This window comes from Sus scrofa, chromosome 13 (genome assembly GCF_054392235.1).
Source record: "Sus scrofa isolate SSC_HxYL_T2T_F1_AM1 chromosome 13, Sscrofa_HxYL_maternal_Yorkshire_Landrace_v2.0, whole genome shotgun sequence".
Classification (NCBI taxonomy): Eukaryota; Metazoa; Chordata; class Mammalia; order Artiodactyla; family Suidae; genus Sus; species Sus scrofa.
Genome location: NC_139395.1, coordinates 65,344,407 through 65,921,122, shown reverse-complemented (window position 1 = coordinate 65,921,122; position 576,716 = coordinate 65,344,407). Strand labels below are relative to the sequence as shown.

The 576,716-nt window shown below is 40.3% G+C and overlaps 3 protein-coding genes and 3 long non-coding RNA genes across 37 annotated transcripts; 4 read left to right on the top strand and 2 right to left on the bottom strand.

Moving 5' to 3' along the window:
• The first annotated feature begins 106,339 nt into the window (after window positions 1-106,339).
• On the top strand, window positions 106,340-483,225 carry FRMD4B (FERM domain containing 4B). Of its 29 annotated transcripts, XM_013981882.3 has the most exons (25): window positions 106,340-106,719; window positions 223,589-223,716; window positions 343,933-343,998; window positions 346,461-346,555; window positions 355,389-355,481; window positions 371,675-371,759; window positions 406,477-406,533; window positions 407,302-407,324; window positions 435,375-435,458; window positions 437,515-437,580; window positions 440,073-440,130; window positions 442,532-442,618; window positions 459,009-459,085; window positions 460,350-460,488; window positions 461,116-461,257; window positions 462,082-462,215; window positions 462,316-462,435; window positions 463,791-464,019; window positions 466,471-466,527; window positions 467,890-468,037; window positions 470,171-470,290; window positions 471,711-472,522; window positions 476,795-476,927; window positions 480,230-480,318; window positions 481,503-483,225. In XM_013981882.3, the coding sequence occupies exons 3-25, from the start codon at window positions 343,933-343,935 to the stop codon at window positions 481,616-481,618; spliced, it is 3,030 nt and encodes a 1,009-aa protein (XP_013837336.3). In that variant the 5' UTR covers window positions 106,340-106,719; window positions 223,589-223,716; the 3' UTR covers window positions 481,619-483,225. The 29 variants fall into 29 exon arrangements, with proteins under 29 accessions (XP_013837336.3, XP_084845090.1, XP_084845097.1 ...); XM_084988964.1 differs by lacking the exon at window positions 223,589-223,716; XM_084988971.1 differs by lacking the exon at window positions 470,171-470,290.
• On the bottom strand, window positions 144,174-228,209 carry LOC146397381 (uncharacterized). The gene is made up of 3 exons (XR_014823518.1): window positions 224,650-228,209; window positions 158,026-158,086; window positions 144,174-144,224 (listed from the first exon to the last, which is right to left on the bottom strand). It is a non-coding gene; the product is annotated as an uncharacterized LOC146397381 (long non-coding RNA).
• Window positions 291,442-296,779, top strand: LOC146397380 (uncharacterized). Its single transcript, XR_014823519.1, has 2 exons — window positions 291,442-291,906; window positions 292,433-296,779. It is a non-coding gene; the product is annotated as an uncharacterized LOC146397380 (long non-coding RNA).
• Window positions 319,862-325,131, top strand: LOC146397379 (uncharacterized). The gene is made up of 2 exons (XR_014823517.1): window positions 319,862-321,242; window positions 322,160-325,131. It is a non-coding gene; the product is annotated as an uncharacterized LOC146397379 (long non-coding RNA).
• A 12,915-nt stretch (window positions 483,226-496,140) lies between the features above and the next one.
• On the top strand, window positions 496,141-544,677 carry LMOD3 (leiomodin 3). Of its 4 annotated transcripts, none has more exons than XM_084988987.1 (6): window positions 496,141-496,300; window positions 529,648-529,729; window positions 531,334-531,390; window positions 531,995-532,315; window positions 535,225-536,604; window positions 544,283-544,677. In XM_084988987.1, the coding sequence occupies exons 4-6, from the start codon at window positions 532,022-532,024 to the stop codon at window positions 544,307-544,309; spliced, it is 1,701 nt and encodes a 566-aa protein (XP_084845113.1). In that variant the 5' UTR covers window positions 496,141-496,300; window positions 529,648-529,729; window positions 531,334-531,390; window positions 531,995-532,021; the 3' UTR covers window positions 544,310-544,677. The 4 variants fall into 4 exon arrangements, with proteins under 4 accessions (XP_084845113.1, XP_084845110.1, XP_084845114.1 ...); XM_084988984.1 differs by having other exon boundaries at window positions 531,334-531,556; XM_084988988.1 differs by lacking the exon at window positions 531,334-531,390.
• A 3,407-nt stretch (window positions 544,678-548,084) lies between these two features.
• Window positions 548,085-576,349, bottom strand: ARL6IP5 (ADP ribosylation factor like GTPase 6 interacting protein 5; the record flags this gene model as incomplete). The annotated part of the gene is given in 3 exon segments (NM_001048073.1): window positions 548,085-549,037; window positions 551,930-552,147; window positions 576,170-576,349. Coding segments are annotated over 3 exon segments (567 nt in total). The 3' UTR covers window positions 548,085-548,864.
• Window positions 576,350-576,716: the final 367 nt, after the last annotated feature.

The window sequence follows — 576,716 nt, the reverse complement described above, 5'->3', positions numbered from 1 at the left end:
TACACAGAAATCGATGGCATTTCTATGTACTAACAATGAAAGATCAGAAAGAGAAATTAGGGAAACAATCCCGTTTACCATCGCATCCAAAAGAATAAAATACCTGGGAGTAAACCTACCTAAAGAGACAAAAGACCTCTACTCTGAAAACTATAAGACACTGATGAAAGATATCAAAGATGACACAAACAGATGGAAAGACATACCATGCTCTTGGATTGGAAGAGTCAATATTATCAAAATGACTATACTACCTAAGGCAATCTACAGATTCAATGCAATCCCTATCAAATTGCCAAGGACATTTTTCACTGAACTCAAAGTATTTTAAAGTTTGTTTGGAAGCACAAAAGACCCAGAATAGCCAAAGATACCCTGAAAAAGTAAAATGGAGCTGGAGGAAGCAGGCTCCCTGACTTCAGACTATACTACAGAGCAACAATCATCAAAACTGTATGGTACTGGCACAAAGACAGAAATATAGATCAGTGGAACAGGAAGGAAAGCCCAGAATTAAACCCATGAACCTATAGCCAACTCATCTATGACAATGGAGGAACAAATATACAGCGGAGTAAGTGGTGCTGAGAAAACTGGACAGCCACATGGAAATGAACGAAATTAGAACACTCCCTAACACAATACACAAAAATAAACTCAAAATAGATTAAAGACGTAAATATAAGACCATACACTATAAAACTCTCAGAGGAAAACAACATAGGCCAAAGACTCTCTGACATAAATGACAGCAACATCTTCTCAGATCCACCTCATAGAGTGATGTCAGTAAAAACAAAAATAAATAAATGGGACCTAATTAAACTTAAAAGTTTCTGCACAGCAAAGGAAACCCTATCCAAAATGAAAAGACAACCCACAGAATGGGAGAACATCTTTGCAAATGAATTGACTGACAAGGGATTCGTCTCCAAATTTTATAAACACCTTTAAAGCTCCATACCAAAAAAACAAACAACCCCATCAAAAAATGGGCAGAAGATCTAAACAGACAGTTCTCCAAAGAAGACATACAGATGCCAAAAAAAAAACCATAAAAGATGTTCACCATCACTCATTATTAGAGAAATGCAAATCAAAACCACTATGAGGTACCACCTTACACCAGCTAGAATGGCCATCATCAAAATGTCTACAAATAATGAGTGCTGCAGAGGGTGTAGTGAAAAAGGAACCCTATGACACTGCTGTTGGGATTATAAACTGGTGCAGCCACTGTGGAATACAGTATGGAGATTCCTCAGAAAACTAAAAATAGAACTACCACTTGATCCAGCAATCCCACTCCTCAGCATCTATCCAGGGAAAACCATGACTCACAAAGACACATGTACTCCAATGTTCACTGCAGCACTATTTTCAATAGCCAAGACATGGAAACAACTTAAATGTCCATTGACAGAGGAGTGGATCCAAAAGATGTGGTACATATACACAATGGAATATTACTCAGCCATTAAAAGGAACAAAATACTGGCATTTGTAGCAACATGGATGGACCTAGAAATTATCATGCTAAGTGAAGCCAGTCATACAATGAGACACCAACATCAAATGCTTTCACTGACGTGTGGAATCTGAAAAAAGGACAGACTGGACTTCTTTGCAGAACAGATACTGACTCAGAGACTTTGAAAAACTTATGGTTTCCAAAGGAGACATTTCAGTACGTGGGGGGATGCACTGGGGTTGTGGGATGGAAATCCTATAAAATTGGATTGTGATGATCATTCTACAACTATAAATGTATAAATTCATTGAGTAATAAAAATAATAAAATAAAATAAAATCAGACAACTCTGGGTTTACATGCTGGCTCTACCACTTATTGTCCAGGTTACATGGGCAAATTAATTTAAGCTCCGTAAGCTGTAGTTTCTTCATTCATATTGTAGGGATGATCACGCTTACCTCAAAGGGTTGTTAGAGGTAAATGGTACCCAGTATAGCATCTGGCATGTATTTAATGCTCAATAAGTAGTAACTCGGGTGATGATGACATTGATGAAGAGGAAGACGGCAAGAATGATGCTGCTGATGTTTGTATAAAAGACAACAATGAAATTTTATTTCTGGTTCTTTCTAGCATGTTCTGGGAGACTGCAAGTTCTTGAAGGAATAGACAATGTTTGGTTTGATTTCGTTTTGTTCTTTGTATTTAGCAACTAGCATATAACAGGTGTTCTGTAAGTATTTGTTGAATGAATCAGTGGTAAATAAATGAATATTTGGAGTTCCTGCTGTGGAGCAATTAATTAAGAATCTGGGGAGTTCCCGTCGTGGCGCAGTGGTTAACGAATCCGACTAGGAACCATGAGGTTGCGGGTTCGGTCCCTGCCCTTGCTCAGTGGGTTAACGATCCGGCGTTGCTGTGAGCTGTGGTGTAGGTTGCAGACGCGGCTCGGATCCCGCGTTGCTGTGGCTCTGGTGTAGGCCGGTGGCTATAGCTCCGATTGGACCCCTAGCCTGGGAACCTCCATATGCCGTGGGAGCGGCCCAAAGAAATAGCAAAAAAAGACCAAAAAAAAAAAAAAAAAAAAAAAAAAAAAAAAAAAAAAAGAATCTGACTGCATCAGCTTGGGAAGATGCAGAAACTTCCATATGCCATGGTGTGGCTATAAAAAATAATAATAAATAAATGCTTTGATGATAGAAAAAGAAAGTATTTCACATATGGCTTTGGACTCAGACAAATGTGTTTGTATCTTGTCTTAATGATTTACTACATGAATTTAGCTAGGTTACTTATTTCTCTCTCTCATTCCCTCTTTGTAAAATGAGAATAATAAGAGAATCTACATCGTATGGTTGTGAGAGGTAAATGAGAAAATGTATGTAAAGAGATTAGCACTGTGCCTGAAACATGGCCTGGGCTCAAAAAATGCAGAGAGGGATAACCATTTGTCCCAAATTAACCAGAAAGGAGGCTAATGTAACTTGGCTCATTTGAACTCGTGCCATGTTTTCCTAATGTGCCAGAATAGTCTCCCGAGTTGGAAGGGCATAAATGTTTAGAAAGCCTCATCATCTAATATCCATCAAGATGGCAAAAATAAATATGGAGGCCAATTACCTTCTGTGAAAAGCTCATAACCCCCACTCTATAACTTGGTCTCAATGCACCATTACAATTAAATATGCAAATAGCAGGCTTTTTGATTCTTATCATTTCTGGTAAGGATGAGCATTTTCAATCTGCTGCATTTGCATCCATTTAGATAATGATGATGATGCCAACAGATCCCTTCCATTCCGCTCTGCCTTTCATTCAAAGAGTCAAGCCCAGAGGTGCTTTCAGAGACCACATTTATAGATTAATTTCATCATGATGGAGCGGCTGGAATCCCTGGGGTAGCAAGAAGCACATATTAACTTTTGCCAATGACACTGCACAAACACTAGATTATGAAAGAAAATGGCAGATAACTCACCCTGTTGAAACTGTAAGGAAAATTTATAAGGAAAAAAGAAAGAAAGGAAGGAAGTGAGGGAGAGAGAAAGGAAGGAAGGAAGGAAGGAAAGAAGGAAGGAAGAAAGGAAGGAAGGAAGGGAGAAAGCAAGCAAGTAAGCAGGTGCACCACAGCTAGTGGCACTGTAATTTAGCTACAGGTTTCAAATCACAAGGAATACACAAACTAATGTCACTTCCTCTGGCACTCTGAATGTCCTGGAGAGATTGTTTTAGGGAATGACTCAACAGGAAAGGAGACAAATTCACCTCCCACACTCCCTGTCATTCCAAAAGTCCACGATGAACGGAAGAGTGAAAGAACTAGGCTCCGGACTTGCAGGCATGCTACTTAGGTTCACATACTTCAAAGCACTGATAGTTTGAGCATCCCCCACTTTTCACTGAGTTACTATATATGCAGACCTTAACATATGCCAAGTGCTATACTGGGTGCCATTTACCTCTAACAACCCTTTGAGGTAACTGGGATCATCCCCACAATATGATTAAAGAAACTACAGTTCTGGAGTTCCCGTCGTGGCACAGTGGTTAACAAATCCGACTAAAAACCATGAGGTTGCGGGTTCGATCCCTAGCCTTGCTCAGTGGGTTAGGGATCCGGCGTTGCTGTGAGCTGTGGTGTAGGTTGCAGACACGGCTCGGATCCCACATTGCTGTGGCTCTGGAACAGGCCCTTGGCTACGGCTCCAATTCGACTGCTAGCCTGGGAACCTCCATATGCCACTGGAGCGGCCCAAGAAATGGCAAAAAGACAAAAAAAAAAAAAAAAAAAAAGAAGAAAAGAAAAGAAAAGAAACTACAGCTCACAGAGTTTAAATGACAGTTGTGTATATGATAACCCTGAAAAAAAATTTCTTTTGGCTGTGCCCGAGAGATGCGAAAGTTCTTGGGTCAGGGATCAAACCCAGCTACAGCAGTGACAACCCTTAACTGCCGAATCCTTAACCACTAGGCCACCAGGAAACTCCAGAGCATAAACCACTTTTAAGACAGAAACAAAACAGTTTTGTTGACGTCATTTTTTTTTTTAAACTTTTTAGGGCTGTACAGACAGCATGTGGAAGTTCTCAGCCTAAGGGTTGAATCAGAGCTACAGCTGCTGGCCTATACCACAGCCACAGCAACACAGGATCCCCGACACACTGAGCAAAGCCAGGGATCAAACCTGCATCCTCATGGATAGTAGTTGGATTCATTTCTGTTGAGCCACAATGGGAACTCCCTGCTGACTTCATTCTTAAAGGACACTTGAGCCCACTCTTATATCTGTCAAAAGCCCCCATTCTCCTGGGATTTGATTTTTGTCTGTTTGTTTTTGTCATGCAATAAAGAAAAGCTGGATCTTAGTTTATGGAGGAGATTGAACTATAGCAACAACCCTACCACTGGATCATAAATAGGAATATGATGGACACATTGTCCAGCTACTCAGATAAAAATGCACAAATATCCACACCCAGATTCAATCAGAGTCCAGCATTCATTTTTAGAGAAAATTCACTGAATCCCTGCAGTTTATCTGGTTAAAATCACCTATACCAGTTGATTGCTAAGATTGTGTCTCTTCTTTATTCATTGATTCATTCATTCAAGATTTACTGAAGCACCATGGTCCAAGTACCATGTTAGGTCCTGGGATTATAAAGGTAAATAAGGCATTACCTCTGCTTTTGATGCCTTGGTAATATGTGAGAACTGACTCAATCAAGATATAAAAATAAACTGAGGATAAGAGGAAGGTGTAACTAAGCATAGTCAAGACATCAAAGAAGGTACTGTTGAGGAAGTGATATTTGATCACAGTGTTCATTATGTAACCCTCCAAAGGAGTGGGAACAGTGAAAGGCATTCCTGACTGAGACAAGAGCTAGGTCAAAGGCTTGGAGCTGTAAAAGAGCCTGGCATGACTGAGTACCATCAAAAGTTGGGTTGACTGGGAGTTCCCGTAATGGCGCAGTGGAAATGAATCTGACCAGGAATTATGAGGTCTTGGGTTCGATCCCTGGCCTTGCTCAGTGGATTAAGGACCCGGTGTTGCCGTGAGCTGTGGTGTAGGTTGCAGGCGCAGCTCAGATCCTGCATTGCTGTGGCTCTGGCGTAGGCCGGGGACTACAGCTCCAATTCGACCCCCAGCCTGGGAACCTCCATATGCCATGGGAGCAGCCCTAGAAAAGGCAAAAAGACAAAAAAAAAAAAAAAAAAAAAAGAAAGAAAGAAAAAGTTGGGTTGACTGGAACACAGAGATTGGAAGGGAGGAAAATAATGGGAGAAGCTGAGAACATACAGATGTTATAAGTCATGCTTACACGAAGTTTATACTTCATCCTTTTGGGTAATGGGGAGCTCCTGAAGGATTTTAAGTGTGGAAGAGCAACAAAATTAGATTTCTGTTGTACAAAGATGATTCCATGATCTGTATAGGAAAAACAAACCCAAGTGTTTCTGATGTCAATGCAACTTTATCATCCTCAATATTCCATTGCTAGTGACACCAAAATAAAAGCAGGTAGTTAAGCCAGTTTTCAGACTACTCAGAAAGCCCAGTGGAAAAGGAAGTATATTTTTAGAGTGACACTGTGTCTGGTACCCAGTGGGGATGGACATGCAATATTAACAGATGATGACGGGAGCGGCACAAATTCAAATCAAGAAAAAACAGCTGCTACCCTGAACTAGTCATGAATAATGTTTAAACACTAGCCGATAGCACTTTGTGGATTCCAGGCCACTGTTGAAAAGTGACAAAAGTAATTTATTGTAAACACAGTGGAATTTCAGCTTAAGATGTTGGTGAGGGTAGTGGGAGGCAGAGGGGAGATGATGCCTAAAGCAAAAAGCAGTTACAGCCAAAATTACCCTGGGAATTTACTTAAATTTCCCATAAAGTACAGTTAGACATCGGCAGTATAGATCTGGAGTATTATTTATAAATACAGTCGGTATACAATAAGGTTTCTAAAAGGGCACATATTAAAATGTGATTTTGCAGGACTTTTGTATACCAATGGATATTTGAATTTGCCTAAGTTAAATGCATACATAATGTGAATGCCGCTGTAACACTTAAATAGCAAAATGAGCAAGTAAATGCAATATAAAAATATAAATGAGAAAAGCTTCAAGTTTGTCCCTACAGTAATGTAACTGCCCTGCATGCTGATATGCTGTCCTAAGTGGGAAAACAGCACAGCCAGAAGTTAGAAATACACAGGGAACTCACATTGCTCGTAATCACTTTAAAGGGTAATGAGGTTAATAGTTATTATAGAGTTCAGAGATTATTGTGGGCCTTTATTTCCCATCAAAATATTTGGGGAGTCAATCAAAATTTGGGTAAATCCATTGACTGGTGCCTTGTATTTGAAGAACACGTACCATGTGTCCTGCAGACCGTCACTGAAAACTATGGATAAACCAGGGCTTGGTGTAAAGATGTTCCCAGAGGGCAGGTCGAGTGACTGGGAAATTCTGCACAGTTGATACTTGAATCCCTGATAACACTAGGTCAACACGGACGTTTCCATGTAAACACTGATGTGTGTCACCCAGAGGTCACCTTCTGGAGCCACCCCCTGCCCTTGGCCCTCCAGCTGCATGGTGACAGGTGGCTGAGGTCCACCCACTGCCTGGTGGGGGCTGGCGGATCTCCGCTGGGGAGGGCTCTGCTGCCAGGACAGCCGTGGGAGATGTCATTCCAATTTCAGGGGAGAATATCTTTTTCTGAAACTCTGAAGGGTGACCTCAAGGGCTAGTTTTGTGTCAACGTGAGTTCAGCAATGATGAGAGACTGACTTTGAAAGACTGTAATGAAAGAGTTTTTACCTTTTACTATGGTTCCTACTATTGCAAATGGTGAAGGAGGTTATGCTGCGGAGACTTGTCATCCCCAGGAAGATGGATGCACCCTCCAAATGACATGGTCTTCCTATGCCTCTTCTTCTCTCTCTCCTCCTCTTCCCCTGAACCCTTCCCTCCACATTTTTCTCCTTTTGCCTACATACGCACACACTCATGCTGTATAGGGACTGAAACCCTGAACTTTGCATTTGGCACACACGGACTGTAATCCCAGCTGGATCCTGAGTATGCTATTTACACCTCACTTTGCTCAGCTGTAAAACAGAGCTAGTGTAGCCATTCTTAACTCTTAGGGTTGTTTTGGAGAGTGAATACTAAAATGCACATACCATGCTCAGCACCATGCCTGTCACAGGGGAAATGCTCAAGAAATATTATTATTAAGTACTCCTCTTCTTATTTTTTTTGTAATTATATACTGCGTTGTAGCCTAATGTTTAATTATAATACACCCTGTGAATATTTTCTCATATCAATAATATTCTTCTAAAATATGAGATTGAATGGTGGCATGGAAAGTCATTGTACAGATAATTAACGATATAATTTATGTCTGCTTAATCCTATTTATTCTTCTTTATAAGCAAAAAGAAACGTTACCAAGGATGCTAAATCCTTAGCCAAATACATCTAACTTACAGACCTGTTTTCATTTCAATTAGAGAAAGAAGCGGAAATTATTTTTTGCCAGATTACTTTTCTGTACAGATCAGTATAGATTCAGGATAAAGGATACACACACACACACACACACACACACACACACACACACACACACACATATTTTTTCTTTTTAGGGCAGCACCTGTGGCCTATGGAAGTTCCCAGGCAAGGGGCTGAATGAGAGCTGCAGCTGCTGGCCTACACCTCAGCCACAGCAACATGGGATTCAAGTGGTGCCTGCAATCTACACCACAGTTCATGGCAATGCTGGGTCCTTAACCCACTGAGTGAGGCAGGGATCGAACCCGCGTCCTTATAGGTGTTAGTTGTGTTTGTTTCCACTGATCCACAATGAGAACATCTAAAGGATATATCTTTACGCCCCTCAAGGAGTGTCAATATCCTAATTATCAAATGAAACACTTAATTATTTCACCTGTGAAGTGGCCCTGCCATAGGCTCTTGGGTTCACAGTTAGGAGTGGCTATGGCTCTGCCATTTCAAAGGGAGTTTCAGAGGATGACTTAAAAAGATGATAATCATCTGGGCTTTGGGAAACTATTTAAGCTACTTAGTAAGGATGCTGCTGCTGATAATAACAGATAAAAACAGCTAATATGATTAAGGATTCATTATACACCAAGCCCTGTTTCAAGCATTTTCCACGAATTAATTTATTTACTTTTTCCAATAACTCTTTGGGGAGTATATATGATATTTCTTCACAGTTAACAGATGAAGAAACAGAGGTACCACTTCCTCATCTGTAAAAGGGGGATTTTACTGCACATCTGTGATCACCTTGGGGCAGAGTAAAAATGAAATGCAGTAATATTTTAAGATATGATTCACATCTCCTGACAAGAATGACAATTGCCGCAACCTTCATTTTGTGGACAAAAAACAGACATCTTTCTGATGCAGTAAAGTCCAAGGCATAGCTTTTGCTTGAGTGTCTCTGGGCTCCCTAGTCCCAGGATGTTTTATGCAGAAACACACAGTCACATTTCATAGGTTTCTCTCCTTCACAAACAAAAAAAATCCCTTATAAAGGGGAGGGACACATGCCCCCATGTCGGCAAATAATTAAGAAATAGTGTGGGTTTTGCAGAAAAAATAATTTTTTTCTGAATAAAAATGATTTTTAAAATAATAAAACTGACATGTGAGCTTTATAAAACATCTAATTAATTGATGAAACATGAAGAAAATAAAAATCACATCTCTGTAACCTAGAGAGGGATGTTGATAACATTTTGGTGATTAGCATGTCAGTTGTAAGGTTACACATGCCCCACCCTTCACAGTACTGATGTGGAACTCTTCAATTCTAAAATGTGGCTTTCATGCAATAGTGTTAATTGATTAATGTCAATGTTGATGCAAATTAACAATTACTTAGTATACATTAATCTGTACCATTGTTTTTGATCTACGTGTAGTTCCGTTAACCATGATTTCTTTAACCCCTTTCCTATTTGACAGAAATCATGCTTCTCCCCTTTTTTAAAATATCATAAAAAATGTGGTGAACCACTTTGAAATAGTCCTTTGTCACCTCCTCTGATTACTACCTTGGGGAAAATTCCTAGAAGTGGAATTGCTAAGTCAAATGATATACACATTTTACCTTTTCATTCATAATTATTAGAGTCTTAATACCTACATTATCTGTCTTTCCAAAGATAATGTAGGAGAGTTGCCAGTTTGTCCTGGTTTATGGTAAGCAGCAGGGAGTTAACACAGCAGCCAAATATTTTACTACAATTTCCCAGGTAAACCAGGTCAAAGGACACAAATCCCACCAGGCCTGAGGATCTAGCTCATTCCTCTCTGACCCACGCCTCTCCTGTTCACATCTTTTAGGGGAATAACTGTTTGCAGGTTGAATTAACTCCATAGCCTGACTTTGAAATACTGTTCCTAGCACCTTCAGAGATTCGCTGTGGGGTCCAAGGATAATACATTTTGGTGGATTTCATTGCACTCTAGGAAGAACCTACCCCTGATGACCAATGACATTTAAAACTTAAAAAAAAAAAAAAAAGTCCAGGTTGCTGCTGTGAGGTGTCTTATGTATTTGCACTGTCATCTTTGTTTCTAGGAAGAACCAGTCAGTTATTCTGAGACTATTCACTGTGACATCTGGGATAGAAATGAAATCTCCATGGACCTCAGAAATGCAGCTCAAGTATATAGGCAAGTTTTATTTCCTTATTATAAGAAGGGGAAGAAAGTAACACACCCTATGGCCTTCAGGATAACTTAAATTTTAGAATGAATCAACCATTACTTGAAAGACTAGAGCTTTATGAACTCAGCATCACTGCCTAAAAAGCAAAATTCTCAACGATTCCCCACTCTGGGGTGACACACAGAACAGATGTACTAGGGACACGTGGGGGAGGAACATTTTTTATTTGACACGTACTGTCTCATTGCATTTTAATTACATTCACCCTTTGGTGTCTAGGCATGAGAGGAATATCAATGGCATTTGAAATGTTCCAAAAGCTGAAGAGCTGAGAAATATTAATCTCGAAATTGTGTGTTTTTCTAAGAGATTAACTCAGTGGTTTGGCATCATAAAACATGCCAGTAAATTTTGACATTGAAAAAAAAATCAATGATGCTTTATTTGAAAGACAAATAGAGCATTTTTATTGTTTATAAATATTCACTCTGGCCCTGTCTTGGGTGGTATATATTCTTTTCCTTTGACACACTTTCAGGTGAAGCACAATGGGCTTCTATCAAACTGCAAATGATGAGCACACCAAGAAAAGAATAAAGGGGAAGAAAATTCAAATTCTGGGAGGTTGCAAAGCAATAAGCAACCTGTCCCTTTCAATTTCACCAGAGAAATGCATTTTGTCTTCCAAATACAGGTTTCCTACACTTCTGAGTTCATAGAGTGCTTGCAGGAAAGAATGAAAACATCCTTCCCTCGGCTTCCTCCCAGGTGGATAGTTCAACAGAAACTAATGACACTGCATTCATAAAGCACTTTACAATTTCTAAAGGACATTGCTTATCTCATTTGACCCTCACATAGGAGGAGCAGGTGGGTGTTTTATTGATAGCTCAGTTTTATCAGAAAAGAAAAATTAGGCTCAGAAATACCTACCCAAAAGATTATGACAAATACAGCCTTGATAATGCTTGGCACTCAATAAGCCTTCCTTTAATGGGAGCTGCTATTATTATTAATATCACTGTTGTTATTACCACCATTGAAGGTCTTAACAAGACCTCAGCAGTGGTTGACTCTAAACATTCCTAATTCTCTCCTCAGCCAGGCTTCTAATGCATCTTTGAAAAATCAATAGGACTTTCTATTGCATTAATGTATCTTGATTTATAAGCATATCCTATATCTGATGTTCAAGCCTTGCTATCGAATACAATGGAATTATTTATCCCATGATAAACCGTGGTTACCATCTATTTTGAAGAAAAGAGAGTGGAAAAATTGTCTCTCAAATTAAATGACTGGGTTACAAGAATTAATACTAAAATACTTTACTGCTTAAAATATCTTTGTTTAAAATACATGTCATATTTTGAGAGTATTTCCCACAGCTTTATTTTAAAGTCTGGGTGTTTATTTTTGAAAAGTAACACTGTACTACTTTTCACTTCATCCTTGTGCAGTTATTTCTAATTTTTTTCTTTTCTTTTCTTTTCTTTTTTTTTTGCCACGACTCTGGCATTTGGAAGTTCCTAGATCAGGAATTGAACCCAAGCCACAGCAGCGACCTGAGCCATTGCAGTGACAATGCCAAATCCTTAACCCCCTGTGCCACAAGGGAACTTCTTTTTCTAATTATTCTACTATAATAATATAATATGCAGAAAACTTCAGTTAACATTAAATAGAAAATAATTATATTTTTCCTTTTCTGCTTATGTCCCAAACTTAATGTGAACTTCAAAGAATGCATTTATAAAAGTGCTTTGAAAAGCCAAAATTTCACCTTAAAAACTGATGGTAAAAGGTAGTAATATCTAAAATGAGAAGTATTAATTATCTAGTAACAGGTGATAATTATCTAGTAATAATTATCTTTGTAAATATTTTTATCATAATAGGTGTGAGTGAAGTGCATATGTAAAATATACATGCTTTATGTGTCATCACATGTTCTTTTTATAACAATTCTATGGGAAAAGAACTGTTATTAACCTCTTCTTACAGATGAGAAAACCAAAGCTTGGAGAACTGTGATAACATCAAGCTATGAAGTAGCAGAGCTAGAAGGGAGGCTCAACTCCAAAGTCACGGCTCTGTTTTATCCCAAAGTTTACTATTAATTTTCATACATTCACCAAAGTTGAAAAAATGCAATGAACACTCACTTGATAAATCATATAGATTTAAACTTTTAACTTCTCTTCATTTCCCTCCCTTCCTTCTTTCCTCTCTCTCTCTGTGGACTGTTTCAAGGTAAGTCCTAGACAGCATATTCTTTACCCACAAATACTCCACTTGGCATCTTCTAAGAATGAGGACATCCTCCTGCAAAAACACACTACCATTATCCAACCTAAGGTAATTATCATTAATTTCCTAGTATTATCTCATATTCAGTTAATATTAAGATTTCCTGAATTATTCTCCAAATGATTTTTATACTATATTTTCAAACACGGTTAGTTTCATACTTTGCCTTTGGTTGTAATGTCTTTTTTTTTTTTTTTTTTTTTAATGGCCATACTCATGGCATTTGGAAGTTCCTGGGCCAGGTACTGAATCCAAGCTGCAGTTGCAACTTACACTGCAGCTGCAGCAATGCCAGATCCTTTAACCTCCTGTGTTAAGCTGGGGATCAAACCCATGCCTCCACAGTGACCTGAGCTGCTGCAGTCAGACTCTAAACTCACTATGCCACACCAGGAAGCCTGTAATGTCTTTTTATTCTAGGCCACTTTCTTCTTCCACCCATAGTTTTTGATGACACTGACTTTTTGAAAGACTAAGTTGTTTTGTTGAAGATCCCCCATTATTTGTGAGATTACTTCCTTGCAGTTACCTTAATTTTTTTCTTCTGTTTACCAACTTTTCAATAAAGCACTCTTAAACGTCAAATTCTTAACTAAAAATACACTTGTAAATAAATAGCAAAGTAATCCCATATTTAATTCTATTGTGAATTAATAACATTTGTCCTGATTATAGAACAGTTAATGGGGACTCAGTTTAGGGGAAAGACAGAAAGATGTAGACATTACACACTCAGAATCCCTTTTAGTGTAAAAACCTGATGTCTGACATTTTCAGATTTGGCTATAATTTCATCTGCATGCACAAAATTCTGGGGAAATTTAAGTGCTTGTCTTTTGGATAACTTTGCCAAAGATACTTTAAAATCCTATTGCTCGTGCTAGTTATGGCAAGTCCAGATAACAAATAGTAGAGCACTCTCTGCTTATGAAATGAAATATAGAGGAATCTTAGTGGAGTTCAGTCCTACTAAAAAGTCCCACAAGAGTCTGAGCAGCTTTCCACCCCTAGCCTGCTATTTTTACACAACAAAACTTCTATTTGGACTTTATTCCCTTGGCAAGTTTTAATTAACTGCAATACCCCAGCCGTACTAAATATAGAACTCTCATGAAACAAGGAAAAAGGTAACACCAACTCACTTTGTAACATGCTGCAAGACTAAAGAATAACTGTGTGAGGAACAGGATGTCTGGTCTCAGTCTTTAGCTTATACCAAGGTGAAACCCCAGGAGGTGGAAGGAATTGGACTCAGTCTTAGAGTCCAATGTGTGGTACTCACCATGAGATGAGTCTTTAAAGGACAAGAAGCCTGAGAAGATGATATAAGCCTGGTCTGGGCTAGAAGACCTGGGGTGGCTAGAACATAGAGACAACTGGCCATGGAAAGAGGAAAGAGAGACAGCAGACAAATTTTCCACTTAAGATGTGCCTTGAAGACCAAACTTCCAAAACACAAGAGGAAAGGGAACAATGAGACACCCAACAAAGTAATAGTTGGTAGAAGAATTCACTCCATTATAAATGAAAATGATGAAGAAGTCTGGAAGCAACCTTAAAATAACTGTTGAGGATTTCCTAAGAAAATAATATCCATAAAAAGGTACAAAAATTATGAAACAAAAATAGAGGAATGGGGAATGGAATAACAAAAGGAGGATTTGAAAAACTAGAAATCCTGCAGATGAAAAATATAGTAATTGAAATAAAAAATAGCCTCAATGATTCTATAATCAATGAGAACATATGTATATATTATATACATACACATACGAATATATATATATATTTTTTGGCAGACGCTACCAAAGATTTCACAGAAAATGCAGCATTGAGAGATCAAGAGACAAATAACAGTCCTGGATTGGTGGCATTATCATCTTTGGATTCCTGGGTCTTGCCTTTGTTTATTCTGGATTGGTAGGTTTGGGGTAAGGCTTGGAAGTTTGTATTATAACAAGTCTCTCAGTTTGGGGGGTTTGGGATTGGCATATGCACACTGAGGTATATGGAATGATTGGCCAATGGGGACCTGCTGTTCAGCACAGAGAACTCTACCCAGTATTCTGTGATCATCTGTGGGGGAAAAGAATCTGAAAGAAAATGGATGTGTGTACATGTATAGCTGAATCACTCTGCTATACAGCAGAAATTATCACAACCTTGTAAATTAACTATACTTCAATAAAATTTTTTAAAAATGAAAAAAAAGTTCCTCAATTTGCCTGTTGAACTGCCAATGTTAGAAATAAAGGGAAATCACTAAAGGACTTTAGTCAAGAGGATAATATGGTCACCCTGAATGGAAAATGAGTTTGTGGGGGTTAAGAACAGAGCAGACAAGCCAATTAGAAGACGGCTGAAATCATCCAGACAAGAGGTACTGAAGTCTTACCTTTAAATATAGTATTAGGTCAAGACAAGCAAGCCTTGCAGTCAGTAAGTGGTTCTCAAACTTTAGCTAACATCAAAACCACGTGGTAAGCTTGTCAACACAATGTATTCCAGGTCCCCCCCCCACCCCCAGAGTTTCTGATTCTGTAGCTCTGAGGTGGGACCTGTGAATCTACATGTCTAACAAGTTCCCACGTGGTACTGAGGATTGTGGGTACCACACTTGGGAGCCAAATGTAATGAACACCTGCTGTTTTTTCCCTGCCTCTTCTTTCACTTAAAATGTCTGATTTGGAGTTCCCATCATGGCTCAGTGGTAACAGTCCTGAGTAGTATCTATGAGGACTCCGGTTCCATCCCTGTCCTTGCTCAGTGGGTTAAGGAATCTGGCATTTGTGTGAGCTCTAGTATAGGGTGGAGATGTGGTTCAGATCTGGTGTTGCTGTGGTTGTAATGTAGGCTGGCAGCTGTAGCTCCAATTTGACCACTAGCCTAGGAACTTACATATGCCACAGGTGTGGTACTAAAGAGAAAAAAAAAGTCTGATTTTTGGCTCCAGTGAACAGCTTTTTCCACCACTGGATAGTCATGGAAGAACTATCAATCAATGTGTCTCACCTTCCTTTTACCCCAGCCAGGATCATCAGCCACGCTGTTTTCTCTGGAATTTGACTCCAGAACGAACCAGACTGAAAGCAGCTGATTCTCATCATGCTGGCCACCTCACACAGGGACCGTCCATTCGTTTCTGCCCTGGTTTCTTCCTCAAGACCGATTCTTTAGTGTTTCCTTCAAGATCACCCCGTATCTTTCCCTTCACTTAAATATGTAACAAGTTATTTGTTTTGCTGAAGTTGGCCAGAGTTTTCTGTTGCTCACAACCAAAGACCCCAGCTGACATCTACGGAGGCAGGGAGTGAGGGAAACTTGGTAGGGTGACCGCATTGGCTTCCTATGGCTGCTGTAACAACTTATGACAAACTTGGTGGCTTTATTTTCTCACAGTTCTGGAGGCCAGAAGTCCAAGATTAATACCATGGAGATGAAAGCAAGTTTTCAGCTGGGTTGTGCTCCTTTTGGCAGCTTTCAGGGAGAACTCATCCCTTGCCTCTTCCAGGTTCTTGTGGCTACTGGCATCCTTGACTTGTGGCCTCATCAGTCTAATCTGTCTCCATGGAAAGAGTGCCCCCTCTTTTCTGTGTGTGTCGTCTTCCCTGCCTCACTTTTTGTTGTTGTTGTTGTTGTTGCTGTTGCTTTTTTTAGGGCCAAAGTGCAGCATATGTAAGTTCTCAGGCTAGGGGTTGAATCCCAGCTACAGCTGCCTGCCTACACCACAGTCACAGCAACACCAGATCTGAAATGTGTCTAAGAACTACATTGCAGCTCATGGCAATGCCAGAGCCTTAACTCACTGAGAGAAGCCAGAGATTGAACCTGATTCCTCACAGATACTAGTCGGGTTTGTTTCCACTGAGCCACAATGGGAACTCCTCCCTGCCTCACTCTTGTAAGGACACTTGTTAGAGCCCATATGGATAATCTAGGATAATATCCTCATCTCTAAATCCTTAATTCAATCACATGGCCAAAGATCCTCTTCCTGAATAAGGTAACATTTATAGGTTCCAGGGATTAGAATATAGACACAGGGGGAGGAGGGCACCTTTTTTTAGTCTACCATAGTGGCCCAGGATAATCCTGGTTTTAGCACTGAAAATCTTACACACCAGAACTCCTTCAGTCTTAGACAGACCTAGACTTGTTTTTTGCTCCTTAGATGCTCCCTGTGCTAGCAACAAAAGTAGGGTGACTGAGAACAAAGGTAGGATAACCAAAAGTAGGGTGTCTGGGATTTTCTGTTTTAGCACTGAAGGCCTACATGCCAGGCAACTTCTCAGTTCCAGGCAAATAGGGTGGGTTGGTGGCTCTCACTGAGTCAGTTTCAGGGCACCAGCCCAGGAGAAGTTGTCCCCTTTAATCTCTTTGCTAGAGTAGAGAATACAACCAAATATTTGGAACACAGGCCTCTGGCAAAATGAGCCTGGAGAGATATTAACAGAGCAACAACGAATTAAGTGGATTGTTTTCTATTACATTGGTCAAACTTGAAAGCAAAGTTTATTTCCCAAGAAAGACAAAAGAGAAAGTCTTAATAGGGTGATTTTTAATAAACGGTAATCAGCTGATCTGAAACTTTCCTAATTAGAAGGAAAAAGAAATGAGTAAATTGCTACAGATGCAATTTTAGGCAAGTTTACAGCTGTGTTTCTCTGGATATGGGCTCCTGGCCACCAGAGCCACAATCAACCATGGGGACTTATTAGAAATGCTGCTCCTTGGATCTCTGAATTTATGATTCAGACCCTTTGGAGCTGAAGTTCAGAAATCTGATTTTAAAACCATCATCATTAGTATGTTTTATGCACACCTGTATGAACAGACAGGTGTCCCCCAGTGATTTTCTGCCTTGGGGTGTCCACACCTTTGTGTATTTTCTTCCTTTTGAGTGCTGGCAGGACTAGTAACTTGCTTCTAACCAGTAGAATAGGGTTAAGCTGATGGGATGTCCCTCCCATGGTGATGTTATATTGGATAAGGCATTTTAGAAGGAGGAACTCTCTCTTGTGAGGGGTGATGTGGCAAGAATGATGGCAGTCTCTAGATACTGAGAGGGGCCTCCCACTGACAGCCACAAAGAAAACAGGCATTTCAATCCCACAAGTGCAAACTTCATTCTGCTAATGGAAGCGTGGAGGAAATTCTTTCTCCAGCCTAGCCTCCAGATCAGAATGACGTCCCAGATGACACCTGGAATGCAAACTGCTGAGACCCAGAATCCTGGAATCCAGTGATGCCATCTGTGCCTGGATTCCTGACCCAGAAACTGGGAGCTAATAAATATGTGTTGTTTCAAGCTGCTAAGTTTGTGATAGTTTGTTACTCTGTAAAAGATAACCAATAGTGCACACCTAAAACTTGAGAACCATGGCATGCTTGTGGAGGGTACAGGCTCTGGAAAAGACAGTCCTTTAAATCCTAGGTCAGCCTCTTCTCAGCCTTGTGACCTTGGACAATAGCAAAACCTCTCTGGACTTCAGTTTCCTCCTTTGTCATTGTGAAGATCCAGTGGGGTAGAACCTGTCAAGCCTGAGCACAAAGCCAGCCACCTATAAGATCCCAGACCCAGAAACTGTAAACATTCAATTACTTTCTTTATGAAAACTAGTCCAAAGTCTAACCTAGTCCAACGGTGTGGACTATCAAAAACATTTCCTTGGGGTAGACGTGGGAATCCTTCCAGCAGGTATTTTTAGGATTGTCTGAACAGACAGAGCTGTAAGATCATTTAAGATCCAATGAAATCCCATCTGTCCACACAACAGAGTAATTAGCAGCCATTAAGTAGTATCACTTCTTAGATCAGATGCTAGGATGAAAACACAGTGGATGATCCATTTGATTTGAAGTAGGGAGGATGGAAGGCATTCAAAAGGCAAGTGTGTGAACAGACTAAAAAATAGGCAGTTTTATGATGCTTGGCTATGGTTCTTCCCAAAGGTAAAACAACCAACTCCTGAATGTTTTGAGAATTCCAAGTACCTCAAGTATAAGTCCCTGGGCACTGTATGGCCTGGAAGAACAGATTATGCATTGCAGGTTAGGTGTCTAGGGAGACAGATTTTGAAAATACAGAGGTAGGAGGTTTATTAGGGACTGTCTCAGGATCAGCAGTGTCAGGGAATGAGTGCAATAGAATGGCCAAAAAAGAAATCAAGCTGCAGTTGCAATTCTAATCAAAATTCAAACTGTAATTACAATAAGACCTTAGCTCTGGAATTCAGATGGCCCTTTAAAAGTATCCCAAGTTGTCCTGGGATGTCACAACTTTATCCCCTTGGATCTATCAGTCTTTGGACCCAGGCTGTCTTTGAAAAAGGGCGTGACCTTGGGCCTGGGAACTTTCTCCAGCCAAGGGAAATTCTTGGTGAGGGATGACTACTGAGAGCTGTCAGATTCTAACAGTCCTAGAGGAGGAGTCAGGGTCACACAGTGCACCAACTACTAAAACACATGATGCATTTCAAATAATGTCTAGCACACGGTTATTGTTATAATTTATTTTTATCGTAATTCATTTAATGCATGTTGAGCTGTCAAGATCATGCTTTGCATTTAAATGGCAACTGCTGTTAGAATCCAAGCATAAAAAATTATCACTGGTTATCTAGTCATCCATTGTTTTGTTCTTGTTTGTTTTGTTTTCTCTGGCCTTGTCTGCCGCATGCAGAAATTCCCAGGCCAGGGAACAAACCCATACCAGGACAGTGACCTGAGCCACAGCACTAGGCTACCAGGGAATGCCATTCATTTGTTTTTTTAAAAAACACCCTTAAAGCTGTTCACTCTTAAGAACACATAAAATACAAAATAAGGATAATTAAAGATTGAGATGAAAAGGAAAAAAAACAAGCATAACAGCACAACGTGACAATCCAATCTATATACAGCCTGCATCTTATTTATTTATTTATTTATTTATTTATTTATTTTTATTTTTTTACAGAATAAAATGCATACATTTACACACAATTACATTCACACAGATTATTATAACATGGATCTTAAGAAACATATTAAGTGACTCCCACTGGAGAAGTAGAATGGAAAATATGCTGAGACAAATAGGAAATTTATTCTATACTTTATCCCAATTTTATGGCTTTCATCTTTACTACTTGGTTTTATCTATTACATTTCAATTTTTCTTTAAAAATTAGCATTATATTAAATTGTTATATTATGCAACTAAAATTTATAAAGAAGAAAGCCTTATATACCATTAAATATTTTATATAGCATAGTAAAAAGAATAACAACTGGTAAGCATAACAAAAATAATATACCCTCTGAAAATAAGTAAAATATAAAATGCATAAGTTGGTTAAAAAACAGTGTAACTATATAAATATGTCCTCACAATTTGTTCCATCTCATTGATTCTTCAATAAAGGCATTACACCATTCTAGGTGATGTGATAAACAAGACATTATAGACTTTACATTGTACCATGGAGAGAAATGGTTATTAATAATACAATTGTAGAACTGTATTATTTAATTGTACAGTGGCATTATTTAATTATAATTATCAAAAGTTCTTTGATGGAGAGGAAATCAGAATCAGATCTAAGAAGACTTCAGCATTCCAAGAATGATGTCAAATGACCTACTTCATGGTGGATTATGCACATATTTACTATGAGATATATTTCTTCTACAGAGATTCCTTGTTTGTGTATCAATTGTAGATTTTTGGTTTGCAGTTATTCTGAAGTTTTAATGTAAGAGTCTATATGTATATGAGATTGTTTTAAGTTGTTGTCCTCTTAATTGCAAGTTCATCTCTGGTGTCCCACATTTGTACCCACCTCTTCTCATGATTTCTGATTTTGGTGGTATAATTGTGCATGGATGATTTCGTATCTTTACTGTATCTATACCTTTACTGGTGGGCCTTGTCATTTGTGGAACTTATGTTTCCTGTTGCTGATCTTTTCTTTCCTGCCTAGAGAAGTTCCTTTAGTATTTGTTGTAAGGCTGGTTTAGAGTTGCTGAATTCTCTCAGCTTTTGCTTATCTGAGAAGGTTTTTATTTCTCCTTCAATCTGAATGAGAGCCTTGCTGGGTAGAGTATTCTTGGTTGGAGGTTTTTTCCTTTCATCACGTTAAGTATATCATGCCACTCCCTTCTGGACTGCAGAGTTTCTGCTGAAAAATCTGCTGATAACCTTATTGGGGTTCCCTTGTATGTTACTTGCTCTTTTCCCTATCTGCTTTCAAGATTTTCTCTTTGTCTTGAATTTTGGTCAGTTTGATTATTATGTGTCTTGGTGTGTTCCTCCTTGGGTTTATTTTATATGGTACTCATTGTGCCTCCTGGATTTGAGTGAGTGGTTCCTTTCCCATGTTAGGGAAATTTTCGGCTATTATCTCTTGGAATATTTTTTCTGTCCCCTTCTCTCTCTCTTCTTCTGGCACCCCTATAATACAGATGTTGGTGCGTTTAACATTGTCCCAGAGTTCCCTGAGACTCTCTTCATTTGTTTTCAATCTTTTTTCTCTTTTCTGTTCTGCATCCGTAATTTCTTCTAATCTGTCCTCCACCTCACTTATTTGTTCCTCTGCCTCCTGTATTCTGCTGTTAGCTGCTTCTAGTGAGTTTTTTATTTCAGTTATTGTATTTTTCATCTCTTCTTGTTTAAGTTTTATATCTTGTATCTCTTTGCTCAGTGTTTCCTGTAAGTTATCCATCTTTGCCTCCAGTTTATTTCCAGTGTCTTGCATCATCTTCAGCATTGACAGTCTAAAGTCTTTTTCCTGGAGGCTGAGAATCTCCTCATTGCTTAGCTAATTCTCTGGGGTTTTTCCTTTCTCCCTCATCTGAGTTATAGTTCTCTATCTTTTCATTTTTATAGGTTTTTGGTGTGGTGACCTTTTTATAGATAATAGAGCTGTAGCCTCTCTTCCTTCTGGTGTCTGCCCCCCTGTGGCTGAAGTCGGTATGGGGGGCTTGCTTGTAGGCTTCCTGATGGGGGGGGCTGGTGCCTGCCCACTGGTAGGTGGAGCCGATTCTAATCCCTCTGGTGGGTGGGGCTTAGTCTCTGGATGGGATTAGGGGCTGCTGTGTGCCTGAGGCTCTTTAGGTAGCCTGTTTACTGAGGGATGGGGCTGTGATCCCACCTGGATTGTTGTTTGCCCTGGGGCTTCTCAGCATTGACTGACAGGGTGGGGCCAGGTTTTCCCAAAATGGCCACCTCCAGAGAAAGGCAACTGCTGAATATTCCCCAGAGCTTTGCTTTCAAAGTCCTTCCCTCACAACAAGCCACATTCACCCCTGCTTTCCCATGATGTCCTCCAAGAACTCTAGTCAGGTTTGACCTAGGTTCCTGTGGAGACCTCGCTCTGCCCTGGGACCTAATGCACGTGAAAGTCTGTGTGCACCTTTTAAGAATGGGATCTCCATTTCCCCCAGTCCTGTGGAGCTCCTGTGCACAAGCCCGGCTGGCCTTCAATGCCAGATGCTCCAGGGGCTCTTTCTCCCAGTGACAGATCCCAGCATGTGAGGGTTTGATGTGGGGCTCAGAACTCTCACTCCTATAGGTGAGTCTCTGTGAGCCAGTTAGTTTTCAGTCTGTGGAGCTTCCCACCTGGGAGGTATGGGGTTGTTTATATCACGAAATCACCCCTCCTACCTGTGGATGTGGCCTCCTCTTTTTCTTCTGGAGTAGGGTATGGGTTTCCGGTCCATTTGGGTGGAGATTGCTCAGTCTTTAGTTGTGAATTTTGTTGCTTTTAGGAGAGAAGTTGAGCTCCAGTCCTTCTATTCTGCCATCTTAATCCTGTCTCCCAGCCTGCATCTTTAATTTGGAGCACTTAGCACCATTGAGAGCGATATATTTATTTGACATGATTTATTTAATGTCTGACTTCTCTCATCCAAAATCATCAAAGGATAAGAATCTTACAGGGGGCTGTTCTTGCGGCATGCAGAAGTTTTGAGGCCAGGAATCGAACACCCAGCCACAGAAACAACAACACTAGGTCCCCACCCGCTGAGCCACCAGGGAGGAAACTCTAAAATCTTTTTCTTAAGAGCATCTCAAACCTCTGGCGTAGTATTTGACATATCGATACTAGAATATTTATTGAATGAGTGCATGCATGAAAAAGGAAACAAAGAAAGCTAAAACAAAAGATGTCTTAATGAACTGACACATTTATTATGAGCAGAGTGAACATGTGAAACCACATTTTCTGGCTGCCAATAAAAAAGGGTGACCTGATTGATTAAACACATCAGGATCTATTACATTAAAAGTAAATTGCTCCAGTATGGAGAACCGATGAAATTTCCAGAGGTGTCTCTGTGAGGAGGGTACCATCTGATGTCTGCAGTAACTACTAAAACAAAGCCCATAGCAGACGTACAGTCATGTGTCATTGCGGCTGTTTCTGGGAGCCCTCTCATGATACACACCCATGGCTTCATTGGGAAGGGCTGTTAGCAACAGCAGGTAACCAGATATCTGCTGTTCTGGCTTGATCCAAAGTACAATTTTAAAATATCTGGAAGAGCAAATGGTTCTATCCCCTGGCAACTGCCTATAGTCCTGACTCTCAGCCTGTGTGATACAACCCATGTGCTTTAAAATCTTTCATAGATGTGCAGCAAAATCATGTCCAATATCTAGAATGGTAGTGCATGTGGTTATGACAATTGAACGCTGAGCCCAGTGGGTCACAGGATGCAATTTACTGAAAGACCAGATGAAAGAAGAGCCAGTGTTTGCAGAAGCCAGTTTGAGAGAGTGGCTTATGCCCATCTCTTCTTGAGTTAATGTTCAGTGACTTTATGTTAGTTGCTTAAAATAGTTCACGTTCAGTGACTTTATGTTAGTTGCTTAAAATAGTTCACGTTCAGTGACTTTATGTTAGTTGCTTAAAATCAGCCATGGTGGGGGTATTTGCACTGCGACAATTAGCAAATGCTACAAATAAGGGTTTTTTTCTCATTGAAAGTGTCAGTTTACCAGGACACTGCTGGATGTCACTTAAAGTGAAGCCTGGGATGAATCAAGACTGAGTGATAAATGTGTTTCTTCAGTATATAAGAGAGCACACTTAGAACTACCCAAACTGCAACACATCACAAAGAGATGATAAAGTCAATGGAGCTCTAGACGCTATAAGGTGAGGTTTTCTGTAGTGGTGACAGTGTTGTAACTGTCCATAATTGCTTAGTGCCATTTTGAGTTTTCTAATTCCCTTTAAGTAGGTTACCAAAAATTTCTTTTCCAGTGAAGTGTCACAGCACCACTGGATTAAAGAAAGATAACACAGAGCAAATAGTTTAAAAACAGTGAGAAATTCACTAGATGGACAAGCCATCCACCATCAGCGGAAGGTGGGAGACACTAATCCCTGTCCTTCAGTTGGCTTCCCGTCTCGCATGTTCCTCATAAAGCAAGAATCATCTTGTCCGGAGGTGTGATTCTGGCATATAAAACGATGTATTTCTCAAATAACATGGCTCCTCAGCACAAGCCAACTACTTCATCTGGTGTCGATCACAGAACCAGCCATCTGTTCCAGGGCTGGGAGAGAAACTGCCTGTTGGTCTCAGTGATGGATAGAATAACACTGTACCTTATGGTTAACTTAAGGGATTTTTTTTTTCCAAGGGGATTTTGACTTTACCCATTTTTTTTTTTTAACCCCTGCAGAAGATGTGATTTCATGTGCTAGCAAGCAGACAGAGAATACTGAAAGGGATCTTAACTGGTGGCTTAGAGAACAGCTGTTCTCTTTCTGGGAGAATTCAGACCTGAATGACTCGGGGGAAACCTAACTAGATTTTGGGGTCCTTTTAGTATCCTCATGTGAATACTCTAGCAGCTATATGGAATGGAAGACAATCCCATTACCACACAGAGAAGAGTGAGGAATAATTCTCTTAGGCAATAAAAACCCAAGTGCCTATGGTGCAAGGTGCCACCCTGATCACCAAAACACTGGCATTTCATTACATAGCTGTCAATGTAAATGTCAAAACACCTCCTCATAGGAAGCAAAGTCAATTTCCTTTAATTTAGCTCCCTGATTGCTTTGCACATGAAGATGCAATATGCAGACATCATCCTGACAGTATTCTACATTTTCTATCATATACTCATTATACTGGTCTAAACAGAATTTCAAAATAGAGTTGTCAAAGAGGCCCATCTACACAAGAGGATTCTGTATCAATGAAGACAGAAAGTGCTGGCTATAGCCTTTTGGGTCCCCTGAATGGGAGACACCAAGATTGACGAGAAGAATTATTTATGTCATATTTTTTTACCTTTCACATCTCTTCCTATCTTTTCTGCTTGGTTGGCACTATTTAATAGAGACTAAATGGAAAAAATTATGCACCCAAAATGGCTCTTCACTACCTATCAATTACAGCATTGATTTTAATGACTCCTCAGAGTGTACATGACTGGATATAAATTTTAGTTACAGAGCTCCCAGACTGATTAACACATTTAAGCCACCAGAGGCCTCTAGAGGGAAAATGGCAACCTACAAACTTCAATTTAAAAGTCTGCCTCTCCAGCCAATACACTGTCTTTTGGGGGTGGAGTTACCCTGCGTGGTTTATGTTTATGGATCTGACTGGGTCTGTTGGAGAATATTCGTTCAGTTCAAAGGAATCTCCTGGGTTCACACAGTGACAGGATTTCCTGTCCCCTTAGAGCAAAAAAAGCATGCTCAGATGGCGACATCTGAAATATGACAGATCTAAAGAGGCTATGTTATGAGAACATCACTGCCTCTGTTCTTGGAAGATCAGGAAACTGCTCTTTAAGAACCAGTGCTGTGTGGGTAGGGAGTGGGATAAAAACAAACTTGGCACAAACAATATTTAGCTAATGAAAGCATTTAGGAATAACAATAGGAACGGCTAATATTCATTGTAGTGGCTTTCAGGGTTTTTTAACTATGATTTACAGTGAGAAATACATTTTACAAAGTAGCTCAGGATGTACAAGCATTGATATGAATATATATATATATATATATATATATATATATATATATATAAAATAAACCTATGTTTCATGAAACAATACTCTGATACTTTCTATTCAATCAATTCCACTTTAAAGTGCTGGTTATGACACAATCAATTGATTTCATGACCCTTCAGTGAATCATGGCTTGCAGTCTCAAATACTGATTTATATTGTGCACATGATGAGCAGAATAGTAAAGACCAAGATTAAGGCATGGTGGTAAAAAATGCTCTGAAATAAGACTGCTTCTCTTTGAGCCTGGCTCTTCTGCACGAAAGTTTCTTAACTTCATTGTGCCTCAGTTTTTTTCATCTGTAAAGTGGAATTACTACTATATTAGTAAGTTGTCGTGAAGATTAATGATACAATACATGAAAATCTCCAGGAACTTCACCCAGCACATAGTAAGCATTCCATGATTAGCCTTTTTGTTGGTTATCTATGGCCACAAAAGGACTGCATAAATTCTCCCCAAACTCTATGGCCAATCAATTTACTTCATGAGTCTGTCGGGTTCAGCTGGCTACTGGCTGATCAGCTCTGCTCCACGGGTTTCATCTTCTAACAGAAAATTTCAGTCATATTCTTCTCAGGATGAAAGAAAGAAAGAGCCAGAGATAATATCCATCAGTCAGAGAAATGACATGTCAGAGTGGGAGGTCACTAGAATTACATGGTAAAGGTCATGGATATAAGGAGGGATGGATGGTAAGTCAAGGTCACGTTTGCCCTTAGCCAGAGCTATGATGAAAATTCTGGAGCCTCTCCCTCTCAGTGCCTGGTGCTCTGCATTAATCAGGTTAAAATTTGACAATATTCCATGACTATGATAATAAAGATTCTTGATTGCAAATGACAGAGTGCCCATATGAACAAGTTCAAGCAAAAGTCTATTTATCTGGGAAGTAAACCAGTCAAAGTTACCTAACACATCTGAGTTACAGCAAGGTTAGTTATGGGCCCAAGGGCTCAAATGTGATCTTTGATTCTCCCCCTCCATCTCTCAACTGTTTTCCTCTGTGTGATGGATCCATTGCAGAGACAACTTTTCCATGAAGCCTCTTGTAGCAACTCCAGCTTTAAATCATTCTTACAGCTTGTGATTTGAATGACCAATCATGTTGTTGTATCTAGGATTAAGAGGTTTCCTGGGATGTGGGGACCTTCACTGCTAAAACTGAGCAAGTCCTGGGCAAATACAGATGAACTGGTCATCCTACTTGCAACCCCAGAGGAAGAAGGGGTATTTTCCTAATGGATTTGGCAGAAAAGTCCCTTGGTGGATGTTCCTTGACATGGCCTGGATCATGTTTCTGAAATAATGATCATGGCCAGGAAGATGAAGCTTTTGGCCAAGGTTAGATAATTTTCCAACCTATCATGTAGTTAACTCTTTCTGAATCTTATGAACAGTGGGTGGGACGAGATAGCCCACAAAGGAAAGGATCCAGGATATACAAACAATGTAAGTCACTAGAATAGTGTTGTCACCATTTTATAGAGGAAGAAATAAAATCTCCAAAAAATAGAATTCTGAGAGGTTTTTTCACATAATAAAGAGAGTAGCCGAGCCAGGATTTGAACCATGATCTTTTTGGCTTTAAACTCTATACTCTTTCCACTGCCCACAGCAACAATAATACAAATTCTCTGAAAGCCTAATGCAGCACTTAAAAAACAAAATTATACTCATGAAAACAGTGAGAAGCTATAAATACCCTACTTTGAAATTCACTAGGGAAAAAAAATACAGAAATAAAAGCCACTTGCCGGGAATTTCTCCCTAAGAATACTTTTTGCCAAAATATGAACAATTAATTGTACAACTTAAGAATTGTTTTTGCTGAAAACATGAATAATGGGTTTTCAGGCTGTTTTCCAACTTGTGCAGAGGTATCCCTTCCAACCCACCTCATCCCCACTGAGGGAGACTGAGAAGGGTTGACACTGGATACATCTGGGACACTCTCAAGCTCCCATTGGCTCCTGATGCTTTAGAAACCATCTCTCACATCACTTCCTTCCCACCCCCACACCCCATCCCCCTACCCTGGTCCCCAGAGTAGCCCCTGGCTACACTCAGCCTCAACCAATCCCCTTTGAATATTGAGATACTATGGATCATCCCTATTTAGGGAGCAGAGAGGAGGAATGTTCTGTTGCTTATTCTATGTGAAACTAAGACTCTCCATGTCCCTTCTTCACAGACATTTCTAGCATCTTTGCCTGAAATGATTCTTTTTGCCCTGCTGAGAGATGGGCAGCAGCCAGAGCTGACAGTTGGTTGTTATGCACCACAGAGGTTGGCCGTGTTGGTGAAACACCATGTGGCTTACCCCAATCATGCAGCCTTTGGCCAGAGTAAAAATGACCAAGGTTCTATAAAAGAACTAGACAAATGAATGGCCTTCATCTCCTATGTGTGTTCTAAAACCACCACTGCTCTGCCCAGTAAAGACTTGAGAGCAGCAGCTGGCGTCAGTGGCCAAAAGACAGAGGGGCCTCCTAAGCTGGATGAAAGGAATGATAGGTCATTGCTCCTCTCAGTCACAACTGCACTGTACACAGCCCATCACCCCACCAGCAGCAAAGGGGAAGATAAATAGCTGTGGCTTGATTTCTTCAAGACCTTTGCAAAAGTGAGTGTTTGTCTACTTTAAAGAGCAGAAAGTGGTGAGAGAGAGGAGAAATAATTGTCACAGATATAATGTTAAAAATAGTGCAAAGGATGAAAACATTTCATGTCAATGTTTTACCTTGTACCAAAAACCAAACAACCAGTCTTTAGTTATCAAAGGCACTGAAATAATTTTTTAAAATGTAAAAACTTGGTGATTCCATAAAAACTCCCCTTATCATCAAAATTCTATAAAGTGATACAGATTCAAGAGGAAGGATAAAAACATCCATTGAGTACCAGCTTGGTGCCAATCATATTGAGTCTAATATGTAATTTACCCTTTACAACAGCCCCAGGAAGTATCACTAGCATAATTTCATAGATAAGAAACGAGGCTTATTCAGGTTAAACATCTTGCCTAAGAACACACAGTAAATGGGGAACTAGAATTTGAATCCATGGCTGTTCAACCACAAAGCCCATGCCCTTGTCTCCAAGCAGGCAGCCTTCCAGACACAAAGACCAATGGGGAAGTTTTAACAAAAAGGCAACTCAAGATGATTTTGTTATTGCAATGGATTGTTATCTTTCCTATTGCCTATTTGTATTCCTGTTCCTCTGATGGCTAAACAGTACTGTATGGACAAACACAGCAGGCTCAATGGAAAACATCCTAGAAATTTTTTATTATGTTTGTTCACTACTTTGCAGTGGATTTCTTCAAGACCTTTGCAAAGGTGAGATAACACACGCTGTGGTACAGTCATGACTGGTGTAGTAAAGACTTGATCATGTCCCAAGTCACCAGGACAGACTCTGGGGAACAGGTACTTCCCTCCAACACAATTAGCTTGGCCAGTCAGGACTGCAACTGTCAAATATGTGCTACTATTTTTCCTTTGCCAGATCAACGAGTGAGGATCCAAAATATTAATTACAGTGTAGAAATCACCCACCACATACTGCACAAGCAGTGTGAACACTACCACGGGTAATCCTTCTGTTTGTAACTCAAGAAGGAATTACAAGCCAGGAGACATGTCAAAACAGAGGGATAGCAGCCGTCAGAGCTCAGGATTTGATGTCAACCCATCCAGCTACACATCTGCTACAGAGGATAATGGGCCTCATTTCAGGCAAGTAAACATGTCATATTTTCATTAGAGAGAGGAGCAATGGATAATTTGTACCTATAAAGGTAATTGAATGTGTGCATACAATTTCCTTCAGGGCCTGTGCCATGAGTCTGCAAAGTCTTGGAACAGAAAGCTATTGCGAATATTAAAAGGCTGCTTTCGGGTCAGATAATTCCATAATATTAATCCTATTAGATCACTTTCATTTTGAAAACTTACCTAAAACCAGGCTATCCCTTCTATAGAAAGTAAGGTTTTACATTTTTGGAGCTTAGATTGTACAGTGTCTGGGGACATGGAACAAGTTTTACAATTGGTTTCCCTAGGACCTGCATGACCAAGGCAGGCTCCTAAAAATGTTTCTTGAGTGAATGAATGAAACATTTGCGACTGTTTGGTTTGTGCTTACAAAGTTAGTTCAATAAGTGCTGCTTATTTCTGTTTAAATCATTACATCTTATTTTGCATAGTTGCAAAATATGTACACCTCTTTCAATAATGTTTCTTACGTGCATCTCATATAAGAGAAGACTGCTTTTTCAGTAAGATCTTGAAGGCAAAAACAAGCCACCTTAAAAATGGCACACATATACCATTCCCCCCTCTGTGCTCAGCCATAGCAGACATTTCTGCCAACACCGATTCCTCTCTGGCTTCAGATCCTTCACAGACTGGTGAATCCAGATAGCTATCACCAGTTGGCTGGATTTGGCAAAAAGACGAATCTATTGATCCTCAAGTTAGGATTTCCTTTTGGGATAGATACCTTAGAGATTATCTAAGTGTACATAATAAAAGCAATTGGTGAATTAAGATTTCCTATATGAAATGTAATTCTACTGGTAATACGGTTCTCTTACAAGATGGGTCTTTGCAAGCACATGATATGGTTAGAAGAACTGGAGACTGTTTTGATGAGAGTCCTGGCTTAGCCAGCTTCCAAGTGGTGTTGGATTCTTAAGTGTCCCTATTCCAGCTACTTCTGAGAGGGGCATTTCATGAGATATGATAAATAAAGTATATTGTATGCTTTATTTTTCTAATGGTATTTTAGCAGGAATGATGCAAGAAAAAGCATGAAATGGTCTTAGGCTATTGAACTTGCTCTCACTTTGTTATCACCATGAAAGGACAAGAGGTAGTTTCTGAAAGATTAGTTTCAATGTGGAATCTGATGTATCAATGAACTTTGTTTCATTAAGCTAAGTATTTTGTTGCATTATAATCCATTGGTCTACCTTGAACTTTGAGTGGATCTTTTAACCATGTATGATTTTATAACATCATGGATTCATCATAGAAAACACTGGTTCACTGAGTTAAGCAGATCTTCCAAATACTGCAGATTCCATTAAAATACCAAAAACCACATATGTAAACATTACCACCAATTTCATTAGAAACATCTACGGCATCAGACTCATGGTATTGAGCTCACAGTGGTGCTTATAAATTTTTTCAAAATTCTCATTTTCATGTAAAATCTTGAATTTTGTCACTGGCAACAAATACTGTGAGTTGTTTTCCTTGATGTGACAGTCTAACAGTTCATTTTCAAGAAAATATCTGCCAAATATCCAAGTTTGGATAATCATGGTTTGTCTGTCAGCAGTTTTTCAAATAGAGATCCTGTTCCATGAAAAAAATCAGTTTGTTCAGCTCATAACTCAAAAACTGCACAAGTGCTTTTCCTCAAGACAACTATGGTACTTCAAAATTAGGAAAAATGCTTCATGCATATTTCCCATTTTGTCTCAAGGAATACTGAGGGTTGGTATTTAATAAAATTAACAATTTGCTTTGTCAAGAACACTCAAGTGAAACTGGCATTTATTATTTTCATTTTTTATTATGATTTATTTGTTTAATTTAAAAAGACTTTTTATTTATTTATTAATTTTATTTTTAGCTGCACTGGCACCACATGGAACTTCCCAGGCCAGGGATCAAATCCAAGCTGCAGATGCAACCTATGCCACAGTTGTGGCACTGCTGGATTCTTGACCCTTTGCACCAGGCCACGGATCAAATCCATGCCTCAGCAGTGACCCAAGGGGCTGCAGACAATGCAAGATCCTTAACCTGATGCACCAGGGCGGGAACTCCTATTGTTTTTATTTTTTTAATTATTGCTATTTGTTCCTGTGATTGTGTGGTAGTGAAGAATTTGATGATTGATAAAGGTTTGCTGCCACAGCCCTAATGCTAAAGTGCATTGCTTTTGCATCAGACATGTAAATGTCAAAACTATTGTACCAGGACTAAACTGTGAAATCCAAAAAAAAAAAATACTTAAAATTTGAATATTTTAGCCCTTTCTGTATTTGTTGCTGAGCATTCACCAAAAAAGATACTTTGTGATAACGAGCTGATGCACACAATGTAAGCAAAATAGCAAGTCCAGTTCATCTTTAGGTTCATCCATTTATAAGATATAATGAAAGTTTGCAGATGAGATATTAGCGTGATCTCTAGGCTAATTTTTTTAATAGATGAGTTACTGTATCACTGGAAAATGAAACTGCAACCTGACTTTTCAGGCAGCTGGCATTAAGCAATGTCAACTGTAGAGGATTTATTTGTTTGTCAGCTGTTGTGTGTGTTTCTCTGACCAATGAATTACTCACCCTGTAAGATGCACCAATAGCTGTTCCATGTGTAGTTTAAAGATGTGCAACAAACAGTTTCTGACTTTTAAAGAGCTCATCACATCAATTCTTAAAATATTCAGTTCTTTTTTCTTCAACCTCTTAATGCTTCCTTTCAAAGTGATGTCTCAATTGGCACCGAAATACTACTTGAAATGTCCTGTTGTACAAACCACAATAATGTAAATTAACATCTATAAATATGGCTCACATTATATTTTTGTTTCTGATTTACAGTTCTCCCCAGTTTCTTTGCAAGATATTCCTCCCTTCCATGAGGCAGAGGATTGTCTGGTGATCAGTTTCATCTTTTTCAGCATCTTTAGACAGTGTGGTTGTGGGTTCAGAAAACATGTCTTCTAATATCTCTTTTTTTAAGTCAATGATCCATCTTTAAATACAAGAAAATATAAATATTCTTTCATTCTAGAATAAAATATAAATTCTAAAATAATTTAAGTAAAACTTTAAATTGAGTTTTTAAAAAATTATAGTATTTAAAAACAAGACAACAAAATATGCTCATTTCCGGTGCATATTGTGTGTGTACAAGGGAACTTCAGGAATTTTGAAATAAATTATTAGACATCAGTGAGGTTATGGTTGCTAGTGAGAGAACAATAGGAGTAATGAGAACAAACTGAGTTCATCTCCGAAGATATACACTTACACCTTAAACCTACTACCTGCAAAAAGTATAGACATCAGAAGAATATACAAGAATATTTCCATTATCTGTTAAAGTGATGATGTCATCACTTATCATGCAATTTGGGAAACCTTTACATTTTTGAAAGAATGATTGTAAAAAGCAAATATGTTTTGATGTTACTATGAAAATAGTTTCAATCTCATAGACCCCCTGAAAGGTTCATGGAGAACCCAGAGGATCTTAGACTATACTTTGATAATTACTGAACCCCTTCATTTTATAATTTGGAGAAAAAGAGACACATAAAAAAGTGCTCATTTAAATTAATTCCAAAGGTAGGATTAGCATGCAAATCTGGCTACCACTACTATACAGGTCTCTCTCTCTCTCCTCCCTTCCCCCTCATCTTCATTCTTCTTGTCCAACCATTTCATTTAATTAAAAGTTCCACAAAGATGGAAACCTTCACATTTACCTGTGTGGATCCTAGCACTTAACTAACCAGAGAAAACTGATACTCAATAACTGATTTGTTACATTGGATTCAAGATTTAGTGATAAAGGATTGCTCTTATACAGACTGATGTGAAAATTAAAGCTTAATTAAAATGACCATATTTGTACTGTAGATTGTGTAAAATAACATAAGATTTCACCCACTTTGATCTTTGGCCATAACACACAGTCTTTCTGTTTTGTTTGCAGTAAAAATAGTTACAATTGCCAATGAGAGAATCCTGGCTGAAAGCAGCCTAAGCCACAAGCAAGTTCATTGGCTCATGTAAGTCCAATAATGGTTTTGGCCTCAGGAATAGCGGAATCCAGGAGATTAAACAATGTTGTTAGACACTGCTACTGCTCAGGTCTCATTTCTTTTTGTGTGTGTGTGGTATTTTGGCTTCATTCTCAGAAAGATAACTTCCACAAGTAAGGGAAGAAAACTTCTCACAGCCCAGATCTATATCCCTATAGCTCACAATTCAAAAGGGAGAGAGATATTTTCTGTCTCCCAGTATTCATTTGTCAAGCCACATGGAAGGACCTGTCTTGGTGCTTCCCAGGGATCATATGTCTACCCCTGGGTGGATCACTGAGTTAGGAGGAAGTGGTGCTGTGATTGGCTCAGACTTGACTATGTGCTCACCCATAAAGGCAAGGTAGAAAGACCACAATGGTGACATCCCTACTAATTTTACATGACGTGGAAGGGGATGCTAAGGAAAAAAAATGTCTGCTGCATCTTAGTTCATAATATAATTTTTCTTTTTTTTTTTCTTATTCTTTTTTTTTTTTTTTTTGTCTTTGTACCTTTTCTAGGACCGCATCCACCACATATGGAGGTTACCAGGCTAGTGATCTAATCGGAGCTGTTGCTGCCGGCCTACGCCAGAGCCACAGCAATGCCAGAGCCACAGCAACACCAGATCCAAGCCACATCTGCGGCCTACACCACAGCTCATGGCAATGCCAGACCCTTAACCCACTGAACAAGGCCAGGGACTGAAGCTGCAACCCATGCTTCCTAGTTGGATTTGTTAACCACTGGGCCATGAAGGGAACTCCATAATATACTTTTTCTGATTACAAATCTAATATTTATACTGGTTAGTACCAAAAAATAAGAAAAAAAAAAACTGGTGAGACTGTCACAGAGAGATTGTGGGAGAAAATTTTTATGTGTATTTTTCTAGTTCTTCTATGGTATGGAAATGAGAAGAGAGATCAGGTTTTAAATTTAAAATATATTAAACCATTTCCTCACTTTCTAAAATATGCTTTTACAACCTAACTGCAAAGACTGGTTCGAACAGCAGCCTTATGAGATATTCTAATGCTCACAAACCCTTCCCTTTCTTAAAAGTAATTTAAGGAGCTCTCATTGTGGCTCAGGGGTTAAGAACCCACCTAGTATCCATGAGGATGTGAGTTCAGTCTCTGGCCTCACTCAGAGGGTTAAAGGATCTGGTGTGGCTGTGAGCTGTGGTCTGGGCAGGCATCTGCTGCTTACATTTGACCCCTAGCCCAGGAACTTCCATTTGACACAGGTAGAGCCCTAAAAAAAATTTTTTAAGTAATTTCAATTTTATTCATGTAGGTGAAGTTACTATTTTCTCTATGGTATTCCTTGGTGCTTAGAAAAGGTTACAGAGCAGAAACTGAGGCTCCCATGGAAAGCATTCACTTCTTATGCACAAAAATAAATCCATGTTAAAATACTGAATCTACAGAAAGATTGGAGTCACATTAGCACATGCCTGGGCTTACAGAAATTTGAAATACAACTTGGCTGGATGCCTCTGTGAGTCCTATGTGCTGCTGGGCAGGCTGTGGGGCCAGAACCACGTGTCCATGAATGGTGGAGATAATGACCATGTTGCTGACCCAATTTGCTATTTCTGACCTTCTATTTGTTAAATAATGGGATAAAGATAATCTACAGTAGACATCCTTGAATTTACACGACCAATCATGCAGCCAGATGCTAAGACTGTCATAAAAATCATGATAATTGAGCTATGGAAATGGATGCATTGTGTATGTTGCATCATTAGATAGGATTCAGTTAGTCGTATGCTGATAAATGTTTAAGGACTAATTCTCCAACACATTCTCATGCTATGCAAAAAAATAAAGACTTAAACATAAGACAAGACACCATAAAACTCCTAAAAAAAGAACATAGGCAAAATGCTCTCTGACCTCAACCATACAAATGTTTTCTTAGGTCAGTCTCCCAAAGCAATAGAAATAAAAACAAAAATAAACAAATGGGATCTAATCAAACTGACAAGCTTTTGCACAGCAAAGGAAACCATTAAAAAGAAAAGACAGTCTACGGAAATGATGCAACAAACAAAGGCTTAATCTCTAAAATATATAGACAACTCATACAATTCAACAACAACAACAAAAATCCCAACCCAGCTGAAAAATGGGAAGAAGACCTAAATAAACATTTCTCCAAAAAAGACATAAGGATGGCCAGCAGGCACATGAAAAAAAATGCTCAACATCAGTAATTATTAGAGGAATGCAAATCAAAACTACAATGAGGTACTTCATACCAGTCAGAATGGCCATCATTAATAAGTCTACAAATAACAAATACTGGAGAAGGTGTGGAGAAAAGGGAGCTCTCCTACACTGTTGGTGGGAATGTAAACTGGCACAACCATATGGAAAATGGTATGGAGATTTTAGAGACCTAACATGTGATCCAGCAATCCCACTTCCTGGCATATATCTGGACAAACTACAATTCAAAAAGATACATGCACCCCACAATCCCACTCTTGGGCATATATCCAGACAAAACTACAGTTCAAAAAGATGAGTTCAGCCCTTTGTTTTCTGCAGCACTATTCACAATAGCCAAGACCTGGAAACAACCTAAATGTCCATTGACAGATGAATGGATGAAGAAGATGTGGTGCATTTACACAATGGAATACTATTCAGCCATAAAAATAATGAAATAATGCCATTTGCAGCAACATGGATATAACTAGAGACTCTCATCCTAAATGAAGTCGGAAAGAGAAAGACAAATACCATGTGATATCGCATATGTGGAATCTAAAATGTGCACAAATGAAATTATCTGCAGAACAGAAGCATAATCACAGACATGGAAAACAGACTTCGGGTTGCCAAGGTGGAAGGGGAGGAAGTGGGATGGACTGGGAGTTTGGGATGAGCTGATGCAAACTATTGCATGTAGAATGGATAAGCAATGAGGTCTTGCTGTCGAACGTAGGGAACTATATCCAATCTCCTGGGACAGAACATGATGGAAGATAATATGAGAAAAAGAATTTGTAAATAAATATATATATATATACATATACATATATATATAAGTGCATGCGTGTGTGTGTGTGAAGATAAATATATATATATTTTAATGTATATATGTGACCGGGTCACTTTGCTATATAGCAGAAATTGACACAACATTGTAAATCAACTATACTTAAAATTTTTTTCTTTTTTTTTTCTTTTTTTTTTTTTTTGCCTTTTCTAGGGCTGCTCCCGCAGCATGTGGAGGTTCCCAGGCTAGAGGTCTAATCAGAGCTGTAGCCACCAGCCCATGCCAGAGCCACAGCAATGTGGGATCCAAGCCACGTCTGCAACCTACACCACAGCTCATGGCAATCCGGATCCTTGACCCACTGAGCGAGGCCAGGGGTTGAACCTGCAACCTCATGGTTCCTAGTCGGACTCATTAACCACTGCGCCATGATGGGAACTCCAAATTTTTTTTTATTAAAAAAGAACTAGTTCTGCAAACAAAACAGCCATTATTTGCAGTGTTTGCTAATTTCTATGGTGTAAACACTCCTACAACGTTCAATCTTAAACTGCCAACCCAATATCACTGAATATGTTAGGAGGTTAAGAAGAAAACTGCACAACTAGTCTTCATGAGCTGGTGTAAGCCAGCTCAGCACAATATTGATCCAGTCATTTCTTCTACCAGCCATTTAGAGAGCTCCTATTCAGTGCCAGATATTGTGCTTGGCTTTGGGGATACAAGTATGATCAAAACACAGATGTTGTTTCTACTCTCTTGGATTTGTAAATTAGGAACATAGACATGAATCAAATATTCACAGAAATGAAAGTTAAACGAAAACAAAGGAGAGCTGTGAATAGCAGGTAGTAGGAGGTTGTTGCTTTGTCTTGAAGTCAATAAAGATTTCCCTGAGTGTTATTTTGCTTAGGTCCAATGTAGGCTACTGGTTTCAAGACAGAAGGAGCTTCCGATATCTGAGTATCACCCATTTTCTCTTGATGACCAATTTCTTGTATTAAAGCCCTATGTTTGAAATACCTAGGAGGGATTCTCTTTTTCTTTTTTTTTTTTGTCTTTTGTCTTTTGTTGTTGTTGTTGTTGTTGTTGCTATTTCTTGGGCCGCTCCCGTGGCATATGGAGGTTCCCAGGCTAGGGGTTGAATCGGAGCTGTAGCCACCGGCCTACGCCAGAGCCACAGCAATGTGGGATCCGAGCCACATCTGCAACCTACACCACAGCTCACGGCAACGCCGGATCGTTAACCCACTGAGCAAGGGCAGGGACCGAACCCGCAACCTCATGGTTCCTAGTCGGATTCGTTAACCACTGCGCCACGACGGGAACTCCAGGGATTCTCTTTTTCTGATAAGACTCTGAATGATGTACTGAGAAAATGAATGCATTAAAATATATTTGGGGTTTTACTTGAGCAGACAAAATCCTAAAGGATTTGAAGGCAAGTAGGGGAGTGGAGAAGTAGGAAAAAAAGAGAAAGGGATGAATAAAGAAGGGTACATTATCGGGAGTTCAGTGATACAAGCCTGAATGGCGTCCATGAGGATGTGGGTTCAATCCCTGGCCTGGCTCAGTGGGTTGAGGAGCCAGCACTGCAGTGAGCTGCAGGAAAGTTTACAGATAAGGCCCGGATCCTGCATCGCTGTGGCTGTGCCATAGGCCTGCAGCTACAGCTCCTATTCAACCCCTAGCCTGGGAACCTCCATATGCCATATATGCGGCCCTAAAAAAAAGCAAAACAAACAACAACAACGATAAAAGCAACAAAAGAAGGGTACATTATCTACCCATGTTCATAGCAACAGTATTCACAATAGCAACCTAAATGTCTATCAACAGAGAAATGGATAAAGATATGGTATATATTTGTGGTATATACATACACACACACACACACACACACACACACACACACACACACACACACACACACACTGGAATGCTACTCAGCTATAAAAAGAATGAAACAATGCCATTCACAGTAACATGGATGCAACTAGAGATTCTCACACTAAGTGAAATAAGTCAGAAAGAGAAAGGCAAATATTATATCACTTACATGTGGAATCTATAATATGACCCAAATGAATTTATCTAAGAAAAAGAAAAAGACTCACAGAGCTAGAGAACAGACCTATGGTTGCTAGGTGTGGAGTGAGGAGGAAGGGATGGTTTGGCAGTTTGGGATTAGCAGATGCAAACTATTATACATAGAATGGATAAACAATAAGGTCCTACTGCATAACACAGGGAACTATATGTATTCAATATCCTGTGATAAACCATAATGGAAAACAATATGAAAAATAACTCATATATATGTATAACTGAATTACTTTGCTGTATAGTGTAAATTAACATTATAAATCAATTACACTTCAATAAAATAAATTGAAAAAAAGGGTGCATTATCAAGTAAATAAGCACTGCAAGAAGTGATTAATTCTTCCTTGGACTCTGTGAGACAGGGTTGAAAATGTACCCCAGAGTTAACTCATGCAATGGGAGAGGGTGTTGGGATATCTATCCAGCAACTCCCAAAAGCCATCTGCTAAAGGCTGCTTCTCAGGGGTTTAATTCCCAGAAATTCTGGCCTGCTATGCATATTGAAAGTGTGAGGTCTTGCAGCAAAGAAAATGACCAGAGCAAGAAGACTCAGGCATGAGCATTTGACAGTCAGGTTGATGGGCATAGAAACAGTCAATGCCAAAGGCATATGTACAGAGCACTGATGATGTCCGCTATAGGTAAATAAAAATTAAATTGCATGTGTTCAGAGACATCAACACCAAATGAATACATTTGTAGAAAACGTGTCTGAAGTTGTTTAAAGCTGGCCCAAAGACTACAACTAGAGATGCATAAGCAGCTCATCATTATATGGGGGTTCTGCAGCTAAATAGGTTTGGATAACCCCGTAAAAATGTGCCCCTAGCCAACCTGAGTTTATATTGCTACCCTCAGACAATTGAGATTTCCAATCTGTGGCTTTTGAAAACATACAATTATGTTACATGATACATGTTGGCTCAATATCATTTTTCAACCTCATTTCTTGACACTTCCCTCTTTCCCACCTACCCTAGATGCTGTTGTCACCAAATTACCTTCACTTCTTCTGTTTTCTGCCTTTGAATTTTCAGAAACTGTGAACCCCTATTCATTCTTCCAAACCCAGCTCAAGCATCAGCTCCACTGTAAAGCCATACTTGACATCCAGGATCAGCTAAGCTGGGGTTTATGACCTCTATTAAGAAGTCTTAATAAGAAACTGCTCCCCCTTTTATTGAGATAAAGCTGATATAACATAAAATCACCCATTTTTTCTTTCTTTTCTTTATTTATTTATTTATTTTTATTTTTTATTTTTTGGCCACCCCTGCAGCACATGGAATTCCTGGGCCAGGGATCAGATCCGAGCCACTTCTGTGAACTATACCACAGCTGGGGGAACACTGGATTCTTTAACCTACTGTACCAGGCTGGGGATCCGGTCTGAGAGTTGATGCTGCAGAGACATCCCCATCCCTTTGCACCACAGCAGACATTCCTAAAATCACCCACTTTAAAGTGTATAGCAGCATTCAGAATATTTACAACATTTCGCAACCCATCATTTCTAGTTACAAAGTATTTTCAAATGCACAAAAGCAACCCTGTATCCATTAACCAGTAGCTCCCCCATTGCTTCCTCCTTTCAGCACCTGCACTAAACTGCTTTCTGTGAATTTATCTATTCTACATATTTCATACAAACAGAATTATATCAATATTATCACCAGACAAGTCCATTAACAATTCCCAGGGAATAAAAATAGAATCTAGGTAATAAAATAGTCTAACCTGTTTTTTCCTTTTCCTTTGTGCTTCATCTAGTTTCATTTGCTCACACGGTACCAGTATAGAGGTCTGGCCCTCAGCACTTCACACCAGAGTTCCTAGGGCGAAATGGCTGTGCCTGCCACCTCAGCTCAGGGGACCATGTGCAGACGGTGTGGACGTGCCACCCAGGCCACTGCAATTCAAGATGGCGGAGGCCCGCCAAGCGCAGACGCTTGCTCCCAGAAGGCAGGTGGATCTTATGCAACATGATCAGCGCAGCAGCGCATGTGCTGGACCTGCGAGAACTCTGCCCCCCTCTCCCCCTTCCAGATCCCAGTAAAGCAGCCCTGCCCACAGCACTTCCAGCAGAATGTGCTCCAAAGCATGAGCTCACACCTCTCCATTCTTGTATCAAAAAATAAAGCTTGACTTTGCTTCTGGACAGAACTTCATCTCAGTCTCAAACAAGGAGGTCCTTTATTGAGAACTAAATTGGGAGGGTCAGTAACAATATGTGACCGATTTTGGGTCTGACTTCTTTCCCTTGGCCTGTTATTGAGGGTTCATCCATGTTGTAGGACTTCGTTCCTTTCATGGCTGAAGAATATTCCATCGTATGGATATACTACATTTTGTTTATGCATTCATCAGTTAATGGAAATTTGGGTGGTGTCCACTTTTGGCTGCTGTGACTAGTGCTGCTATGAGCCTTCATGAACAAGTATTTGTTTGCATATCTATTTTCAATGCTTTGGGGTATATACTTAGGAGGAGAGTGGCTGGGCCATATGATAAATCTGTGTTTAAATATGAGAAACCATCAAACATTTTCCACTGTGGTTGTATCATGTTACATTTTCACCAGCAGTGTAAATGCATTCCAGTTGCTAGAATTCCAGTTGTTTTGAAGCTAGGCTCTGCTGCTTACTAAATCTGCAAGCCTTGGGCAAGCTACTCCCTGTGCCTAATTTCCATCATAACCAAAGCAGAATAGAATAGTACCTACCTTATATGATTGTTTTGGGGATTAAATGTGTTAGCATATTTAAGATATTTAAATAAAAAATAAATAAAATATTTAAATAGTGCCCAGCCCATGGGAAGCACCAAGTGTTAGTTATTTTAGTTATTTACTGCTGCCATTGCACTTAAATGTTTCAACATTACAATGCAGAGCCAGCCTGTTTAGTTTTTCAGATTTCTATCTCCACTTCTTGGCACAGTACCTGGTAAACAAAATATAGTTAGTAAGTGTTTGGAAATGAAATGGATGATGAAAGACAAGGAACAAGTCAAAAATAGTAAATAGATACATAAGTCATTAAATATTAGAATATATAGCAACAAGTGTTTAAACTATGTGGTACTCACATAATAACAGACACATAGCTGAATGCCTGTCATAATTATCTAGTCAATAATAAATTTTACTATATATAAGTTCTTAATATCTGATGGACATACAATAGAGAAGAACAGATTATCCAAAACGTGCTGCATAATCATCTATGTATGAAAAAAAATGGTTATATTTGACATCAAATATCAAAGTAACTCCAAATGAATATAAATGTTTACATAAAATTAAATTATAAAAAATTTCAAGAGGGAGTTCCCTTTGTGGCTCAGTGGAATCAAACTCAAATAGTATCCATGAGGATGTGGGTTTGATCCCTGGCCCTGCTCAGTGGGTTAAGGATCCGGCATTCCCATAAGCTGTGGTATAGCTCACAGACGTGGCTTGGATCTGGCATTGCTGTGGATGTGGCATAGGTTGGCAACTATTAAACTTCCATATGCTGAAGGTGCAGCCCTAAAAGAAAAAAAAAAATTACAGGAAAGTTTAAGCAAGTATTTTTGTATTTCTGCCTGTAGAAATAATAGCATGAAATAAATCCTCCCCAACTGATCAATCATTTGGCCATTATAACAGAAAAAGGCTCTGTATTTCAAAATGAATAAAATGAAAACGTGAACAAACTGAGAAAAAATGCTTGCCACAAGTATTATTATTTATATCTTTAATATATGAAGAACTCTCACAAGTCAATAAATAAAGCAGCATGGTGGTAATAGAGAAATAGAAAAAAAAAAAAAAAAAACTATGGTCAAAAAGACTCCAACAGGAATTCCCATCGTGGCACAGTGGTTAACAAATCCAACTAGAAACGATGAGGTTGCAGGTTCAATCCCTGGCCTTGCTCAGTGGGTTAAGAATGCCGCATTGCTGTGAGCTGCGGTGTAGGTTGCAGACACTGCTCGGATCCCGTGTTGCTGTGGCGGTGGTATAGGCCGTTGGCTACAACTCCGATTGGACCCCTAGCGTGGGAACTCCATATGCCACGGGAGCAGCCCAAGAAATGGCAAAAAGACAAAAAAAAAACAAAAAAAAAAACAAAAAAAAAACAAAACCTCCAACAACCCCACGAAAATGAAAAAGACTTAAATTTACTAGAAAACAAAGAAATGCAAATTTTAAAATGGAGAAGGCACTGCTACCTATCTAATTAATAGATTTTAGAAACTGGTAAGCTTCAATGAATGACAATAAGCCAAGGTGGGGACTTTCAAACATTGCTGATTGCTGGGCAAATTGTTACAAATTTTCTGGAAATTCTAGAATTTCTCTTAATGGGATCATATAGTATATTCCCCTTTACATCTGGCTTGTTTCATTTTTTTAATGTTTCTAAGATTTATCCACATTATTGTATATAGTGATAGTCCTTTCTTTTTAAATGCCAAGTAATCTTCCATTGTATGAATATGCTGCAAATTGTTTACTCATAAATTTGTGGATGGCCATTCAGTTTGTTTCCAGTTTGGGGCTATTAACATATAAAGCTGTTATGAACATTCTTAAACATATTTTTATATGGACACGTTTCATTTCTTTTAGGTAAATACCTAAGGATGAAACTGCTAGACTATACAATAAGTGTACATTACACTTTATAAGAAACTACCAACTTTTCAAAATATTTGACAATTTTACATTTCCATTAGCAAGGTTTGAGAGTTGAAGTTGCTCCATGCCATCAGCGACACTTTGTATTATCAGTTTTTAAAATTTTAGCCACTGTAGTTGTTATGGACTTTTCTTTTTAAAGCAAGAATATTTTATGGGTGGTGCTGTGTTCTTTACATGGCTTCACATCTTGGCATATAATGTCTGGTTGTTTCATCCTTATTACCTTAAGGGTGATCAGCAAGTTCAGGTGGCAATGCCTGATCCTTCCAACCATTCATCAGTTGGTTCATCCCCTAATGATCCTTGAGTCAAAATGGTAATTCAAAAAGTTCTGTTATTCTTTCCACATTTTTAGCTGGAATTCTTTTTATAAACAACAGTTTTCACATATTGATCATGGCTATTTGGTTATCTTTAAGTAGTTTATATGTGAAACAGGATGCATCCTTCATGCTTTCTCTTAAATAAATACATTGTCAATAACTTTTTGAAGAGTTTCTATTGACTTGCAGGAATATTCACAATATAATGTTAAGTGAACAAAGCAGACAAAACTTAATTGAGGAAGAGTATCAGTTGTTTCTGCTTTGTAGGATTAAGAACAGACCTTATTGAAACTACATATATTACTATATTTTCCAAGTTTCTACAATGAGGATGCAATACTTACAAAATATGTGCAAAAAAAAGTTATAATTAGTTTGCTAACTTGATCAACAGCTGGCCAGATTAATTCTCTTTCAGATTTCCCATCTTCACAACTGCTTGCAGCTATCTATTGCTATCTATTGTAAAGGGAGATAGAACACATTAGAGAGAAGGCAGAGTATCTTTTATTTTTATTTTTTTGTCATCTTTTTAGGGCTGTACTCTTGGCATGTGAACGTTCCCAGGCTAAGTGTTGAATCGGAGCTGTAGCTGCCAGCCTACACCACAGCTCATGGCAATGCTGGATGGCTTAACCAACTGAGCGAGGCCAGGGATGGAACCTGTGTCTTCATGGGGTACTAGTTGGGTTCATTACCCCTGAGCCATGATGGGAGCTCCAAGAAGGCAGTTTCAATTGGGCCAGCCCTTGAGTCTCTCACATCTAGTATATTTTCCTTCTTTAGGCCCTAGCAGATTTTATGAAGAAGCAAAATAGACTGGGCTAGACTAGAAATAAAACCACTGGCAAAAAGAAAACACTTAGAATTTCTACCATAAAGTCCTAAAATAAAAACTTGACCAAAAATCCAGCAGGTAAAAAGCCTATGCTCCTCTTTATATTTACTGATAAATAATGGCATTTAGAGACATCATAGCAACTCTGGTCTTGCTAATATTTTGTATAACTCATGCTCATGTTCAGGTACTTGTGACATGTCAAAATCCTATCCTTTCACATACTGAATCAATCAACATTCTCCAAATAGTGCCATTTACCAATGTGTGCCTTTTAAGTGTTCAAACCTTTGCACCAAAATGAATGTCATTTTATAGAAAAATAACTCAGCTAGGAATTTTCATGTAAGAACAGTGCTGATTAGAAAATATAGCCTGCTTTGATTCAGGCACCCAGGTCTTCCCTGGAGCCACAACTTATTTATGGGAGGTGAACTCTCACATTTTCACTTCAGTGTTTGATGGCCAGAATCTCAGCTGGCATACAAAAACATCTGAGTTTGCTCTCCCCGACCCCATCCCCCTGCCAAAATAGGATATTTATTTTTCTTTAGTTCAGTTTTTATTTCCCTTTAGAGACACTTTCTTTGGCCCTTTCAGCACTATTGGACTGCAAAATGCTCAAAGGCTAAAATGATGTTTATTGAAATTGACATTCTGTGGGAGTCAGGCTTTCCTAATTGTTTGACTGAGTCAAGTATCTCCTCTATGACTGCCACCATACACGATTATAAGGTCAGAGACATTTCATGCTGTTCACCAGTGTGATGATCCCAGACGTAAAGACCATGAAAAGACTTTCTGAATTTGAAGAAGATATCAATATTGCTGAATAGCTCCTATGTCTTAGATTTTATTTATTTATTTATTCATTCATTCAGTAAGTCAGAGCTACAGCTGCTGGCCTATGCCACAGCCATAGCAATGTGGGATCTGAGCTGTGTCTGCAAACTACGCCACAGCTCATGGCAATGCCAGATCCGTAACCCACTCAGCAAGGCCAGGGATCAAAGCTGCAACCTCAGGGATACTAGCTGGATTCGTTGCTGCTGCACCACAATGGGAACTCCTAATTTTTTTAATTTACTTTTCTTTTTTTAGACTTTATATACTATTTGGCCACTTGTTTGTCCCTCAGCATCTCTCTCTCTCTCTTTACCACAAAAAGCATCCAGTTTTCCTTTGGGGAGTCAACACTCCATACTTGTAGCCATAAGGTTTAGGTATGATTGACTTCTACCTTTTGGGCATGAGCGCCCACCACTTTCAAAGAAAGGTATTTCTTTCCTCCAATTACAGTGATTGATTTGTGAATGGGCATATAAATAAAACACACTGAGAAAAGAAGCTGTCTCCCTCTTCCACGGAAGTCTCTAGAAGAGATAACGTAGCTAAAGTGTATGGTATGAGGCTGTGGGGCTTAGAACTTCTGCAGCCATTGTTATGTGATGAGGTGAGTCTTTCTGGGGACAAAGCCAACATCTAGAGGAGGGTCCAGACGCAGAGCTAGATTCCTCTTGCTCCCATGAACTCTGGATCAAACAGTAGCTGGAGCCGAAACCCTTCTGGACCTTTTAAGATAAGGGCTTGTTTTTCTTAAGCTAAGTTGGATTGAGTTTCTTGTTGTTTGCAACCCAAGATTCCAGACTGATTTACTCTCAATAATTTACCCTCTTTTGCTCAACATTAGCTTGTGAGGTAACTATTATTGTACCCATTTTACAGCTGAAGATATCAATTCTCAAAGAGAGAATCTGAGCAATAGTGCAGCTAGGAGGTGATCTTCAGTTGTCTAAAGCCCATATTATCAACCTCTATGCTAACATTTCTCAAAGTGTGGTCTAAAAACTTCCAAAGGGGATGCCCAACACTCTTTCTAGGGATTTAGGAAGTCAAAACATCTCTTGTTATTACACTAAGGTATTATTTGTCTTTTCTACAACCATTCTCTTCTGAGAGCACAGTGGAATTTTCCAGAGGCTCCATGACTTGTGATGATGTGATTTCCCTGGTGGATAATAGAATATTTGTTTCTGATTTGTGCTGTTTTCTATAAATTTCTATGGAAAGCTCTTTGAAGTTCTCAATATTAGAGTGTAAAGAGGTCTTGAGATTAAAAAGTTTGAGAATCAATACTCCGAGTATGATTCAAAATATTCACAGCATTAGCAGTGATACTTTTTATCTAGCACAAATAATCCTTGTTAATATTTTACATAAATCAGATATCACCTTAATACAATCTCATCAAAAGTTGAATGAGTGTTACATTAGATTTTAGTGAGAATTTATAATTTTTCTTTATATTTCATTATATATTTTTCTTGTGGAATTCCAGAGCTTGTGAATTTTAGAAAATCGAAGGTGCTTTCTGAACTTTTTCTCAAGCTCTAAATTTAAACTGTCCTCATGGTTGAAATAAAAATTTCCCAAATCAATGTTTCTAAACAGAGGTGTATCAAAGTGGATGTACTAAGTCTGAGTATAAGCAATAAAAGGGTGTCTTTTCTGTATAGGATTTTAAAAGAAAAGTAAAATCAATGAAAAGTCTGTCTACTTTTTATTAGGAACATACTCTGACAAGCCTAAACAATGTCAGTAATAAAATATTCCTCTGGCACTACTTTGAAATAAAAAATACTTGGACTTGAACTGATATCATAGACTTCGAACTGATATCAGAAATCCTGAATTCCATCCCATCAGGATCCTCCTGACTTGAATATGAAGTCTCTCCCTTCAGTTCTTCTCTTTTAAACTCAAAATAATGATTAAAAAGTAGTCACTATGTGTATAGGGTCTCTGTCTCGGTATTTAAATTGGAGGACCTTCTCTGTTCCTCACAGCCCACCCTTGTCCAGTGGCCTCAAGACACCCTTGATGTGCTGCCTCCTTGTACCCAAATATCCAGTGCAAACTCCAGTTCACAATATATTCAGGACTGAAATCAATGTCAAGTTTACAGGTGCAAACTGCAAAGAATCTTGGAGTGTATTGCCTTTATGCATTCTCCCCTCTCATTTCGCACTCTCTTCCCCCTCCCTCAATACAGCATGAGCTCACTAGCTTTCTCCTGGTTTCCCCATGCACTCTTCTCTCTCACCTTGCCTGTACACATGCTGTTCCTTTGGCCAAGACTGCTCTCTGCCTAACTCTCTACCTGGCTGGCCTCTTCTCAGCCTCCAGTCTTCAGCTTACAATTTCTCAGAGGCATACCCTATCAAGCCTTTCAGAAGTCTGACACCCCTGTTATTCTCTTTCATCACCTCCTTTACTTTTTCTTCATAGCACTTACCACCATTTGCTCACCTACTTGATTTTTGTCTCTCTCTCCCTGAACTGTGAACTCCTAAGGTTGGTCATCATGTTGACTTTATTCTTTATTCTCCCTTCTCTGCTAGCCCCTGGCATGTGGTAGATGCTTCATACATATTTAGTGAATGAATAAATGACTGAATGAATGTTCCTTTCTCCAAAGAGGACAAAACTCTACCCAAAACCTCATGAGGGAGAGGCATGTTACTGTTTTCAAAAAATAAACCTGCTCTTCAGTCTCAAAACAAACAAACAGAGAGAGAGAAACTAGCATTCTGACTCAATTTCACCTAAGAATAACTGACTGAAGAGAAATCAGTCTTTTACTGGCTCCTCTGACAAAGTAGACATAAGAGTTCGTGTTGTAGATTCCATTTACAAGGAGTTCAAAACCAGAAACATCTAGGGAGGTCCTATCATTGCTGAGCCGTTAGTGAACCTGACTAGTATCCATGAGGATGTCGGTTGGATCCCTGGCCTCACTCAGTGGGCTAATGATCGGGGATTACCGTGAGCTGTGGTATATAGGTCAGAGATGCGGTGACCTGTGTTGCTCTGGCTATGGTGTAGCCCAGCAGATATAGCTCTGATTCGACCCCTAGCCTGGGAACTCCCATATGCCACAGGTGCGGCCCTAAAAAACCAAAGAAAAAAGAAAAAAAAGAAAAGAAAATCAGGAACAACTATACGGTAAAAGAGGTAAAAATACTGGTTCCCCTGGGTGGCTGGAAATGCTTTGTATCTTGATCTGGACCGTGATTACACAGGAGTGGACATATACAAATATTCAACAAGAGGGACCTATATTGCTGCATGTATTTTTTATCTCAAGTTTAGCTAAGTTGACAAGAGAAGTTTTGAGCAAAACTGTTCACCAGACTAAATTGATGCCATAGCTAACAGTATAAAGAAGCAAATTACTTTATCAAACTTCAACTAAAAACCATGTCAGCAGTTGCAACCCTGGTAGGAAGATAGCAGTATATGCATCACATAATTTAGATACACACACTTTGGAAAAAAAATATATGTGTATAAATTTTTAGGAACATTACAAACCAATACATAGTAATCAAAAAGAACTCTACTTTGAAATCATTTAGTATTCACTCTTGAAATGATTCTGTCAAAAAACATAAGTGGATAGCATAATTTTTAGCTTGTATCAATTCCAAAAGAGAGAGAAAATACAATGCTATTCACTGGCATATACATTTGCTTCCAAGAGATGCTCGCCTTTGATAGACAAGTGGCTCATAAATTGATCTTTTTACATGGAAATTATGTTGCACTTAATTTTTCTCAGGGCCAAAAGTACAAACAGAAAACAGGTCATTGTATCATGACAATAAATTATCATTGTTTATGCACAATGAGGAGAGTGACTTGCCTTCATAAATTACCTTTTCTCCATGACTCACTGAATTCTTTCTGACCCATGAATAATGAGCCACCTATTTCCTACAAAGAATTGAGGAATGAAGACAAAGCAAGGGTGGGAGGAGCCTGGAGAAAAATTAGTGAGTTAAGAATTTACATTTTTACATAGCGAATACATGAAGAATGTTCCATGGCTGTCTACACTAAATCGATGCTGCAGTATTTGAAAAATAGCAGCCTGATGCTTCTTTATTCCCCTTGACAAGTGCAAAGGCTGTTGTTTTAACAATGGCACTGAATACTTTTGTGAGGCTTCTTATCCGTGAAAAAAAAAAAAAAAAAAAAAGCTTCCTTTAAGAAGTGCTTATGTTAATAACATGGGTGAACCAGTCATCTTTCATAAAAAACCAGCAAAATCCTGTTTTGCCTGTACAAGCACTATTTATTTGCCCCTGGTTTTAATATAAGCATTTAAAAATGAGGTTTTGCTCAAACAAAATTGGACTGTGAAATGCAACATCCAACAATAGAAAAAGATACTCTGTGATTAAAAATAGTCAACAAGTTTATCATACGATTTTACAGGAAGAAGAAAGAAATGTTGACCATTTTTCTTAAAATATGTACTAATAAATTTATGAAATTATGTGGTGCTAGAGTCATTCTTTGTCTCCCCTAGAAAACCAGAAATATGGAAGATAAGCATTTATAGATGAGAAATGAGTAAGACTATTATAAAGTAATCTCACCATATTTATGATGTCAGTAAATTTTCATAGTATCATGATCATTTCTAATTTATAGAAGAGCTACAGTGTAATGAAATACAAAAAAAATGATGCTTCTTTCCCTTTAAAAATACCATTGGATCCAGTGTAGACAGAATTTTATTTTTTTCTCCATCAAAAGGAAAATAATAAATGCAGTGAAACCAAGATGAGATCCTCATTTAATTAGAAAAGATGATTTTTCTGCTCTCATACAGTCAGATTTCCTTATTTCAGATTCCACTGACTTGACATTCATCATCATTTGGGTAAGTGCTCAGTTAAAGTTTTCCCTTGTGACTTCAGATTTAGAACAGCATCTGATTAGCAGACCCTGATTCAAACACTTACAACTTTCCATCCAAATACATATAAAGTCTTGGAATGAGGTGAAAATAAGAGCAGTAGTCCAAACCAGGACTGATGGTCAGTCTAGAACAATATATGGTATGCAGTTCCATTACTTAAAATAATGCCTGTTAATAGGAAGTAGAAGATCTTTATCCTTTCAATGTTGCCAAAATACCAGATTAGATTTACTAGTAAACTACATCCCTACCTCCCACCCTATAGGTGCTCTTTTTGAAGTAGTCATATGGTGCTATTTTCTTTCCATTTACATTTGATTGCTCCCTATGCAAGTAAGATCGCTCTTTCTTTTATATCCACTAAGAGGCCAGAGCTCCCAGAAATCAAATGGACAGGAAGTGGAGAGGAATGACAAGAGAAGACTTAGGAAATGTCCCCAATACCAGCTGGGATTGTTGTTTTTCATTTGTTTCATCAAACACTAGATAAGGGTAACAGGATAAGAACATCTGAGGCCAACAGAGATGTGCTTGAATCCTTGCAAAAACACTGAGAATGGGGATGAGGGTTGTAGACATGAATTTATTCTCCAAGGTTATATCTTAGTCCTTTTTCAAGGCTTCTTTCCCTGAAATAAAAGCCTCCTTTAAGACTCTCTCAAGTGAATATCACATACAACCAAGAGAACTAAGTATGTGTTCATTGGCAATCTGTACACCCTACTGATTAACAAACAAGAGACCAGTGGACTCTGTCATTCCAAGTAAGCAGAAAAAAAAAACAACAAAAAAAAAGGAACCTACCAAAAAATGACAGAAGGGGGAAAGGAATTGCTGCCCTGAAGATTCTGAAACAATGGCCTCTGAAAAGGTTTTACCACAAAAACAGGGAAATAGTAAGAAAGGTGGTGACTTAAATTGAACGCAAGAAGATATAACCTCCACGTGGCAAAGAAGGCTGCCATAAGGAAATCAAATAGAAATTAAAGTAAGATGGAGTACAATGAAAAAGAATAGGCTAAGGGGGGATAGTAAGAAATTTAAAATTACAATGGCAGAATTAAAAAAACAACAACAAAAAAAACGATATTGGATTTCCCATAGTGGCTCAGTGGTTAACGAATCCGACTAGGAACCATGAGGTTGCAGGTTCGATCCCTGGCCTCGCTCAGTGGGTTAAGGATCTGGCTGCTGCTGTGAGCTGTGGTATAGGTTTCAGACTCGGCTTGGATCCTGCATTGCTATGGCTGTGGTGTAGGCCAGCAGCTGTAGCTCCGATTAGACTCTTAGCCTGGGAACCTCCATATGCCACAGGTGCAGCCCTAGAAAAAGGCAAAAAGACAAAAAATAAAATAATATAAAAATAAAAAATAAAAAAATAAAAAAACCAATATTACGTCATATCAAGAGACAGATACTGCTAAAAATTATATCACTGTTGAAGAAGATGAAGTTAGATGCTCTTCTAGGCTCAGAAGGACAATAAGACAATTCAGTGAATGTGGAATAAAGATTATAGTTTATTCTCAGTAGGTACTTGTGAGGAAGGAGCCTTTTCAACAGAAGCAATTCTGAATGGAGCAAACCTTTAGATGAAGCAAAGTAACCAATATGAAATCCTGTGTATGTAGCTGTGAAATGTTTCGCCATTATTTAAGCTGGTCAGTGAAAAAATTTAGCCTATCCTAGAAGACCTTTTGAGTTTCAAGGATAAATACATAAAATCTAAAAAGGCCTAGAATGGTGATGAGGGCAGGGGGTAGAGGTTGTAGTGGGGAAAGTCTAAGTAAATAACAACAAAAACTAAATTCACCACCAGATTTCTCTTCAACACTAAGGCAGTAAATATCAATGTCTGTAGTTTTTACAAGGAAAATACTATGATACAAAATTGACCCCAGGAGTGGGATTGCTGGATCAAGTGGTAGTTCTATTTTTAGTTTTCTGAGGAATCTCCATACAGTTTTCCACAGTAGCTGCACCAATTTACATTCCCACCAACGGTATATAGAGTTTCCTTTACTCCACACCGTCTCCAGCACTTATTGTTTGGAGACTTTTTGATGATGGCCATTTTGGCTGGTGTAATGTGGTACCTCATAGTGATTTTGATTTGCATTTATATAATAATGAGTGATGGTGAACATCTTTTCATGTGTTTTTTTGGCCATCTGTATGTCTTTTTGGAGAATTATCTGTTTAGATCTTCTGCCCATTTTTTGATGGGGTTGTTTGTTTTTTTGGTATGGAGCTTTAAAGGTGTTTATAAATTTTGGAGATGAATCTCTTGTCAGTTGATTCATTTGCAAAGATTTTCTCCCATTCTGTGGGTTGTCTTTTCATTTTGTTTAGGGTTTCCTTTGCTGTGCAGAAACTTTTAATTAGGTCCCATTTGTTTATTTTTGTTTTTACTGTCATTAACTACTCTAAGAGGTGGATCTGAGAAGATGTTGCTGTCATTTAAGTCGGAGAGTGTTTGGCCTATGTTTTCCTATAAGAGTTTTATAGTATTTGGTCTTATATCTAGGTCTTTAATCCATTTTGAATTTATTTGTGTGTATGGTGTTACAGAGTTTTCTCATTTCATTCTTTTCCATGTGGCTGTCCAGTTTTCCCAGCACCACTGATTGAACAGGCTGTCTTTTCTCCACTGTATATTCTTGCCTCCTTTGTCATAGATGAGTTGGCTGTAGGTACGTGGGTTTAATTCTGGGCTTTCTATCCTGTTCCAGTGATCTATATTTCTGTATTTGTGCCAGTACCATACGGTTTTGATGACCGTTGCTTTGTAGTATAGTCCTAAGTCAGGGAGCCTGATTCCTCCAGCTCCATTTTTCTTTTTCAGGATGTTTTTGGTTATTATGGCTCTTTTGTGCTTCCAAAAAAACTTTAGGATATTTCGTTCTAGTTCTGTGAAAAATGTCCTTGGTAATTTGATAGGGATTGCACTGACTCTGTAGATTGCCTTAGGTAGTATAGTCATTTTGATAATCTTGACTCTTCTAATCCAAGAGCATGGTATGTCTTTCCATCTGTTTGTGTTATCTTTGATTTTTTTCATCAGTGTCTTATAGTTTTCAGAGTAGAGGTCTTTTGTCTCTTTAGGCAGGTTTATTCCTAAGTATTTTATTCTTTTTGATGCAATGGTAAATGGGATCATTTCCCTAATTTCTCTTTCTGATCTCTAGTTGTTAATATATAGAAATGCAGTTGATTTCTGGCATCTATCCAGAGAAAACCATGATTTGAAAAGATAAATGTACTTCAATGTTCATTGCATCACTATATACAATATCCAAGACGTGGAAAGAACCCAAATGTCTATCAACAGGAGTGGATAAAGAAGATGTGGTACATATACACAATGGAATATTACTCAGCCATTAAAAGTAAAGAAATAATGGCATTTGCAGCAACTGGATGGACCTAGAAATTATCAAGCTAAGTGAAGTCAGTCAGACAGTGAGACACTAACATCAAATGCTATCACCTACATATGGAATCTAAAAAAAAGACACAATGAACTTCTTTGCAGAACAGAACTGACTCACAGACTTTGAAAAACTTACGTTTTCTAAATGAGACAGGTTGGGGGGGTGGGAAGATGAGCTGGAGTTTTAGGATGGAAATGCTATAAAATCTGGTTGTAATGATCATTGTACAACTATGAATGTAATAAAATTCACTGAGTAATAAGTGAAAATTTAAAAAATTTTTAAATTAAAAAAAAATTGACCCTAAAGGAGTAATACTCATCTTTACTAATCATTCCTTCAAATTGTCTTTTTGATGAAAATAAATAAGTGAAATTCTATTTCACAGAACTGTTCAACCTTTCAGTTTTTCTCCCTGTATTTTGGAACACTTTTATCAGGCTCACATACATTTACAATTATAGTATCTTCAAGACATATTGACCATTTTATCATTATTAAATATCTTTTTTTTTTTTTTTGGTCTCTAGTCATATTTCTTTTTTTAAAGTCTATTTTGTCTGCTATCAATATTGTCAACCCAGGTCCCTTATGGCTACTATTTGCTTACAGTGTTCTGATTATTGCTTTACTCAATTTTATAAGAAATTAGGAGTAGAAAGGAAAAAATATATCCATACAATATTTATATTTACCTTTTTTTTTGTCTTTTTAGGGCCATACCCACAGTTTATGGAGGTTCCCAGGTTAGGGGTTAAATAGAAGTTGTAGCCACTAGCCTATGCCACAGCCACAGCAACACCAGATCTGAGCCACATCTGTGACCTACACCACAGTTTACAGCAATGACAGATCCTGAGCAAGGCCAGGGATAAAACCTGTGTCCTCATGGATATTAGTCAGATTAGTTTCCATTGAGCCACAATGGGAACTGCTATATTTCCTATTTCTTGTGCTCTTCTTTTCTTGAAGATTTGAGTTACTGCCTGAAGATATTTCCATTTAGCCTGAAGTACTTCCTTTAGTATAATCTTGTAAGGCAGGCCTCTGCCAGTGAGTTCTTGCTTTCTTTGTTTATTTGAGCACATTTCTATTTTGCCTTCATTTTTTAAGAATAGTTTTAGTGAGAGTTCCTGCTGTGGCACAGCAGAAACGGATCCAACTAGGAACCATGAGGTCGTGGGTTTGATCTCTGGCCTTGCTCAGTGGGTTAAGGATCTGGCATTGCTGTGAGCTGTGGAGTGGGTGCAGACATGGCTCAATCCCACATTGCTATGGCTGTGGCATAGGCTGGCAGCTGTAGCTTTGATTTGACCCCTAGCCTGGGAACCTCCATATGCCATGGGTGCAGCCCTAAAAACGAAAAGAAAAAAGAAAAAAAAAAGAATAGTTTTAGTGGATACAAAATTTTTGGTTGATTGTCATTTTCTTTCAACAGTTTGAGGCCTTATGTCCTCTACTCTTTCTGATAAGAAGTCAAGAGCTAATTGTTTTGCTAACCCAACAGCTAATTGTTTTGTATATAAAGAGTCGTTTTACTCTTGCTGCTTTCAAGATTTTTTTCTTTGTCTTTCAACAATTTGCCTGTGACTTGTTTAAGTGAGAATTTCTGTGTTTACTTAGAGTCCATTGAAACTCTTGGATATATAGATTAGCAGCTTTCATCAAATTTGGGAAGTTTGAGGGCATTATTTCTTCAAAATGTTTTTTCTGCTCCTTTCTCTTCTCTTTCTTTAGAGTACCCATTATACAAGAATTAACATGGAGTTCCCATTGCGGTGCAGCAGAAACAAACCTGACTAGTATCCATGAGGATGTGGGTTGGATCCCTGGCCTCACTCAGAGCTGTGGTATAGGTCACAGACGTGGCTTGGATCTGGTGTTGCTGTGGCTGTGGCGTAGGCTCTAGTTCTGAATTGACCCCTAGCCTGGGAACTTCCATATGCTACAGGCATGGCCTTAAAAGGCAAAAAAAAAAAAAAAAAGAATTAATGTACTTGATGTCCTATAGTTCTTTGTGGCTTTCATTTTTCTTTAATCTTTTTTTCTCTCTGTCCTCCACATTGAATCAGTTTTATTGATTCATCTTCAAATTCATTTATTCCTTCTTCTGCCATCTCAAGTCTGCTGCTAAGTCCATCTAGTTAATTTTTCATATGAGTATTGTATTTTAAAATTTCCATTTGTTTCATTTTAATAGATTCTGTTTCTTTACTGATATTCCCTACTTGTTGAGTCATTGTCATCATGTTTTCCTTTGTTTTTTAAATGTTTTTTCCCCATTGTTTGAACATACTGATAATAGCTACTTGGAGGTCTTTTGTCTTCTATCAAACATCTATACCCATTCAGAAAGTTTGTACTTATTATTTTTTTCATGAGATGAGTCACCTTCTCTTTGTAAGTCTTATAATTTTTTGGTTGAAAATTGGATATTTTAGAAAATATAGCAACAAAAGATTTTAATTTTCCTTTTATTCCTATGATAGTTTTTACTGTTGCTCTTTTTATTTATTTGTTGCTTAATTAAGTAATTTCTCTGTACTTGATTGCAGAATCAGATTGCTTGCATAGTGTGCCACTTCCGATGTCTCTTCTGTTTCTATAATTTTATTTTTTAGTCTGTGTCTGCTTAGCCCAGTGGTCAACCAATGATTGGTCAGTGGTTGTGTACAAATACCTTCATCTCAAAAGGCTTCCACCCTGTGCTGGGTGGATATATATTTGGTTTGAGTGACGCATTCAAAGTTTGGGTAATTTTCAAGTCTCTCCTAGCATTTACTTGCCACTGGGCTCTCTCAGTTCCTCACTGTGCATGAGTACAAGCTTCCAGACAGCTGGGGTTCTAGAAATTGCTGATTAATTGTTTCAATGGCTAATAGTCCTTCAGTCTATCATTCACCCCCATAGGGACCAAAATCTCAGGCAAGGTTGCTGTAGACTTTACTCATTCACCAGTGGTCATAGACTTCCCATTCTATGCTCTAGATCAAGTTAAGCCCCTGCCATATTGAAGCTGTTAATTTTCATGGTCAGTCCTGTCTGGTAGAACTACTGAAATGACCAACTTGGGGTCGGGTGTGGGAGTAACCACAAGCAAGAAAGCTACACACGTCAACTGTTCTTATCAGGAAGTTCAGCAGTTGTTCATGAATATATGCTTCTCAATTTGTTGTTTTCTTTTGGTCATTTTCCAGCTTCCTGAAATGATTGTTTTGACAATTTTGTCCATTTTTATAGCCAGTTTTTTTGAAGAGAGAGTTTATTGACTTTTCTAATCCTTTATAGCCAGAATACACACCAACTCCATCTCCATATGCTTTTTGTTTTTTGCTTCCAGGCTTATCAAACCATACTACTTTCAGAGCAAGTCCTGGGATATCAACAACTTCTATTGTAGATTCTTGCCTGAAAAAAATTTATTGTCTCTTATTGATTCCCAAGTGATTGGTTGTGTAACCCATATCCAACTCTATAGTCTATCCTTCCCTGTTCTCCTACACAAATATCTATTGCCTCCAAAGCACAAAAGAGTGATGGAAATTTATGGAAGCTTTCTTGGAGAAGATTGTAGAGAGGATATGTACATTTTAAATAGCCTATTATTTGGGGGGGGGGAACCTCATGATAAATGCCTGTTCACTAGTCATCTCTAATCTCAGCAAATTTCCACTTTGGTCGTGCAGGTTCAGGGGGGTCTTCTGCCTTTACCTTTCCTCCAACAGTGCTTAGTTGCATCACTACTCTTCTTAGGATTCTCTCTATACATCCCCCAACACATACCAGATCCAATCTCTTCCTTCTCTTAATTAGACTACCTTTCCTTTCCCTTGTGAAAACAGGACTCTTATTCTAAACCTAGATCACAAAGTCTTAAAATTTGTATTTTCAAAATATCTTCCAATGTTGGATCTCTCTCTCTAAGATTTTTGTACCATGAGCTAAGGAGATAAAAGTGTCTTCAAGGAGCTCCTGTTGTGGCTAAGTGGAAACTAATCTGACTAGCATCCATGAAGACGCAGGTTTGATCCCTGACCTTGCTCATTGGATTAAGGATCTGGCATTGCCATGAGATGTGGTGTCGGTCACAGATGTGGCTCAGATTCTGCATTGCTGTGGCTGTGGTGTAGGCTGGCGTCTACACTCCAATTTGACCCCTAGCCTGGGAACCGCCATATGCCATGGATTGGTCCTTAGAAAAAGATTTTAAAAAAGTGTCTTCAAATGTTAAACTTTTTTTATATTTAATTTTTTGCTTTTTGGGGCCACATCCATGGCATATGGAAGTTCCCAGGCTAGGGGCTGAATTGGATCTCGAACTGCCGGCCTATATCACAGCACAGCAATGTGGGATCCATCCACACCTCGTCTGTGACCTACACCACAGCTCATAGCAAGGTTTGATCCTTAACCCACTGAGTGGGGCCAAGAATTGAACCCGCATCCTCATGGATACTAGTCAGGTTTGTAACCCACTAAGCCATAATGGGGACTCCTTAAGCTCTTTTTATAGTCATATTCCATCACCTTACACTTGGCAGATGATCCAACTTCTTTCTCTGTTAACAAGCTTTAGGAGTTTCTGTTGTGGTGCAGTGGAAAGAAATCTGACTAGTATCCATGAAGATGTCGGTTCGATCCCTGGCTTCACTCAGTGGGAGGGGGATAAAGCATTGCCATGACCTGTGGTGTAGGTCACAGACACAGCTTGGATTCCTCATTGCTGTGGCTGTGGTGTAGGCTGGCAGCTGTAGCTCCAATTCGACCCCTAGCCTGGGAACTTCCATATGCCTTGGGTGCAGCTCTAAAAAGCAAAAACGAAACAAAAAAACAAACAAAACAATCCTTGAATCTGTGTGTCAATCTGTGATTAACACCTATCCATTATGTTTCCCTTCGGCCCCAAAGAAAGAAGAGTGGGTCCCTACCTCAATATTTAGAATCCCCACTAATATACCAGTTTACTTTCTCTTGGTTGCATTTAACTTAATGTGCTTCTGGGTAGTTTAGGCAAAGAATGATTTATCCAGGAAAGTTAAAACAAGACTTTAGTAAAGACCTTGACTTAGTAGAGGCTCTGGTTCTTTGCTCTGAAATGGTGCCATAAAATGATAGTACCAGACTCAACTTTCCAAGTCTCTGCTCATGTTGCAAAATCTCAGAAGACATAAGCTGATTGGCTAAAACTGGTTCAGAGGCCCTCCACAGATCAATCACAGTGGAGTAGGGGGAGGGTGGTGAGAGGAACAGGGAGAAATATGCTGGGTGAAATATTCTGCAGGGCCACTATCATATCCTTACCTCCTGGCTTTTCCACAATTGTCCCCGATTTGTTTCTCTGCAGCATCTGTCTCCCTTTCACTTGATTCTTTCTTTATATCTTCAATCAAGGACAGACATCCCCTAGCTTGAAAGAAAAAGTTCTTAACTTTATAACCTTCTCTTCTCACTTTATTTTTTTCCTTCCTTTCATCAGAATTCTCTAGTAAGTCATCTTTTCAGGTTTCCAGGCAGCTGACTTCCTCTTTAAAGAGATCTTGCAGAGTTCTCTGGCGTCTAAGTGGATTAAGGATCCAGTGTTGTCACTGCTGTGACTTAGGTTCCATCCCTACTCCAGTAACTTCCATATGTCTTGGGTGTGGCAAAAAAAATAGACTTTTCTAATACTATTCCTCTTCAACTTCTTTGCTACCTCAAACTCTACCTTTACCAGAAAGCCTTGCCCAACATCCACTCCCTCCCTACCTCCCTGAATGAAACTTCTAAAATATAATTTGGTTTTAGCAAACTCTCACATACAGTAAAAGCCATTGATTTGGATCTTATTGATTCTATGGTCTGTCTTTAATTTGCTTTTGTCTTATAGTTACCTGAGGGCAATAAGGAGTTTACAACATGCTTTTATCTTTGTACATATTTAAATAGTATTATAGTAAGAGAAATTCAAATCAACCCTGGGAGTCTAAGAGAACACTTTTCTCTATAAGAGGCCTTAAGTTGCAGGAAATTTAAGTCAATTTATTACTTAATCCCATGTTTCTTGGTAACTTATTTAACCTCAATAGCGATGTGCCTCACAAAAGTACTATAAATTCTTCAAAGGCAGTAACAACGAGGTTTATATTTCACTGTGTATCTACCCCCAAATATCTAGCAGTATCTCAAAACTGTGTTTTATTAGGAGAAAACATGGAAGCTTTGATTTCAGACAGTTGTTAAATTCTTTTATAGATAAGGACAATTTTTTATTGAGTGCTGACTATTATTAAATGCGAGGAATGGAGCTATGTGCTTTAGATAGAGTATCTCAATCCTCAAAACAAATTTACAGAATACCATCTAATTAAGATAGCTATTTTACAGATGGGAAAACCGAGGCACAGAGAGATTAAACAAATTACTTAAGATCATGTAACTGGTAAATACTAGAGCTCAGATTGCAAAAGAAAAATTATTTCTAAAGAACTAAGCAATAAAATTTTCAAAATTTTATTTTGAAATAAAATTACAAAATTTTATTTTGTAAGATATCTATATTTAATTCAGTCCTTAGTCTGTAAAAATATTAACAATTTCCTTTTTCTGAGTACTTGTAAAATGGTATAAAGTTAGTCAGTTTATACAACCATTTCTGGAGTTCCCATAGTGGCGCAGTGGTTAACGAATGCAATTAGGAACCATGAGGTTGCCGGTTCGGTCCCTGGCCTTGCTCAGTGGGTTAAGGATCTGGCATTGCTGTGAGCTGTGGTCTAGGTCGCAGACGTGGCTTGGATCCCGCGTTGCTGTGGCTCTGGCGCAGGCTGGTGGCTATAGCTCCAATTAGACCTCTAGCCTGGGAACCTCCATATGCCAAGGGAGCAGCCCTAGAAAAGACAAAAAATAAAAAAAAATATAGTCAATTTCCTTAATATTTGTGATATCACTATGAGCATAAAGACATTTATACTCATTTAGTAGAAAAGTTTGTTTAATTTCATTTTGCACTTGATAAGAGGATATTTTAAATTTTCAGGCTACATTTCGTAATATAGGAAATACAATGCCAACACATCATTAACAGCACATTTCTGCCCACTGACTTTCCATCCAGAAAAAGGAAATATGTGTGTGGTGATTACTGTACAGAGACAATCAATGCTGCTAATGTTTCAACCAGTGAGACGCTATATAAAACACACTATAAACAAAATCATAGTATAAATGGAACAGGCATGTCTCAGCTCCATCTTGGCCTAATAATTGCTACATTTATCAATTTTCAGGCAATTATACATTATAAGAAATCATTTCCAGGACTTTAACTCAATGACTTTGTTTCACATTCCTGACGGCATGGATTAGCTAATCGGAAGAAGAATGTGCATTAATGCATAGCTTGGTCATAGCCGGGTTTCCACTAGCTATGGCTACAGTCAAACATGTGGTCAAAACCACTTTGCTCCATCAACTATGCTTCTCTTGCTGATTTTTAAAGAAAAACCTAAGAGCTAAAGGGGTCCTCATCTTAAAGAACAAATACATAAAGAGAAGGGACTGACTTTCCATGTTATGAGTGAAAAAACGAAAACCCACGAAAGATTTAAAATTATTTACATGTTGAATTGTAAATCTCTAATCTAGTTTGATTAATATAGGATTTATATCAGAGTTGGTCTCTTCGCCAGAATTCATTGTATTCAGAAATAGTCCCAACTTAATTTCAAAGATATCGATTACAGAGACATTATTCATCCTCTATGCTGTTCCCCCTCTCCCTTACCTCCTCCCAAGCATCGCCTGTGCTTTCAAACCACGCCATTCACTCTGCCAGCATGTGCGTGCATGCGTGTGTGTCCGCGCGCACGTGCGCACGCGCACGAGCAGTTTATGTGAGAAGGGACCCCAGGGAGGAGTGAGAGATGGGAAGTGTCACGGAGAAGGTGGGACAGTGTAAAGCTGATGCTCCTGGTGATCATCCTAGGGTCTGCCGGGACCTTCCGAAGAGCCTTCTGAAATGCCTCTCAGACCAGTCTGCCGAGGGGGACAAAGGAGGATGTATTTCTCCCCGAGGCACCCATCGCTCATTGTGCACCGTTCACTTTTGGATTTGCTTCTTAATGGTCCCGAGGCAAAACTGTCTGGTAGCACAGATGTTAATTATTCGAGACTACTCTTAATTGGTTGTGTGAGTTCTGGAACCGTGACAGAAAGCCTCAGCCGGTTTGGTCTCTGAAGACACAATCTCGGGAGCTTTCCAGGAGCTTGCTTTGTGGCCCCTCCCCCATGGTTCTTCCTTCCTGAACCAGAACGTTTCACTTAAGTCCAACTCACAGAGGCCACCCCCACCCCGCATGGGGACCTTTAAAATTAAATAGTCAGGATTTACATGATTCTTAAAAAGCCCCTGGCACATACAAGCTAAAAGCTTCAGTGTCGCTGCCCAGTGATATTATTCAGCTCGTAATCAAGTGGCATTGTGGAGGACCCGGTGGGCTCTGACTGTGAGCTGACCATTCATTTTCCTTTGACTTGTAATTTCCCCTGCTCTGGTGATTTGCGCATTGCGCTGTGCAGTGTATTAAGCACGTTGGCTGCCTTCAAGACCATCTAAATAATTAAAGCTTTATTGAGGAGAGCATGGTACAGATTAGTGCATTAAATACTAATCTGCTTGTTCGTTACAGCCTCTTACAAGCACAAAACTGGGAGGTGGGAGGCCCCAACTTGTATTAAATTATCTGTTCTTCACAGATGACTCCTATGGACAAAAGGAATCGCCTATATAGTTATTTTGAAAGTTTTCTGGAAGACATTGCTGGTCTATGCATCTGAGACCTCACTTTTTTTAAAAAAACAGAACAATTGGTAGCAAAAAAGCTTCCTTCACGCTGAAGACCAGCTCCAGGCAGGAGGAAATGAAGCACTCCAGGTAATAAAATACATGCAAGAGGAAAATGACTTCCACTAGAGTTATACCAGAAGGGGAAATAGAACATCGCTCATGTTAGAGAAATTCAGACCCAGCATTCTTTTTATGAGCTTTTTACAAGTGTTTGTTTGACAAGGGGAAAAGGAGAATATGTGTTATAATCACAATTTCAACTCTGCTTTACAAAATAAAGTGAATTGTTAAAAAGAATGAGATAGTTTTATATATACCACCATGGAAAGATACCCAGAATACGATAAAAGAACAAACAAGAAGCAGAGTAATATCATATAATCCTGTTGTGTAAAAGCAAATTGTTAAAGACTTTGTATAGACATATAGAGTGCATGTTTATAAATGGATCAAATAATGTCTGGGAGGGTAACACACCCAGCTATTTCGGTGTTTCCTCCAGGAGGAGCAACTGTTATTAGAGGAGGAGAGTGTAAGCTTTTATTTGTTATATACACCAAAAATTTAAAAATAGAGAAGAATGTATTTTTGAAAATTAGCTGAAGAGGAGTTCCCTGGTGGCACAGTGGGTTAAGGACCCAGCATTGTCACTGCTTTGGCTCAGTCACTGCTGGTGGCACAGTTTTGATCCTTGGCCTGGGAACTTGCACTTGCCAGGCACATGGCCAAAAAATTAGCTGAAGAATTTTATTATTGCAAGACATTATTGTGCCAGTTAGAATCCTAAAATGTTTTACAGCTAAGGAATTGTAAAGAAAGTTGATTTATATTTCCTAATTTTCAGAGAATCTTAAAAATATGAAGCTATTTATTTATTTATTTATTTTGATTTTTTTGGCCTCCCAGAGGCATATGGCATTCTCAGGCCAGGGATCAGATCTGAGCCTCAGTTGTGGCCTAAACCACAGCTGCAGCAATGTGGGATCTTTAACCCATCATGCTGGGCTGGGAATTGAACCCAGCGCTCATAAGATGCTGCCAATCTCATTGTGCCACTGTGGAAACTCCAGAAGAAGCTATTTAGTACCAGGAACATGAAGCTTCAGATTTGAAGAAAAGTTTATTTTTTCAGAAATCTAATTAATTTTTCTCACTTCTCTCAGAGATATTCCTCTTACATCAAAAGCAGTGCAGTGAGTTAAAAGGAAGCATGCATAGGGTTTAGAGTTAAAGAGAACTATGCTCGAATTTTGTCTCCCTTACTTATTAACTGTGTGACTCAGAACAACATACTCAGTCTTACTGAGTCTCTGTATTCTCACCTGAAAATGAAAAAAATAACAAAATTGGATCATTGTAAAACTTAAGATAATGTTTGGAAAGGGCCTAACCTATTGGCTGCTATAAAATAAGCACATAGTAACTATTAGCTGTTTGTAGGCTTTGTAAAATATCCTCTTGTTCAAAACAGCCCATATACCTTCTTTTTATATATCCCAGGCCTGTTTAACTCAAGAGACACCAAATGATTTGCTTGTGCCCATGAATCATGGATAGAACTGTCCCTTCCAAGAAGACATTTTCAGAATCAGTTCATAATTTACATATTTCTCTTTGACTCTTTCATGAAACCAGCAATGTGTCAGTTATGGGCTGTGCCAAAAGCCTGAGTCTTGGAGTGAAAACAATGTGGAACATGCAGCCAGTCAACAACAGCCATGATGTCTAGCATGAGTGAGAAATGAACTTCAATGCTGTGAGTCACTGAGATTTTTAGTTTGTTACTGCAGCTCAACCTAGCTTACCTGACCGATACATATACCTTCCCTCTTGGCTAAAAATACCTGGGCAGGTTTGTTTTTTTTTAATTAGTGTTTTGACTGCTCAGTTGTAAATATTAGAACTTTTTCTACTTAATTTAAGCAGAAGTGTACTTTAGGATAGATGTTGGGTGCCTCACCACATCTCTGGATGGTCCAGTAATAAGTCTGGGTCTTCTCAGCCAGGAACAATGACCAGACTATTCTGCATGTTAGCTTTACAGAGACAATGCAGCTGTTGCCTCTGGGCAGAGGCTTTGTAGTTTGCACTGCCTATGTTTGAACATGATCTGGATCCTTTGTACGGACTTTCTATCATTCCTGTTTCTGGTAGGTAGACGTATCTGTCACTGTCTCACCAAAATAGAGTCAGCTTGGTGTTTGCATCTGATCGGCAGAACTTACATCGCATGTCTGCATTTAGATACAAGGGAGGGTGAGAAAGCATTTGTCTGGCTTCTACTTTGGGGAGATGTAAACTGTAGAACATTCCTCAAACACAGGAAAAGTTTTCAAACATGAGGGGTGGTGAAAAGCAATTGACAAATGTCCACATTATGGCTCTATTAAGAAAAGTACAGCTGGGGGGTTCCTGTTGTGACTCAGCAGTAATGAGCTCAGCTAGTATCCATGAGGATGAGGGTTTCATCCCTGACCTCTCTCAGTGGGTTAAGGATCCATTGTTGCTGTGGATCTGTGTAGGTTGCAGATGCGGCTTGGATCCTACATTGCTGCGGCTATGGAGAAGGCTGGTAGCTGCAGCTCTAATTTGACCCCTAGCCTGGGAATTTCTATATGCCGCAGGTGCAGCCCTAAAAAGCAAAAAAAAAAAAAAAAAAAAGTGCGATATAGATCTCGGTGCACCAAGATAGCGCCACTAGCCACACATGGCTATTTATTTATTTAAATTAAATATTAATTTTTATTTATTTACTTATTTTCTGTCTTTTGTCTTTTTAGGGCCACACCTACAGCATATGGAGTTTCCCAGGCTGGGGTCTAATCTGAGCTGTAGCCACCGGCCTGCGCCAGATCCACAGCAACACCAGATCTGAGCTGTGTCTTCTATCTACACCACAGCTCATGGCAACGCCAGATCCTTAACCCACTGAGCAAGGCCAGGAATTGAACCCGAATCCTCATGGTTCCTAGTCGGATTTGTTTCTGCTGTGCCACAACAGGAACTCCATAAATATTAACTTTTAAATTGAAGTTTAGTTGATTTACAATGTTGTGGCAATTTCTGCTGTACAGCCAACTGCCTCAATTGTACATATATATACATCCCTTTTCTTATATTATTTTCCATCATAGTCTATCCCAGGAGACTGGATATAGTTCCCTTTGCTATACAGTAGGAACTTGTTTGTCCTTTCTAAATGTAAGTTTGCATCTACTAACCCTGAACTCCCAGTCTATTCCTCTCCCCACCACCTCCCCCCTGGCAATTACAAGTCTGTTCTCTGAGTCTGTTTCTGTTTCATAGATAGGTTCATTTTTGTCATAGTTTAGATTCTGCATATATGATATCATATGGTATTTGTCTTTCTCTTTCTGACTTAACTCTATGGTAATCTCTAGTTGTATTCAAGTTGTTGCAAATGGCATTATTCCATTCTTTTTATGGCTGAGTAGTATTCCATTGTGTATATGTACCACATCTTCTTTATTTGTTCTTCTGTTGATGGACACTTAGGTTGTTTCCATTTCTTGGCTTTTGTGAACAGTGCTGCAAGGAACATTGGGGGTGTATGTATCTTTTCGAATTACGGTTTTCTCTAGATATATATACCTAGGAGTAGAATTGCTAGGTCATATGGTAATTCTGTTTTTAGTTTTCTGAGGATCATCCATACTATTTTCTGTAGTCGTTGTAGCAATTTGCATTCCCATCAGCAATGTAGGAGACTTCCCTATTTTCCACATCCTCTCCAGCATTTGTTATTTGTGGACTTTTTGATGGTGACCTTCTAACCTGTGTGAGGTAGTACCTAACTGCAGTTTTGATTTGCATTTTTCTAGTAATTAGTGATGCTGAGCATTTTTTCATGAGCTTATTGGCCATCTGTATGTTTTCTATGGAGAAATGTCTACTTAGGTCTTCTGCCTATTTTTTGCTTGGGTTGTTTGTGTTTTTGTTGTTGAGTTGTATGAGTTATTTTTATATTTTGGAGATTAAGCCCTTGTCAATTGCATCGTTTGCAAATATTTTCTTCCATTCTGTAGGTTTTCTTTTCTTTTATTTCTTTTTTTTTTAAAAAATGGTTTGCTTTGCTGTGCAAAAGTTTGTAACTTTGATTAGGACCCATTTGTTTACTTTTTTTTTTATCTCTATTGCCTTGGGAGACTGACCTAATAAAACCTCTGTGCGGTTTATGTCAGAGAATGCTTTACCTGACGTTCTCTTCTAGGAGTTTTATGGTATCATGTCTTACACATATGGCTATTTAAATTTAGTTTACATTTAATTAAAAATTCTGTTCTTCCATATCACTGACACATTTCAAGTGGTCCAGTGCCCCATGTGGCCAGTAGCTAATGTACTGGATATTGTGGTTATAGAACACTTCCATCATTGCAGGGCTGATACAGGGAATTGAGCCTTATATTATTTTGAATTAATAAGCACCATAAAGAGATAGCTATGTGGTGCAGTGATGGACAGGACAGCACTGTGAAGGTCCAGAGACTCCAGTTTCCAGTAACAACACCACCCCTTTGTGACATTAGGGAGATCTTTTAGTCTTTTCAGGGTTTGATTTTCACATCTGTCAAACAAGGGCAGAGAGTAAGTCTCCTTCGGCAGCCCCTCTACAAGACTCCAGTACTTGGCTTCCTGCTGTCACTTGTACTGAGCAGATTCCTGGATCACAGGGCATGTAGTGATAAGGAAGGGGTAAGGGTCCACTCTACAGATGAACCCTTGAAAACTGTAACCTTAGCTCCTTTTCTCTTTTGATGGGTATTTTTTTGTCCCATGACTCTGCAGAGCTGGATTCACCATGATTTTGGCTGAGTGTAGGGAATGTCCAAGCTAGCACTTTGGAAGAGACAAGGTTAATTACCCACCATAGTCCCATGTGGTACAAGGAACAACTTCAGGGCTCAGTGTTGAGCTTTTGTTTCACTGTTATTGAAAAACTGGTACCTCTAGCCTTCGGCTCTGCTCTTTCCTGCTTATTCACCTGATCTTCTGTCCCAGGCTAAGGTTCTTTCTCCCTTACCCTCCTTTCTCAGCTTTGAGGATCAAGGTTCTTTTCTCTTTGAGTATCCCTAAGCGACAAGATTCCAGGTAAAAATAAAGGTGAGCTCTTTCAGTTCCAACTCACCTTGAATCCATTCATTTCTCTTGATCTTGCCACCTCCAAGACCAAGTTGCCACCATCTCTCATTGAGTCAACTGTCTTGTTCCCTCATTGATTAATTAAAATAACATCTTTAGCAGGTGTTTATTTTATATTTATATAAGAGTCATGAGGTTGCCCTTTTTTGAAAGTTTTGTTTTGTTTTGTTTTGTTTTTTGATTCTTAGGGCATGTGGAGTTTCCCAGGCAAGGAGTCCAATTGGAACTGTAGCTGCCTCCCTATACCACAGCCACAGCAACGCAGGATCTGAGCTGTGTCTGCAACCTACATCACAGCCCATGGCAACACCAGATCCTTAACACACTGAGCAAGGCCAGGGATCAAACCTGCAACTTCATGGTTCCTAGTCAGATTCATTTCTGCTGCACCATGACGGGAACTCCTGAAAGTTTTTTGTTTTTTTTTAACACTACATTTCAGTCCTTTAGTTGTATCCACACCCCATAGCAGTTCATTCTTCATCCAACAGCCAAAGTGGTCCTTATCAAATGGGTAAACAGAGCATGTCTCTCCTTGTCTTCAAATCCTCTCAAAGTTTCCTGTTTTACTTAAAATAAAACCTCAAGTCACCAGGTGGTCTGGAGGCCATGCAGATGGGGGTCCTACCTCTCTTCTCTCCTACTATTATCCCTTCTCTCTCAGACCATAGGGAAAAGAATCTGTGTATCCATAGAAAACTACACATATCTAGACACTAGATGATACCCCTCCAGGCTACCTGATTTTGATTCTGTGCAAGTTATATCATAACTCTGTAATCTGGCAATGCAAAAATAATCTTCATCTCTAGACGTGGCAGATCTGTTCTGTCCAGAAGTTCAGCTGGCTCCCCTCTCACCTGTGAGAGCAGCAAAGTTTGCCTCTCTTTTGGTACATTTATTTCAAAATCCCTTTATTCCATAAAAAGTGTGCTGTTGTGATTTCTTCTTTGAACCATTTATTACATTTGCCACATTCCATTGTTGATTAAGAAATGACATAACATCTTTACCCAGTGTTTCTTTTGTATCTGTATAGAAATACGATTTTACCCGTTTTGTTTGTTTGTTTGTTTATTTGGTTGAGTTTCTTTTTTGTTTTTTTTTTTGTTTTGTTTTCTTTTTTGCTCTTTTTAGGGCCACACCCACGGCATATGGAGGTTCCCAGGCTCGGGGTCTAATCGGAGCTGTATCTGCCAGCCTACGCCAGAGCCACAGCAATGTGGGATCCGAGCCTCGTCTGTGACCTACACCACAGCTCACCCCAACACTGGATCCTCGAAACAGCAACCTCATGGTTCCTAGTCAGATTTGTTAACCACTAAGCCACAATGGGAACTCCCGTTTTTTTTTGAAAATTATCTTTTAACATTCTGTTCCAGCCACTTGGTTCTCCTTTTGTCTAAAATATTCTAGTTTATTCTCACCTTGGATTCCCTGTACTTGTTTTTCCCTTGTTTTAAACTTTCCTGCTGTAAGATCGCCCCATGACTGGCTTCTTTTTATTCATGGCTCAGCTCAGATGTCACCTTCTCAGAGAGAGCCTCCTTTTCCACTCTCATCCCTAATCTATATCTATTTCTCTCTTTTATTGTCCTCTCAGCACTTACTAGTTATCTAAAATGTTCTCCTTCATATATTTGTTCAATTATTTTTAGTCTGGTTCCTTCTTCTCTTTATCCCAAAAGAGTAAACTCCATGAAACCTGGGACTCAATATGTCCTGTTGGTTACTTATCCCTGCCACATAGTACATACTCAATAAACAAATGAAATCTGGATTTGAATTCTGGGTGTGCTGCTTACTACCTCAGTGAGCATGGACAAACCTCTGTGAACTTCAGTCTTCTTGTCTTAAGGTGGACAATACTAATAGCTTTAACTCTAAGGGGTTTTATGAAAGTCAAAGTGAGATAATGTATTGAAGAATATGGCCAGTGAGTGGCACATAGTAAATGCTCAAAAAATCAGGATCATTGACTTGCTTTTGTCCTAGTTTGATTCTTGAATGCTTCATGCCAGCTTCATCCTCTTTCTGGCCACTTTACAAGGACATTACATTAGAAATCATGGAAAGTAAGGCTTTTGAACTTGAAATGGCAAAAGGTCCTTTTATTTAAGATGAATTACTCATATTCTCCCTTCCTGGGGAGATGCTGATAGAAGATAACTGGGACATTTCTCGCTCTTTCTTTTTTTTTTTTTTTTTTTTATTTTATTTATTTATTTTTTTTATTAAATTTTATTTTCCCACTGTACAGCAAGGGGGTCAGGTTATCCTTACATGTATACATTACAATTACAGTTTTTCCCCCACCATTTCTTCTGTTGCAACATGAGTATCTAGACATAGTTCTCAATGCTATTCGGCGGGATCTCCTTGTAAATCTATTCTACGTTGTGACTGATAAGCCCAAGCTCCCGATCCCTCCCACTCCCTCCCCCTCCCATCAGGCAACCACAAGTCTCTTCTCCAAGTCCATGATTGATTTTCTTTTCTGAGGAGATGTTCATTTGTGCTGGATATTAGATTCCAGTTATAAGTGATGTCATATGGTATTTGTCTTTGTCTTTCTGACTCATTTCACTCAGTATGAGATTCTCTAGTTCCATCCATGTTGCTGCAAATGGCATTATGTCATCCTTTTTTATGGCTGAGTAGTATTCCATCGTGTATATATACCACATCTTCCGAATCCAATCCTCTGTCGATGGACATTTGGATTGTTTCCATGTCCTGGCTATTGTGAATAGTGCTGCAATGAACATGCGGGTGCATGTGTCTCTTTTAAGTAGAGCTTTGTCCGGATAGATGCCCAAGAGTGGGATTGCAGGGTCATATGGAAGTTCTATGTATAGATTTCTAAGGTATCTCCAAACTGTTCTCCATAGTGGCTGTACCAATTTACATTCCCACCAACAGTGCAGGAGGGTTCCCTTTTCTCCACAGCCCCTCCAGCACTTGTTATTTGTGGATTTATTAATGATGGCCATTCTGACTGGTGTGAGGTGGTATCTCATGGTAGTTTTGATTTGCATTTCTCTTATAATCAGCGATGTTGAGCATTTTTTCATGTGTTTGTTGGCCATCTGTATATCTTCCTTGGAGAAATGTCTATTCAGGTCTTTTGCCCATTTTTCCATTGATTGATTGGTTTTTTTGCTGTTGAGTTGTATAAGTTGCTTGTATATTCTAGAGATTAAGCCCTTGTCAGTTGCATCATTTGAAACTATTTTCTCCCATTCTGTAAGTTGTCTTTTTGTTTTCTTTTGGGTTTCCTTTGCTGTGCAAAAGCTTTTCAGTTTGATGAGGTCCCATGGGTTTATTTTTGCTCTAGTTTCTATTGCTTTGGGAGACTGACCTGAGAAAATATTCATGATGTTGATGTCAGAGAGTGTTTTGCCTATGTTTTCTTCTAGGAGTTTGATGGTGTCCTGTCGTATATTTAAGTCTTTCAGCCATTTGGAGTTTATTTTGGTGCATGGTGTGAGGGTGTGTTCTAGTTTCATTGCTTTGCATACAGCTGTCCAGGTTTCCCAGCAATGCTTGCTGAATAGACTTTCCTTTTCCCATTTTATGTTCTTGCCTCCCTTGTCAAAGATTAATTGACCATAGGTGTCAGGGTTAATTTCCAGATTCTCTATTCTGTTCCATTGGTCTGTCTGTCTGTTTTGATACCAGTACCACACTGTTTTGATGACTGTGGCTTTGTAGTATTTCTTGAAGTCTGGGAGAGTTATGCCTCCTGCTTGGTTTTTGTTTCTCAGGATTGCTTTGGCGATTCTGGGTCTTTTGTTGTTCCATATAAATGTTTGGATTGTTTGTTCTAGTTCTGTGAAAAATGTCATGGGTAATTTGATAGGGATTGCATTGAATCTGTAGATTGCTTTGGGTAGGATGGCCATTTTCACAATATTGATTTTTCCAATCCAGGAACATGGAATATCTTTCCATTTTTTTACATCTTCTTTGATTTCTTTGATTAAGTTTTTATAGTTCTCGGCATATAGGTCCTTTACCTCTTTGGTTAGGTGTATTCCGAGGTATTTGATTTTGTGAGGTACAATTTTAAAAGGTATCGTATTTTTGTATTCCTTTTCTAATGCTTCATTGCTGGTATACAGAAATGCAACTGACTTCTGAATGTTAATCTTATATCCTGCCACTTTGCTGAATTTATTAATCAGTTCAAGGAGTTTTGGGGTTGAGTCCTTAGGGTTTTCTAGGTATAGAATCATGTCATCTGCATACAGTGACAGTTTGATCTCTTCTCTGCCTATATGGATGCCTTTGATTTCTTTTGTTTGTCTAATTGCTGTGGCTAAGACTTCCAAAACTATGTTGAAGAGCAGTGGTGAGAGTGGGCATCCCTGTCTTGTTCCAGATTTGAGTGAGAAGGCTTTCAGTTTTTCCCCATTGAGGATTATATTTGCTGTGGGTTTATCATAAATGGCTTTTATTATATTCAGGAATGTTCCCTCTATACCCACTTTGGCGAGGGTCTTGATCATGAATGGATGTTGAACTTTGTCAAATGCTTTTTCTGCATCTATTGAGATGATCATATGATTTTTGACTTTTTTTTTTGTTAATGTGGTGTATGATGTTGATTGATTTGCGTATGTTGAACCATCCTTGTGAACCTGGGATGAACCCAACCTGGTCATGGTGTATAATTTTTTTGATATGTTGTTGGATTCGGTTGGCTAAGATTTTGTTGAGAAGTTTTGCATCTATATTCATCAATGATATTGGGCGATAGTTTTCTTTTTTGGTGGTATCTCTGCCTGGTTTTGGAATGAGGGTGATGGTGGCCTCATAGAATGTCTTTGGGAGTATTCCTTCTTCTTCAACCTTTTGAAAGAGTTTAAGGAGGATGGGCACCAATTCCTCTTTATATGTTTGATAGAATTCACCTGTGAAGCCATCTGGTCCTGGGCTTTTATTTGTAGGGAGTGATTTTATGACCTCTTCAATTTCATTTCTAGTGATTGGTCTGTTCAGTTGGTCTGTTTCTGCTTGATTCAGTTTTGGCAGGCTGTAAGATTCTAGAAAATTGTCCATTTCTTCCAGATTGTCAAACTTATTGCCATATAGTTGTTCATAGTATTCTCTTATGGTTTTTTGTATTTCTGCTGTATCCGTTGTGATTTCTCCTTTTTCATTTATAATTTTGGTGATTTGGGTTCTTTCTCTCCTCTTTTTAGTGAGTCTGGCCAGGGGTTTATCAATTTTGTTCACCTTTTCAAAGAACCAGCTCTTGGTTTTATTAATTTTCTCTATTGTTTTTTGAGTCTCTATTTTATTGATTTCTTCTTTGATCTTTACAATTTCCTTCCTTCTGCTGACTTTAGGACTTCTTTGTTCTTCTTTTTCTAATTCATTTAGGTGGAGGGTTAAGTTGTCAATTTGGGATATTTCTTCTTTTTTGAGAAAGGCCTGGATTGCTATAAATTTCCCTCTGAGCACTGCTTTCGCAGCATCCCATAGATTTTGAGAGGTTGTGTCTTCATTATCATTTGTTTCAAGATAGTTTTTAATTTCCTTCTTGATTTCCTCATTGACCCATTGGTTTTTTAGTAGCATGTTGTTTAGTCTCCATGGAGTAGGTTTTTTCTCTTTCCTTTTCCCATGGTTGATTTCTAATTTCATGGCATTGTGGTCAGAGAAGATACTTGAGATAATTTCTATGCTCCTAAATTTATTGAGATTCGCTTTATGTCCCAATATGTGGTCGATTCTTGAGAATGTTCCATGAGCATTTGAGAAGAATGTGTATTCTGATTTTTTTGGATGTAGTGTCCTGAAGATATCAATTAAGTCTAACTTTTCTATTGTTTCCTTTAGGATCTCTGTTGCTTTATTGGTTTTCTGTCTAGAGGATCTGTCCATTGATGTGAGGGGGGTATTTAGGTCTCCTACTATGATTGTATTCTCATCAATATCTCCCTTTATGTCTGTTAATATTTGTTGTATGTATCTGGGTGCTCCTATGTCTTTTTTATTTTTTATTTTTTTTTTGTCTTTTTAGGGCTGCACCCATGGCATATGGAAATTCCCAGGCTAGGGGTCGAATCAGAGCTATAGCTGCCAACCTGAGCCATAGACACAGCAACCCCAGATCCGAGCCACATCTGCGACCTATGCTGCAGCTCATAGCAAGACAGGATTGTTAACCCACTGAGCAGGGCCAATATGGAGCCCATTTCCTCATGGATGCTAGTCAGGTTCATTACTGCTAAGCCACAAGGGGAGCTCCCCTCTCTTTTTTTCATGGAGTCTCCCCTGGCGCACGGGCCTCACACTGCCTTCCTTAGGAATTCTTCTGAGACCTTCTATTCCTAGGTTTCTAATAGCAGTGAACATATTACTATGGGAAGACAGCAGAAGACAGAAAGGAGTTCATTTGAATCTTAAGTTTAGTAGAAAATATTTGCAAAGGTGACAGGACATTAACGAATTAATTAGGGAGAGGTTTGATGAAAGACAGAGGAGTTGAGCATTTGGGACACAGCTTGTTGGGGTGGGGGAAACTGACATCAATTTTCATTTCAAAGTGAAGGATGGAATTAAATATGCTGTAAAGCCGTCTTATGCTCCCGAGCTAGCATGTTGACTAGGAATGGTTCTGTTCCTAGAAAGAGAAGCATATGGTCACATTCCCACTCAGAAAAACCTGACGGCCAAGACAAATAAATGTGAACATTATGTCTGCAGCTAATATATGAGGGCTGCTATTTTTCATTCTTTCCTTGGTTAGGACTCTCATATAGAATATGAATGCTTCAATCCTATATTTTTGCTCATGGGCACTCCAGCCCAGGTGAACTTTTTTTTTAATCTGATTTTTTATTTCTCATTCACGCTATTCTCTCTCTGAAAATCCTTTACAGAAAAGATGATGGAATGCGTATCTGACCAAATCCACATACTAATGAGCAGGACTTAAGGGTTCCCATAGAATGGGTGGAATCAATAAAATACATTGCATGCATGTTTGTTTTCACCCTTTTGTACACTGAATGTAAGTTTTTGTGATGGTGAATGGGAGAGGGTGGCAGATTGAGGGAGAAGAGAGATGCCACTGAACTAGAAGGGCTCACCTTCTGCAATGACAGATGTAAGCAACACATATCTGACACTGTTCTACTGAAAAGGAAAGATGTTACATCTTGATTGTTTCATTGTTCTCTGAGCAGGCTGGCCCTGAACCACAATTTTTGGAAAGAACTCTGGATTGTTTGTGGTGGAATTTTTGGTGATGGTCTCTAGGGATAAATCATAAGTTCTCTGCACCTTCATTCTTCTCATCTGTCAAACAAGGGGTGGAAGGAAATGATCTCTTTGTTGGTTTCAGCCCTAAGGCCAATTCTACATGCTGGCTGTCTTTTGCTTATTTAGATAGAAAAAGAAATAATTTTGACTAGTATTTAAACCTGAACTGGCGGGCTAGAACAAAGGAAGACTTTAATGTTAATTTCTTTTCTTTTAAATGCCACAGATATCTCCAACAAATAAGCAGTGATGATTATCATAGTATAGACATATAGAGGGATATTATGCAATAATTAAAAATAATATTCAAAGAGTCTTAGGGGCCTGAGAGAGTGCTCTAGATATCATGTTAGATTAAAAAAAAAAAAAAAAAAAAACCTGGGAAACTAAATGGCATAAACAGAATCATAGCAGTGATGAAAATTATAGAAAAAGTTGTGTCTACATTTTAACAGTGGTTGACTCCCACTGGTAGAAAGATGTCTGAACCATTTTCTCTACTTCATTATGTTTATTCTTTTTCTATACTATTCTATGTATTAAATATTCTTTTTTTATACACTGTTCATTTCCTAAAAGGAGTGTGTTCTATTTTCTAGTCAGAGGCATGGGCTTTGAACAGTTTTCCCTAGCTATGGGTGATAGATTTCTGTGTCTGGAGCTTACAGTTCCTTGTGACAAATGGCAGGAAGCTGAAAAAGAGCCAGCTGGGTTGGAGATATAGCCTCTGGTCACTCGGCAGAGCAAAGCACTCTGAACTAAATAGCTATTGAATCCCTGGCCTTGGTGTTATTAGGGCCATGCACCACCCAGAGGAACTAGCCATCCATAAATGACTTTCAGACTATTATAATGGAATAGATCTCCCTGAGCTAGAAATAGGCCATTGACACTGTAGAGGGTGAGGCTGCAATCCAGGTGTTTCCAAGAATTTATTTCTGATTTAATACCTTTCCTCTACTAAAAACTAGACAGTAACAGAATTAAGTGCTGGTAGGCTTTTAGTGAATGTGTGCTTGGTACCCAGCCCTGTGCTGAGGATATTACCAAAGTCCTTGAGGTGAGTATCAACAAATGCATAGGAATTGGTCTGGTAGCGAAGTGGAAGAGAGAGAAAACAAGCCACATATAGAGGGAGCTGCACATGTGAAGCCAGGAGGCAGGGAACAGCATGGAGCATTGCCCTACAAGCCATGAAGCTTTGCAGAAGGGCAAAATGGGAGACAGAACCTGGTGAGAAATGAGAATGCAGAGGATTGGAGGGGCCACACCAAGCAGGACTTTTTTTTTTTTTTTTTTTTTGTCTTTTCTAGGGCCACATTTGTGGCATATGGAGATTCCCAGGCTAGGGGTCTAATTGGAGCTGTAGCTGCCGGCCTACACCAGAGCCACAGCGACATGGGATTTGAGCCACATCTGCAACCTACACCACAGCTCACAGCAATGCCGGATACTTAACCCACTGAGCAAGGCCAGGGAGCAAACCCGCAACCTCGTGGTTTCTAGTTGGATTTGTTTCCACTGAACCACGATGGGAACACCATTTTTTTTTTCTTTTCAAGCAGGATCTTGAGGCCTTCTCCTGTGAGGGCAATAGACCAGACCAAGGGATAAAACACTATGGCCTATTGGCCAAGTCTGGGCCATCATTGTTTTTGTTTGTTTGTTTTTTGGCAGTACTGTGGCATATGGAGTTCCCAGGCCAGGGATCAGATCTGAGCTGCAGTCGTGACTTAAGCTGCAGTTGTGGCAACATCAGATCCTTAACCTGGGCTGGGGATGGGACTCTACCCTGAAGGTGATAGGAAGGCATAGAGGATCACATGAGCTTAGTAGTGAGTTCAAAGAACATGACTGGAGTCAGAGAGGTAGCTGGCAGATGCTGACGTGAGAGATGGGACATGTCTGCATTCGGATAAGAATAGAGAGAAAGTAGAGAGAAATGCACTTCTGAGAAGGATCTTGAGATCAGTTTTGGATGTGTTATCTTGGGGACACAGATATGGAGAAGTCCCCTGGCTGTTGCATGTATAAATCTGAAGTGCTCTGAAGAGAGGTCAAAGCTAAGTTTCACTCTCAGATTGAAATAGGTGGGGACTGGAAATATGCAAGTGGATGAGATCATCTGGATTAAGTATGTTGGTGAGGTGAGGACATCAGAGGGCCATGGGCAGAATCTTGGGGACCACAATATTCAAAGTATTGGACAAGGATGGGAAAATCATAAAGGAGAAGAGAATGAGTGGCCAGAGATGTAGGAGGAGAATCTCGCATAGGTTTTCATGGAAGCTGAATAATTAAATAATTTCAAGAAGGAAAGGTAGATCCAAAGCAGCAAAGACTTCCAGAGTGTTAAGGACTGAACAGACATTCTTTTCATTTGACAGGTGGGTTGCTTTGGTAAAAGTCACAGAATTTTCCATAGAGGAAAAATTGGATTTTCTTAGAGGAAAGGTTGGATGAATATTGCCCCCATTATTTCTGCCTTGATTCCTGAAGTTACCTGTTGAGGTTTATAGAGTCATGGGGTATTCATTGCCATCCATAAGAAACAATCAGAGAACACCACAAACTGTATTAAAACAACTTGAATCAGTGAATGGATTAAGGACTTGAATCATTATATTTAGATTAGTGTTAAAATTGTTCTCTCATGTAGATGTAATAGATACATCAAAGATAATATGAATTGTCAAAGGCATAATTTAAAATAAAAATAATACTTTAAAATAAAAGAAGCAGGTGGTATAAATAAGAAGGCTAACAAGGAACCTATGTACTACCAGCAATGAATTCCTTGAGAAGAACAAGGAACAACCAAAATTAAGAATGCAGAGAGTTACCATTGTGACTCAGTGGAAATGAATCCAATTAGTATCCATGAGGATTCAGGTTTGATCCCTGGCCTTGCTCAGTGGGTTGGGGATCCGGCATTGCCGTGAGTTGAAGTGTGGGTAGCAGACATGGCTCAGATCCAGCATTGCTGTGGCTGTGGCGTAGGCTGGAGCTGTAGCTCCAATTCTACCCCTGCCCTGGAACTTCCATATGCTGCAGGTGTGGTCATAAAAAGCAAAGCAAAGCAAAACAAAACAAAACAAAAATTAAGAATGCAACCATGAATAAGGCTGGAAAAAAATATTAAGAAAGCAAGGTACTGATAAAGAATGAGGTTGGGATATTAGCAAGTGGGTTTCTAAACAGTCTTTCTTTTGCTTGCCCCAAATCCCCTCTATAGACACAAATCCCAAACCATCCCACAGGGGAGCTACCCCTCTTTCAGTCCTTGTGGTTCAGGAGAGAGATGTCATTCACAGCTATAGGTGAACACCTGCCCAACTCTCAATCAGGGTGCTATCATCTCCTGCTCCACAATGACTGGTTCAGGGATAGGCTCCTGATACAGCCTAAACCAATGAGAATCAGGGTTTGGTGTTTCCCTAGTACTGGCTGGAAAGAGCCACTCTCTTAACCCCAGGAATTGCTCAACAAATAGGGTGCATGCATGGAGTCTCTGGTCACTGTATCTGCCACACCATGACTACCTGAGAATGAAGCTTTCAAAGAGGAAATGGAGCCAAGAGAGGGAGAAACTTTCCTGGTGACATCATCTAGGCTAGAGCAAGACCTGAACGTTTCACATACAATAGTTAAAAAAATTATCCTTTTTGGGAGTTCTCATTGTGGTGCAGTGGAAACAAATCCAACTAGTACCCATGAGGGCTTGGGTTCAATCCCTGGCCTTGCTCAGTGGGTTGGGGATCCGGTGTTGCTGTGAGCTGTAGTGTAGGTTGCAGATGCAGCTCGGATCCTGCATTGTTGTGGTTGTGCTGTAGGCTGGCAGCTGTAGCTCCAATTCAACCCCTAGCCTGGGAACCTCCATATGCTGCAGGTGTGGCCCTAAAAAGCAAAAAAACAAGGAGTTCCCATTGTGGTTCAGTGGAAACAAATCCGACTAGGAACCATGAGGTTGTAGGTTAGATCCCTGGCCTCGCTCTGTGGATTAAGGATCCAGTGTTGCTGTGAGCTGTGGTGTAGGTTGCAGATGTGGCTCAGATCCCATGTTGCTGTGGCAGTGGCACAGGCCGGCAGCTACAGCTCCAATTAGACCCCTAGCCTGGGAACCTCCATATGCCACAGGTGCGGCCCTAGAAAAGACAAAAATAAATAAATTTTTTTAAAAAGCAAAAAAACAAAAAGAAAATTACCCTTCTTAATGTGGTTGATTTCAGTTTCTGCTATTTGCAGTCAGAATAGCTCAGATCGAGAGACTAAGTTAGGGAGATTTAGGACTGAAAGTTAAGGCACTCTGCAGTAACCCCAAATCATAAATTGTATGTATGTCTTCCAATATATGGTCATTAATTTAGTCGAGGGTGATATGGTTTAAAGTAGGGAAAACTTTGAGTGAATTTGATCAAATGAAAGGAGTTTATTGTATCACATCCAGGGTTGCTCACTTGATAAGAGGGAAAAGGAATGAAGAGAGGAGAAAAAGCATTTCCTCTAGCATCTCTTTTCATTGCCATGGTGTAGCGTGCTGTGCCTTTTCTATGTCAGTGGGCACTTTCTGTCACCAGCCTTTCCCTTGTGATTCAAGATCTCCTGAAAAGGGCTGGAAGAAGTTACACAGCACATCAGCAAGCATTATTCTTCATTGCATTCTTATGATCATACCCCCTCGATGCTTTTAATTTTAATGCCGGAATTGGACTTTAAGTTACATTAATCACCCAAGGGCAGGAATCAAGGTTAGGCATCACAAAGAAAGTCAGTAGGAGCCAAGACAGCTATGCCCTTCGCTTCTGTCTATCTCGGGTTTCACAGGTTATCTCTATTGCTCCACAAACACTGTTCCATTCTCCTCGTCCCTGGTCCTTAAGAAACCATCTTAATGTGATTTCATTTGTCATTGATGTGTATACATTAGTGCAACACCCTCAGGTAACTGACCCATTCTCCTCAAGTACCAACTCTAAATACCTGGGGTGGGGCAGGGGGAGTGGGAGTCCTGAGAGATAGGACAGTGAGAAAGAGAGAGAGAATGAATTTGATTAGCTTAACCTGGTATAGTGTCCACCTTTGATCCAGTCAGCTGGAGCAAGCAAGCAGTGGTACTGGCTCTGCTGCCCCAAGGGCCAAAGCAGTTTTTATGACCTAAACCTGCAGAATTGGAAAATGAAAAAGACATGAGGAAGCACAGCAACACAGTAGGAAAAGCCCAAATTTGAAACTCAAGTTCTAGGCAGACCTGGCAGTGGTTTTCAGTAGTTCACTATCCTTCTAAGTGCCACAGTGCCTCTGCTCTGCCATGCTAGAGCTTTCCTTGCAATCAGGACCACTGAATGAAATCATGTATCTGAAAATGCTCTATGGAGAAAAGTCAATTATTCTTATGAATATAGGTATGTCAAAGCAAAAGTTCTGAATTGTGCACATAGGAGAAAGAATATGACTTTGGAATCAGACATAGGGACTTCAGACCCCAGCAGCTAAACAGCATCTAGTGGTGTGACCTTGGACATACTCTCTGAATATCTTTTTCTCCACACAAAACAAGAATAATAATATCTAGCTTATAGAGCTCCTGTAGAAATTAAATAAAGTGTCCCCAGATGTGAATTACCTCACCCAGTACCTATGGCCCTCAATAACTTTTAACTGTCATCATTATTAGTTATTAAGGCACATTATTGTTGTTGTTATTATTCCAAGATGTAGCCACACTTAATCTAAAAATATCTTCCATGAAAATTCTTCAAATGATCACCTCTATTGGACAAAGCACTATGACAAAAGATTTTCTTTAAACACTGGTCCTTAACCAATAGAAATACCTGGAAATATTCTTAGAAATACCAATGTCTGAATCCCACTGTCTACCAAATGAATCAGAATCTCTGAGCCTGGGACCCTGGCATGTGTATTTTTAAAAGCTCTGAGGTCACGACACTGCCAGCCCTGGCTTATGAAAGTACAAGGACCCATGGGAAGTGATCCAATGGCTGTCAGGGTATTTTTCCACAAAGTCTGGCATTGGAATGGCTCCAATGGCATTTGGTTTCCATGCTGTCTGAGTGAAGGGTCTTTGCCTAGGTTGTAGGCCAGGAAGCGTGCTCGTGAGCTCCCTGGGTACAGGTGTGCATCAGTACCCTTTGTCGCAGGCATCTTCCCTCTTGGGAAAGTGCAACTCCCTGGTGGAAACTTCCAAGTACAGTGTTTCCTTACTGTGATGAGTTCATTTTGAGGAAAACTATGTTCAAAGAGCAGGTATGTTTCCCTACTGGGCAGTCAGTCTCTGTGAGGCAGAGGGCCCCAGTCCCCCTGAATGTCTCTTAATAGTTCAGGTCAACATCTTTAAGCTGTGTCACTGGGGACAGCATTTAGGAACAGAACTGCAGGGCCTGAGAAAAGGGAATTGATTCATGGGTGGTGCTCATTGGTCTAATGGTGGACCACTCTGAAGGCATCTATCTATGCCCCAGTGCACTCCCATTTGGCTGCTGACTCAAGGACAGAGGAGAAGCAATGGAAATGTAGAGGCAAGATCTAGCCCAGGGCTTGGGGGGGGGGTGGCCCTTGCCCCCTGTGTGTTTGTGCATCTTCCTCAAGCATATGTGTGCTTTCTTACCACCTCCCCAAAAAGCTCAACAGTAATATAAAAATATAATATAAATATAATATAAATATAAAAAACTCACTAAATGTTTATTGAATGAATGAATAAATGGGTAAATTAATAAACAAACAAATGAGTAAGTGATAATCCTACATGTATACAATGTATTTATAAGAAATTAGGAGAAAAATGTTAAATGTTATATTCTGATTTATTTTATTTTATTTTATTTTATTGCTTTTTAGGGGCATATCCGAGGCATATGGAGGTTCCCAGGCTAGGAGATGAATCGGAGCTACAGCTGCCGGCCTACGCTACAGCCAGAGCAATGCCAAATCCAAACCTCATCTGCCACCTACACCACAGTTCACGGTAATGCCCGATCTTTAACCCATTGAGTGAGACCAGGGACTGAACCTGCAACCTCGTGGTTCCTAGTTGGATTCGTTTCCGTTGCACCACAACTGGAACTCCCTGTATTCTGATTTATATTTCAAAAGTGGATTTACACACAAAATGCTTAAAGCAACTGCACAAAAGTGTATTGTTGGATGTATCAAAACATAGTGCTAAGAGGTTCTCTTGTGGTGCAGTGGGTTAAGGATCCGGTGTTGTCATTGCAGTGGCTTGCCTTGCTGCCATAGCACGGGTTCTGTCCCTGGCCTGGGAACTTCCATATGACACAGGCACAGCCAAAGTACCCCACCCCAAACCCCACAAAATATAGTGCTTATTTTCTGGTAGTGTTTGTGTTTTCTTCTGTTAGGTCATAGTTAGAAAGTTAAATGTTTTGGGTGAAAATTGCAGCAGTGTAAAACTGCTGTGTGAGGGAGTTCCCATTGTGGCTCAGCGATAACAAACCCAGCTAGTGTCTATGAGGACATGGGTTCGATCTCTGGCCTTGGTCCCTGGATTAAAGGATCTGGCAGAGATGCCATGAGCTGTGGGGTAGGTCATAGACATGGCTTGGATCCCACATTGCTGTAGCTGTGGTGTAGACTGGCGGCTACAGCTCTGATTGGACTCCTAGTCAGGGAACTTCCATAATCTGCAGGTGTGGCCCTAAAAGACAAAAGCAAAACAAACAAAAACTGCTGTATGAGAACACAGACATTTGCTCCCAGGAGAGACATGCTTATCTGCTACTGTCTTTGCTTTGCATTTGCTTCTCATGCCTTCAGAGGGATGGAGCTGTTGACAGATTGGAACGCTCCAACCAGTTATACTCCTTGAGTGTTCTCTTCTTTTCCCTGATCAAGTTCTTGAGTTCTTGAGTTTCATGTACAGTTGGCATGCAGACCACTTCTTTTTCAAGCTCTTAATCTACCAAGTACCACAAGTCAAAATAAAGATACTTGTAAGGAAAAAATTCAAGAAGGGAAGCGCTTTATATAGACTCATAAGCTCAGTTTAACCCATAAAAGGTCAGAAGGGAGAAAAGTCCTCCCATCATCACTGTGAGGTACAATTGATATGCCCTAGCAGTGTAGCTCAAAACTACGAGCTGAGAGAGACTGAATATTTTATGGCTTAGCTACATATGAGTGTCAGAAATGGAGATCCTAAGGAAACAAGAAATGAATTAAAAGGATTTCAAACAAAATATAACATAGCTGTTGGAAGAAGAAAAAGAATATTGCTCTCATTTTTATTGAAAGTAAGTTGGTCTGCCAGAGAGATCTTGAAAATGAGAAAAAATAAAGTAGTCAAATAAACTGGATTCAGAAATCACTCACATAAATGTTTGCATAGATTAGTGAAGAGGTCCTGAAAAAAAAAACATGCAAGGATGTTAGAAAACATTGGGAGTCAAAGGAATCAAATATACCACATATCTGGGGTCACAGAGTCAAATGTCTGCAGGGCCTTTGACTCAAGGGATTTGAGTATAAGATGACAGGGAGGGCTGGGGACTTGGGCAAACTGGAGTGTGTATATGATATTTTAAAAAGTATCCACCACCTAGTTTTAGTCATGCTGCTATGGAGGATATAAGCCCATAGCCTCTAATCTTTTAAAGAGAAGTTGGAAATCCAGGCTTTTTCGTGTAAAAGACTCTCAATTTTTAAACAGTGACAACAAATTCAAATACTTTAAGTACACTAAATCAAATCAAACAGGTCAGTGGGTTGGATCTGGCTCATGGACCATCATTTTAAAAATTATGGGATTTGGATCAAATCTAGGTAGGCACTGGACCTGTGCAGAACTGAGTTTTAATGCCGTCTACCACAAACCACCTGTGAGACTGTGGGGAAAGAATGACTTAACCTTTTGAAATACTAGTTGTCTTATCTGGACAACTAGGAGAATGATAACACCTTTCTTCTATGTTTGGTGTGAGAATTACACAGGAGCACAGCATCCTGAGCACAGATTTGAAGGGGCAGAAGGGGGAAAGTGTGTTACTCCATATGTGTCATCATGTGCCCTCAACCCATGGTGAATGCTCTGAATCCAAGGAAAGAAATATTCTGTTAAAATTTTAAAATATGAGGAATCATAAACATAAGAGCATTTGAAATCAAATATACAAATGGGAATTTTTTTTTTTTTTTGTCTTTTTGCCTTTTCTTGAGCCACTCCCACGGCATATGGAGGTTCCCAGGCTAGGGGTCTAATCGGAGCAGTAGCTGCCAGCCTACACCAGAGCCACAGCAACATGGGATCCGAGCCGCGTCTGCAACCCACACCACAGCTCACAGCAACGCCAGATCCTCAACCCACTGAGGAAGGCCAGGGATCGAACCTGCAACCTCATGGTTCCTAGTCAGATTCATTAACCATTGCGCCATGACGGGAACTCCACAAATGGGAAATTTTGAGTCATGATTTTCTGAGTAATGATAAAGTAACTCATTTTTTTTGTCATATTAGAATATAAAAACAAAATTCCTGCGCACACACACACACACCCCGCAAACCAAACCAAAACTGGGGGTCAGATGTCTCTTAAAGTGGTGTTTCTCCATCTTTTTTTCATAATTGCCACCCTAAAGGAGCTTTTTAAGACACTTTTTCCCCCAATCACAACCCATCATAAAAATGTAATACCACAGATACACGTCATATCTGTTTATGTCCTGTATGTATAACTGTGCTTTACTTACAAAAGGAGTAATTTCTTAATGGATTGGAAGAGTTAATATTGTGAAAATGTCCATACTACCCAGATCTACCTATAGATTGCATTTTCCACTGGCAATTTTTTTTTCACAGAAATAGAAAAAACAATCCTAAAGTTTGTATGGAATCACAAAAGACCCCAAATAGCCAAAGCAATCTTGAGAAAGAAGAACAAAACTGGAGGTATTCAACTTTCTGATTTAAAACTATGCTGCAAAGCTCTAGTAATGAAAGCAGTGTGGTTCTAACATTAAAACAGACACATAGCCCATGGGAACAGAATCAAGAGGCCAGAAATAAACCCATGCAGATATGGTCAACTAATATTTGACAAGGGAGTTGAAAATACTCTATAGAGGAAAGATAATATCCTCAATAAATGATGTTGGATATCCACATGCTAAAGAATGAAACTGGTCCCCTATCCTATACCACTCACAAAAATTACCTTGAAATGAACTACAGATTTAACTGTAAGAGCTGAAATTGTTGAACTCCTAGAAGAAAACATAGGGAAAAGCTCCTTGACATTGGGCTTGACAAAGACTTTTTGGATATGACACCAAAAGCACAAGCAACAACAGCATAAATTAAAATGTGGGACTACATCACAGCTTCTTTCTGCACAGCAAAAGAAACAAATCAACAAAATGAAAAGGCAGCCTACAAAATGGGAGGAAATATTTTCAAATAATATATCTGATAAGGGGTTAATATCCAAAATATATAGGGAATTCATCCAACTTAGTAGCAAAAACTGAAAAATGCAATTTGAAATGAACAAAGGGCCTGAATAGACATTTTCCAAAGATGATACACAAATAGCCAACAGGAACATACAAAAAGGTTCTCAATTTCACTAATCATCATGGAAATGCAAGTCAAAACCACAAAGAGATATCATCTCACACTGTTACAATGACTATTATTGAAAAGAAAAGAGATAACAGATGTTGGCTAGGACTTGGAGGAAGGGGAATCCTTGTGCACTATTGGTGGCAATATGAAGTAGCACAGCCACTATGGAAAATAGTATGGAGGCTCCTCAAAAAATTAGAACCACCATGTAATCTAGCAACCCCACATCTCAGTATGTAGCTCAAGGAAATAAAATAACTGTTTTGAAGAGGTAACTGCACCCCCATGTTCATGAGGCATTATTGATAATAGCCAAGACATGGAAATAACCTAAGTGTCTATTGATTGGTGAATAAAGAAAATATATATGTGAAATGTGAAGTATAAGTGAATGATGGAATATTGTTCAGCCATGAAAAAAAGGAAAACTTGCCATTTTCAACAACATAGATGGACCTTGAGGGCATTATGCTAAGTGAAAAAAGCCAGAAAAAGACAAATACTATAAAATTTCACTCATAAGTAGAATATTAAAAATACCAAACTCACAGAAAGTAGATTGGCGTTTACTAGGGGCAGTAGAATTGGGGAAAAGGGTAAAAATATCCAATTATAATATGAATAAGTTCTGTGGACCTAATATACAGCATAGTGAATATAGTTAACAATATTATCTTTTATACTTGAAACTTGCTAAGAAAATGAATCTTAAAAGTTCTCAATGCACACAGAAAAGTGGTAACTAATTGAGATGATGGGTGTGTTAATAAGCCTTATTGTAGCAATCATTTTGCAATATATATTTATATAAATAATCATGTTTTATATCAAAAACAATACACTGTTATAGTCAATTATATCTGGATAAAGCTAGAAAAACAAAACAGAACCACAACAGCAACCAAGAGTTGTTTCCCCCACCCTAAAACCAGCATGCACCTCTTTGGGGATGATATTATTCCCAATGAAAATACATATTTTAAAAAAATCCACAACCCAGATTGAATTCCAACATTTTGCCTCACCGGAATAAGGGATAATGGATACAAATCTTATCGTTCAATGCCTGAAACAGTGTAGACACACAGTAAATTATGGCTCTTACAACAGAGGTCAACAAGATACATGGAGATTTAACAAGATAATTCTTCGGAGGCGAGTGTCATGAGATATTCAGAGACACGCCTACCTTCTATATTTTATTGCAACGCTCCCAAATCTTTATGAAGGCAATTTTTCAACAGATCAGAAACTCTCTAGCAATCCCCCTGGAGATGTCATTACCCAGGAAACCATATTCTCTAAAGAATTAGCAATGATGCTGTTCTTCTTTGCAACACTCAGCATATTTGTAAAATCCAAGGGAAAAAAGTACTCTCAGCAAATGTGTCAGAAAGAATGATCATTTTTGTTTAAACTTATCTCTGGTCAGTCACACACTCTTGTTTTGCAGCCAAAAGTCAATCTTTATCTTCTTAGCCTAATGAAATCTAGGCCCCAAAGCCCTGAAGTGTATGAGAGGGTTCCTCTGTTTGGCTTCAAACTTTTGAAGTGGTTTCTATGGTGCATTCCTTCCAGGCCTGTCCCTCTGTGATGGACTATTAGCCAGACTCTAGAGAGAAAGGAGATCCACTGTATTGTAGCCTGTTAGTGGTCTGACTATTGCCTCATGCTTGGCAGTAACAAAAGTATAAATTGAACCAGGAGGATGTTAGGAAATCATGTCCCAAGAGGAAATCTCTGCGATGATGTCAGAACAATTAGATATTAAAAGTTGCAAACTGCACGATTATTAACCAGCTCAGGAAAACTAATTAAAACAGGTGAGTAGATGCTACCTGGCTTGCTCAGGGGTATAAACTTGCCAATGAAGATTTTTTGCCCAGAGATGTGAGGCGCAGCCTAGAAGTTTCCAACCTGGCCAACAGCCGAGGATTAGAATTGATGATGGCATACACGGAAAAGAAACACAAAAGTTATTCTGGGGAAGCTTCTGTAATAACTCTCATCTTGTACTTGAATCATTTATCTCTTTTTTTTAACTGGCCTGAAGACCCCAAAGTGGCAGGATTGTACTTCACTGCCAGGATCATTACTCCTAGTAAAAGCTTTTTACAGTGATTATTAATTAGCAAACAATGAATCTTTACCATCACAGATAAGGGGATAACTGTTAATATTCCCTCCAAAGAATGTATGCTTTATGTAGATGGACTTTTTATTGTTTCACTTATAGCCTTGTTACATGTAAGGCTGATTATTAGATATGTATATGGACCTCCATGTTCTCATCTGTAAAATGGGAATAATTATAGTGCCTGACACTATAGAGTTGCTGGGAAGATTAAATAAGCTACTTTACATGAGTTTTATGATGTGATATGTTTAGCTCAGAAGCTGACATAAAAAAGGCATCAAATAAATGATCACTCTTACTGCCATTTTTATGATTATGATGGTAACTGCTAAGAAGTTTCATCTTATGAAGAGATAAGTTTTGAAAGTCAGGAAATAAGCAAAAAATCATACATATTCAGAATTTCCCTCGAAGATGTATTGATTGTCCTTAAATCAAAAGAGCTCAAACTGCAGGGAGATCAAAAACCAAGAATTAATTTTTCGTTGCTTTTGTTTTTGGCTGAGGCTCTTCCTAAAGCAATAGAGGCCAGAGCCTAGTTTGAAGGGTAGCAGAGAGAATGAGTGAATTAAAGGATGTTTTTCTTTTGGCCAAGCTCACACTGTCGAATTTGAATAACTTGAGCATGTGTGTGGTGAGATTCCACTGTCTTGTAGCTCTCTTCCTTGAATGCTGACTTTGAAGCAAGTGGTGGTCTCCACACATCAAGCAGCAATGGCATTTAAGAGAGGCGAATATCTGATAGAAAGGCTGATAAGACATTCCCGTTGTGGTTCAGAGGTAACGAACTAGACTAGTATCCATGAAGACTCCAGTTTGATCCCTGGTCTCCCTCAGTAGGTTAAGGATCCAGTGTTGCCATGAGCTGTGGTGTAGGCGGCAGACGCAGCTCAGATCCTGAACTGCTGTGGCTGTGGCTGTAGCCAGCAGCTATAGCTCCTATTTGACCCCCAGCTTGGGAACTTCCATGTGCTGCAAATGCAGCCCTAAAAAGCCAAAAAAAAAAAAAAAAAAAAAAGAAGAAGAAGAGAAAAAGCCTGATAAATCAAGGTAGGTAGGAAGCTACATGGCCATTTACAGGTTACTTGGTCATTTTGTTAACATTCCTAAGAACTTCAAAGGACATATTTTCCAGTTTTGTGAAGTAACCATGATTAACCATCCTTGTCTTAAGCTCAGCTGCGAGGTCTCCCCCAGCCCTTGCTATTTCCCTCGCAAGACTGCCAGTATGAACAAGCCTAATCATCTCCTCCAGCTGAGTGACACACCTAAAATATCCTCTGGCACCCCTGTCAGCTGTGACCACCATTGTAAGAAATGATGGATTGTCTCAACTATAGGGAACAGGCCATTCTAGCCCATTAGCCCCTGGGAATTCTAGGCATGGAAGGAAGAGTGTGGTGGGAAAGAAGAGGAATGGCAGTGAGACTGGCATGGACCTGGGCTCCTTGGAGAGCCAAAGCCATGCAAAATGGTGGCCCATGGGCCAAATCCACCCTCAGACATATTCTGTTTGGCTCACACAGTGTTAATTTTTTTTTTAAATTGGCTGTTAGCATAAAAAAAATCAGAAGATATTTCTTAAATTGTGTAGTTTGTGGCTTCCTTTGAAAAATCAGAAATGTTGGTAATACTGGGCCTGCATTCCCCCATGTTTCCAATTGGCTTCAGCTGAGTGGCAGTGGTTCCACTGGAGGGACACTTCTCCGGTTTCCTCCATCCTTAACACACCCTGTTCTTCTCTATGTTACATTTAAACTATGTGTGTAACACTATTGTTACATTTCCATGTTATGACTTTTCTTATAGTAAAGAGAAAAATAAGATGTTCCCTGCACCCCTTTTTCTATCCAAAGCAGAGAATAGAAAAATGACTAAGTGATTTAAGACATTTTAATACTGTATATATCTCTCAGTTCACTTAATGTTCAGCTGATACACACCTGTGCAGCACTACTAGTTTTTAAAATAGCAAAGTATTCTGTGTACTAGTTGGTAAAAAGCCATTCTCCCCATCCCCTCAGTGTCCTCTGCTGTCCACAACCACTGCAGCCCCCTCTCCCTGGCACTGGTGATTGAGGATTACCTGGCAGAGCAAAGGCACTGGGTGCCTGTAAACACTCTTCACCTGCTAAGTTGAGAGTGGCATTTTTATACCATCTATTTTTCAGTGTTAAGTTTGGATTTTGCTGTCGCATATCTGCTGTGTTTTGCTACTTTCTGACCAAGCAATGCTGATCGACTTGATGAAGTTTTTAAAAAGCTTTTTATCTAAAAACCAAAACAAAACAGCAAGGACAAAAAAACCTATTCTGCCTCTTTAAGATGTTTTGCCCTGGCAATATTCTTTTTTTTTTTTTTCCATCATAGCTGATTTACAGTGTTCTGTCAATTTTTGACTGTACAGCAAGGTAACCCAGTCACACATTCATATATACATTCTTTTTCTCACATTATCATGCTCCATCATAAGTGATTAGATATAGTTCCCAGTGCTATACAGCAGGATCTCATTGCTTATCCATTGCCCTGGCAATATTCCACACTGATAATGAAACCCATGGCGCCCCAGCTGGTCCCATCCCTCCAACCTAACAGCTCTCAAGAGCTTCCTGGTCCTCATTGGTACACATGCTGGGAAAAGTATGAACTCCTGCTCAAAAGATGGTGTCCCTAGGAAATACTGCACCGATTTTTCTGGCTTCAGGGAGAACAGAGACTGAGTATTTGCTTAAGGACTCACAATTTAAACACATGTTTCTATTCTGCTTCCTGTTCTTCCACTATTCTGTTTCCAGGGTGTCATTCAGGATGTCAGCCAGTAGGGTTCCTGCACCTTGGAGCATCTTTGTGATCCACCTTCCAACCTTGACTTCTAGACCTCTCCCCCAGGCTTGCTCCTTCTTACCTTTCAAATCTCAAACTCAATATTGCCTCCTCCAGGATCATTTCCCCCAAGCCGATAAGGTGTTCTCCCATCTAATCACTCCCCACTCAGCACTGTGTTACAGTTACCTGTTTGCTGTACCCACTCTGTGTATATCAGATACCTCCAGCTCATAGCACAGTTCATGGCACACAACAGAAATTCAAAAAGTATTCATTGAATGGTTGACTGAATGAAAGAAGGTTTCAGACTCCCTAGACAGCATGTACTGTCACATATCAGGACCACAAAGCAGTGGAAGTCACCAATCTCTTCAGATCCCTGTTACCATCAGCATCTGCTGCTTGACTGGTAACGCCCACATGGGACGTCCTTCAGAGGTCTGCTTTGGGAATGGCAGCCCCTACCCTGGATGGAAAGTAAAGTGCCTGGGAATTTCCTCCCTTCATCCAGTGAAGCCAGTGGCTGGCTACTTGTGTTGAAGTACAAAACCCAACTTTCTTTCCTTCCAGGTGGAATAAGGTCTGAGGGGTAGTTTTTGCTCTAGCACTCCCTGCAGGGTCACAGCGAGGCTGGGGCTGGACTGGAGATCTCACCCTTACATTGCCTTATTCCCTTTTCTGCCCCACTTACCCTACTCCATCATCAGTGTTTCGTGGGAGAACCTGATTCTTGGCTCAGGGCCTTCTTCTGGGAGAATCCATTCTAAGAAGAATTGGCTGATAAGCATTTATTGAGTACCTACTGTAGATAGAACATCATTATCTGGTAACACCAGAAAGTAAGTTGACTTGCGCTTGACTTCCTTTGGCCTATATTTTTAGGGACAGTGCAGTTCTAAAAATATTGGACTGTTAATGATCCATTTAAACTAGCCCTTACTTCTTTTGGAATTTTTAGAATCACAACTTAACCACAACAGTGTGTAGCCAAAAATTTTTTTTAAATGACTCCCCAAAAAAATCAATAGCCTTTTCTCTGAAGCCTTAGAGAAGGTGCCAAGTCTGGATTTCCTTGGATGACTCTTCCGGTGGAGCTTTTACTAACTATACTTACATGGTTTTCTCAGGTACCAAAAGAAGTTATTTTGAAAGATCAGTAATGGAATCTTTATGTTGGAGGTCTTAATTGAGGAAATCATTGATTTCCCCATTAATATTTTAACCTGCATGAAAGATAAGAAAGTAAAGGCTAATCTTGTTTTAAAAATACTCCATTAAAAATGGTCTGTCAAATACACATACATTTGATTCCATTAATGTTGGTGATGAAAAATTGTAGATCAGAGTTGCTCAACCTCAGCATTATTGGCATTTTGAGCCAGATAATTCCCTCTTGTGGGGCTCTCCCGGGCACTGTAGGATATTTAGCAGTGTCTTTGGCTTCTACCCATTAGATGCCAGGAGCACATTCTCCAATCCCATGTTGGCAGGTTGTGACAACCAAATCTATCTCTAGGAATTTTCAAATATTCTGGAGGTGGGGTAGGGTGGGAGGAATTGTCCCTGGATGAGAATCATTGTTCATGGATGGTATATTCCAGGGAAATTAAATCCAGAGATTTGAAGTTCAGAGATAGTCGAGTGAGTTTCAAAAAAAGAAAACTTTTGGAAGTTCCTTTGTGGTGCAGCTGGTTAAGGATCTGATGTTGTCGCATCTGTGGCGCAGGCCGCAACTGGAGTGCAGGTTCCACCCCTGGCACAGGAACTTCCACATGCTGTGAGTGCAGCCAGGAAAAAAAAAAAAAAAAAAAAAAAAAAAAGGCGAAAACTCGTATTTCTGTTTCATTAAGTGTAATTATAAGGGATAAAAAATGTCATCTGGATTTTGGAGATTATAAATAGAACTATCTCTATAAATTGGCACCAAAGCAAATAGTTGAGATCTACTTGATGACTGGTACAGAGCACTTTTACACAGTGTTCTTTAGTGAAAAAGATTCACATAGTAAAGAAGAGTGTTTTAAAATGTGTGTCATGATTTGTCTTGAATGATTAAAAGACTATCTGGGAACTTGGTAGATCAAATCTAACTACTGATTAAACAGACTTCTCCCTAACACTTTTGGGTCAGCTTCTCTTGACTGCTTTTTTTTAAAAAAAGCAGGTCACAAACATCTGTTTTGAGTCCTTGGAAACTTGAAAAGATTAAAATCAAAAATAAGAAAATAAACAAAGATTCTTTTACCATCTGTTTCCTAACGGTCTCCCACTTCAAATTATTGCAGTTGTAGAGAAGGACAGAAATTTTAAATCTTTTGAATCCCTAAAGTAAGCCAGTAAAGAGGTCTTTGCGGATAACTTTAAAGGCAGTGAGGATCAGGCTAAATCTTTTTTTTGTTTGTTTCAAATCCAATTCAAAGCTTATATTTCCAGTCTCCTGGTGATGTATATATTTGAGTGAAGTACATTGTCTGCCAAACAGTCTAGACTACATCAGACCTCCATCAACTTAGAATCTGTTAGTGAAAACTATAGAATCCAAAAGTGAATCCATGGGTATCGTGGTTTTCTATTAAAATTTTAGAAAACAATTTGAAGGACATATGAACTTTCCCTATTTTATTTTGATCTATTTAAGAGTATAACAAATAAACGAAGTCATCTTCTTTGTACTTTTTCTTATAAAAAAATAGTTAAAAGAAGGAAGAAAGCCTTTTCTCTTCATTACAGTTGTCACAAACCTGCAATTTCTAACAAGGCTGTCTTTTAACCACTACCTAACCCTTCTCTCTGCCTTTCTTCATAATACGTAGAAGTGAGCGTTCATTCTCCTACTTTGTTGAATTCTATCCTTTTCTCAAGTGGACATCATGCCTAAGTTTTTGTCTCTCAAGTGAGGAGGATACTGTTTTTATGTATATTGAGCCTCAGGTCTTTCTGCAGTCAATTGACTTATTTCCCCATCAGTACTCAAAGACGTAGGTCTGGCATATCTAACTTATAATAAGGCCAAAGCAAAATACTTTCATCTCTTCTTGTGGTTGAGCATTTTATTTATTCATGTTTGAGTATTCTACAGTATTTGGCTCTTTGTATTTTGGGGTTTGCTTCTCAGGTTCTGTTAAGCATGGTTAAATTGTTAATTATCTGCTCTGCTTTGTTCCTACCGAGGAGAACTAATGTTTGGCTTGTTTCTAATATAACTCATTATCAGCTCCATCTAGGAACTGGCAAAGTCAACAGCTAAGTGAGCTGCCTGGTGGTCCTAATTGTAAAGTGACTAGATAAGGTTTCATGGGTTTTAAATCCCAAGTTCTAGTTTTATAGTCTAGTAGGGGAGATAGACATTAAGCAAAGAATTACCCAAATAAATGTAAAATTACCAATCTGTTCTTAGTCTCAGAACTGTTGGCATTTGGGGCTGGATAATTCCTTGTTGAGGCTTTGGCCTTGCATTGTAGGATGTGTGGTAGCATCCTTGGCTGCCATGCACTAAGGGATCTCCACACCACTCCTCTCCAGCTGTGACCACCACTGATGTCTCCAGACATCTCCAAATGTCCCCTGAGGGGCACAGTCACCTCTGAATGAGAATCAAGAGGCTGCCAAGAGAAGAGAGATTCATGGTATTATCCAGAGGGTACAGTCAGTGATGTGACACAGGCTTTATCACCCAGAAGGATTTCTCAGGCTACGATGTCTGAGCTAAGATCCCAGTGATTAACAGGATTTCACAGTTCCAAGAAAGAGAGGAAAGTGTTTAATTAACTCATCATTCGCTCACTCATTCATTCAAGAAGCAGTCAGGTTTTTTTGGTCTGCACCTGTGGCATATGGAGGTTCCCAGGCTAGGGGTCGAATTGGAGCTACAGCTGTCTGCCTATAACACAGCCACTGCAATGCAGGATCCGAGCTGAGTCTGCGGCCTACACGACAGCTCAGGGCAATGCTGGATCCTTAGCCCACTGAGCAAGGCCAGGGATCAAACCCACAACCTTATGGTTCCTAATTGGATTCATTTCCTCTGCACCACAACGGGAACTCCATGAAGCAGTCAGTCTTGAAAAAGTAAAAGTTGGAGGAACTGCACTACCTGACTTTAAGATTTACTATAAAGCTATAGTAATCAAGACAGTGTAATATTGTCGAAGGGGGTTACACATAGATCAATAAAACCAAATAGTACAAAAATATTCAAATACGACCCATGGAGGTTTTTTTTGTTTTGTTTTGTTTTGTTTTCTACAAAGGTCTAAGAATTCAGTTGAGAAATGTGAGCCTTGTCAGTAAGTGGTGTTGAAATGATTTTATACCTTATATGTTTGAAAAATGAAGCTCTTACCCAAACCTCATTCTTTGTACAAAAATTAAACTCAAAATTAATCAAAGATCTAAATGTTGCGTAGAAAAGTATAAAATATTGAAAAGAAAACATGTAGTCAAATCTTCATCACCTGGAGGTGGGCAAAGAGATTTTAAACATTACACCAAAAGCATGATTTAAAAAAAAAAAAAGTACTTAGTGAGTGCCTGCTGTTTACCAGTTCTGTCCTAGATGCTAGTGATGCAACAATAAATAAATAAGTTAGAATAAATCCTATGCTTATGGAGATTCCCTTGTCGTTCAGGAAGACAGTTAATAAACACGTGAACAAATAATACAGAATGTAGACACCTTCTTTAGTATCTAGGGTGGGCAGGGGAATACTCTTTGAAGAGGTGACCTTTTTCTTGGTGTCTGAATAACGAGAGGGAGCCAGCCAAGCAAAACCCTGGGGGAAATGAATTCCCGGCAGGGAGGGCAGCATGCACAGAGTTACTGCAGGGAAGGGTTTGAGAATATCCAGTACTAAAGCTCCTTTACATCCATTTTTGAATCCTGACTTTGACTGTCAGGCTAAAATGTTTCTTTAATGATATTTATTTCTGGTGTCCATTTAGGTACAAATAGACTTGTGCCTGTATCAGCCCTTGCCTAGCAAAAATTAAAGACACATAGTTAGTGAACCTGGTGGTGTTGCTATATTTGGGACAGTTCATCCACATCCCATTGTTTGAATTGGTCTACAAGAAGCTTGCATTGACTATATCTGCTCTGTGGCTAAGAGAAGGAACTCTTAAAATGTCATTGGCTATAAATCTGGCCCCCTCTCCTGAAGATGAAGTTTACAAGAGAGATAAACAGCCTGCAATTTCTGTTAATAGAGTCTATGAGATTGCTTTATAATGAGGAAGGCAATTGACAAGATCATTTGAAAAGAAGTAATGTGGCAAATGCATCCAGAGGCTATGTTTTCAAATAAAAAGGTTGCTTTCGATGACATGTAATATTTAGCAGCTCACTCTTTCTGTGTTTATGTTTCCCCAAATAGTAGCTGCTTCTAAATGTTAATTCCCTACCCCCATTCTGATAATTCCACCAGGATTCAAATGTCAAGGATGCCATTAAATGTTAGAGCTAGTGGTAGCCAATCATCCATTTTACAAAGAAAGGATCGGAGGCTCAGAAAAATTGAATGACTTGCCCAAGGTCATAAGATAGTTTGTCACATTGCCAAGACAAGAACATCCCTCCCTGAGAATTCCGGTCAGTGTTTCCTGCCTTTCATGAACTCATGCCTCCATTTTGCACAGATTGTTCATTAAAGGAAGCGTTTTACAAACTTAAATCTATACTTGCCCTTCAGCACTGCTCACCCCATTAAACCAGTGCTATTTACCTGGGTAGACTTTGACCTCTGAGGGACATTCGGCAATGTCTGGGGAGATTTCGGTTATCACAACCTGAAGGCAAGGGTCTACTGGTTATCTCATGGGTATAGAGGCCAGGGATGCTGCTAAACATCCTACTACGCATAAGACAGCGCCTATACCCCCAGCACTAAATTATCCAACCAGAGTTTTAGTAGTGCCACATGTGAGAAGCACTGTCCTAGGCTTTGGCATTATCTTCCTCATTAAACTTTCACGACAGTAAGAGCTGGGGCTTTCCTGACTTAGTCTTGTCCGGGCTACCGACCTTCACTGCATTCTCAGTTTTTAATGGTTGAACTTAAATTAATTGTAAGCTACAATGAGAGACGAAAATTCCTTCAGAAAATGGTAATGAGAAGCAGAAGAACTGCAGAAGCCGAATGGTTACTTCCCACGGTATGTTGGAGACATTTTAAAATAATGGTTCTTTATCCTTTGGGGAGCACAGAGAAACTTCAAAAATCTCACAAGAGTTTTGGATGTTTTCTTCCTAAAAATACCATTCATAACACATTTTCCAAGCAATAGGGTCAATGATATATTAGAGAGGTCACGAGCTCTGGATCAAGTGAGAGTTCCCATGGTGGCTCAGCAGAAACGAACCTGACTAGTATCCATGAGGACTCTGGTTCAAACCCTGGCCTCGCTCAGTGGGTTAAGGATCCAGCATTGCCATGAGCTGGTGTAGATCACAGATGGGGCTTGGATCTGCGTTGCTGTGGATGTGGTTGGTGTAGGCTGGCAGTTGCAGCTCCGATTTGACCCCTAGCCTGGGAGCTTCCATATTCCATCGGGTGAGGCCTTAAAAAGACAAAAACAAAATAAAACAAAACAAAAAAAACCTCCACAAAAATCAGTTCTGGATCAAGAAAAATGTGTAGGAGTTCCCATTGTGGCTCAGCAGGTTCAGAACCTGACTGGTCTCCTTGAGGACACAGGTTTGACACCTGGCCTTGCTCAGTGGGTTAAGGATCCAGCGTTGCTACAAGCTATAGTGTAGGTCACAGATGCAGCTTGGATCCCATGTGGCTGTGGCTGTGGCATAGGCCGGCAGCTGCAGCTCCGATTCAACTCCTAGCACTGGGAACTTCCATGTGCCTTGAGTGTGGACCTAAAAAGAAAAAAAGAAAAATGTGTAGAATATTTTCTACTTCTCCTTGCCCTTTGGATGGTATAGTGAGCTCCTGGCTCAAGATTGGTCATTATTCTTCTTTTTAGTAAAATTGTATCCTATGTTAAATATATTAAAATAAAATCATTCAAATATTGGAGGTGGCCTATATAGCCATCTAATGACATGAACAAGTAAAATGTAGAATATCATATAGTGGTTAAAAAAATGAACTGGTTCCATGTACATCAACTTGGATTACTTTAAAAAATCTGTTATTAAATAAAACACACTGGCTGTGGTACCTTTCATATGGTGTGATATCATGTATGTATATGTATGTAAAAAAACCCACAGATGAAACAGTACTAAATAACATTCACAGACACATATATCTGTATGGCAGTTTGGAAGGACTCATCCAAAATTCAGGATGATAGTTGCTTCTGGGGAATTAGAGATGAGAATCAGGCTGGGAAGAGGAAGCAGGGGAATGTCAACTTTTCTGGAAAGGCTTATTTCTTCTGATTAAACCCAAAGAATAATGGGCAAAAAATTCCAACATGCCCAATCCTGACAGATAACTGCTGGGATGTTTGTTATATTCTGAACTATTCTGTATTTTGAAAAACTTTCTGAAAGAGGGGGAAAAAAAGACAACTCAGATAATATGCTGGAGGTTTTCAGTTACTGAAGTGCTTAGAAAAATTATCCCACTCCTCTGAAGTGTACTGGGCTCCTTACAAGTTTACTGTGTACTATGTTTGCTTTGGCAAAACAAGCAAACTGTCCTGAAATGCTTTGCATGCATGGCTTCATTTTTACAGTCACTGATTCTCAAGAGTATTTTTCTTTTCCTGCCCACCTAGTTCTTATTCATGGTAGAGAAGTCAACATGGATCCTCTTAAATATTTCACTTTTTCTCTATATTTGGCCAGACTTGGTAAAGAGAGGAAGAGAGGGAACACATGGGGAGTAGAAAAGCAGAAAGTTTTCTTAGTATGTGAATGGAAGTAGATTTATACTTGTCTTATAAATGTTAGGACTGATTTAGGTTACATGATCATGTAACTGAAAAGCCATTTATTGTAAATTATGTGCTCTAAAGCCAGTAAATATCATCATCAGAACTTTTTTTTTAAACAATGGACATCTGAAATCATGTAATTAGGAACATCATTTCAGTCTTAGCAAGAAAATAGAAGCAGATGTTTGTATTGGAAAAGTCCTAGGCTAGAAGCCAAGTGACCAAGATTCCACTTCCTGTTCAACTGTTAAGTAGCCACATGCTCTTGGGCAAGTCACCTTCACTCTCTGAGTCTCACTTTCATGACCTGGAAGATGAGGGGGTTAGATTGAATCAGTCACAAACTGGAGGCCACTGAATAATGTCAGGACCAAAGAAATGTTTTTGTTTGGCTTAGTGTTTAAATTTGCTTTCACATTAGTTGTCAGCATTTAATAGTTGAGAGATTTTAGTAAAAATCCAGACTCTTGCTTCTCTTGGAAAGAAAATCTGGCAACACTGTTTCTCAATAATGGATTGTTACTGAGTAACGAGGGCCCTATAGACAGGGTATGTGCTTTCAAATTTGCTACAGTCTCCACCATTCCCTATTATCATATACTTGATCCATTGCACTTATGTATGTTCTTGCCTGGCCCCTCAAAGCTTTGAATTTGTAACCTGTGGGTCAAAAGTTTTCTAAATCCCTTTGAAGCTCATCCTTTCTTGATGCTAAGAGAAAAAGCAAGACAACAGGATTCGCACGCTGAAACAGACATGAGGGAAACTGAAACAATGCCACCACCAAACTGGAAGTCCTGTCTATTCATTTCTGGAGTGGGGAGGAAAACTATGATGAGCTAATGGAAATTTTGTTTCCCTGTTTTATTTATTTTTAAAGGAAATTATGAAATCATGAATTTTTGATGAAATCATCCTAGCAATATGAAAAGGAAGTCTAATTATTAAAGAGTGTCCTGTTTATAGAAAATTAGCATGTGTAGAATAACATTTTAAAAATCTCCATTTAGAAAAAATGAAATAACCTCAAATTGTATAGCCTGGATTTTTACTCTTCCTCCATATACACCCAGGTACATCCACACACAAATCCAGGTGTGTATGTTAAAATATCCCAGTTTTAACCACCAGCAACTTAGAAAACACCAATAAGCCAAAACACATGCTCGTTTGCAAACTTTCCAGTGAAAAAGAATTATGTCTAAAGTCATTACCAAATTATCTACTCTAACAAGATTGGGATCTTTGCGATTAGGTAACATGGCTGCAAAACTGCTAAAGAACATTTGTTTTATTTCCCATGGAGTGTCCTTGCCCTTTGGAAGGAAAGATGATATTCTCTTAACAATCTGATTTAAGATTCCCTTGGAGTCTCCTATTCACTAAGGAGCTGGACTGCAGTGCTGGCCTCCATGGTGTTTCAGCCAGGGAAATGCCAAAAGAACAGCATTAAAAAGTATTTTTACATATAAAAAGGGTTTTGTGATGTACCTCCAAAGACAGGCATGCATTGTTGTGAGCCTCTTATCATTTAGATAATCTAGAAGCAAAGGCAGGCACAGTAAGCCTAATGACACAAGTTCACATTCACAATTAATCATCAGCAACAGCTTCATACTAAGGTGAAGCCTGTGAAATTGCTGATACATTGCTGATACTTGACCTTTAACCACAACAAGGCAATTTCCTATGACTTACCCTAATCTTTGCTTGTGTTTAAATGTAATCATTTGAGTTTTCGTATTTTTTAGTCTCAGGGCATCCTAACTAGCACACTTAAAACAAAGTGCTTATTTATGTGATTTCCATCATGATGGATTCAAAGATGGGAGATAATGACTTCCTATGTTTGTGCTACATTTGACCATAAAAACACGACAGCCTTAGGTTAGTGAAGGGAGAGGCTTCCATTTTATCTCAGTGGATGTGCAAAGGCCCTGAGGTTAGATGGAAAAATGAGGCATCAATTACAGTAAGCACTCTCCATGGAGGCAGGAAGCTACAGATCACCCTTTTGTTATTTATGTGTGTGTGAAGTGCCCTCAGGGCAGAGTGTGTCCAGCACTTACATGGAAATGCATGACACATGGTACCTTTTTAAAAGGGGTAAAGTCCAGAAAAGTGCATTCCAGGCTGGCATGCCTGTCCCATGATATCTGTATCCATGGCTCCATCTTTCTGCTCTGTTATCCACTTATCTCTGATTGGTTCTCATTTATATGATGATTTGACCTCCTTGCAATATGGCGGCTCCAATCCCACAGCTGTATCCTATGGAGACAGAGAAAAGGAGGGAATTGAGGAGGAAGAAAGGGAAAACAAAACATCCCCAGAAGTATGCTATTAGAAGCCAAAACTGGCTCTGCCACACTTGCAAAGGAGTGTGGGAAATGCACTTTTTTCAGTAGTGTTTCCCCAAGAGAAAGAATTGTGTTGGGTCAGGGGTGGAAAGTGGAGAGTTGGGTGGGATTCACACACGTTTTTTAAAGTCTGTGAGTATATGTGTTAAAGGTGCTCATTCAGGGTGGAGGTAATTTTCCATTTTTTACATATTTCTTTGTACTATCAACAACTTCTCCAGTAAGTATATATCTACCTCAAGCATAAACAAATACATACATACATAAATACATAAAAGACCTGTTTTAATTTGGAAATTAAATATTTATGAAGCATGTTCTTATTAATTCAGAGGCTGAGTCTCATGATACACATACCAAAACACATTCTTTTATACTGCACAGAACAGAGATAAAGGGCTTGAAAGTGGGTGTCCAGGGAATTTCTACCACCATCTTGAATCAAAAAGCTGAAGCTTCGGGGGTTGGGGGGATGCACTGAGGGTTTGGGATGGAAATGGTATAAAATTTGGTTGTGATGATCATTGTACAACTATAAATGTAATAAAATTCAGTGAGAGTAAGCTGAAGCTTCAACACTATTTTTTATGCACAGTTATTACTGAGGCCCTCATTTTTCACCTGGAAAGTCTACATTTCAGGACAGAATTATTTTCTCTTATTGCTTATTGCTATCATTTTGTCTATATGTATTTGTCTCATCTCTGCAACTGACTTTTGTGTTTGTCAAAGTCAAGACCCTTTTATTTTATCTCAATTGTGACAGGATTTCTACATAGTGCCCAGCCCAGCATTAAGTATTTACTAGTCATCCCCAAAGCGCAGGAGTTGTTAGTTGTTTTTTTCTCTGGCTGTGGTTCTTCTAGCCAAGCCCATAGTAGATGGTAAATGAGTGGCCATGAGTGGACTGGCCCTGCAGATGTGTTTTGTTTTGTGTACAGACTATCTTAAAATTCTTAGTTGGTTGTCAGGATTGTTTGGCCACACCCATGGCATGTGGAAGTTCCTGGGCCAGGATCAAACTCTTACCACAGCAGCGACCCAGACTGCTACAGTGACAACACTGGATCTTTAACCAACTAAGCCATAAGAGAACTCAAACATATTTTAAACATTGGGAGGTTTCATGCAAAAATCCACATTTCCAGCTTTGATTGAAAAATCAAAACATCTGATCAATTAGATCAGTATTCCACATGGCAGTGTGCTAGGAATGACAGTGGCTGCATCTTTTAGAAGGGGAGAATGCACCCTCCAGCTTGCCACAGTCCCCACCATTCCCTATTACTTCACACCTCTCTAGTTCACTGATTTGTTACTTACTTGTAAACTGAGTTTGTTATTGTTAAGAAGTTCTCTGGCTGATTCTTCACCCATATTGTTTCTGAGGCTTCACTGCTTTGTTCATATTCTGTTCAGACTTCTGACCATGCTGTCCTGTAAGTGGAACAGTTTCAAGAAAGTAGTTTGGGGAGTTCCCGTTGTGGCGCAGAGGAAACGAATCTGACTAGGAACCATGAGGTTGAGGGTTTGATCCCTGGCCTTGCTCAAGTGGGTTAAGGATCCGGTGTTGCTGTGAGCTATGGTGTAGAGCTGTGGCGTAGGTTGCAGATGTGGCTTGGATCCCGTGTTGCTGTGGCTCTGGTGTAGGCTGGCAGTTGTATTTCCAATTCTACCCCTAGCTGGGGAACTTCCATATGCCCCTGGTGCAGCCCTAAAAAGAAAAAGAAAAAAGAAAGAAAGAAAGAAAGAAAGAAAGAAAGAAAAAGAAAACTGAAAAGAAAAGAGAGAGAGAGAGGAAAAGAAAGAAAGCAGTTTGGAAGTACGCCTCCTTCATGAAGCCATTTCTAGTTTTCCTTTCCCAAATGCACCCTTTGAATTTCTCTTATATGTACCATTTTTCACCTTGTTTTGGGTTAAAGAAAGGACTTGTTACAGGGTCTTGCCCACAGTCAGAACTCAAAACGCAGTAGCCTTATTATTAAACCTATTCATGTTTGCATCTTTTCTTCCAGATTGTAAAGTCCTCGTGAGTGTGAAGGGTTTTACTCACCTTTAGGCCCCAAATAGAGTGATCTATACAAAATTGGTGGTTAATAAATGTGCATTGAATTAAATAGAAACACATACACCATGTTGGATTCATTACAAGAATTTAGCAATTTAGGGTGGAAAAAAAATCTTTGGGCCAGTGAGGTTGGGTGGGCAACAAAGGGTATAGGGGAAAGGCAAAGTAGTGTTTCTCATTCAATGAGAATAACAGAAAAGCTTGTTTAAAATTGCAAATTTCTGGAGTTCCCATTGTGGCTCAGTGGTTAATTAACCTGACTAGTATCCATGAGGACGAGTGTTCGATCCCTGGCCTCGCTCAGTGGGTTAAGGATCCGGTGTTGCTGTGAGCTGTGGTATAGGTCACAGATGCAGCGCAGATCCCACATTGCTGTGGCTGTGGTGTAGGCTGGTGGCTTCAGCTTCCATTTGACCCCTAGCCTGGGAACCTCCATATGCTGCGGGGTGCATCCCTAAAAAGACCAAAAAAAAAGGTAATTTCCAGTCTATGAGCCTTCTGAAGCTAGGGTCCAGGACTCTATAGGGTTTTTTTCTTTCTTTCTCTTTCTTCTTTCCTTCCTTCCTTCCTTCCTTCCTTCCTTCCTTCCTTCCTTCCTTCCTTTCTTTCTTTCTTTCTTTCTTTCTTTCTTTCTTTCTTTCTTTCTCTCTCTCTCTCTTTCTTTCTTTCTTTCATCTTTTTAGGGCCTCAATGCAGCATATGGAGGTTCCCAGGCAAAAATCCAATCAGAGCTGTAGCTGCCGGCCTATACCACAGCCACAGCCACGCTGGATCCTTAACCCACTGAGCGAGGCCAGGGATCGGACCCTCGTCCTTATGGTTGCCAGTCAGGTTCATTAACCACTGAGCCACGAGGGGAACTCTGTTTATTTTTTTTTTTTTTGCTGCAGCTGTACCGTACGGAAGTTTCTGGGCCAGGGATCGAATCTGAGCCACAGCTTCGACCTGTGACACAGCTGCAGCAATGCCCTATCCTTAGCCCACTGTGCTTGGCTAGGGATGGAACCCGAACCTCTGCAGCAACGGAGCTATTGCAGTCAGATCCGTAACCTGCTGTGCCACAGTGAGAACTCTTCTAAGGTTTTATCAAGCTCTGCAATTAGTTCCTAGACACCCAACTTTGCAGTAGTTCTCAATTGTAACTATAATTAATTGCACCTAGGAGCCTAATTCCACTTTCAGAGATTCTAATCTCAGTGTCTCAAGAATTAAAAACTAAAGCAAAATAATCCCTTCCCTTCTAATTTAATGCAGCCAGAGTTGATACTTCTGTAAAAATACATTTTAAAAGTTTTCTTTGTTATATTGTGTTGTATCTTTTATTTAGCTGTTTTTGGTATTTTGTAAATGCTTATTAAGATTAAAGTTGGGAAATCTCCTCTACTTTAATGTTAGCAAATATTTGTTAATCGTTTGCCATGGGTTAAGCACTATTAAAAATGCTTTTTATGTATTAACTAATTCGGTCCTTATAACAAGTTTATTAAGTTATTAGAAAAGCTGGACTTTGAACCCAGAGAGAGCAGCCTCACCCCCCCCCCAATGTCAAACCAGAGCCACACTGTACTACAAAAATCCACTAAATATCTCACGTCTTCCAGAAAATTCTTCCAGACCACTCTGACCCAGATCAACCTTACTGACACATTTTATATTGTATTCTTCCTCTTCTAGTCTGTGTCCAGTTTTTTTTTTTTTTTTTTTCCCTCTGAACATATACCCAGCACTTTTTAGATATTCAGCCTTGTGATACTCATCTCCCCTGCATGGCTCTGTTTGCCCTACACTTTCTGTGTGATTCTCTAGTGACTCTGTCACATGTACTGGCTTCCTCTCCAAAGAAATTATGTGCACTTATGAGAGCCCAGCAAGCTGTTATTCTCTGCACTGCCTCCTTACCTGGAGTTCTTCTGCTGCTCTTTGCCTTGAAGATAGTACTGTGTGGTGGTTAGGGGGTGGTCAGATCTGAGTCTAAAAGTAGGCATAACCACTTTCCTTCCAGTCTCATATTTTTGGGGGGTCAGTTAACCTCTCTGAGCCTTAGGTTTCTCCTCTGCAAAGTGGGGATCCTTAACCTTAGCTGGCATCAGATGAGCCATTGCAGTGTGCCAAGGGCTGAACTAGGTAAACATAGACCCTGACCTCCTGGAGCTTCTTAACCAATCCCTTTCTCCCAGGAGAAGGAAGTGAGATGATGCCAAATGAAGTGCTTCCTTAGTTCAGGTTGGGGGATGGGGGTGGTGTGTAATAGACACAATAAATGTTGGCTATTCATTCAATATCTTCTGTTTAATTAAAATGAAGGGGTCCATTTGACATTAGAGAACATTTAATTCAATCTCACACAGCACAGATATAATATTATACATCCCTCCATCTCAAACCTTTTCAGATTTTTCTTTGCATTTCACGTTAGGGGCAGCTTTGCTGGGACTTGGGAAATTGGGAGCCCTCTTTCCTCCCGTCCCATCTTTTACTTGAGGGCTGGTGATGTGTCAGAAGAAGAGGGAGAAGAAAAAGAAGGAGGTGAAGGAAGATGAGGCGGAGAAATGCCAATGCCAGGGTTAAAGAAACTGTAGTCTCTCAGATTTGGCACTGGACGAATCAACTAAATTTTCACCAAAATGTAGAGCTGTATAATTGCGTAGTCGCAAGATAATAACTTTTCAAAGTGGATTTAGTTTTAAAAATGAATGCACTCATGATGTACAGAGAAGTGGGTGTGGTAATGGGATACACATTTAAAGCTATTTGGGAAATATTTTCTTTCTGCGCTGTTAGTGTACCTCCGAGGCTCTACCTGCCAGCCCATTCGGAGATAATAGGAAAATCTCAGTAGATTCTTCACCAATGGCCCCTTTTCTTCCTCCCCTGCTCTCCTTTGCTATAGGCATCAGATCAAGTTGGAACTTATGCCCCGTCACTTATTTGCTATTTTGAGTTAACCTCTCTTTCTCCTTTCTTTATCTGTGAAGAAAGCATAATAAAACATTCCTGAATCACAAAACTGTTTTGGAGGATAAACGCCTGCCATCGGGTAAGCGTTCTCTTTCTTCTTATCTGTCTCTGTTTATATCTTTTTTCTTTCTTTTTCTTTCTCTATACCCTCCATCCCTTCCTTTGTATTTCTTTCAAGAACAGAAACGACAGTTTGCGGGAATCTCAAATTAAGTCATTAGCCAGACCCAGTCCCATTTCTGGCTAGATTCTGTGCCTCCCGTTGCCGCCAGTACCTCATTCCCTTTATTCTAAGGGCAGTCGGTTCTTGGGGTGCTTAAAGCCTGGGAGGCGCAATCACGTCCCTCCTAGCGCTTTTGAGTTGGAGGGAGAGATGATAGGCGCGAGCTGGTGACCTCTCCCTTTCTCTCACTCCTGGCAGCGCCAGCCGCTCCGCGCCCCTTGGCACCAGCGCCTTTTCTCTGTTGGGAAGGCGAGTCTAGCCCGCAGCCGCGCGACGGGGGCCGAGGGCGCCCCCTCCCTTCCTCCCGCTCCCCCTCCCCTTCCTCTCCTCCCGATACAATGACTGGGCCGGAACAGCGCATCAGCCGAGTCTCATTGGCAGCGGCCGCCCCAGCCCCCGGAGAGGCGGCGGGCGGGGGCAGCAGGGGAGAGCGGAGCCCTGAGCCCGGGCTGACAGAGAGAGGAGGAAGGCAGGACGGAAGGACAACAGGGCGCGAGTAAAGAGGCCCGGGGCGCAGCTGTTAAGTGTGTATTAAAGCGAGGACGCGCGCCCATTGGCGGAGGGGGCGAAGAGCAGCCCCGGGCCGGGGGATGCGGCGGGCGCTGGCTGACCAGCAAGCCCGGGAGTCGGGCTGCGCGGTTCACGTGCTGAGCAGGAGCTTGGGCAGAGAGGAGGAGGAAGAAGAGGAGGAAGGCAGCTGCCGGGGAAGGCGCTACGTAGAGCGGAGTTGCTGGAGCAAAGCCGGGTTCCCAGGTCCTGCGCGGTGAGCAGCCGAGACAATAAAGTAGCGGTCGACAGCCCCGGAGCGCCCGAGACGAGGAGGCAGCAGAGCAGGTAGGTGGCCGACTGCCCCCGGTGCCCCAACGCGCTGCCAGGGCGCGACATGCAACGCGGCCCCAGCGGCGTTCCTCGTGCGCCCCGAGCGCAGCGCGCGCGTTTGGAGACCCCCAGTGGAGGTGCGGGTCCCGGGCGCTCCCGAGGGCAGGAAACCCCGCCCCACCACTCCTCGACTCCCTGCAACCTTCGCTGGAGTCCCTTGGACACTTGGCGCGGCGCTTTGGTTGCTTTGGTAGTGTGAAGACAGGAAGTTTGGCGGTTTCGGGGCGTTGGCGCTGGTGGGGTTTGCAAACGCGCGGCCAGGGACCATGTGCTTTGGTTGCCGCGCGTTCGTGGGAGGTGGGGAGAAACGCTGATGAATCCCAGATCTGGCTGCCCAGAGATAGTTTAAAAAAGGCGTCGAGAGGAGAGGAGGGAAATCCCTTGCATTAGCAAAGGATATTAAGGGTTTGGTTTGGCTGCCCTTTTCAAATAGGTGTATTTGACCCTAGCCTCTCCTGTTTTGAAGTGGCTGTGTGCGTGTGGATCTCCCTATCCATATTGTAGAGTATTTCACTTTTTACTTTCCTCTGGGGAGGGAAAAACAAAGATGATATTTTGGGAAATGCCATTCGGTTTGGACTAGGGAATAAACTCTTCCTTTGCATTGAGTGACCTGTGCTCCGAACAATACTGCTGAATAGCCCTGGTCTTGTTCACCCAAGGGGTGACAGCTTGTGTTAAGCCTTCCCCAGACCTGAGAAAGCTGCCGCGGGAGGAGGTCTCTCCCGTTCTCCTTTGTGTGGCCGCTTCCTTCCAGATGTGAGGGTTGGGCTGGGCGCTCCTGGGTGGGGTAGTAATTATCCTGAACATTCCTGCGATCTGCTAGGACTTGTAAACATACCAAAGCCAACTCCTCTCAACTTTGCGGACCGACTTGGTCGGCTTGCTGGTACCCAGACGGCTGCGTCTGGAAGGCGGCCCCTGGGGCGGGGAGGGGAGAAACTCCCCAGCTCCGACAGCCGCATTCTTTCCGGAAAGGTGGTTGATCCTTCAAGGTTAGCCAGCGTTTGCCCCAGAAACTTAGCAACCCCTTTGGTGGTTGGGTACAAGATTTTAGTGCAATATCTGGCATGCTGTTTCCTGTCCTAAAGAGAGTGGATCTGTGAAGCTTCCAAATCAAACGTCTGCAGGGGAAGAAAAGCAGCTTGGCCTTATTTAACCTCACCAGGCTGTACTTTGATCTGCCATACACATACTGTTAAGAATGGTGGTGAAGAGAGCTTGCCTTGTGGCAGGCACCCAGTTAGCATTTTGGGGGGCATCATAAATAGTCCATAGAGTGGTAAACTGAGCCTTCAAGGGAGGTTAAATAACCTGCCATAAGTCACACTGGTGATTTTTGGTTTACATGAGGTCTGATTCCAGGTGCCAGGCTCTTAACCATGACGGTGTCTCTAAAAAGGCTGTGCTGTGGTAGCACTGATGATGATGAATCAAAAGTAATTACAATAAAAACAGCAATAACTATGTCATATGTTTTTCATAAGTTTAATCAGGTGATTTTTAAGAGTGAGGGAACCAAGGTCGCCATTCAGTGATATTTTGGTCTCTAAACTAAAGGTCATGAACTAGGGAATGAGTATACTGATGATTAGATGATTTTCCCTTTTTTTGTGTATCTGAAAATTATGAAATAAGCAAATATATGTGCTCTGTGCACACGCACGCTAACACACATGCACACCCCTTTACCTTTTGAATAGTGCTTATTACATTTCCTGAAAGAGGCCCAGAAGAATTCCTGCAATGCCAAGAACTTCTTGAACAGAGGTTTATCGCTTTCTCATGACATCTGCAAGGATTAATCAAACACTCCATTCGTTTCAATTCAGTAATGCAGGTGGAATGTATTTGAACAATATGATGATAAAAATCAAGAAATCTACCTAAAATACCATTATAGTGAGGTCTGATTTTCATAATCCCTGGGAAAGTTCTCAGAAGTCACTTCTGGGTGTGCACGTGATTGTCTTAAATTTCACTCTGTTTTGAAACATTTCCATTTTAGTGGCAGAAAAATTCGCAGGTTTCTCAAATAGGCAGAGGATTGCCCTTGAGCCTGACAATCTGGAGAAGTGTGGGAGGAGTTAAGTTCACAGCCACTCCTCCCAGCCACTCCAAAATATAAATGCAGCTCAAGTTTTCTCTCTACTCTTCATTTCACTGGCCTCTATTTACCGCAAGCCTGAGAATCAGAGCTCTCCATTTGAATCCACAGATGTAATCAAGACTGCAATGCTTTTGAGCAGACAAAAAGGAAGTTTTGGTTAACTGACAATACAAATAAGTTACATGGAAAGCAGTTAAAAATATCCTGTCTTGTCCAGCCTGCAGTAGTTGTCTGATATTTCAGGAACTCTTCACAGTAATTTTACACATATTACACACATAAGTGAAGGCTTAAGGTTTATTATACATAAGTGTGCTCTTTCTCTGTCTCTCTCTGTCTCTCTCCCCCTCTCTTCCTCCCCCTAAATCTGATCTTATCATTTAGGCACTATTTTTACATACTCAGCAACTGCTGAGGTTCACTGAAATTACTATCTTCAGCTGCAGATAAATAAATCATGTAACTTAGCTCATCAACAGGACTTGGGTATCTATTTTCTCTCTCTTTTCAGACATTGTTTTTATTTGGTTTTGTTTTAAAAGGCACTTACCCTTTTTCTTTCTTTTCTTTTTTTTTTTTTTTGGTAATTCATTTATTTCTAGGTCATTAAGACTTTTTTCCCTCTTTTCTGGTAAACATGTGTCCTGTGCAGTCAGAGAGAAATGATAAGATGGCAATTTTCTATTGCTAGATGCTTGATTTAGAGGCCACACCTGTTTTCCTCAATAACCTGAATGAAATGATCATGTCATTTTTTTATCTCATTCTTCCTGGTGAAATCAGTAGTGAACCTATTTTCATAAAACAGTGTTTTTCAAAATGAAGGTCATGAAATCAATTTAATGGGCCGAACCACTGTTTTGTTTTGTTTTTTAAGTATGACATGACAGAAAATGTCAGCATCATCATATATTAGTAAAGGTTCTGCAGTTTCATGAAACTTTGGGTCAGTCCTATATCTGGGACTGTGTGCACATGTGGGGTTGAAGAATAAAATTTAAGTTATACTGCGAGTTGCTATTATGGTACCTTTGTATAATAAGGAACAAACACAATTTAAAGGGAATTAGGAAATATATATATAATACAAATGTTATATATATATAATATATATTGAACCCATATTATAGGTTCAGTGGGAACATAGGACTGACTACAAAAGCATCTTGCTCAGGGCTGAACAGTGACTTCAGGATCTGATTCTTTTCATCTTCAGCTCTGCCTTTCTCTTCCTTCCTCTTTTCTTGGGTTCCTTGTTGGATGGCAAGATGACTGTAGCAGTGGTCAGTTTACACAGTTCCAAGTTCAAGTCCAACAAAAAAGGCTAAACCTCCTTCCCCAGGTATTGAACAAAATCTTAATATCAGTTCTGACTGGCCCAGTTGGTGTGGCAGGAGGTGGAGTGGCGTCCAGGGGTGGGGTCCTACCCAGGCCATGTGCACCAAGGGCACCAGAGGCCTGGACCTCCAGATAATACAGTTGCTGGAAAAGGGGCAAATGGATGCTGCGGAGTCAAATAAATGTTCACCACAGTGTACAAGTGCTTAACTCAGTGTAGGCTGATTTCTGTTCTCTTTGATCCCTCAGATAATGGAGGATGAACTGAATTCTATTCAGGCACATAGGTTATCCAATATGATGTCTCATGTATGTGAGGAAAGCCTTAGCTGTCACTTTTACCATGGTCAATATCAGGACTTAGGAGATCAAAATGCAGAACACGTCAGACTGATAGTGCTTGCTGTACTTTCCAATGGCACTGAGAGAAAAAAGGCAGATCTGTTGATTTAAAAGCCACTGCAGACCCTAGCCCTCTTACAAGGAGGTGATGGTGGTCCTTTTCACATCTATGTGTAAATCTTGGAAGGCAGTTATTTTAATCAATGTGTTGTGCACATGTGGCTGGCTGGAGTAAGTATTTAAGTAGTGTTGTCAAAGCAAATTATTTGAAGAGTACACCTCCTTAAGCCCAAGGTGAATGCAGCTCTTCAGACCGGAGCTATTTATCGGGGTCTCTGTTGCTTTGCCCCGGGGATGTGCTGCTTTTTATTGTCCTCTGTCACTTTATATATAATTATTCAGTGGGAAGGGGCCCCGATTGTATGGGGGCATGAGGGTAATGTTCACTCCCAGCAGAGTTCACATCCCTGGAAGTAGGGTGGTCATGCTGCCTTGCCCGGGTCAATCCTGGTTAATGTCTGTGCCTTCAGTTTGGCCCATAAATTATATGGTCATTTTACTTATAAAGGCTATTTTAGGAAGCTATGATTAGGGGGTCTTTTAAAAGATTAAATTATAAAGACCTCCTTTCACCAGGCAAGATTAAATGATATTTAGGGCTTCATGCTTATGTGGTAAAAGTATAAAGGAAAGCAAGAAAGTGATTGCCAAAAGGTCAGGAGAATGTGGTGGGTCTAAACCAGGGGTGATCGTCCCTTCAGGGGACATTTGTTAAGGTCTAGGGAAATTGTTGGTTGTTGCCACTTGGGGGAGGGTGCTATTGGAATCTAGTGGGAGGAGGTCAGGGATGCTGGTTAATATCTCACCATGCACAGGACAGCTCTCCACAACAAACAGTTATCCAGCCTCAAATGCATATGGTGCTGAGGTTGAGAAACCCCGGGACAGTGGTTACAGTTGAAGAGGAGGGAGTGAAACTATCGAGGAGCTTCTGGGGCAAAACAGTGATGGATACATGGTTCTTCACTTGAGGATAATTATTGAGCTGTACACTAATATTTTCTTTACCTGTTTGTCTGTGTGGCTCAGTGGTTAGTGAACCTGACTAGCATCCATGAGGACAAGGGTTCAATCCCTGGCCTTGCTCAGTGGCTAAGGATCCGGCATTGCCATGAGCTGTAGTGTAGGTCCCAGATTGTGGCCCGTATACCGTGTTGATGAGGCTCAGGCATAGGCTGGTGGCTACAGTTCTGAGAGAACCCCTAGCCTGGGAAACCTCCATATGCTTCGAGTGCGGCCCTAAAAAGACAAAAAGACCAAAAAATAAGAACATTAAAAAAAAAAAAAGGAATTCCTGTTGTGGTGCAGCAGAAACAAATCTGACTAGGAACCATGAGGTGGCAGGTTCTATCCCTGGCTTCGCTCAGTGGGTTAACCATCCAGTGTTGCCATGAGCTGTGGTGTAGGTCGCTGATGAGGCTTGGCTCCTGCGTTGCTGTGGCTGTCAGGTAGGCTGGCAACTGTAGCTCTGATTCAACTCCTAGCCTGGGAATCTCATGTGCCACAGGTGCGGCCCTAACAAGAAGCAAAAATAAAACAAAATAAAATAAAATAAAAAAGCATTTAAAAAATAAGAACTTTCCCACTGTGGCACAGTGGGTTAAGAATCTGACTGCAGAGGCTGAGGCTGCTGTGGAGCAGCCATGGGTTCCATCCCTGGCCTGGCACAGTGGGTTAAAATATCCTCGGTTGCTGCAGCTGTTGCTTGGATTCACTCCCTGGCCTGGCTACTTTCTTTCATATGTTGTGGGTGTGGTATTAAAAAAGAGTAAGTTCTTACCATAACTGAAGGGTGAGACTTTTGATGCCTGGAGCACCGTGTTGAGATGTAAAGATTCAGTAAATGACAGTAGAACTAATGGTAGGAGGAGCAGCTCACCTGTGCTGGGAATGACTCTGCCAAGATTATGTAATATTTGTTGAGTTGGCAATGTCTGTGTGTAGACTAATATTTTCCAAAAAGGCAGGACGGATTGCGGTTATAAACACTGGCTCTCAAGTCAGATGACCTGCCTTCAAGTCCAACTGTCCCACTTACTAAATGTGTGACTTTGAACAAGTGGCTTAACCGTTTTTGTGCCTCAGTTTCCTCATCTCTAAAATGAAGAGTAAGTTACTACCTCATCAGATGATGGTAAGGAGCAAATTAAATTATTTCATGCAGTGCCTGCTACATTTTAAATACTCCACAAATGTTGGCTGTAATTATTTGTGCTTTGTGAAGGCTAGAAACAAATATTAATAGCTACATTTTTTTCAACCTAAGCATTTTTCAGCTGTTGTTTCTTATTCTTACTAATCCTGTGATCTGGGTGTTATTTCATTTAGTATTATTGTTACTTCCACTTTACAGATAAGGAAAACTAAGACTTAATGACATTAGAAAGTAATGGAGCCTTAACTGCAGCCCCAAGTCATTTTGAATCCAGAACCTCTGCTCACTTATTATGTCATATTGTTAGACTTGGAAGGGATCTTTGAGATCAACTAACCCTCAGAAATGAGCCTCAATGCAGGGGATGTGACTTGGCAAGTTTTTAAGGAATGGTTTAGGGCCAGATCCGAGGTTTTCTGCCTCCCATGATCATCTGTCTCTATTTTGAAGACAAATGCATCCACCCCATGGGGCAACCTTGCTAGGTGGGAGCAGGCAGGGACCAGAGGTTAGGGAGATGTTTTCTAATCCAGCTACAAAAATTGTAGAGATGTTTTTACTAAACTGGGGTAGATGAACCTCTGGTGGTATATGAGTTAATTTGAGATGATAATAGAGAATCATTTTACTTTAATGATTGTTTATTTTAATGTGTGCCACCAATTTTTTCACTCAGACTTTTCAACTTTATTAAACAATCTCTTTCTGCCTTGCTGAATAAACTATTAACAGACTGAATATTATTGCTTAGGTGAGGCTAGCAAGCAAGACACTGTAAAATCACTTCAAATATATGTTAGGTAAAACATGGGAGGGGGAGTATTGAAATATGACAAAAACTGTGAAGGGAAGATGTGAAGGACTGAAGTCAGGGAAATACTGGATGAGAGCAATGTTTCTCCAACTCTTTGCACAGGAATTGGTTGGGCATCAGATTCTGATTCAGGAGTTATGGGGCGGAGCCTGAGACCCTGCATTTCTAATAAGCTCCCACCTGATGCCGATAGTGCTGGTCTATGGACCACACTTTGTCTAGGAAGGGATCAGAGAACCTATAATATTCTTGGACATGTCCTGGGTGCTGTGGAGGATTCAGTGTAAGGTACCATGAGATACCACGCCACTCTTGTCAGAATGGCTGTCATCAAAAAATCTTCAAACGACACATGCTGATGGTGGGAACGTAAATTGTGCAGCCACTGTGGAAAACAGTATGGAGGTTTCTCAAAAAACTAAAACTAGAACTACCATATGACACAGCAAATCCACTCCTGGGTATATATCCGAAAGAAACAAAAACTCTAATTTGAAAAGGTACATGCACTCTGTGTTCCTAGCAGCTTACAGTTGTTGATAAGGAAGCATCCTGTGTCTGTCAACAGATGAGTGAAAGATGTGATGTGTGTATATGTGTATATATACATATGTATACGTGTATATATACATACACAGTGGAATACTCAGGCATAAAAAAGAATGAAACTTTGCCATTTGCAACAATGTGGATGGACTTGAAGTGTATTATATGAAGTGAAATGTCAAACACAAATACTGTATAATATTACTTATATGTAGAATCTAAAAAAATAAAACAAACTAGTGAATATAACAAAAAGTAAACAGGCTCACAGATATGAAGAACAAATTAGTGGTTACCAGTGGGGAGAGGGGAGGAGGGTGGGGCAAGATAGGGGTAGGGGATTAAGAGGTGCACCCTATTATATACACGTATATATTGTACAACCCAGGGAATTTAGCCAATATTTTATAACTATAAATGGAGCATAATTTCTAAAAATTGTGAATCACTATATTGCACACCTATAACATATATTATTATACCTCAGCTATACTTTGAAAAACACCCAATAGGAGTTCCTTCGTGGCTCAGACTGTTAAGGATCCAGCATTGTCACTGCTGTGGCTCTGCTGTGGTGAGGGTTTGATCTCTGGCCTGTGAACTTCCATGTGCCAGGGGTTGCCACCAAAAAAAAAAAAAAAATGAACAAAATGTAAGGGACTCCCATGTTTCCCCAAAGCTTAAGCTAATTGGGGAGAGACGATGTGAATGAACCTGAGAGGTAAACTCCCCCATCCGGAGAAAGTGTGACACCAAAGTGGGGTATGGTGTACAGACATAGTGATCTGCCCAGAGCTGCTGGGGTGGGGTGGCAGGAGGAGGTGGAGTTTCACTTTGGCCTGAAAGATTTGTGGCAGCAAGTGAAGAGTTCCCAGACAGGAATGATGAGCAGGAGGAAGGGTACAAGGAAGAGGGAAGACTCCAAAAAACGCTTGCACTGTGCAGTGGAGATTTCAGAAACTGGTCAACACACTGAAACATTGGTTTAGAATAACCTCCCTCTTCAAAGAACAAGCCCTATTACCCCATCATCATAGTCCCCATTTATTGAGTCCTTATTACGTGCCAGCTACTTGCCAAGTGCTTTCCAGATGGTACGCATTTCATTCCATCTCCACCAGGAACCAGGGAGGGGCTCATACTTCATAGAGCCTGGAGGCTTGGAGAGGCTGTGTTACTGTTCAAAATCCCACAGCTAGTAGGTAGTGGACTTGGATTTTAAACTCTTGGACAGCACACCTGCAGGTGGCTCTGATTTTTATTTTCCCTGACAGTCACAGCCCAAGACGCTTAGCTTTCTCTGCAGATAGCATATCTTGCTGGGAATTCTAATAGCTCATCTTATTTGAAGAAGGAATGTTGCCCCCAACACAGATCCTTGAAGCCACAACCAAAGCTGACTATATTCCTTTCAGCCTTGCCGAATAAACTCTGACCAGGCTGGAGTTTTTAGCATTGTGACCTTCCCAGAGAAACAAGTTTGCAACTGCCCCCTTACCCCATCCCCCACTCCTGCAAATAAACTCAGCATGTTTTGGTGCAATGAGGAGGCGCTTGCCTTTGGAAATTGCCAAGTCGCCTAGCCAGACAGTTATTGGAAATAATTATGCCTCTGCCACAGCAGGGGGCCCGTCACAGTCCCTCCTGATTTAAAGGTCTTTCTGGAATACCAGCATCCATCTTCCAGCTGGTGCTTATAACAGCCGACAGCGGCAGTAGGGAACCCAACAACGGATGAAGACTGAGGATTGTTTTCTGGCTTCCCTTGTTGCACCTGACTGAGCCCATCCCATTAATTCAGTCATCGCAAAAGAGCAGGGGGACCATATGTGACCTGGGTGGGGAATGGAGGTGGGGGGGCACAAATCACAGAGCCAGCTCTGGCCCTGGTTCATCCAAGTGTAATACTCCAGTGGGATTCTGCCAGAGGAAGGAGGAGCTTCAGAAAAAGGGGGTGCTATGGCCCTGGGTGGAGAGTCAGGAAGGCTGAATTCGTATCCCCTCTCAGTAGCAGGCTGACCTGCACTGTGTTAATTAGCTCTCTGGATTTGTTAAGTGGGTGTTGATATTTACAGCTCCTTCCACCCCTGAACCTTTATCTACACTATTAACCACCAGAAGTGCACTCAGACCTTCAAAACTTACTAGAGATTTTTACTTTATCCATAGCCGTGGGACTATTCTCACTTGAACTTTTTAAAATTAATTTGCTTTTTAGGGCTGCGCTTTTGGCATATGGAAGTTCCCTGGCTAGGGATCAACTCAGAGCTGCAGCTGCTGGCCTACAGCACAGCTCACGGCAACTCCGGATCCTTAAACCACTGAGCAAGGCCACAGATTGAACCTATATCCTCATGGATACTAGTTGGGTTTGTAACCCGCTGAGCCACGATTGGTTATTATTATTATTATTTTTTAAAGGGTGTAGAGAACACCTCTCTCTCCTTACCAGTGTGGAGAGGGATGGGGGAGGGGCAAGATAGGGCTAGGAGATTAAGAGTAGTATTTTACACTGCTAAGTAGTATTTTACACTGCTAAGGCTGTGTAATATATCCTTGTAAGGCTGCAAGGATATATTACACAGCACACAGAATATAGCCAGTATTTTATAACTTTCAATGGATTATAAAAATATTGAATCACTGTGTCGTATACCTGCAACTAATATAATATTGTAAGTCAACTCTAATTTTTGAAAGTCTCAGATAAATCAGCGCATTTAAAAGACCTTTATCAGTAGTGTGTTGGTGGAACATTTCAGTACATTTATTTGGTGTGCCGTAAAATGATCCTCGGTGTAATTTGTCCTATCAAGTAATCTTTCAGTACTGAAACAAATCTCGAAACATTAAGATAGTGTGACTTCTTTAATCATTCAGGAAAGTTAAGGGTATTTCAGGCCATCACAAATGAACTGATTGCATCCATTTAGATGTGCAAGTTGAAATGCAGGATCCTGATTAAGGTAATGAAAACCACGTGCATTTAGACTGGGACCAGAGAGCCCAGTCCCAGTGGGACCGTAAGACTCAAATTGAGGACATATCACAGTAATTTGCTCCAACTGTGTTAAATTAATTCAATTTGTATTTTGAAGAGGGAAAAAAGTCTGCTGTTTTATATACTTCCCTGTGCCCAACCTAGCTGTACTTTCACTGCCTAAAAGAAGGGGCCATCCAGTTTACTAGAGGTCAGAAGTTTGATTCAACCAAATTAAGAGTAAGAACGTATTTCTGTAGTGATTCAGCTGCTTTAAACAATGTAAATCATGAGTGGTTATTGATGTACTTTCTAGCCCTAAGCTTAGTTCCACTTGGAAAAGCGTACTGAAAGATTCTCATTGGTCTTTTTTAGATCTCAGAGAAAAGTTGTGAAGATGACAGAGACAAAGTGTATTTATTTAGCTATTTTTGTCTTTTTAGGGGGCTGCACCGGTGGCATATGGAGGTTCCCAAGCTAGGGGTCTAACTGGAGCTGTAGCTGCCAGTGTACGCCACAGCCACAGCAACGTTCACATCCGGCCGCGTCCTGGACCTACACCACAGCTCATGGCAATGCCGGATCCTTAACCCACTGAGCGAGACAGGGATTGACCTTCGTCTTCATGTGTGCTAGTCAGATTCGTTTCTGCTGAGCCACAACAGAAACTCCAGATAAAAGGTGTTTAAAAATTGACAGTTCATCAGCCAACTGGGTAGATTCTTTCATTATACAGCAAGAGGGGGATGTTTTTCTTCTTGCACCGTATACAATACAAACTCCTGTCCCCCTTCCTTATACAGTTGCATTTATCTGGCATTGTCAAGAAACAAGAAATTTGTTTCACCGAGGTGATTTTTCTGGGTGATTAAAGCTTACCTCTGCCCACCTACATTATTTTTTTGCTTTAACTGTCTCTGATGGAAACACGGCACATGCTTCTTTACTTTTTTACATGAAGTTTATAAATGGAGTTAGAACTTTCCTTGACTGGGGCTCCTCATGATAAACATCCCTTTTGTTCATTGCCATCATCCTGTTACGCTTTGACAGCTGACTTGTGTGAGGCTGAGTGCCTCTGTGTAAATACGCATGAATTTTTATTCTTTTGTAGTTACCATTATTCTCAATAATAGGGTGCCTCTGAGCAAATCCCAGCAAGGGTGCTAGGAATTCATATACATTATAATCTTGGCTAATCTGCTTAATTCCCCCCCCCCCCAGGAAATGACATTATTCCTTCTATGTTAGGAGTGAGAAAATTGAGATTTAAGAAACAAGTAGCGAGAAGTGGAAGCTGGGGATTTGAATCTGGGTCTCTAACTGTAAGATGCCTGTTGATAGGTACTGCAAAAGTTGCCTCTTCTTGCTCTGTTTTCTGTCTCTGCATATATCTGTCTATTGCTTTGCTTTTCAAACCTTCACCTTGGGTAAGAACCCAAGATTAGGTCTGTGCCTCTTTTATGGGGCAGTTAAATTGAAATCTTTTTCCTTAATGGGGCTCTGAGGGTATTTTTGCTGATTCCGAGGTTCTCAGGAATCTTCTATACAGTTGCAGTTTCTGGAAGTCAAACCTGTGAAATCATCACTGGGTATGCTGAGGCTTTGTGGAGGATTATAAGGTTTATTGCCTCTTGATTTAGTAACATAATCAAGAAACCTACCATTGGAGGAATGCCTGGCAAGGCTATAGCTCAAGAGTCAGCAAACTTTTTCTGTGAGGGGCCAGGTATTTAATGTATTGGGCTTTTGCAGACCATGTGGCAAGAATAGCCACAGATAATACATAAAATAATGCATGAAGCGGTATTCCAGTAAAACTTTATTTATAAAAATAAGCAGTGTGTAGGAGTTGGCTCACAGGCTTATAATTTTTGGCAACTCCTAGATAAAACGAACCACTCAGGGTATTTAAAAAGCCAAACTAGGTAGTTAGTTCAGAGGCAGTGTGGAATAGTGACTTGACCCAGGGACTCTGGAGACAAATGCCTGGATTGGTCTCCTAGCTTTACCACTAACTATTCTAATTTAGTCAAGTATCTTAAACTCTCTGTGACTTGATTTTTTGTCTTAAAGATTAGGTAAATAGTAGCCCTTCTCTTTAAGAGTTGCTTTGAGAGTCAAAGGAATTATTTATAAGGTACTTAGAAGGGTGCCCAGGACAGTATAAGCACTATGTAACTTTTTGAGAAATTAAGAATTCTAATGAAATATACAAACTCATGTAGCTTTATATCACAAAAACATACAACACAATTGAAAAATGGACAGAAGACCTAAATACACATTTCTCCAAAGAAGACATACAGATGGCGCATGAAAAGATGCTCAACATTGCTAATCATTAGAGAAATGCAAATCAAAACTGTAATGAGGTGCTACTTCATACCGGTCAGAATTGCTGTTGTCGAAAAGTCTACAAACAATAAATGCTGGAGAGGGTGTGGAGAAAAGGGAACCCTCCTACACTGTTGATGGGAATTTAAATTGGTGTAACCACTATGGAAGACAGTATGGAGGTTCCTCAGAAAGCCAGCCATAGTGGAAAAAAAAAAAACATTATACAAAAATTAAAAAAAAAAAGCCATCCAAAGAGTAAAAAAAAAAAAAGAAAGAAAAAGAAAGAAAGAAAACTAAATATAGAGCTACAATATAATCTGTTAATCCCACTCCTGGGCATATATCCAGAGAAAACCATAATTCAAAAAGATAGCATACATCCCAGTGTTCACTGCAGCAGTATTTACAATAGCCAAGATATGGAAGCAACGTAAATGTCCAACAACAGAGGGATGGATAAAGAAGATGTGGTACATATATACAATGGAGTATTACTTAGCCATAAAAAAGAATGAAATAATGCCCTTTGCAGCAACATGGATGAACCATTATCATACTGAGTGAAGTAAGTCAGACAGAGAAACAAATATCACATTGTAACAAAACCAGTTTATAGTGAGAAAATATCATACTGCATTCCTTTGCTCTGGGTGTGTGGAGGGCAACAATAGGCTTCTGTTCATGATGGATCGATGTGTGGTGGGAGGGAAGGGGTTTTTTAGCGAAGGCAGCTCAGTGGGCTAGACTAGGCCCTGGGTTTGGAGTTATGGGATGTGGGTACCAGACAGTCTTTGACAGTCACCCTTTAGGATCTTGGCTTCTGTGTCCATGAAATAATGGGCTTCACCTAGATTAGTGAATATAGACTGGTTGCTCACAGGTTGAATTCTGCCTACAGAGGGTTTGATTATTATCTCCTAGAGTGTTTTTTTAAACATTTAAACTCATCATCAGCAACTATGAGTGAGAAGAGTCTGCAAAAATTCAGGATTCCTGGTTTCTGTTAAAAATTCAGAAGCTCTAACAACACTGGCTACATCTATGCATGGCAGCAGTGGACCAGTCCTGGGTAATGGGGGCCCCTGGGCTCTATTACTGATTGCTCTAGTGATGCAGCTGGTGCCCAGCCCATGCTCTGGCTCTGGTCTATCAGTCAAACTAGTGTGACTTCCCCACACCAGCACCTGCATTTGTACTTCTGAGGGCTTTCTCTGACTTCTGAGGTGGTGGTTTGGAAATACTGGGGAATTAAGACTCACCTCTCCAATGATGAAGGGTTTAGCATCTGGGTACCTCAGCTCCCTTGCCAATCTTGTAGGATAACTAAGGTGAGTATTCTGCATCATTTCCTGGAGTATCCCCATGGAGTTAAACTCCGGTTACCCACAGTGATAGGTGACTTAATAGGACACGTTTAAATAGTTTTTTAATGAAATATAGTTTATTTTCAATGTTTCAGGTGTACAGAAAAGTGATTCACTTACATTCTTTTTCAGATTTTTTTCCATTATAGGTTATCATAAGATATTGAATATCGTTCCCTGTGCTACAAGTAGGTCCTTGTTCTCTATTTTACATATAGTGGTATGTATCTTTTAATCCCAAATTCCTAATTTATCCCTCCCCACTTTGGTAACCATTTGTTTTGTATGTCTGTGAGTCTGTTTTGTAAATAAGTTCATTTGTATCATTTTTTAAAGATTCTGCATATAATTGATATCATACGATGTTGTTTTTATCTTTATGACTTCACTTAGTATGATATTCTTTAGGTCCATCCATGTTGTTTTTGCTGCAAATGGCATTATTTCATTCTTTTTAATGGCTGAATATTATTCTATTGTATGTATGTGTGTGTGTGTGTGTATATATATATATATAGTCTCATAGTAGACTATAGGCCACTTTGTAGGCATAGAACCCCTTGTTTTTCTGTTTGTTTGTTTTCTATCTTTTTGCCTTTTCTAGGGCCGCTTCCTGTGGCACATGGAGGTTCCTCGGCCAGGGGTCCAATTGGAGCACTGTAGATGCCGGCCTACGCCAGAGCCACAGCAACATCAGATCCGAGCTGCATCTTTGACCTACACCATAGCTCATGGCAACGCCAGATCCTTAACCCACTGAGCAAGTCCAGGGACCCAACCCACAACCTCACGGTTCCTAGTCAGATTTGTTAACCACTGTGCCACGACGGGAACTCCAGGACACCTTGTTTTGATGGCCATTCCTCCCTTGTCTCATTTTCCTCCTCTCTCCCACTGCTGTTCCCTGGGGCGACCTCTCAGATAAACACCTTGCACTTGCCCCTTGTCCAGGGTCAGCTTCTGGAGGAAATCAGACTAAGAAAACTGCAGCTCCTCTACTGAGGCCAAATGAGAATTGCCCTTGTTTTTTATCATGCTTGGGCAGTTTTTCTTGGGTAAAGGAATAGTTATCCATCCCACATCTTTCAAAAGAAGGAAGGTAAAGGACTGAATGGACTGAGAATTTCAAAAGAATGGGAGTGGATTTCCTTGTGTAAGTAAGAATAGACAGAAAGCTTTTAGGCAGGTGACCTTCTCCACTTATTGAAGTCTTGTTATCGTACCAGATTCATGTTGCCTGACACTCACCCCAAAACGCTGAGACACCAAGTTTTGCAGCAAAGAGGAGGTTTATTCACAAGACAGCCAAGAGAGGACACGGGAGAACAAATCTGCTGCCCCAAAGGCAAGGTATACAGGGTCTTTATGGAATGAAGAATAAAGCGGCAGGGCAGTCTCAGGCATGGGAAGCATGGGGAAAGGTGATTGGCAAAAGGTATGTAATCATCCTTCTATGCAGGTATGTGACCAGCCTCTATATGTTCAAAAATAGAGGTGCTTATCATGAAGTGAGGGTGGAGTTTTGGACCCTTTAACATCAAAGCGTCACAGAAAGGACACTAGCGCATACCCACTGGGAGGGTAGGGGGTCCTAGCCAGTCTTAACTGGCTCAGCTTAAATTAGACACGGTTTACTCCAGGTTCCTGAAATACAATTCTGGTAAACATCTTATTGTTTAGGTCCCATGCTGTATGGATAATGTGCAAGTCTTTTGTAGCAACAATTAAAATGACCTTGATTAGAGAAGGCAGGTGAAATAGACTGGACTAACGAGTACCCACACTTTCCACCTTGCCTCTATGGGTGTCTGAATTTGTCATGCCTGCGACAGAAGATACTTAATAGATTCTTAAAGTGGTACTATTTGATGGGGTATTTTTTGTGAAGCAAACCTCTAGATTATGATTGGCGAATTGTCTTACCCTGCTTAAGGAGATTTGTATTTCAAAAGATACAATTTGAGAATCAAATTTGTTTTCTGATTGGGTGACAAGCCATCCTGGTTTGCCCAGGGCTGAGAAATTTCCTGGGATGAGGGACCCTTAGTACTAAAACTGGGAAAGTCCTGAGCAAACTTTGTTGAGTTGATCACCCTACTTTATTTTTTCTTTTTAAGGCTGCACCTGTGGCATTTGGAAGTTCCCAAGCTAAGGGTCGAATTGGAGCTGCAGCTGCCAGCCTGAACCACAGCCACAACAATGTGGGATCTGAGCCACATCTGTGACCTACACCAGAGCTTATTGCAACGCCAGAGCCTTAACCCAGTGAGCAAGGCCAGAGATAGAATCTGCAGCCTCACCAAGACTAGACGGGTTCTTAACCTGCTGAACCACACAGGAACTCCTGATCACCCCACCTGAGATGTCGGTCACACTCAGGACCTTTGAAAGTCTAACCTCTGGAATGTCCCTCCAATACATATATATTCCAGAACAAAATTATAATTTTAAAATGACTCCAGGGAGTTTCCGTTGTTGCACAGTGGAAACGAATCCGACTAGGAACCATGAGGTTGCGGGTTCAATCCCTGGCCTCGATCAATGGATTATGGATCCGGTGTTGCCATGATCTGTGGTGTAGGTCGTAGATGCAGCTTGGAACCTGTGTTGCTGTGGCTGCGGTGTAGGCCGGCAGCTGCAGGTCTGATTCGACCCCTAACCTGGGAATCTCTGTGGGTATGGCCCTGAAAAGACAAAAGATTAAAAAAAAAAAAAAAAAGACTCCAAACTTAGATGTATATGGAAATAAAATGGCTGTGTCTAGATTTCTAATTGTAACGATCAGAGTAAGTAGTTTCTGTTGTGGCTCAGCAGGTTTAGAACCCAACTAGTATTCACAAGGATGTGTGTTCAATCCTTCCGTGAGCTGTGGTGTAGGTCACAGATGTGGCTCGGATCCTGCGTTGCTGTGGCTGTGGCTCCAGTTGCAGCTCCCATTCCACCCCTAGCCTGGAAACTTCCATATGCTGCAAGTGTGGCCCTGAAAAGATTAAAAAAAAAAAATCAGAGTAAGTTTAATAGTGAACTTTGGTTTTCCTTTTTGTATGTGCCTCTGTTTTGCTGCTGTTTGGACATGGTTGGCTGCGGAGTAACACAGCACTGTTAGTTAAGGGAATGCATTTGGAAACATTCTCTGCCTCTTCCCTTTCACTACCTCCACTCAGTCAGTCAGGCGGGGGTTTGGCAGGTTCGCTCCCTTGCTCCCTACATTTGAAGCTCTGGGTTCTCTCTTCAGGTGTGAAGGGGAACCTGGAAAAGTTGCCTCTCCGTGTTCAAGGGGAAACCATGTAACCATGTGTTCTCTCTGCCCTGGGCTACCTGTCATCTTTCTTCTCCTGGGTGTTCGTCTATTTTTGGTGACATTGTGTTTTAATCAGAGATGAACTTGCCAAGATCTTTGCACCTAAATTAGCAGAGTGTGTCACAGCTGAATGAGAGTCATGCCCAGGACTGAGGACATAAATAGCAGAGGGTGTGAATACACCCGGATGTAGGAATCTCTGAATCAGAATCCAGGTGTGTTGTCTGCATAGTGCAATGTGAAGGGAAGACCTGGGAATTTGAAGGTTAAATTGAGTTTATGTATCAAATTAGGTGACTTTGACCTTGAAGTTGATACGTGAGGCTTAGTGGGAAAGTCATAAGTAGATCTGGAACCAGAAAGATATTTATGTTTGAATCCCAGGTCTGTCCCCTAACCATATGATCACCTTGTGCAGTTCAGGAAACCTTTCTGAACCTCTGTTTTCTCATTTATAAAATTGATATGAGAAGGAAGGAAAGCTAACCTTTGTTGAGCACCTCCTCTATATGAGGGTCAGTGTGGGCATTAGTGGAATTTTTTCATTTGAAACTTCACAGTCCTGCAAGATGGCCTCATTTTACACATGAGGAAATTGAGGCTCCAAACAGTCAAATAAGTTTCCCAGCATCACTCAGCTGCTAAGTGATGAAGCCAGAATTCACATCTGGGTCAGGCTACCTCTTGAGCCTGTGGAAGCCTGGTTCTCTCTGTGGGGATCATAATTACTTATCACACCGGTGGTCTTTGGGGGTTCGTCTAGAAGCATATTCTAAGAGAGACTGCAAGTCGTTTGTTTGGGAAGTGCAGAAAACACCAGTAGAGAAATCAGGAATTGAGGTGAGAAATGGAAGGCTGCCCAAAACAAATGTGTTGGCAGCTTAGCTACCACATGGTGGCCAGTAGTGCTCCATCCCACTGCAGAAAATGTGAACCAGCATAATGCATGTGCCTCAGAATAATCCTATCTGAGGGGTGAGGGAGCTGGTGTGTTTATACTCCAGCTCCTGAGAGTCATTAATTAACAGCTACTTCTGGAAGGTGGAATATTTATTCCTGGTATCCTTTGCTTGGCAAAGTAGGACCATCAGTCCAAGAAAGCTTCCCTGGTATCCTTTGCTTGGCAAAGTAGGACCATCAGTCCAAGAAAGCCCTTGGCAAAAAATGCAGGTGGGGCAGTTGGAAGAGGCCAGCGTGTCCTGAAGTGGTAAAGAGAGGGAGTGTGGAAACAGTGAGAACAGTACCTGTTACAGAGGTTAAAACTGGGAACTATATGCACAGTGACAGGCTTACGGCTGCCATGATTATGCAAATAATTGACAGTGAAAGGACTTCTGAGGGCTTAGCCTGAGTCTTGTGAATCCTTGCTTGACCTAGAACTGTTCTCAGGAACCCATCTCAAGGCCTCCCTGGGGTCAGCCCACATCTGTTAATCGTGAACTTCTAACAAATGCCAGGTTTGTTCAGCCCTCCACCTTGGGCTCTTTCAGAAGTGAGTCCCTCCATCTGAGGAACATCAAAACACCTGCTGCCTTGGGGGTCTGGGTGCAGAGAAAGGAGCCAGACTGGGCGCTTTGGCTCAAAGACCCAGGCACCTCCTCTCCATGTCCAGAACCCAAATTTTACACACCCTGAGTGCTCAAGGGAAGGAGAGTTTAAAAAGAGGATTGTGAGCTAAGAACACAGAGGAATAAATGTAGGTTGGGTGACATGATTAGCAAGAACTTTTCTGTTTTTCTTTCTTTGTTTATTTTTGCTTTTTAGGGCTGCACCCATGGCACGTGGTGGTCCCAGGCTGGGGGTCAAATTGGAGCTATGGCTGTTGGCCTACACTACAGCCACAGCAATGCAGGATCTGAGCCTTGTCTGTAAGCTATACCATGGCTCTTGGCAATGCCAGATCCCCTACTCACTGATTGAGGCCAGGGCTGGAACCTGAATCCTCATGGACACTAGTTGGATTTGTTTCCACTGTGCCACAATGGGAAGAACTCCCCTCTGTTTTTCTTAGGAGGTAACAGCTTGCTTTCCTGCTGCCTCTTAGGGTAATTTTTCTTCCAGGATGTAGTTACTGAGCACCATAGCAGTTACAGCTTCTAGTGTTCCTCTTCCACCCTCCCCTCGTCTATTATGGAAGTTCCCTATTTTGTGTGCTCTTGATGCGGCAGTGCCCACCTCTTCATCTGAACCAGTGAGACCAGATTGTTTCCCTCCATGTGACACAACCCAGGAATGTGGCAGAGATTGCTTTTTGTCCCCAGAGCCCATTTCCCTTCCTCTCTTTACTAATAATTCCCATCCTTAGGGTTTTCTCTGGGCAGGTGGCCTCCAAGGATAGGGACTACATTTCCCAGCTTCCCTTGTGGCTGGTGTGGCTATGTGACCAAGCGCCACCAGAAGGAATGTGAGAGGAAGCATGCTTCTGAGTTGTTCTATTGGAAGGAAACACCTTCTTGTCCTTGCCTCCTTCCCTTGAGCTGAAACAAGGAGGTGGTGGTGAGGCCTTTTCCACCATGAGTGTGAGGGCAGAGTTCCAGGTGTTGGTTCACGACCTTAGGGGTTCCCCAGGTGAATCCTGAAACTGACCCCTCTACATGGAGGGTAAGTAAGGAAAGACTGAGGAAAGAGGCAGATCACTCCAGATTGGTAAATGGCAGTTTTAATAACCAAGGAACTTACATACAATGCTTGTCTTGGGTGGCCGAAAGATAAGTAGATCTTCACACCTGCCCACCAGAATCTTCGAAGTTTATGTGAAACCATAATGAGGTTCAGTCATGTTTCCTGTCCGGATGGGCTTCAGGGGGGTCCCTGAATGAGCCAGAACCCAAACTTTGAACGATACAATGGAAACTGCCCCCACAGCATCTGACCTCATGTGGGTGATTTTCATTTTTCCTTAAAATACTGGATTAAAATCTTGCCACAGTTGAGAAGTTGACAAAAAACTACTGTACATGATTCTCTTTCTTCCTTTCCTTCCTTCCTCTCCCTTCCTTCCTTTCTTAAAAAGAAAACCTCAGAAAGATGCATCAGATTTGTGTAAATGAAGGTATGCCAAGAAAATGGGCAATTTTGCTTATGATCTTATGAACATTTTTGTGACCCTACATCTATTATGTACATATGTATGTATGTATGTATATGATATATATATATATATGTTTATCTCACACCAACAATGGGATTTTGTTTATATTTAAATAAGTATTATTTTTCCCTACCCACCCCCCCTTGCATTTGCACATCCCCATTTTATCCTTGCTGTCTCTCCCTTCAAACCATCCTTGCTCCTGGCAACAGAGCCTGTGCCCTTCTTTCTGACCTTTGCTGTCCCATCCCTGGAGGAAGGTCTGGAAAAAGAGAGTCATACTTAGGCTCTGAGGGAGGGAGAGAGGGAGGTTGCTTTCAGCTCTTCAGTGTATGTAAAACAATAACAGGTTAAGATAACCACAGAGTTCTTTCTTAAAGTTCACTTCTTGATGGGCAATTGTCAGACTGAAAAAAAAAAAACATTTATTAACTCTTAAAAATTTTTTTACACTCATTGAATTTTATTATATTTGTGGTTGTACAAACTTCATCACAACCCAATTTTCCAACATTTCCGTCCCAAATTCCCAGCCCACCCCAACCTTTCTCCTTTGATAACCATAAGTTTTTCAAAGTCTGAGTCGGTTTCTGTTTAAGTTTATTGTATCTTTTTAGATTTCATATATAATTGATAGCATATGATGTTTGTGTCTGTCTGACTAACTTCACTTAGCATAATAATTTCTATGTCCATCCATGTTGCTGCAGATGCCATTATTTCATTCCTTTTTTTTTTTTTTGCGGGGGGGGAGGCTGCACCCATGGTATATGTAGGTTCCCAGGTTAGGGGTCGAATCAGAGCTGCAGCCGCTGGCTTATGCCACATACACAGCAACATCAGAACCATGCTGAGTCTGCAACCTATACCACAGTTCACGGCAACGCTGGATCCTTAACCCACTGAGCAAGGCCAGGCAACCTCATGATTCCTAGTCAGATTAGTTTCTAATGCACCATGACAGGAATGCCCATTATTTCATTCCTTTTTATGGCCAAATAATATATTCCATTGTGTATATTACCACATCTTCTTTATCCATTCCTCTGTTGATGGACATTTTAAGTTGCTTCCATATATTGGCTGTTGTATGTAGAGTTGGAACGAACATTGGGTATGTGTAACCCAGAGACAGGGTTTTCTCTGGATAGATGTCTAGGAGTGGGATTGCTGGACCAAATGATATGGAAATTCTCAGGCTAGGGGTCGAACTGGAGCTAAAGCTGCCAGCCTATGCCACAGCCACAGCAAATGCAGGATTCGAGCCATGTCTGTGACCTACACCACAGCTCACTCACGGCAACTGTGGATCCTTAACCCACTGAGCTAGACCAGGGATCGAACCTGCATCCTCATGGGTCCCAGTTGGGTTCATTACCACTTAGCTACAATGGGAGCTCCTCAAATGATAATTCTATTTTTAGTTTTTTGAGGAATCTCCGTACTGTTTTCTATAGTGGTTGCACCAATTTACATTCCCACCAACAGTGTAGGAGGGTTCCCTTTTCTCAACACCCTCTCCAGCAATTTATTGTTTATAGACTTTTTGATGATGGCCATTCTTGCTGGTGTAAGTTGGTACCTCATAGTAGTTTTAATTTGCATTTCTCTAGTGATGTTGAACATCTTTTCATGTGTTTTTTGTCCATATGTAAGTCTTCTTTGGAGAATTGTCTGTTTAGATCTTCTGCCCATTTTTTGATGGGGTTGTTTGTTTTTTTGGTATTGAGCTTCAGAAGGTGTTTATATACTTTGGAGATGAATCCCTTGTTGGTTGCTTCATTTGCAAAGATTTTATCTCATTCTGAAGGTTGTCTTTTTGTTTGTTTAGGGTTTCCTTTGCTGTGCAAAAACTTTTAAGTTTAATTAAATCCCATTTGTTTATTTTTATTTTTATTGTCATTACTCTAGGAGGTGAGTCAGAGAAGATATTTCTGTTGTTTATGTCAGAGAGTGTTCTGCGTAAGTTTTCCTCTAAGAATTTTGTAGTGTCTGGTCTTATATTTAGGTCTTTAATCCATTTTGAGTTTATTTTTGTGTATAGTGTTAGGGAATGTTCTAATATCATTCTTTTGCATGTGGCTGTCCAGTTTTCCCAGCACCACTTATTAAAGCAGCTGTCTTTTCTCCATTGTATCTTCCTGCCTCCTTTGCATAGATAAAATGTTTTTATTGGCATTGTATTTGACTTACAAAGTTGTGTTAGTTTCAGGTGTACAGCAGAGTGAATCAGTTATACATGTACATATATCCATTCCTTTTCAGATTCTTTTCCCATATAGGTTATTACACTGTATTGAGTAATTTCCGTGCTATGCAGTAGGTCCTTGTTACCCATCTATTTAATATATAGTAGTGTGTATATGCTAATACCAACCTTCTAATTTATCCCTCACCCCAGTGTTTCCCCTTTGGCAAGCATAAGTTTGGTTCAAAATCTTGGAGTCTGTTTCTGTTTTGTGAATAAGTTATTTTGTATCATTTCTTATTAGAGATTTACTCTTAAATAAGTGCTTTGAGTAAAGATGTCTTTTCTTACTTTCCTTTTTTACGTTGCTCTCTTAAGGCTGCATCCTTGAAGTGGCTCCAAGTGCAGGAATGGTGGGTGGAATGTATATTCCAAAGATGGTGGGGTGGTGAAGAGCCTCCAGTTGTCCAGGCCCAGCTTGTGGGTCAGCTAGCAGGCATGCCCTCTCAATGACCTCCAACACTGTAGGGTCATAGAGTATCAAAGTGGAAGGGGTCTGGATCCCTCTACCTCTGTATGGCTCAGACCTGTGCTACCAGCTCCTGCCCCCAGCCAGCCAGCCCTCAACTTGGATTTGGCCTCAAAACAGAGTAAATCTAAACTGCTCTTACTGGTTCTCTGTTACAACCAAGATCCTATGTTGTAACCGATATAAAGGCTCGAAACATGACTTCACCTCAGCCAGCTGGGAGTTACTGGAATTATCATGAGAGTTATATCTGGAAGACCTGGTTTAATCCTGTTTCTGTCATCTACTAATGGGATGATATTGAATAAGAAACTAGGTTCTGAGACTGTGGCATGAATTACCATATTTAATGTCTTCAGTGGACCTCTGGGGGTAGAATGCCTGACACAGTGCTTGGCACGTAGTCAAAAATCAATGAAAGATGGCTATTGATATTATTCATCTCACTATTAATTATTCACAGTGCTGAGTTGTTGCTTACCACGCCAAACAGTATTGGTAACTTTATACCTGCTGGCTCTTAGGTCTGGAATTAATTTTGCTAATTTCTGAAGGTGTTGGGTGAACCATGGTGAATGAGCAGTCAGCAGAAACCATGTGTTCCCTTAGGCCCCTGAAGGTGGCAAGTGTTTACTTTCCTTGGGTAAAGATATGTCTTATAGATAAAGTGGACAGGCTTCTGGGCTGGTGCTTGTTGATCCCTCACAAAAGTCGAGTGGAAGCGAGGGTAGGGGAACCAGCTAGTCAGGAGAAACCTGAACCCTTTACCTGACCAACCTGAGAAGCCACATCCTTAGTGCCTGCCAACTGCTGGTGGCCTACCTGATAACCACTTCCTCCATTCTTAGTAACAGAACCCCAGTCTTATTTGAGGTGGTAATGTGCTTTGCTAAAAGATTGCATTCCCCTTCCTTCCACACTATTAAATATGACTCTGTGACCAAGTGCTGGCCAGTGAAGTGTAAGTAGAAGTGCTTTGTGGGATGTTCAGGAAGGGTCCCAGTCAGGGGCTCACTCAGGTAGGAGACATATTCTTTTGCCTTCCTGTCCTCCTGCTCCTGCTGCCTAGAACAGAGAAGTGATGGCTGGAGCTTCAACAGCCATTTTGTGACTCTGAAGGTAGAAGCCATAGGCTCAGGATGGCAGAGGGGAAGATAAAGGGAACCTTCTTTCTGCTGGAAATGGCTATCTCACTCCAATATCTGAGGGCCACCCAAAGCTCCTTCCCACCATTTTGGCTTTAGGTGTATGAGTGGACCTTAGTCTCATTTTGCATTTTTTCAAACGCCTTTGAGACTCAAAGCCCCATGCTAAAGCACTGTATAACTACTCTTGTCCTCTTATGTGGCTGGATTGATTTTTTCATCCTTCTTGCAAATGCCTAGGGTCCACCTTCCCCTCTGAATAAGCATATGATACCACCATTCTGTCCATTGCACTTAGTCAGGGCTGAACATTTGGGTGCTTGACTGCTTTCTGATGTTTTTGACTTTAATGGCCTTACCAGGTGGTTAGGAAAATTTTCCCCAAATACTGTAGTGCTTCTTGTATTTTGCTCTTCTGAATAGGTGGATTCCAGACAATTGTTCCCTCAAAGAAGGGATCCTTGGAAAAAGCCTTAGAAGCATAACTAATGAGGGTACCTGAGGTTTGCTGCCTCATGGTCATTTCTGTTTAATGAATAAACTAGAAACTCTCTGGTTACTCATCTGTTGATTCTCATCTCCAAGCCCATCCTGCTCTCCTCTGAATTATTATACAGGGTAGAGGTCTAAAAACTACCTTTGCCACATGCTGCTATTAGCTACCTTCTGATTAGGCTCTATCACTGTGAGGTATTGGCCACAAATTGGGATACAGGAGGACGGGAGAAGGGATTTATTCTTTCCATCTCAAGTTTGCATCTTCCCAGCATCTTTAGATGTCAGTAGTACTTCAGGCTGCAAATGCATACTTGAGTGGGAAGAGTGACCCAGTCCCAAACGATGTCCTCTGAAGGCTGATGGACACTTTTCACCAAACCCCATTTCTTTTATCTCCCAGGTGGTACACCGAGAGATTACTTTGCTCAGCCTCTCCTTCTGGAGTTTTGGGTGGGGCAGAGGGGAATGTTGAGCTGGCTAGTGGAATGAGGATAGAAGTGTTATATGCTATTACTATGCCTGGTCCATAAAAACTGCCTCCAAAGAGTTCCTATTGTGGCACAGCGGAAGTGAATCTGACTAGTATCCATGAGGTTTCAGGTTCGATCCCTGGCCTCGCTCAGTGGGTTAAGGATCCGGTGTTGCTGTGAGCTATGGTGTAGGTCAAAGACGAGGCTCGGATCCTGCATTGCTGTGGCCCTGTGTAGGCCAGCAGCTGTAGCTTCAATTTGACTTCTAGCCTGGGAACCTCCATATGCCGCAGGTGCAACCCTAAAAAGCAAAAGCAAAACAAAACAAAACAAAATAAAACTGCCTCCAATACTTTCCTAGCCTTCTTTACCTTCATTTACCTTCTGGATGCAGAAGATCAGGTGCCCCATTCCAAGTCCCTTGAAGTCAACAGACTAATGAGAGGAAGGAGCCTAGAAAGACCAGAAAACTTCAGGAAACAGAATTCCTCTCCTTCCCACAGCTGTCCTGTGCTGGATCATGACACGATTAGAAAGCAACCTTTGATGTGCTAACCCACTGAGATTTGTGGGTTGGTTTTACAGACATTAGTGTTACTTACCATCACTAGTACATGGGCAGACTTCTAAAATGCAGCCTTTGACCCTAAGGCCTCTTGCATCTCAAGAATCTAGGTCAGAAAATGGCTTAGAATAAATACTAAGGGAATTAATTAAAGTACCGCTAAACATGTGCAGACTTCACAACTTGCTAAAGGGTTCATCATTCATTCATTCATTCATTCAGGAAACAATTATTGAGTACCTACAGTGACTGAGAGGATATAACCTGGGGAGGGAGTGTAACTTTGGATTAAATATGAAGGAAAGCCTGTGTCTGGAGTCTGTGTTTCATCTGAGACAGAAGGCTGAGAAGGAAGGGGCCATGTGACTGACTGGGGGAGTGCATTCCCAGCACAGGTAAGGCTAGTGCAAAGGCCTGGAAGTAAGAACATGCCTGGTAGGTTTGTTTGTTTGTTTGTTTGCATTTTTAGGACCACACCTGCAGCATGTGGAAGTTCCCAGGCTAGGGGTCCAATTGGAGCTACAGCTGGCAGCCTATACCACAGCCACAGCAAATTGGGATCTGAACCATGTCCGTGACCTACACCACAGCTCATGGCAAAGCCAGATCCTAACCCACTGAGCAAGGCCAGGGATTGAACCCACAACCTCATGGTTCCTAGTCAGATTCATTTCTGCCGCGCCATGATGGGAACTCTTAAAATTTCCCCATGTGACTGGAACAGAATGAGCAGGGGAGAGAGTAGTGAGGTGGGAATAAATCATGGAGGCCTTGTTTGGCTGAGTGTTTGTGTTTTATTTTCAATACAGTGGGAAGCCAATGGAACATTAAGCAGAGAGGTGACATGATCTGATTCACGGCAGGATTGTAAGTGCTGATTCCCCAGGATCGAATAGCTGCTCACTCCAGAAAGATTTAAGTGTTCTTCTGGGAATATCCAGAACAATGTGAAAATAGGAGAGTGCTGAGGGCTTGAACAAGCTCCATTTACCTTCTCAGGAACACCAGGAGGGACTAATATGCCTTTTTAATATTTTTCTGACTTTCATTCTCTTTCATCATTATTATTGAGCTTTTCCGTAAAGTACAGCTGGAGACAGTGCTTGGGTGCTTATAGTTTATTTTAGGAGGTGATCTGGGGCAGCAGGAATGGGTTTGTGTAAACAAGTGTCAACTGAAGAAAATGCAGAATGTAAAAGTTGAGAATTACCTTTCGGTTGGTGAACTTGCTGAGGACTTAAGTCCAGGAGACAGGCTCTCAGTTAGTTCTTAGGGACTGTTCCAAAGAGGAAACAGAGGAGTCAGGATATTAGGAATTTTGCAACAAAAACCAGGTAATGGGAACATTAAAGGATTATGTTTTTTTTTTTTCGTTTTTTGACTGCATCTGTGACATATGCAAGTTCCCTGGGCCAGGAATTAGTCTGAGCCACAGCTGTGGCAATGCCGGATCCTTAGCCATGGTGCTGGGCTGAGGATCAAACCCATGACTCCACAGCGACCTGAGCCACTGCAGTTGGATCCTTAACTCACTGCACCACAGCGGGAACTCTAAAGAATTATTCTTGAAGAAAAAACAAACATCTCAAGTTAATGAATTTAGTGCTTTTCTGCAGTATGGGAAGATCCAAGAGTCTGAGCTCATTGAAATCTTTCCTTTGACATGTACCTTAACTATCTAGGACCCCTATCCTGCTTTTCTCCATCTTGAATCCCCTCAGCAGGCACAGTCCAGCAGCTGTGGCTGTGGTGGCTGATGGCTTGAGGGCTCCAACAAGGTAGTCCACGCAAGGAACAAGGATGCACACCACTTCCTGTGGGCAACTGGGCCACTTGGAGATACTCTCTGAGAGGCCACACAAAGTGCACCTTAGAATTTTCTATACAGTGGGAGGAAAAAAAGAAGTCCTTTTCCAGGGGCTCTTGTCCCTTCTTGGTTAAGGTTACTTCTTGAATGTGAGCTTGCTCTTATTTTCAGGTTTGCTCAGGCCTCATGCTGATCGCTCCAGACAAGCTCCTTGGCAAGCCGCAGGGCAGAACGCCCCAAGCTCTTTCCCTGTGGGCGTTAGCATGAAATGCTCTTTTAAAATGTTGGGTTTTGATTCTACAAATGCAGAGAAGCTAGCCAGAGAGAAAAAAGGGTCTGGGTAGGGAAAAATAGAAGATGGCAGTCAAAAAGCCAGCAGGATCCCTGAGGTCTGGGGAGGGGTAGAAGGTTACTTGTGGGGAGATGTAAGAGAGAATTATTTTTCAAGAGAGTTTTGTGATAGTTGGGCAATATGTCTCTGTCTCTCTGTCTCTCTCTCTCTCTCACACACACACACACACACACACACACACACACAGAGAGAGAGAGAGAGAGAGAGAGAGAGAGAGAGAGAGAGAGAAGGAGAAAGGACTTTTGGATCCCCAAATATGCTACTCTCTTGACTTGACTTAGGTCCTTTGCCCAACCCCTCCTTCTGCCCCTCCCAAGCCCACACATACACACTTGTCCTGGCTAATTCTCACTTATCCCTGCAGACCCACATCTCACTTTGATGGCTTTCGTTAATTTTCCAAACTTGGTAATATACACTGTCTTAGAGCTTTGTGACTCTAGGAGTCAAACCTCAACTCAAAGAGTTCAAGTTATAAACAACCAAATAAATGGATGTAGGGTAGTGTTTCTCAGCACGTCATCCATAGACTCCTTATATCAGGATCACCAGTTTGTTTATTCTGAGTACCCAGCCCTGCACCCTGCCCACACCTGCTCATCTGGAAGTCTGAGGAATTGACACAGAAACAAGCTGCCTAGATGGTTCTTCTGCACATCCATTCAGGAACCACTGCTCCGGGATATTCTCCCAGAGCTCCTTGACAGGAGTACATACAGCCAGGCCTCAGAGGAACTACAACCTTGTTAAGCATCTTTCTAGATCTGTAGAAGGTTGATCTCTTTTTTTCCTCACCGGTGTCCTGAGTTGCCCTCCTTTGCTTACCCATGGGTCTGTCAATCCTAAACTCTATAGTTCAACAGCCAACTGGCTCAGCCTCAGAATCCCCAACCCCAGATCCTGGATTGAGCCAGCTTAGGTTGGGGTCACCATTGCTCCAGCCAACTGTGGCCCAGGAGATGGAAGTGTAGATTGCATTTGTGTCATCTTCTCTGCAGTGACAAGACCAAGCAGTTTTTAAGAAGAAGAATAGAAATTGTCATTTCTAGTACAACATCACATGGAGTTGGTTTTCCCTTATTCTAACATTTACTTTATAATGTCATAATTGGCAGTATACTTCTCATTATTTACCATCAGAATGAGAGAAATTTGAGAATGAGACCCTTATATCCCCTAAACTTACCAGAGAACTTATCACCAAGAATGGACTCAATAAATAGCTACTGGCTGATGATTAATCAGAAATATCACTAAAAATGTGCAGGAACTCCTGATTCCATTATTTTTTTTAAAGTTTTAAATCAGCCTTATTAAGGCATCATTGATGCAAAATAAAATACACCTATGTTAAGTGGACAGTTTGATGAGTTTGAGTGTATAAACCAGTGTAACCACGTGTCAAACATTTTTATCACCATCAAAGTCTCTCAGTTTGCTTAATAAAGGAAATTGTTCAGGCTCAGATTCAGGTGGTGGTTCTCAAAGTGTGTTCTCTCAACAGGAGCACCAGCCTTTTCTGGAAGCCTTGTTAAAAGTGGAAATCCTGGGGCTCAACCCCTGACCTGCAGATTCTGAAACTCTAGGGGTGAGGCCCCAAAATCTGTATGATGTTGATGGAAGCTTAGGTTTGAAAACCACTGCACAAGGTCACCTGAGCATTCTTTAAACTAGCAGCTCAGATGAAGGCAGATGGTTGATAGAGACACTTGAGAGCCTGCCCTGGAAGCCAAAGGAGGCACAAAAATGGTGTGAGTGTTTTCTGAAGAAAAGGCTAGGTAAGCCCTGCAGGATGGATTGGAAAGCAAGAAGACCAGGTCTCTTTTACACCAGGGTCTGAAAGGTCCCATTGTCACTACAAATGTATAGGAACACGTTGTTCCATTCCTTGAAGCCCGTGGTCATTTTGGATTCTTCATGCAGTGAGGTGTTTGAAAGGATATAATCTTATGATGAGAGAAGGTGGCCGGGGAGTCTTCCTTCCCTTTGAAAGGATTAAGGTCATATGTTTGATCCCGATGCTACTACCTTCATTCAGCCCTTCCTCAGCCTTTACAATGCTCATTTAAAAAATTTATGTGTGTGATTTATTGCTTTTTTTTCCTTGAAAAAAAAGCTGGGCTGAACAAATTAGCCTGATGTAGGGTAGTGGCTGGGCAAGTCATCACAGAGGAAAGTGGAACAGAGAGTTTATTGTATGGATTGTCTGCTACTTGGAAAAAGAAGAAATGCATGCTCACAGATTCTAGCTTCAGGAACAGTGTTGGCTGATGTATAGGCTTAGTTGGTCAATAGATTTTGAGGGAGAAGAAGAATAGGAATATGTGATTGCTGCAGAAGGGAGTATAGGCAGAGCAAATAGAAGCTAAAAAGGTTATTTGAAACTTGGAAACGCAGCAAAAAGATCACTGTATCTCTTTTCAACATGATAGCAGAGCATTATTCAGTTGAGGCACCCGTTACCCCACCCAAGTCATCCAGCTTTCCAGGGGTACGTAACCTTTTACTCATGATGAACTGGTGATTAGAGCCCAAATTCTGTAAAGGTAAATGTTAACTTCTAGCTAACCAGTCATACATTTCCAAATGACTTCGCTCTGGCAGACATTAATTTCTTATTGCTGCTTTCAGCAAGTTACCACAGATTGAGTGCTACAACACAACACACTTCTTATCTTATAATTCCAAGGGCCAGAAGTTCTGATTGGGTTTCACTGGGCCAAAATCAAGATGTTGGCAAGGCTGTGTTCCTGATGGAGGTTTCAGGGGAGAATCTATTCCCTTCCATTTTCAAGCTTCTCAAAGCCACCTGTATTACTTGGTTGTTGGCCCCTTTCTCTTCGAAGCCAGCAGTCTAACATCTTCCAATCTCTCTTTGTCTCTGACTTCCTTGCCTTTTTCTTTCTCTTATAAGGACTTTTTGATTACATTGACTATCTAATCCAGGATACTCTCTCCATCTCAAGAGCTGGAACTTAATCACATCTGTAAAGCCCCTTTTGTCATGTGAGGTAACATATTCACATGTTCCAGAGATTAGGCTCAGAGCATCTTTAGGGGGCCATTATTCTGTTTACCACAAAAATACAGATGATTGTCTTTCATTAGACAGGTTAATCTCAAAAGTTATGTTTAATACACTGTTACATTAATCAGTTTTATATTGAATTTAGCCATCATTTCAACATTGTGTATTTATACATTTGACCAGTGTGAGGAGGAACCTCATTTTGTGTGTGTGTGTGTGTGTGTGTGTGTGTGTGGAATCTATGTATGTATATGTTTTGTATATACTTTATTGTATATATTTTATACATGATGAAAGTAATGGGGTCAGAGTCAGGTAGTGTGTATGTATGTGTGTGTGTGTGTATATGTGCATCAGATTTTTGCATTCTCTTTGGTCTTTTTTTTTTTAAATTTTTTGGCTTTTAGGGCTGTACCTGCAGCATATGGAGGTTCCCAGGCTAGGGGTTCAATTGGAACTGTAGCCACTGGTCTACACCACTGTCACAGCAATGCGGGATCTGAGCCACGACTGTGACCTACACCACAGCTCCCAGGAATGCCAGATCCTTAACCCACTGAATGAGGCCTGGATCAAATCCACGTCCTTATGGATGCTTGTCAGGTTCGCTAACCACTGGGCAATGACAGGAACTCCCTGCATTTTCTTTTGAATTAGCTTTTCATCTTTTTTGTTCCTCATAAATGAGCTAAATATTTTGATACAAGTTCTCTTTATATTTATCAGGGAATTATATTTTTAGTATTTAAAAAATTATATTTGACCACTAGGATGGGGCTAAGCCAATGGGACAGAGGAGCCAACTGAAAGAACTCCTAATGGAGGTCAGTATCCCAAGGCAATAAAAATAAAAACAAAAATAAACAAATGGGACTAATCAAACTTACAAGCTTTTGCACAGCAAAGGAAACCATGAAAAAAATGAAAAGGCAACCTACAGAATGGGAGACTAGGTTTGCAAAAGACGCAGCTGACAAGGACTTAAACTCAAAAATATAGAAACCACTCGTAAAACTCAACAACCAAAAAACCCACTTGAAAAATTGATAAAAGACCTAAGTAGACATTTCTCCAAAGAAGACATCTGGATGGCCAGTAGGTACCTGAAAAGATGCTGAACATCACTAATTATTAGAAGAATGCAAATCAAAACTACAGTGAGGTACCACCTCACGCTGGCCAAATGGTCATCATCAAAAAGTGTGAAAATAAAAGATTCTGAGAGAGAATGGATATATGTATATGTATGACTGTATCACTTTGCTGCAGAGCAGAAATTATCACAACCTTGTAAATTAACTATACTTCAATAAAACTTAAAAAAAGTCTACAAATAAGATACTGGAAAAGATGTGGAGAAAAGGGAACCCTCCTGTTGGTGGAAATGTAAATTGGTATAACCACTATGGAAAACAGTACGGAATTCCTCAGAAAACTAAATATAGAACTGTCATATGGTCATGCAATCCCATTCCTGGGTGTATATCTGGATGAAACTATAATTCAAGAAGATACGTGCATCCATATGATCATAGCAATACTGTTCACAACAGCCAAGACATGGAAACAACCTAAATGTTGAGAAGGGCAGAAAGTTTATTTAAAGAGACAATGGCAGAAGACTTCCCCAATCTGGGGAGAGACTTGGATATCCAAGTTCATAGTCACCAAATTCAAGATCAAGCTCATAGATTACCAAACAAACTCAACTTAAGAGTACTGAACAAACTCAACTTCTCCAAGACACAGTTTAAAAAAACTGTCAAAGATCAAACACAAAAAGAATCTTAAAGCATGAAGAGAAAAAAGCTTGTAACTATCAGCAGATTTTTCATCAGAAAACCTGCAGGCCAGGGAGTGAGATGATATATTCAAAGTTCTGGAAGGGAAAAAAAAAAACCAAAAAACAAAAAAACACTGCCAACCAAGAATACTCTATCTGGCAGTGCTGTCCTTTAGAAATGAAGGGGAAATAAAGACTTTCCCAAACCAACAAAAGGTAAGGGACTTTACAAGCAACAAAAGGTAAGGGACTTATAAGTCCTGCCTTATAAGAAACACTGAAAGAAGTTCTTCAAACTAAAATGAAAAGACACTAATAAATAAGTAGAAAACATAAAAATATATAACACATTGGCAAAGGTAGGTAAGTATATAGTCAAATTGACTATACTCTATTATTGGCATATTGTGGTGTGTCAACCACTAACTTTAGTATAAAGGCTAAAGGATAAAAGTATTAAAAATAACTATAGCCACAGAATTTTGTTAATAATTACACAATATAAGAGGAGGCAAATTGTGACATCAAAAACATAAAAAGGGGGGACTGCATGGGGTAAAGTTTTGTATGTCACCAAAGTTAAGTTTTTATCATTGTAAAACAGACTGCTATATCTATAAAATATTTTATGAAAGCAAAGTCCTATAGTAGATACACAAAAGTTAAAGGATACAGGCATACTGCTATAAAAAATCAATTCCAAAGACAGGAGCAAAAGAGGGAGAAAAGAATAAGGCAACTACAAAACAACCAGCAAACAAATATTATGATAACATTTGTAAGTCCTTACTTATCAATAATAACTCAATGTAAAAGGATTAAATTCTTGGATCAGAAGGCATAATGTGGCTGATGGGATATAAAACAAAACTGTAGCATAGGTCACAGGCATAAGTCATAGCTGTGGCTTGGGTACTTCCATATGACTCAGGTGTGGCCATAAAATTAAAAAACAAAAACAAAGAGGAACCCAAGACCTTACTATATGCTGCCTACAAGTGTCTCATTTCAGGTTCAAGGACACATAAGCTCAAATGAAGGGATGGAAAAGATATCCCATGCAAGTGGAAACAAAAAGAAAGTGGAGGTAGCTATACTTATCTTTGACCAAGTAGGCTTTAAACAAAAAATAGTAACAAGAGAAAAAGAAGGTCATTATATAATGATATAGGGGTCAGGTCATTAAGGCAGTACAACGATTGTAAATTTATGTGTGCCCAATATTGAACACCTAAATACATTAAGCAAATACTAACAGATCTGTCCCCCATTCACAAAAATTAACTTGAAGTGGATTGAAGATTTAAATGTGAGACCTGAAACTGTAAAATTGCTAGAAAAATAGGTAGGTAAAAAAACTTTCTGACATTGCTCTTGGTAACAATTATTTTTGGACATGACACCAAAAGCATAAGAAACAAAAGCAAAAATAAATAGGTGGGACTACATCTAACTGAAAATGTTTTTTCTGCACAGCAGAAGAAATGGTCAACAAAATGAAAAGGCAGCCTATGAAATGGAATAAAATATTGGCAAATCATATTTCTCATAAGGGGTTAATATCCAAATTTTTTAAGGAACTCATACACCTCAATAGCAGGAAACAAACAATCTGATTAAAAAGTAGGCGAAGGAACCTGAATAGCCATTTTCCAAAGTAGACATCTGAATGTCCAACAGGTACATGAAGAGATGGTCTTTTTTGCTAAATCGTGAAATATGCAAGTGAAAGCCACAATGTTATCTCACCTCATACCTGTTAAAATGGCTATAATTAAAATCATAAAAGACTGCAAGTATTGGCAAGGATGTGAAGAAAAAGAGAGCCCTTGTGCGCTGTTGGTGAGCATGTAAATTGGTGCAGCTACTATGGAAAACAGTATGGAGGTTCCTCAAAAAATAAAAAAATGGAACTACTGTAATCCAGCAATACCACTTCTGGGTGTACATTGAAAGGAAACAAAATCTTGAACAGATTTCTCCTCCCCTATTTTTATTGCAGCATTACTCACAGTAACCAAGATATGAAAACAATCTCTGTGTCTATCTATGGATGATTGGATGGTGAAAATGTGATATATATAAGCAATGAAATATTATTCATCCATGAGAAAGAAGGATTTTTTTTTATGACAACATGGATGGACCTTGAGGTTATTGTGCTAGGTGAAATGTGAGACATAGAAAGGCAAATATTGTATGATCTCATTTATATGTAGATCTGAAGAAGCCAAACTTAGAAACAGAGAGTCGATATGGTGGTTGCCACAGAGACTAGGGAGTAGAAGAAATAGGGAGATGTCAGTGAAAGGGTACAGACTTCCAGTTTTAAGATGAATAAGTTCCAGGGACCTCATGTACAGCATGGTGATTACAGTTAATATCACTGGATTATGTACTTAGCTCTTGCTAAGAGAGCAAATCTAAAATGTTCTAACCACAAAAAAGGAAACGGTAATTATGTGAGGTGTTGGAGATGTAAGGTAACTCTATGATGATGATTATTTCACAAAATAGAAAGGTATCAAGTCATCATGTTGTACACTTTAAACTTCTGCAGTGTTTTATGTCAATTATATCTCAGTAGACATGGAAAAAATGAAAATGCCCATGAGTCCATACAGAAATAGATGACTAAGTAAATAAATTGGGAATAGACAAATATTCCCTGCAAAGGAGTTTTGGATAATTCATGTAGATATTTCACCCTGAAACAGGGAGCATACATCAATAGTGATGTCTTTTTAATTGAATGCATCCTTGATATGATGTGATGATAATGACACTTAACCTCTGTAGTCTTCTTTTCAAAATCCATAACCCAAGTCTAATTATGAGGAATACATCAGGAAAAAAAAAAAAAAACCCTTTGAAGGATATTCTACAAGGTGCTTGGCCAGTACTCCTCAAAACAGTCAAGGTCATCAAAAACAAGGAAAGTCTGGAGTTCCTGCCTTGGCTCAGTGGAAACGAATCTGACTAGCATCCATGAGGATGCAGGTTTGATCCCTGGCCTTACTCAGTGGGTTAAGGATCCAGCATAGCCATGAGCTGTGGTGTAGGTTGCAGACTCGGCTCGGATCCCATGTTTCTGTGGCTGTGGCTTAGGCCAGCAGCTACAGCTCTGATTAGACCCCTAGCCTGGGAACCTCCATATGCTGAGGGTGTGGCCCTAACAAGACAAAAAAAAAAAAAAAAAAAAAAAAAAAAAAAAAAAAGTAAAGGCTAAGAAATGATCTTAGCCAAGGGAAACCCAAGGAGACATCACACTAAATGTAAGGTAGTATCTCAAAAAAGGGACATTAGGTAAAAACTAAGGATATCTGAGCAACATGGATGAAACTAGAGATTCTCATGCTAAGTGAAGTAAGCCAGAAAGAGAAAGAAAAATACCATATGCTAACACTTACATGTGGAATCTAAAATATGGCACAGATGAACCTATCTACAAAGCAGAAACAGACTCACAGACACGGAGAACCGACTTGTGGTTTCCAAGGGAGACAGGGAAAGAGTGAAATGGACTGGGAGTTTGGGGTTAGTAAATGCAAACCATTACATTTAGAATGGATAAGCAAGAGGGTCTTACTGTATAGCACAGGGGACTATATCCAATCACTTGTGATAGAACATGATAGAAGACAAAATGAGAAAAAGAATATATGTATAATTGGTCACTTTGCTGTACAGTAGAAATTGACAGAACATTGTAAATCAGATATACTTTAATAAAAAAACTAAAAAACTGAGGAAATCTAAATGAAATCTGGACTTTGTTAATAAAAATAATGTATCAGTACTGATTTATTCATTGTTACAAATGTACCATAAAAATGCAAGAAGTTAGTATGAGATGAATTTAGGGTTGGGTGTATGGGAACTGTGTGCTGTCTTCACAGTTTTTTGTGTGATTCTAACACTGTTCCAAAATAACAGTTTTATTTAAAAAGTCATATTTCATCCAGATGATGATTTCTCTTTCCCTATTACTTTAGGTGAACTTATGGCTCAACTAGAAAGGCTCACCTTTTAAAATTGGATGACCTTCCTCTCCTCCTTTTTCCTTTTCATAGTTTGTAGCAATGAGATTTCCCAATTTTATTTTATCAGTTCCTCTCAAAATAATTTTAGAGGTTGCAAAAGGTAGCTGCAGGGCCAAATACAACTGGTAAGCACATATTGATTGGCTGCATTCTCTGGGCCAGATATTGCTTTAAGAGGTAAGTATTATGCCAAGTCATTATACAAGCATTTTAGCATTTAGCTTTTACAGTCACAACCACAACATGTTTGTAACTCGCCTGGTTCCCGTAGGTATTTGACTTTGCAACTCCAGGATTAAAATATAAGCTATGTGAAGATAGTAGCTGTAAGTTTCAATTATTAAAAAAATTGACCTTATTTATCAAAATCCATCCTTTTAAAATGTCCAATTCCGTGTGTTTTTTCAGCATGTTCCCTATCTAATTCTAGAACGTTCTCATCACCCTGAAAGAAACCTTATACCAATAAATCCCCCTTTACCCAGCACCTGGCAACCACTAATCCACTGCCCACTCTGGACGTTTCATATAAATGGAGTCATAAAATATGTAGCTTTGTGTGTCTGGCATCTTTCACTTAGCTTAATGTTTTCAAGGTTCATCCATGTTGTCTATTGTATGGATAAATGCACCACATTTTGTATATCCCTCTGTATGTTGGTAGATACTCGATTTTTGCCACCTTTTGGTTATTATGAATAATGCTGCTGTGAACATCCCCACAGATCTTTGTATGAACCTGGCTTTTCGGTTGTCTTGAGTATATATCCAGGAGTGGAATCACTCAGTTTTATGTTTTATTTTTTTAAGATTTTTATTTTTTCTGTTATAGTTGATTTACAATGTTCTGTTAATTTCTGCTGTACAGCAAAGTGACCCAATCATCTATATATATACACACACACATATATATACACACATTCTTTTTCTCCCATTATCCTCAATCATGTTCCATTGCAAGTGACTGAATATAGTTGCCTGTGCTATTCAGAAGGGGATCTCATTGCGTATCACTTAGTTTTATCTTAACTCTCTGTTTAACCTCTTCAGGAATTATTAGACTGGTTTCTAAAATGACTGAATCATTTTGCAAAAGCATTCCCATGAGTAGTGTCTGAGGATTCCAATTTCTCCCCCTCCTCACTAATACTTGTTATTTTCTGTCTTTTTTATGATAGCCATCTAGTGGGTGTGAAGTAGTTATCTCAATGTATTGTTTATTTATTTACTTCTCCCCTTTTTGGACACCCCATGACATATGAAATTTCTGGGCCAGACATAAGATTTGAACTACAATTGTGACCTATGCTGCAGTTGCGGCAGTTCGGGATCCCTAACCCACTGTGCCAGGCAGGGGATAGAACCTACATCCCAGTGCTCCAGAGATGCAACTGATCCCATTGAGCCACAGCAGGAACTCCTAAATGTGATTTTTTAAAAAAAATAAATTTTATTGGCGCATAGTTGACTTATAAAGTTGTGTTAGTTTCAGGTGCACAGTAAATCAGTTGTATGTATACATATATCCACTCTTTTTCAGATTCTTTTCCCATACAGGTTATTACACAGTATTAAGTAGATTACCTTGTGCTATACAGTAGGTTCTTATTACCTATCTATTTTATGTATAGTAAGATAGTATGTATACGTCACTCCCAGACCCCTAATTTATCCCTCTCCAGTCTCCCCATTTCCCCTTTGGTAACCATAAATTTTATTTGAGAATCTTTGACTGTGCTTCTGTTTAGTAAGTTCTTTTGTATAATTTTTAAATTAGATTCCACATAATAGTGATCTCATGTGATATTTGTCTTTCTCTGTCTGACTTCATTTAGTATGATAATTTCTAGGTCCATCCATGTTGCTGCATCATTGTGGTTTCGATCTCTGTTTCCCTAATGAGTAATGATGGTGAGCAACTTTTCATGTGATTATTGTCCATTTGCAGTCTCCAGAGAAATGTCTATTCAAATTCTTTGCCATGTTTTAAGCTTTTTTAAAAATTATTATTACTGAGTTGTAAGTGCTCTTTATATGTTCTGGATAGTAACCTTTACTAAGGATATGATTTGCAAATATTTCTCATGGCCAGTGCATTGTCTTTTTACTTTCTTAATAATACTTTGAAGTATGAAAGTTTTAAATTTTGTTGAATTCTATTTTATCCATTTTTTCCTTTGGTTGCTTGTGTTTTAGATGTCATATCTAAGAAATGGTTCAAATCAAGGTCTCACCACTATGTTTTAAGAGTTTCATGCTTTTAGCTCTTACGTTAGGATCTTCGTCCATTTTGAGTTATTTTTGTATATGATGAGATAATGGTACATATTTATTCTCTGGCAAGTAAATATCCAATTTTCCTGATACTGTTTGTATCAGGAAAAACAGAAAAGATTGTTTTTCTCCTTTGAATTGTCTTGACACCCTTGTCAAACATTAGTTGTCTATAGATACCTGGGTGTATTTCGGTTCCATCATTGATCCATGTGTTTATCTTTATGCCAATACCACATAGTCTTGTTTACTATAGTTTTGTAAAAAGGTTTTTTTTTTTTTTTTTTTGGTCTATTTTAGGGCTGCACCTGCAGCATATGGAAGTTCCCAGGGTATGGGTCAAATTGGAGCCATGGCAATGCCAGATCCTCAACGCACTGAGCAGGGCCAGGGATTGAACCTGCATCTTCATGTTTACTAGTCAGGTTTGTTACCACTAAGCCACAATGGAACTCCTGTAATAAGTTTTTAAATTGGAAAATGTTGTGAGCCCTCTGAATTTGCTCTTTATCTTCAAGATTATTTTGGCCATTCTGGGCCTCTTACATTTTCATATCAATGTTATGATCAACTTGTCAATTTCTGTAAAAGGGATGCTGTGATTCTCCTTAGTTTCCCTAGGTAGAACCTCCAACAAAACATTGAATAGAAAGGATCAGAGCAGACATCATTGTCTTGTTTCTGATCTTAGGGGAATTGCTACCTTTTTTATCCTAGGTATCTGATGGAGTACCTCTTAATTGTTTTGGGGTCACATGTACTTTGGAGGATCTAATAATTATGGTGCCAGTTGCAAAGAAAGTACAAACATGAATAAATACATAATATTTCACCTATAATTTGAGTCTTCATAGCCTTTGCACAATTCTAAGAGTATAGTAGACATTTCATAAAAAATATATCAAATGTCTGAATCCATGTGACACTTTAATAATAAGAAGAGGCATATGTATAGTGCTTTGAGTTTTTACAGTACTTTGATATTCATTATCTCTCCCGATCCTCCCTATAAATCTGTGGTTTCGATTTTTAGGGTATTGGTAACCCTGTTTATGAGAGATTAAATGTAGACCCTGAGTGATTGATCAGCAAGTTAGTGATGGGATCAACCTCCATCACTCTATCATGGCATTGTTTCTATAGAACTCTGTACAATTTACATTTGCCCTCTTTTGCCTTTCTCTTTCTTTACAGCATCTTCTCTATGTGGTGATATTTAGATGGAAAGAAGTATGCAAGAATTATAATTATAGCTAATAATTTTAGAATGCTTACATGTGTTATTAATGTTATCATCCTCATTGTTAAAAATGAAGTCGAGGAGTTCCCTTTTGGTGCAGCAGGTTAAGGACCCAGTATTGTCACTGCAGTGGCTTGGGTTGCTAGTGTGCCATGGGTTGGCTCCCTGGCCAGGGAACTTTCACTTGCCATGTGCACAGCCAAAAAAGAAAAGATGAAAAATTAAGAACTCACGGTTGTTGTATTTCTCTGAACTGTACATATCATACTGGAAAAAAATTGAAGCTTATGGAGTAATTTGCCAAAGATCACACAGCTAGTAAAAGTTGGAGTCAGAATTTAAACTCTAGCCAACTGATTCTAGAGATTGTAAGCTTGAAGCCAGTATTATTGTTAGTGTTATGTAATACTTAATACTGTGGGCTTTGAAATCAGAAAAATGGAGTTCATGTTCCTAGCTCTGCTACTTACGAGCTGCTGTTCAACCTTGGGCAAGCATCATAAACATAGTTATCTTCAGTTTTCTCATCTGTAAGAACATAGCAGTTACCCAGCTGGATTATAGTGAGGAGGATAAAATGTGATAATGAATGTCAAGTTCACGGCATGCTGCTTGGCATACAATTAAGGGCAGTGCCTTCCTAGGGTGGATGTCCCACTGCTCCTGGAAAGTGGTACAAACTCCTTAGTGTAGTGAGAGCCCTTTCATGATTGGCAGTGATATTTCTCAGCATGCCCCATCTCCTTCTAAGCTCTTGCAATGCTGAACTGTTTCAGATTTTCAGCAGAAGGCATTGTATAATTTTTTGCTTTCAGACATTTGCCTGGAATGCCCTTGTCTGTCTTCACCTGCCAAATCCCTGCTTCTCTTTCCTGTCGTAGTTTGGACAGCACACTTCTAGAAAGCGTCCCCTGACCATTGCCCTCTCACACCTCGAATGAGTAATACTTTTCTTTGATTCCACAGCCTTTGCTCTTGGCTGAATTTCTGTTATCATGCTGAATTGTAACTACCTGTGTCTACAATATGGTGTAACCTCCTCAGGGGCAAGGACTATGTCATGTTACCTGTTATATGCCCAGGGCCTGGCACCATGTCTGACCTGAAATAAGCACATAAGAAATAAATAAGAAATAAACTGTCACTGTGACTTGCTAAATGTCCCCTTGCATCCATTCTCACTTTTGTCTTTTTTTTTTTAAAAAAATTCAGTTGTTAAAACTAATTTTATACACACACACCTACACAGAACTACAGATAAAACTGGAGAAATCTGAAAAAGATTGGTCAATAAATAATAAAGATTAATGTCAGTATCCCAGTTGTGATATTATACTTTACTCTTAAACATAAAATTTACCATCTTAATCATTTTTAAGTGAACAGTTCAGTAGTGTTGAGAATATGCAGGGAGTTCCCATCATGGCTTAACAGAAATGAATCTGACTAGTATCCATGAGGATGCAGGTTAGATCCCTGGCCTCGCTCAGTGTGTTAAGGATCCAGTGTTGCCACAAGCTGTGGTATAGGTCACAGATGCGACTCGGATCTGGCATTGCTGTAGCTGTGGCATAGGCTGGCAGCTGTATCTTGGATTGGACCGCTACCCTGGGAACTTCCATATGCTGTGGGTGTGGCCCTAAGAAGACCAAAAAAAAAAAAAAAAAAAAAAAAAATTCACGTTGTTGTGTCTCCACCACTTTTTGTCTTGCAAAACCAAAACTCTGTACTCATTAAACATCTCCCCATCCCCCTCTTCTCCCTGCCCCTGGCAACCACCATTCTAATTTCTGTTCTTGGACTTTGACAACCTCAGATACCTCTTATAAGTGAAATCATAAGTATTTGTCTTTTTGTGACCAGCTTATTCCCCTTTGCATAATGTCCTCCAAGTTCATTCATATTATAGCATGTGAGTTCCTTCTTTTTAAAGGCTGGGTAATATTCCCTTGCATGTATATACCACATTTTGCTTATCTGTTTATCTGTTGATGGACATTAGGGTTGCTTCCATCTCTTGGCTATCATGAGTAATGCTGCTGTGAACATGAGAGTGAAATTATTTCAACTATATGGTAGTTTTATTTTTAATTTTTTGAGGAACTGCCATATTGTTTTCCATAGGAGCTGCACATTTTACATTGCCACCAACAGTGCACAAGGGTTCCAGTTTCTCTACATTTTCTCCAATGCTTGTTATTTTTTATTTATTCTTAATACCAGTCAGCCTGATGGATGTGAAGTGATACCTCATTGTGGTTTTGAGTTGCATTACTGTGATGGTTAATGATGTTAAGCATCTTTTCTTGTTGGCCATTTGTATAACATATTTGGATAAATATCTATTCAAGTCTTTTGCCCATTTTGAAATCAAGTTATTTGATTTCTTGTTGAGTGGTAGGAAACCTTTATATATTCCAGATATTAACCCCTTATGAGAGTCATGATTTGCAAATATTTTCCCCATTCTATAAGTTGCTTTTTCACTTTTTTGATTGTGTTCTTTGATGAGCAAAAGTTTTAAATTTTTATGTAGTCCTATTTGTCTGTTTTTGCTTTTGCCTCAGCTTTTGGTGTCATAGCCAAGAAATAATTGTTATACCCAATGTCATGAAGATTTCCCTGTATGTTTTCATCTAGGAGTTTTATATTTTGAGATCTGATGTTTAAGTATTTAAACCATTTTTAGGTTTTTTGTTTTTTTTTAAAGTCATAGAGTGTAAGATAATGGTATTAAGTTTATTCTTCTTACGGTTTTTTTCCAACACTTTTTTTTAAAGAGATTGTCTTTTCCCTATTGACTGGTCTTGGCATGCTTGTTAAAGATCATTTGACCATACATGCAAGGGTTATTTCTGAGCTCTCCGTTCTATTCCATTGGTGTACATGTCTATACTTATGCCATTACCACCCAGTTTTAATTACTGTAGCTTTGTAATATATTTTAAAATCATGATGTGAGCATTTGCCAATTCTTTTCCTCTTTTTCAAAATTATTTTGGCTATTTGAGATTTCATATGAATTGTAATGGATTTTTCTTTCTTTTTTTTTTTTTTGCTTTTTAGGGCTGCATTAAGCAGCATATGGAGATTCCCAGGCTAGAGATTGAATCAGAGCTACAGCTGCTGGCCTGTGGAATAGCCGCAGCAACATCAGATCCAAGCTGCATCTATAGCCTACACCACCTACAGCTCACAGCAACGCTGGATCCTTAACCCGCTGAGCGAGGCCAGGGATTGAACCCGCAACCTTGTGGTTCCTAGTTGGATTTGTTTCTGCTGTGCCATGAGAGGAACTCCTGGATTTTTCTGTTCTTAAAAGTAAACTTCCATTGGGATTTTGATAGGGATTGTTTTGAACCTAAAAATTTCTCTGGGTAGTATTGTCATCTTATAATGTTAAATCTTCAAACTCATGAACATGGGTTGTGTTTCCAATAATTTGTATCTTCTTTTATTTCTTCCAGCAATATTTTATAATTTTCAGTTTGTAAGTTTTCACTTCCTTGGTTAAATTTATTCCTAAGTATTTTGTTCTTTTTGATGCTATTGTAAGTAGAATTGTTTTCTTTATTTCTCTTTTGGGTTGTTCATTGTTAATGTATAGAAATGCACCTGATTTTTATTTATCGATTTTGTATCCTACAGCTTTGCTAAATTTAATGATTAGTTCTAACAGTTTTGTGTAAGTGTGTCTGAGTGGGTGTCTGTGTGTGTACGTAATCTTTAGGATTTTCTTCATGCAAGATCATGTCATCTCTGAGCAGAGATAATTTACTTCTTCCTGTCTAACATGGATGCCTTTTATTAATTTTTCTTGGTGATTGCTCTGGCTAGCATTTTCAATACTATGTTAACTAGTAGTGGCAAGACCAGACATTCTTATTTTGTTCCTAATCTTAGAGGAAACACTTTTGTCTTTCCCTATTGAGTGTGATGTTAACTGTGGGCTTTTGTCTATGGATTTATTATGTTAAGATGGTTTTCTTCTATTCCTAGTTTATTGAGAGTTTTTATAATGAAGGAACATTGAATCTTGTCAAATACTTTTTATGCATAGGTTGAGATGATCAAATGGTTTTGTCCTCACTCTGTTAATGTGGATACTATGTTGATTGGTTTTCTTATGTTGAACCATCCTTTCATTATAGGAATAAATCCTTCTTGGTTGTGGTGGGTAATCCTTTTAATGTGCTGCTGAATTGGCTTGCTAGTATTTTGTTGAGGTATTTGCATTAATATTCATCAGGGTTATTTATACAAGTTTTCTTTTCTTGTAGCATCTTTGCCTGGGATTGGTATCAAGGTAATGGTAACCTCATAGAATGCATATGGAAATTTTCCCTCCTCTTCAGTTTTTTTGGTAGTTTGGAAAAGGAACAGTGTTAATTGTTCTTTAATTGTTTCAGAGGATTCTCCACTGAAGCCATCTAGTCCTGGGCTTGTCATTATTGGGAAGTTTTTGATTACTAATTCAATCTCTTTACTATTTATTGGTCTGTTCAGATTTTCTGTTTCTTCATGACTCATTCTTGGTAGGTTATGTATTCCTAGGAATTCGTCCATTTCTTGTAGGTTATCCGATTTGTTGATATACAATTGTTCATGGTAGTCTGTTATAATCCTTTTTATTTCCATGGTATTGGTTGTAAAGTTCCCTCTTTCATTTCTGATTTAAGCTTCAAGTCTTACCTCTTTTTTCTTATTTACTTTAGCTAATGTTTCACCACTTTTGTTGATTTTTCCAAAAATCAACTCTTAGGTTTGTTGACTTTTTTGTTTTATTCTTTATTTCCGTTATGTCTGTTCTAATTTTTATTATTTCCTTCCTTCTCTTAGCTTTGGGTTTAGGTTGTTCTTTTCCTAATTCCTTGAGGTGTAAGGTTAAGATTTTGTTTTGTTTTGTCTTGTTTTGTTTTTAGGGCTGCACCTGAGGCATAGGGACATTCCCAGGCTAGGGGTCAAAGTGGACCTCCAGCTTCTGGCCTACACCACAGCCATAGCAAATGTGTGATCCTAGTTGCATCTGTGACCTGTACCACAGCTTGTAGCAATGCTGGATCCTTAACCCACTGAGTAGAGCCAGGGATCAAACCTGGATCCTCATGGATACTAGTCATATTTGCTACCTCTGAGTCATAACAGGAACTCCAAGGTTAAGTTTTTAATTTGAGATCTTTCTCCTTTTTAAATGTAAGTGTTTACAACTGTAAATTTCCTTCTTATCACTACGTTCACAACATCCCATAAGTTTTGGTGTATTGTGCTTTGTTTGCATATGTTTCAATGTACTTTGTTAATTTTCTGTGTGATTTCTTCTTTGACCCATTGCTTGTTTACCTGTTGTCCTTTTATTAATACAATAATCCTCCAAGTTTTACCTGGGCATGTAGGTGCCCAACTAGAGACTATTTTCCCTAATTTGTATTTTTTTTTTTTTTTGCAAATGGGTTTGTCCATGTTCCTAAGTTTGGGCTGATAGGGTGTTCTTTTTCCTCTAACCCCCATTCTCATTGGTGGAAAACTAGGAAAATGGCAACATCTTGAGCAGCCATGTTGGAATCCATGTATGAAAGATGGCAGAGCCAAACCATCATCATGGATTCCTGTGTGATTCTACAGATAATAATGTTCTACCAGTCCTAGGTGACCTCCTTCTATTTGGACTCTGATGTAAAAGAGAAATATGTGTTTATCTCAATAAAATCATTGTATTTTGGAATCTCTTTTTGATAGCAGCATAGCATGAATCATATTAATGCTTTAATTTTAGCAAAAGTGCTACATTGATTCAAAGAGTTATATAATATTGACTTTTTTCTTGGCCTTCCTTATTAAGACATTAAATCTAAATTAGTAAATAAATTCTTATGAAAAATGAAATAGCTCTCAAACCATATTAGGTCTTTTCCTTTTAACTTGAGCACCACGTGGTATCTCACTATGGTAAGTAGGAATGGATATTTTTATTATTTTTCTTTTTGTCTGGTACTTGCCTATCTCTGCACCTTGCATCTTCTTCTTGCACAGTCTGTCTCACACTCACTCACTCACTCTGTTTTCTATTTTAGAAAAATTACTTAAAGCTCTTCTCTTTCTTTCTTCTCTCTCCAAGTAGACAATACTCTCTCCTGAGGATCTTTGCACATGTTAACATGTATCTGGGATGTTATTCTCTTCTTCCTGGCTTCATTGCCTTCTAGTTCAGTTCAGTTATCCTCTCCCCCATAAGTCTTCCCTAACCCCACAAACTAGGTTGTTTTCCTTTTTTATGTGCTGAGGTCCTAGAGAAACAGACACCAGAAAGAGATTAGATGTGCAAAGGAGATTTTTTAGGAAGAATGATTTTTCACTTTAAAGTTGGGAGTGCAAGGAGCAGGAGTAGGTAGAGAGGACCTTTGAATCATGATGCAGATCTGGCCCCTGGGAAAGGGGAAGGGGAAGTGGAAGGAAGGACTGGGTTGGAAGGGTCTTAGACTCAGGGCTCCTCTAAGAACATTTCATTGAGGTTGTTGGGGCATCTTCAAGTGCAAGTTGCCCGTTGGAGGAGTCTTGACTCCCAAAGGATGGGCCCCCACTCTGCTCAGCTATTGGCTGGAAGGAGTCCAAAGGATCAAGAGAAGGTCAGCTGGTCTGTCAGTGAGCTATGCTGCCTGCAGTCAGAGGTGTGAGTGGTGCATTTTCAGCCACCTTCTCTGTTCTCTAAGCCCCGTGTGTGTGTGTGTGTGTGTGTGTGTGCTGTATAGGCACTGTATTCTTATGCTCTTCCCTCTCTGTACGACTCTTTGCTCCGTGACGGAAAGAACTATGTGTTTTTCATGATATCCCAGGTCTAGCACACTGTCCTAGCACATTTTAAAACAAAGGTAGGAGTTCCCGTTGTGGCGCAGTGGTTAACGAATCCGACTAGGAATCATGAGGTTGCGGGTTTGGTCCCTGCCCTTGCTCAGTGGGTTAACGATCCGGCATTGCTGTGAGCTGTGGTGTAGGTTGCAGACGCAGCTCGGATCCCGAGTTGCTGTGGCTCTGGCGTAGGCTGGCAGCTACAGCTCCGATTCAGCCCCTAGCCTGGAAACCTCCATATGCTGCGGGAGCGGCCCAAGAAATAGCAAAAAGACCAAAAATAAATAAATAAATAAATAAAAAATAAAACAAAGGTAAACTGAACTTTTAAACTATTAATTTAAAATCCTTTTAATTGGTACAACCACTATGGAAAACAGTATGGAGGTTCCTCAGAAAACTAAAAATAGAACTACCATAGGATGTAACAATCCACTCCTGTGTATGTATCTTGATAAAACTCTAATTCAAAAGAGTGCATGCATCCCTGTGTTCAGAGCAGCACTATTCACAATAGCCAAGGCATGGAAACAACCTAAATGTCCATTGACAGAGGAATGGACAAAGAAGATGTGGTACTTTTTTATATGTAGTGTATATATATGTATATACATACACACACACACACACACACTTTTTTTCAACCACAAAAAGAGCAAAATAGTGCCATTTACAGCAACATGGATGCAACTAGAGATTATCATACTCAGTAAGTCAGAGAAGAATAAATGCCATATGACATCACTTATATGTGGTATCTAAATCTGGCACAAATGAACCTGTCTACAGAATAGAAATAGATTCATAGACATAGAGAACAGACTTGTGGTTACCAGGGGGAGGAGGGAAGGACTGGGAGTTTGGGGTTATTGGATGCTAATTATTACATTTAAAATGGATAAACAATAAAGTCTTACTGTATAGCACAGAGAACTATAGCCAATCTCCTAGGATAGACCATGATGGAAAATAATATACAAAAAAAGAATGTATATCTATGTATGACTGAGTCACTTTGCTGTACAGCAGAAATGGGCACAATACTGTAAATCAACTATACTTCAATAAATATAATAAAGTAATTCTTTTAAATTTAAAAAAAGATTTTTTTTTAAATTTAAAACAAGTTCTTCAACCTGGTTTAAAGAAAAATGTGCCCTGGAGGTGGATGGGGAATGAAGTTCAAAATAAATATAGTCTACAATTGTGGTTGTAAACTACTGAAAATCTCTATTAGATGAACTTTAATAAAATAAATGTCCTTATGGCCATTAATCAGATCAAGTACTAAAAATACCTAACCCTAAGAAAATCTAAAGCCCCATTATTTATTCATTGTGCTTGGAAAGATGGCATTTGTTCTGACATATCTTTATGTGCTTATTTATTTATTTTTTATTTTTATTTATTTTTGTCTTTTTAGGGCCGTACCCACGGCATATGGAGGTTCCCAGGCTAGTGGTCCAATCTGAGCAGTAACTGCTGGCCTACACCACAGCCACAGCAACGTGATATCCGAGCCTACACCACAGCTCATGGCAACACTGGATCCTTAACCCACTGAGCGAGGCCAGGGATTAAACCTATGTCCTCATGGATGCTAATCGGGTTCATTAACCACTGAGCCGGGACTGGAACTCCTGTTCTGACATATCTTTATGCGTTTAATAAAGTGCTGTATTTATAAATGACCTCCCCATGTAAATAAAATGCTTTATTGGTCTGCAGGGATCAGATAGATGGTCAGATTTACTGGTCAGCTCTAAAAATGTAGATGATTCTTCCTGCTCGCTGCTTTGAAGTTGGGCAAAAAGAGGAAGTGTCAGAAGAGAGCAGGCATGAAATCTGGGCACTGTGACAGGAATGTATGAGAACTTCCACTCTGTACGTGGACTTGCTATTGTAAATGCGGGTGGTCTCAAAAGTTTTTTACTTACACTATATAATGTACAGCAGTTTAGGGCCCCAAGTGGCATTTTATTTTATTTTATTTATTTATTTTTGTCTTTTTTCCAGGGCCGTACCCACGGCATATGGAGATTCCCAGCCTAGGGGTCTAATCAGAGCAGTAGCCTCTGGCCTTTGCCAGGGCCACAGCAACACCAGATCCGAGCCGCGTCTGCAACCTACACCACAGCTCACGGCAACACCGGATTCTTAACCCACTGAGCAAGGTCAAGGATCAAACCCGAAACCTCATGGTTCCTGGTCGGATTCATTAACCCTTGAGCCACGACAGGAACTCCCCAAGTGGCATTTTAAATGTGAGCCTGCCTGCTGTGGTCATCAACCCCATTTGCTTTCCTATTGCCTCTTTGAGCTCAGTAGGTCTCCCAGTGTAAATTTAGATTTGTAATTTACAAGGGTTTTCAAGGTGCTGGATTTCTTTCCTCCACAGGGGCATGAAATCAGGTGTTTGGAAGCAGAATCCAGTTTGACCCTAGATTTATACTTTCAGATATGCCTTGAATTCATTTAAGTTTCTTCACCTCAAATGGAAATTGCCTTATTGTTTTATCTGATTATTAAAGTAATATTAAAGCAACTCATTATCAAAAAAAAAAGCATCTCTAATTTCATCACTATGAAAGAGACTACCTAACATTTCATATAAAGAATTTTGGACTGACTTCATTTGGCCATGGATTCTGGCACTATTATTTTATATTATGATATTATCATCTATTTAATTGTTTAGGAATTCTAATCTAATAACAAAAATATCTATTATTATAATCAGTTTACTATGTACTAAATGCTTTATGAGGATTGTATAATTTAATCCCACAACCCTTGACATAGGCAAAATTATTCTGTTCTTTTTATATTAAAGGAAATAGAAACCTTGGGAGATATAAATATTCCCAGAAGAGAAAACTTACATTCTAACCTGGGAGATTTCTTTCTGATTTAAGAGGGAAGAAGTGCTTTATTTTATATCCTTTGATGGTATTTTATGAGTTATTATAGGCTATCTGTAAATCCTTTTGGAGTAAGGCATGAGATAAATCCAGTGTAAATATACATATTTGAAGGGACCCAGGGACCTTCCTATATGAATAAATACATTGTCTGCCCTTCTGTGACCCTGGAAGAAACTGTTTTGTCAAGGAACCAATCTCCTAACTTACCTGACTTGTAATTTCAGGATTCCATAAAGTGAGAGTTCAACTGTAATTATACTAAGTGCTCCACATAGGGAGTCCTGATTTTTGACAAATTCTGATGCTTCGCTACCTAATTTTCTAGCATAGCTGGAATGTCTTGTGTGTCTGCTAAGTTTCTTACAAGCTTTATGAGTAGACCTTGATCGCTTCATGCCTGGTAATGCTACATTTTGGTGATCTTGGTCTTTTTTGAATTTTTTTTTTTTGCCTTTTTTTTATTTTTTTAGGGCTCCACCTGCGGCATATAGAGGTTCCTAGCCTAGGGGTCGAATCGAAGGTGTAGCTGCCAGCCTATGCCATAGCCACAAGCACACCAGGTCCAAGCCGCATCTTCAACCTACACCACAGCTCATGGCAACTCTGGATCCTTAACCCACTGAGCAAGGCCAGGAATCAAACCTGCAGCCTCATGGATATGAGTCGCATTTGTTAACCACTGAGCCACAACAGAAACTCCATTGGTATTCTAAATGTGACATAAATTCTGTTTTATGGATGGATGCTTCAAAGATGAGAGATGTTTTTGAGTGACCACTTCTGTATCTTCAGTCTCAGATGCTCCATTAGGATTAAGTGACTGGCTGAAGTCCTTATCAAGGTAAGAACTACAAGAGTTGGCCAACTTAAACTCTTCTATCTTGCAAGCATCCAGCAATGTGCTTCCTTTTATACACACTCAAGACTGCAAACTCACATCCATTTCCAGTTTAACATCTGCATTTCCAGTTTAACACCTAGAGGAAGAGGAGTGTTGGCTACATAAATTTGTGAATTTATCACATTGCAGGGGATGGGGAGTGACTAGAGAGCTAATGTGTTGCCTCAAGTATTTTGAGGATTGAGTCAAGAATTACAAACTCAAAATGCTAGAAAGGGCCAATAAGACACATTACGTAAGTGGATTATTTTATTTTACTTTTTTTTTTTTTTTTTGCTTTTTAGGGCCCCACTCGTGGCATATGGAGGTTCCCAGGCTAGGGGTCGAATCGGAGCTACAGCTGCTGGCCTACACAACAGCCACAGCAACGCAGAATCCGAGTCGATCCATGATGTGCACCATAGCTCACAGCAATGCCAGATCCTTAACCCACTGAGTGAGTCCAGGGATCAAACCAGCAACCTTATGGTTCCTAGTCAGATTCATTTCCACTGTGCCACAATGGGAACTCCCTACCTAGGTGGATAATTAAGGCTGAGTAATCAATAGGGAGAGGTAAGGCCTGGGGGAAACTGGAAAACCATGTCCCACTTGATGATTTTTTTTTTTTTTTGAAGTGTGCTGGCCACAAAAAACACCCGGAAAACTGTATTTAAACGAGGAGTGTCTGATAAGCCCAAGCTGAGTGGCTGCCATTTGAAATTTTCTAGTTTCTGGGATGGAAGATGGGTACAAGATTGGGAAGTATCTTCAGGTCTCATAAGTTTAATCACTGTATCCAAGTAGATCCCTCCTTTTATTACCTTTTCCAACACTCCTTTAATCCCCTTTCTAGCACTTATTACAGTTGGTATAATTTCCTTTTTTGTTTATTTGTTTATAATCTCTTTCTCTCAACTTTATTGAGGGCCTTTGTTCTCCTTAAAATTTACCTGCAATTCACAGCACAGATTTCTCTAATTAAAATCGCCCGGGGAATTCCTGTTGAGGCTCAGCGGAACCAATCTGACTAGTATCCATGAGGATGCAGGTTCAATCCATGGCCTGGATCCAGCATTGCCCTGAGCTGTGGTGTAGGTTTCAGACGCAGCTCAGATCACGCGTTGCTGTGGCTGTGGCGTAGGCCAGTGGCTACATCTCCTGTTGGACCCCTAGCCCGGGAACCTCCAAATGCCGAGGGTGTGACCTAAAAAAAGGAAAAAAAAAATCCCAAATCAGCATTCAGTGATTTATTTATTTATTTATTTGTCAAGAGAATGGATTGTGAGTGTTTGGTCTGTATCCTGGATGGAAAAAATTTGGGATCTGTTCTTCATAAGTAGCTTAGGTTGTGTTTCAAGTCAAAATTTGTTTTATTTAGGATTTCATCTGTTTTATTCAGTAAATGTTAAGTTAGTCATTCGCATTATCTTACTAGTTATTGTTTGTTAGGAAGACAAGTCAGATTTGTAAAGTGAGAGAAGAGAAATTGTTACAGATGGTAGCTTTAGTAAATATTGTAAAAATGCCAGGCTGTCAAATCTGTTTGACTATGCAAGTTACTATGAATGCTTTGAAATTGGTTAATGTTGAAACTCTTCAGAGATTGTGGGGTTTTTTGGAATTTTAGAGAAAAGGAATTAATACTCTCAGTGCATGGGGTCCAGAAGAACCCACCTCTTCCTCTGGAATCACCCAGTCAAAACCCTGAACTCTGACTATATTGATAGAATTAGAGGTGGGCTAGATGAGGGTCAATTTTGGGATATACTCAGGATCTATCAGAAGGAACATGCTTTGTTTTTTTGATGGTTTGGAGCTATAAGGCAGTAAGCTAAGGGCTGTGGGCAGTCATCTTAAGAATGAAGCCAGCATAAAGAAGAACATAGATGAAAGTTGAAGATGGAGGTAGAGATAGAGATAGACAGAGAGATAGGAAATAGAAAGAGGGAGAGGGATGGATTGGGTTCTAATGACATCATATGAATGTCTAGGGTAAGTTATCAATTCATACCTAGAGCTGTGTGGACTTTTCATTAACCCAAATCAGGAGAGTCACTCTTTTTGTTTAAACCAATTGGGCTGAGTTTTCTGTCACTTAGATCTAACATAGGTGAAATATGTTGATTACGCCTGAAATATGGTAATTATTATGCCTGAGATGTGTTGATTATGGTGAAATGTTATGTCTTTGTTATGGTAGATTATATTATTACTATGCATTATTTGTTCTTCCCCCATGAGCCTCCATGCCCACCCATTTCCATGTGACTGGCATAACCTACCTTATGGAAGGAGAATACTTCTCTAACCCTTAGTGCCAAGTCTGACCATGTGATTTGCTTTGGTCAGTCGAATGTGGGAAGAAATGCCAAATGTTGTATCCATGCAGAAGCTTTACAGGCAATCATACAAATCTGCCACTTTCTCTCTCTCTTTTTTTTAAAATCTGTCAAGTGGCCATAAATGCCAGAATGAATCCCAGAATGGAGAAGATATTTGGAGCAGAGCCTCAGCTGACTCACATATGACAAGTGACATGAACAAGAAATAAATTCATTTTGTTGTAAATTATTGATGCTCTGGTGGTGTTAATGAAGTATAACCTGGTAAGAGCCGACTAATATACTTGCTACCTTTGGAATGCTTGCCAAAGCTTATAATTGAGTATAAACCTAGAGCGTCTATAATTTTTGAAATTTATATCCTGCAAATTAACAGAAATGAATTTGGAATGATTGATTGCTTCTCATTCTTTTGATGGTCATAGCCCCAGTATACACAGTGATGACCGAGAACATGGGCTTTGTCGCTATGGTTTAATAATAAGCCACCAAATTTCTTTGAGATTCAGTGTCCTCCTTATAATAATAGTACCTTAGGATTTTTGTACATACAGTTAAACCCAGTGCAGGGCACATGATAAAACACTCAGTAAATGGTAACTGTTATTTTTACCATTGTAGAAGAAAACGCCCTGCCGAACTCTTTTTGATGTTTCTAGTAACAGACCCCCTTGGGTAGGGTCCAAGGTAAGCCTAACCAATATTAAACACTGCTTCCTAACAGATGGCATTCTGGGGGAGACTCCCAAGTCATCATTTTAAAAATTGCATCTATATCATTCTAGGAAACAGTAACTGGGGAGAATGCTGGCTACACAGAGGGGAGTTGAGGAAATATGCTGAAAAGTAAGATAGCCATTTATTCCCTGAATTTTTTGTATGCTGAAGCTAAATGAAAAAAGAACAGTGCCTGCAGACTTGGTCCTCAAGTCAGAACTGAGAAGGACACCAGAGTCTGATTGGGGTTCTTTGCATTCTTTGTTTTCAAGTGGCATTTGGCAAATTTATTTTTCTAGAGAGAGAAGGTTGCATTGGTTGAGCTAATTAATTAATAATCTTGGAAAAGGGAATAAAGAGGATTTATGACATGACTATTTCTTAGGACAAACATCTCTGAATAATGAGGAGTAAGTCTTTCCAATAATATGGTTTGAAAGCTGTGTGTGGTAGGGGACATGTGCACATGTGTGCATGGCTGTGCACAGGATCGAAATGTGAGCTAGTTGGGGAAAAGGAGGCATTAGGCTTAGAAATATTATCTGGGAATTGAGGCTTTCAATAAAGATTCTTCTTAGGAATTTCCTTTGGCTCAGCAGGTTAAAGATTTGGCATTATCACTGCAGTAACACATTGTTTCTGCAGAGGCACTGGTTCAATCCCTGGCCTGGGAACTTCTTCATTGCATGGGCACAGCCAAAATAAAGGCAGTGTGCTAGGCACCTGGGAATACAATAGCAAGTGCTATCAGGTATCGTCTGTGACCCTCATGGAACTTAGAGTCTCGGAAGGAACAGGGGCGATTAAATCATCACATAAATAACTATAAAATTACAATGAGATTAATGACAAGGCAGGAAAGTTTCAAGAACCGTGAGATATTTACCAGAGGGATATATTACTTTGTCAGGGAGAGGACACGGTCAGAGGTGTCTTTTGAAAAGATTATTCCAGCTTCAGTGTTGAAATGAAGGTGTAATAATGAGTACACAGGATTAGTTGGAAGGCTACTGCAGGGATTCCCTGAAGAATGTGGGTAGCTTAGAACAGGGAGGTGATAATGGATACACAGAACAACATCAGAAATCTTTAGCAGGTAAGTTCAGCTGAACTTGGTGAAGAACTAGATGAGGGAGAAGAGGAAAGTGATGGCAGGAATGACTTCTGGGGTTTAAGCCTCTCCCTTCTGGTCTCTAGGATCTCATAAATGCACCGTGAAAAATAAGATGACGTATTTGCCCCAGTATAAGTAAAGTTAATGGCACAGATAAATGGGACTTGATAAAATGTCCCATTGCTGACCCTTGAGCCTAATTCCATGAGAGCCCAGTATTTGAAGATCAGAGTATATTGTATTTGTTGCATAAGCCAAAGCCAAAGTCAACACAAGTACCCAGACTATAATATACTGCTTAAGGACCCAGTTTGAATATTCTAGCCCGAGGCCAAACTGTGAAGTCTAGCTGTTGTGTGGTCCTATAATCTTCCAACTCCAAGCACTTGATGCTCTTTACTTGTCAGAGCTGTTTGTAGAGCCTGAGGGATATCACGTAACAGCATGCTCTTCAAGGAATTAGCTTTGCAGTTTAATGAAGAGAAACTTTGATGACTTCAGCTGTGCTCAGTGTTTATTACTTCTTAAACTGTGAAATAAGTCTGAAATAAGAGCTTGTTATGGTTTAGTTAAAAAGCATATGCTTATACTAACATAAGTTATGTACTTAATAGCTCTATAGTATGTAATATATACACACCTATTAGAGTTGTAAAAATTGACACTTAGTGGACACCAATTAATGGTACTTATAAACATGAAGCCTGAGACCTACAAATCTTAACTAACTTGCTTTTGAACTCACAAGTACATATCATTGTTCAAAGTTTATATAAGTAGTACCAGGACTTGCTCCTTCAAAAAACATTTATAGAGTACTGTATGCCAAGATTGTTTTCAAGTAAATAGTGTAACCTGATAAGTTTTTTGTCCTCATAGAGCTCATGCTCTATTTGGGAAGATAAATAAGCAAAAAACCAAATAGTATAATTTTGTGTAATACCATGAAGCGTAAAACAGGGCAAAGGATAGAATATAACTAAGCACAATAAAAAGGACCTTTTTAGAAATCCTTTGTAAAGGGAAGATAGCTGAGATGGGATTGATGAGAAGGAATTCTCGGGGACAAAAACCATTCTAAGTAGGAGACAGCAAGTGCAAGGGGCCTGAGGCAGGAAACAGCTGGACAGATTTGACAACAGGAAAGAGAAAGTCACATGGTGGGAATGCTGTGAACCCAGGAAAGAGCTGGGAGCCAAGAGATGACAGACTCTTTAGGGCCACAGTAAAGAACCTGAATTTTATCCAAGGGTAGTGTGAAAGCATTGAAAGGTTTTAAGCAGTAAAGTCATAGGATTTAAGAAGTTCCTTCGTAGAATGGGCAAGTAGGTACACTGGAGCATAAGAAGAAAGTCAGCTGAGGAGAAAGCTAAGCTTTGACCATCATTGTAGGAATAGAAATAAAGAGAAGTAGGTGAATTTGTGACATCTTTTGGTATCAGCTGGCAGGGTTAGTTGGTGGACTAGTGACAGAGATAAGGAGAAGAATGGAAACAAAGACATTGTGTGTGTTTTTGACCAAAGCAATTAAATCAGGAATGTTTGTAATACATAAAATTCAACCCACATTTCTTTAAAACCCCAGTGATCTCTTCAGAAAGGCAAGTATCATCTAAATGCCTGTAATAGTGAGAAATTCTTCCTTTTGAAGTGTTATCTTATAAGAAGCAGGGAGAGCGATTGATATCTACAGGTTGCATTTGAATTCAGATTGCCCACCTCAGATGTCTGCTTCAAGCCTCCTGACTAGGTTAGTAATAGCCGTGGGGCATTGGCTCTGCCAATGAGGATGTCTGCCTTAGTGTCTAGTTCCTTCAATCTAAAAAAAGATCAAGAGGTCAATAATATCAACCCAACTGGCCTTCTTGTTGCCTAGTGCTGACCTTTGTCTCAGCTACTTCCTGCATCCAGTGTCATGACTTGATCAAGAAGACTTCGTGTACCTGCCTGCCAACATGTGATGACAGATGGCATTCCAGAAGGGAGTCTGGACTCGGGTCAGAGACCAGAGTCTAGAGGATGACAACCTGGCCCTTTTGGCTCCCTGCTTTCTATAATCAGAGCAGGTTCCAGAATTCTATGGTGCAGTGGAGCTGGGTCACCACTGTGGTTTGGACAGAGAGCAAGGTGGGGCGAGCTGTCCCCAGGCTGCTCTGGAGTTGGCTTCAAACAAGAGACTTAAGGTCAGGCATGTGGTTGAAATTACGCATGTGTACTGGCAGAATTCACGTCAGGATTTATGAAAATAGATTTTATAACTTCAGCTGTACTTGGCAATGATCATTTCTTGGTTGATGATGCTTAGGGGGTCCCTAAGATAGAGTCTTAATGCAAAGGAAATCTGAATTCTGCCAGTACGTTATCCTTAGCTTTTGAAAGTCTCCTGAGTGAACGTAGAGGTAAAGAGTCAAGTAGTCAGAACCCTAGCAGGAAACAGGGTTCACCTCTGATGGTTCATTTGAAGAGAATGAAGGAAGGAACAGGGGCAAAACCTATTTGCACAGGTGTGGGTGGGGCTAAAGGGAAAAACAAAGAAAAGATCTGGGGAATCACCTAGAGTCTATCAGCAGGGCAGACTGTTACCAATCTGAGGGCAAAGAAGACAAAGGACAGAATTGTAGTTACCTGAGCAGGTGAGACCTGAAGCCATAGAGGATGAGCTGCCATCAGGGGCTGGAGTCCTAGGGGTAACCTTTGCTGCCAGGGAAGTGGCCCAGGAGTAGGAGGGAGCAAGAAGGGCTACCCACCCCCTCTGTCCTATTGTCTCCTGCCTGTCTGAGAGGGAGAGAAGAGGGAGGAAGGGGAGGAAGAAGGATCTGGAATGGCAAATGAAGGGCCAGCAGCACAAGAGGGACGTCATTCTTCACTCCAAATCACAGGATCGGCCTTGTTTTAAACACACACACACATGCACACGTGCACACACACCTCCTTCTCCTTTTCTCTTTTTTACTGATTTATAATAATAATCTTCAAACACTGTGACACCCATAAACCACTGCAGGGGAGGGAGATAGAGTGTGACTGCGACAGTGTGTGGGCAGCGGGGGCATCTATGTATGCCCTAGGGGCAGCGAGAGATGAAGGCAGAGAGTGTGGATGGGAGCTCTGACTTGGACCCTTATTGCTGGTTGGGGGTTGACTAGGTGGGGGAGGGGAGGGAGGGCATTTAGGGGAATGGAGGGGGCGGGCATGGTACATGTTTCGTGAAGAGACCAGGGGTGAGAGTCAGAGCTTCGAAGACTTTGTATTCCTACTCAGGAAGAGATGGGTTTGGGGTTGTTTGATTTAGAGCCTCCAAGTTGGTGTCTGGTCCAGTTTCCTAAAATGGCAGCTCACCTTTCCAGGGCAGGCACTGGAAAAAATTACAGCAAAGATATCTGGTTTGAAGATCAAGCGAGGGATGAGGAGAGACAGTGGTTCTCTTTCAGTTTCACTCTGAATAAGGAAACATCTCGAGGGAAGTCATCACAGCAGAAGCTCTGCAAGAGCAATTCTGCCTTTTTTATTATTATTTGAGAGGTAGTGTTATGTATGTTTAAGGCACAATTATGTTTTTGGTTATGTATCTTATAAAAAATTCAGGCAAACCAAAATTTGTGTATTTATTTGTTAATAAATTTCATGTAGTCTATGCATATTAACATATTGATATATTGTGCATGGCATAATAAGTGTGAACATGGATGCTGTATTTCAGTTTCTTTGTACGGTCTATGAGAAATAATGATGTGCAAAGCCCTTAGAACAATGCCTGCCATGAAGTCAGTAGGATATGGGTTGTACTGTAGTATGAAAAGTACCCCACATGCAAATTCTTAAAAAAATTTTATTAAATTTTATTAAAGTATAGTTGATTTACAGTGTAGTGCCAATTTCTGCTGTGCAGCAAAGTGACCTACTCATACATACACACATACATATATATATATATACATACATACATATACATTCCCTTTCTTATCTTCCATCATGGTCTATCCCAAGGATATAATTCCCTCTGCCATACAGCAGGACCTCATTGCTTATCCCTTCTAAATGTCATAGTTTGCATCAACTAACCCCAAACTCCCAGTCCATCCCACTCCCTCCCCCCTCCCCCCTCCCCCTTGGCAACCACAAGTCTGTTCTCTCTGTCTGTGAGTCTGTTTCTGTTTTGTAGATAGGTTCATTTCCAAACACAGGTATTTTAAGGGTGAGATCAAAATATAAAATTAGAAGTTGAATATGTATTTCCACACCACATCTTGCACACCTTCTTGGGTGTGTACACTCCCTATCTTGCAGACCACTGGTTAAGACTTAGTATTTGCTACCAGGCAGACTGTGCTACCTCCAGTGAATTCACTTTTTCCGGCCTCACTGTCCTCTTCTGCAGGATGACAGCAGTTAATAGTGCCTGCCTTACAGGGCCATGGGAGGATTAAATACACTATATCCAGTCAAATACTTAGCCCAGGCCTTGCCTGGTGCATCCTTAGTACTCAGTAAAATGTAACATGAGATTATTGTCACAGAAGTAATGGTCATTGCATTTAAATCCACAAAGAGAAAAAAAAATCATCCATAATCCTACAGGATCATATCTGATTTCTGTTAAGAAGTATATTGGGATATTTTTATACCTTTTCCTAATGCTTCTATATATACACATACGTATCTTGCATAGTTGAAAGCATAGTGTATATTTTGCTGTGGATCCATTTTTAGTGGCTATATAGTGTAACATCTTATAGGCTCAGAAAAATTTATTCACCAACCCTTGTTGTTGGTTATTTATTTTTTTTCTAAGGTTTTTATGTTTTAAACAACACTGTAATGAATGGTCTTTTTTAACAGGTGGATGGAATTTATGTCCTATCAAATCACCCACTTAAAGTGTACAATTCAGTGATTTTTAGTGTATTCAGAGTTGTGTGACCATCACCAGAATCTCATTTAGAACATTATTGTCGCTGCACAAAGAAATCTGTACCCATGGTAGTCACCCCATTCCAGCCCTCCTAGACCCAGGCAACCATTAATCTACTCTCTGTCTCTATAGATTTGTCTCTTCTGGACATTTCAGAGAAATAGGATCGTACGGTATATTATATTTGGGGACTGGCTTTTTTCACTTACATAATGTTTTTCGAGGTTCACCCACATGGTAGCACAATCAGCACATTATTCCTTTTTATTGCCAGATATCCCATGGTGTAGCTGTATCACATTTTATTCTCCATTTATCAGTGATGCTTGAATTGTTTCCATGATGAATAATCTTATAGATTAATCTTAACTATTTCATTTGAATGCATTTCTAGACTTGAACATTCTGGGTCAAATATGATGCACATAATTTCCAGACGTTTGACTATCAGACACTTCTAATCCAGTCTGTCATCTGAGCGCATTTAATGATTTCCTTTGTCTTCATCGTATGAACTACAAAACTTTTTTTTTTTGTATTCCTTGTGACACCTGGAGATATTTACAATTTTTTAAAATTGTATTATAAATTTCATTTTAATTATAATTGCTGATATTCTAAAGAACCATTTCTCTTATATGTGGAACCTAAAATATGGCACAAATGAACCTATCTACAAAATAGAAACAGACTCACAGACGTAGAGAAGAAACTTGTGGTTACCAAGGGGGAGGAGGAGGGAATGGGATGGATGGGGAGTTTGGGGTTAGTAGATGCAAACTATGACATTTAGAATGGATAAGCAATGAGGTCTTACTGTACAACACAGGGGACCATATCCATTCTCTTGGGATGGAACATGATGGAAAATAATATGAGAAAAAGAATGTATATATATCTATGACTGGGTCACTATTTTGTACAGCAGAAATTGGCACAACACAGTAAACCAATTATACTTTAATAAAAATATAAGAAAAAGAACCATTTCTCAAGGATTCCATCCTATACCGGGTGTCAGAGGCTCTGATGGACTGTGCTACACCTAAAGGGAACAAATTTATTTACTTCTGTCAGTCTTTATCATTTTCAATTAGAAAACTCACTGTCGTTGGGCATGAAGGAAAATCAGCAGAGACTTGTAAGTGGTTGATCATCTCTTTAAATTGTCTCACTTTGTCCTTTTAAGTATATATTTCCCCTACCAACTTCTTGGAAGTGGTTGACATCCAGAAAAAAATAATTTCTTGTGTCAGTGGAATTTGGACCCAACGTTTCACAGTGCCTAGGCAGCTAAGTATCATTAGGCTCATAATCTTATTTATTCATAATATGTATAGCTAAACTGACTTCCCCCCTTCTTTAAACATGTGAAAGTAAGTGAAAATTTGTTTTCTACATGCTGTGGATATTAATCCAACATAGCTGTTAAGCTCTTGGGGTGGCCTCCTGGGTAAAATCTCCTCACACTTTTTTCTTTATTATATGAAAGGATCCTGCAGAGAAGGCAGCTGGTGGGTAAACACCAAGCTTAAGCCTTAGTCAGTGTGAATCCTGGATAATGTTTACAAATAGAATGGTCTCTGCAGCAACCAACTAGAAGCAGATAAGAGAGTTGCCTCACTTACAGCTGTGTCTAATCTTTCTAAAGCTTGAAAAATATTCGTTGAATCATGATGATTAGAACAGCTTATTTTGCCCTCACCTTCACCCCTGGATATTCTTCCTCTGCTGACCTTTCTGGTCACGAGCAACAAAGGTGATTAAAATACGCTGCTCTTTGTACAGAGACCATCCACTGCACGCCTGAGGCTCCCCAGTGTTGTCATTGGTGATGCTGATGGATTTGTCTCAATCTTTACTTTGCTGCCTCTTGAGAACAGCAACGTACATTTATGAAATCATTGCCTAGATGAGAGAAAGTCTGGCAGGAGTCTTTTTTTGCTGGACCTCTCTGATGAGAGGCGTTTTTATATGAGATAGCCAATTTCAACCTCAGGGCTGCCCACGTAGTTGGTGTGGTTATACCCATTTTAAGGATGAGCAAGTTGAAGCATAGTTGCTCTTTCCTCCTGGTGGGCAAGGTGTAAAAAAATTCCAATTCAATACAGATTTCTTAAGATTCTAGCATAGGAACTACAGTCATTCCTCAGAGTAAACAAATGTAATCCTACGGCTAAATTCTCACCTGTCAGTTAGAGATGGTGAGTGGATGGTCAAAGCCTTTAAAACATAATTACTGTGATGTTTTACTTGCCATGGTGTGGTGTTTAAAGAAGATACCACTCCGAAAAGAGGGGGAGCATTTCTATGATAAAGAAATCTGGGAAATATTGTGGTAAATTTAAGTTACACAAGACTCTAAATTGCAGACCTTCTCAGAGACTCTGCTGTAGGAATGTGCATTGTGAAACCCCAAGACAGGTGCAGCATAAATCTTTTCTTGTAGGACACCTGTTAGCATGTTTTTTTTTTCTTGTATTTTCATGTATTTTATTTTATTTTTTTTTTTGGAGTATAGTGGATTTATAGTATTGTGCCGATTTCTGCTATATAGCACAGTGACCAAGTCATCCATTCATGTGTGTGTATGTGTGTGTATCTTCTTTTTCTCATATTATCTTCCATCATAGTCTACCCCAAGAGACTGGATTGAGCTCCCTGTGTTGTATAGTAGGACCTCATTGCTTATCCATTCTAAATGTAATAGTGTGTGCCTCTTAGCATTTTAAAAAGCTAGTTTTTGTGATACACACAGCCAGGGTGAACTTCATAACAACCATTATTTTCTGGTTTAATTTTGAGTAGATAATAGACACATTTGGTAAACTCAGACTTCAGAGTATGCAAACGTATTTAGTAGAAATGTCTGTCTGTCTCCCTTTAACCATTGACCCCGAGATTCTCTCTTGAGGGTCAACCATTCATTTTAAGATGTGCAGCCATGTTTGTATGTGCATGTGTGTGTAAATATGTTGTGAATTTCAATTTTGAGTACACTCTATACATTGTTCTGCATATTACTTTATTTCATATGTATTAGAACTCACGCCATTTCAGTACCTATAAAGCTGTGTCATTTGTCTTAATGTCCACATACTGTTGTGTTGTATGGCTGTATCCTAATCCATTTAACCAGTACCCTATTGATTTAGAATATTTCTAACCTTTTCCTACTATGAACAGTGCTGCAGTGGGTACCTCTGTCCATTTGTCTTTTCCATCATGGTGTTTCTTGCATCAGCCTTTGATCAAAGCCAGGGGCATATTATAATATGATCCTGTGAAGACAAGAATGACCCAAGTTTGCAGCCTTCAGATGGTCTGGCTTGACCCAGAGATATTTCAAGAATTTAGAGTTCTGGAGATCTGAGTCCTAAACATATATTATCAGAAGTTGGTTGAAATTGGAAGAAAACAATATAGGCTGTTTTTTTCAGAGGTAAGGAAAATTAAAGTTTGTGAAAAATCATATTTCTCTTAGGAAATAAAAAGGTTTGGTGTTAATATAGTTGTACGTGTATTCCTACTCGTGGTAAAATGAAACTCAGGGAATGAAATCTCTAAAATGGGGATTTCCCACATGAATAACCTTTGATTCTTGATCCAAGACTTAAACAGCTTTATTCAACCTGATTCAGAAGTGATGGTTTCCCTTCCTCACTCTATTGTATTGCATTTAATTTCTGCCAGATAGCATTTGACTGACTTGAAGACCTTAAAGCTTGTTTTCCTTCTTGAATGTATTTCTCCCTTAGTAGAAAAAATAATATGAGGGTAACTCTTTACGTAACAAGAAATAAAAGCTTTCTTTAAAAAAGATGTTGCCGTCTAAATGGAATTCAACCATCGAACTTGATCGAAAGAAGTTCTTCCATATTTTGTTAAACAGTCTTTTGATGATGTATCCTGTGTTTTTTTTCGATGACTTTGATCAATTGGGTTCAATTTCAGAGCAGGCTGGGCAAATTTCCTTGAAGCCAAATTACTGTTGACATATCAGGTAATTGTATTTTCACTACCTGGTCCTTCTTGAGGAGAGTGCCAAGCAATACACTATAGCCAGGGATACTTTGTGTACAGTGCATCATCATTTATACAGTATGTACAGTATCACTTGAACCTGTACCTTTAGGTGGGTACTGCTGTTATCTCCTTTTTTTTTTTTTTTTTTTGGTCTTTTTGTCTTTTGTTGTTGCTATTTCTTGGGCCGCTCCCACGGCATATGGAGGTTCCCAGGCTAGGGGTTGAATCGGAGCTGTAGCCACCGGCCTACGCCAGAGCCACAGCAACGCGGGATCCGAGCCGTGTCTGCAGCCTACACCACAGCTCACAGCAACGCCGGATCGTTAACCCACTGAGCAAGGGCAGGGACCGAACCCGCCACCTCATGGTTCCTAGTCGGATTCGTTAACCACTGCACCACGATGGGAACTCCTCCAATTTTTATTTATATTTGTTTATTTGCTTTTTAGGGCCACATCTGTGACATCTGGAAGTTCCCAGGCTAGGGGTCGAATTGGAGCCAGAGCTGCCAGCCTACACCATAGCCACACCAGATCTGAGCCTCATCTGCAACCTACACCACAGGTCATGGCAGCGCTGGGTCCTTAACTCACTGAGTGGGCCCAGGAATCAACCCTACAACTTCATGTATACTAGTCATGCTCATTTCTGCTGAGCCACAATGGGAACTCCTTATCCCCATTTGTCAGATAGAGAAACCGAGGCACAGGACAACCAAGAAAGTCTCTCAAGACCACCCAGGTTGGATGTTAACCCATAGTTTTAAGAGCTAGAATTTGAACCCATAGTTTTAAGATCATGCCCAAATTAGAGTTGGGTTTCTTCTCTAGACTAGGTCATACTTGGATTCTTTTAAACTAAAAAATGTAGTTAATGGTAGAAAAAGTGAGGTTTGTCATTGCTCAGTCTACTTATACCACACATCATGTGAACAGTCCCCACTGATCACAGCTCTTGGCCACGGAGATTTTTGTTCTCCTACACCTGAGCAGTCCTGGCTCCAAAGCTGATGTGGCTCTCTAGGCCAGAGAAAGGAACATCTGCAGAGACACAGGTGACTTTCTTGAAAGGAAATGCTCTCTTTTATTACCCACCTGGGTCAGAAGTGATCACCTACAGTGATGTCTTGTCATAACTCTGTGTCCTCACTTGGGGCCAACGGAATGGGCAGGTCCTCCACTGTTGTTCTTAAAAAAACATCCACCAGAATTTTCCCTCAGGAATTTTCACAAACATTAGCATTCACTATCTATGTTGGAATATGTAGAAATGGTGGTTAGGGACACACAGAACCCAGTGTGACCGCAAATTTTCAACTTCTCCTTTGTGTCAGGGGTGCTGGAAGAGAGTCACTATGTGAAACCTGAGTATGAATGCGTTTTCAGGTCAGAAAGAGGAATTTGACCAGAGAAGTCCCAGAAATGCAGATCTAACTTAAGTCTAATCCTGTGTTCTTAACTACTGCTGTGCTGCAGGCATCTGGCCATTTGCATTTGTCCTCTTGGGCATTTTAAGCCCAACTACTGGTGGAAAAAAAATCTCAGAAACCTTATATAAAGGGAACAAATTCCTATTGAGTGGTTCCTGGGTGCCAGGAACTGTTAGATGTTCTCTATCCTTACAAACAGCCAGCTGCCCAAGCTCACAAGCCCAAACTAGGTCTTGGAAACTCCCACCTCTGCCTGTGGTCATTCCACATGCTCTGGCACTTCCCCAAACAGGCAAGATGTAGAAATCAGAGACAAGAGGGAGTCTTGATTGCCAGGTTCTGTTTCCTGCCAAGGCAGGATGTAATTGCAGGGCTGTCTAGAGCTGAGGATAAGCTGATACTAAATTTGTTGTTGGCAAACCATCTTGGTGTGTGTGGGGGTGGGGTGGAAGAGGGAGAAGAGGGGGCTTAGGTGCAAGGATCCTTTGGTAATCTCTGATCTCCTCTTGTTTGAGCATGAGAACATTTCCTGAATGTTGATCTTAAATACTTATGGTCACTCAGATATGAGACTGGTCTTCAAACATTCGTGCCCAAGACTTGGATACAGTGGCAGGAGTGGTTTTGCTCTATCCAAACGTCATCTTCCTATCTCTTGCACACCTGGCTTGAGGTTTGCATGCCATTGAGGTCTTTGGATGTGATGTCTGATGTCCCTCCTGGTGTCACAGGTAAATTGTGAAGGACTTCTGACATTTTTCTTATTCTTTTTTATTTTATTTATTTATTTTTTTTTTAGGGCCACATATGGAAGTTCCCAGGGTAGGTGTTAAATTGGAGCTGCAGCTGCTGGCCTATGCCACAGCTACAGCAATGCCAGATCCTTAACCCACTGAGCAGGGCCAGAGATTGAACCTGAGTCCTCATGAATACTAGTTGGGTTCATTACCACTGAGCCACAGTGGGAACTCCTGACATTTTTCTCATTGACTCTGTTGTTCACCAGCACTGTCTTAGGTTAAAAAGGAATCAAGCATTGGTTGAATGGCTTTGTTTTCCTAACTTTAGCTCTGTTTCTTTTTCTTTCTTTTTCACAGAAGAGAAATCGTTCAGGAAATGAAAAAAGATTTTGTGCTTAAAAAAAAATTTAACTACAGTTGATTTACAACCTTGTGTTAGTTTCAGATGTACAGCTTCAGATTCTTTTCTATCAGGTTCTTACAAAATATTGAATATAATTCCCTGTACCAAACAGTAAATCCTTGTTATGTTTATTAAATTGTAACCTATGATAAAGTTGTGTTACAAGCTAGCAAGAAAAAGGATACTTTATTCCAAACCAGTACTGCAACAATTGACAAGCTGGAAAAAAGAGCATCTCACCCTAAACACATAGCAGATCAATTCTTAATGGATTAAAGATTCAAATGTAAAAAGCAGATAAAAAGCTGAAAGAAAAAAAAATAGGATGCTTTTACATAAAGTTTCTTCAATTCTAAATAGGTGTCATTTTCTTTCTTTTGATTCTCTTATCTGAAAGAATATTAGATGGGGATATGCTCTGGTTTTTATTTCTTTTCCTTTTTTTTTTTTTTTTTTGTCTCTGGTCTCCTCTGTGTGTCCCCCTCCTTCTTTCTTTCCCTTCCTCCCTCCTTCTCTCTCCTTTTTAAATTGTGTATTTATTTATTTATTTTTGTTTTTCAGAGGGATGAAAAACATATAGTTTACTCCTCTTGCCTCACCCTTTGAGTTCCAGCCATGTCGAACATATTTAATATTCCCAGTGTTCTGCACTGTCATTCAGTCCTTTCTCTCCTCTTGGCACACTCTTCAAATCCTTTCTACTTTCTTTTTTTTTTTTTTAATTTAATTTTATTGGAGTATTGTTGATTTACAATGCTGTATGAGTTTCAGTTGTACAGCAAAGTAAATCAGTTATACATACACATATATCCATTCTTTTTTCCCATATAGGTTATTACAAACTATTGAGTGGATTTTCCTGTGCTATGTAGTAGGTTCTTGTTAATCATCTCTTTTATACAGTAGTGTGTATATGTTGTTCCTGCCCTCCCTCCTTCTTTCTTTGTTAAAGATTGAAGGGCTCGATGCTTTGCACAAAGGCAGTTTATAAATTCAAGGAGAACGCCACAGTAAGCCGTTTCATTCTCCTCTTTGTTTCCTGAGTAATCATCATTTCGTCAAGGGGGTCGCTAACTGGAGAAAGCCTCACTGAAAAGAGGAACAGAGCACAACACTGCCTGGCTTCCTGACACCTATTGTTTGAGCTCTGCTTTGATTTTCCTTTCATTAGAAGGGCGAGCTAGCCTCTGTCATTTGCTTTTCTCTCATCCATCTTGCTGGAGACTCTGGTTTTCCTGAAACATAATTTTCATCAAGCCAGTGCTGGACCTTCAGATGAAGAGAAATCTGTTTTCCTGAAATCAGTCTTTTATGGAGAGGTTTTCATGGAGAGGTTTTGTTGAGGAAATTCTTGCTATTTTAGGGGTAAGGGGACGGGGGTGAATGACAGTGGTTTAGGAGAGGAAAAAGGCTCTCCTTTTTTTTTTTTCACTGTTACAAGGGCCAAAATAGGCAATCTTGTCTTGTGCTCCACTCAACCTAAAAGTTGGTTGGCCGACAACTCTTTCTTATAGGCCTGTAGTGATAGAGACAGCCATGGCAGAGTTCTTGTTCTCAGGGACTGTATGTTCTAGGGTGTTAGACAAACAGTAAACCCATAAGCCAACACAAATGTGAATATGTAAATAAACACAGAAGGCAACATTAGGTATAAATGCATGTCATGAAGCAAAACAATGAGTGGTAGGTAGTGACCATGGGCTAATTTAACTGTAGAAGTCTGAGGCTTCTCTTTTGCATTGAACCAAAATGTTGAAAAGGAGGCAGTCATGTGAAGATCTTGAAGGAAAGTTTTCCAAATAGAAGGAAATAACACTGAAGTGCTTGAGACATTTGTGAAAAATGAGAGGACCCAGTTTGTGATGAACAGAATTAAGGAATTCCTGAGAAAGGGAGGAACTAGTGCAAAGATCTGAATGAAAGGAGACTAAGCATAGTAGCAAGTGTTGTGGCTAGTGCTAAAAACTTCATGCAGTATATGCTGTGGATGTATTTTTTAAATAGCCTCAGTGAGCTGTAATTGACATACTAACATCTCATGAGATATGTTTATCCATTTGAAATGTTATCCATTTAAAATGTGCAGTTTAATAGCTCAGTATATTTATAGAGTTGGGTAACTATCACCATAATCATACTTTAGAACATTTTCATCACCGCTAAAAGAAACCCTGTATCCATTATCAGTTATTTCCTCTGTTTCCAATCATCCCAGTCCCAGCCCTAGGTAACCACTCATCTTTCTTCCTTTCTTTCTTTCCTTTTTCATTTGTGGCTGTTCCTTGGCATATAGAGTTCCAGGCCAGGGATCAGATCTGAGCCTCAGTTGCAACCTACACTGCAATGGCTGGATCCAGTGGATCCTTAAGTCACTGTGGCAGGCTGGGGATCAAACCTGCGTCCCAGCGCTCCAGAGACGCTACCAATCACGATGTGCCACAGCAGGAACTCTTGTCTGTCTATTATAGTCATTCTGGTGGTTGTAAAGTAGTGTCTCATTGTGTTTTTTGATTTGCATTTCCCTAGTGATTAATAATGTTGAGAATTTTCACATGTGTTTATTAGCCATTCATATATTTTCTTTGAAGAAATGTCTGTTCACATCCTTTGTCTATATTTTAGGTGAGCTATTTGCCTTTTTAGTTTTTCTAGTTATAATAATTCTATTTTCTGGAGGTAAGTTTCTTTTTAGATATATGGTTTGCAGATATTTCTACCAGACAGGGTTATCTTTTCACTTTCTTCATGGTGTCCTTTGAGGCACACAATTTTTTAATTTTAATGAAGTCTAACTTATTAATCTCTTCTTTTGCTTGTGCTTTTGGTATATATCTGGGAAATCCCAAGGTCACAGTAATTTCAGAGTGTATTTTTCAAAGAGTTTTATAGTTTTAGCTCTTGTATTTAGGTCTATGATACACTTTTAGTTATTTTTTATTTATGCTGTGAGGTATTTTTCCAACTTCATTATTTTTCATACACTTATCCCATTGTCCTAGTACACACAGGTTGTTGAAAAGAGAATTCTTTCCTTATTGAATTATGTTGGCTCTTTTGTAGAAAATCAATTGACCATGAACATTAGAGTTTATTTCTGGGCTCTAAGGAGGATGCCTTTTTAATTGATGGCATGTTTGTTACATGGTGTGAAGGCTTCAGAGAGCCAAGCTCTGGTTGGGTAGTAAAGCAGCTGTCAGGTAAATTCTGGATTGAAGAGGCTTCATTTTCTCTGGCTATAAAATGAATTTATGGATGAAAGCTCTGGTATCATTTACTTATAGTACTGAAAAGGTCCTTCAGGCACTTCTCAGACATTTAATAGGGCTTCATCTTAACCATCACTGACAGGGCAATATCTATTCTAAATCTCTCTTTTTCTTTCCTTTCTTTTTTCCTGTCCCACCTTCTCCCCTTCTCCCATTCCTTCCTTCCTTCTCCCTTCCTCCCTTCCTTCTTCCCTTTCTTGGAAAACATAACTGGAATGAAGAGATGAGAGGTACAGTCATGATACAAGGGAAACATTTAAATTAGGTGATGTGAACAATAACGTAACTAGATTAGAATATATGGGTATTTTAGATCACATAATCACATAATCTCAGGCTAATGATTTCTTCATTTAGCAAAAGTTTTGAAGTTAAGTATAAGAAACATAGACATTGAGGATTCGTCCTTCCAAGATTTATGCTTCTTCTCTGTAATAATGCTTTCCCCTTGGGAAGTTTCTCCCTGGATCATCCTTCTGTGGATAATGCTCCAAACTGTATCAGTATCTGTGGAGAGTGTCCTAAACCCAGGTCCTAAATGACTAGATATTTTCACTAGTACACTACTAAGATGGAAGGTCCCAAACAGAAGAATTATCGCTGACATTTTAAAAGAGCAGACGTTGTATCTGCCCTGTGGATTTACCCATTGCCATAGGTCTGTCTTATCTACTAGATTTCCATCCCTCTTGCCTCCAGGTGATTTTCCTGAAATGGTGTAATAACCTTCCAGCCAATCTCCTCCTCTGCCATGTCTTTCTCTTCCAGATAGATTGGATTAATTTTGTTGGAAAAACCTCACTGATTCCATCAGTCTTTAGAGGCCCCAAATCTTTATTGCCTGTAGGATAAAACCTACACTTCTTAGGTTAATATTCATGGCCCCTGTTTATCTGCTCTCCAAGCCTTTTCTCTGGCTTCCTCCATACATGAGTTTCTCTTCTTGCAAACCAAGCTGTTCAGTGTTTCCCGAACATACCTTCAGCCTTCCTGCTTTGGAGCTTCATTTATTCTTTGCTCCTCATGTTGTGTGTCTGCCACTCTCCCTCCCTTCTCCTTATACAGATTTCCCTTTCTTTTAGATTCAGTATAAATTCTGTTTCTTCGAGTTACTCAACAGTGAGTGATTGGTTCAAGTCTCAGTCCTTAACAGCCTAGTTCCATGTCAATCCATGGGCCAAATCCAGTGTGCATATATGTTTTCTTTCCTCCGCACTCTGTTTTTAAGAAATTTTTCAATTAGTGCCAACAGCTGAAAATCTGATATATCACATTTTATAAAAATCAGATTTCCAGCCAATTTGAAAAAATTCAAAGCAGGCTTCTGAGTTCCCAGGCGGTAACTACCTGTGCTTGTTCTATTGAGATTCCCTGTTTAGCCAAGATGTTTGTGTGTGCACAGCACTGTGCTGCTCTGTGTTTGGTACTGGGTGCCCCCGACCCATCTCTCATGTTTTTTTTCCATTCAGCCCCTGTGGGCATCTGCCTGGGCAGTTAATCCTGTGAGGTCTAATGACTACCTCTTCTTGTTATCTTGAATGTTAAAATCATTAAATTAAAATGCTCCTGTGATACCTCCCATGAGAGCTTGTATGTGTAAGGTACTAAAGGTACTAACTAAATGCCCTGAGGTGATTTTAACCTTCTACTTCCTGCTCAAAATATGCCACCTCTTGCTTAAGAGAATTTTAGGTAGTATTTTTTTTTTTTTTTTTTTTTTTTTGGTCTTTTTAGGGCTGCACGCTCAGCATATGGAAGTTCCCAGGCTAAGGGTTGAATGGAAGCTGTAGCCACAGTCAGAGCAACTTGGGATCTGAGCCACCTCTGTGACCTACACCACAGCTTGCAGCAACAGTGGATCCCTAACCCACTGAACGAGGCCAGGGATTGAACCTGTATCCTCATAGATACTAGCTGGGTTTGTTACCACTGAGCAGCAATGAGAACTCCTTAGGTAGTATTTTTAAAAGACCTATAAAGAAGTAGAGGAGAAATTCAAATAAAGAACCAGACCCAAAGACTCTAGGAAAATGTTATAAACGTGATGGCCAAGATTTCATATATGAAGGGGAAAAAAAGGGAAGATATATTTTATTTCAAGAAAACCAAATCTGCAAGCCGAACCCAGGAAAGCCTCACTAAACAGTATTCTGGTTACATTATTAATTTGTTGGATGTAACTGGGTTTTATTTTTAAATGATATTTTCTTTCAAATAAAGTAATCAACTTGGGGCTTTTGATAAGGTCATCATAATAGAAACTAAATATTCTTTTTTTTTTTTTTAGTTGATTTTAAAAATAACTTTATGGGTCCACAGTTGGTTAACATTTACTGCTTTTATTTTTAGGAGTTGGCAAAGAGATTGGTCACTGTTTTTCCACCAGCAGTTTCCAGGTTTTTGTGTCTTTTCTGAAGTTTCCCAGCATGAAGTGTAGAGAAATGTCCCGTTGGTGGCCAGGTCCCAAGACAGTCCCATATTTTCCAGTGTTTTATCATTAATAGGAGGTGAGGTGGTTCTTCAGTCCATTTTCAGCTTTCCATTTGTCAAATGCTAAGCCTTGGCACACTTCATGGACTCCACAATATCTTCAAAGACTAAAGATTTTAAGAGGAAAGGTCTTTAGGATTCTAAATTGTTTTAATCATTGTCACCAATGTGAGCATTTTATAAGGGAAAATCTTGTGCTGAAGGAAAGGTGAAGTTCTAAAGATTCATTTTCAAACACATGAAGCTCTGGCAAAGGTCTCAGAGTACATAGACGCTCTCTCCCACCCTAAATGTTTGACTGTTACCCCCATAATATCAACATAGGTTGGGAACATGGAGTCTTCTTTTGACCCAGGAGTCTCACCATCAAGCATGCTCAGCCATTAAAAGAGTGTTTTCCATATCTTTGCTATAATCTACTACTACCACTCTTGATGTTTTTCTTTAAATTTGCTGCCTTTTTAAAACTAAAAAAAAAAATTTTTTTTTGAAGGTTAACTCCATGCCCACTATAAAAGGAGACTAATATTCCTGGCCTAAAATTGGAGGTTATTGGGATAGTAAATGCAATGAAAACACACCTTTGTTATGCAATCCTCCTGCCCACTAGAGGCTCTGCTTTTTCCCTGTACAACAGGGGGTAGCTTTATTTATTTATTTATTTATTTTTGTCTTTTTAGGGCCGCACTGATGGCATATGAAGGTTTCTAGGCTGGGGGTTAAATCAGAGCTGCGTCTGCCAGCCATAGTCACAGCAATGGCAGATCCACACCATGTCCTCTACCTATACCACAGCTCACAGCAACGCCAAATCTTTAACCCACTGAGGGGGGCCAGGGATTAAGCCCACATCCTCATAGTTACTAGTCAGGTTCATTACTGCTGAGCCACAACAGGAACTGCTAGAATTGGTTTTAGAGAGGTGCTAAATATGTATTAGCACCAAACTGAGACTCTTTTTTTGCCCACACCTTTGGCATATGGAGGTTCCCAGGTCAGAGACTGAATCTGAGGTACAGCTGCAGCAATGCCAGATCCTTAACCCACAGAGCCACACAGAGGATTGAACCTGTACCACAGTAGAAACAATGCTGGATCTTTAACCCGCTGCACAAAAGCAGGAACTCCTGAGACTCTTATTTTTTTTTTTAATTTAAGTCTAGTTGATTTATAATGTGTTAGTCTCAGATGTGCAACACAGTAATTCAGTTATATATATATATATTCAGTTATATATATTCTTTATAAAAATAAAGAATTTTTATTTATTTATATATAAATCATATATATATAAAAGTTTTATATAAAACTTCTTTTTCAAATTCTTTTCCCTAATGGGTTATTACAAATTATTGAATCCTGTGCCATAGAGTAGGTTCTTATCAATTATCTATTTTATATATAGCAGTTTATATGTGTTAACCTCAAACTCCTAATTTAACCTCCCACCCCTTTTCCCTTTGGTAACTGTAACAAACTGAGACTCTTTGAGGACTATTCAGAGGAATTCAAAGAGAAGCACAAAAGGATAACTTTTACCCTAGAATGGAATGTTGTTGAGGCACCCCGCTGAGGTCACGAGGTCACCTCAAGCAATGGCACAAGCCCACACTTTGGCAGTCCCTGGATTTGGCAATTCCTGCCCCTCCATTATAGTTCTGAAAATGTTGGTGAAAGCTTTGATCTTTAAATTAGAGGAAAATTGGTGTGAATGTCTAGAGACATTTCCACTGTGTGAAATGTTAGTGTGAAACTTGCTTTTTTAAGAAGGATGTTACAGGAGTTCCTCTTGTGGCTCAGCAGGTTAAGAACCCAACTAGTATCCATGAGAATTCGGGTTTGATCCCTGGCCTCAATCAATGGGTTAAGGATCTGGCACTGCTGCAAGCTGAGCATAGATTGTTGGTGTGGCTAGAATCCTTCATTGCTGTGGCTATGACCTAGGTCAGCTTCTGCAGCTCTGATTTGACCCCTAGCCAGGGACCCTCCATATACTGCAGAGGCAGCCCTCAAAAAAAAAAAAAAAAGGATGTTACATCAGCGCCCAGTGCTGCAAATCAGACTAGGTTAACTTTCCTGTCTTGCTCCTTCATTTCTCCCCTCTGCTCCTCCCATCCTTTCCCCTCTCTTTCTCCTGCTTCTCCTTTCTCCTTCTCACTTATTAGTCATCTTCACAAGACCAGTCACCAGTGGGAGTGTGTTTTTGATCATTAAGTACAGGAGCAGACACACTTCACATGTCTCCAGGGTATGACCTGTAATTCCCAGCTTACTCACTTTTGTGATATTCTTAGGGCTGCAGAAGAGCTCTCAGCAACAATGCTTTGTCTCACTGAAGCTTTTACCTTTCATCCCCTAAGAAAGCAAAGAAAGACTAAGGAACTTGAACTTGGGCATTGCACTACAGGTCCATAAGAACATTTTGGCATGAGCAAAACCAATGAGGACATACTCGGTGATTTCTGAAACCCCAGGTGGTGATTTTTTTTTTAACCCCTAGTGGAATTTCATCTTTTAAAAGAATTGATTTTGTTTATCCAATTATTTGTCTTTGGTATCACTTTATGGAAACAGTTTGCATTTAAAAAAGTCTAAACAGCAATTGTGGGACTTTTCAGCTCAATCTTTTGTGAATTGCCCCCCCAAAACCTCATTTCCGTGGTTTTTATAGGATCAGGCGTTTGATACATCAGCACGCTGTTCTCTGTTGACTGGTGGTTTGTCCAGGGACAGGCACCATACTTCAGCTGGGCCAGCTGGAGCTCTTCCCTGGGATCCTTCACCTTGGAACCTTAAAGTTTGAAGTTTTCTCTGTTTGGGGACTGAAGTTATAAAAGGTGAATCTTTGGAGCTGCTGTGGGCAAGTTTTCCTTTATAGAAAAGGTCCGTGAACCAAAAGATTAAAGTTGACATGCAGAAGGAGAGTTAGGTTTCTTATTTTTTTTTTGTAATCAATTTCTTATTAAAGTATAGTTGATTTACAGTGTTGTGTCAGGTTCTGCTGTACAGCAAAGTCACCCACTCATACATATCTATACATTATTTTTCTTATATTATTTTCCATCGTGGTATATTTCAAAAGATCTAAAAATTTAGTTCCCTCTGCTATACTGTAGGCCCTCATTGCATATCCATTCTAAATGTTATAGTTTGCATCTACTAACTCCAGAAGAGTTAGGGTTCTGATTGCATCAGAACCCCCGATTATGTCCTTCCTGAGACCCCGGTTCCTGCCCTGCCTTTCCTACTGCTTCACTGATATGTAAAGTCTCAGAATATCCTTATCTATATTTCTCTTTTTGCTTCAGATGTTTCACATCGGAGTTTATTTATCCATAAATTTCCATTGGAGTTTATTCACACATTCACGCGCGCACACACACACACACACACACACACACACCCTAATAGGAGACAAGTGATTGTTATACCATTTGAATCTCATACAGTAACCAGCACTAGTATGAGAAGAGAGAAAATATAGACACACGTCAGGAAATTAACATGCAGTATCTCAGACTCCAGTTCTCATGACAAGGTAAGTCATAGCCTTTCCCCATTTTACAGATTAGGAAACTGAGACCCTGAGAAGTTAAATATTCCCAGAGTTACCCAGCCAGTCAAGGGCAGAGCCAGAATGTGAACCTGATGGTTGGACCTCAAAGTGTATTTGTTTTCCCAGTTTCACCACTGTAATCTCCCAACTGATATTTCTTTGAATTTCTCTTGTGTTAGTTGCTGTTTTTCAGAAAGGATTGAAAACTTACTAAACTGCTAAGCTCTTCCATGATTTGGAGACTCGCAGAGAAGGAAGGAACCCTAGAGAATGAGCTCTCCAAACCCTCGCTTATTTTACAGATTGAAAACTGTGGCCCTCAGAGGCTAAGGTACACACCCAAAGTCACATAGCTACTGTGTAGAGTCCTGTAACTTGACTTTGACTCCTTACACCAAGACATTTGCCTTTTCCTACAAACACACTCTCTTGGAGTTCCCATTGTGGCTCAGTCGGTTATGAACCCGACTATATCCATGAGGATGCAGAGGTTTGATCCCTACCTTCGCTCAGCGGGTTAAGGATCCAGCGTTGTCATGAGCTGTGGTGTAGGTCGCAGACCTGGCTTGGATCCTGTGTTGCTGTGGCTATGGTGTAGGCCCGGAAGCTGCAGCTCTGTCTTGACACCTAGCCTGGAAACTTGGCTGTGGGTGTGGCCCTAAAAAGCAAAACAAAACAAAACAAAAACAAAATCCACACCCTCTCGGTCTAAGCTTAAAAGCAACTTCCTCCCAGAAGTCTTCCCAGTCTCTAGATTGATGAATTGCTCTAGCCATATAGACTTTCCTACCACCCTCTCTTTATTTATTCATAGTACTTAATTCCTGGTTTAAGTGCTTGTTCAGCAGTCCGTCTGTTCCACCAGATAGTAGCCTCTGTGAAGGCCAGAACCCTGTATATCTTATTCATTATTGCCCCTCATGTGGCATATGCTTAATGAGCTTTAGCAGTAACTAGAATACATGAATAAAATAGTGCAAGGATGTGCAGCAGTGGTCTGAGGTTTAAGGCAGTTGAGTTATATGTTATTGGACCATATCTCCCCATTGTAATTTTTTGGTTTTTGCTGTGTTTTACATTTGCCATTGTCATCATACAGGTAGCATCTGAACTTGTAGCTCTGGGGACAGAAATGCTCGTAGAAGTACCGGGACCACATTTCTCTCTTCCTTGCTTCTTATCTTCAGTTTGCTAGAACAGGTTTCTGTCACTTGTATTCAGTAGTTCCTAGCAGGTACATGAGCTAAGACCAGACTAAAAATGAGGACATAAGAGGAAAACAAGTAATTCAGACCATTGTTTACATTACTGGTAGGATCTGTCATCTTTGGGGCATTTGCATTTTAGAGGTTCAAATGAAATCTCTAATTTTTGAATTGCCTACAGGGGTTTGGAAAAGAAGGAGAAGAGAAGTTGTATGGCAGGATGGGAGAAGGCTAGGGAAAGAAGGTGGCCCAAGAGCCAAGGCTTGAAAGATCGATACTATTTTGCTGCCAGTGACAAGAAAAGGAGTAGCCTTCTCTTATTGAATCTGATGGGCTTTCCTCCTCTTGACTAAATGTTATGTGGGAGCACTCCTTCAGACCTCATGCCTAAAGCTGATTTGTTTTTTTCACCTAAATTTTCACGTCACATTCAGCAGTGACAAATTTTCATAAATTACATTAGTAATTAAACTCACCCTTAAAAATACACACTCAGGGGGAGGAATGGACTGGAGATTTGGCACTGGCCTGTGCACACTGAGGTATATGGAATGACAGCCAACGAGGACCTGCTGTATAGAACAGAGAATGCTACCCAATATTCTGTGATTATCTATATGGGAAAGAATCCAAAAAAGAATGGATATGTGTGCATAAATAACTGAATCATGTTGTACAGCCAAAATTATCACAACATTGTAAGTCAACTATACTTCAGTAAAATTAAAATAATTTAAAAATAAAAAAATACACAGTCATGCAGATGGATTATAAACCACCAGATAAATTCTCTACAGACACAAAAATATCAGGATGTTGGAGAAATGGAACTTCTAGGATGACTCTAGGGAAGAGGGCAGAGGTGGTTGGAGAGGCAGATCAGGGTCAAAGACAAGAGTACTCTGAAAGCCTTACCAAGTGTTGGGGTTTGTTCAAAGTAAGAATTGAGATAAGGATTAAGATAGGAGCTCTCCTGATGATGAGTCTGGAAGCCAGAATGGTCTCCATTATTTTCTATCTCCATGTCTGGACTTTGGAGCCTAAACTTGAAAAGAGTTGATGTGGTGTAGTGAACTCAATTTGCCTCACTCCTGGAAATCCCAAGATTAGGGCAGGGAGACTATGCAGGCTTGCTATAAGGGTGCAGTTTAGGAAGAGAAAAGGCCAACAAAAGTAGAGGCTGTATATTAATAAGTGGTCTTCTCCCATTCTTATTAGGTAACTACTCCTGAGAGAGGGTCCAAAGATTTTTCCTCCAACATTGATCTCTTGTAGGGAAGGCTCTTCCTGCTCTACTTAGAATCATGAGTTAGTGAGCAATACCCCTCATATATGGAAGTTAGATCCCAAATAGCTTTTACTTCTTTAGGATGCAGAGGGAATTAGCCAAAAATACAGTTCCCCAAAGACTTGCTTCATGACTTGAAAATGCTAACAGAGCCACCAGTGTGGATAAAACTCACAGCCCTTGGAAGCTCTCTATCTGTAGTACCCTGCTGACTTAAAAAATATGCACAACCTAAAAGCTGAAAGTTAAGTTTTATTTGGAGCAAAATGAGGACTATAGCCCGGAAGGCAGCATTTCTGAGAGCTCTGAAATACCTCTCCAAAGAGGCAGGGGTAAATATCAGTATATATGTGATTTGGGTGAAGAGGGAGGTACATGCAACCATGCACACATTTTACAGAAGGTTGCTGCTAATCTCGTGCAGGTTATTGCTAGTCCCGAGGAGCAGACAACACCATGAAGAATTTTAGTGCTTTTCTGAATACAAGGAGATGTGAAAATATCTATCCGAAGACCTATTCTTGCCAGTTTTTCCAGAGCATAGAAGGCCTCACTCCTGATCTCCACCCTGGGCTCCTTTCAGTGGGTGTTGAGGGTCAGCAGCTGCAGTGACTCATGATTCAGTCTTTGTAGAGATAGATGGCAAGTGCCAATCTCCAGTTCACAACACGCAGTGTGGCAATGCCATGGCCATTTGACCCATGGCAAGCCTTTATGGGATATTCTCCTAAAACTCAACTGATAGTTTGAAGTAGAATTTGCAAAATAAACATCTTTCTATACAAAATCCTTTTCCAAGAAATAAAGCTGTTTTAATGAAAAGTCGAACCAAACAATTTATTATCTCCTTGCAAACCCTTCATGAGCATGCTCTAGAAAGAAATATGCATCTTGGCAAAAACAATAGCCTTCCCTATTAAGGTAAATATGATTTCCATAATGGACTGCATGGTGGTGCCTTCCTGATGTAATTGCAAGAAGCCTCCTTGGCTGCACTGAAAAATTTTATTTGCTACCATAAATAATACACTTGCTTTCTGCAAAAGTAACCTCTTTGGGGAATACAGATCAGAAATATTCCCATCATCTTGGAGTCTTTAATGTGTTTTGCAGCTGAGTGTCTTGGGGTACGTTTCAACAACCCTCTGAACTAGGTTTTCTGATTCTGTCCACAGAGAACGGTGCTGTATTGCTATTAATCTGGAACATTCGCTGCATCACAGCAATTTGGTGAAATTATAATTGAAACATGGTACTTGACCCTGATGGGACCATGGAGAAAGGGATTTGCTTTGGTGACTTCTCATGCATCATTTAAAACCTACTGCCACTGAATCAGAGTCTCGCTTCTATCTTAACTATAGAAACTCTTCCTTGACAGCCATTTCAGCTGGGCAGCTGAATACTGTGCTTCTTGCCGGCTCTGCCATTTTTCTCTATTTGTCTGTCTTTATTTTCCTGTAAATTGGATTACCCGGATTAATAATAGAATTGTGAAATAGGAGTTTGTTATGGGATTCTGGTGACTATCAAACAGAAGGTAATTAAACCATAGTTGTGTAGTCTAATTGAGGAAAAGATATGTGGAATAAAGGGAAATCAGTGAAATTCAGTTATTAATTTCATGTGTACAAGGTACTAAACTGGGCTAATATGGGATACTGGTTCTGGCAGTCCTTGGAGATCTACCTAAAAGAGATGAAAGAGATACACAGTTTTACCTATTTCTAAGTAAATATGTTCAGTTAAATTTTGGGGAGAGTGCTTTGGAACATTTCTTTTCAATCTTGTTTACATTCTCAAGACACTTGAACTAAAAATTGTCAGTTGAAACAAATCAAATTAATCTTCCCTGCTTCTTCTCTAGTGGAGGCTGCTAGTTGTGCCCCAGTATTTATTTTTCCTTTTTCTTAGCAGAAGTAGAACTGGACTTACGACCACCCAGAATAATAGCCACATGTACCAGCCTTTGTTGCAGTTGGTTGTTGCCATGTGGCTACGTTCCAGCCAATGAGTTGTGATGGGAGTGATTGATTTCTGTGTTGTCCCCTCACAACCTCTGGGTGTCTACATTACTCTGTCTACTTTCCAGCGTCTGGAGGGGTGTATGCGCTGGTGGGAGTTGGAGCAGTGGGCTGATTTCAGAGATAGAAGCTGCCTGCTAAGGATGCAGGAGAAACTTCATCTTGATAATTGTAGAGCCACCTTAACCTGTCCAGGACCACCCATGGTTTCTCTTCTATGAGAAAGAAATCAACTTTTTTTTCTGGATTAAGAGACTCGCTTTCAGGGCATCTTTGTTACATCATCCCAGTCTGATCCCTCACTCTGGAATTTTGAAACCAGGCTGTACAAGTCATAAGTCTGTACTGATGGCAAAGCTGGGTCCTTTCAGCAGCAAATAACAGCTAGGTGGATGCACACATGCTTAAACAGTGAAGCACAGTTTTAACTCTTAGAACTTCAAGTGCAGAGATGGGTCAGGCTTTCAGGCTGCTTGATTCAGTGGCTCAATAATATCAGTAAGGTCTCAGCTTCCTTCTCCCTGTCTTCTGTCATTCTTAATTAGCTTTGTCTTTAAGCCAGCAGCAAATGTGAATGTTTCAGTTTGAGCATCACATCCAGGCAGGACAACCTTCAGAGGAGAAAGAGAAACCACTTTATTTGCGGCTTTCAGAGCAGAAAACTTCCCTGAAGTGAACAATTTCCCAGCCATGTCCCATTCATATTTTAACAACTGATATAGAGCCACATTCCTGACCCTGTGATTGACAAGGAAAATGGAACTACCCCTGGACCAAACAGGTGTATTGCAGGGGCTTGAGTGGCATCTGTTTCTCTGGCTGAATAGAAGAAGGATTGGGAGAAAAGGAACAATCCTGGATAGAATAACTGAGGACATGGATGATGGGGAGACCACCAACAGTGTCTACTCCACAAGGAAACACCATAAAAGGATCTGAAAAAAAAATAAATGAAAACCTCTATGTTGGGGATTTGCTTCAAAATACTATAGGAGAGTGGAAATGGGTGGAACACAGGCAAACAGGGCTACCCTGGAATTAATCATTGTTGGAGTTCATGTTTTTTTTTTTAATTATACTTTTCTCTCTGATTTGGTACCTGCTTAAAATTATCTGTAATTCAAAAACAAAAGCCTTAAAATAAGTAAATAAATAATCAAGGCAAAGCAATGGAAGAAAAATGTAGCAAGAGAAATTTGACCTGTGTTCATGGTAGCAATGATGCTAGCTAACATTTAGTGAGTGAGTGCTCTATTCTAGGAGCTCTGTCCACCAGTTCAGAAGGGCTCAGGCCAACAGGAGAATTTATTGGTCGGTGTGATGGACCCTTTCAGAGGTAGCTGCAGGCCAGGAGATCACATCTTTTGGTTGTGTTTTCTTCCACCTTGGTGGGTTCTCTTCATTCTCTGTGCACTGGCCCCACAGCTTCTGGCTGGCTCCCACTTCTTCACCACCCCAGAGGAAAGGAACTCTTTTTAGTAGTTGCAGATCCCACTGATCCAGGACAGATTCCATACCCAGATCTAAACCAGTGATGGCCAGGAGGATGGGGTGCTCCAAGTAGTCTACCCCTGGAGCTGGGAGTAGTCCCTCCTTCTCAAACACCAGGGATGGAGAGAGGCTGACTGTTCTAAGGAGAATCCAGGGAATATGCCAAAGGAAGACACTGTGGATGCTGAGCAGGCAAAAATAACACATGACCATTGTGCTTATATGATCTCATTTATGCCTTATGAGAACTCTGGGTGCAGACTGTTATTACCCCATTTTGCAAATGAAAAAACTGAGACTCAAGAGGTCAAGTGACTTGTCCATCATCATGGACTGGTGATGCAGTGTAAAGTAATATAATGGTAGAACTAGGATTCAAACACAGGAAATGATTGGCACCTACCCTGGAGGTTGTCTGCAGACAGGTCTACATACTGATAAAGCTCTGAGTGTCTTTTTCCTGAGGATGGTCATCTCTGGCCGCTTCAGTTAGTGACCTTCCTCTAACTATGGGGTGGGCCAGACATGCTGAAGAGAGAGTGAACATCTCCAGGGGTGACCCTCAACCAACAAGGTATGGGAGCTGTGGAATAAAACTGCAGCTTCCCTGTCCCTCCATGGGAAAATTCTGAGGCCTGCTCATGTGATCTCTCAGAGGGTTCCTAGTGAGACTGAGCCCCTGTTATTCATGGCCATGACCTACTCAACAAATGTGCTGTGTCCTGGCTTCCCTTCCCTGTTTGCTTTCTTACTTTCCTACTCATGCTTCCCGAGAGCGTTTTCCTCCCAAATTACTCATCTCCAGATCCTTGCCTCAGGGTCTGCTTTTAGTGAAATCCAACCTAAAGACATCAACCATTAGCAAAAATATTATAATGATTAATTGGGAAAATATCAACAAAACCTCAGAGCAGTGTCTGCTTTTTAGAAAGTGCAAAATAAATGGAGCAGTCATTTTGACCGTTTTCCCTCAAGGTCACCTCGAGTGAAAGGGGGCACTGTGTTGATTGCTCAGAGAACACAGGTGACAACTGGGATTGTCCCTAGGAAACTAGGATGTATTATCACCCAACAGTCATGACTTTTAATAGAAAAAAATTCTCCATACAGAGGAAATTCTACCCCAACATGCTAAACACCCATAACCATTTCATCATTTCATATTTTTATCTAATTATCCTTTCTTAAAGTGGAAGCTCACATTGTATTCCTTTAGTGCTTAAATAGGATAATATTAAACCTCTCATATGAAATTGTCACAAAGAACTAACAGGGGATATCACACGCAGAAGTGCTTTACCTCTAAATTCAATGAGAAGGACTGTTCAAACTTCTAGTAGAAGAGAGAATTGAATTTTGAGAGAGTAGAAACTTCAAATATAGAAACTAACACCCAAATGGGATGCCTTTGAAATATTAAGATTACTGTCTAAATAGTGTTGACTGAGAGTAGCCGCTTCTCACAGTGAAAGTACGAAAAGAGGATCAAAGCTCTTGGAGTTTCTTTGTGGCGCAGAGGGTTAAGGATCCAGCATTGTCACTACCGTGGCTCAGGTCACTGCTGTGGCGCAAGCTTGATACCTGGCCTGAAAACTTTCGAATGCCATGAGTTTGGCCAAAAAATGTAAAATGAATAAAAAGCTTTTCTGAAGATTCTGGGACACAACCAGATTTGGGAAACACTGATGACAGTTTGTGTCTGTCATTTGTAAAATCAGTAAGCAGAGAGGCCCAGAGAGGTGAAGAGACTTGTCCAGGGTTGCAAAGCCAAGGCGGGACTGAGAAACTTCTCACTCTTTAAGCCCCTTCTTCCTACCACGGCACTCTCTTTCCCTAATGCTGATTCTAGTTTCTGTTTGAAATCAGCCCTTCACATCACCACCCTGGAGCTCAGCTGACAGCAATCAGTTCCCTGGCCAGCCATTGGATGATGAATAACACAGTGAATTGACTGGGCTTCTGGCAGCCTAACTTCCCTGCATGCCAGAATGCCATCTTTTTGTCCTGGGCACCATCTGGATAGAAAACCATGTGGAATTCCCAATGAATGGCATTTGATAGGCATGTGCTGCAGAAATCTCTGAAATAAAAGGCTTGTCAAGAGTGAGAGGGATGACATGTCTCCAAAGAGAACCACTCATTCATTGGTTCACTCCTTCAGTAAACGTTTATTGGGTGTTGTACTATAAGCCATGAACAATGCCAGGCGCAGGGAACTTAGTCTGTCTTTATGGATACTCTGTGATGAAGGAGGCAAACAAACAATAAATAATAGATAACTAATAAAATAGATTGATAAGTAGAGAGGCAATTACAGTGGCCATGTGTGACATAGACAATATAATTGTAACACAAGAGGCAACAATTATGGGGTGCCTGTGATACCCTGGGCATTTTTTTACGTGTTTTGGTTTGTATTGACTCATTAAATGTTCACAATAATCCTATGGTGGTGGCTGCTATAATAACCCCTATTTTACAGATGGGGAAACTGAGGCACAGGTTGGTTCATTGGCTTACCCACAGTCACGTGGCATTTAAGCATACACAGTCCATCTCAAGAGTCTTTAACCATTGTGTTTTATGCCCCCACAAAGAGAGGAAGACTTAAGAAAGAGCCGTTTAAGCTGATCTGGTGTCTTCTGTGATACCTGGTGCATATATGATGAATATACAATAAATGTCTGAATGAATTAATGCAGATATACAATTGTATATCTGCATATACTTATACACATATATCTTTAAGAATTCTGTCTGGCATAAAATGAACTGTTATGAGTCCTGCATTACCTATCCTCATTTTTTTCCTTTCTGAGTATTTGAGCTATTACCAGCTATTTCAGCCAAATCATTGCTGCACTATGAAAGGTGAAATGCCATAATTAGACAGAGCTTGTTAAATCAGTTAAATGGTTCTGAAGTAGGAACCAGAGAACCATGATTGACTAAAATGTTTCAAGTATTTGTATGCAATGAGAATAATAAAAATAAGTCAAACCCTTACAAGATTGCTGCTCAAAAAAGGTCATCAATCATGAGCACAGAAGCATCAAAGACGTGTTTATTGCGTTTTCTTGGTGTATAAAGCTCTGTGCAAAAGTACACGTATTGAGGAAGAATTCAGCTGATTCACATTCTTGGGAAGGGTGTGTGCCCTGAAGATTTGTAAGCATCAGATTCTTCAGAGGCTACTTGAAAGAATCAGCAGGCAGGCGCCCTTCAAACCAATTTAAAGTGACATCTTTGTCAAGCAGATACCCATGGGCCTTTGAAACACATTAGAGTGCCTTTTACAACCTAGTAGAAGAGCCGTGCTCTCTGCTCTTCCCGATTAAACAATCCACCAGGTGTGCCATCTGACTCCAGGCCATGTTTAAATCTTAATGGCCAACTTGCATCCTTTTGGTAATTAACACCCTGAAGGTGTGCAAGCATTTGCTCAGCTCTTAGGATATTCACCCTGTGACAAATAAAAAGGGGGGGATGTTTGGTGACTATATACTTTTTGAAGTCCTCAAACCTTTAGCATGGTTGGACAGTGCATCAAATACCCACGTCCTTGCCTGGTTCTTCGTACAGGGAGGAAATAAAACGTAGCCCTTCCCCACTCTTTGACTCTTACTTTAAGGCTCAGTTGAACCTAGTCTGAAGTGATTCAGCATAAGTTTTTGAGAAGACAGTGTTTAGTGAAAGTTAACAACTGTAGGACTTTTTAAGATACATATGTATATATTGAAGTATAGATTATTGACAGTGTTATGTTAGTTTCAGGTGTACAACACAATGATTCAGTTATAGTATGTAAAAGAATATATGTATTTAATATATTCTTTTTCAGTAATAGTATATAAAAGAATATATATATTCTGTTTCAGATTCTTTTTCCTTATAGGTTGTTACAAAATATTGAGTATAGTTCCCTGTGCTGTTACAAAATATTGAGTATAGATCCTTGTTGGTTATTTATTTTATGTATAGTAGTGTGCATCTGTTAATCCCAAACTCCTAATTTATCCCTCCCTCACCCATTTCCCCTTTGGTAACCGTAAGTTTATTTTCTATGCTGGTGAGTCTATTTCTGATTTGTAAATAAGTTCATTTGTATGTATGTATATATATATATATATATATATATATATTTTTTTTTTTTTAGATTCCTTATATAAGCTATATCATATGATATTTGTCCTTCTACTGTCTGGATTACTTCACTTAGTATGATTATCTCTGAACTACCCTTATCTGCCTAAAGACAGATTCTTCAAAAGGAGCTCAATTGTCCTAAATCCCTTCCCAGGGAGTTTCCTTAACCAAGGAAAATTGATTTATCACAGGAGAGAAGTCCACACCACATTCAGGCAAAAACGTTGTTACAAACTATCATACCTCTCATTTGTTCTTTTAAAGGACCATTTGTCTTCCCTAAAAATCATTTACTTTTCCCCCAAGAGACATATGTGCACCTTTCTTTTTTCCTGTTAAGATGGTATTTAATCCTGAATTCTAAAGCCACTTCTTTGAGTACTCATTCTTCCCTGGGTATCTCCCATATATGCATGAGCCAAATGTTAATAACCTTCATTTTATTTATCTCTTATCAATCTATATTTTATTACCGACATCTCAGCTAAAAACTCAGAAGGGTAGAGGGGAAGATATTTTTTCTCCCAAACATTAAGCTTTCCTCTATTTTCCTCTACTTTCATAGTACAGTTTACATAGTCATTGTTTAATGTCCGTAAGTATAGACTGTATTTATCTAATTCACCGTTATGTTACCAAATCCAAGCTCATACTGCTTCCTACATAACAGGCTAGTAAATCAAGAGATGAGTTGTTGGGGCAAGGAATAGTGACTTTATTCAGAAAACCAGCAAAGCAAGAAGACGGTGGAATGGTTTCCCAAAGAATCATCTAACTCAAGTTAGAATTCAGGCTTCTTCTTCTTCTTCTTTTTTTTTTTCAAATTAAGGGATAGTTGATTTACAGTGTTGTGCCAGTTTCTGCTGTGCAGCAAAGTGACCCAGTAATACACATATATACACATTGTTTTTCTTTTCTTTCATCACATTCTATAACGAGAGACTAGATATAGTTCCTTGTGCAATACAGTAGGACCTAATTTCTTATCCATTCTAAATGTAAGTTTTTATCTACTAACCCCAAACTTTCAGTCCATCCCACTCCTTCTCCCCTTGGCAACCACACATCTATTCTTCTTGCCTGGGTCTGTTTCTAGTTTGTAGATAGGGTCATCTGTGCCATGTTTTAGATTCCACATATAAGTGATATCATATGATTTTAGTCTTTCTCTTTCTGACTTATTTCACTTACTTTGGTAATCTCTAGTTGCATCCATGTTGCTGCAAATGGCATTATTTTGTTCTTTTTCATGACTCAGTAATATTCCATTGTGTATATGTACCACATCTTACTGCATTCATTTGTTGGTGGACATTTAGGCTTCTTTTATACTAAAAGGGGAGAGGTGAGGTTGCTTGTCGCAAACTTCTTGATGTTGGAATCTTTTGTTCTTGCAGTTGTCCATGTAGGTCAGGTCATGATGTTCCTTTAAACCTCCAATAAGACAAATGTTATTCTCTTGGTGCTGCAACTTTTTATCTCAATGTTAATGGAGAAGTTATTATACCTTTAAAGATCAGAGCCTTGAGAAATTGGCTACCTTGTGTGTTTCAAGCTATAGGCAGGCAGCATTCTTAACTTGTAGCAAAAGCAATAGAATATAAAGGTTAAAGTAAAAGAAATAGATCCAATATGAGTAAGATAATTCTTCCCTATTACAATTTCATATCCCACATGTGTGTGGCCTAGTATAGAAACCTAGTAAGTAGCTGTACAATGAAAGAATGTATTCTATAAACTAATACACTCTATTTGACACTGTCTGTGGGAGCTTTCAGGAGCTCTGTGGTGTAATTGTTACTGGTTTGATATTTGCTAGTGAACTCCCTTAGTGTGAGTTCCTCCAAAATGGAACTAAAACTAGGTCCTGGGTGTAGGAAGCTAATTTGGGAGATTTCCAGGAAGAGAAGAGAGGGGTGGAGAGATGTGGGGACAGGTGTGAGAGCAAGGGAAGGAGAAAAAGCCCAGAAGTTGGTGTTCACCTCTGCCAGGACCCTGATTGAAGCCAAGAGGCTGGGGCATTTGCCTACTACCCCCTCATTGCTGAGGGTTGCCTACAGAAACATTAAGTGGGAACTCTCAACATTGCCAGAAATGTCCACCTTGGCAAAGACTGAAATCACGGAAACGTGATTGAGGTAGGGGGAGGCTACAAATGTCTGGCTACCTGGACAGGAAATATCTTTTTTAAAAAATATTAATATAAATAGACTAATTGATCCTTTTATTTATTTTTAAAATTAAAGTATGGTTGATTTGCAATGTTGTGCCAATTTCTTTTGTACAGCAAAGTGACCCAGTCATACATATAATATTTACATTTCCTTTCTTATATTATCTTCCATCTTATTCTATCCTGAGAGACTGAATATATTTCCCTGTGCTATACAGCAGGACCTCATTGCTTATCCATTCTATTTATTTTTTTTATTTTTTGCTTTTTAAGGCCAAACCCATGGCGTATGGAAGTTCCCAGGTAGGAGTCAAATCAGTGCTGCAGTTGCTGGCCTATACCACATCCACAACAACACGCGATCCAAATAGTGCCTGTGACCCACGGTACAGCTCACGGGAAGGCTGGATCCGTAACCAACTGAGAGAGGCCAGGGATGGAACCCACATCCTCATGGATCCTAGTCAGGTTTGTTATGGCTGAGCCATGATGAGAACTCCTGTTTATCCATTCTAAATGTAACAGCTTGAATCTACTAATCCCAAACTCCCAGTCCATCCCATTCCTCCCAGCCCTTGGCAGCCACAAGTCTGTTCTCTATGTCTGTGGGTTTTTTCTGTTTTGTAGATAGCGTAAGCAAAAGAAACCATAAAAAGCAAAGAAACAGAAAAACAAAACCCAAAAAGACAACCTATGTATGGAATAGGAGAAAATAATTGCAAACAATACAACCAACCAGGGCTTATTTTCCAAAATATACAAACAACTCATACAACTCAACAACAACAACAGCAAAATCCCCAAACAACCTAGTCGAAAAATGGGCAGAAGACCTAAATAGACATTTCTCCAAAGAAGACATGTTCCAGCTGGCACATGAAAAAATGCTCAGCATTACTATTTGAGAAATGCAAATCAAAACTACAATGAGGCCCCACCTCGCACTGGTCAGAAAATGTCTTTTCTAAGCATTCTTTCTAATCTAGATAGAAATGGTAACTGCTTTGGAAGGGATTAAGTGGATTTAAAATTTTTTTTTTAATGTAAAGAACAAGCATTCAGGCCACGTTGGGGCCTATCATTAATACTTTTTGAGAAAAAAAAAAGTGGCTGGTGGGGTAATTAACCTCTCCCTCTTGGCCATGCAGTTTTATGGGTTGCAGTCATGACAGCTGAACACTTAAAGGCCTATCACCCACCCTGAGTAGATATCCCCTTGTTTACATGTCAGCATTTATGTAGGTTGGTATTTTCTTTTCTCTTTCTTTTTACAATCACTTATTTTTTTCTTTTTCTTACTATGAAACTTAAACATGTTTATTCTGGAAATTTTAGAAAAGACAACAAAGAACAAAGATGGGAATAAAAGCCATTTATATCTCACTTAACTAGAGACAGCTATGCTCGCCTTTTTGTATATTTCCTTTTGGCACTTGATCCAAGTGTTGTGAAAATGAAACCATTCTACTCCTACCATATTTAAAATTCTCACTTATTATCGACATTTTTCTATATTGATAAATAAGGATAAACAATTTCTGCCCTCTTTGCTTCCCACCTCCCACCATCCTTCCTCCATCCCTTTTTCCCTTAGTTCCTTTTCTTTATAAAAATAATTCTTACTTTTGTCTAGTTATAAAAGTAATACATGGCCATTATAAAAAAAATACAGAGATGTGCACACATGCGATGTATATCTGTGTGTATGTGTCTATTAGACCACTTAGAAAGGATTTCTACCATATAGAGCTGGAGTCAGCTAATTTTTTCACTAAAGGACCAGACAGTCTCTGTTGCAACAACTCAACTCTGCGTTATATGCAAAAGCAGCCACAGAGAATGCAGAAAGACTGAACACAACTGAGTTCCAGTAAAACTTTATTTACAAAAAACCAGTGGACAGTCCTGGGACTGTGATTTGCTGACCCCTCATCTAGGGAAGAGTGCTAATAACGTAACTTCCAGAAATACATGCCGTGATTTTTTTTTTTTTTTTTTTTGCTTTTTAGAGCCACAGTCACAGTATATTGAGGTTCCCAGGCTAGGGGTCAAATCGGAGCTACAACTGCTGGCCTAAGCCACAGCCACAGCAAGCCAGGATCTGAGTCACATCTTCGACCTATACCACAGCTCGAGGCAACGCTGGGTCCTTAACCCACTGAGTGAGGCCAGGGATTGAACCCACAACTTCATGGTTCCTAGTCGGATTCCTTTCCACTGCACTATGATGAGAACTCCAGAAATACATACCTTTAAAAAATGTTTACAAAAATTCAGTCATGCTACATAATTGTCTTGGATGTAATGAAATATTTATTGGTTTTTATCATGTGCCAGCTCACATACAGTAGTGCATGCAGCAGTGAACAAGACCGGTAGGCCCTCCGCTCTCCTGGTGTGTCCTGTAGGGGATTCATAATGAATATAAATGCTCTGAACATCAAGGAGGATGCTGCGAACAGACAAAAATCAGTCTTCTCGTGTATTCTAATTTTGGCAACCAGTCTCCTCTTAGTGGGCATTTAATTTCTTTCCTTGTTTCTATTGTGGACTTCCCTGTCTTAAGCATTGTTAGGGTTAAGTCTTTATGAAAAAACCATCATTTTTCAACTTAGGCACAATTCCTGAAGGTGGAATCCCTGTGTCAAAAGGCATGCAAATGTTTTTCGTCGTTTTCGAAGCCTTGCCAAAGTACTTTCTAGAAAACTTATTACCTACAACTTCCACTTTCACTCTTTTGCCTGGGCTGACCGTTTTTTCCCAACCTTTCTTCCTTTGTGCACCCAGATCTAGTTTCAGGAATTGACAAAGTCAAATGAAAGAGGCGTAAATCTAAGCCATAAAACAGAAATAAAGAGATAGGGAATCAGTCGTGGGAGAGGAGCCCTGTTTCAGATGTTTTCTCTTCTGGGGCTTTCTGTGATCTGCTCCCTATATAACAGTTAGAAATAAATCTCAGAAGTTCTGTAGAGCTAGCTGACACCAGTTACTAACTGCCTTTACCATGTGCCAGAAACTCTGGTAAGCCCTGTATGTGCCTGATCTGAATTAAGCCTCAGAACAAAATAGAACTGAGAAACTGCAAATGGCCTGATGATGGTGGAGCCTGACCATGACCGTGTCTTTGAACTAGAGTAGAAATCTCAAGCTGGCAGCCCCGAGGTCTGTTTTCTTTGGCTCACACAGTGTGGCCCGGCCCTGGGTTTAAAAATGTATTGACACAGTTCCAAACATTTAAAAACTGGAACATGTCACATAAAATCTCTATTTAAAACTTTGGGAAAATTGCAAGATCTGGGCACACTGGGGTCACACTCCCACTTGCTGACAGTGGGTGGGTCACGGGTGGCTTCATCTACCCAGGGGACGTGCATTCCAATAATGACATTACTGAGCTAAGATTATGGGCCGCTCAGAAATTCCTCCTCCTTCAAACCAGTAGTAAGTCTGTGGTTGGGACACAGCAGGGAGTTGTGGGGAAAATGTATGCCCTGCCTCCTCCGTGACTTGAGAGAAGGGGATGCCTCAAAGGCTTGCTTCGTGAGGGTCAATCAAGTTGCTGTGGAGGGGACAGCCTCTAAAATGACTCTTGATTTCTGGGCCTCTGCCGTCCTCCTCTCACATCCATCTTTCTCATGTGTTTTTTATTCATCCCCTGAATTCCTTTTGAGTTCATGTCACAACACACTTCTAGATCACATGGGTCTCCATCCTCCATCTCGCCTTAGAAAACGGACTTGGTCAGGTCCTGCACATGAAGGGTCAAATCATTGTCTCCTCCTTTTCTTAGCACATCTCTGCCAAATGCCACACCCTTGACCTGGCCATGTGCCCACCCTCACCCCGCCCTTGGAGCCCTTGTACCCTTTGGTTTTTTGCTGGGGATGGTTCTGACATTTGTTTAGTTCATAAGTCTCTGTGGCTAGAGGGCAGACTAGGGCTCTGACGGACCTAGTAGTTTGGGGCCTAGAGTTTGGCTATCTCAAGTTCTTCATTTTGGTTTTTGTTTATTTAGAGCTGTTCAGTGCAAAGATGAAATCACTTTTCCATGCCTGTGCTTCCCTGTCCACCAGGCACTGTGCTGAGTAAGGGGGTACCAGGAAGGAAAGGACAGTGTGAGAGTCCAGAGGGTCCAGCAGAGAGTAAGAACCAAATCCAAGTGTGGCATCCGCACCAGCAGGGAGTAGGTTCCGAAACTCCTTGGGGCAGAACCAGCCAGGTCAAGGAGGTTTCTAGAAGGTGCTGCAACCAAAGGCTTCATGCCAGGAGATAGCTCTTAAAAACACCAAGTCAGGTCTTTTAACCCCTGTCCCTTTCAAGCCCCACTTCCTCCATGAGCCAACCTGACTGCCTCTGTCTTCACCGAACTCTCCCTTCTCCAAACTTCTGGGACTGTGCTGTCCAGTATGGAAACCATTAGCCACATGTGGCTGCCCGTCCACTGAAATGTGGCCAGGCTAAACTGAGATGCAATGTGAATATAAAATTCACACAGGGTTTGAAGGCTTAGTACACACACAAAAATAGAATGTAAAATATCTCATTAATAAACTCATATTGTGGAGTTCCTGTCGTGATGCAGCGGAAACGAATCCGACTAGGAACCATGAGGTTGAGGGTTCAATCCCTGGCCTCACTCAATGAGTTAAGGATCTGGTGTTGCTGTGAGCTGTGGTGTAGGTTGCAGACATGGCTCGGATCTGGTGTGGCTGTGGCTGTGGCATAGGCTAGCAGCTGTCGCTCTAATTAGACCCCTAGCCTGGGAACAGCCATATGCTGGGAGTGTGGCCCTGAAAGGCAAAAAAACAAAAACGCAAACAAAACAACCAAAAAAACCCTCATATTGCTTGCAGGTTGAAATGGTAATATTTGGCTATAATGGGTTAATTATTCTGTCTTTTTACTCTTATTAATGTGGCTACTAGAAGTTTGAAAATTGTACATGAACCTCTCTTCAGAGTCCTGTTTTAGCACTCTCCCTGACCCAGCCACATGCAATGTGCTTCTTTATGACTCTGCTCAATATTTATTGTGTATATATATATATATATATATATATATATATATACACATGCACATATGTGCATGTGTATAATTTGTATTCCCAGTCTCCCTAATTTGGTAGAAAACAGAACTAATGTCTCATTTCCTCTGTGTTTCCTCACTCTGTGCCCTGCTCAGGTGCCCCTTTTGCTATAAGAAATTCAATGTGTGTTTGATAATGATTCTTTCCTTCATCTGACAAATATATGTTGATCTTAGACTCTGTGCCAGGCTCCCCTGGGAACTTAATAAACTTTAACTCAATACTTGGCGTAAGTAAAAGAATGTAGGAATTATTAGCTTTGTTTTGCAGGTAAGGAAATTGGGAGAGAAAGTTTAAGCGGTTTCCTCAAGGTCACCACTAGGTAAGTGGCAGAAAATAGGGTTCCAGCACTTTTTTTCTGGTTCCAAATCGAGATCCTGATCCTGTTGAGAATCCTTCACCCCAGCTCTAGTTGCTCCCTTCACCGCAGGATTTAGTTGCTCCCTAAATCCTGTCTCATTTGTATATACACATAGTATACACAGTGCTTATTCATAGTCCATCTTTCCCATTAGACTTCCTAGGAGAACAGAAACTATTTCTCTGCTGATCCCTGTTGCATCCCTGGGGCTTCGTGCGTGCCTGGCACCTTAGTAAATGTCTGTTGAAGATATTTAATAATAAACAATGGTGCCTTCTTCCTCCCACTATTATAAAATTCATGTTGACTTCCATTTTCCTGGAGAGAATGCAAATTGGAATAAAACTCTAGAGCTGTTTTCTCAACAATTGTAAATAATATTGTCAACATTCATTTTGTACTTTATTTATTTAGCGCTTCAGAATGCAAAAAAGAAATCCATTTAGTCTGGGGAGGAAATCTCTCTTTCCCTGCTGGTCTCGCTTTGTGCTCATTATGTTAGCTTACCAACATAATTAAGCTGACCACCTGTCTTTTATCAGAGTAGAGGCTGTATCCTCATAACAGCTGTGTGCTAGCTGTTATCAGGGTCTTGATACAAACTCGAGAGCAGTGGGTTTTGTTTTTTTTTTTTTTTTTTTTTTTTTTTTTTACATAGTCTTGGGCACAGCTTATTTATCAGGGAAATATTTGAATGGATTTCAACATACCAGGACCACCTAGTGGTTATAATATGGGAAATTGTTCTGCCCACCAGAGAAAAAATGTAGCCAGACATAGAAAGAGGAGTACTGAACTACACAGGAATGATTACTGGTCTTAGCTTACTATCCCTCTAACCTTGAATGAGCCATGATTCCTCATTTTCATGATACCTTTGTGTTCATATCTGTATAAAACTGAGGGCATAAAATATATCAGGAAAGATAGCATTGTGACATATGTACCACCCTGCTGTTGCCATCTTCCATTGCAGACATTGCTAATCAATCACAGTATACTTTCCCATCGCTTCAGATTATAGCTTCATAAACCTTAGCACAGCACTTCCAATAGCTGTCACTCATTAGTCACTTACCATTGTCCAGCCAATAGTTCTTCCTCTTTCTGTGCAGGGTAAGGAGAAGAGAAAAGATCATAGTAGGACCATTTTTATTTTCTAAAACCTTCCCTGCATTACCTGCAAATTGCCACCCTGGTCATGATGATATCACAAACCATCCTTTGAGATGACCTTGGTGTGGAAAGGTCATTCAGGCACTTCTGGTACCTGGCAACACTGAGGTGACAGAGCTTTGACTGGGCTGAGACTGAGGAAATTGGCCAAGGGCCATATTATTTCTGAAACATTACCAGGGAGTCATCATTAGGACTTGGTGGGAAAGGGGCTGTAGCCTTGACTGGGGTGATGTTACCCCAAATGCTGAGATATTTGCTAGATTGGGAGAATTTTTCTTAGTGGTTACAACTCCAGTGTGTGGCTCCCCGGACAGTTGTTTAACTTTGGATTTCTCTGGGCTAATTTGGTGTAGTGAAAAAGGCCACTGGGAAATGACTATTCCTGGCAGATACACTGTTAGGTGAAATAAAGCCACAGAACTGGTTTACTCTTTTTAAAGAATAAGAGCATATGTATAATGAATGTCCAAAAGGACATAGTCATGATGGCTCATGTTTGTGGAGTGTCTGCTAACTGCCAGGCACTGTGAAAAATGCTTTGCAGATTCCATCCCACCTCATTCTCACAACAGCACTAAAGGTAAGAGTCCCCATCATCCCCATTTTACTGGGAACTGAGCCTGAGGGAGGTTTAGTAGTTAGCTTATCAAGTATATGAGCCATGATAGGAAGCCAAGTGTAGGAATCCAAAAGCAGCCCTCTTGGAGTTCCCGTCGTGGCGCAGTGGTTAACGAATCCGATTAGGAACCATGAGGTTGCGGTTTCGGTCCCTGCCCTTGCTCAGTGGGTTAACGATCCGGCGTTGCCGTGAGCTGTGGTGTAGGTTGCAGACGCGGCTCGGATCCCGCGTTGCTGTGGCTCTGGCGTAGGCCGATGGCTACAGCTCCGATTCGACCCCTAGCCTGGGAACCTGCATATGCCGCGGGAGTGGCCCAAAGAAATAGCAAAAAGACAAAAAAAAAAAAAAAAAAAAAGCAGCCCTCTTAACCTCTGCATCATATTGCTCCACGCAGGATTTGAGAGTGATTGTCTCAGAGTCTTGGGGTTAGAAGTGATTCAGCAATGTTTTGTTGTTGTTGTTGTTGTTTATCTTGCCTGAGTTTTCGATTTTCCACATTGACCCTGTATGACTATTGAAAATGGGCCCTCCCCCATTTTTAAGAAAATCACAAGACAGTGAATCTGGAGTCAGAATCAGATCTGAATTTAATACTGAGCACTTTTTAATAGATTGTCTAACTTTAGTCTTGTCTTGGTTTCCTTTTCTCCAAGGTGTGATCACTGGCAGAAAGATCCATAAGATTCCTTCTAGGTTGTCAATTAAATACATTTATTTGGTCAGATGATAGGGAATGGTATCTAGTAGGTGCATTCATTGGCTTTTTTTCCTCCTGTGGAGGTGATGATTATGTAAGAGTCAGAAACTCTTCAGGGACCACGTGATATAAAAAATTCACCGTGGTTCCTCTGTGAGTGCTCTAGAAGCAATATAAGCTCATTTTTACTAGAATCACAAGTTTCTCAAAACAAATGTGTTAGAACATGATCTAGGCTGTTATTATGGGAGTCTTCATATAGAGCTTGAACATTTCTGTACAGTCCATTTCTGTCATCAATGTCTGTCTGCTTGTCTAGTTTAAATTTAGTGGTTTTGTGATGTTGAGGTTATGATGGGAACGTTAGAGTTAACATTAGTGTTTTATTAATTTAGTTGCATTTATAGTTCTTGAGAGGCCTTGGGCCGATAAAAATCTGAGTTATACATTGCATTAAGCAGAGTTATATAAAGCCTGTTGAATATTAATTTTGTAATGATTCACCTTACAGTTTTATGAGACTAGATATAAAAAGATACAGTGAATAATTGAGCCCATGGTCTATAAAATGAAGTCTAGGGAAGAAAGAGTAATTGGAAGTGAAGAGAGCAAAGCTTTTCCCTTCTTTGCTGAGATCAAGTTAATTCAATCTCAGCCCTTCCTGCAAATTCAGGTCTCCTAGTTTCTTAGAGCATTAGATGAAGGTATAGTAAAAAATACAAAGCTAAATAAATGTTATTTTCTACTATATTTTTGCTTTCTTTATTTTTGATTTGGCCTCTAAATATATTTGACCTTTATAATCTGAATATTTTATAACTCTTTTTCCATTACATTTTCTAAAAATTGTTTCTAAAATAAATCAAGTTCTTACAAATGAGAAAAAATTATTTATGTCTCACCTCTCAAGTTGCCCTTTGCAGAAGTTCTACAGATGGGGATTAAACATGTTAAAAGATGCTCAGCATTATTAGTGTCAAGGAAATACATGTTCAAACCACAGTGAGATTCACCTTATACCAATTAGAATGGGTGAAATTAAAGAATGACAATACCAAGTGTTGGTGAGGACATGGAGTAACTGGAACTCTCATACAATGCTGGTAGGCATGTAAAATGGTAAAACCTCTGTAGAATAGTTTTTAGTTTTTATGAAATTAAAAATACCCTTATCGTGGGACCTAGCCATTCTACTCCAAGATATTTACAGAAAAGAAATGAAAATATATTTCCATATATCATACTGGAATGTTCATGCAGCTGCATTCATGATAACCCCAAATTAGAAACATTCCAAATATCCATCAGCAATGACCAGAAAGAGGTTGATACCCCAAATCTATAAACAGTTCATACAACTCAACAGCAAAAAAAAACTTGGTTTAAAAATGGGCAGAAGGGAGGGTCCATTTCAACATGTAAGGACATGAATTAAGATGTTAAAACCAAACCAAAAAAAAAAAAAAAATGGTAGAAGGCCTGAATAGACATTTTTCTAAAGAAGATATACACATGAAAAGATTCTCAACATAGTTAATTATCATAAAAATGCTAATTAAAACAACAGTGAGTTATCACTCACATCTGTGAGAATGGCTGTCATCAATAAGATAATTAAACAACAAATGTTCATGAGGATGTGGAGAAAAGGAAACCCTTCTACACTGTTAGTGGGAATGTAAATTGGTGCAGCCATTGTGAAAAACAGTACAGAGGGTTCTCAAAAAACTAAAAATGGAACTACCATGTGGCCCAGCAGTTTTACTCTGGGTATATATGCAAATAAAATGAAAACACTAATTTGAAAAGATACATACACCCCAGTGTTCATAGTTGCCCATATATAGAAGGAACCTAAGTATCAATCAATAGATGAGTGGATAAAGAAGATATGGCATATATATACACAGTGGAATACTACTCATCCATAAGAAAAAAATGAAATTTTGCTATTTGCAACAACATGGATGGGCTTAGAGCATACTATGCTAAGCAAAATAAGTCAGATAGAGAAAGACAAATATTGTATGTTATCACTTATATGTGAAATCTAAAAAATAATGAGTTTAACAAAAAATAAACAGATGCACAGATACAGAGAACAAACTAGTGGTTACTTGTGGGGAGACAAAATGGGGGAGAGGCGAGTTAGGGGTAGGTATTTAAATGGTAAAGTTGACTGGGTATAAAGTAATAAGCTATAAGGATATATTGTATACACAGGGAATATAGCCAGTATTTTATAATAACTATAGATGGAATATAGCCTTTAAAAATAGTGAATTATGATGATGTACACTTGAAACTTATATTTTACATTAAATATACCTCAATTTAAAAAAAAAGCAGAAAACAGGGGAAGGAGTGGGGTGGACTGGGAATAAGGGGTTAATAGAGGCAAACTATTGCCTGTGGAATGGATAGGCAATGAGATCCTGCTGTATAGCACTGGGAACTATATCTAGTCACTTATGATGGAGCATGATGGAGGATAAAGTGAGAAAAAGAATGTATGTATATAATGTGTGACTGGGTCACTTTGCTGTACAGTAGAAAATTGACAGAACATTGTGAACCAATTTTGATGGAAAAAATAAAAATTATTAAAAAAAATTAAAAATCCAGAAAACAAATATTCATCAGCAGATGAATGGATAAACAAATTGATGTGAAGCTATAGAATAGAATACTATAATATAAAGCAAAACAATAAAAAAGAACAAACTGCTAATATGTGTATCAACATGGATGTGTCTCAGAAATATTAGGCTGAGCAAAAGAAGCCAGGTGCAAAAAAAATTCAGACTTCCTGAATCAGTTTGTATGAAATTCTAGAAAAAGCACATCAAGATAATAGTGACAGAAAGCCAATTAGTGCTTCCTGGGACTGAAGTGGGAGGCAAGGAGAAGAATAGAGTATGAAAAGATATGTGGTAACTTTTCAGGGGATTATATGTACTATATCTTGATTGACGTGATAGGTGCAGGAGTGTATATGTTTGCCAAAATCCAATGAGCTGGACACTTAAAGTGGGAGTAGTTTATTGTCTGTAAATGATAACTCAAAAAAGTTGATTTAAAAAATACCCTTTTTGTGCCATATATTAGATTCCAGATATAAGTAGTATCATATGGTATTTGTCTTTCTCTTTCTGATTTACTTCACTCAGTATGAGAGTCTCTAGTTCCATCCATGTGGCTGCAAATGGCATTATTTTGTTCTTTTTGATGACTGAGTAGTATGCCATTGTGTATATAGACCACATCTTCTTAATCCAATCATCTGTCAGTGGACATTTGGGTTGTTTCCATGTCTTGGCTATTGTGAATAGTGTTGCAATGAACATGCGGGTGCATGTGTCTTTTTCAAGGAAAGTTTCATCCTGATATATGCCCAAGAGTGGGATTGCTGGGTCATATGGTAGTTCTGAGTATAGTTTTCTATTGTACCTCCACACTGTTCTTCATAGTGGTTGTAGCAGCTTACATTCCCAGCAACAGTGCAAGAGGGTTCCCTTTTCTCCACACTCCCTCCAGCATTTGTTATTTGTGGACTTATTAATGATGGCCATTCTGACTGGTGTGAGGTGGTATCTTATGGTAGTTTTGATTTGCATTTCTCTAATAATTAGTGATGTTGAGCATTTTTTCATGTCTTTGTTGGGCATCTGTACATCTTCCTTGGAGAAAGGTCTATTCAGGTCTTTGCCCATTTTTCCATTGGGTTGTTGGCTTTTTTGCTGTTGAGTTGGATAAGTTGTTTGTATACCTTAGAGATTAAGCCCTTGCCAGTTGCACCATTTGAAACTGTTTTCTCCCATTCTATAAGTTGTCTTTTTGTTTTCTTTTTGGTTTCCTTTGCTGTGCAAAAGCTTGTCAGTTTGAATAGCTCCTTTTCCACAGAAAAGAAAATCATGGACTTGGATAATAGACTTGTGGCTGCCAAGGGAGAGGGGGAGGAAGTGGGATGGATGGGGAGTTTGGGCTTAATAGATGCAGACTATGCCTTTCAAATGGATTAGCAATGAGATCCTGCTGTATAGCACTGGGAACTATGTCTAGTCACTTATGGTGGAGCATGAAAATGTGAGAAAAAAGAATGTATACGTATATATGACTGGGTCACCATGCTGTACAGTAGGAAAAAAAATAATGAATTGGGGAAATAAAAATAAATAAATAAATACATTTTAAAAAAAGAAAAAGAAGAAAAAAATGTTTTGTAGTATTTCTCTTGTAGGTTCATTAGTATCTCTAGACTTGATTTAAGATCTTGATCCTAAATTAAGTTTTGGTATTTACTTACTGTAGGATCGTGAATCTCATACTCACATGTATAAAGTAAATATAATAACTGCAGGTGGCCAACTTTTTGGAATTGCCCTGAGAACCAAAAAGATGATGAAGTGGTAATATCACTTATTATGTGGAGTCGAATAAAAAATGATATAGGAGTTCTTGTTGTGGCTTAGCAGGTTAAGAACCCAGCATAGTATCCATGAGGATGGGTGGTCCAGTCCCTGGCCTTGCTTGGTGCATTAAGGATCTGGCATTGCTGCAAGATGCAGGCATAGATTGCAGATGTGGCTCAGATTCTGTTTTGCCATGGCTATGGGGTAGACTGTAGCTGCCACTCTGATTTGACCCCTAGACTGGGAACTTACATATGCCACAGGTGTGACCATAAAAAGGAAAACAGATTGCAAAAAAAGTTATTTAAAAAACAGAAACAGTGAGTTCCTGTTGTGGTGCGGCTAAAGCGAATCCAGCTAGTATCCATGAGGATGTGGGTTTGATCCCTGGCCTCAGTCAGTGGATTGGTGATCCACTGTTGCCATGAGCTGTGGTATAGGTCACAGATGCAGCTTGGGTCCCACATTGCTGTAGCTCTGATTCAGTGCCTAGCCAGTGAACTACCATATGCCACAGATGTGGCCCTGAAAAGCAAAAAAAAAAAAAAAAAGAAAACAACAACAACAACAAAAAACAAGAAACAGACCCACAGATTTCAAAACCAATTTTGGAGTTACCATCATGGCACAGCAGAAATGAATCCAACTAGGAACCATGAGGTTTCAGGTTCAATCCCTGGCCTCGCTCAGTGGTTTAAGGATCCAGCTTTGCTATGAGCTGTGGTGTAGGTCACAGATGCTGCTCTCATCTGATGTTGCTGTGGCTGTGATGTAGGCTGGCAGCCACAGCTGTGATTGGACCCCTGGCCTGACAACTTCCATATGCCACTGGTGCAGCCCTAACAAAAAAAAAAAAAAAGGCAAAACCAATTTTGTGGTTACCTTAAATGAAACCACTGAGAGGAGGGAAGAATTGGAAAGGTGGGAATAACACATACATGCTACTGTATAAAATAGATGATTAACAGGAACCTGCAGTATAGCACAGGAAAATCTACTCAATTGTTTATAATGATCTAAATGGGAAAAAAGAATAGATATCTTCACATATATGACTGATTCACTTTGCTGTACACCTGAAACTAATACTACATTGTAAAGCAACTCTACTACAATAAAATTAAATTTTAAAAAAGGTAATGGAAGATGCAGAATAGAAGGACTGGAGCTTAGCTTCTCTCCTAAAAACAAAAAAATTTACAACCAAATGCTAAGCAATCTTCAACCAAATGGACCGGAAACTTTCAAAAAGGTATCCTACTCCAGAAGACAAAGAGGAGGCTACATCAAGAGGTAGGAGGGGTGATTACGTGATATAAGCAACCCCATACCTCCTGGGTGGGAAGCCCCACAGACTGGAAAGTAACTGTATCACAGAGACTCACCTATAGGAGTGAGAGTTCTAAGCCCCACATCAGACCCCCACATGTGGTGATATGGCATTGGGAGAAAGACCCCCTGGAGCATCTGTTATTGTAGGCCAGTGGGGCTTGTGCGCAGGAGCTCCATGGGACTGGAGGAAGTGGAGACCCCATTCTTGGAAGGTACACACAGACTTTCTCATGTGCTGAGTCCCAGAGCAAAGCAGGGTCTCTGTGGGAGTCTGGGTTGGACCTGGCTATAGTTCTTGGAGTACCTTCTGGGAAAACAGGTGTGAATGTGGCTTGTTGTGGGGGAAGGACATTAGAAGCAAAGCTCTTGGGAATCTTCATCAGTGTGCATTACTCCGGAGGTGGCCATTTTGGGAAAATATGGCCCCACCCATCAGCACTGAGAAGCTCCAGGCCAAATAACAATCAAGGTGGGATCACAGCCCCACCCATCAGTAAACAGGCTGCCTGAAGACCCCCCAGTCACACAGCCACCTCTAATCTCACTCAGAGACAAAGCCCCACCTACCAGAGGAATAGGAATCAGTTCCACCTACCAGTGGGCAGGTGTCAGTCACTCCCATCAGGAAGCCTACAGCAAGTCCCCATACCAATTTCAGCCACAAGACACCAGAAGTAAGAGAGGCTACAACTCTATTATCTGTAAAAAGGTCACCACACCAAAAACCTACAAAAAATGAAAAGACAGAGAATTATAACTTAGATGAGAGAGAAAGAAAAAAACCTCAGAAAATCAGCTAAGTGATCAGGAGATTCTCAGCCTCCAGGAAAAAGACTTTAGACTTTGATGCTAAAGATGATGCAAGACATTGGAAATAAACTAGAAGCAAAGATGGATAAATTATAGGAAACACTGACCAAAGAGATACAAGATATAAAACTTAAACAAGAAGAGATGCAAAATACAATAACTGAAATAAAAAATTCACTAGAAGCAGTTAACAGCAGAATACAGGAGGCAGAAGAACGAATAAGTGAGGTGAAGGACAGATTAGTGAAAATCATGGATGCAGAACAGAAAAGAGAAAGAAGATTGAAAACAAATTAAGAGAGTCTCAGAGAACTCCGAGACAACATTAAACACACCAATATTTGTATTATAGAGGTGCCAGAAGGAGAAGAGAGAGAAGGGGACAGAAAAAATATTCCAAGAGATAATAGCTGAAAACTTCCCTAACATGGGAAAGGAACCACTCACTCAAATCCAGGAAGTGCAATGACTACCATATAAAATAAACCCAAGGAGGGATACCCTGAGACACATATTAATCAAAGTGACCACAATTAAAGACAAAGAGAAAATATTAAAAGGAGCTAGGGAATAGAAACAAATGACATATAAGGGAACCCCAATAAGGTTATCGGCAGATTTTTCAGCAGAAACTCTGCAGGCCGGAAAGGAGTGGCATGATATACTTAATGTGATGAAAGGAAAAAACTTCAAACCAAGATGATCTTACCCAGCAAGGCTCTCATTCAGATTTGAAGGAGAAATCAACAGCTTCACAGATAAGCAAAAGCTAAGTGAATTCAGCAACACTAAACCAGCTTTACAACAAATACTAAAGGAACTTCTCTAGGCAGAAAAGAAAAGGCCACAACCAGAAATAAAAATTCCACAAATGACAAGGCTCACCAGTGAAGGTATGTATACAGTTAAGATATGAAATATTCCATGCACAATTATGCCAGCAAAATCAGGAATCCTGAGAACAGGTGGGTACAAATGCAGGACACTGGAGATGCACTTGCAATTAAGAGACCAACAACTTAAAACAATCTTGTATGTATGTAGACTCTTATATCAAAACTTCAGAATAACTGCAAATCAAAAACCTACAATTGATACACAAATAAGAAAAATCAACTCAAATACAACACCAAAGATAGTCATCAAACCACAAGAGGAGAGAACAAGAGAAGAAGGAAAGAAAAAAAGAGCAACAAAAACAAATCCAAAGAAATTAATAAAATGGCAATAAGAACATATATATCAATAATTACCTTAAATGTTAATGGACTAAATGCCTCAACCAAAAGACAGACCGGCTGAATGTATACAAAAACAAGACCCACGTATATGCTGTCCTCGAGAGACCCATTTCACTTCTAGGGACACATACAAATTGAAAGTAAGAGGATGGAAGAAAATATTCCATGTGAACGGGAATCAAAAGAAAGGTGGAATAGCAATACTCATGTCGGACAAAATAGACTTTGAAAAATGTTTTAAGGGACAAGGAAGGACACTACTTAATGATCAAAGGATCAATAGAAGAAGAAGATACAACAATTTGAAATATCTATGCACCCAACATAGGTTCACCACAATATATAAGGCAACTGCTAACAACCTTAAAAGGACAAATCAATGATAACACAATCATAGTGGGGGACTTTAACACCCAACTTACAGCAATGGCCAGATCATCCAGACAGAAAATCAATAAGGAAAAACAGGCCCTGAATGAAGCATTAGACCAGATGGACTTAATAGATATTTATAGGACATTCCATCCAAAAGCATCAGAATACACATTCTTCTCAAGTGCACATGGAACATTCTCTAAGATTGATCACATCCTGGGCTACAAATCAAACCTCGGTAACTTTAAGAAAATTGAAATCATATCAAGCATCTTTTCCGACTATAATGCTATATGACTGGAAACCAACAACAAGAAGAAAACTGCAAAAAACACGAACACGTGGAGACTCAACAACATGCTACTAAACAACCAATGGATCACTGAAGAAATCAAAGAGGAAATTAAAAAATACCTAGAAGCAAATGATAACAAAGACACAACACTCCAAAACCTATGGGATGCAGCAAAAGCCATTATAAGAGGAAAGTTTATAGCAATACAAGCCCACCTCAGGAAACAAGAAAAAGCTCAAATAAACAAGCTAACTTTACATCTAAAGCAGCTAGAGGGAGAAGAACAGACAAGACCTAAAGTTAGTAGAAGGAAAGAAATCATAACAATCAGAGCAGAAATCAATGAAATAGAAGTGAAGAAAACCACAGAAAAAATCAATGAAACAAAAAGCTGGTTCTTTGAAAGATCAACAAAATTGATAAACCCTTAGCCAGCCTTCTCAAGCAAAAAAGAGAGAGGACTCAAATCAATAAAATTAGAAATGGAAAAGGAGAAGTAACAATGGACATCACAGAAATACAAAGGATCATAAGAGACTACTCTATGCAACTATACGCCAATAAAACAGAAAACCTAGCAAATATGGACAAATTCTTAGAAAAGTACAATCTTCCAAGACTAAACCAAGATGAAATACAAAAGATGAGTGGACCAATCACAAGAACTGTAATCGAAAACGTGTTTAAAAAACTTCCAACAAACAAAAGTCCAGGACCAGATGGCTTCACAGGCGAATTCTATCAAACATTTAGAGAAGAGCTAGCACCTCTCCTTCTGAAGCTATTCCAAAAAATTGCAGAGGAAGGGATACTCCCAAACTCATTCTAGGAGGCCACCATCACCCTGATACCAAAACCAGACAAAGATGCCACAAAAAAAAAAAAGAAAACTACAGGCCATTTTCACTGATGAACATCAATGCAAATATCCTCATCAAAATACTAGCAAACTGCATCCAACAATACGTTAAAAGGATTTTACATCATGACCAAGTGGGATTTAGCCCAGGGATGCAAGGGTTCTCCAATATCCGCAAATCCATTAGTGTGATACACCGCATTAAGAAACTGAAGAATAGGAAGTTCCCGTCGTGGCGCAGTGGTTAACGAATCCGACTAGGAACCATGAGGTTGCGGGTTCGGTCCCTGCCCTTGCTCAGTGGGTTAACGATCCGGCGTTGCCGTGAGCTGTGGTGTAGGCTGCAGACACGGCTCGGATCCCGCGTTGCTGTGGCTCTGGCGTAGGCCGGTGGCTACAGCTCCGATTGGACCCCTAGCCTGGGAACCTCCATATGCCGTGGGAGCGGCCCAAGAAACAGCAACAACAACAACAACGGCAAAAAAAAAAAAAAAAAAAAAAAAGAAACTGAAGACTAAAAACCATATGATCCTCTCAATAGACACAGAAAAAGCCTTTGACAAAATCCAACACACATTTCTGGTAAAAACCCTTCAGAAAGTGGGTATAGAGGGAACCTTCCTCAACATAATAAAGGCCATAAGTGACAAACCCAGAGCTAAGATCATTCTCAATGGTGAAAAGCTGAAAGAATTCCTGCTGAGATCAGGAACAAAACAAGGATGTCCATTCTTGCCACTACTCTTCAACATAGTTTTGGAAGTCCTAGCCACAGCAATCAGAGAAGTAAAAGAGATAAAAGGAATCCAAATTGGAAAGGAAGAAGTAAAACTATATCGCTATTTGCAGATGACATGATACTATACCTAGAGAATCCTAAAGACTCTACCAGAAAACTGTTAGAGCTCATCCATGAATTTGGGAAAGCCGCAGGATACAAAATTAGTACACGGAAATTGATGGCATTTCTATATACTAACAATGAAAGGGCAGAAAGAGAAATTAGGGAAGCAATCCCATTTAACATCACATCCAAAAGAATAAAGTACTTAGGAATAAACCTGCCTAAAAAGACAAAAGACCTCTACTCTGAAAACTATAAGACACTGATGAAAGATATCAAAGATGACACAAACAGATGGAAAGACATACCATGCTCTTGGATTGGAAGAGTCAATATTATCAAAATGACTATACTACCTAAGGCAATCTACAGATTCAATGCAATCCCTATCAAATTACCAAGGACATTTTTCACAGAACTCGAACAAAATATTTTAAAGTTTGTTTGGAAGCACAAAAGTCCCAGAATAGCCAAAGATATCCTGAAAAAGTAAAATGGAGCTGGAGGAATCAGGCTCCCAGACTTCAGACTATACTACAGAGCAACAGTCATCAAAACCATATGGCACTGGCACAAACAGAAATATAGATCAGTGGTCAGGATAGAAAGCCCAGAATTAAACCCGTGCACCTGCAGTCAACTCATCTATGACAAAGGAGGCAAGAATATACAGTGGAGAAAAGACAGTCCCTTCAATAAGTGGTGCTCGGAAAACTTGACAGCCACATGGATAAGAATGAAATTAGAACACTCCCTAACACCATACACAAAAATAAACTCAGTATGGATTAAAGACCTAGATATAAGACCAAATACTATAAAACTCTTAGAAGAAAACATAGGCCAAACACTCTCTGACGTAAATGACAGCCACATCTTCTCAGATCCACCTCTTAGGGTAATGACAGTAAAAACAAAAATTAACAAATGGGACCTAATTAAACTTAAAAGTTTCTGCACAGCAAAGGAAACCCTATCCAAAATGAAAAGACAACCCACAGAATGGGAGAACATCTTTGCAAATGAATTGACTGACGAAGGATTCATCTCCAAAATTTATAAACACCTCCTACAGCTCAATACCAAAAAACCAAACATCCCCATCAAAAAATGGGCAGAAGATCTAAACAGACAGTTCTCCAAAGAAGACATACAGATGGCCAAAAAACACATGAAGATATGTTCAACATCACTCATGATTAGAGAAATGCAAATCAAAACCCCTATGTGGTACCACTTTACACCAGCCAGAATGGCCATCATCCAAAAGTCTACAAACAATAAGTGCTAGAGAGGGTGTTCAGAAAAAGGAACCCCAGTACACTGTTGGTGAGATCCTAAATTGGTGCAACCACTGTGGAAAACAGTATGGAGATTCCTCAGAAAACTAAAAATAGAGCTACCATTTGATCTAGCAATCCCACTCCTGGGCATCTATCCAGAGAAAACCATACTGGCATTTGTAGCAACATCGATGGACCTAGAAATTATCATGCTAAGTGAAGTCAGCCATACAATGAGACACCAACATCAAATGCCATCACTGACATGTGGAATCTGAAAAAAGGACAGAATAAACTTCTTTGCAGAACAGATACTGACTCAGAGACTTTGAAGAACTTAGTTTCCAAAGAAGACAGTTTGGGGAGTGAGGCGATGCACCAGGGGTGTGGGATGGAAATCCTATAAAATTGGATTGTGATGATAACTGTACAACTATAAATGTAATAAACTCATCTAATAATAATAAAAAGTGATAAATGTGTAGAAGTGATTGTTGAAATAGGACACTGTGCAGAGAATTGGCGCTCGCTGCCAATCTGTGGTTCACTCTGACTCAGAGTGAAATTACCTTGCAATGAGGCCCATTTAAAGTTTCAGGTCATTGATCCTCTTATCTGTGCCCCAAATGAACTCTCCCCATTTTGAACTCCGGACTGAAGCACAGAGAATCCTAGCACATTTCCTTAGCACTTTAAAAATACCTGCCTGTCTCAGTAGATATGACATACCGATCCACCCACTCAGACTCTGAGCCCGTCATTGACAACCTACACATCTGCTCCCCTAAGTCAAGACACACTGAACGAGTCATCTTAGCTTGTCACCTAAGTTTAAGTTTCCTTTGACATCTTTGAAGAATCTTCTGTTTCCAGGGCAATGTGCTGTGTGAGAGACTAGCCTAGTTGCGAAGTGGCAATGAAGATATTCACAGAAGGAGAGATGTCTCTTCTGCAAATTAACCACTTGTCATCTGGGCAAGGAATTGAGTTTTGATTCTGAAAGGACAGGGAGCATTGAAAAATTGTGTCAAAGTGAACAGTCACTGTCTACTGTGTGCATTGTCCTGGGCCCTGGGGCTTTAGTACTGTGTGAGCAAGATCTTCCTCCTCATAGAGCTTACATTCTTGCTTATTGGGGGAGGAAACCAGCAATCAAACAATATAATTTCAGGACCATACAGGGCATAAACAGGGGTAGAGATAACATACATTCAGGTTGATACTATTTAGGATACAGTGGTCAGGGAAGGCACTGTGGGTTAAGTGGGAATGAGTGGATGGAGCCATTTCTAAGACAATCTGGAGAAACAGTGATCTAAGTAAGCAGTGGGGACAGTAAGTGAGAATGAGCTTGGCAAAGGAAGGAAGGAAAAAGGAGGCCACTCTGAGAAGTGCCCAGGGTGCAGGGATGATTGTCATGCTGTGAGGTTTGTTTTGAGAGGTGAAGGGGGATGGGGTTTACATTTTATTCTGTGAAAATTAGAAGACAATGAAGAGTTTTAAGCAAAGAGAGAAATGAACTGATACACAAATATGGCCACCTTATGAAGAAGGGATTGACTCAGAGGTTAAGAGAGGAAGAGTTCACATTGTGGCTCAGCAAGTTAAGAAGCCAACTAGTGATCGTGAGGATGCAGGTTCAATCCCTGGCCTCTCTCAGTGGGTTAAGGATCTGGTGTTGCCCTAAGCTGTGTGTGGGTCACAGATGAGGCTCAGATCTGCTGCTGCTGTGGCTGTGGTGTAGGCTTGACCAGTAGCCTGGGGACTTCCCTATGTTGCAGGTGTGGCCCCGCCCCCCCAAAAAAGAGGGGAAGTTGGCAAGAAGGCTGTGGAAGCAGGCTAAGGGGAAGATCGTGGAGGCTTGGACTAGGAATGGCATTGGAAGTAAGGAGAGAAGAACAAATGGAAGGGAGAGCTGCTAGGATTTGATGAATGGGAAATGGGGTGATGAAAAAAAAGAATTCATAGCTTTATGGGCTGAACAATACAGAAGTGATGGGAGTCTTTCTTAGGAGACCACCTGGCCTGATTGGCTGGGATGTTTGCATTTTTTGTCCACCCTTAGATAAGCAGTGACTAAATGGCTCCAAAGATTGGAACAGAAGTTCGTGTTTGTAAATATTCTGTGATGGGAACTCTGGTTGTAAAGACCATATCAGCTCTCTCTGTGATCCTCTAGACATTCTAATAAGCGGGTGCTGGAAATGTCATGATCTTCTAATCACAACCTTCTTTTGTTGAAGCCTTTTTCTGCAGACACCAGTTCAGGGCAAGATCCAAACCCTCTCTGGCTTCTGTTGTTTGTTGCTGGTGTGTCACTGTTCACAACATGCTCACTGCAGGGGGAGGGTTCTGAAAAATTTACTTTTACTCTGGGAGACTTTTGGGAAGGTTGCCTGTTTTTGTTAATTATGGCTTGGGAAGTACTTTGTCAGAAATTTTGAAACCCAGAAGTCTAAAAAAATTACAAGGTATTATTAAATATGTAAGTATTGCTAATTTCTCTATGTGGTGTGAGATTTTGGCTGAGACTGGATCTTGGGGCTGTTCATTTCCATGTTTTCCATCTCATATAGAGTCATAGATCCAATTTTGCCTATTAAAAGCAAATTTTAAATTTGTTTTAAACAATCTGTTGGTTAAGCCTGTGTTGAGATCTCATTTTCTATATTCATGGAGAGGAGAGTAATAAGCTTAGCCCCTGAGTAAGCTCCTTAGCTTATGAAAATCACGTTTGAGTAACAATAAGAAATGTTATCTTTTAAAATGTTTTGCATTATTTTATTTTCCATTTAAAATATAAGCTCATTCTAAAAAAAAAAAAAATTGGAATATACAAAATGAAAATCATCCAAAGCCTAATCACAAAGAAATCCATACAGAAAAAAGACTTGTGGTTGCCAGGAGGGAGGGGGAGGGAAGGAGAGGGACCAGAAGTTTGGAGTTAATAGATGCAAACTAGTTCATCTGGAGTGGATAAGCAGTGAGATTCTGCTGTTTAGCCCAGGGAACTATATCTCATCAATTGTGATGGAACATGATGGAGGATAATGTGAAAAAAAGAATGTGTATATATATATATATATATAACTGGGTCGCTTTGCTGTTTAGCAGAAATTGACAGAACATTGTAAGTCAGGTGTAATTAAAAAATTTAAAAAAAGAAATTCATGCAATGTTAATGCTTCTCCTAAAATACAAGAGCCAGAAGGGCCTTGATCAGTTATCTGCAACTTCTTGTTTTGCATATGAAGCAACTGAGGCCCAGGACAGCAGAATCTAGAACCCAGGTTTCCTTCCTAACAGTTTTGAGCTGCTTCCCTGATTGTTTTAATGGCTTCATAAGTACTTCATGAGACTCTTGGGGTCTCAGCAGAGGCACAAGGGTCTTCTACACCCTCTCCTTGAGTAAAGGGCCTGTGATATATCTTGACCTTAAGCCGACATGTGGCTCCATCTGCCCCCTGGTGCTCAGGAGGTTGCATGATCTTTTCTTCTTTGTGTCCCTTCCTTTGTGGGTTTTTGTTGGTTGGTTTGTTTGATTTTTTGTTTCTGCTTTTTAGGTCCGCACATGCAGCATATGCAGGTTCCCAGGCTATGGGTCGAATCAGAGCTATAGCTGTCGGCCTACACCAGAGCCACAGCAACACTACATCCGAGCCGCATCTGCGACCTACACCGCAACTCAGGGCAATGCCGGATCCTTAACCCAGTGAGCTAGGCCAGGAATCAAACCCGCAACCTCATGGTTCCTAGTCGGATTCGTTTCCGCTGAGCCACGACAGGAACTCCCCCTTTGTGGTTTTTAAATAAGGATGACATTAAATTGCCTTGACCTAGGTGAGTGTTTCCCGAAGGGTGTTTGGGGACCACCTGCATCAGAATTATTAAGGGTGTGAGTTGAGAATGAAGACTCCTGTGCCCCCACCCAGGTTTGTGGAATCACAGCCTCTAGGGTTGGAACTGGGAATCTCACTTCTTAAATTCAAATCCATTGAAAAATTATAGTTTGTCAGTAGGGGTAAAAGTAGTTATATTTATTCATTCAAATTGTCTAACCTATTATGGATAGATAGGTAGATAGATCGGTAGATAGGTAGATGTTTGTAAATGGATAAAAAGTGTCTGACTCCTTCCATGCAGAGTAACTATTAATGGTTTTTTCTTAGGCATAAAAATGAGATGAGTGGGAGAGTGGAGCTTTCATTGTTCTAAGATACTTCTAAGCTGGTAAAACCATTTTAGAAAATAATTTATTAGAAATTAAGTCAAACTTGTGCATATCCTACAAGCCAATCATTCGAGTACTTTTTTTTTTCTTTTTAGGGCCACACCTCAGGCATATGATAGTTCCCAAGTTAGGGACTGAATCTGAGCTGCAGCTGCCAGCCTAGGCCACAGCCGCAGCAATGAGGGATCTGAGCCGTGTCTGTAACCTGCACCACAGCTCACAGCAATGCTGGATCCTTAACCCATTGAGCAATGCCAGGGATTGAACCTGAATCCTCATGCATACTAGTCGGGTTCGTTTCCACTGAGCCACAATGGGAAGTCCAGTTCTTTTATTTAAAGATATTCATCTTTTCATACAAATAGCCCATAAATAAAGCCAGTGCTTTCATATGATGCTGAAAGAAAATTTTATCTATTACAACTTTGGAGAAAAAACTGACCATATTGATGATGCCCTGGGATGGTGGGTGTTACTTTGCTTAAGGATTTTCTTAAGGGATTTTCAGTGTTAATTTTTACCACACACAGTTTTCATTTTGAGGTGTCTTTAGAAACAACTGCTATGTAAGATGCACTTTTACTACATATATCCCCCCTTGATGTTTGAAAATACATATATATTTTCAAGACTCTGAGAATCCTACAGTAAAGAAACCTGACTGACATAGTTTAAATCAGGAGTTGGCAAGCTGTCTCTGTGAAGGGCCAGATAGTAAATACTTTTAGCCTTGTGTCTGTCATGATGATTCAGCTGTGCAGTTGTCGTTTCATAGCAACCATAGACAATCCATAAATGAATGAATGTGGCTGTGTCCATAAAACTTTATTTACATAATCAGGCCTGAGCAGGCTAGATCTGGTTTCTAGGCAGTAGTCTTCTGACCTCTGGCTTAGACCATCATGACTTATATTTATGTCATGATGGCCATTCTTGCCTTTAAAACACACACACACACACACACACACACACAAAACCCAACCCTGGAGACTTGAATTCCTGAATTCAATAGAGGGCTTCATCTCTTCATGAATGACACTCAAGGTGAATGACATGTAGCAAGTTGTCACTTTTCTAATGTCTGGATGCTCATTGCTGTGGCACCAGCACTAATTACTTAGTGGGTGCGATGCGCTGAATTGTGGCTTCCCCAGAATTCTTATACTGAAGTTCTAACCCCTAGCACCTCAGACTGTGACTATACAGAGAGATAAGGGCCTCTGAGGGGGTGATTAAATTAAAGAGGCTGGTAGGGTAGGCCCCAATCCAATCTGACCTGTGTCCTTACAAGAAGAGGAGATTTGGACATGGAAGGAGACATCAGGGATGTGCAGGTACAGAGAAAAGACCATGTGAAGAGGCAGCAAGAGTGTAGCCATCTGCACGCCTAGGAGAGAGGCTTTAGGAGAAATGGACATGCCAGCACCTTGATCTTCAACTTGCAGCCTCCAGAACTGTGAGAAAAATAAATTTCCATGTTTAAGGCACCCTGTCTGTAGTATTTTGTTGTTTATGGCAGGTTTAACAAAGTAATATATGGGGTGATTGTAACTCATCCATCCTAAGTCGTTGAGACTATGCACTTCTTTGCTTCTCATCAGGTACCTAATGTCACAAGTGTCTTTCACTAGATTTTATGGGTGAACTTATATGATATACACTAATTGCATTTACACATTTGATATGTATGAAGATCTTAAAACACATCCATCATGCATGTTAAGAGTCATTGTAGGAGTTCCCGTCGTGGCTCAGTGGTTAGCGAATCCAACTAGGAACCATGAGGTGTGGGTTTGATCCCTGGCCTTGCTCAGTGGGTTAAGGATCTGGCGTTGCCGTGAGCTGTGGTGTAGGTTACAGACACGGCTTGGATCCTGTGTTGTGGCTGTGGCATAGGCCGGCGGCTACAGCTCCGATTTGACCCCTAGCCTGGGAACCTACAAATGCCACGGTATTGACCCAAGAAATTGCAAAAAGACAAAAAAAAAGAAAAAAGAGTCATTGTAGAATGTATTGCCATAATGCTCTTAGCTCAGCTTTCCCCTCTTCCTTTCTTAATTCTCCTTCCAAATACTTTGTATTCTGTGTCTGTTCCTGGGCTATGGGATTTTCAAATAGGTGCACATTTCCTTGACTTACAGTGCTGTTTTCATAGACTGGACGTCAGTGAGCCTGGGACCATGTAGTCAGAGAACTTACTAGCTTTGTGTAACCTCAGACAAGGTATCACATTTCCCTGATACCATTTCCTCATCTTAATGATATAATAATGCCAATATTATATGCAGAGTTTCTAATGCCTTAGGAGCAATGTAAGTGATGTGCTCAGCTATGGCTTATGGTGGGCAGTCAGTATTGGTAGTTTTCTAGGCAAGCAGAACCTGCCTCTTCAGTTCTCTTTTTTATGTCCTTGTGATCTGAGCAGACATAAGCTTTGCAAAAGAAGTAAAGACTAAAAGAGGTAAAGGACTTAACTAATTCCTCAAACGTGATGCTGAATGCCGCTTATTAAATCATTATTTATAAGGCTTAACCCCTCAAGGAACTTTTGTTACCTGGTGGACCCATGACAGTTGTGGAGAGATTCAATAAAGCAGAAAATAAACTAAGTCATTCCCTGTGTACAGTCTTTTGCAAATCACTTTCTCTCTCTCTGAGGCTCGTTTATCTAATCTATAAAGTAGGGGCTTGGACTGCAATGTATCTCTAGTATATTCTTTCTAAGCCCAATATTTTACCTAAAAGTCACGGGGACCAAGGGGATGACTGGGTGTAAGAGATCTTCATCCAGACTTAACGTGACCCAAACCATTACCCCATCCCATGACTATACTCTATCAACATTAGAATTCACTGTTTAGATTTAATGCAGTTAGCATTTTTTTTTCTTTTCACAGTTGTACCCGAGGCATATGGAAGTTCCAAGGCTAGGGGTCAAATCAAAGCTGCAGCTGCAGGCCTATTGCCACAGCCACAGCAATGCTGGCTACATTTGCAACCTATGCTGCAGCTTGTGGCAACACCAGATCCTTAACCCACTGAGTGAGGCCAGGGATAGAACCTGCATCCTCACAGAGACTAGTCATGTTTTTAACCCTTTGAGCTATAATGGGAACACCATAATGTAGTTAGCATTTTAATGTTTAATTTTAAACACCTAACATAAAATTAGCCTCTAATTAGCTTGAAGAGCTATTTTCTTCCTAAAAGGATGCTGAAAAATATTGCCTATAAGAAAGTCCCAACCTACACCATGCTCTCATTGTAAATGTGTTTTTGGAACATATAGTTCCATACCTGAGTCCGAACTCATACTTCTCACTGCATGACAGATTAGTAAGTCAGTCAAAAGACAAGCTGTGGGGGCAAGGAATAGGGACTTTATTCAGGAAGCCAGCGGTTGGAGAAGATCGTGGACTAGGGTCCCAAAGAACCATCTTACCTGCATCAGAATTCAGGCTTTTTTTATACGAACAGGGGAGGGAGTGTGATTGGCTGTTACAAACTTCTTGGTGTCACAGTCTTTTGCTCTTGCAGCCGTCTGCATAGATCTAGTCAGAATGTTCCTATAAGCCTCACCACAAACGTTATTCTTTGTTCTGTAACTTTTTATCTCTTTACGAATTGAAAAGTGTTATATCTTTGAAGGTCAGAGCCTTGGGATTTTAGGCTACAGGTGATATTTTTAGTTAGTTTCTTTGGCCACACCTGAGGCATGTGGAAGTTCCTGGGCCAGGGATCAAACCCCTGCCACAGCAGTGACCCAAGGCACTGCAGTGATAATGCCAGATCTTTAACCTGCTGCACCACAAGGGAATTCCAGGACAACATTCTTTTGCAAAAGAAGCAGAGCCAGCCTGACTAAGCACAAGCAACAGAGCACAAGGGTTAGATCTAACGGGATAGATCCAATATGGATTCAGGTTTGTCTTTCTCTGTTAAGAGTTCCTGTTAGAAACAATGGATTTGTCATCTGGCAGCAGTAAGGATCGAGGGGGCAAAGGTGCTTGTGAAGGAATCATACCAAGTGCTTTTTGCTTCCTGCTGTCGTCTTCTACCTCACACCTGCATCCACCTCTAAGAGGCAAGGATCAGATGGCATGGGATGGGACTATATTGGTGATGGTGCAGCTGTAGAGTTTCTTTTAACCACAAGGCAGAACAATGAACACACATCTGCCGCCTCTACCCTCCTTTTCTTGTCCTGCTGTGTGTGAAACAGTTTGAACCCACAGCTGACAAAGGAGAAGTGTGTTTTCTGACCTAAGGAGAGTTTCTGAGAAAAAGCTATTTCCTTTTCTGCTATAGAGAGAATGACAAATACATATAGATGAATGTGTCTTATGGTGCAATACACACACACTAAATTTCATCAGTATTCGTGACATATGCTTCATTCTCTCCACATCTATTAAAAATAAGATTCCGAAGAGCCATTCTGGTTTCAGTAATTCTGAAACACACATTCTGAGGTGGTGTTTTATTGAGTTCTTCTGCTCTGACAGCCCTGATTTTACAACTGACTGTAGGTAACTTTTAGTGCCTCACAATCTCCTACAGAGAAAGAAACCTAACAGTTGATATTCAAGGAAATGCCTTACATAAGAAGCCAAATCAGTATCAAATCTTTGATTATTAAGGAGGTTAGCCTCTTTTTATTTGTATTTTGAGACAGATCTATTCTAAATCTCATCTAATTAGGTGAATTTCAAAAACTGTGATTACACTAGCCAACCAGGGAGAACTAGAAATAAATTAGAAGTGTCACTAATTTGAGGTTTCTAGTTCTTTCCTTAATTTGAGGTTTCTAGTGCTTTCCTATGTGCCTACAGAAATCAAGGAACATCCTCCCTTCCGTGTTACAGGTTTTAACAAGAAATCCAGAGGAAAGAATGTGTGAAGGAAAAAGATGACATCTGTGCCTGGCAAACAGAATCCAAAAGTTATTACAGTGAAAACAAAAGGAAGGCAAGACAGTACTTACTAGTTCAAGGTAAGTGGATGTCTCTGCAAATGCTGAGCTCTGATACATTAGAACAGGAAAGTAAGTTTATGCATGTTTGTGTGAGAGTAGAGTTGGCTTGTCAAGTGGGGATAGGATATGATATATATGATATGATCAAAACATTTATGTTATGAGCAATGAGGAAGAAAATCAGTAAATACAGTTGGTCCCTTACTCTCCCATAAAAGCTAAGTACCCAAAAGTTAAATAATCAATTACGTTTTACAAAGGGGTTCTCAGAAATAAAAACAAACAAACCAAAAATAACAATGCTCTAACTCTTCTTTGCCATAGACACATTTCCTACAGTATATCTCCAACATTTTATTTGCATGTTTGTAAAAATTTTTTTATTTGCAGTTGAACATTTGACCAGCTTAAGTTCAGTGGACAACTGAGCAATGCTAAATGATTATTTTTATACATGCAAGGATTTTCTTCCCTTGTTTAGTTGTAGTAAAGATATATCTTTTATATCAATGCTTTGGGATTTGTTTCCATTGTTATTGCTCTTTAGAATACAGTAAGGGGGAAAATGAAATATTCCAGTGGTTGCTATGGCCTTGCCATAACAATAACAGTGCAATAGAAACCAAATGCAGTGTGTAGGTAGCACTCCCATATGATCACTCAAGATTTTTCTGCATTTGCTGACCTCAGTGATTCATATTTGATAGGCAAAGGTGATTTGAGGGGTATTGGTGTAAATATGTAAAAAATAAGAATTGTGGAGTTCCCGTCGTGGCGCAGTGGTTAACGAATCTGACTAGGAACCACGAGGTTGCAGGTTCGGTCCCTGCCCTTGCTCAGTGGGTTAACAATCCGGCGTTACCCTGAGCTGTGGTGTAGGTTGCAGACGCAGCTTGGATCCCGCGTTGCTGTGGCTCTGGCATAGGCCTGTGGCTACAGCTCCGATTCGACCCCTAGCCTGGGAACCTCCATATGCCGTGAGAGCAGCCCAAGAAATGGCAAAAAAAAAAAAAAAAAAAAAAAAAAAAAAAAAGAATTGTGCATTAGTAGAATGTATATCAGTTAAAAACAGCATTTTCCCAGTTTTCTCATGATGCTTTCTCTTGTGAAGTAAATGGCGGGACTACACTTCCTGTGTGCTAGCCACTGCTGGAAAAGACTAGTGTGTGGCCATCAAGGACATGGACTGTGATGAAAATCATTAATCTTTCTTTGCCTCATTGTCCTTGAGTAGAGGAGGATGAGTAGATGAACTGAGTTAATATATGCATAGCACTTGGACAAAGGTCCAGTATGTAAAGAGAGTTTAATAATTATTAGCTGATTTCTTTTCATTGAGTAACATGTACTTTGGGGTGGACATTTCGGTTGTTTGCTTTGGGGCAGGTAGAGGTGTGGAAAAACCCCAAAGACGTCATGGAAGTGGAGGGTGATATGTCTAACCTTGGGCATATTTGCCCTCTGTGAGAGTCTCTCGTTGGAACTGCCCAGGCAGCAGGCAGAGATACAAGGAAGTTACAGGGAAGTTGAGGTCATTTCTCAAATTTTTACTAATTTAGGAACTTTGAGAATATTGGAGAATATAGGCTTAAATGATGTAGGATCTTTTTACATCACAAATTGACTCAGCTCAGGCTGTTTGCTGTAACCTATAAGGCTTGGTGTGACCTGGTGCTACCTGTTCTCCCAAGCCTCACCCCTTAGTTCTTCATGCGCACTCTTACCTCCTTCCTGACCCTCTAAATCACACCAGCTCTTTTCCACTTGAAGCCTTTGCACACACTCCCCAATGCAACCTGAGGGGGCGCTCTCTCTCTCAGCACATGACTCCTGGCCTTTTCCTTCAATCTCAGATTGGAGTTTCTCTGTCTTCTCTGCTCAGAAAGGTCCCTTTGTGATGTTGTCTTCCAAAGATATCATTTGTACTGACTTTGTCATCCACACTGACTGTGAGAACTTTTTTTGGTCCGTATTCTTGCCACAAAGAGCGTTCAAATTGTTTTTCATCCTTGCCAGTTTAACTGATGATAAATGTGGTGATTTAAGTTGGTATAAGGGAAGAGGCAGAGTTATTCCATGAGGGCCGAGGTTAATCATTCATTACCTCACCTTAAGAGCCTGTTTCCTTTGTAGCACTCATCATTACCAGGAATTACTGTCTTTATTTTGCTCTTTCCTTATTTTTCACTTGCTTTTTTTCACTTGTAAGTTAAAAAGTGGATAAGTTCTGTGAGGCCTGGGGTGGTGTTTGCCTTTTCACAGTTATATTCTGGGTTCCAGGCCCAGAAACTGCAGTATTGGAAGTGCTATAAAAACATTTGGAGAGTGAAAGAACGAATGAGAGAAACAGGCTCCCTGCCCTCAGGAACACAGGTCTCATCAATGAAATAGAGAATTGCTTTGTGTTATTGGTTCAGAAAGAGAGTGAGGATGGAATCAGTGGGTCTCAAAAAATTAGACTCATGTAGGCAGGATCAATATTCTAATCCTTAACAACCAGTCAGCAAAAATAAAGGTCAGTTGGAACAGGCATTGGCTGTAGTGCTGGGCAGGGTGTTAACCCTCAGTTGCTGGATTGTGGGGAGGTGGGTAGGATTCAGAGATGGGACTCAGGATAGTGATCTATTGCCAGCCATTGTGGAGGAATTGTCAGTATTTAAACATCGAATGCAGGCGCATGTGTGTATTCCTACTAAATATCAGCCCTGATTATAGAAAAAAGTCGTACCCCTTCTGGTACTGGAATCCCATTCTCTGCCTTTATCTGGAGGATCTTGACATCCTCATACTTCACCTCCGAGTGCCCTCTGCACTCATGACACACCCGTACGTCCTTTCTTGTACATACTTAATTTAGTTATTTATTTATTTATTGGCCACACCTGCAATGTACCAAAGTTCCCCCGCAAGGGATCAAACCCGCGCCATAGCAGTGACCCCAAGCTACAGCAGTGACAATGCCAGATCCTAGACCCACTGAGCCACCAGGGAACTCCACGTTATGCATTCTTTAAATAAGCAAACTCATCACCTGTCAGACTGGCAAGGATGAAAGAAATTCCAAATACTCCTTGTGGGAAAGATGTGGACAAAAAGGCTCTTATCACTGTTGATGAGAATGTCAGTAGGGGTGATATTTTTGGCAGCTAAGTTGGCAGTTTCTATCAAATTGTTAAATGCACATTTCTATTGACCAAATAATAGAACTTCTGGGAGTTCATCTTCCAAACTGGTACAAATACAAAATGATGTAGGTACAAGTATGTCCACTCTAGCACTATTTTATAGCAAAAGTATGGCAGCAGTTTATATGTCTATTAATAGAGGGTAGTAAAGAAATAATGGTACTTCCATCTACTAGAATGATGTGGCTTTTAAAAAGTGTTAGGGTAGATATCTAAAATGTATTAAGTAAAATGGGGAAAAAAGCTGCTAAAATTGTGTATACTCTAATCTTGTTTGTTAAAAGCAAATGACCACAACCAAAGTGTCCATCAGCAGATGAATGGATAAGCAAAATTTGGTATACAATGGAATATCATGTAGCCATTAAAAAGGATGAAGTTCTAATGCATGCTAAAACATGGATAAACCTTGTAAACATTATGCTGTGTGACGCAAAGGGACAAATATTGAATGATTCCACTTATATGAAACATGAAGAATAGCAAATTCATAGAGATAGGAGGTAGATTGGTGATTACGTGGAGCTGGGGTGAGGGAAAGATGGGAAGTGAATGATTCACGGGTCCTGTTTGGAGTGATGAAAAGGTAGTGGTGATTATCACACAACGGTGTGAATGTCATTAATGCCACTGAATTGTACACTTAAAACTGATTGAAATGGCAGGTTTTATGCCATAGATATTGTGCCACAATTTTAAAAAACTTTAAAGAAGGAGCAAATGAACAGACAAAAAATAAAAAGAGGAAAACACATGCATGCATGTGTGCCCACGCACACCATCTAGTCTGGAAAGACGTGTTCGGATTGTTGAGGGTGGTTATGTCTAACAGATGGAATTCAAGGAAGAACAGAAGAAAATTTTGTCCTGTGTACTGTTCTATTTTTGGCATTTTTCACAGTAAGCATCTATTTTGTAATTTCTTTAATTGAAGGGTTTTTTAAAAGTCGACCCGACCTGTGGTAAAACCTTGGAGTTGGTACAATTTTCTAGCTTATATAACTGAAACAATCCTAAAGGTCTGTTTGCAGTTGAACTTGCTTGCATCTAATATCCCTGTGCAATGTTTAACCTAGGGTGAGAGTTTAATTATGGTTTAAAACACGGAATGGTTTTCCTTCCCGAGATTAAATTACATCTTGTAGAAAAACAGGCTCTCAAATTTAGAAAGAATTTGGTCTTCTGTTCCCTCAATGAGGACTGACTCTTCTATCTAGTAATTTACTGTAAAGCAAGATGCTTCTATTTGTAGTTTTACATCCCTTTCTTTGATATTTAAGGCATGTTGGCTATTTAAAAAAAAAAAAAAAAAAAAAAAAAAAAAAGATCCTCAAGCTCAGAACACCTGAAAGTTTTTATGCAGACTAAGAGATTTTTAAAAACCTTAATAAATTGTTGCAGAAAATACCACTTTAATGGGTCACCCATTGTATCAAAAGTTTAAACCCTATAATGGGATCATAAATTGGTGTCAGTAAAGAGAAAATATGGAAGGAGGCACTTACCAGGCTACTAATGTTTGTTACCTCAAAGAGATTCTCTGATGGATGACATCAGATGAAAGAGTATTTATTTTTCTTTATATGCCGGTGTGGTATTGAATTGTTATCATTAAGACCCTTCCTTTCTTTTTAAAATTTTATTTATTTATTTTTTCTACCGTACAGCATGGGGACCAAGTTATACATCATGTATACATAATTTTTCTGCCCATTGTCATGTTGCGATGTAAGTATCTAGACATAGTTCTCAGTGCTACACAGCAGGATCTCATCGTAAATACATTCCAAGAGCAATAGTTTTCATCGTTAACCCCAGGCTCCGATTCCCTCCCCCCCGCCCCCCAGGCAACCACAGTCTATTCTCCAAGTCCATGGTTTTAAGGCCTTTTCTTAATCACTTTATTAAGGTATAACTGACCTATAATAAACTGCATATATTTAAAGTGTAAAATTTGAGAAAGTATTTTTTGTAACTGTATGAGGAGATGGATCTTACCTAATCTCATTTGGTAATTATTTCCCAGTATATGTATGTCAAGTCATTGTGCACCACATCTTAAACTTACCCAGAGCTGTATACCAGTTCTATCTCAATAAACCAAAGAGAGATGGAAAGATGGTAGAATGATGAAATGGACAAGATACTTTCAAATATAATTAAGACAGAGGATTATCAGATAACTACAACTGTCTTGCTTTGTCCTGAATGTTCAGCACCACTTAGGCAATAAAATAAAGGAACAGATCAGAACTAAGAAGCCCCCAAAATTAAAAATTTAAAAATTAAGTGTACAACTTGATGTTTTGACCTACACATATACCCATGAAACCATCACTTTAATCAAGATAATGAAAATTTCCATACTCCTTTGTAATTCCACCTTCCTACCCCACCCAGCGCCTGTCTTGCCCCAACAACCACTGATGTTGTTTCTGTCATTTTGCAATATTTTGCATTTCCTATAATTTCATATAAGTGAAATCATGTAGTACATAATCCTTTTGTCTGGCATCTTTCACTCAGCATAATTATTTTGAGATACGTCCGTGTTATAATGCGTATGATATTTCATTCTTTTTTTTTTTTTTTTTTGTCTTTTTAGGGCTACACACTTGGCCTATGGAAATTCCCAGGCTAGGGGTCAAATTGGATGTGTAGCCACCGGGCTATACCACAGCCACAGCAATACCAGATCTGAGGTGCATCTGTGACCTACACCGCAGTTCACAGCAATGCTGGACCGTTACCCAATGAGTGAAGACAGGGATTGAACAAGCATCCTCATGGATGCTAGTCGAGTTCATTACCACTGAGCAACAACGGGAACTCCTCATTCCTTTTTATTGTTGAGTTGTATTCCATTATATGAATAAACCCCCATTGGTTTATTTATTCACTATTGATGGACATATGAGTTGTTTGTAGGTTTTTACTGTTACAAATACTGCTACTATGATCGTTCATGTACAAGTCTTTGTATGGACGTATGCTTTCATTTCTTTTGGGTTAACACTCATAAGATGGAATACCTGGATCATATGGTTGATACATGTTTAACATTTTAACAAATTGCCCAACTGTTTTCCAAAGTGGTTGTACCATTGTACATCCCCTCCTGCACTGTGAGTACTTGGTATGATCAATCTTTTTCCATTTTACCTATTTCAATAAATATGCAGTAGTAACTCACCATGGTTTCAACTTGTATTTCCCTAATGACAAATGATGTTGAGCATCTTTTCATGTTCTCACTTGCCATGTTCTGTCTTTTGTGCATTTCCCTCAAGTTGGTTTGCTTTCCTAAGTTTTGAGAGTTCTTTTGTGTATTCTGGATACAAGTCCTTTATTAGGAATATACTTTGCTAAGGTTTACTCCCAATTTCTAGTTGTTGTTTTTTTTTTCTTCTCAACAGTGTCTGTCAAAGAGCAGATGTTTTTAATGTGTGTGACTTGTAATTTGAATTATTACAGTGAGGGACATTTAAAGATATTTGTGAGCCCTAGGAATTTTTACACTTAGATAATTACTCCACATAGTATCAAGCATAATAAAATGCACAGGTATCCCACATAATAAATAATTTATTACTCTGTACATTGTTTAAAGACTCTATAATTTTGGAGTTCCTGCTGTGGCACAGTGGGTTAAGAATTTGACTGCAGCTGCTCAGGTGCTGTGGAAGTACAAGTTCTTTTCCCAGTCAGGCCCAGTGGGTTAAAGGAGCTGGCTGCAGCATAGGTTACAGCTGTGGCTTGGATTCTTTCCCTGGTCTCTGAACTTCATAAGCTGAGGGTACAGCCATATAATAAAATAAAATAAAAAACAACAACTATAATTTTTCTTTTGAAATTGTTATAAGAAATTCATTTTATTATTTGCTATAAATTTTCAGAACTTATCATACATTCTTGTTGATTCATGCCAAGTAAAAAAAAAATCAAACCTAAAAATTATTTTTAAAAGTAATGCAATCTGTGAATACTATGACATCATGTAATGAAGTGGGGAACATGTTAGCTCCTGTAGATATGAAGTTAAATATTTATTACTTTAGATTGGGTAGTTTTCTTTTCATATTTAAAAGCCAGTATGTTTGTTTGCATGTTTTTTAGTTCTTAGAATAATTATTCTAGGTGTCTGGAAATATGTGTAGTTTCTAGACTTGGGTTAAAACAGTCTGGTTAAAATACATTTGAAGAAAAGTAAAATAATTAATGCATTTTTAAAGAAACACAAATAATTTAAACATTTTCCCAGGTATGTAACAGATAATCATTAGGTGTGAGTAATAGGATTTGAAGCAGATTCTTGAAGCCTGACTGGCATTTAGAACACTAAATAGTGAGGAATTTGCTGTGTTTCTGCTGGTACCTGAATTTCCTGCAGAAGTTAAGATTAAAACAAACAAAGAGACTCCCCTGAGGCTCTGAATCTTACAAAATGTTGGCTCTTATTTTTAAAATTTCTTATTTTTAAAATCTGTTTCAAAATTAATGCCTGAGTTTTTGTAAAAATGCACAAATAGTAAAAGTATTTTGTGATGTTGAAAATTAAAAGCTCTCATTATCCATGCCTCAAAGTTAACTGGTAAACACTTTTTAAATTAAAACAAATTAACAACAGACACACACATATCCTTTTTTTCCCCTTTCAAAGCAAGGAGTAACTTTAAAACCATCAAAAATGTGGAGTTCCCGTTGTGGCTCAGGGGTAATGAATCTGACTAGTATCCATGAGGATGTGGTTTCGATTCCTGGCTTCACTCAGAGAGTTAAGGCTCCAGTGTTGCTGTGAGCTGTGGTGTAGGTTACAGACACAGCTCAGATCTTGCTTTGCTGTGGCTGTGGTTTAGGCCGGCAGCTAGAGCTCTGATTCGACCCCTAGCCTAGGAACTTCCATGTGTCATGGGTGTGGCCCTAAAAAAACAACACACACACGCAAAATATCGAAAATGTATTTAATACGTCTTTGAAGTGAAGATTTTCATAAAATGAAATAAAGATTTTCATGTAGTTCTATACATATATGATATATATGAAAAATCTCAATATATGGAAATCCCAATGTCAAATGATGAGTGCTAGTGATTGAAATATGTGCTCTTCCTATGGAAGTCAGCTTGAAAATTATGTAGAAATGTTAAATACGCAACATCACTAATCATTAGGAAAATATACATCAAAGCCACATTGAGGTAGCACTTCACAGCAGTTATATATATAAAAGTGTTTGTGAGTCTGTGGAGAAATTGGAATCCTTTGCACTATTGATGGGGATGTAAAATGATGCAGCCATGGAGGGAGACAGTGTGGAGTTTCTTTAAAATGGAATATTATTCAGCCTTTAAAAAGGAAGGAAATTCTAACTTATAGCACAATATAGGCGAATGATGAAGATATGCTAAATGAAGTGAGACAGACACAATAGGACAAAAATTAGGCTAAGTGAAATAAGGCAGACACATTTATATACAGTATAAAGTTCATAGACACCAGATGAAGAAAGGTGGTTGTTAGAGGCTGGAGGGAGGGGGAAATGGGTGGGTTACTATTTTGTGTATATATAGTGTCATTGGGGATGATGAAAGTATTCTAGAGCTGAATTATGGTGATGATTGCCCAACAGTGTAAATGTACTTTAAAAATGGTTTAAAAGTTTTGTTTTATATAAATTTTACTGCATTTTTAAAAAATGTTATACATGCACCTGTATGTTCATAGCAGTGGTATTCACCATAGCCAAGAGATGGAAACAACCTAAATGTCCATTGAAGGATGAATGGATTAAGAAGCTGTGGTACATATACACAATGGAGTACTAATCAGCTATAAAAAAAAAAGGAAATCATCCCATTTGCAGCCACACAGATGCAACTAGAGATTCTCATACTAAGTGGAGTAAGAACAACAAAGGAGTTCCCGTTGTGGCTCAGTGGTAACTAACCCGACTAGTAACCATGAAGATGTGGGTTTGATCCCTAGCCTCACTCAGTGGGTAAGGATCCGGTGTTGCCGTGAACTGTAGTATAGGTTGCAAACATGGCTCAGATCCCGCTTGCTGTGGCTGTGGTGTAGCCTGGCAGATGCAACTCCAATTTGACCCCAAGCCCGGGAACTTCCATATGCCACACATGCGGCCCTTTAAAAAAAAGAAAAAAGAAAGAGACAAATACCATGTGATATCACTTATATCTGGAATCTAAAATGTGGCACAAATTAATCTAGCTACCGAACAGAAACACACAGACATGGAGAACAGACTTCGTGGTTGCCAAGGGGAGGGGGAGGGGAAGGGGGTGGGATGGACTGGGAGTTTAGGGTGAATGGATGCAAACAATTACATTTAGAATGGTTAAGCAATGAGGTCCTACTGTATATCATAGGGAATTATATCCAATCTCTTGTGATAGAACATGATGGAAGATAATATGAGAAAAAGAATGTACACATATGTATGACTGAGTCACTTTGCTTTACAGCAGATATTGACACAACATTGTAAATCAACTATACTTTAAATTTTTAAAAAAGAAAACTTTTTAATAAGGAGGAAAACACTTAAAAATGTTGAGGAGGAAAATTCCCAAGTGTTCCAAATTTTAAAAGTTAATAGCTTAAAATATTACCTGAATACATGTTAGTGACAGTTGGCCAACATTTCTAAATGGTCTCATGACCTAAACAAAAGCACAGAATTTTTAAGGGGAAAAATATTATTTTCCATTTAAACAATAGTTCCTACTCCTGACTTTAGTAGTGCACATTCAGGAGCAACAAATTCCTAGCCAACTGTATGGCACTCTTTTAAAACTTTACATGTATTAACTCGTTTAATCTGCAAGAGAACCAGGAAATACTCCTATTTTCATTTCACAGATGAGGACCATGAGAACAGAGAGGTTATGCAAGCTGCTCAAAGTTACATAGCTATGAGAGGCAGAGATGGTTGTCCAACATTGAAAATATGGCTCCGGAGCCCACAGCACTCTGAGCCACTGTTTTCCCGTCTCCTAACTATGAAGAGATTTATTATCCAGAGATCTGTCTATACACCGTTTGATCATTTCTAGTATTGCTACTCAGAATACTTGAGTGTATTCGGTAGAAGCCTGTGACCTGATGTATGTAAATGATTTGTCACCAGCTGGAAATTATTCTTTAATGTTTCCCCAGCTTTTTACTAATGCCAGCCATGAAAGAGACAGAGAATGCTCTTAAAATGCAAGTTTTCTAGGTTTTATCAGGGAAGACTCTGGAAAGGCAGTATCCATATTGGAATAGGAAAACAGAACCTCATGTTCTTTCCTTCTCCCTAAGGATCACCTCTCCCAAAATTTTAAATTAATTTAAAAAAAAGTTTCAAAACAATTTAGTAAACGCTGAATTAGAAAGAGTTAGAATTTCTTGACTGATGGACTTCTTAGGTACTCAACATGCTAATAAATACTGTGAATTGCCAAAAAAGAGATATGTATAATATATTATATATGAGTATATATTATATAATTTGAAAATTGCTTCCCTGGGTTATTTTACCACAGAGTGCCACCCCCACGGAAAGTCATGAACAGTTAATGCTTCCAGGAACACTTGGGAAATCTTGTCCTGAGAATTTTCCAAATCTACCACCGGGAGGCGCTTCTTCCCCCTTTTACATTCTGATTTAAACACTGACCAAAACTTGATTTTCCTTCAGCATATCTGAGACAGGTTGGCATTTCTAAGCAGACTTTGCTAAAAAACTTTTCAAAGGAATGAAGGAAAGAAATAAGAAAATTAATGAGCCCTATGCATAGTCATATTTCCCAAATCCATGAGGCTGAGCCAGAAAAACAGCAAGTCTGCTAAATTCTGGGCCAGTATGGAGTACAGGTCCTCAGCCATATCGCTTGCCTTTTTTCTTCCTGTTTCTCAGCCAGGTGGCCTTTCTGTCATCTTGGCTCCCAAAAGCGTCTATGGCCTTATGTTATCACAGCTGAGGATGAATCTCACAGACCCTTCTGTCTTCACAGCTCTAATTCTTTTCTGATTTAAATTTCCAAGGTCTGCTCCATCATTTTTTTTTTTTTTTTTTTTTTGGCTGCACTTGTGACATGCAAAAGTTTCTGGGGCCCGGGATTGAACCCACACTATGGCAGTGACCACACTGAATCCTTAGCCACTAGACCACCCAGGAACTCCATCTGCTGTGTGATCTTCTCACTCCTGGTTGGTAGCTCTGAGGTGCCTCTGTGATAATGAACAGATATGGCAGCCCCAGGAGTGTTTTAATCTTGATTAAATTCACAGTAAATGTGCCTCTCAGGTCCCATGCCAGGGCAGACATCGTTAATTGGCACAGCATACTTTCTCTGTAGAACTCAGAATCCTTCCTGACCCTGGGCTCTGGCAGGCATTACCAATAGAGTGCTGTTAATGTGAGCGGGAAAATTCTCTTATCCAAACCTAGGATATAAATTCCACCCACCTCTGGAATCTTCTTTAATGACTCTCTCAGATGAATATGATCACCCTTATCCTGTACACATACACACATACGTACACACACATACAAACACACATTTTTAAAAGTCTGTTTTAATTTAGGTCCACAAAAATGAAAGTCTCCTCTCCAGCCCCATCACATTCTTATCCATACCCAATCTGTAACACATCTTAATTGGAAGAGGAGGGTGGTTACATCCAGCCTGTGCTAGAGGCTCCAAACTGGCCCCATTCTGTTGTTTAACTTCTGTTTGTAATTGACATCATGTGGCATAGGCCCCATTGCAATTAGAATGTCCTTGGAGTTGCCTTTGTATAAGTTGCTCAGGAAACAGCCTGTGCTGTGTTAAAGTTCAGCAAAATCTATGTCAGCTTTTTTAAAACCTCACCTGTTATGTTAGGCTTTGAAACTTTTCCAATAGGTGTTTTTTTTTTTTTTTAATGCTGAAAATTTATTTTAATAAACATAGGTTTATTCAATTATGTAATTATATGTATATAAACTTAGTTAATAATTTAGTAAAGAGTGAAGCATGAGGTAGTCATTAAGTGTGACCTCTGGAGTTAGACGGAGTTCAGCTCTGGTCTGCCATTTACTTGCTTTGAAGCCTGTGATGAGTTACCGCTTAAGCTTGCCAAGGCTTCTGAAAAAGAAAGTCAGTGATAACAACTCTTTGTTATTGTTCATTTATAAAATAAATGTTACTTGCTTCTACTTTGTATCAAATATTAAACATCTTTGGGAGGACTGAATGGAATTAGGCATTTAATTCACCTTGCCCTGAAATGATCCTATTATTACTCCTCTTTTAAAGTACTCATGTTTCAGCTGAAGCCAACATGAATGGTGGGGAAAAAGAAGGCCATGCATCTTCTTGAATTGCACACCTGTGAGAAATGAGATTTAGTTGGTAGGCCAGCAGAGTCAAAATTTAATTTATTTGTGCATTGGAGGTGAACTTTCCTCAGTGGCCAGTGGGGGGTGCTGTGTGAACAGAATAGCTGCTTCCAAGACAGTTTCAGGGGACGATGTCACCCTTCCCTTTAGGCTAGCGTGACTGAAAATTATGACTAGCAAGTTCAACTTTGCTGTTAATTCTCTAGCTTCTGTTTCCCGCTAAATTTAACTCCATCCATATTCTTATGGCAGCAGAATTGCTTACCATTTATTAAATGTCCTCTGACCAGGACACTCTGAAATGAAAAAGATGTACTTGAGATTATTATGGAAGGAGGAAGTGATGTTGGTATATCGGGTAATTATTAAGAAAATATTAAGGAACTTTCTGCTGTGGTGCAGCAGGTTAAGGATCTGGTGTTGTCTCTGTGGCAGCGTGGGGCAGCTGTGGCATAGGTTGCAACTGTGGCTGGGATTTGATCTCCGGCCTGGGAACTTCCATATGTTGTGGGTGCAGCCAAAAAAAAAAAAAGAATTATGGAAATCCTATCAATAATAAGTTAACGATGAAAGAGAGATAATAATACTGAGAAAAACTGAAAGACGAAGACACCTTTTAAAGCCCTGGCCCATCTTCCACCTGCCTATCAGTGTAAGACATGGTCTAGTCACAGTGATTGGAAGAGGGATGGGGCTAAAAAGTAGATAAAACAGAGGGACAGAGGTAGGTAGAAATAAGGCCATTGTATTCTCAGTTCTAATTACTAGCAAATAAAGTCAATATCAACAGCATCCATGATTTTCATATGCTTCTATTTAAATTGTGATTTAGAATCTTACATTAATTTAATTTTATTGGGGTATAGTTGACTTATAATGTACTAGTTTGAGGTGCACAGCAAAGTGAATCCGTCATACATATCGATATATCCATTCTTTTAGCTTGCCTCTTGAAATTACTTCACGAATTAAACTGGCCCATCTAAGCAAATTTCAGTTTCATCTTTTTATTTTCAAAAGAGTTGCTTTTATTTCAATCATAAATTTCCATATTAGGACTTAAGGTAGTTCAACATATGTCCAGTATCACTTCATTTGTCATATAAATTTTTTTTGGCGTTTGACAATCTAAGGGGAATTTTTCATCTCATTCATTTAATATTTATTTTTGACCGTCAATCAAGTTGAGGAGGATTTCTTCTTATATTTATTGGGCATTTGTATTTGTTATGAAAATTGCCTGTGAATTTCATAAATTCTTATTTGGAAAATCACCTTTTTCTATTGATTTGTTGATTACATTAATAAATAAGGAAAGAAATAATTGATTCAAAGGTGACACACCAAAGTACAAGCAATGTGTCCTAGTAACACAGTCCTGATCACAAAACAATTCTGAGTAATTGGAAATTGTGAATTTTCAGCTTCTGTCTAATCTTCCTAGTTGCTGTCTGGGTGTCTCTGTCCCTCTTGGAGTCAGTCTTGAGCTCACAGATGGCTGGTTCCCCTTTCAGGGGTGTATGTGGTCTTCATCAAGTTGGAGGGTTGCACAGGGCTGGGAGGACAGCATCTTTGCAGTCCCTGCGGAGTTCCAGAGAGGAGGCAGGTGGAGCTGTGTGACCAGCTTCCTCAACAGAAGGCAGCAGCAACATTTGGCTGCGAAGGCGCACAGCTCCACCACCACCATCAGTTTTAAGGATGGGAGTTGCATTATTCCTCCACCAGTCTGGGCAGTGATTGCCTCTTAGTCATTTCTGCATCTTCTACTCTGGGCAAAGGGTGATTGGGATGATAGTGAAATGAATGATGAGTGACTCAGTTTATTCCAAATACAGCTTCTCTAAGCATTATGCTCTAGGGAAGAGGAGCCCTTCAGTAAGTAGAATTCTTTCTTAGAGGTAAATTTGAAAGTTACATTTTAATTAAATTCTATTCAGGAGTTCCTCCTATGGCTCAGTGGGTTAAGGACCCACTGTTGTCTCTGTGAGGTTATGGGTTCTATCCCTGGCCTCACTCAGTAGATTAAGGATCCAGCGTTGCCACAAGCTGTGGTGTAGGTCACAGATATATCTCAGATCTAGTGTTGCGGTGGCTGTGGCATAGGCCTGCAGCTGCAGCTCCAGTTCGACCCCTAGCCTGGAAACTTCCGTATGCCCCAGGTATGCCCCTAAAAAGAAGACAGAAAGAAAAAATATGTTTAAATATACTTACTAAAACATTTGTGATGTAATAACAAAGATGCTTATATATTATGCAATAAGAAGATCTTGTGTATCATAATTTCAAACTAGTCAGGAGTGTAGAGCCAATATTTTGTGATATAGACAATGACTGTAATGTGATAAAAGAATATCTGTGAATTCCAGTGAAGACCAAGTGACGGTACTGCTAATATTTTTGTAGTTTGTTACTTATCCTCCTAGCTGAAGGAATGCTAAAGATTAATTGGGAGTCAGTGAAAATTTTTTAAAATACGTGGGTTTTTTTTTGTTTGTTTGTTTGTTTTTTTTTTTTTTTTTTGCTGCAATCCGCATTTTTTTTTTTTTTTTTTTTTTTTTTTTTTTTTTTTTGCTTTTTTAGGGTTGTACTCGTGGCATATGAAAGTTCCCAGGCTAGGGGTCAAATCGGAGCTACGGCTGCCAGTCTATACCACAGCCACAGCAGTGCCGTATCTGAGCCATGTCTGTGACCTATACCACAGCTCACGGCAATGCCGGATCCTTAACCCACTGAGCGAGGCCAGGGATCAAACCCGAAACCTCATGGTTCCTAGTCAGATTCATTTCCAATGCACCACTCCAGGAACTCCCCCAGGTTCTATTCTGGAGTTCTGTACAAGGATCCCTTGGAGGTCATGGGTCCCTGACTAAAATACTAAAATCCTTTGATCTCTAGACTGGGGTAGGGCCCTGGGTGGCTACAAAAGAGCTTGGGGTTTTTGAGGGAGATGGATAGAGCTGCTCAGTTCGTTTTTTTGTTTTTTGGGGGGTTTTTTTGTTTTTGTTTTTGTTTTTTTTTTTTTTTGGACACCTGCATCATGAGGAAGTTCTGGAGCCAGGGATCAATCCCAAGCCACAGCAGTGACCTGAACTGTTACAATGATAATGCTGGATCCTTAACTCCCTGCGCCACAAGATTGTGATGGTGGTTTAATAACTGTATAATTTTGTCAAAAATGGTGAATTTTATGGTATGTACTTTAGAGAGAGAGAAAAAGAAAAAAAGGAAAGGAGGAAGAGAAAGAGGTGAATGAGAGAGAGAAAGATGAGTTGAATATTGCTGCTAATAGAGTTAGCCATTGTAAAAATCCCTTTGTACTGGAGCTGGGTTTTTTCCCACAGTTATCCAGCGCTTTGCTGAGTGTAAAGGGAAAGGACTCTGGAAGAAGACTTCCCAGGTTCAAATTCTAGCTTTGCCAATTATTTCCTATGTAACACAGGGCAAGTTCCATGACATCTCTGTGTTTAAGTTTAATCATCTATAAAATGAAGATGATCATAACTGTGCCTACTTCATAAGATTTTTTTGAGGATTAAATGGGTTAATACATTTAAAGTGCTTAGAATAGTGCCTGGCATACAGTAAGTACTATAATGTCATCTAAGATTTAGAAATGCTTGGGCCAGAAGCCAAAGTCATGATGAAGAGCTCAATCAATGCCAGCGATTACATCGATAATCACAGAAAGATTGTATGTGGTCAAGAGAAGTTAATCATTAACCCAAAAAGTGTGTGTGTGTGTGTGCGTGTGTGTGTGTGTGTGTGTGTGTGTGTGTGTGTGTGTGTGTCTGGCGCTGCCTCAACCTCAGCAACTGCAGCTCTCAGAAATATCAGCTTGCAACATCCCCTTCCATTTCTTCCCCTGCTGGACCACCTTATATCATGTGTTTCCAAAGGGCAAAGCCAGTATACTTTATCCAACTTTTACAAATGAAAATCATACCCAAGGACATCTAATAAAGGTTCCAGGCCTCCTATAAAACCCTAGTTGACTTACACAATAAATACTTTGGTTTGGGTTATTAACTATGTTTGTATTTAGTACGGTTTGTAGGGAGCCTACAAAATTGTGTTGAGTATTTACAGTGTGGCAAAATGTTCAAAAGCCAAGTTTCCAACAAAGGCCTGCTGAGATTTTAGGGCTGAGGTGTTTCACTAGTTGGAACACAGTTTGTGCACTTGCAAATTACCTACAAGTGAAGAATTTATTGAAAATAACGTTCTATGCCATTTACCATGCAAAAGCCCATTTATCTGGAGAACCAGGAAACAGGGAATCATAGAAACCTTGAGTCATGAAATAACTCCAAACTTCATTTAAAATAGTTTCAACCTTCCTCAGTAAAGCTTAAATACAATTTATAAGGTAGAGAAGAGGGAACACAGGATATCACAGCAACTCCTTTTGAATGTCAGTAAAATATATATACAGTCAATTCTGTTATTCATGGTGGTTATGTTCCATCAAATCACTGTGAACACACAATTAGTGAATGCTGAACTGTCACTTCTAGGAGAAATACTGAGTTCCTGCGAGTCTCTACTCAACACTCTCAACAACTGATCAATACATAACCTTTATTATATAGCGTGGAGCCATTAACATTGAACTCACAGCCAACATCACTACAGCTCATGCCTGAATGGAACTTTCTAACACATGGCTTTTCTCCAGAAGGCACATCACAGCCTTATGTTTGGACACTAACAACATTCAGCCCTCTGTTGGGAGTAGAGGAGGGGTGCATTTTAAGCAGCGAAATTTTAAAACATGAAAGACCTCAACAGAGATCACAAAGAGGACACTTGCTTAGCTACATGAGCTCAAACAAGAAGGCAGAGTCTTTTTTTTTAATTAAAGTATGGTTATTTTACAACGTTTCTTCAATTTCTGTTGTATAGCAAAGTGACCCAATCACACACAGTTCCCTGTGCTGTACTATAAGGTCCCATTAACCATCCATTCCAAATGTAACAGTTTACTTCCAACTCCCCACCCCAAAACAAAGAGGGAAAAAAAAAAAAAGGAGGTGGAGTCTTGCCTTATTTGACCTTAGCTAGGGTCTTGCTCCAGGGCTGGCTCAAATTTTTCCACACCTCTGCCCCTGAGAAGGACTGCAGATGCACCACAGGTATTGATTTCAGGGTCACAAGTTAATGAAAGTAGATGAATTTGCAAATATGGAATCCAGGAATAATGAGGATCAACTCTGGTCTCCCAGAAAATGGTCTGGGTTTTCTAGTCCTCCCTTCCCAAACAACATTTGCTAAGGATAGAACTTACATTGGATAAGTGCTCAGTTAATGGTATGTATGTGCCAGAGCTTGATCCTCCAGTTTCCATCTGAGAGCTTGCAGGACTTAGAGGTCAGCAAACTCCAGCCTATGCACAAAACCCTGCATGCTCCCCGTTTTGACAGAGTCCCATACTAAGAAAGGATTTTTTCACTTTTAAATGGTTAGAGGGAAGGAAGTCGAATGAAGACTGTATATCATGACACTTGAAAATTATACAGAATTTAAAGGTTGGTGTCTCTAGGTAAAGTTTTCTTGGAACATAGCCATGTCTATTTGTTTACATATTTCAATTACTGCTTTCCTGTAATGAGGCAGAGATGACTAGATGCCGTAGAAACCACATAGCCCACAAAGCTGAAAATATTTACTGCCTGGTTCTTTATAGGAAAGTTAGATGATCCATGGTCTAAAACACTGCTGGTTGTCACACTGGACGGTCTTGCACAGGTAAAGAAAAGCTTCATATGATAGTGTAACTTTTCTAACAGGCAAGGGTAAGTTCTAGGCAACATACCATACATAAAATGAGACCTTTCTTTTCCCCATTCCCACCTTCCTTTTTGAAATACAAGTTTAGATTTCAAATCTCTATACATTAAGTAACTCAAGAATTTACTGTGTGTTGAAGCAGATTATAAAGTGTTGGTCTCTTTCTAAGAAGAAATCTCTTGAACCCAATTTAAATGCACCTGAAGGGAACTCACCAGGTGAATTAAAAAAGCTGACATGAACCTTTTTGTGTTGAAGTTAGGCAGTGAAATTCTAGGAGCTTCATTTCCTATCCATGAAGAAAGTAAAGTTCTTTTCAGTTTGTCTTTATTTGGGCTTTTAAATGTTATCTTAGAGATCATTTAGACCAAGGCTAACCAAGAGAACTTTCTGTGGAGTTGGGCATGGTCTCTATCTGTGTTTTCTAATATGGTAGCCAGTAATAAATGTGGCTCTTGAGCATTTGAGATGTGGCTAGTGCCACTGAAGAACTGAGGTTTTTTTAAATATGATTTTTATTTTTTCCATTATAGTTGATTTACAATGTTCTGTCAATTTCTACTGTACAGCAAAGTGACCCAGTCATACACATACACACACATATATATATTCTTTTTCTCCCATTATCCTCCATCATGTGCCATCACAAGTGACTAGATATAGTTCTCTGTGCTATACAGCAAGATGTCATTGCTTATCTACTCCAGATGCTATAGTTTGCATTTATTAACCCCACACTCCCAGTCCATCCCACTCCCTCCCCCTTGGCAACCACAAGTCTGTTTTCCAAGTCCATGAGTTTCTTCTTTGTGGAAAGATTCATTTGTGCCATATATTAGATAGCAGATATAAGTCATATCATATGGTATTTGTCTTTCTCTTCCTGACTTACTTCACTTACTATGAGAGTCTCTAGTTCCATCCATGTTGCTGCAAATGACATTATTTTGTTCTTTTTTATGGCTATGTAGTATTCCATTGTGTGTATATACCACATCTTCCTAATCCACTCATCTGTCAATGGACATTTAGGTTGTTTCCATGTCCTGGCTATTGTGAATAGTACTTCAGTGGACATGCGGGTGCATGTGTCTTTTTCAAGGAAAATTTTGTTCAGATATATGCCCAAGAGTGGGATCGTTGGGTCATATGGTAGTTCTATATTTAGTTTTCTGAGGTCCCTCTATACTGTTTTCCATTACATTGCCACCAACAGTGCAGGAGGGTTCCCTCTCTCCATACCCTCCTCAGCATTTTTTATTTATTGACTTGTTAATGATGGCCATTCTGACAGGTGTGAGGTGGTACCTCATAGTAGTTTTGATTTGCATTTCTCTAATAATTAGTGATGTTGAGCATTTTTTCATGTGCTTGTTTGCCATCTGTGTTGTTTGCTATCTTCTCTGGAGAAATGTCTATTCAGGTCTTCTTCCTATTTTTCATTTGGGTTGCTGGGTGTTTGCTGCTGAGTTGTATAAGTCATTTGTATATTGTAGAGATTAAGCCCTTGTCAGTTGCATCATTTGAAACTATTTTCTCCCATTCCATAGGTTGGTTGTCTTTTTGTCTGTCTTTTCTTTTCTTTTCTTTTCTTTTTGTCTGTCTTGTCTTTTTCTTTCTTTCTTCCTTCCTTCCTTCCTTCCTTCCTTCCTTCCTTCCTTCCTTCCTTCCTTCCTTCCTTTCTTTCTTTCTTTCTTTCTTTCTTTCTTTCTTTCTTTCTTTCTTTCTTTCTTTCTTTCTTTCTTTCTTTCTTTCTTTCTTGTTTCCCTTGCTGTGCAAAAGCTTTTCAATTTGATTAGGTCCCATTGGTTTATTTTTGCTTTTATTTCTATTGCATCAGGAGACTGACCTGAGAAAAATATTTGTAATGTTGATGTCAAGAATGTTTTGCCTATGTTCTCTTCTAGGAGTTTGATGGTATCTTGTCTAATGTTTAAGTCTTTAAGCCATTTTGAGTTTATTTTTGTGCATGGTGTGAGGATGTGTTCTAATTTCATTGATTTACATGTGGCTGTCCCGTTTTCCCAGCACCACTTGCTGAAAAGAATGTCTTTTTCCCATTTTATATTCTTGCCTCCTTTGTCAAAGATTAATTGACCATAGGTGTCTGGGTTTATTTCTGCATTTTCTATTCTGTTCCATTGGTCTGTCTGTCTGTTTTGGAACCAGTACTACACTGTCTTGATGACTGTGGCTTTGTAATATTGCCTGAAGTCTGGGAGAGTTATGCCTCCTGCTTGGTTTTTGTTCCTCAGGATTGCTTAGGCAATTCTAGGTCTTCTATGGTTCCATATAAATTTTTGTATTGTTTGTTCTAGTTCTGTAAAAAATGTCATGGATAATTTGATAGGGATTGCATTGATTCTGTAGATTGCTTTGGGTAGTATGGCCCTTTTAACAATATTAATCTTCCAATCCAGGAGCATGGGATATCTTTCCATTTCTTTGAATCTTCTTTAATTTCCTTGATTAATGTTTTATAATTCTCAGCATATAAGTCTTTCACTTCCTTGGTCAGATTTATTTCTAGGTATTTAATTTTTTGAGGTGTGATTTTAAAAGGTATTATATTTTTATTCCTTTTCTAATATTTAATTATTAGTATACAGAAATGCAACCAATTTCAGAATGTTAATCTTGTATTTTGCTACTTTGCTGAATTTGTTGATCAGGAAGAACTGAGTTTTAAGTTGTATTTAATGTTAATGAATTTAAGGTGAAGTAGCTACCTAATGGAACAGGACACATCCAGAGTCAAGCCTGTCATCTTGTTTTCTTTACCTTGCACAGTGTTTTAGGACATGTTGCCAGCATTTAAAGACTGGGGAATTTTGTCTAAAGGTCCACATTTTGGTTTGTGGAAAATTGGAGCATCTGGCAACACTGGGGGTGCCCCTTCTAAACAAGATATGTGATCTTTAGTCCCCCCCACCACCCAACTTCCTGTTGGCTTACACTCAGTCTGCTGCATCACTGTCATTACCTGCTTGGTCTCTCTTGGCATTTGAATGTGCAGTCCCTAATCTGATTCTACGTCATACTTATTACATGGGAAACTAATGCCCAGAGACAGTAAGTACCTTACTCAAGGTTGTCCAGTAATTAATGCTTTGATTCACACCAGAATCCCCTGGCCATGGCCCCTCTACTCTAGGGCCTGATTGAAATCTCTGGGTATATGTGGGCAGTGGCAGGTACTCCTAGCTACCTGGGTGTGTCTGAACTGCACTCACAAGCCTCATCCTCCCCTCCTTCCAGGCAACGGGTAGGTTGGACATTGGGTGAGTGAGGTCTATGCTTTCCTCCCATCTGGGCTGAGTCACTGCGAGTCACAATGGGCAGTGAGGGCGTGGGAGGGAGAGAGACCTGAACTTTCCCTGGCCATTTCCCTCACTGACTTCCTCTCTCATTGTTTACCTCTGACGGTCTCAGTGTTCTCAACGATGGTGCCTCTGATAACCCATCGTTGGCTACTTATCCTCCCTGGGACCTCTGCTTGGTGTAGTTCTGCTCACGTGGGTCCATGTTTCTTTTTTCAAAGGGCTTTTGACTTACTTCTGAAGTCCTGGTCAATTCAATCATGGGCCGAAGTATTTACCTAAATCTACAAAGAAAGTTTTCAAATAGTCTTTCCTTGTAGGAGAGGTACATTTTACTGGGTATTTCTCTAGCCTCTTTTCCTGTTCAGGTCAAGGCTAAATCAGGAAGAGGAGATTTAGCTCAGTGACGATGGGTATAGAGCCACCTGGATTTGAGCCCTTGCTTGGCCAGTCCCAGGTCAGTGAACCTTAGAGGAAATCCCTTAACCTCCTGGAGCCTGAATTTTCTTAAGTATCAAATAGCTACTTCATAGGGCTGAGGAATAAATCTAATAATGAGAATAAGGTAAAAAACCTTGGAACTTCCTGCTGTGCTACATTGGGTTAGGAATCCGACTAATGCAGCTTGGGCTGCTGCAGAGGGGTAGGTTTGATCCCTGGCCAGGTGCAGTAGATTAAAGGATCTGACATTGCATCAGCTGCCAGCTCAGAAACTTTCATATGCCTCGGTGCAGCCATTAAAAAAAAAAGGAGTTCCCATTGTGATTCACCAGGTTAAGAACCTGGCATAGTGCCCATGAGGCTGTGGGTTCAATCCTTGGCCTTGCTTAGTGGGTTAGTGATCCAGCGTTGCTGTAAGTTGCAGTGTAGTTTGGAGATGTGGCTCAGATCTAGGGTTGCTGTGGCTGTAGGTCTGCAGCTGTGGCTCTGATTTGACTCCTAGCCCGGGAACTTCCATATGCCACAGGTGAAGCCATAAAAAAGAAAAAAAGAAAAAATAAACCCACCTTGGTACCTGTGATATGTGATAGCTTCATAGATGGAAAGGATATAGTGTTAATTTCACCGTGGCCCTTCCTGTACATCTTATGGGCTTCTGCTAGAGAGGGATCTGCTAGCTCCATCAAGGCGCATCTTTCTGGATTCCTTCCCTGTGGTTTCCTTGTATGTAAACTCCAGCAGATCAACCACCTTGACCCATTTTTAACCCCACACATTGTCTTCCTGCATCTCAATCTGCAAGTTCTGTTCTGTGTACTTCGCATAGAGACTCCCATTCACTATTTGGTTCTTGGCTTTAAAAAAAGTCTCTTCCCTCCCTGTCCCAAGTGGGAAGCTGTTGTCCATGTAACTTCAGCCATACTGAAGGCTGGAGAATGGGCTCCTGTGATTTTTGCCTGCTCAGCATCGAGTCCCCCTTCTTCTGGTAAGAGAACACCCAACTTTTTTTTTTTAGGCTTAGATGAGGCTGCTCCACCAGCCTTTGCTGGTGTCAAGGTTGTACACCTGACCCAAGTCTAGCCAATCAGAGCCAGTAAAAAATAATATAATGGGAGGAGTCTTATGGGAATCATTGGGAAAGAGAAGCTCTCCTTCCAGAAGGGTTGCTAGACCAGCTGGATATGAGCTTTGACCTGCCAGTGGCCACCTCTGGCTTCACTGTGAAGTGAGAATGAGGTCAACACCAAGGAAAGAGAACTGAGAGACAGAGAGACAGAGTCCAGAGCATCAGGATGTGTCAGTTATGTGAGCCAATAAACTCTCCACATCCACCGTTATTGGGTTTATTTATTCATGTTTGCTTTGGCCAGTCTACATTGAATTTCTATCCCTGTAAATGAAAGAGTTCTGCTAACACTTGCCTTCCCACATCTAAATTCCCCGATATCTGTCTCCCAATATATTTCCCAGCTAACACAAATCCTTTTGCTGGCTCCAGACCAGTTCATGTTTGCAACGGATATGTTTTTCCCAGAGTGCTTTTGCTATCTGGGCATTTGGTTCAATTGATGCTTTTCATTTGGGATGTTTATGATTATCCAGTCTCTACCTCAGATGTGAGTAAGAAATACTATGCAACCCAAATGTATTTGTTTTAAATTGTTAACAAATTAGCACAAAGTTAATGATTTCACCAATACATATTTATTATGTCACAATTTCTGTGGTTCTAAAATCTGGGCACAGGTTATCTGGGTTTTCTGCTCAGGATCTCACCAGATTGAAGTTAAGGTATCAGCTGGAACTGTGATCTTGTCTGTAACTCAGGAACCTCTTCCAAGATCACTGACATTGGCACAGTTCACTTTATTAGCTTTGGAGAACTGAGGCCATCAGCTCCTAGAGGACACCTGTCGTCAGCTGCCTGGTGGCCCCTCCAAGCATGGAAGTTTGCTTCTTTAAAGACAGCAGGAGAATGTCCTCTTCTCCAGTCTGCTAGGGTGGGGTAATCATGGCAGTGACAGCCCATCCCCCTCGGCTATCCATAACCTAATCAGGCGAGTGATAACCTGTCATCTTTGCCATTTTCTCTTAACTAGAAGCAAGTTACAAGCTCCAGCTACACTCAAGAGGAGAAGACCATACACAACATAATGACATAACACCAGGGCAGTGAAATCATGAGGCCACATTAGAATTCTTCCTATTGCTTCAAATTATAACCTTCCACCATAGGATCAAAACTTAATTCAAAGTAGTGATATTTATGAATTAGTAAAGTTGTAAAATCTTTTAAAATATAGTATTAGTTATAATGTATGTGTTACAGTGTGTGTGTTTGGGTGTGCTTTTTAAAATTTATTTATTTATTTATTTATTTTAGGGCCAAGGTGCAGGATGCGGAGTTTCCCAGGCTCGGGGTCGAATTGGAGCTACAGCTGACAGCCTACATCACAGCTACAGCTGCACAAGATCTGAGCCACATCTGTGACCTACACTACCACTCACGATGGATCCTTAACCCACTGAGTGGGACCAGGGATTAAGCCCGAATCCTCATGGATACTAGTTGAGTTCATTTCTGCTGAGCCACAATGGGTACTCCCTAGGTATGCTTTTTTAGACTTGAAAAAAATAGCTGCACTCTGCTGATTAATGCCCTTTGAAGATGTCAGGTCTCCATCTGTAAATGTTACCTTTATATGACAGACTTTGCAGGTGTGGTTACATTAAAGTTCTTGAGGTGGGGAAATTAGCCTAGATTACCTGGTTGAGCCCCACATGGTCTTCTATCCTTAGAAGAGAGAGGCAGGGGGTGAGTAGGGAGACAAACAGAGGAGAGGGCGACGTGAAGTTGGAGATAGAGACTGAAGTGATGTGGCTACAAGTCAAGGAATGCTGGCCGCCACCAGAAGCCAGAAGCTGCGAGAATGTATTCTCCCCCAAAGCCTTCAGAAAGAGTGTGGCCTGGCTCATACTTTGATTTCAGCCCATAGAGGCTGATATTGGACTTACGATTTCTGGAAGAATGGAGAGAAAATAAATTTCGGTTGTGTTAAATGACTCATTTTGTGGTCATATGTTACAGCAGCTGCAGGAAACTAATTGGTGCCCATAGTGTCTGATTGAGGAGGAGGTTTGCATGAGGTTTTTGAGTCTGGTTAGCCAGATTTCAGTCTAACAGAACATTTCTCGGAAGTTCCCTTTATGGCTCAGTGGTAACAAACCCGACTAGTATCCATGAGGACACAGGTTCGATCCCTGGCCTCACTTGGTGGGTTAAGGATCCTGCATTGCTGTGGCTGTGGTGTAGGCCAGCAGCTACAACTCCTATTTAACCCCTAGTCTGGAAACTTCAATAAGCCACTGATACAGCCCTAAAAATAAATAAATAACATAAAAATAAATGAAATAACATTTCTCCCTGCAAAGTCCTTGGAGCACCTGCTTTGTATCTTCTGGGATGCTTGCTTAAGAATAGGTTACTCAGAACCACTTTTTAATGCACTTTCTAAAGGGCAGACCACAAATTTGGCTACTTGCTGCTACCTCGTGGTTAGAGTAAAAATGCCCCCCAGTATATGACTTTTCATATTTAATCTTTCTAATTGGGAGAGAGGGATGCTTTTTTAGCAGTGGAATCTAGTTTTCCTCTTGGATAAGCAATTGATTCCACAAGCACTGCTCTCTGGTCCCTAAAATATCAACCACATGTTCTTGAGTACTTCTTCATTCAGAAAACATTTCTTGAACCTCTACAAATTGCCGTGATGAACTGAGATAGAGACCAAAACACACAATGTTTCCCACTCTCAAAAATCCCACAGTCCATGGTAGAGGACAAAAATGAATAGTCCCATGAATAAATGTGTAATTGCACACTGACATAAGTCTGAAGAAAAGAAACATGTTTTGAGGAGGATATTTAGCAAAAGAACCCTGCCTAGGCAGAATCATGGCTAGCCTCCTCCCAGATGTGACTTGGCTGCTGAGGGCTAAAACTGAGTAGTACTCAAGCAGAAGAAGGTTGAGGGGTCTGTGTGGAGACAACACACACAGCGGGCATATGACCAGATCAGATGATGTGATGCATTTGAGGACCAAAAAGGAAGTGAGGCAGGGGGGCAAGATAGGACAGAAGAGGTGAGCAGAGCCTGACCATGGGACACAGAAAGACACAAGTCTCTTGAAGGAAGGTCAGGCGCATATGGTTAAAATGAAAACAAATGGGAGAATAAATCTGCTGCCCAATTCACCACATTGTGTGACCTTGCTTCTCTTTAGAGGCAGTTGCTCAGCTTTGAAAAACCATTATTTGAGCTTCTTAAGCCTATTTGAGTGATTCACTCATACTGTTGCTGGTTCACAAAGTCTGATACTCCTCTCTTCTCACTGGGCAATGGTCAGCACCTTAAAAGGCTTGTGAGCTGTGGATCTCAGCCTCAGTAGAAGTCAAGATTAGCCAGAGTGGTCCATATAGACCTCCCTGGAGGAGAACACAACTGCCTGCGGAAGGCTGGCTGGACCTCTTCCCAGGCACACTCTCTACCTTAGATGACTGCCTGTAATGGTTTTGAAATGCCACCCCTTGAAATTTGCTACCAAATTTGCTGTCAAACCCAATGAAATGGCAGTGCTAACTGGCATTGGCAAACAGTGTCCCTTGATCTACCCTGTTGGAGATCTAAGATTACCATTGACTTCTTCTGCCCATGGGGCACTAGACTGTCATTGAAGGGAACACCTTCTAATTAAAAGGGAAGCATTATTCTCACTTCCTGAAAGGAAGAGCCATGTGTTTTCTAAGATGTGTGCTTCTCAGGCAGAAAATAGAAATTAGTTCTAGGGAAGGAGGCATCCTTTTAGTGCAGAATTGGTTTGTGCTGTTCATCTGCTTGGTCTTATTCTAGTGTGTTTCTCTCCACTGTTAAAACAGTGCAACAGAACAGTGTAAACCAGCTATAATGAAAAATAAAAATCATTATATATTTTAAAAAGTGCATTGTTTCCTCCTGAATGGGGTCTTTTGAGGGAGGTGTTCTGTATTTTATACACAACCTCGTAGTGCTATTCAGATACTCATCTGTTACCTGTAGCCATCTTTCTCCTTCTGATCCCCCCTCTCTGTGAATGAAATATTGCTGTGTGATAACTTCTAGTCTCCCTTTGGATAAAGGAGCATACATGTCACAAGAAACAGTGGAAACAATTGCATATGTATACCTCCCCCTGAGGCCAACATCATCCTTATTGAAAAGAAACAAATTCAATGTCATGAAAACCCCAGCAAAACCGCCAGAATCCAGAAATTTCAGAATCAGAAATTCCCAAGGGAGGGAAATGAAATCAGTGTAAACAAAAGAAATTAAGCCAGCAGAAATTGTTCTCCACTTTTTCTCCCTCACATCTCTGAGAAATAACTAGGAGCAGCCTGCTCTGTTTTCTTTTAATCTTTTCCTCTGCCATGAACAGCCTATGACATGCAGGGTTTTTGTTTTGTTTTGTTTTGTTTTGTCTTCTCTTTATTCTACTACTTCTCCAAATGCTGCATCTCTTAGGGGCACATGGTAGATTTATCACGTGCCTTTGGGATTAATGAAGCAATCAAGTCAAATTCTAAAGCTAGTGAAAACGAAGAGGGGAAATGTTGGTATTTCATGCATCTTGCATATTTGTCTCTGTCTTAAAGCCGCTCTTGGATTTGATGACTTGTGGAAGCTTGGCTAATAATTAGGGTTATGATGATTTGTGACCATGCACAGGTGCACTTGTGAGAGGGTAAGTATGGTAGGAAAGTATTTGAAGAGAACTAGTGGGACGCTAACTGCCTTCAGGTAGGACAGTAGGTGAGGGGAGATACAGTGTTAGGTTAAGAGAAGTGAGTTTAACAGCAGAGCCCATCAGGTCAAGACCAGGCAACACCTGGCCAAGTCAAGGCTTGCAGAGTGACCTTGAGTAGGTTCCTTCCCTGTGCCCCAGTTTCCTTAATGGTAAAATGGAGATAATGAGTATGTCTCTATTATAGAGTAATTGGAAAGTTAAATGAAATTACGTATTTGTACTTATTAGCTCATTAGTACTCAATATATATTAGCTGTTGCTTTTATTGATATTATTGACTGGTTTCATATGTTAGTCTAGTTGGGTGTCTTTAATCCATCCAGTCACTCAACAGACATGACTCTTGTGCCCAGCATATACCAGGCACTGGGCCAGCTGTGAAGAATATAAGTAAAGGGAGTTCCTGTCATGGCTCAGTGGAAGTGAATCTGACTAGTATCCATGAGGACGCAGGTTTGATCTCTGACCTCACTCAGTGGGTTAAGGATCCGGCTTTGCCATGAGCTGTGGTGTAGGTCACAGATGCGGTTCAGATCTGGCATTGCTGTGGCTGTGGCATTTGACCCCTAGCTGTATGCCATGGGTGCATCCCTGAAAAAAAAAACAACAAAAAAAAAACCCCAAAAACACAACATAGTAATGGACTCACAGATCATGGGAATTACTATAGTAGGAATATGAGTAGAATGTTTTGTGGAACCAAAGGGAAGGTTATCTCTCTGAGATCTACCTGTACTCTAGGGAACCACAAAGAAGGTTTTTGTGCCTGAAGGGTATGAAGCTTCCCACTGAACTTGAAGGATCTGGGAAGAAACTAGAGTTTGTCTTTGGCATTCTCTGAAGTATCCACCAACTGCCTTCCATCCACCACCCCCTGGGGCTCTCATTTCACTTCCTGCTGCCCAAACCCCCAACTTGAGGATTGGACACAAGTTCAACCCTTTGTACAGTAAAACATAAATGATTGGAAAGATTCATGTCAAGTTCTGAATCTCAGATAACTTAAGCAAATTCATGGCTAGGAAGGTAGGATCTCCTGAGAAGATTATACTGTATTATATTACAGCCACTGGTGCTTTAAACTCAGCCACCTGAGTTTCTCTTTGGTCTCAACAGGGAGAACTTTGAACCAGGGCCTATCTTAGTGCTCTTACTTACTTTAGACCGTCCACATTCCCCACATTCCACTCTTATCTCCTTCTCCCACTTTTACTGACTTTCACGCTCCTATGCTCTGACTTTTGGGTTATCCCCCCAAAAAAAAGTCAGTAAAATAAAATCACCTTACTGAAAGTCAGCCCATCCACCATATTGTCTAACCCCAGTGACAACCTCTTCTACTTCCAGATGTCCTTTTCTTGTGACATCAGTATACTCAGTTTATCTTTACTTTGTTATAACTCAGAAGGTCTTTTGAATCTGCATTTCAAGCCAGTGAGACATCCTGAAATTTGAAACCTACTGGCTAGAAAATCTTGTGTAATTCTTTCTTTCTTTCTTTCTTTCTTTCTTTCTTTCTTTCTTTCTTTCTCTCTTTCTTTCTTTCTTTCTTTCTTTTTTTTTCTTTCTTCCTTCCTTCCTTCCTTCCTTCCTTCCTTCCTTTCTTCCTTCCTTTCTTTCTTCCTTTCTTTCTTTCTTTCTCCCTCCCTCCCTCCCTCCCTCCCTCCCTTCCTCCCTTCCTTCCTTCCTTCCTTCCTTCCTCCCTCCCTCCCTCCCTTCCTTCCTTCCTTCCTTTTCAGGGCCATACCATGGCATATGGAAATTCCCAGGTTGAATCAGAGCTATAGCTATTAGCCTATACTACAGCAACATGCAGGATCCGAGCCATGTCTGTGACCCATACCACAGCTCACGGCAATGCCAGATCCTTAAACCCACTGATCGAGGCCGGGGATTGAACCCACATCCTCATGGATACTAGTCAAATTTATTTCTACTGTGCCACAACTAGGACTCCTTGTGTAATTTTCTTAACCCTCCTTTGCCTTATCTGAAAAATAGGATAATGATAGCTCCCCATCATAGGGTAGTAGAAAACATTAAATAAGTGGATGAATGAAAAGTGCTTAATGTAGTGCTTGGAACATAGTAAGTGCTCAGTAAATGTTAGCCATGGTTGTTGTTACCTAGAGAAATGAGATTCCTAGCTGGCTCAGCAGGTGGGGACTATTCTTGCTATGTTTTTCTGAACACTCAGCCGCTTGCTTCGGCAACACAGCTTACAAATAGTCAAATTTAGAAATCATTCATTCAGAGGTGTGTTGGGATTTGATATAGATAATTATTCAGAAGCATGACCCTTGGAAATCTTCCACTTGAAGAAGTATCTGGTGCAACTAGGATTTGAGGCTAGTGTGTCACTATCTGTAATGTGAATTACATTACCACCAGGTCCCTAGATGGTTTTCTGGGGTATTGCAAATTATTCACTGTGTACTTTAGGTGATAAGCTTCTTCAGAGCTCCCCTAGAGAAGAGTGGAAAGTCAGCTTTGGAACTAAAGACTTTATTCAGTAGGCAAATGTTTTTGTGAAATTGAGACAGGACATTTCTAATGCCTCATGCTTCTGACAAAGAGATGTACCCTGCTGAGGGTTTAGGGCCTGTGTGATTCATATCCTGTGGGTTGAAAAATAGAATTCAGAAACCCAGTGTTGTCAACTCCTCCCCTTCTACCTATTGAATGATTCTGCTCAGACATAATTATAATCATCCAGGTTTCCCTTACTTCAGACTCTGGTGGGGGGGCCAATTGTACTTTTTGTGAGTTGACTCATCGTTGTTAAGTACTCTCAGAGTAATGAGAATTTAAAGGAGTCCTAAGTTAAACTTTCTTGAATCTAAAGAAGTAACTGAGGCTCAAAATGTAAGTCGTACACTGGAGACTTAGTTTAAATATCATGGGAATTAATCACCACCAGATGGAAAACTGGAATGGTTCACATATAAATCTGGATAACTTATTATGGTGTGCTTTGTTTCAAAACTGGAGTCCTGGCATCTCTGGGCCACTGTAATCCGTTGTCAACCAGCTGAGCTAAATGGCAACATCCCCCTATGACCAGGCATGCAATGTCCAGTTTGTCACAGGAGAACACTGCCCGCAGGACTTGTAGATTTGACCTGACTGACCCGCTAGGGTTTGTAGCCCCTGTTCCATGGGCCACGTACAGATTTGCAAACATTAGGCTTGTACAGAGTTTTTTATTCCAATAAAAAGCTTTCTTCGCTTTTCTGTTTGTTCCACAACCTTTCTCTTATTATGCTTGTTAAAAGAGAAAGCTGTACCTTCTGGGTATTGTCATTCTATTTCCCTTGATCTCCTGGCCAGGCCTGAGTCACACCTACTTCCTGTATCATCAGGGGCTATCAGTCTGACAGTCCACCCCTAGGTGGAGTGCTCATCCAGAAACGGCCTGTATGTACACTGTAAACATTCACACACTCCCACGCACATACACATTATAGACTCATTCATACATATACACTTGTGTGTACCCATTTGCACTTACACACACTCACACATTGACTTTTTTGCTGGTAGAATTATGAGAGTTTCAGAATTACTATCAGATCTTGTTTTTGGAACTTGAATTTGGTCAGACTTGATTGATGGCAAATCATTCCAAAAGGAATGTCAGGACCCAGAGGAGCGTTGGAGAGCAAGAGATGGGCTCAGTGAGGAAGGGGGGAAGCTGCCAGAGTTAAGCTTTATCCCTTTGTCTTTTTGCTGCACAGCCTGAGGGCAGCAAGCCAGGGTCTGTTCTGTGTACTAGGAAATTGCATGTGTTGTCAGGAAATCTGGTCCATTTGAGGAAAGGGTGGAGTTCTTGTTGGCATTGCTGGAGGTTCTGGGGATCCTAGGAGGTAGAAGCATGTGTGTGAGCAATAGACACCCTAGTGTGAAGTGGCTTAAATAATGACTGTTTATCGACTGGGGTAGATGTGATAAACAGTCAGAAAATCCAAAGAGGTCTGACTCCAGGTGAAGTTTGATCCGAAGAGGTCTGACTTCAGGTGAGGTTTGATCAAGAAGCTAACACAGTGTTGTGAATTCACAATGTTGTGAATCAGCTCTGCCCCCCTGCCACTACCATGGGCTTTATGATTGCATTTTCTTCCTTTATCCCAGTGAGACTGGCTGTAGCAGTTTGGTCTTCATATCTGGGCCTTACGTGTACAGAGAAGAGAAGGCACCTTTATCCATGCTTCCAAGCAATAGTCCTGAGACTCTCTAGTGGACTGGCTTATGTCCTGGATCTATTCATCTGCTAACTTATGCTTATGCTAATTAGGTTTCCCCCTGATGTGAGGATTGGGGCCACACACATGTTGTATGGAGGTGGATAATATATAAAAATTGGGATTTTGCACTGAGAAGGAGGATGAATGTCAGTGGTCCTGGCTCATTATATTCCCCACACCCTGTTGGGACCAATGGGTGACACACTAATGACCCTGCTCCCAAGTCATCATCACCTTTCTATGGTGGACACAGAGAAATGGAGCCCAGCTAGGGAAGATTCTCCCAGGTTGCATCACTTTCCTTTTTTGTGAATTCTTCTTTGAAACCTCTCCACAACCTAGTAGTTTTGGCCCTCCAACTTCAGGAGAGAAATTTAAGCATCTTACTCCAGGTTAGTGATTAAGCTAGAATTTGCTGGTAACCTACTTTTGTGGTCTCTTTGAACCAAGTCAAAGCCAGAGTTCTGCTGAGACAGTCTGAGTGGTAGAGAACTAGACGCTGCTTAACCAAAAACCCACTGGGAGTCAGGGACTGTATAGATGCTGCACATGTATTCCTCATGAATAACCTTAGGAAGGAAGTGGTTTTTTTCTTTCTTTTACAGATGATAAACCAGACTCTTTGAGGGATTAAATAATTCCTCCAGGGCCATAGGGTTGGTAGGGCAGAGCTGGAATTTACTGAGTGTTGGGTAGAATCTGGCTTCAACCCTCAGCTTTTCACTAGCCTATCTCTGCATAAACACTCTGAATATTGATCCTCAGGTGCAGCTTGGGGCCAAGCTGTCCAGTTTTCCTCCCTTCCCTGCTGGAAACTCTTGTCACTCTCAGAGTGACCTTGTCCCCCTGCCAGGATCTATGCAGTATCTCCAAATCCTGGTGGCCTCCCCTCAGGAGAACTGGCCTTGTTTCCTCCCCCACCCAGACCTACCCTGTGGAGCCAGTGCAGAGAGCACTGAATTTCCTGATTGCATCACCCCAAATGGAAATTTACAGCATTTTCCATTCCAAACCCAAACCAAGCCAAATTTCAAGAAGCCCCTCAAAGACACTCTTTTGAATTACTAGAGCAGATACTTGCTCAGCAACCTCCATAGGTAAGATTTTTTTTTTTTTTTCCCACTGTACAGCAAGGGGGTCAGGTTATCCTTACATGTATACATTACAATTACAGTTTTTCCCCCACCCTTTCTTCTGTTGCAACATGAGTATCTAGACATAGTTCTCAATGCTATTCAGTAGGATCTCCTTGTAAATCTATTCTAAGTTGTGTCTGATAAGCCCAAGCTCCCAATCCCTCCCACTCCCTCCCCCTCCCATCAGGCAACCACAAGGTAAGATTTGACTAAAGATAAATATCCATTGACAGCTGTAGGGACCTGTGCCAAAGACCATATTTGCTGCCCCAAAACTGACCTAATGGGTTTCTGAGGAGGTGATGGGTAAGCTTTCAATCAGAAGGTGGCATCACTTGGTGGTTTCTTGCTTCTTTTTCCTCCAGTGTTTGGAGGCAAGAACAGGAAGGAGGGTGAATATTTTACAAAGCAATGTGGCAAGACCGTTTAAGGGGGCAGTTGCCTGGAAAGAGACCTGCTTCTTCTTACTGGCTAGGGAGCAACTGGTCTTGTAGGAATGATAACTATTGACTGTAAGAATCCAGGCACCTGGGAAACTTAGAGCCTTGCACAACTGGCATCTTGACAGCCAAGTTTTATGCACCACTACAGTGTTGGCTGGAACCCAGCATGAGTTTTTCCAAAAGCCATTGTTCATCATACGTGGAGCTTTAAAAGTGGAGCCAGTTGTAAGAGAATGTATGCATGACTGGGTCACCTTGCCATACAGTAGAAAATTGACAGAACACTATAAACCAGCTATGATGGAAAAATAAAAATCATTAAAAAAATAAATCTCATAAAAGTGGAGCCAATGAGAGTATGAGAATGACATTTGGCCCTTTAAAAACTTTAAGCCAACCTTGGCAAAAAGTTTTAGTGTTTGGGACCTTGTGTCTTTTTGTGTTGGATTGATGGAAAAGGAATAAGATGTACCCTCCCAGATGGCAATGGTAAGGGCCTTTTTAATAATATTTTAAGCTTTTAGGTTTATGGGATCCCAATAAAATTAATAATGTGGTGTCGCTTATGCTCTTTGAGTGAAAAAGGATGCATCCTTTCCTGAAACAGAGAGAAGAATTTAATAAGTGTGATACCCAAGGTGCCATATCACCAAACATTGAAAATGTAAGATAATATTATTCAAAATCACATTAAGACAAAGACTGTTACTATTAATATAGTACATATCCTGGGGTACTTTTCCACTAAAAGGTTCAATTTCAATTTCAGTTGGATGGGCTGCCCTGGAACTAGAAGGCCCTTTTTGTAGACCAGAAAGCAGATCACCATGGATTATTTAATTTATGGCACAAATGAGAGAAGGGCTGGGAATGTGGTACTGAAGTAAGCTGGATGCCTTGGTGTGTTCCAGGGAAAGAATGCCATAGCTTAGCCATGATTCTGCTTTAGCTTGGATTGTGGTCTGCCTCAAGGGCAAGAGACTTTGTAGAGAACGTCTATTGTTTCTGCTACCCAGCATCTCTTTCCCCCTCTTCCTCTGGTACATCCTCTTCCCCAAAGCAATAAAGATGTCAGCCAACTTTTCTCAACTATTCTCCATTTAATAATGATATGCTAAGAGTTCCCACTGTGGTTCAGTGTTTAACGAACCCAACTAGTATCTATGAGGATGCTGGTTTGACCCCTGGGCTTGATCAGTGGGTTAAGGATCCAGCATTGCTGTGAGCTGTGGTGTAGTTCACAGACATGGGTTGGATACTGCGTGGCTGTGGCTGTGTTGAAGGCCAGCAGCTACAGCTCCAACTGGACCCCTAGCTTGGGAACCTCCATATGTGGCCCTAAAAAAAAAAGACCAAAAAAAGTGATATGCTGTTTCTATATTGTCATTCTTCTGACTGTCACCTGTCTTTTTCATTATTTTATTATGAAGCTTGTATAAATACAATTCTGTTTCTGTACTTAACTGGCATAAGATAAATTCGTGAACTTGAAATTTAAAAAAACAAAACTTTTCACTTCTGGCCAGGTTGTTCAGTAAGGAGCTGCCAGTCATGTGACTCTGCCCTCCTGGACTCTGGGATGGCTCCTGTTTCTGGATGAGCCAATCACTACACATATATCCCATCCCTCCACCCTGGCCACATCCTTATGCGAGTCAATCAGCATCCTTTCCAATGAGCCAACGTGTTGGAGTTGACAGGGGAGAGCTCCCTTTCCTCATGAGTAGTAGGCTAAGGATATGCACCTGGAGCTGCTTTTGGTTGTAGTTTTATTTTTTTGTTTGTTTGTTTTTGTTTGTTTGTTTGTTTGTTTTTTTGTCTTGTTGTTGTTGCTATTTCTTGGGCCGCTCCCGCGGCATATGGAGGTTCCCAGGCTAGGGGTTGAATCGGAGCTGTAGCCACCAGCCTACACCAGAGCCACAGCAATGCGGGATCCGAGCTGCGTCTGCAACCTACACCACAGCTCACGGCAACGCCGGATCGTTAACCCACTGAGCAAGGGCAGGGACCGAACCCGCAACCTCATGGTTCCTAGTCGGATTCGCTAACCACTGCGCCACGACGGGAACTCCTGGTTGTAGTTTTATACCCTGTTGAGATACCGCAACTGAGAGAATGAATGAATCATGCAAAGAGTGGCAAGTGCAACGAGAAAGAAGGAGAAAGTTCTTGGCATCCAAAAAATCTTTTCGACCCTGCCCATCTCTTAGTTTCATCACAAAAGCTCATACATGTCCTGTTTTGCTTAAATTATGTGGAATTATGTTCCTTTCATTTGCAAGCAAAAACCTTAACAAAAAAAGCTGGCACTCTACATTTCTCTCCTAGGCTGCTGGACCATATTTCTAACCACTTTCCTTCCTGCCTGATTCAGCCAGCTTCTCTTTTGTCTGTTAATGTGCCAGCGCTGTGATGGGCTCTGAGGATATGACTCTTAGGAAAACAGTCATGGTCCCTGCCGTCTTAGGACATGCATGGGTCTAACAAAATTTCTCATACCTTCTTTCCAGTCCTATGGCATTTGGTATTCTGAATCAAAAGGTTCACCTTTCCCTATGCCTTGTCCTCCTTTGCTGATGTTCTCCTTCCCAATTGCTCACATGAACTTGGCTTTTTGTCTTTCTTGACCTACTTCCTGCCCAAGTTTACTCAGTACAAAGCACTAAATTCTGCCTTAATTCTTGGCCACTGGGTGGCTCAGCGTCTGGCTTTTTCTAGTCTCTGAATCTCACTCTCTAACCTCTCCAAGCCTCAGGTTGCCATCTGTAAAAGAGAGGTAATAATAATAATACCTATTTCATAGGTTGTGGTGGAGATCAAATATTTCATAATAAGAAATCAATATGCAGTAGTAGAAGTTATTGTGTCATACTTCTAATTCTTCTTTTTTTCTTTTCTTTTTTTTTTTTTTCTGTTTGCTTTTTCTAGGGCTGCTTCCCATGGCATATGGAGGTTCCCAGGCTAGGGGTCTAATCAGAGCTATAGCCACCGGCCTATGCCAGAGCCATAGCACGTGGGATCCGAGCCATGTCTGGAACCTACACCACAGCTCATGGCAACACCAGATCTTCAACCCACTGAGCAAGGCCAGGGATCGAACCCACAACCTCATGGTTCCTAGTTGGATTCGTTAACCACTGCACCATGACAGGAACTCATCTAATTCTAATAGACAAGTTTAAATGTACACTCACATTTTTCCATCTTTAGTATTAAAGAAAACAGTAATACTATAAAAAGAATATCCTAAATTTGAAAGGCTGTGCAAGTTTTATTTTGATTATTAGAGTTCTGTTACTGGGCAGAAATCTCATGGGAAGAAATACATTTGCCTTGTATTTCCTATTTGACTTTTAAAAAAAGAAAATCCAGAATAAAATACCCTGAGGAATAGGTTTGTCTGTGATTCTAGGTAGAATTAAAATGTGCGAAAGAAGACCCGTGTGTGTGTGTTTGTGTGTGTGTGTGTGTGTGTGTGTGTGTATGCACATGTGGGGAATATAGAAGGAGAACATTGTATTTTGCAAATAGAGTACATTTGAATCTTTGAGGTCTAACCATGTCCTTGAGCTTCTTTTATTTTCCAGCTGATCACATTAGATGCATATTTAAGGTTTCTATGCTGCAAAACCTGTTGGGCCCGTTTCTCTTCTCTGTAAAGGATCCTGTAACTGTGTTTGAATAGCACCTAATATTTCATAGTCTCAGGGGGAATGCAGTAATGGCAAGAATGGGGCCCACTTCTCCACTTATCTAGGGAGAAAGGGTTCTCTTCTTTCTTGTTGAAATCCTTGTGACTGAATTCCTTACTTTGCTGGAAAAAGAACTCTGGTAGAATGCTGCCTTACATGGCGCCCCTGTTGCATTTATTATTAAATGAATTCGTTTCTTGGTTAATGGAAGTAATTGCTCAGGCTAGTTTTAAAATGGGGATAGTGACAGTCCTTCTGAGTTGTTGAGGACGTTAGGGCAAGTTGGTGAGTGTGGAATACACTACAGCAATGTCTGACACACAGCTTAAATTAAATCATGCTGATCTTACCTAGCCTTTCTGTTTTACACACAATATCATCTGGATTTTTGCACATCTAGCTGATACCGGCATGTCTTCTGGAATGTTCCACAGTACATAGCACTATTCCTCTCATGTATTCTGTACTTGAATTCCCTATAATCCAGACACTCAAGGATTGTGCTTCTTTTAAATAAAATAATCACTTGGATCTTTTTCAGTTGTTCTTCACCTAGCTGTTTTCCATATACTTACATGTCATTTGTTCCTTATCCCTCTTGACTGCTGTATGTAATGTATGATATAAATAGTATATTGAGGTCAATTGTACTGTCTCTTGATACCAACAACCCTCAGCTACCTTCATGTCACAGTGTCTAAAATCTGGGTTGCTCCTTTGGATATTATATGTTCAGGAGGCCTAGGGTTGGCTGTGAAATTTGTTTTGTATATTGTGAGTTTGAAAATTGGTTCAGTTTAGCCCTACATTTATTAATTATCCCTACTATATGTGGGATATTGCATTAGGCTCTGGGATACAAAGATAAATAAACCCCATGTCTTGCCCTTGAGAAAACTTCCAGTCTAATGCAGAGTGTATTATTAAGGATCTCCTAAAGTAACAAAGAAGCCACACGTATTAATTAATTAATAAGGAAAGGTCTCATATAAGCAAGTATGCTCCGGCACACACACGATTCTTGAAAGCTCCAGTTTTTTTTTTTTTTTTTTTTTTTTTTTTTTTGGTTTTTTGTTTGCTTTTTAGGACTGCGCCCTTGGCATATGGAGGTTCCCAGGCTAGGGGTCTAATCGGAGCTACAGCTTCCAGCCTACGCCACAGCCACAGCAATGCAGAATTCAAGCCACGCCTGCGACCTACACCACAGCTTACAGCAACACTGGATCCTTAACCCACTGAGTGAGGCCAGAGATGTAACCTGCATCCTCAAGGATCCTAGTCCGATTCGTTTTAACTGCTGAGCCATGAAGGGAACTCCGTAGTTTTTCTTCTTGATAATTGTCTTGCTTAAATCAAATCTCTAGTTTCTGAATGTCCCAAAGCCACTCTTGATCGCCATCCTCAAGGTGGCGGCAGGAAGGGTTTCCCAGAAGCCCCCTCAGTAGACCTTTCCTTGGGTCTTAATGGCCAAGACTGGATCATAACTACACAGTGAGGAGAGTGGGATTCCCGTAACTGGTTTAGGCTAATTGTTTTGGTAGGATGGATGTTGGGGTGTTCCCCATTACCATAACAGTTGGATAAACATGAGAATTTAGAAATTCACTATAGGGTGATATGTGCTGTGATTGAAGTCTCTGAGATTCCAGAAGAATTATCTCTATGTAGGCTACCATATTTAATCATTTATTGATGAAACACTTTTTTTTGTTACGCTAAAAGCTTTTCTGAAGTCTGCACAGATTATAATGATTGTATCCCCTAACATCTACCTCTGTGCTTCTTACACTGGGTAATGTACTTTTCAGCAGGGCGTTGGGAGGTGTCCTAAGAGGTTCTGGGAAACCAAAAATAAACATGTGCATCTTCCTGGAGTGTCAGTTTTGCTTACTGTATTTTTAGAAAGAACGTTAAAGTTATACTGAAGAAGAGTACAAAATCTACATGAATCATTTAGTTTTAAAAAAGGGAATTTGCTTTCTGCTTGGTAAAATTGCTTTGGGACCTACTCCTAGCCCCTGATGGTACGTATTCCCTCCCCTTTGCTATGTAGTTTACTTGGATGAAATAGTAGAAGAGGGCTAGTTTCCATAGGTTTTCACAATTGTGGAAAGAAATTTAATTAATCTGGATTCTTTTCTTTCCATACAGCCATATTTCAGTTATTGTGGGCTTTTGAAAATTCTCCTCCAGCTTGATCATAATCTGATGTTTATGGTAGTTCTGCTCTATCATGTGAATATAATTTTTGTATTTTATATATTTCTATGCTGCAGAGCTTAAATTATTTATTTGAATTCTTTATCCCCCCCTAAAACTATACAGTAGTGTGTATGGAAAAGGGCATTCAAAACAGAGGTAAAGAATGCCAAGAATTGTTGATGTTCTCTGTACTCAGAGAACTGTAGTTAATCAGTTAACAGACTTAAGCATTCTGTTTTAGAAATAGAAACAGAGAACAAATCTGCCAGGCTAATGAGTTCAAGTCTTCTTATCCTCCTCCTAGCATAACTTGAGGTAATAGAAACAGAACTGGTTTCTGAATGTCCCAAAGCCACTCTTGAAAGGGGGTTTAGAGAACTAAGCCACTTAGGAGGACAAATATGTCTCAGATAATCCCTGCTGCTCTTGTCAAGACCCATTTGAATCAGGTCAAATTAAAATTAAGATATTTCAGTCACAGAGACGTTACATATCACTTTCTTTCTTCTCATACATTGTCCCCCAACTCTCTTAGAAATATCTCACACTTAAGCCATCTGATCACCTTCCTGGGTCTCAACTATTTTATCCCATTGATGGTTTTCATCCAGTGATTTTCCCTAATCCAGTACCAGCCCCATGTTCTCCCCTTAGCCTTCCGTGGGAAATGCTTCTAGACCTAGGGAGTAGGTTCCAAGCATTATTATTCTTGGCTCTCAATCCATCCTAAGCTTGCTCTCTCTCTCTCTCTCTCTTTTTTTTTTTTTAAATGAGGAAAGCTCTCCTTTTGTAGGGCCATGGATAGTTTTCACATCTATTAGGTATAGTTCCTGCAGTCAGGGAGATCAGGGTCTAGTGGTGAAATCAGCCTTTAAGCAGGTAATTTAAAATGTGATGGTTATTATGAGAGGGAAAGGTCAAGCTGTTGTGATGGGGCACACACCTGCTTCAGGGGATCAACATGTGAGCTAAAGCTTGAAAGATAAAGAGGGGTTCATTGGATGAAATCCTGGAGTGGAAAAGGATGTTAAAGAATGAAGAAACAGCAAATACGAAGAGCCTAAAGCAAAAGAGTTCGAATCCAAAAGAAGACCAGTGTGGCCTTGTGTAATGAGGCAAAACCTGAAACAGAAATATAGACATTAGTTGCAAATGTTATTCAAAGTGACAGCAAAAGTCTTATAGTCAGGTCTTTCATTTCAAGTTATTTATTTAACTATCGCTTTCCCTCAACAGGTAGAAACTTCAGCCCAAGTTGAATGAATATAGATTTGTTAGAGTACAGATTAATAGTGTGCCCTAGGGTTTCTTTTCCTTTTTCTTTCTTCTTTCTTACTTCCTTCCTTTTCCCCCTCCCTTCCTTCCTTCACTCTTTCTATTTTTTCACACCCATTGCATGCACAAGTTGCCCAGACAGGGATAGAACCTACACCACAACAGCAACCCAAGCTGCTACAGTGACAACACCAGATCCTTAACCCACTGCAACACAAGAGAACTTATGGAAGTGCCAGGTTTCACATGGAGATGCTCACTCTCAGGTTTCTCAGCAGATTAAAATTCTAAAGCTTTCCATAATGGAAACTGGACCACACACACACCACCATGCACTTCCAAGCCGTGAGGAGTGTGGTGGGCGAAGTACCAAATATCAACCCACTTGGCCATGGATACAACAGATTTCATTTGCTACTTAAGCAATATATGCGAATTGTGGACTGTTAAGGTGGAAATCAACCCAACGATTGTTGCACTTAGAATTCTTCCCTTAAGACTTACTGGTTCAAAATAAGTTTTTCTTCCTTTAAATCCAGTTTTACCATGCTACCTGGAAGGATTTCTCTAGCAGAACTTGAATTCTGATTATATTATATTGCCTTTTCCTGCTATCTCTTTGTTCTTTTAAAATAACTTTTACCTACATACAGTATGATGTATATATTTAGATAACATAGGCTGTGTCTGGAGGGGTATGCAAGGAACTAGGCAGAGTGGTAGCCTTTGAGGGAAGGAGAAGGGCAAGGTGACCACCTCCACAGCATTTTAATATGGATTAGATGTAAAGGACTCTTTCCTCAGAGCCATGAGTTATGGCTTATCCAGCAGAGCCCAGCCTACCTTATAACCACCACTCACTGCCTCAGCCAGATGCCCTTGTGCAGTAAACAACTTGAGCAATCCTACATAGCAGCCCTGGAAATGAGCTGGGAGAGCAAGGATGGGAGAGAGGCTTACATTTCATTCACTGAATATAGCCTCTTGTAAGATTACATGTGCATTTCAAAACTGGAAATTGAAAAGTAAGATGTACTGATATAGAAAACCAGAAAAAGAAAGCCTACTTCAAAATAAATGGAAATCATCCAGTGAGGCCAATTCAGAAATCACTGCTAAGCAATAATTTGATATATTTTTCTCTAACTTTATTTCCCATATGCATACACTTCGTTTCACAATGAAGTTCATATGCAGTACCTTCCCCGTGCTTTTATTTTGACTTTTTTTTTGTACAATAGGCATTTTTTCCAATCAAGAGAAATGTTAACATCTTTATCTGAAGATAAAAGTATGGCATGCTCATTGTAGAATATTTAGCAGATCTAGGTAAAGGGTTAAGAAATATTTTTTGCTTTTTTTTCATTAATTTTGGTCATTGCTTTATTGAGATAATTTGCATATCATAAAACTCACCTGTTTAAAGTATACATTTCAATGGCTTTTAGTATATTTATGAAGTTGTGCAGCCATCACTATATTCTAATTTGGGAACATTTTCATTATCTTAAAAAGAAACACTGTACTCATTAGCTACTCTCTAGACTCCCTCAGCCCTAGGCAACCTCTAAACTACTCTCTTTCTCTATAGATTTGCTTAATCTGGAGAGTTTGTGTAGATGGAATTATGAGATATGTAGTCTTTGGAGTTCCCCCTGTGGCACAGTGGGTTAAGAATCCGACTGCAGTGGCTCGGGTCACTGTGGAGGCACAGGTTCAATCCCTGGCCAGCACGGTAGGTTAAAGAATCTGATGTGGCAGCTTTGGATTCCTGTATGCCAGGAACCCATATGCCACAGGTGTGGCCATAAAAAATAAAAATTAAAAAAGTTTAAAAAGTGTAGTCTTTTATGATTAGCTTATTCTGGTGTTTTTTTGTTTTGTTTTGTTTTGTTTGGCTGTGCCAGTGGCTTGTGAAGGTTCACAAGCCAGGGATTGAACCCGTGCCACAGCAGTGTCCTGGGCCACTGCAGTGACAATGCCAGATCCTTAGCCTGCTGTGCCACAAGGGAACGTCCTATGACTGGCATCTTGCTCTTAGTGTACTGTTTATGAGAGTCACCCATGTTGCAGTATGTATCTTTTTTTTTTTTTTTCAGTTATGTATTTCTTACTGATTGCTTGCTTATTGATTCTTGATTTATTTATTCTGTTTATTCTCATACCACAAATTTTACCCTATTAAAGGTGCTATTTAATGGTCTATAGTATATTCACATGTTTGTGTAACTGTCACCCCTGTTTGACTCTAGATCATTTTCATTACCCCGGAAAGAAACTGCATACCCATTGGCAGTCACTCCCCATTCCCTTCCCCAATTTCTTGGCAGCCACTAATCTACCTTCTGTCTCTGTGGATATGTTCCCTCTTTGTCTAGTTTTTTTCACTTCTCATAATGTTTTCAAAATTCATCCATGTTGTAGCATGTGTCAGTACTTCATTCCTTTTATGGCTGTTAATATTTCCTTATATAGCTATACCACGTGTTATGTTTCCAGTCATCAAGTGACATTTGAGTTGTTTCCAGCTTATGGCTATTATGAATAATGTTGCTATGAACATTCATGTCCAAATTTGGGTGTGAGTAAATTTCTCAATCCTCTTGGGTATCTACCTCATTCCTTTTTATTGTTCAATGATATTACATTGTATGGATATACTGCTTTATCAAAATCTGTTCATCAGTCGATAGACATATGGATTGTTTATAGTTTTGGGTTACTATGAATAGCAGTGCTATGAACATTTGCCTACAAGTTTTAAAAAATAAAACATCTGTTTTTGGCTTTCCTGCTGTAGTGCAGCAGTATCAGCAGCATCTCTATAGCGCCAGGACAAAGTTTCAATCCCCAGTCCAGCACAGTGGGTTAAGGATCTGATGTTGGCAGAGCTGAGGCTCACATCTGATCCCTGGCCTGAATATTCCATATGCTGAGGGGAGCCCATAAAAGGGGAGGGGGGGAAGCCAACAAACGCTTGTTCTGACTTCTTTTGGGTGTATACCTAGGAATGGAATTGCTGGGGTCACATAGAAGTTCTGTGTGAGAAACCGCTAATCTTTTGCATGGCAGCTTCACAATTTTACGTTACCACCAGTAATAGATGAGGGTCCCAATTTCTCCATATCCTTACCAACATTTGTCATTTTCCATTTGTTGATGATGGCCACTCTAGAAAGTATGACATGGTATATCATTGTGGTTTTTATTTGTGATTCCCTAATTAATGATGTTGAGCACGTTTTCACATGCTTATCGGGTATTCATATATCTGCTTTGAACAAATGTATATGCACAACTTTTGCCCATTTTAAAATTTGGCTATTTGTATTTTTGTGGTTGAGTTGCAGTTCACTGTATATTCTGAATATGAATTCCTTTTCAGATATAAGGTTTGTAAATATTTTCTCCCAATCAGTGGCTTGCCTTTTCATTTTTTCATAGCATTCTTTGAACACAAAAATTTTTTATTTTTATGAAGTCCAATTTATATACATTTTGTTGCTTATGCTTTTCATGGCATATCTAAGAAACCACTGCCAAATCTAATATCACAAAGATATGTAATTACATTTTCTTCTAAGAATTTTATAGATTTAGCCCTCACTTTTATTTCTTTGCCCTATGTTGAGTTAATTTTTATATAAGGTGTGAGGTAGGGGTTCAGATTCATTCTTTTGCATATGGCTGTTCAGTTGTCCCAGCACAATTTGTTGAACGCTGTGCGTTCCCATTGAATGATGTTGACACTTTTGTCAAAGATCAGTTGACCAATAAACGTGAGGATTTATTTCTGGACTCTTGATTCTATTTCGTAGCTCTATATTCTGTCCTTATGTCAGTACCACACTGTCCTGATTACTATAGCTCTGTAGTAATTTTCAAAATGTGATCTATTGAAAGGAACAAAACACTCAACTACAAGTAGCTTAAACTATGTGAGATTGTTTATTTTTTTTAAGAGCTCATTATAAGTCATCTGAAAACAGGCTGCTCCTGAGTTGGTTTGATATCTAAACAATGCCATCAAGGACCCAGGCTTTTACCACCCTCTTTTCTACTATCTTTGCTGTGAACACATGTCTTCTTGGTAACAGGATGGCTTCTATAGCTCAAAGCATTATTTCTTCATTCAATATTGTCCTAAGCAGGAATCAAGGAATGTGCTAAAAAAATTCTTGTGTTGTTCTAGCTCTTCAAAGAGCAGAAGCTTTTCCAGGACTCTTTAGAAATCTTCACTTTATATCTTATTTCCAGAATGGGGTGTCCTGCCTTCCCTTAGACCAATCAACTTCATCCCAGGGACATGGAAAATGGCCCCCCACAAAATCAGAGTCTCTGTAAAAGGGTTAATGGCTGATGAATACTCAACCAACACTATCTGCCAAAATAGATAAACATATAAAGAATAAACCAAAATTATCTGTAAGTCCACTGGGCTGAAAGGGCAAAGAGGTCTATCTTAAATTTCTTGGTGCCAGGACCTTCAGAAATGAAACCTGTTTTCTTCCACTGTTGTGGACTCAAGTCCAGATTGTGTAGTTCTCTTCATTCCTCTCAAATACTGCCTGGAGCTCTTTGAACTCTTCTTGTTCTGAAGAATACACAACTGCTTTTTCAACTTTATAAAATATTCATAAGCCTTCAGGCATGTGGCATGCTGCTTTTTGGCCTCTTTATCTTCTTGTAGACAATCCATTTTATAGTTGAGAACAGTATGTTGCTACTGTCAACATCAAGTTAATCTTAGGATAGCAAGACACAAGAAATACTTTTATGTCTTTTTTTTTTTTTTGTATGCTAGACCTTGCTTTTATTTTGCTCTTGCTACTTAAGGGCCAAATATTTCAAATTCCTAGCAATAATCCTACAAGATCATTCTGTATTTTTTAGTAATAATGGCAAAATGATCTATTTTTATAACCTGTTGCTCATGTTGTTTGATAGCCAGAGTATACCTGGCCTCAAGAGTTTTTATGCTTTGAAGGCCATTGATCTTAACTAATCTCTGTTTTTCATTTTACTATAATTATCTCTATAGCGGTAGTACAATTGATCTTTGGAAAGTCAAGATTTTTCATTTATTATTTTGTTTTTCTTCTACCATTTATCATATAGGAGTGAAGTTTGTGGGGGAGGGTTGTTTGTTTGTTTTTGGCTGTGCCCATAGCATGCAGAATTTCCCAGGCCAGGGATTGAACCCATGCCACAGCTGGAACTTGAGCTATAGCAGTGACGATGCCAGATCCTTAACCTGGTGAGCCATCAGGTCCAAATTTGGGTTTTAAATAACTGCTCTCTTATCTCTTGTTAAAAAACAAAACAAAACAAAACAAAAAAAACTCTGTTTCTTTTCTTTTTCCTTTTTTCTTCTTTTTTTTTTTACATGTGTACATTCTTTTGCCTCACACTATCATGCTCCATCATAAATGACTAGACATAGTTCCCAGTGCTACACAGCAGGATCTCATTGCTAATGCAAAGGCTTCTATTAACCCCAAGCTCCTCATCCATCCCACTCTCTCCTCGTCCCCCTTGGCGACCACAAGTCTATTCTCCAAGTCCATGATTTTCTTTTCTGTGGAAACGTTCACTTGTGCCATGTATTAGATTCCAGATATAAGTGATATCATATGGTATTTGTCTTTCTCTTTCTGACTTACTTCACTCAGGATGAGAGTCTCTATTTCCATCCATGTGGCTGCAAATGGCATTATTTCATTATTTTTTATGGCTGAGTGTTATTCCATTTTGTCTATGTACCACATCTTCCTAATCCAATCATCTGTCAATGGACATTTGGGTTGTTTCCATGTCTTGGCTATTGTGAATGGTGCTGCAATGAACATGTGGGTGCATGTGTCTTTTTTAAGGAAAGTTTTGTCCGGATAAATGCCCAAGAGTGGGATTGCTGGGTCATATGGTAGTTCTATGTATAGATTTCTAAGGTATCTCCATAGTGGTTTTACCAGCTTACATTGCCACCAATAGTGCAGGAGGGTTCCCTTTTCTCCACACCCCCTACAGCATTTATTATATGTGGATTTATTAATGATGGCCATTCTGACTGGTGGGAGGTGGTATCTAGTGGTAGTTTTGATTTGCATTTCTCTAATAATCAGGGCTGTTGAGCATTGTTTCAAGTGCTTGTTGGCCATTTGTATATCTTCCTTGGAAAAATGTCAATTCAGGTCTTTTGCCCATTTTTCACTTGGGTTGTTGGCTTTTTTGCTGTTGAATTGTATAAGTTGCTTGTATATTTTAGATTAAACCCTTGTCAGTTGCATCAGTTGAAACTATTTTCTCCCATTCTGCAAGTTGTCTTTTTGGTTTCCTTTGCTGTGCAAAAGCTTGTCAGTTTGATTCAGTCCCATTAGTTTATTTTTGCTTTTATTTCTGTTGCTTTTGGGAGACTGACCTGAGAAAATATTTGTAAGGTTGATGTCAGAGAATGTTTTGCCTATGGTCTCTTCCAGGAGTTTGATTGGTGTCTTGTCTTATGTTTAAGTCTTTCAGCCATTTTGAGTTTATTTTTGTAAATGGTGTGAGGGTGTGTTCTAATTTCATTGATTTGCATTCAGCTGTCCAGTTTTCCCAGCAATACTTGCTGAAAAGACTGACTTTTTCCCACTTTATGTTCTTGCCCCTTCTGTCAAAGATTAATTGACCATAGGTGTCTGGGTTTATTTCTGTGTTCTCTATTCTGTTCCTTTGGTCTGTCTGTCTGTTTTGGTACCAGTGTCACACTGTCTTGATTACTGTGCTGGGTTTATTTCTGTGTTCTCTATTCTGTTCCTTTGGTCTGTCTGTCTGTTTTGGTACCAGTGTCACACTGTCTTGATTACTGTGCTGGGTTTATTTCTGTGTTCTCTATTCTGTTCCTTTGGTCTGTCTGTCTGTTTTGGTGCCAGTGTCACACTGTCTTGATTACTGTGTCTTTGTAATATTTCTTTATAGATTTTCTTCTCATCATTGTTTTATTCTTAGTTAAATTGAGTAAACCCAAAGAATAAGCTCTTTGTCACATTAAGTTCTTAAATAATAATTGAGTACTAGAGCCATCCATACCCTATAAATTTTAGCATGAGGCCAAAGCAAATGATAACGTATATGAAAAATTGTCCTTTTATTTCTCAATTAAAGTGGAAGGATTGAAAAATTAGCAGGTATGCCATTTAGATACTTTAATTTTTTCTTTTATTGAATTATGGTTGATTTACATTGTGTTATTTTTTTCTGAACAGCAAAGTGACTCATTTACACATGTGTATATTCTTTTTCAGATTCTTTTTTTAAATGATTTTTTTCCATTATAGCTGCTTTATAGTGTTCTGTCAATTTTCTACTGCACAGCAAGGTGACCCAGTCATGCATACATGTATACATTCTTTTTTATCACATTATTATGCTCCATCATAAGTGATAGACTCTTTTCCATTATGGCTTATCACAGGATGTTGAATATAGTTCCCTGTGCTTTACAGTAGGACCTTATTGTTTATTCATCCTGTATACAAAGTTTGCATCTACTAATCCCAAACTCCCAATACTTTGTTCTCTCATCCCACCCTGGGCAACCACAGATCGCCTCTATATCTGGGTCTGCTTCTGTTTTGTGGACAGGTTCATTTGTGTCTTATTTTAGTTTCTATATATAAGTGATATCATATGATATTTATCTTTCTCTTTTTGACTTACTTAGTATGATAATCTCTAAGTCCATCCATGTTACTGCGCATGGCATGATTTCATTTTTCTTATGGCTGAGTAATGTTCCATTGTGTATGTTATCACATCTTCTGTATCTATTCCTCTGTTGATAGACATTTAGCTTGTTTCCTTGTCTTGGCTATTGCAGATAGTGCTACTGTGAACATAGGGGTGCATGTATCTTTTTGAATTATAGTTTGGTCTTGATATATGCCCAGGAGTGGGATTGCTGGGTCATACAGCAACTCTACTTTTAGTTTTTTGAGGAACCGCTACTCTGTTTTCCACAGTGGCTGCACCAATTTAAATTCTTATCCACAATGTAGGAAGGGTCCCCTTTCTCCACATCCTCTCTAGCATTTGTTATTTGTAGATTTTTTTATTGATGACCTTTCCAACCATTGTGAAGTGGTTCCTCATTATAGTTTTGATTTGCATTTAAGATGCTTTTAAATTACATTTTCCACTGATTTGCAGCAAATCACCCAGCTTTTTTGTGCCTCAGTTTCTTTATACATGAAATAGGGCCAGCAATACCTTTCTCCAACTTCAGGAGAATATTGTGAGAATCAACTGATGCTATATGTGGAGCTGCTTTTATTTATTTTAAAAAGGGTGCTATATAGACCAATTTATTACTATTTTATTTTTGTCGTTGGTATGCATGTAAATTAAGTATAAATAAAAGGTGACAAATTATAGGGGTGGGAGGTAAGTCACAAGATTGATACTATTTCAGGAGTTCCTGCCGTGGCTCAGTGGTTAGCGAATCTGACTAGGAACCCTGAGGTTGAGGGTTCGATCCCTGGCCTTGTTCAGTGGGTTAAGGATCCAGCATTTCTGTGAGCTGTGGTGTAGGTCGCAGACACAGCTGGGATCCTGAGATGCTGTGGCTGTGGCTTAGTCTGGCGGCTACAGCTCCAATTGGACCACTAGCCTGGGAACCTCCATATGCTGTGGGTGCGGCCCTTAAAAAAAAAAAAAAAGGTTGATGCTATTTCTTCTTTCAAGAAGAAGGTCAGCCCTTTCCCTCTGATCTATGTTGCCTTCCTTGGAACCTTTATTCCCTTCAAGTGCTTTCATATCTACACTGATGACTTCTAAAATTAGAGCAAAAATTTCTAGAATCTGTTAAGTGGATTAACTAGTAAAAATGAATACCACATAGAGTCTAATGTATTGCTCCCCTTTTTGTACTTCTTCATGAATTGTCTTTCCTAATGAGCCAGGAGAATTTGATTTAATAAAATAAAAGGTGGGGTTTGGGGGGAAAGATGAGAAGATTTTGTTTTGCTTTTTTCTTCTAGAAGTAGAGTGAGTTTGCCAAAGAAAAGGAGCTGGATAGATGCCTCAGTGCTGGATATTATCAAGTTTGTAGTGGCTTGTGATGCCAAAAAGCCATTTAAAATCACAAGGATAGCTTCAGAACTTAACCAGACTACTGGTCAGTGATGATGATAATGACTGGTACCCTCCCCTTCAGCATCTCATGGCTTCTGCATGCTCCCATCCATCTCCTTCCACTGGAGGCCAAGAATGAAGGATGCTCCTTGTTCTCTCAGCCCAAGGGGAAGAGGCCAGGAAGCAGGGGTGGGAGGAACAAGGAACCTTGCCTCTGGCTCCAGTGGGATTGAAGCAGAACCTGTCTCCTGCTGGCCTTCCGGCCTCCTCCTTGGGGCAGGATGCAGAAGGGGGAGGGGCATGCAGATCTCCTGAGGGAAGAGCCTCTTCTGCACAATTGCACAGCCCTCCCAGAGGCCACAAGAGGTGCTTGCTTTGAAGGGGGTACCTTTGCCCAGCAAACTCATCCCTTATGCATACTTAGGCCCTGTCCCAGGGTGACTTGCTGACTTTAACTTAATTATGTAGCCATTTCTATGATCCTAGTTGAGCCTCTCTTCTCACCCTGGAATTCTGCAGCTGCTTCCCTGCCCTTCTGCCTCTCAGGCATCCTCTCTCACCTTTTTCCCTCAAGTCCCACAAATCCGGGATCCCTCTTGCTGTAAATCCCTTGTTCTTACAGCTTATTATGCCTTGGACCACTGCTTCTGTCTGCCTCTCCCATCACCTCACTCTCCTGTACTCAGCCTTCAGGTCTCAGCTGCAGTGTCATATCCTCAGGGAGTCATTCCCAGGCCTCTACCTCCCTCTCCCCCACATCCTGCATCACATGTCTCTACCATATCCCTGGGTGGCAGTGCCTGTTTCCTCTATATTACTTGTTCAGATGTCTGCCTTTCTTACTCTAAGACTGACTTAGAGATTGTCTCTGTTTCGTCATCATGCATTCTAAGTTCGCCGCCTGCCACGTCTTAACAAATCAGTAATTTTTTAATGAGCAAGAGTGTGTGTTTGGGGAGTAGATGAACTTCCTTCTCTATTCACTGTTGAGACAAGCAGTCATTCGTCAATTCAAACAATATTTATTGATGGCCTGTTATGTACCAGCCACTGGGGAAACGAATATAAATAAGACCCTTTCCCTACTTCCACCAGTGGTTTCTGAATGGGCATGGCTACCACCTCACCTGGGGGCACTCAGACTGTGTGGAAGTGTTTTTTGCTCTTGATGTCATGTGGTTTGGGTCACTACTGGCATGTGGTAGGCAGAGCCCAAGGTCACTAAACACTTTCCAGTAGACGGGGTCCCTCTCCTGCACAAGGAGGGACCATCCAGCTACCCCACCTCCACTCACCTTCAGGGACTCCTCAGAAGGTTTACAGTCCAACAGGGAAAAGTGGACTGAAAGAGGCAGTATTCTGTGGTATGTACATGAGAAATTTCTGTGGCAGCTCAAGACACAGAGGGGTAGGGGTTGTTTTGTAATGTGCCAAAAGAAGGCTTCAACCCTGCTGAGGAGCCTCTGACTTAAATGGCATAATAAAGCCAAAAACTAAAGTACCAAAAGAGAAAAAGCTCATGATGAAAGTGACTATCCCTCATTTTTATGAGAAATACCCCCCCCAAAAGGCACGTGGACATGATAAGAAATGACATTCCAGTTCTTTCTCAATGGGCTTTGAGTCCATGACATCTCTTTGTGTGTGAAAACCATTATAGATTGATGGCCACATCCCCAATTTGCCTCTTGAGAAAACATCAGGAGGGAAGAATGTTTCCCCACAATGAGTCCTATGAGAGGAAGAGCAGGGTATGGGGCTGAACTTGACCAGAGTTCCTCAATCTCCACACCATTGACATTTTGGGCAGGAGAGGTGTTTGTTGTAGGGGGCTGTCCTGGACTTTGTGGGATGTTGAGCAGCCTCCCTGGCTTGTACCCACTTGATGCCAGGAGCACCCACTCCCTAAGTTAGGACAACCCAAAATGCCTCCAGACATTGTAGGTGGGGTTGCAAAACTGCCTGATTGAAAGCTGTTGAACTTTTTTTTTTTTTTTTTTTGTCTTTTCTAGGGCTGCATCCATGGCGTATGGAGGTTCCCAGGCTAGGGGTCTAACCGGAGCTGTAGTTGCCGACCTAAGTCAGAGCCATAGCAACACGAGATCTGAGCCACGCCTGTGACCTACACCACAGCTCACGGCAACACAGGATCCCTAACCCACTGAGCGAGGCTAGGGATCAAATGGGCAATGTCATGGTTCCTAGTCGGATTCCTTAATCACTGAGTCATGATGGGAACTCCGAACTTGAACTTGTTTTTATCTCCCCTCAAGCCCTGTGCCAAACATGGTCAGTCAGAATTTAGCCCCACTGGCTTTTCAGCTATGAAGATAGTAGAGGTGAAAAATATCTGCAAGCATTTGATGGACTCTTTTTGGGCAGAGGGGATCCTTGGAAGCCACTGTGATAGAACAGCTTATCTCCTTCTAGAGACAGGGGTTGGCATTTTGTGCTGTCCTCCTGGCAATGCTTTCTTCTTCCTGCTGATTGCTCAGAGGAGACCCTACAGGAGCCTTGGGGATAATGACAATTTCTCTTTTACGTCTGTAGAAGAACTCCCAGGCGTATGGGCCATCCTGTCACCTGAAGCATCTTTTTAAGCCTCCGGAGAGAGCTACAGGAAATTACAGTGTATTGCAGGGAACTCTGATGCTGGAGAAGGGAAAAAAAATTCTCTTCTTAAATTAAAAAAAAAAAAAAAAGAAATTTCAGCAAGATAATTTTGAAGTCAGCTTGATTTAGCTCCATTTCCACATGAAATTTTAGATCAGCTTCAAAGGTGTGCGTTTGTCCCACATGGCTCATCCATTTTAAAGAAGGATGCCATACCTGGGTCACTCTTTTCTCCACTGTTCCACATCTGGGTTCACTTGCCACCCAGTCAGCACCTGGTGTGAAGAACTTGCTTTTTCTTCCCTCAAAGAGCCCTCTTTACCTAGAACTTCAAACTTCTCCTTCTACAGGAGAGGAAAGCTGTTCGGATAAAAAGAAGCATCTGTGTTTATATTGGCAGGAACAAGATATCTTTTCTTGTTTTGTATCCAGCTTGGAGCAACCACTGTTTCACTGGGTCCCCAGGAAAGGTTGACTGTGTGATGGGGAAGATCCAGCTTCAAAGAGTTTTTTCAGGAACTTAGAGAAAGTGAAAGAACTGCTCTCCCAAACCAAGTCACCACCAACTTTAACCTCCAACTCACATAAAGGGAGAGGAAAGCAGATGTTGAAAATTAGTAGACATATTTTTAAAAACACATTTTACTTATACTCTTCTATCTGGGTACCAAAAAAATGAAATAATTCATGATTTTTGGTGATGGTGATAGTGATCATTTTTTTCCTTAGGGTGCTTACCTTTTGCCAGCCACTTACTAAACACTTGATACAGAATATTTTACAATCTTCCCCCAAATCCTATGTAATAGATTCCGATATTATCACTATTTTATAGATGAAGATGCTGAGGCTTTGTGGGTTTAAGGAGCTTGTACAAGGTGCCAGATATCTTAAGGAGCAGGGGTTTAAATCAGGTGTGTCTCTCTTAGGAGACTTAGTTCCTCACTACCATGCCCATCTTTAGGGTGAGTCAGAATTCCCACTGATTGACCACTGATTCTGGAGGAGGCCCAAGAGCTTGCATCTCTAACAAGTTCCCAGGTGATGTTGATGCTGCTGGTTCAGGGACTGCCCTTTGAGAACGTCTCTTAAAACTACACCCATTTTCTCGAAAACAGTGTAATCACCGACTTTGAAAACCTTGAAGGAAAATGACTGAGCTTGGAATTGACCACGGATATTAGGCCTATGCACGGATAGGTAACAGCCATAGTGTTTCTAGAACATCTCTTCTGAGAGGATGGTGTCATGAGACGGAGGTAATTGACCTGTTGTAGGTTTTATTCTGGTATTCCCTTGGCTGCCTGATGTTTCTGAGAACAGTCATGTTGCCTCGTTTAAAAATAATAATAAAATGTACCATCATCATTCACTCCTGCTCATGGGCCAGTTTTGAGGTCTCAATAGTTTTCCATTAGAAGGATGACATTTCTTTCTTTTTCTTCTTCTTCTTCTTTTTTTTTTTTTTTTTTTTTTTGGTCTTTTTGCCTTTTCTAGGCTGCACCTGCGGCATATGGAAGTTCCCAGGCTAGGGGTCTAATCAGAGCTGTAGCTGCCAGCTTACTCCAGAGCCACAGCAACGCGGGATCCAAGCCTCGTCTGCGACCTACACCACAGCTCACGACAATGCTGGTCCTTAAGCCACTGAGCAAGGCCAGGGATCGAACCTGCAACCTCATCGTTCCTAGTTGGATTCTTTAACCACTTAGCCATGACGGGAATGCCGACATTTCATTTTCAAACTATACGCAGTTCATTGTGTTTTGCCTGAGTAGGACCTAGTATATTCTGATTCTCTGTAAACACTGTGACTATTATCTTGGAAAATATCCTCGGAATGCTAAGAGTAGTTGAGCACATAGAGTAGATATACTGCAAAGAATGGTTTGTAAATCTTGGATCCGGTCTTATGTCCTATTAATGCATTCAGCAAAAACTCTTAGGCAATTTTATTAGTAATAAAAAGAAAAGAGAAGGCATTTAAAAGTTTCCTGATTATGGTCAGTCTGAAAACAACGGGTGATTTGAGGACAGATTTTTGTGTTCTTTGGACTGGTTCAGTTTCACCTGAATTAAGATTCCAAAGGCACATTTGAAACCTGAAATAAAGCTGATTTACTCGTCGATAATCTGTTCTGAAGCCTTCAGAGCTAGTTCAGGAGAAAGGCTTTGGTGCCTTTACCTTTTGGCCACTGAATATCAAAGATAAACAGCCTAGGTGTGAAACCACCAAGAAAATACAGATAACTGTCCAACAGATGGATTCAAGGAAAAACAAAATCCTGAAATTTGCTGCAGTACTTTTGCTATAAGCAATGATATACTATTATTTGGGGCTGAAATCTACACATATTCCTAAGGAAAACAGGGACTGGTGATATATGGGACCCCCTCGGGCTCCTTTTCCCGAATGCCTTTGGCAATATCAATTCCTAGGGGGAGACTTTAAAAAGAACAAAAACAAAACATTAATTATGTTGTGACTTGGTGAGTAGTGGAACAGCTTCCTTCGGTTTTGAGTCAAGAATAAACTACCTGTGCAGGTTCATGCTGGCAGCAGCTACTACCCACGTCCAGAGGCTGAATTTTCCAGAAGCAAACCAAGGATTCTCTTGTGAGCTTCTCTTTCCCAGAAAACACTAACTGGAGGCTATTTGCTAGAGACCAAGAACACGCTTTGTGTTTCGCATGAACTGACTGCTGCATTTACAATTAACACAATGTGAGAGGTGTGGGATCCTGCCCTGCAGCTGGCAGCAATAGGCAGGTTGTCATTTTCTCGGAGACCCTCAAGTTAGGAGCAAAGGGAGGTTCTGAAGTCACTCACACACTTGCTCTGAGACTGATAGCTTCACCTACTGGCTTCAGCACAACCAAGGAAACAACACTCAGGCTGTTCCCCCAGGAGTGGGGTCCAAAGGGATGCTGCGGAATATTTTTTTTCCTCTCCTGCATCTGTGGCTGCCCAGAGATATTTATCAGTGTGAACAGAACAAGATGCCAAGCAAAGACCGTAGCGTGTCAAGTAAGGTGATCCCCCAAAGCCGATTCAGAGACTGGGGCTGGTGTGAGCGCGCATTTGTGGTGTGTGCGGGACGTGCAAGCCAATTGCGCTGAAATGCAGCTTCCCTGTTTGCCTGCAAAGAGTTGCTCCACTCCCCTAGCTGCCCAGCGCACTCGGGGAGCGCCAGGGGGAGTCCTCGCCGGCCCGGGCTTCCTGCGCCCCGGGAGCGCCGAGGGCTCGCCTGGCGGAGCTTAGCGCTGCTTGATCGGCGCTGCCAAAGATCGGGCGGGGTGGACACTGGGCTTCTGTGTGCCCGCTGCAGCCGTTGGCTGGCGGGCGCCCAATCCCGGGGCATGCCGCCGGAGCCTGGCCAGCACGCACCGTGAGAGACCAGTTTGGGGGCAGGCTTGACCCCTAGCGACCAGTAGAAGCCGGTGTCGGGAGCCCAGGCGGTGGGGCCTCTGTGATCTATCCGGCTCGCCGGACTGCGACTGAGGGAGCCGCCGGGCATCCCCCCCTTCCCCGGTTCAGAGGGAAGGAGGAGGCATGGCTTCTGTGTTCATGTGCGGAGTGGAGGACCTGCTATTCAGCGGCAGCCGCTTCGTATGGAACTTGACCGTGTCCACGTTGCGGAGATGGTACACCGAGAGGCTTCGGGCTTGCCACCAGGTGCTGCGGACGTGGTGTGGGCTGCGGGACGTGTACCAGGTGAGTCCGGGCGCGCGGTGCCCGAGGGCTGGAGCAGGATGCCGGGCGCTCGTGAGAAGCCAGTTCCACCTGTATGATTTTATTCTCCCTCACCTTCCACCGCTCTCTTTTTAAACTCCGAGCAGGCTGCTGGACGCTTGGGTCAAAAGCTCAGCAGCAATGGGTCACTGTTGCCTGACAAAGCTGGTGAATTTTCCCCGGTGAGCACGGGGGCCACTTGTGAATCAGTGCCTGTCTTTCCAGACATCTATTACAGAGTGATGGTGTACCAGCAGGCGCTTAGCTCAGAAAGCTGTAGCTTTGCAGCAGAGGGTCTGTAGGGAGCAACTTTGACATTCATAGGATCCCTTCTTTTTCTTTGCCTTGAGGTGAAGGTAGACATTTTAAAAGCAAGGGTTTTACCAGTTTTTGGTGTCTGAAGGGCATGAATGGATTTGCATTCTTCCCTTTTTTTTTTTTTTTATTTCAGCTTTTCATCCAGCAGTTCCAACTTGCAAGGCAGAGCCAGGAAAAGCTGATTCTGTGTCTACTAGCTTTTGGAAGGAAGGACAGCAAATTGTGAACACTTTGCAGAAGGATGACGGGCTAGGGAAGGGAGGGGTGTCCTGAGCATTGGAATGCTTACGTTTGGATTTACTCCCTGTCACACAACACAGTCTCTTTATTTTCCTGCTAGGTCCCATCCTGCAAGCAAAAAATGCAGCAACTTTGTTCATCCTCTCTGGAGCTGTGGCTTCTGGCTTCCATTCATTCTTTTAAAATAGTCATTGTGGATTTCAAAGCCCTGTGCTTTGGTCTTTAATATCTTTGAGGTTAAAAAAAGAAGAACTACATTATATGTAGAAACATCATACCTGGTGTTAACCATAGAGATATAGCATCACATTTTCTTTCCTGTAATGCAGAATAGCTTTGTTGCAGTTCATGGAATCTCCCTTTTCTGACCACATTCTCAATATGGCCATAATTTCACATCTCATTGTATTGAGTCCCATGTGTGATCAAGCTTCAGGTGTTGACAAGCCCTTGCCTTCCATCAATCAGGCAACATTAAAAGACCAGCACCTGAGATTAAACCGTGGGCATCTAAAGAATCAGCGGCCCCTTGTCCTCGGGTCATCCTTATTAAAATGTGTGGAACGTTATACTTTGGGCTTTCCTGGCTCCTGCTTTGGATAATATATCTGGGATGTCTTGCATTTTGAAAGAATCCAAAAGCCAGCATTTGGTGGTTTGAGAGTATCACCAAGCTGTGGATATATCCCATCTGGCTGCATTACACATATCACCTGGGCTGTTAGAGGTGCCTCGCAGCCTTTTCCTCCCTTGGGAAGTCATTGCTTAGTTTGGACAAATGACCCTGATATATTTTTGGTTTTGCTTTTTAGCGTTTGAGAAACTTTCAAAAGGAAAACACAAATATTCAAGCCTCTGTCTCTACGATGACCCAGAGGACTTATGGCTTCTCTGTTCTGTTAGTGACCCATTAAAAATGACAGTACCAGAAATTTGAGACTCCATGAGTCTTTAGGTTGATCGGTGCTTATTTTTAAGCAGAACAAAACTACTAAATGAAAAGTTTTCTCTTTTGTAAATGGGTAGTGACTGAACCAGTACCCTCTCATAATGATAAAAAGGAACATCTGAAATAATGATGGCCATTTTATGAGTATTGAGCCATAAATAGAAAATGATCTGTGTCTTTGGAGAAAATTTTAAAATATTTTAAAACTTGAGAGAAGTATAGATTTTTTAAATTGTACAGCATAGTTTGTTATTAGCAAAGAAATACTCTGCTTTAATGCCTTTCAAACTTGAGCAAGAAAGTAATAACATAAATGGTATGGAACTGAATGGCAGTAAAATAAAGTAGTTAATACCTTATGCTCCAAGCTAAATAGACATAGGAGTAAATCCTAGTTTTGCCTGCATGTGGTCATGGATAAGTTACTTAACTTTACTATGCTTCAGTTTGTTTATAAAATGGGAAATATAATAGTACTAACCACAGAGATTTATATGAGAACTAATTGATATGTAAGATATTTAGCACAGTGCCAAAAGCTTGGAAAACAGTCAATAAATGTTATCTGCTCTATCAATTGAAATTTTTATTGTAATAGGAAATCCAACTCAAAGTAACCTACAGAATATAAAGAAGGAACTTTTGGAACTGAAAAATCTAACAATAGGATAAACTTCAGGTATGGCTTGATCAGGGCACTGTGCTTGTTCCCCATGACTCTTTCAGCCCCATATATCAACTCATCCAAAAAGTGCATTTCTCACAGTCACTACCTATCCAAAAAAAATTCTCAATTTGCACCCTGACAGGTCAGCTTAAGGTCTGTACCACCCCAATGCCATGCATTGATTGGAATAGGGAATGGGAATATACTTCATGCATTCTCAAAGGGAATGATATGATCCCCAATAGGCAAAAATCAGGTTTTAGGGATGGAAGGGGGCAAAAAAGTCTTAGTCTTTATGTATAAAGTGCAAGTATATGTACAATACATCAACAGACATGTAACATAAATGTGGCCTTAGAATTTATGGGGGAGAGGTGTGACTAGCAAACAAACAAAATATCCTCAAAAGCTCCTTAAGGGGGAGTGATAATGAATTAAAAGGTTGAGAAACTCAGAATTACATTGATTGACTTAGGCCAGTGGGGAAGCAGACTCATATGTGAAACCGTGGGTGAGGTTGATTCCACCCAGACCACAAAGCTGCCAGACAATAGGGAAGGGATGCAGTGTCCACTGTACATTCATTATTAGAATCTCAAATCTAGAGCTCTTTAAATGAAGTGATTATTTTTCAAGAGAAGTACAAAGACTGATGTACAAATATGTCTAAGTATTTTTGCGACAGTAATTTGAGTTAAGAGGGTGGGGGCCCTTCATTAGAATACTTATACTGTTCCATATTATGAATTCTAAAGCATAGAGGAGAGTGTTCTACTTGACTGCTGAAGTGTCTGGCCTGTGGACTGGAAACACCATAGGGTTACATATTTTACTGAACCCAACTTTTTATCATCTTGGTGATAAAAAGGTGTCAGTTATCTTGCTCCTAGTCTGAATAGTCTTGTTTGTAAGAAAATCCAGAATCCAACCACTCTAGAGAGTAGAGAGGGTGGGGCAGGAGCTATCCATTACACGAAATACCTGGAAGTCCCCTGGGGATGTTTTGTTTATTCATATACTGTAAGTGAAATGAGATCTCTGCCTATTCATAAGGAACTTGGCAACCATGTTATTGCCTGGCCAGCACAGCCAGGGAGGCATAATTTCTTTGGAATTGAACACTTCCTCCACTTCTAGATATTGGAGAGGCAAGAGACTTAATTTGCCAGAAACCATGAATAATTAAGATACTAGCTGTAAGGCATTTCTGTAGTCAGGGTACTAAATAAAAAGCAGACTGAGGCTGCCTTTTAACAAAGACTTACTTGATGAGTGAAGGTTTGAATTTGTTGAAGCAGCAGACATGAGACCCTCACCTTCAATTGGGGGCTGACCATGAAAAGCTGATCTATCTCTCCTGCTTATATCTTGCCCGGATGGGTTGCGTTACCCCAGTTAATTAGTTTAACAGGCAGTTAAGGCAGAAAATGATGGGAGAAAGTTGATGAAAAAGGATCACCACCCTTTGCTTTTTATTAAGTGTGACATGTTTTCACAAAGCCCTCAGTTCGTTACTTGGGAATAAGTTGTCCTTTCGTGACCAATGTCTCAAAGGTAGAATTTCTTGCAAACCCTGAATGGAATCATTGCCTCCAGCAGGAGGCAACTTGGACAGACTCTAGGATACTTAAGTGACCTGCAGAGGCTGGGTCACCTCCTCTGGGCAGGGAGCTGGCACTGAGTGGGTGACATGCAGGATAGATCACGGCAGAGGCTCAAACTTGAGCACATCTGACCTTGAGCGGATTACATTTTTTCTCTGAGCCTCCTTTCCTCCTGGGTGAGAGGGAATAACTGTAGTACTGGCATTATGGGTTGTGAAAAATTCATGAGATAATGTATATAACACTGACTGCCCTCTGTGGCACAAGCCAATACTCAATGAATGTTAGCTTTTGGTTATGCAAATGACCTAACACCAGACCCTCAGAAGGTACTTTATAAAGGGTAGCTTAGGGTGTTCCTGTTGTTTTTATAAGTGAGGTTAGTTCTCTGGAAACTGAATTCCCATTTTTACATGCAAAGACACTAAGAGAGACTGTGGAATTCCCACAGCAGCGAATATAAGGTGACCTTTGGGTATTTGGACTTGTGTTCTAAATAGCAGACCTACGTTTTTTTAAGACCCATACAAAAAAAACTAGGAGGTCACAGGCAGCAGTAAGGTCTCTAAGGAGATAATGTCTTTATTATTCCAAGGCTCTGATGATCCATAAATTGGTAACACATGAACTTTTCATCCCAACACATTGGTTATGAAAGACCAGTTTCCCCAGAGAGCAGTACTCCATTGGGCATTCAGTGACCTGTGTTCATTTCAAACTATATAACCTTTGCTTACCCTCCATTCTCCACAGCCTCTGGAATTCTATAGGCTAGAAGGGGGTGCTGACAAATTACAACTTGCAGGTGAAAACTGGCCTGCCTCCTATTTTTGTAAATAAAGTTTTATTGGTGCACAGCCCTGCTCATTCAATAGTTGATACAAAGACTGTATTGGCCACAAAGCTGAAAATATTTACTCCCAGGCTCTTTTCAGAGAAAGTTTGCCAATCCCTGGTCTAGAAAAAACTGTATATTGGGCAGAGAAAATAGAGAAAGAAAAGTTTAGAATTCAATCATAGAAAAAGAGAACTTCAGGGAATATGGAAGAATTTTCTCATAAAAATCCATCATCACTATGAAATGAATAAATATTAATAATAATAAATAGATGTTCCATGTGCCTTTACTAGATCCTTCATTGTAGAACATGTTTGGAGTGATTCATTGATTCATCTGCCTGTTTATTCATACCTAAAAGAATTATCTATCGGGTGCCTACCATGTCCCAGTTACTGTGCCAAGTTGTTAAAGTCAGATAGATGATTACCTACCCTCAAGGACTCAATTGTCAAGTAAGGGAGACAGTTAAGGAGATGAAACTCAGTGGAAAGGCCTGGCTCAGGACCCCTAGATGCACAGAGGAGGCAGTTTCAATCAGACAAGATTAAAGCCAAAAGGGAAGGGATAGGAGCCAGGGAAGCTTCCTAGAGGAGGTGACTCTCAACCTGAGTGGGGGACAAGTAAGAGTTGGATGGATAAAGAAAGGTAGAAGGACATTTCAGGTGTGGGGAAACAAAGCTCAGGTGGGGCGGGTTATAAAGAATTTGTTAAGGCCGATGAAGAAAGAGAGAGACAGAGTCATAGTCAGAGACAGACACAGATTTTGATTGAGAATAACATCCGAACTGGAATGATCTTTTATTTTAAGGTTAGTCTTTGATGTTTGTCTTCAGAACTTGGGGGGCAGGGGACAGGCTGATTTAGACCTATCCCTGGCAGCAGTGAGGATGATGGATTTGGAAGAGGGTGGCATCATGGCGGCAGTTTTACGGAGGAGCAGTTCAGAGGCTGGAGCAGTGATGTAGGTGTTTTAGTCGGGATAGGATAGGTTTTACTATGGCAACAGACAGCTCCAGGATCCTAATGGCTTAAGGAAATAAAGGTTTAGTTTTGTTTTTGTTTTTGTTTTTTGTCTTTTTGCTATTTTTTGGGCCGCTCCTGCGGCATATGGAGATTCCCAGGCTAGGGGTCCAATCGGAGCTGTAGCCACCGGCCTACACCAGAGCCACAGCAACGCGGGATCCAAGCCACGTCTGCGACCTACACCACAGCTCACGGCAACGCCGGATCGTTAACCCACTGAGCAAGGGCAGGGACCGAACCCGCAACCTTATGGTTCCTAGTCGGATTCGTTAACCACTGTGCCACGACGGGAACTCCAAGGTTTAGTTTTGGTTCACCGTACCTGTCCAATCACAGGTTGGGTGTAAGCTCTGTTCATCACTGTCACTCGGGCTCACAGAATGTTCCTGTACATTGCCAGGTGCCATGATAGAGAGGGAAGACTTTTTCATGGCTTGGCACTGGCAATCAAACCCTTGACGTCAGAGTAGCTTGTGTCACTTATCTCCTCCTTGGTCAGAGCTGGTCATGGAACCCACTCAACTTCAGGGCCCAAGAAAAGCAGTCCTGCCATGGAACAGCATGAATGCTGGTGCAGATTTGGTTCCTTAGGAAGCAGACTCTGCAGCAGAGATGAACAAGCAGGACATTTATTAGAGATTTGTTCTGAGGATCAACACTTGTAAAGGGAATAGAAAGAAGTAGGTTTGAGCAGAGACAGAAATTGGGTTACAGTGCAGACTCAACGAAGGCCTCTGGTGAACTCAAGGGTAACTGCCAAACTGAGAGCTGTTCCCACTTAGAGCAAGAGGGCTGGATCTTCCTCCCCACCTTCATCAACCCATCATTGGAGCTGGGCTGCTCTTGGATAAGCAGTGTGACCTTGAAGCGGGTAGCTCTATTTTAGGAAGGGCAGTTCCCAGAGGGTCTGAGAGCTGACAGCTCAAAAAAAAAAAAAAAAAAAAAACACCTCCAGGCAGCTGATAGAATAAGTCTGGGCAACACATCATACAGCATCTTCTACAAACGTCTGCCCAACAGGTGCTAGGATCAAAGCTTGAACTGCAGCAGGGCCAGCAGCAAGGAAGCAGAGTAAGGATCAAATTGATGTGAAGGATGTAGAATTTAGCTCTAAAACATGGCCTGACAATAAGAGCGGTCTCCCAACTGGATCCTGCACTCTGTTGAAGGAATTGGGCGACCATGGAGTCAATTACTAGTAGCAACACATACAGAAAAAAGCAAAAACTTAGTTGATAAATGAAACATGAGTCTGCTTATCACTGAGGAAATTCATCTTCTCCCCTTTCTGGTAAACAAAGACTAGGATTTTATGGCAGGAAATTGAGGTGCTAAGATACCCCCAACCTGAGAAGGAAAACTGTTGTAATGTTTTAGCCCATCACATGGCACAAATAAATTTCTAAAAAACTGTATGATTTAAGGTCAAGAAGATTAGTCTCAGGATCTTTAAACAGCATTTTTGAACCTTTTTTTCAAGCTTTTTAAACACCAGGTTAAGACTAGACTCCTGCCTTTTCGAGTTGGTATTTGTTTTTCTCCTTCTATCCTTTCTTGATGGAGCTACAGCATAAAATAACTGCTTGATCATCCCCTGCTTAGGTTCATTCTGAACACTGTTGTGTATATTTGTGATGTCAATTTGGTTGTTGTGGGAAGTGTGAATAAATCAAGTGGGGAATAAGATCTGTAGTTCTAATTTTTTTTCCATTTTTTAAAATTTTATTGAATTATAGTTGACTTATGTTGTGATAATTTCTGCTCTACAACAAAGTGATTCAGTTAAACATATACACATATCCATTCTTTTTTAGATTCCTTTCCCATATAATTCTTTTTTAAAATATATATATATGCACACACACACATTCTTTTTCTCATATTATCTTCCATCATGTTCTGTCACAGAGATTGGATATAGTTCCCTGTGCTACACAGTAGGATTTCTGTGTAATCTAGATTTTATAAACAAGACCATGTGACTTATAGCATGGACAGGAGACAGAAATTAAGCTCTTAAGAAAAAATTGAAATCAGCATTCCTAAGTAATTATATATATATGTGTGTATATGTACCTACATAGTGGATATAAATTCTGGCATCCTTGAAATAAACTTCTGCCATGAAAGAGGCTGGTAAATATAGTAAATTAAATAATACCATTTTCCCTAATGTCCTAATCATTTTCAGTTTCTTGAATTTTGTGTTTGGGCAAAGCTTATTGCTTAAATATTTTCTCCTTAGCTTATACTTTTATATGTCTTACAACCCTGACTGAACTCATAGATACTAATTATTGAGTGGCTGCTGTGTGCTTTGCCATGTCCCTGGCACTTTACATGCATTATCTTTTTTTAAGAACAATGCCTTTGGGGGAGGATTTCAATATATAAAAATATAAAGGATAGTATAGATAAAAACCCATGCACTTACCACTCAATGGTAAGGCAACTTAACATTTTGCCATGTTTGCTCCAGATAGGTTCTTTGTAATGTATTAAAATTTTACAGAATCATTTGAAACCACTTTTCTTTTTCTTTTTTCTTTCTTTTTTTTCTTTTTTTTTTTTTTTTTTTAAATTTTATGGCTGTACCCAATGCATATGGAAGTTTCCAGGTCAGGGACTGAATCCAAGCTGTAGCTGCGACCTGCGCCGCAGCTGCAAAACCCTGTTCTGAAGTACATGTTCCCCCCCACCCAGGCATGTTTTTATAATTTAACATGTGTTCATGTCTGTAGATGATATGTATTATATTTTGTGATTTTACAGTTTATATAAGGACATGTCATTCTGCTAACTTATTTTTCTCTGAATAGGCTTTGGGTATTTATCTCTAACATTTTTTTTTTTTTTTTTTTTTTTTTTTTTTGTAGGGCCAAACCCACAGCATATGGAAGTTCCCAGGTGAAGGGTCCAATCAGAGCTGTAGCTGCAGGCCTACACCACAGCCACAGCAACACCAGATGCAAGCTGTGTCTTTGACTTACACCACCGCTCACAGCAACGCCATATCCTTAACCCACTGAGTGAGGCCAGGGATTGAACCTGTGTCCTCAAGGTTACTAGTCAGGTTCATTACCTCTGAGCCACAGCAGGAATTCCTATCTCTAACATTTTAATCCTATGTTCCATTGCGTTAAACACACCAACCTCTTGTTGATTGACAATTTAGGATGTTTATAAATTTTCAGTATCCCAAAATACTACACTGAAATTTTACAAAAATTTGTCTCCTTGTGCTTGTGAGCAAGAGGTTCTCCAGGGACATACTAAAAGGGAGACTTACTAGGTTTTACTTTATTAGATGTTGTGCCTTATCTCTTATAACAACTCTTCAAGATAATATCATGAGTCCTCCTTTATTGGTTTTATACACTTATTAGCTGGTAGGACATGGTGCTGGAATTTGAACAGAGCTCTAGCAGACTGCAGCACTTAGCCTCTTGCCACTGACTTGCTGCTTTATTAAAAGGTAAACAACACATAAAAATAGAATCTCCTTTATGCACTTATTCATTCAGCAAATACTGGGTGAAAACATAGCTTAGTGCTTAAAAATGAAGTCTGCAAACCTCCTGAATTCAAATCGTAACTCACCTTTTATTAGCCATGAGAGTTCTCTGTGATTTTTCTCATTAACTTCTTTTCTGCTATAAGATGTGATTATAGTACCTCCCTTAAAGAATTATACTTCTGGGATTGTTATAAAATCAAGTGCATTGATATTTAAGAGGACTGAAAACAGTGTTAGACATATGCCTGGATGGATGGGTAGATGGATGGATGAATGGACAAAGGGCAGGTGGTTGGGTGGATGGATGAATGGATGGACTGATGGCTGGCTGGCTGGATTAATCTCTGATAAATAGTTATGTTCTTATGTGCACTGTTCTCCATCTTATGCATATAAATAACCTTTGGTGCTTCTGAAATCTCGAGAAGCTTTTTCTTCTTCTTCCTCCCCTCTATTCCACATTAAGAATATAGTCCAGTGTAGCGAGTAGGAAAAGGGCCCATTGATCACTGCACAGAGACATTGTGCCCATAGTTTCATGGTACAGCACTTTATCAGGAGACTCTAGCATTCCAATGCTGCTGTCTTCTTGGTTTATTCTATGAAAGTGAAGATTCTCACAACTATTTAATTGTTTTATTTCTGTCTCTCCAGCAGGAAGCCACTAAACTTTCTCCCTCTAGATCCTAAACCCCACCCCTTATGACTAAGAACCTTCTCATGCCTGAAGGCTCTGGTACCCCACTGACTGCTTTCTCATCTGTGTAAACTCTTCTGATCTGACTCTCAGATCTGCAACTGCCAAGGAGACCAGTTATTACAAGCGTCATGCTACCTTTGGGTAATGTAGCCAGCAAATGTTTTTACAGGAATTAGTTTGTCTCATTAAAATGTGATTAGATGCTTATTAGCTAAGAGAGAAAAGAGCTTAGACAGAAATAGGGAAAATGACTAGACTTTAGTCAGCTGGACCTGACTTAAAATCAAGGCTTCATTGGAGTTCCCGTCGTGGCTCAGTGGTTAACGAATCCGACTAGGAACCATGAGGTTGCGGGTTCAGTCCCTGCCCTCGCTCAGTGGGTTGACGATCTGGTGTTGCCGTGAGCTGTGGTGCAGGTTGCAGATGCGGCTCGGATCCCGAGTTGCTGTGGCTCTGGTGTAGGCTGGTGGCTATGGCTCTGATTAGACCCCTAGCCTGGGAATCTCCATATGCCACGGGAGTGGCCCAAGAAATAGCAAAAAAAATAAAAAAATAAAAAAAAAAAAAACAAAAAAACAACAAGGCTTCATCACTTACCAGCTGTGTGACCTTGAGCCAAGTTACTTGATTGCTCTGAGGTTGTTTCTTCTTCAAAAGCTAAAATCTACACTTTTTAAAATTTTATTTATTATAGTATCTATTTATTATTTTAGTATCTGTCAATTTATTATTTACTATCTGTCAATTTCTGCTGTACAGCAAAGTGACAACATCTACACCTTAAGTTTGGATAACAGTTAAAAATAACATTGATGGGAGTTCCCATCATGGCACAGCGGAAACGAATCCTACTAGGACTATGAGGTTGCAGGTTCAATCCCTGGGCTCGCTGAGTGGGTTAAGGATCCGGTGTTGCTGTGAGCTGTGGTGTAGGTCGCAGACGCAGCTTGGATCTGGCATTGCTGTGGCTGTGGCGCAGGCTAGCAGCTACAGCTCCCATTGGGAAACTCCATATGCCACAGGCGCGGCCCTAAAAAGGACAAAAAGACAAAAAAAAAAAATTGATGAAATGTTTTATATATATGTGTATATATAAATATGAATAACTATATATATATATATATATATATATATATATAAATTGAGAAAAGGTAACTTTACAAAAGTAAAAATTTAGATCCATTCACAAAGTTGATCCTAGGCCTAAAGTCATGCTGGTTGTGATGAGTGCAAAATGTGACCAGGATTTAAGTGGAAATGCCCATATTTATTAGCTGTGTGACATGGGCAGGTTACATCATCACCCCTGGCTTCCTTTTCTTGTGTATATGATGGGGATGACAATAGTGACCACTTCTAGGGGGTTTTGCCAGAATAACACAAGGTCACGTAATAAAGGTCTCACCAGGGTGCCTGACTCATAGTCAGCTATTAAGAAGTGTGACTTTTACTTAATGAACACTTTGTATGTGTCAGTCATAGTGCTGAGCATTTCATATTTACCATTTCATTTCATTCTCCTAACAAGGACATGAAATAGATGTTATTGAACCCATTTGACAGATGTGGAAACTGTTTAGCACTGTTAAGTCACTTAGCCAGGAGCAAAGAGTGGAAACTCAGATCTGTCTAAATCCAGATCCCATTCCCTCAGCCATGGAATGGGCTTCATTTGCAAACCACTCAGCCACTTCCTTTTCTACATTTGCCTTCACAGAATCCTTCCTAGCACTTTCTCAATCTCTTTTCTCTGCCTCCACAAAACCCTGTAGCCAATGTTAGTAAACTCACTGAGCCTTAATGACTAAATGCCATCTTCCCTCTACTCTCTATTCTCAATCCAGCCTCCAGAGTGATTTTTGTTAAAAGTAAGTCAGATCAGGTTCCTGTCCTGTGTAAAACCCTCTAACGACCTCCCAACTCTGAGAATAAGCCAGTCTCACTGTACCTACAAGACCCTGAGTGATCGGCGCCCCCTTCTGCGTGTTCCCCACAAACATACTCAACCTCTGATCTTTTTGTTAGTATTAGTGTTATATTCACTGTTTTTATTTGTTTGTTTATTGCAGTATAACTGACATATCACATATTGGTTTCAAATGTACAACATGATAATTTTATATTTGTGTGTGTGTATATATATTTGTCTTTTTAGGGCTGCACCCATGGCATATGGAAGTTCCCAGCCTCGGGGTCTAATTGGAGCTGCAGCTGCCGGCCTACACCACTGATATTTGTATATATTATGAAATGATCACCACAGTAAGTCTAGTTAATATCAGTCACCATACATAGTTACACATTTTTTGCTCTTGTGATGTGAACTTTTAAGATCTACTCTCAGAGTTCCTGTTGTGGCTCAGTGGGTTGAGAACCTGACATAGTGTCCATGAGGTTACGGGTTCAATCCCTGGCCTTGCTTAGTGGATTAAGGATCGGGCATTGCTGTGACTGTGGTGTAGGCTGGCAGCTGCAGCTCCAATTCGATCCCTGCCTGGGAACATCCACATGCCACAGGTGTGGCCCTAAAACAAACAAACAAACAAAAGATCTACTCTCTTAGCAATTGTCAAACATACAATCTAGTATTATTAACTGTGGTTGCCATGTGGTACATTACATCCTCATGACTTACTTATTTTATAACTGGAGGTTGTTATAACCAGTTATAACTTTTGACCCCATTCACCCACCCATCACCCCGGCAACTGCCAGTGTGTGTTCTCTGTGCCTGTGTGCGCCCTCATCCTCTGGTCTCAGCACCCAACACTCTTTTTCTAAGTCTTCTCCAGAACACTGACCTCTTTGCTGTTCCTTCAACCCCACCAACCACATTCTGACCTCAGAGCCTTTGCCCTTGACATTCTCTCTGCCTGGAACTTTGTCACCCAGAGGGGTTCCTGTGGTGTGCTCTGACCCTCACTTTCTGCAAGTCTTTCTTCAGATGCCACCCAACCAGAGGGGACACCCCTGACCATTCTCTTACCCTGCTCTATTCTTTTCTGTAACCCTATCACCACCTGACGTTAGGAATTTATTTGCTTATGTGCTTATTGTCTCCCTGACCAGAATGTTAGCTGAAGGCGTGTGGAAACATTGCTTTGTTCACCGAGGTATCCTCAGTGCTGGGAACCTGATATTCCTTCTGAAATATTTCTGAACTAAATGAACAGAGGAATCTGCTTTACATTTTAAGAAGCTTGCTCTAGCCACTATAGGGGGCAGTGGTTGGAGAGGGGTAAGAGTTAGGGGGCCATTTCTGATGTCCAGCTGAGGGACAGTGGGGGTCTGGGCTGGGTTGGTGGCTGCATGTGGTATGGGAAGACACTAAGAACTGGGAGGAGGAGTTCCCTGGTGGCTTTGAAGTGAAGGAGTCATTGTTGTCACTGCTGTGGCTCAGGTTACTACAGCGACTGGGCAGGGAGGCAGGGTTGGAAATGTGGGAGGAGAATTGAGAGGAGGAGGAAGCAGCGTGAAGGGGACTCTGTCCAAAGAGAATGTTTGCAGTCTCTGTAGTTTTGGAAACATCTAAGACAAAAGCCATGTGTGTTGAAATGTACTTGTATGTGTGTGTTTATTCTTTCGCGTTCTGGAAAATAGCCCCAAGTTGGGGTAAGTTGATTTAGAATACATTCGTTTGCATTCTCTTAGTGCCTTTTCATTCAGGAAGCAGTGTTGTGGAGAGCAGAACAGGTTATTTCCTCCAGCCCCTGTGAAAACGGCTCACTCAGGGACCCAGCCCCTGTGAAAACGGCTCACTCGAGGTCCCCACTCGAGCCCAGCCCAGGGTGGGGAAGTTGGCAGTTTCTCTAGTTCTCGTCAGCTCTGACTGTCAGTGATGGCTGTTTCCTGTGCCCAGCCCTGTGGTTAAGCTCTGGAAGGTGCCCTCTTTGGCCTGACCAGTGTTGACAGCCGTTTCAGACATTTTGGCTTTCCCTTCTTGTCCTTCTGTGGACGTGGCTTATCATCCTGATCTTGTCCTGGGTCATTCCCACCCCCTGGAGTTAAGGATAGAAGGACCCTTTAGATGTGCCTGGATTCTAGTGAGAAAAAAAATTATGTCTGGTCTTCATTAGTGTTTAATTAAAGGCTTGCTTTCCCTAAGTCTTTGGCTGTGTCCAAGCTTTTTAAAATTCTGCAAGCACAGACAATATATAGAGAATTTGACCCTTGAGCAACAAGAGATGGTTATTGTGTCTAATTATTAACCTCAAATAATGACAGAACCATAATCTTCTAGAACAAAAAGGAATAAAAGGCATTTCCCAAATATTTCTGAAGATAAAGTATGTTTACTTTTAATAAGTAGTCCAATATCAATTTTTAAATGAAATTAATGTTTCAGTTTGAAACAATTTTGGTACAGGATGTAAGGAATCTTAACCGTCAACTCATATTTAAATTTATGGGGTTTTTCCTTCCTTAAGATTTTTATAAATTAATCTTTCTAGGTATTGATGCCAGATATAGTTCCAGTTAACCTCATAAGATTTTTGCTCTCAAATTCTTTTTTGGAAATGAGATTTGTTTTTAGTGAATGTGTTTCTTCCTTTAATAAACTTCAGAAGCCAACTCTGAGTTTCAAAAAAAATGTTTTTTGAGTTGTTAGTGCCAGAGTTTGAACAGTACCCTTTATTCACTACTGAGTTGCATGAGTTTAAATTTTTTTTCAGACTCATATAGTCCATTAGGTTACAGATATAGTAAAAGTTTGCCACACCTTTACACTGTATATTATGTCTTTTAGGTAAATCAAATTTGTCCTTTCTGTCTTTCTTTCTTCTCTCTTTTTTTTTGGTGTATTTTCTCTGAGCTAAATAGATCACATTTAAATGTGTAGATAAATTACATATATGTGTATATATTTGTGTGCGTACATATGAAAATGTATAAAGACTCATTCATATCTATGTGTATATGTATAAATGCATAATTTATACATAAAATGTATAAATAACATACATAAAAATATCACGATATGTGAAGTTTTTCCAGAAAATAAGACCAGGAGCCAACACATCTACTAAATATTGCTTTTTGCCCCAGTCCTCAACATCACTTCTAAAGTTATATTATGGGAGTTCCCGTTGTGGCGCAGTGGTTAACGAATCCGACTAGGAACCATGAGGTGGCGGGTTCGGTCCCTGCCCTTGCTCAGTGGGTTAACGATCCGGCGTTGCTGTGAGCTGTGGTGTAGGTTGCAGATGTGGCTCGGATCCCGTGTTGCTGCGGCTCTGGCGTAGGCCGGCGGCTACAGCTCCAATTAGACCCCTAGCCTGGGAAACTCCATATGCCGCAGAAGTGGCCCAAAGAAATAGCAAAAAGCAAAAAAAAAAAAAAAAAAGTTATATTATAACCTTAGCCTATACTAGTAAAATGATTAGGTTCCATAATAGATTGTATTTTTTAGGAAGTTGCTTTCAATTTTGTTGAAGTTCAGCAAATGAAAATTTGGTAAACAACTTCATCTGTTTCCTTTGGTTTAAAAAAAAGCAAGAAATTAGAAAACCAGAGAATTGGTGATGTGCAAAAGCTCCCGTCTCACCTCCTGGCTTGGCTCAGCTCACTGGTCTGTGAAATGGGGCCGTGCCTTGGGACACACTGGAGGTACTGGGTGTTAAGTAGAGAACAAAAGAGCAAGTTATTCAAAATACAGCTCTTGCCCTCTTACTTTCCCCAGCAACCCCATCTAAGAAGGAGGACGAGGTGGGTGGTTAAGGGTTTGAGGGACCAGTGAGCAAAGAGATGCAGGAAACAGCCTAGGAAACAACTCTGCTACCTTCCTTGACCAAATAGTTCTATTCATTATTTACAAGTATTAATGGCATCAGTCTCTTTTAATAGAACTTGTAATGTGATGAGCAGCTCTACCTGTTCCCTTTGAATGATTTGCACATATCCTTTGGGAGCTAAGGATGTTGGAGTCTGATGGATGTGAGCTCTAATTGTGTGCCTCACCCTTTACTTGGTTTTACGACCAGGGTGTGATGCCTTGTCCCTTTTAGCCTCGATTTTCTCATCTCTAAAATGGGAACATAATATCTTATCATACTGTTGCCAAGTTTAAGTGAGAGAATGCCCTGCAACTGCTCACGCTGGTGTCTGGGACGTGACAGGACATGTCAAGAAATTGTAGTTTAAGAAAAAAGACCCTGGTTACTACAATAGACCCCAAAGTAAAAGGAAAAGTCTTAGAAATGGGATGCTTACTTCCTCTCTCTCTAGATGAAGTTACCTAAAATATGGATAAAGAAAGAGGTGGATAATTTTGAAACAGAAGACTGATTTATAATTTGGTAATTTTGTTACAACGTTTTCATGGGACAGTATGGTTGTATCCAATAAAAATACAAGATATGGGCCCTCTTTGACCAAACATTTCCATTTCAGGAAATCATCTTAATAGTATAATGGTATATGTGTAAGGATTTTCATTATTTGAAATAGCAAACCACCAGAGACATGAAAAAGAGAATGAATAATGAAATGATAGTGTCTCTGAACCATGGGGGTGTATGAGATCAGTAGGAAGAATGAAGTAGACTTATATGTCACAGCTCCCCAGAACTGTCAGTCACCTATTTTAGGGTAAAAATAAACATAAAGGACAGAAAAAATGTAAGATGTGTATGTATATGGGTGTGTATGTGTCTATAGAGGCAAAAAGACATTGAAATTCCTGTTTGGTGTAGTGAGTTAAGGATTCAGTGTTGTTGCCAATTATGGTGTAGGTCACAGCTCCGTCTCAGATTCAGTCCCTGGCCTGGGAACTTCTGTATGCCATAGGTGTGACACAAAGGAAAAATAAATAAATAAATGTAAGAAATGTGTGTAAATGTCCCTGTACATGGAGGACAGTGTTGGAAATATATGCAAAAAACCATTAATAATTCTTAGCCCTTGGAGATGTAAGTGGACAAAGGGAAAGGTGTCTGCTTTTTTTACTTTAATAATTCTGAATTTAAATTGTTTATGGCAAGAATATATGTAATTTTTGTCATTTTGTAAAGTTTCCTACTCAAAACATTTGATCCAGGCTGTTGTGTAGAGGATTCCTAGAGACCCAGGATCTGTCCAGTTTAACCTTGCATCACAATACCCAGCATGTAGCAGTGTCTCTCCAAGTGTTTATGTAGCATGTCTGTCTAATAATGCCATTAGTTATTATTGATGTGATTACTATTTTTAATGATTTTTATTTTTTCCATTATTGTTGGTTTATAGTGTTCTGTCAATTTTCTACTGTATAGCAAAGTGACCCAATCTCACACACACACATACATTCTTTTTCTCATATTATCCTTCATCATGCTCCATCACAAGTGATTAGATATAGTTCCCAGTGCTATACAGTAGGATTTGATATGATTACTATTGAATAAAAAGCAGTATATGTGCTCCTTGGAGAACCATAGAGTTTTTTCCTATCATTAAAATAGCCTAAGTCCATAAATTTAATTGTTATTGAAATATCTGGCTTAAAAGTAAAAGTATTTTATCAATGGTATATATTTACCAGGTATTTCCTAAATGTATAGTGACATGCATAATACATTAACAGAAATTTTTACAGAGGTAAGATCATTCTATACATCTTAGTTTAAAATGTATCTATGGAGTTCCTGTTGTGGCGCAGTGGAAACAAATCTGACTAGGAACCATGAGGTTGTGGGTTCAATCCCTGGCCTCGCTCAGTGGATTAAGGATTCAGTGTTGCCATGAGCTGTGGTGTAGGTCACAGATGCGGCTCGGATCCCAAGTTGCTGTGGCTCTAGCGTAGGCCAGTGGCTACAGCTCCGATTAGACCCCTAGCCTGGGAACCTCCATATGCTGAGGGTGCAGCCCTAAAAAGGACAAAAGACTGGGAAAAAAAAAAAAGTATTTATTTCTGGAGTTCCTGTTGTGGCACAGTGAGTTAAGGATCTGGGGTTGCTGCAGCTGTGTCGTAAGTTGCAGCTGGAGCTCACATTCAGTCCCTAGCCCCAGTAGCTTCCTTATGCTGTGAGTACAACCATTAAAAAAAATATTTACTCACTGACACATCTTAGATACTGATCTAGCTCATTATTTTTCATAACTGTTGTGTATTCAATGGTATGAATGTACCTCAATTAATTTCACCAATCCTATATTAATGGGCATATAGGTTGTTTCCAACTTTTGCTAAGGCAATGCTGCAGTGAACATCCTTATATGTAAAACATTTGTGGGAGAATTACTTTAAGATATATACCTTTTTTGGAAGGAATTTGGATTTCCAAAAAAAGTTGTGATGCCAATGAGTGAACAAAAATCCTTCTTTTCTATACTGTAGCCAACAGCTTTTGATTTATACCATTTCTACTAGTGAAAAGTTTATATTTTATGTCTGTTTTCATGTTATCTCCTTAGTTAGTGGAGCTGTCCAACTTTTCATAACTTTCTTAAGGGCCCTGATGCCTGAAACACTGGAATTGTGCTTGCCTGAGAACATGAGGGAAAGCATATTCTGCATTTCATCACAGTATAAATTAGTGTGCAGGCTTTCAGAGTGAAATTTAGTCTCTTAGAAAATGTTATGGAGTTCCCGTCGTGGCGCAGTGGTTAATGAATCCGACTAGGAACCATAAGGTTGCGGGTTCGGTCCCTGCCCTTGCTTAGTGGGTTAACGATCCGGCGTTGCCATAAGCTGTAGGTTGCAGACGCGGCTTGGATCCCGAGTTGCTGTGGCTCTGGCGTAGGCCGGTGGCTACAGCTCCGATTAGACCCCTAGCCTGGGAATCTCCACATGCCGCAGGAGCGGCCCTAGAAATGGCAAAAAGACAAAAAAAAAAAAAAAAAAAAAAAAGAAAGAAAGAAAATGTTTACCATCTCAAAGTGATGTGGAATATCCTTATATAGTTAAAATAAGTTTATGTAGAGTGTTTCTGGTTAAAATCCAAGTGTCATAAGGATAGATTTTCATAGAATCTCTTTGCCATGCACTAAAGTCTTAAGATTTGCAAAAAGCTGCAAAGAGTTCTTTCTTTTTACATTCATTATACTGTTTGGTTTCATACTATGGTTTCCTCAGGTACAAATTAGTGGACTTCAACAGTCTTTATCTCTGTAAATGTTCTCAACTCATTTAGATAAGCTTGAAAAGGATCACCAAGGCTTTATTTATTACTATTTTTTTCAACAAAGGATAAACCTTAGGGCAGGAGAATAGAAGATGCACCATTTATTTTCTCCTTTTCACCTTTTCTCTTTTGAACGCCCAAGGCCTTCAAGCTTATTTGGCCCTCTAAATCTGTATTTATTAACTTAAATATAATCTAGCCAGAGTTGAATTCTTTCAATGAGATTTCATAGCTGAAAGCAACCATGAAACTGTCATCTGTCTCGTTTTGGAAGGCACCAGAATGGATTACTCAGGAGATGACTGAAACTGCTGGTCCTGTTAATGTCATGGTTATTTGAGAGAATGTACCCTGCGAATGAGAATGAGTTGACTGTAGATTTGTTTGTGTATAGACTTTCACCAGAGCTGGCCTAGCCAGCAGTAAATTGGAATTGCTTCAGGAGATCCGTCAAAGAGGGCATTTGTCATGTGTTAGCTGGCCAGGACTCAGCCATCTCAGGCTTTCTCTTAGCTCCCATCTCTCTTTTGGAGGTGCTCATCAGAAAAGTAGCTAAGAGGCAGGTCCCTGTACAGGCTTCCTGCTGTGGCCACCAAGGGACACAAATCTTCTGTTTGCCCCACCCCTACTCCCATTCACCTAGGGGGCAGGCCTGAGGCCTCAGCCTGGCTGTGATACTTGTAGGTGTCTGCACCCTCAGTTTTGAGCCAGAAGAGGAAACATTTGGAAGTCAGAAGCATTAAGACAGCAGTGCGAAATGCAGACAAGATAGTCGTATGACAGTGTCAGCTATGTTTGTTCCCTATGGGTTCTTTTGTTTCCTCTTCATTTTCTAAGCCTGCTTAAAGAGCCATTTTTTTCCTCTTCTTCCATCCTGAGTGGCCTTATTTGGTTCAGGGATCAGTATCACCTCCCATGTTACTCGGAAATGTCCTGGTTGGTCTCTAAAGTGCTTCCCAATTTTTTTCCATGTCACATAGTATATATGAGATGATAATATTTGTATGGTACCCAGGGTAACTGTATGTGAGGCTTCTCAGGGCTTGAGGTGACCATTTGCAGGACCTCAGGCTGTCTTGAGTGCTGAGAGGACCAATAGCTCAGGAAACCTATTACCTGTTTTAGTCACACCTTGATTGTGAAGCTATAGTCAAAGCTAATCATGATGACCTTATTCCTCTTGCCAGTGATTGTTTTGGGGTAAACATATGACCCAGCTCTGGCCAGTGGCTTGCCATTTGCTGATGCATTTCTTGAAGAGCTCTCTTAAAAAGAGACATAGGAGAAAAAAAAATCCTCCTTTTGGAGTAGAGATGTGATGCCTGGAAGAATGGCAGCTACTGTTTTCTCATCATCTGTAAAATAAAGATAATAATAGTTCCCATCTCAAAGGTATTATTGGGTATATCCTTATAAATGATGGGAACAGCATCTGGTATATATTAAGTACTATGTAAGTGTTTGTTATTGTTAATTTGCAATTATCAGCTAAACCTATATGCCTGTGAAAAAAAAAGAAAGAAAGAAAAAGTCACTTAAACACAGATGCTTCTACTATTACATATTTACTACAGTGGATAAACTAAGAAAAACTATAATACTAAGTGTTGGCAAAAAACTCTCATACATTATTGATGGGAGTGTAAAATAGTATATAGCCTTTTGGGAAACTGAGAGTTTCTTTAAAAATGAAATATGCATACACTCTATGATCTGTTAGCTCCGCTCCTTTTTAAAGAGAAATGAAAATGTGTATATATACACATATATACACACATACAAACACATGGATGTGTGTTACACACACACACACACAAATCTTATAAACGAATGTTCATAACATATTTCTTTTTTTTCTGCTTTTTAGGGCCACACCCACGACATGTGGAAGTTTCCAGGCTAGGGGTCCAATCAGAGCTACAGCTGCCAGTCTACACCACAGCCATGGCAATGCCAGATCTAATCCATGTCTGTGACCTACACCACAGCTCATAGCAATGCCAGATCCTTAACCCACTGAGCGAGGCCAGGGATCAAACCCGCAACCTCATGGTTCCTAGTCAGGTTCGTTTCCGCTGTGCCATGACAGGAAGTCCCATAACATATTTCTTTATAATACCCCCAAAAATGGAGATAGTTCAGGTTTCCATTAATAGGAGAATAGATAAACTAGTATATTCATGTGGTGGAATACCTATTCAACAATAAAAAAATAAATTAACTTCAAGTTAATATCCAGTTCCATGAATGAATGTCAAAAACATTTTGCTTAGTGAAGGAAGCCAGACATCAAAAAAATATATACGCTTTAATTCAGTTCCTATGGAGTTCCAGAACAGGGAGAACTATCTGTGGTAATAGAAATCTGGACGGCGATTAGTTATAGGTGATGGGGAAATATTGGGAGGAGCATTTGGCAGAATATTCTGAAAATGTTCTGTATCTTGGTAGGGGTGTGGATAATGTAGATGTATACCTTTGTCAAAATCGATCAAATTGTAACATTTAATATACATATGTTTTACTATTTATAACTCTATTTTTTAAATGAAACAAAAACCAATAGCAGATGCTACAGAGATCTTGGGAAGTAAATGTACAAGATGAACATTTTTTTCAACCCAGGGTAGCAAGAAAGATATCAAAGACTATGAGAGTCTTATCAAAACAACACAGGAATTGACTAGAGGACATTTCTGTTGACTAGTATGGGACAGTCTGAACATCAGTAAGAACAATAACTTTAATAGATTGAAACACATATATTTAAATATATGTGTTTATAAACACTTAGAAAACCAATTTGGCCAGCATTGGAAATACCAACTCATTACTTTGAAAACTCGTAAGTAAAGATGAAGAATCAAGTATTTTCTCTGTCCTTCCTATGTGAATTTTACCCCTGGGTAACCCCATTGGTAGATGAGAGGAAATTTCACACTATGCAGATATTTTAGCCCATAAATAAAGGATGATACAATTGGAAGGTCATCATATTGCAACCTGTAATCAACTAAATGATCTAGCAATTGATCTAATGTTACGGCAAGAGATAGCCCTAATGAGGAAACAGAGATTGGTGACTGTTGAGACAATCTGTCCAAAAAAGATCTAACTGGAATCTCACCAAGCCTTCAGGTTCATCCAACCTACAGGAAATATGGTGAACAGAGGACCATGTTAAATGACACCAGAGAGTTGTAATCAGCAAAACTCAGATGGTAGGAGAAATTATGGGTTAAACATCCCAGGTTCTTCAACAAATAAGTAGCAATGGGGGTGTCAGCAGGGGACAGAGAGGAGAGAGAAAAGAGAGAGAGATGAATGGAATGGGAACTTACAGATTTAGAAAGACCTAAGAGAAATACCAACAGATTGCAAAATGTAGACATTTTTGCATCTTGATTCAAACAAACTTGAAAAGAAAAATACTTTAATGAGAAAATTGGAAATTTGAACACTAACTGGATAGCTGATGATATTAGTATTGTTTTAGATGATTGAGATTATGTTTTTTAATAGTCCTTATCACTTATATTGAAATATTTACAGATGAAATTATTTGAAGTTTTTGATTTGCTCCCAAGTAATACATACAGAAGGACAGAAAGTGGGTGAGAATGTTAATGAAACAAGATTAGCTGTTGATTTTTCCATAGAAACTCTACAGGCCAGAAGAGAGTGGCAAGGTATATAGAAAGCTCTAAAAGGGAAAAATCTGCAGCCTAGAATGCCAAGGAAGGATATCATTTAAAATAGAAGGAGACATAAAGAATTTCTCCAACAAACAAAAACTTAAAAAGAGTACAGCAGTACTAAACCCTTTCTAAAAGAAATACTGAAAGGGCTTCTCTAAATAAAAAAGAAGTAAGAATAAGTAGGATGGTGGAAATCACAGTTGGAAAGCAATCATTTAAATAAGCCAGTATACAGATCTAAAAAGAAAAAAAAAAAAAAACTATTGTAAAAGTGACGATAAAGACAGGGAACAGCAAAAGGACAAACATAAAGATGTTTAAAAAGGATTTCAATATCATAGAATGTGGGGAAGGAAAGTAAGAAAATCTAGACTCTTTTTTTTTTTTTTTAGAATGTATTTAAGCCTATATGACTGTCAGGCTAAAGCAAGCAGATATAGGAAAGTATTAACATTCTTGAAAAACAGGGCAACCACAAATCAAAATCAAACATTGCATTCAAAAAATCTAAAAAGTGAAGGACACAAGCATAAAATAAAAGGAAGTCATCCAATGAAGAAAAGAAAGATACAAAGGAGAAATATAAGATCAACTGGAAAAGAAGGTTTTAAATGGCAATAAATACATATTTATCAGTAATTACATTAAACATCAATGGTGTGGATGCTCCAATCAAAAGACATAGAGTAGCAGATTGGTTAAAAAAGCAAGAGCCTGCAGTGCTGTCTACAAGAGACTCACCTTAGGGCAAAGGACAGATATAGATTGAAAGTGAGGAGACTGGAAAAGCTATTTCATGCCAATGGAAAAGACAGGAAATTAGGAGTTGCAATACTTATATCAGATAAAATAGACTTTAAAATAAAGGCCATAAAGAAAGACAAAGAAGGACACTATTTAATGGTAAAAGGATCCATTCAAGAAGAGGATATTACAATCTTCAACATATATGCCCCTAACATAGAGCATCCAGATACATACAACAAATACTAATTGACATAAAAGGATAAATTCATGTGAATACAATAGTAGGAGACGTTAACACCCTACTCACATCAATGGATAGATCCTCTAAACAGAAAATCAGTAATGCAACAGAGGTCCTATATGACACAGTAGAAAAGTTAGGCTTCATTGACATTTTCAGGACATTACATCCAAAACAATCAGAATATACGTTCTTTTCAAGTGCAAATGGAACATTCTCAAGGAATGACCACATACTGGGCACAAAACTAACCTCAACAAATTTAAGAGTATAGAAATTATTTCGTGTATCTTCTCTGACCACATGGCATGAAACTAGAAATCAACCACAGGAAAAGAAAGGGGGAAAAACTAACTACATGGAGACTAAACAACATGCTACTAAAAAAAACGTGAGTCAATGAGGAAGTCAAAAAGGAAATTAAAAAACACTCTGAGACAAATGATAATGAAGACCGAGCCATTCAAAATCTATGTATGAGATGCTGCAAAAGCAGTGCTTAGAGGGAAATTAATAGCAATACAGGCCTTCCTCGAAAAAGCAGTAAAATCTCAAATCAACAACTTAACCCCCCACCTAAATGAATTAGAAAAAGAAGAACAAACAAAACCTAAAGTCAGCAGAAGGAAGCAAATCATAAAGATCAGAGAGGAAATCGACAAAATAGAGATTTAAAAAAATAGAAAAAAATCAATAAAACAACTGGTTCTTTGAAAGGATAAACAAAAATTAAAAATTGACAAACCCATGGTCAGACTTACCAAGAAGGGGAGATAAAAAACCCAAATAAACAAAATAAGAAATGAAAAAGGAGAAATCTCAACATTTACTGCAGAAATAAAAACAAAACAAAACCAAGAGAATACTATGAACAATTATATGCCAACAAATTTGACAACCTAGAAGAAATGGACAACTTTCTAGAGACTTACAGCCCATCAAAGCTTAATAAAGAATAAATAGATCAACTGAACAGACTGATCACTAGAAATGAAATGGAATGTGTAAAGAAACACTCCCTACAAACAAAAGTCAAGGACCAGATGGCTTCACAGGCGAATTCTACCAAACACACAAGGAAGAACTTATACCCATCATTCTTAAACTTTTCCAAAAGGTTGAAGAAGGAGGAACATGCCCAAAGACATTCTATGAGGCCATCATCACCCTAATACCAAAACCAGACAGAGATACTACTGAAAAAAGAAAATTATAGACCAATATCTTTGATGAATATAGACACAAAAATTGTCAACAAAATTTTAGCGAACTGAATCCAACAACATTTTAAAAAGATCATACACCACAACCAAGTGGGATTCATCCCAAGTTCACAAGAATGGTTCAGTATACACAAATCAATCAATGTCATATACCACACTGACAAAAGTAAAGTTAAAAACCACAGGATCATCTCAAAGATGCAGAAAAAGCATTTGATGAAGTCCAGCATCTATTCATGATAAACACTCTTACCAGAGTGGGTATAAAAGAAACATACCTTAACATAATAAAAACCATTTATGATAAACCCACAGCAAATGTAATACTCAATGGAGAAAAGCCAAAAGCCTTCCCACTAAAATATGGAACAAGACAAGGATGCCCACTCTCACCACTTTTATTCAACGTAGTAGTGGAAGTCCTAGCCATAGCAATTAGACAAACAAAAGAAATAAAAGTTATCCAATTGGAAGAAAGGTAAAATTGTCACTGTATGCAGATGACATGATACTATATATCTAAAACCTTAAGGACCCCACACAAATACTACTCAAACTGATCAATGAATTCAGCAATGTAGCAGGATACAAGATTAACATTCAGAAATTGGTTGCCTTTCTGTATATTAACAGTGAAATATTAGAAAAGGAATATAAAAATACCATACCTTTTAAAATTACACTTCAAAAAATTAAATACCTAGAAATAAACCTGACCAAGGAGGTGAAAGACTTATATGCTGAGAACTATAAACATTAACATTAACTATAAACATTCCTTAAATTAAGGAAATTAAAGAGGATTCAAAGAAATGGAAAGATATCCCATGCTCCTGGATTAGAAGAATTAATATTGTTAAAAGGGCCATACTACCCAAAGCAATCTACAGATTCAATGCAATCCCTATCAGATTACCCATACAAAATAAAAAAAAAAAAAGATTACCCATACATTTTTCACAGAACTAGAACAAATAATCCAAAAATTTATATGAGATCACAAAAGACCCAGAATTGCCAAAGCAATCCTGAGGAACAAAAACCAGGCAGGAGGCATAACTCTCCCAGACTTCAAGAAATATTACAAAGCTACAGTCATCAAGACAGTGTGGTACTGGTACAAAAACAGACATATGGACCAATGGAACAGAATAGAGAACCCAGAAATAAACCCAGAGACCTATGGTTAATTAATCTTCGACAAATGAGGCAAGAATATAAAATGGGAAAAAGACATTCTTTTCAGAAATTGGTGCTGGGAAAACTGGACAGCCACATATAAATCAATGAAATTGGAACACACCCTCACACCATGCACAAAAATAAACTCAAAATGGCTTAAAGACTTATACATAAGACAAGATACCATCAAACTCCTAGAAAAGAACATAGGCGAAACGTTCTGACATCAACCATACAAGTGTTTTCTTAGGTCAGTCTTTCGAGGCAACAGAAATAAAAGCAAAAATAAGCCAATTGGACCTAATCAAACAGACAAGATTTTGCAAAGCAAAGGAAAACATTAAAAAAAAAAAGACAACCTACAGAATGGGAGAAAATAGCTGCAAATGATGCACCTGACAAAGGCTTAATCTCTAAAATATACAAACAACTTAAACAACTCAACGGCAAAAAAACCCAACAACCCAATTGAAAAATGGGCAGAAGACATGAACAGACATTTCTCCAAAGAAGATATAGAGATGGCCAGCAAGTACGTGAAAAAAAATGCTTAACATCACTAATTATTAGAGAAATGCAAATCAAAACTACTATGAGGTACCACCTCACACCTGTCAGAAGGGCCATCATTAACAAGTCCACAAAGAACAAATGCTGGAGAGGATGTGGAGAAAAGGGTACCCTCCTACATTGTTGGTGGCAATGTAAATTGGTACAACCACTATGGAAAACAGTATGGAGGTACCTCAGAAAACTAAATATAGGACTACCATATGAGCCAGCAGTCCCACTCTTGGGCATATATCTGGACAAAACTTACCTTGAAAAAGACACATGCACCTGTATGTTCATCGCAGCACTATTCACAATGGCCAAGACATGGCAGTAACCTAAATGTCCATTGACAGATGAATGGATTAAGAAGATGTTTTGTGTACATACATACACAAAACAGAATACCACTCAGCCATAAAAAAGAATAAATAATGGCATTTGCAGCAACATGGATAGAACTAGAGATTCTCATACTAAGTGAAGTAAGTCAGGAAGAGAAAGCCAAACACCATATGATATCATTTGTATAGAATTTAATATACAGAAAAGAAGCTCAAGGACTTGGAGAATGGACTTGCAGTTGCCAAGCGGGAAGGGGAGGGAGTGGGATGGACTGGAAGTCTGGAGTTTATAGATGCAAACTATAGCATTTAAAATGGATAAGCAATGAGATCCTGCTTTATAGCACAGGGAACTACATCCAGTCACTTGTGATGGAACATGATGGAGGATGATGTGCGAAAAAGAATGTGTGTATGTGTGTGTGTGTGTGTGTATGACTGGGTCACTTTGCTGTACAATAGAAATTGGCAGAACAATGTAAATTAACAGTAACTGAAAAAATAAAAAAAACTGAGCTTTAGCTTATTAAAGCTTATTTAAATAGAAAAAAAAGATTAGCTGTGTGTTGATAACTGTTGAAATTGTTGAAACTGACATGGGGGTTCATTATATCAGTCTGCTACTTTTTGTAAGGGTTTGAAATTTTCATCATAAAGTTTTGTTTTGATTTCACAAGAAGACAAAGGGAGAGAAAAGGGGGGAAACAAAACAAAACTAAAAAAAAAAATGAGATTCTGCAGAAATATAGGAAGGAAATCTGACAGCATGCCTGAATGTTAACCTCTAGATGGATTTTTTTCATTGTCTACAATAGCCAAACGTCAAGGCTGTGTTTAAGACTGTAAACTCTGGGTTCAAATCCTGTTCTTCACCAAACTGAGGGGACTTTTCTTACTAGATCTTTTGAGCCTCTGCCTCTCATTTGTAAAGTGGAGATGAACTAGTACCTATTTCATAGGCTTCTTGTCAGGATAAAAGAAGAATTTGTGTAAAGCCTGGGGCACAGCAGCAGACATACGAAGTTGCTCAACCTCACTAATTATTAGAGAAATGCAAATCAAAATTGTAGTGAGTTATCACCTCACACTGGTCAGATGGCCATCATTAAAAAGTCTACAAATAACATACTAAAGAGGGTATAGAGCAAAGGGAACCCTCCTAGACTTTTGGTGGGAGTGTCAATTGATACAAACACTGTGGAAAACAGTATGGAGGTTCCTCAGTAAGGTAAACATAGTACTACCATAGGATCCATCAATCCCACTCTTGGGCATATATCCAGACAAAACTACAGTTCAAAAAATGAGTGCAGCCCTTTGTTTTCTGCAGCACTATTCCCAACAGCCAAGACATGGAAACAACCCAAATGTCCATTGACAGATGAATGGATTAAGAAGATGTGGTACATGTACATAATGGAATACTACTCAGCCCTTAAAAAAGAATGAAATAGTGCCATTTGCAACAACATGGATGGATCTAGATTTTCTCATGCTAAGTGAAGTAAGTCAGAAAGAGAAGAACAAATACCATATGATGTTACTTATATGTGGAATCTAAAATATGGCACAAATGAACCTACTTACAAACAGAAACAGACTCAGACATGAGAGAACAGACTTGAGGTTGCTAGATCAGCATGGCGGGGGTAGGAGAAGAGGGATGGACTGGGAGTTTGGGGTTAATAGATGCAAACTATTACATTTATAATGGATATGCCATGAGGTTCTGCTGTACAGCACAGGGAACTATGTCCAGTATCCTGAGATAGCCAATGATGGAAAATACAATTTAAAAAGAAAATTTTTAAAAGAATGTAAAGCACAGAGCACAGTACTTGGTACCATTTGGCACTCAATAAATGTAGGCTGTTAACTATTTATTCATTGTGCCTTTTAAAATCAGAAAATAAGGAGTTTCCTGGTAATGTAGTGGTTAGGACTTGGTACTTTTCATCGCTGCAGCCTGGGTTCAATCCCTGGTCTGGGAACTGATATCCCACATTAAGTCACTGCACATGGCAGCCAAAAAATAAATAAAGCAGAAAATAAAACAATGAATATATGCACTTTTCAGTGAATGTTGGAGCATTTTTGATGATTTCTGAACTTCACAGGCCTTTCTCTATTCATTTTTCCAAACACAGGAGTGAGATTAGATTTTAGTGTCCATCGCCTGAAAAACTGCACATGCCTTACAGTAAAACCTAATCAAAAGTCATGGCACTCATCTTGTGAAACAGATAGAAAGGAACTCCCCAACCCCCATCCCACAGTGCCTGCCTTTCTCCTTAACTTTTTCATTTCTATTTTTCTGTTTATGGCTAAGAAAGCAAGAGAATCTGTCTAGAAGAAGAAACTTCCCTCTTTTTCTGCCTGGAGGGGAATATGAGTAATGGACTTTTCCATTTGGGTTGTTTTTCTGGACATACTGTACCCCCTCCATCTGCTAAAACATGTGATCCTGAAGGAGACCTTGAGTAAACTGCAAATGTTCCTTATTGGTCAGCGAGGGTGTCCCAGTTTCTAGTAAATTATGAATTTGTTTTCTATATTTGGTTGCTCCTCCTTTTGAAGCAGAAGTTCTATTCATTCAAAATATTAGTTGAGAGATTTCCATGTGCCACATGGTATCGCCCCGCAGAAGGCAGAAATGGTCCTGAACTCAGCGACCCCCTCCCCTCCATCCCATCTCCATTCTCACAGCTGGCAGCTTCTTAACCTCTGGTCCTAGCCTGGAAGCTTGCTCTCACCACCCCGTGCCCTGCATGCCTCTTTATCACATCCTCCTGCTTTGTAGGTTTTATCCTCACCTGGAATTTCATTTATTTTTTATTTCCCGCCCTTCACTGAACATCTCTCCTTTTCACCATTATGTCCCACCTTCTAGCCCAATACCTAGCAGAAGCACCTGCACAATTGGTAGGACCCGGTGCAGATTGAAAATGTGGGGCCCCTTGTTCAAAACATAATAAGAGTGACAGGACAGCCAAGCATTAAACCAAGAGTGGTGCCTTTCTGAGCCTGGCAATCTGTGGGGACTCCACACAGCCATTACTATTAGGCACCTCAAAAATAGTTATTGGAATGAATGCAAATCTAGAGAAAAAAAATTATCAGGGACTCAAGGAAGTCTGGCATCCAGATTGATAAAAGATGGAAAACAGGAACCAGCATGTGTGTAAAAGGGATGCATAATTCTTCAAATGCAGGGTTGATTGTAAGGTTAAAAAAAAAAAAAAAAAGGTAGATCACTCCACTCACCTTGAGAGACATCAAGTCTGGACTATAAATCCCGTGAGGGTCAGGACCATGGTGTTTTCATGATTTCCTTTGCATGGCTTCTGCACATAGGCAGTGCACCATGAATATTTGAAAGGAACTGAATTGTTCTAGAGGCAGAGTTAGAGAAGGATGAGGAGTTATGAAAGTAATATTCTTTTCTTTAATGCCAACCTCACTAAATTTAGGAGATGAGCCAGGCTTAAAGTTTGTCCTTTTAGTTTGTGACAAGGGTTCAGAGCTGTGCTTAGCTGTTGGAGTTTTGGAAAACTGCAGTACATTGTCAGTGTTGAGATTTTATGGTGTGTCTGGCCTTCATTTGGTATTTGAAGTGTTCTGTGATAAAAGTGATAGTTTTGTGATAAATGCAAGGCTGAAGATTTCTAAGACTGTATTTCTTTAAAAATCAGACTATTCTTCCACATATTTTTCCCTAAAGTGATGGACACGCTTCCAAGAGTGGTGAAACCCCCCACAAAGTCACCAGTATACTTGTCCAAGCTCACTAGTGATCATCCAGTTGTGTCACAATTTACATTTTATAGGCATAATGTCACAAATACCCATATTTCTTTTTTTTTTTTTTTTACCTTTTTTTGTCTTTTAGCACCATACCTGTGGCATATGGAGGTTCCCAGGTTAGGGGTCGAATTGGAGCTGTAGCTGCTGGCCTTCACCATAGCCACAGCAACATGGGATCCGAGCTGCATCTGTGACCTACACCACAGTTCACAGCAACACCTGATCCTTAACCCACTGAGCAAGGGCAGGGATCAAACCTTTGTCCTCATGGATACTAACCACTGAGCCATGATAGGAACTCCACAAATACCCATATTTCATTTGGACTTATTCTGGGGATATAATTTCATTTCTTTTTTTCATTTTTTTAAAACTTATTTTATTGAAGTGTAGTTGATTTACAATGTTGTATTTCTAGTTTTATTTTTTTAATTTTAATTCTTTTTCTTTTTTGTTATTTTACAGCTACACCTGTGGCATATGGAAGTTCACAGGCCAGGGATCAAATCGCAGCTGCAGCTGAGGCCCACACCACAGCCGTAGCAACACCAGATCCCAGCTACATCTGCGACTTAACACCAACAGTTGCAGCAATACTAAATACTTAACCCACTGAGCTAGGCCAGGGATTGAACTCACATCCTAACAGAGACAGTGTCAGGTCCTTAATGCACTGAGCCACAATAGGAATTCCTAAAATTTAATTTCATTTTCAATGAGACCTCTTAACAGAGCTGCCCAAGTCTACATTCCTGGCTCCCTAGTTAAGCCCTGCCCAGTGTCTGACTGCCCTGCAGGAGCCTTTTGGAAGAGTAGTTGTTGCAGGTTGGATGTGGAGTGAGGTTTGCTGCTATTCCTATGTGGGCCCTTTATGCAAGTGCTTACTTACACTGACCACAGAGCTCCTATCTGATACCCTACTGCTGCAGGAACTATCCTTTCCCCAAGCCTGAATCCCTGGCACCTTGATCTACCCTGGTCTTTGCCCCTGGAGTGCCACCAAGCTCCCCAATTCTACGTTGATAATCCCCCAACTTGTTGATCATTGTGGGCCACACCCACAGCATATGGAAGTTCCCAGGCTAGGGGTTGAATCAGGGCTGCAGCTGCTGGCCACAGCAACACCATATCCAAGCTACATCTGCAACTTACACCACAGGTCACGGTAACGCCGGATCCTTAACCCACTGAGGGAGGCCAGGGATTGGAACCTGTGTCCTCATGTTACGAGTCAGATTAGTTCTGCTGCACCACGATGGGAACTCCACTGAGCATTGCTGGTCAGCTGACGAAGGGTATCTGATTCCACTTATACTGTCTCCCATGAACTGATGTATTAGATAGGACCTTTTTGTTTGCAAATGAATTTTTTAAATTTAAACTATCTCAGGAGAAGTAGAAATTACAGTGATGCAGATAGTCATTGGAGCCTGCTTCTCTCTACCTCTTCTGTCCGGCCCGAAGTACTCTGAAAGCCCCGGCCCTCATCCCAGCTTCACAATTCTAGAACAAACAAAAAACAAACACACTTCTTCCCTGATCCCTATAACTAGAGAATATGAGGGTAAAGTATTTTTATTGGTTGTTCCTAAATCACATCTTTTTCTTTTTTTTTTTTGGCCGCACCCAAGGCAGGAAGAAGTTCCTGGGCCAGGGATCATGCCTTAGCCAGAGCAGTGACAATGTCAGATCCTTAACCTAAACCACCAAGAAACCCTCTGATTCACATCTTTATGCTTTGATATGGAGTCATGAGGTTAGATCACTTTATTCATTTGGATGGTGCCTTCATAGAAGAGCATAGATCTGTGATTAGGAAATGTGAAGCAGACTTTGGATAGGCAAAAACAGCACACACTCATTCTAATCACCTCCTAGTTTTAATCCTCCTGTGCGCTCCCAAAGCCAGTACCTGACCTTGCCCCAATCCTGTATTTGGTCTATCACCTTAGCTGACACTTCAGGTTGGCCTCGCTTCCAGATTTTAGCCTGTTCTGCTGCCTCGATTCTAAAACTATTAATCAAAATTTGAATTATTCTTCTGTCATGAATATTTCTTACCTTACAATTGGAAATGTCACACTAGTCCTCTCAGTAGACTGTCTAACCTGATGAGAAAAGTCACTGTTTATTGAGTTTTTGATGTTATATATAGCCAAATAGGGGTTCCCCCAAATACAAAGCCACTTCCCCATCTTCTCACTAATAAGATTCAAAACAAATGTTTTAGGACAACGTGAATATTTAAAAGCTTAAGAATGTAGATGAAATAGTCAAATATTTACTTCTAATACTTAAGATCATTTGTCCTATAGATCAGTAATTTGGGTGGTTTCTGTCTTGCACTTTCCCTCTTTATGAAGTAATTTTTGCAGCCTCTTCGCGTGCACCTGTGTGTTGTCCTTGACACAGAAGTCTCTCATTGAGTCACCCTCCTAGCTAACCCAAGCATAGTATCTTTGCTTCTGACTCTGTTGTTTGAGCCACAGCACTTTTTCAGTCTCTGTATGTGATACTTCACTGCGAATATTATTGCATGATATTTTCCCCCTTTTTCCTTCATTTTATAGGTGTATATGCATTGTCTTCCAGTATAAGCACCTACTGCATGGCCTTTTTTTTTTTTCTATTAATTTGTGGGTTTTTAAAAGTTTTATTAAAGTATGGTTGATTTACAAGGTTGTGATGATTTCTCCTATACAACAAAGTGATTCAGTCATACATACACACACACACACCCATTCTCTTTCAGATTCTTTTCTCACAGAGATTATCACAGAACAGTGGGTGGAGTCCTCTGTGCTACACAGCAGATCCTTGTTGGCCAATCGTTCCGTGTTCCTCAGTGTGCATATGCCAATCCCAAACCCCCAGTCCATCCCCCCGCCCCCACACCTGTCCCCTTTGGTAGCCATAAGTTTTTCAAAGTCTGTAAGTGTGTTTCTGTTTAGCAAATAAGTTCATTTGAATCCTTTTTTAGACTCCACATGTAAGTGATATCATATGATGTTTGTCTTTCACTAACTTAATTTAGTATGATAGTTTCTAGGTTCAGAATGCATGGCCTTTTCAAGTAGTGTTTAAGTAACGTATTTCTTCTAACATTCAACCTCTCCAATTGAGAGTTCACATGCCCGCAATAATTACTGACTCTGTTAAATTCTTTACCACCTTCTCTACTGATTTCACCGTGTGACCTGTAGAAGCATCCAAACGTGGCACTGAATGACGTCGTTTCAAGCTATGGTGTCTTCCCCAAATAGTACATTATAGTTCGAAGTAATTGGAGTCTTTAAAAGGACTTGAAGTCAAGGCTACACTCTTATTTCTGGGGGAGAAGAGTTTTTTTGGAGGAGAGGGTACCTCACCTTTTATCTATGTACATAAATTTTGCCTGCCAAAATTTTTGTGCTTTGTATATATTATCTCATTTAATTCCTCCAATACCCCTAGTGAAATTGAGATTTTTATCCCCATATTACTGAGGGGCAAACAGATTCTCCAAGCGGTCAGGTAACTTTCCCAAGAACATATAGTGACAAAACACCAAGTTTGTCTGACTCGAGAACTCATGTTCTTAGCCATACCACACACTTACGTACAATTCCAGAAGGTTCTTTTTTCAGATGGGAGAAGCATGGTACCACGTCACAAGTGCTTATTTAACCATTCTAAAAATAGCAAGTGGATTTATTATTTTTCCTGGATTCTGTATATTTTTCTCTCTGCTTCACCTTGAAATATAATGGATTTTGATTATTCCCCACCCAGTCAGTAATTTCAATAGTAATGATTCTGTTAAATGCAAACAAAGTAAATCCTTTTTGGGACCATAGTGATCCTGCCAAGATTTTCTGTGTCTGGCTAGCATCACTGATGGTGACTGATCTTACGAAGGTTATCCACTGGAATTCTGAGTTTCCTTTTGAGTGTAAAAGCTATTGGCATTAAATGGCTGTGAGTGGCACAGTTGAGTTAAATCTTATTTCTGTTTGCATTCATTAAGTTCCCTGCCCTGTTCAGAATGCGGACAGATTGAAGAGCTGAAATCAAAGTTCGGATTCTTAGATGGCATGGCCCATCTCTGAATTATTATCCAACTCAGACCATGCATTATTAATGAAGTAAACAACATTTCATCATGTGTTTTAAACACGTTAGGAAGAGAGGCTTTTGGTGGCCAAAAAAAATAGCAGAAGTTTTTGGTGGTTGTAATTTTTTTTTCCCATTGCTCTCCTGACTCATGTTGAAAGGCTTTTGTTTCTAATCAAAGCAACAAACGGTAAGGTCATTTCCTTGCGATTATATGGTAGCGGAAGGCGTCGGGGTTTTTAGGTCCCTACTTCCACCGGCTTGTATTTGGAGAACACACACACACACACACACACCACAAGCGCTTAATACATGTGTTCTTTGTCCTGTCTGTTCTCTCCAGTCCCTTTAAATGAGCCGAGATCATGGTTCAGAGGTAAGAACAATTTCTCTTATTCTCTTTTGACTACAGACAGTGTAAAAATGCTCCTTGGGCTCTTCCTGGCATTTCTTAGAGAATCACGGGCAGATTTTAATATTATAGTGGGGTGGACAATCTTAAGCACTAATATTCCAGAACCCAACTTCAGAAAAGGAAACTCAAAGAAATGTTTGCCTTCGCTCTTTGCAAAGAGTTATTCCTTCCCCTAAAAGAGTTGGATCTGCTCCAGTTTGATACCCAAGTGAAGATCGTCCTTAACGCTCATCTTTTGGAGGCTTTTCCTGTCATTGTTTTAAATGTTATCTCTGCTCCCATAAAGGTCTTAAAAGGCTAATTTCTTGTTTTTTTACTTTAGACTTTGGTAATTATTGTTGAAGTGTATAGTTCCACCTCACTGTCCCCCTCCCCAATTCCACCCACTACCATTCTCTTTCATTTCTTTCTTTTTATTTCATTGTATTTTTAATTATAAAGACTTGAGCTCTTTTACGGATGAGGAAAGGACAGGGAAAGGGCAGGAACGGTGTCAGTAAACAGCACGAAAATGCCTTGAGATTTGCAGTTGTTAATCATCTCCTCAATGAAGTGTGTTTGGAGCCTTCTCTCTGTGAGCGTTTGGCAGCAAAAATCCTGTGGGGGACTCGAACTCTTTGGTAGCTTTTTTTTCTAAAAAGACCTTTTAATGTTCATCCTTGTCTTGCCTTGAGACAGAAGCAGGAAAATTGAATTCCGTCCCCCAGTCTAGTTTACAGTGAAGATTTTATGTGATCAGAATTCAACAGCTCAAGGTAGAGACCTCGGAAATGATGTTGAGTTGGGGGGGGGGATGGCTGTCAAAGTTAATTAATAAAACTTTTATGATTTGTCAGAGGAAGTCCTACATCCTAATTAAAGGGAAGCTTTTTTTTTTTTTCTTTCCTCCCTTATAATGTGGTTATGGTAAACTCATCAAATCCAATTCTGTGTGTTCATTCCCCCCCCCCCGCCTCCATGGGTAGATATTGGAGTGGAGGAGGGGAGGAAAATCTGGGTAGACTTGAGAAAACAAAGGAAATTGTCTCATCCAGGAGGCTGCAAAGCTCTAGGGTATAGAAGGAAGTCTGTGGAGGAAGTGGGTAGGATTGGGTAGAGAAAAGAAACGTCAAGGAAATAAATTTATCACAGTAGGGGCTGGGATAGTACCCTCTTATCATATGCTAACACAATAGTGTGGCCTTAGAATTAAGTCATTTGTCTCTAATAAATTAGTCCCATCTAAAGGTATCTAATGAGCTGAAAGAGGAAAAAGGGATATAATTGTATCCAAGATATGTATCCACGACGTGAATTCTCAGTGGGTATTACAGTGACCCAGAGCTTCACATTAGATGATCCTCTTCTTCAGATAAAGCCATAGCATCTCCAAGGAAATGGTACCATCTTATAATGCAGCCCTTTCAGGAATCTGAAACTACATCTCTCAGCAAAGGTCTAAAATATTCCCAGACATCCCAAATTCCACTCTGGAACATATTCCCTGTGTTCCAATGCACAATTTATGTGGTCCTTCATTTGCAGAATCCAGGAAATTGTGACTGCTGGAATGGAGGTTCCTGCAGTCAAGTATACTGCCCCTACCCCCACCCCCCGTGGAGAGAGTGCTCAGTAACTATGTTGGAAGAGTGGGGCATGAGTGCTGGACAAATACCATTGGTTGAGTAGAGTTGTTAAATGTATTTATGCCATGGAATATTGGAGCTGAAAGGAATCTTGTAAATCACTTTTTCCAGTCCCCTCATGCTGTGACTGAGGAGATTAAAATCCAGGGTACTAGAGGAATTTTCCTAAAATCTCCTATCTCATTAGAGGCAGGGCACAGCTTAGGCGCCCTCTCTCCTGCATCCTGATTCTGTACTCTGTCACCACTGTGCTGTTTCTAGGACCAGCTGATTGTATTGTCTCATGGCCAGCATCTCTGCATTTCATGCAGCATGAGTTTCTTCTCATGCACTCTTTTCTATAGAGTGCATGAGAAGCTTCTATAGAGCTGCGTCCCAAATGAACTTCTGCTTATCCTGTGCTGTTTCCAACTGCTGGCAGAAACCAGTGGGCAGGGACATGAAAGACCCCGAGAAAAAGAGCCAGCAGTCCTGTCACTAGTCATAACAAGCTGTAGTACTAGGGGAAAATGTGCTGAAACACTTTCTCTTTGCTTTGAAAATATTGTCGGATCCTGAATATATTAGTTAGCTCTTGGCAAAGGCCTATTTCAAGATTATCCTTCAAGTATGAGACTTTTCTTAGGCCCTGGTCTGGGTTCCATGAAACTCCAGTTAACAATTTTTCTTGCTTAATGTTGGAAAACTATGAACATTTTTAAATGAAAGAGTTTTTCTAAACTGGAAAGATTAAGCTGAGTACAGGTAAAATATGCATTAACATATGTTAGTATAATCTGGCTAGATGAGGTAAACAGTTTATCATTCCATTAAAAGCAGTCAATGTAAAGAAAAAGTATTGGACACATACTTTTTATTTTAGATGGTTTTTTCCCCCTCCCTTAAACTAAACCTTTGCAGATGGGGCTGTAAAGTACATGTTCACGTCTGTCCTCTTGTCTTGACTTATTTCCCCTTTTGGTTTTCTTTTCTTCTGTCCTCCCAGGTTAGAATGCACAAGTCAGCAGAGTTTGTACTTGGTTTTTTTTCTTTCAAGCTTTTACTCTGTACCAGTGTTTCTCTGAGAGATATTTGTATTCAGGTTTTCCAATCAGGAATGGGATTAATGCAGAAGCTGACCTTCCACAATAGAAAAATCTTTATCTGAAGAGCAGTGTGAGAGAAAACTGGTTTCCAGGACTAAGTCTGCCACTGACTGATAAACTCTCTGGCCTTGCGGAGCTGGTTTTTCCTAGCCATGCCTCCAAACCCACAGCTGTTGGTGAAGAAGTGAGTCTATTGTTGAGGCTTCTTTTCAGCTTCAAAAAAAGGCTCTAATTTTGTGAAGTAACTACAGATTCTTTACAGATCAATTACAACTGCATCTCCTTCTCTATGACCCTCCCTCTCCCTCTCTTCATTCCTCTCTTCCTCCGTCTTTCCTTCTCTCCCTTCTTTCTTCCTTTCCACTGTTATTTTTCTTTTCCCATAAAAAATCCAGAGCATGGATTCCAGTGACTCACATGCCAGTAGAGCCAGAGTCAAGTCCATGAGTAGGAGCAAAGTTGGAAATGGAGAAATCCCCCACACTGCCGACTGGAGTCAGATCAAGAGATGCTACCCAGGAAGAAATCTGGACCTTGTGGGTAATGGATACATCTCCTGTCTGGAAATTAGAGTCTGTTCCTTGGATTCCAAATTCCTTAGAAGTCAATCCATAATTCCGGGTGTGTCCTGCACCAGCAGTGTGCCAGCCTTGGGCTTACAAAGGTGAATGAGATGCAGCTGCTCTGTAAAGCCCCTACCAGTGTGTGTGTGTGTGTGTTGGGGTGGGGTGGGGCACATGGGAACTCTCCAGTGATTCCCAGTAGCTCTTCTAACCTTGACTTTTAGTTCATTTGCCTCTAACTCTTGGAGAGTGGAAAAGCTATTGACATGGGATGACTGTGAGTAGCAGAGTTTCATTAATACAATTTTGAGGCTAAATAATTAAACTGGTGGATATATTTAGGTAGAAATGGAATACTGTCAACAATAGCAAACAGTGACATCCTAAAGCATTTAGTTCACTGGTAAAGATTCTCTTTTTTGTAGGCTCTATGCGAATGAAATAGGAGTTCCCTGGTGGCTCAGTGGGTTAAGGATCGAGCATTGTCACTGCTGTGGCTTAGGTCACTGCTGTGGTGCAAAATTGGATCCCTGGCCTGGGAATTTCCACATGCTGCTGAGGGTCTAGCCAAAAAAAAAATAATAATAATGGAGGAGAAATTAAACATATCTTAGCACATAAATCCTGCTCGTCCTCTTAAAAAATGAGTGGCCCCTTGAGCCTTAGGATAGTCACAATTAAACTGAACTTATTAGGTTGTTGAGGGGATTAGAGCTAGCCTCTGGTTCTGAAGATATACCTGGTAAATGGCAGTCAATATTACTAAATAATGTTATCATACATCTATCCCAGTACAGCAAGTAAAGGCAATGGTGTCATGAAAATATGTAAATACCAACAGAAGATTAAGTGTACAAGGTAATGGATGAGTCATTTTTTTCAGGGCCCTTCATGTTCATGAGAGCATCAGTATGACCCAGTTATTCATTAGCTTACATCTTATCATGGTCAGGATATCCATCAGCCTTCTGTCTTTTTGGACACATGAGATCACTTGACCCTGCAGACGTTTGTCTGGATTTCATAGGGCACAGGTTCACAAATAAGTAATCTGTTGCAGGCTGCCCATTGCAGACTTTGGTCTTGGGTTGGAGGTCAAGTGTTCATCTTTTTAAGGATTTAGTTCTAAACCATTTTAAAGACATGGGCCCAATATACAAATCTAAGGAAAGCTATAGTACATCTTCCTGGAAAGATTCTCACAAACACATTTTTTCTGTACTTTAGTGAGAGTCTATTTGCACACCCTTCTACTCCCACTAATAGGCAGATAAGAGATCCTGGATCCTGGCTGAAGAAATGGAATAAATGTGAGTATCTTTCAGAAAAATGGTGAAAAACTAAGTGTGTGTGACTCCAAAGAAATGAGTTTTTCTGGAACTCTTTAGCACTTAATCTTATTTGAGCCCCCTAGAAGTGTGGGGTCCTGGACCTCTTTAGCACTTAATCTTATTTGAGCCCCCTAGAAGTGTGGGGTCCTGGACCTGACATGGGCTCCATAGAAGGTATTGAGAACCTAAGAGCTAGTCCTGCCCCTTCTTCCTCTGCAGCTGTTTATACTGCTCCTCAGAGAGGAGTTGTATCTTTACTGACAACCAGGGCCTATAGGACGCCACCTCCCTCTTGGTACTTGGCCTTGTGTTGAGTTGAGAGTAAGGTCACTCTAGTGGGACCTGAAAGTAATTGCTCTGTTCACCATTAGAACCGTCACCTGGCTTGAGGGATTCATCTGAAAATCTGCAGAGATTTCACAGTAACCACTGTGTTGTAGTGGGAACACTAGGAGCTTGTTCGTAGTAACCATGCACTTCCCCCAGTGCTCACCTCCGAGGCAAGCACCCCTCATTCTTGGAACAAGTACTGGGGTCCATCCGGCCACAGATCTTACATTGCATTATCCTTTTTCCCTTGTTTTTAAAAGAAACTACTCATCAACTAGGGTCAGCTCTTAAATATTGTATATGGAAAAAGAAGACTCCCTTGTGCTTTCAGTTTTTAAAAAATGAATAAGCAGCTCTGTTTTATTCATCCAGCAGTTACTTATTGAGCAGCTGCTTTTGTAAGATGCTTGCTCAGGGCCCAGTGGTTAAGAAGGCAGATGTGGTCCTTGGAGGCAGATAGTATATAACAAAGTACATCACTATTTTATTACAATGTGAAAAGTGCTGAAAAAGAGAGGTATAGGGAGCTAAAAGAACAAATAACACATAACACATAGAGTCAGGGTCCATAGCCCACAGCTCTTCCAGACACTTTGTGTATCAGCTTATTCAAACCTCATAGCAAGGCACCAGTGCTCTTTCCATTACGCAGATCAGGGAACAGAGTCACAGCAACATGAGTTTATTTGCCCATGTGATGCCAGCTGTCTAAATCAGGATTTGAACCCTGGGTGATCCGACATCAGAGTCTTCACTCATAACCACTACACAATGGCTTTTATGAGAAAGTCACTTTTTTCTTTTTATTAAAGTATAGTTGAGTTACAATGTTGTGCCAATTTTTACTGTACAACAAAGTGACCCAGTCATACATATATACTGATTCTTTTTTTTTTTTTTTTTTTTTTTTGTCTTTTTGCCTTTTCTAGGGCCGCTTCTCGAGGCATGTGGAGATTCCCAGGCTAGGGGTCTAATCGGAGCTGTAGCTGCCGGCCTACGCCAGAGCCACAGCAACTCGGAATCCGAGCCACGTCTGCGACCTACACCACAGCTCACGGCAACGCTGGATCCTTAACCCACTGAGCAAGGCCAGGGATCGAACCCAAAACCTCATGGTTCCTAGTCAGATTCGTTAACCACTGCACTGTGATGGGAACTCCCCTATACAGATTCTTTTTCTCATATCATCCCCTATCATGCTCTATACCAAGAAATTGAACACAGTTCCCTATTCTATACAGCAGGACCCCCTTGGCCATCCATTCTAAATGTAATAGTTTGCCTTTACTAACCCCAAACTCCAAGTCCATCGCCCTCCCCCCTTCCTCCCTCTTGGCAACCACAAGTCTGTCCTCCATGTCTATGAGTCTGGAGGAACTCACCTTTAATCTGTGTTTTTAAGGATCAGCTGGTTTAGCCAGGCACTTTCCAAATCCCCTCATGCTTTGAGGTGGAAAGAAGCTCAGACAGAGGAAGAACTGGAAGGGGGCCAGTGTGACTAGAGAATGAGGGGAAGAAGTACAAGACCAGGGGAGGGGTGGGCAGGGAACAGGTAGTGCAGGGCTAGGTGGGCTGCATGGGCAATGGGTGCTTTCTTCTAATGGAATTAGGTCTGCTCCCAAGCTAAACTCCTTGGTCAAGAAAACCCTCTCTGGAACCTCCCATTCCTGTGAGGTCAAACCGTAGAGGGGAGTTCTCCTGACCTGGCTAGATTATTTCAGATCCATTTACCTTTGTATATATACAGAGCATCCTGGGAGTTCCCTCTGTGGCTCAGCAGTAATGAACCCAACTAATATCCATGGAGTTGCAGGTTTCATCCCTGGCCCTGCGCAGCGGGTTAAGGATCCAGTGTTGCCATGAGCTGTGGTGTAGGTCACATACGTGGCTCAGATCCCATGTGCTGTGGCATAGGCCAGCAGCTGCAGCTCTGGTTCAACCCCGAGCCTGAGCCTGGGAGTTTCCATGTGCCGTGGGTGCAACCCTTTAAAAAAAAAAAAAAAAAAAAAAAAGCATACTGCTTGAAGATGTTTTATCTCTGTTATCAACCTTTCTCATTGGTGTCTTCTCCAAACCCAAATGTTTTCCAGGGCCTGAAGAACTACATTTTTTATAGTGGTCTGTGCAGCTACTTAGCCTCTGTGGCAGGTTCAATAGTCATCATTATGGAGGCTAACACAGAATGGCAGGCACAGTGTTGGATGCTTTCTACTCCTTCTCGTGTTTCAGCCTCAATTCCATGAGGTAGATAGTATTATATCCGTATTTTTCATAGAACTGATTTACAGGGGTTAAATGACTTGCCCAGGATCCCACCAGTTACTTGCTGGAGTTAGGTCTTAATCCAAGGTTACCTGATGACAAAGTCCATGCTTAACCCTGCGTATCTCACTTCCTGTTTTACAGATGTAAAAACTCTCCAAAGTTAATTATAGAACTGATTCTAAACCTCAGATTTCACATGAAGTTTTATTTGCCAGGCCAATGTTAAATCTCATAGGAAAACTGAAAAAGAAAGGACATTGACTAGAACACCATGGACCTTCACCATGACCCGAAGCAGCCTTGCAGCAAGTTACAGACTTACCAGCCCACCAAGATAGGTTACCAAGCCACCCCCGACCCCACCCACTGAATTGGTATCACTAGCAAAAATAGTGGAGTCAAAAAGGGGTGGGAGAATCTTTATTTCAATGTTAACCGTAGGAGTTTGGAAGAGAGAATTGGAAATAAAACAGAATAGTTTAAATATTTATTATAAATAAGTAATAGTTACTATATGCCAAGCACTGTGCTTTATGTGTATTCACTCAGTCCCTACAACGAGCTGATACACTTGGTCATATTTTTCTTTTCTTTTTATGGCCACACCTGTGGCATATGGAAGTTCCTGGGCAAGGGGTCGAATCAGAGCTGCAGCTGCTGGCCTACACCACAGCCATAGCAACACTGGATCCTTTAGCCACTGAGTGAGGCCAGGGATTGAACTCTTATCCTCACGGGCACTATGTCAGGTTCTTAATTAACCCACTGAGCCACAATGGAAACTATCTCCTTGGTCATATTGGTATCTCCGTTTAATAGATGAGGACCAGGGCATCAGTCTTTTCTGTCTTCGCTTCTTTCTTTGATTTTTGCCACCCCACCCCCAGTCTCATCTCTTTGTAATAACCAGAGATACCTTTTAAAAATGTCCTCAGATCTTATTTCCCCCATGTGTACAAGTTTCCAGTGGCCTCCCACTGCATTTGGAATAAAACCCCTACCCCTTCCTGTGACCCATAGTGCAATCAGTGAGATAGCCCAGTGGTTTTCAAACTTCAGCTTGCACAGAGTGACCAGGAGGGGTGGCTAAAACACAGATGGTTGGGTGCCACTCCATTTCTAGTGCGCTCCAGTTAATACTGACACTGCCAGTGCAGGACCCAATCTTGAAAACCAATGATGAGCCCCTCATTAACTCTCTGACCTTGTCTGGTACCAAGCTCCAGCCACATTTGTTGCCTTTTTTTCCCTAAACTTCCTATGCCTTGTTGGATGACTTTAAGGAGCATGAAAATGGGTTCTTGGCAGGGGGGGGGTGGAGGCAAAAATTAAAACCTTACATATTATAATAACTTATGGCCCTCAAAAACTCCACTCTACTCAGCAGATATGCAGTATATCTGTGGCATTAAAATTTCATGAAGGAGGAGAGCATAAGGGGAAAATATATGTCTAAAGAAGCTCCTTAAGAGTATAACAATGAAAAAAAAACCTGAACAACAAAACTTAAACAAATGAAGCATATTCCTGCCACAAGACCTTTGTACTCATTAGGCCTCTGTCTGGAAGGTTCTTTCTCCAGGTCTTCCCAAGTCCAACTTCTCATCCTATTCATCTCAGACTTTTCTCTGCAGGCTTATTGTAAAGTTCTCCAACTCTTTAAAAGTGCTTTTCTTGCAGTTCCCGCTGTGGGGCAGTGGGTTGACAGTCCAACTGTGACAGGTCACTGTGGAGGCTTCGGTTCAATCCCTGGCCAGGTGCAGTGGGTTGAGGGATCAGGCGCTGCTGCTGCTGCTCGGAATCTGTCCCTGGGCTGAGAACTTCCATATGCTGAGGGTGTGGCCATTAAAAAAAAAAAAAAAAATGTGCTTTTCTCGTCACTGACTTCAGTTGCTTCAGGGACTAACAGGGTGAGCCCTCAAAGCAGCCAGGACTCTGCTGAGGGAGCATCGCAGATTTAGCAAAGCACCTGTGGATTCAGAAAGCACATCCTCTTTACAATTCTTTTTTTTTTTTTTTAAGGCTGCACCTGAGGCGTATGGAAGTTTCCAGGTTAGGGGGCAAATTGAAGCTGCAGCTGAGGCCACGGCCACAGCAACACCGGATCCAAACCGTATCTGAGAGCTACACTGCAGCTCGCAGCAATACCAGATCCTTAACCCACTGAGCCACAATGGGAACTCCTCTAGTTACAGTTCTAATTGAAGCCTTCCCAGTGTACACAAGAGGAGGCATTGCATTCAGGAGCCCGCTTATACTTTAGGGTTTATTTTTAAAACCTTTACTTTTTTGGTGGATAATGCTATAAGGGCAAGGAGGTGGTTTGGGGCAGTAGAAAGAAGGAACGCTATGTCTATCTCTATGTCTAGCTGTGTGATCACAGAGAAATCACATCCCTTCATTGAGCCTTCATGGTCTCATCTGTAAAGCAGGGACATGACAAATGAAGTATACTCTGCAAAAATACTGAATCACTCTGCTGCACACTGGAAACTAACATAATATTGTAAATTACCGATACACTTCAGTTTTAAAAAGAATAAAAAGGATATGAATTAACAAAGAAAAAAATAGGGATATGATACTTCTGTCACATCAAAACTTGTTGTAGGAATTCCTGAAGTGGCACAGTGGGTTAGGAATCCAACTGCAAAGGCTCAGGTCACTGTGGAGGTGCAGGTTCGATCCCCAGCCTGGCTTAGTGGGTTAAAGGATCTGGCATTGCCACAGATGCTGAGGTTCAGATTCAGTCTCTGTCCTGGGAACTTCCATATGCCCAAGGTGCAGTCATAAAACAGGCAAACAAAACACTTGTAAAATTTAAAAGGAGAAATAGAGGCAAAGGCACTTTGAAAGTTTAAAGGACGTCAGACAGCCAAGGTATATTATTACTGCAACATTCAGACCAAGTTTATACATGGCCTGAGCTACTTGCTTTTTTCCCTTCCCTAGGGTTCGCCACCCATTCAGCACCTGAACATGGCCTTGGAGAACACCCACCCTGAATGAGTCTGTAGCAATTGCCTGGTTTTTATTAGTGAAAAGCACAATAATAGTAAACATTATTACCATTTGTAAAGTGTGCACCTGCTAAGCATTTTGTTTATTATCTCATGTGACAGTTCCCCCCCTCCCCGCACCCCTTCCCCGCACCGCCCCTCCCCGCACGCACCCAGCCCTGGGTAGGGATGATATTATCAGCTATTATCACCTGATTTCAGCTGAGGAATCCAAGGCTCAAGAGAAATGAAGTACCTGCATAAGGCCACAGAAAGAGGAGCTTGGGTTTAAACCCCAAGTATGATTCAGAACAGAACCTATGCTCTTTAAAAGCTAATTAAAGAGCTGCTTTTTTTGGAATGCTTATAATGCAGCAAGCACCATTATCCCCAATTTACAGCAGCTGCTTAGAGAAGGTAAGTGGCCGGCCGAAAGCCTCCAGCTAGTTCAAGGCTGAGCCAGAATGAGGCGGCATGCCCATCTGACTTCTGAGGGACTGCTCCCAACCGTAACCCTGCTCCAAGTAGCTGAGATGGCAGCTCCACCCTGACTTAGCTCCCTGACTAAAGTAAGTGTGATCCAAAAGCATTAGAAATCCTGCAGATTGATGACTTCCCAATGAGTTTGCATCATTCACCCTCCAGGATGCGCTGACCAGAGGCACTCATCCTTTTTTAAATGACCACACCTCCTTCCCTTCAGAAACTCTGCTCCAGAAGAACAGGTCTGAGAAACAACGTAGGGCCACAGGGGCAAATATTTGGTTCCCTGGTTACAGTCCCAAGCATTGGGTGAGATTTCCTCTCACAAGACTCTTCCTTTCTGAGGGAGGCAGAACGGAACTGAGATTATTTCAGAGCAGGAATAGAAGTGGCGAGAAACTTGCCGACAGAGCATAATGACACATGCTCAGTTCTGCTTGTGATGGAGAAGCTGGAAAAGTCTTCCACAGAGGCTTTAAGGTCACAGTGGCCTCCTTTAGCAGAAGAAAAATTCCAACGGTTTGATAGATTCCAGAAGGCCAGCGGCAACACAGCTGGTTGGAATCTGGCAATTCAGAGGCAGAAGAATCGTTCTGTTGCCAATTGAGACCTTAACAGTAGAAATGGGCAGAAAACTCAGAAGTGGATCAGGAGCTGGAAATGAAAGGGAATTCATTCATTCCACACATATTTATTTAGCCCCATGATGGACTCGGCACAGTCTTAGGAGCTAAGAAAGCAGCAATAAATGAAACTTACATTCCAGTGGCAAAAGAACAGGAAAAGCAGATGACACCGAGCATTTGATGTGAAAGTTGAGAACCTCAGCGGCGAGCTTGCCCACTGGGGATTTTTCTTAAGTTTAACAATAAAGTACAATAGGCACCTTTTATGTTGGCCTCTGTTTGCCAAACTCTGTGCTCTGTTTGTAGGGATTTATTATTCCCATTTTAGAGATATAATAAATAAATCCTAGGAAACTTTCCTTAAGTCAGCTGAGCTTAGAACAGAGTTCTGTCTGAATTCAAAGCCTCTCTTCTTTCATCTGTGTCCCATGGTCTCTCAATGACCTCAACATTCTGACCTAGAACTCTGAGTAGCGCCCTGTCCCCAGACCTCCCTCTCCCATTGAACTTCTCCAGTGATGTGCTGTTAAGTGTTCAACAGCCAGCTCTCTGGGGCAGAGGGCACTGATCAGGAGCATTTGCCAATGCTTGTGGTGTAAATACTCTCACTTTGACTGACTCCTTGGTACCAACATAATACTAAGTTGGGAAAAGATGAACATTAGGCACCATTAAATAGCCTTTGCTCTCACCAATTCACAAGACATTAATAACCTCAAGAGCAAAGAGAATAGTAAAAGGGAGTAAAATAACTGGAGAGTGATGAATTTTGAGCATATATTACCTTTGTTTTTAATGTAATGTATTAAGTATATATTTTAATATTTGGTATTGGTTGTGCTTAAAAACAGCTTGAAAACAGGACAGTGGATTCTTGTGAACTGTTATGAGATGGCTCCACATCACCATTCTCTCCCTCAAAGGGTCCGTTCCCCCTCATTCTGTTTCCTGGTGCTCACCTAGAAATCTTTTGGGGCTCCTTTTGCAAATTTCTCTCATCTGCCTGACCTGTGGCCTTCCTGTTTTTGTTTGCTCTCTCTTAATCCTTGAATCCCAGGTTAGCCTCAAAAAAAGACTGAATCCTCTTTGAAAACACAGCCCATGTTGGGTGACATAAAATTTTCATCACTAAGTATTGGAAACATCTAGGTGGAGAGGGAATGTTTGTTCTGTGACGGTAAAATGACTCGTAGGCCTTAAGAAATGTTGTGTATTGGAATTCCCGTCGTGGCATAGTGGTTAACGAATCCGACTAGGAACCATGAGGTTTCGGGTTCGGTCCCTGCCCTTGCTCAGTGGGTTAATGATCTGGCGTTGCCGTGAGCTGTGGTGTAGGTTGCAGACTCGGCTCGGATCCCGCGTTGCTGTGGCTCTGGCGTAGGCTGGCGGCTACAGCTCCAATTCGACCCCTAGCCTGGGAACCTCCATGTGCTGTGGGAGCGGCCCAAAGAAATAGCAAAAAGACAAAAAAAAAAAAAAAAAAGAAAGAAAGAAATGTTGTGTATTGTCCCAAATGAGTTTGACTTTCCTGTTTTCACAATCTGGTAATGCTTTTCTAAAGCCCTACCCGAATATGACATCCAACCAAGCTAGGACTCCGAACCGAATATAATCCATTTGTATTAATTATGAACTTCCTAAGGATTTATTTCAGCCTCTCCTTATGCATGGACCCCAAAGAACAGAGATTTTGAAAAGCATATATCAGAGACATTCTAACAGAGCTGATAAAAAATTGAAACATGATGAAAAATTGAAACATGAAAACACTGACAATAGATGTGCTCTCTAAAATTAGTGTAGGTGTTTCCATTGTGGCTCAGTGGATTAAGAACTCAACATGGTGTCTGTGAGGATGCAGGTGCGATCCCTGGCCTCACTCAGTGGGTTAAGGATTCCTCATTGCCACAAGCTGTGACATAGGTCACTGATGTGGCTCGGATCTGGTCTTGCTGTGGCTGTGGCATAGGTCTGCAGCTGTAGCTCCAAATAGATCCCTAGCCCAGGAACTTCCATGGACCACAGGTGCAACCATGAAAAGAAAAAAAAAAAAAAAGGAAGAAAATTAGGTTTTCTGATTAATTTTGGTTCATTTTTAGGGCAATAGGTGTGATTTCTATGCTCTGTGGATGGCTTATGTTGAGCCGAGATTTCCAAATGTACCTTCCTGAAAAAACAGTACCCAAATATCTTTAAATTACAAGTACAGCAGTTTATTTTTAAAATCCTTTCACCCGAGCTGCGCTTGTCTTTAAAGTTTTTGAAAGATGCAGAACTGCTTCCTACAGGCTGTTTTTCACGGCAAAAGAGAAAACTTGACAGTTGGCAAAGCAAAAGTTTCCAAACCACAGGGTGTCTGCTACTTGCATAATCACTGAAGCCAAAGTTTCCACTTTCTACCCAGCGACTGGAGAATTTCTTTTCTGGTCAACCTGAAATTCAGACAAGAACGAAAATCCCCCACAGCCCACGGGCTGTGTTCTCAGCTTTTCTTGGTTCCACTTTGTGACTTTTCCTGTTTACAATATCTGTGCCCTCCCATTTTTTTTTTTTTTTTTTTGACTCATTGATGTTGTACCATGGTGTCTAAAAATACAGCCTAACGATAGGTTTTAAGTAAAAAAGGATGTTTCATCCTGGGAAGAAAAAAAAAAAAAAAACAGCAGAAATATCCTTCATGGTTTTCTGAAAATAAATGTTTGACAGTCTCTCATTAGTACCTCCTCTGACTTTTTAATTGGAAAACAACTCAGAGTATGTATTTCTGTAGAGAGCTCTGCTTTCTGTGAAGAAGCTTCCGTGAAGGTATGTCGCCTGTTTTCCCCTTTGTCCTTTGGTGACTCTTTCTTGAGCTTGGCTCAGCCCCTTATTACCTGGGACCCTCGGGCAAATCGTTCTCAACCCCAAGGGCCAAAAATATCTGCTTCATAAAGTGGTTGTGAGAATGCAATGGATGAAATGTATGTCAAAGCACAGGGCATGGACAAAGCAGTCAACATGTATTTATTTCCATTTTGGTGAGAACAAAAGTAGCTAGCCCAAGACATGAGCAGGTCATGATCAGATAAGGAGAGTTTGCAAGAGTTTCCCCAGCTTTGTGAACACCGGCGACTGCAGGTGGTGGTTTTGAGTTAATCTGTTGCTTATCACTGAGAAATCAGAATGGAATTAATCCTCAGCCATTGGGTTGCCTGCTCTCTACAGGATTTAACTGGTGGATTGATTTTTCAATTCTAATATCACAGCTTGACCTCTTCATAATTCAGGAGAACTTTTTTCTGGAGAAAAAGATAATTATTTAACCCACTTAAAACAACCACTTGCAGTGAACATCATAGCATTCAACAGTTTACAGATCATTTCCACATTTAATTAATTATGGGACCCATTGCACTAGCATGAAGCCGATAATGCATGTCTGGCATTTAGGACAGACTGTAACACCTATTTTATGACCAATAAATAGAGTGTATGACTCATGATGTGATTCTCATCTGTGCCTTTGGGGTAAATTTTAGGTTCAACCTGTGTTAATACAAGAGACAAACAAAGCATTTTAAATGAGATCGATTCTTAACATTCCCATTTCGCAGGGTCAGAAACTGAGGTTTAGAGAGCAACCCTGATTTTTAGGCCAGTGCTCTTAGTTACATGGCAAAGCTGGGACACAAACCCAAGCCTCCTGATTCTAAATCTTGTGTACACCTCATTGACAACAGGTTGGTTTCTCCTGATGGCCTTTAGCTCCAGATTTAATAATCTTTCTTTCCTTTTCTTTTTTCTTTCTTTCCTTCATTCTTTCTTTCTCACTTTCTTTTCCTTCCTTCCTTTCTTCCTTCTTCCCCCCTCCCTCCCTTCCTTTCTTTCTCTCTGCATTTCTCTATTTCAAACCTGGCTTTTCTTTTCACCTGCCTTATGAAATCAGGAGATAATCTGATAAGGGGTCGTCCTTTATGAGAACACCCTCCCCAGGGATTGTCTGCCAAAGTTGACCACAATTGCTGACCAGGTTGATGCTAAAGCCATAGAAATGGCTGTTCGCTGTCCAGCATTTCTTGTTTGCTTTTCTCCAACCTCTACCGGGCAGAAAGGGGCTAGCAGTTGAATGCTAACATCCAGAAAACAAGGTTATCCCTCCAATCTCTCTTGAGAGCCACTTGGCAAGAGCGCTGGTCCAGTATACATTCTCTCCACTGATTTCTTCAGGAAGGTGAGTTTTGATGTGAATTTTGAACATGCTTGGAACTTAACTCCATTTCCAGTTGAGCTACTTAAGATATCTGAAAATATCTTGTTGGCTTCTTTTTAATAGTTCAGGAAATTTTATTATATTTATATTTATACAACCATCACCACAACCTAATTTTAGAATATTTCCATCCCAAATCCTTAGTCCACCCCTCCCTAGCACCCACTTTTTAACCATAAGTTTTTCAAAGTCTGTGTTTCTGTTTTGCAAATGAGTTCACTTGTATCCTTTTTTAAGGTTCCACATGTGATATTACATGATATTTGTCTCTCATTGTCTGACTAACAACTTCACTTACTACGATAATTTCTAGGTCCATCCATGTTGCTGCAAAAGGCATTATATAGTTCTTTTTTATGGCCGAGTAATAGTCCATTGTATATATGTAACACATCTTCTTTGTCCATTCTCTGTCAATGGGCATTTAGGTTGCTTCCATATCTTGGCTATTGTAAATAGTGCTGCAGTGAACATTGGGTGCATGTATCTTTTCGAGCCATGGTTTTCTCCAGGTAGAAGCCTAGGAGTGGGGTTGCTGAGTTGTATTTTTTTAATGACTGATAATTCAATTTTTAGTAATTCTATTTTTAGTTTTTTTTGAGGAACGTCCATACTATTTTCCATAGTGGTTGCACCAATTTACATTACCACCAACAGTGTAAGAGGGTTCCCTTTTCTCTACACTCTCTCCAGTATTTATTGTTTGTAGACTTTTTTGACAATGGCCATTCTGCATGGTGTAAGGGGATAGGTACCTCATAGTAGTTTTGATTTACATTCTCTGATAATTACTGATGCTGAGCATCTTGTCATATATTCTTTGGCCATCTATGAGTTTTACTTGGTGTTTAATTGTTAATAGTTCTTTTATTCTACTTGTCTCTAAAGCAGTTGTCCTCCACCAGGTATGATTTTGTCCTCTGGAAGACATTTGGCAGGATCTGGAAACATACTTGATTGTCACAAGGGGGAAAGGGGTGCTGGCATCCAGTGGGTAGAGGCCAGGGATGCTGCTAAAAATCCTACAGTACTTGGAGGTAGCCCTCACAACAAAGAATTATCTGGCCTCAAATGTCAATACTGCCAACATTGAGAAATTCCACTGTAGGACAAGCTCCAGAGACAGTGCCCTGTGGATCTCATCGGCAGATGTGTATTAGTGCCCAGAACAGTGTTTGCATGTGGGAAGTGCTCGGTAAATATTGATTGAGTGAAAGAAGGTACATATGATCCAGAGATTTTTCCATATTGAATTAACTGCACTGTATGCTAGACTGCATCTTAAGCCCAGGGTACTGGAGTCAGGCCCAGGCAGGCACCTGACTGATAATCATCCTGTACCCTGAGTGTTCACATAGCAGGACAGAGCCAGCAGCCCAAAAGGTAGGAGTGAATTCCATCCTAATACTCACTGATAATCATTAACAAACACAGAGACACCGTTTTGAGCAGCTACCCACATGCCCTTTTTTGTTGTTGTTGTTTTGTTTTTGTTTTTTTCATTTTAGGGCTACGAACGTGGCAGATGGTCCTAGGCTAGGGGTCCAATCCACAGCCACATCAGTGCCAGATCCAAGCCACATCTGCAACCTATACCACAGCTCACAGCAATCCGTTGAGTGAGGCCAGGGATGGGATTGAACCCACATCCTCATGGATTCTAGTCAGGTTCTTAACTTGCTGAGCCACAATGGAAACACCACCATTTTTTGTGGTTTTGTTTGTTTGTTTGTTTTGGCCGCACCTGTGGAAGTCCCTGGGCCAGGGATCAAACCCCAGCCCTAGCAATGACAATGCCAAATCTTTAAGCGCTAGGCCACCAGGGAACCCCTGCCTGTATTTCTTCATTGTAGGGCCAGGAGATAGCCAAGGAATGGTGATTGCAAAAGCCTATCTCCTCCTCTGGTCTTGCTTTAGATAGTGGCTGGAACCAGGTAGCTGTGGTTTGGTGAATCTAGATCAAGCATTTCCAGAACAGTGTTATGCATGGTGATCAAGATGATATGTCAAATGCTTAAACTATGTGTAATTTCATAGAGGAGACCAGTAGGTGGAAAATACCTTGTAACAGAAGTCATGTAACACAGCAGTGAAGGCCATGAACTGTGGCATCAGATGCATGTGCTTATGTCCTACTCCACCTCTTCCTAGCTCTGTGACCTTGTGGGCCAGGGTCGGTCATTTACCTTCCATGAACCTGGATTTTCTCACCCATGCAGTGAAGCCGGATAGGAATCCATGTCACAGGGCTGTTAGTAGTGAAGTCACATGTCCCTGTAAATTAAAGAGAGGTCTCTGGATAGAGGCGGCACACAGCAGCCCATGGGTACTCACATTTTTCTTAAGGCAGATAACTCAGTGACTCAGTTTCATCTTTGCTTAACTGAATTCTCCCCTTCTTCTTCTTCTTCTTCTTCTTCTTCTTCTTTTTTTTTTTCCCTTCGGCTTTTTTAGGGATGCATCTGTGGCATCTGGAAGTTCCCAAGGCCAGAAGTCAAATTGCAGCTGCGGCTACCGGCCTATACCACAGCCGCAGCAATGAGGGATCCAAGCTTCATCTGTGACCTATACCACAGCCTGCAGCAATGCCAGAAACTTAACCCACTGAGTGAGGCCAGGGATTGAACCCAAATCCTCATGGATACTAGTTGGGTTTGTAACCCACTGAGCCACAGCAGAAACTCCCGAATTCTCCCCTTCTTTATCACTTCCCACACCCTGGCCCATTTTACTTTCTTCTTCTGCTTCTTTTAGGCTACCCACCCTTCTTTTTTCCACGAAAGAATGTCTCTCATCTTCCTCCTCCAGTCCCAGTGAACCTGCAGGAAATGCACATGAGTCCTACTTTGATGTAACTAATGGGTCCTGAGATTCTATCCCAGGTCATAGCCCCTTGGCCTGAGACAAGTTATTGAACTTCTCTGCCCTTCACTGTTGCCACTTATTAAACCTAAACAGTGGAACTTCTTATCTTCTGGGCTTGTTAACAGCCTGAAAGATGACACTGCCCACGTGAGGTGCTTAGTGCTCATGTGACATGTCGTCTGTGTTTCCTAGGAGAATTGTTGATTGATTCTGAGAAAAGAGGTTCCCAGTGATTGAGCTGGGAGGGCAGGCAGCATCTTGAAAGACCTTGAGAGGCAGTCTCAGCTGACTGGGATTGGAGACGGCTGTGACAGTCCAGGCCGTTCTCTGAACGAGAATGTCAATGGCTCATATTCACTCAGCACCCAGAGTTGATATAAAGGGACCCTGTTCCTCTAGGGTTGACATCATTGGGGCGAAATCTAAAACTCCATCCACTCAATAGCTCCCAAAAGTAAGTACATCCTAGATCTGTCCCTTCTACCTTTCTCTAATTCCCAGAATACCTCATCTGAGGAGGAGTTAATAGCTCACCTTGTTCTCTGGGTGGAAAATTTGTGTTTTTTTGTTTGTTTGTTGTTTTTTAAATTGTTATTTCCCCAATACAATTTTTTTGTGACAGCATGGTGACCCAGTTACACATACATGTATACATTTTTGGGAGTTCCCGTCGTGGCTCAGTGGTTAACGAATCTGATTAGGAACCATGAGGTTGTAGGTTCAATCCCCGGCCTTGCTCAGTGAGTTAAGGATCTGGTGTTGCCGTGAGCTGTGGTAGGTTGAAGACTCGGCTTGGATCCTGGGTTGCTGTGGCTGTGGTATAGGCTAGCGGCTATAGCTCTGATTAGACCCCTAACCTGGGAACCTCCATGTGCCGCCAGTGTGGCCCCAGAGAAGACAAAAAAATACATTTTTTCCCTCACATTATCATGCTCCATCACAAGTAACTAAACATAGTTCCCAGTGCTACACAGCAGGATCTCATTGCTAACCCATTCCAAAGGCAATAGTTTGTATCAGGTTAATAGAAAGCTTGTTTTTGTTTTTGTTTTGTTTTGTTTTAACCTGTAAGTTTGTCTGGGCCAAGGTGTGGGAGGTGCTTTTGGAACATCCTTACTTTACATTATGCTTAACAGATGTCAGTCATTCGTGAATATATTTACTTAGTAACTGTGTCTAGGTTCTGTCCAGTTAAAACGTTCCTCCCCTGAGCAGGTATTTATTGTCCACCTTCTTACCAGGGGCCAGGCCCTATTCCAGTCCCTCAGGGATGTAGTGGTGAACAGATCAACCAAAGTCCCTCCTGTGGAAATTACATTCTGATTCTGATGGTGGAAGATAGAGATGGATAAACAAACAATAACAAAAAAAGCAACATTAGGAGTGCCCACTGTAGCACAACAGATGGGCAGTGTCTCGGGAGCACTGGACACAGGTTCGAGCCCTGGCCTGGCACATGGATTTAGGGTCCATGTTGCCACAGCTGTGGTTTGGATCTAATCCCTGGCATGGAGCACTCCATATGCTGAGGGGTGGCCCAGAAAAAGGGAAAAAACAAAAACAAAAAACAGTTGGAGCTCCTGTTGTGGCTCAGCAGGTAAGAACGCAGCATGGTGTCCATGAGGATTTGGGTTCAATTCCTGGCCTTGCTTAGTGGGTTCAGGATCTGGTGTTGCCGCAAGCTGCAGCATAGTTTTCAGGTGTGGCTCAGATCTGGTGTTGCTGTGGCTGTGGCTTAGGCCTGTAATTGCAGCTGCAATTTGACTCCTAGCCCAGGAACTTCCATATGCTGCAGGTAAAGCTATTAAAACACACACACACACACACACACACACACACACACACACACACACACAATTAGAAAGTGGAGGGAAGGAGGGAGGGAAGAAGAAAGAAAGATTGGCCATAAAGAACATAAAGCGGCATGACATGAGAGACAGTGTCCAGGCTCCTACACACTCACTGAGAACAGGGAACACCTCTTGGAGATGGTGACACCTGATGTAACATCTGAAAATTGCAGAAGCACCCAGACATGCCCTGATCTGGGAAAAGGGCATTCCAGGCAGAGGGAGCAGCATAGGCCAAGTCTCAAAGTAGGAACAAACCTTTATTCTGAGGAAGAAAAGAAGGTGACTGTGGCTGGTATGTCAAGGCAATGCAGATGGGTTGGAAATTACATTAGAGAAGGTGGGGGGTCAGGTCTCATGGTTGTCGTCCGTGAGACAAGCAGATTCTCCACTGTGTTGCTTGAGCAGCTACAGGGAAGTGAAGGGGTAGGGTCTGTGTTTTCAAGAGACCCCTCACCTAGCCATGCAGACTCAACAGTAGCTGATTCCGTAGCTGGTTTTGCACACACCCAGGCAAGAGATGATGGCGGATTAGACTCTGGGTAGGTCACCCCACTAAAAATCCTGGGGAGTCCTCTTCATGAGGCAGACCCTCTTTGGCTGAACTTTCAGGAAAGGTCAAAAGGGGATGAGGGAGAAGAAATAAAGAAACTTGCTGCTTCCTTACCGAGCTTTCACATTTCCGTGTTCCAAAGAGCAACCAAAGCAAAACTAAAGTAGGCTTTTTTTGTAGTTGTTATTTCCTGTTGCTTTCAGAGCTGCCCCCAGGAATGAGGAATGATCCCACCCTGCCCTGTCTAGACCTAATTTTAGGTTTTTTGATTTGGGGGAGGGGGTATTGTTGGGTTTTTTTTTTCTTTTAATTTTAACTAATTCTCTCCTCTCTCTTCATATAAATCAGGTAGTGGGTTTGGGCATGGGGGTGAGGAAGTTCACTCAGACTTGAACCCCACCATGAACTACACATCAGGGCATTCCATGAAGCTAGAAGTCTGGTCTGTGTCCAGTTCTCACTTCCCTTCTGATCTTCCTCATTTAACCACTGACCAGATGGAGAAGGTCCTCTTCCACCAGCACTCAGCGCTTAGCCTCTGAGGACCTGTGCTATCAGCTGGGAAGCAAAAGCAGGGCAGCCACTGAGGTGGGAGCTTTCATCCAACGTGCATTGTTTGAACCTCTGAATTCCTGAGGTTGAATGGGGTAGGGGCTGGCAGGGAGGGTGTCAAGTCTGGGTGGGTGTCAAGTGAAACTTTCCAAAGATTTTTTTTTTACATGTTTTTCTATGCTATGTGAGGCATTGCTGCTATTAGCTACCACTGGGTATGTGTTAATTCTAAAACTGCTCCAATGGTGTTTGTGGGGTTCAAAAGTGATCTTGGATGAGTAGATAAAATCACGCTGATCCATGAACAGCTCCCTTTCTTCACCTAGAACTTCTGTGTTTGAAATGAGAAGAGAAACCATCAGTGGGGGTCATGTTTGAAAATAAATAAGAGCTGCCCAGTTGTTGTTGTTTGTGGTTACAGTATTTTTGAAAATTAAAAAAAGAAAATCCTTCACTTGGGGGAAAAAAGTGCATTTGCAGAGGTGGCATTTAGCAGCTGAGTAACTTTGCACCCCGCCACATGGGCTCCGTCTTCCAGGTCAGACGGAGTCCTGAGTTTGATTATGCAAGTCACAGGTGTACAACATAGTGATTCTCAATTTTTAAAGATTATATTGCCTTTAAAGCTATTATAAAATACTGGCTGTGTTCCCTGTGCTGTACAGTATACCCTGGAGCTTATTTACTTTCTGCATAGTAGTTTGTAACTCTTAGTCCTCTAGCCTTATCTTGCCCCTTCCCCTCTTCCTTCTCTGCACTGGTAACCCCTCATTTGTTCTCTAAATCTGTGGGCCTCTTTTTTGTTGTTGTTGCTATATTCACTAGTTTGTTTTATTTTTTATTTTTTATTTATTGTTTTTCTTTTTTTTATTTTATCTTTTAGATTCCAGAGTCCTGAGTTTTAACCCCTGGTCTCGCGCTGACTAGCTGTGTGGCGTTGGTCGCGTCTTTCCTTAATTTCCGCACATCTCAAAGACGTGGTGGTGATTAGATACCTTCTAAGATACTTTCTATTCATATATATAAGGTTCTACAATTCTAACTATTACTAGTCAAATTACAGTGCTCTGGAACTGAGGTGATTTTTCACGCCTGCTTTCTGATGCATTATTTTCCCTTTTCTACCCACTCATCTCTCCTGAAAATGAGCTGCGTAGGAAGGCTTTCCCATAAAGGCTTTCTCCCACTTTATAGTAGAGGGAGTACTTTGTGGGTAGCTAAGTGGTTATAAGAGCTTGGACTTTGGGTTTGATTCTAGTTCTGCCAATTATGAACCTTGTTATATTACCTGTCTAATAACCTTCTTCCTTCCTCTGCGATGTTGGGAGATGATTACCTGCCTCGTGTGAGTATCATGAGGATTGACCATATTCATACATGTGAAGTGCTTAGTGTAGTGCCTGGAATATAAAAAGTGTCTGTTAGTGGTATTAGTGTTTTTATTAAAATGCTTATCCAGATGTCAGGGACACAGAAGGCACACAGGAATTAGTAGTCCCTCTTTTTATTTCTGCTCCATCACCTCTGGAGAATGTTTCTGCCCTTTGCTTTTTAACTTTACCTGTCATTTATCATCTTTAAAATTGCTTAGAAATATTCCTCCTATTTAAAAATTTTCCTTTTTAATGGGAGAGCAAATGATTACAGAAAAGTTGAGCTCTTTGCTTGTTAATAAATGTGGTCCTCAAAAATACAGTGTATTTTACTCTCAAGGGTGTCAGATTGAAAGCTGTGTGGACGCTGTTTATAAGGCTTGGAAAGATTAACCATTTTTAAGGTAACATGGGCAGTAAGAGATACAATGGGATTTTGAGCCCATCTCTGGCTTAGGACACTTGTGCAAGTACCATCATGTCTCGGGCTTTGGTTTCCCAGTGTTTGAAATGAGGGTGTCTGCTTTATAGGCCTGCATAGAGTTTGAAACAGTGTTCTGGTTTTTTGGTTTTCTTTTTTTGCTTTTCAGGGCTGCACGTGTAGCATATGGAAGTTCCCAGGTTAGGGGTCGAATCGGAGCTACAGCTGCCGGCCTACGCCACAGGCACAGCAACGCGGGATCCAAGCCACATCTGTGAACTAAACTGCAGTTCTCAGCAACACTGGATCTTTAAGCCACTGAGCGAGGCCAGGGATTGAACCCACATCCTCATGGGTACTAATCGGGTTCATAACCCACTGAGCCACAACGGGCGCTCTCAAAGTTGTAGTCTTTTTTTTTTTTAAAGAGGAGAACATGAATGGTATATTTATTGTGAAGCCTCTCCTATTTTTCTCTTGCCATTGCACATAAACATATTGGTTCACACTTGGTCCACACATAGCTTGGATTTCAAATTTTATCCTCCTATACTTTGTTAGAAACCCTGTTAGAGTGAAAGCTTTAAGCAAGGACTACCTGATTTTGGTCATTCATTTTGAAATACTGTATGTTAATGAGGATCCCGAGGCAAGCTCTCTGCCTGGCACACAGCACACCCTCCTCTGATGTTTGTGTCTCTTCCCTGGTACTGGGTGAACTTAAATGGGATTTTCTTAAATGAGGACTAGAAATAACTGATAAGACATAACAGGATTCCCAGGAATCCTGTTATAATAAATGCATGTGAGCCACAGACTGCACATACCATAGACAAAGGGAGCTCCTCTGCCCTTCCCTGGCCAAATGTGGCCAGGATGCAAATCCAGCCCAGTGCTTCCAGATCTTACCATCTACTTTTTTTTTTTTTCCAATGGCACCTCCTGATTTCTTATATCCTCTGCTGAAATTTATTCATAAGCCTTGTTTTGAGCAACAAAATACAGCCACACCTTTCAGCCTTTGATTACACAAATGACAACAGCAGGTTTTTCTGTTGTTATTGACCAGAGGAACCATCTTCCTAGGTAGGAAAGGGCTTGGTGAATACGGAACACAGATGTGCCAGTGTGGGTATAAAACTGGAGCACGGTTTCTCCCTGGTTTGTCTGCACTGCCCTTCTACAGCTTGCATGTGTGTATCATCACATCCCACAGTGGGGTGTTTGTTGAGTTCCTCCACGTGTCCTCAGATGTCAGCTCCTCTCTTGGCTATTGCATTGGCCATTGCATTGTCATAGATGGGAGCATCCGTGATTTTGAGCAGACTTTATGTACCATAATAATGACCTCTCTGGGGAATCTAGCCTCTGGAATTTTTTGCCTTGGCTTAGGCGTAAGTAATTTGTGGTACCTGATAAAGATGCTTTTTAAAATTATTTTTATTTTTTTCTTTCTGGCCATGTCCATGGCATGTGGAAGTTCCCCAGCGAGGAGTTGAACCCACACCACAGCAGCGACCCAAGCCACTGCAGTGACAACGCCAGATCCTTAACCCACTGCATGACCAGGAACTCTGAAAGATGCTTTTAGTTAAAATAAACAGATTCCAGCTCAAGTTAGCTTCAGAGAGAGACAGAAAGTGGATTTATTGAAGGAGTGCATGGATGTTTCATGGAATTCAAAACAGGACTCACCCAGACCAGTGGAATGGGCTAGAAGTGAATGGAAAGGCATCAGGAACACTGGCAGCAACTCTCAGGCTTTTCCTCTTAGGCTGCTGATTTCTCTGGCCTCCTTCTAGCTTCTGTCTCCTTCATTTTCTCTGAAGATGATTTTCCTTTCTCTTCACACACAGTAGACAATGGCTGCCCTGCAGCCACCCTATTTTCATCTACTTAGACTCAGTTCCAGATTCCTTGGATTGAGGTTTTGATTGCCCCAGCTTGAGTCGGGTGTCTTTTCCCTGGTCCAGTCACCTAAGGGCAATGGGGTAGGACCAAGTTGTACAAACATGGACACCGCTGTCTATGTTTGTCGTGAGATAGATAGGTACACCTGAAAAATATTTACCACTTATTTTCTACGATAAAATTTTGTCTCAACAAAAGGAACATTGACTAGATAAAGGGAAGTCCAAAGAAAAATGGAAAGGAGAAATGATGGGTGTTTTTTTGATCAGGAAATAAACTCATTTGGGTTATGCAACAACAGAGTACCTTAAAATAGTTAATTAGTTCTGACATATTTATTAATGGATTCATATTGTATTCATTGATCTTTTGAGTATTATTTTTTTATGTTGGTCTGTAGGACATGTGCTTGGGGTTTGCTTGTGTGGGTTTTACAAAAGAGGTAAAATGAGTTAAACTGACACTTTGATTTATTTCCTCCTGTGGTAGAAAAGAGTAGGAAAAAAGAAGACTTTTTTTTTCAATTAGATATTTATTCCAATCATACCTTGGTTTTTTATCTTGTCCAGGAAACTTTGATAAATTACCACCAACTTTGTACCTTGGTTTCCTTGTCTGTAAAATGGGGACATTGCCATAATGTTGGTTTTCTGGAGCTTTAATAAGATTATTTCCATAAAGTTCCCAGCTTAGTGCCTGAAACAAATAAAGATTTGTTCTCTTCCTTCTTGATGCTGAAAATGTGTATGTAACCTGGCTTTGCAGAGTGAAGGATATAACCAGGGGCCATGAGACAATGTAAACTTGCCCACTTAGCTCTTAGCAGTACTTCTAAGTTTCTTATGGGCTGCATCTCCATAATACCATGATCCAACCAACTGCGAGCTAGTTCTTAGACTTTTAGAGCAGAGCTCAGTCAAAAATGTAAGTGCAGGAGTTCCCATTGTAGCTCAGCTGGTTATGAACCTGACTAGTATCCATGATGGTGCAGGTTTTATCCCTGGCCTCTCTCAGTGGCTTAAGGATCCAGCGTTGCTGTGGCTGTGGTGTAGGCTGGTAGCTGTAACTCTGATTCGACTCCTAGCTTGGAACTTCCATATGCTGCAGGTGCAGCCCTAAAAAAACTAAGAGCAATTGTGTAGTTAGTATTTTTCCCTTTGCAAACGGGTTGCTCATCTTAGCATCAGTGTTCCCATCTGTTGAACTGGGGATAATAACGCCAATCCCAGAAAGTAATTATGCAGCTCAGAGATCATATTATAAAACACTTAGGGCAATGCTAAGTATATAGCTGGTGCCCAGTAATGGAGGCAATTTTCTTTTTAAATTGGGTTTATATGTATCTGAGTTTCCAGGTCTTATAGTTTTGTAAAACAGCTGAGACAAAGCACTGCCCATGCTTTTCAAAAATGACCCAGCAATTCCACATCCATGGACCAAGATGAATATGCAAAATTTATTGTGACATTGCTTATGATAGCAAAAGACTGAAAGCAAGCTAAGTGTTTCTCAGGAGGAGACTCATTAAATCAACACGTCTGCATGATTATTTGATACTATGGAACCTTCTAAAGAATAAGGCTGGTCTATATGTGTTGACATTGGAAAGATTTCCAAGAAATATTGAATTAAAAAAGCAAGAGGCAGAGTTCCCATTGTAGCTCAGTTGTTAACGAATCCAACGAGGAGCCATGAGGTTCTGGGTTTGATCCCTGGCCTTGCTCAGAGGGTTAAGGACCCAGCGTTGCCGTGAGCTGTGGTGTAGGTCACAGACCCGGCTCGGATCTGGCATTGCTGTGGCTGTGGCTGTGGTGTGGGCCGGCAGCTACAGCTCCGATTAGACCCCTAGCCTGGGAACCTCCACATGCCATGGGTGTGGTACTAGAAAAGACCAAAAAAAAAAAAAAGCAAGAGGCAAAATAGTGAGTATAATGTAGTTCCACTTGAATGGGAAAAAAAAATCACATGCACACACACATATTTCCACATACATGGGCACTATAGAGACACATGCACAGATTCATGTACATATGTATAAAATTTCTATATAATTACGCACACAAATATTAAGAGCATTTACTTCATTTTCAGGACAATATGTACAACATACTAATATTAGAGTAAGATATTTAACATGAGGATGTTTTTTTAAAACATGTACATGTATACATCTGAAAATTCACATAAAAATGATCTGTGTGGGGTCTCTTCAAACTGACATATTTCTCATGGTAGGATGATTTGGAACATGAGTTAATCCCAGGGGGATTAGAGTTCCCACTGTGGTGCAATGGGTTAAGAACCCAACTGTAGCAGCTCAGGTCACTGTGAAGGCACGGGTTCTATACTGGGTCAATCCCTGGCCCAGAAACTTCCATATACCTCGGATGTGGCCATCAAAAAGAAGGGGGAATCTTTGCATTCTATGCACTGTTTAACATTTTACAAGAAATACTTTCTCAGCATTGCAATTTTAAGTGATAAAAATTAATTAGAATTTATACGTCAAACTGTTCTTACCTAGGTGTCTTAACTGTTGATAACTGTTAATTATGGTGGTGATATACTACAAAGGGGTCCAAAATTTCAAAAATAGAGACTTTCTCTTTTTTTTTGTCTTTTGTCCTTTTTTAGGGCCGCACCCGTGGCATATGGAGGTTCCCAGGCTAGAGGTCTATTGGACCAGCCTATGCCAGAGCCACAGCAATGCCATATCCGAGCCGCATCTGCAACCTACACCATAGCTCATGGCTATGCCAGATCCTTAACACACTGAGCAAGGCCAGGATTGAACCCTCAACCTCATGGTTCCTAGTTGGATTCATTTCCACCGTGCCACGATGGGGACTCCGAGACTTTCAATTTTATTGAAAGTCATATATTGGATGTCATATATTGGAGTTCCCTAGTGATTCAGTGGGTTAGGAATCTGGCATTGTCACTGCTGTACTGGGGTGCTGCTGTGGCATGGGTTTGATCCCTGACTCCAGAACTTATGCATGTCATAGGCACAGCCAAAAATAAGTAAATAAACCACACCAATGAATAAAACTGTTTTCATTTGAAAAATAAAGTATTGATTCAAAGAAAAATATGGTAATTTCCTTTGGGAAGAAAAACTACTTTTCACAGTATAGTTTTGCGTGTGTTATCTAGGTATTATTTTTTTCAACATATTGAGTGGTCTTTGATTTTCATTCTTTTTTTTTTAATCTAAGAGCTAGAAAAATAAAAATAATGATGGTTATGCAACTATAAGTATAATAAAATCCATTGAATTTTTTTAAATAAATAAAATATGAAAAAAAAGAAAAAGAAATCCAAGAGCTGATGCCGTATAATCAATCTTTCGATGACCAAACCTGTTGATTAACTCAGCTGATGCCATTTTAGGCTGAGCATATCACATGTAAAAGAAATGGTATACCAGGTTCAAGGGTTTGCCTGCCAGCCCCAGGCTGATGCCACTCTTGCTGTCTTATCCCCACAGATGACAGAAGGCAGGCACTGCCAGGTGCACCTCCTGGATGACAGGAGATTGGAGCTGCTGGTTCAGGTAGGTGTTGCCACACGGGGACAACCCACCCTAGTTCCCTCTGTGGGCCTCATGGCCTCTGTTCAGTCTGCCTATATGTGCTTCAAAGCCAGTGACACAGGATTGTTTGAGGGGAATAAAGGGAGCTTCAAAGCCAGGAAACCTGATCTGCACGTACGAGTAACTCTAGCCTGGTGACAGGATTCAGAGATGCTTGGATTCTGATCGAAGCTTTAATACTCAGCAGCTGTGTGACCTTGGACAAGTGTCATGACTTCTCTGAATCACCTCTTTTTGGTAAACTGGAGACTATAATGTTTTCCTGAAAGGGTTTTTGTGAGCTGAGACTGCATTCTGCCACTTTTCTGCAACGTGGCATAGTCCAAGTTAAATACGTAGTTTCAACAGCTGTGAACTGGGATTAACATTGCCTAATCTGGAGTTCCCGTTATGGCTCAGCAATAATGAATCTGACCGGTATCCATGAGAACATGGATTTGATCCCTGGCCTCACTCACTTGGTTAAGGATCCAGCATTGCATGAGCTGTGGTGTAGGTTGCAGATGTGGCTTGGATCTGGCATTATTGTGGCTGTGGTGTAGGCTGGCAGCTACAGCTGCAATTCAACCCCTAACCTGGGAACCTCCATATGCTGCGGGTGTGGCCCTAAAAAGACCAAAAAAAAAAAAAGATTGCCTAATTTTCCTCACAGAATTATGGTTAAAATCAAGCAAGATTTTATATATATATATGAGAATGAAATCTCTGGAAAATGTATGGGACTATATTACGATGACATCTTGATTATTGATGCTTCTCTCTTATTCACCCAACACTCTGACTCAGAGGCTTAAAAAATTGTGGAAATGCCTGATGGCAGCCACACCTAGAGCTGTGATGAGAGTGTTCTCCCTGGACTAAACCTAAATTCTTTCTTTCTGAGGCTTGTGCCCAGTCCACTGTATGCAGGCTTCAATTAGAATGAAAATAGTACAGTCAACAATAGTTTCACCAGAGTAGACTTTTTAGTCTAGATTTCTGTTTCTTTCTTTTTCCTTCCCTTCCCTCTCTTTCTTTTCTTTTCTTCCTTTCTTTTCTTTTCTTTCTTTCTTCCTTTCTCTTTTTCTTTCTTTCTTCCTTTCTTTTCTTTCCTTCCTTTCTTTCTTTTTTCCTTCTTTCCTTCCTTCTTTCCTTCTTTCTTTCTTATAATGACCATTCTTTCTTCCCCAGCAGCAAACTGCCAACTCTCAAACTACCATAATGACCCCTAAACTGTTTGGCTCAAGATTTTTAAAAAGTCCCTCTTGAATCCCCCACTTCAAGCCCTCTTTTCCTTCTCAAGTCACTGCAAATCCACAATCCACTCTGACCCTGGACATTCTGGCTGATTCCAAACCATGCTTCTTCCCACCAGAGCTAGTGCTTCCCCAAAGCTCAAAGACCAGATTCTTCTTCTGATTAGGTGCCCAGTAAATACTGGTGATGATGAGCTGCACAATGGATACACTTACTGCATCCCTGAAGAGAGATGAACAGCTTAGTCTTTGGGAACAGACAGACTGGGTTCATAGCCAGTCCTTAACCAACTGGAACATCAAGCAAAGTGCTTGACTTCTCTTAGAATTTGTTGGCTCATCTATGTGGAAAAAAAAACAACTAAACCCTACTCATAGACTCATTGTAAGGAGTCCAGCACAATAAATGGCCACTATTATTAAATTGTGTTGTGTTGTGTTGTTTTGTTGGTGGTGGTGGTAGTGGTTGTCTCTGTCACCTCTCACCCTTGAGACTTGAGCCTCTTCATTTGGCCATCAGCAGGCAAAGTTATTCCTGCAATCTAGGTGATGTTTAATATTCTTTGCCTTTATCAGTAACACTTTGCTACATATAAAAGCATTTTTTGCAAAACACCAATGCATCGGTAAACACTCTTTCACCTTAGAGGAAAAAACAAAGGTACTGGACTAAATTGCAGATAATGAAAAATTATGATCTCATTGCTGATTCTTTTCCCATTTCCTCCCCTTTCCAAACCCCCAGACAATGTTCTATGGTAGATTAACCAAAGCAGCAGAAGGGCACAGGTATTCAAAAATGAACAAACACAAGGTTGCTTTAAACTTTTTGGGAAAGAAAGAGAAAAAAAAAAAAAAAGAGTCGTAGCACAGTGGAAGAGAATCCGATTAGGAGCCAAGAGGTTGTGGGTTCAATCTCTGGCCTTGCTCAGTGGGTTAAGGATCTGGCATTGCCTTGAGCTGTGGTGTAGGTCGCAAATGTGGCTTGGATCCCGCATTGCTGTGGCTGTGGCTGTGGCCTAGGCCAGTGGCTACAGCTCCAATTCGACCTCTAGCTTGGGAACCTCCATATGCCGTGGGTGCAGCCCTACAAACCAAAATAAATAAACTCTTTGGAAAAGAAGAAGGTGGTAGCAATAAAAGAGAGACGCAACCAAATTGTTTCTAATCAGGTTTTTATCTTGACAGCCCAAACTTCTATCAAGAGAGTTGCTAGACCTCGTGGCTTCGCATTTCAACCTGAAAGAGAAAGAGTACTTTGGAATCACGTTTACAGATGACACGTAAGTGTTTGCATAGTGTATCTTTCTTTACCTTTTGATTGGACTACCTGTGTGCATTATACACAATGGGCAAAGGGCGGGGGGTGCCCCAGGAATTAGAATATGTCCTGCTTAGCTAGAGATATTTTAAGACAAGATTTTTTCTCTTAGGATGATTGTAAAAGAAGAGAAGGAATATTCATCTTTCTAAGAACTCAAAATGTATTAAGTGCCTTGGAAGTTTGTTGCAATAAGTTTTTTACTCTTTTCTTTTTTGGCCGCACCGTGGCATATGGAAGTTCCTGGACCAGGGATCAAATCCCAGCCATAACTGCGGCCTACGAACCATAGCTGCAGTCGGATCCTTAACCCACTGCACTGCCGTAGTAACACATGAATTTGTTATTCTTCCCCCCACCCCTTTTTATAGTTCCCAGGCTAGGGGTCAAATTGGAGCTGCAGCTGCTGGCCTACACCACAGCCACAGCAATTCTGGATCTGAGCCACATCTTCAACCTATGCCGCAGCTTATGGCAACACCAGTTCCTTAACCCACTGAGCAAGGCCAGAGATGGAACCTGCATCCTCAGGGATACTATGTCTGATTTTTAACCTCCTGAGCCACAACAGGAGCTCCAGCTTTGTTATTCTAGGTGATAGTGTATCTTCACATTTCTTTGCTTATTTTAGCTTATGTATCAGTGATAGAAATACCTGCAGTGTCATCCACTCATATCTTGAAACTGAATTAATCTTTGAATTTGGTGGCAAAAAAAATTTAAAGACAATTTTGTGGCCCATCTGACAAATACATATATAGTTTAATGTAGGATGAATTTTTAAACTTTCATGTAGGTCCATTTTATGTTACCTCCTTACTACCTTTTTTTTCTTTTACTTAAACATTTTTTATTGCTAATTTGGATATTGTTTCTATTTGTCCTTTTTGAAATGAGGCAGGTGTACAACAAATAAATTCCTAAGAATTTAAAACTCCATGTAAGCAAAAGTGTTTAGTCTTAACAGTTTTTACTACAGGCTCCCGTGTGTGTAGCTGTGTGTTTTACAGTAGCCTGGTTTGTTAAGTTATATGCAGCTTAATATATCAGAAAAATTCTTCCCCTTTATGAGATAATTTCCAGAGAACTCTTCAAATATTAAAATTCAAGAAAATGTGTTCCAGACACAAAATATATTGGCTAACTACCCAGCATTCTTTCTCTAACTCTCCCAATTTAAATACTTTTCCATTCTTCAGGTTAACCAGGCAGAAAATAATCTCAAAAATGGGGTAATTTGTTTTTTTATTTATTGGAATCTAGTTGACTTAGAAAGTTGTGTTAGTTTCAGGTATACATCAAAGTGAATTAGTTACACATATATATCCATTCTTTTTCTGATTCTTTTCCCATATAGGTTATTACAGAATATTGAGTAAATTTCCATATGTTATACAGTAGGTCCTTGTTAGTTATCTGTTTTATATGTCGTAGTATATATATGTTCATCTCCAACTCCTAATCTATTACCCCCCACTCACACATTTCCCCTTTGGTAACCATAAATTTGATTTCAAAATCTGTGAGTCTGTTTCTGTTTTGTAAATAAGTTCTCTACTATCACTTTTATTAGATTCTACATATGTGATGTTATATGATATTTGTCTTTCTCTGTCTGACTTGCTTTACTTAGTATGATAATCTCTAGATCCATCCATGTAGCTATAAATGGCATTATTTTGTTCTTTGGTGTGACTGATTAGTATTCCATTGTAGATGTTTACCGCATCTTCTTAATCCATTCATCTATTGGTGGGCATGTAGGTTGCTTCCATGTCTTGGCTATTGTAAATAGTACTGCAGTGAATATTGGGGTGCATGTATCTTTTTGAATTATTGTTTTCTCCAGATATATGAGAAATGGTTAATTTGCCTTTAACACTGTATCTTTTGATTATTTCCATCCTGGGCAGGCTACAAGCCTAGGACCTCCTGGAATTGACAATGGGCTAAGGACTTGGGCTGGGCAAAAACCAGACAGTTAGGTTGTCAGGAAACATAGAAAAACATGGAAACTTTGATTTCAGACTCAGGATGTTTCCTGAATGGAGTTTTACAAAGCTGAAAAAAAAAGTACCCTTGCCATCACCCTCCTCATTCAGAATCACAAAATTGTCTATCCACTCAACATGGGTTTGAGACCATATGTGATCAGTCCTCTGCTGGCTGAAATAGGAACTACAGGGGTCCATTGAGCACAGGCTCTAGCTGGAAAGACAAGACCAGTTCATGAGATTCAGAGTTTAAACATACAGGAGTTCCCGACATGATTCATCGGTAACAAACCCAACTAGGATCCATGAGTCTGTGGGTTCGATCCCTGGCCTCGCTCAGTGGGTTTGATCCCTGCTGTGAGCTGTGGTATAGGTTACAGACTCGGCTCGGATCTTGCATTGCTATGGCTGTGGAGTAGGCCAGCAGCTGTAGCTCCCATTCAACCCCTAACCTGGGACCTTCCATATGACGGGAAGGAAAAAAAAAAGTTTAAACATACATACATAGGTTGAGTCTGAATATGAATGAAATCATAGCAAACAGCATAAGACTTAAAGCCATAAACACATGACGGCTAAGCTACATGGTAAAAGCCATAAGTACACAAATACTATAGTTTAGGGAGAGGTCACATAAAGTAGAGACTAAAATCGTGAATATAGGAGTAATTTATCCACTCAACAGATATTTCTTGACTGCTACTAAATGCTAAGCATCAGTCTAGCTTCCAGGGATTCAGCTTGAACAACATGGACCAGGTTCTTGCTCTCATGGAGCTTTATTGCACTGGAATGGTCCAGCAAAAAAGTAAATAAAGAGATAAATGAGAAAATACCAGAAATGGCAAATGCTTTGGAGGACATAAAATGAGAGGCCATGATCAAGAAAAGTTTGGGAGCAGTTTTAGACAGGATGGACCAGGACAGCTTCTAAAAGTTCATGGATAATAAAAAGCAAGAAGTAGAGTTCCCCAGTGGGTTGTTGTAAGGACCCAGCGTTGTCAGTGCTGTGGCTTGGCTTGCTTCTGTGGCACCAGTTTGATTCCTAGCCTGGGGAACTTCTTCATGCTAAAAGAAAAAAATTAGAAGAAGGAATTCCCGTAGTAGCTCAGTGGGTTAAGGACTGATGCAGTGTCCCTGAGGATGCAGGTTCAATCCCTGGACTCAATTAGTAGGTTAAGGATCTGGCATTGCCACAAGCTATAGCATCAGTCACAGATGTGGCTCAGGTCTGGCGTTGCTGTGACTGTGGCACAGGCTGGCAGCTGCAGCTCCAGTTTGACCCCTAGAGTCCGTGGACTTCCATATGCTGATATACTGCACGTGTGTCCATTAAAAAAAAAAAAGAAGCAGCAGCAGTTCTGCAAAAGTCTGGACAGGCGTTCCCTACTAAAGCCAGTGCAAAAATGAGAATAAGCTTGACTTTTGGTTTTTTATGTTTCAGTTTTGAGAAAGGAAAAAAAAAAGCCAGTATGACTTGAATACAGAGAGTATGAGGAAAGTGGTACAATATAAGGTCGAGAGGTTAGCAGGGATAGAAATCATAGAAGCCTGGCAGCTCTGTGATCTTAGGCTTGGAAGCTTTGTGGTCTTAGACTTAACATATATGACACTCAAGTTTCCTCATCTGTACAATGGGCATAATAACAGTACCAAAATAACTACTATAAAAAGTACTATAGAAGGTACATAGAGTAGGATCATAGTATTATTCTGTCAGGCAGGTAAGGGATGCAGAGTCCAGGCACATAGCAGCAAAAAAATAGCTGCTATGATAGCTGCCCATCCTATTGTTATCATCCTATTATTCATAGCCATGGCAGGAAAATGTGTTCTGAAGGAGGCTTAGGAGGACCTGGGTGGGAGCCCACACAGAAAGGTGACTGGGAGGGCAGATAGCCCTTAGGCAGAGGAGAGAGGACCTGACATTCCAGGGAAGAGTCGTTTTGTGTGCCGATGCACGGATGTGGTCGTGAACACGGTACATCTGTGCAGTGGGGTGGAAGGTGTCCTGATCGTGGAGTAAGATATAAGAGGCACAATCTCAGAGGTGAGCCTGAGAATCACGTAGATGGAAAAGGCACGCCGAGGCCACTGAAGGATGTTCTGCAGGGGAGTAGCCTGATTAATGACTGTGGTCTTGCAAGTTTCCCAGGCTACAGAGTTCATGGTGGGTTGGAAAAGCAGCCTGGTCACACGGCAGGCTGCTGGGAAAACTCCAAGCTCAGGTGAGCCTAACCAGGCAGGGCATAAATCAGGCGTTCAGACTCTAGGACCTTCTCTTCAGCAAGAAAGGAATACATCGTATGAATGACCTCCTTTCCTGACATGGGCCTCCTTCCCCTTAGTGTGCCTTGGGATGATTCCTTTCTAAATGCTCTGGTGGAAGAAGAATGTCTCACTCAAGTGCCTCCTCATCTATCCCCTTTGATGCCATTGGTCAGTGGAGGTAGTCTTTCCAAGAAACCTGGCTCCAAAATGTCCTTCATAACCTCCTCTGCCAGTGACAGCAGAGTCTGTATGTGAATTATGCTCAGTTTAGAAGGTGTCTTCTGGCCCCAGCTGTGTTTATTTTCAGAAGAAGAATGAGCTGGGCTTTTGGAGGGGGAGTGGGAGTTGGCCATCTCTACCTTTCTGGGGAACAGGTCTGGAAAATTGCTTCTGTTGAAGGGTGTCTCCTTGGAATGTCTTGGTCATAAGCCTAGTCCTTTTTCTCTGTCTGGTAAATATTTTTGGAAAGTATTTTCTTTCAGCACTCCCCTTCCCGCCCCGCTAAAACCACTGAGTCTGATCCCTCCCAGGATGCTGTCTGAGTTGCATTTTCCAGCCTAGATGCCACATCAGCTCTTTGCCTTTGGTGAACTTCTCTAAATAGAGTCAGGCAAAGCCAAGGGGGTGAAACCCTCGATGAAACCAGCCACTGTCTATATCACATTCCACAGGCCAAGAAGAGATGTGGAAAAATGGAGTTGTGCAGTTACATAATGAAAGTAGTGCTGGTGACCAACAAAAACAAATTTGTGGTCCTATCAGAGGGAGAGGTTAGCTCCTGAGCTCAGGCTAGTTAGTACCTGCTGGCGTTCTGTGTGCAGGGTGAGTCTTTCACCCCTAGAGGGCAGTCACGGCCCTTCTGAGGCAGAAGTTCTGTTCACCCAAATGGTTCCCATCCCTTTCAGCCCAGTTAACTCCTTTCCTTCCCTTGTTTTGAAAGGATTTGCTGTATACGCTTTGTTTATTAAGAAATAAAAAAACAGGTTTCACAACACAATAGTGATTTTTGATCACCGTTCCATCCCATGAACCTGATGGGCCTTTGATACAATTCTAGCCAAAAAGGACACTTGCTTCAAAGTTGCCTAGCACAGCTGATAGAGGAGAATGTGTAGATTCAGCTATCTTTTTGAGGTATCAGTTAGATCTGTTCCATTTGCTGGTGGAAGAACTTGAAACAAGCAGGTTATAAGCAATAAGTGCTTTAGGATCTCATTGCAATAAGTGCTTTAGGATCTCATTTTAGTCTCAAGGATTAAAAAACAGCAGATTAACTTGGATTATATCTCAGCGATAAAGTTAGAGATAACTTTTACTTCTGCATCCTAACTTTATCCTATCAATTAAATTTTAGATGAGCTTTTTAAAAAATCTAATTTCTAGGTTTTTTTTTCTAAAAAATTATTTTAAATAGCTTCTTATAAAAACACAGTATCATAGCTGAGGCTGGTCTCTTTTGATTGAAGCAATTTGCTCTGTATCTCTCTGCAAGAATATCTAAGAATTCTAAGAATTTTCATTCATATATAGTAGTGCTTGAGTGTCTTCTATGGTTAATATAATTGATTTATGTTCTACATGTTATTATACAACTTGCTTCATTCTTGGACATCATTTCATACAAGTTCATATAAATATACATTATGCTTTTTAAATGATACCACATCTTCCTATATAAAAGCAAAACCAAAAAGGCAAAATTATTCTCACTTTCTGTGAGAAAACTTTTGAGACGTGATAGTGTACAATAATTCGTATACAAAAGATGTACATTTGAACATCTCTGATATTAGGTTATGTCTTTAAATCAGTTGCATTCTAAACTGAAATATGGTGTATTTCTTTTAACTTCTAGTCCCTGATGTTTATATTTTTAATCCACAAAAGCAGTAATTCTAAGAACCTTATGTTATGTCACTTGTATAAGCTTATTTACCTTCATAATATTCCTCTAAGGAAAGCTAGAGACAATTATCAGCCTCCGTCTAGTAGTTTCAGAAACAAAGACATATCTTCTTCCTGCGTTAAAACTAGTAAGTGACAGAAATCAAGCTAAAAGTTACTAGGATGGCAGATTCAGGAGTTCCTGTTGTGGCTCAGCGGATTAAGAACCTGACAGTGTGTCGGTGAGGATGAGGACTCAATCCCTGGCCTCGATCAATGGGTTAAGGATCCACCATTGCTGCACGCTGCAGCATAGGTAGCAGATTCAGCTCAGATCTGGTGTTGCTATAGCTGTGGTGTATATTGCAGATGCAGCTCCTATTTAACCCGCAGTCTGAGAACTTCCATATGCTGCAAGTGTGACTATAAAAAAGAAAAAAAAAAAAAAAACTAACTCAACCTTTTACTACTCTTGTTTTCTCCAGTATCCGAAGTCCCAGGTTTATATCTCAGCTCTGCCACTTTCCTTGAAGGCTTATGGTAAAATTTAGTATTAATATATAAAAAGCCCCAGTTTGGTTGGCACAAAATTGTTGCTCCATAAAGAGTAACTTTTATTATTATTATTATTATTATTATTATTATTATTATTGTTATTATTGCCCATGTTTCATATCTACTTACAATGCATACAGCTTGGAGGTTTTTTTTTTTTAATCATTTACTCAAGGGAGTTCCCGTTGTGGCACAGCGGAAACGAATCTGACTAGGAACCATGAGGTTGCATGTTTGACCCCTGGCCCTGCTTGGTGGGTTAAGGATCCGGTGTTGCTATGAGCTGTGGTGTAGGTCGCAGACAAGGCTCGAATCTGGTGTTGCTGTGGCTCCGGCGTAGGCCAGCAGCAGCAGCTCTGGGTGGACCCCTAGCCTGGGAACCTCTATATGCTGTGAGCGTGGCCCTAAAAAAAAAAAAAAAAAAAAAAAAAGGACAAAAGACAAAAAAAAAAAATCTTTTACTCAAAAGACCAAAATAGGTTGGAAAATGTCTTATGACAGGTTTTGTAATAATTTGACACCCTGCCACTATCAGCATGTTCTTAAGTTTTCTGTAAGCAAGCAAAATGGAGTCTGCCTTCTGGGAATTTATGACCTAAAATGGATCAACTAGTGAGATAGTCTTGGAAAAGTCATGTAAACAATCCCCAGCCATCCCAGGTCACAATTTCAGGAGAATGTTTATACCCATGAATTTAGTGAAGCTCCTGAATGAATCAACAAATAGATGCTTAAGTATTAGGAAGTCTATAATGTAATCCAAAAACAGCATCCAACAAGGTATTCAACCCCATACTATTATAAAAGCTATAGTATCGTTATCTGTGTCTATCTGATTTCATTAAAACAAAAGTTTGAGGAGTTCTCTTATAGCACAGCGAGTTAAGGATCAAGCATTATCACTGAAGCAGCTTACATTGCTACTGTGGTGCAGGTTTAAATCCTGGCCAGGGAACTTATACATGCTGCAGGCATGGCCCCAAAAAAAGTTTTTCCCTTCTTGACCATCTTAAAATATTTCTGATTTTATATTTACTAAAAATTTAAAGATTGATGCATTTAATGTCATCTAGTTTTTTACCTCCAAAGGCATCCAGTGTTTTCATGATGTAACTTCTCTGATATATTTTTAGTTATATAAATTCATATATGTCCAGCTGTTCTTTTTTTGATTTAAAAAAATGGCAATAATGTACTTGGTATTAAACTTAACATAGTATTTTGAAAATTGTTCATGATAACTTTATAAAGATACTCTTGATCTTTTGTATTGCTTGTGCATTGTATTTCATTGCTGTTTAAGTTCTTTTTTTTTTTTTTTTTAGGGCGGCACCCTCAGCATATGGAAGTTCCCAGGCAAGGGCGACCTAGGTCAAAGCCACAGCAACATGGGATCCAAGCCACATCTGCCACCAACACCACAGCTCATGGCAACACCAGATTCCCAACCCACTGAGCGAGGCCAGGGATCAAACCTGTATCCTCATGGATACTAGTCGGATTTGTTTCTGCTGCACCACAATGGAAATTCCTAAATTCTTTCATTAATCCTTTTCTTTGTTGTCTGCCCCATGGCATAGGGAGTTCCTAGGCCAAGGATCAGATCCAAGCCAGATTTGCGGCCCATGCCACAGCTACGGCAATGCTGGATCCTTTAACCCAACTGCCCTGGGCCGGAGATTGAACCTGCATCCTGGCGCTGCAGAAATGCCACCAATCCCAATGCACCACCACAGCGGGAGCTCCAAGTTTATTTTTTTTAAACAATGCCCTGTTGGATATTTAGGTTGTTTTGAGCTTTTTGCTGCTACACATAATGAATGCTACGGGGCCTGATGTTATACATAGGACATTTTCTACATGTGCAGGTTTATCTTGATTAACTCCTGGAAATGAAAACCCTGGTTCAGAAGCAGGTGCTTTTATAATTTTGATAGCAATTGCTAAATTGGCTTCACTACTGGTCATAACAGATTATACTCCTACCATCAGTGTGTGAGAGTAACTTGCCTCACAGCTCTGCCAACACAGTGTGTTATGGAATCTTTCTGACTTTTTGCTTAATCCTTCTCCTTTGTTTTACTCTTACAGAGGTCAGCAGAACTGGCTACAGTTAGACCACCGAGTTCTTGACCATGATTTGCCCAAGAAACCAGGCCCAACCATTTTGTACTTTTCTGTGAGGTATGTATACAGAGATACACCCACCATCCCACCTGCCTTTTTCCCTTTTTTTTTTTTTTTTTTTTTCTTTTAATGGAAAAAAAAATTTCCTGGTCATTAGAGAGAGAGATTTTTTTTCTAAAAAAGGGGGCCTATCAAAAAAATGATTATGTGAAAGAGATTTTCTGCTGTCTTAGTCTGGGGACCAAGTTACTACAGATACTCTGTAGAACTGTTTTCACTGAGGATGAAAGATAACATCATCTTCTTTTATTTCTCAGAGACCCTTGAGTCTACTTAAAGCTGAGAAACGTAGAGTTCCCACTGTGGCATAGTGTGTTAAGAATCTGACTGCAGTGGCTCTGGTCGCTGTGGTGGCATGGGTTCCATCCCTGGCCTGGGGCAGTTGGGTAAAGTATCCAGTGTTACCACAACTGTGGCTCAGATTCGATCCCTGGCCCAGGAACTTCCATGGCAAGGCTGAAAAACATAAGTAATATATTTTAATACATAATCCCGTTTCTGACTCAACAAGCTTCTAGATTTTATAACTTGAAATATAGCAAACATTTACTATTATGCTTTATGTAGGAATGTTTCCCAGAGACTATAGAAATAATTGAATTTTATACAATTTCACACCTTCATTGTTACAGACGATAAAATGTGAACAAATGCTCATGGAAAGAAGTATGTGCAGAAATCTGAATTCTTTCCTGCAGGGAAACGGCTGAGAAGGAATCCTTAATTTGTTCTCTGAGCTTTGCTTGGGAAAGTCACTTAACTATCCATATGGACCTCAATTATTTCCTCCTGAATGGCTGAATTCAGCTAAATCAGTGATTTTTTTTTTCTTTTTTTTTTTAGGGCCATAGGTGCAGCATATGGAAATTCCCAGGCTAGAGGTAGAATCAGAGCTACAGCTGACAACCTACGCCCCAGCCACAGCAATGCTGGATCTGAGCTGCATCTGCAGCCTACACCACAGGGCCAGGTGTTGAACCCGCATCCTCAAAGATACCAGTCAGGTTCGTTTCCACTGAGCCACAATGGGAACTCCTAAATCAGTGATTTCTTAAAGCTGGCCTATGATGGAAATATTTTTCGTCTTAATTGTTCACATTCTAAGATAATAAACTGTTATAAAGAGTAGCGCCCATGTTCCTATACAAAGCTTATAAAATAAAACGTTACCAGTTTTACTGAAAGCCCCTCTCTATGCACTAGCTTATGATGAATTTGGTGTATTTTCATGGTAAATTTTGTTTTCCTGGTCTGAAGCCAAGTATGATCAAATAAGCTAAGGTAGGAGATTTCCCATAAATCTAAAGATGTGAGATCAACCTAAAGAATAGATCTATATTCTGAACTTGTATTATTTTTTAGATGTTGAGGTATGCTTTATTTTATGACATGATGATGGAGGGTTCTTGTCTTTCTTTGGGGGAGATGGGTTTAACTATGAATACCTGCCAAAATCATGTCAATTTCCACAAACATTTATTTTTTGTTTTTTGTTTTTACTTCCTTATGCTCAATGAGATCCAAAAGTATGGTAATAAGATACCCTGATATCCTACCTTTTTTTTTAATGGCTCTTTTTTCATATGAATTGATGGCAGTTGTGGATGGAGGCTGCCCATTAGTAAATTAAGTGTTGACAGTCCCCAATTTGTTTTGGGTTTTTGTCGTTTCTTAGTTTGGGGGGGGGGGTGTTTTTTGGTTTTTTTTTTTTTCCTTACCACCAGAAGTGATATTTTTAAAATCCAGGAAGAATGTACCATAATGGTGATATGTATGGGAGCATAGCTGATATAGAATAGTGCACAGAAATCCTAAAGAAAAACATAGGAGTTTCCTGGAAAGAGTGTGATATGAGTGCTGATGTCCATGGAAATGAAGAAAAAGACAAACACAAACCAGCCAGCAGTAGGGAAAAATGAGTATTAGTAATTAAGCAGGGGTCAGAGAATAGAGAAATTTTAATCTCTTTTAGAAAGGGGAAATGGCTCAACATAAATCAATATGTTTTTTCCCCAAAGAATTATATTATTGCTGTAAACATTTCGAACTTTATGAAAGTACCAAGTGAAAAGGAAGAGTTACCCTCTGTCAGGCTTCTTCCCTCACCCTACTCCCCATTCATTCCTCTTAAAGGAAAATAAGTCTGATAAACTGTATAGTGATTTGCTTTTTTTTGTTGAACTGAAGGTCTTTCCTTGGGTACATAAAAACCTGTTATTTCTTTGCACTTCCATAGTTTAGCTACCCAGATTTCTGTTAAGCATGTCCATTGCTTCCAGTGATTTTATTAAAATGTCAGCTGCAGGGAGTTCCCCTTGTGGCTCAGCGAAAACTAATCTAATATCCATGAGGAGGCAGGTTCGATCCCTGGCCTTGCTCAGTGGGTTAAGGATCCCAAGTTGCCATGAGCCATGGTACGAATCACAGACATGGCTTGGATCCCACGTTGCTGTGGCCATAGGGTAGGCCAGTAGCTGTAGCTCCGATTCCACCTCTAGCCAGGGAACTTCCATATACCACAGGTGTGGCCCTAAAAAAATAAAAATTAAAAAAAAAATTAAAATGTTAGCTGCACTTAAGATCCTTTACACCTTACGCGCATATGTGGTGTTGATGTAGCCTAATTACTGAGTGAAAGTGTTTTGTCTTAGGAGAATTTTGCAAGTGCCATTGACTTAACAATTAGATTTGTGTACTAGTTCTTTAATCACTGTCTGGTCTGTTTTGGGTCTCCAAATGCCAGGGGAGAATACTCTGTCTTCTGTTCAGTGTAGTCATTCACAGGCAGCCCTATCTTTTCAAAGCAGGTTTCCTTGGGATTCCAGGGTCGCCTGCTGCTTGTTTGTGAGTTTCAGCCCTTATCACAAGAGCGTCCCCTAATTGCTTGGCATTACTTTCTCCTAACGACTTGCGTGTTTAAAAGCTCTTATCAAGTTTTTAATTATTCACTTAATTCTTCCTCCCCACAGTACAGTGAGATCATAATAGTCGTTGTTATTATTCCAATTAAGGGCCGGCTGTTACTCCAATTTAATTAAAGACATGATAAAGCAAAAACACACACCACAGAATTAAAGGAACCGACCCAGGTCACTGAGTGGAATGCAGTTGGAGGTCTTGAACATATGGGATTGCAAGCACCCCAGTTGCCTCTCAGGGACCTCAAGCCTCCTCTTAAGAGAAAACAGAACTGCTGGTGGTAGTTACATCCTAATAGACACCACCACCCCTCCTCCAGGTTGTCTGGGATGACAACATTTTCAGTCACTGAAGAAGAGAACCAAAGGTAGCATTTGATTCCTATTTGGACCTTTGGTCACCAGAAAGGCCGCTAAATTTACACATGGCCATTTTTGCTCTCTCTCTCTCTCTCTCTCTCTCTCTCTCTTTTTTTTTTTTTTTTTTAGGGCTGCACCTGCGGCAAATGGAGGTTCCCAGGCTAGGGGTACAATTGGAGCTGTAGCCACCAGCCTACGTCATAGCAACACCAATCCAAGCCACATCTGGGACCTGTGCCACAGCTTGCAGCAATGCCAGATCCTTAACCCACTGAGGCCAGGGATCAAGCATCCTTACAGACACTATGTAGGGTTCTTAACCCACTGAGCCACAACAGAAACTCCTACACATGACCACTTCTGATATTGGGGCCATTGCCTTTCCCATCAGCATGTATTGCTACCTGCCCTGGAACTTGGAGTTGGTCACTCTGGACACCAAGGTGAGCCCTTGCTGAGCAATAAGCACCCAAGAACAAAGAATTCCCACAGAGATAACACATTATATGCATGTGCATCACTGTTATGTTGGAAGAATCCAAATGCCAACAGCAAAGATAGGTTAATGGCATTTTTACAGTGAAAACTTGATTAATCAAAAGAGATAAGATGAAAAAGTACATTACATTTCAGAGTTTCCCTGAAGACAGAGGGGGTGCATATCTGAATCATCATAGGAAAGTTTTTAAAACTAGACCGTCATGTTTCCAACCCCCAAATCCTCCTCATTCCTGGCCCAGATTCTGATTCAGTACCCTAGAGATGGTGAAGGTGATCTGGGGCAAGTTGGTTGTGAATTACAAAGAGATGGGGGGCTGCGGCTGTGGTCTTGGCCAGCAGCTGCCCCTCCAATTCAACCCATAGCCTAACTTCCATATGCCACAGATGTGGCCCTAAAAAGAAAATAAAAGGGGGGGGGTAGAGATCCTGGGATACAAAATGTCTTTGCTGATTGTTATGCAAATAAAAGAAAATGTCATTTTTTTTAAAGTCTAGCATTTATGAAAAAGAAAAATACTATACATTTTTGCTCTCTAGAAGTTTCCTCTTAGGAGTTCCTTAGTAGCCTTGCAGTTAAGGGCTCAGCATTATCATTGCTGTGGCAAAGGTTTGATCCCTGACCTGGGAACTTCTGCATGCCATGGGCACAGCCAAAAAGAAGAAAAAGGGGGGGGGGGGAGTTTCCTCTCTATTGAAATGTAGCATTAACCCTGTGGCAGGCACTGGGCTAAATTTTGGACCTGTATTGTCTCATTGATTCCTGAGCTAAACGCTGGGATCCTACAGATAGTTGGGAGAAAGCTTTCTCCTGGTTAATATTCCCCAGGATGCAGGGAGCAGGCTCAGAAACACAGGCTGCTTCTGCATGGAGGAAAGAAAACATTTAAGATGAAGGCACTTAGTTCCCTCTTTATGAACTTTGGGGTTAAACCTTTGCCTTTGCTTCAGTTATAAAACCTCAATGATATGTGCTAACTATGTATGTAACACATGTGTGTATAGATGCCCCATAATTTATTTCTGCACCATAATTCATTTAATCCACCCTCTGTTTCCATGTAAGTCCAAACGCCCCCAGGCTGCTGGGGGACTCCTCCAGACTCGGGGTTGTTATCTGCTGCTGTAAATTATCTTCCATAAACACATGGGCCTCTTTGGTAATGCACCCCAGATGTAAGCATTTGAAAAGCTTGAGGTGAGCAAGCAGGCATTTAAATCAGAGAGCAGGGACTGGGCGTGACCTTGTTGGAAAACTCCCATACCCTCAGGGGAGGGCAAGTAGAAGTAGCTCTGCCTGGCGGCTGGTACCACCCAGCTCCACACAAAGCCAGGATCTTGGGTCTTTTTTTGCCTTTTCTAGGGCCGCTCTCACGGCATATGGAGGTTCCCAGGCTAGGGGTCTAATCGAAGCTGTAGCTGCCAGCCTACGCCAGAGCCACAGCAACTCAGGATCCGAGGCGAGTCTTCGACCCACACCACGGCTCACGGCAATGCCGGATCCTTAACCCACTGAGCAAGGCCAGAGATGGAACCTGCAACCTCGTGGTTTCTAGTCAGATTTGTTAACCAGAGCACCACGATGGGAACTCCTCTTTTTTTTTTTTTTTTTTTTTTTTTTTCTTTTTAGGGCTGAGCATGAGGCATATGGAAGTTCCCAGGCTAGGGGTTGAATTGGAGCTACAGCTGCCAGCCTATGTTACAGCCACAGCAATTCGGGATCTGAACCGTGTCTGTGACCTACACCACAGCTCACAGCAGTGCCAGATCCCCAACCCACTGATTGAGGCCAGGGATGGAAGGGATGGAACCTGATTCCTCACGGATACTAGTTGGATTCGTTCCACTGTGCCACAATAGGAACTCCTAGGATCTTGATCTTTTACCTCCTTATTCATCTGACTACCTCTTTTTTTTGTTTTGTTTTGTTTTGTTTTTTACTTTCTGGTCTACCCTTTCTTCTTAGCCTCTTTTCCTCCCCCTCTTTGAAGTCACCTTTGCTATGGGCCAGGACTGTAGGTGACCACTCACAGGTACCCCTAAGCATTGTCTGTGACACTTGGGGCTGAGAACTTACCACGCTCGGTCTAGTAGAAGGTATGGGGGAAGACTGCTGTCTTTCTGTCAAAGTTGCTGCAAACATAGAGCCTTTCAAAGACTTTTCTTTGTCTTTTAGCACCCCTTGGCCTGGTTCTAGAACATTCAGCCTTTAGAAAGAATTTAACTCAAGGAAGTATCATGAGTATAGCTTATAGGTCCACATTATCACACCTGAATTTTTTTTTTTTTTTGAGAGAGAGACAAATATATGAAATATGGCTTAACAGGTAAAGATTCTGTAAAGAAAGATTTATTGATATGGAAAAATGCTCCCCTTATATTCTAGGGGAAAGAGGCAGACCCCATGATTACACTTAAGTAAAAGATATGAATAGGAAGGAGTTGTCATTGTGGCTCAGTGGGTTAAGAACGCAACTAGTATCCATGAGGGTTCGGGTTCACTCCCTGGCCTTGCTCAGTGGGTTAAGGATCTGGCGTTGCAGTGAGCTGTGGTGTAGGTTACAGATGTGGCTCGGATCTGGTGTTGCTGTGGCTGTGACATAGACCTACAGCTGTAGCTCTGATTTTACCCCTAGCCTGGGAACTTCCAAATGCCACAGGTGCAGCCCTAAAAAGAAAAAAAAAAAGAGAAAAACAATATGAATAGGAAAAAAATTTTAAATGTTAACAGAAGCTAGTTTCTGAGTAAAATGATTGTGGGAATGATTTTTGCTTAACTATATCTTTTTTTCCTACAATGAGCATATTCTTTAAGCAACTTTTTCAAATGCAGGTGTGAGAAGTGATAAAAGGAAGAAAAGGTAAAATGTTTGTGACTGGATAGCCTTGAGTTATCTTAGAGCTATCAAAGAGTATGTAATTTACAGTTAGAAGAGGATAGAAAAGTTTATCCCTTCCCAGAGGAATGTGATTCAAAACCACAGAGAGGAGTTCCCTGGGTGGCTGAGCAAGTTAAGAACCCGACTAGTATCCATGAGGATGCAGGTTCAATCCCTGGCCTCACTCAGTGGGCTGGGGAGCTGGCGTTGCTATGAGTTATGATGTAGGTCACAGCTGCAGCTCCAATTCGACTCCCGGCCTGGAACTTCCATATGCTGAGTGTATGGCTCTAAAACAAAAGAGAAATAAAAAATTTAAGAAAGCATAGAGCAATAAAGTATTCCTTCTATGTTGGGCCCAGCAGAGGTATTGGAGGCAGATGTATGATTTGTCCGGAGCACTTTGCCCACTAGCCACACTCCTAACTGAACATGCAGTATCCTAGAACCTGGGGGACGCATTTGTTAGCTCTTGGCCTAACGCATTCTTGAACTTCCAGCTGGTCAGTGGCCTCTGTCTTTGAGGATCCACCATCCTAATTCATGTGAGAGTTCCAGAAAGACACAGAGTCCTTCAAAACTCAGGCTCAGTCCTGATTCCAATTTCTTACAGGATTATATGTTTTTGTGTGCTCCCCAATCAAAGATCAGACAGCATTTGTGGGAATCTACTCAGTGTTCTCTGTAACCTGTCCTCAGGGTGACATCAAAAGGGTGGAAGGAAAGCATTAAGATTATGAAAGGTGAAAAGGGGCTGTGGCAGTACAGAAGTTCAGAGTGTGGCCTTTAGTGCAGGGTTTCTCCTTCCTTAGCAGTGCTGTTAACTTTGAGGGGAGCCATGCCGGGCTCTAGCATGTTTGCAGCATCCTGGGCTCCACGAGAGAGGTGCCAAGTCAGGACAATCAGAAAATGTCTCCAGGAGTCCCTACTGTGATGCAACAGGATGGGCAGCATCTCTGAAGCACAACAGGATGGGTAGCATCTCTGAAGCACAAGGATCAAACACAGGTTTGATCCCCAGCCTGGCACAGTGGGTCAAGGATCTGGTGTTGATGCAGCTGCAGTGTAGGTTGCAACTGCAACTCAGATCTGATCCCTGGCCTTGGAACGCCACATGCCGCAGGGTGGCCAAAAAGAGAAGAAAAGAAAAAAATGTCTCCAACATGGCCAAAGATGCCTCACTCCACCATTGAGATCCAGTGATTCATCATCACTCTTGAGTTCTAATCCTGACTCGTCCCTGTATTAGCTGTGTGGCCTTTGGCACCCTCTGTGGGCTTGTTTCCTCACCTGTATGATGGAGTAGGAGCCCGTGGTAAATAAAGCAAGGAAGTTAATGGAGTTATATATGTTAACATGTAACAAAGACCCTCGAATGTTAACTATTTTAATGATGTAAATAACAGATTGCCTCAACCAAGTGTTCAGCAAGTTAAAAAAAAGAATTCCATAATGTGATATACAGCCTTTGAATATGGAAGTTTGTGGACTCCCCAGTGTGAGTCTGACCCACACACCTTCCAATGGGTGGAAGATTTCATTGTTTCCATCAGTTCACCAGGCCTGGCCATCTCCTTCCTAAACACTTACCTTCCCTGCCTCTTCCTGTCTCCTTCTCAGAGCACAGGTCCCTACGTCCCTCCTGGAGGCCTGGGAGCAGGCTGTCTGGCAGGTTTTAGTTGAAATTCATCACGTGACTCTAACCCTTCCCAGTGCCTGGGGCAGAAGACTCCCTCCCCTTTTGGACAGGTCACAGCCCTTCCCTGGAGAACTCTGAAAGAGTCACTCTGTGAGAGAGGAGCAACAAAACAGGTTTCTACAGGTGTCCCCCAGGGCCCTCTCTGGTTCTGTGAGGGATGTGGGGAAAGCCGGAAGTGAGGAAGAATTTTCCTGGCAGGGAGCACATAGTAGAAGCAAATTATGCTTCCCTTGGGGAATTTTCCAAGCGTGCACCCCTCCCAGAGATAAAAGGGAGCATATGAGGCTCTCATAAGTTGTGCATCATCGTTTGGAGAAAGTGAAATACACTTAAATCACCCCGATGTCTTCAGCGTGCATAACAAAGCAGGATTGAGGTTGTGGGGCCATTACAAGCAATAAATACAGATCTCAGGGTTGGCCTGTGGATTAGTACCTGATAGCAATCTCCTTAGGCAGGTGGCTGCAGTGAGTGACTAAAATTACCCACAATAACTGCATGAAGCCTAGAATGAGACGTTTTCACACAGCCCTCGCTGGACACCAGTCACGAAGTCAGCCTTGCTCACAATGCAAAATAATTGAGTCATTCTTGCCCAATTCGCCTTCTCTGATGCTTCTGCTCAGACCTAGCAGAGGCCCTGGAAAACAAAGGAAATATGCTCAGATGGGGAGAAAAAGTCCTAGGTGGTGAGAGGAACAAAAACTTCCCAGTTTTCTGGCAAGATGGACACCTTTGTAGCAGGTTGCTTCCTTGAGAGAAAGAGCTTAGGAAAGATGCCTGGAATTTCCATTCCCTGTTTTTAAGTTGAAGTTTTAAAGAGGTTCCCCTCTGGAGTTCCTGTAGTGGCTCAGCGGGTTAAGAATCCAGCTAGTATCCGTTAGGATGAAGGTTGGACCCTTTGGCCTCCATTAGTGGTTAAGGATTTGGCTTTGTAGGCCATAGATGTGGCTCAGATCCCTCCTTGTGGCTGTGGTGTAGGTCGGCAGCTGCATCAACAATTCAACCCCTAGCCTGGGAACTTCCATATGCTGCATGTGGGGCCCTAAAAAGAAAAAAAAAAAAAGAGTTTCCCCACTAAGTCTGCACCTTTTACTATCGTTCAATTGGCAGAGAGAGAAGAAGAATCATAGTAATCACCGCTGCTTAGTGACTGCTTGTTGAACTACATGCCACCCATCTTGCATTTCCCTGATAAGGAAAGGAAAGCACTGAGAGACCCTAACATAGCTCATTGTTGGGTCTTGGTTTCAACCACATATCTCCCTAACACCATTGTGTTGACTTTTGACCATGATGAATAGATGCCACCAGAGGGGAAATATTGGCTACCTCCGCCGAAGTGACTGCTAAATGGCAGCCCATTCCAAACCACAGTCTTTTCTCTCTCTCTTTTTTTTTTTTTTTTTTTGGCTGCCCCACAACATATGGAGTTCCTGGGCCAGGGATCAGATCTGCAGTTGCCACCTAAGCCGAAGCTGTGGGAATGCCAGATTCTTAACCCACCATGCTGGGCCCGGGATCAAACCTGAGTTTCAGCACTCCCAAGATGCTGCCAATCCCATTGTGCCACAGTGAGAACTCCTCTTCTGCTTTTTGACACATGTGTCTTGGCATCTGTCTAATAGACCTGCCTCTCCTCCAAGTCACTTTTGTCATGTCATTGAGGCTGATGATCTATTGTCACTGAAGAGGGCTTAAGTGAACACCTGTCCCATCAAGAAAGGGGAAAAACTGCTAATGGGAAGAATAGGAAAAGTAGAGATTAAACCTATTCTCAAGAAGGCAGATTGCCTTTTCAAGAACTTATACTTGTTAAACTGTATGAAGTTTGTGTCTAAAATATGTGCCTAGCCCCAAAGTGTGGCTTTGTTTTGGGGTTTTTTTGGCTGTACTCATGGCATATGGAAAATCCTGGGCCAGGGATTGAATCCAAGGCATAGCTCCAACCTACACCACATCTGCAGCAACATCACATCCTTAACCCACTGTGCTAGGCCAGGAATCAAACACACGCCTCAAGAGCAACCCAAGCTGTTGCAGAGACAATGCTGAATCTTTAATTTCTGGGTTTGTTTTAAGGCTTAAGCTTCACAAAATCATAGTGAAAACGCTCGCAGTAAGCATGCAGAAGGGGAGTTGCCTTGTGGTGCAGTGCGTTAAGGATCTGGCACTGTCATTGCAGTGGCTCAGGTTGCTAATCATGGGTTTGATCTCTGGCCCAGGAACTTCCGCATGCTAGGGTCATGGCAAATAAAAAATAAAAAATAAAAAGCATGCAGAAGGGAAACAATATCCTTTTGCCAAAAAAGACTGGAACGAAATGTCTTTATTTTATAGTCTGGGATAGTTTGTTTCATTGTATTAGGAAGCCCTAGATTTTGTTTTCAGTTCACGGTATGTGTTGATAGGTGTGCCTGGGAAGCCATTCTCCCCAAGGACCATACGTGCTTTTCATACACTCTATAAATATGAAGTCATTACAGCAGCTCCCTTGAGGGAGAGATGGGATTGTGGATTCAGAGAGAGAGTAATCGGATGCCTAGGCAGAAAAGCAGAAGGCAGCGAGGCGGGTCGCCAGAAAGTAGTGGGAAACAAGATAGGGACATGTCTTCAAGATAGGGACTGAAACTAGGGTATAGTCAGGGGCCTGGGCTTTAGAAACAAGGTGAACCTAGTTTCTAGTACAGAGTTATCTGTTCAGAGTTGGACGAGCCACAAATTGATTTGGTGCTGAGCCACTCAGCTCCCTGTTTGTGGTTTCTTAAATTCTTGAAGACTAGCAAGAGGATTGGTCTGGCTAATATGCCCTCTCCCCAGAATGCTCTTTCTACCTTTGTTACCTGGTGAACTCATGCATTCTTTAAGACTCAGCTCAATTGTCCAAGGGAACACCGTGTCCTGTGACACTTAGCCCTATGGATTTCAGTTTGGCAGCTTTCTCCCTCTTGATTTATAAGCTGACATAATTGCAGTCCTCCCTTGGGCACTGTGGCATTGTGTCCATGTTATATTTAATTGGGATTGTTACTATAGAAAAGCATCCTATCATATTGGTTTGGAATATGAACTTTGAAATCTGAAAGGACCTCAATTCGAATCATGGAAAACCCCACCACTTCCCACTTGTATGGCTTTGGAAAGTTGATTTTACATCTGTGTATCTCAGTTTTCTTATCTGTAAGAGGGGTTCATAACTTGCTTCCTATGGTATCTGGTTACACTGAAGTTACATGAAATGGAGTACCTGTTGTGGCTCAGTAGGTTAAGAATCTGACTAGTCTCCATGAGGTTGCAGGTTCAATTCCTGGCCTTGCTCAGTGGGTTAAGGATCTGGTGTTGTCATGAGCTATGGCATAGTCTCAGACATGGCTCAGATCTGGTGATGATGTAGCTGTGGTGTTGGATGGCAGCCGCAGCCCTGATTCGACTACTAGCCTGAAAACTTCCATATGCCACAGGTGTGGGGGTTAAAAAAAAAAAAAAAATGAAACAATGAGTGTAGGGCCCTTTGTATTGTCCTTAGCATGTGGGGAACCTTCTCATAATTTGGGATTCTTCTAACTGGACCAACAAGGCCTCAGAAAAAGATAGCAAGCCAGGCTTCTGGTGGAATTCTAGGGAGCAGAAACCAATGGACAATTTCATCAGGGTACTGCGGCAGAAAAATAGGCTCCAACTATTTTTGATTGCTAGGTCATTCTAATCATTTTTCTATTTTAGGGTGAAAGAATCTGACTGGTGAGGTGTGGGTCACATGTCACTCATACCTTGGTGAGAGAGTTCCACCTGATTAAAAGGAATGCTCTCAGATCTTTTATATCCAGCTGATGACCATTAAGGCTTTTGCCTATGTGACTCCTGCTGAAGACCACTGCAGATTTGTTTATTTAATAGCACAACCTCAGGGTTTAAAAACAAGAGCTTCGAAAACAAGGCAAAATTTGAATGAAGATAGGATTTTAAATATTAAGAAATTATGAACTTTGCTAGTGTGAAAATACATTGATGTTATGCTTTTTTTTTTTTTTTTTTTTTTTTTTTTTTTTTGGTCTTACTAGGGCCGCACCCACAGCATATGGAGGTTCCCAGGCTAGGGGTTGAATCAGAGCTGTAACTGGCCTATGACACAGCCACAGCAATGCCAGATCTGAGCTGCACTGCAACTTATACCACAGCTCACTGGCAACGCCAGATCCCTAATCCACAGAGTGAGGCCAGGGATCGAACCACAACCTCATGGTTCCTGGTTGGATTCATTTCTGCTGTGCCACAACGGGAACTTCCTATTGATGTTATCCTTTTAATAAGATCCCTGTTAGAGATATATATTGATGTAATTCAAAGTGAAAAAAAGAATTACTGGGGTCTAAAGAATTACTCAGGGTATAAAAAACAAACCCTGAGTTCTACCAATCTGACCTGGACTCTTATAGGGCAGGGAGACCCTTCCAAGAACACGTTAACTTTTTAAAGGGTGTTTCATAAGTTCATCCAAAATCTATCACTTTTTTTAAAAATTTTTTAATTTTTTTGGTCCATTGATGTGGTTCTAAATTTATTATTTATTTATTTATTTGGCTGCACTTACAGCATATGGAAGATCCCAGGCCAGGGATTGATTTTAAGCCACAGTTGCAACATACACCAGACCTGCAGCAATGCTAGATTTCCTAACCTACTGAGCCTGGCCTGGGATTGAACTTGAGCCTGAGCAGTGACCAAGCTACTGCAGAGAACAATGCTGGATCCTTAATCCCCTGCACCACAGCAGGAACTCCTGGTTCCGATTTTTGAAGCAAAAGAGAATGAACCTACTTCTACTTTACTAATCTTGTTTCTGCACACAACTATTTAGGGCTTAACTTCCACATAAATGCTGGTTGAGTGAACAAGAGAGGCAACCAAGTGGAAGTTCTGTCCAAAAGCATTATCTACAGAATCAAAGGGACACAAATCAAGAACTCCTCCTGCCCGTGCATGTAGGCAGGTCTCTAAAATTCATTTTCTGCATCTGTGAAATGAGGGTGATGATAGGCCTCTCCCACCCAGGATTGTTGTGTGAATTAAATGAAACGATGCATGGAAAACATTTAGCATGTGACCCTGCACGTAAGTCAGAGCTCAGGAAACTTTAGCTGTGAACCTGCTGCTGCCCTTTCAGGCTGCCTACTGGAAACCTGCTTCTTTTATCTCAATTGACAAAGATAAAAATACTTGCAAAAGCAAAGGAAGCAGGAAAAACCACCACCTCCTGGTTGAAGTGGAAGGTCCTTCAGGAAACTTAGTAACAGGAGATCTCAGCCCTAAGCAGCAGGTGACCTTGAGTCCACCATCCCAGCCACTCCCTACGCTCTGTTTCTGCTCCATCAGCACCTGCCATTGACTTGTGTCCTTTCTCTGCCTCATGGTTTCTGCTTAGTGCCTTCCTCTGCCCCCGATGTTTCTCTCTGGACCTGTCTCTTGGCCTCTCAGTCTAGGAGACCATAGATGATTGGTTTACCCACTCTTTATCCCATATAGGGAGCCTGTGTTGGGTTGAGCTCTCTTCTCCCTATCCCACCTCAAAGGATGCTCATCAGCTTAAGTCACTGGTTGCCTCCAGCCATGGCCAGGAGATCTAAATTGATGGGAGAGTACTCAGCTTATAACATATTCTTTCTTGGTGAAAGCTAAATTATGAATGTTTACCACATTACCCCAGAGATGCTGTTTACCTACTGTATTTTCCCCACCTAGATTTCTTTTCATCCTAAAGAATCATGGTTTTTTTTCTTAGCCTTCAAATATAGTTCAAATCTCATCTTGTCCTGTAAGCCTTTTATTTTTTTTTTAAATATAATGCAAGGCTTGCCAAGCCACAATAATTGGAATTGCTTGAATTCCTACCAAGTGCCAGGACACTTGAATTCCTACTTTTGGGCACTTAATAAAGGCCTTCCTAAGGCCATCATTATCCTTATGTATTTTATTTTTTGTCTTTTTAGGGCTGTACCTGTGGCATATGGAAGTTCCCAGACTAGGGATCTAATTGGAGCTGCAGCTGCTGGCTAACACCACAGCCACAGGAATGCCAGATACCAGCCTTGTCTGGGATCCTTAACCCACTGGGATCCTTAACCCACTGGATCCTTAACCCACTGAGCGGGGCCAGAGATCGAACCCAAATCCTCATGGATACTAGTCGAGTTCATAACCCACTGAGCCACAGTAGAAACTCCCTATCCCCATTTTATAGACAGGGGATCTTCAGACTCAAAGTTTAATCTACATCCCCAAGCCACATTGCATTAAATTCCAGAAAATTGATTTTTAATAGCAACTCTTAGTATTTATTGTTTTACATATACTATCACATTTAATCCTTCCAAAACCCTGTGAGGTAAGTGTAGTCATAACACACATTTTAGAAAAGACCCAAAGAAGCTAATTAACTTGCCCAAGGCCACACAGTAATAAATGATGCTGCTGGGACTCCATATGCTAGATCTTTCCAATTCCAAAGCCTGTTTTTCCCTCCAACCCTTCAACTCCCTCCTGCCCTAATCCTTCACTGTTCCCTCCTCACACACCTGACACTCATCAATCTTCATTAACCTCACTTATACATGAGATAAACCCTTGTAAGGGAAAATAACAAGGATTTATTCTCTTTCTGGAACTTCCCGTGATGATTCAGTATTAGGGGTGGACTTTTTCAAATGGTTTTACCATTTCAGTGATAATAATCGTTCCTGGCCTTTTTAAGCCACTGCATTTATTTATCAACTGTTTCCTTCTTGTGGAAAGGGAGGAAAAAAATAAAAAGAGCCAATGCCCAGGACCCACCAGGATTTTTACAGAGCTAAGGAAAGGTTCCCCATGTGCTACTCCAGCCCTGGTTTATCTTGATTCTCACCACATTGAGAGCAAGTTTTCTTCCAGGACCCTAGCTGTGAGCTGTCTTTGGGTATTAAGTCTCTTCATGCATTATTCATCAAGTCGGGCTCCAACACTTGAGAGAAACTTCTGGGGCCTCAGCTGGCCCATTCACTCACACCAGAGTGCTGGCCTTCACCGGACAGTTTCAACACGACGGGATTATGAAAACACAAGACTCTCCTCCCCTCCCCACCTCAAGGCTGTCAGCTTTCTCCTAGAGAGGGACCTGGCCCCACAGACTGACACCAGCCAAGGCCCAGAAAAGGGGCAGGGGGGGGCAGGCCCAGAATCCCCTGATTTGCATGAGAAAGACCAATATTAAGTAGTATGGAGGGCTTGGCTTCCAGCCAAGGAAAGGCCCAGAGTCTGAAAGGATGAGAGGGAAAGGGGTAGAGTGTGACTGAAACTCTCCCTGGGTGGATGGGGGTGAGGTAAGCGTGGGGGCCCTCACAGCCACCCCCTAGTCTGAAAAACCACTGAGATGCAGGCCTCAAGGTTCAATTTTATAGTAGTGCTTACTCAGCAGACTTCTGCTTTCCAGGCTCAGAGCTCACCTGGGCTTTGTTTCCAAGCTGAGGTATTTTGAGCTTCCAGGACCTGTGACTGAAAATGTGCAATAAATATTAAAGTTGGCTCTGTAGTTGTAACTGCAGACTTTTTTCTTTAACTTACCTTCTAACACACAAAAACCTTCTGTAGAAGATTTTTTTTCTGCATATCTGCAAATATATGCATATCTTCTTTCCTACATACAAACAGGTCTATGTACCAGATTGCTTTTAAAAGGGAAATCAAGCCCAACCATCCCCCACTTCTTCAAAAGTCTCTGCTTTGGGAGAAATTAAAGGAGGAAGTGAAATTGTGCAGAGAGAAGGAAGGGGATCTGAAGGAACAAACTTCTGTACTGTTTTTCAGGTTTTACATTGAGAGCATATCGTTTTTGAAGGATAAGACCACCGTGGAGCTGTTTTTCCTGAATGCGAAGTCCTGTGTACACAAGGTAAGGGCCCTGTTTGTTCTGGTCGGTGACAGACTCTAGCGAGACTTGAGCAGAAGCGAGGAAGGGCAGGACGTCTGTTTCCTCGTTCAAATGGAGAAAGAAAGGCCGTAATCTTTTTCCTTGATATATCTTACTCAACCAAAAATAAGAGAAAGAAATCAAGAAAGAAGGCAGCTGTTCTCAAATTCTGAGTGGGGAAGATGGCCGACAGCAGAGGCATCAACCTCACAAAGAATCCTCACTGCCTGAAATGCAGCTCAGACTCTACTCGGAATGACGCAGAAGTACATACACAAAGATGCATCAGTCAGACTGTGATTGAAGCCTCGCCAAGTCAGGCCAGAAATCTCTTCTAACAGAATACACCCCTACATTTATCATAATTCAACACTGTCCTCTTAGAGTTCCTGTTGTGGCTCAGCAGGTTAAGGACCCAACATAGCATCTGTGAGGATGGCAGGTTTTATCCCTGGCCTGGCTCAGTGGGTTAAGGATTAGGCATTGCTGCAAACTGAGGCATAGGTTGTAGGTTGAAGATGCTGCTCAGATCTGGTATCGCCTGCTCAGATCTGGTATTGCCATGGTTGTGCAGGCCAGCAGCTGCAGCTCTGATTCGACCCCTAGCCTGGGAAATTCCACATGCCTCAAATGTGGTCCTAAAAAGAAGAAGAGTCCTCTGCTCAGCACCACATGTGCATTTGAGTTTTTTTGGCCTTACCCACAGCATGCAGAAATTCATGGACCAGGGATCAAACCGCCATCACAGCAGTGACCATGCAGGACCTTTGACTGCTAGGCCACCAGGGAACCCCAGGACAGTGTGTTTTAAGGCAGAGTCTCAGTTACCTGTGGCCAGGGACCTATTTTGTTGTTGTTGTTGTTGTTGTTTTTGCCTTACTGTTTTTATTTGGATCCAATCTGTGGAAGACACACAGCTTCTGTAAAATTCAGTCAACATGAATGGCTAGAAAAATGATCTTATGCTTGGGTGTTGCAGTTGTTTCAGTCAGATTGATGTAGAAGCTTTAAACATTTCCCATTTTTATCCTATCTCCTTGCAGATAAGCATTGCTTTAGAGGCTTCAATCTGGTCTCATCAAAGCACACCCCGGGCCAGGATGGGGAGTCTCTGGGCTCAGACAGGCTCCTGAGGGGGCCCACATCCTCCCTTCGAGGTGATGGTCTGAAGATTTAGGATCTCAGATGCCACACCTGCTTCCAGGGCTGGTGTAGCCCCTTCTCCCCATATACATCACCCCAAATCTGAGGGGTGGTCAGGGACAGCCAGAGGGTGCTTGGTGGGGAAAGCCAAGAGAACAGGCTGCAGATTAGGGGACTTGCATTGGTGCTCCTTCCCTCAGTCCCCAAAATGATAAGGATGACCCTTTGCAACACATACATCTTTAATTAGCATAAGACTTGGCAACGAGAAGAATTAATTTTTTTTAATTTTTATTTTGTATGGCTACACCAGCAGGGTTTGAATCTGAGCTGCAGCTGTGAGTGGCAGTGCTAGATCCTTTAACCCACTGCACTAGGCTGGAGCTCAGACTTGTGCTCCACAGCAACCCTAGCCACCCCAGTTGGATTCTTTTTTTTTTTTTTTTGGTTTTTAGGGCCACACATGTGGTATATGGAAGTTCCTCAGCTAGGGGTCAAATTGGAGCTACTTTTGCTGGCCTATACCACAGCCACAGCAACGTGGGATCCGAGCTGCATCTGTGACCTACACCACAGCTCATGGCAACCCTGGATACTTAACCCACTGAGTGAGGCCAGGGATCAAACCTGCATCCTCATGGGTACTAGTTGGGTTTGTTACTGCTGAGCCATAATGGCAACCCCTGCAGTTGGGTTCTTAACCCACTGTACCACAACAGAAATTCACAGAATTTTTTTAAACAACATTATTTAGATAATTGACTGTACATAATTAATGTATTTAATAGTATGTCCTAATATAAATAATAACTTTGAAATTATTATTATAATCAAGATATATACCCAGCAACTACAGATGTGCTTTTTCTCACATTAGATTATATTTTTTAGAGTCTTATATAAATGGAATCATACAGTAGAAAATCTTTTTTGTCCTTTTTCACTGAGCATAATTGTTTTGATATTTTTCCTTATTTTTGCTTATATGAATAGCTCCTCCCTTTTTATTGCTGAGTGATATTCCACAGTATGGATATAGCTTAAATTGTTGCTCCTTTTCCCCTTTTACTCCCCATTTTACTGGGATATAATTTATATTTATCATTGTATAAGTTTGTGTACAATATGATTTGATATGTGCACATATTTAAAAATGATCCATTCACCTCTTGATGAACATTTGGATTATACAAGTTTGGGACTATTACAAATAAAACTGCTATGAATATCTATGTATAAGTCATTGTATGACAATGTACTTTCTTTTTTTCTTAGGTAAATATCTGGGAGTAGAGTGGCTAGACCGTATGGTAGATAGGTTTCACTTTTTAAGATTCTGGTACACTGTTTTCCAAAATGGTTGTGCTATTTTAAATTTCCACCAGCACTTTATAAGATTTCTAGTTCCTTCATATCCTCGTCAACATACAGCATCATCTTTTCCATTTTACCCATTCTGATAGGACTGCAATAGTATCTCACTGCAATTTTAATTTCCATTTCCCTGGTAACTAATATAGGATGTTTGAGTAACTCTCATGTACTTATTTACTGTCTGTATATCTTCTTTTTTAATTTTATTGGAGTAGAGTTGATTCATGATGTTGTACATATATCTTCTTTATGTTTGAGTCTTCTGCACAGTTTCTTTGGATTGTTGTTTTCTTTTTTTTTTGGTGGGGGAGGGGGGCATACCCACAGCATGTGGAAGTTCCAGGGCCAGGTATTGAACTCATACCACAGCAGTGACCTGAGCTGCTGCAGAGATAACGACAGATCCTTAACCCACTGTGCCACAAGGGAACTCCTGGATTGTTGGTTTTTGTCATGAGTTTTCAGAATGTGTGTATTCCTGATACAAGTACTTAATTGGTTATATGGATTACAAATATTTTCTCCCAGTCAGTGGCTTGCTATATATTCTCTTAATGTCTTTCAAAGGCTAAAAGGCTTTTATTTTGATGAAATCTATTTTATCAATGTGTTTTTTTAATGGATTATGATATTGTATCTTGGTAAACTTTGCCTAACCCAAGGTCACAAAGATTTTCTCCTGTGTTTTCTACTAGAAGTTTTAGAATTTTAAGTTCTACATTCAGGTCTATTATCCATTTGGAAATAATTTTTAATATGACACAAAGTTGAAATTTTTCTGTTTGGGGTTTTTTGCAAATTTTTTTTTTTTTGACATATAGATATTCAGTGGTTCCAGCACCATTTGTTGAAAAGGCCATCATTTCTCTATTACATTGCCTTTGCACCTTAAAAAGAAATAATTTATTCACATACATATGCGTTTACTTTTGGACTCTATTCTGTTCCATTGATCTATTTGTCAACTTCTATGCCGATAGCATACTGTTTTGATTACTGTAGCTTTTAACTGTGTATTGAAATCAGAACAAATTCCAACTTTGTTCTCTTAAGAAGTTATTTATTCTAGAGTTACCGTTATGGCTCAGCAGGTTAAGAACCAAACTAGTATTCAAGAAGTTGTGGGTTAGATCCCTGACCTAACTTCAAGCGTTGCCTTGAGCTGTCGTATAGGTCGCAGACGTGGCTCAGATCCTGCATTGCTATGTCTTCTGTGGTGCAGACTGGCAACTACAGCTCCGACTCAACCCCTGGCCTGGGAACCTCCATATGCCTCAGGTGCAGCCCTAAAAAGACAAAAAAAAAAAAAAAAAAAATCTGACTATTGTGGCTCAGGTGACTGTGGAGGTTCAGGTTCCATCCCCAGCCCCAGTGCAGGAGTTAAAGGATCTAGTGTTGCTGCAACTACAGCTCAGATTCAGTCCCTGGCCCAGGAACTTCCATATGCCTTGGGTGAGGCCATAAAATTAAAAAAATAAAAAAATAAAAGGTGTCCTTTTTTTGTTTGTTTCTTATCACTGCTTGAAGTTAGCTTTATTGAGCCTCTCAAAGAATCAACTTTTGAATTCAATGATTTCCTCTGTTGTTTTCTTGTTTTCTATTTTTGCTATGACCTCTAGCCCTCCCACCCCCAACTTTTTACTCCCTGCAGCATATGGAAATGCCCAGGCTAGGGGATGAATCAGAGCCGTAGCTGATGGGCCTAGACCACAGCCACAGCAATGCTATATCGGAGCCCCCTGCAACCTATACCACAGCTCATGGCAATGCTGGATCCTTAACCCACTGAGCAAGGCCAGGAATCGAACCTTCATCCTCATGGATATGAGTCTGGTTCGTTACAGCCGAGCCATAATAGGAACTTCTGACTTTTATTATTTTAACTTTTATCTTTTTTTGTTTGTTTTTTGTTTTGGCTTTTTAGGGCTGTGCCCGTGGCATATGGAAGTTCCCAGGCTCGGGGTTGAATCACAACTACAGCTGCCAGCCTATGCCACAGCCACAGCAATGCAAGCTGAGTCTATGACCTGCACCATAGCTCATGGCAATGCTGGATCCTTTACCCACTGTGCAAGGCCAGGAATCGAACACGAATCCTCATGGATCCTAGTCAGTTTCATTAACCACTGAGCCACAAGTGAAACTCCTTATCTTTTATATTAATTAATTCCTTTTTTCATCTTCCTTTGAGTTTAATTTGCTCTTACACTAGTCTCTTAAGATGAAAACTGAGATCAGTGATTAAAAATGTTTGTTTTCTAATATAGGCATTTAGTACTATAACACTGCACCCACTACTGATTTTATATCCTACAAATTCTGATATGTTATGATTTCATCTTCATTCAGTTCTAAATGTTTTCAGTTTCCTTTTGATATATCTTCACTGGCTCATTGTTTTTTAGAAGAGTACAGTTTGGTTTCCAAACATTTGGGGATTTTTATGAATCTTTTATTTCCAATGAAACCTCATTGCATTAAGAAAATGCACTTTGCATGAATTAAATTTTTTAAAATTTACTGTGACTCATTTATGTCCCAGGCTATACTCCGTAAATTGTCCATGTACATTTGGAAAGAATGGGAATTCTGCTGTCATTAATTGAGCATTCTAAAAATGTTAACCAGGTTAATTTGATAGTATTATTTAGGTCTACCATGTTTTCCTGATTGTGTGTCTACTTCTTATATCAGCTATTGACAGAGGGGTACTGAAATCTCTAGCTATGATTGTTGATTTTTCTTTTTCTCTTTGCAAATTCTATCAGTTTTTGCTTCATGTATTTTCATGTTTTGTTATTAGAGTGTAAACATTTAAGAATGCTATGTCCTCTTGATTATCATTATAAAAATCATCCTCTTCATTCTGAAATTTGCTTTGTTTGATATTAATATAACCACTCCCTGTTTCTTTGGGTCAGTGTTAGCATGGTACATCTTTTTCTATTGTTTTAATTGTAAATTGTGTCTGCATATTTAAAGAGCATTTCTTTCTTTTTTTTTATCTTTTCTTTTTTTTTTTTTTTTTTTTTTTTTTCCTTTTTTGTCTTTTTAGAGCCACACCCGCAGCACATGGAGGTTCCCAGGCTAGGGGTCGAATTGGAGCTACAGCTACTGGCCTATGCCACAGCCACAGCAATGCCAGATCTGAGAAGCGTCTGTGACCTACATCATAGCTCAGGCAACGCTGGATCCTTAACCCATTGAGCGAGGCCAGGGATTGAACCTGCATCCTCATGGATACTAGTCAGCTTTGTTACCTCTGAGCCACAGTGAGAACTCCTAAAGTGCGTTTCTTATAGACAACTTAGAGTTGCATCTTGATGTTTTTATCCATTTATCCATCTCTGTCTTTTAACTAGTTGCTTATGTTGTATGCATTTAATATGATTACCAATGTGGTTAAACTTAACTCTAACTTACTATTCATTTTATATTGTCCCATCTGTTCTTTGTTCCTTTTTTCTGCCTTCTTTTAGATTTATCGAGTATTTTATGGTTCCTCCTTTGTTAGATTATTAGCTATAACTCTTAGTTTTATTTTTCTGTGATTGCCTTAGAATTTATAGTATGCATCTTCAACTTATCAAGTCTACCTTCAAGTGATATTATACCGTTTCACGTGTAGTACAAGAACCTTATAATACTATATTCCTATTTTCCCCTCTCGGCCTTTATGTTACTGGTTATCATACATGCGTTTTATTTTTAGATGTGTTATAGATGCATATGACATTGTTATTCTTTTGTGTAAAGAGTTGATCATCTCTGCTTTCAAATTTTCCTCTTTATCACTGCTTTGAGCAATTTGATGTAGCTTTCTTCACATTCCTTGTAACTGTTCTTTATTGAGCATCTTGGACTTGTGAATTGATGGTTTTTATCAAATTTTGAAATATTTCAGCCATTATTTCTTCAACTGTTTTTTTCTGTCCCCACCCATACCTCCTTTACAAACTCCAATTACAGGAGTTCCCGTCGTGGCGCAGTGGTTAACGAATCCGACTAGGAACCATGAGGTTGCGGGTTCGGTCCCTGCCCTTGCTCAGTGGGTTAATGATCCAGCATTGCCGTGAGCTGTGGTGTAGGTCGCAGACGCGGCTCGGATCCCGCGTTGCTGTGGCTCTGGTGTAGGCCGGTGCTACAGCTCCGATTCAACCCCTAGCCTGGGAACCTCCATATGCCGCGGGAGCGGCCCAAGAAATAGCAACAACAACAACAACAACAACAACAAAAACCCTCCAATTACACGTATACTAGGCCACCTGAAGGTGTTCCACAGCTAAGTGATGCTCTTTTCATTTTTTTTTTTTTTTCCGGCCGCCCCACAGCATATAGAGTTCTGGGCCAGGGATCAGATCTGAGCCACACACGCGACCTAAGCCACAGCTGTGGTAATGCCAGATCCTTAACCCACTGTGCCAGCAACAGGGATTGCACCTGCATCCCACTGTTCCCAAGACACCACTGATGCTGTTGTGCCACAGTGGGAACTCCTGCTCTTTTCACTTTTCCTGTGTTTTATTTTGATAGTTTCTATTGTTGCGTCTTCAATTTTCTCTTTTTATTTCTTTTTTTTTTTTTTTTTCGATCTAAGCCGCCATCTATCCCATCTTATATATTGGATTTTTTATCTTTAGAGGTTTGATTTGGGTCTTTTTTGCATCTTGCCTCTGGCTGCTTAACTTTTTGAATACTCTACTCAGTGCCCCATGAACCCTGAGTTTTTTTAGTCTGGCAGGTGGGAATAGACACCATTTTCAGCCCTGTGTGAGGACCAGGCACCCTTCCCTTTCATCCTTTCTGATAGTTTTTCCCTCCAGCCTTGGGTGGTTTCCTTCCATAAGCACTTTTTTAAATACTTAAAGACCCTCTGCATAGCTTTAGGACTCACTCCCTATGCAGTTCTCTTTTCTCTGACGTTCTGTTCTGCAAATTCTATCTATTTTGTTCTCCCCCTTCTCTCAGCTGCATCTCTTCAACTCAGAGAGTTCCCTGTGCTCCACCTGGGTTTTCCCTTCACAGTCTAGAAACCTCCCGGCAGCAAGTGGCAACAGTCAGATTTTCCTCATTCAAGGTTCCCCTTTCTTTGTTGCCTGATGTTCAGTGTTTTGAAAACAGTTGTTTCATATGTATTGTCTAGTTTTTTCTTTTTCCTTTTTTTTTTTTTTTTTTTTTTTTTTTTAAGGTAAGAGGGTAAATCTAGTCTCTGTTACTCCATCTTAGTCAGAAGCAAAATTACTCAAATCAGAGTTTGGGGCAGATTTATAGGGAAAGTAAAATGTCTCCAGCACAAAAGGCTTTATGATAGCCTCTCTTTTCTGAATCCTGGACTTCCTTAAGAACTCCATGGGCTGACTGATAAGTCAACACCCATATAGCAAATACAGCATTTACTGAGTCAGGAAAACATTTTCTAAACCACAGTTGGTCATCATCTCTGATGTGGGAAAATACAATTATCCCTTGTGATATTTCTCACTGCCTACCTGGCCAAGGTCCAAAGAAGTATTCTCCTTGAGGACTTGTTTGCTCTGTTGCTAATAGAAAAACAGGACGCAAAATTTAACTCTTGGTATTTCGGTTCTGGCTTTGTATGCTATTTCTGTTGGTCTTGAGGAAGCAGAGTTCTTTTAAATTCTCCTCTGTTTTATGAATGTCAGTTCCTGGGAGTGCCTTTCTAAATGAGAATTTATTCCATGACTTGTCAAAGAATTCAGAACTTGTACAAAACGTAGTGTTTTAAGGCACTGCAACTTACATTATTGGGATAATTTTTAAAAATTCAATTGTAGGCATTTACAGTTTGATATTTTCTATCTAGGTAATATGAAGATGGCTAGTAACAATCCCAAGAGATGTTGTAGGATCTGATAAGTGATAAGATAATAGGATTAGGCAGCTTTCAAGTAATTTTTTTTTTTCTGGCTGCAGAATGCAGTGGCTTGGTGTGGGATCTCAGTTCCTAGGCCAGGGATTGAACCAGGGCCAAATCCTAACCACTGCACCACCAGGGAACTCCCTCAAATAATTTCTTTTTTTTTTTTTAAGATATATGATAATTTAAGAACATTGTGCATAAGGAATATCATCTGAATCACAGCCACCAGAGTAAATAAGCTTTATGAGAACCTAGCCTCAGCTTTCGAACATACATAGGTGGATGGGTTTTTTATCAGTTGGTGGCAGCTGCTGTTAATTCAGGGCTCACTGCTAGATCGCAGAGTGCATAGGGCTCCCTTTCACACTGTTCAGGGGACAGTCTTCCCCTCAATGACCTGTTAGTACCTCTGTCACCCCCTAACCACATGTCTTTGTTTCTACCAGACAGCTTTCCCCTACTGCCACCGAAGACAGAAATATACAGGCAGGAAAAGAGAGCTCTGACTGCAGATACTGACAAAGCCGCAGTATCTATTTGAATGCTTAGTTTGTAAGAAATATGACTTGCGATGAGGTTTAATACAGTTGCCGAAGCTCTGCATAGCTATGTAAATGTGGATTTATAGTCACAAAACTCAGCCTTGTGAATGTGTCATTGGAAACACTGGTTTGCAATGGTTTTCCAAATATCATGGTTCATGCTACACAGTGAATAAGCCACTGGTGACGCCTAAATGTGTTGAAAGAAATAGTGTGCCTCATTTCTGAGTTTTCATGTCTTGGATAGTCTGAAGAAGGGGAAAAGATTTCTCACTTTTGTTTACTCCAAAGCAAACTCCTTTGTTACCATCAACTACAAATTGGGCTTTGGATGAATTGCTGATCAACTCAATAAATGAATGGATATTGTTAATGATCATCCCTTATGTCCCAAGAAATCAGGAAACAAACAGATGAGCTTATCTGATGTATAATGTGACTAGTATTGAGTATGAAATACATCTAAATTTACTAAGAAATTGAACATATAAAATGCTAAAAAAAAATCTATTTTCCAGCTGTTACTGAGTGATATTTAGCAATGCTATATTAACTGGAATTACAGTTTCCATCAAAGAATGAGTGAGAATGATTCTGTAAAGAACAAAATTTCATGTTTAGCCTAATAGGTTTTTTAAGAAATCAAATGCCATTGGATTTTTCTCTAATCTTTTTTTTAATTGCTCAATAAATTCACTACATCTATAGTTGTACAATGATCATCACAATCCAATTTTATAAGATTTCCATCCCACAACCCCAGCACATCCTCCTACCCCCGAACTGTCTCCCTTGGAAATCACAAGTCTCTCAAAGTCTGTGAGTCAGTATCTGTTCTTCAAAGAAGTTCATTCTGTCCTTTCTTCAGATTCCACATGTCAGTGAAAGCACTTGATGTTGGTGTCTCATTGTCTGACTGACTTCACTCCATGATAATTTCTAGGCCCATCCACGTTGCTAAAAATGCTGTTATTTTGTTCCTTTCAATGGCTGAGTAATATTCCATTGTGTATATGTACCATATCTTGATCCACTCCTCTGTCGATGGGCATTTAGGTTGTTTCCATGTCTTGGCTATTGAAAAGAGTGCTGCAATGAACATCAGAGTACATGTGTCTTTGCAAGTCATGGTTTTCTCTGGACAGATGCCCAGGAGTGGGATTGCTGGATCAAATGGTAGTTCTATTTTCTGTTTTCTGAGGAATCTCCATACTGTTTTCCACAGTGATTGCACCAATCCACAATCCCAACAGTGTAATAGGATTCCCCTTTCTCCACACCCTCTCCAGCACTTATTGTTTGCAGACCTTTTGATGATGGCCATTCTGGCCGGTATAAGGTGGTACCTCATAGTGGTTTTGATTTGCATTTCTCTAATAATGAGTGATGTTGAACATCTTTTCATGTGTTTTTGGCCATCCATATGTCTTCTTTGGAGAATTGTCTGTTTAGATCTTCTGCCCATTTTTTGATGGGGTTGTTTGTTTTTTTGGTATTGAGCTGCAGAAGGTATTTATAAATTTTGGAGAATCCCTTGTCAGTTGATTCATTTGCAAAGATTTTCATGCAGGTTGTCTTTTCGTTTTGTTTAGGGTTTCCTTTGCTGTGCAGAAACTTTTAAGTTTAATTAGGTCCTATTTGTTTATTTTTGTTTTGAGATAGCAACTAAAAGTTAGTAGTAATCTAATAGAAAACTAGTTCTGGTCGATTTCAGTTATGAAGCCATTGGTGTAAAAGTCAAATTCAGTCATGACTGGAGCTAAGGACATGTTAAGAGTATTTATTCTGAAGATATTTATTGCATGCCTGCTGCCTGCCATCTCTGTTTGAGTCTGTTTCTAACTGGGAATGCTGAGAATTTCTTGATTTTTCTCCTCTCACAACTATATGCCTCTCTTTATAAAGTAATCCAAATGATTAGGTGTTCCTGTTTTCTGTGACCTGCTAAAATTTGCAATGTGAGAAAATACATTAAGAATCATTCTGTGGGTTTTTTTGGTCACACCTGAGGCATATGGAATTTCCCAGACCCAGGGATTGAATCAGAGATGCAGCCTGGACCTACACCATAGCAATGTCATAACCTTTAACCCACTGCACCAAGCCAGGGGTTGAACCTGCACCTCTGCAGCAACTAAAGCTGATGCAGTCAGATTCTTAACCCACTGCACCACCGTGGGAACTCCAACTTTTGACTCCTTTTATCAGATTTACAACAAGCACTCATTTCAGTGCACAGGCCCCTGCCTCTTTGTCTCTCTCCAGACCACAGAATCTGAATTGAGGGGGGAGCAGGACATCAATCAGCCTTTTCAACAAGGTTCTCAGGTAATTTCTCCTGAACACCTGCATTGAAGAACTGCTGGATTTTCTGCATGTTAAATATGAAGAATGTTAAAATACATGTTAAAACCTGTTATGAATCAAAGTACAGAGACAAGACTCTAGAAAAATGTCTTTTCATTTCTCCTTCTCTTTTTTACTGGCAGTTAAAAAAGAAGTCATTTCACCTTAAAAACAGGAAAGCAGAGGAAGGCTATGAAATCTATTTCCAGGAGTTCCCATCGTGGCGCAGCAGAAACAAATCCGACTAGGGACCATGAGGTTTTAGGTTCAATCTCTGGCCTCGCTCAGTGGGTTAAAAGATCCAGTGTTTCCGTGAGCTGTGGTGTAGGTCGAAGGTGAGGCTTGGATCTGGCATTGCTGTGCCTGTAGCGTAGGCCGGCACCTACATCTCCAATTCGACCCCTAGCCTGGGAACCTCCTTGTGCCTCAAGTGTGGCCCTAAAAAGAAAAAAAAAAAAAAAAAAAAGAAGGAGGGAGAAATCTGTTTCTAGCACTGAGACTAATGGGAAGGAAAGAAATGTCCAAAGGGCTTTTCTCTACATTATCATGTGCCAGCACTATGCTCAATGGTATACAGTTAACTCCATTTGATCCTCACTGTAGCCCATGAGAATCCTTTTACAAATAAAAGAACTGGAGTTCCCATCGTGGCAGTGATTAGCGAATCCAACTAGGAACCATGAGGTTTTGGGTTCGATCCCTGGTCTTGCTCAGTGGGTTAAGGCTCCGGCTTTGCCGTGAGCTGAGGTGTAGGTCGCAGACGTGGCTCAGATCCCATGTGGCTATGGCTCTGGTGTAGGCCAACAGCTACGGCTCCAATTGGACTGCTAGCCTGGGAACCTCCATATACCTCGGGTGTGGCCCTAGAAAACACAAAAACCAAAACAAAACAAATAAAAGAACTGCTGCACAGAGAGGTTAAGTACCTTAGGGGTCAGATGGTTTTGACAGCCTGGGCTGGGGCACAACACTAGTGCTCATGTTGGTATAAAACCCACCAGAACATTAAGAACTGCCCATTCTGTGCAAGTGTTCCTCAGGAGGAGCTGTTGTCTGGGTCGTCTTTCAAGGGAGGGCTCCTGAGCCTGTTTGGCTTCCTTGGTGAGAATGCAGAGAGGCACAGCTGGCCTGCCCACAGCCACCACCTGTGCCAGGTGGTGATGATGAGAAAGTGTGGAAACTGATGCCAGTAAACCCTGGGAGTCCTCAGCGCATGGGCTGTGGTCTGCCTTGGACAGCCTGCAGCCTACTTAGAAAACCTTGAATGCATGAGAAGCTGGCTGCAGGTTTGCCCCCATTGATGATTTTTGGAGGCCTCCTCAACCATTATCTGTGATTTAGGAATCAGGTAACATTGACCACTAGCACACCTTTTTTTGTTTGTTTTTTTAGGGCCACACCCATGGCATATGGAAGTTCCCAGGCTAGGGGTCGAATCAGAGCTACAGCTGCTGGCCTACTCCACAGCCACAGCAACGTGGGATCCAAGCTGCATCTGTGACCTCCATCACAGCTCACAGCAACACCAGATCCTTAACCCACTGAGTGAGGCCAGGGATCAAACCTACATCCTCATGGATCCTAGCCAGGGTCGTTAACTGCTGAGCCACTGAGGGAACTACCTCTAACATAATATTTCTGAAAGGTGCTGGGTACCTTGGAGAGACTGAGCATACCCAGAATTCCTCGGTGTTATATATTGCTCTTACCAAAAATAACATAAAAAGCTTTTTGGGACATTTTCCTCGTTCTGTAATGTAAGACATCTCACAGACATAATTAGGATTTTGTAATCATGCACACACAGGAATATTATACTTTAAATCTACAGTTCAAGAATGTACCTCATGATCTCAAGCTGTTTTCAGAGCAAAAATAGTTTTAGGGAGTTCTCTTGTGGCACAGCAGGTTAATGATCTGGCACTGTCACTGCAGTGGCTTGGGTCACTGCTGTGGCATGGGTTTAGTTCCTGGCCCCAGAATTTCCACATGCTGCAGGCACAGGAAAAAAAAAAAAGTTTTAGAGTTTCTAAATAATAGACCACCTTCTTGGAAATTCACCACATAGTGAAGACTTTAAGAAGTTTTTCAATACACGAATGTGTGACTTTGTCTCACCTAGTGTTTTCCAATTTACTTGCAGATGTAATTCCTCTTTCAAGCAATGAATTATTAATGGACTGTTGACCATCCTTTTGAAAATGCTGTTCTAGATATACCCTATACCAATAAATCATAAAGCAAAAACAGACATCTGTAAGCTTCTTGGGTATTATCTTAGGTTAGATCTGGCCACAAGATAAAACCTACAACTATTCAGATGCTTTAAATAATACATCTTAGGAGTCCATCAAAAGATGCTAACTTGGGTACAAGCCAGTTTGCACCTCCCCTGCCCCCAGGCGCAGGAGCAGATCCCATGTCGAGGTGCAGGAGAAAATGGTTGTTCACTGATGCTTTTACAGATTTTATTGTGTTCCCTGTTCCAATAAGCACTCATCTCTCTATACTTTAAATAAATGTGGAAATACTAATGAGCCAAACATTAGTAATCCTTTTAAAATCTAGAGTTATTGCAAGACTCTCCAATCACATTTATTTTTACCCTCCCTCTTACCCCACTTCTTGACCAAGGGCTTATTAGGTGTGCTCTTTCATTAGGCGACTTGGGGAGAGTCTTAGCCTCTCATCCCAAAACATGCTCTTGCCACACTTGCAGTGATAGAAATTGTTGCATAATGTTCTCAGAATCTTAATGCCATTTTCATTTAAGCGTGTGAAACTGGAGGCTCCAAAGCTCTCTTAAAACCCCTTCGGGGAATTCCCTTTGTGGCTCAGGTGAAACAAAGCTGACTAGCATCCATGGGCATGCAGGTTCAATCCCTGGCCTGGCCTTGCTCAGTGGGTTAATGAATCAGAGTTGCTGTGAGCTGTGGTGTAGGTCTCAGACTGGGCTCGGGTCTTGCATTGCTGTGGCTGTGGTATAGGCTGGCAGATACAGCTCTGATTCAACCCCTAGCCTGGGAACCTCCATATGCCATGAGTGTAGCCCTAAGAGACAAAAAAGCAAACAAAAAACCCCTTCAGAAGGCATTTGGTCACATTCACCAAAAAGAAGAGTTTATATTTTTACTCAGTGTGCTACCAACTTTAGGAATTAGTGCATGGAAGATATTACTAAAGTTTGAAAAGATAAATATAAAAAGATCTTAGGAATTCCCTTCATGGCTCAGCAGAAACCATCCATGAGGGTGCAGATTCGATCCCTGGCCTCACTCAGTGGGTTAAGGATCCAGTGTTGCCAGGAGCTGTGGTGTAGGTAGGTCACAGACGAGGCTCAGATCCCTTGTTGCTGTGGCTGTGGCATAGGCCAGCAGCTGCAGCTCTGATTCGACCTCTAGCCTAGGAACCTCCACATGCCACCACGGTGGCCCTAAAAAGACAAAAAAAAAAAAAAAAAAAAAAAAAATAGTATAGCCCTTCTAAGCTGACATGGAAGTATGTCCAAACTGCATTGTTAAGTTGAAAAAGAAGCAAGCTGTTGGACAGTAAATAGAGTACGGTGGTCTTATTATCTCTAAGGGCCAGAATATGGAAGGGCTTTTGCTTTCTAAATAATGCTTTTCTTAAATTTTTTAACAGGGTACTTGAATTTTTCATTTTATACCAGAAAAATAAAGACAAAAATAATCAGTGTAGTCATTAAAATGTACCTCTTTGAAACTGTATGAAGAAAATAAAAATGTCGTGATGATCACTTTTCCTCCATTAGAAAAACACCCAGTCATCTTTCTCACTGGACAAAGCTAAGTGGAAGCTGAAAATACCTAATTGCTCTATTTAGAAAAACAAAAGATCTACTCTTAAAGACAACATACAAAATGTCTTTTTTCTGACTGTAAAAATACTTGTGAATTTAGAAAATATAGAAAGGGACAAAAAAGAATCCATAATCCCGGGTTAATACTGAAATGTTAATTTTATTAGTTTGGCATATATTTCTTTGGAGCATATATTTTTCTTGGCTGAGGTCAATTGCTGCCTATATTTCTTTTTTTTTTTTTTTTTTTTTTTTGGTCTTTTGTCCTTTTTTTTAGGGCCACACCTGCAGCATATGGAGCTTCCCAGGCTAGGGGTCTAATTGTAGCTATTGCTGCCAGCCTATGCCAGAGCCACAGCAACGCCAGATCCGAGCTGCATCTGCGACCTACACCACACATTGCTCACAGCAATGCCAGATCCGTAACCCACGGAGCAAGGCCAGGAATCGAACCCGAAACCTCATGGTTCCTAGTCGGATTCGTTTCCACTGAGCCACGACGGGAACTCCAATTGCTGCCTATATTTCACGTTTTTTTAGACTTTTAACTTTTTAGATATTTTGGCTATATTGGCCTCATCTTGTCCACTTTTCTTCCTAATTTCTATATGTTCTTGTGTTATAAGAACCAGGTTGCAAGATGGAGAAGGATTGTGTGGATGCTCTGAAAAGTCACATTTTTATTTCATTAAATAGAAACTCTGACATTGAGGGACCAGGGTTTTTTATATGTTGTAATCTCTAGGACCTAATGTTAGGTAGAAGGTTGCTGAATGAATGAATAAGCAAAGGAGCAAATGATTAAGGAATGAACAAATGGGTGTTCCCTGGTGGCTCAGCAGGTTAAGGATCCCGTGTTGTCATTGCTGTGGCTAAGGTCACTGCTGTGGCACCGGTTCAATCCCTGGCCTAGGAACTTCCACATGCCATGGGCACAGCTAATAAAAGAAAAGAGTAATAATGAATAAATGGATGGCAGGGTTGAGGCATTTTAAAATGTAAAATCAAGACTTTGTATACTCCATGCTTAACATCTTAGCCTAGCCCTGCTAGCTAGAGAGGCAGTATAATGCCGTGGGGAGGGGGTTGTTAGACTGAAATGAGACACTCTAAACTGGGCTTGTTACTTACATGTTTAAGCCTCAGTTTTATCAACTGTAAAGTGGGAATCATAGTTCCTACTACAATAGCTGAGTTAATATATGCCAGGTGTGTGGAACAGTGTTTGACACAGACGCTATTTGCTCTTTTTACTATTCTTACTATTCTGACATATCAAGCCTTCATAGGACACCCACACTCCAGCTCATCACTCTCGCCTCCTCCCCACTGACCTTGTGGTCACACTGAAATAACTCCTTGTTCCCTGATTAATAGCAGCTTTCTCAAGCTTCCATGACTTTATTTATTTATTTATTTATTTGCCACACCTGCAGCATGCAGAAGTTCCCAGGCCAGGGATCAAACCCACACCACAGCAGTTACCAAGGCCACAGCAGTGACAAGGCCAGATCCTTAACCCACTGAGCTACCAGGGAACTCCTTTGGTGACTTTTTAGTATAGTTGTCCCTGTGCTGAAAGTCCCTTCTCTTTTTCAAGTTTTTGTTTCTTTGCTGAATGCCTTTCTCTCTCCCTTTGATTCCCTTTGGAAAATTTTCACTCATCCTTCTGAACTCAGCTCCAGAGTTCCTACCCCTTAACCAATTCTACCCTTCCCTTGTGTACCACCACCAACCATATCCTAAAGGAATGAGATTTCTCCAACCTCCCAAATATCCTCTAAATACCTCTCTAGCTTTCTTCCCATTGCATTGAGTCATTTGTTTATCTACCTGCCACCCCACAACTGGATTAACTTCTTGGGACCAGAGTCAGCTCTTAGTCATCTTCACGTCCCAGCCACTGGCACAGAGATGGGCATGCATAATAGGTCCTCGGTAAATATTTGTCAAGTGAGCAAAATAAATGTAGTTTACACTCGCGAACCAAATTGATCAAATTTTGCAAAATGGGCTTGTGAAAAGATTGAGCTGAGCTGAAAATCAGTTCTGAGTAACCACCATAAAATTAGATCTTTTCAGCTTTCAATCTTATTTTGTTTTTACTCCCTAAGATGAAGCTTCTGCTCCTACATTGAGCTTTCCAGTACTGATCTTGTGCTTGTAACCCTGATATTGAATATATTGAACCTATTGGAATACAATTTGGTGGCATTGCATGATCGGATTTTAAAGCACGGAAGTCTCAATATATGTACTGTAACCTTTGCTGCTTTATTTACTGTATGTATCTTTTGGAGACATTTAGAAGAATTGCTGTAAAATCAGCTACAAGGAAAGGTTGACATAGTTCTCTGGTCTTCGATTCAAATGTCTTTTCTTGGAATTTCAAGGAAATGCTCTATCATCAATATTCAATCGCCTTTAGGCAAGTATATATAGGAGGAGTCCAGTTAATCCTAAATTTTATTTTAGCCAGATCATCCAATGTATTCTTCTGCCCAAGCTATTCAGCCAAACTATTTGAGTATCATTGGCTTTCCTTTTTCCTTCTTACAAAAGCCAAAGTTGACATATAGGCAGCAATAAAGCAGGAGTGGAGGAAAAAATCAGAGAAATGAATCATCTCAAAAGTCAATGATGAGTTCTTGAATAATCAAGAAGTGACTGTTTTGAGAGGGAAACATTCTCCTAAAACCTAGAAAGATATTTGATAATTTGGTACTGTTCCAGCTGCCTATAAATGACAGAGACTTTTTTTTAAGTACACATTCATGGTGAGACTTAGTATCCTTGTTGATAATACCTTAAAGGAGAAGAATTAGTCTCAGCTCAATTTAACCTAACAGAGCATGAGGGATATTCCTCTGTAACCAGTCTATTACTGTCAGCATCACATTCATGGTTCTTGTCTTGAAATTATTGCATGTTCCACAACCAACAATTTGAGTAGCTACTGAGGACTAAAATCTATTTGATGGGAGTTCCCTGGTGGCCTGGTGATGAAAGATCCAGCAGTGTCACTCCTGTGGCTAGGGTCACTGCTGTGGCCAGGTTTGATCCCTAGCCCAGGAACTTCCAAATGTTGTTGGTATGGGGGGGGGAGAAACTTTAAAAATATAAATAAAATCTGCTCGGTGTATCTGCTAACCTGGCAGAGTTTAGCATTTGAGATTTGAGACTGTTTGCGTATGTGAATGTGTGTGTATTTTAATCTTCAAATTCATTTCTAGGTGCTGAAATCATTTAAAGGGTCAGTAAGAGAAATTGAATTTTGCAGGCTTTAAGTTCTGTCTACAAAGAGGTGAACATGCCTTCTTATAATAACTAGCCATTGATCTTTACCCTGTGAAGTCACTAAGCTAAAAACATCAGAGTTGATTTGAAGACTAGCCAATCAATGAGGAACAAAAAAATCTAATGCTGTATTTTAAAGGGCTATTGAGATTTTTATAATAACTATTTCATGTTTCATGTGATTTTGTTTCTGTGTTTTCCCTAACATTGAAAGTATGTGTGTCTTGAGCCATGAGCATTCAAATATGTGCTGCCTTGTGCATTTGTGAGAATTAAAGTTTTCATTATAATAGCTTATAATACATGCTAGTTGTAATCTTCAGAAACCTGTCACATGTGATGTCATTTTACCTCCCTGAGGTGCTAAAGGTAAAATTGTTTAGTCCTCGATGAAAAAAACCCACCAAAGAAATAAAAGGACATAGCCTGAGAGAACAGAAAAAATGCCCTCCAGTTGACACTAACCAGGGTAAATTTACAAAAAAAAAGAATTATTTATTCATCAATGTATTACCAGCACAAGTAGACACTCAAATATTTGTTGATTTCATTGAAAAGAGCTACAAAACATCCAATTGGAAGATTTGTATTTCATAATGGTAACATTTAACATGAATTATCTTAAAATATTTGAACCTAGTACTGATACTTTTGGTAAACCATTATCTCAGAAAGGAGCTATAAGAATAGCATTAAGGGAGTTCCCACTGTAGTGCGGTGGGTTAGGAATCTGAGTGCAGTGGCTTGGTTCACTGCAGAGGTGCAGGTTCAATCCCTGGCCCAGCCCAGAGCAGTAGGTTAAAGGATCCAGCAATGCTATAGCTACGGCATAGGTTGCACATGCAGCTCAAATTCAGTCCCTGGCCAGGGAACTTCCATAGGCTTTGGGTATGGCCATTAAAAAAAAAAAAAAAAAAAAAGAATAGCATTACAGATAAATTGTCACTCAAAAGAAGTCATAAAAATAGTATGATAAAGTTTTGGAGGAGGTAGATGGCCTTTCAGCTAAAAATACAGTATCTTAAAATCTAGAAATGGAGGAAAAGACTCTAGAAGATATTTTCTCAATTTATTTTAGAAATCAAATTTCTTTGTACAGTTCCTGCTTTTGAAATGCTTAAGTTGACATCTTTGAGGACTCAAATCTTGTATTTCAAAGGGAATTTGGCAGTGAAACTTCTAAGAACAAATTTACTGTACCAACATTCAAGAAGCAGATGTCATTTGCCTTTCTGCCATGTTACACATGCCTAAGAGGCCTAAGGAGGAGGTTTAAAAAGCTATCTTCATATTTTTCAGAAAGAAGAAATTGAGTGGAAGACTCTCATTTCATAATTAAGTAGGCTTAATATGACAGTTTTGCTATATGGATTCATTGGGAAATAGACTAAGTTATCCTTTTCAGTTAAACTATTAAACTGGCCACAAATAATTACAACTTTTCATTTACTAAAAACACATGTAACATAGGCTGTAAGAATACAATTTATCTGTTAGCTAAAGTGAAGTCAGTAAGTATTTCATAGATGTTGGACACCAACCAAGATTGTTTGTCTCCTCCTTGCAGATACCATCCAAAGTATGGTCCAGTGCATGACATGAAAAGAGACATGACTGAGGAGGAGTGGTCCCAACTGTGTAGCCTTGAATCTTGGTTGGGCCACTAACAGGCTGGGTGGCCTTAAACAACAACTTGCTCTTTTCTCCTAAGCTTCAGTCCCTCACCTGTGAAGTAAAGTGATAACACTACCTGCTCCTAGAGTTGTCCTGAGGATTTAATGAATTAATATATGTCAACCTCTTGGAAAAGATGATTAACACTTAAATGTTTCTCCTTGTTGTTGTTATAGACAATATTATTCCAAAATTCCCAAAAGGACTATTTTAAGATGCACTCATTTTTAGGAAGTAATCGAGTAGTTCCTGTTGTGGCTAAGCAGATTAAGAACCCAACATAGTATCCATGAGGATGCAGGTTGGATCCCTGGCCTTGCTCATTGGGTTAAGTATCCTGCATTGCCACAAGCTTTTGTCACAGATGCAACTTAAATCTGGTGTTGCCATGACTGTGGTGTAGGCTGGCAGCTACAGTTCTGATTTAACTCCTGGCCTGGGAACATCCATGTGCCACAGGTGCAGCCTTAAAAAGAAAAGAAAGGGAAAAAAAAAGGACTTGAGGGAGTTCCGTGGTGGCCTAGTGGGCTAAGGATCTGGCATTGTCACTACTGTGGCTCAGGTGACACAGGTTTGATCTCTGACCCCAGGAACTTCTACATGCCTCAAGCAAGGACAAAAACTATTGATAAAAATAAGAAATAATAAAGGAGTACTTGAGCATAAATAACTACAATTATGGCATAAGTGGCATATAAGGAGAATGTTGGTGAAAACAGTTTAAATGTGGGAGAAAATAAGTAAGTGGGTGGCCCAATCACGTGGATGCACAATAGTCCTACAAATGAAAGTATCATTCCATATTTACTCATGCAAAAAAGCATCTAGGATGTTAGGATAGGATACTGACTTTAGCAGGACTTCTTTATTCCAAAGCTCTGTGTTTTAACATCATGACCATAACTTTCTTTCTCATGAGTCATCCTTTTCTCCCTCTAATCATCCTTGATTATCTTGTAAGCACCTTGTGCTTTTTTTTTTTTAATATGACAATTTTTCTTTTCATCAGAACACTCCACTGCTACAAATTCAAATTGTAATCATAAATTAGTGCCAGGGTACGTTTAAGCAATTAGAATGCTATAATTAAGACTGCTGTGTATGTAATCTAATAATGCATAAGGATAAGTACAGAAGTAGAAAGCTGGGTTCTAAGTGTCTGGTTAATGACGGTTTTTCATCTGTTCTCCACTTGTCTCCCCTCCTATTTATCAGATGTGGGTGCTTTGGAACCTCCATGCTTATTAGCAGAGCCTGACCTATTTAGGCTTCCCTTCTTGCCTCTTCTAACAACTTGACTAGATCACCACACCTCTAACTTTCAGAGCAGTCTCATAAATATTCAGTCCCTTACTTTGCAGCTGTGTTGCTGCAAGTTTATTCAAAGGATTCTGATACTGGCAGAATGGCGGAGCCAGTCTCTCTGATTTGTGAACATGTGACAATCTCCTTCCTGGGCACCAAGGAAATGAAGCAGAGCCTCCAGATCTCAGAATGGGGAGAGGCAAAATGAATTGGATGGAGGAAGACTCATAATTCTGGGGATATTTCGTACAACATTATCTGGGGGAACCTTGTTATTGAAAAGTTTAGTTTTGGGGTTTTTTATTTTATTTTATTTTATTTATTTATTTTTGTCTTTTTTGCTATTTCTTGGGCCGCTCCCGAGGCATATGGAGGTTCCCAGGCTAGGGGTCGAATCGGAGCTGTAGCCACCGGCCTACACCAGAGCCACAGCAACTCCGGATCCGAGCCGCGTCTGCAGCCTACACCACAGCTCATGGCAACGCCGGATCGTTAACCCACTGAGCAAGGGCAAGGATCGAACCCGCAACCTCATGGTTCCTAGTCGGATTCGTTAACCACTGTGCCACGACAGGAACTCCTCGGGGGGGTTTTTTAAGTATAGATTAATTCAGTTAAAAATATTTGTTAAATGTCCACTATGTGCTAAGCAGCATACAGGTACTGGGTGTACAGTGGTGACTTAGATCTCTATGTGGGGTTTAGAGTCTTGTGACATTAATACCATATTTCACAAATTATGTGTATCTAGTATGCAGTTCCCATTCACATTTTTCTCGTTTTCTCAGTGATGTTCTTTATAGCTTTGGGTTTTTTCCCCCTTTTTCTGGTCCAGGATCCATCCAGGATCACACATTGCCTTTTGTTGTCATGACTCTATAATGTCCATAATGGGAAACAGATGTCCAGTCTTTCTGTGGCTTTTATTTCACTATTTTTTTTTAAGTTAAAGTATAGTTGGTTTGCAGTGTTGTGCTAATTTCTATTGTACAGCAAAGTGACTTAGTTATGCACATACATACATTTTCTTATATTCCTTTCCATTTTGGTTTATCCCATGAGATTAGATATAGTTCCCTGTGCTGTACAGTAAGACCTCATTGCTTATTCATGCTAAATGTTGTAGTTTGCATCTGCCATCCCCAAACTCTCAGTCCATCCCATTATCCCCTCTTCCTTGGCAACCACAAGTCTATGCTTTATATCTGTGAGTCTGTTTCTGTTTCGTAAATAGGTTCATTTGTGACACATTGTAGATTCCACATGTGAGTGATATCATATGGTATGTGTCTTTATCTTTCTGACTTAACTTAGTATGAGAATATCTAGTTGTATCCATGTTGCTGCAAATGACATTATTTCATTCTTGTTTGTGGTTGAGTAGTATTCCATTGTATATATGTACCGTATCTTCTTAATCCATTCATCTGTTGATGGACATTTAAGTTGTTTCCAAGTTTTGGCAATTGTGAATAGAGCTGCAATGAACATTCAGGTGCATGTGTGCCTTTGAATCATTGTTTTCTCCAGGTATGTGCCCAGGAGTGGAATTGCTAGATAATATGGTAATTCTCTTTTTAGTTTTCTGAGGAATCTCTATACTGTTCTCCATAGCTGTTGCACTAAATTACATTCCCACCAACAGTGTGGGAGGGTTCCCTTTTCTCCACACCTTCTCCAGCATGTGTTATTTGTAGACTTTTAGACTAGTCTGACTGGTACACTGGTATTATGTCGGCCATGTCTCAAAATTATGTGGAAACTTGGTGAAAACACAAAGACCCATAACCTGCCCTATTTCACCCTATCCTTCTTTAGTGAATCTGGGCCTCTGTATTCTTTAGTAGGTTTCTGGGTAACCGCTACACACGAAAGTTTCAGAGCCACTAGTCTATTACAATTTCTTAATTTTCTTGTGGCAAGTATCTCACAAGAGGCTTGCAGTGTCAATAGGCTTTGTTTTTGGTTAAGGTGTTATCTACCAGATTTCTCTTCATCTTTTCCCCTTTATAATTAATAATTTGTCTGGAGTCAACAGTTTGAGGCTGTTTGACCATCCTTTTTTCCAGTAGCCTTTGACCCAGTGGTTCTTCGTCTCCAGTGGTGATCTTGCCTAAGCCAGTTATTACCACAGTATATGGTGATTTTAAATGTTGATTCACTAATTCTTTCACCTTTGACATTTCTTCACATTCATATGCAAAGAACAATTTTCCCTTCTTCTCCATCCCCAACTTTTAAAAATATTTTAAAATAGCAGCATGGACTCCTGGGTTTCTTTTCCTTCAGCACATCACCATCCCTTCTGTCATTCATTTTGATGTTTTAACTTCTCCCACTGCTGTAGCCTTGGAATCAGCCATTTTTCCTTCCAGTGGAGAAGAGTGTCTAGAAACCAAGGTCTAGTTTCTGTCTAAACTAAATGGAACTTCATCCCAAGGACAAAGATACGGGCCACCTGTCCACTGAAAAATAACATGCCTTGCACAGACCACACCTGGGCTGAACCTTGGGAAAAGATGATCTGGTTCCTTGTCCCTTCTTTCTTATTTCTATATCTGAAAATTCATTAGTATTATCCTTCCACAGTGAAACACTGATCCACATACTACAAACTTTCTCTCTCTCTCTTTCTCTTTGCTTCTATCTTCATTGCTATCAAGTTTCTGAGAAGCGGTCTGTACAGATACTTTGGTCCTACTCCTTATGTCTTTGAAACTGTAATACACACCCAGAAAAACACCTGTACTTGTTTGCTTTTCTTGTAATGCTGCTTACTTTTTCAGAGCATCTTTATAGCTCATTTTCCTTTTTGCCCTCAAAACTCCAGGGAGTTGTGAGACAAACATATTATGTTCCTTCTTTTTGTTTTTAGAAAGTGAAATCAGAAAAGCACAAGACTTTCTGATAAGTTCACATACATATACATGTGTGTGTATGCATATATATTTATATTTATATATAGTCCTTTCTACCTAGGTACTATGCTAACAGTTTTCATAGCTGCTAAAGCCTGGGCTATGTTCTCATCGTTCAGAAAGATGGGATTCCTTACTCTGAGTTGAAAATCAAGGCAAATCAATTGTGTAGTGAATCAAGAAACATAAGCATTCCCTTTTTTAAAGAAAAAATAAAATACTCCCAGTGGCTTTTTACCTAACTACTCTTTTAGTTAATAGCCTACAAATGTTTTGAGCACCTGTTGTGTTTCAGGAGTTTTCTAGGTCCTGAAGATATAAGTAGGGCCAAAATAGATAAAAACCCATGCCATAAGGGTTTTACATTTTAGGCAGAGGTGATAGTGGGTAGAGAAGAAGACAGTAAAGAGAAGATAAGGCTATACTACTTTCAGAGTTGCAAAAAGGGTCACCAAATACAGTTGCACAGGTTGCTAACTGCCCAATTCTGTGCCCAGTGGTACCATGACAATCTTGGACCTAAGCTACTTAAGATGAAACTGACATTAAGACAGTAAAGGCCAAGAGAAAATCAGTAGTTATGTTTGTTTTTTTTTTCTTAATTTTATATTGAAACATACACATAGAAAAATGTATATAAATGTAAAGCTTAATGAACTTTTGCAAATTGCACACATCTGTGCAACTAGCATCAACAGCAAGAAAAGAAAACATTACCACCACCTGAGAAGCCCCTGGCATGTTCTTTTCCCAGTCATTAATACCCTGCTACTGTGACTTTTAATAGTATTTATTAGTTTGGGCTGACTTTGTATTTTATGTAACTGAAGTCATGCAGTATATGCTTTTTTTAATATCTAGCTTCTTTTGCTCAAATTATGTTTTTGAGCTTCACTCATGTTGTGTGTAGTTGCAGCCACTTGCTCATTTTCCCTGCTGAATGACAGGCTAGAATATGAGTGAATATAAGTGATCCTTGGGAAGTTTGCAAATGATGCTGTCATATGAATCCTAGAGCCTGCCCTTAGTGGCCATATGCAAACATATCTGCTAGGTGTATACCTAGGAATAGAGCTGATGGGCCATAGTGTGTATGTGTGTTACAGTTTAGAGGATGATGCCAAAATGTTGGTTCAGAACTGAAGTTGGACCACCAGCAGTGTATGAGAGGAGTGCTATTTTGATGTGTTAAGTAAAATGTCTGCTTCATACAATGCAATCAGCTATATTCCCATACATTGCAAAGAAAGCCAACCAAAATATTATTTGGAGACAATTTCACCATGTGCCTAGGAAGTGGAAATAAAATAACTAAAACTTGTTGGCATTATTGGCTTTGGTGACAAAATTGAATACAAGTTAATTACAGTAAAAATAATAATAATCCTACATAATGATAACCAGATTAATAGAATGAAAAAAAACGGCCCATTTATGTAAGACAATATGAAATACTGACTACTAATCCTAACACAGGATTTGTGTGATCTTCATGGCATATTATAAAATTTTATGATTGCTATAAAGCAGTTTTCAATAGAGACATATTCTGGTTCCAAAGAGGAAGGCAAATTATTATTTTTAAAACTTACAAGATCATTTTAAAATTTCTTTTAAAAAAATAAGTAAAAAAGAATGTCAGATTATTGTCGAGAGTTAAAGCCTTTATCGTATCAGATACTGAGACGTAGTCCAGTAGAGAAGTGACTGAATACTATGGAACTACACAAAAATTGAACAATATCCCAAAACAAAGTAGAAAACCATAGATATGATAATACATAAAAATACAAAAAAAAAAGCACCAGGGTCAACATTTGTGCAGAGAGAATAACACTGAAAGTCTTTGGGGGATAGACTTCATGATAAATGCTTTCTATTCTTCCTTCATTCAATCCTCCAAACAACTCAGTAAATCCAATAGTATCCCTCCCCATTTTGCGGAGGAGGAACTGGGTGAGTTTCAGAAAAAATTACTTGCTCGAGGCCCCATAGATTCTTCTAGTGTGGGAGGCCTGGGTCCAATCTGACTTCACAGGAGGAGAGCACATCAGAAAACAGATTGAAGGATGCAATTTCTGCCCTGTAGACAAGACAGAGCATTAATATTTATAGCCCAAAGTAAACATAAGTTCTCACACAGGTTAAGTGAACAAAGGGCCATTTCACACACAGGCAGTAGCAAATAATAGGCAATTGCAAGGGAAATACTCAAATTGGTTAGTAATCATGGAATTAAACAAATTGCAACAATTTTGCAGCATTATTTTATATCTTTTTTTTTTTTTTTAGGGCCACACATGCAGCATATGGATGTTCCCAGGGTAGGGGTCAAATCGGAGCTGTAGCCACTGGCCTACGCCACAGCCACAGCAACACCAGATCCAAGCTGCGTCTGCAACCTACACCACAGGTCATGGCAATGCTGGATTCTTAACCCACTGATCGAGGCCAGGGATTGAACCCGCATCCTCATGAACACTAGTCAGGTTCATTACTGCTGAGCCTCAGCGGGAACTCTTAAGTCTTTCTAATTAGCAAAATTAATTTTATTGATTTGATCTGGTTTATAAAAATACGTTTCCCCAAGATGAAAAAATTCGTAAGTGTATTTGATATCTTGACCTGGTTAATGGTTATATGAGTAGACATGTGTCAGATTCATCAAGCTGCACACTAAAAGGTGTGCATTTTACTGTATATACTGCAATTAAAAGGGGGAAAATACTAAAATATTTTAACTGATACAATCAGAGTTACCTGTAAGTGAGAAAATGAAGGTGGAAATAATTAGATGCATCTAAGGTTAAGGTTACTATAAAATATTGAGCATGGTGAGTATAAAGCATTTAGCCCACAAATTTGAAATTCAGCTTCTCTTAAGAGCCAAAGCACAGAGGGAGTTATGATTGCTTATGTAATGCACAGTGGTCATTAAGGTAAAAACAAAGCAGCTGCTCAAAGGAACACAGTCACCACTGATCCTAAAAATCAGAAACACCCCCAGGGGTCCTTGTAAAGGGATGTCACATGATGTAATAAACTATGTCCTTAACTAGAGTTATTGAAGTTGTGAGTTTCTGAGGCCTGTCTTGTTTTGTTTCTCGACATAAGCTAGGAGAGTGATGCCAGAAAACAGTTTCAAAAAAGCAGTTTTACCTGGAACAAACCTTATGGCTCAGTTTTGTGGGTTTCTGATGATTCTAGCTTAATCCAAGAGTAAATTTAGAGAATCTAGAGAAGTGATTCTCAATTGGGTTTCCAAAAGGAATCCTGCAGAAATGTCTGGAGACATTTTTTTGGTTGTCACAGCTTGTGGGGAGACTGCTACTGAAATCTAGTGAGCAGAGGCCAGGGATGCTGTTTAACATCCTACAATGAATAGGACAGCCCCCCTACAATAAGAAATTATGTAACTCAGGGAGTTCCCTTATGGCACAGCAGAAACGGAATCTGACTGGGAACTGTGAGGTTGCGGGTTCAATGCCTGGCCTTGATCAGTGGGTTAAGGATCTGGCGTTGCTGTGAGCTGTGGTGTAGGTCACAGACGCAACTTGGATCCTGTGTTGCTGTGGCTCTAGCGTAGGCCTGGTGGCTACAGCTCCACTTAGACCCCTAGCCTGGCTTCGGGTACAGCCCTAAAAAGACAAAAAGGAGAAATTACATAACTCAAAATATAAGTTGTACTGAGGTTGTAAAGTCCTGATCTGGAAGGATGAACAGACAGTATTCATTGTGACATCCTCTGTAAACATTGCCTCTCACAACTAGCTTGGATGAAAAAGGAGAAAGTACTGGTTTATTTATACGTGAGGAGAAGGAAGTGCAGGTGTGGTAATTATGGCCTGGCCTTCTAGGGGCATAGTAACCCCTAGAAAATAGGAAATAGCCCAGGGAAGTATCTTTCTATGGCCTAGCAAGAACTGCCTTGTTAGATGGTGGGTGTTAAGTGTTGATGTGGCCACTACTGCAGCCTAATTGTGTTAAAATTAGTTGGCTTAGTGGTTAATGCAGGTGGGAACATCTAAGCAGCATCCAAGGCATCTTTCTTGGACAGTTGTTGAATTTTAATCAGACTCTTTGAAGTCTGGCCCAGTCAGCAGTAGATACAGTTGACTACCAATCTTAAGAAATCCCTTTCAGAGTTCCCTTGTGGCTTAGCAGGTTAAGGACCTGGCATTGCCACTGCTGTGGCTCAGGTCTCTGCAGTGGCATTGGTTTGATCCCTGGCCCTGGAACTTCTGCATGATGGTGGCACGGCCAAAAGAAAAAGAAGAAGAAGAAGAAGAAGAAGGAGGGGGAAGGAGAAAGAGAAAAAGCAGAAGCAGCCCTTTTCCATCTGTGGTCATTGAATCTCTCTGGTTCATATCTCTTCATTGTTGTTCCTGAAGAAAGAGAGCTTTCTTCCCTTAGTTCTAATTTGGAAAGTCCCCGGGAAGGTCTTTAAACCTTCTTTCATCACTTGCCCACAGAAGGATGATTCTCTTCCCATTAGATCCAGTAAGGAAAGAAGCAATGTTCTCCAAGGGAGTTGAGCTTTGAGGCAGTGAAGACAAATAGATAGCCAGCACTTCAGGAAAATACATCAATTTTTAAACAACCTTTTTTATTTTGAAATGATTTCAGACTTGCCAAAGAGTTGCAAGAGTAACACACAAAAATGCCAGTGTGTCTATCAAACTAAATTTACCAGTGTTGACATTTTGTCACATTTGTACTCTTGCTCTCTATCTCCCCCACCTCCAAATGTGTGTAATTTTTTTTTAACCATTTGAGAGTAAATTACATTGTTTACCCCCCAAGCATTTCATGGTATATTTCTTAGAATCAAGGATATCTCTTATATAACCATATAATGATCACATTCAGGACGTTTAACGTTGAACCTGTACTGTTGGCTATTACGCAATCCAATTGTACCTGTAGTGCTTTTATAATGTTTCCTCTTGATCCAGGATAACATACTGCACTTAGTTGTTAGGACTCTTTATTTAGTCTCCTGTGCTTTCAAACTGTTCCTCAGCCCTTCTTTGGCATTCATCACATTGGCATTTTTTAAGAGTTTGGGCCAGATGTTTGTCTGAGGGTTCCTCATGATTAGATCTAGTGATGTGTTTTTGGCAGGAATACTACCCAGCGGTGTGCTGGAGCCAGTTAGTACCAGCTATGAGAGCCAGTTCTCATATCTCTTTCCAATTCCATGTTCTGTGATGTCCTATCAATAGCTTGAAATCAGCCATGGTGGGAATATTTACACCATGGAAATCAAACGATGCTACGAATCATGGCCTGTATCCCTACCCGCCTTTCTGGTGGTGAATCATTGACATTTTCCAGCACAGCAATGTACATAGGTGAAGTTAAATCCTTCTCAGTGCATATCTTAGGAGGCACATATAGTGCTGGTCTTCCCAATCACTGGTTATCTCTCACCCTTGGTTAAAATGGTACCTGTCAGGTTTCCCCATTGAAGAGTTGCCATTTTCCCCTTTGTAATTAAATACTCTGTGGAGAGACCTTTTGTGACTACGTGACTATTCTGTCCTGTTTCTCATCTTTCACCCAGTAGTTTTTATTTATTGAAGATTTTTGCCTGAATCAGTTAGTACTATGATTGCTACAAATGGTAACTTTTTTGTTGTTGTTGTTGTTGTTGTTGTTGTTGTTGCTATTTCTTGGGCCGCTCCCGCGGCATATGGAGGTTCCCAGGCTAGGGGTTGAATCGGAGCTGTAGCCACCGGCCTACGCCAGAGCCACAGCAACGCGGGATCCGAGCCGCATCTGCAACCTACACCACAGCTCACGGCAACGCCGGATCGTTAACCCACTGAGCAAGGGCAGGGACCGAACCCGCAACCTCATGGTTCCTAGTCGGATTCGTTAACCACTGCGCCACGACGGGAACTCCCAAATGGTAACTTTTAAAATCACTTTCATTTCTTCTGTGTTTGGTGGTATTTTACAAGTTCCTATAGATGATTAGTAGTAGACCTAAAAACAAACTGAGATTCCTCATTTTGTCAAGTAGTTCTCAGTCCTAAATATTTGTGACCAAGTTATTATTAATGTTCTGTGCCGTACTACAGAATAAGTTTCCTTGGAGTACTACTTCCATACAAAAACTGCAGAACAGGTCTTCAGAGATAGTTTTCCCATTCTACTATGAGTATGTATGTTTGATAGTGACCTACTGTCTCACCAATGGCAGAGGTGGCCTTTGAAGTCATTTTTCTGGACTTAGATGATTCGTCTTTACCAAAAGCATGCCTTTCTTTAGAAGATTCCTAGTGAGATTTGCACTGAAGTCATCGTGAGTTAACTAGGACATGGTAAAGTAGGAAGAGTCCAGAGTCCACATCTACTACAGGCTTGAGTATCACTCTTCACTATCCTGGTCCTCAGTGCCATCATCTGTACAATCCTGGGACTCATATTTTCACTAAATTCCCTTTCAAGTTCTAAAGTTTTCTTTTGAATAAAGTTTTCTGTTCTACATGGGGATCAAAACCTAGAGTTCACCTCATCGGCATGATATCTTGGTCAACTGGGCCAACAAGCCAAGGACAAAAATAAGATGTCCAATGTGGAGCCTAACCCAGTGACCTAGCAATTGAATCCATAATCCAGTTAAATGAGTTCTGAGGGGGTAGCACCAGAACCTGATGGTGTTTCATATTACCCCTGTGTATTCTGCCACATCATCTGATTCACTTCTCTGCTTCTCCTTGTTTATCCTTGACAGTCATGGAAACCCTCTGAAGGATCCCATTACCTCTGTCTTTGAGGTGCTCCCTTTCTCAGGTGTTAGCTTGCTCAGTACCTATAAGGTTACCTCTGTTGCCATGGTTGTAAGTAAAAGAAATGTTCTACCCTAGAGCAGACTGCAGTTTCTAAAGAACTTTTACCATCCAGGCATGAAATTCTAGAGTTCTGTTTAAGTCTTAATTAAATTTCAACATATGAAATCACTGGGAACCAGGCAAAAGAGTATTATTCTTGGTTAATCCATTGTCTGGTGAACTCCACACACAAGTAACCTTGACAATCAGTCATAGGACATAATATATGTTGCCTTGGATTTTCAGAATAGTAGTTAACTGAAAGGTAGAGGTGGGGGCCTCTGAGATGTATAAAAGAATGTGGGGCTTTGCCAAACCATGCATTTTCCTCTCTTCCTGCAACGAGATTTTCAAAGGCTTTATCCCTCCATCCCACCATCACCTTCTTAACACTAGAATTGTGCTGGGGCCACGTGTGTAGGTGAGTTTCAGATTTGCCTCCCCACTCCTCTGGAGCTGTCTGAGCCTGGTACTTTTAATGCTTCAGCTCCCTATTTCAGCATTTTCAATATTTAATGACCCTTCTAAGGTAGGGAATTATTTGGCAGCTTCCTTAAGAGTATCTGTTTGACGTCTTTTTATCTATCGAACTTCCATTTACTAGATTGAAAAGCCGGTGTCTAAAATATTGTTTGAATGACTCATCTAAGGTTCTGATAAGGCAGAGGGGTCACAGGGTGTCAGAGGAGTTGACAGTAAATTTTCAATATATTTTTATTTACCTTTAGTTTTGTTTTTTTTTAATTATTCAAACTAAGCTACTTTTTCTCTTCTCCCTGCTTTTAAGACAAATTTGACTTTAACTTTGAGTTCAGGTCTAATTCCAAGCTCCAAGATGTTTTTGCGTCCCTTCTCCAAGCCCCCTCCCTCTGCGTGAGTTTCTTTTTCTCTGAAGGTAAGGAATTTAGCGTTTCTAAAATTTGATCTTGATCAACATTCACTCACCTGTAGACTAACTGTTTGATCATCTTTCACCAGATTAGAAAACCACTGTCTCTTGCCTGAAAGACAGAAGGCAATTGATTTCTGCAATTAACCTGGCTTCTCTTTGATTTTATAATCTGTTTCTAGAGATTATAGACGAGCTTTGAATTCCAAAGCTCAGGGCCTGTCAGCTTTTGAAGCAAAAAACTTTGAAGCAGATCTCCTGCTTTAGGTTTCAGGAGGGATGAAATTAATTTGTTTTCATTTTGTAATATAAGGGAAACACAGATAATTATCACTGCTGACATTATAATGTCTTGGGTTTGGGGTTTATTTTGTTTTATGGCTTCTAAAAGAATGATTGTTATTAGTTTGTTTTTCTGAGATGTCCAGGCACATCACTTGGAAACTTGAGAGACAAGCATAAAGTTTCCAGAAATTCTCACTGAGCTAACTGCTTCTGTAAGCCTGCCTAGTGTGCATTTACTTTATTTTTTTTAATTTTTATTGAAATATAATTGATTTGCATTGTTGTGTTAGTTTCAGGTATACAACAAAGTGATTCAGTTATACATATATATATTTATTCTTTTTTTTACACTTTCTTCCATTATACGTTATTATAAGATATTGAGTATTGTTCCCTGTGCAACTATTGCTTTGTCTTGGCAATGTGCATTTACTTTTTTTTTTCCTTGTCTTTTGTCTCTTTAGGGCCACACCTGCAGCATGTGGGGGTTCCCAGGCTAGGGGTCCAATCAGAGCTGCAGCTGTTGGCCTATGCCACAGTCACAGCACCGCCAGATCTGAGCCACATCTGAGCCACATCTGCGACCTACACCACAGCTCACAGCAATGCCAGATCCCCGACCCACTGAGTAAGGCCAGGGATTGAACCCGCGTCCTCATGGATACTGGTCGAGTTTGTTAACCACTGAGCCACGACGGGAACTGCAACGTGCATTTACTTTTAAAACTAAATTACTCACCACTGATGCATCTGGTGTAATGAGAAAACTTTGCAGCTCAATTCAACAAGTAGAAAGGAGAAAGAAAAAGTGCAGGGCAATTTCCAGACCCATGTTCTTAAATACTATGTACTACTAATTGTACAGTATTTATGCAGTGAGGGGGTTATATGGAACTTTTTTTTTAATCATTTTTCTTTGGGGGGGGTCTTTACTTTTTTTTTTTTTTTTTTTTTTTAAGAACTGCACCTGAGGCATATGGAAGCTCCCAGGCTAGGAGTGGGATAGAGGTATAACTACTGGCCTACACTACAGCCACAGCAACACCAGATTCAAGCCATGTCTGCAACCTACACCACAGCTCGCAGCATTGCCTGGATTCTTAACCCACTGAGTGAAGCCAGGGGTCAAACCCATGTCCTCCTGGATACTAGTCAGTTTGTTACCACTGATCCATGTCAGGAACTGCCTTAAAAAAAAAAAAAATCTCTTTTCATTTTTGTTTTTTTGTTCGTTTTTTTTCTTTCTTTTTTGGCCGCCCCTGTGGCATATGGAAGTTCCCAGGCCAGGGATTGAACATGAGCCAGAGCTGTGACCTATGCCACAGCAGTGGCAATTCTTAACCCACTGCGCTGGCCAGGAATTGAATCCACATCCTCACAGAGACAAGCAGGATCATTAACCCACTGTGCCCCACCGGGAACTCCCAGAATCGTGTTTTAGCATATGTTAATGCTTAAAAACTACCATCTCACCAAAAATTTTAAAAAAAGATCCTGCTCAACGTTGTAATTTATCACATAATGCAATAATAGTATTGATATACCTCATCACATTTTACAAAATAAATGAAGATGCATGTGAGTGTTATTGATAGAAGCAGTACCCCCCTACACATACACTTATGCCTACCTACCAGGCAACTGAAGAAGTATTCCTGTTAGTTACAGCCTAAAACTCCTATTTTTCTTTGAGATCATGCAAGATGAAGAAATAAAATAATGGAAAAATGATAAATTAGAGTTTATCAAACTCTAGTATGAATCAACAGAATCTTAGTCTCCTAAGCATTTGCTGCAACTGGTTCTTAAGGCATTGTATTTTCTCTATAATGGTACAAATATTAATTTAATCATGTGTCATTGACAGAAGAATGAACTTATGTTTTTTATAATATTTGCACTGTGTGCAGATAATAACTGTGCTATGACACAGAGGGGGAAAACATTATCCCAGAAAAATACTGACCAAACTAATCTAAGAAAATTAGAACTCAAAAATGAACTTGTAGTGATAAAAGTTATTCATTTAGAAGCTGACTGAATTTTCAGTTTTAAAGTCATGCATGTTCCTTCCAGAACACTGCTCACCAAGCACAATTTCCCACAGCTAATTAAAGCGCTCTTGCTGGCTCTCTCTCTCTCTCTCTCTCTCTCTCTCTCTCTCTCTCACACACACACACACACACACACACACACACACACACAGGCTTCCCCCTAACTCTGGATGCGTCTCTCCATGCCCCCCTCCCTTTTGCCTACAATGGTATGATCTGCATTTGATCGTAAACTGGAGGTGCCAAGCTGTGACAGCTTCCCCATCTCCACAGCCATTTGCTACAACCTAGAGGAGCCTGTGTTCAGTGATGCTTTCCTTTTCCACCCACAGGGGCAAATTGAAGTAGACAGCGAAACTATCTTCAGGTTAGCGGCGCTTGTTTTACAGGTAAGAATTGACAAACTGCCTCTGTTTGTTGGTTTTGTGAACTGCCTGCAACTCTGAAACTTTTGCACTGATCAGTGGCTGCTGGCTCTTTCAAGCCCTCTGTTTGTTTGCCAGTGTGAATTACTATTTTCTGTTTTAGTATAGTTCACATGAGCAAGAGTGTTTTATTGTTTGTCTCAGATAAATTGAAATTTAGGCATTGCTGAGGGAGAAGAGTTAGGACCATGTTGAGGGCAGAGAGAGCTTGGGGTTCCTTGAATTTGGGAGGCAGCAGTTGTTACAACAGCTGTAATTTGCATTTAAATTTAGTAACTTTTCTGTACTTTTTCTTGAGGTTGAGTACAAGAACCCTTTAATTCTTAAAGGCACAAGTAGCTGAAAACCAGTGTGTTTCATGCTAGTTTAAAGAAAAAAGAAAGAAAACAAATAACATGTTGATTTACCTGTGTCATGGCTTAAAAGGTCTGTATCCAGACTAAAGTTTGCTGCTCTGATAGACAAGCATGTGTCATGTGATCTTTGAAACATAAAAGGATAAATAATCATCTGTGCTTTTTCCAGAGAGATTTGTCACTTCTGTTAGGAACAAGAAAGAGTTAAGGGGCACTAGCTACTTCTTAAACGCCACGTTCTGCTCCACAGTCCTAGGGAAAGGGTTCCTTGTGAAAAAAATAGGCATTTTCAGAGGTAAAAGGGTCAGGAGTAAAATTCATTAAGCTTAGTTAATATCAGTACAAATTGATCTTCTATCTTTGTTTTTCATTTCAGGAAGCCAAAGGGGATTATATCAGGTAATGGTTCCTTTTCTGATATTACTATGCAGAATAACCCTGGCTGAATCCTTTAATGCTGTTTTAAATAACAATGGATGCTAAATCAAAAGAAAGTAGATCCCCCAACTAGAGGCTGAGGTCTTTCCTCTTCAAATAGAGACCTATTCTTTTTGTGAATGAATCCGGGGAGGAAGCTTTCTTATAATTTTTCAAGCCCGAGTGACAGCAAATTGTACTCCGAAGCCCTCCAAAGTTCTATTTTTGGTCATCTGTTAGCAAGATGAAGAAATCTATAAAAAGCTTTGGTAGCCTGTGCCGATTTTTTAAACTTATAATAATCCTGTGTTTGAAGAGTTACACCATAAGTGCAAAAAGATTTAGTCCATCAGCTGCTTAGTTAAGGGATTAATAGGGGCTTTCTTTTTGCAGCTGCCCTGAAGGGGCCTCTCCCTTCATACACTTGACCTAACAGTTGTATTGTTGCCACCGAGACACTTACTGGTTCTAACTGCCTAACTGGCCAAATCTTCAGACAGTGTTTGTATTTGAATCCAACCTCTATCTGCCCCATTCTGGTCTTTGAATGCAATAGTTGCAGTTGGAGTAGTAAAAAGGGTTAAAGGTAGATCATCAGGAGTTCCAATTAGAAACAGCTCACAGGCCAAGGACCTATTGAAAGGCTCCCCTCTACTGTGTTAATGTTCCACTCCGGGTAAACTTTACCTGTAGATTATTTACAGATACTCCTTCCCAGCCAAGTGTTTGAATAGTGTGCTCCTTAACAGACTGATAACCAAATAATACCTTCCAAGCTCCTAGTACTTTCCACATCTGCCCATTGAGTTTGCGGAGAGTGAGTGGGGCGTCCACTCAGCACGCCATGATCTGCGCACCATTCTCTCCTGTTAGCTCTATTTTGTGATTTATTATTATTATTTTTAATTGTTTTGGCTAGAAAATATGCTTTGAAGGAAACATAAAAATCCATGAACACCAAACTTTTTTTTTTTTATTAAAAGACAATGTCAGGGCATAAAAGGAGGACAAATTAGTCTCTAGATCGTTAACATCAAGAGTGGGTGTGTTCTCCACTGTTGTCTTTCCTGGAGGAGCTATATTTCCTAGGAAGATGAGATATGCGAGGAATGCTGTCTCTTGGAGGGGGTGAGTCTGAAGTTGATTTATAAATGAGGGCTTCAGAGCCAAAAGCTCACACTCTGCTGTGTGGACCGCTAACCCTTCCTCCCCCACTTTCTCCCAGTCACGCATGTGATGGACAGCCTCTGAGCCTCATTTCCTCATCAGGAGAATGGCACCTCCTTCCTAGGTCTTATGTGAGATTACATATATATAAAAACACTGCCCAGAGCAGTATATGGCATGTAGCAAGATCTCTATATATCCTTTGGCTATAATTCTTAATTATTATAGTATCATTACTGCCCTCCTCATTTTCACCATCCTGTTCCATCTCTTGGCAACCTCTGAAGAGACTCTGGGGACTTAGGTGGGTGTGAAGAAGCTGTAATCATGCATCAGGGGAAACAGTCGAAGAGAAAGGTTGATTCCACAAACCTTCCTGAGGGAAGATCACTTGCCTGTGGAGGAAGAAGTCTTAGAAAGAACAGTCCTTGGGTAGTTCAGACCTTTAGCCCTCAGACTTCAAGTTTGGGGAGTTAGTCCGGTCAATCTTTTTCCATAACTTCAGTTTACTCCTGGTGGTCTCCTGAGGGATTATTAGGCTAAAGAAATGGAGAACACTCTTTTGAAATTGTCTAAACCACGCTGAGTAGTAGGAGGAGCTTGCGACTGGGAATCAAGAAAATAGCAACATGACCCTGAATGAGCCGTCTGTCCTTTATCATCTTTGGTTTCCTCCTCTGGAAATTGGGATTAGGGAAAATGCAACTTGGCAGGGTAGTTTTGAGGCTATGAATCGTATTCAAGGACTTTGTAAATTATAATTAGTTTGACAGGCATTAGTTGTTGCTGGTCAGGGTGAAAGAAAGAATAGGAAATGTGAACTTTTGTCATTGCGTGTATACTGAAGTAGAATTTTGGTTCATTTTTACCACCCCTTCCCTATCAGATCTCCTCCTCCTCTGAGTGGAGAGAGTATATGTTTCCACCAAAGTTCTGTTATAAAACCAATTTAAGAAAATCAGGGAGTTCCCGTCGGGGCGCAGTGGTTAACGAATCCGACTAGGAACCATGAGGTTGCGGGTTCAGTCCCTGCCCTTGCTCAGTGGGTTAACGATCCAGCGTTGCCGTGAGCTGTGGTGTAGGTTGCAGACGCAGCTCGGATCCCGCGTTGCTGTGGCTCTGGCGTAGGCGGGTGGCTACAGCTCCGATTCGACCCCTAGCCTGGGAACCTCCAAATGCTGCAGGAGCGGCCCAAGAAATGGCAAAAAGACAAAAAAAAAAAAAAAGACAAAAAAAAAAGAAAGAAAGAAAGAAAGAAAATCAGGCCAAAAAATATATATAGAATATATATATATAATGTGACAATGTTGGGTAGCGGTTAGAGAAAAGACACTGAATACAGATAGCCTCACTCAAATCCCAGGTTTGCCACTTATTATCTTTGTAATCTTGAACAAGTTATTTAAATTTACCAAGCCTCAGTTTCCTCATCTGTAAAATACACACCCCATATAACTGCCATGAGCAATAAATGAATTAATAATAATATTAATGAACTTAAAGTGGTTCTTGCAAACACTACTTTCATATTCCGTCAAATTGATGGTCATGACTTACTGCTCCCTTGTTTTAAATATGAATTGTTTCCTATCTTTTTACTAATATGAGTAATGCTGTGATGAACATCTCTGTGTAGTTGGGATTGGGATTATCTGTAATAATTTTCTTTTCTTTCTTTTTTTTTTTTTTTTTAAGGGCCGCACCCATGGCATATGTAAGTTCCCGGGCCAGGGGTCTAATCAGAGCTGCCACTGCTGGCCACAGCCACAGTCACAAGCAACACCAGATCTGAGCCACATCTGTGACCTACACCGAAGCAACAGCCAATCCTTAACCCACTCAGCAGGGCAGATTGAACCCGAGTCCTCATGGATACTAGTTGGGTTTGTTACCACTAAGCCACGACAGGAACGCCTGTGATTATTTTCTTAGCATGTTTCTCAGGTGGGAAACAAGCAAAGGGAAATTCCTCAGAGGAGGCAAAAGTATGGGAGTTCCCACTGTGGTGCAATGGGTTAAGAATCCAACTGGGGTGGCTCCAGTAGGTTTGATCCCTGGCCTGGAGCAGTGGGTTAAAGGATCTGATGTTGCTGCAGCTGTGGCCTGGGACATAGCTGCAGCTTAAATTCAATCCCTGACCCCAGGAACTTCTAAACTTCTAATTTTGTGGCCCCTCATCAAAATTATTTTTAAAAAGAAGGCAAAGAATGAGGCACTGAAATGGAATTTATGGGGTTTTTTTCCTCAATGAATTTTATTACATTTATAGTTGTACAGTGATCATCACAACCCAATTTTATAGCATTTCCACCCCAAACTCCCAGCCCTTCTCCCCACCCCCCAGCCTGTCTCCTTTGGAAACCATAAGTTTTTTGAAGTCTGTGAGTCAGTATCTCTTCTGCAAAGAAGTTCATCATGTCCTTTTTTTAGATTCCACACATAAGTGATAGCATATGACGTTGGTGTCTCACTGACAAACTTCACTTAGCATGGTAATTTCTAGGTCCATCCATGTTGCTGCAAATGCCATTATTTCTTTCCTTTTAATGGCCGAGTAATATTCCATTGTGTATATGTATGACATTTTCTTTATCCACTCATCTGTTGATGGACATTTAGGTTGTTTCCATGTCTTAGCTATTGTATATAGTGCTGCAGTGAATACTGGAGTACATATATCTTTTTGAGTCATGATTTTCTCTGGAGAATTTACTCATTCTTGATCCTGCTAAATTAAACTTATGCAAAAATCACAGCTTTATCCAATAACATTGAATGCCTAAAATAGGTCAGCACCCAGTCTAGGCAATGAGCATGCAGAAGTACACAGGAAAGGGCCTTCCTTCCAGAAAATTTGGCTTTATCTCAAGGGCTACCTCAGTGACAATTGTGAATTCCACTTCTTTTTTGGTTTATATGTTGGCTCTTGGCTTTGAGAACTTCACTGAGTTTACTCACTGAGGTATAAACATGGACCCCAAAAGATCCCCAAATGCCACCCTTCTAAGCCAGGGCAGTGTGGTCTTTTCAGTTAAACAGTGTTTGGACAGCTTTTCAATTAAGAAATGGTTGACCACCTTGAATTCTTAAGTTTGCTCTGGTCCACCCACTCCTAGTGAATATCTCCTTTCTCAAATCGAGCATTTCCAAAGCTGAAATCACCAGCATCCAGCCCCAGACCAGCTCCTCCCCCACTGTCTCATCTTGAATAACCACCATTCTCTCTTGAATCATCTGTAAGGATTTTCCTCTTTCCTTCACACCCTCTTTCTGCAGGAGTCAGACAGATCCCTTTTCCTCTGTTTATCAGAACCCTGGCTTTCTCAGCCCTCAGTCTCCTCCTCTTAACCTGACTATAAAAAGTGTGTGTGTGGAGAGGGGCAGTTGGGGAGGTGTATTGTTTGTTTGACTGCTTTCTACAACATTATTTTAAAAGTCCATGCCTGGAGTTCCCGTCGTGGTGCAGTGGTTAACGAATCCGACTGAGAACCATGAGGTTGCGGGTTCAGTCCCTGCCCTTGCTCAGTGGGTTAAGGATCTAGCGTTGCTGTGAGCTGTGGTGTAGGTTGCAGAAGCGGCTCGGATCCAGCGTTGCTGTGGCTCTGGCGTAGGCCAGTGGCTACAGCTCTGATTCGACCCCTAGCCTGGGAACCTCCATGTGCTGCAGGAGCGGCCCAAGAAATAGCAAAAAGACAAAAAAAAAAAAAAAGGTCCATGCCTGATTTCATTCAGTTCCCACCACAGTTGTTATCATTGCCATTTAACAAATTAATAGATAGGAAATTTAGGCCCAAGGACACTATGTCACCATAGCCAGTGAGTTCCTAGATCTTTTCTGATCACACACTACCACTTGCATATAACCCTGTTATATTCCTAAGACATAAATGTGATCATTAATTGTTGATTTCCAGAAATCTCTTGCAGTTTCTCATTGCCCAGACACTCATCTTCCAAAACCTTAATCTGGTATTTAATGCTCTGCATAATCTGCATGATACATTTTAACCTCCCTTACTCTACTGCTCATACTCCTTACTATCTGTTTATGCCGTTCTTCTCTTTCTCCTTATATCCTGTACTGCTTTGCCTTATGGCTTTGCTCAAACTCTTCTCCTAGAATGCCTTTAAAAACAACAGTCCTCCCTTACTTGTTTTGTTTCCTTCCCTGTTTCCTTAAGAGTATTTTAAGTTAACATTATCATAACCAGTAGGAAACCTTGCTCACTGAAAGTTAATTAAACCAGTGGTGTGGGGACTTCCATTTTCTTTAAATAGTTGACAGTCTGAATTTCTAAGTCAGCCTTAAGCTGCAAAGATAACAAGCTACTCGGGTAACACAACACAGACAAACAGAGAATTCCTGAAAGCTGACACGACAAGGAGGCAAGGTTTTATCACTCAGCCAGCCACAAATGAGTTTGTAAAAGCAAAGCATTTTCTTTTTCTTTCTTCTCCGACTCCTTCTTCTTCCTCCCCCTCCCCCTTTTCTTCTCCTTCTACTTCTTCTTTTTTTTAAAATCCTAAAAGGTGAAAGTTTCCAAGAAACTATGTTACTAGGGCACTTCTGCTTATAAGAAAAAGTGAGTGAACTACAATTTACAACTCAGTGCTGGGTCAGAATGAGAGTATATTGTCACTCAACTTCAAATAGAAAGGAATAATTCACAATTTACAGCTGTGCTACAAAATGCAGCTGTTCATGGGAAAGGAACTTCTCTGGATGCCTTGAGAGAAGTTAATGAAGGGAGGGGAAAAAAAATCAAAGACTTGAAAGAACGTCTCCTCCTACTTCTTACACTTCTAGAGCACTTAAAACTTTAAAATGTCACTCCATTTCCAGGACCTTTAACATCAGTTACAATAATAAAAATAGCAACTCCCGTAGGCTAGGTGCTGTGCAGGGTATGAATTTCCTGCAAAAATAAGGAGGCAAGAGTGAAGACAGGCACTTTGGAATTTAACCACTTGGGTTCACATCCACTACCATGTACTTGCTGTGTAACTGTGATCAGATAACTTCTCTGGAATCCAGTTTCTTTGTCTCTATTACTTGGCGTCACTATTGTTATTATTGTTCTATGTTTAATCTTTCCACCAATCCCATGACTATAGGCACTACCGGTACCCCCATTTTACAGAGAGGGAAACTGAGCTTTGGGGACAGTGATAAGGCATGTGGCTTAGAGAGTGACAGAATTAGAACTCCACGCCTCATGCTCCAGACCCCTGTCAGGAGTCTCCCTTCTTATGCTCTTACACAACCTTGTAAGAACCACTACCTGCCTTGCTGGCAGAGTAAAGAAGGCTGACTTGACAGACATTTAATGTTTCTGTGTTTCTGTCAGATTTTAGGCCAGGGCTTTAATGAATCAGCAAAATACTTTTGTGAAAAACCTGTTGAAAAACAGCATTTTACTCTCCTGGTGTAATGACTCTATTTTAAGGATTGACTTAAAGGTAGAGAGAGGTTCTTTTGGAAATCAGTTCAGCACATTAATATTTTATTTATTTTTAATGATTTGTAAATAGTTCTAAGTGTTGGCTATTTTACGTGTTTTACAAAAGCTAACTCATTCATCATCTCAGCCAAAAGGTTGGTGGAATATTATTACAAGTGAGATTAAGAAACTTGGTGTGAATTATATTTATACTGCCATCTTATGGTTTAACATTTCCCCGTGGCTTGCAGATGTTAAGACTTGAACAAACAACAACAAATAAGGAGCCATGGACAAAAGTGTGAAAAATATATGGTTAAAAGCTAAACCAAGTTCAAGTTCTTTTTGGTAAATTTTAAATCTGCTTGTGTGTGTGGTGAATCTCCCAGAAGAAGGCACATAAGCAGTATTTCCCACACTTATTTGTCCCTGATGTGTGAGCCTCTTGTAAGACCAGTGTTCTGTGGACTTCACTTTGTGAGGTGTGGGTTTATTTATTTGCTGAAAGCTCAGTATTAAAATGCCTTTAATAGATAAGCAGTTTTGGCAAGCCTTTTCTTTGTACTCCCTGCCAGATTCTTGCTCCCCTTGATTTTAATTCCAATAACTCTTAGAAAGAGTAAACATTCATCAAGTTCTGAACTTGCTTTTTCTGAAGAGCCCTAATCTGGAAAGAATCATCTGTCCCAAACAGTGGGTGCTTTTGTATCTGTTCTGTGCATAGAATGTTAGGGCTGCCCGATATTACACATTGGAAGCCACGGTTCATAGCTGATGAACTAAGTGGTGGTATACCCATGGCAATTCAGGTGACAGGACCAGACCTGGGCTCCCTGAGCATCTCAGATTTACCATTTAGACTTAGACTTGTACAAGGGGGCCTCCATGGTTCCTTGCTGTCCCTGATAGAAGGCAGTGAGGACAACAGGCAGGGGACTCTACCATGGTAAGTGGTGTTATCAGTGGAGTGGGCCTGAGTCTAATATTAGTCACTTGAGGAGATAGCTTAAGAGTGGGAAGGCAGGAAACGAGCACTTGATCAGCAGTGCCCTCGGAATACCCTGCCTTTTTCTCACTGCTCAACCTTATTCATTCTTGTAGGTTTAACACCTAATACCTACAGTGTGCAAGGCACTGGACCCAGCAAGGGCTGTGATGGAAGAAGGCTGTTCCAGTTTTTCTTTTATTACTGAGCCACAGTCATTCTGCATCATTTGTAAGAGATACTGGGGAAAGGCCTGGGCCTGCTTCTGTCAAACAGGCAGGCAAGTGTGACCTTGAGCCATATTCAAGCCATCTGAACCTAAGGGCTCTTCCTTAAGAGGTTCTTTGTGAGCGATGAATGAGATAGAGCACCTTGCAGGCTGCCTACACCAGAATGGAGACAGTACTTTTGAGTTTGCTTCCACTAAGTCCTGTCTAGTAGAATGAGATGTCCTAGTAGAGTGAGATGTGGGTTTTTTATTTTAATTGGTTTCTTTTTTAAGGCTGCACCTGCAGCATATGGAAGTTCCCAGACTAGGGGTCAGGTCAGAGCTGCAGCTGAGGCCTGTGCTACAGCCACAGCAACATTGGATCCAAGCCGCTTCTGTGACCCATGCTGCAGCTAACAGCAATGTGGGATCCTTAACCCACTGGATGAGGCCAGGGATTGAACCTGCATCCTTATGGACACTATATTGGGTTCTTAACCTGCTGAGTCATGATAGGAACTCCTAGTGAGATGTGTTTTTGTGGTTGTTGTTGTTATTTTTTACCATCTTAGCTATTTTAAAGTGTTATTTTTTTTTATTCATTTATTTATTTATTTTTGGCTGCATCCATGGCATGCAGAAGTTCCCTAGCCAGGGAATGAACCTGAACCCCAGCAGTGACAATGCCAAGTCTTTAACCACTAGGCCACCAGGGAATTCCACCCTCTTAGTCTTTTTTTTTTTGCCTTTTAGGGCCGCACTCATGGCATATGGAGGTTCCCAGGCTAGGGGTTGAATTGGAGCTACAGCTGCCGGCCACAGCCACAACCACAGCTACGTTGAATCTGAGCCACATCTGCAGCCTACACCACAGCTCATGGCAACGCCAGATCCTTAACCCACTGAGCAAGGCCAGGGATCAAACCTGTGTCCTCATGGATGCTAGTCAGATTCATTAGCATCTTAGGAACTCCCAGTCTTGGCCCTTTTTAAGTGTACAGTTCAGTGGCATTAAGTACCTTCACATTGTTGTGCAACCATCACCACTTCCATTTCTAGGATTTTTCATTTTAAAAACTTAAAAATCTGTGCCTATTAAATAACACCTCTCCCCTCCACCCCAGCCTCTAATAATCAGCATTTTACTTTCCATCATGATGAATTTGCCTGTTTTGGGTGGCTTGTTTAAGTGAAATCATACATTATGTCTTTTTGTGACTAGCTTCTTGCACTTAGCATACTGTCCTCAAGGTTCATCTGTGTTGTACCATGTGTCAGAATTTCCTGTATTTTAAGGCTGCATAATATTGCCTTGTACGTATCCATCCCTTTTGTTCATACATTAATCCATGGATAGATACTTGGGTTACTTCCACTTTTTGGCTCTTAAGAATAATGCTGACATGAACACAAACAGCAAATAGCTCTTTGAGACACTGATTTCATTTATTTTGGGAAGAGAGATGCATTTTTAAAAACCCCTTGTTTCCAGGGGTTTTTATTCCACCATTCATTGGAGTGGGGCTGAGGTGAAGGCACAGGAATGTAGGATGGCTATCAGATCCTTGTTCTAAATCATCAGATCTTATCTATCAAAATTAGTACTTAAGGCACCTAGTACTTATATTAAAAATATTGTAGATGGATATTTATTGAGGTGGAAAAATGATTACAATATAGCGAGTGGGGGGGAAGCATGTATATTATTCATTTTTATTTTAAAAAATCATGTATACCAATATGTTCAAGCACGTGATACATATATAAAAACTGATCGTAGAGTTCCCTCTGTGACATAGAAGATTAAGAATCCGAGTGCAGCAGTGGATTGCTGTGGATCACTGGGTCGCTATGGAATTGTGGGTTTAATCCCCAGCCAGAGGCAGTGGGTTAAAGGATCCGGCATTGCCACAGCTTCAGCGTAGTTTGCAGCTGCAGCTCAGATTAAGTCCCTGGCCTGGGAACTTCTATATGCCTCAGTGTGGCCTTAAGAAAAAAAAAATATATATATGTGTGTGTGTGTGTGTGCATATATATACACACACACACACATATACACACACACACAAATACACACACAGTAAGGTATTATAGTTCATTGCACACTGCCTGGTTTATGGTAAGGGCAGAAAAAATTAAGCCGTTATACTATTGTCATGAGTAGCAGTTGTCTTAAGATGGTGGGGATAGAAATGTTCACAGTTTTCCTTCTTCTTTGCATGTCAGTGTGTTTTCATATATTGATAATGAAAATATAGTGCTTTTGTCAGAATTTTTGTTTTTATAAAATAAAATTTTTATTTTATTTTGTGGTGATTTTCTGAGGTAAAGTTGATTTATAGTGTTGTGTTTGTTTTAGGTGTATAGCAAAGTAATTTAGTTATACATATACATATATTTTTTTCCACATTCTTTTCCCTTGTGCAAGATATTGAATATAGTTCTCTGTGGTATAAGTAGGTTCTTGTTTTTTAATCTCTTTCGTATACAGTAGTGCATATATGTTAATCTCAAACTCCTAATTTATCTCTTTACCCCTCTTTCCCTTTAATGTTATTTTGTATTGTTAAAAAACTGAGCTGGGAGTTCTCGTCATGAAACAGTGGTAATGAACCCAACTAGTATCCATGAGGACGTGGGTTCGATCCCTGGCCCTGCTCAGTGGGTTAAGGATCCAGCTTTGCTGTGAGCTGTGCTGTAGGTCACAGACGTGGCTGGGATCCCATGTTGCTGTGGTTGTGGTGTAGGTTGGCAGCCACAGCTCTGACTTGTCCTCTAGCCTGGGAACTTCCATATGCCGCAGGTGCAGCCCTAAAAATAAATTAAAAAATTAAAAACCTCAAAGCTTAGCACAGTGACTAACAGATCTCCTTCACTACATCCTTTTTCAAAAATGAGTCTAGGATTCATGGAACACTACCCACTTAGCCTAACGGAAACTTCCCAAACCAGGGCTTAACGCTTTTCCCTGCTACCCCAGAACAGCAAGCTTGTCATTCCTGTAGCACGCAGGAGGCCCTGTCCAGAACCTGTTGGCCCCCAGGGGCCTGTGTGCCTTTGTGAACAGACTCATTCAGTTCTGGGCGCAGGCGCCTGAGGCTGGGCAGGCAGAAAGGAAGCAATTAAGACAGTGGAAACCTACCAGGGAGAAAGCTGTTGACAGCAGACTCCACAGGTGTGTGACCTGGGCAGTCACACACGACCCCCTGCTCAGAAGCATCCCGAACTTGGTTTGATGCTCTTCTGTCACCCTCCTGAAATTCTTAAAGATTTTTTAAAAAGACACGTCACGTTTTGATTTTTCACTGGGCCTTGCAAATTACGTCTCTTGGTTCTGGCTGTTGAAAACTGTAAGGCATTGAGAAGGCCTGGATGTTGAATGGATTATTAAAGAAGAGGTCCTCTTGTAGGTGTCTAAACAGGCATGCCTTTGAAAAGGTGGAACCACACAAAATTCTACAGACTGGCCTTCTTGCACATATGTCCAGGAACCCCTTAGTCCCTTCTAGTTCCAATTTACATGATCTCTCAGATCGGAGGCACAAGGGGTGGCATAAGCTAGACTTCATAGGGCCGTTGTGAAAATCAAAAAAGAAAATGCTGTGAAGGGATTAGAACAGTGCCTGGCACCTGGAAAATTCATTTCTTAAAGCTTCTTAAATATTTAGTTGATAACCTTCTATCAACTCTGTAAGCTAAGTACTATTATTATCATCCTCACTTTATAGATGAGGATACTGAGGCCCAGAGAAGTTGAGTAACTTGCCTAAGTCACACAGCTGGTTAAAATGCAGAGCTGGGATTTGAATCCAAGCCGTCTGATGGCAGAGGCCATGCTTTTCTTAATCCACATCTTAATCCACCATTATGCACCCAGCTTTCATCATCATCTAGTAGGTGCCAGGTACTTGTGTGTGCTTTTTATCACTTTATCCTCAAATTGTAACTGTTGAGATCCTCGTTCTGCCAATGTGAAGACAGATCTGGCAATCACAGTCACAAATCTGTCCACATATGGTGGTACTTGGATTTGAACCCTCATCCTCTGAATCTCCACTCAGCCTTAGCCCTTGATGATTTCTCAAAAGTAAATCCAAGAGATGTTTGACAGGATCTACTGCTCTGGGATGATAATGCAAATGTAGTTAGACTTTGTGAAATTCTCAGACCCGCAGGCCAGATGATTCTTCTTAGCTCATTTTTGGCAGCAATGTCATGTCATCGATGCTTGCTCAGACATTCGAGTCTCATTGGGTTCCAATCCCACCTCACCTCAGAGGAGCTGTGTGGGTTTCTTCAAGTCTCATCACCTCTTTCAGTCTCAGTTTTTCCATTTGTAAAATGGGGGTGGTGCTCTCACTTGTGGAAAAGGATTACTGTGTGGATTATGTAAAGTAACCCACCATGTATTTTAGCTTATTGCCAAATATTCCAAACTACTAAGCTATTAGGCTCTTTAACTTTTAAGAAAGAAAAGTTTGCCTGTGTTGGAATAGAGGAAAGAACCTCTGTTTGTTTGGATAGTTTTTAGCAGTTCGCAGAGCTCATTTTCAGACTGTTATCTTATTGGGACTTTAAAATGATTCGGTGAGCACAGAGTAATCTATTCAATATTGTGTGTAATGACCTATATGGGAAAAGAATCTGAAAAAGAACGGATATATGTGTCTGTATAACTGATTGACTTTGCTCTACACATGATACTAACACAACTTTCTTTTCTTTTTTTTTTTTTTTTTTTTTTGTCTTTTTGCCATTTCTTGGGCCGCTCCCGCAGCATATGGAGGTTCCCAGGCTAGAGGTCGAATCAGAACTGTAGCCACCGGCCTACACCAGAGCCACAGCAATGCGGGATCCAAGCCGCATCTGCGACCTACACCACAGCTCACGGCAACGCCAGATCCTTAACCCACTGAGCAAGGGCAGGGATCGAACCCGCAACCTCATGGTTCCTAGTCAGATTCGTTAACCACTGCGCCACGACAGGAACTCCAACACAACTTTCTAAGTCAACTATACTCCAATAAAATTTTTTTAGATCACAAATAAATAAATAAATAAATAAAGATCTTGTGAGGAAAGAGGTTGCATCTCTATTAAAACTTAAGGCCTTGATCCAAGAGTTAGGAAAAAATCAGACTAGGAATCAAGGCCTTTGCATTTCATTGCTGAAGTATTTTGCATCTCACAGCTTAGATATTTGGTGACTGTAAACAAAAACAGAAAACCCCAAGTTCCTTCTTAATGTGTCTTAATTCATTCAGCTACTGATGAATCCTTTGCAGAAAGTAACTCTTGACCTATGGGAGTCCTCAGCTTCCTTCACCAAGAGTGAACCAGACCATCCCACCCATCACTGCTTCTTGGTACCAAAGTGAAACTCAGCCTCATTGGGCTTTTCAGATAATGGCCAGTTAAGATATTTGCATGTTTGGTATTCCGTGTATATAGAAAGCAGCATGACATCAACCTCTCCTCCTCAAATGCAAACCATCCAAAGTCTGTCTGCACTAAGGCATGGCATTCTGGGGGATGATAGTCTGCATTACCTCATTGATACACATTTCATTGCCTTTGGGTTTGGTTCAAGAAAGATCAAGCGATGCCATAATACATATGCAGTCTTACCTGTGTTCAAATGGCTGATGTGATTAATCCAGTTTTTATGCCAACAGGAAGGACACATTGAGTCACACATGCTTTGAGCTTTGAGGCTTTGAGTTGACCATCGATAATTTTCCCTTGTCTAATGGGAAGTTTTTCAGGAGGGGAACAGATGTCTTTGACTTTATATTCTTTTGTAGGAAAACGCTGTCTGCATTGATTAATTTTCATGTGTCCTTTTTTTCCAACTCTATATTTGTATGAGAGAGGATTTTTTTAAAGATACATACATATATGTATCTTTATTTTATTTTTTATTACTTAATGAATTTTATTACATTTATAGGTGTACAAGAATCATAACAACTAAATTTTACTGCATTTCTATCCTAAACCCTCAGTGCATCCCCCCACCCGCCACAGCATATGGAAGTTCCCCAACCAGGAATTGATCCTGAGCTGCAGCTTTGACCTATGCAACAGCTGTGGCAACACCAGACCCTTAACCCACTGCACCACAGCAGGAACTATGACATTTTTTTTTTAATTGTGGCAAAATACATGTAACATAAAATTCATCATCTTAACCATTTTTAAGTGTCCATCTTAGTAGGATTAAATACACTTACATTGCTGTGTAGCCCATCTCCAGAACTGTTCATCTTACAAAACGGAAGCTCTTGGCCCATTAAACAACTCCCCATTATCCTGTCCCCTCAACTCCTGGCACCCACCATTCTACTCTATGTCTATATGAATTTGCAAAATGTTCATAGTTTAAATATTTTCAGATCTCCATGTTAACCTAAATCTCAGCTCAAGCCCGTTCTTAGGGATTGTATTACTTTCAAAGATTTGAAATTTCAAAGTAGACAGGATCAGAGTCCTTGGCAAGCTGGCCAATGTTTAGAAAAATCTCTCATCACATTTTCATTATTATTAGAAATTCTTTAGACCTAAAAAAAAGTCATTCGACCATTGATCTCTATCAAGCATGAAGATGGACAGAGTAATTTGTCCTTTGTTACAAGTTAGGCCACAGACAAAAATTTAATGTCAAAGGAATTCTGAGAGGATGCTGTCGTTCCCAAAGCATAAGCAGATTTCTCGTGTCTTCGGTAGAATGCTGAGATAAGGAGAGTCCGGCTCAAATTCCATGGATTGGTTGTGATGTGGGATGAGCAAGTTTCAAGGCTGAAACTTACTGTGGGTTCTGTTGAACCAAACCTAAAGCCTCTTTCAGCTTGGGACTTGGCTAGTTGTGTCCAAGCTTTTTTTCCCATGTGGTTTATTACCAACCCTAATGGTTGCCAGATCCAGCAAATAAAATAAACATGAGTAAGTTTTTTTAGTATAAGTGTGTTCTAAATATTTAATCTGGCAACTCTCATCTATCACCCCATGCAGTGGTAATAATTCACACCCAGCCTAGTCTGAATAAAGTGGTCAAATTTTTAGTTTCCTTTGCTTTGATCAGAAAGGAAAGAACATATTTATTGAATGTAGGCAGGTGCCTTCATAGCATCTTCCCAAGAACCCTGTAAAATAAGTCACTACCCCTATCTTTATACTGAGGAAACAGAGGCTCACAAAGTTTAGTTGACCTAAGACCACCAATGTCCTACAAACCTGGTGTCCTGGGACTGAATCCCTTTCTAAGTCCTAACCTTATTACTGCACATCACAAGTTGTTGGTGGGCTGGTCTGTTGATTTGTTGCTAAGTATGTGGAATCTTTGCAGTAGCCTGTGGTTGCCCATGTACCAGCTCTGGTGGGAGAGCAAGTGACCTCTGTCAACCTCAGTTTCCTCCTCTGTAAGTTAGAAATAGCATCTAGGTTCACAATAAGGATGAAGTGAGTTCCTTTTCTTTATATTTTGTGTAAGTAAAATGCTGAGCTCTTATCTGCCACACACTACATGCCCAGGACAGCCTCTTTTAAAGCCACCAGGGTTTTTTATTCCCTGTAAAGGAGCTGAGAAGTTGAGAGAGCTGGAAACCCGAGGCAGCCTAGAAAGGTATGCTTACATCTGTAACCCAGTGAGGGAGTCTCATTTGGTTAAGATGAAGGGGAATGTCCCCCTTTCTCCCAGAAGCAGTCAGGGGCATCTGTAGCTGCAATGGGAAGCCAGGAGAATAGCTTATTTCATCCTTTCGTTCTCACTTTCCACTTTGTAAATGGCTACCACCTGATTTGGCTTGAGGTGTGATCAAGAAATGTTTAAATGGGGTGGGGAGGAAATTCCAAGAATGGAAAGACCCTGTGACTTGGGAGGGGAGGGGGCAAGGTCTGGCCCTGGTCACTGGGCTTTTCCGGCCCCTCCCCCTTCTCTCTCCACCCCGGCTTTCCAGTTCCCTCCTCTGCTTCCTCCTCCTCCCCTTCTGCTGCTCTGCTTTGACCTGGAGTCCCTGAGAACCAGCCACCAGCCACAGGTCCTCTAGGGCCACTTCACCTGGGGGGCCCTCGGTAAGTCTTGAGCATTGGGAAATGTCTGTTTCCCCCACCTTTGAACTCAGGGTTAGGTCAGACCAGTGCAGCTCGCTTGACTGGCTGGCAGGGTTTGGTCTGGAGGGGTGGAAAGTGAGGAGGGTACTTCATTTTAGCTAATATGAAATCACCTCAATCTGTGAAAGGTTTTACTGAACTGATTGTTTGCAGTAATCAGCAGTGGGTTTAGAATTGGGTGGATTTGAGCCCTAGCTTTCTGCCTTGGCACATGATGGAGTATGAATGAAATTGATAACTTGTTTCTGACTTTCTCTGGCTCCCAAACCTGTAACAGAGCTAACCCGACAGGGATAAGGATTTTACTATGCATTTTTTAGTTGGGATTAAAAAAATTGGACACCAGGAACATTGTGTGATTTAAGGAGCCCTTGTTGAGTGTTAGGCATCTCAGGTGGGTTTGGGGTGCCCAGTTGCCAAATTCTGCTGAAAATGACTGAGGTCTGACATTGTAGCTCTTAAAAAAATTTTTTTAACTAAATATGGTATCTTTGCTATTAGGGGACCACCTAGACTGTAGTTGTTTTGCTTTGGTTTAAGAAACATTAGTGATAACACATTGTTTTGTTATCTGTATTCATATCTTTATGTGGTCTCATCCAGTTTTTGGCTAATCCAGATTATTTAGTTTCAAAAAGCAGCCTATCCTTGTGTTGCTGATATGGCGCAGGTTTGATCCCGGAAGTTTCCGCCTGGTACAGGCGCGGCCAAAAAATTAAAATAAAAAAGCAGCCTATCCTCACTCAAGAAACTAACTTTAGTAGAATTGAAGAGTGGCCACCATCATTATAAATTCTGAAGCCTCATATTAAGCTGGTGAAAGCCTTCTCTCTCCTCCTCACCTCCTCTTTCCCCATTTTCTGCCCCTTCTTTCTAGAATCATAGGGGAGTTAGGCAGATTAAAGCACAGGCTTGGAGTCCCATCTGCTACTTTCTTGCTGTGTGAATTTAAATAAAATCTCTCTTAAACCTCAGTTTTCACATCTATGTAATGGGGATGCTGGCGATAATAATTATAACACACTTGTAGAGAGAGGTTTTAGCCTAGTCTCTGAAACCTAGTAATGCCCAATGTGAGCTGTTGTTCAAAGCGTTTCCTTTTAGGAACTGAATGAAGGTGATCACTCTGTGTAACTGCTGGATCAGCCTCTGAGAGTCTCCTGAAATTAACCTCCTGGGCTGTTCTCAGCCTCTTTGACCTTCTTTCCTGTTTTAGATTGTAGATTGCTATCTCTTTCTTAAAAAATCTTCCTGTATTATATGGTGTATCTATTCTTTTACTCTGTTGCTTTGCTTCTCAAGTCACCTATTAAACAGATTGCTGGGGCCCACCTTTAGCCCTTTTGATTCTAGTAAGTCTGGGGTGGGGCCTGGGAATTTGCATTTCTAACAAGTTCTCAGATAATACTGATGCTGCTGGTGAGGGGGCTGTAATGACTACTGTCTTTCTCATGCTTGTCACCTTTAATATCCCTTTACCTAGGAATTACTGGAGAAACATTTACTGTTAAAACTGACTAGTTATTGTCAAGGGGGTGATAAACTAGATTCATCATTGAAGGCCAAGTTCCCAAAAAGAAACATGATTTTTTAATTTAAAAAGTGTGATTTGAAGGCTATCTGGCCAGTGAAAAAATGCTCCAAGTAAACTGATAACATAGCTTAAACTGTTAACCACTGAGGTGTTGATCAACACTGGTAGATGGGTTGAGGAAATTAGTGCTGTACACTGTAACCAAGATCCTACTAATAATGCCCTGTTTAAGCAAGCTATCATCCTTAAACACTGGATCCAGCTCGAATGCTTTAGTAGTTGAGTTGACACCTGGTACCCCATTTAACAGACATTAAATACACTTTTTCTGGCTGTTGTGATCCTTACCATGTCCCATTCCTTAAGTATAATACAAAACTGATGGCCACCACAGCCCTCTTGCAGGCATAGATAAGAAAGTGCTTATCACCAGCCTCTGTGCAGACAGCTCCAGAAGAATGGCAAACGTTTCTAATTTACAGCAGTCCCTAATGACAGTAAATCTTTAGTTTGCACATAGCACAGTATTAACTAGAGCTCCCAGCTGTGACAGCTTTCTTGGAGGCATCTTTTCACATTCCTCTATTTAATTTCTGATAATACTTCAGCTACATTATAGACTTTATCTTGATTGTTCAAATAGGCATTCACTATAGCTTTTTTATAATTTGCGTATGCATTTTTATGAAACATATATTCTAAGTTATGCTTATGTGTAGATAAAAAACTACTCTAGTACCAAGTTACTTTTAAAGAGCTTAGTTTCTTTCTGTATAAAGTTTCTGCAGACATTTCCATTGGGTCATTATATTTAACATAGGCTTTTAAGCACCTTTGCTTTTTTTTTTTTTTTTTTTTTTGGCCACACCCACAGCACACAAAAGCTCCTGGGCCAGGGATCACACCCACACCACAGCAGTGGCCCAAAAGCCACAGCAGTGACAATGCCAGAATCTTAACCACTAGGCTATCAGGGAACTCCTAGGCACCTTTGCTTTGAGTTTCAGGTCAGGAAGGGCTTTAGAATCAAAAAGAAAAGAGAAGTTTAGGCTTGGGCTTTTTTTTTTTTTTTTTTTCCTTTTAAAAACCATCCTAGAAACTTTGGGATGCTTCCACCCCAAGCATTGACAGCTAACATCTTTGAGGGAACTCAGTTATTCCTTTGCTCAAGAAAGTGCTAATACCAGGGCTTGCTAATGACCCATACTCCCTTGCCCTCCCGCCCCAGAAAAGCAGGTGGCTGATTGTCACTGTGGGCAAGTTCCCAATTAGACACAAACAGGTGCACACATCTGCTGGGGGTGGCTGTTTCCACACACGTGCTTCAGGACACACAAAGGGTAGCCTCACTTTTGCCAGCCATGTGGCTGTCTCCAAAATGAGCGAGGTTGGCACATTCCTCCAGGGCTTTTGAGGTCAGTAAAGAAAAACAAGAGCCTATGAAAGGGGGCTTGAAACGCCAAAAGGAATCATCTCGTGGGGAAAAGAGCTGCTGAGGCTAAATGGTGGATCATGGGGCCGCTTCCTTCTAGAACGCTGTCGGCATAGGAACCTGCAGTACCTCAAGGAGGGATTCGGCCTTGGTAATCAGATAAAACACAGTGGTCTTCATTGTGACATTGGAATTCCTGCTAAAAGGAGGAATAGCCATTTCTGGTTTGTTACTGAGAAGTAGCAAGTCTTGTAGATTTATTCGCAACGTCTCTGGCTTTGACCTGGAGAAAGCAGCCCTTGGCAGTTCTGGTCAAGTGCATCTTTCAAATAACACTTTCACTGCATTAGGGTCAAGAACAGCCAGACGGGGTAAGTGCCTTTACTGCTGGGGAAAGGCAGAGACATCTCCATCCAGGCTTGCTCTCCTCCCAGTTGCTTAGGGGCCCCGCCCCCAGTGTTCTGAGGTCAGTCCTCATTCATACAAACCAAGCCTCCCCCTGCCTGTCAGCCCTGGGAGGGGCCTTCTGTGCTCAAGCCAGACCTGGCTGCCCTGCCAGTTCAGTGGACCCACGTGGCCTGGGCTCCCAGGCAAATTCCCCAGCCGGGGTTCTTCAGAGGGTGAACAAATAAGCACTCAGCTACTATCAGTCCACTCAAACGTGAAATCCTGCTTGGTTCTAAACTCTGAAAATGATTGGGATTAACTTTAGAATAATGCGCCAGTGTTTCTAACGCTTTCCCTCTAAACAACAATGGGCTTGCTCTCCAACCCCCTCCATCACCCACTAATCATATTTGATTTTGTTTTTAATGTGCTTTATATCAGTCACCCAGAAGAATGCATCAACTCTGTAGGAAGGGGAGTCCTGTTGTAGCTCAGTGGGTTAAGAACCCGACTAGTATCCATGAGGATATGAGTTTGATCCCAGGGCTCACTCAGTGGGTTAAGAATCCAGCATTGTGCACCCTCCCCCAATAAAACATTCTCTTTCCCCGGAGATACTGTGACTCTTTGAAACATGGTGTCTTGTTTTGCTTTATACTGTATCACCTATATATGATTCTCTGTAGTTTCATTTTGCTTATTTCAGAACTTTATATACCCAGCATTGTGATGTGTATGTTATTTTGGGTTTTGCTTCTTTGCCTCATATTTGTGAATTTCATCATGTTATGTGAAGCTAGACTACATTTTCTTTGCTGTACGTTACTCCATTGTATGAATACAATCTACGTTTATGTTTGTTTTTTGTTTTGTTTTGTTTTTTGTCTTTTTACAGCCGAGCCTGTGACATATGGAAGTTTCTAGGCTAGGGGTCAGATCAGAGCTGCAGCTGCCAGCCTACACCACAGCTACAACAACGCCTGGTCTGAGCTGCATCCTATGTTGCAGCTCATGGCAACACCAGGTCCTTAACCCACTGAGTGAGGCCAGGGATCAAACTCACATCCTCAGACAGTATATTGGGTTCTTAACCCACTGAGCTGCAATGGGAACCCTACTTTTATCATTTTTACTGTTATGGGATATTTGGGTTGTTTTCTTTATTTGTCTTACTGTGAACAATGCTGCTATTACCTTATTCTTTTGTGTACATTTCACTAGAGTCATACCTAGGTATGTAAATTCCCTAAATGATCATACCATTGACATTCCCATTGGCAATGGATTGGAGTTCCTGTCACACTACATCTTCATATAAACTAGGTGTTGTCAGAGTTTGAACAGTCTAGGGTGAAGTGGTGATTCATGAAAGGTTTCATTTGCATTTCCCTGAGTACTTATAAAACTGAGCACTTGCTTCTGCCTCTTGGCCATTTGGGTTTCTACTTTCATGTACTGCTTGTTAGAAGATTTAACCCACCTTGCTGCCAAGCCATCTCGCTCAGCCATCTCTGTATCTTCCTGGTCCTTTTCAGTGTCCTAGCCAGGTCTCCAGCTCAATAATCTCCTTATTGATGGTGGCTTGTTAGAAGTTTCCTGTATTAAATAGGTTCTTACAGAAAGTGACATTGTGTGTTCACAGGAAAGGATGTTTGGCAATAGCACAATGAACAGATTTGGAGGAATAATAGGAACCCTTCTGACACAAAGAAATAAGGCTTTGTTTTTTTCCTGAGAATGTAATCTTTTGAGATGGTCCAGATTCTACATTTGTCAAAATTACTTATGTGTCTCATTTATCCATGCCCTACTGACAGTTGGCACTGTAAATAAATTACCAGAAACTAGAAATCAAGTTGGAAACTGAGAAGGTCTTCCCTATACATTCTTTACAATAATTTGTGTCACAAATATGGCCTGTACAATGCTTTACCTTTTTTTTTCTTCTGTTTGTGTGTATGTGTGTGTGTGTGTGTGTGTGTGTAAGCAATATTTTAAAATTCAGATATTCTGCATAAAACTCTGGGATTTTTGCCTTATTTTTGAAAAAAAAAATGCAATAGCAGATCCACATTCCTATGTGGTAGGAATTACCTTGATAGGAGTGGTGGTTCCCCATCAGCAGTGGTGTCTGATTGTTTCCTCAATATCCATCTCCCTTTCCTCCATATTTAGTAGAATGATTGTCTAGCTGCCCAAAATAAAGACTGCCTATCCCAGTGTCCCTGGCATTCAAGAGGGATGATGATGATGATGATGATGATTATTATTATTATTATTATTCTGGCCAGTGGGTTCAGGGGAATTGGGCAGCTTTCAGATTCTGCCCCTAAAGGAGTGGGTATGTCTTCCTTTATTCTTTTCCCGCTGCCTAATGGCTGAATTGTGGACATGGCGGTGGGCTGTCTTGGCCCACATGAAGGATAGTAACACCCCAGAAGTGGCAAAGCAGTAAGCTTCATGCTGTTCCAGCCCTGACTTTTATTGTCAAGAGAAATTCACTAAACCATGGATCTGTGTCTCACACAGTCAAATCTCTAAGTAATGCTTCAAGTGGACAGTGTTCTCTTCTCTTCTCCACCCCTGCCCCCCACCATCCCTTTTGTGTCCCTATGTCTACTGCTGAGTTTGACTTACCTTTCTCAGATCCCTTAGTTCTTTTTTTTTTTTTTTTTCCTTTGCTTTTTAGGGCCACACTCGTAGCATGTGGAAGTTCCCAGGCTGGGCGTTCCAGCTATAGTTGCTGGCCTACACCACAGCCACAGTAATGCAGGATCCAAGCTGCGTCTGCGACCTACACCACAGCTCATGGCAATGCCAGATCCTTAACCCACTGAGCAAGACCGGGGATCAAACCTGCATCCTCATGGCTACTAGTCAGATTTGTTTCCGCTGTACCAGGAACTCCAACAGTTGGTTTTCTAATGCCTCTCTTGGCTCCTGTTAGAAACTTGCATGTAAGATTTATAATCTAATACTTAACCATCTAAGAGGGACACACGAGAAAAGTTCTTTAAGTCTCAAGGACAGAATTAGAAGTTTTAGGGTTGAGTTATCAGGGGTTTTTATAATAATCCAAATTAGGGTTCCTCAACTTCAACACTGTTAACATTTGGGACAGGATAATTCTTTGTTGCTGGAGGTCTGTCCTGTGTATTGCAGGATGTATAGAAGCATCCCGGCCTCTGCTCATAGATGCCAGTGACAATACCTTTACTGATTGTAACTGTCAGAAATGTCTTAAGACATTGCTAAATGTCCCCTGCCAGGTAAAATTGCTTTGGTTAAGAGCCACTGTCTAAATATTTATTTATTTTTTATCTTTTAAAAATATTGATAGACTTTATTATATTTTTGGCCATACCCACGGCACGTAGAAGTTCCCAGGCCAGGGATCGAACCTGTGCCACAGCAGCAGCCTGGGCCGCTGCATGACATGTCAGATCCTTAACCAGCTGTGCCACAAGAAAACTCTCCTAGACTTTATTTTTTAGAGCGGTTTTAGGTTTACATGAAAATGGAACAGTTGGAGTTCCTATTGTGGCTCAGTGGTTAACGAATCCGACTAGGAACCATGAGGTTGCAGGTTCGATCCCTGACCTCACTCAGTGGGTTAAGGATCTGGCATTGCCATGAGCTGTGGTGTAGGTCGAATACGTGGCTCAGATCTGCGTTGCTGTGGCTCTGGCGTAGGCCAGAAGCTACAGAAAGTAAGGAGAATTCTCATATTTCTTCTCTCCTTTCCCCCTTCCCCCAGTTTTTCCTATCAGTAATATCTTGCATTAGTGTGGTACGTTTGTTACAAGTGGTGAATCAATATTGATACATTTTTATTAAAAGTTCATAGATTATGGTTCACTCTGTTGTGCTGGTTCTGCAGCTTTTTACAAATGCGTGATGTTGTACATACATCATAACAGTACTATTCAGAATAGTTTCACCCCCCCCAAATCCCTTGTGTTCCACTTTCTTAAGTATGTCACTCTTAATCTAAACTCTCATTAAAATGATCCCTATGCCACTTGCTTATTAATGCACATTTTAATTGCTTCCCAGAGATTTGATTAGTACCCCCAAAAAAGTCTTAAGTGAATGAATATTTATTGTTACTTAGGTTACTGCCTCATGATTAACCTTTGATAATTTATTGATTTATTCAATCACCATTTCCAGATATATAATGTCTTTGAACTGGGGTAGGTTCTAATTGCACATAGTTAAAATAACTTTTGAAAACTCCTTGGGAAGGTGACATGTCTAAGACAAAAGGCAAATCCACCACAGGTAGGATTTTTCTCCGGTTGAAACACATAGCTTTTTCTTTATTTAGGCACTAAATACATGTTGCTTGCATTTAGCAAACCTGTTTTAAATGCTTAAATACTAGGACAATCTCAGTATATTGAGATGCTGGTGCTTTAAGAACATAGGAACTCAAATTGTCTTAAAGGGGAGCCCCCGCTGTGGCACAACAGGATTGGCAGCATCTTGAGAGTGCTGGGTATTCTGTTCGATCTTCAGCTTGGCACATTGGGTTAAGGATCTGACATTGCTGCAGCTGTGGCTTAGTTCTTGGCCATGGATCTAATCCCTGGCTGGGGAGCTCAATATGCCATGAGGTGGCCAAAAAAATTTAAAAATTAATAAAAAATAAAATCATCTTTTTTTGGAGGGGGACACACCCACGGCATATGTTGGTTCCCAGGCTAGGAGTCAAATCAGAGCTGTAGCTGCCAGCCTACACCACAGGCACAGCAACATAGGATTTGAGCCACTGAACAAAGCCGGGGATTAAACCCACAACCTCATGGTTTCTAGTCAGGTTCGTTAACCACTGAGCCACGACAGGAACTCAATACAAAATAAAATCATCTTAAAGGAGAGCAACTTCTAGCCTCCTATTTCACATTCTCAACCATGAGCTTGTTGAATAGAACAGTGGTTAAAATTTCTCTATTATTCCTCCCCCACTCTCTTCTTTGGCTGAGTGCATTTGCATAAGTTAAGAACAGCGTCATCATATGACACATGTTTCTACATGCTAGGCATTCAGTACATACCTAATACATATGTGCTAAATGAATAACTGAGTGTGTGGTAAATAGCAGCTTCTACTCTTCTACTTTAGTGAGGTCTTATTGCCACAAAATTAACTATAATCCAAAGAAATAAGTGAATGCAAGGCCAAGTTCTTAGAACATAGGATACAGTTTACATGGACCCAGGAGTTAACAACACACATGTGGTTGATGGTGGTAATTAATAACAAAAAGTGTTACCTTTAGTCTGTCAATTTAGAATGTATACATGTATTTGCCTTTCATAAAAAAACCTCATAAGCCAACTTCTTTGAGAAGGAAATGGGATTTGAAGTACAGAGCATGAAAGAAATTACAAAGAAAAATAAATATCATTACTAGGAGTTGACAGATGACCTTTACTATGATTAAATTGGATTGTGGCATATTTTGGTTCAGGAAGTCCAAACCAGTTTCCCAAGATTGTCAATGTGGCTGAGCCATACTGCTCAAATTTCAAATGAATAGAGGGATTTGTCTTTATGTAAGAACAGGAGCCAAGTGACTTTTCACTTCCTGGAGTAATTTGTAAAGCCGGATCTTTCGCTTTTGGTAGGGCCACAAGGCTGGTTTTGAAATGTAGCATTGACAGGTGCAAATCATAGTGTCTCCAAGCTAGGTGACCCTCAATTCTATCTGTTCTTACTGAAAGACAGTGAGTTTATGGACAGTTTGCTCAGTGGATTCACTTGCTTGTTGGGTGGCCTCATTGGGAAATTTGGCTGTAGAACCAGAAAATAAACATTCTAGGAGTTCCCTTTGTGGCTTAGCAGGTTAAGAATCCAACATAGTGACTATGAGGATATGGGTTCAATCCCTGGTCTTGGTCATTGGGTTAAGGATCTGGCATTGCCACAAGCTGCGACACAGGTCACAGATGCGACTTGGATCCGGTATTGCCCTGGCTATGGTGTAGGCCTGCAAATGCAGCTCCAATTCTACCCCTAGACCAGGAACTTTCATATGCCACAGGTTCAGCCCTAAAAAGAAAAATTTCTCAAAAGTAATTTTCACTATGCACATTTACAACCTACCCCAGGTAGAAGACCTTATATATCTAGAAATGGTGACTAAATAAAACAATAAATTACCAAAGGTTAATCATGAACCAGTATTCTAAATAATAATAAATGTCCTGCAGACTTTGACAGAGAACCACTTACACCCAACCTAATCGGGTGACAGGAGAGAACAATCTCTAACCCAGTGCAGTACAAAGTGGGCCAAACAAAACCTGTCTGCAGGCCGTGCTTGGTTCCACAGTTTGACCTATAACATTTTCTCTAAAAGGACTGAATGAACTCTGGGAGGAGATTGACCTTGAGTTCACTGTTTGGCCCTACAGTTGGAGCTTCATCTCTTTCAATGTCATGATTCACACTGAGACACACTCTTGGGAAACTAATGTAAAAATGCTTAAGTGATGGATTTTGGAAGTAATCAGTTTATATTTATAAGTAGGGGTGAGCATGAAGGGAAGCTCTGCTTTGCCAGAGATGAGAATGTTCTTGCTGGTTCTCTAGGACACTGCTCTGGGAGCCTGTAGGGGAATCAGGTAATAAAATGCAGTGGAGGAGTTCCCATCATGGCTCAGTGGTTAACGAACCTGACTAGCATCTATGAGGACTGGGTTCCATCCCTGACCTCACTCAGTGGGTTAAGGATCCAGCATTGCCGTGAGCTGTGGTGTAGGTCGAAGTGCCGCTCAGATCTGGCATTGCTGTGGCTGTGGCTTAGGCTGGCAGCTACAGCTCCAATTGGACCCCTAGTCTGGGAACCTCCATATGCTGTGGGTGCAACCCTAAAAAGCAAAAAGAAAAAAAAAAATTCAGTGGTTATGGGCTTAGCCATCAAAGCCTTCCAGCTCCTCCACATAGTAGCTATGAGACACTGAGCAAGGGACTCAGCCTCTCTAAACCTCACACTCTTATCTGTAAAGTAGGCTGGGTAATTATAGTACCAACTCATAGTAAGTGTTGTGATGGGACTTATATGAGGGAAATAATGCCCTGTAAGTTCATTTCTTAGTGCCTGGTCTTGGTGACCTCAACAAGGAGTAGCTAATGGCAAAGATACAAAGAAGTGGAGAGAAAGTAGAAAAGAGGTATCAGTGTGCTCTGTACGGAACACCTGTGTGATGAGGATTTTGAGTAGCTCTTTAATGCACTTATCCTAGGTTCTAACAGACCCTAGAAAGTCGTGTCTGTTTACTCAGAGACCGCCTCCTTAGATACTTGGGCCATTAGAGAGTGTTTTCTCTCCTGTAGTACAGGACCAAATATGCCTGGGTCATATTACCTGTTCTCCCTCCTGTAAAGTTCCTTAAAAATCATACCCTCCTATTTTGACAACCAGAATTTTGCCTTTGTTTTGTTTTGTTTTCATTTTATTATTGTTTCTAATTGAGGTATAGTTGATTTAGAATAGTATATAAGTTTAAGTGTATGACATATTTAGCTGACATTTCATGTGGTACATTTTAATTCACTCATTACAAATTGAGTTGATACTTTGGGTTTCATTAGAAATGCATTCTCAAGTCATCTTTCATCCAAGTGTTTTCCACAGACGGCCACCTTAATCCATTTTATTTCAGAGTGGTAAGGAAATAATAGACATGTAATAGAAGGGTTGACATAAGCCTTTTTATTGCATTGATGTCTATTATAAAAAAAATTGGTGTGGAGTTCCTGGCATGGCGCAGTGGAAACGAATCCGACTAGGAACCATGAGGTTGCGGGTTCCATCCCTGGCCTCACTCAGTGGGTTAAGGATCCAGCATTGCCGTGAGCTGTGGTATAGGTCGCAGATGAGGCTCAGATGTGGCTTTGCTGTGGCTCTGGCGTAGGCCGGTGGCTACAGCTCCAATTAGACCCCTAGCCTGGGAACCTCCATATGCTGCTGGTGTGGCCCTAAAAGGACAAAAGACCAAAAAAAAAAAAAAAAAATTGATGATACTATGCAAATGGTTTTAAGATAACCACTCTTCCAACATAGTGAATATTATGTAGCCACTAAAGGTAATTATGAGAGTGCTGTAGGAGCATGGAAAAAGTGTATAATGAAATTTGAATAATGCTATGTAAAAATAGAATATGAGGGAGCTCCCATTGTGGCTCACTAGTATCCATGAGGACATAGGTTCTATCCCTGATCTTGCTCAGTAGGTTAAGGATTTGGCATTGCCGTGAGCTGTGGTGTAGGTCAGACACAGCTTGGATCTGGCATTGCTGTGGCTGTGGCATAGGCTGACAGCTCCAGCTCAAATTCAACCCCTAACCAGGGAACTTCCATATGCCATGGGTGCAGCCCTAAAAAGACCAAAAAAAAAAAAAAAAAAAAAAAAAAAGAATATGAAATGTGCACGATTCTAGTAATTAATGTGTAGTATAATTATGTAGTAAAATAGATACAAATAGGAAATAGGCAATGAAAACAGCCTGAGTTTAAGGAAAATGGGGTTATGGCAATTTAGTATTATTTTATTTCATTTTTTGGTCTTTTTAAAAACTTTAAAAATCTCATCGGATAACTTGGTTGTTTGGGGGGCTGTCTTTAGTTAAAGTTCATGGCATTTTGTTGACAGTGACATTTGACAGCCCTAAGTGCTGTTGTTACTTTCCAGATTTCATCTAGTGACCAGCTTGAGTAATCTTTTAGGTAACAGCGACTGTCTTATGTTTCTTTTTAGTGATGAAAATGCCAGGAAAGATTTGAAGACACTACCCGCCTTTCCAACCAAAACCCTGCAGGAGCACCCATCCCTTGCCTACTGGTAAGCCAGGCTAAGAAGGCCAGTGACCCCATTACCATAGCCTCTACGGGAACTGAGTGTTCCCGTATATAAGTGAATAAAAATATCAGATTGCCCAACATGTATGTCAGACTAGTCATAAAAAACCTTGATAATTCAATTTCATGGTTGTGACAAAGCTCTCTGCAGATTATCGTCCCAAGACTATAATCATTTGTGAAGAATGGTCATGTGCCTTCTCATTCAAGTGCAAGAAAAGTTTGTAGAGTGTGCTTTTATGTGAATCAGGCTCAGTGTATGTGCAGTCACTGTGTAATGCAGCCTTAATCTAGTAGGGAGCAAAGCATATAAAACATGAGTTTCCTTGGACAGAGGCGTTTCTAACAAACAGAAACAACCTAAATGCTCAGAGGTGTCTACCACAGCCTGAAATTATTGTATATTTTGAGTTGTTTTACTTGTCTGTATTTTAATGAATCCGTAGTACCCTTGTCCCATGGCAGTGTTTTTTTTAGGAAAGTACGTTTTTCCCCTTGAATTACTTACATTCTTTAAATACATTTTAAATCTATTTTCCTCGGTTTGAGGCTGTGAATCCTGAAGATGGTTTTCCTTTCCAATAAAAACCTGGTTACAAAATAAATATTCAACATGAATAGCTTTACTTTGAACATTGGAAGATTTCCCAAATAAACAGAGTGAGTGAGTACTGAGACTTTGTTGCATCCTGAGTCTGGAACCTTCTAAATGAATCATTGTTAAGTGATAGTTTCTTAAGGATAGAAAGCAAAGGCCAATTACTATTGATTATTGGTTAGATAGAGATAAAAATATTTATTCTTCTCAGTTAAACTTGAGATATGACTGACAAGCTACCAGTATGAAAGGAGGGTAGGAGTTCCCGTCATAGCTCAGTGGTTAACAGATCTGACTGGGAACCATGAGGTTGCGGGTTTGATCCCTGGCCTTGCTCAGCGGATTGAGGATCTGGCGTTGCTGTGAGCTGTGGTGTAGGTTGCAGACCCGGCTCAGATCCCGAGTTGCTGTGGCTCCAGCATAGGCTGGTGGCTGCAGCTCCGATTGGACCCCTAGCCTGGGAACCTCCATGTGCTGTGGGAGCAGCCCTAGAAAAGGCAAAAAGACCAAAAAAAAAAAAAAAAAAAAAAAAAAAGAAGAAGGGTAAATACCTGAATGATGTTAGAGGTGACCAGACTTCAGCCTATTTCTCTCCTTTCTAGTCAAATAGTTTTATCCTAAGACAGTAATGAAGGGTTTTCTCCAAAGTAGTGTGTCCACAAGTAGTGACAGCAGAGTATTTTACATTGAACATACATTCAGAAACGGTTTGAATTCTTTCTAGATCTTTCTGAACAATTTAAGGAAAATGTCTGTAATACCTAACACTTGCTATTCTCTCTAAAAACCTTTTTACTTTCCCCAGAAAGACCCTCTAACTTGCATTTTAAAAATTTATTTTGTATTTATTATATTCCATTCAGTGATGGGAAAGAATATTAGTTTCTCATTTGATGAATTGATAATATCTTTCCTTTTCTAGGAACTTACATTTTAAGATTTACATATTATATAAAATTATATAAAATCAGAGTTCCCATCATGGCTCAGGGGTTAACGAACCTTACTAGCATCCAAGAGGATGGAGGTTCAATCCCTGGCCTCAATCAGTGGATTACGCATCCAGCATTGCCATGAGCTGTGGTATAGGTCACAGATGCAGCTTGGATCCTGCGTTGCTGTGGCTATGGTGTAGGCTGGTGGCTGCAGCTCTGATTGGACCCCTAGCCTGGAAACTTCCGTATGCCGTGGGTGAGGCCCTAAAAGGATAAATAAATAAATAAATAAATAAAATTATATAAAATCAAGATGAGGTAGTCAGTTGTCTGAGGTTCAGGAATCCATGTCCTACAAAAACAAAAGTCAGCCAGCTTCCATCTCCCAAACAAGTTGGTCTAGACCATCTTTCTCAAGTTTTTCAAGTAGCCTCCTGAGAATGTTGACATTATCTGTTCCTCATGTAGTCATGCATTGCTATACTTTTTATTTCCTTATTTTACAGTGAAGACAGGGTGATTGAACATTATTTGAAAATCAAAGGTCTGACTCGCGGTCAAGCAGTGGTTCAGTAAGTATCTTTTTTTCTTAAATATAGATGTAATGTCTTCTCTTTGAAGAAGTCATCTGAGATGATTTCTGTTGTATAGTTTGTGTGCATAAAGCCCTCACCTGGTTAGGAGTATCTTACCATGAATTATAAAATGCCTTGGGTCATTCCATACATTGGTGTCACCAATTCAGGCAGGTAAGAAAATGAGAAATATAGACTGAGTGTAGGTCAATAGGGAATGGTGGGGACTGCAGTGAACAATCTGTTTCTTTGTACTACCAACTACAGGCCATAATGACATTTTCTGCATTTTATTTATTTATTTATTTATTTATTTATTTTTAGCCATTTCTTGGGCCACTCCCTCGGCATATGGAGGTTCCCAGGCTAGGGGTCGAATTGGAGCTGTAGCCATCAGCCTACACCAGAGCCACAGCAACGCAGGATCCGAGCCGCGTCTGCGACCTACACCACAGCTCATGGCAATGCCGGATCCTTAACCCACTGAGCAAGGGCAGGGATCGAACCCGCAACCTCATGGTTCCTAGTCGGATTCATTAACCACTGACCCACGACGGGAACTCCAATATTTCTGCATTTTAGAATTCTAGAGTTACCATCCTTTTATTAAGAACAATTCACAAGCTACAATGAAGTTTTTAAATGATAAAAACCAAATTTATAACTTTATAATTTTTAAATTATAAAAACAATTGGAGTGTTATTGCCATCGTAATTGTAGAATAACTTTTATGGCCATAGGAGTTTAAAAAAAAAAAACAAAATTCTGCTGAATATTGCTTAGAGCATCTGAGAAGTGAAATAACAGCTCCAATTAAACCCTCAGCCTGGGAACCTCCATATGTGTGGTGCAGCCCTAAAAGGACAAAAGACAAAAAAAAAAAGTGAAATAAGAACTTGGCGATCACTATTCACCTGTCACTGTATAGATTCCCCCCACATCTCTCCCGTTGCACTAATCTCCTCTTTATCATCTCGCACTTTCTGTGATTGTCAAGGCAGAAATCAGAAGTTGGCAGTACTGAAGTTTAATCCTTTATTTGTGCCTGTTTTCTGAACTGGGGGAAACAAAAGGGTAGGGAAAAATAACAGCTTCCCTGAAGGATTTTAAGTTAGGTTAATAAGCATATTATGAAGCATCCTTGCTTAAATGCAGCATCCTCTTACTTTTGATTGTTGTCGTTGTGGTTCCAAATAAGATACTAATTCAACAGTTGAGGCTCTGGGCTGTAGAGCCAGAGCCAACTTGCTTTATGAGAATCCTGGTTGTGCAGAGTAACTGCTTCCTGACCTTGGCACGTTTACCTAACTCTTTATATTCACTTAACATGTAGACCTTTTACTTTAAAAAATTATCAAATTATTGATTACAAAGTCCAGAGCAATTGTCCTTTGAAGTGTTATTATGGAGTCCGCTCATAGCATACAAGAACCTCAATTTTTTGTGAGCAGAGAGGAAATCTTAACACAATTTAGTTTTGTCATTCTTTGGTGGCCTGCAGTTAAGGACCTGATGTTGTCACTGCAGCGGCTCAGATCACTGCTGTGGACAGGTTCGATCCCTGGCCTGGGAAATTCCACATGCCATGGGTGCAGCCAGAAAAAAAAAGTCTTAAAAGTATACAATAGGAATTCCCGTTGTGGCTCAGGGGTAACAAGCCCAACTAATATCCATGAATATGTGGGTTCAATCCCTGCCCTTGCTGGGTAGGTTAAGGATCTGGCATTGCCCTGAGCTGTGGTGTGGGTCACAAATGCAGCTCGAATCTCTAGTTGCTGTGGCTGTGGTGTAGCTCCAGTAGCTACTGTAGCTCCAGTTCGATCCCTAGGCTGGGAACTACCATATGCTACAGGTGTAGCCCTAAAAAGAAAATAAGTAAATAAATAAATAAATAAAAGGGTTTTTTTTTTTTTTTACGTATACAATAAATACTTGTTGAATTAAAAACAAGAAGTAGCATCAACACTTTAATTTTGGGGGGAGGTGCTTATTTTTAAAACTCAGGTTTATCTATAGTAAAATTCAACCTTTTAATGCATATGTTTCTAAGAGGTTTGACTTATAGTTGTGTGAATTTCTAAAAGTTTACCATAATCAATATATGAAATAGCTTTATTTTTTACTTATTATAAGCGTGACCCAAAATTTGATTCTCCTTGCTTGCATCATTAGCTGCTAGTTTGAAAAATACTTGCAATTTGGGTTTATGGTGCAGTACAGTATGTTTCTAAGCCATAGAAATTTTAATATACAGAAAATAACATTTCCTGTAGCTTTCTGAAATTGAATTTTTGTTAGCAACCTCCTAACATTTGGATAAGGTATAATATATTACTCCCTAGAGTGGTTTATTCAATTTCCACTTCAGTCAAAGACATGGTTGTAATGAGGAAAGTAGATACAAATTGTGTTTCTTTAGATCTCTTTTCCCAATAGAACCCTCTAATTAAATTAATAAGAGGTTGTAACATTTATTCATTTTCCATAGGTATATGAAAATAGTAGAAGCTCTACCAACTTATGGAGTCCATTATTATGCAGTAAAGGTAAATACTTTTTTTTTTTTTTTTTTTTTTTTGCTTTTTAGGGCCACACCCACGGCATGTGGAAGTTCCCAGGCTAGGGGTCGAATTGAAGCTGCAGCTGCTGGCCACAGCCACAGCAATGTAAGATCCAGGCCACATCTGTGACCTACACCACAACTCACAGCAATACAAGATCCTTAACACACTGAACAACGCCAAGGATCGAACCCATATCTTCATGGATACTAGTCGGGTTCGTAACCCACTGATCCACAAAGGGAACTCCAGTAAAGGTAAATACTTTTATGTGATGAAGCTTTCATCATGCCTATGTTATGAGAGTTAGTGAACGACACCAACTTTGTAGAATCACCTGTATCGTTGTGCATATACATGCACACTATCTCTAGAAATTTCAGCATTTAGAATAGGATTGATTTTCTTTAAAAAAAAAATAAAGATTATGTCTTGTCATTTTTAGCAAATTATAAAGCATATAATTTTTGCAAACTACTGCTGTGGTTATTAGCCCTAAGATATTCAGGTCATTCTTTTTTGGCACAACTATTCTTTTAGCTACTTTTGCTGATTTTTCTTTTTTCCAATTGTGTATCTCTCTATTGCTGCTAGATATTCATTTGACAGTGCCTTTGTATGAGAATCATGCAGTCTTCAATATCATTTCAGCAACTCCATAAGATCCTCAAGTTTTTATAGGACTTGCAATACCAATTTTTTTTTTTTTTTTTTTTTTTTTGGCCATGCCCATGGCATGCAGAAGTTCCCAGGCCAGACATTGAACCCGTGCCATAACAGTGATCCTTGCCACAGCAGTGACAATGCCAGGTCCTTAACTGCTAGGCCACCAGGGAACTCCTTGCAATACTAATTTTCAGTTGATATGTTTTATATTTGTGTAGTATTTTCAGATGTTTATACATAGGGAGAGATTGACTAAGAAATATTTTGACATAGTAAAGGATAAAGCAATTTTTTAAGAAGGCAGTCTTATTTGAAAGAAGAATAGGAGTTCCCATTGTGGCTAAGTGGTTAGCGAATCAGACTAGGAACCATGAGGTTCCAGGTTCAAACCCTGGCCTTGCTCAATGGGTTAAGGATCCCGAGTTGCTGTGAGCTGTGGTGTAGGTCGCAGATGCGGCTCGGATCCTGCGTTGCTGTGGCCCTGGTGTAGGCTGGCGGCTACAGCTCTGATTAGACCCCCTAGCCTGGGAACCTCCATATGCTGTGGGAGTGGCCCAAGAAAAAAGGCAAAAAGATGAAAAAAAAAAAAAAAGAAGAAGAAGAATTTTATACTTGATTGATCTTGAGTGACTTTTTCAAGTTCCAACAATGTTTTGTTTTGTTTTCTTTTGTCTTTTTATCTTTTCTAGGGCCGAACCCAGGGCATGCGGAGGTTCCCAGGCTAGGGGTCTAATCAGAGCTGTAGCCGCCGGCCTACACCAGAGCCACAGCAACACGGGATCCAAGCCTCATCTGCAACCTACACCACAGCTCACAACAACGCTGGATCCTCAACCCACTGAGCGAGGCCAACAATTGGGCTTACAACCTCGTGGTTCCTAGTTGGATTCATTAACCACTGACCTACAATGGGAAATCCAAATTCTGACAATGTTTGCAGCTCAAAATGGTAGAGAATTGGATAATAAATACCTGCATAATGAGGACACCTTGTACTAAGAAAATGTACTGATTCCACTTCAATTCCTCCTAGTTCTTAGTTTGTTTGCACGTGGGTACATGTTTAAATCCATTTTTCTTCCCCTATGTCACTATATCCCTTTCTTTGGCAAGACCTAAAAGATGAATTTATGAAAAAAAAAAACCCTCCCCTCCCCATGTGTACTTCAAAGTCATTATCCAAGATCCTGTCTTTGAATCATAAAGTTCTCCAAAAGAGTTTTGTTGTATTCTCATGTACATTGTTAAGTATATTATAAACATTAGGATTTGGAACCACTTTCCTCATCTTTGTGATTCCTTGGAAACGTCCCTGACCTTTAAAGCTAGTTACTAATCAAAAGAACAAAGAGCTTTTTTCCTTTTTTCTTTCTTCTTCTTCTTTTTTAAATGGATAACCGGTTTTGTACTCCGGATTAATTCCTGGTTGAATTGCTTACATTTTATTTCTTCTCTCCAACTTAAACAGTTTAATCAAAACAGTAATGTTTCTTTCTTTTTGATGGTATTAATAGTATTGTTTGTTTTCTTATAGATCTTTTTGAAAAAAACTCTAAGAAAGCATTTTAATAAGAAGTTAGGATTTTAAATAGTATTGTTTACCGAGACAAAATTATTTTGACTTGTTGATACATGTTAAAAAATGAAATTGGTAGATATTACTGCTTCTCTAGAAGACTTAGCAATTAGGTCTTGGTTCTCATGCTTTCCCATCTTCCAGGATAAACAAGGGCTACCTTGGTGGCTTGGAATCAGCTATAAAGGAATTGGCCAGTATGATTTACAAGATAAAGTGAAACCTCGAAAAGTAAGTATGAGTCATTTCAGACACTTATGAGAACATTGAACTGTTCTAGATCTGAAAACATCACTTTAAAGAGCACCAAACAATCTTGGGTAAAGAACTTCTGATTAGTTATAGGTTTAGAGAAGACTCAAGTTAAATGTAAAATACTTTTTGGGAGGGGGGGCTGCATTTGCAATATGTGGAAGTTCCCGGGCTAGGGATCAAACCTGTGCCATAGCAGCAATCCAAGCCACAGTAGTGGCAACACCAGATCCCTAACCCAATGCACCACAAGGAAACTCTGTAAAATATTTTTTTATCACTTATTCATGCACCATGCACACAGCAGTTCCGCATCTGATTATTTATCCTAAGGAAATAAAATTATGCACAAAGATTTAACTACAAGGATATTGATTATAACATAGTTTAGAAGCACATACAATTTGTTTTCTATTTTAAGTTAGTATGAACATGATGATGCCATGTGTTTAATAAATTTTATATGTATATATAAAATATATACATACATACATATGCATACATATACGTATTTACATTGGTTGGATAGACAAATGGGTGGATTATAAAGACGTAAGCCAAAATTTTGGGTGCTGGTTACCTCGCAATGGTTTGGTTATAAGTAATCTTTCTGCCACTGCTGCTGTTTTTGCTTATCTTTGTTTCACAATTTTCTACATTCAACATTTCTACTTTTTGTCAAGGAAAGTAAGTTATTTGCTGTTGATTAAAGGGTCACACTATCAGGTTTGGATTTTCCAGAGCTACTAAGTTACATTCTCTGCAGTTTGATTATGAGGTTGTTCCTCTGGGCCAAGCAGAAATGTACAATATATTTTTGCCTCTATAAGAATTGATGAGTCCCTGTAGATAACCATCTAGCTGCCCTGGCCTACTCAGTACTGTAATGACATAAAAGCTTAACGCCTCTTGGTTGGTTTTGCCACCCTTGCTGCACTCTGTTGCCATCCCTGGGAGTCACAGCAGTGAAACAATGGTCTATAATGACAGACTGTGGTCAGGCTGCCTGCCCTATCACACCCCGACATCACTTAAATAGCTCCTGTCACTCCTGTATGTCTCTGGCTTTAATGGGTACTAGAAAAACAGCCCCATCTTTCATAAAGTCAGGCCTTGGTCACAGTACCACATGTTGTTGATCTTCTTTTTTTTATTTATTATTATTAAAGTATGGGAGCTCCTGTGGCGATGCAGCAGAAATTAATCTGACTAATATCCATGAGGACTCAGGCTCAATCCCTGGCCTTGCTCAGTGGGTCAGGTATTCGGCGTTGCCCTGAACTGTGGTGTAGGTCACAAATGTGGCTCAGCTCCTACGTTGCTATGACTGTGGTGTAGGCTGGCAGCTGTAGCTCTGATTCGACCCCTAGTTTGGGAACTTCCATATGCCAAGGGTGTGGCCCTAAAAAGCGATAAATAAATAAATAAATAAATAAATAAGTGTAGTTGACTTACAGTGTTGTGGCAATTTCTGCTCTATAGCAGAGTAACCCAGTCATACATATATATGTATTCTTTTGTTGTATTATTTTCCATCATGGTCTTTCCCAGGAGATTGGATATAGTTCCCTGTGCTCTACAGTAGAACCCCATTGCTTATCCATTCTAAATGAAATAGTTTGCATCTACCAACCCCAAACTCCCAGTCCATCCCACTCCCTCCCCACCCGCTCTTGATCTTCTAAGTGTCCTTTAAGCTTCAACCAGCACTTACAACCTTCCTCTGAGTTTAGAGAATAAGTAAAGCTACCCTTTTCTCTGCATTTTATGGTCGTAAAACTGGCACAGAAAACGTGAAACAGTGTCATCCAGGGCAAACCACAGCCCCTTTTGAATGCCCATCCTGGACTCTGTAATTTTAGCACAGTGACCCAGATCACTTGAAGTAAGGAATACTTAACTTCCAGGAAGAATATGAGTAATATTGGTTGTATTTGAAAATTTGTTTCTAAGATCAAATTTCTAATAATGTCAGAAATGAGGGACATAGCAATTTTTTCCTTTGCTTTTTTTTAGTGCTGCACATGCAGCATATGGAAGTTCCCAGGCTGGGGGTAGAATCAGAGCTGAAGTTATGGGCCATAGCAATGCCAGATCCAAGGCATGTCTGTAGCCTACACCACAGCTCACAGCAATGCCGAATCCCCAACCCACTGAGTGAGGCCAGGCATCAAAACTGCCTCCTTGGAGTTCCCGTCGTGGCTCAGTGGTTAACGAATCCGACTAGGAACCATGAGGTTGCAGGTTCAATCCCTGGCTTTGCTCAGTGGGTTAAGGATCCCCAGTTGCCATGAGCTGTGGTGTAGGTTGCAGATGCAACTTGGATCCCGAGTTGCTGTGGCTCTGGCGTAGGCCTGTGGCTACAGCTCCAATTAGACCCCTAGCCTGGGAACCTCCATATGCCACGTAGTGGCCCTAAAAAAGTCAAAAAGACAAAACAAAACAAAACAAAACAAACCGCTTCCTCATGGATACTAGTTGGGTTAATTTATGCTGTGCTGCAATGGGAACTCCCTCAAATATTTTTCAAAATCATTTTTATTTCCAGTTATATCTTTAATTTTTTACCAAAAGTTTTAAATATTCATTGTAAAAGAACCTACCCCCTAAAAAAAGCAAATGCTATGGAAACATGTCAATTGAGACAGGAAGTCCTTCAGTCCCCACCCCACTCCTGTGATAATCACTGTCCAGGGAATGATCCTTGTTCATTTAGGCTTTGTCACTGTATATAGTAAGCTTTTCCAAAGAGAAAGAAATCTTACTATGTATACTGTTCCATATAATGTCATATTTTTCCAAGTCACTTATGAGACAGATCTCTCTTTCCTTTTTAAAGCTGTCTAGTATTCCATGATTTAGAAATACATAATTTTTAACCACTTCTCTTTTTAAAAATTTTTAACTAAATTATAGTTGATTTACAATGTTGTGTCAATTTCTGCTACACAGCAGAGTGACCCAGTCACATATATATAAATATATAACATATTTTTCTCTCATATTATCTTCCATCATGTTCTATCACAAGAAATTGGATATAGTTCCCTGTGCTATGCAGTAGGACCTGTTTGCTTGTCCATCCTAGTTTGCACCTACTAACCTCAATAATAATAATAATAGTTTGCATCTACTAACCCCAAGATCCCAGTCAACCCCACCCTTTCCCCCTCCCCCTTGGCAACCACAAGTCTGTTCTCCATGTCTGTGAGTCTGTTTTTGTGCTGTAGGTAGGTTCAATTGTGCCACACTTTAGATTCCAGATGTAAGTGATATCATATGTTATTTGTCTTTCTCTTTCAGACTTACTTCACTTAGTATGAGAATCTCTAGGTACATCCATGTTGTTGCAAATTGCATTATTTTGTTCTTTTTGTGGCTGATTAGTATTCCATTGTGTATATATACTACATCTTCTTAATCCAATCATCTGCGATGGACATTGAGATTGTTTCCATGTCTTTAACCACTTCTCTCTTGATAGACAATTGGGTTGTTTCCATTACAAGGAGGATTGCTCAGAGCATGATTAATTTCGGCCAAGACAAATAACTAGCCCCTAGTTTATCTATTTTATAAAATCAAATTATTGCCTTTCATGTTTTCTTCAGGTAGATGTTATTTCTGTGATTTTTTTTTTTTTTTTGGTAATTTATTTTTCCCTTGAATTTTACTTTAAGAATAACATTTCTTAAAATTGGTTTTTCTGAATCTTGCATGTAACATATAACTTAAATCGACTCACTAGTAATTTCTTAGTGAATGTGGCTTGATAAAATTGAGATTCTCACAGACTCTGAATACATCTACTAAAAGCAACTGGGCTTTCTTCCAAAATATTGGTGAATCAGAATCTGCACAGTAAATATTGCTGTTAATTTCTCTCAGTTGCTCATGACTCACAGGCTTTGCTTAACATTCACAGTTTCATAGAAATTGGTAAATACCGTCTGACACCGATAATAATCAGTTTTGCTTGTTCATTTCAGAGTCTAGACAAGGGTCAGAAGCCACTTCCTTTTTTCACTTTGCAGAGTTTTGCTATTTCCAAGATGTGTCCTTCAGTTTGAAAAGGGCCATAAACAGACCATCTGGTGTCATCACTCTTTTACTTTCTCTTTCTTGATTATTTTAGCAGGTGTCCACTCTGTACCATTGTTTAACTCCTCCTTACTTCTTCTGTTAGACCTGACAATGAATTTTGTTTCTGTATCTCTGTTTCCATGTCCAGACAACTTAAGGGTTTCATTAGCAGGAGGATGTTCTAAAGTCCTTGTCTTGGTTCACTTGGCCCAAATGAAGGAATACATAATTTAAAGAACTGTGACTGCTGACATATAAAAGGAGGCTCATGCTTCAGCTGTTTGCATGGACCTTGCTCCAGAAAGTTACCAGTAGCCAGGCAGTAATGAAGGTCATATTGGCAAACTGGAATGAAACAAAGGCTGGAATGGGAAGCCGTGTAGATACTCAGCCTCTTCAAGCCACATGCCTGCTGTGTTCTAATTATGGTGATTAAAAACAGGCCAGAAGGAGGAAGATTTGCCAATAATAAGATGTCAAAAGACTGTTTTGAGAAAGGGTTGGTCCAAGATCTACAAGCTGAGGCCTTCTGTCCTTTCCACATAATATCTATTAGCTATAGCTACTGAATGTTGAGGACTGTGTGTGTTCTACCTCTCAGAATACCCAGCACAGGCTCTTCATGTATATTGCCTGTAAGGCTTTTGCCAGTCGGGGGTGGGGGTGGGGGGGAGTCTGGGGGGAGTCAATTTGTTTGCAATCTGTAATATGATGACACAGGGCAAGGGCTTGGGAAGCAATTCATATCCTATTTCTGATGTCCATTTGCTCTGTGACCCAGGGGCATATTGCTTAATCTCTCCTTAAATTCAGTGTCCTCATCTGCACAGTGGGAATGCCACCAGCTGCACAGGGTTGTTATAAGAATTAAATGAGATTATACCATTGTGCCTGATACATGGTCATCACTCCAGAACTGGTAGTCACTCATCGGTAGTGAGGGAGAGAGACAATAAAGAAGGGTATGGGAAGTATCCTTAGATTACTGGTTAGGGAATGGCCCCGAATTGCTACAAACTGGAGCCCCGGTATACCACCTAAATCCACGTTCCCCTTTTTTCTTTTCAGAGGCTGGTAAGCATTCTGCTCCTCCCAATTCATTAACCCAAATGCCCTAAGTCATGATGCAAATTAAGTGAGCATTTTTAAACTCTGAGTTACAGTCCACAAAAATTCAAGGTAGTAAAAATTCAAATCACAAGCAGTTTTTAATCCTCCATTTGTATGGGAAATGTGTCATTGCAAACTCTTATGGAATGTGAAAACACAACAGAATTTAACTTCAAATAGTAGGACTTTAGACTTAAAAATGAGGAAGCAGAGTTCCCATTGTGGTTCAGCAGAAACGAACCTGACTAGTATCCAGGATGCAGGTTCGATCCCTGGCCCCACTCAGTAGGTTAAGGGTCCAGCGTTGCCCTGAGCTTTGCTGTAGGTCGAAGACATGGCTCCTATACCGAGTTGCTGTGGCCGTGACATAGTCCAGCAGCTACAGCTCTGATTCGACCCCTAGCCTGGGAACTCCCATCTGCCACAGGTGAGACCTCCAAAAAATAAAAAAAAATTAAGAAAATGAGGAAGCTTTACTTAAAAAAATGCAAACTTATATTTCTTCTAGGTTTTTATTGTTCACTCAGTATTTCAAGGAAAAATATCTGTTCTTCACAAAGAAGTCAACAATGGATCTGTAGCTGAGCAAAATATTAGTGTATGTCATGACTGATTTGTACCCCTCTGGCAAGTTATTTCACCTGGGAAAAACCAGAACCTGTCAGAGATAGAAGGAATAAAAATGGCATACTAGTCAAGGTGTTATGGGTTGACCATAGTAGGATAAAATACCTTTCAAGATTAGTATCATTCTGCTTTATAACTTGCTAAAAAAAGTCTTGTGATACACATCATTACTCCAAGGCATTTCAGGGTGGGGAAAAGTTTGTTAGCCAGGCAGTTAACTGATTTTTAAAAAATTATTGGAATTCCCAAAAGCCTAGAGCCAGATGAATTAAGTAACCAGCACAAAAGTCTTCCTGTTTCTGTGTCATAAAAGTACAGGATTCATTTCATTTAAACTCAGTGACTTGCTTATTTCTCTGAGCACAGCCATCCTGAACCTTCCTAAAGCCCCCTTGCTTTCCCCACCACTATTGCACCACCGTGGACTGCAATCAGGATTCTCCTTCTGGTACTGCTTACATTCAAGATGAGGTAATTTGGGGAGGGAGAAGAGACAGCCCTCCAGTTGCACTTTCTACATCAATACAAAATGAAGTGTGGTATGCAGGGGGAAAAATGAATCACAGAATGTCCACGGGAGACCAGTTCATCCTGTTTGCAAAGTGTATAATTAAGTTCCAGCCACACCAGTAATCAATTTGATTGTTCAAACCTTCTACATAGTCAATGGGAGGAGAACTCAAACCCCTTAGCCTGGATTTTAAATAAGAACCAGTCCTGCCCTCTACTTACCAGTTGACTGACTTGGAGCTGTCACTCAACCTTTTGGGCCTTTATTTTCTCAGCGCTCAAATTCGAAGAATTCTGTCTACTCTCTCTCACAGATAATTATGGAGCCCCAGTGAGTGAGTGATTTCTTTCGCTGACTACCTACTTTTCTCTTCACACCGTGGTCTAATGTATAGAAAGTTTACTAGCCAGCATAGGTATTTGTCCTTTCCTCCGTAGTTAATCACAACTAGAATTTTAAGCAGTTCTTCTAAAGCCAGGAACTCTCAGAGAATTGGTTGGGCATTGGTGATTCTCTGTTTCCATCTCACCACTGGTAGGCAGATGCAAAGAAGCAAAGGCAAAGCATTCTTTTTTTTTTTTTTTTTTTTTTTTTGTCTTTCTGCTATTTCTTTGGGCCGCTCCTGCGGCATATGGAGGTTCCCAGGCTAGGAGTCCAATCGGAGCTGTAGCCCCCGGCCTACACCACAGCTCCCAGCAACGCCGGATCGTTAACCCACTGAGCAAGGGCAGGGACCGAACCCACAACCTCATGGTTCCTAGTTGGATTCGTTAACCACTGCGCCACGACGGGAACTCCCAAAGCATTCTTATTATTCATAAAGTCACCAAGTCTAATTGCAAAGGAGGCTGGGAAGTATATCCTCAAGATGGGTGGTCATGGAAAGCTGTTCACTCAAAGTGTTCTGTTACTTAAAGGAAGAAGGAAAAAATAGATCCTGTGCATGATAAGTAGTTTCTGTCACCCTCTGTTTGTTTCCTTCAAAGCCTTTCAAGGGGATGGTTAATGAGGAACAAATAAGTAAGCAAAGAATGAAGACATAATTAGAAATTGTCAGTAGTCCCTGATGGAAACAAATTAGAGGGACAGTAATGGGACAGCTGAGGACGTTCAGTGGGATCAAGGAAGACCTCTGAGAAAGTGATATTTAAGCTGACACCTGAAGGGTGAGAAGGAGCCAGAATTGCAAAGAATGGATTGGCAAGTTCTAGATGGAGAACAGTGTATACTTATGGGCAGGAGATGGGCACGTTACAAAAACTGAGATAGCATTACAACCAGAGCTTAAAGAGTAAGCATGCTCTGGAGTTTCACTTGTGGCACAGTGGGTTAAGGACTCAGTGTTGCTACAACTGTGGCATAGGTCGAAGCTGCAGTTCAGATTTAGTCCCTGGCCCAGGAACTTCCATATATACCATTGGTGCGCACGCGCGCGCACACACACACACACACACACACACACACACACACACACACAGAGTAAGCTTATTCCCTGCAGAAACTGAAGGAGATGGTTGAAGCAAAGGAAATGGCCACTAGACAGGCAAAGTCATTAGATTTATTTAATCTATTGCTTTGTGTTTCTAGGCATTTACCAAATGGCTGCATTGTTGTTAGTACACATAGAAAAATGGAAGCTCACTCTTTAGTAGAATCGACTAGTCCAAATGCAGAGAGAACAGTTAGTACATAAAGCATTGTAAAAATTTTTTCTATGATGGGGTATAAACTAAAGTTTTCTTTAATCAATACTTAAGACCAATGATTGGTTTGGCTTTTATTTATCCTTCAGAAACAAATTTTGAACAAAATGCAAGGTACCCTTTTTTATATCTCCCCCAACAAATTTTTTGAGCCCATTGTGTGTACAAGGGCCCTGAGCAGATACTTATATTCTTTATCTGATTTAAAGAAAGAGCCAAATCTCTGCCATCCAGGACCTGACAGTCCATCTGGAAAGAGAACATTAGAGTCAGTATTAGAGATTTTTATTGAAAATATTTAATAAGCAGATGAGGCACTAGCCTGTGGGAAGGGATGTCAGCTGTAAACACCCAGAAGAACCACGTAGGTGTCTCTGAGCCCTGGTCAGCCTTCGTTGTTCCAGACACAGTGAGGGCTCTAAGGCAAGGAATCAGAAGTCATCAGATCAGCCCTTCGAGGCTAGAGACTTCCACAGAGGAAATTTACATGAGATGACATCCTCTTAGATGGTCAGATTTTCATAGTATGCATTTTCTGACACCCAGAACATCTTCGTCCAAACATTTCCAAAAATGTTCCACTCATTGAGACCTGATACTCTATGTGTGGAAGATTATGACATCATATCTGAAAAAGGAGTTTTCACTCCCTGAGTGTGTACCATTGGGTATATTGTGAAATTTTAGTTCGGCACACCAAGCACTGTGAACGTGGCCTCTTGTTGTCTGATGGGTTGTTCTAAGTCCCGCTGGGAGGTAGTATTTGCATTTGGAAAACAATCCAAACAACCATTTGTTCCTGAAGGCCTCACCTTGTTGAGAAAAAGAGAACTCCAAAATTCATTATTTTATAGGATAATTTTTATCTTCTTCATCAGTACACTCCAGGTACCATAGCATAGTTGCATCACCAAAAATTATCCTCTGAGTCAGATTTCTCAGTCTCTACTCTATCAATGTTTTGGGCCAGATCATTCTGTCCTGACATGGTCTGATATTCGACAATCTCCCGGGCCTCTAACCACAAGATGCTAGTAGCTCCTCGCCTCCGGTGAGATAACCACAAATAGCTCCAGACATGGCCACATGTTCCGGTAGTTGTGGGTATGAGTTGAGAAGTGAAGCAGAATAATCAGTGGTTGAGAACCAGTAGTCTAAGTTAAAATTTGACAGACTCACAGTCCTTTTTTTGCAAAAGACTGCCGTAATTGCTGCTGTTTTTTCCTAGGAGGTAGAGCTGGGAACTACTCCTTTTTTTCCCCCTTTCCTTTTTAATTTATTATTATTATTATTATTATTTTATGGCCATACCTGTGGCATATGGAGGTTCCCAGGCTAGGGGACTAATCAGAGTAACAGCTTATGCCACAGCCACAGCAATGCAGGGTCCGAGCCTGCAGTCTACACCACAGCGCACTACAATGCCAGATCCTTAACCCACTGAGCAAGGCCAAGGATCGATCCTGCAACCTCGTGGTTCCTAGTCAGATTCATTTCCACTGGGGTCACAACGGGAACTCCTCCCTTTTCCTTTTATTAGATAACATCATGAATCTCCGTAGAAGATTCTCCCCAGATGAGAAAGGCAGGATAGTGTGCTATACTTAGGCACTGAGGGGTTTGGATCCATGATTGTGCTCAGGCGTGGATCCCAAATCTGTACCTTTAGCTTTGTGACCTTGGCCAGTTTACTTAAACCTCTCTGAGCCTTAGCTTTATCTTCCGTGAAATGGGGCTAAGTAGCACTTCCCCATAAGGTTGTTGGAAGACTTGTTCAGAGTCACATAAATATGTGATGGGTTGAAGGATGGCTGGCTGGATAGAAGGGAGGTCAATTTGGCTGTCTCAAAGCTCATAATCCTGCAAAATTCTAATTTTCTGGTACTCCAGAGGGCAAAACAGAGCTGCTAGCTGAATCATGGATACTGATAGTATATTTATCATGTGTAACTTTTTTGAAATGAAAAAAAAAAAAGACTGACTCAAAAATATGGTAATTTATGGGAGTTCCCGTCGTGGCGCAGTGGTTAACGAATCTGACTAGGAACCATGAGGTTGCGGGTTCGATCCTTGCCCTTGCTCAGTGGGTTAAGGATCTGGCATTGCCATGAGCTGAGGTGTGGGTTGCAGATGCAGCTCGGATCCCACATTGCTGTGGCTCTGACATAGGCCGGTAGCTGCGGCTCCGATTGGACCCCTAGCTTGGGAACCTCCATATGCCACAGGAAGCGGCCCTAGAAAAGGCAAAAAGACAAAAAAAAAAAAAAAAAAAAAAATGGTGATTTTGTTTTGCTTCGCATTATAGCAGGGAATCACCCTATGTGAGTCATTATTTGATGTACAGTCATATACTACAGCTGGGACTATCCTAAATTTAGTCATTTCCAGGTGAATTTGCAGTTAAATGATTAACCTGTATTATAAGTGCTATTTTAAAAAAAACCAACCAAGCTTTTAATGACGTCTTTCCTGTCCTCACCTCATGTGAAACTTTCGGGTGCTCTCTACAAGATTCAAAAAGACAGTTGGATGCGTTCTGTCTGAGACTTTTCCTCATCTCTCATTACCCCAAATATGCCCCTTGCTGGTGGCAGGTGAACATTTCTCAGAATTTGTGTACATGCTGTGGCAAGTCTCTTTTTTTCTGAGTATTCCACACAGGTGGGAGCTTGCTAGCTTGCTGCCATGCGTTTCCCAGCAGATGTGCCTTTGACCCATCTGTCTGCCCCTCCTCTGTGACCTCTGTGATACTAGAGCAGAAAATAGATTTCCTACCTAGAGGGTTTATCAGGAAACTACCAATGAAATAAACAGAGATAGAGCAGTTTTTACAGAGGGCAAAGCTCGTAGAATTGGAAACCTGAGAGTCACGGATGTGTCATCAGGGTAACTTGGCCCTTTCTCATCAGTGGAAAGACAGATGTGGGATCCAGACAGCCATTTCTAGTTCTCTTTCTGCTGTTAAGTGGCTCTCCTCCATCTTTAGAAAAGATAGGCACTTCTCCATCTTCAGAAGAGATAATAAGAGAATTGGACTCAGAGTCCTTCATGACAGATCTGACTAGCTTTATCACTTACTGAGCATAGATTCTGAGCCAGGCACTGGGCTAAGTGCTTTGTAAACATAATCTCACTAAACCCTTCCAACAACCCTCTGAGAAAGGCTTTGTTGGTCCCATTTCACAGATGAGGAAACTGAGACCTAGGAAAGTTAAGCAGCTTGCCAAATAAAACAGATGTGTTGAAATCAGGATGGAAATGTCCAATGGGGTCCAGTTAGTAGGTAAGCACCATGAGGCAGGGGACCTGTCCATTATTTGCCAACTACATCAGGACCTCTCACGAAGAAGGTGGACAAGAAGTATTTGCTAACTGAAGAGGAATGATGAAAAGACTCCAAGAGCTACTTAAATATGTGACATTTGGTTTCCTAAAAGTCCCTCTTCTTTTCCTTATAGTCCTTTTTTCTAAAGTTTGGCAGTGGCCTTGGATTTTTAGGAACCAGTGTGATTGTAGGATAGGCATGGGAAGGAGGTGATTTCTTGTATTTAAGTCTGTAATAGTGGGTGGGGTCTAAATATTGATTATAGGTTTCAACAAAGTGGCTTAACTATTCAAGCCATGCATCTCATTAAATAGAGTGTAATAACATGGCTCTTATTCTAACTTTACATCAAAGGATAAAGGGACTAGATTCTGATTATGGTATTTTATACAAGTTGGCTTTTAAGATAGATTTTGATTCCACTTTGATTTTGTCAGTTTTTAAATTTTTGATACTAAAAAAAACTTTGATCAAAGTATAGTTTTTTGTTGTTGTTGTTGTTTTTGCTTTTTAGGTCTGTATCCAAGACACACGGAAGTTCCCAGGCTAGGGGTCGAATCAGAGCTGCACTGCCAGCCTACACCACAGCCACAGCATCGAAGGATCCAAGCCCAGTCTTCACTTACACCCCAGCTCATGACAGCTCCGGAACCCACATCCTCATGGATATTAGTCAGATTCATTTCTGCTGGCCACAGTGGGAACTCCTGAAATATAGTTGACTTACAATGTCACACTTTTCTTAAGACAAGTTGATTTGTAACCTAAAGATACATTTTCTTCCTGTCGTAGTATTTTTATTATCTTTTTGTTACTATCACTGTTCAGATTGCTCCTCTTTGACTTTTTTATCTGTTTATTTATTTTGCAATCTCAAACTTAATCCCAGCTGTTGTTTCATCGGTTGCTATCTACTTCCTTCTTTTGATGCTAAAAGGCACAATTAATCATTCTAGATGAGCATAGAGTAGAAAGAAGTCTGGAAGACCTACCTAATTCATAGTTTTATTGTCACCAGGCAAGTATTTCCTTTTGTCACAAACACTGTGAATTATAAACACAATTTCAAACTCATTGCTACTAGTGAGTGCCACATAAACAACAATAGATATCAATTAATAATTGTTATTATGCTTATTTAATGATCACTTTGGATCACAGTTTCATACTCTTAACTGTTTGCAGGCAAAGCTCCACCCCACCCCACCCCCCAACTAAATCTCCAACAATGGGAATGGGCCTGGGCAAAAATTTTTTCTGTTTTAATATGAAAGTTACAAATGTTGTTTATAGAAACACATGCATATAATACAATATATATAATAGTTTTGTTCTGTCCTATAAGACATCGTACCCTATAATAGTCCTACTCTCTATTATGGGCACCTGTTTTCTCCAAACAATGGAAAATAGAAAGCCTCCTCTTCTCCTTCTACCTTCCTCTGAACTTTGATCTTTCCTCTTAAGTGGTTTCTTGTAGCTGTTCTTCTTTCAGGAGGTTTAGAGTATTCCTTATATATGTCAGGCCATTTCTCTAAATAGATGCCCCCAAGAAGTCAGATCAGCCTGATGGATATTTCTTTGACAATTTCCTCTTATCTGTCCATTGGTCCAAAATCTCAAGCAATTTTGCTGTGGGGGGTGGAGGGGGGGTGTTACTTACCCGAATGAAAACTGGTTAGTTACCTGCTGTGTGCCAGGCACTGTCCTAGGCAGATTGCATGAAGAAAAGAATCCACTTCATCTCCTCTCCATTGCTAGCTTCAGAGCCTCATCCTGGCTCTCTGAGAACAAGAACTCCAATATCAGAGTTCCCCGACATGGTGCAGCAGAAACAAATCCGACTAGGAACCATGAGGTTGCGGGTACGATCCCTGGCCTCGCTCAGTGTGCTAAGGCTCCAACGTTGCCGTGAGCTGTGGTGTAGGTCAAAGATGCAGCTCACATCCTGTGTGCTATGACTGTGGCGTAGGCTTGGTAGCTGTAGCTCCAATTCTACCCTTAGCCTGGGAACCTCTGTGGGTGCGGCCCTAAAAAGCAAAAAAAAAGAACTCCAAGATCATTGAGAAGCACAGTAGAAGGATGATTTTAGAAATTTAAAAAAAGAAAGACTACCTGCCAACTAGTTCCAGTGCCACTGCAATTGTGTTTTCCTATCAACTTCATACCTTGATAATAATCACAGTAGTGACAGATTTCTAAAATAGAAGCTCCCCAAATGGTTAGGAAGTGGAAATCTCACTCTAGTATGGTAGACCAACCTTTGTACATTTTATATAAACTTCCATTACTTTAAATAGACAGGAATACCAAGAATCTGATAAGACCCACATAACCACTTAAATTGTCAATTACTGTAGGTTGTCATATTTACTTATTTTTATTAAATCAAACATGACTGGTAATGTTGAGGTTTTCTGTGCCACTTAACCCCTCATCCATTCTACCTTCCCCACCCTAGCGGCAACCGCTGTCACAAATTAAGTTTGTGCGAACACTGTTGACTTTTATTCTATTACAGGAACATACGTGATACCACATTTTGCAAATTTTTAAGCTTTCGAGTGGGGCAAGGGCTTTGCCTTTCAGACTTCAAAAACTCAGTCTCATTCCCATAACTTTGTGTGCAAACTCAGTTGCCATTTAATTACTTCAGACTCTTTAAATGAACTGAAACCCTTCATCTTTTAAGTAGGGTTCTTGCTCACAGGAAGCCCCGTCTCGGCTCTCCGTGCAGGGCCAGGCTAAATGGAGGCAAAAGCGCTAGTATTTCACGTTTGTAAGTGATAAGAGGGGGAGGTGGTGGCTTTCAGAGATCAGGTTGCAAGTCCAGCCCTGGTTTTTCTGTGTGTGGGAATGGACGCAAAGGAAAACACAGCTGAGCTGCATTGTGGCTCTTCCTGTAGAACCTGTTCGTGGGCCAGGGTGAGTAAACCCGGAGACACGTCTCCCTCACCCAGCCTCTGGTGAAATTTGTCCCTGGATTCAAAGCAGCTTACTTCCCAGGAAACACCATCCAAATCCAGTCTGTACCCCCAGTTGAAAACGGTATCTATCTCCTGGGAAAATCGGCTAAAGACAACTCGGATGTCCTCTCCCTGATGGCGAGAAAGGAGTGGAACCCGGGAGGTGTCTCTCAGTAGAGTTGCTGATGTCAGTAGCGTGTCAGCCGTGGGAGGCTCGGTTTGTGAAACTGAGTTACACCTAAGTGTCTTAGGAAACTCTGTTCAGAACTCACCGGAGCTGCCAGCCAGGAGGGGGGAGGGGAAACGGGGGGAGGGGAAACGGGCCTCGGAGTTTTCCTTCCTACTTCTGTCCCATTTTTGGATCCTCGGGATTAAAAGAAATGAAAGCCTCAAACCTATGGACATCTGAGGAAATCGGTATGTAGCTTGAAGCTCTTGCTAATTCCTCTTTCTACCTGAGTAAGGATTATAGTGACAGACTCTGTAGTTCAGCCTGTGAAGGGCTGTGTGCTTCGTGGGTGCTGGTGTATTTTACTCTGTTTGGGGTGAGAGTCCAGTGTGAACACTTTTGTCTCCAATCTGCTTATGTATAGGAATCTTCAGCTCATGCTATTCCTTTCTTTTTATTTGATTTTTAAAATTTTCTGTTAGAGTATAGTTCATTTACAGTGTTGTATTAGTTTCAGGTATACAGTAAAGTGATTCAATTACACATATACATACATCTGTTCTTTTTCAGATTCTTTTCCCATATAGGTTGTCACAGAATACTGAGTAGAGTTTCCTGTGCTATATAGTAGGATCTTGTTGGTTATCTCTGTTATGTATAGTGGTGTGTGTATATTCATCCCAGGCTCCTAATTTATCCTTCCCCCCATCTTTCCCCTTTGGTAACCATAAATTTGTTGTCAGTCTGTGAGTCTGTTTCCTTTTGTAAACTAGTTCATTTGTATCATTTTCTTAGATTCTACACGTAAGTGATATCTTATGATATCCTGCTGTTCCTTTACTTGAGTTTACATGTTGATGAAAAGTCTTAGTTCTTGTACCTGAGAAAATAGTTTTGCTGATCATGCATTGCAGAGAAATTGTTAGCCCACTGAAGTGCTCTTTGAAGATTCTTTTAACGTAATTTAAAAATCTAGCCAAAGTCCAGTAATGGAATGAAATTGTTATTCTGGTCTTTCCCCAGTCATCAAGACTGGGATGGAGAAGAATTTAACTCTGAAGTCACAGTTGAAAGGATGAGCTGGGGTTCAGGCTCACCTAAGACTTGGGAGTGAACCCAGAAAACACAGTGGGGCCACGCTCAGTTCTGTGAATGAGCTAGCTACTTTTTACAAGTTACTTAAGTTTCAAGCACCCATTGCTAGTAATATCTTTCTCCCAACCAACTGGCAAATAACACCCAGGGCAGCGTTAGAATGTCACTGTGGGAATGTAGAAGTGGGTTCTCCTTACAAAAAGTAGAGGCTCTAGCTCAGGGTCCAGGAGGGCAGCTCCAGCGTTCACTCCCACCCTCCCCAGCCTCCAATTCCGGGCAGGAGGTTTCTGTTGCTTTTAGGGGAACACTTATAGGCGGGGAAACAGAGAATCACCCCTCTGGGGTTCCGTTTTACTTTCACTTTGCTTGCTTTTGAAATTTTATCTGTGGTCTTATGGAAACATCTCTTTGGTTATCTTTCCATTTAAATATGAAATCAACATCTTTGATCAGAAGGCATGTGCTTACTGGAATCTACCATTTCCTTACTCTTTTATTTAGTTGAGTCAGAGGAAAAGTAATATGCATGGTCCCCACAGTTGCCTGCTTTTATTGTTCAAGGAAGATTGATGAGGTGAAGGTGACTGTCAGAAGAAGGAATAAAATAGTTTCAGGTTGTAGTTGATTCACTTAAAAAGATTGCATTCCGTATTCCTGCCTCGTCTTAGTGCTTAATTCTTAATCTTAATTCTTGATTTTTTTTAAAGTATTAAGCTGATTTCTAGATTTAGTAAAAGTTAACTAAAGCTGGGTGGCATTTCTCTTTTTGTCATCGCTTAGTTATTCCAATGGAAACAGCTGGAGAACTTATATTTCCGTGAGAAGAAGTTTGCTGTGGAAGTTCATGATCCTCGGAGGTGAGAATCACAGCCTTTTCTGTCTGTGGGTTGGGTGATTATACAAATAAGCTGCTGTGAACATTCGTGTGCAGATGTTTTCATTTCTCTCAGGTTTATAGCTAAGAGTGGAATTGCTTGGCCACATGGTAACTCTTTCTTTAATCTTTTGAGGAGCTGCCAGACTGTTTTCCAAAGTGGCTATACCATTTTTCATTCCCACTAGCAGTATACATGAATTGAAGTGAGGATTGGTATAGGCTCTTCAAGTTCCTCAGAGGAATTCCTTATCAGCCCTCAGTGCTTGCTTTTCAGATAAGTTTATGGATATTTAGAGCTTAAAAGGATGGAGGAAACAGCTGTGACAAAAAGATGACCGGAAGAGATAAGGCAAATTCCTACAAAGAACATTGGTGTCCTTCTTGCTCTCCTGCCCCCCCACACCGTGTCTGGCTTTCCCCCATCTTTCTCTCTTGCTCTCTCCTCCTCTGAATGTCTCTCCTCTTTTTATCTGATGCATAAGCAGCAGTACTCTGAACCAGTTGTGGACCTGTGTATTTTCAGACAGTGTTTTTATGTTCACCCTCTGGTGACGCCAGAGCCAGACAGCTCTACCTAGATCTGAGATGCTCTTTTACCTTGAGGAAGTTGCCGATGCTATATAGGTCCTGGTTGCTTCAGCTTTAAAATATTATCACATCTGGAGTTCCCATCATGGCTCAGTGGAAACGAATCTGACTAGCATCCATGAGGACACAGGTTCAATCCCTGGCCTTGCTCAGTGGGTTAAAGATCCGGCATTGCCGTGAGCTGTGGTGTAGTTACAGATGCGGCTTAGATCCCTTGTTGCTGTGGCTGTGGCGTAGGCTGGCAGCTGTAGATTTGATTCAACCCCTAGCCTGGGAACCTCCATATGCTGGGGGTGCCTCCCTAAAAAGACCACAAAAAAGTTAATACATCTATTACTGAGGTCCTGTGAGAATCTCATGTCCTCTGGTTTTTAACAGAATGTTTTTAGTACAGCCTCTAATTTGGCTAATTCTCACCCGATTTTGAGTGTGTATGTATGTGGTTTTTAATATGCTGCTTTTACGGAAAGATATTACCTAGGTGTGATTGGTTTTCTCAGAAAAGGAGAAAATTGGAGGTTTGGCCCCTGACAGCCAAAGAGCCTGGCATCAGAAAATCAGTTAAGAAGAGGCTTTGTAACAACCAATGCTCTGGTACATTTTATGTTGTGCTGAGCCAGAGACAAATACTTTGAGTGTTTTCCTTAATCCTTCAGGATTTCAGTATCTAGAAGAACTTTTGGGCAAAGTGGCCTCTTTGTGCAAACGTGGTATGCGAACTCTTCTCTCATCAAGTCCATCTGGGTAATGGCAATTAGTCAGCATCAGTTTTACCTGGACCGGAAGCAAAGCAAAGTAAGTAACCAGAAGCGCTTCTGAAAGGACAAAAAGTCCTGTCACTGATTTGCTTTCTGTTCAGAAGATAAGTTTTCTTAGAAATGATGCAAGCACATGGGTTTTTGTTCTTTGATGGGTTTTTTTTGTTTTCTTATTAAAGTATAGTTGATTTACAATGTTGTGTCTATTTCTGCTGTACAACAAAGTGGCCCAGTCACACATATGTGTATACACTTTTTTTCTCATATTTTTTAAACTTTAATACCAATTTTTTAAATTACAGTATAGTCACTTTATAATGTTTGAACTACCATTTGTTTTAATTTTTCTTACATTTAAAAGATGGGCAACATATATGCAGATTCGAAAGTTGTCAGATTTGCCAACATTTTGGCATGCATGTATGTGTACACTGATTACATTTGAAAGTTAATGATTGAAATATACTATGAGAGAGAATCATGCATTACTAAAACATTTTACCTGCAAAGTTGAGGTCTTTTTTTTTTTTCTGAAAATATATTACTTTAGTGTGTAAAACTTCTAAGTAGTCCTGTGTTGACATTTTTAATACACAGCAACTGTATTGTTTCATTAATTTGAAATAGGTTTAATTGAGTGAATTCCATTTCAATATTGTATTAGGCAAAAATCCCTTCAGCCAGAAGTTTAGACGACATTGCAATGGATTTGACGGAGACAGGAGCACCACGGGTCTCCAAACCGGTGACACTAGAGGCAAAAAGTCAGTTCATCATGGCAAGCAATGGCAGTTTAATCTCCTCAGGTAATATTTTTGGATTAGAGAATGTGCAAGGGATCTTTATCTTATTTCACTTTTTTTTTAAACCTGGTTTAAATTTATCTTTTAACCCATTATTTTGGGAATAAATAAGCAGATGAAAATCTACAGGATACAGCAGGTTTGAATAAAATTTAAAAACTAACCTTTAAAGGAGCATGACGAAAGTTAAAATGATAAAGTTTGATTATATAAGTAACACTTGAAGTGCTTCTTTCTCCAATATGTAGCTTTTGATACAGGAACTTATCTACTTCATTTAATATAAATTGAACCATGACTACAACCTTTGGGCCCCACCTCACCCCTAAAGTGATTGCTGCTCCAAGCCCTTCCTCTGTAGAAATTCTGGGATCTCTTATCACGAAGGATATGTAATTTCACTAAAAATAATTTCTCATCTAAATCCCATTGTCAACTTGTGATTCTAAAGCACAGAACATTCCTTCATCTTGCCTGCTTTCTAAAAGAACATTTGGAACAACTATCTCAAAGAAAATCTTACCTTCTCTCCTGCTCAGAAAAATGAATTTTTTCCTTGGGTGTGGCTGAAACATTGATAAGCATGTTATCATTGCTTCTAAAATGACTGAGCCAGTGCAAACGGCATATATTATTACCAGACTCTGTTTGATGCCCAGAGCATGAGAACATGTTCTCCAGTTTCCTTTGATTATGTTCAGAAACAAGGAGAAAAGAAATAAACTATTATTAAATAGCAGGTTTGGCTTAAAACTCCTTTGTCCTTTAAAAAGGAAGGAAACATGCCTTGTATAACCCTTCCCTGCCCTCCCTCTCATCTCCCTCAGGTTCTCAAGACTCAGAAGTTAGTGAGGAGCAAAAGAGAGAGAAAATCCTTGAACTCAAGAAGAAGGAAAAACTATTGCAAGAAAAACTCCTGAAGAAAGTTGAAGAGCTTAAGAAGATCTGTTTGCGGGAGGCTGTGAGTGTCTTCTCCTTTGGTGGGAGAGCACTTCAAATTGTGTTTGACAATTCTGGCCAGGGTCACCCTCTGCTCCTCTCATATCTGTCCTGTTTTACAGGAGCTCACAGGCAAAATCCCCAAGGAGTATCCACTGAATGTAGGTGAGAAACCTCCTCAGGTCAGAAGGCGTGTGGGTACCGCGTTCAAGTTAGATGACAACTTGCTGCCAAGTGAAGAGGTATGAGCACCAGCTCTGAGAATTTCTATCAACAGTAAGACAGAAAAGCTGGCTGTGGGATGTGGCCAACTTGTTCCTTTGGTTTTTGAGTTGCTGCTGTACCATTTTTATCTCACCCCTTACAAAGGATCATGGAGACCAAGTTGAATTCTTGCTTTCATGCACAGTCCAATTAAAATTGAGTTATTTCTCACATCTTTATGCCCCCAAACAGAGCATTAAATGAACCCTAAATGTTGATACACTGAGACGCATTATTATAAGAATTAAGAATTCCAGCATGAGAGTCTCCCACTTAAAGCCAAGTAGCTTTTGGCAAATAGTTAGTCTTCTCTGAAGTCTCATTCCTTGACTCTCAGTTTCCTCATCTATAAAATAGGAGTAATGAATGTTTTCCAACTGAGGTATGCAAGGAGTATTCGATGAGATAACACATGTACAGCACTTGGGTATAATAAAATTGAAAGATTGGCTAGCCAATATTTGAGGGTACTTGGTCATTTGCATGTCATCAGATGCTATGACCCCACTTGTGTTTCTTGCAGAAGTTTAGCCATCTTGATTTTAGAAAATGATAGTGGTTTCTATTAAAAATAAGTGAGCTTGCTATTGAGTGTTCACTATATACCCAGCTTTGAGCTAAGCAATCCATGTATATTATCTCTTCTAATCTTCACCTTACTTTTAAAAGGTGGATGTTATGTCCATTTTACAAACGAAAAAAATTGAAGCGTGGGAATTCCCATTGTGGCTCAGCAGGTAAAGAACCCGACTAGTATATGTGAGGTGGGTTCAGTCCCTGGCCTCACTCAGTGATTTAAGGATCCAGAGTTGCTGAGAGCTGTGGTGTAAATTGCAGATGTGGCCCGGATCCCGAATTGCTGTGGCTGTGGCATAGGCCAGGAGCTGCAGCTCCAATTCAACGCTTAGCCTGGGAACTTCCATATGCCACAGGTGCAGCCCTAAAAAGCAAAAAAACAAATTAAAAAAACCCTAAATGTATCTGTTTCTGAAGCTATGTATGTGAATATAACATTTTATATCTATGAATCTTGGGCGAAGAAACTGTCTTGAAAAATATGATCTTCACCCAATCACTGAATGAATGGAAGACCATTCCCTTCTTTGAAATGGAAAGAGACTTGGTCTAATAAAAAGTTAAAGTAAATGGAGGAGGGAAGTCTTGTCCTCTAGGAAAGAGTTTGAGAATACCTAATCAGTAAAACTTAGGAAGATTTAATTCTCAAAGAATATCTAATTTGAGAATGTGAGAAAGAGAAATTTTATTACCCAGTACATGTGAGAGTGACTGTGTGTGTCCATAAAAATAAAGCAGTATCATTATGTAAATGCAGGACCCTGCTTTGCAAGAACTGGAGAGCAATTTCCTAATACAGCAAAAGCTGGTGGAAGCTGCAAAGAAACTTGCCAACGAGCCAGACCTTTGCAAAACCGTGAAGAAAAAACGAAAGCAAGATTACACGGATGCAGTGAAAAAGCTTCAGGAGATTGAAAATGCAATAAATGAATACCGCATTAGATGTGGAAAGAAACCCAGCCAGAAAGCAACTGTTACTTTACCAGGTTAGTAATTAGTAAGGTTTTTTGTGTGTGTGTGTGTGTGTGTGTGTGTGTGTGTCAGTCCTCTTGCTGGACTGGACCATTTCCAAACCAGTACATCTGGTGAGAGATAAAGAAAGAGGTTAATCTTAAATTTTTTAGGATTAAAAATGGTTTGAAATTTCAGTCTTACAAGTGTGTTAACTTGATTTTTGGTGACGTTTTCACTATTATAATACTATACTATTACATTCCTTTAATTTTTAGGATGAAAGAGTTTTCACAGCAATATTGGTCTCTGATAAAACAGATTCACCTTTAATTGGCCTGATGTCATTGCAAGAAATACATCTGAAAACACAGAGTATTAAGAGAGCTGGGCCCCCTCAGGACTTTCTCGAAAGTTTTTAGCGCAGCAGTCCTTCCTTTTTTTTAAGGGACCTATCCAACATATGTGGATAGAGAAGACTCTTAACATTACTGTCACTTTGCGAGGCTATTTAAAGACGTGGGCATATGTCATGGGTATATTATGAAATGCAGAAAGGCAGAATACAGAATTGTAGCCACAACATGATCCTGACTTTGTATAAATATACACACACAAAGGCAGGTTGGGAAGTATTTCAAAATATTAATAGTTGTAGAATATCACATAAATTTGCTTCCTCATTTTCTTCCATATTTTCAAAATTCTTGATGTTATGTATCTAAAATTTTAATATTCAGAAAAAAAGTGAAAAATCTCATTTAGGTAGATTTCAAGTCCAATTGGCCTTAGGTATTTGTTACATATTTTTTAGCCTTGATCCTTGGTTGAAATATGATTCTGTTTCTTTCATTCCAAGACTTTTTTTTTTCACATTTAAACATCTGTAAACTTGGGATAATTCTTACAGTAGATGGTATGTTACAGTTATGATTGGCAGTACTTTTTTTTTAACTGGGACACTAACTATACATCTTAGATTTGAGGAAATATGGTAATGTGGCTTAAAGTATACTCGGCTTTAGGGCATATGACTTATAAAGCAGAGATAAGGCTTTTGGAAAGAGAATGCACAGATATCAACACGCAAGTGTTAGCTACAGCTGGGGAATTTAGGATGGCTTTGACTCTGGACATGAAATTCAGTTGGTCTCTTCAGTGACCATGTTCTGGCCTTACAGAGATGGTTGATTAGTAATGCACTTAACTTTCATAGCCACTTGTGGCCCATTCATCCCAATTGTGTAAGATTCACATGTTATCCTTTATAGTAGCTGATTTTTGGGCAGCACAGGTGCCAGTGGTTGAGCACATATTGGGTAGTTTTTTTTAAAGCGTGCCTGACAGCTGACTATGCTAGCACCTTGCCTTTAAGCTCCACTGTGTGTCCTCCTGGCTCTGACAGAGATGAACATTTGAGGTTGAATGGGGAGATTCACTTCCTAATGGCTTTGGAGCTTACCCTGAGGCCTTATGTTTGCCTGTAACCTTGCAAATTCTTGACATTGAATATGGAATGATTTGCCAAAACACATCATCACATCTGAGATCTCACTTTTTGCTAAATCCATTTTGTACTGTGTGATGGGCACCAATAAGAATCAGATCACTATGAGGATTTCCAGCTACCAGTGTTCTTTCACCAGAATGCTGGGCTTAGGCAACCAAAGTAATTAGTATAGGTTATGTTTAATGAGCATTTGTCCTGTGCCAGGAGCTGAGCTAAGGGCTTTACTTCTATTACGTCACTGAACGCTAGGTACTATTCTTATCCCTATTTTAGAGTTGAGTCGAGTGATGCTGAGAGAGATTATGTAATTTGCCCAAGGTCTCATAGCCAATAAATGACAAAACCAAGATTTGAAACCAGGTCTGTCTGTTTCAGGGCTTCTCAACCAGGACAATTTTTGTACCCCTGGAAACATGTGGCAGTGTCTGCAGACATTTTTGATTATCAAAACTAAGGATGGGCATGGTGTTGACATCCACTAGTAGAGGCTAGAGATCCCACAGTGCAGAGGACAGCTCCCTTCAGTGAAGAACCATCCAGTCCACATTGTCAGTAGTACCACCTATGGTTGAGAAAACCCTGATATAGTTGAGAACCCTCATCAACCCTTCTAGTTGAGAAGCTTAAGCACCCCAAAATGTCCACATTCTATCAAGAAAAAGCCCTTTGCTTCAGGGAAGCGTTCAAAAAAATAAGTTATTTTAAAAGTTAACAGTATAGTAGATTCTCAAAGGAGGGTTGCCCAAGTTTGTTCTGCTTTAAGAAAGAATTCATTTGTACCATTTGTAAGATGTTTATATCTTCAGTAGTCAATGAATCCATTCTTAGAACGGTTAATTATTCCTCATGTACTATAATGAGTTGCATTTTTTTTAATAAAAATAAGATGCATTCCATTTAAAATAGTTTTATTGAACTCTTATGGGTGTACAAATGCAACCATGATACTAAAGGCAGTTTTTTATTTTATTCATAGAAGACATAATCCCATCAGAAAGCAGCTCCTTGTCTGACACCACCACCTATGATGATTGTAAGTAGCTCCCCATTTTCAGTTAAAAATGTTACATATTCTGAAATAGGAGGGTTTTTTTTAAGTTAAGTAAAGCCTATTTATTATTCTGTTGGGAAAAGAAGAATCAATTAAGTTACTTTTATCCAGAGAAGTTGGGAGAGGAGGATTATGATTAACTTCTACGCAGGTTAACTCAACATTAAATACAGTACCACATAGGTCACATGATGTCAGAAAATCAGAAAACCATAATATGAGTTAGGTAAGTATCTCAATAAGGATTTGTAAGGCTCTGTAGGGTTTTTTTTGTTGTTGTTGTTGTTGTTTTAACTTTTGAAGTACCTACAGACTCGTAGGGAGTTGCATAATTAATACAGAATCCTTCACCCAGCTTCCTCCAGTGGTGACATCTTATATATTTGGTGTCCAATAGCAAAACAAGGAAATTTGTGTTGTGTAAGCTATGCTACATCACCAGGAAATAGTATAGAGTTTGATTATCCCTGCCTACTTGTTCTGGATAAGTGGGAGTTTATTTTAGTTTCCTTAGGAAGAAATACACATTTTAGAAATTGGGCTTCCTGTCATTGTGTTGATTTCCTAGAGGTAGGCTGTATCTGTTGTGATGAGCTGTGTTCAACACGTTTCATGGTGGAATGCATTTCGTATCAAGTGATTACAAGAGTATTTCCTTGTAATCCCTTCCTTGTTCTGAAGCAGAGGAGCTGGCCCTCTCTATTTGATATGATTTAAAGAATTCAGGGAAGCTGCTAACCCTGCTTTATCTTCCCCTAAGTTCAATGGTTCATGAAAGTCTCCCATTTCAGAATTCCTCTGAGCTGAGATTTGGTCGCATTTGCCATTCCTCCTTGGAAATACAAATATCAGTAAGAGGCAAAACAGGTCTCTAGTGACTCACCATAAATCGGTTTCATTACTTTTAATGATAGGATGAGCCTTTGGTGAGCCCAGAAGACTTAAGAACATTAAAAGTAATGCTGAACAAAACTGATCCCAGCCTACCTCACAGGCCAACTTCTGGGCCCTTAACACACTGAGTTTTTTCTGTAATGTAACTCTCGAAAAGCTAAATAGTATCACCCATTCCACCTGAGAGATTTATTTGCTGCTCCGAGTGACACCAGTTGAACTGCTAAAGGTTGGATCAGGCCCCACACAAATATTCATTAATTTCTTTTTTCTATTGCGTAAAATACAAAGCTACATTTCCTGAAACTTAGGTACCCCTTCAAAAACGTCATCTTTGTGGAAGAACACTTTGCGCACCAGCCAAATCTTCCACATTCTGTTTTGGGGGTGTTGATGAGTATTTGTTTACTTATTTATCTATTCATTGGTTTGTTTGTTTACTTGTTTTAGCTAATGACACCTTCAATCTGTCTGGGCAGCGGTCAAGTTCAGTACCTCATTCTCCAAGAATTCTTCCTCCCAAGTCTCTTGGTATCGAGAGGATCCATTTAAGAAAGTCGTCTGTCAATGAACAGCTTGTGGATACCAGACAGTCCAGGTGAGAGGTCACATCATCTGTGAGGCAAAGGCCTTGCCCCTCACTAGGAGACCTTTTCTCTAAATTAGTCAACCCATTTCTGTGTTAATCCTATTTATTCTTTCAGAGGAGGTTATCTTGCAAAACCAAAGCATGGAAGCTCACCCAGTTATTTGTTGTTGACAGCAAGTGGAAGTGTTTTTAAAGAGATCTTTGAAAAAGCATTTGGGGAGTTCCTGTCGTGGCTCAGCAGAGACCAGTCTGACTAGCATCTATGAGGACGAGGGTTCATTCCCTGGCCTCGCTCTGTGGGTTAAGGATCCGGTGTTGCCGTGATCTGTGGTGTAGATTGCAGATGTGGCTTGGATCTGACATTTCTGTGGTTGTGGTGTAGGCCAGCGACTGCAGCTCCAATTCAGGCCCTAGCTTGGGAACCTCCATATGCCATGAGTGCAGCCCAGAAAGACAAAAAAAAATTTTTTAAATGAAAAGCACCTGGCTCTTTTCTTGACTTTAAAATCTATTTGATTTATATTAAATTATAGGGACATTAATTATCACCTGGTTTTGGGTATCGTGTCAAAAGTTTAGTTTTATAACCCATGGGTCTCAGGAAACTGTCATGAAAGTCCATTCTGCCAAACCAAGCACAGAATTGACTTCTAATCTTTCAAATGAAATTGAGACCTCAGCACATGTTTAATCTGTAAAATAGATAATACGACTTTTTCTCAGGTGTCTCCAGTAAATATTATTAGGGCAGTAACAACAGAACAATATAATTTTTTAAAAGATGACAGACCATTGATTGCCAGAACTTGGCTGCCTGAATCAATACTAGTTTTTTTTGTTTGTTTGTTTTTTAAAATAGTGCCCAATATAGGATTACCAACTTTTTTCTTTTTTTCCTTTTATGGCCGTACCCATGGCATATGGAAGTTCCTGGACCAGGGATTGAATTCAAGTCACAGCTGTGGCAATGCCAGATCCTTTAACCCACTGTGCCGGGCCGGGGATTGAACCTGCACCTCTGCAGTGACACAAGCTGCTGCAGACTGATTCTTAACTCACTGTGCCACAGCGGGAACTCCCAAAGTCATTTTTAATTGAAAAAATTAACTTCAAATCGTGTTCTCACTGTGCTGGGAAGTAGACAAAGTGATTTAAGGATGCTATGGATGACAATCCACTGGCCAAATTCATCCCGTGATCTATTTTTGCAATGCCCCTGAACTAAGAATGGTTTTTATATTTTTGAATAATTGGAGGGGAAATCACAAGCAGTCATATATTGTGACATAAAAATAGTATGAAATTTGAATCTTCATGTCCATGGCAAATTTTATTGGCACACTGTCACCTCCAATCACATACATATTGTCTACACAGATCTCTTACTTCAAGGGCAGAGTTGAGTAGTTGAGATAGAGATCATCTGGCCCACAAAGCCAAAAATACTTAACACTCTTTCTATAAAAAAGATTTGCTGGAACTTCCGTGGTGGATCCAGCATTGTCACTGCTATGGTGTGAGTTGATCCCTGGCCTGGGAACTTCTACATGCCATGAGTGTGGCAAAAAAAAAAAAAAAAAAAAAAAAAAATGCTGCCCCTACTCTAGTTATTTTCAATGTTTTATTCAGTACAGTCTTTCTTAAAAGTCTTTTTAATTTTTTTCCCTTCATATTTATGATTCCGAGTCAGATCACTGTGCTTCCCCTAAAACTCATCTGGGATGCACCAGGATAACTAAACCACAAAGACAGTTTTTTCTCAATTTTCTTCTCTTTTCTTTGTCTTTTTAGGGGCGCACCCTCGGCTTGAGGTTCCCAGGCTAGGGGTTCAGTTAGAGCCATCTGCTGGCCTACGCCACAGCCGCAGCAACATGGGATCCGAGCTGTGTCTGTGACCTACACCACAGCTCACGGCAATGTTGGATCCTTCACCCACTGAGTGAGGCCAGGGATCAAACCTGCATCCTCACGGATGCTAGTTGGGTTCATTAGCCGCTGAGCCACGACAGGAACTCCTCTCAATTTTCTTTCTATGCTCCCATTCCTTCAGCTTCCAGGTAGTTTCTGATCAGCTTAGGACAAGTTTTCCAGAGATGTTGGGAGGTTCGTCATTTCCTGAATTCTTCTTTTTTACCATCACAGAGAAATGCTGTCAACACATAGCAGTCCATACAAAACTCTGGAAAGGCGGCCCCAGGGAGGGCGAAGCATGCCCACCACACCTGTTCTGACCCGAAATGCCTACAGCAGCAGCCACTTGGAGTAAGAGCACTTCAACTTCAGTCCGGTTGCTTTGTCTCTGTTGATTTTTACTTTAAGGTTTAAGGTTGTGCTTTACCTGGCTGTGTTTGAATCATGTTAGGAGAGTTTCCATAGTCCCTTATTCTATGACTCTATGTTTCCTCTGCACTTAAGAATTCAAATACATCAGTCAAGGAGTTCCTGTTGTGGCTCAGTGGGCTAAGAACTTGATATAGAGTCCCTGAGGCTGCAGGTTTGATCCCTGGCCTCGCTCAGTGGGTTAAGGATCTGGCATTGCCGCAAGCTGCAGCATAGGTCACACATGTGGCTTGAATCTGGTGTTGCTGTGGCTGTGGTGTAGGCCTGCAGCTGCAGCTCTAATTCAAATCCTAGCCCAGGAACTTCCATATGCCATAGGTGCAGCCATAAGAAGAAGAAAAACAAACAAACAAAACAAATATGTCAGTCAAAAAAAAAATGTACTTGAAAATGGACTTTGCGTAGACACTGGATTTTTCTAACCAGACAGTACCATTTGGCATTCAGTGTTAAGGATGTGGATAATGACAATGGTAACCCTTTGACGTGTTTACTGATGGCTGTGCATAGAAAAGAGCACAGCCATCCATATGCACTATATTATTTAGTCCCCACAACAAGCCTAATTGAAGATGTTAGATACTGTTTTGGTCCTCATTTTACAGAGGAGGAAGGAAGATTAATTAAATATTTTACCCACGTTCATATAGCTGGGAAATGATGGAGCTGTGACTCAACCCAGGTTTCCAATGTCAGATCAGCCTCTTCTCCCCCACAAAGGCTGCCTTCACTGTGGTCTAGCTACTGCTCTCCTGTTGGGATAAAAGACCCTCCGAAGATGCGTGGAGTTTTTCTTAGGCTTTGATGCAAGTTGTACATCATCAGTTTATCTTCCCTGTTTTCAAGAAAGGATACAGGTTACCTAATTGACAGAACGTGTTTCTCTTCTCATTTTGACTTTGTAAACCCAGTGGATTCTGTTGTGTGGTTGCTTTGGAAACCTTAAAAATCCTATTGCCGTTCAAGAGCTGTTAAATATTTGAAGTGATGTCCCTTTTTTCCTTATCTTGGTCCTCTCCTTTTTTTTTTTTTTTTTTTTTTTTTTTTTTTTGTATTTTTAGGGCCACATCTGCAGCATATGGAGGTTCCCTTCCCAGGCTAGGGGTCCAATTGGAGCTATAGCTGCCAGCCTACACCACAGCCACAGCAACATGGGATCCAAGCCACCTGCCACCTGTCACCTACACCACAGCTCACGGCAATGCCAGATCCTTAACCCACTGAGAGAGCCCAGAGATCGAAGCCCCATCCTCGTGAATACTAGTCAGGTTCATTACCTCTGAGCCATGACAGGAACTCCTCTCCTTTTTTCTTTTACAAGTTTGCCTTTCTTCTCCTGCAGACCCGAATCGTCATCTCAGCACTGCCGCCAGCGGAGTGGGAGCCTGGAGTCCCAGTCTCACCTGCTCTCTGAGATGGACCACGATAAGCCATTTTTCTCCCTTTCCAAATCCCAAAGAAGCAGCAGCACAGAAATCCTGGATGACGGGTCTTCCTACACCAGCCAGTCAAGCACGGAGTATTACTGTGTGACACCAGTGGCCGGGCCCTATTACACTACCCAGACTCTGGACACTCGCTCCAGGGGCCGGAGAAGGTCCAAAAAACAGAACGTTTCGACTTCAAATTCAGGAAGCATGCCCAACCTAGCACAAAAGGATAGTTTGAGGAATGGTGTCTACTCCAAGAGTCAAGAGCAGACATCTTCCAGTTACTACATTGCCGGGTACACGCCGTACGCAGAGTGTGATCTCTATTACAGTGGTGGCTATGTCTATGAGAACGACATGGAGGGACAGTACAGTGTCAACCCTTCCTACCGGTCGTCAGCCCACTATGGGTACGACCGCCCCAGGGACTACAGCAGGTCCTTTCATGAAGATGAGGTCGACCGGGTACCCCACAACCCATACGCCACTCTCCGGCTGCCAAGAAAGGCTGCTGCAAAGTCAGAGCACATCACCAAAAACATCCACAAGGCCTTAGTTGCAGAGCACCTGCGTGGCTGGTACCAGCGGGCCTCTGGGCAGAAGGAGCAGAGCCACAGCACACAGACTAGCTTTGACTCTGACCGGGGCTCGCAGAGAAGCCTGGGCTTTGCCGGCCTACAGGTACCCTGTTCTCCAAGCAGCCGAGCATCTTCCTATTCTTCAGGTAAGAATACCCTGGAGGCTGAGTTCCCTGGTGACCTAAGAGTTTAAGATCAGGTGTTGTAGTGACTGCTGTGGCTTGGGTCACTGCTGTGGCAGGGGTTCCATCCCTGGCCTGGGAAGTCCCACATGCCTTGGGTGTGGCCCAAAAAGGAAGGGAAAAAAAATAGCACAGAGGCCTTTGTACTCAGATTTCATTAACCTTGTGTCCCCAGCTACCCCAAACCACTCCCCTCAAGGACCATGAGACCAGGACCCAAGATCATAAGGGTGGTAGCTATTGGGTGGAGCCACAGGTTAAAATCCAACAAACATTTACTGAGCACCTACTCTCTGTGCTGCCCTGTGTTAGAGGCTTTCCTGTATTTTATCTTTTCTAGGTCTTGTGTTGATGGCCACATCTCTTTAAAGTGTTCAGGCTTTGCAATTAATATGTACCCACTACTATATATAAGATAGATAATCAACAAGGACCTGCTGTATAGCACAGGAAAATTATATTTTATATATATATATCAGTATTTTGTAATATGCCATAAGGGAAAATAACTTGAAAAAGAATATGTGTTTATAATAGTTTATATAAAACTAATAAAAATTTTATATATATATATATATATATATATATATATAAAACTGAATTCCTGTGCCATACACCTCAAACTAACATAACATCATAAATGAACTATACTTCAATAAAAATTGGAAGTTCCCATTGTGGCTCATTGGTTAATGAGCCCAACTAGTATCCACAAGGATCTGGTGTTGCTGTGAGTTGTAGTGTAGGTTGCAGACACGGCTTGGATCCCCCGTTGCTGTGGCTGTGGCGTAGGCCGTCAGCTGTGGCTCTCATTTGACCCCTAGCCCGAGAATGTCCACATGCCATGGGTGCGGGTCCTAAAAAGCAAATAAATAAATAAATAAAAATAGTTTTCAGGGCATTGAGTTTTGATATATTAAAAGAATAGGATAAACACTTATGTAAGAAGAAAGCCTTTAGGATTATACATCCTTCCCTGTTCACCACGAGGAATTGGATCATCTAAAAGCAGTTTATTCCTGGAATTCCGGTTGTGGCTCAGCAGTAATGAACCCAACTAGTATCCATGAGGATGTGGGTTTGATCCCTGGCCTTGTTCAGTGGGTTACGGTTCTGTTATTGCCATGAGCTGTGGCGTAGGTCAAAGATGCAGCTTGGATCCCACGTTGCTTTGGCTGTGGTATAGGCCAGCAACTGTAGCTCCAATTTGACTACTAGCCTGGGACCTTCCATATGCCACCCGTGTGGCCCTAAAAAGACGTACATACATACATAAATGCCATTCATTCCGAGTGCTTAGGAATCTGTGTAAGTCTTCTAGTAAGTCTGACTGGAGCTGGCATTTACTAAGCACTGTTCTTGGCACTGTTCTAAATACTCCTCAGGCCTTGACTCAATCCAGTAATCATATATCCTCCACTTTCTGGTTAATTTAAGGGACTTTCAAAGGTAATTTTGATTAGAGAGATTCTCTTCATGCATTGACTTTGGTCCCTAAGTCTATTGCATACCCCGAGCTGTGCCAGTTACCTTAAGTAGGGATATGAGGGCTTAAGAGAAAAATCTTCCTCTGGTTTCACTTATTCAGCTAACAAGCGGGCACATCCAAGATGCTGAGGAGCCAGTTTCTGGCCTGGATAAGTTCACGGTCTAGTTAGCAGCCAGAGGGATGTATGAAAATGAAGCAGCACTAAAGCTTAAAGAAATGAATTCTCGAACTGCACAAAAAAGACCAAGGTCATGAGTCTTGCCCCCTCTTGCAAGTATGACGCCTTAGTGAGACATAGCACAGGGATTCCTGAATCATTTTGTGATCATCTGTGAAAACTGTACCTTTAAAAGTTTCCTAAGTTTGTTGACAAGAGGTGTTTCCATGGAGATTTCTGTTTGGGTTCCAGTTCTCTCCTCTTTGTGCAGGACTTTGGACTTCTGCTAGGGTTTCCCCATTTATTACCACATGTAACATATGAAAAGGCTCCTGTAATTATTTCATATTTGTGGCTGTGATCCAGAGATTGCCTTTCTTCCCCTTCAAAGTTCAGGGCGCTGCATGAGAAACTTTCCGAAACCAAAGAAGGAGGACTGAGATACCTGTGTATAGTCAGCAGGGCACAGGGCTGGGGTAATGCCTCTTTAAACAGAGAAGCAGCTGTAACTCTGAAACTTCAACATTCCCGGCCATTGTCTCAGCACTGGGGCAAAGGTGAGAATGGAGATAATGCTTCCTGGACCCAGTGTGACAGCGTGAGCCTGGCTGATTCCAGCAGGAATTGACCCCACAGGCCAAAAGGCATCACAGGGATGGAATCAGTGCTTCTAGAATTCCTTTTTGGGATTTTCCTCTTTCCTACTACATTTTATAGTTGATGTATTACAACAGGCATGCACCATTCTCATGGAGAGATAAGTTTCCAGTTATTTGCTGAATTAGTCAGGGGTTTTGCAATCCCTTCCAGCCACCTAAAGGCTCTCCTGGTGACTCAGTTTTAGGAGTAGTAGCAGCCACTTTTATTGGCAGCTTACCCTGTGCCACCCAGTTTGCTCAGCCCTTTATTTGCGCTCTCCCATTTAGTGTATGCGACAATTCTATGTAGGGAGTGCTGTTGTCATGTTTATTATTATTATCCTAATCTTGCAGCTGAGACACTTCTGCCTTACAGGGTTTAAATGACCCTGCCCAATCTCCAAAGCCGGTAAGTGGTGAAGTAGGAATTCTATTACAGTGTGACATCCTAACCACCACGCCTCACAACCCCTGACTTAGAGATATGAAACCTTCTTAGAAGCTCAAAGTGAGGATCTTACATCGTTAAGTCAAACCTTTGTGGGCATCCAGGACCACAGATGAGTTTTGAAATGTGTTTGTTGCATGCTGGTTCCACATGCTTTGTGGGGGTGAGAAGAGAGAAGGTTGACTGCCAGGAACAGGAAATAGAGGAGATCAGGAAGGACCCAGGAGCAATGGTGGTATTTTGAGTCCTAGGTGACCGGCATGACATCATGCATCCTAGGCACAGAGCAGAACTGGTTATATTTATTTACTTACTTTGGCCATGCCTGTGGCATGTGGAAGTTCCCTGGCCAGGGGTTGAACTAGTGCCACAGCAGCAACCTGAGCCACAGCAGTGATAATACTGGATCCTTAACTACTAGGCTACCAGGGAACTCATGGACGGTTTAAGAGAGAGGACAGCAAACGCCCAGCGATGAGGCATTCACTGGGTTTTGCTCCCAAATTATGCCTTTGCCTTGTTCGGATTAGTGCCCTCAGAAGAGCTAAGTCTCTTCTTCCTGAAATCTTTCCTGTCCTAGTTACCCTCCCCCACTCCCACTCCCCCCACGCACACTTTTTTTTTTTTTTTCCCCCAAAAAATGACTTGATCCTGCTAGTGGCCAATATTGCCTTTGGCTGAGGAATGGACAGGTCTCAACAAATCGACGTATAGAATGCTTTTCCTCCAAAGGGCTCCAGGAAACTCAAACTTGTCACCTTATCTTTATGATGGAAGCCTGTGAAGCTATCCAGCCACCATAGCCTGACTGGGAAGATTCTTTCCATATATGAGACTTCTTTTCTGGCTTGTCTTCTGGGTTTGGGGTTTTTTCGGGTTTTTTGCTTTTTAGGGCCGCACTTGTGGCACATGGTGGTTCCTAGGCTAGGGGGTCAAATCAGAGCTACAGCTTCAGGCCTACACCACAGCCATAGCAATGCCAGATCTGAGCCAAGTCTTCGACCTACCCCCCACAGCTAATGGCAGTGCTGGATCCTTAACCCACTGAGCAAGGCCAGGAATCAAACCTGCATCCTCATGGATACTAGTCGGGTTTGTTAACTGTTGAGCCACGAAGGGAACTCCTTGGGTTTTTTTTTTTTTAATAGCATGTCTTTCAATTAACTTTATTCATATCTACAGTAATCATAGTTATCATTTATTTCCAGGCACAGTGCTAAATATTTTCACAAGTTAATTTGTTTAATCCTGATATTATCCCTACACAAAATATATTTATACTCTTAGCTCCACATTACAGATGATAAAACTGAGGCTTAAAGAGGTTAAGTTATTTGCCCAAGGTCACATGGCCAGTAAGTGACCACATTAGAATAGGAGCTCTATTGGTTCTAAACATTGGCTCTTAAGCACAACTCTGCACACAGCTGATTATATTGTACATCTAAATGGCCTAAATAGTTCACTTTGAATGGTCCCACTAATTTTATCTTTTCATTTTTAGTGTCTTCTACAAATGCTTCTGGAAACTGGAGGACCCAGATAACCGTAGGGCTATCTGAATATGAGACCCCAGCACATCCTTCGTACACCAGCTGCTATGGCAACATCTATAATCCTTTGTCCTCTCCAGGCAGGTGAGAAAGCAATGCTCAAAAATGCTATTACTCTGTTCCTGGTCAGAATTCAGGAATCTAAGTTGATTTTATGAACACTAAGTGATCTAGCTCAAGGTTTGTCAAAGGCCAACCTTTGTCTGAGGGCCAAAACCAGCTGCCACCTATGTTTATAAATAAGGTTTTATTGGAAAACACCCATGCTCATTCATTTACATGTTATCCATGGCTGTTTTTGTGCTATGGAGGCAGAGCAGAGTGGTTGCAAGAGAGATCATATGGCTGAAGCCAAAAATATCTGGCCCTTTAAGAAAAAGCTTATTAAGGAATTTGCCGGTGGCCCAGCAGCTTAAGGATCCAGCATTGTCACTGCTGTTGCTCCAGTAGCTGCTATGGCGCGGGTTTGATCCCTGGCCTGGGAACCTTCACATGCCATGGCCACAGCCAAACAAAAAAGAAAGAAAGAAAAGAAATAGCTTATTGATGCTTAATCTAGCTCATTTAAATTTTACCCTGTTTTTGTTTTTTTGTCTTTTTGCCTTTTCTAGGGCCGCTTCCCAAGGCATGTGGAGGTTCCCAGGCTAGGAGTCTAATCGGAGCTGTAGCCACCAGCCTACACCACAGCCACAACAATGCAGGATCTGAGCTGCATCTGCAACCTACACCACAGCTCACGGCAATGCAGGGTCCTTAACCCACTGAGCAAGGCCAGGGATCGAACCTGCAACCTCATGGTTCCTAGTCAGATTCGTTAACCACTGTGCCACGATGGGAACTCCAATTTTACCCTGTTCTTAGAGTTCTGTACATTACATTCTGTGTTTGAAGGGTTCTTATAAATTGTTCTACTTGAAGCTATATTATTGGTATTTTCATTAAGATTCTTCTGGCCTTGCGGGAAAAACAGCTACATCGGAAAAGGCTGTTCATACCAAGATGCCTCATAGACAGTTGTTGAGCTTGATTTCAAACATTTGCTGCCTTTTTTTATCTGACCACTGTGTTCATTAAGAAGCAACAGACATAGCCAGCTGTCCTGTGCATTTGTAATAGCAGTTCTTTGTAAACATTTAGAGGAAACAGACAAGACCAACTTGTTAAAATGTGGTTTTTAAAAAGATTACCAATTCTCGATTATGTGCTTTTCAGTTCTTTGCAAACAAGGGAAGAATTAAGTTTGAAGAGGTCATTTTTCTTTATTAATTTCTCACAGAATATAATCCACACTCCCTGGTGCCAAGAAGTAGAGCATTTTCTGTTGTTTTTTATTTGTTTTCTTCTTTTCATGAAAATTGAATTTTGCTTTCTTTAAGTCAGATTGCCTCAGGCATAGGAGACTTAACACAGACTGAAACTTTTAAAGGTGCCTATACTAATGATTTTGAGTGGTTAGTTTCTTATGAAGACACTTAAGTATTATAAGCAAATGGAAGATATTCGGCCCCCAGAGTTTTGTTTTTCTTTTCCATATTCAGCACAAGTTTTTCTTGGCTTGAAATATTAGGCCAATTGTCTCAACTCAACAAAGGGTGTGCTCAAAATAGAATTTTAATGAAAATATACACCAGAGGATGTCCAATAGCTTGGGCTTCTGTAAATAATGCTTGGAAATGAATTAGGAGCAGCAAATAAAATGACTCTGGCCCCAAATTTGAGCTGGACTTTTTCACTTCAGTTCTAATCATTTTGCATAATACATTTGCAAATAGTTTTCCTGTTGGTATACTTTTACTGTCCTTTTCGTTGCCTAAATTAGAAATGATATAAAACAAACCATGCAGTGCCCAAGACAGTTCTGATATCCTTAACACCAGTCTCCTCAGACTCAGGAAGTGTTAAACATTTTTAGAGAAAAATCTAGTTTACAAAGTCTGCCCATCTATTTCAGCCAGCCCATGACAGCAGAGTCCAGTGTCAGAAGGGGCACGATGTACAGGAAATTAGAAACTATTTAAAGATCCCTATTGTGTGTGTGTGGGTGTGCACATAACATGAGCTCATTTTAGAAAATTAGGAAAATAATAAAGGAATAAATAAGCAGGAAATAATTTACCCATAAATCCACCATGTAGAGATAGTAGCTAGTAACATTTTGGCACATTTTTCCCATTTTTCTCTATCCATTTTTAACATGATCGTAATGATATTGTATATACAACTCTACATCTTTCATTGTACATGGAATTGCACATCCCAGTTTTTTGCTTAATATCCTAGCATCAACATGTCCCCTCCCTTTTTTTTTTTTACAAAATTTTAAACCTTATTTTATATGATCAGTGTGATATTCCACTCAATAAATATGCCATACTTTATTAAACAGTTCCCTATAGTTTGATTTTAAATGGTTTTAAATTTTTCTTTCTTTTTTTATTGTGAGTAATGCTGTTTTTAACATCTTTGTGCAAAATATTTGTCTGAATTCTATATTATTTCCCTAGGATATATTTGAATATGTAGAATTAATGGATTAAATTGAAAAGCATATTTTTGAAACTCCTGCTTACTAGAAATATTTGCCAGTTTATCTTCCTAGCTCTGGGAATTGTGAGAATGTTTATTTCTACCCAATTATCTATTTAGGATTTTTTTTTTTCCTTTCTTTTTTTTTTTTTTTTGGCCACCCCATGGCATATGGAGCTCCAGGGCTAGAGATCAGATCTGAGCTGCAGTTGCAACCTAAGCCATGGTTGTGGCAATGTGGGATCCTTAACCCACTGTGCTGGGTCAGGGATTGAACCTGCCCCCCAGGGCTCCCAAGACACCACCCATGCTGTTGTGCCACAGCAGGAACTCCAAGACTTTTTTTTTATTATTATGATACAGTCTGATCAATTTAACTTGACCTAGTAACAAGCAATCATCCGTAAAGCTTTAGAAATTTGCTCTAAAACTACATGTTATTTTTTATGAAAATGAAAATTTTAAAATAAGAGAAAAATTGGGTTTTAATATAAAGATAAAAACTTTAGATCTATCCTTAAAGATTTGAAATACTTAGCCATAGATCCATGTTTTTTTTTAATGAAATGCATATTATTTTAAGATTCTTTCCCCAGAGTTTCCAGGTCTTAATATTATATAGAAAGCTACAAATTTATACCAAGAAAAAAATTTTTTCCTAGTATGATGTAGTGTAACAGTCAGCAGCATAAACTTTCCAAAATTAGAAATAGTGAAGTCTCTTATGCTACCTAGTATGTAATAATGGTCAGATTCTGGGCTCTGCTGCTGCAAACTGTATTTTCACATAACATTTTTTTCTTTCACTTCCTATTTTCCATTTCCAATCCTTTTCCTTATCTAACTCTACCTATTACTAGGCAAAGCCAAAGTCTTCTGTCCGGGAGAATGGTTGTATCTCCAGAAATGAGATCAGTTTTAAATTCTCTTTTAAGTGTAGCCAGCTGTAGTAAGTACAGTCCCGTGTGTTGCTTCTTCCATAGCAGGTATTTTGCTTGCTCCGACTGATGTGTGAAGTGTTGGAAAGCTGCCTTTGTTTTTATACTAGGAAAAAAACACTAAATACCTGGATTTGCATAGTGTTTATTTCCCAAGCTTTCTTTCCAGGACTTTATATTCACCTTTACTAAAAGACATTGGAATTTAAAATAAAAAGAACCTACTAACTATCTTAACGTATTCTAACCTACTGTTACAGGAATGAGGTTTTGCATATTGGATTAGTCTGTACAGTATGATGCTTTCTGAATGGACCTGAGATTTTTGTGTGATGCTGTTTCCGGTTTACACTTGACCCATACAGCCTAGGGATGTGAAATATGTCCCAAGATACCCTTGCCTGACTCCAAATATATTCCTTTGTTTCTGAGGAAAACATCTAGTGTATTTCCCTTAACTTGAAGAATATTTAAAGGATAGCTATGAAAAATACTTCAAAAGTCCAAAATATGACTCTCACACAAACAGAAAATGAGCACGTGTCAAAGATTCATTTAACTCATTAATGAGAATACTAACAAAATGGTAACGCTGGTGCCCAGAGAATTCAAGAGACTGGATTTGGGATAGACCCTGATGTAAAATAATATTTTAAAAGAATGTATATATATTTATATCTGAGTCACTTTTCTGTACAGCAGAATTTGGCATGACATTATAAATCAACTATATGTTAATGAAAAAACAGAGAAAAAGAGAGACTGGATTCCAAACACTGAAAGGGAGAGTCTTAAGATGAGATTACTCAATTCGATACAAAACCAGCTAATGTCCAACCGGGCAATAAGACTATGACCATAATCTTTTTATTAGGCAGAAGTTATTTGTATTTCTTCCAGACAAAGCCTCCATATTAACATATAACTTGACAACAATCTGAGTCCTCATCCACAGTAAACCTAAGTTAGACAAACGTCTACTTACTCAGGAGAAGTCAGTACTCCTCACATGGGGCTGTTTGACAGTGTTCCAGTGTGACGTCGTAAAACCACACAACCATCCCCTGCCTTATTCCCGAGTTTTGGAGAATGTTCTTAACAGTGCTTTCTACTAACCTCTTTGAGTGTAGTCATCTTTGTACTCTGAGAACAAAACATGACCCCAAATCATAACATTTCTGGTTTCCTTTAATAGACAGTACACAGAGACCAGTCAACTGGACGGTACAGATGGAAGCCGGCTGGAGGACAGCCTGGAGAGTAGTGAGCAGAGGCTCTTTTGGCACGAAGACTCAAAGCCTGGAACATTAGTCTGAACGGCAGTTGGGCCTCTGGACCACACACAGCACTGCGTCCTCACACTAGCGTGCCTTGCAGAACGTGTTCGTCTTCCCAGAGGGCTGCTGGCTTTGGAAACCTAGAGGCATCCACGCCGGAAGAGAGGACTCACATGGCCCCGGAAGTGAATCACACACTAAGCCGCACAAAACCCCTGCACGACCACCCGCCTTTCCAAGTGCAGGCGCTAACCTCACAGAGCAAGGCCGGACCGCACGTGAGCCCCGGCCAAGAAGGACTCAGCCCTTATCGATAGCAGGCACTTTTTAAGGGAATAAAAGTTGTGGAAGACAGACCTCAAAACGCTGATAAGTGCGTTCAGGGACTCCATAAGGAAGGAAAGAAGGACGGGAGATTTCAGAGCACAATTCAGAATGATGACAGAAGGGAAACCAGAAGCTCCTTATAGTCACTGACGTTTGAATTGGTAAGCAGGAGAAGAATTGCATACTGTGTCTACCTGGACATGAGCAGTTTAGACAGTATTTGAAAATTACTTGAAAAGCTGGATTTTCATGAAGTTCTGGATGAGTGTAAATGTTTCTAGTCAATGATCAAGACTGATGGTTTTCATAAGCACCATAAAATGGGTTCTGGAAAGACTTATTGCTGTAGCATCCTGTAATATAACATTCTGGTAGCAGATTGGGGAAAATGAAGCAGCCCATTGAATAACTGAAAAACTCTGCTTGGAGAATTTTCTGAGGTACAATATCACTGAGTTCCTTTCTTTCTTTCTACGCCAATGGCATTATTATTCAGGCTGGTAACTCTCCAACTCGGCTGTCATTGAAGTGGTAAACTTGACATGGAGAGTTTTTATAATCAAGAGTTTGAAAAAGTATTTTAGGGTGATAAAGAACCCAACACAGCATAAAGAAAAAAGAAACACACAGACGAAAACCACATCATTTAGATGAATTGCGTGCCTTAAAATTGTGGACATTAGAAAATGAAGCATATTGTCTGGATTCCACAGGTAGTTCTAAGTCACCAAGTGACAAAAACAAAATTAGTTATAAAAAACAAAAGCAAAAAAACCTCCAAGCTGCAGTAGATTTAATTATGAGGCTAAAACTACCTCATACTTTTTCTTGGGAGAACTAATTCGCTGTGGTTTATTATAGGGTGTTTTGGTTTTGTTTTTGTTTTTGTTTTAAGCAACTATTTCCATATTCCAGATACATCTTTTTTGTCATCTTTACTCTGCTTCAGAATTCCATAAAAGGTGCTCCTTCCATCTCTTTTATACAGGTTTCTTGTTCATATTGTGAATAGAGAAGTTTCTGAACAACTTTTTGGGAACATTTTCTACATATATTCCAAAGCATGTAATATATACATAAAGATGATTTGTTAAACTGGTCCTTAGTCATTTGTATTATTAAAAATGAAGTTTGGGGAAAAAATTGGAAAACCGAAAGACATGCAAAAAATAACTTATTTCTTTTTGCATATTTGTATAGCCTTCTAGAAACAGAAATACCTTTTGCATATTCTTTTACTGTTCTGACTTTTTAAGACCTATTATTATTATTTTTTTTACATAGGTCAATAAATTAAAGGTGTGCTACTGAAAATGTTTATGTATCCTTCCATTTATGTTCAGGGTTCACATAAAGCAGTTAAAAGTGCTCTACTTCAAGTAATCAGGCTGGAAAAGACTAAATTTTTAGTTATGGTATTACCATATTTTATTGATTCCAAGATGCCCATTTTTTTTTCATTTTGCACATTTATATCTCCAAAATCAGCATGCGTCTTTTGATTCCTGGCATGTTCTATTTGAGTTGGAAGTTTTTGTTTTTTTTTTCTTTCTTGGTGATACATAAAATATTGCTGTGCCTTAGAATAAAGTTAGTTATCTTAGAATTGATGAAATATGGTAGTTAATTGCCTCATGGAGGATGACATGTGAATTTTTAGGCTTCCCAGTTTTATGAATGTTGTTTATTTGTAACAAGTCATTCATTCTAGTTTTGAAGACTGGCAAATAGGTCTTTTAAATTCAAGAATATATTTCATCTGACATCTTTTTATCCCTTACAATGGGGAGAGGGGAGGGGGAAGTGAAATATGAGGAGGTTATTATTTCTGTGCAAGTACCTTTCATGGAAATAATCTTCTGCTAGCCAAGAACTGGTATGCTCAGAATTGCAAGTGTACCTTGAAAAAACAAATAAAACTTGGCTCCCAAATGGGAAGAGAAGGTATGGAAATCGAAGCAGAGGAGTTCCCATTGTGGCTCAGAGGGTTAAGAACCTGACATAGTGTCCATGAGGATGCAGGTTTGATCCCTGGCCTAACTCAGTGGTTTAAGGATCCAGCATTGCTACAAGTTGTGGCATAGGCTGCAGATGCAGCTCGGATTTGGTGTTGGCATGGCTGTGGCATAGGCCTGCAGCTGCAGCTCCCATTCAACCCCTGGCTTGGGAACTTCCATATGCCACAGGCTCTAAAAGGAAACAAACAAAAAAAGAAATGGAAGCAGAGTTAGCCTGCTACATGATTTTCCTCTCATCTTTTTTGAAAAACATTTCTCAGTCACATTATTGATGTGCTTATTAATAATCCAAAAGCGGCAGAGGTAAATTTTTCAATATGTCAAATTGATGTTTTTTACTACAAAATATCATGTACTTGTGTTAAAATTTTTAATTTCAAACATGAAGCAAATATATAAGAACATAGTTGTGCCCTATAAGCCTAACATTACCAGATACAATTGTGAATTTATTGTATATCAGCAGATTTTTTTCTATGCCTATAGTAATTTAAAAAAAACAAACAGGATTTCCTGTCATGTGCAGGGGAAACGAATCCGACTAGGAACCATGAGGTTGCACGTTCAATCCCTGGCCTCACTCAGTGGGTTAAGGATCCGGCGTTGCCATGAGCTGTGGTGTAGGTCACAGACACAGCTCAGATCTGGTGTGGCTGTGGCTGTGGCTGTGGCATAGGCCAGCAGCTGTAGCTCTGATTATTAGACCCCTAGCTTGGGAACCCCCGCATGCCTCGGGTGTGGCCCTAAAAAGACAAAAGACAAAAAAAAAAACAGCATCATATTACAAATTCAGTTTCACAACTTACTTTTTAACCAAAGTATCTTCGGCCTCACCTTTTGTCAGTGTACATTGATCTACCTCATGAAGATGTATGTTTTACAAGGTGGATTGAAAAAATTGCCTCACCTTCCTCCTTCCTGGATGTTTAATTTTTTTCTATATCTGAGAAGATCATTCAAAATTCTTCCATGTATTCATAAAAGCTTAATGTTAAGCAATAAAGATTCTAGAATTGTTTAAACTATTCGTTTAACGTCTTTTCTTAGGGACAGAGGTTCAAGTATCAGTCTTTAAGAGCTTTCAGAATTGGAATGATGACTGTCTTTGGTAGAGTAGAGAAATTTTGATGGTTTTTTAAGCAGTGGAGAAAATCCTGCTTTTAAAATTTTCAGAGTTCCCAATGTGCCTCAATGGGTTAAGAACCTGTCATTATTTCTGAGATGCGGGTCGGATCCCTAGTCTCACTCATTGAGTTAAGGATCCTGTGTTGCCACCAGCCTCAAGTGTAGGTGGCTGCAGGCATTGCTGTGGCTATGGTGTGGGCTGGCAGCTGCAGCTCCAGTTTGACCCCTAGCCCAGAAACATCCATATGCCACAGGTGGGGCTGTAAAAAGAAACAAAGTATTTTTTTTCAGTCATTGTGGGCCTATATTTTGTAAAGTGAAAAATAAAGTGAATTACTAAGGGGAAGAAAAGTTAATTCAAAAAATATGAATTACTAGATAGGTGAAATAACAGAGATACAAAAATATATGTTCTTATTTATTATTACATTCACCAGACATTAAACTATGCTGTCAAATTTCAAAGCTTCTTTTCTTTTTTCTTTTTTTTTTTTCCTTTCCTTTGGTCTTTTTGTCTTTTTAGGGCCACAATCTCGGTATATGGAGGTTCCCAGGTAGGGGTCAAATCGGAGCTGCAGCTGCCGGCCTACACCACAGCTACAGCAACTCAGGATCTAAGCCACATCTGTGATCTACACCACAGCTCACAGCAACGCAGGATCCTTAGCCCACTGAGTAAAGCCAGGGACTGAACCCTCATCCTCATGGGTACTAGCTGGGTTCATTAACCCCTGAGCCATGACGGAAACCTCCAAGTTTTAAAGTTTTTAAACACTTTCAGTTTCTGTTCCTAGCTTTCTAAGTTCCAGCAGCAGTTTCCAGATTACCCTTTGAGTAGCACTGATCTGGAGTGACATCAAAGGAGGTGCTACCTCCATGCTTATTAATAAGGTAATTCAGGGTGGGGAGGTTCCCATCGTGGTGCAGTGGAAACGAATCTTACTAGGAACCATGAGGTTGCAGGTTCAATCCCTGGCCTCACCTGGTAAGTTAAAAGATCTAGCGTTGCTGTGAGTTGTGGTGTAGGTCGCAGACGCAGCTCAGATCTGCTGTTGCTGTGGCTGTGGTGTAGGCCAGCAGCTGCAGCACCAATTCAACCCCCAGCCTAGGAACTTCCATATGCAGCGGGTGCAGCCCTAAGAAGAAAAAAGAAAAAAAAAGCAGTTTGTTCAGGTCCCCTATGATCTCACAAGGCATGGAGATACTGTCCATTTTCAGAGAGAAAGCTCTTTTAACTCTTACCTGGAGTCCAAAAGATGATGCAAAACTTAACCCATGTTTGAGTGTGAAGTTTGTTAAGCCTTTCATCCACTTTTTCTCACTCCATTCCTCTCCCCTCCCCTGGATTTCTGTATCTCTTTTCTACTCTACTGCCTCCTCTCCACCCCTTTCCTTGTGCCTCCTTGAAGTAGCAAAAAGAAAAGTATGTCCCTCTACAAAAATGAACTAGCATTTGTTGAATTCTGCTTTAGTGTGTGCCAGGCTACTGCACTAAAGTACTTTACCATGTAATAGTTCATGTAATCACCACAGCAGCCCAATCAAGTATACAAGGCTATTACGTCCATGTCACAGACTCAGAGAATTTAAAAGTTCAAATAATTTGCCAAAAGTTCTGCAGCTATTGGTGAGTTTGGCAGTGAGAGAACCTCGGTCCTTGTCTTCCTTGGGGAAGGAATTCAGCAAGGAGGCCAAGACTGTGAAGCAGGTACAGAGTTTATAAAAGCACAGTATACATGAAAGAGCACAAAACATGGGCCAGCTCACAGAATGAGCTACACGCAATAGGCGTGGCCTAGATTGCTTTTATGGAGGACGCAGCTGGATTTGTCAGGGATAGGCATTGTCTCTAGCCAACAGTCTTGCTTGTGCCCATACTTAGTCTGACTTGGGATCCTTCCTTGTGGGGCTCACACATCTTTTAACCAAGGTGATTTCAGCATGAAGGTTTCTGGGAGGTTTGACAGGACATATTATGGGCTGGAGGCCTTCTCCCCTTAGGCCCCCTTCCTAGACTGAAGACCTTCTCTGTGCATGTACTGGTCTGGAAGTACCTCTCAAGCAAAGTTGGGCAGGAGGAAATTGTGGTCATCTTGTCTTTCACCTAACTGAGGCCTAATGCTCCTGCAGGTATCTTATCGTGAAATGTCATCAGAAGGCTGGCCACAGCTGCTCAGCCTGGGGCCCAGCTACCTCCTACCTCATTGGAAGAAAAGCAGGAAATAGATTTGACCTGTTAAACTCTGCATCCCAAACTACTACAACCTTGTTCCATGAACAATTTCTCTACAGTAAGTGTAGCAAACGTATTTTTTTTAAATGAGTAGAAAATGGACAGAACACTGAAAAACCAGCTATAATGGGAAAAATAAAAATCATTAATAAAAATAAAAAAACATGTTAAGCTTAGCTTTCCTTGCTCATTACTTCTTAAAGATAATGGGCCTGATTTTTTTTTTTTTTTCATTTACCTGCAGCATAAAGACAAACAGGCAGGCTTCAGTCTAAACACAGATTAAGATAACTCTTATTTAGGATACTACCTAGTCTTAGGTGACTGCCCACGAGGCTGCATTTTATTGCTCTGGGACCTCATCAGTGGACCAAGTATATTTCTTAAATTATTTTCTTGTCAATAAAGTGTTCTATGCCAGTGAAAAGACTTGTTATAATTACAGATAACCATAATGAACTAATATTGATCAGGGACACCGAAAATATCTATTGATCTTGCCACATTTATGATTGCTCTAGGCAGTCTGATAATATGAAGTTTTTATGCTCTTCTATCCATGCCCTGAGGAGTGCTCTCAGAATTCAGCTCTATGAGATGTCTGTGCTTGTGCCCTCCGCTCTTTGATTCTCTTTGGAAAGAGTAAATCTGAATCTCCTATTAGAACCCGAGCCCACTCCCAGAATGTCCTTATAATAGTTCCATCCTCTTATACCTTTCATGATTCATTGAATGAATCTATCTCCCCTGCAAAAGAAAGTAAGAAATATACACAAGATCTGTCTTGGTGATGCTCATTTGAGTGCTGTTCTTAACATTAACACACAGACACATTCTCTCCATTTCCTTTTGCTTCTGAATACCAGTAGCCTTAACAAGAACTGTGGCCTGGGACCTGGAAGGGGATGGGGGATGACCTAACTCCTGAGTTTTAGATAATTATCTTTTTCTGAATACTTACATTTACGAAATGCCTGAGGTTTAGAAGTTCTGTGATGTCCGGAGTTTCCTGGTGGCCTAGAGGTTAAGGATTTGGCGTGGTCATTGCTGTGGCTCAGGTTCAGTCCCTGGCCCAGGAACTAACATATGCTGCAAGCATGGCAAAGAAAAAATAGTTCTGTGATTTTCAAGTGGGGCATTTGGAAATGTGTTGCTGTGTTTTGGAACCTCCCAGTGATTTGGAAGTACTACTGGCATTTAGAAACCAGGGACGTGAAATATACTGCAGAGGCATTGGATTGATTTGATACAACAAACAGATGCTCTATCTAAACTGCCCAGAGTACCCCCATTGAGAAGCTTTCGGTGACTCATTTAGGAACAGGCATTAAACATCAACCATCAGCCTCTGTGTCTGGATGCTGCTTTCCAGTGTTTAAAGCAGAGGTCTCTCCATTTTGGAGGGAGGAAGAAGGGAAGTGAAGGAGATGATGGTTTTCTGAGGGTGGGGGATTTCAAAAACAGTATATCCAAGGAATTCTGATTGTGGCTCAGCAGTAACCAATCCAACTAGTACCCATGAGGATGTCTGTTCGATCCCTGGCCTCACTCAGTGGGTTAAGGATCTGGCATTGCCGTGAGGTATGGTGTAGGTGGAAGACATGGCTGGGATCTGGTGTTGCTGTGGCTGTGGTGTAGGCTGGCAGCTACAGCTCTGATTAGATCCCTAGCCTGGGAACTTCCATATGCCAGGGGTGCGGCTCTAAAAATAAATACATAAATAAATAAAGAAGAAGAAGAAGGAAAGAAAAACAGTATATCCAAGAAATATTAAGGTAGCAACTATATGTGAGGCACTGTTCTAGGCAATGAAGATACAGTGTTTTCCTGACACTTAGAGCCCAAGGAGGGAGAAAGGGAAGTGAACAAAGGGAGTAACTTAAAATGTTCCTTAGTCCTATGGGAGCCAAGAGTGGTGAGAGAAAAGAGGGGGTGTAGATGATACCTTAGGTTATGGGACACAGTGGGACCTTTGTGGCAGTGATGGGGATTGGTAAGAAAACATCCATTTAGGCAAAAAGGAAAAGAAGCACACCTAGCGTTCAGAGAATGGCATTTTGGCATAGGTCTTAAAAGATAGGAGAAGCTTAACCAGTTCTAAAAACTGAAACTAGGAGGACAGATTATTTTAGGATTAAAGGAATATAGGTAATAAAAAAGCTGCCATTTTCGAGCCCTCACTATAGTCCCAACAATGAGCTAAGTGTTATCATACACTACCTCATTCAGTCCTTCCTCCAGCTGTGTGACAGAGGTGGTCTTATCCCAGAAAAGGACATAAAGAGGCTCAGGAAGGTTACCATGGCCTTAGTTTCATGACCATGCAGAATGTAAATTGTAAAGCTCAAATGCACACCTACCTCTGTCTGACTCCAAATCTCATGCTGTCTACTAACGATGACTTTATGAAAAGCAATTGCTCACCCTGCACTTCTCTTCACTGGAAACTAAGCCAAATGAAAAGGTAAGAGAAGGAGCAAACAGGTGTCAGTCTGGGGAGGAGAAAGAGGGAGCATCAAGGGGATGGAAATCAGATAGCCAAGGAAAAGAGTGTCCTGGGCAATCTGTAGTTTATGGGTTTCCAAGAGGCACAATTGAGACACTTTCAATCAGAATGTAGCTTGAAGATATTCCTAATTAATGGCCAGTTAACAGTCAACTGGGCAGGAATTACCTTTGCAAAAAGTTTGAAGGGAAAGAGCAAAGGCATTTGAGGGATGCACTGGGAAGTCCTATGAATGAGACAAGCTTTGCAGCCTCCCAGCCTCTGCTCTGTCCCAACACAAACACACAACTCTTCCCAGAACACCATGTTTTATGTGGTCCTCTCCTCATTTTTGGAAGAAAATGGTTCCATAAGGAGATCAAAGTTTGGGAAGCCAGGGTGAGATAGATCTCACCATGGAGGCTGGCAGCCCCAAATTGGGAAGGGCATTTCCAGCAGCCCTTCAATTACCGCAGAAGAAGCCTTTCTGGGAGTTGATAATGGGTGTCAGAGCAGACATCACCATCTTTATAAAGCAGTGGTTCAGTGTGTGGGCTTTGAAGTCAGGCATATCTGGAGACAGGCTGCGGGGCTTGGGCTCCATCCTAACCCCACTGCTCCCTGGTTGTTATGAACTAGGGTAAATTTCCTAACCTCCCCGGACCTCAGTTTCCTCTCTAGGACACATCATGCAAGGGTATTTTGTGGGCTGAACAAGATAATGCACATAAGCAGCTTGGGCACAACATCTGGTTCCCAGCAGATGCTTCATAATATAAATAGTTCCCTGAAAAAAGATGGTAAGTGACATTGAGCATTAAAGGAGGTCTAGAAAATTGGGATTCTGAGGATTTGCACTGCCTTAGTTTAGCCCCTGAAATGACAGCACTCTTGAGAACAACTCATCATATGTCTCAGGTACTGTCTGGTGCACATTTGGAATAAAATTTTCTTACTTAATCCTCACAGCACATTTGCAATGCAGATTTAATTAATCTCAAACAAAAGCTTGAAGAAGTTGAATAGTTCGCCCAAGCTACTTATCAAGAAAAGTATCTAAGAATTTCCATCCCAGCGCAGCGGAAACAAATCTGACTAGGAAACATGAGGTTACGGGTTCAATCCCTGGCCTCGCTCAGTGAGTTGAGGATTCAGCATTGCCATGAGCTGTGGTGTGGGTCATACATGTGGCTTGGATTTGGCATTGCTGTGGCTCTGGTGTAGGCTGGCAGCTGTAGCTCCAATTCGACCTCTAGCCTGGGAACCTCCATATGCTACAGGTACAGCCCTAAAAAGACAAAAAAAAAAAGTATCTAGACCTGGATTGCAATTTACAAATCCTTAAACTATGGATTTGTGCCCCTCTGGAGTCTACTGTGGAGGAAGGCTTCACCGACATTTAACCCGAGGAGTAAAACCAGTTAAGCTGTTTTCCTGACCTTCAGCCAGAGCCTTCCTGCAAGGCCAGAACTAGAGCAAGGTGCGCATTATAAGAGGGATCCTTCAATTGGGTGCCCTGCCTTCCTGGATCCTTCTCCCATGGCTTGTCCCTGATGCTGATTCAAAGACCGGTACCTGCCTTTTCATGTGCATAGAAAGCATGCAAGCCAGGCAGGATGGTGGCCAGGTTTAGCAAATGAAAATGCAGGATGACCCGTTACATGTGTAAAATAGCACTGATGTTGAATTTTGCTAAGGGGGGAAAAAAGCTGGATACGGGACATATGGAGCATCCTGGGAAAAAATCAATAAAGAACATCAAACAAACCATTGTTCTGAAGACACAGGACACCTGGCAACCCTACTTGCCAGGCTTCTGTCCAAGGTTAGGTGAAACAGTAACAGATGCTTGAGAAGCTTTTGAAGATGGTGAGCTAGGGAGATAGGTTACACCCACACTGAGAGGTTGGCCCTGCTCAATCCAGAGCCTTCTTCAGACCAGAAACCTTCTAGATTAGGCCCAGTTTGGTCTATATACATGCACAGAACATGTGAAAGTTCTGGAAAGGTACCCCTGAGAAAAACCTTTTCTAAACCGGTTTTATCTGGCCTAGAATTGCTGTGCTTACAAAATGGGTCTATGAGGACACCTAGAGGCCTCCTTGGGTTATTGCAGGAAGGAGGTTTCTGATGGGCCGCCCCATGGCACTGAATTCAAACTTAATGTACAAATTTCAGAGGCTCTTCAGGAAAAAACTCAATTTTGAATGCCCAGCGATTTGATTTATTAGTGATGTCTTCTTGGGGAAATTGTGAGGTTTTTTAAACTATCATTTTTCTATAAAAGAAAAATAATAATTGCAACAAACTCACACTAGCATAGTGCCTGGGACAGAGCCCTTATTAATGTTTGTTGTCATTATTGTTTCTAATGCAACACTGCAAGGAAGTGAAATATAATTATATTACTTATTATTATATAATATTATTATACTACTTATATGTTATTTATAATACTTAATGTTATAATTAACTGTATTAATAAAATCAAAGTAGCCAATACTAAGAAGATTTAGCATTCAGGAGCTCCCGGGCTAGGATTGGAGCCAGTGAGTAAAATACTTGCTCAGGTGCAAAATGTAAGGGGGCACTAGAAAACTTAGTTGACAAAATATATAATATTTTAATGCAATCTTTTTAAAATATTCAAAATAGCAAAAAATATGAACAAAATATCAAAAAAATTTTTTTTTCTTTTTATGGCTGCACCTGTGGCATATGGAAGTTCCCAGGCTAGGGATCTAATTAGAGCTGCAGCTGAGACCTACGCCACAGCCACAGCAACACCGGCCCCAAATCTTACCTATAACCTATACCGCAGCTTGTGGCAAAGCCAGGTTCTAACTCACTGGTTGAGATCAGGGGTCAAACCCACACCCTCACAGAGACAATGTCTCGTCCTTAACCCCATGAACCACAATCGGAACTCCAAAATATCAAGGCTCAGCCCTACCCTGCACTGCACTGCACTGTGCTCACATGTCATCCTAACAACTGGAAGAGGCAAGTTTTAATTAAATATACCCTTTTTTTTTTTTTTTTTTTTTTTGGATGAGAGAAAGAGAAACCAGAGGAACTGCTCAGATACACTGCCCCAGGGCCACATAACCAAGAATAAGGCCAGAAATCTGCACTGGATCAGAACAATTCTAAACCTCATGTCTTGCCTTTTCTTTCTTTTCTTCCTTCCTTTCTTTTGTTTGTTTTTTTTCTTTCTTTTCTTTCTTTCTTGTCTTTTTAGGCCCACACCTGTGGCATATGGAAGTCCCCATGCTAGGGGTAGAATTAGAGCTGCAGCTGCCAGCCACAGAGCCATAAGCAATGCGGGATCCTTAAGCCACTGAGTGAGGCCAGGGATCAAACCCACATGCTCATAGATATTAGTTTCGACTGAGCCACAACAGGACTCCTGTGTCTTGCCTTTTCAATGTTCCCATTTGTAAAGGGATGTAGGCTACCAGTTTTCTACCCCAGAGTATAATTTCACTCATGCTGTATGTAGAATGGCCAGATTTACTAAATAAAAAGTAAAGTTAAATTTGAAGTTGAGGAGTTCCTATTGTGGCATAGCAAAAACAAATCCAACTAGTATCCATTAGGATACAGGTTCGATCCCTGGCCTCAACCAGTGGGTCAGGGATCTGGTGTTGCCATGGGCTATGGTGTAGGCCAGCAGATGCGGCTCAGATCTGGTGTTGCTGTGGCTGTGGTGTAGGCTGGCAACTGCAGCTCTGATTCTACCCATAGCCTGGGAACTTCTATATGCCGCAGGTATACCCTAAAAAGCAAAAAAAAGAAAAAAAAATTGAAGTTGAGAAAAACAAATTTTAGTATGTGTGTGTCCCACATGTCCTTTATCTGACAGTCCTCCTCCCCGCCCCATCACCAAGGCAACCAGTCATTTTAATAAACAGAATTTTAGAATAGATCTGCTAGATTAAGCTGCCATATCTGAACCTGAGCACAGATCAGGAATAGTAAATGGCTTTACAAAAGTGATAAGGGCAAAAATAAAATAAAAATAGAGGCAAATGGCTTAAAATCTTAGGTTTTAAAGGCAAAGGGACAGTTTTAGCTTCATCTGGCTTTACCAAAGCCCTTTTTTAGGCTTTAATGAGATGCTTTGGGATAAGAAATTACAAGCCTGAGTTGGAATAAAATAAAGAAAATGCTTTATGTGTTGTGTGTTGCATGTCCTACAAATGTTATTTGTTATTTTGAGATCTCCAGCTACAGATGACAGAAATTATTTTCTTGGCAGAACAATAGTCCAATGATTTGCTTCTACTCATAGTGCAATGAAAATGATTGAGAACATGTGAAATTCGTTCTTTAAAAATACTAGTAATCATGTTGCTCACCTGGAGCTAGCCGATTTGGCTCCTTGGAGCTCAGTAAATTGAACATATTGTCAGCAATTATTTCTTCTAGTAATGTTGCTGTACGCAGATGGAGAGGGGGAAATATTTCAAGACTAACTTGAACTTTAGCATTGGAGGAATTTGGCTTTTAATTATGTAAGAGTGAATCATTAAAACATGTCAATGGACATTTAGGAAAGTGCATGATTGAACAACCATTTCAAATGCTAATTCACACCCTACCTACCCAATGAAAATTTTCTAGATCCCTCCCAGGTAAATGAATCCTTCGCAGGGCAATACCTAACATGTCACACAACCCACCAGTTTCCGGATTGCTGGCTGTGTGTGTGTGTGTGTGTGTGTGTACCGCACACACATATTTATGCTTGCCCTTCTCCCTCACTAGGTGGTGAGTTTTTAGAAATCAGAGACCATGTTTTATTTTAATACGTGTTCCGTTTTGGGGGTTCCCTAGTGGTGCAGCAGGTTAAGGATCGTGCCTTATCAATGCTGTGGCTTGGGTCGCTGCTGTGGTGTGTGTTCAATCCCTGGTCTGAGAACTTCTGCATGCTGTAGGCTGTGGCCATAAAAATTTTTTTTAAATAAATATGTGTTCTGTTTAGAATCTAAAACCAACCCCTTGTTCTGCAAGTACTTGTGGAATTGTGGAGTATACACATACTGTGTTAATTTGCCAAGGCTGCCATAAAGAAAGAACCACAAACCATGGAACTTAACAGAAAGGTATTGGCTCCCAATGCTGGAGTCTGAGAGCAGATGTGGGGAGGATTGGTGTCTTCTGAGGTCTGTGAGGGGGAATCTCTTCCTCGTATCACACCTGGCATCTGGAAGTTGGCTGGACATCTCTGGCATGCCTTGGCTTGTGGAACCATCACCCTCATCTCTGCCTCCATCTTCATGTGACATTCTCCCTTTCACATCCCAGTGTCCACATTTCCCTTCTTCATAAGGTTCCCAGTCCATTAGTAGGCCCCACTTAACCATATCCGCATCTGTGAAGATGCAATTTCCAAAAGAAAGTGACATTCTGAGGTACTTACTGGGGGCTAGGACTCCAATGCATGTTTTTGAAGGCGACACAATCCATAACACATACCAAATGAAGGCGAAAATTCACCTGTATCTGAAGAATATATTTGTAAGGTCCAAGTTACATAAAACTATAGACTAACAGGCTCTGGTTGATTTTAAAAATCTAGAATTTCTTGTGAGAAATCTCAAGAATCTCAAGGAGAGATTCTTGAGGGAAGGATTTGGGGAGGTAAATTCTGATTTAAAATGATCCTTGGGAGTTCTCTGGTGACATAGATGGTTAAGGATTAGGTGTTATCACTGCTGCAGTTTAGGTCCCTGCTATGGTGTAGGTTTGATCCTGTGCCACTGGGGGAGTTTCCATATGACATGGATGTGGCCAAAAAAAACCCCACAACTACCCTGAATGATGACACTGAACTGAATACACCTCAATCATACTGGGATATTGATGGGAGAGAAAACAGAATAATGATCAGCCTGCATCTCCTGAGTCAGAAGCTGCATTTGCACAAGCTCCTCAGCTGATGCTGAAACACATTCCAGTGGAAGGAGCCCTGCCCTTTAACTTCCCCAAATTTCACACCTGAAAGTAAGGTTACTGTTAAGAAGGAACTTTTGCTCCTCACCCAACAAGTTTCCATAAAGGGACTTAGCTAGACCTATATCTACCCACGGAGCTTTAAAAGAAACACTGATGGGAGTTCCCATTGTGGCTCAGCAGAAACAAACCCAACTAGTATCCATGAGGACTTGAGTTTGATCCCTGGCCTCACTTAGTTGGTTCAGAATCTCATGTTGCTATGAGCTGTGGTGTAGGTCACAGACACGGCTCGGATCCCTTGTTGCATCAGAGGGTAAAGCCAAGCACTGATTTTTTTGTTACAGTCCTCAGGTGATTGTAATATGCAGTGGGGGGCGTGGAAACCTCGCCCCTCCTCTGCTTCTTCCACTTAGCGCGGCATCCTCTTCCTGCTCTCTCTGTCTGCCTGCCTGCCCAAAAGGGGCCGTACGGTCAGCTCCCGGGCCATGGGGTAGACAGCATGGTTGCTTCTTCCAGCAAGAGTGCCAAGAGTGTTGTGGTGGTCCAGAGCTGCTGGTGGAATTCCAGGTAGTGTTGATGAACCCCACCCTATCCATCCCTGGGCTCCTTGTTGACATGCAGGTTCTGATCCCAGAAGTCTGGATTAGAGTCCTGGAACCTGCATTTCTCACGTGTTCCCAGGGCCTACCTTTGTTTCATTTTCTTGTCTATGGCATCTAAACTGTTTCTTCCGACTGGGCTTTTTCTGCTATTCATGGAACATTTGAGCCTTGAGGGTGAGGGGTGCCAACCTCTCTGAGTTTGGAAATCTTTGAGTAGCTTAGAGTCGCTCTTTGTCTATGTATGTATTTCCTCCATTTCTGTAGTTCCCCCATATCCACTGTTTTTACACAGAAAGATTCAGCCAACCATGGATTGTGTGGTAATGTGGTATTATTTACTATTGAAAAATATTCACGTGTAAGTGGACGTGTGCAGTAGCAACAGCAAACCCCTGCTGTTCAAGGGTCAGCTGTATATGTACTTTGGTTTCATGTAATGCCTCTGTCCTTTTTCTGAACTTGGGTTTATTATTTATTGAAGAAACCTTAAAACTCTAGTAACCTAACTGGTCCCCTTACAGTGATACCCAGATCCTAAGGCAGTGCCTATACAGTGAATCTTCTGGAGCGTAACTGCCCAGGTGAGAATGATTCTTCTTTCTCTGAGGACTACTCCCCACATTCACAAGGTACTTCCTTCCCCATGGCCAAATCTTAAAGTCAATGAAGCAAAGGGGCTGGAAAGCCAGGTGGTTTGGGTTCAAAGCCCTGCTCTGATCCTGGAAAGTCACTTAGCATCTCTAAGCCTCCATTTTCTCCCCTCACTTCAAAGGGGAATGAGATTAGAGGAATTCCAGATTAAAGGAGATAATAGGCATCAAATGCATAGACAAAGACAGTCCCGGAGTGAGCACTCATCACATGCTTGTGGTGGGGGTGGTGTTGCTATTTTCTGACCTGACTCCTTAGGTACCTGGATCCTGAGGTGGGACATAGCAATCATGTCCCCTCTGATTTGGAGTTTGAAAGTGAAGGCCCCAGAGACCAAATGTTGTCAAATTAGCAGCATCTGAACCTTTCTACTCAAATATTTGTCAGAGGACCAGTGGCATCAACATCACCTGGGAGCTTGTGACATGACACACAATCTCAAGCTCCTCTCCGATCTACTGAATGTAGATGGATGTTCAACATGGTGTACATGGGAGTTCTTGTCACAGCTCAGAGGTAATGAACCTGACTAGTATCCATGAGGACGAGGGTTCGACCCCTGGTCTTGCTCAATGGGTTAGTGATCCCATGTTGCCGTGAGCTGTGGTGTAGGTCGCAGACTCAGTTTGGATCCCAAGTTGATGTGGCTGAGGTGTAGGCTGGTAGCTACAGCTCTAATTCAACCCCCAGTCTGGGAACTTCCACATGCTGTGGGTGCGGTCCTAAACAAACAAACAAACAAAACAAGGTGTACATGGGCCTGAGACACACCAAGAGGAAAGTCTGCTATCTTTTTGGAAGGCATCCATATGATCTTTGTTCCTTCAAACCTGCAGATACAAAGGCACATTTGCATAAAATACCCATAAAAAATAAAGTTTAAAGTGAGGAAACGAGTTCCCTAGTGGCTCAGTGGGTTAAGAACCCTACATTTTCAATGCTGTGGTGTGGATTTAATCTCTGGCCTGGGAACTTCCACATGCTATGGGCATGGCCAAAAAAAAAGTGGAGAATAGTTCTTTTTCATGTCACAAGTCTGAATACTTATTCTAGTTCACCTTACTGCTTCACTCATCTCCAAGGGCTGCAATTCCCCCCATCCACTCTCCCCATTCTCTCCTTATGCTCTTAAACGCCACTATGCAAGTGTGCACAAACACACTCTGGGTGTATTTTTAGGTCCTTGGTTTCTCACATGCTCTAGAATTATTTATAAACAATTACTTATACAACTATTACCTGTACTGTGCTAGGCAATGAGAATACTGCAGTCTCATACGTGGGCTCTACCTCCTACAAGTTTGCGGTCTAATCAGGGAATCAGTCAAGTTCATAGGTAATTGGAATGTAGTACAAAAGTGATAGGATCAGGGACACATAGGAAACTGACAGTGGGCAGTCAACCCAGCTGAGGGCAAGATGCAGTCAAGGAAGGCTTCCTGAGGGAAGTCACCTCCAATTTGTATGTGTTGAAGTTTTCTGTTATCTTGTTAAATTTTTTTTAAAAGATTTTTTTTCATAATTATCAAGCATCAGACAATATTGGATAGTCACCATTCAAGAGCAGAGTCAGCAGCAAGCAATTTATGGTGTTAACATTGCAGGGCACCTGCCAATTAATGGGTTCCTGTCCAGGAACCATATAGCTACAGGGTCATCCTGACTGTAATGGATCCTTGTAATCCAAGTACACCATACTAAAACAAACATGATTTTCTTAAAAGCTGAAGGAAAGGCTACTTTAACACTAGGGAACAACATATGTAAGCTGCTCTATCTACAGTTCCCCCCTGCTTCTCCTTTTTTTGGGATTATGGGGAAGGGTTCTGAAAATAATAAGTTATATTTAGGAGATAGAAAAAGTTCAATGTATTTGCGCCATCTGAACCGTCACAAATATTGTATGTAAATGAGAAAACTATGGCTTCTTCTCTTGGATGTCAAGTGGTATAGTCGAAAGAACAGAGTCTTTGGGGTTACTCTCTTGCCCAGTGGTCCTATTAGTAGAAATAATAAGACCTAATCTTCTTGTCACATAGAAAGATTCTGCCTGTGTGGTCCCATTTAATCCTCATAGCATTGCCATGAAGCAAGTATTCTCTTACTCGCATTTTACAAACAAACCAATGCTTTAGTAGATTACATGCCCAAGGTCATTTTCCTTACCGCTCAAGTGGGAATGAGGAGGCTGTTTTATTGTTTTAAGAAGTGGATGGGAATGGACTTCCTTTCATGGCTTAGTGGTTAAGGAACCTGACTATGATCCGAGAGGATGTGGGTTCGATCCCCGGCCTCATTCAATGGGTTAAGAATCCAGCATTGCCATGAGCTGTGGTGGAGGTCGAAGATGTAGCTTGGATCCCATGTTGCTGTGGCTGTGGTGTAGGCCAGCAACTGCAGCTCCGATTCGATTCCTAGCCTGAGAACTTCCATATGCCGTGGCTGCAGCCCTAAAAAAACAAAGCAAAAAAGAAAAAAGAAGTGGATGGGAAATAGCCACAAACAGTACATAACTCAGGAGGGAATCTCCACACTCTGGTTCCTCCACTGGGATTGGTGCCACTGGACCGCTTTAAAAATGAGCCTTCTCTTTAACCACCCCCTTTGGTTACTTAAGTAACCAACACCTTTTGGCCAAAGGTGCATTTAGAAAAGCCTCATAACCTTCACATCTTTAATAAGCTTAAAATTCTGGTCTCCGTTAACACAAGTGCCTCAATAATTAAATGGCAATATAGAGAAGGGAGGCATAAATAATGCTGGACTAGGGATGAAGGTGCAATATACTCTTTAAAAGCTGTTGGCTTGACACACACTGTAGTTCTGGCACAGTCTCAACAGAGCAGAAGGTTTGGGCTGGCGATCTACCAAGAATCTCAAGAAAGACAGACATCTTTAGCCCAGTGTCTATGTTTGGGCAGTATCAGAGGTTACCATGCCATATGACTAGCAAGGTAACCAGATAAACCCAGCAGGAGAAAGTAAATAGTTCCAAACTTAAGAGTCCCTAGATTCTGATCCGCAACATGTTTTTCACAAGTACAGCAGTGGCAGAAATCTAGGTCTCTGCTCTCAATCAATTTAGTGACACAAATAAAGCAATTGTTAGTCCTTCTTGAAAGATGATATGTGAAAGGAGAATTTATGTCAATTTAAACTGATTTATGAATCAACACATCAATAATTATTCTTTGACACAGGCTATTCTTAAAAACAAAGCCAGGGAGTTCCTGCTGTGGCTCAGTGGTTAAGGAATCCAACTAGGAACCATGAGGTTCTGGGTTCGATCCCTGGCCATGCTCAGTGGGTTAAGGATCTGGTGTTGCCGTAAGCTGTGGTGTAGGTAGCAGATGCAGCTCGGATCCTGCGTTGCTGTGGCTCTGGCATAGGCCAGCAGCTACAGCTCCAATTATACCCCTAGCCCAGGAACCTCCATATGCCACAGGAGAGGCCCTAGAAAAGGCAGAAAGACCAAAAAAAAAAAAAAAAAAGCCAATCTGGGAAGATCAAATTTGTGGGCTCCCTCATCATCTAAATTAATTCCCAATTTAGAGGACAGTAGTAGTGTTACTGACTCAAAAGAACCTAAATAGAATCTCAATTTGGTTTTATAAATATGATTTTAAATAGTGTATTTCCTTTTACTTATGCTTGGCTTTAACATCAAGAATGATCTGGCCTTGCTGTGAGCTATGATGTAGGTCACAGACATGGCTCGGATCTGGCATTGCTGTGGCTGTGGCATAGGCTGGCGGCTACGGCTCTGATTAGATCCCTAGCCTGGGAACCTCCAAATGCCCCAAGTATAGCCCTAAAAAAGTCAAAAAGACCAAAAAAAAAAAATAAGTAACTAATTGATGTTAAATTACCAGGATTCCTGTTGCAATTTGCTTCCAAACACATTGCAATTTGTTTCAAATAAAAAGTTTCATCATGGTGCTAGTAACTTGTTCTCATAATCATAAATTCTAAAAATCCTTTGGTAGGGCCCTGGCCCCTTTAGCTATAGAATTCTTCTCCTGCCATATTCTTCATGGTGGCTCCTGTGTTGTAGGCTAAGTTAAATGTACAAATGACACAGTCAGTTGTACTCTAGGACACGGATGCTAGAGGATATCTCCTGCATGGCTCTTGGTACAAGCTCCCTCTTCGTGTATGGGAGTGTATACTATACTTGTGGGATTTCTTCTTCTTTTCTTCACTCATTCTTTCCTTTAGGACAGGATCTTCCAACCTCTGCATGATAGACATTTTGGGCCGAATCCTTGTGTTGTAGGGCATTGTCTTATGTGCAGTGTAGGATGTTTAGCAGCACCCTTGGCCTCTATCTTCTAGATGCCAGTAGTACCTTCTCCCCAGTTGTGCCAACTAAAAATGTATCTAAACATGGCCAAGCGGCAAAACTCCCTGCCCCAGTAGATAACCACTGCTCCAAAAGGAGGAGTTGCTAATCGGATTGGTGGCAATCAGACCTCCTTTGGGCCACATTTCACTGGTGAGGTGGTCATTGTGCTAAAGAGCTCTTAACCTGACCTCTCCTAGCGCTTTCTGAAGCTCCTTAAGTCACGAGGTCCCATAATGTAATGGTATAAAAGATACTGGTTTCAACCTAAATGGAATCTAGTGCAGCTTTAGCATTTATTAGCTATTTAATCTTATTTCCCCCTTTTCTCTAAGCCTTGGCTTCTGAACCTGTAGAATGAGAACAATTCTACCCATCTCTGGCAGCTGTAGCTCATTCATATTCAATATTCATACCACTCTTGTTTCATACTAAAATCCCCACTTGATCATGGTGTATGATGCTTTTAATATGCTGTTAAAATCAGTTTCCTAATATTTTGTTAAGAATTTTTGCATCTATATTCAACAGAGATATTGGCCTGTAGTTTTATTTTCTAAGAGTGTCCTTAACTGGCTTTGGTCTCCGGGTCATGCAGGTAGCATAAAATGAGTTTGGGAGTATTCCCTCCTCTTCAATTTTTTTTGAGGTATTTGAGAAGGGTCATTATTAATTCTTGCTTTAAATGTTTGGTGAGGAGTTCCCACAGTGGCTCAATGGTAATGAAATCGACTAGGATCTATGGTTCGATCACTGGCCTCGCTCGGTTAGTCAGAATCTGGTGTTGCTATGAGCTGTGGAGTAGGTTGCAGACGTAGCTCAGATCCTGCATTGCTGTGACTGTGGTGTAGGCTGGCAGTTCCAGATCCAATTCAACCCCTAGCCTGGGTACTTCCATATGCCAGGGGTGTGGACATAAAAATAAATAAATAAATAAAATATTTAGTGAAATTCACCAATGAAGTCATCTGATCCTGGACTTTTCTTTGTTAGAAAATTTTTGATTACTACTTCATTCTCCTTAGTCACTATTGGTATGTTTAGATTTTCCACCTCTTCATGATCCAGTCTTGGTAGGTTGTATGTTTCAAGGAATGTATTCATTTTTTTGTAGGTTATGCAATGTGTTGATGTGTAAGAACTCATAGTAATTTCTTGTGGTCCTTTCTGCTTCTGTGGTATCAATTGTAATGTCTCCTCTTTAGTTGATAATTTTATTTATTTGTGTCCTTTTTTTCTGGTGAGTCTAGCTAAAGCTTTGTCAGATTTTTACTTTCTCAAAATACCAATCTTCAGTTTCTTTTTTGAATTGTTATATTGTCTTTCTATTTCATTGATTTCTGCTCTAATCTTTATTATTTCCTCCCTTCTGATAACTTTGAGCTTAGTTTATTTTTATTTTTCTAATTCCTTGAGGTATAAAGTAAGGCTGTTTGAAATTCTTCTTTTTTCTTAACATAGTTGATAGTTGTTGCTGTCAACTTCTGTCTTAGAACTGCTTTTGCTGCATCCATAAGTTTTGTTATATTGTGTTTTCATTTTAGTTTGTCTCAAGACAAACTCCTGTTATTGATTTCTAATTTTACACTGTGTGTTCAGAAAATATTTTGATAAAATTTCAATCTTGGAGTTTATGCTGTGGCATAACTGGATCTGTAGCGTCTCTGCAGCACCAGGACACAGGTTCAATTCCCAGCCCCACACAGTGGGTTAAGGATCTGGCATTGTGGCAGCTGTGGTATAGCTTGCAACTGTGGCTTGGATCCAGTCTCTGGCCTGGGAACTCCATATGCTGTGGGACAGAAAAAAAAAAAAATTCAGTCTTATTAAAATTGTTAAGACTTACTTTTTGGTCCAATATATCATCTATCCTGTAGACTGTTTGATGTTTGCTTGAGAAAAATATGTATTCTGTGTGCTGTTGGACAGAATGTTTTATATGTCTCTTAGGCCCAGGTGGTCTACTGTTATTCAAGTCTACTGTTTCCTTATTAATTTTCTCTGTGGATGATTTATTCAGTATTAAAAGTGTGGTATTGAAGTCCCCTGCTATTACTGTATTGCATCTATTTCTCACTTCAGGTATCTTAAAATTTGCTTTAAACATTTAGATGCTCCAATATTCAGTCCATTTATAACTGTTACATCCTCTTAATGAGTTAACCCTTTTACCACTGTATAAAACATTTTATCACTGTATAACCCTCTTTTCACTTCATTTCTTGTGATCATTTTTCACTGATGGCAGGCTGTAGCCAAGACAGGGCTGAAGGTGATTATGGGGTCTCTCAGGACCTCCAGTAGTACAGGTAGGAGTGTATCCTGCTGGGTCCCTGTGCAGGCCTGCCCATGGTCTATGGCTGGGACAGACTGGAAACCCATTTCAGGGCCCTTTCAGAATCTACAAGCTGGGTTTGCTGGACCTAATTCTAGGGGCTCCCAGACCATGGTTAAGAGGGGCTGGAACTGGTTCGTGATTCACTTCAGGGTCTACAGTTGGTACTGAGATCTGTATGATTATTACTCAACATACAAGTGTGTATTACAGAGTTCCTATTGTGGCTCAGCAGGTTGAGGACACCATGTTGTCTCTATGAGGATTCAGTTTCAATCCCTGCCCTTCATCAGTGGGTGAAGGGTCCTGTGTTGCCACAAGTTGCAGTGTGGGTTGCAGATGCAGCTGCAGTTTGGTGTGACTGTGGCTGCATTGTAGGCCCTCAGCTGCAGCTCCAATTGACCCCTACCCCAGGAACTTCCATATGCCCCTGGTGCCGAAAAAAGGAAAGAAGGGAGGGAGGGAAAAAGGGAGGAAGGAAGAAAAGGAAGACAAATGCCCTATGCCACAGCCGCGATTCAACTGCTGGTCCAGAAACTTCAATATGCTGCAGGCGTGGCTGTAAAAAGAAAAGAAAAAAAAGAGTGTATTACTCTTGTTGGATACTCTTGGCATTTGGTCTGGTGACAGAACACAATTGTCTAAGTTGGGATTGTAGCTAAGTTCTCAGGGGTATGAGGTGGTTTCTGGGTCTGTAACAAAGACCATGGTCTGTGAGTTAGCCAGCTGGGTGTAAGCCTGCCTTCTCACAACATCTCTCCTCAGACTTTGACTGGAAGGGGGTTTTACAACCCCCAAACTCCCACAAAGTACCTTGATCCCAAAGCTCTCACAAAGGCAGTTTTGTCTGGGGATAGATACTGAATTCCTATTGTTGAGGGAGGACCCAAGTGAGGGACATCTTATTCAGCTATCTCATTTGATAAATGGTTTTAATTAGAGGCTGAGTATAGGTTTCATCTCAGACACCGATTTGATGGATAGTGGCTGCCTGGTGTGGGGCTCTGTGAAAGATTCCGAGGTTGCTCCTGGGCTCAGAGAGAGTGCCATGATCACTTAGTAATGTCTGCCACGGACATGACTTAGGGGAGTGTCAATACGAGCGCCATGTATTTGTCATTCCTGATCTATAATAGAAGCCTCAGCCAGTGGTAGTAGTTGTAATTTTCTGCTGGGTCATACCCTGACATGGTCTTGGCAGGCTATTCAGATGCCATGGTAGCGACTGGGTAATTTTGCTATTTATTTATCTTGTCTAATGTACAGGAACTATTTTTGCACTAATTAAAATTGTATTTTAATGTTAATCACTGATTGGCAAATATATTAGACACACGTATATGAGCTCTTAAGAAGTGTTTGCACTTTTAAATTATGTTCTGATGCCTAGAAAGATGGAAAAATCTATCAGGATAAATGAAAGATATTACTTTAGCTCAAAATATGCTAGTAAATACCTTGTTTTAATTTTTCCATGAAACTTTTGGAATGTTTTTTCTCTTCATTCTTAAAACATACACTTTTGAAAAATGGGGACGGTCATTCTAAAAGAAATTTAAATGCCAAGACGTGTTTTAAAAAAAAAAAACTAATTATCTTAGTAAAATACAGCAGAATAATTTCTCCCCCACCAATTCGTGCCTACCCTAGTTGTTAAACTTTCAGATACTGTGTCCTCATAACCTTGCCTTTTTCCCAGACGTTTGCACTTGTATTCCCCCAGTTGCTGTGTGGTTGTTATTGTAAAGGCACCATCTGACCCTCTGTAATCCCCATATTGCATTTCAGTGGATTGCAGTTGGACAGGCAGATACTTTTTTTTTTCAAGCTTAGAAGCTTCCATCATACCTACAAATATTTTTTTAAAGGGGTCCTAGCTTGTGCTACGTGGAAACATTTGCTGAGCAAAGTCAGGCAAGATCTGGCAAGTTAAGACAGGGAGAAATGGTTAAATCAATCACTTGGTGCTATTTATGGGGGAGGGGTGGAAATTGAAACCAATAGTATGAAATTTGTTTTGAAGCATTTAGCATATGACACTGTCATTTATTTAAAAATAGAACACAAGAAGTATGTCAAGTATGTAGGGAATGACATTGGTCAAGGATGAGGGAGACAACCTCACTGTAACTAAAAAAATAAAAACAAAATGGTGGTAGTAGGGTGACCATGAATCAATCTCCAGTTTGAATTCCCTTCATAGTTTTGTAGTTGCTTCTCCTTTCTGTAAGGGTTGAATTTCTGAACTCCTAGACAAAGACCTGATTTTTTTTTTTTCAAATAAGAAATTCCAAAGATAGTAAGAACCATACTGCTAAAAACTGGTCATGACCCACTGAAATGGTTTACTGAAAAATGGAATATACACCAGTGAGGCTGAAAAACTCTGAAATAATCATGCATATTGGCTGTGCCTTAAAAAGCTGGAGAAACTATGACACTGGCTCTCTGCTGGTCATCAGTGGCATTTCCTCACCTCTAATGTTAAACAGTTTTATCTAGAACAAAAAGAGCTCACAAGGTGAATTGATTATGACTTTGATTTGCGGCCTGAAGACCAACTACTGTAGGGTTGGCTCTTTTGGACTATGCTTGGTTATTTTTGGTTCAAGCTGTTTTAAACGTTGTCACAGAACCACTGACAACCTCACTGTGTAAGCTGACACTCTGGTTACTCTCCAGGCTGCATACAATTGCAAGATGATGAGATCTGTGTCCTGATGGAGTGGGAGGTGAAATCCCCTCTGGACGCTCTGTTGCACAGAGACTGATGCCAAGGCCTGGTTCCCATATCAGGGCAGAGATGGGGACACATGAATTGTGGCTTTATGTTCCTGTTGACCTCATTCGTGTATCAAATTTGTTTTGGTAAGAACCTTGATATTTTTGATATGTGCCATACACATCCTCCCCAACCACCATGAGTGGCTCATTCACTCACTCAACCAAAATACTTGGTAACCCATATTGTATGCACTGAACCAGGCAAAAAACAGATTTTAGAGTCCTTGTCCTTCCTTACCCAGCTTTCTGATCCTTGAGACATCGACAAATCTTTTGTTATTAAGAATGCCAGGAATAACCAAGTTGGCTTTTGATCATTTTGCTAATACTTAGCTTTTATCTCTTGTATGTTAGAATGTCATCTCTCCTCCTTTTCATACTACGAAGAAAAGGGAAAAGTTTATTAATTGAAAACATTACAATTTGGAGAACTAACTAGTGGCATATCCTGCCTAATAGCATGCCCAGCCCTTCTTCAGAATCACTGCAGTCAAGCTGCAGTAGCATGTATGAGCATTCATGACAAGTTAACAAAGGTGAGCACACACACATCACCATCATCAAAAAGACGAGAAAACCAGTGCCATGAAAGGACAACAAAATCAGGAGAAAGAATTACACACAAGGAAATAGAGTTCATAAGAGAGAGCCTTATATCCACAAAATAGTTCAATGTGATACATGTTCTGGTAGAGATAGCACAGGTGGCTGAAGGTCCAAAGAGGAAGCATCTTAAACAGGAGAAGATAGAATAGAGTTCTTAGAGGAAGTAATATTTAAGCTTTAAAAAAACCTCAGATGGAGATGAGTGAGGAAAACAAAGCGTAGGTGATGTTTCAAGTCAAATGTACAAATAAGGGACGGTAAGACTGAGAACTTGTTAGGTAATACAAAGAGATCAGGATTCCCAATTCTGAAGGAGTTTGTTAATAATCATTAACTTGCCTTTGTATAGTTCATCACAGTTTCCTAAATGTTTTCACACCCATTCTAAGTTCTAACCTGTCACATATACACATTTAGTAACACTTCACAGATGGGAAAACTCCACTTAGGGTAAGCGATTCACTAACATGAAAGAGCTCCTAAGAGACAGGTTCCAGGGTTCCAATACCCGAATGTCAGGTTTCCCTACTGCTTTACAGTTGCCTCCACTTTGTATTAGCTGGTATAATACAAAATGCCTTGTATTATATTGACTAGGGCAGTTGTGAACATAAAGAGAACAAGATGGAGAAAGCAACTCCTAGTCCATTTTAAAGAAAAAGAAAGATTTTATTATTGAACCTGGAGTATTCACCTGAGTTCTGGAAAGCCTATTGGGCTTATCAGACACAACCTAGAATAGATTTACAAGGAGATCCTGCTGAATAGCATGAGAACTATGTCTAGATACTCATGTCGCAACAGAAGAAAGGGTGGGGGAAAAAACTGTAACTGCAATGTATACATCTAAGGATAACCTGACCCCCTTGCTGTACAGTGGGAAAATCAAAAAAAAAAAAAAAAAAAAAACCAACAGAAGTGACTCAAAATTTTAAAAATTAACATAGCAAAACATTCCCAATTTGTCCTTGATTTTGGAGGTAGCTTAGGTATGCATGGGTGAAAATATTAGGGATTAATACCTTAATTTTTTATAATATTTTACATGTGTGTTGCACCAATATTTTAGAAATTAGTATACATGTGTTCAATAATACAATATGGCATGATTTCTTTTCCTACCAAGAATCAATGATGTGAGTATAAACTTAGTTAAATCTTAAAAAAAAAAAAAAAAAAAAAAAACTTAAAAAATCAGAGTTCCCATCATGGCTCAGAGGTAACAAACCCAACTAGTATCTGTGAGGACTTGGGTTCTGTCCCTGGCCTCACTCAGTGGGTTAAGGATCTGGCTTTGCCATGAGCTGTGAAGACATGGTTGGGATCCCACTTTGCTGTGGCTGGTGTAGGCTGGCAGCTGTAGCTCTGATTTGACCCCTAGCCTGGGAACCTCCATATGCCGCAGGTGTGGGCCTAAAAAAAAAAACAAAAAAATTAATAAATCTTAGTAGGAAATGTCTGTTTTATTTTTGCCAATTCAGCCATCATTTCCTCTTCTCCTAATAACAGCACCCCTGTAATTATTGGGCAACTATCCTCTTGCTCATCGGTTAGGAATATTTATGGCACAACCACTCAAGGTGCCCCACCTTCCCCCAGTCATCTATGTTAATGAAATCAGTTGCCCCTTCCCTGGAATTTGAATCTTTTTTTTTTTTTTTTTTAGGGCTGCAGCCGCAGCATATGGAGGTTTCCAGGCTAGGGGTCCAATCAGAGCTACAGCTGCCAGCATACGCCACAGCCGCAGCAACGCAAGATCCAAGCCACATCTGCCACCTACACCACAGCTCACGGAAATGCCAGATCCTTAACTCACTGAGCAAGGCTAGGGTTCAAACCCACAACTTTATGGTTCCTAGTTGGATTCATTTCCGCTGAGCCACGATGGGAACTCCTGGAATTTGAATCGTTACCTGAGAAATTTGAAGACTGAAATGGTAGGGATTTATTTGTCTCTATAAGGCATGGGGAAGACAACCCCTTGCAGTTCCTGCAAACTACGTTCCTGGAGCCCAGTCTGTTCTATCACCAAAACATTTCAGAAACAATTCACTTCTCACCATGGTCATTATGACCTCTCAAACTCATGCTCCCATTTTTCCTCTTCTGGGTTTCCACAGTTGCTTCCTAAATGTCTCCCTGCTTCCACTTTTGCCCCCATGATATCTGGTCTCCTTGTTAAGGCAGAGGAAATTTTTTTTTTTTAAAGACATAGATCAATTTATTTCCATGCAGTTCTCCTGCAGTAGCTTCCATTTGCATTTAGAATGTGTTCTCTGGCCCCTGCCTCTCTCTCTAGACCTGCTTCCTGTCATGCTCACCCTCACTCATTAACCCCCTGCCACACCGGAAAGAGAGGAGAGATGGGAGGAAGGGAAGGGAATAGTCATCTTGGAGACTATAAATTATTTGGCAATCCATGGATCCTCAATAAATGAAAATTTGTTACTGTTCATTCAACATATTATTTTTGAGTCCCTCTTTATCTCTTCTAGTCACTGGGGATAATAAAGCAAATGAGACAAACAAAATCTCTGATCTTGCATGGCTTGTATCCTAAGGAAGAAGAATCAAATTGAGAATATTTAACAGACAGAACAAAGGGTGGGGAGAAAAAAATGTAAATGTAATGTATACATGTAAGGATAACTTGATCCCCTTGCTGTACAGTGGGAAAATAAAATAAACAAACAAACAAAATATTTAACAGAATCCAACACAGGCTATAGGCATCTCTCAGAGACATTGCAAAGATGTTTTGATGAATGGCTGAAATGCCTGGATTTTGCATGTGGTACAAAAAAACTATAGAAGGGAACTCATTTGGATTGGTAAACTCTGTTCATTTAAAAAAACAAAAAAACACCTTGTTTTATAGAATTTCTGCTGCGGCTCAGTGGATTTAAGGATTCAGAATTGCCACAACTGCGGTATATGTCACAGTTGCTGCTTGGATCAGATCCCTGGCACAGGAATTTCCTTATGCTGTGGGTACAGCTACCCCCCCCCCCAAAATCATGTTTTACAGTCATTTGTAGTCTTGTTTCATACACAAGCATTGATAATGGTCCTTTTATACTTGTGGGAAGAAATCATTCATGAAGAAATTGTACTCTTTTAAAATTACATAACACATTCCAAGTGATAAATGCTAACATTTGAAAGATAATTTATTTTGTGGTAGACAATGATAGACACCTTTCCTCCCCCCTTTAGATAAAGAGTAAGTGAGGAAAGGATTTTAAGATCACACTATGAGTCTAGGGAAGAAAAATATGATCAACTACTTAAGCTAACTGTGGGCTCCACCCCAACGAAGATAGCCATGGGTTTCTGCAAAATGAGATGTTGCAGAATCTCACACAATTGAAAAGATTGGAAATAATTTTTTAAATTACAGTATGGTTGATTTACAATGTTTTTTCAATTTCTTTTGTACAGCAGTGACCCAATCACACACAGTTCCCTGTGCTGTACAGTAGGAGCCCATTGCCCATTCATGCCAAGTGTTACAGTTTGTATTCACCAACCCCAAAGTCCCCATCCATCCTACTCCTTCCTCACTCCCCCTGAAAACCGCAAGTCTGCTCTCCGTGTCTGTGATCTAAAGTAAAATGTACGACAATAAGAAAAAAAGAGAGTGCTCAGAAGAAAGCAAACCACATGTTGAATAGTTCTCTGTTAACTGCTGAATTCAACTGTTTTCTTTCCGCCTATCCATAGTTATTATTTTGTATAATGAACGTATATGATTTGTGTGTATTTAAATCAAGTTATTTTAAACAGAGAATGTGTTAGTTTATTTCAAATGACAATATTTTCCAGCCCTTTCTTTGAAAAGGGACCAAGGAAGAGGCTTGTTTGTACCTGGGTAAGATCTGATAAAATTCTTGAGACATTGAACATGGTTTCAGGTGGTTTCAGGTTATGCTTCTCCAGTTTCTTAATGCTCTGGCTTTTTCTCCAGTGTCCTGAATGCTTCTTGAGTAACAGAATTGTGATACCTAAATTTCTCCTTTCATTTCAGTCAACTGAAATGCCCTTTGCCTTGTATTCCCAAGTTTGGGGTGCCACCAGTGTTGTGGTTCTTTTTCCGCTTGTGAATGGCCTGTTTTTTGTTTTAATTTTATTTATGTATTGAGGTAAAATGTGCACCGAGTGAAATGTCTAGATCTTAAGTATACAAATAGATGAACTGTGATAAATGTATTCACCTGTGTAACCAACACCCCTATCAAGATAGAGCTGTCATCACAGAAAATTCCCTAGCACCAACTTTCCAGTCAATTCCTACCCTTCATAAGCAACTACTCTTTTGATATCTATCTCCATGGTTTCACTTTGTCTGTTCTAGATCTTCATTTAAATGGAATCTTACTGCATGTATTCTTGGGTGTCTGGCTTCTTTCACTCAACCAACTGTTCTTGAAATTCAGTCATATTTCCACGTGTATCAATAGCTCATTTTTATTGAGTAATTTTTCTTTCTGTACCAATATTTTTGTTGGGTAGACAATTTCTCTACCCATTCTTTTGTTGATGGAATTAATACCATCAACTTTTTTAAAGTGGCTTTTAATTTTATAAAATAATTAAGAAAAAAATGAATAGAATCTTAAATATTAGTAGACACATTCAGGTTTATAATCAAATTATTCGCTTCAAATATTTTTACTCAACAATCTGTAGGTATTTTTAAAATTATGGAATGAAAGTATTTAACATAAAGTTTATCATCTTAACCATGTTAAGCACAATTCAGTAGTGTTAAGAATATTAGTGTTGTTGTACAGTGGATCTTCAGGACTTTTTCACCTTGCAAAACTGAAATTCTATACCCATTTATAAAGCAACCTCCTGGCAACCATCATTGCATTTTCTAACCCTATGAATTTTACTACTCTAGGTATCTTATGTAATTAGAATCATACAGTTTTTGCCTTTTTGTGAATGGAACATTTCTCTTAGCACAATGTCCTTAAGGTCCATCCATGCTCTACTGTTTGATAGGATTTTCTTCTTTGTTAAGCTGAAAAATATTGCATTGAATGTATATACCACATTTTACTTATCCATCCACCCATTGATGGACATTTGGGTTGCTTCTACTTCTTAGCTATTGTGAATATTACTGAGGTAAACATACTTTTTCTCAAGAAAATTATATCTTTGAGACCCTGTTTTCAGTTCTTTTGTATGTATATCCAAAGTGGGAATGCTTGACCATATGGTAGTTCTATTGCTTTTTGTTTATGCGTTCTTTATTTAATTAATATTTTGTAGCTTTTAGCATACAAATAATGTATATTTAAAGATGTATATGTCCCAGAGTTCCTGTTGTGGCTCAGTGGTTAATGAATCCAACTAGGAATCATGAGGTTGTGGGTTTGATCCCTGGACTTGCTCAGTGGGTTAAGGATTCAGTGTTGCCGTGAGCTGTGGTGTATATTGCAGACGCAGCTTGGATCCTGCATTGCTGTTGCTCTGGTGTAGGCTGGTGGTCACAGCTCCGATTAGACCCCTCCTAGCCTGGAAACCTCCATATGCCACGGGAGCAGCCCTAGAAAAGACAAAAAGATAAAATAAAATAAAGATATATATGTCCCAAAGAGCTCTACGTTTTTATGCTATTGTAAATGGTTTCTTTTAATGTAAATGGAATTTTTTTTTTTTTTTTTTTTTTAGGGCTGCACCTGTGGCATATGGAGATTCCCAGGCTAGGGGTCTAATCAGAGCTACAGCTGCCAGCCTGCACCACAGTTGCAGCAATGCTGGATACTTAGCCCACTAAGCAAGGCCAAGGATTGAATCCGCAACCTCATGGTTCCTAGTCGGATTTGTTTCTGCTGCACCATGATGGGAACTCTGGCAATTGTTTTTTAATAATTTATTTTTTAAATATAGTTGATTTACAATGTTAATTTCTGCTATACAGTAAAGTGACTCAGTTATACATATATATATATATATATATATATATATATATATATACATTTCTTTTTAAATATTCTTTTCTATTATGGTTTATCATAGGACATTGAATACAGTTTTCTGTGCTATATAGTAGGACCTTGTCATTTACTCCCTCTGTGTATAATAGCTTACATCTGCTAGTCCCCAACTTCTCACTCCATCCCTCTTCTACCCTGGCAACCACAAGTCTTCTCACTCCATCCCTGGTTCCACCTTGGCAACTACAAGTCTGTTTTCCAGGTCCATAAGTTTGTTTCTTTTCTATAGTTAGGTTCAATTGTACCACATATTAGATTCACCATATATAAATATAGTATTAGTCTTTCACTTTCTGACTTACTTCTCTTAGTATGAGAGTCTCTAGTTCCATCCATGTTGCTGCAAATGGCGTTATTTCATTCTTCTTATGGCTGAGTAGTATTCCATTGTGTATATGTATCACCTTTTCTTAATCCATTCATCTGTCTTTGGGCATGTAGGTTGTTTCCAAATCATGGCTGTTGAAAATAGTGTTGCAATGAACATGAGGCGCATGTATCTTTTTTTTTTTTTTTTTTTTTTTGTCTTTTTGCCATTTCTTGGGCCACTCCCGTGGCATATGGAGGTTCCCAGGCTAGGAGTCGAATTGGAGCTGTAGCCACCCGCCCATGCCAGAGCCACAGCAACTCGGAAATCGAGCCACATCTGCAACCTACACCACAGCTCACGGCGACACCGGATCGTTAACCCACTGAGCAAGGGCAGGGATCGAATCCGCAACCTCATGGTTCCCAGTCGGATTCGTTAACCACTGCGCCACGACGGGAACTGCGAGGCACATTTATCTTTTTCAGTGAGTTTTGTCTGGATATATGCCCAGCAGTGGGATTGCTGAATCTATATTTAGTTTTCTAAGGTACTTCCATACTGTTCTCCGCAGTGGGTTGTACCAATTTACATTCCGACCAACAGGTTCCTTTTTCTCCACACCCTCTCCAGGATTTGTTTTTTGTAGACTTACAAATGATGACCATTATGACCAGTGTGAGGTGGTACCTCATTGTAGTTTTTTGTTGTTGTCTTGATTTTTAGGGCCATACCTGCAGCATATGGAAGTTACCAGGCTAGGGACCGAATTGAAGCTATAGCTACTGGCCTACACCACAGCCACAGCAATATGGGATCCAAGCCGTGTCTGCCACCTATACCACACCTCACAGCAACACCAGATCCTTAACCCACTGAGCAAGGCCAGAGATCAAACCTGCATCCTCATAGATACTGGTCAGATTCACTACCACTGGGCCGTAATGCGAACTCCACCTCTTTGTGGTTTTGATTTGCTTTTCTCAGATAATTAGTGATGTTGAGCATTTCTTCAAGTGTCTGTTGGCCATCCACATGTCTTCTTTGGAGAGATGTCTATTCAGGTCTTACACCTACTTTTCAATTGGGTTGTTTGTTTTTTGGTTGTTGAGTTGTATGAGTTGTTTGTATATTTTGGAGATAAAGCCCTTGTCAAGTGCATCATTCACAGCTATTTTCTCCTAGTCTATAAGTTGTCTTTTTGTTTTTTCTTATTATGGATTCCTTTGTTGTGCAAAAGCTTGTAAATTTGATTAGGTCCCATTGGTTTATTTTTGTTTTTATTTCTATTGCTTTGGGAGACTGACCTAAGAAAACACCTGTATGGTTGATATCAGAAAATGTTTTGCCTGTGTTCTCTTTTAGTAGTTTTATGGTGTCTTGTCTTATGTTTAAGTCTTAAGCTATTTTGAGTTTACTTTTTTGCATGGTGTGAGGGTGTGTCCCAGTTTCATTGATTTACATGCAGCTCTCCAGTTTTCCCAGTAACACTTGCTGAAGAGAATTTTTCCTGTTTTATATTCTTGCCTCCTTTGTTGAAGATTAATTGACCATAGGTGTGTGGGTTTATTTCTGGGTTCTCTATTCTGTTCCATTGGTCTGTATGTCTATTTTTGTACCAGTACCACACTGTCTTGATTTCTATAGCTTCGTAATATTGCCTGAGGTCTGGGAGAGTTATGCCTCCTGCTTGGTTTTGTTCCTCAGGATTGCTTTGGCAATTCTGGGTCTTTGATGGTTCCGTAAAAATTTTTGGATTATTTGTTCTAGTTCTGTGAAAAATGTCCTGGGTAATTTGATAGGGATTGCCTTGAATCTGTAGATTGCTTTGTGTATTATCGCCATTTTAACAATATTAAATCTTCCAATCCAGGAGCATGGACTACCTTTCCATTTCTTTGAATCCTTCTCAGTCTCCTTGGTTAATGTTTCGTTCTCAGCATATGTCTTTCACCTCCTTGGTCAGGTTTATTCCTAGGTATTTAATTTTTGGGGCTGTGATTTTTAAAAAGCATTGTATTTTTATAATCTTTTTCCAATGTTTCATTGTTAGTATACAGAAAGCAACTGATTTCTGAATGTAAATCTTGTATCCTACTACTTTGCTGAATTCATTGAGCAGTTTGAGTAGTTATTATGTGGAGTCCTCAGGGTTTGCTGTATATAGTATCATGTCATCTGCATAGAGTGACAATTTTACCTCTTCCAGTTCGGATATCTTTTGGTTTGTCTGATTGCTGTAGCTAGGACTTCCAATACTATGTTGAATGTGAGAGTGGGGATCCTTGTCTTGTTCCAGATTTTAGCATGAAGGCTTTCAGCTTTTTCCATTGAGTATTTTACTGGCAGTGGGTTTGTGATAAATGCCTTTTGTTATGTTAAAGTATGTTCCCTCTATACCCACTTTGGTAAGAGTTTTTATCATGAATGGATGTTGGATTTTGTCAAATGCTTTTTCTGCATCTATTGAGATGATTGTGTGGTTTTTGACTTTTCTTTTGTTAATGTGGTGTGTGACACTGATAGATTTGTGTATGTTGAACCATCCTTGTGAACATGGGATGAATCCCACTTGGTCGTGGTGTATGATATTTTTTATGTTGTTGGATTCAGTTGCTAAACTTTTGTTGAGAATTTTTGTGTCTATATTCATCAGAAATATTAGCTTATAATTTTCTTTTTGGTTGTATCTTTGGTTTTGGTACTAGGGTGATGGTGGCTTCATAAAACAGCTTTAGGAGTGTTCCTTCTTCAACCTTTTAGAAAAGCATAAGAAGGATGGGTATAAGTTCTTTGTATGTTTGGTTGAATTCACCTGTGAAGCCATCTGGTCCTAGACTTTTGTTTTTAGGGAGTGTTTTTATTACATACTCCATTTCATTTCTAGTGATCGACTTCCAGTTCATTTCTAGTGATTGACCTGTTCAGTTAATCTATTTCTTCTTGGTTCCGTTTTGGTGGGATGTATGTATCTAGAAGATGGAAGGCTGTCCATTTCTTCTAGGTTGTCAAATTTGTTAGCATATAATTGTTCATGGTATTCTCTTATTTTTTTATTTTATTTTTTGTCTTTTGTCCTTGAAGGGCCGCACCTGTGGCATATGGAGGTTCCCAGGCTAAGGGTCTAATCAGAGCTGCAGCTGCCAGCAATGCCAGATCTGAGCCACGTCTGCAACCTATACAACAGCTCATGAGGCCATGGATCAAACCTGCAACCTCATCGTTCCTAGTCCAATTTGTTTCTGCTGTGCCACAACGGGAACTCCAGTTTTTTTGTATTTTTACAGTATCCATTGAGATTTCTCCTTTTTCATTTCTTATTTTGTTTGAGTTCTTTCTCTCATTATGGTGAGTCTGACCAGAGGTATGTCAATTTTGTTTACCCATTCAAAGATCTAGCTCTTGGTTTTATTGATTTTTTTTTTCTATTGTTTTTCAAATCTCTATTTTACTGATTTTCTCTCTGATATTTATGATTTCCTTCCTTTTGCTGACTTGAGGTTTTGTTTGTTGTTCCTTTTTCGAATTCTTTTAGGTGGTAGGTTAAGTTGTCGATTTGAGCTTTTTCTTTTTAAGGAAGGCCTGTATTGCTGTGAACTTCCCTCTAAGAATTGCTGTTGTGGCATGCCATAGATTTTGAATTGTTGTGTTTTCATTATCATTTGTCTCAAGGTATTTTTTAATTTCTCTTTTGATTTCTTCATTGACCTATTGGTTTTTTGGTAGTATGTTGTTGAGTCTCCATGTAGTCAGTTTTTTCATATATCTTTTCCTGTGGTTTACTTCTAGTTTCATGCCGTTGTGCTCAGAGAGAACATACTTGAAATAATTTCTATACTCTTAAATTTGTTGAGGTTAGTTTTGTGCCCCAGTATATGGTCAATCCTTGAGAATGTTCCATGTGCACTTGAAAAAATGTACACTATGATTTTTTTGAATTTAATGTCCTGACAGTATCAGTTAAGTCTAACTTTTCCATTGCGTCATTTAGGATCTCTGTTACCATATTGATTTTCTCCTATATATACACCATCAAGTTCTCCTTTTATGTTGTTAGTATTTGTTGTATGAATCTGGGTGCTCCTATATTAGGGGCATATATATTGATGAGTGTAATATCCTCTTCTTGATTTGATCCTTCTGTCATTAAATAGTGTCCTTCTTTGTCTGTCTTTATGGCTTCATTTTTAAGTCTGTTTTGTCTGATATGGGTAGACTTTTTAATAATAGCTATTCTGACCATTGTGAGGTGGTAGCTCTTTGTAGTTTTGATTTGCATTTATCTGAAATTACTGATGGCAAGCATTTTTTCATGTGTTTATTGGCCATTTGTACTTCTTCTTTGGAGAAATGTCTATTTAAGTCTTTTGCTCATTTTTCAATCAGGTTTTCTTTTTTTAAAAAATTGTATAAGCTGTTTGTGTATTTTGGAAATTAAGCCCTTGTTGCTCACTCCATTTGCAAATACCTTCTCCTTCTGTAGGTTGTCTTTTCTTTTTCTTTCTCTATTTTTTTTTTTTTTTTGGCTGTACAAATCTTGTAAGCTTGATAAGGTCCTATTTTTGTTTTTACTTCTGTTGTCTGTGAGACTGACCTAAGAAAACAGTGTTATGATTTATTTCAGAAAATGTTTTCTCCTATGATCTCTTCTAGGACTTTTATGGTGTCTTTTTTTTTTTTTTTTAAGTGCTGCACCCATGGCATATGGAAGTTCCCAGGGTAGGGTTCAAATCAGAGTTAGAGCTGCTGGACTACACCACAGCCACAGAAACACCAGTTCCAAGCCATATCTGTGACCTACACCACAGTTCATGGCAATGCTGGATCCTTAACCCACTGAGTAAGGCCAGGAATTGAACCTGCATCCTTGTGGATAATAGTAAGATTTGTTTCTACTGAACCACAATGGGAACTCTGATGTCATGTCTTCTGTTTAAAGCTCTAAGCAATTTTGAGTTTATTTTTCTATTTGGTGAGAGGATGTTTTCTAACTTCATTAATTTACATGTGACAGTGCAATTTTCCCAATGCTACTTGGTGAAGAGACTGTCTTTTTCCCGTTTTATATTCTTGATTTCTTTTGTCAAAGATTAATTGACCTTAGATGTGTGAGTTTATTTCTGGGCTCTCATTCTCTTCCATTGATCTATATTCTGTTTTCATGCCAGTACCATGTTGCTTTGATTACTGTAGCTTTGTAGTATTGTCTAAAGTCTGGAATGTCTATGTTGCCTGCTTCATTTTTTTTTCTTCAGCATTGCTTTCGCAATGCTGAGTCTTTTATGTTTCCATGTAACTTTTAGGATAATTTAGTTCTGTGGAAAATGTCATGGGTAATTTGATAGGGATCATATTAAATCTGTAGATTGCTTTGAGTAGTACAACCATTTTAACAATATTAATTCTTGCAGGCCAAGAGCATAGAATATCTTTCTATTTATTTAAATCATCTTCAGTTTCCTTTATTAATGTTTTATTGTTCTCATTGTATGTCTTTTACTTCTTTGGTCAAGTTTATTCCTAAGTATTTTATTGTGAAAGGTATGATTTTTTTAAATTACTCAATGAATTTATTACATTTGTAGATGTACAATGATCATCACAATCCAATTTTATAGGATTTCCATCCCACAGCCCCAGCTCATCCCCTCACCCTCCAAACTGTCTCTTTTGGAGACCATAAGTTTTTCAAAGTCTGAGTCAGTATCTGTTCTGCAAAGAAGTCCAATCTGTCCTTTTTTCAGGTTCCATATATCAGTGAAAGCATTTGATGTTGATGTCTCATTGTATGACTGACTTCACTCAGCATGATAATTTCTAGACCCATCCATGTTGCCAAAAATGCTGGTATTTCATTCCTTTTAATAGCTGAGTAATATTCCATTGTGTATATGTACCACATCTTCTGGATCCACTCCTCTGTCGATGCACATTTAGGTTGTTTCCATGTCTTGGCTATTGAAAAGAGTGCTGCAATGAACATTGGAGTACATGTGTCTTTGCGAGTCATGGTTTTCTCTGGATAGATGCCCAGGAGTGGGATTGCTGGATCAAATGGTAGTTCTATTTTCTGTTTTCTGAGGAATCTCCATACTGTATTCCACAGTGGCTGCACCAATTTACAATCCCACCAAGAGTGTCATAGGGTTCCTTTTTCTCCACATCCTCTCCAGCACTTACTGTTTGTGGACTTTTTGATGATGGCCATTCTGGCTGGTGTAAGGTGGTACCTCACAGTGGTTTTGATTTGCATTTCTCTAATAATGAGTGATGTTGAACATTTTTTCATGTGTTTTTCAGCCATCCGCATGTCTTCTTTGGAGAATTGTCTGTTTAGATCTTCTGCCCATTTGTGGATGGGGTTATTTGTTTTTTTGATATTGAGCTATAGGAGGTGTTTATAAATTTTGGAGATGAATCCCTTGTCAGTCGATTCATTTGCAAAGATGTTCTCCCATTCTGTGGGTTGTCTTTTCATTTTGGTTAGGGTTTCCTTTGCTGTGCAGAAACTTTGAAGTTTGATTAGGTCCCATTTGTCTATTTTTGTTTTTACTGTCATTACTCTAAGAGGTGGATCTGAGAAGATGTTGCTGTCATTTATGTTGGAGAATGTTTGGCCTATGTTTTCCTCTAGGAGTTTGATAGTGTCTGGTCTTATATCTAGGTCTTTAATCCATTTTGATTTTATTTTTGTGAGTGGTGTTAGGGAGTGTTCTCCTTTCATCCTTTTCCATGTGGCTGTCCAGTTTTCCCAGCACCACTTATTGAACAGGCTGTCTTTTCTCCATTGTATATTCTTGCCTTCTTTGTCATAGATTAGTTGACTGAGGGTATTATTTTAAAAGGTATTTTTTCCTACATTCTCATTCTGATATTTCATTTTTAGTATAAAGATATGCCACCGATTTCTATATGTTGATCTAGTATCCTGCTACTTTGCTGAATTCACTTATCAGCTCTAGTAGTTTTTGTATGGGTAGTTCTATTTTGAATGTTTTGGAAAATGGCCATTATATTTTCCATAGTGGCTACACCATTCTACATTCCTATCAATAGTCCTTCAAATATTTTTTGAGGGAGTCAAATATTGTAGGTAGAGACGAGGTCCTTGGCTACCTTTACCTTTCACACCCTTCTTTCTCTTCCCAGAAAGAGTCACTCTGCTGAATTAGGTACTTCTCTTGCCCATGCATGTTTTTATATTACCTTTTTGACTTTTGGTTGGCCTCTATCATTGTGCATAAGGTATCTGTCACTCTGATTTTTGTTGTTCTGTAGATAATGTTTTGTTCTTCCTTCCCACCCCACCTAGATTCTTCTGAAGTTCTGCAATTTTACTATACGTTGTCTAAGTATGGCCAGGTGTAGAGTTTTAAAATTGCTGATGGTCTGAAATGTTTTAAACTTATTTTGGATTGTTCAAAAACACTTTCGCTCTGAGGACATGGGTCTTTCTTCAGTTCTGGAAAGTTAGCCATAATTTACCTTCTAATACTGCTTCTTCACTGTTTTTTCAACCTTCCTATTCTGGAATTTCCATTAAACAAATATGGAAGCCTAAGAAATGCTCTCCTGACTTCTATTATTCTTGACCCTTTTGGCTCCCCACCCACCCTGAACATTTTACTTCTATGTTGCAGCTAAAAAATATGCTCTCTATTCAGCTGGAGTTTATCCCATTCATTGCAAGGCTTATTTCAATAACTATAGTGTTTATTTCCAAGGTTTTACATTAATTTTTCTATACTTATTATTTAACAATCTATGGGAATTCCCATCATGGCTCAGCAGCTAATGAATCTGACTAGCATCCATGAGGACATGGGTTTGGTCCCTGGCTTGCTTAATGGGTTAAGGATCTAGCATTTCAGTGAGCTGTGATATAGGTCACAGATAGGGCTCAGATCCCAAGTTGCTGTGGCATAGCCTGGCAGTTACAGCTCCAATTTGTCCCCTAGCCTGGGAACGTCCATATGCAAGTGAGGCCATAAAACAAAAACAAACAAATAAATAAATATAATAGAAGTTACGCTTTATTTCCATTAACATCTTAAGCATGATTGCATGATTGTATTAAAGTCTGTCAAAAGTCTAGGGAGTTGCCTTGTGGCTCAATGGGTTAAGAATCCATTGTTGTCATTGCTGTGGCTCTGGCTGTATCTGTGGTGTGAGTTTGATACTGGTTTATGAACTTCTGCGTGCTGCAGGAGGGGATAAAAAAATAAAAATTTTTAACAATTAAAAAAGATAAACTCTATCAAAGTTTATAAATTAATTTAATCTGAAGGGGACAAATGCTGGTTATGTTTTCTTCCCCCACATAATTTTACTTCATGTCCCATTTATTTTCTGTTTTCTCCTTTAAAAATTTTTCTTTAGGGTGTTCCCTGGTGGCCTAGTGGTTAGGACTCAGCGTGTTCATCGCTGCAGTGTGGATTCAGTCCCTCGTCTGGGAGCTGAGATCCCACATCCAGCCATTGCATGGCATAGCCAAAAAAAAAAGTCTTCATTTTTAAGTTTTCATTTAAAGCGAGTGAAATAGAGGCCCATGCTTGCCTCTCCATAATAATGCTAATACATAGTGGCCTACATTTTAATGCTGTAAAATGATCCCCACAAGGATATTACCTAATACTAACACAGCTAAAATATGGGGTCAGGTTTTTCTCATTTTTTAAAATCATATATGCATTTGTAAAATATTCAAACGACTTGGAAATGTTTAAAGCAGAAAAAAGAGATTGTTTAATACTGATAAACATTCTGTGAAACATTTTATAACGTATATATATAGAGAGAGAGAGGGAGAGGGATTGTATTTAAATGTTTTAAAATTTTTAACAAAATAGACCACCTAAAAACAGGCATTTTTTTATTTAATGAATTTTCTAGTTAGCATTCCAAATAATAAATATAATGCTACCAAATAATAAATACAATGCTACATCAATTTTTAAAAACAGATTTTGTCATATTAGGGGGTAGGAATAAGATGTGATTTATTCAGTTCCCCATGTTGGGGCATTTAGCTTGTTTCTAGGTCACTGTAATCAACAGTGTATTGAACACACTTATAAATATCTGAAGTTGTGAGAATCTTTCAAAATAAAATATGTTACCTAAATAGTTTTCATTACTCTTGTTTTTTATTATTGTGGTAATAACAAAATTTATCAGAAAATCTATTTTTAAATGTATGGTTCAGTGGCATTAAGTACATTCACCCTGCTTTCAACTGAGTGTGAATTCACAGCTCAATTGAAGAAATCTCTTTGTGATGAAATGTGTTGCAAACAACCCTCAAGAAATCCTAGTCTTGGGAGTTTCCATTGTGGCTCAGCAGGTTAAGAACCCAACAAAATGTCCGTGAGTTAAGGATCTCATGTTGTCACAAGCTGCAGTGTAGGTTGCAGATGTGACTCAGATCTGGTGTTTCCACGGCTATGGTATAGGCCTGCAGATGCAGCTCCAATTTGACCCCTAGCCCAAGAACTTCCACATCCCTCAGATGTGACTATAAAAAGAACAAGAAATAAAAAGAGGAGATCCCATCATGGCTCAGGAGAAACGAATCTGGCTAGTATCCACGAGGATGCAGGTTCGATTCCTGGCCTCACTCAGTGGGTTAAGGATCCGGCATTGCTGTGAGCTGCAGTTTAGGTCACAGACATAGCTTGGATCAACGCCTTAGCCTGGGAACCTCCATATGCCACAGTTGTGGCCCCCCCAAAAAAAAGAAAGAAAGAAATCTTAGGCTTGCTTTGTTTTTAAGTAGTTTGATATCTCTGCCTTTGATAATTCGAACCTTTGTCAAAGTAATTGGGAAATATCATATTCATGAGGTATCCAAAAAGAAAGACTTGGCATTTGCCTGCTGTGTTTCCAAATGTCATAGAAAACTAAGAATGAGTTGTTTTAAAAGATGGTGAAGTTTTAAGGGTGACAGTATTTGCTCTGCAAATCTGATTAGACCTGCATTTATTTTTCCTCTGTTACAGCAGGATGTTCATAGTCCAAGTTAGTAAGGAAATTAAAGCAATTATTCTGAAATTGATTTAAAGGTGATCTGGGGTTATTTTCTGTTTTTAAAAGAAAGTAGCATCCATTTGGTTTTCTGGACATAGAAAAAAAGCTGGATCCAAAAAGAAAAGAAAAGAAAAGAAAAATCATCTGTAATCCCTCCACTTAGAGTTGTAACATTTTAGAGTATTTCCTTCCAGTCTTTTTTCTATGTAAACTCTTAAGATATATTATTTTCTTTGACTTTGTTAGATCATGATTTCACAAAATGTGTTCTGAGGAACATGACTCTTATGTTGTGCGGTAAAAAGCTGTTTGTGGTCATCAGTTCAGAAGACTGACTGATTTCTCAATTTAAAAATGCACAGTTCTCGTTGGCATGTTCAAAACTTTGTGGTTAAGAAATATCTCTAAATTACTTGAAGGCAGCATTCTCCAGACCAATTTGATCCAAGAATCCTTTTATGATGTCTTAACATTTTCAATAGGTGTTTAATGATAGCACAGCTCTTGGTGATTACATTACTTGAATCTACCAATTTTCAGCCTCCCTTCCTTCCTCCCTTCCTTCCTCCTTCTTGCTTTCTTTTCTATCTCTCTCCCTCCCTCCCTTCCTTTTTTTTAAGGGCTGCACCTGTGGCTTATGGATGTTCCTAGGCTAGGGGTCGAATCAGAGCTGCAGCTGCTGGCCTACGCCACAGCCACTGCAACATGTGATCCGAGCCACATCTGTGACCCACCCTACAGCTCACGGCAATGCTGGATCCTCAACCCACTGAGCGAGGCCAGGGGTGGAACCTGTGTCCTCATGGGTACAAGTTGGTTTGTTTCCACTAAGCCACAAGGGGAACTCTTCCTCATTTCTTACTTTCGTCAACAAACAAAGCAGCTGCTTCCCCTGCTATGTGATTCCAGTCTTTTAGATATGTGAGATGCCATTTATGCTGGACTGAGAAAGTTAATAGAGGACAGGGATTAAGAGCCCCCAATTTGGAGGCAGTCCTTAGCTCAATGGCCTATATTTCAGTTTTAATGTATGTAAAAGGAGGTAAATAATAAAAGTATCCACCATTCAAGATTGTGTGTGATGAAACTGACATATTATGGATAAAGCACTTAACACTGTCGTAGCAATATTAAAAAATGTTGGCAATGTGGCCTTAAAATTAATAGCAGTAGTTATAGCAGTAGACTGTCATACTAATGGTAATAATAGCAACAGTGCTAGTAATTGTAGCAGCAGTAGTAATATCGGTAGTAGCTGTACTAGTAGCAGTGGTGGTGATGGTAATAGCAATATTGTTAGTACCAGCTATATTTAGTGAAGTAGTAATATTAGTAGTAATAGCGTAAGAACATCCTCATACCTTCCGAAGTAATAGAATAAATTTACCTTTGAAATTAAGCCAAAATCAAATCAATTGAATAAGAATTGTGAGAAAGCTTATAAAGCCAAAGTAGTAAACATCTACTTGTAATTCACTCTACTCAGGTCTAGTAAGAGCAAAAGACAGGCTGGGCATTTTGACTCTAGGGAAGCAATTGCTTCAAAAATGCAAGAGCGCCTTCTGAGGTAATGCAGCCATGGGTCAGGGAAATTTGAGGAGAGAGCTAGGCATTTATTTCACACTCCCAAAGTCTTCAGGCAACCTGCAGCCAGTGAGCAGAGTCATGGTGACCCAAATGGAATTGCATAAGAGAAGAGCATGCCACAAACAGGACAGAACTGATTTATTTAGTAACATTTGGGAACCATTTATAGAAGTTGTGTCCATTTATAGTTAGTGTTTGGAGCTGATGAAAGAGATGGCTTATTCACCATCTTCCCTCTCCTGAATGAAGATGGGGGTGGAAAAAGGAATAGATCTAAGGAAAAAGTGCTTCCTCTTACTGTTAAGGATTTTCATAAATGTATCAAGCTTTGAACATTTCTTTCTTTCTTTCTTTCTTTCTTTTCTGTCCTTTTGGGGCTATACCCACGGCACATGGAAGTTCCCAGGCTAGAGGTCGAATTGGAGCTGTAGCCGCTGGCGTACACCACAGCTACAGCAACGCCAGATCCGAGCCGATTCAGCAACCTACACCGCAGCTCACAGCAACACCAAATCCTTTATCCACTGAGCAAGGCTAGGGATCAAACTTTCATCCTCATGGATTCTAGTCAGGTTCTTGAACCACTGAGCCACAACGGGAACTCCTAAATATTTCTTTTAAATGTGTTTTAGGAGTTCCTGTCGTGGCTCAGCAGAAACAAATCTGACTAGCATCCATGAGGACATGGGTTCGATCCCTGGCCCTCCTCAGTGGATTAAGGATCGGGCATTGCTTTGAGCTGTGGTGTAGGCTAGCAGCTACAGCTCCGATTTGACCCCTAGCCTGGGAACCTCCATATAACTCTGGGTGCAGCCCTAAAAAGACAAAAAATAAAAATAAAAAAATAAAGTGTGTTTTACATGCTGTCTTGGAAAGAATAAAATTGAAAAGCCATGTACTTCTGTCTTGAACAATATTTGCTAGGTACCAGACAGAAAATAGTCACACAATTAATTTCTTTGTGAAAAGATAAGAATATACCTAATGTTGAATAAGCATTTAATGCGGATTATGTCATTTAGTTTTTATTCAAAAATCCTATAACACAAGTATAAATGTACCATCCCACTTTTATCTAGATGAAGTAATGAGGCCCAGATGTTGACCTGCCCAGGACAGGGGAGGAAAAAATTCTTTTTCCTGCTCCCCTCTGGGTTTTCCAGCTGCGTCCCTGTCAATGGGACTGACAGAAGACTGAGTCACAAGAGAAAAGTGTACACATTTACTTAACACACGTGTTGCATGTGTGTCGCAAGAAAATGAAGACCCCCCCCAAGAAAGGTTAAACTGGAGTGGTTTTTTCGTTGTTGTTGTTTTAGGGCCGCACCTGCGGCATATGGAAGTTCCCAGGCTAGGGGTCAAATTGGAGCTGTACCTGCCAGCCTACACCACAGCCACAGCAATGCCAGATCCTTAATCCACTGAGCAAGGTCAGGAATTGAACCCGCATCCTCATGGACACAAGTCAGATTCGTTACTGCTGAGCCACAATGGGAACTCCTTAAACTTGAACGTTTTTTTGTTGTTGTTGTTGGTTGGTTGGTTGGTTTGGTTTGGTTTGGTTTGATTTTTTGGCTGTGCCTATGGCCTGTGCAAGCTTCCAGGCCAGAGATTGAACCCACACCACAGCACTGACCCAAGCCACTGCAGTTGTTGCCATAACTTGGCTTCTGCTCACTGGAGCCAAATAGAAATGTGGAGGAGGCAGAGTTTTGGGTGAAGAAGAAAAAATAGCTTTATTGCTTTGCCAGGCAAAGGAGGGTCACAGCAGGCTAATACCTTAAAGACTGTGTCCTCCCTTAGAAGAGATTGGGAGATGGTTTTACAGTTTGGGGAGTGAAAAATAGTGCCACAGATAAGGATCAGGGTAGAAGCAAGTTTGCATTGTTTTTAAAGCTGGTGTTCAGTGGTCTGGTGGTCTTCTTTCTGAAATAAAGAATGCTTCATTTACATCTTCCATTTTTTTGTAGGGGTAGGTCTGCAGAAGAACTCAAAGATATTGTTACCTATATTCCTTGAGGAGGGACCAGGACCCTGCCCCAAAGCTGCACTATTGTCTCTTGACTGCTCCTCTCTGGTCTCTGCATCCCTTCCCTTCCCTGACTAGCAACTGTTTGAATCTGCCCTTTGGAACTCAGGAAAGGTCATGGAGGCTGAAGTTTCTTCCCTAAAAAGAAGAAATGGGGGACATGGAAAGGCTTGTGTGCCCAGGAGCCCACAAGGCCCTGCTTGGTTTCACAGTGACAATGCTGGATACTTAATCCACTGCACCACAAGGGAACTCCCTAAACTTAACTGTTTTTATACTAGGTTTGATTGGAAGAATGGAAAGACATGGGAAAATGTGACAAGACAGAAGTGTATGAGCAAATTAGTAAACTAGAAGAAGATGAGCAAGGCCTATATGTTAGGATTCATCTTGGTCCCTCTGTCTTTAAGGATAAGAATGCTCCTATCGTAGGAAAGTCTTATGACCTGCAATAGGGATGAATAAGTTCAAAAAATCCTTCTTAGCCCTGCTCTTATTCCTTTAGTTTGAAATATTCAATATGGGAGTTACCACTGTGGCACAGATGGTTAAGGATCTGGAGTTGCTGCAGCTGGGACATAGGTCACAGCTACAGTTCAGAGTCAGTCCTTGGACCACGAACTTCTATATGCCACAGGTACAGCTGAAAAAGGAAAAAAACAAAAAACAACCTCAGTATGCCAAGATGCCATAATTGAGGGTGCAAATGCAAAGTTTCTTAAGGTCTCTGAGGCTGATCTTTAAAATGAGTGGCTTGCAATAGTGCTGTGATTCCCTTACTTATACATCACAGTCTCCTGGAGAGCTTTCAAAAAATAGAGATTCTTGGATCCAAACCTGAGAATTCTGATTTAGTAGCTTCTGGGGGTGCAGGTGGAGGTCTCAGGGCATCCACGTTCTTAATAAACCTCCACCAGAGATTCTAATCTATGATGCCCCCTCTGGCTCTCAAAGTCAATCGATTATCCTACAGCTTGTTTTTTTCTCTTGGCATCGTAGCTGGATTCTGATGTGAGAAGCTGCTGAGGTGGCAGCAGCAGAACATCATTAGTAGAAAGCATGACTAAATCATCTGTGCATCAAATGAGGCTAATTACACCAGCAAAAGCCTCCCTGTCAGCATACGGATGAAATGCATAGTGGAAGCAGCTGGGAGAGATGTGCCCATTTCCTAAACTCATTCAGTAAGACGGAAGTGAGCTGAAGCAGTGCCCCTCACAGAAATTTCTAAATCTGCATGATAATCAGAAACATTGGATCACCAGAATAGAATTTGAATCTGAAAGCTTACAAGTCATAATTCAGATCATTTTCTCAGGACAGCTTCACACTTGCATGCAAATGGTGGTCTGCTATTTTCTTTATACTAAATTCCATTTAAAAGACTCTGAGTTGATGTCTGTAAGAACAAGATTTTTAGACCTTCTGTTTATTGTCATTAATATAATTGTTTTTACCATGGAAGTGACTTATAAAATGTATGAATTTTACAATTGCCTTTGTTTTTCTTTAAGTATTTTTGTGGTTATCCATGAAAAATGAGACTAGTAATATTTAACATGTATTAATGTAGTAATTTATGTATCTCTATCTCTATCAATACCTGTTTTCTCATTTAGTTCTCTCAATAATTACATATAGAAATATTACTCTCAGGAGTTCCTGTCGTGGCTCAGTGGTCACAAACCCAACTAGTATCCATGAGGATGCAGGTTAGATCCCTGGCCTCGCTCATGGGTTAAGGATCTGGTGTTGCTATGAGCTGTGTTGCAGGTCACAGATGCAGCTTCGATCCCATGTTGCTGTGGCTGTGGTGTAGGCCAGTAGCTGCAGCTCCAATTTGACCCCTAGCCTGGGAACTTTGATATTCCATGAATGTGGTCCTAAAAGATACAAAAAAAGAAATAATACTCTCATATCTCTATTATATGATAAGGAATATGAGTTAAGGAAGCTGCCTAATATTACACAGTTACCAAGGAGCAGAGCTGAGATTTGAATCCAGTAGACTGATTCTAGATCTTCCACTTTTATATTTATACCACTATTTCCCAAAGTATGAATTTTGGAAAGTAATGACACAGGATATTAGTGATTTCTAAAATAAAAAAAGCACCAATTAACTAAGGTTGAAGAATATTGGGTAAACAATTGGATTTTTTTCACGTATGATTTCTGTTTCTAAGTGTTCATGTGCTTTACAAATCTCTAAAATACTTACGCATAATTAATACATTTCCAAACCTCATTGAACACAAAACTCTTTTTGGTCAAGCTTTTAATTTGTTTTGTTTTTTTCTTTTTAGGGCTACACTTGTGGCATATGAAAGTTCCCAGCCTACACCACAACCACAGCAATGCCAGATCCGAGCTGCCTCTGGAACCTACACCACAGCTCATGGCAATGCTGGATCTTTAATCCACTGATCGAAGCCAGAGTTGGAACCCACATCCTCATGGGTTCTAGTTGGGTTCATTATCGCTGAGCCACAATGGGAACTCCAGATCTAGTCTATTTAGACCATTGTTTTGCAAACTAAGTCTATAAAATGATGGTCTGCAAATTGGTTGTCTGTGAAATGGTTGCTCTACCTTTCTGCCCACTGAGTCCAAGGTTTTACTTCTCTTTTATAGGACCAGGATGAAAGGAAGTCCCCACAAAGGAGAGGCCAACTATGCATCTGTTTTCTTTCAAAATGACCATTCAAGTAAATTGGTAATATTTTTCTGGAAAATAATTACCCGTGTATATGAAAATATGAAAAGGCTGCCAATTGTGGGGCGTTCAAAATAAACCCCTGGGGTAGGAAAAAATATTCAAATGTCCATTGAAAACTTCAAAATTAATTTTTTGCCTGTTTTGTTATGTAGATATATAAATTCAAATTCATTTGTATTTATAAATACCATAAATACAATATAATGAAGGATATATTTGATATACATTTTATATATTAGAGTAATAATGTATATAATTTGTAAGTAATTCAATATATATGGGTCGGGGATGGTTTATAATAATATTGAGGTGTTGTAAAATTGGGTTGTAATGATGGTTGCACAACTAAGAAGAAAAATAGCTAAGAATAAAAAATAATGATGATAATATTGAGGGATTGCTTAGCCATACCTGGGAAAAGCCTATAATTTCTTTACATTCTTTGACCCAGCAATTTAACTTCTTGGAATGTATTCAATCTATCCCAAAGAAAGAACTTGCGTGTGTATAAATATTTCACTACAGGGATATTTTTCCAGAAGCTTGTGAGCATTGAAAACAGTTCAAATATCCAATGATTGGAGACTGGTTACATAAATTATGGTACTTCAGGTATCAAGAATCTTAAGAGGGAGCTATTAAAAATTATGTAATAGTAGAGAAAAAAAATTATGTGATAGTAGAGGAGTTGTCTTATGGAGCAGTGGGTTAAAAATCCAGCCTTGTCACTGTAGCAGCTTGGGTCGCTGCTGTGGTTTGGGTTCTCTCCCTGGCCCAAGAATCTTGACATGCTGTGGGTACAGCCAAAAAAAGAAAATTATGTGGTAGTAGAATATACTCTATATAGCCTGGGGGGGGAACAATGTAATTTTGTAAGTTAAAAAACAGATGACAAAAGATTATTGAATTCATATGCCTAGAAGAAAGGACTAACTGGAATGATAAAATGTTAATTAGTGGTACAATAAGGGGAAACTTTTATTTTCTTTATGCTTTCCTGTGCCATCCCAAGTTTTACACAATAAATGTGCATTTTTGAATTGTCATTTTAAGTCCCCAAATTTGATAACTATGAAAGGATATGGAATAACAAAGTCTTCCTAGCCCTGTCTCCCAGATAGCCCATTTCTCTCTCTAGTAGCATCCAGTGTTACTGGTTTCTTGTGCATATTTCCAAGAATCTGTTGTGTTGATAAAATTTGTATATTCATCATTCTTTTTACACTTTATCACACAAATAATAGCATACAGTACACAGTTTTGTAGTTTGCTATATTGAATAATCTTGTGTACCTATCATTTCACTTAAATGGGAATATATCTGAAGGATATATTCCTCAAAGTGGAATGCTTAGTCAAAGAATAGTAGGTTTCTTATCTGGATACGTATTGCCATATTGTTCTCTGAAGTAGTGTAAAAAATCATTTCATAATTTCTTCCCGTATTTTAATGGTTTGAGTTTGTTTTTGCATTTGAATTTAGATCCATTTAAATTTTTATCCTGGCTTAATGGATGCTTAATAAGAAAAACAAATTATTTAAAATACTAAACTCCTCACTCCTAGTGGAAATTCAAGTGCTGCTTTTCCCTACCTGTTAGATCACAGGATCTAGATGCAAATAAGGACATCTTGCAAAGGTTCAGTTTACGCAGCAGGTGAGTAGGATAGCCAGATCTCTGCTTGGCTCTGCGCAGGTTTATTTGCTTCCAGAGTCTCACTGTAGTGAAGAGGCAAGCCCTGAAAGCCTGATTTCCACCTTCATAAGAATTTTTCACTTCAGTGGAACTCAGGTCGCCATTTGGATTTTCCTCCTGAAATATTGTAAGTTGTTTTAATCATTTCAATAAAAAAAGTGGTCTCCCCTGCAGTATTGGGGTATGTGTGTATGGGCTGCATGAATTTGGTGTGGGACAGTGTGAGAGGACATAGGAAGAGAATTAATTTTATTCCTGCAGAGATTCTGTAGACCTATTCCTCACTGGTGAACCCAAGCAGCTGTACTGAAATGTCAGATGGATTTGCACAGCTGACTCAAGTTGCCGAAAAGAGAGGCGCATAGTAGTTCCATAAATTGAGCCTCTCCAGCCAAGCCCTGCTTAATATAGTTATGGCATGAGCTTAGCTGCAGTCACTCTCAGAAGCTCTGCAAGCACCACTGGGGTTCTTGGGGGAAAACATCTCTCAAGGTGTTATTGACCTGGGGGGACTTCTTGAGAATTTTTTAAAAAAAAACTTCTTTGATTATTTTTCCTTTTCTAGTAAGATAGAAAAGTATAGAAAAGAATCATGTCAGAGCACAGCAGGAATTCAGATCAAGAAGAACCCTTTGACAGGGAGATTGACGAAGATGAAATCTTGGCCAACTTGTCCCCAGAAGAGCTCAAAGAACTGCAGTCGGAAATGGACGTGATGGCCCCTGACCCCAGGCTTCCTGTGGGAATGATTCAGAAGGATCAGACCGACAAGCCACCAACAGGAAACTTCGACCATAAATCTCTCGTTGATTATATGTATTGGCAAAAGGCGTCCAGGCGCATGCTGGAAGACGAACGGGTTCCTGTCACCTTTGTGCCATCTGAGGTAACCGGGGATTTGTGTACAAAGGAGAAATGGCTGCTCATTGCTGGGCTGGCACGTTTTCATATTGTGACTGTTATTCCTCAAGACTCTATGTTTCGTCTTGTCGACCTTTATAGATAAATCAGAATATTTAATCTTACACTGGATCAAAACTCTGTAAAATACTTACATGATATAATTGGGAGGAAAAAGTAGTAACTTCTTGTTAATATCTCTTTTTAAAAAATCACTAGGGGGTTTCTTGTGCAGGAAAGCCTCTATTCTGTAGACATGATACTTAATGAATTAATTCATAACCCAGAGACGTTTGTCCTTATTGCTTTTTGGCTCACAGTTCCCTTTAATAAGCCAAAGAAAGCTCCGTGTCCTCTCTTTCTGGCACACGCATAGATAGTTCACATTTAATCTCAAGGGTGATACAGATCCTGAAGTCCAGTCACACACCCTGCGATTAAACTAAGTCAAATAACAAGAAAAATCCAGTATCACCACGGTGCCTTGGATATCAGTGATGAATTTAGATGGTGATGCTATTAAGAACTCTGTTTTAAAGAGAGTTCTTTCTTTAAATATGTTCTTACATGAAAACAAGAACTGTGGTTCAATCAATGAACTTGTATATCAGCAATAATCATTAATGTCTCACTTTAAAAGGACTTAGCAAAAAGAAGACAGAGATTCCCATAGGTAAAGTCTCTTTTAGTCATGCCTAATGATAGAGATCCATCTTGTGACATTATGGTCACACTGGCTGTAACTTAAGGAAAGTTCTAAACAGGTTTCCTGGTCAGGAGAGTTTAAACAAGTATAGCACTGAAGAAAATAAGTTGCTGGCTTGGTCAGGTTAAAGGGTAAGGTACAATCTGCAGACATTTTACAATGAGAGTAAAAGCCAATTCTGTATGAACACCAATGTTAGAGATTAAAAAGAAAAGGGTACTTTTACCACTTGCTCATCATTTTAGTATAAACAGCTTGATAGTTGGCTCCCCCTCCTGACTCAAATGAGAAATGCAGCGATGAAGGCTTTAGGTAGTTCAGGTGTGGTGTTAATTCAAGTTGTACTGTAATCTTATGAGCCGTAAAATCAAGCCATTTTTTTTAATTTTAGGTTTATTTTTAATTGAGATAACATTGGTTTATAATATTATATAAGTTTGATGTGTACAACATTATATTTATACTTCTATATACCCTATAGCATACTCAGCACCAAAAATTTAGTTTCCGTCACCACACACTTGATCCCCTTTACTCATTTTGTCTCCCTAAGATCAAGTTTCTGCTCAGAAAACACTTGTGTCAAACTGCTAAACACACACACACACACACACATGTCTTTTTAGGCCTCACCTGCAGCCATATGGAGGTTCCCAGGCTAGGGGCTGAATCGGAGCTACAGCTGCCGGCCTACAGCACAGCCACAGAAACACCAGATCCGAGCCACATCTGCAACTTACACCACAGCTCACGGCAATGCCAGAAGCTAGGCCAGGGATTCAACCTGTGTCCTCATGGATCCTAGCAGATTTGTTTCCACTAAGGCATGACAGGAACTCCTCAAACTACACCAGCTTTTAAAATGATACCTATGCAGTACACATACTTTATGGGAAAGTGTGTAATTGATGTGCAAACATGTAATAAACATTATTGATAATAGATGATTATTTTCCTTCCCAGACTAAGCTGTGTTTTTAAGTATCTGAAAATCCTGTGTCCTTTTGTAACTGGCTCTGCCTCCTAGACACTTTCCATATGGAGGAACTGGACTAGAAATCTGAACCTGGACTATCCAGGGCAGTTTTTACAGAGCTGAGCAGACAAAGTTAAGGGTTTTGGTATGTCCCAAAATATCAAACTGCTCTAATTTTTCCACAACATCTCGTTTCTTCATATTTTGTTGTACACATTATATTAGATTGGCAAACAAATTGATATGTGAATTTTGGTTAGGACAGTAAGGTAATTATTGTGTAATGCAGAGCTATTGAATATTGAACCCAGAACTACTGAACATAAAGATGCCCATTCAGTTCTATACAAAACAAAGAGTTCAATGAATGGATAAATGACTCCATAAGATTTTCAAAACAAACAACTTTTAACTTTCTGGAATTGAACACCATCTTTGAGTGTCTGAAAACAAAATTTACTAGGTTTTATTTTAATACATGGGATGAGAAAAACTCAACCAAAAATGTGTGTATGTGTGGGTGTGTATGCCTATAAAAATTTATCTTTATTTTGGTTGTATTTGCTGGCAAAACTAGTATGTGTACTTTCTTTTAAAAAATTCAGACTTTTGGAGTTCCAGTCGTGGTGCAGCAGAATCGAATCCAACTAGGAACCATGAGGTTTTGGGTTCGATCCCTGGCCTCCCTCAGTGGCTTAAGGATCTGGCATTGCTGTGAACTGTGGTGTAGGTCACAGACAGGCTTGGATCTGGCATTGTTGTGGCTGTGGCATAGGCTGGCAGTTGTAGCTCTGATTCGATCCCTAGCCTGGGAACCTCCATATGCCGTGGGTACGACCCTAAAAAGACAAAAGACAAAAAAAAAAAAAATCAAACTTTCTAAAGTTACATAACGTAAAATCTGAAAATCTCTCCAATCTTTCCCTTTCTCAGTTCTCTTAAGATACTAAGACTAATCTGGCAAACACTACAACAGACTTTTTTCTAAATGTTTATAAGCCTTTACATGAGGTTTGTGTGTAATATCAGTATACATATACCAATATACACACATAAATACACACACATACAAATGGAATACAGTACATACAGCTTATTTGCTTACTTTTTTCACTTAGTAATAAATCTTTTTATTACCTCCAGGAGAGATTGCTCTGCTTCATATATCTACTTCATATTTCTTCACTGCTATGTATTGTAACTTCTCTTTTAGGAAAAACCTCAAGAGCAGCGCAAAGAAATAGACAAAGGTAATAAAAATATGTCCCAGTATTTAAAGGAAAAGCTCAATAATGAAATTGCTGCACATAAACGAGAATCAAAGAGCAGTGACAATGAACAAGAAACAAATGATGATGATGAAGATAATGAAGATGATGAAGACGATGAAGAAGATGATGCAGAAGATGAAGAAGATGAGGGTGATGAGAGTGATGAAAAAACAAAAGGAGAAGAGGAAGGTGAGGTGAAGGAGCCAATCAGAAATGGTGAGAGCAACTGCCAGCAGGTCCCTAATAAAGCATTTGAAGAACAGAAAGACAGACCAGAGGCCCAAGAAAAATTTGAGAAAAAGATATCAAAATTAGATCCCAAGAAGCTGGCTCTAGATACCAGTTTTTTGAAAGTAAGTGCTCGGCCTTCTGGAAACCAAACAGAACTGGATGGGAGCTTGAGGCGAGTGAGACAAAATGACCCTGACATGAAGGAACTCAACCTGAACAACATTGAAAACATCCCCAAAGAAATGTTATTGGACTTTGTCAACGCGATGAAGAAAAACAAACACATCAAAACCTTCAGTTTAGCCAATGTGGGTGCGGATGAGAACGTGGCTTTTGCCTTGGCTAACATGCTGCGTGAAAATCGGAGCATTACCACCCTCAACATCGAGTCCAACTTCATCACAGGCAAGGGAATCGTGGCCATCATGAGGTGTCTCCAGTTTAATGAGACCCTCACCGAACTTCGGTTTCACAATCAAAGGCATATGTTGGGCCATCATGCTGAAATGGAAATATCCAGGCTTTTGAAGGCAAACACCACTCTTCTGAAGATGGGGTACCATTTTGAGCTTCCAGGTCCCAGAATGGTGGTAACCAATCTGCTCACCAGGAATCAGGATAAACAAAGGCAGAAAAGACAAGAAGAACAAAAACAGCAGCAACTCAAAGAGCAGAAGAAGTTGATAGCCATGTTGGAGAACGGGTTGGGTCTGCCCCCTGGGATGTGGGAGATGGTGGGAGGACCAATGCCCGATTCCCAGATGCAGGAGTTCCTCCAACCTCCTCCTCCTAAATCTCTCCATCCCCAGACAGCCCCCTTCAGTCGACGAAATGAAGTAATGACAAAACCAGCGCAGCCTCCGAAATACAGGACGGACCCCGACTCCTTCCGCGTGGTGAAGCTCAAGAGGATCCAGCGCAAATCACGGATGCCGGAAGCCAGAGAACCACCTGAGAAAACCAACCTCAAAGATGTGATCAAAACGCTCAAACCGGTGCCGAGAAATAGGCCACCCCCATTGGTGGAAATCACGCCCAGAGATCAGCTCTTGAATGACATTCGTCACAGCAACATCGCCTATCTTAAACCTGTAAGTAAGAAGAAGGAGAAATGTTTACTGTGGTGTATGTTCACCATCTCTTCACTCTATTCCCTGTTCTTTTAATACCAAGAGATTCTCACTAACTGGAACTGAGGGAATCCCATCAGCATTACCCATAGATCTAAATTACACACATCTCTATAACTTCTGTAACAGTGACACTAACAGCTAACTAACATTTATTGAGCACTTATTGTGGGTCAAATTCATTATATAAATTAATACTTAAAATCACCTTAACAATCCTATAAGGTAGGTATGATTCTCCCCGTCTTGTAAAAAGAGGAAGCTGAGGAGTTTCCTTGTGGTACAGCAGGTTGGGGATCTGGCTGTTGTCACTACAGCAGCTTGGATCAGTGCTGTGTGCAGGTTCCAACACTGGCCCAGGAACTTTTGCATGCCACCATCCAGGCCAAAAAGAAAAAAAGGAAACTGTCAGATTTATTCATCCTATCCACATAGAGCTGACAAGCAGGGATCCCAGGAACCTCATGCAGGAATAGGTAAGAATGAGGCCAAATTAGGCCAGTCCTTGGTAGATGGGTGCTTCCACAGTACTTTTAGAATGTTCGATTCTTTTTTTGGTAGATGAATGGAGACTACCTAAAACTGCAATTATATTCTTTTTTTTTTAGCAGACAGACAATAATAAACTTCAGATTAGTGTCTCCATAAATGAATGGAGCTTTAAAATATTTTACTATTTCAGTTGCCATATTGACTATGGCTCACTATTACTGCTGCTGATAGGTGAAAATGTTTTATTCCTTGCAGCCATAGAAATAATTTTTTATGGTCATTACTATGAGGGCATTTATGGAGGCTGAAAGGTGTGTATCCAAAAGTCATAGGTAATAGGTAATTAACTGTATTATTTTAAAGCCTTGAGAGTTCCCACTGTGCACAGTGGATTAAGGATCTGAGGTTGCTGCAGCTGTGAGGTAGGTCAAAGCTGTAGCTCAGAATCGATTCCTGACCCAGGAACTTCCATATGCCATGGTGTGGCCAAAATAGAATAGAATAAAGTAAAATCTAATGTGTAATTTAGCCAAGATATTACATTGACAAAATAGTGTATTATTTCTTCATATAGATGGAGAGTTTTTTCAAGATATTTAAAAAATTTTTCATATAACCTAGTTCTTTTTCTGCTTTAAAGAGCTTTATATTTTAAAATAATTAATTATTCTCATATACATGTATGTATGTCCTTATTCCCATCTTGTAGTAATACAGAATTGACAACATTTCATTCCTCAAAATTGAAGAGGACTTTGAACTGTGATTTAGAGGGACTCTGATTCTTCCTGGGGAAGGGGCCAGGGTGAGAACATCAAAGGTTACATAAAATCAGGCAAGAGTCCTCTGCCTGCCCTTGGGCACAATATCAACCTGCTCTTCTCCAGGCTGCCAGACCTCTGTAGAGGGTGGATCAGGGTGTTATTTTGAGAGAAACCAGCGCTGTCACTCTGTAACCAGTCCTCAAAGAAAATCCAAGTAGCCTTTGTGGCTACACAGTTAGAAAATAACATTAGTCTGAAAAGAATAAAGAGTAGTCTTTTAAAAATGTGCATTAAAAATAAAATAAAATAAAATAAAAATCTGCATTAAAGGTGGCCCCTGGAGGAGTTCCTGTTGTGGCTCAGCGGAAATGAACCCGACTATTATCCACGAGGAAGCAGGTTTAATCCCTGGATTTGCTCACTGGGTTGGGGATCTGGTGTTGCCGTGAGCTGTGGTGTAGGTTTGCAGACACAGCTTGGATCCCACGTTGCTATGGCTGTGGGTTACCTGCTGACCCATAATGGGAACTCCAAAATGTGTATTTTAGACTCAGTAAAATACTATAAACTTCAGCAGTGGTGATGTCACAAGATCCCAGCAGAAAGGGCTATTTTGGGATGGTCAAATGAGACAGCAATATTCACTGTAAGGAGATAAAACTAAAGGTTACAGGGTTTTCCCCCTCCATTTGTGTTGGAGGACAGAGATGATCTCCAAACCCTGGATTTTCATATATGAAGTTAAAATCCATGTGGGGGGAGTCCTGGGGTGGCTCAGTGGGTTAAATATCTGGTGTTGTCATTGTTGTGGCTCTGATCATTGTAGTGGCACAGGTTCAGTCCCTGGCCCAGGAACTTCTGCATACCAAACTTTCCAGCCAGCCAAAGGAAAAAAAAAAAAACCCAACTGGGAAATCTTGTAATTATTTTTCTAACTGATACTCAACTAAAAAATTAATTTCCATACACATCCTTAGAAATTACTTATTCTTTTTATTTTTCTTTTCATGGCTGTACCTGCAGCAGATGGAAGTTCTTAGGCTAGGGTTGAACCAGAGCTGAAGCAGTAGGTCTGTGCAGAGCCATAGAAACACTGGATCCAAGCCACATCTGTGACCTATGCCTCAGCTTGTGGTGACACTGGATTCTTAACCCACTGAGTAAATCCACAGATTGAACTGGCATCCTCATAGACACTATGTCGGTTTTTGTTGTTGTTGTTGTTTTTGGTCTTTTTAGGGGTACATCCATGGCATGTGGAAGTTCCCAGGCTAGGGGTTCAATTGGAGCTGCAGCTGCCAGCCTGCACCACGCTGAGCAAGGCCAGGGATCAAGCCTGATGTCCTCATGGATACTAGTTGGGTTTGTTACCACTGAGCCACAACAGGAACTCCACTATGTTGGGTTCTTAACCGACTGAGCCACAGTGGGAATGCCACAACAATTATTTATTCTTAAAGGAAAAACCATGAGTTCTTTTTTTCTTTCCTAGACTTGGAAATGTTTTTGAGTTTTCTAGCTCATAAACTAGTAAAGTTATATTTTAAATTTGTATTTCTTCCTTTTAATGTTGATTCTCTCCTCATCTCATGCTTCTGGCTTGGGATCCTTGAAATGAAGTTTCTAGCAGAAAGGAAAGACTGTGTAATTGCTTAGCTCAACTTCTGCCACCTCCAAAAAGTTGCCCATTTAATTCAGTTTAAGAAAGATGTATTGAAAACTAGTGGACTATAAACCTAATCTCCAGGCTTGTTTTGTTTGACCTGAGTGTAGTACAAATTATAGAATAACACATAATAAATAACATCTAGGAGTTCCCATCGTGGCACAGTGGAAACAAATCCGACTAGGAACCATGAGGTTGTGGGTTCGATCCCTGGCCTCCCTCAGTGGGTTAAGGATCCGGCATTTCCATGAGCTGTGGTGTAGGTTGCAGATGCAGCTCAGATCCCATGTTGCTGTGGCTCTGGTGTAGGCCAGCAGCTGTAGCAATGATTCGACCCCTAGCCTGGGAACCTCCACCTGCCATGGGTGAGGCCCTATTAAAAAAAAAAAAAAAAAAAAAGGCAATAAATAAATAAATAACATCTAGATATATGGGGAGCACTTGGAACATCAAATCCAGCCTCATGGGGCTTACATGTACATGGCACAAGTCAGCTAGATCAGTGTATTGGCTTCTCCCTTAAGATAGGTAATAGACTCTGCAGTTTTCCCTCAGTTCTACCATGCCCTACTGCCTGATACCTGGCCTTTATCACTCATTTACATGACTTATTTGACTCCTGTACAATTTCTTTAGTCTGTCGTGTTGTTCTTACTATTTTTAGCTATTTTAAACCTTGTCTTGTCTAACTGAATTTATTCACTAATTTACTTTTCTTTGAGTTGATAACTGAATCAGTATGATGCCAGCCCCAAACAAAAACATTAGGCTTGTACAGGTTTATCCCTCCCTCATAAATGTATGATTTCCTTTCACCTTTAAAAATGTTGTGGTCTGATCACTACCTACCATCCAGATGAGTATTTGTACTTTTCACTGAGATAAAAATCTCATCTGCAGCAACTATTTAATTCACCGAGGCCCACTGCATCATATGCAACCTTTGTGCTATATACACACACATCTTTTTGAAAAACCAATTTTAGGAGTTCCCATTGTGGTGCAGCGGAAACAAATCTGACTAGGAACCATGAGGTTGTGGGTTCGATCCTTGGCCTCGCTGGTGTTGCAATGAGCTGAGGTATAGGTTACAGACATGGCTCAGATCCTACATTGGTGTGGCTGTGGTGTAGGCTGGCAACTGTAGCTCCAGCTAGACCTCTAGCCTGGGAACCTCCATATGCCACAGATGCGGCCCTAAAAAGGCAAAAGAAGATAAAAACCTAATTTTAAATTGGGTTGTGATGATCATTGTACAACTATAAATGTAATAAAATTCATTGAGTAATTTTAAAAAACTAATTTTAACTAACAAGAGAAGGAGGAACTCCCTAACAATGCCGCAAGTTGATTTTTGTTTCTTATAAGTTTTATGTTTTTATATCAGATCTATCTGTTTTTACATCAGATCTTCACAGTTTCTGTCTTTATTGTTTTTCTTTTTTTCTTTTTTTTTCTTTTTTGGTCACACCTGTGGCATCTGAAAGGTCCGGGGCCAGCAATCAAATCTGAGCCAGAGCTGTGACCTACACCACAGCTGCATCAGTGCTGGATCCTTAACCACTGTACTGGGCCAGGAACTGAACCAGCATCTCCACAGAGACAGGCAGAATCATTAACCAACTGCTCCCCCGAGGGAACTCCTATTGCTTTTCTTTTTGTTTGGTTTCTTGTTTTTTGTTTGTTTGTTTTGCTTTTTAGGGCTGTACTCTTGGCATATAAAAGTTCCCAGGCTAGGGGTTGAATCAGAGCTGTGGCAGCCAGCCTACACTATAGTACAGCAACACCAGATCTGAGCTGCATCTGCAACCTACACCACAGCTCACAGCAATGCCGGATCCCTGACCCACTGAGCGAGGCCAGGGATTGAACCCACATCTTCATGGACACTAATCGGATTTGTTTCTGCTGCACCACAAGAGGGACTCCTGGGTTTTGGTTTTTTGGTTTTGGCTGTGCATACAGCATATAGAAGCTCCCTCACCAGGGATTGGATACATGCCACAGCAGTGACAATGCTGGACTTTAATCTACCGACCCCCAAGGGAACTCCTGGTTTCTGTCTTTTGTGTTCTGCTTATTAGAAATGGCTTTTCTGAAGCTTAGTAAGATATTTGCCTATTTTTCTACTGTTATAGCTTTTGGTTTTAATTTTTTAGTAATTTTATTGAATATGTGCATTTCCACTGGCATCAAACAGTCTTGTAGTATTAGCTTGATTTTTTTTTTTTCCTTGTCTTTTTAGGGTCGCACCCGCAGCATTTGGAGATTTCCAGGCTAGGGGTCGAATCAGCTGGAGCTGTTGGCCTATGCCACAGCCACAGCAACTCGGGATCCGAGCTGCATCTGTGACCTACACCACAGCTCATGGCAATGCTGGATCCTTAACCCACTCAGTGAGGCCAGGGATTGAACCTATGTCCTCATGGATGCTAGTCCTCATTTCCACTGAGCCACGACGGGAACTCCAGCTTTTGGTTTTTAAAAAAATATTCCATATTATAAATTAAAGGATTCAATTTTAGAAGTAAGTAGGAAGCAAGAAGCTTTATTTCTTTGCCAAATAGCTAACCACTCACTGATCGTTTAGGGACTCGTTCTTTGTTTTTTTGTTTCTTTGTTTTGTCTTTTTAGGGCTGCACCTGAGGCATATGGAGGTTCCTAGGCGAGGGCTCAAATTGGTGCTGTAGCCACAGGCCTACGCCACAAGCACAGCAACATGGGTTCTGAGTCCCATCTGCAAACTATACCACAGCTCATGGCAACACTGGATCCTTAACACACTGAGCAAGGCCAGGGATCAAACCTGCATCTTCATGGATGCTAATCAGATTCTTTCTGCTGAGCCACTATGGGTATTCCCATAGGGAGTCATTCTTTCTCCCAGTGATCTCAACTGCCATCTTGGTCATATTTTAAATATGTCAATATGTCTCTGGGTTTACTATGTTGGGTCATTGCCATGTTTTGATTTTTAAAATACTTTTATTGATTTGGAACACTTCCATACATATATAAGGAAGAACATACTATAAAACTATTTTTCCATTCAACGATACAAAGGACACAGTTTTGACTGTTGCAGCTTTGTGGTTAAACAACTGGCATCAGCCATTTTGTTGATTGGTGTTCTCCATGGGTGAGTCCTACCAAGTTATAGTCATACCTTCCCTTCCTAAAAGTCTGGCGCTAGGGAGGGAGAGAGTCAGAAGCATGTGGAGGACCTTTTGGTTTGCAGGCTGTGTAGACAGTAGCAACACATCCAGGGTTCTCCCATGGGCAGGATGTTGGGAAACCTTTTTAGCCAAAGGCTGTGGGCAGAGAGAAGTGGCTGAAGAGGGCCCATAGCATGGGGCCAAAATGGTTCATCAAAATGGCAGGTGGACATGGGCAATGGGAGAGACATTTTCATTTTCTTTTTTTTGGCCTCCCCATGGTATGTGAGTTTCCAGGCCAGGGACTGAATCTGAGCCACAGTTGTAACCTAAGCCGCAGCTGCGGCAACATGGGATCCTTTAACCCACTGTGCAGAGGCCGGAGATTGAACTGGCATCCTGGCGATGCGGAGACACCACCAATCCCTTTTTACTCACTATTATATGAACTCTTAGCTTCCTTTGAACTCTCTCAGCATTCTCTGAAAGGTACATCCAGGATGGATGGATGACTCTTCCTCCTAAAAGGTTTCACCACTTGACACCCTTTAAGAACTTGTTTTATCTTTAAATTGTTTCTGTGAAACAAATCTCAGAGTTGATTTGCAGTCAGTCTTACATTACTCTTTTATAATTATTTTTCTTTTGGGTGGGGTTGCCAAATAGTATTTTAAAATTTAGTTAAGTGTTTCACATTAGGAATGTGCTTCCAAGAGGAAAGACCAGTATTTAAAAGAACATATATTTTATATTGTTACAATGGAATTTATTTGGTGGTTAAGGCATGCATATTGAAATCAGGCAGACTCGGGTTCAAATCCTATTCTTCCACTTCCTAGCCCTGTCTGCGACCTTAAGCAAATTGATTTTTCTCTGAGCCTGTTCCCTCTTGACAAGGTGGTTGTGAGATGAAGTGAGAAAATGCTTTAATAATAAGAGTTGGAGTTGCTGCTGTGGTGTAGTTGGTTAAGAATCTGACTATGGTGGCTCGGGTCACTTCAGAGGTGCAGATTCAATCCCTGGCCTGGTGCAGTAGGTTAAAAGGATCTGGTTTTGCCTTGTAGGTTGCAGCTACAGCTGTAATTTAATCCTTGGCCCAGGAAATTCCATATATTGGTGTGGCCATAAAATTAAAAATATTTTTTAGAAGTGTTAATGTTGATTACTAACTAGTATCATTTACTCCTTATGGTTGCCTTGTGGATGAGATACCGTCAGTTTATAGCTGAGAAAATTGGTGCCCAGTACCACACAATTAGTAAGTGCTAGTATTAGGATTTGAACCAGGCACATTCCAGTAGCTGCCCTCTTGTTTATAGGATAAGCTTCACTGAGTGCTCAGAGCCCTTGGATCTGTCCCTGTCATCAGTAAATGCCCAGTTCATGGTGGTTGATTTTTATTGTTGTTTTATCATGATTTGGGTGGGGGGACTCTGGCTAGGATTTATAATTCATTTTATACCCTTTGAGACATGTACATTTTGTCATCTTTGCTGTAAAACACTTGAATATCCAGATTAATTTTTCTCCTTTTTTTTTTTTTTCAAATGCTTAAATCACAGGTGCAACTGCCAAAAGAACTGGCATAAGCAGCAATGAAATAATCTAGAAGAAGAAACTGATGTAATGACTCCTGGATTAGAGCTTGCAGATGATTTCAGCGGTGTACTTCTGGATCCAGGTGGTGGAATTGGGAACAATGCTAACATCTGATAGGAGTATTTTGTGAAAGGCAGAATGCTTGGCTCAAGACAAGATAGGGGCTGAAAAGGCAGGGGGAAGGAGATAAAATATCAGTCTTTATCTTGCACCTTTTCTACTTTGCAGTCAGTTTGAGTGACTTACATGAAATGTAGAGTCCTCCAACCAAAGTTAAAAAAAATTTTTTTCATAAATGTTTGCTTTACTATTGCTTTCTCCTGGTAAAAAACAATAAATACTATAAAAGTTCTAACTATTATATTTCCATTTTCTTCTCCTTATGTCTACTCTGCTGTAATTCATCACACAGTATCTTAAAGGGAACAAAACGTTGTTTCACTCTATGGAAAGGTGAGGGGTAAATTGAACTCCAGGCCCTTCCAAGTCTTTGAAAGTGGAGAATTTTTAATTAGCTTTTCTTGGAGAATCAGCTGTGAGCTCCAGTTTCCAATCCTGATAGCTTTCTCTCTTGCCCATTTCCCTGTGTGTTAGGGTATACTTTTGATAGGGGTATCTGTGAAGAGCAGAACACTTAAGCCACGGTACATGGAGAAAACAGTATTTCCAGAAAAAGTAACAGGGAAAATAAACCATGCATATATGTGAAACTGCCCTGTTCCATACGTATAGAGACAATGGGAGGTAGCATGCTGGTTTCAGGGGAAAAAACTATGAATAATATGGTTATTGCTAAGCTTTTGTTTTTAGCTGAGTGTGTGTGTGTGTGTGTGTGTGTGTATTTAAGTTTAGTCTGTGAATGATCTTGATCTTGTTCTCAAAAATCTTCTAAAGGAAACTAGCCATAGGATTAAATTTAAATTTGTTATCCTCTCATTCAAGGCCCTCCGTTGCCTCTTCTCAATTTAGTAATTGTCTTATTTGCCACAAATTTTTTGTATTATTCTTGATAAAACATCTCATGCTTCTGCTCCCATTGACCATTCTATAGAATGTCCTGAGAGACTCCACAAAAATCTTCCAGAAAACTCCAACCCCAGTGTTCTTTCTACCTTAAAAAAAAAAAAAAAAAAAAAAAAAAAAGTTCTTAGAACCATTAATTATTCCTTCTAGTCACTAGGTGCAGAGATCTGAAATTTTGTGTAGAAGTGGTGTGAACCTTAGAAATCAGGAAATCAGACTTTGTTGCTTTTTCTCTCTTCTTTACCTGAGCAACTAATTAGTACCTGGCTCTGTTCTCCTTTTATAAAATCATAGGTGGTAACACCACAGGCAAAACAGGCTAGGAGAGAATGGACTTAATGGGGACAAAATTAATGCATTATTTGGAAGGACAAGCCATGGGAAAGAAATATGGTTTTTTTTTTTTTTTTTTTTTTTTTTTTTTTTGCCATACCTTTGTAAGTTCCCAGGCCAGGCATCAAACCTGTGCCACTGCAGTAACCAGAGCCACAGTAGTGACAGTGCCAGATCCTTAACCCACCAAGCCACAAAGGAACTCCCCATTTTTTAAAGATAATTTAGTGGATACAAAAGTATCCAAATTTAAATAGAGTTTTCAATCAAGTAACTAATTTTAGAATAGCCAAAGGTTGAGAGTTTTGTTTTCTCCTACTTTCCTATTTCTATAAACTTTCTTGTATACCAAGCCAGATGGTTTTATTTATTTATTTATTTATTTTTACTCTTTTTGTTGTTGTTGTTGTTGTTGTTGATGCTGCTGCTGCTATTTCTTGGGCCGCTCCCACGGCATATGGAGGTTCCCAGGCTAGGGGTTGAATCGGAGCTGTAGCCACCGGCCTACGCCAGAGCCACAGCAACTCGGGATCCAAGCCGCGTCTGCAACCTACACCACAGGTCACGGCAACGCCGGATCGTTAACCCACTGAGCAAGGGCAGGGACCGAACCTGCAACCTCATGGTTCCTAGTCGGATTCGTTAACCACTGCGCCACAATGGGAACTCCCCAAGCCAGATGGTTTTAAAAGGGCTGCACTAAATAACACTTTAAAAATGTCTAGCATACTCTGCATTTAGGAGGGTAAACTCTGATGGGACAAAGCACTCTGAAGATGTTTAAAAGCCTAATGTAAATGAGAGGAGTTGAAGTTCTGGAAAACCTTTGTGTTTGCTTATATAGCACCAGTATTAATAAATAAATCAGGAATTTCAAAAAGTGTTAATAGTCCTGAAAGAGGACTTTACTCTTAGATGTGCAAAAAGAAAAGATGATTCCAGTTCAAAGTTACTGCCTCAGTCTACAGGTTTTGTCCAAAGACAGAACTCTGCTCTTCTATTCACCCACTCCCACCCTAAACATCTTAATGAAGATTTTAACTTGTTTTTAAAATGAAACAATTTATAGAACTACCATGCTAGCTTTTTATATTATAATCCTTCCAGAATTGAATACCAACCATTAGTAATTATAATGACTATATTTTTTCATTCACATTGTCACTTTCTCTAAATTTGCTACATTTAGTCTGCAGAATTCACCATGTAGAAAATGGGCCTAAAATATGTATAAACCCATGTCAGGTTTTAAAAAAGATCCCATCAGAATTTGATTTTACCCTGACTGGGAATGAATAGAGTATTAAAGTTTTATTAAACACTATTTGAAGCACAAGCTGAGTGATTTTGTTGTATAGAACACCCTCATTGTACATAGATAGAGTTGTCACTGAGTTTCTCAGACATTTAACACAGAGGTGCAGTAAATAAAGTCTCATCTCCCAAAAAAACCTTTGATAAATTTTATTCTTGATAGCTTGCTAAGGGTACAAGTTCTAGACCATGTGTATGAAGTCATGGTTATGTCACTGTGCTAGTGACAAAGGCTGCAGTTTGGCTGTGGAATTAAAATGCAAGAAAAATCAGGAGTGGCATATGCATTGCTACTTATTCTAGGAGGTACAGAGTCTCTTCAATTACTACTGCTCCAACTGTCTTCATAATTCAATGAAGGGAAACCTAAATATTTTCTATTCATCTATGAAATCACTTAGCTGGCAAGCAAAACATTTTGTATCACCTATTGCTAAATACATGGTAAGTACAAGAAAGTAAAGGAAAAAAAACTCATGCTATCTTAATTCTAATGGCTTTATTTAAAAAAAAAACTTGGCTTTTATAGATACCAAGAATTATCTAAAATTTTTATGAACTGCAGGAGTTGCTCATCACTCTCATTTTCTTTTTTTTTTTTTTTTTTTTTTTTTTTGTCTTTTTGCTATTTTTGGGCCGCTCCCATGGCATATGGAGGTTCCCAGGCTAGGGGTCTAATCAAAGCTATAGCTGCCGGCCTACGCCAGAGCCACAGCAATGCAGGATCTGAGCCGTGTCTGCGACCTACACCACAGCTCATGGCAACGCCGGATCGTTAACCCACTGAGCAAGGGCAGGGACTGAACCCACAACCTCATGGTTCCTAGTCAGATTCGTTAACCACTGCGCCACGACGGGAACTCCTCGTTCCCATTTTTTAAAAAGCCTTTTTGCTCGGTCATCTAAAGATGCTTTTCAGATTTCAAAAGATCAGCTCTTCATGTCCTCTTTCTGCCCTAAGGAATGAGTAAAATGCACGTTTGTTTCCTTCTTTCTCAATGTTCCAGTTAAAAACTAAACAATAAAGAAAAAAGGGAAACATTTACCGTGGACATCTTTTTTTTCCTTAGAACAAGAAAAAGTGTGCAACAGAAACAGAACTCAAGTTTTATTTTGATTTTTTCTTTTTTTTTTTTTAAACAAGACCATTGAGAATAATACAGGTTACAGAACTGTAACCTCCTTAAAGAAGATGGCATTTAGTCTGCAACAAATGCCTGCTAGTGCAAACACATTACTAGCCTTTCAAAAACGGACAAAAAGTTGACAAAATATTCTCACAAACAGCTAGCTTTGTAAACAAACTAGAAATTGATTTATCCAACTTCCACTGCACATCAAAGTGATGGAGATCATCTTTGATTTTAAAAGCGTAATAATAAAAACAAAACTAATATATACCCTACACATTATAATTCTAACAAGGAAATTTTTTGGAGGAGGAGGATGGGGGGGCAGATTAAAACAGGCTAGTGCATGACATCATCTACTTTAACAGTCTTTTCATTTACTCATACTGCCTCAATATTTTACAATTGAATTTTTTCCCACAAGATCACTGTATTGTTGCTATACAATCCATGATTCTTTTATTTGTATTCCCCTTAAAAAAAATAGGTGTGCTCCATTTCCTATCAGCTTCCATAAACACACCTGAAACTTCAGATACAATAGGAGGGTGGTTTTTTCAGTCTCTGAGGCCTGCTCTCTGTAAAAGCAGAGATGTGAACAGCATGGCCACTACGTGCACGCTGCCACGGATGGTTGGATGGTGCAGGAACCTCCTACGTCAGAAACACAAACGGAAAATAGGTCTGGACAAGGGCACACTGCACGTCGATTTCTGCAGCAACCCTATCGCCAGGTCAGCTCCATTTACTCATTGACTTTACTGATATAGTCAGCGAACTTGCTGATGTTTTCTTCCTGCTGTTCTAGGGCATCCAGGACAATGCCCATGGGTGTCCTCTTCAGACCGATTCCCTCTATTTTATTCTCCAGTTTGTTCTTGAGGTTCCGGAGTCTCAGCGACGCGTGGATAAACATCACTACAGGGAAGTGAGATGTGATTAGCACCACAGCTACAGTTCTCTCTCTCCCCTTCACCCCTTTTGTAAAAACTTCAATTAAGAAGTTCAATCGGGTTCTCTAATCAATACAGGTCTCTTCATGGATCCTCAGACTTTCTAGAAAGCTCTTTGAAAAGTCATAAGGTTTTCCTTGTGTATGACGGCAAGTGGATTCAGCAAGAAGGACCACAATCAGCCAGCCACGCTCTTTCCTGCACACACTGACATCCTTACCTTTCGGAGGCTATTTAAGTGCCCTGAAATTCAAAGCAAATCATGGGATTCCAACCTACGTAAAAACTGACTTAACACTAAGTTTTCCAGAAAAGAACTCATGCTCAGTGCAGAGATTATCTGTATATTGTTCCCTGCAAGAGGCATGCTGATGAAATCCTCTTAGAAGCTGCCTCCTAAGGGGTAGATTTCCAGTGTTGGATATAGGTTTCTAGGTAAAAAGCTAAGGGTTTCATGGACCTTGTGTAACCTGGTGTTCTCCAAAGGTGTCTGATCATTAAGGATTACCTGAGTTTATTTATTGAGAAACAGATTCCCTGGCCCCTCTGCTGGACTTTCTGAACCTTAAAGGGATAGGCCTGGGCATCTGCATTTTAAACAGACACCCCAGGTGATCTATACCAGCAGTTTTCATATTTGTGTGCATATACAAATTATCTGGAGAGCCCGTTAAATAGACAAAATCTCACTCTCCACAGTCTGGATTCAGACTGTGAAGACTGACGTAGGGCTCCAGAATGTAAAATTTCAGTAAGCACTGTGGATGATTCTGACGTAGGTGATTTTGGAGCCTTTGTTTTCAGAGGCACTCATGTGCATGTTCTCTGGAGGCTCCCAATCTAAAGGGACAGAATCATTTGAAGAGTTTTCTAAAAATACAGGTTCTTGGAGTTCCCATTGTGGCTCAGTAGTTAACGAATTCGACTAGGAAACATGAGAATTTGGGTTCAACCCCTGGCCTTGCTCAGTTGTTAAGGATCAGGCATTGCTGTGAGCTGTGGCATAGGTTGCAGACGTGGCTCGGATCCCGCGTTGCTGTGGCTCTGGTGTAGGCCAGTGGCTGCAGCTCTGATTAGACCCCTAGCCCTGGAATCTCCATATGCCACGGGAGTGGCCCTGGAAAAGGCAAAAAGACAAAATAATAATAATAAAATAAAAATAAATAAAAAATACAGGTTTTTGGGGCACCACTGTGGACCCAAAGAATTGAGATCTCCAAGGGAATGTGGCTGGGAAATTTATATTTTAAAAAATCATCCTGGATGATTCTCACAAGCACCAAAGTGTGGGAATCACTGGTCTTATCTAAGTTCTTTACTTTATAGATAGCGAATTACAGACCATATAGGATAACTGGTCCAAATAACATGGCACGTTTCCAAAGGTCTAGGAATGGAAACTTGAACCCTTGGCTCTCCACCTGTGATACATTTTGTTATACTGGCCTGTGTTTTATTCCATGTGTGCTTAAGCAGAATCAATGAAATACTAAGCCTTTAGTACATAAGGAAAACCTGAAGAATATGTCCAAAAGTTTGAATTTGCAGATTCTCTCTCTCTCTTTTTTTTTTTTGTCTAATGTGAGTATAGCTATCCCTGTTCTATTTTGGTTTCCATTTGCATGGAATATCTTTTTCCATTCCTTCATTTTGAGCTTATGCGTATTCTTTTTTTTTTTTTTTTTTTTTTTTTTTTGGTCTTTTTGTCTCTTTAGGGCTGCACCCACGGCACATGGAGGTTCCCAGGCTAGGGGTCCAATTGGAGCTGTAACTGCTGGCCTACGCCACAGCCACAGCCAAACACAATCCAAGCTGTGTCTTCGACCTACATGATAGCTCACGGCAACACTGGATCCTTAACCCACTGAGTGAGGCCAGGGATCGAACCCAAATTCTCATGGATGCTAGTCGGGTTCATTAACCACTGAGCCACAACGGGAACGCCCAGATTCACATATTTTATCTAATAAGGTGTGGGATATATACGTAAATATTCTGGGCTTAATCTAACAAAACTCTAAACAAGTGATTGATTTTATTCAGTGGAATAGATGTACAAATGAAATGCTATTAAAAGTTAAAGGGATGTTCCTGTCACTTAATATACTATAATTTTAATCAGATTTCTATTGATAAGACTGGATTTTATCTGTTCTGTATTTCAGGCTTCACGTGTTTGGGAATCTCAGTAAAGAATGCATGTAAAATTTAGAAAATGTCTAATCCTCTTCACCAGAATTGGAGTATTTGGTATCTATATTCTGGGCCAACTTCCGAAACTTTCAACACTAAATATGACCTTCTGAGTAAGTAAACAGCTAACTTCCAAATGAAATACATTCATTTCTATGCCAGACTCAGTATGCTAGGAGTCCAATGCAGGCCCTACCACTTTCCTGCTATAGCACTTTGGATCTGTATTTGTTTTGTTAACTGTTGTGTCCCCAAAAGAATGGCACAGAGAAGGTGCCCCACTACATTTTTGTGCAATTTGAGGGTTATTAGAACTTGATTGGCTGTTTCATAAAATTCTGATAAGTTTGCAGACCAGCCAACACACCTCTGAATCAGCATAGGTAACTCCCTCTAAACAATTGTGCCCACATTTTTTTTTCTTCATTTTTGGCCACCCTGTGGCACATGGAGTTCCCGGGCCAGGTATCAAATCCAAGCTGCGGCTGTGACCTATACCACAGCAATGGAAATGCCAGATCCTTAAACCCACTGTGTTGGGCCAGGGATTGAACCTGTATCCTTGCACTGCAGAGATACCACCCACTGCGTTCTAGTACAGGGGAAACTCCTCACCCCTATATTTTTTTATGATACCAGGAAAGGAAGACTCTGGTTCACTTACGCAGCAAAGGGAAAGTGATGCCGAACACAAAGACCATGACTCCCCCAAACATGGATATGAGGAAGTAGCTGGCCAGCATGACCACCATGACAAACACCGTAGGGTACTGCTTCTTCAGCCGGCGGAGAATGTCTTTATTGTGGGCTGCCCACACAAAGCCCGTGAATACCAGTACCACCACAATGCCTCCAAGGATCATGTTGAAGGGGCTCAGGAACCTGGGATGTGAGAAAAGAGGGAGCTTATGTCAGGAGGAGGAACAACAAAGCACTACTAAGCCTTTTATCTACATGGTCTCATATAATCCTCCTAACCTGATGAGGTAGATGTGATTATTTCCTTTCTCGAAGGAAGACAGTTAGGCAAAGAGGTTAGAAAATGCTGGTGCCAAGATTCCCACCGAGGCAGCGCGACTCTCACCAAACAGCCCATCTCATTAGAAGCTCACCATTTAAAGATTTTTGTTTGCTTGTTTTTTGTTTGTCTTTTGAGGGCTGCACCTGCAGTATATGGAAGTTCCCAGGCTAGGGGTCAAATCGGAGCTATAGCTGCTGGCCTACACAATAGCCATAGCAATACCAGATCAGAGCCTCATCTGTGACCTACACCGCAGCTCATGGCAATGCTGGATCCTTAACCCACTGAGTGAGGCCAGGAATTGAACCTGTGTCCTCATGGATACTAGTCAGATTTGTTTCCACTGAACCATGATGGGAACTCTGAAACAGCCACCATTTAAAAGACTAGCCCCTCTTTTGGATGGACTGTGTTTAGCTTTTGTATATTCTGGGCCCTAGTACACATTGAGTGTACTTTCTGAGCACTCAGGGCTTATTTAAATCCTCCTAGAAGCTTCCATGAGAGATGGATGTGGAACAGAGGTCACATAGGGTGCTCCATGAACTGGATCCAGCCTGCAGCCACATTTGTGTTTGGACTGTACAATAATTTTAAAGACACTTTTACTTGAATTCCAACGTGTTTTTAAAAATCCATAAAACTTGGGATTTCTTGCTTTTCCTGGAAACAAGAAAATCTAACCAAACTAGGCCTACTTTCCCACATGTCAGCCACTGGCTGGAATGCTTTCTCATTCAGATAGAATAAATGCTCCCCATTTAGCCTCAGCTCCCTCCACTATCTATGGCATCTCAGACACAGAGGTCCCCAGGGAGTTGCCATTAATAATTGTTTTTCTAGCAGCTGCCCTGCATTGCATTCTTACATAAACTGCCTGGCTCATGGAGGCATTTGAGTTTATGATTTCTGGCCTAGAGAGGACTTTATAATTCTTTAAAAGGCTCAGAGTGTCATTAGAAGATGGGTTATCAACAGATTTCCAAGCACAGAACCTCCAGTTTCATTGTTACATGAGCCAATGTTTACATTACTGTTGATAATGGGGAAAAACACATGACGAAGAGTAAATTTAGATCAAGTATTTCATGAGTAAGAATGACTTGGCATTGGAGTCCCCCCCACCCCACTCCCCCACAACCCACTGTGTATACAAAATCCTTAACAAGCACTTGTGACTGTCAAGTATGATTTATTACTAACTTTTACCCTCATAAGAGGCTAATGAACATTTTGCTCGGGAAGGACAAAGAGGGTCAGTGTGTTTTCATCACGCTCTGAATATAAACATGACTGATTTGGAAGACAGGATAATGAACAGTGATGCCAAGAGTTTGCTTTCTCTGAAATAGAAAAGATGAAAGATTTATACTCATATTGGAATTCATATTTAAGATAGCTAAGATTCTTTTTTTTTTAAAAAAAAAAAAGACCCTTTAAATTTTAGTTCTGATTTGGTCTTCTGAAACACAAAACCTATTTTAAATACTTTCAATTAGGAATGAGAGTACTGCATATCTTAATGGATGAAATCAGGGATATAAGTATGTCAAACTTCTTTTAAAAAGTTAAAACTTGCAGGGTTCCTATCTTGGCTCATTGTTTATTGAACCTGACTAGTATACATGAGGACGTGGGTTTGATCTCTGGCCTTGCTCAGTGAATTAAAGATCTGGTGTTGTCATGAGCTGTGGTGTAGTTTGCAGACATAGCTTGGATCTGGTGTTGCAATGGCTGTGGTGTAGGCCAGCAGCTACAGCTCTAATTCAACTCCTAGCCTGGGAATCTCCATATGCCCTGGGTGTGGCCATAAAAAGACAAAAAAAAAAAAGTTAAAAATTCCTACCAAGATGAACAGAGTTAAACAGTGGTAAAAGTAGCACAGACTTTTTTTTTGGTTATTTTATTAAAAAATTTTTTTTTATTATAGTTGACTAACAAAGTAGCACAGAATTTAAAAGTAAAACCCTTAATAAGTTGCTTATTTCATTCAAAACTCTTGCAAATACTTAACACCTTTAAAGGCAAAAATCTCCTCTTCAGAATAGTCTAAGAAAATGAATATAGAGAATTAAGATGGTGGAGTAGAAGGACTGGAGCTCAATTTCTCTTCTAATAACAACAAAATTTACAACTAAATGCTGAGCAATCTTCAACCAAATGGACTGGAAACTTTCAAAAAGATATCCTACTCCAGAAGACAAAGAGGAGGCTACATCAAGAGGTAGGAGGGGTGATTATGTGATATAAGCAACTCTACATGTCCAGGGTGGGAAGCCCCACAGACTGGAAAGTAACTGGTTCACAGAGACTCACCTACAGGAGTGAGAGTTCTGAGCCCCACATCAAACTCCCACGTGTGGGGATCTGGCAATGGGAGAAAGAGCCCCTGGAGCATCTGGCATTGAAGGCCAGTGGGGCTTGTGCACAGGAGTTCTATGGGACTGGGGGAAACAGAGACCCCATTCTTAAAAGGTGCTCACAGGAGTTCCCTTTGTGGCTCAGTGGTTAATGAATCTGACTAGGAACCATGAGGTTGTGGGTTTGACGCCTGGCCTTGCTCAGTGGGTTAAGGATCCAGTGTTGCTGTGAGCTGTGTTGTAGGTTGCAGATGCGGCTCAGATCCCACATTGCTGTGGCTATGGTGTAGACCAGCGGCTACAGCTCCAATTAGACCCCTAGCCTGGGAGACTCCATATGCCGCAGGAGCAGCCCCAGAAAAGGCAAAAAAGACAAAAAAAAAAAAAAAAAGAAAGAAAGAAAGAAAAAAGGGACGCACACAGACTTTCACGTACACTGGGTCCCAGGGCAAAGCAAAGTCTCCATAGGAATCTGGGTCAAACCTGACTGCAGTTCTTGGAGGAGCTCCTGGGAAAAAAGGGGTGAATGTGGCTTGTTGTGGGGGAAAGACATTGGAAGCAAAGCTCTCGGGAATATTCAGCAGCATGCCTTTCTCTGGAGGTGGCCATTTTGGGAAAATCTGGCCCCACCCATCAGTCAGCTGCTGAGAAGCCCCAGGGCAAACAACAATCCAGGTGGGATCACAGTCCCACCTATCAGTAAAAAGGCTGCCTAAAGAACCCCCAGGCACACAGCCACCTCTAATCTCACCCAGAGACAAAGCCCCACCTACCAGAGGGATAGGAATCAGCTCCACCTACCAGTGGATAGGCACCAGACCCTCCCATCAGGAAGCCTACAGCAAGCCCCTGTACCAAATTCAGCCACAAGGGGGGTGGAAACCAGAAGTAAGAAAGGCTACAACCCTATTATCTGTAAAAAGGTCACCACAACAAAATCCTATAAAAAATGAAAAGACAGAGAACTATAACTCAGATGAAGGAGAAAGAAAAAAACCCAGAAAATCAGCTAAGTGATCAGAAGACTCCCAGCCTCCAGGAAAAAGACTTTAGACTGTTGATGCTGAAGATGATGCAAGACATTGGAAATAAACCGGAGGCAAAGATGGGTAACTTACAGGAAACACTGAGCAAAGAGATACAAGATATAAAACTTAAACAAGAAGAGATGCAAAATACAATAACTGAAATAAAAAATTCACTAGAAGCAGCTGACAGCAGAATACAGGAGGCAGAAGAATGAATAAGCGAGGTGGAGGACAGATTAGTAGGAGGACAGATTAGCAGAAATTACAGATTTGGAACAGAAAAGAGAAAAAAGATTGAAAACAAATGAAGAGAGTCTCAGAGAGCTCTGGGACAATGTTAAATGCACCAACATCTGTATTATAGGGGGGCCAGAAGGAGAAGAGAGAGAAGGGGACAGAAAAAATACTCGAACAGATAATAGCCAAAAACTTCCCTAACATGTGAAAGGAACCACTCACTCGAATCCAGGAAGCACAATGACTACCACATAAAATAAACCCAAGGAGGAATACCCCAAGACACATATTAATCAAACTGACCAAAATTAAAGACAAAGAGAAAATATTAAAAGGAGCTAGGGAATAGAAACAAATGGCATACAGGGAACCCCGATAAGGTTATCAGCAGATTTTTCAGCAGAAACTCTGTAGGCCAGAAGGGAGTGACATGATATACTTAACGTGATGAAAGGAAAAAACTTCAAACCAAGATTACCTTACCCAGCAAGACTCTCATTCAGATTTGAAGGAGAAATCAACAGCTTCACAGATAAGCAAAAGCTAAGTGAATTCAGCAACACTAAACCAGCCTTACAACAAATACTAAAGGAACTTCTCTAGGCAGAAAAGAAAAGGCCATAACCAGAAATAAAAATTCCACAAATGACAAGGCTCACCAGTGAAGGTATGTATACAGTTAAGATATGAAATATTCCATGCACAATTATGCCAGCAAAATCAGGAATCCTGAGAACAGGTGGGTACAAATGCAGGACACTGGAGATGCACTTGCAATTAAGAGACCAACAACTTAAAACAATCTTGTATGTATGTAGACTCTTATATCAAAACTTCAGAATAACTGCAAATCAAAAACCTACAATTGATACACAAACAAATAAGAAAAATCAACTCAAATACAACACCAAAGATAGTCATCAAACCACAAGAGGAGAGAACAAGAGAAGAAGGAAAGAAAAAAAGAGCAACAAAAACAAATCCAAAGAAATTAATAAAATGGCAATAAGAACATATATATCAATAATTACCTTAAATGTTAATGGACTAAATGCCTCAACCAAAAGACAGACCGGCTGAATGTATACAAAAACAAGACCCACGTATATGCTGTCCTTGAGAGACCCATTTCACTTCTAGGGACACATACAAATTGAAAGTGAGAGGATGGAAGAAAATATTCCATGTGAACGGGAATCAAAAGAAAGGTGGAAAAGCAATACTCATGTCGGACAAAATAGACTTTGAAAAATGTTTTAAGGGACAAGGAAGGACACTACTTAATGATCAAAGGATCAATAGAAGAAGAAGATACAACAATTTGAAATATCTATGCACCCAACATAGGTTCACCACAATATATAAGGCAACTGCTAACAACCTTAAAAGGACAAATCAATGATAACACAATCATAGTGGGGGACTTTTAACACCCAACTTACAGCAATGGACAGATCATCCAGACAGAAAATCAATAAGGAAAAACAGGCCCTGAATGAAGCATTAGACCAGATGGACTTAATAGATATTTATAGGACATTCCATCCAAAAGCATCAGAATACACATTCTTCTCAAGTGCACATGGAACATTCTCTAAGATTGATCACATCCTGGGCTACAAATCAAACCTTGGTAACTTTAAGAAAATTGAAATCATATCAAGCATCTTTTCCAACTGCAACACTATATGACTGGAAACCAACAACAAGAAAAAAACTGCAAAAAACCCCACAAACACATGGAGACTAAACAACATGCTACTAAACAACCAATGGATCACTGAAGAAATCAAGGAGGAAATTAAAAAATACCTAGAAGCAAATGATAAAGATATGATACTCCAAAACCTATGGGATACAGCAAAAGGCGTTCTAAGATGAAAGTTTACGGCATTACAAGCCCACCTCAGGAAACAAGAAAAAGCTCAAATAAACAAGCTAACTTTACATCTAAAGCAGCTAGAGGGAGAAGAACAGACAACACCTAAAGTTAGTAGAAGGAAAGAAATCATAACGATCAGAGCAGAAATCAATGAAATAGAAATGAAGAAAACTATAGAAAAGATCAACGAAACGAAAAGCTGGTTCTTTGAGAAGATTAACAAAATTGATAAACCCTTAGCCAGACTTCTCAAGCAAAAAAGAGAGAAGACTCAAATCAATAAAATTAGAAAAGAAAAAGGAGAAGTAGCAACGGACATCACAGAAATACAAAGGATCATAAAAGACTACTCTATGCAACTATACGCCAATAAAACAGAAAACCTAGCAAATATGGACAAATTCTTAGAAAAGTACAATCTTCCAAGACTAAACCAAGATGAAATAGAAAAGATGAGTGGACCAATCACAATAACTGAAATTGAAACTGTGTTTAAAAAACTTCCAACAAACAAAAGTCCAGGACCAGATGGCTTCACAGGTGAATTCTATCAAACATTTAGAGAAGAGCTAGCATCTCTCCTTCTGAAACTATTTCAAAAAAATTGCAGAGGAAGGGATACTCCCAAACTCATTCTAGGAGGCCACCATCACCCTGATACCAAAACCAGACAAAGATACCAGGAAAAAAAAGAAAACTACAGTCCAATTTAGCTGATAAACATCGATGCAAAAATCCTCAACAAAATACTAGCAAACCACATCCAACAATACATTCAAAGGATTGTACATCATGATCAAGTGGGATTTATCCCAGGGATGCAAGGGTTCTTCAATATCCACAAATCCATCAGTGTGATACACTGCATTAACAAACTGAAGAAGAAAAACCATATGATCCTCTCAATAGATGTGGAAAAAGCCTTTGACAAAATCCAACACCCATTTCTGATTAAAAACCCTTCAGAAAGTGGGCATAGAGGGAACCTACCTCAACATAATAAAGGCCATAGATGACAAACCCAGAGGTAACATCATTCTCAATGGTGAAAAGCTGAAAGAATTCCTGCTGAGATCAGGAACAAGACAAGGATGTCCGCTCTCGCCAGTACTATTCAACATAGTTTTGGAAGTCCTAGCCACAGCAATCAGAGAAGTAAAAGAAAAAAAGGAATCCAAATTGGAAAGGAAGAAGTAAAACTATCACTATTTGCAGATGACATGATACTATACCTAGAGAATCCTAAAGGCTCTATCATAAAACTCTTAGAGCTCATCTAAGAATTTGGCAAAGTCACAGGATACAAAATTAATACACAGAAATAGATGGTATTTCTATGTACTAACAATGAAAGATCAGAAAGAGAAATTAGGGAAACAATCCTGTTTACCATAGCATCCAAAAGAATAAAATACCTGGGAGTAAACCTACCTAAAGAGACAAAAGACCTCTACTCTGAAAACTATAAGACACTCATGAAAAAAATCAAAGATGACACAAACAGATGGAAAGACATACCATGCTCTTGGATTGGAAGAATTAATATTATTAAAATGACTATATTACCCAAGGCAATCTACAGATTCAATGCAATCCCTATCAAATTACCAAGGACATTTTTCACTGAACTTGAACAAAATAGTGTAAATTTTGTTTGGAAGTGCAGAAGACCCAGAATAGCCAAAGTCATCCTGATAAAGAAAAAAATGGAGCTGGAGGAATCAGGCTCCCGGACTTCAGACTATACTACAAAGCAACAATCATCAAAACCATATGGTGCTAGCACAAAGACAGAAATATAGATCCATGGAACAGGATAGAAAGCCCAGAATTAAACTCACACACCTACAGCCAACTAATCTATGATAAAGGAGGCAAAAATATACAGTGGAGAAAAGACAGCCTGTTCAATAAGTGGTGCTGGGAAAACTGGACAGCCACATGGAAAAGGATGAAAGGAGAACACTCCCTAACACCATTCACAAAAATAAAATCAAAATGGATTAAAGACCTAGATATAAGACCAGACACTATAAAACTCCTAGAGGAAAACTTAGGCCAAACATTCTCCAACATAAATGACAGCGACATCTTCTCAGATCCACCTCTTAGAGTAATGACAGTAAAAACAAAAATAGACAAATGGGACCTAATCAAACTTCAAAGTTTCTGCACAGCAAAGGAAACCCTAACCAAAATGAAAAGACAACCCACAGAATGGGAGAACATCTTTGCAAATGAATCGACTGACAAGGGATTCATCTCCAAAATTTATAAACACCTCCTATAGCTCAATATCAAAAAAACAAATAACCCCATCCACAAATGGGCAGAAGATCTAAACAGACAATTCTCCAAAGAAGACATGCGGATGGCTGAAAAACACATGAAAAAATGTTCAACATCACTCATTATTAGAGAAATGCAAATCAAAACCACTGTGAGGTACCACCTTACACCAGCCAGAATGGCCATCATCAAAAAGTCCACAAACAGTAAGTGCTGGAGAGGATGTGGAGAAAAAGGAACCCTATGACACTCTTGGTGGGATTGTAAATTGGTGCAGCCACTGTGGAATACAGTATGGAGATTCCTCAGAAAACAGAAAATAGAACTACCATTTGATCCAGCAATCCCACTCCTGGGCATCTATCCAGAGAAAACATGACTCACAAAGACACATGTACTCCAATGTTCACTGCAGCACTCTTTTCAATAGCCAAGACATGGAAACAACCTAAATGTGCATCGACAGAGGAGTGGATCCAGAAGATGTGGTACATATACACAATGGAATATTACTCAGCCATTAAAAGGAATGAAATACCAGCATTTTTGGCAACATGGATGGGTCTAGAAATTATCATGCTGAGTGAAGTCAGTCATACAATGAGACATCAACATCAAATGCTTTCACTGACATGTGCAACCTGAAAAAAGGACAGACTGGACTTCTTTGCAGAACAGATACTGTCTCACAGACTTTGAAAAACTTACGGTTTCCAATGGAGACAGTTCGGGGTTGGGGGAATATGCTGGGGTTGTGGGATGGAAACCCTATAAAATTGGATTGTGATGATCATTGTACAACTACAAATGTAATAAATTCATTGAGTAATTAAAAAAGAAAATGAATACAAATTCATAGACTGTGTTGTAACAGTACTCATATAAGTGATATTTATGATGAACAAGTTTTACAAGTGGTGGCACATACAACTACCTTAATATGGAAAGACATTAATAATATATCATTGGGTAAAAACAATTCTGTTAGGTGGATTTATCACTTATATAACTCAGAAGAGGAAGTTTTTACAATTAGTAAATTATTTTGTAATCAAAATTAAAATGAACATAGAAAAAATACATAAGGAGTTCCCGTAGTGATTCAGCGGAAATGAATCTGACTAGGAACAATGAGGTTGTAGGTTTGATTCCTGCCCTTACTCAATGGGTTAAGGATCTGGCGTTGCCGTGAGCTGTGGTGTAGGTTGCAGACATGGCTCAGATCTGGCATTGCTGTGGCTGTGGCGTAGGCCAGCAGCTGCAGCTCTGATTAGACCCCGAGCCTGGGAACCTCCACATGCCATGGGTGCGGCTATAAAAAAAAAAAAAAAAAATTTTTTTTAATTAAAAAAATATATATATATAAGAATGAAAAAGTAGTTTCTCACCACCCCACAGCTCAGGCTTGGAATGGGCCAACTACAACAATCCAGTCTTTCCTTGCATTATTTCTCCAATAACATTCATGCCATTTCAAGTCATATTATACAGCTAAGCTGTTCCTTCTCCACTCAAACCTTGGTTTATTGCCCATTCTTCAGATGCTCTGCTAACCAACCTACACCACCCCCGTACTCCAAGCTTTCCCAGTATCTAGTACACGTGCTAGTCTGTCTATCCACCTTCTCCTTCAGTTCTTTTATTAATTGGATCTACTTAGTCTCTTTGTTCTTTTTTCTTTCCGTCTTTACAATTTTATCATGGTTATACTCTGCTCCAGATTGAAAAAAAAATTTTAATTTTTATATCCAGATTTAACCCTGGATTTAGTTTGGGAGAGACAAAAATCTCCTTATAGGTCTTGGGAAAGACAAAATTGGACAGGGCCAAAACAAATTCTCTTTAGCAGGTGGTGGAGAGACTGGATGGAAAGACTCAGAAGCTCTCACAGATGAAGACATTTCATTTCTAACACCAAAAAGATTCTGAGACAAGTTAGACCAAAAGACTCCAGTAAATATACTGGGTAGTAGGATCATGGGTAGTTTATTCCCATTTGCTTGTTTTTATTCTCATATTTTTTCAATAGCTGAGTGTTACTTAAAAGTAAAAGAAATTGATATTTAAAAATAAAAGAGAGCATTTCCTCCATGGCACACTGGGTTAAGAATCTGACTGTAGTGGCTCAGGTCACTGCAGAAGCACAGATTCAATCTTTGGCCTGGCCACAGTGAGCTGCAGCTTATATTAAATCCCTGGCCCCAGGAATTTCCATATGCTGCAGGTATGGCTGTAAAGAAAGAGAGAGAGAGAGAGAAAGAAAAAGAAATCAGGGAAAGATGCCTGAATGAAATAAACCCTTCTACATAGCCTTGATGCTGACAAAATCAACATTAACTCAAAGAACTAGAACAGAGGGTTCAAGTATAAGAAAACTCCTTTGCATGAGCTGCAAATAGGAGATGGTTGATTGGTGGCAAAGTGTCAAAGGTCTTGGACTTGGTTCTTCCTAGAATACCTATTGAAATAGTTATTCACAGAGTTCCTGTTTTGGCTCAGTGTATTAAGAACCCAATATAGTGTCCATGAGGATGTGGGTTCGATCCCTGGCCTTGCTCAGTGGGTTAAGGAGACCCAGCATTGCTGCAAACTGCAGAGTAGGTTGCAGATGCTGCTCTGATGTGGCTTTGCTGTGGCCGTGGTGTTGGCCTGCAGCTGCAGTACCTAATGGATCCCTAGCCTGGGAACTTCTATAGGCTGCAGGCATGGTCCTAAAAACAAAACTAAGATAAAAACATAAAAATAATTCATGTAATAAAATACATACCAAGCTTTTTTTCTATTTCCCTTGGGACAAGTGAAGTAGACAACTAGGCTGAAAGTCTAAATAAAGCCAAGCACAAAGAACAAAGAAAAATTCAGGCCTGACTCAAGCAATTCCAAATCTGCTTTTCACCTGTTCCTGTTGCTCATGTTCAAGGGAAAAGAAAAGAGCAAAGCCTCCTATAGAACCAACTGGTCTAAACTTACCACACGCCCAGCCACAATCTATAATTAGAAAGCAACCAAAGTTCCAACTGGAAAAAATGAACAAAGTTACTTGGAGCAGAAATGATTTTCTTCCTTACTCTGCTTAAGAGCAATTCTACTCTAAGAAAGAGTAAAAATGCACACCACCCCTACTGCCCTGGCACCTGCCTGCACTTGGCACAAAACAAAATACACAGACCACCCTCCAGAAGTTAACTTCATTTTCTAGTGAGTTTAGGAGTTTGGGAGCCAGTTCTTACTTGACATGAGTAAAACTTTTACTCAGCAGTTGGGTTCTCAGTGACGTCAGTCACAGTGAAGCCCAAGGACCTTTAGGACAAAACTTCCATAAATATGCCACCCCAGCTTTCATGTGAACAACTGCCATTGGGCTCCACAGGTGCCATTTCAATTTTTAGTAGTCCATGAATGAGAAGGGGAGGAAGGGAGGCAGGAAGATAGAGGGAAGTGAGAAGGAATGAGAGGAGAGACAGAAGGAGGCAGAGGAAGGAGAGAAAAGAGGAAGTAGCAGGAGAGATTGTGATTTTCTGTCTTTTGGTGAAAATAAGAAGGGCCTGGTTTTACAAATCACCAACATTAAGTATGTCTTTCTACTGTGAGTTAAAAATATATACCTGCATACATATGTATTCTGTTCAATTAATAAGTAGATAAATGTAAGAGTTAAAAATTCTAGTGGAATCATCATAAAAAAGTTTAAAATCCCAACAAGAATCCAGTAGCATGGTCTTCAAAGATGAATCAGTCCAGTCTCATTACACAGGTGAATAAACTAAAGGCCCAGAGAAGTGAAGAAACATATTCAAAAGGATCTAAGGAGAGAGAAACATGGTGCCAGTTGATGTAACTGTGACAGCAGTAAAACCCATGCTGTGTTGTTAGCCAGCTCTAGGGATCCACCCCACCCCCGCCTAGTCATTTTCAAACCCTATTCTTCCAGCAACTCAGGATCATTGTGGGAAATTCCTCAGCATCCTCATGTTTCTCTGAAGGAAGTTGGCTATGAAGGGTGTGGACACAGGTCCTAAAGTTGCCAACGTTACTCAGCTCGCTACTGCTACAGTTTCAGCACAGGTCGCTAAAAGGAGAAAAAAGAAATCCTGGACCACTGCAGAATTTTAGAGCTAGGATAGAATTTGAAAACAGACCTCATTCTACAGATAAGCAAGGTAAGGAATAGATAAGTTAATAAATTTGTTCCAAGGCCACCAGTTGCAGGGTTGGTGATAAAGTTTTATCAAAACAGAGATCCTCAGGAGTTCCCGTCATGGCACAGCGGAAACAAATTTGACTGGAAACTGTGAGGTTTCAGGTTTGATCCCTGGCCTCGCTCTGTAGGTTAAGGATCTGGCATGGCCATGAGCTGTGGTGTAGGCCACAGACGTGGCTCAGATCTGGCGTTGCTGTAACCTGTGGTATAGGCTGGCAGCTGTAGCTCTGACTAGACCCCTAGCCTGGGAACCTCCATATGCAGCAGGTTTGGCCTTAAAAAACAAACAAACAAATAAACAAACAAACAAACAAAACCCCAGAGATCCTCAGATCAACTCAAGGGCATATTTGGTAAAGCCTGCCATGCTGTAATGCCAACAAGAACCAAAGAGGCAGTGAAACATTTCTTGAGCAGTAGAAGCAGCTTTGCACTGAGTTGTCAATTTTCTAATCCAAATAGCTGTTTTTGCAGTTTGGTTCCTGAGGAAGTGCCTGACTCACCAAGAAAGGGGGGAATAATTTACTCATAGTGGACTTCTCCAAACTGGTGATGTTTTTCTGTGGTCCTTAAACAACCAGAGGGATCACTGCAAATGTGAATCCACCCATCCATTTTCTTGCTTCTCATTGCTCTTAGGATAAAAACAGAATTCTTTAGGGGAGTTCCTGTTGTGACTCAGTGGGTTATGAACCCAACTAGTAACCATGTGGATATGAGTTCAATCCTCACTCAGTGGGTTAAGGATCTGACATTGCCATAAGCTGTGGTATATGTTGCAGACGGGGCTCAAATTCCTCATTGCTGTGGCTGTGGTGTAGGCTGGCAGTTGCAGCTCTGATTTGACCCCTAGCCTGGGAACTTCCATATGCCATAGGTTTAGGTGTGGCCCTGAAAAGCAAAAAACAAAAGCAAACAAAACCCAGAATTCTTTACACATTCTGCAAGGCCGCATAGGGTCTGGCCTCACCTGCCTCTGCAGTCAGGGCCACTGCATATAGTTGTGTTGTTTGTACCTGGGACAAGGGGGCTGGGCTGAGGGGGTAAATAGAGCCTGAAAGCCAGGCCACATTTCACCTGCCAAGCCTGCAATTTGCTGGAGCTGAATCTGTGAGGAGGAAGGGATGCTTCTTACCATCAGTAGGAGGGATCCCAGAGGGCGATAGCATTTGTGCCTGCCAGCTTTCTCACATCACCTCCTCCCGATTCTGCACCCCATCCGTGGGCATTTCTATCTATCTCTAGAACTACCCTACCCCTGGCCATCACAGACCTGTGTACAAGCCATTCTTTCTGCCTGATTCACTCCTATCTCCTTCAAATCTCAGCTTAATCTGCTTTTTCTCAGTCTCCCTGACCACGTCATAGCACCATCTGCCTCTTGATGGCCCTGAATCCAGTGGCACTTTGACATTTATTTAAATGACTATGGGATGAATGTCTCTGTCTCCCACTAGGCATGAAGCTCCAGGAAGGCAGGGACCATGACATTTTCTTGCCAGCATTTGGCACAATGCTAGGCACAGAGTAGCAATTGAATAAATATTTGTTGAAAGAAAAGAGGTAAGTAGGAATCTAGCACGCTTTCATGTTATTTAAAAGTAAGCTCAGGAACTTTCTATGAATTAAGTGATGTGAGATTTATCTTGGACAAATAACAATTATTGGGAATGCATGTTGTGGCTCAGTAGGTTAAGAACCCGACAGAGTGTCCATGAGGGTTTGATCCCTGGCCTCGCTTAGTGGGTAAAGGATCAGGCATTGCTGTAGCTGTGGTATAGGTCACAGATGCAGCTTGGATCCTGTGTTGCTGTGACTGTGATGTAGGCCTTAGCTGCAGCTCTAATTTGACCCCTAGCCCAGGAACTTCCATGTGCTACAAGTGCAGCCATAAAAAGAAAAGAAAAAAAATCACAGTTATTCTCATTGTACACTAAACAGTATTTGTTCCCACTTTTATACCTTCACAGGGCTGTGATGAAAGGAACAAATGAAACACCCAAAGTAGGAAAAACTGTACAAATATAAGAGGACCAGATGAGATCAAAGAGCACCTGAGCTCGCTGGATGGAGAAATCTTTGTAAGTTTTGTCGCTAGTGCTGGCTGGGTGGGGGCCAGGAGGAAGAGTGGGTGGGGCAGAGAAAGATTTATGCATCTGCAGACCTATCTGTAGAGGCCCTTCTTGCTCTCTGATTCCCCAGATAACCCCAACAGTCTTCTGTGGTTATTCTGGTTTTCCTACATGGTTTCCTTCCTGGCAGGAACAATTTCTGACAGTAAAGTATACACATAAATGTACAAAGCAGTCTTAAGTAAAGGTGATCAGTGTCTCCTGGGTCTGAAAGATAGCAAGCAGTTAAGGTGGGCCGGGGCCTGTCTCTCCTATCACAGAAAGGTCAGGGTCACCAAACCTTGAGATGTTCCTAACCAATGGAATCAGGGAGGTCCATGGTTTGATTGCATACTTGCTGTGGACGGCATGCTTATTGCACCCTGTGTATTGGTGCCATCAAATTAAACACATCCAAATGATCCACCATCTTGGCAGCAGTGGGCAGATTAAAAGTTCCACCGTAAGACAGACCTTATGAACCTCCATGTTTTCTTTTGTATTTATCAAGCTAAGAACTGGTTTTAGTTTTAATAAACAACTGGCTGGACCTGGCTCAGAGGCCATAAGTCTCACAACCTCCCATAGTAATGGAGCTACAAAGAGTCACCATACAAGAGGACCAATTTGACTGCAACAAATCCTTTTTAACCTTTTTACTGTGGCAAATTTCTAAAGGTAGAGAGGAGTTCCCATTATGGCTCAGTGGTTAACAAACCCAACTAGAATCCATGAAGACATGTGTTCGATCCCTGGCCTCGCTCAGTAGGTTAAGCATTCCCATGAGCTGTAGTGTAGGTCACAGACATGGCTCGGATCCCACACTGCTTTGGCATTAGGCCAGCAGCTACAGCTCTGATTCAACCCCTAACTTGGGAACATCCATATGCTGTGGGTATGGCCCTAAAAAGACAAAAGACCAAAAAACAAACAAACAAAAAAAACAAATACTTTTTAACCTTTTTATTGTGGCAAATTTCTAAAGGTAGAGAGGAGTTCCCATCGTGGCTCAGGGGTAATGAATCCAATCAATATCCATGAGGACTCAGGTTCGATCCCTGGCCTTGCTCATTGGGTTAAGGATCTGGCGTTGCCTTGAGCTGTGGTGTAGGTCACCATTATGGCTTAGATCCCAGAGATGCTGTGGCTGTGGCATAAGCTGGCAGCTGCAGCTCCAATTCAACCCCTAGCCTAGGAACTTCCATATGCCACAGGTGTCGCCCTAAAAAGCAAAAAAAAAGTAAAGACAGGATGGGATAATGAACCCTCACTGCCTTCAACAATTAGGAACTCATGAAGAGGATGCTTTAGAACTCAAGTGGAAAGATATTTGTTTTCAAACTGCACTTTCTGAATGCATTTCATGGAGTTAATTAAATTGTTGTCACATGGCAAGTTCTTCCAGCGCTGGGGCAAGAGAACAGGGGTTTGGACAAATGCTAATGAACCTGGTGACACATAAACTCCCTTCCTACAAGCAGTTCCTGTCTGTTTCCCTCCCACTAATACCTAATTTCTGCATGCCCTTCGTTTCCTGGAGACAAAGAGGACTTGACTGATGGGATACAAAGCAGGTTAGTAGATGCGGGAATCAAACCCCAGTTTTCCACCTCAGATGGGCTTTCTGCCATTGAGGTGTTGCCACATACACATGCTCTGTGAGAGAAAAGACCAGGAAAGCCTATCCATTCGTGGTAAATGCTTGCAGAAAGGAGAGGCAGCCCGCATGCAGGTTTTGCTTAAGATCATATGCATAAAAGGGTTTCCTGCAAAAGGAAGCCAAGCTCATTATGTGAGACAGAGGCGGATGTTAAAAGTAAGTATTCTGAAACTCAAGTGACTCATTTGTCCGAAAATTTCCAAGGGTATTGCTCAATTTGGTATTAAGTGGACAGGTCAAGTTCATCTTTTAGAATTACATTTCCTGTACAGTCTCTGCCCCCTAGTAAACTGATTGAGAGCTTTTGCCCTCTAAGAAAGGAGTAATAAGAAACCAAAATATGCTTACTTATTTGCACATTTCCCCAGAATCACTGTAAATCCTTACATAGGGGAAGGGGATAGCAACTAGCAGCCCTAGGCTGACAGTGGCAAGGAATTTTTTTTAAGTGTGTGTGAGAGGATAAGCCAAGAAGGACAAGGTTACATACATACACAATGTCAGAAAATGATTTAACAAAAGACAATTCTTACTAGGTGAAGAATTTTGAGATTAAAACCTTATTGAGTGGGGTTTTTTTTTTTCCTTTCCTTTTTTTGGCCACACCAGTGGCATGTGGAAGTTCTTGGGCCAGGGATCGAACCCAAGGCACAGCAGTGACAGTACCCTCAGGAATCTCCCGAAAATCTTATTGAGTGTTGATAGACCTCTTAAAGTTCTGTACTCAGAAGAAACACACAACCTGCTAGTGAAAGACTTGCCAGCATGCCATGTGCACTGCCTTCAGGGCAAATAAAAGTACAGGGAGGGCAGGAAGAGATGAATTATGGGAGGATTTGGGAAGGTTGGGTGGACTTGTACTCTCACTGGTGTCCTCAGGGTGTCGACAGTATCTGGCACACAGCAGGTACTCAGTAAACATTTGTTCAATGGAATAGAAGCCATCTGAGCTGCAGGTGAGGATGATTCAATTTAATAACCCTGTCCCCATTCACATACTCAATGCTTCTGCCATTCCCAACACCTGAGAGTTTGGGGATGTGGAATCTAACATACAGGGGAGATCAGGTAAGTCAAGTTGAAAATGATGTATGTTATAGGTACATTTTCCGTGTACTTGGTGTACTCGTATAAAAATCATTATGTATTCAGCAACCTCTTGGTGCCTCTCTAGACTCTCAACATGATGAAGGCAGGAACCACAGCTGACTTCTTCTCCACTGCATCTACCAGCACAGTGCCTGAGAAGCTGGTTAAGTGCTTCATACTTTTTATGGAGTGAACAAATGAAGCAACACAAATAAGAATAATATGGTAGAATTGGCATGGAAGCTGCTGAACCTAAGAAACATTTTTTACTAGGTTTCAGCATAAACAGATCACAATTAATTCCACCTGCAGATGTTTTACTACATTCCCACCCAGAGCGTCTGAGAGCACTCTGATTCATTTCTCCCTCTACCATCTGGAAACTTGGTTTTTTTTTCTTGTTGCATTAAAAGGTACAAACCATCTGACCATTTCTTAAAATCAGATGCAGGAAGCTACCGGCCTGGAACATATTATGGAACCACACTCATTTTGAAAAGATTACAATAATGCTCTTTTCAGGTAAGATTACCAGCCTTTCAGAAATTCCTTTACTATCTCAAGCAACTGCAAGCACAAAGTGGTAACTTTAGTTTCTGCCCAGTGGTAACACCACCACAGACCATGTGGAGATGAGGTACTTCAGCTAAGAAAATAGGAGTTCATTCACTCAGCACCTACATTATATTGCCTTAAAAGAGAGGCACTGATAGGCACAGTGGACACAATTGAGAATAAAAGTGTCTTTCTGGCTGGATCCATAGCAGAGGCATGTGTATGTTTGCAAAATCTGTGTGTGGTTTCTGTCACATGGGAAATTATGAGTTCTGAGGGCAGGGAGGAATTTGTAAGAGGAAGATAATAATGATACAAATGTTGTAAGTCAGGTATTGTGCTGAATTTGGTGAGTTAGAATATTTGTAATGGCTTAAAGAACAACGTGTTTTACTTCAAAAAATAAAACAAGCTACTATTTTTTTTTTTTTTTTTGTCTTTTTGCCATTTCTTGGGCTGCTCCTGCGGCATATGGAGGTTCCCAGGCTAGGGGTCTAATCGGAGCTGTAGCTGCTAGCCTACACCAGAGCCACAGCAACTCGGGATCCGAGCCAAGTCTGCGACCTACACCACAGCTCACGGCAACGCCGGATCCTTAGCCCACTGAACAAGGCCAAGGATCAAACCTGCACTCTCAGGGTTCCTAGTCGGATTCGTTAACCACTGAGCCACGACGGGAACTCCGAAGCTACTATTCTTATAATACATTGCTTCCTGAGGAGACTTGAGTTTCCTTTTGAGATGCAGACATCACTTCAGAAGAGATTGAATGACTTTAAAAAAGCATGAATAACAAGCTGAGGATTGTGTTCTTTGCTGAACGTGACTTTGGGTCCTAATAAGCAAGTTTGGTTCCAACGAGCCATGTGATCTCAGGCCTTTACATATGTGAAAGTTGGGGGGTTGGATGGAATCAGTACTTCTCATCTTCAACATAGGGGTGTATATCAGAATCACTTGGGGAGTTAAAAAAAATACAGATGCCTGGACCCAGCCAAGAAATGCATATGAAGAATCCCCAAAGGTAACACCTGGGCTTATAGGTATAGTTATTTCAATGTTCTTAGTGTTTCCTTTGAACCACACTTGATCGGTGCTTCTTAAGATCAGGGCTTCTTAAAATTTTTATGCACCTGTGACTCATCTAGGAGTGCTGTTAAAATGCATATTCTGACCCCACAGGTCTGGGAACAAGCCTGAGATTCTGCCTTTCTAAAACTTTCCCAGGGTGAAAGATGCTGCAGTTCCATGGCCCACGCTTTGGGCAGATTTCTCTAGCTCAAATCTTTTGGAGTTCCGTTAAGCACACAGAAATTCCTGTGCAAGGCTAGAGTGTATCATATGCTTGGTATCTGTATTGTAAGTGCAATTCGCTGTTGCCTTTGCTTTTGACTTTGAAAATAGAGGCAGAGATGTCTGTTGCTATACGTGATATAATATCTAGTCCTGACACATATCTTGTCAAGGATAGAGAAGGTAAGTCATGTCCCCTTCTATCTTAGGCATTGTTCCTTTCTTGATTTAATGGACCCAAAGTCATGTTCAGCAAAAAACACAATCCTCAGCTTGTTATTTATGCTTTTTTAAGTCATTGGATCTCTTCTGAAGTGATATCTGCATTTCAAAAGGAAACTCAAGTCTCCCAGGGAAGACAAGTATTATAAGAAACACAAGTTGAAATTATGACAAAATTACTAAATTGTAACTAAAATTACTAAAATAATCATCTAATACTTCTGCTCAAGAAAATATACAAGTTGCAAGAATTTTAAATATGCCTATAACCTATGATTTAATATAATAACAGCAGCTAACATTTAAGTGTTATCATTTACTAGGTCTAAGAGTGTTTTATGTTCATGTAGTCTTTTAATTCCTATTCTACAGCAGTATAACTCCAGAGCATGAACTTTTGGACAGAAAGCCAATAAAAGCAAATGCAAGAAGTCTATCAAAAAATAAAAGATGGAGTCTGCGGAACCAGTTGTCTTCTAGGCAGAGTAAAAAAAAGAATGATAGCATAACAAATTTAATAAATTAAGGATAATGATCAAAGCTGTACAAAGCTTCAAATCCACTCCATTTCTAGGTTTGAAAAGTCAGGAGCCAGGAGCTAAGGTCAAACTGCTTTGCTCTGTCATTGCCAAGAACTCTGTTTTTATAACTCGTGATAAAGCAACGTGCATTTAGTAAAGATGATATTGAGAAATTATCACGATCTTGGCAAGAGAGCAGTGATTCTACATCAGGGATGATTTTGAACCCCAGGGGACATTTGGCAATGTATTGCTGATTGTCACAACTGAAAGGGAGGGTGCTTCTTTCTCCAAATTATGATTTATGAATAAAACAAATAAAAATTAATCTACCAGTCTTCACATAGTAGAGAGCAGGGACAGTGTTAGACATTCTCCAGTATACAGGGCAGCCTCCTACAACCAAGAATCTACAATCTAAAATGTCAGCAGTGCCTGGAAGGGGGAAGAAACTCTTTAGAAGGGTATTTTACCAAATTGGCAAGGGCAATAGAAATTAGCAGAATCTGAATTTTTAAAAAATTATAATTTATGCCATAGTACTCCTAAGCAATATGTAGCAAGCACAGTCAGCAATAAATCCAGATTCTAACTGGTATCCAGGAGCCTGTTGCTCTTTTGTGCTAGCATGCTGCTATGTGCTTCAAGATAATTTATTCCATTCAGGAAGTTAAATGATGCCCCTGTGATCATGTTGGAACCTTACATTCATGTATTTCCTCTCTGCATTCACCAGCTAAGCATCTGCTCTATTGTAGGCCTCAAGGATACAGAGAATAAAAATAATGCTAGGCACAACAACAAGAAAAAGAAAAAAATAATAGTCACAAAAAACACCCACGGTCTCTGGCCTCAAGGAGTCTATAGCACAGAGTGGAGACAAGTGAACAAACAACTTAAAGGCTTGTGGGGTATGTACCAGGCAGGATATAGACACAGATGTGGGGAGTGAAGGACAAGGGAGACTATGTCCTCAAAGAGATGGTACCAAAGCTGAGCCCTCATAAGCAGGAGTAGATGAGTAAATTGGGAACTGGTGTTTGGGTAGATGGAGCTTCTGGGGTAAAGATGCTATCTATGTTTCTCAGTGAGTCTATGATGGCATCAACAATGATAAAAATAATGAAAATTCTGAAATAAATTTTGTGATGCCAAAAGTAGGAGCCAGACAGTCTTCTAAGCAACTTGCCAATATTAACTCAGATAATCGTCACAGAAGACCTATGACACAGGTACTATAATTAGTCTCATTTTACAAATAAGGAAGCTAAGACACAGGGTGTTTCAAGGGACCTACCCAAGGTCACATGGCTAGCAGTTGGTTAGTTAAAATTGATATAACTGGGCTCTGGTACCTAAACAACCACTATCATATACCTTGTGAAGAGTTAGAAGATATGACAACTGTCCCCAACAAGGGCTCTTAGCTAAGAGACTTAAAAGTTAACCTAAAAGGCAGAGTAGATCTAATGAGTGGAAGTTGTGTGCCTGGGAGGCCATGCTTGTAGGATTAAGACCAACCTCTAACCAAGGATTCCAGGTCCTGCGTGAGCAGGTCCTCACATGCAGATTAAATCTATCTGAATCCCTCTTAAACTCCATCTCATCTGGGCATCTCTTTTGGGTATTTTGGAACTAGATGATATCCACTTGGTCTTCTCCCTCCCTTCCCTTCTTCCTCCCTTCCTGTTCTAAGAGCAGATTCCACCCTCACCCCAGACACTTTTCAACTAGGAGCCTTCAGAGTTGAGGCTGGAGCCCTCCACCAATGACCTCGTGGCCCCTCCTGTCCAGAAGGGGACAGAACCATTGAAGAAGACCCTTCAAAAACAGTCCTTGCTTCAGGAAACACCCAGGCCTCATTTTCCCACACACTCTACCAAGATACCAAGAGAAACCATCAGAAGCCGGAAGACGATTCAGACAAACAGCCTCCAGCACTGTTCCAACACTCTCATCTACTGACATCACCAAAAGAGGAGAGTTTTCTTTAGAATGAGGAATGGACCCATAATCAACTAAGGCTCCCTGACCCTGAAGATATTTGGTTTCTTCCAGCTTTAAGATACTAGTACTCTAAACCTCATGATTCATAGGAAGACAGCATAATAGTTAAGAGCACAACCCTGGATCTGTGACTTTGAGCAGGTCATGCAATCTCTCTGAGCCTCAGCCTTAACAATAATGACAAAAATAATAGCAATAGCCATAAAATAATAATTTCTTGGGTTATATGAGGGAATCTACTTAATTCGCTAAATTTGTATGAGGGAATTTGTGAAGTTATCCGTGTCTGGCACACAGAACACTCAATCAGTGTTAGCTTTTATTATGATTAGATTATAAAGAAAGAAAAGAGCAATTTGGAAAGAACTAAAGGCTGTGTGTTTGGAGACACATAAAATACAGTTGAAGATCATACACCAGATTTTACCGAACAAAGGAAATTCTACACTTGACATAGAATTTTCAAAACAACTCACTCGTATGAATCTTTTTTAAGATTTTAAAAATAAGATGAATAAAAAATAAAATGGTTATTTTTCACTTTTACCTTCAAAAATTTCACTGCCAATCAACACCTGCTATTTGAAAAAGAAAATAGGAAGGGCCAACACCCAAACTGCTTGAGTTCAGTGGGCTAAGACACCATGAGAGAGCTATATTTAGACAGGGGCCGGCCCCTGGCATTCACAGTGAAAAATGAATTCCATCAAGGAGGCAAGGCTGCCTGAGCTTGTGTTTGGTCCGGGCAGTACATGTCTTTGAAAAGCAATATATTCCTGTTCATTTGATTAATCTGCATCAAATCTTGCCCATTTCTACATGTTTTTTTTGGGAGGGGGGGATCCCTTTAAAAAAAGACCCTATAGCTAGATCACTAGATAAGATGCTTTTGCTCGCTTCATTACAAAGAAAGAGAAAAGAAAAAGAGAGCAAAACAGTAGATGCAATCCTATTTACAATTGATTTTATCTTAAATGTTTTATTGCTCAGGGAAATAAGCCTTAAGCATAAAGCTAGGGGACAGTTCAGAAGGCAGCTGCTTTGGGCCTCTCCTACTCCAACTAATTTTAACTTGGCTGCAGTATAATTCAGAACCCATGTCCTCCACACACCACGCCATTCTGAGTTTGAAATTCCTTAAGTAACACATCATGAGGATCTGTGTAATCGTATCCAGAATCCCACAAATGCGAGTCCTCTTCTGCATGGGGCAAATCCTTTGAACCACACCTAGAAACTGTGAACTCTTTCTCTCTTTCCTCTGTGCTAGATATTTGGTCCTATAGCAGCTTCTCAACAACTGTCATGTGCTTTTTGGCCAGGATTCATGTCTGATTGATCCTGGTGTGCCAGAGCTTGGCACGGAAAAGTGACTCAATAAATAAGCCAAAGAACAGCAAAGCAACTTAAGAAACCACCCTATTCACCCTTTCCCATACCCATCAAGATTAGGTTTTTTTCCTTTCTCCCAGGCCAGCTTGCTTTTTCTTTCCCTCTGTGTTTGCTTTCAAATAGAAAAGTCTGATACTTCTTTTAATGGTAAGAGAGTTCCTTCATAAAGTCTGAAGGTGGCTTTTTCTTTACGGATGCATGGGATCAGCAAGACCTAGAATATCACCACCCATCTTGCAAAAGTGAGTGAAGCATTTCTTAAAGGGTGAACTAGGAGACAAAGTGGTTTCTAGCTGCTCAGGTGTGTGCATGTGTGTGTGTGAAATCGTGTATAACACAGGGCACTGTTCATTTTAAGATCAAGTGTGCAGATAAGGTGACCAAACCTGGCAACTCCTGTAAGAAAAAAGAGCAAAACGACGCCGTTTCCAGAGTCAGGGCCGACTTCATCCCATACTGCGAGATGCGCCACCAGGCAACACCCACCCTTTTGCTCCCAAGCTCAGCTTTCCTGTACCATGTGGCAGACACTAGGCAGAGAAACCCAACAAGCGGGTCGCCTCTCTGATGCCCTTTTTACACTAACACCCCAGAAGGCAGAATCCGGATTCACACCACGACACCTCAAGCCTTCCTTCCAGGGCGGCATCCGCCCCAGCCAGCCCCAGGATAAGGTTACACCACTTTCCTCTTTCTTCTTTTTAAAAGACTGGAGGGCTGGCTACAAATACCACCCACCAACAAGAGCGTAATCTAGGCACAGGCGGGGGGAAAGTCATTTTTTTTTTGTCCGAGGTTGACAACATTTCTTCACCCCTAGGACCTCCATCACACTTCAGCCCGAAGGATGGAAAAGAACAGGGGACTTCTTGATTGCTGCGGCCTCGCCCTGCGAACTAGTTTCCACTGGTTTGGCCTCTTGCAGTTACCCGGGCAGGCGCTGGGCGTGGAGAGCGATTCTATATCCTGGGATCTTCCACCCAGAGCCCACTCGGTGCTGACCCCGATCAGTGCCCAGGAGGGGGACCCCACTTACCCCACGACGGAAATCATCATGGCAGCCACCACCAGATAGTTGGTCTGATAATAGAGCAGGTTGCTCACCACGCGGTTGTTCCATTTGGAAATGTCCCTAAAGTCTGGCCGGGCGAAGCGATCAGAGCCCGGGAAGAAATCGTCCCAGGCGCGGAGCGGAGCGATATTCACGTCCATGTCTATCTTACCAGCTTGTGGTTCTTTGCTTCTGGAATCTGGCAGCGGCGGCGGCGGCAACCGATCAGCTGAGCTAGGTGAAAGATGACAGCGGCCCTGGCGCAGTCGGCTTTGTGGTTAGTAGGCAGTGGAAGGAAGAAAAGTGAGAGCGGGCGGGCGTTTCTTCTCTTCTTTACTTCTTGATTGGCTCTAAGAGGTTGGTTACAGGAAAACTGAGGCCCAGAGAAAGACCAAGTGCAAAACAGAGATGAAAGGACAGAAAGAAACCAGCGGAAGTCCTCTGTCTGAAGCGAAGTGGCAACTCCTTCCCTAGCAGTTCGAATGCAGCCTCCTTTAAAAATACCCCTTTTGAGTGTCAAAACGAGGAAAGT

Coding starts and splice junctions, on each gene's coding strand:
- FRMD4B (XM_021069203.2), top strand. CDS start 279,924: ATGGCTTCTGTGTTCATGTGCGGAGTGGAGGACCTGCTATTCAGCGGC. Junction 346,556..355,388: donor ATCACGTTTACAGATGACAC/GTAAGTGTTTGC, acceptor TTACTCTTACAG/AGGTCAGCAGAACTGGCTAC. Junction 435,459..437,514: donor CACCCATCCCTTGCCTACTG/GTAAGCCAGGCT, acceptor CTTATTTTACAG/TGAAGACAGGGTGATTGAAC.
- LMOD3 (XM_084988988.1), top strand. CDS start 532,022: ATGTCAGAGCACAGCAGGAATTCAGATCAAGAAGAACCCTTTGACAGG. Junction 532,316..535,224: donor TCACCTTTGTGCCATCTGAG/GTAACCGGGGAT, acceptor CTTCTCTTTTAG/GAAAAACCTCAAGAGCAGCG. Junction 536,605..544,282: donor ACATCGCCTATCTTAAACCT/GTAAGTAAGAAG, acceptor CTTAAATCACAG/GTGCAACTGCCAAAAGAACT.